This window comes from Microplitis demolitor, chromosome 2 (genome assembly GCF_026212275.2).
Source record: "Microplitis demolitor isolate Queensland-Clemson2020A chromosome 2, iyMicDemo2.1a, whole genome shotgun sequence".
Taxonomy (NCBI): domain Eukaryota; kingdom Metazoa; phylum Arthropoda; class Insecta; order Hymenoptera; family Braconidae; genus Microplitis; species Microplitis demolitor.
The window spans coordinates 17307987-17884702 of record NC_068546.1 but is presented as its reverse complement, the minus strand read 5'-3'; the positions used below and the strand labels follow the sequence as shown (position 1 = coordinate 17884702).

Below are 576716 nucleotides of genomic sequence, written 5' to 3'. Positions count from 1 at the left end.
GTTCCGGTATTAGGACAACCGAATTCCCGTATTGGGACAAGGCTATTTTAGCGTTCCAGTATTGGGTCTTTTGGGGGTCATAGAAAAATTTTTTTTTTTTGTATCAAATTTAAGAAAAATGCACTAATTTGATTATTTTTGAATTGGTAAATGTCTATTCTATATGATGTAATAAATTATTTTGGTTTATAATTTATTTGAATATTTTTAAAACGATAAAAATCAGTCATATACCCTTCGTCGTTCCGGTATTAGGACATTTACCTTATTATAAAATTTGGATTTTTAATAAGACAATTTACCAATAATTATTTTTTGCGAATTTTTAATTTATTGGCAATTGTCTTTAATATTGAATTTTAATACACACACGCGTGGATATATACATTTAGGAACCGTTACAATGTGGTTACAGGATTGGTTCCTATTTGCTTATGGGAACTATTCCTATGAGTATGGTAATCATTACTATGATTTTTTCACATGCGATGTGGGAACTGTAACCATAATGATAGGAATCGTTTCCATACTTATAGAAACTTTTCCCAGAAAGTATGGGTCTATATCCCATAATTCCAAGTAATCATTACCATAACGGTATGGGATGATATTTCATAAACGTACTTGGAACGGTAGCCATAATTTTCTCTCCGTCTAGTACGTGTTAGAAAGTAAAAACAGTAAAAAAAACTAATATGTCCACTCGGATTTTAACAAACTCTAGATTTTGGGCACAATATATCTATTTATCATTATTAAACGAAAAAAGTAAAAGTTCTGATAATTAATAGAGTCTTTCTGTATAAGTATCTGACGATAATGCTACAAGAATTAAAACTATACATATAGGGGAGACCGGGGCAAGACGGCCCACTTAAGCCGATTATTATTCTTTGTGGCTTTTAACCATCAAGTGGATTTATTCTCGTTCAACTTTAACTCAATTCACCAAAGTTTTGGTGAAGCTCCTGAAAAAAATTTTTTTTTTTTGGGCAAGACGGCCCCCTCCGAAAAAAATGAAAAAAAAATTTTTTTTTTTTAATTGTAAAAAAATTTCCCGCGTTATAAATGTTTATATTTTTCTCTTTAACAACTGTATTTACTTTTATATCACTCGAAATAACCTTTTTTGATATAATACGAATAATTTGTTCACTTCTGTAGAAAAAAATTGAGTGTTTTAATTTTTTTCCAAACGATTGTTACTGTCTCTCCTGTCATGAACTGTATTCGGAATCAAAAGAATCATGGATTCACTGTCAAAAATGTAAAGAATGGGCTCATGATTCTTGTGCAGGAGTTAACGATTATTTTTCCGATATGTACATTTGTGAATATTGTGAGGATTAATTTATAATACACTTAAATTAAATTTAATATCTAAGAAAGTATTTTTGTTACATTTTAATAGTTAATGTTGTTAATTTTATAAATATATTATTAATTGATTAATAATTATTTTTCTATTGAATAAAAAATCGATTATTGGTATTTTTAACTTTTTCAAATGCTCTTTTTTACTCCAAATCCATAGAATTAACCAAAAAATGATATTTCTATTAAATTAATCATGACTAGGTTATAATAATATGAAATACATTTTTTTTAGAATTTTTAAGTGGTTCATTTTGCCCCTAGTTTCACGTATAGGGCTAAAAATGAGTAAATAATCTGAATTTGTGATAATTAAAAGAAAACAAGAAAAAAAAAATTTTAGTTAATTTTTGAGGTGGGCCTTCTTACCCCAGGGGCCGTCTTGCCCCGGTCTCCCCTACGAACAAATTAACCGACATCAATGAAAATAAATTTTTTATTATATTTTTACACGAAAATATTAAAATTCATCGACTTAAAAAAAAACATCAAACTTGTTAACTCGAATTTGTTTTTTATAAAAATTAACTTCTTACTCCGGATTTGTGTATAGATACATTTTAGATGCGATTTATAATGTAAGTGAATCTATAAAAAATGTAAAGCAAAAGTAGAGCAAATTTAAGTTTCACATTTAGGTTTGTCGAAATAACTTTTAACTAAATCTATCAAAATACAAATAAAAAAAATCTGAGAAACGATACCCTGTGGACCAGCCCCAAAACTTCTTGCTATTTTCGAACTCCTTGAGCACAAGAACAGTCTCGTGAATAAATTTTCGAGCTCTTTTCTACGAAAATTCAAAAAATAAAAAATACTTGGAAAAATTTGAATAATGATTTTTTTTTTATTTTTCGTCGCCGATATCTTTTGAACTACTCAACCGATTTTGATGTCCAATGCAGCATTTGACACAGTTTTTCAGTTTCTAATGCTAAAAAATTAGAGTCAATAAGTTTATCAATTTTGATGTTATTCAAAGAAAACACTTCTTTGAATATTTTCGCGTTCGCGATATCTCTAAATCAAATGATCCAATTTTGTTGGTTAATTTCTCACTGGATCCAGGAATTAATAAGCCGGAAAAATTTGGTAATTGTTTAGATGAGTGGCACCACACATTTTTCAAAGTTCCTTGTGCTTAAATTTGGAATTTTTATAAATAAATTTTTTTCCGTGTTTAGTTACACGCTGGATTAAATTTTCTGGCCTTAGATTTGTCCATAACATTAGATATCTGTCCTAGCTTTGTGCCTCAAGGGTTAAAAATTGATGAAAATAACATGAAACCTTACAAATTTTCAAAAATAAATTTTTAAATATATGATTGTAATTTTGATATAGTACCCGAAGATTGTCAGTGGAATTATAAAGGTCGATCTGATATAAGAACTACAAAAATTTTTGAGACCTTGTAGTACTTGAAAATTTACGTATTTTTTTAATGAAATTTTTTTAAAATTATTTTCTGAAGATCAAAAATTTTGACTCAAATTTTCATTAAAATTGTAAAAATTTTTTATAATAATAAACTAAATAAATTTATATGTGTAAAAATTTAAGAATTGAATATATAATCAATAAATTGAACTATCGCTAGATAAAAATGATATAGAAAATGACAGTCTTATTGTAGAAAAATAAAATAATAATAATGAAATGCAAAGACAAATATTTAATTTGTCGAATAAAACGTTTCTATGTTGGGATTTTCTACTCATTTTTTCGTAATTTTATTGTCCGGATATTTTTAAAATATAAAAAAGCAAATTGGGAGAAAAGAAAAAAGGGTATAAATATAACAAAAAATAAAGCTTAGTAAAAGAAACAGAATAGGATGAGTGAGAAAAATAAAATAAAAAGAAAAAAGCTAGTGATGTATGAGTTGTAACAAGTCTTGGATTACATTGCGCGTTTATACCCGTGGTACTAGAATTTGTCATAGTGCCTGAGGTCACAGTTGAATCTTTTTTACTGTACCGCGAGTTCCGTCAGATGTCTTGTGCTTGAAATATAAAAAATAAAAGTATATAAAAACGTGGCACTACGTTTTTGTAATTTAAAAACATCCATAATTCATTTCACTTCATAATAAATATATTTTCTGTTTGTCTTTTATTTATTTTATTTCATCCTTTATCATAAATCATAACACAGTTTAAATATTTTTATCAAATAAATTTTAACATATATCCACTTGAATCCAAGTAATTAAAACAATAATACTGTAGATATATTTTAAAGTGACAAAACTCATAAATTTCTTTTATCATAAGTGAAAACGGGGCAAAATGAGACACCATATTTGAGACAAAAAACATTTTTTTATTTAAAACTGCTTAGTCACGATTTTTATAATAGAGTGGGATAAATTAATCAGCCCGAAAAGTGCGGCGAGTTAAAAATTTTCAATAATAGAAAAACTTTTGCTTTAAATCAAGACCCATTTTACCTCAGTCAGCTTCAGTTAACGAACACTCGAAAAAAACAAAATTTAAATTCATTTAAATATTTAAAATAAAAAAAAATAAACATGAGTTGATATCTTCGATTAATTATTCAAAAATCTTTATTAAGAACATCGTATTTTTACCGCAGTACACTATAAAAATCAGGAGTACACACGGATTTTATTTAAATCCGAATTCACTCCATCACTTGGAGTTCTGGAGTTTAAGAAAAAAATCGCTCCGCATGCGAAGTAAATGGGGTTTTATTTTTTTTAGCAAAGTGATTTCGGAGTGACGCGAATTTTATTTCAATCCGGATTCACTCTGGTCTAGAGTTTTGACACTTAAACAAATTTATAATCAATAGAAATAACTTCTATATGAGAATTATGATTATTTTAACAAATAGTTGATTCAGGTATTAATAATTAAACATTATATTTGGTTTTTAATTATTAAAATATTTTATTAACTCACTAAATTATAATTTCATATAAAGTATACGCTGTAAAAAGAGCGGTGTTAAAAATGGACTCATTTTAACTCCGCCCGGTGTAAAAATGAAATTACACCGGTGTAGGAGGAGTAATTCACCGGTGTTAAAAATACCGATGTAAAAACGGGGTAACCGGAGTAAAAGCGGAGTAATATCGGTGTAAAAGTGGGGTAACCGGTGTAAAAGCGGGGTAAACTGCGTCCGCTTGGAGTTTTAACTTTAAAGATTATAAAACACAAAAAAACATCAGTTCTTTATGAAAATTAATAAAAAATATCATTTATTGACAAATATAGTGATCGAGTAAGTAAAAATATTCACAAAGTAAAATATTTTAACATCGTTAAAGAATATCTATACCGGCGGCGATGTTATTTTAGAACCGGTCTAGAATATTTACACCGTCGGCGGCGTTATTTTAACATCGGAGAATTTTTTTTTAACATCGGTACAGAATATTTACACCGGTGGCGGCGTTATTTTCACACCGCTTTCGGTGTTGAAATTTAACACCGCCGATTTTAACACCTACACCACTTGGACTTACCCCGGTGATTTTTTACAGTGTAATAAAAATATTAAATTATTGCACGACTCATGATGCGAAGCATCAGAGTGTGCTTTACGATCGAAAATTTAATAGTTATAACGACATAGTTTTCATAGGAATATTTTATATTTCGCCACAATATAAAATGATATTTCGTAATATGGTTGATGTAAATCATATGACAGTTTGTCGCCCAATGAAACTATTTTAATGGTGGAAAAAGAAAATCTGTTACTTCAATTTATAAACGTGAAAGTTTTCATTTTTAGCTGCAAATAATTTTTATAAATTATTTCAGATGAATGTAAGTAAACGAAGCTCGTAATTATTTCCGCACTCAATATAAATACCAAAACATATATGTTTTGGTTAGGTCTCTTATAAGAGACCTAATTCACTATAAATAGTAATCTAATCCGTTAGTTTTTCCTACGATTTCACTTTGCGAAGTTTTTTTATAATTAATATTTTCCAAAATTTCCTTCGGAGTGAAACTTACTCTGAAGGGGCGTGAATAATAAAGAATTATCTATTCCGCAAATTTTTTACAATGTAATTTATACCCGCATCTACCCTATTATATATGTTAAAAAAACGAGAAACCGGAACTCTCTCACCACCTTTGTCCCATAAAAAATGATAAGAAATAAATCTCTAGAATCTTTCACGACAAATAATCTAATATGAATTTTAAAATACCAATTTATATGGTAAAAATAAAATTAAAATAAAAAAAATTTCTAAAGTGACATGTAAATATCAACGGTGAATTTAAATTATATATGAATAATTATCACTAACTAGTGTAAAATAACGTACGTCATTATAGAAGCAGACAAGTCGTGGTGAAGAGGTAGTGAGGTATCATTATATGATAGAGTTGCACATAGTTACTAGATAGTACTTGTAGCTAGTATGTGTGTGTATAAATTACTCATATCAAGGAAATGCTTGGAGGAAATTATCAAGCACTTATGTGCACTACATATGCATCTGGCATAAAATTGACGTTAGAAGGGAAAGGTACATTACATACAAATTGCGCCGTCAGAGTTATAGGGCAAAGCGTCTCGGGTTATTCAGTAGTAAAGTCGACTTGGAGTCAGCCGTAAATTATCGTCTCAAGTTCAGTCTATTGTCCGTTATTAAATTAATATCATAATGGTTGTAATTATTATATCTTTTATGAATTATTAAGCTGATAAGATCGGCTATTATATTTAATAACTGATTTTAATTGAAAAAATTTGTCCAAAAGTTGAAGAAAAATTTTTAACTTCCCGCTAAGAAAATTATTAATTTTCAAAAATTCGGGAAGTTATTGGTTCCATCCCGATTTTCGAAAATCGAGTTTTCATCAGATGTCGACGTTTTGAGGTCCTCGGAAGCTATTCTGACTATTTTCAGAAGGATGTCCGAGTGTCTGGATGTGTGTGTGTGTGTGTGTGTGTGTGTGATGTGTGTGTGTATAGATGTAAACTCTTAATGTCTTTTTAATGAACTGACCGATTAACATGTTTGAGGTGGCAATCAAAAGAGTTTGTTGGCCGTCAACTTTTCTGAAGATTTCAAATCGATCGATCAAATAGACTCTAAGATATGGAAGAAAAAAAAAAAAAAAAAAAATTTTTTTTTTGTTTTTTTCAAATTTTTCAGAAATGGCTCGATCGATCAATTCCAAATTCTAATCAACACAAGAATTCAATAAAACACGTCGATTGCCGCCTCAACCATCTCAATCGGTTCATTCGTTCGAGAGAAATCGATCGAGACCGAAATAGTGTAAAACGGTTTTCTTCGATTATCTTTGAAGCGACTCATCCGATCAATTCCAAAATTTGATCAGCTCTAGGACTCAATAAAACGCGTCGATTGCCGCATGAATTATCTCAATCGGTTGATTCGTTTGTAAGATATCGTGGGAGAAAGAAGTGCTAAAAAACGGTTTTTTTCCTAAAACAATAGCATGCAACAGTATTTTCGACAATGTTTTCAAGCTCAAGGAGCTCGAAAACTGCGGGAAGTTTTGGGGCTGGCCTGCAGAGTCAACCGATAGATCGATTTTTTTTTATGATTTTTGTGTAAAGTTTTTTTTTCTTGTGTTGCAGAAATATATCGTTGGAAGTTTAGATAAAAAATCATATATGTATGATCGAAACATGCCATTAATATTTATTGGTGGAGTTCCAAGATCAGGGACAACTTTAATGCGGGCAATGTTAGATGCCCATCCAGATGTAAGGTAAAACAAAATTATATAAATTTTATTAAACTAATTTAAAATTAATACAACTTATAAGTATAATATATATATTTATTAAATCCTCACCAATTCGTAAGTTTGAACTATTCGCGCATTCCTTAATAAATCAATTAATAGTAGAGTTAAAATAATCTTTTAATTTTTTTTTTTTCCATCGGACTGAAATTGATAAATTCAATTTTTTTAAAATTAATATTTAAGAAATAGAAAAAATCCTACAACCCTAAATGAAAAAAAAAAAATATATATATATATATATATATATATATTTTTTTTTTAACACATCGTAATATTTGAATTATTGTTCAAAATCTGAATGCACATGAAATTATAAAATTAATAAATAATTATAGATGTGGACAAGAAACACGAGTAATACCTCGAATACTTCAGATGAGATCTCACTGGTTAAAATCCGAACGTGAAAACGTTCGTCTAGTTGAAGCCGGTATTTCTAAAGAGGTAACTTAATAAATTAATTACCACCATAAATTTAACAAACTCATTTAAACTTTTGTATATTTATATAATTTACGCATGGTTACTCTCGCTAATTAATAAACGTATTTTTTTATTTTTCATCATCAGGTAATGGATAGTGCTATTGCAGCATTTTGTCTTGAAGTTATTGCACGACACGGAGAACCAGCACCGCGACTATGCAATAAAGATCCTCTGACATTAAAAATGGGCTCTTATATGCTCGAGTTATTCCCAAATGCTAAATTTTTATTTATGGTTCGTGATGGCCGTGCAACCGTTCATTCAATTATATCCAGAAAGGTGACCATTCATTTTTAGTTATCAGTTAATAATTACACACTTCAAACGTTAATTAATACTGATACAATTTTAATTAAATCTCTATTTATATTTTATACTTATCTAAAATATCCAAAATATTTAGTTATACATCCAACAATAATATCCTTTGATCTAGTCGTACATACTTATGTGCAGAAACACAATCAAATTCTCAAAACGCAATAAATTGACTAAATTAACTCTTATTTTCCCTTTAGAATTCTCTCAAATTTAGTTCTATTGACAGTTCATTTTTAAATCATGTCCGCTAATTATATAGTGATTTGCTGACTGTTTTCTCTTAGACAAATAAACGCCTCCAAATTTTTGTGTATCACATAATCGAAATTTTCGCTGTTTAAAGTTTATATTCGGCACCTAAAAATACGAGATGTCATAGCGTGTAATAGAGAATTGTGACGTCCATAGTTGTGCAAAAAATATTTTTTGGTTGCATGTACTTTAGCTAGCGTGCAAAAAATATCAAGGACTTATTGAGTCATTTTGTGACAAAATTGTTCATATATTTGTAAGTGCCCTTTATTATGGGCCGAAGAAATTTACTCGCCTGAAGAAATTTTTTGCATTATGAGTTAAAAACGAAAATTTTTTCTAGTTCTAAGAAAACTTTTATTTTCATTTCATAGGACAAAATTTTTTTTGCGCCAAAAAATCCTTTTTTTCTGTGTAGTTTAATATACAAGCTAGTGTTTAATGGAAGAAATACGAAACAGTTAATTTGTTTAAGGTTTGAAGTGTGACTTTAGACCTTATTTCCTTGCATACATTAAAATTTTTTTTTTCCTTCTTCGCTATCGTTCCTATTGGGCCACGTGCCACTTACTGCTGTAACATGCATTTATATTAATAAGATTATTTGTATGTAGGTAACGATAACTGGATTCGATTTATCATCGTATAGACAGTGTCTCACGCGATGGAATCACGCGATATCATTGATGTATGATCAATGCAAAGAGGTGGGTCCAAGTCGATGTTTGATGGTACCTTATGAACAGCTTGTACTCCATCCACGTGATTGGATGAAAAAAATACTCAATTTTCTCGATGTACCCTGGAATGAATCTGTTCTACATCATGAAGAATTTATAAATAAACCTGGTGGTGTTCCACTTTCAAAGTAATTTTTAATTTTTAATAAAATTTAGTTATTTTTTAAACAAAATATTATTTTATAATTTATTTAATTGATCAATTAATTATATTACAGAGTTGAACGTTCTTCTGATCAAGTTATAAAACCCGTGAATCTTGAAGCTTTGACTAAGTGGGTAGGACACATTCCAGACGATGTTGTCAGAGACATGCCAGACGTAGCTCCAATGCTTTCAAAGCTTGGCTATAATCCCTATGAAAATCCTCCTGTTTATGGAGCACCCGATAGTCTTGTTAGCGATAATACAAGAAGGTATTTTTTTAATTCTTATTAATTTTACTTATACATTAGTTTAATAAATGTTTTAAACCTAACACACATCAAAATTATTCTAAGTACTTTTTTGTTACTGAAATTTCCAAATAACACAAAAAAAAATTTAACGATAATTCTATTGAAAATTTAAGCCCATTCTTAGACAGTGTCTCATTTTTCTAAAATATCCAATGACCTTTAATTGCCAAATGATCATATTAAAATTTTTACTTATTTGTATATTTATTTTTCATTGTTAAAATTAAAAATTGAGGATGAACAAGCACTGTAGTTTTAAAACGATTCAGGCTTGATTTTTTTATATGCGATTCAAATACATATAAATTAATTATGAAAGTTTGAGAGGAGGTAAAAACTTGAGGTTATGTAAAGAGTTAATTAAAACTTAAGGTCGTACTATCGGTTTTAGAATTGACGTTCAGAATTTAATAAAACTTAGCAAATCGGTACATTATAATAAAATAATGAACCAGTTAAATTTTCAAAAGTCTACAGAGAACTGAAAAAAAAGATATTAATATTAAAAAATGTTTGTGCTTACCATCGATCTGTATGAGAAATCACAGAGTTTATGTTATTTCAAAAAAAGTAATGTTCAGATTTCAATGAAAGTGGTATCAATGGAAAGAAAAAAATGTTTAAAACATTTTGGTTAATCAGAATCTGAGTTTCAGAGCTTGTGATAAGAGTAATTAGTAAATAATTAAAGAAAACGTGCTAGGTTACTTACATACATGTGGCAACGCCGCCAAGAAGGTTATGACGTGCGCGAAATAAACATGTATCGAATGCAGTATGTGGGGATATCAGTGTTATGCACATTTTTTTAGTACAAAACATACGTCATATTATTTACTAATACAGTTACATTATTAAATAAAGCAACATGTTATTTTAGTAAATAAACGTAAAACCAAGAACTTGTATAATAGATGTTTGCGCTATAGATTTTCGCGCATAATCTCATATTTTGAATGAAACTGAAATACTGTGAGCATACTTCTATCTCTTTTGCTTTTACGCGGCATTGGAAATATTAATACTACGGAACCCTGGCGGATCCGAATGAAGGTAAATTGCAGTAAAATATGGCAAATTACAGTATTTTGTGGTAAGTTGCGGTATTATGCCGTAAATTGCGGTATTTTACGGTAAAGATACGGTATTCCACCATAAATTTGTGGCAATCCTACAGTATTTATCGGTAAAAGTGCGGTATTCCCCCGTAAACGTGCAGATTTACTGAAAAATTACGGCGTTTTACCGTAAAGTGAATTATTTCACTGTGTTACAGTAAAAATTCACATATGGCGGTAAATTGCCGTAAATTGCAATAATTTACCGCATTCTGCCATAAATTTCTGCAAATTACTGTAACCTGCCGAAAATTTGCAGTGAAACACAATATTTTGCGGCTTAATACGATAATTTGACATAATTCAGACCCACTAGGAAGTCAAATTACACAAAGCACACATTTGATATTTGTGGTATCGATAGTACTACTTTAACTCAAATTGATTAAATTTTTAAATAAAACGACCAATTAGTTATCGAATAGATGTCACTATAGTCAACTGGGGTGTTGTTTCAATCACCTTTGGCTCGCACAAATTTTCCAATTTATTTTTATGAACTAAAAATTAAATAATAAGAAAAAATAATGAATAAATGTTATTTATTACAGAGTACTTGCTAATAATGAAATTTGGGAAGCTAAAGTTAAACAATTTGCTCTGGAACAACGTGGACCTGTGCCCATGATAACTGACGACGATGTAACTTCTACGATATCAAATGAAGCGTGACAAATAAAATTTTTGTTAGCTGTTTAAATGTTAAATAAAAGAAATTAACGAAATTCCGATAATTAATTTGCTATTTATATTTATAAAATTATTATATTTTAAAAGAATCCAAATAAATAATTACAATAATAAGTAAAAAAAAAACTATTTACATAAATATAAATAAATAAAGAAAAATTTATATACTTCTATTGTTAAATTTCTCTCCAGATCTTGAAGATCCTGCACTGATAATATATATTATTTTTTTATAGTATTAATTAATTTGCGTAATTTATAAATTAATAATGTTAATAATAAAATAGTTTTAAAAAAATAATATACAATTTATAAATTAAAATATAAATAATAAATTAGTTGAAAATAATGGCCAGTTATTTTTAAATTTATTTCGAGCAGTTCAAGTTTTTTTTTTATTATTTATAATTTAGAAAAAAAAATACATATATATAATGTAAATTTAATTGAATTAAGTGCGGGTGCTATAGAAAAAAAAATAAAAATATATATATATATATATATATATATATATATATATATTTTCAATTTCAAATTCCGGGTGAAGACAATTTTTATAAAATATTAAATCTTAATTACAATTACTTCGACTTTTTTAAGAATCGATACTTAATTCATAATTTATAAATATATTTATATATATAACATTACTATGAAAATGAAATAAAAAATACAACCGATATTATGCTCTACTCACGCTGCATAATTTATCGAACGCACGAATAATTTATAATGTATATTTAATTATATAATTTATTAATTACTAACATGTTGCCATACTCAAATATTAATCAACTCTAACTCTAAAGAGTAGGTAATTAAATAAATAACTTTCTTTACGTGATATCCAAACTAATAATTTGTTAATTATTAGAAGAATAAATAAAAATTCTAAACTATTATTATTTTTATTATTATTTTAATTTCATATTATTAACTGTACAGAACTTTAAAAAAAAAAATTACAGAGTATGAACATTTGTAATAAAATAAATATTGATATTGTGTTAACTAGAAAGATGTGTGTTAGTATAATTAAATGACATTGTTAATAAGTTTCATAATTTTAGCCCTTGAAATTATTTCGATTTTAATTCATTAAATCGATAGCTAGTAAATAAAATTATTTGAATGTATTAATGATTATAATTAAAATTTTATTTGTAAATACTGTATAAGATAATTTTTTTTTTCATAACGAAAAACTATTACAGCGATGTTAATAACTCTATTGTCTATCATAATTATAAAAATAAATTATTTTAATAGAAAAGAAAAATGAATTATTAAATTTCACAGAAATTTAATTACAGTTCAAGGTTGTTTTAAACAATTCCTTCTACAACGCTTTTTGTTATGATTTTGAAGCTCCTCCACTTTTTCAGATGCTCAATTAGTCTGTTACACACCAAGAGAGGAAAATAGGACATTCCAACCGGCGTGTGTAATAGGTTGTAGCACACGCGGATTGGGATTCCCTACTTTCCTCGGTGGTATGTATAAAATTTTTTCACCAGATCTGTACCCAAAAGTTTAAATTTTGATTTCTGTTTGTGGGAAGAATGGCGCATGCGCTAATTTTTATCATTTGCTTTCTCATAAGTGAAAAAAACGTCTTTTTTCCCTCTGAACAGGGTAAGAATTTAAACTTCCGGGTTTTGGTACAGTTCTGGTGAAAATTTAATGTCATGACGCTCGTTATAAGCATCACTTCTTTTGGTTTAAAAGAAAAATTTTTATAATAATAAATTTTTGTCCATAAATGTTATTTCACTTTGATTTATACGGAATTTATTCGTAACAAACGACTTGAAACGATTCACATACATAATGCACAGATGTAAAACATGCGTCAAAAATTAAGATGGAGGGGGAGACTAAATTTTTTATTTTTCTAACAATATCTTCCCTTACAAACCCTGACGGTTGCTTATAACGAACGGGCTGTATTGTATTTGTCCTCATACTGAAATTTTAAGAAATGTTGGCACCAGTCCCAACTTTCTAATTTTTTATTTAGTGATGATTTTTGTTGATTTTATCAGCGTGTACATTTAGCGAAAAAATAATTTTCAATCAGACTGTCAACTAACATTTTTTTTTGTGAATTTTAAGAAGGTCCACTAGTGTGACCGCCCGAAATAAATGATTTTTGAGAATTTTTTTAAAGAAAACTACTGCATGAAATGTTTTAATGTTTTATGGGTATATGATGAATACAAGATACAATTTTTGAACCGAAAAATTCATTATTCAACGAGTTCTTCACAATCTCCCAAGGCTCCAAAAAAAAAAGTCCTCCCACTGCTGCAGTGATGGCGTCCTTCACCGTTCATGATATAAAGAAAACCAAAAAGTTAATTAAACTAGAAGGTATTTCCCATACCATGACTTTCGGGCTAAGAAAAAAATTGAAATGTAACAAACTGATAGAGTTTTTTTAAAAAAAAATTTAATTTTGCGCGAAAATTTGATGATTTTTGGCCTGCCAAAATTACATTTTTGATTCAATCGGAAAACTGGAGGTTCATGGTATGTAGAAACATATAAAAAAAACTGCAATTCGAATCAAATCGATCGTATGATTTGCCTTCGAGTTATAACTCTAGTAATTTTGAAAAATGTATTTTCGAGAACCGATAAGCGGCTGCTCTTCAGATAGCTATAATTAAAAAAAACTATTCGAGATATGCACTTAAAATTTCAGTATGTTATTTTTGAAGGTATAGACTATGGAAATATACAAAAAAAATTGATTTTCTCAAAATTTCACACGTGTAGTCCCTTTTAATAATAAATCACAAATAAAAATTACTCATAAATAAAATAAAATTTATTATAAAATAACTATTCAAACAATTACTTATTGCTGATAATAAAAATCCCAACACGTTCATTTGCTGTTACTATTGATTTCTTCAATTTTCAACATATAAATATACAGATGTAGCAAACATATATTTATAATCACATGTGCAATAGTGACATAATATTATTTTTCTAATACACTACTCCGCAATAAAATAATTGAAATTAAACTATTGATTAATTAATTTGGTTATTTATTGAGATGCACAAATAAAAATGTTAATTAAGCCTTTAAATTGTTACTGTTCAAAAACGTTATCAATAAATAATTTAAAATGTCTTTGTTTACTGACATTAAATGGGAATTCAAAACAATTTATTCGTCGCAAACACCAGACATCATTGAAGGTAAAATAATGAATTAATTATTCAATCATAATTTTTTTATATAATTAGTTAATTAATTGCTTAGAAATCATACGAAACTCTTGGGCTAAAGGAAAGTTGCGAAGATGAAGATTTAAGACTAGCGTTCGTACATTTAGCTAAACAATATCATCCAGACAGTGGATCACCAAGTGCTAACTCAAATAAATTTTCTGAAGTATTTATTATTGATTATTAACTAATTAACTAACTAATTAATTAATGTATGTTATTGAAATGATCATAGATTGAAAGGGCATATAGATTAATTCAACGAGAAAGAAATTCCCGTAAGGATGATACTAATTCGTTACCGGATGTTGAAGAATTTGATATCAAAGTACAGCAGTTTATTATTTATTAATTACGCTAATTGTTTATTAATACAGTTAATAATTGATAATAAATTTTGTTTCCAAGCATACAGCACCACAACATCGTAATTATTTAGCTTATGATACCGGCGTTGGGACACCATCAGAAAGACAGCGAAGACATACTGTTGAAAGAGCTCAAAAAGCTGTCGACAATATTACGGAACACAGATTGAAAAAAATAAAAGCTTGTGAGAAAAATACTCTTGTAGGAATGGAGAAACATCGAGCGGGAGATTTTAAAACACGGTTTGGTATTGATCGTTTAGTTGAAGATTTAATTCAAGAGTCTATTAATAGAGGAGAGTTTAGAGACCTGCCTGGTATGGGGAAACCCCTTAAAGATCGTGCTACTGCACAAAATCCTTATGTTGATTTTGTAACACATAAATTAAATGAGGTAACTATTAGGGAAATAACAATTACTTTAATATATATATTTAGGTGTTTCAAAATAAACATTTCTTCTTTGTTTTTTTCAAATCTTGTGGTCTTAAAAGTTAGTCTAAGGTATTAGAAAAATCCTCCCAAAAAAGTAGCTCGAAAGCTCAATCCTGCTAAGAGCTCAACGAATATTAATTTTCTCATTTAAATTACACGTAAAAAAAAAAAATTTTTTTTTAACTTCCCGCTAAGAAAATTGCAACTTTCAAAAATTTGAGAAGTTATTGATTTCACCCCGATTTGTGAAAATCGAAATTCCTACAGATGTCAACGTTTTGAGGTTCTAGGAAGCTATTCTGACTAAATTCAAGACGATGTCCGAGTGTATGTATGTATGTACGTACGTATGTAAATATTCTGTAACTTTTGAACCGATTTTGATTTTCGAGGTGTCATTCGACGCTGCTCTTTTAGAAGGATTTTTTTATACCCAAGACTAACTTTTAAAACCATAAGAAAAAAAATTTTTTTTTTTTTTTTTTTTTTTTCAAAAACAAGTTGAAAAGTTTCATTTAGATATAGCAGTATAGCTGTGAAAGATAGAGCTCTTAATATTAAGATCAAGAGGTTTCGCATCGCACTTTTTTATTTTCCGTAAGAGTAATATGGAATTCATTTTTTTTCTTTGCGTTTTCTGATTTTTATAACTAAGTAACAATGAGTTTTTAATTCTTTCATAAATCTATTCGTTCAAAAGTTGTTAGAGCTTGAAGTCAAATTTACATTAAATTTCGAGATTTTTTTACTTTTCCAATGAAACTATCAGACTTATCACAAAGTGTCATATGATCTTTTTTGCATAGAATTTTATTCCTTACAAATTATCTCTGTTAACGTTTTTTGAAATTCCGCATTGTTTCTTAGTTATTTTCATTTTAATACCAAGCTCTTAAAAAAAAATAATGTTCTGATTAATTTCAAGATCTTGAAATTAAAATGAAAATAACTAGAAAACATTGTGGAATTTCAAAAATCTTTCACAAAGATAATTTGTAAGGAATAAAATACTATGCAAAAAAAAATAAATGACACTTTGTGATAAGTCTAATAGTTTCGCTGGAAAAGTAAAAAGATCTCGAAATCAACTATAAATTTGATTTCAAGCCCCAGTAACTTTTGAACAGATTAATTTATCGAAAAATGATAAGAGACTTTCTTTGTAGAGTATATAATTCCTTATAAAAATATATCTTAAGCTTATCCGTGTAATGAGTCATTGCCAAGGTATAAAATTCTAAACTTAAAAGTCTTTTTTCCCATGTTATTCAAAAGGGAAATAGAATATTGCGATGAGCGACCTCTGAATATTAATATTAAGAGCTCATCTTTTCATAAGCATCTTATTTCACCTGCCTGCAACTATTTAATAGGGGATTTCGAGAAAAAAAATAGTCGATTTTTTTGAATCAGTCTAATATATATTTATAATTATTAATAAATGATCATTAGTATACTACAACTTAAGAGAAAAAACTAGAACATACACACGGACTGCGATGTCCTACCTTCTGCTGTGGTTTTTGCCATACCTGCAGCGAAAGTTTAAATTTGTAAGGACTAGGCTAACAAGGGAGGAGTGTGGTATCTTTAGATGGCGCTATTGTAAATTGTGTGTGCTCCGGTCGCAACGTATCATTATAAGGTCACTCACTCTCATTCTGAACCTCTAAGCTAACACGTGTATCAGTACTGTTTGTTAAAAATAAATATACATAGTTATATACGTATTCAGGGTCTTAAATATTATAAGATAGTTCACCCAAAATACACCACAAGGTTCACAATAAATAAATGCGATTCGTGCAGGAATGGAATGAAGTCAAAAACTAATTTAGCAGGCAGAAACTAGAGAGTTTGTTCCCTTGGAAAGAAACTTATCAATTTCTACCCACCCCATGTAACTTCCGTACGATCCTGAAGACTATCGTCAACGTTCATACCTGGTAGTGCCTGCTCACTGCTGTCAATGCTCGCTACCGGTTCACCCGAGCCTTGAATATTGTCTCTACAAGCCACGTCTCTCCAAATAGCGTGCTAAATCACTCGTTCGTCGTTCTATACCTTGACTGCAGGTTCTTATTTGATCAGCATGGCGCTTCTACAACTGATTATTAGTGGTCTCGACTAGATATGCAACAGGACTCAGTTGCTCAATGATAGTTGCCAGCTCCCAGGAATTGCTCCTGTAATCTTTGGCCATGACCTTCGTACCATTCGCGAACTGAATCACACGACTTCCCGGTGCAGTACGTTGTTGTGCTAGTTTCTTGCACTCTATATCGTATCGTAGCATCGGCCGTATCAAATCCAATCGCGTTCTAAATTTACGCCCGATCTGAAGCTCGGCGGGACTCACCGCAGTAGTCACATGGGGGGTGGCTCTGCTGTAGAATAGATACCGTACCAATGCCTCATCTTGGTCATACTCCGATTTGACTAGAGCCTTCAACTTCTTTTTGAACGTACACACAGCATTCTCTGCAGCGCCATTAGATGCTGGATGATATGGTGCCGTGAAAGAAAATCAGCTGTTTTATTGTCGACTCCTTTAATATATCTAATAAAAAAATCATACCCTATAACAATATTACAGCGCATCGCTGTAACCTACTCGCTGCCATGATCGGAATGCCTTTCTTTGACCCAAATATGTAAACTAATGGTTTGTGATCTGTCTTCAATATAAAACTTCGACCAAATAAATATTGGTGAAAAGTTTCAACTGCAAATATAATAGCCAGGGATTCCTTATCATTCTGCGAGTAGTTTTTTTCTGTAGCAGTCAATACCCGTGATGCAAAAGCGATTGGTCTCTGCTCCTTTCCCACCACATGAGCAATAACTGCACCAACTCCTTAAGGAGATGCATCACAGGTAACTTTGACTGGCAACGATGGATCGTAATGCATGAAAACCTCGTGCGAACGTAGACATGCCTTAATCCTATCAAATGCGACTTGGTGTTCTTTCTACCACATCCAAACACATTCTTTTTTAAGTAATTGATATAACGGCTCTACGAATCTCGAATAGTTCCTGATAAATTTCGAATAATAATTGACCATCCCTAGGAAAGAGCGTAAATCTATTTGATTTCTAGGAACAGGTATCTTTTAAATTGCACTTGTTTTTTTATCGGAAACTCCCACGCCGTTTTTACTCAACGGATATCCCAAAAAATCTACTTCTCGTGCGTATAATTGGCATTTTTCTGCCCTAACCGTTAACCCACAATCTTTGAGTCTCTCTAAAACTAACTATAAACGTTTTTCGTGAATTTCTGATGTTTCTTCCCAAACCACAACATCATCATAGAAAATAGCTATATTACCAATGTTCTTAAGAACATTTTCGAATTCTGGAATAATCCTGGAGCTGGAGTAACTCCATAGCATAATTGGTTAGATGCAAACAAACCCATATGGGTTGCAATCGTTACTAATTTTTTTGAGGCTTCATCTAACTCTAGTTGCTGATACGCGCTGTCTAAGTCTTTTTTTGAAAAACAAGTCACCCCTTTAAAATTTGCAAATAAATTCATAACTCGCGGTCTTGGATGCTTGTTCTTTTTAAACTTTGGTTCAACGTGATTTTATAATCTCCACAAATTCTAATTTGACCATTGCTTTTCATAACAGGAACTATTGGAGTAGCCCATTCACTATCAGTTACAGGAATTAAAATATTCATTTTAACCAAACGTTTAATTTCTAATTCTACCTTCTCTTTCTAGGAATAAGGCAGCGGTCTAGGTTTGCAGCAAATTGGTGTGACATCATCTTTTAATTCCAACTTAAACTTTTTTTTATTACATTTCCCCAATGTCTCCGAGAAAACAGCTTGAAATTCTTCGATTATTTTTACTCTCTTTTCCTCTTCTTCCACAAATTTAATTTCATCTGACCAGTTTAAAACTCTTGATAACTTGAAAAGTCCGAATTCATTTATTCGATTCCTGCCAATAATAGGATTATTATTACCATTAAATACAAATAATTTTAAATTATATTCAATATCATTTACATTAACCTTAACATTTATAGTCCCTAGTGCTTTCATTGTACCTCCCTGATATGATCTGAAAATTCGATTAGTTAATTCAAATTTTTTAGTATTAAAACAATTCGAATTTAATCTTTTGTTTTTCAATTAATAATTCAACTAACATATCATTATTACTTAAACTATCTTTACTGACTTTAATATCATTGCATTCATCCACACAAAATAACTTCTCCAAATCGCTCGATAAATCTAAATCTTCAATATAATTTTGACCTTATGCATTGTAGGACATAAAACTTTTTCTCTTATTACTATACCGAAGCGTATTACGATTATCATTATTATACTTATTATTCCTATCTCTATTTCCGCTTTTACAGACGTAAAACAAATGCCCTTGTTTCTTACATACATTACATTTACAATCTTTATACCTACATTCACTTAATACGTGATTATCTTTACCGCAACAGAAACACTTCCTGTTAAACTTTGTCGGAATCTTCCTTTCTCTATTGATGTAATTAAAATCTGTTGGCTCCAACTTCTGCATTGTGGAATTTTCCATTCTCAGGACATCCTTCGTTGCTGATTCAAAGGATGTAGCTATTTCAATGGCCCTTGTGTATGTCAAGTTCATTTCTCCTAATAGTCGTTTTTTCATCGCTCCACTCTTTAGGCCCCATACAAATTGGTCCCGGATATTTGATTCTAAACTCTCTCAAAAATCGCAGTGCATCGATCATCTAACTGTCGATATTCTTTCAGTGATTGTACTTGAGGCCGGTTTAAGATGATCCTTCATAATTTTAACTAGATCTGTGAAGAGTTTTGTTGATGGCGATGATGGTGCATATAAATTCCTTAACAGTTCATATGCTTCTAAACTTAGAGATGTAATGAAAAGTGACTTTTTACTATTTTCACTCACACTATTAATTTCCACATAATGATCAAAACGTTCAATCCAACCGGTCCAATCATGTAATTTAAATTCACTCATATACCTATTTTGCCCATCACAATTGGTGTAATTTGTTACGAATTTTACCTCGTTTCCGTTAACCTGAGTTCCTCCAGTCACAATTCTTCAAGTTGTTTCTTCTCTAGCTCCAATTGTATACACCTTTTTGAAAATTTTTGCTTTTCCCCATTTAACTTTTGTCTTTCTCTCATCATTGCTGCACGTTCATTTTCTAAATATCTCTTTTGCTCTCCTACCCACTTCGCCATCTTTTCAACCTTTTCTTTCGATATTTTGCCACGTTAATGTAAAATGCCGCCAACAATTTACCTTGTTATAATTGTATTTTTATTAATTACTTATTTCCGTACCAATTTTCTTTTCTGTTTTCTCCTCGTCACCAATTGTGGTGTATTTTGGGTGAACTATCAAATAATATTTAAGACCATGAATACATATATAACTATATATATATTTATTTTTAACAAACAGTACTGATACACGTGTCAGCTTAGAGTTTCAGAATGAGAGTGAGTGCCCTTACAACGATACGTGGCATCCGGAGCACACACAGTTTACAATAGCGCCATCTAAAGATACCACAAACTTCTCAATATCTATGTCATTCCAATAACCAACTAAACTGACAGCATTGTTTAGGAAAATTTAATAGTATATTATACACCGAGGGGGGAAAGTAAGACATCCCAAACTACGTCTTTAATTGCCTATTTGAAGCAAAACGAAGGTGGATTAGGACGTCTTACCTCTGTGATGTTATACGATTTTCACCAGATCTGCATCTGAATGTTTAAATGCTTGCCTCTGTTTGTGAGAAGAATGGCGCATGCGCAAATTTTTATCATTGGTTTTCTGATAAAAGAAAAAAACGTTTTTCGTCCCACTAAACAGGGCAGGAAATTGAACTTTCAGTGTAAGTATGGTAAAAAATAATATGGGTTCTAGTATAAAAAATAATTACATTACTTAAATTTGCATATTTAAAATATAGAACTCTTTTTTTGTTGCGCTATTGGTTAGAAACTAGCCTATTTTGACTGGCTCTAAGCATAAAAACTCGCAGTATAATTGCAGGTTATGTAGGAAATATAGTGCATGGCACGTGATAAAACACGATTTCTGACTTCGGGTGATGTCAGCTCTCGCTTTTGACTCAAGCAGTCAACTTCACCCTTAACTGATATCGTCTTGTGCTATTACTTGCTACACAATCGACTATTCATTATCATTTTTCAGATATTGATAGACAATGGTTTTGTACCAGAATGGATACAATTGTCAAAAGAAATACGCGAAGAAACAAAAGAGTTGGAAAGTAAATTAACTACAATTCGAAATGAATTAGGATCACTTCCATTATCTCTTGAGAAGGATAAATTATGGAAAAATACTTTAAAAAATTATCAAGAGATTGTTAATAATATAAATAAAAAAATAAATAAATTCAATTTGCTTGTACCAATTCTTCAAAAACAAATGCTCTTAATAAATTTAAATAATATAGCGAAAAAAATTCTTGATAAACCTTCATGTCTTTCTGAAGGTAAAAAATCGGAAGATAACATGATAATTCAAAATAATTCTGTACCAACAAATTTGATGGATTTACTTTTTTCAGCTTTCGATCGTAAAAAAAAATAAATCATCTCATAGTTTATTAATAAATTTAAGTTTTGTATAATACCTATGATTGGTTCTTTAAAATAATAGAAAAATATATATTTTATATAAGTATTTTTTTGTAATTTATTTTTTTTCCAAGTTTGCTGGTATCCCAAAATACTCAAGTCAATTTATATTTTATTAGACATAAAAAAAATTTTTTTTTTATAAAATAATATTTTTAACTTCCCACTAAGAAAATTTTCAAAAAATTCGGGAAGTTATTGGCTTGGATCCGATTTTCGAAAATCCAAATTCAAAGAGATCTTGATATTTTGAGGATCTAGGAAGCTATCCTGACCAATTTCACGATGATGTCCGAGTGTATGTATGTATGTACATACGTGTGTAAATAATATCTATAACTTTTGAACGGATGAACCGATCTTGATCATCAAGGTGTCATTCGACGCGGCTTGTCGATATCTAGAAACTGAATAAAATTGAGCTTGATCGGTAGGGCTTCTTCAGAGATATTCCAAAAATAAATTTCTTTCAAAAATGTTTTTTTTGGATAACTTGTGTGCTCGATGGATTGATTCCAAAGCCAACTGGACTGTGAAGCTCCATAAACTGCGTCGAATGTCACCTCAACCATCAAAATCGGTCCATTTTTTCAAGAAGAAACCGTTGCCGAAAGAATAAAAAAAAATAGCATATTATACAACTCGGGCAAGAAAGTAAGAAATGTTTCAGATCTCATGTAATTGTTAATCAAGGCGAAGCCGAGGTCCTGTTGCGTCCTGTTGCAGCACTTATTTTTTTCCGTGTAGATAAAGATACACAAACAAAAAAAAATAAAGCGCCTTGTCATCACGATAGCGCCCACAACTCTTAACGGATCTTAATGAAATTTTATACACTTCATTTATTGGACGATTACCTTGATCAAGTTCGAAGATGAGCCCAATCGGTCGATTAGTTCGGAAGTTGTGGGTGTTTGAAATTTTTTCTGATTTTCATAAAAATGAATTTTCTGGCTTTATCCTAAAATAACTTTTGAACCGAAAATGATAACTCAATTCTGTAAAAAGTATCTCAAAATTTGAACGATTAGCTTTAATTTTCACTGTAATACTTGATTTTTCAAAACATCTTTTCTAACAATTTGATGAAATCGAAAATTTCACAAAAAATAAAGAAAACTTATTTTCGCAGCTTAGTTATCTAATAACTTCTAAATAATAAGGCATAACCCATTCCCTTAAAGTTCATGTTTAAGCTTACAAAATAAATATTAATCACACTATTGTAGCTTTATTGTATTTACATACATAAGAAATCTACCTTTCCATTCCGGGTAAGGCTGGATGGCTCTTTTTCATTAGGCAAATAATTTTATTCTATTTTGTATAAGGCTTTGCCTCTGAATCCTACCGGAACTTTGCCCCTGGATCCCTTAGAGGTATCCATTTTTCACGAAAGAAATTAATAAGTGAATTGATGGCTACGTAACGTTTGACCTGAAGACAAATTACCTGCGACAAAATATCCGCAAGCCAAAATATCTATAATTAATATACTATCAGATAATATGCTAACAACAATTATTGTTATTCAATACAATTTTGTGTGTGTGATTAAAAAAATACACCCACACATAAAAATGTGTGAAAAATAGCGTTTTTTTTTTTACGAATTTCGTGTGTGTGCGATTATAAAAATATACCCACACGGAAAAAAGTATGGAAAATAGCGGAACTAGGTCCCTGGACCCTACGAGGCTTCACCCCTGGACTCCCTTATTAAATTACTCTTTTTTTACGGGGAAAAAAAAAACAAAGAGACTTTTTTTCCTTTCTTATTTTTTTTTTAATTGATTTTCGGAATAAATTGTCGCACTATAAATCTTCTGGAACCACTCAACAAATTTTCTTATTTGTTACTTTAATTTTTACATAACGGCAAAACTGTAATGTTGACAATTTTAAAGAGGAATAAATGATTTTTGAAGAAAAGAACTTTCTTTTAGCAAAAGATAATAATTATTGTACATTTTGATGTGTTTGATTTACATGTCCACCACCAACAGCAAGAGCCCGTAAATTAACAGGCGAAAAAGTAGCAGCCGCAAAAGCATAAATCAAAGAACGCCTAGATGCTGGCATCATCAGACCTTCTAGTAGCAAGTATGCCAGTCCCATTCACATGACACGAAAAAAGGACAGCAGCTGGAGAATGTGCGGTGGCTATAGAAAATTAAATAGCATTACAGATCCGGATCAATACAGCCCTCCACTCATTCAAGATCTTTTTCCACGGCTATCGAACAAGAAAAGATTCTCCAAAGTTGACATGCAGATAGCCTACTTACAGTTGATGATGGATGAGAAAGACATTGAAAAAACGGCAATCATCAACCTCAGCAAGTGCATTTTTAACCAATTAGAAATTAAAGTTCTCGGCTACACTATCAATGAATATGGATATACTCCCACCAGTGAACGTGTAGACGCCATCGTAAAGTACCCAAAACCAAAAACGATCTCAGAACTACGCAGATTTTTAGGCATGATCAATTACTATCGTCGCTGCACTCCTCAAGCTGCACAACTGCAATTACCTCTCAACAGCTATCTCAGACAACCCATCAAGAGTGACAAGACAAAAATCTCCTGGAGCACTGAAGCTGAAAAAGCTTATGAAGCGTACAAACGTGAACTTGCATGAGCCACGCTGCTCTCGTACCCATCACAAACTGCACCAATCGCCCTTACAACTGACGCATTATCCACTACCATCGGTGCCAAACTAGAACAATTAGATGGTGAAAACTGGAAACCAATTAGATTTTTCCCCAGAAAACTGAGCATGACGGAGCAAAGATACAGCACATACAATCGTGAGCTTCTTGCCATCTTTGCATCCGTGAAATTCTTTCACCACTTATTCGACTGCCGACAATTTGTGATCAAAACAGATCACAAGCCACTGGTCTCCGCTTTCAAACAAAAGCTTGATAAAATATCAGAACGCCAAATACGTCAACTTGACTATATTTCTCAATTTTCAACGGATATAGTCTACGTCAAAGGAGAAGACAATGTAGTCGCTGATGCTCTTTCACGGATCAACGCCATTGAGATGCCCTCAGTTCTTACTCCACTTCTGTGATATTCCAATCTACTGTGATATATCTTCAGGAATCGTCAGACCTTACATACTACAGACTCTACGTAAGACAGCATTTGATACCATACATAATCACTCACATCTAAACGGGAAAACCACTTCAAGACTCTTACGCAAAAAATTCATTTGGCCTGGAATACATACGGACGCAATCAAATGGTCTCGTAAATGTCTGGCATGTCAAAGAGCCAAAATTCATCACCACAACAAACTGAAACTCAATCGCATCGAGATCCCGGACAACAGATTCATCCATGTGCATCTAGACATCATCTTCTTACCTAAAGTCAAAGAATATCAATATTGTCTGACAATAATTGACAAATTCACCAGATGGCCAGTAGCTGTACCCATTGCTGACATCACTGCTGACACTGTATGCAAAACCTTTTACGAAAACTGGATATGTCACTACGGAGCTCCAACCAAAATTACCACGGACCAGGGTACTCAATTTGAGTCTGCCCTTTTTCAAGCTCTTGCAAAATCAGTAGGAGCAGAAAAAACAAGGACGAGATCATACCATCCGAAATCAAATGGTATCGTTAAGCGAATGCATAGGACTCTCAAGGCCGCTCTTATGTGCTCACAATTCCTAGAAAAACACAAAGAGTACACGCGGGTATTAAAACCAACTCCTACTGCTCATCACAATCAAGCCCGCATCTTCATTTTGAAAAATCTGGACACCTGCTCTCATGTCTTCGTACGGTGTGACCTTGTCAAAGCACCCCTCGAAGCTCCGTACATTGGACCATACAAGGTTATTGAGCGCACAACTGACAGAGTATATAAACTCGACATAAATGGCGAAGAGAAAAACATCTCCATAGAACGTCTAAATCCAGCCTACATCAGTAAAACGGATGACAATGAATCGGTTCACGCCGCTATATCTACACCTCAACATGTCCAGCCACATCAACGGGGTTCGATCATCATGGATAAACCCAAGCGCACGTACACAAGAAAAGTCACATTCAAATCTCCCGCCGAAAGTCACTTGGGGGGAGTGGATGTGGCGGTCCACTGAGCTCGGTCACGCCTCTGCTGACCACCAACGCAAACAAAACTACCTCGACGCCACCATCGGACCAAGAAAAAATTGCTGGCCAGGGCCAGTGTGATATCCTATCACGGTTCGTACAAGCGATTAAAGCGACACCGCGTAGAGTACGAGATAAACGCAATCGCGCGGGATTATTGAGAATGTATCAATTTAATAATATATAATTTAATACCTAATTTAATAATATAATATATACTACTTTATTTTAGTTGTTGTTTATTATACTTTTGGGAGTTTCCAAACTATTTATTTAAGCTAGGTCTGGTCACTTAAGTTATATTCCTTACTCTCCGAGATCATAAAATTGTAAGATCTCGGGAAAACCCACGGTCTTGAGAAACTTATTTTCACAAGTCTGTCCTTTTATTTAAAAGATGGAATTTGTCCTAGACGTAAGCTTTTTATTTTTTTGTAAACGTAAAATATTTATAAATATTGTAACTATAGTACCTAAGATAAAACTAGTTAAGCCGATTAGAGACCCCAATAAAACTTGGGAATCTCTAACGTCGACAAAAAGGCAAGTCCGGAGCCATAAAACATCGCACCCTGGGAAAACCCTTAACCACGCTGGATAACCGCACAGCTGCAGAGTGGACGAAGCCAGTGGTTAAGAGGAGACCCGATTCTGCCGCTCACGTGACGTCAGATGGACCAGCCCCTGGGACGGGCCCAACCCCCACTCAAGCTGCCAGCGCGGACTTGCCATAATTTTAAGTTACCAAAAATCAGAAACATTCTGTAAGTCGAATCGACAAGCCGTAATTTTGTAACTTGGTCGACAGAATATAGACTCCTTGAATCTTAGTTATTTATTAATCCTTTCCATTTAGAAGAACCCTTAACATAGTTGAATTCAATTTATTTCTCAATTATATTATTAATAAATACACCGCGTTCTCGAAGTTGAATATTTTAATATTCCCGGGCGAATCGACTCCGTCGATAAAAAAAAAATCAAACTGAAATTAAATCCCTAGCCAACCGCTAGGAGGAGGCGATAACACCAGCATGTGGCGGACTCGTAGCCTCGCTCACACCTCTACTGCCGAGTCCAGCAACGAAAGCTACCAAGACGCCGCCCTATCGTCCGGAAACAAAAACACTTAATTAAAACATACTAGCGCAAAAACTCAACACATACATACACAAACACACATATACCTAGTCGCTACAGCTCTAGCAACAATTCCTTACACACACGACAAGTGCAATTATACAAAATCCTGTAAATATTGAGAACAAATAATATATTGTACGTTAATTAAATAAATAAGTAATTTATATATTTTGGGTAATCCTTGAGTTCATTATTTAGTGTGTCTGATCCCCCTAAAGACCACAAGCAACGCCTTAAGTGTTCTTATTAATTACTAAAAAACTAACTACTGTTCAGTACCTACGGCTATAGCATTCAAAAAAGATTCAAATTTTTACTAGTGTATTGTTGCTAATTTATAATAAACGAATCTCTATTATTCTTAACCACAAGGTCATTATTTTATTATATATATATAGTGTATCATTGAAGAGTAACCCACATCTTAGTGATCTATGCGACAGCCGGTGACTAGTCGCATCACTAATTCGCAACTTACGAGGTCGTTGGCCAGTTATCGACGGGAAACAAAATACAAATTTAAATTATTTAATTCTACAGGTTTATTAATTCGCCCTGTTACAAATAATAAATATAAATAATTTGAAAAGTTCAAATTATTCGAACGTTGGAATTCTTTCCTTACACTATAACTTAAGTAGCACAGTGGAAAAATTCCGGCCTAGCAAGCATCTGACCCGATTTGGCGGAGTGAGAGTGCGCGCGATAGGCAGTTGCTCGTGCGAGAGAGAGAGGTCCGAGCGCGTCACTCGTTTTCTCGTCATATTTGAGATACAAAGAAATACTATGATACCTTTTTTGTGTATTTTTTCATTTTAAACATTTTGTTTTCTTTACACTGCCCCAACAAACCAGCGGTTCGGGAGTTATTTCGATTTAAACAATTAAATTGTTATTAACAATGGTTTGCACCACCTTTCAACAAAACGGACCCGATTTTTGTGATCCTTAATTCAAAATACATAAGAAACCGTTGAGCTTACCCGGCCTCAACAATATGTATACGGGCTCTCCTCTTCAGCCGAAGGACTAATATACATACAATCATTTATTATTATTTTCTTAAAATGTTCTCACAATTAATCCAATAAAATTATAAAATGAAATGATTAATAAAAAAATGCCAGCCGATCATTACAATAGTGTGGTTACACGATGGGTAGCACGTCGTACTTCCCCCCCCAGAAAAATAACCGAGACAATAGTTTGAACTTTTTACTTGAAATTATCCGAGAATTCTTTTGTTTCGGTCAAGATTATTTTTAACATTTTGTGTGTTGATTTCACAGTAACATATAAAAGTGTTACTTTCGTGTAAAATAACATTTTTGTGTGTTAAAAAATCAATCGATTGTTACAGTTGAAACAAGATAAATATTGTATGTTAAATTGACACACAAAAGTGTTGAAAATTCAACACTCGAAATTTCAAGATACGCTTTTTTTTACACTTTGACAATTCGTTTTTTACTGTGTAGAACACATTTAATATGTGTTAAAATAATACGTTTGTTACATGCTTGGTCTTAGAGTGTACAAATTTTGTATGTATGCAATTAAAAAATGTACCCGCATATAAAAAGGTGTGAAAAATAGCGTTTTTTTTACGAATTTCGTGTGCGTGTGCACAATTAAATCAGTATACACACACAGAAAGGGTGTGAATATAGCGCCCTTTTTTACGAATTCTGTGTGTGTGCAATTTAAATAATATACCCACACATAAAAAAATGTCAAAAGTGGCACTAGGTCCCTGAACCGAGGCTTTATCCCTAGACCCCCTAATTAAGATACTCGTTTTTACGAAAAAAAAAAAAAAAAAAAGAGAGACTTTTTTCTCCTTTCTTTTTTTTTCACTGATTTTCGGGATGAATTGTCATGGATGAATTGTCTTGGTCCCAAAAAGCGCCAGACCATGTGGCGGGTTTTTGTCGAGAGTGTTTTGGTTTGCGAGTATTTCGGCATCGGGTATTTTATCGCGAGTGATTTATTTTCGGGTCAAAGGTCGTGTCACCGAATTCCGAATTGATAGACATTGAAAGACATGATACCATCAAATTGTAAGGCCAAGTATGAAGCTCCCCATGAAATCGGTAGTCAGCCGATAAGTTGATTTGCCAAGTCTATTTTTCCAGTCTATTTTTTCCAAGTCTATTTCTTCCGGTCTATTAGTTCCGGGGCTATTTTTTCCAATTACCCCCAAAAAGTTCCCAATTATGTTCCACTCAAGAAAAACTGATGTTGGGTAACTAATTTTTGCGTTGGGCTTTCCCACCAAGTTCCCAATCAGGCCCTAACTTTTTTAAAACCGTCATCCCAGACAGTATTCAAGTCGGAATGACTGCTTTTCGACGTCTATTTGAAGGAGTCCTCAAGAAGTCTTATGACGATTTCTTAAAAATGTCATTTTTAAGAACTCTTAGTTGAGAGTTCTTGAAGGTTCCATAAATAAGACGTCAGTTTTTTGATGTCTAAATGTATTATTCTTTTTTCAACTTCTTTATAAAGTCAAAACTAAGAGCTGCTTAAAGACGTCATGGTAAATTCATAATGAAATCTTATTTATGAAGTCAGAAAAAAGAACTCTTTGAGAAATCTTTTTAAAGGCGTCTTACTGAGTTTGCTAGGTGGCTCATTCGACATCTTGAGAATTTCTTAAAGACTTCTTGAAGATGTTGATGAGACGTCCAAATCATAGCCATGTATGGCCATGCATGACTGTATGACAAAGTTTGTATGCCCATGTATGGCCATATATGCTTCATATATGAGTCATATACAGCTATGCATGGCCATGTATGATTCATTTTTCACGGGTAATCAAAAAAAACTTATGTCAAGTAACTAATTTTTGCATTCAGCTATCTCAACAAGTTTCCGATTGGATCCTAATTTGCCAAAACCAATAGAAGTCATTTATTGTTGGATTAGACTATCCCAACAAGTTCCCGACCGAATCCCGACTGGGGTAAACCCACTGGGCATGCTATAGTAATTCCTAAATAGAACCCAGTATATGTATTAGGACAATTTCTAGTCGGGATAACCAACCGATTTTGAAATTTGACAGAATTCGACGCCGTTTTTCAGCCTTCGATGCTAAAAACAATTCGTAATCAATCAGTTCAGCGATTTTGAGTTAAAGAAAAAAAACACTCCTTTGAAATTATTTCGACAATGATATTTCTCAAAGAAATGATCTGATTTTGATTGTTAAAGTGACAATGAACACATTTTCCCGGGAAAAAATAATTTTGATCTCCGTATATCTCCGTTGATCAATGGAGATCAAAAAAATGGCGACCAGATGTACATAGATGTACGGAGATATAAGATGATCACAAGATGATTAAAAACGAGATAAAACAAGACTTTTTACTTTTCTTTTTTTACGTTTTATTCGAGTTTTTCATGGTTTTCGGGGATACATTAAGCTGTAAGATCACCTGGCAACATTATTTTTTTAGCGATGAGTTGACTGAAAAACCCAGAAAATGGCCATTTTTGTGGGTTTTTCAAATTGATATCAAGGATGAAAAAAAAATTTTTTTCAAAAAAATCGAAAATAAAGCTTGTAGGGTGTTTATTCAAGTTTCTCAACCTGCCTTTTAAATGACTGTGTGACCATTAGTTGCTGAGATGTCGATAATCAAAGACAAAAGAATCCTTTTTCATTTGAAGGCTGATATATCAGCAGAATATTATCGTGCAGAGAAACAAAAAAAAGCAAATTGTAGCTGAATAAATTTTTTAAACGAGACATGAATTGGTTTTTTCGAAAAAAATTTTCCCGGCCCCGTAGAACTAAAATACAAAACCAAAAAATTTAGAAAAATTTTGTTTCGGCCTATTTCTTATAATTCCACAAAAACCGTGGCTCAAAAAATTATTTGGCTGAAGATCTTCAAACTAGAGATTTCAAGCTTTAATTTGCTTTTTTTATTTTTTCGATACGATCATTTTTCACGAAAATAAAGACTCCCAAAAATCGCTAAAAATTTTATAAAATTTTCTTGTTCTTTTAATTTTTTGGATAAGTGTATGTATATTTGCTCGCCATTTTTTTGATGAATTTGTTGAAAACAAACGTTTTTTTACCATTCCTCTCTCCAAAAACACAGAAAAATTGAAACTCGACTGAGGCGTGTTATAACCTGGTACCCCTCGGCTTCAGTGGTCTCGAAGACGAGGCTTACGAGGTCACGAGGCACCTTATTTTTAAGGGCGCCACTGAGGGTGAAGGGCTGCACGATCCCTCAGAAATCGTATGCAAGGCAGCAACAACGGAGAGATTTGAGAATGCTCCACGGGTGAGTTCAAAATTTCCTTAGCGTGGCTGGACTACACAGCTGCAGAGTTAGGGTTCTTATGTGAATAATTTTAATCCCTTAATGAGCGGTCGGTAAGACTCAGCGTCATTAATCAATTTAGAATAATTACTTTAATTAATTCAAATATACATCAAAATTTATTTATAACAAACATGTGGCAAAACAAATATGCTTTCTAATTTAATGTCAAATTTTCTTAACAATAATTGATTTTCATTAAGTTTACCCGACAATATACACGTATGCTAATGTTTATCTTGGTTGTAGTTTAATGTAAAGTTCCTTCTGTCATAACAACAAATTTTATCTTCTTCATATATAATAATTTTGCTGGCGAGGAAATTTCTTAACTATACACACTCACACACACTTATCAATTATTGCTTTAATACGCCGATTAGTTCTTGGTTCAATCATTCCATACCTGGTCTTATTTTACTAATACTAATTTTCACTAAGCCAAGTTTTTCCCTTAGTGCGGTCTGTGAAGTTTTATTCATTTTTTGATTCTATATTTTTATTTAGTTTATAATTTATAGTTACAATATATTAATTTGTTTTATTTATTACTTTTTATTTGTCATTAAATCTTTCATCATCTGCAGAAGTGTTTTCAACACAGAAAAACCAATCATATTAGTCCCACACTAAAAAAATTACAATAAAATTTAATAATCAACAAAGAATACACAGTAGTATATATACTTTTTTATCGAATGTACTTACGTGGAAGACACTGATAATTAGATATCGATGTAAAGTCTTTTTTGCATTGACATTTGCTATTAATACAAACAGAATATTGTGGTACACATAGATTACTGGCATCACAAAATCCGCCCAACATTGGTGCACATATAGAATTATTTAGAAAAGTGTTATTTTCTCTACATACACATATTTCATCTATAGAACATACAGCATGTAACAGTTCTTCACAATCGCGATTGGATTTACATGACTGTCCCAATTGTGCTAATAAAAACAAAAAAATTAATATTTTCATATACGTATTCAATTAAATAGTTTATTTTATAAATTATTCAGCTACTTGGTATGCATTGATTGTTGGATATGGCTCTATAGTAAGAATTACATTGACATGTATTATGAATACAAACAGAATTATCTGGTCCGCACTGGTCGCCAGAGAAACATAATCCACCTAATAATGGTAGACATCTTGAATTATCTACAACAAGATGATTTTTTTTACAAACACATCTTTTACGATCTGAACATTCTGAATGCCAGAAATCTCCGCATTCATAATCATTGGAGCAGGATCGTCCTAACAGCAATCAAATTATAAAGAAAAACTTATTAGGACATGATTATAAAATATATATGACTATGATTTATCAATAACAAAAACTAACGAGGTACACATTTGTCATTGTATTCAGCTACGAAATGAATATCACATTGACATTTATTATAAATACACACAGAATTATCGACTGCGCATAATTCATCTGCGCTACAAATTTCTTCCAAAAGTGGCAAACATCTGGTGTTATTTACTACAAGATAATTTTTTTTACACACACATTTATTATCTAAACACTCAGTAAAAGATATTTCGTTACAATCGTCATTATTCTGACAAGTTTTTCCCAATGGTGCTAAAACATTAATACCGGACAATAATTTGTGATTCATTTAACAATAAAAAATATTAAAATTTTTAAATGTAATATGTTCATTACTTGGTACACATTGCTCAATAGTTTTCGATATATATCCATGATTACATTGGCATTTATTTTCAGTACAAACAGAATTTTTGGGGGCACATTCTTTAAAATTTTTACAATAACCGCCCAAATGCGATAAACATTTTGCTGAATTTTTTATACTATGATGTGATCTACATATACACATATTTTCAAAGCATTGAGCATGCATTATGTCATTACACACATCGTCGTTTACACAATATCTTCCTAATTGACCTGAAATAAAGATTACACATTTATTTTAAAACAAAAAAAAATACTGTACTTGGTTTTTGTAAAATAAAATATTGCGTGGCAAGGGATGAAACAAGACGATTACAAACGAAGGTGAAGCTAACTGACATCGCCCGAAATGTGAAATCGTATTTCATCTTGGGACGCGCACTATATTTTTCACATAACCGGCATTAATATTGGGAGTTTTTATGCCTAGATTTCATCTAAACAGACTATTTTTTTACCAATAGCACAACAAATAATGCTATATTTAAAATTTTTAAACTTAAATAATTTAACGAAGAAAATAATAGCATTTTATTCATTCAACAATTTGGACTTGGATAGAGAGAGCTAAAAGTGATGGTTGAGAATTTCATGGCGTGGCAAGTAAGAAAATAAAGGCGTAAAAAGCAAAAATAAGCAGAGCATAGATAAGAAAGATAAAGCCAAAATTGTGCAAATTGTGGTGGAAATTCAGGAAAACAAAAAGCAGTTATAAGGATTAAATTGAAAGAAGAAAAAGTGTGAAGGGGTTTCAGAAGGTTAGTTTAACTGCGAAGTGAAGATGGATAGGATGAAAGATGCAATTTCGGCAAAATCGACACCAGGTAATTCGGGAGTCGACAAGGCAGAGAATAGAAAAAGCAGAAGACCGACGGCTCAGGAGCTGAGGGCACGCGCGGCAGGTAAACAAACCAACAAGAATGACGGATATGTCAAAGACGGAGCAAATGGAGTAAAAGGTAACGAAAGTGCGGAAAAAGTAAGTGAAGGCAATTCAATTAATACGGTTTTAGGGGAATTGAGAGGCATGCAGAGACTAATGGAAATTAATAAGGATGAAATTAAGAAAGAAATAGATATGCTAAGAGATTTTATCACTGACAGGGACAAAAAGTGGAAGGAGAAGAAAGAAAAAATATTCGGATGTATAGAAAAGCTGGAAGAGAGAATTCAAGTTTTGGAAGAGGAGAAACAGCAACAAGGTCATCAGGAACCTGATAATAATACGGAGGAGAAGGAACGCTGGGAGTAAGAGAGAAAAATACTGCGGCTACAGCAACTGAAGATAGAAGAGGAGATGGAAAAAATGAGAAAAAAACAGTTGAAGTGGGAAATAAAGAATAATATTGTTATCAGAGGGTTAGCTGTAAAGGAGGAAAATCTGAAACTGGATACGGAGAAATTCTTAGAAGAAAATCTGAGGATCAAAGTAGATTTGGAGAATGTTTGGGCATAAGGAAAGGAACAGAGAAAGTTAATTGTCGCAAGAGTTAGACGACGGAAAGAGAAGATGGAAATAATGAAGAGAAAAAATCAACTGGGCGACAAAAAGATATACATAGAACATAATCTGACGGTTGAAGAAAGAGAGGTTCAAAAGAAAATGGTAGAACAAGGTGAGGGTAAGCTACAAGAAAATGAACGTAAACGGCAAATGGTTTAATCGGGAAGAAATCAAACAGAAGATAGATAATGAGGATGGTGGCCGGAGAAATTTTTAGAAGATAGGATAGTACAAAAAAAGGAGGAGGGCTGGTATATGCTGAACGGAAACATAGAAGGGTATAACCGGGCAGCGTTGGTTTACGACGTGAGAGTGCGGCTCTCTCGCTGTCTCTGTCTGGATTTGGTCTTTCTCTCTCTCTCTCACTACAGCCTGATATCTGAGTTCGGCTGAGTTAGGCGCTAGACTATAACGGTGACCTTTGGCTACTTCGTGTCCAGTGGCCACGAACCACGGTTAAATAATTTCCCGATTGAATAATTAATTAATACTAATTTATTAAATATAAATATAACTTATAATTATTATATCGCTGGTTCTGAAATGTGGGAAATAGATCTCAGAGAGTAGGTCGACTCGTTCTGACCGGACACGCGGCTGAAATTAACTTATTCTAAAGATACAGGTGATGAAAGTAAATTTTAAAGACTAAATTCAATTATTATATATAATAAATTTTATTTAACCAAATCCCCAAATGTGTACAAAATTTCCCGTTATATAAATTAAATTCTTTTCAGTAAATAATTAAATAAGTAAATGTGCATTGACGATAAATAAATTCATTTAACGCGTAGTTATTTGATTCACACGAGAAAATTTTAATAATAATCATCTACTTTAAATTTTCGTTGAAGAGAGAGATATAGATATAATATAAATTTATTATAAATCTTATCTGGATTTTATTGTACACGACGTACTGCTGGTATCGGCCGTCGCTGCATGGCGAATCCTCAGCGGAGCTTCTCTTCAGGTTCCTGGGCTGTTGGTGCTGGACACTCTGGCAAATCACGCCGGCAAATTTCACGAAAACTTGGTTTCGTAGACCACTTTAGAATAAGAAAATTTTATTCACTAAGATGAATTCAAATATAATAGATTTCTTTAGCGTGACTTATTCGTCGAGCACTTGAACTTGAGTGTCGTCTCTTGATCCTTGAACTTAAGTGTCGCTTGAATCGATCGCCTGCACTTGAATCGATTGCCTGCACTTGAATCGATTGCCTGCACTTGAATGTCGAGTCGATAGCTTGGACTTGAATGTCGATCCTGATCGAGACGTCTCAGGTCCCAACCTCCGATGACCCCTACCTAATTATGCGCACATGACCGATTTACGGTCACCTGCTGCGCGAAATCATCCGCTGTGGTCTAGCGCCTAACTCAGCCAAACTTAGCAATCAGGCTGTAATATGAGAGACAGAGAAAGACCAAATTCAGACAGAGACAGCGAGAGAGCCGCACTCTCATGTCGTATACCAACGCTGCCCGGTTATAAGACCACAAGGGATGATTTCGCGCAGGAGGTGACCGTAAATCGGTCATATGCGCAGAAATTAGGTAGGGGTCATCGGAGGATGGGACCTAAGACGACTCGATGAGAGACGACACTTGAGTTCGAGCGATTCCAAAAGTAGCCACGCGGAAAACTAATTTGTATTTCATTAATTCTTAATTTAAATTAGGAAGCTCTCAAAATTTTGTGAGAATCCGTCAAAGCATTCTTTTCTATCTGGTTTGTAAAACCACGAGTTAGAGTGAATTAAGTGCAGTGTTCGTGACAAGTTTTGCCAGCTGGCAGCCCAGGAACCAGAGCAAAATCTAGCAGCCCAAGGAGAGCCGCCAACGAGGTCCACAGATCCAAGGATGAATCGACGTCCTATACCACCAGTACGTCATTAAATTTAACCAGATAAGATTTTATGATTAATTTATTATCCATATCTATACTATTCAATAATAACAGTCTCTCTCTCTTCAACGCGACCTTCATTTAATATTTGATATTTAATATTTTATTTATCCTCCGCGTGCAAAATATTTGCGCGCTCTAATAAATTTATTTAATTGTCGCCGGACATATAATTTTCGCACAAGAAATTAATTTATAAGTAAAGGGGAAATCTTCGTACATATTTGGGTCTTGGTTAAATAAACTTAATTTTATATAATTAAATTTGAGTCTCTTATAAAATTTCTTTCATCATCAGCGTCGTCTAGAGTAAGTTTTATTTCCAGCCGCGTGTCCGGTAAGAACGAGTCGACCTACGACCTGAGATCTTTTCCCGTCTTTTAGAACCAGCAATAAAATAATTGTAATTTATATTAATATTAATAATTTAAATTTAATTAATTAATTAATTCGGGAAAATTTTACTAACTGTGGTTCGTGGCTACTGGGTACGAAGTAGCCAGGGCCCACCGTTATAAGGGGATGCGGAAGGCGATTTTACTTTTGTATCAAACACTTGACAATCGGTCATAGACTATATTTTTGTGGATGCAAACAATGCGGAAGAGGTGAAGGAATTCAAAGTAATCAGCAGAACGGAGTCAGATCATATGCCAATAATGTGTAAAATAAGACAGAAATTTACCAGGAAAAACTACAAAGGAGAGAAATAAATAAGAGAGCGGATAGTCTGGGATGAAAGCAAGACGAAATTTCTGTTAGCAACAATGCAAGGGAAATTTGGGGACGATAATAATCTGGAGATCAAATGGAAGGAAGTAAAAGAGACAATACCAACTGGAATGAGTAAGAAAACCTAGAAAAAAAAAGAGTGAAAGATAAGACAGAGAAATTGGTGGGATAAAGAATGCAAGAAAAAGAAAAATAGAGTGAAAAAGGAACTGAGGAAATAGAGGAAAGGGAAAGCAGAAAAAAAGGAGTATCTTAAGGAGAGAAGAGAGCTAAAAAAACTATGCAAAGAGAAGGAGAGCAAAATGCAAAAAGAGGAGCTAAAGAAAAGAGAGAATGCGAGAATAGAGAAACAAGTATGGGAATTTATAAACAGATACAGAAAAGTGAGAGAACCAGTAAATAAAGGGATTGAGATGGAAGAGTGGAGAAGATATTTTATGGGACTGTTGAACGGAACGGACACGAAATTTGCTGGTGGGTGGATCAGAGAAGAGATAGATGAGGAGACGAACGATAGGAAAATAGAAGATAAACAAATAATGAAACAGATCAGAAAACTGAAAAAGGGCAAAGCTACAGGGGAAGATGGGATACCGAATGAAGCGTGGATTTTTATTCAGGCGAGGAAGGAACAGGAAGTATGCGAGCTGTTGAAGAAGGTGTGGAAAGGAGAAGGAATTCCAGAAGACTGGAAAATAGGAATAATTTCGCCTCTGTATAAGAAAGGCGATGAGGATAAAGCAGAAAATTATAGGGGAATTACGCTGTTAAATACGGCGTACAAGTTATACGCAATGGAACAGAATGAGAGAATGAAAGAAGAGATCAAAGAGAAAGGAATTCTTCCCGACACGCAAGCTGAGTTCAGAAAAGGACGTGGGACAATAGACAACATTTTCATTCTACGACACGCAGCGGAGAAGGAGCTATCAAGAAAGGGTGGGAAACTATTTACTTTCTTTGTAGATCTAAAGGCAGCATTTGATAAAATAAACAGACAAGTCCTGTGGGCAGCAATGGAAAAAAGAGGGATTAGAAAAGGGCTGGTGGAGAGAGTAAAAGAGTTGTGTAAAGAATGTAAACGTGCGTTTTGATTTTACGACTTGAAAATCGAGCGCAAAATCTAACTGATTCTACGGCCATCCATTAGAATAATTTGTCTATTAATTAACACATCCCAGTCACTTGGGGCCATGTCAGAGGCCACCTAGATCGAATTCTAATTGAATTTAGACGACAGTGGAGTAGTTCCATCCCCCCAAAATTAACATATAAAAGGGCCAGCGAACACTTGTTCGAGGACCTAGGCCCTGGCCATCACCTAAAGTGAACTGAGAACGCTTAGCGAGGTCCCTACTCTAGCACCAGAACTCATTACAATTTATTTGGAGTCGGCCTAACGATAAGTTGGTGTATATCTAGTCATTTAGTCCAACACTCAGTTCTATTTCGGTCAGTCTGTTACCTGAATAATTTTATTTATTGAGATTTTTCTTTTTATATTAAACTAAATTATTAATTTTATTATAAGTGATATTTGAATCAATTAAATAAGGAGATCTTGCGACTCCTTCGCCTGGTTAAAGAAAAAACCAAATTCGATTATTAAGTGAGTGTGGTAGTTTGGTATGCAACGTCTGCTCGAAGAGGATCAACCCCGAGTCCAAGTAGCCCGTCAGGATTTACCGAAGAGGATCGATGTCGAGTCCAAGAAGCCCGCAACGAATCGGAGACAAATATCACCAGTAACCCACGTACAACCAGATAAGCCACGAAAAAATATTCACAAACCTTTTCTCTCTCTTCAACGTAGCGTAATTTTAATTATTTATACATCTTATTCCCCACGTCCAATAATTCCTTGTGCATTCTAATAATAAATTAATTTAATGGTGGACGCTAAATCTTAATTAATAAAGTATAAAATAAAATTAATAAAAGGGGAAACTATTATGTAAATAATATTTGGGATTTGGTTAAATAAAATTAATAATATATAATTGAGTCTCTTAGAACAAATTTTCTTATCACCAGCGACACTTAGAATAAGTTATATTTCAGCCGCGTGTCCGGTCAGAACGAGTCTACCTACATCCTGAGATCTATTTTCTCGTTTTCCGAACCAGCAATAAAATAATCTTCAATTTATCTTTATATCTAATAATTTATAATTAATTAATTTAATTTATTCGGGAAAATTTATCAACTGTGGTTCGTGGCTACTGGACACGAAGTAGCCAAGGCCCACCGTTATAAGAAACAAAAAGTAAAGTGAAGATTGGAGAGAAGATATCGGAAGAGTTTTGGATCAGAGTAGGAGTGAGGCAAGGATGCCCACTCAGTCCAACACTCTTCACGATTCTAATGGTAGATCTAGGAAAAGAGATGAGAAAAGGACAGACTGGAGGGATAATAATCGGGAAAAAAAAATATGTAGTTTGGAGTACGCTGATAATGTGGTGTTGGTGGCCACGAGTGAAGGAGAGCTGAGAGAAATGATAAGACGTCTGGAAAGGTACCTGGAGGAAAAGAAACTATCCTTAAATGAGAAGAAGTCGAAAGTCATGGTGTTTAGGAAAGGAGGAGGGAGAAGGAAGAAGACGAGCTGGATCTGGAAGGAAAAACCTTTAGAAGAGGTGAACGAGTTTAAGTATCTGGGATATTTATTCAAGTGTAATAGGAAAAACAAGGAACACATTAATAAGAGGATGAAGAAGGCGGTTATAGTGATGAAGCATGTATAGAGCATCGGGGAGAGACTTTAAAAGAGACTACAGAAGGAGAGTCAAGATGTTTGACAGCCTGGTAGTTAGTGTGCTGGCGTATGGAGTGGAGATATGGGGATGGAGTGCGGTAGAAGAGATGGAGAGGATGCAAAAGAAATATCTAAAATGGATATTGGATTTAGAGAGGAGCACCCCTGACTGCATAATATATGAGGAAACAAAACGGGAAAAGCTAAGATTAAAGTTCACGAAACTAGCGGCACACTACGAGAGCAGAAAATGGAAAACAGAAAGGATTGTTAAGGAGTGTTTGAGGGAAAGAAAAAAAAGTAAGGGGCTGACGAAAGACAATTGTGCACGCGGATTAGAATGTCCTACTTTCCTCCCTTGGTGTCTAATATACTATAGAATTACACATTAAATTTTTATTAAAGAATTGAACTCACTGCGTATACATTGATCATTAAATTTTGATATAAATCCAGGTTTACATACGCATCGTTCATCGATACAAACAGAATTATTGACCAAACATTCATCATTCTTCCAACATTTACCACCTAACAGCGGATAACATTCGGTTCCATTTACTGCTGAATAATTGAGTAAACACTCACATCTTTTATTGGTGTTACAGGTTGCGTAGACTATTCCCATGCAATCTAAATTATTGTCACAATGCATTTCTAATTTTTCTGAAATTATTTTTTTGGCAATAGTATCAGATGATTTCATTGAAATTTATAAAAACTTGAAGGAAATACATACCTGATTTTGAACACGCATATATATTTTGGTCCTTTTTAAATCCAACGATCTTGCATTTATCTGTTTCGTCACAGCATGGATTTACAAGAATAGGATTACACTAGTGTAAAATTCATGTAAATGTTAATTACAATAAAAATTTTCAACTTTTATAATTATTCATAATTATGATGATTACTTCTTAGCAATATATACAGTCATTAAGAAAAATAGCTAATCACACAAACGCATTGAAATGTCCCACTTCCCTACCTAGAAATGTAATATTCTATTTTTGGAAGTAATTCATTCTCACAAAATCTCTACGCAGAGATAAAATTATGTAACAAATTCTACTTTCACACTGCGAGTAAACTGGAGCGAGGACAAAAAATTACTCTTCTGTTTGTAATATATGATTTATTTATAGGGTAAAAAATCTCCATTTCAAGCAATATTAAAATTTAAAAAACAGTAAAAAATAATTATCTAAATTTTTTTGTGTCTTTTTTATTAGTGGCCCAAATTTAGGCTAAATTATGGATGAATTTTTCAAAAAAATTTCCTTCATGTATGAAAATTTATCAGAATTTATCGGATTATATGAGATTTTTTAAGCAAATTTTTTTTATACTTACACGATTCCCAAAATTAACACATTTAAAAATAGAATCATTTTCGAGTCCGTCAAGAATACCAGGAATCCATAAAAGAAAAGCCCGAGAGACAGTAAAACACAGAAATAAAATTTTAACTTTCATCCTTCAATAGTTTATGTGGTTGCTATAAATATATTTAATAAATTAACAAAAAATTTTAAAACAGACATAAGGGAGGGTGGGGCAAAAAGGCCTCGTAGGGCAAAAAAGCCCCCCTGAAATTCTAATCAACAAAATGTATAAAATTTTTTGTTTTTTCGTCTAATTACTATAAATTCGATATATTTACGCGATTTTAGCCCTATGCATGACACCTGAAGCAAAATGGACCAGCCGAAAATTATAAAAAATGATATTTTTCATATTTTCATCGTCAAATTGTAAGAAATTTAATATACACTGAGAGAACAATATAGTTGAGCCAAATGAGATTTGTTTCAGGCAAATAAATCCCATATTTGAATGGACCCAATTAGTATTTATTTGAGACAAAGATATGGATCATTTGAATGAAATAGTGATTTGTTTATAGTTAACAAATCTTCATTTGAATTTTTTTTGCAATCAAGATTTGTTAAGTATAAACGATAGTATATTGTGTGACAAGAGATGAAACAATACGATTTCAGACTAGGGCGAGGGCTGACTTCACCCGCAGTCTGAAATCGTGTTTTATCCTAAGTACACATTATATTTTTCATGATTACCTGTATCGAAACTTCAAGATTCAGTGTCAGCGGCCAGTAAGAAACAACTTAATTTTAAGCCGATAATGCGAACTGTTAAAGAATGAGAAATATGTGATTTACAGTCACTTATTAAATAGTAAATAATACAAAAATATTATTTTCACTAATTTTTTAGTAATTTTATTTGGTTAATTAAAACTGTCACTTAAAAAATGAGATGAGTAAACTGAAGTGACAAGTAAACAAATGAGAGTAATAAGACTGCAAATGAACATTAAATATAACTAGCATAGGGCAGAAACAATTGGGTTTCTTCCCAAGGGAAGAAATACGCATGCTTCCGTATGCTGTGAAGGAATTTGTGAATTATGAATTCGCTAGCAGTTGTTTGCAGCATCGGCTTGAAATTAGCTTGTTTCGACAAGCTGTAGAGACACTGAAACTTCAAGTTTCGATGCTGGTATCATGAAAATATATATTTGAATGAAATAAATGATTTTGTTCAGTCAAATAAATTTACTTATTTGGTTCAAATATATTGTTTTCTCCGTGTATATATACTTATCCATTTTTCAGCTGATTCTCTATAGTTAGGGCAAATTTGGCCACGAAAAATATTGGAAAATAATATTTTTTTTTAATTGATAAAATTTTTTTAATGAAGCAAAATTATCTGTGATCTAAAAAATTAAAAAACACGTTTCCTTAAGTGAAAAATAATGACAAAGAAGAAATATAGCATTTTTTTTTTTAATTAAATAACACTTTGATTAAGAAAAATGATTTGATCCATGTTAAGTGTATATCTATATATTACACTGTAAAAATTGCGGAGTAAATTCGGAGTGGAATTAAATCCGAATTCACTCCACCTCGCGGAGTTCCGGAGTTTTAAAAAAAATCACTCCGCATGCGGAGTAAAATGGGAGTTTTTTTTAACGAAGTGATGCGGGTTTTATTTCATTTCCAATTCACTCCGGTCCGGAGTTTTAACATTAAAATGAATTTATATTAATTAATATTAGACTGTTGAACAGTGTGTGTATATGTGTGTGTGTGTACAAATGTGTGCATTCGGGTATGTGTGTTGCGTGTGAGAATGTGTGCGTGTGTTCGGGTTTCGCCCTGATTAAAAAAAAATGATTTGGACTAACTCGAAACAATTTGAAATGATTTAAAACAATTTGAAACGACTACACTGTAAAAACTACACTGTCTTGAGACTAGACTGGCAAACCAAGGCTTGTCAATTAAATGCCTGTTAAATCCTGGCCCAAGACTATAATCAGATCTTATTATATTTGCTCAGACATGGTCACGTATGCGTCTTATTTTTAGTAAAAATTGCTTATATCTAGTTATTTACACTCACACAGGTACATAGTTGAAAAATTTACGTTAAATTCAACACAAGCCACATGTCCAAAAAATATTTAACCTTTGAATTTTTTATACAATAACACAAAATTTTGAACTTTGTATGAAAAGGCACAATTTAAAGTTAAGAATTTTTCAATGATAACAATTTAAATAACTAATTCTATGTATAGATATTGCTGGAACAAAGTTTTCTTATTCTCTTAATACCTGATAAAGTTTTTAACTTCCCGCTAAGAGAATTGCAAATTTTCAAAATTAGGGAAATTATTGGTTTCAGTTCGATTTTCGAAAATCAGGTTTTCGTCAGATGTCGACGTTTTAAGGTCTTAGGAAGCTATCCTGACTATTCCCGGATGGACGTCCGCGCGCGCGCGCGCGCGCGCGTGTGTGTGTGTGTGTGTGTGTGTGTGTGTGTGTGTGTGTGTGTGTGTGTGTGTGTGTGTGTGTGTGTGTGTGTGTGTGTGTGTGTGTGTGTGTGTGTGTGTGTGTGTGTGTGTGTGTGTGTGTGTGCGTAAACTTAAACGTACTTGGTGGCAATCGAAAAAGATCACCAAAACTTAGAATTGATCAGATTTCGGGGTAGATCGGTCATGTAGTTTACAAATTATACGAAGAATAACATTTTTTTTGTTTTTGGTTTTTTACGTATAACTTATAAACTACTTGCCCGATTCACCTCCAAATGTAATCAGTTTTAAGTGTTGTTGGGCCTTTTTGATTGCCACCAATAACGTTCAAATCGGTTGATTCGTTCCAAAGATTTTGTCGGACATAGAGATTATAATTTTATAGTGAAAGTATATTTTACATGCCTAATAGATTTTCGAGCTCAAAGAGCTCAAAAATTTACAAGTAATAATGTTTCCAAGCTTCCTGAGCTCAGAAACAGCGAGAAATTTTCGAGCTGACCCGCAGGGTCAGGTGGTTTTTAGATTTTTTGAATAGAATTAAAAAAAGAAATAAAAGAAAATGAATAGTTTTCTTACGTTGATTATCCGAAATAATCAAACGTTCTAACTCCGAATTCAAAATTTATTTCTATATCCCAATTTATATAAATTTTATAAGAGTAAAAAATTTCAACACTCGTGATTTGTTGAGAAACTTGAACTTGGAGATATAATGACTTTTTTTATATAAAAATACAAGAGTTATAACTCACTCCTCCCATTCACCTACTCAGTAACAATTTAAACTGAAATACTTCTTTAACTCTTAAATAAAACACTTACTAATTACCGTTTACTAATTAAATTGATAATTACAACTGACCCCGATAACGATACAGAAATGAAATTTAATGACTAAAAATTCTTTGTGATCAATAATTATTTTTTATATATTTTAAATAAAATTTATAAACGATTGATGCGCTGGAAAGGTTAAAATTTTTATTGACTATTAATAATAATTTAAAAAAAGACTTTATGGTAATTAACAAATACAAATATTCTTTATTTCCGTTTTTTAATTTTAATTTATTATAAAACCCGATGTTTTTTGATAGTTAAAAGATTGGCACCGTAACAATTAATCGAATGTAAAAAAAACCTCTAAACCGGTGGACCGTACTACGGTGCAGCTCCGATGCTTTCCGCTGTTTTCGAGTTCCTTAAGCTCAACAATACCTTTAAATACTTTTGTATATTTGAGCCCAAAAAAAAATTAGGTTTTATATTAATCTCCGAAATTTCGAGAAATGAAAAATAGTCAATAAGGATCGTTCTTTATCATTCTGCTCACGATTATGCTCAAATAAATTCGATACTTTTGGATAGAGTTCAACCATATAGACGAAAAGTTGGTATGATTTTGAACACATTCTAGTACATTACGTTATTATTTATGTGCTAAAAATGGCATAACATGTTATTTTTTTAACTTTTCGTCGTCGATATCTTTTAAACTAATTAGCTGATTTTGATGTTCAATAAGGCAATCGGCTCGTTTCGTTGAGTTTTAAGCTGATAAAATTTTAGCAATTATTAGTTCAAGCGTTTCAAAAATTTTTATGAAAAATCGTTTTTTTACTATTTCTTTCGCCAACGATACCTCTCGAAAGAATTATTCGATTGTGATATAGACGGCAATTGACGCGTTTTGTTGAGTTTCAGAGTTGATTTGATTTTAAAATCGATTGATAAAGCCGCTTCTAAAAAATTTTAAATAACCCAAGTAGCACACTTGCCTTTGTGACATCTATAAGGTCTCAGTTTTTAGGCTACTTTTCGACTTGTCGATCAGAAATTTATGTTACCGAAAAAATATCTACTTAAAAGACTTAACATAAGTGACGACAAAAAGTAAATTACAAACAGTGGTAAAATAAGTCATCTAAACAACTTTTCAATTGACATGAGACAGGAAAAACAACACAACTCGTCTCTGTCTCCGGAACTAACATTTGCATGTCGTATTCAAACCAAAAAAGATGACTTTGAGACAAAAAAAAATTTTTCTTGTCCTTTTAAAAGACATCTTTCAGACATCTTAAAGTTGACTCTGTTCAAAAGTTACAGAATATTTACATACATACGAACATACATACGTACGTACATATACACACATACATAAACTCGGTCATAATCTTGAAATCAAACAGAATAGTTTCCTAGGACCTCAAAACGTTGAGATCTATTGAAAACGCGGTTTTCAAAAATTGGACCAAAATAAATAGCTTCCCTTTTTTCTTGAAAATTTTTAATTTTCTTAGTGGGAAGTTAAAAATCCACGTTAAAAAATCCAGTGAGAAAATACCCACTAAGTAAAAAAAAACCCAAATAAATGAAAGAAAAAAAAAATTTAACATTAAAACATTGATGGAAATTAAGTCGCAGGTATTCCATTGACAAATTATTTTTTATTGATATTTTTATTCTCGACACTTAAAAATTTTATTGCATTGGAGTAAACTAGAAAAATAATCATCCAAACATTATTTATAAAATAAAACTACGGGTCATTGTATTATATATACACTTTGAGACAACAGTAGTTTTCACGTTATCAGTTTTACGTTTATTTATAGTAAGTTATTTATAAAAAAATAGAGATATATTTAAAAGTTTTCTTTTTTAATTAATAATTCCACTGAATTTTATTATTATCATTTAATTTAATACGCCCAGTTGCAAGATATTGCAACGCCTTCGGGAATATTTTATGCTCGGCAATTTTGACCCTTTCTTGTAGACTTTTAATAGTGTCATTCGGTAAAACTGGAACTGCCTCTTGTTCAATAATAGCTCCGGAGTCAATTTCAACCTAAAAAAAAAAATTAGTTAAAAAAAAATAAACAATATTTCCTTTAGAAAATAAAAAATAATCATTAAGGTAGTTGTCGTACTGTAAACCTCATCGTAAAATTTCATGAAATTGGAACATGATATTAAGAAGAATGTCCTGGATGTAATTTTAAAAAATCATAACCTAATTAAAATATATATAGAAGGTCGGATTAACTTAAAAAAAAATAATATTTTCACATATATTTCAAATAGCTTTCGGTAAAATCTTTCCAAAAACTAATTGATTGTAGAAAAAACAGTTATAAGTTAAACAAAAAATTCTGAAGACCGCCTGACCCTGCGGACCAGCCCCAAAACTTCCCGCTGTTTTCGAGCTCAGGGAAAAAACATACCTTTACTGGAAAAAAAATAAATGTCCGACGATATCTTTGGAACGAATCAACTGATTTGAAGGTTTTTGGTAGCAATCGAAAGAGCTCACCAATACTTAAAACTGAATACATTTTGAAGCAAATGGGGCAAGTGGTTTATAAGTTATACGCAAAAATACCTAAAAAAAAATTTTTTTCAATTTTTATTTTTCGTATAACTTGTAAACTACATAATCGGTCGACTCCAAAATTTAATAACTTTTAAGTCTTGGTGATCCCTTTCGATTGCCAGAAAGAACGTTTAAATCAGTTGGTTCATTCAAAGATATCGTCGGATAAAAAAAGTTTACACACACATGCACAAACACGCTCCCACACACACGGGCGTCCATCCAGAAATAGCTAGAATAGCTTCTTAGGAACTCGAAACGTCGAAATCTGATGAAAACTCAACTTTCGAAAATCGGACTGAAACCGATAATTTCCCATTTTTCAAAAATTTGCAATTGTCATAGTGGGAAGTTAAAAAGAAATTGAAAAACGGTTGTCCTTGTGGCCCAGTCCCGAAACTTCCCGCTGTTTTTGAGCTCAAGAAGTTAAAAAAAATTATTGTCGACACATGTTCAAGCTCTTTGAGCTGGACAATATCTTTAAATACATTGGTATTTTCAATCCTTTCGAGCTTGAAAAAAGTGACGTTTCTGATTAATATTCCATTTCGTTCACGATTATGCTTGATAAATTCAATGTTTTTCGACAGGAAATAATACAAATAATCAAGATAAAGAGTTACGTGTACGTTAAATTAAACCAGCAAGTTAATATATGAAATATTCGGAATAAAAATATCAGAAACAGTGATTTTTCCAAAATTTTTATGATGATACTATTTAAACTAACGAACTGATTGCAATAATTTATGTAGCGATCATTAAATACTATGAAAGCAAAGGGCCGGTATGATTTTTTGAACATATGAGAAATTACAATATGTGTTATCCAAGAAAAATGAAGTAAATTACAGTTGCTTTTTCATTTTTTTATTACCGATATCCTTCGAACTAATTAACCGATTTTAATATTTGAGACGGTATGCGTCGCAGTTTTTCAGCTTTTAACGCTAAAAAAATTATTAGAATCAATCAGTTTTATGATTTTCAAGTTTATTAGAAAAAACCACCTTTTTAAAATTCTTCGGACAACGATATTCCTTGAACAATCAATCCGATTTTGATAGTTAAGGCAGCATTCGACGCGGCTTATAGAACAGATCTGATTAGAATTTGAAATCAATCAATCAAGTACCCTAAAAGTTATAAAAAAAAAACATGTTTAAAAAACATTTATTTTTTGAATAACTCATAACGTACTGTACCGATCAAGTTCAATTTTTCACAGCACCTAGGGATTAATAAGGCGCTTCGAATGCCACCTTAAAGATCTAAATTGGTTTAGCCGTTCGAAAGTTCTAGAATACTCACTTATATACTCCTGGGCATCCTCTTGAAAATAATTAGAATCTCTTCCTAGGACCTCAAAACGTCGAGATCTGTTCAAAACTCGGTTTTCGAAAATCGGACCGAAACCAATACTTTCGTGGTTTTTGAAAATTTTCAATTTTCTTAGCGGTAAGTTGAAAATAATTTTGTCACCGATCAATAATAAAATTGTAAATATTCAAAGGTATCAGCTCACAATTTCGAAATGAGTAAAAGCGAGTAAGCAATATGGAGTGAAAGAGCATGCGATAGCAAAAGAGAGAGAGAGAGAGTAGACAATAGCACGAGCTATAAGTATCATGACAACTACCTTAATAAAAAATAATTTAAAATAAATACAAACTTCAACAAAGTGAACAGTGCATCCAGTAACCCTAGCACCCATTTCCAACACATCTTTATGTGCATTAGCTCCTTTAAAAGCTGGTAGTAGTGATGGATGTATGTTCAACAAAGCTCCCTTCCATTTTCTAACAAATTTCTCCGTCAGAATCCTCATAAATCCCGCAAGACAAACGATTTGTACTTCCGCCGCTATCAATTCCGCGTCCATAGCTTCATCAAACTCTTGACGTGTCTTGTAATCTGTGTGCTTTATAACTCGCGTCGGAATACCAGCACGCTCAGCACGTCTAAGTCCTTCAACGTCAGCTTTATTCGATATGACTATAACTATTTCAGCGGCCATTTGCTGCGCAGGATCTCTCGTTGCATCAATAAGTGCCTGAAGATTTGTTCCGCTACCAGAAATAAGTACTCCCACTTTTTTACACGGGCTCATTAATCTCTCAATCAATTTAGGTACATGCTGACGCATTTCAATTCCAATAGCCCGTGAAAAATTATTAACAACAGTGGATTTTTCTATTTTTTTAACAACCGATCCAATAACTACTGGTTCCTCTTGTTCCAACACCTTAAGCACTTGATCTTGATTATCTTTCGAGCAAATAATTACGGCTCCAATACCACAGTTAAATGTCCTCAACATTTCCAGTTCATTAACGCCACCAGCTGTAGCGAGCCATCCAAAAATTTTCGGTACTTTCCACTGCTCAGCATTTAAAACAACTCCCAAATCATTTGGTAAAATTCTCGGTATATTTTCGATCAATCCACCGCCTGTAATATGAGCAAATGCCTTGATAATTTTACTTTTAAGTGCCACAACAACATTACGCGTATATATTTTAGTTGGTACCAATAATTCATCAGCGATAGTACGTTTTGAAAATGGGGCAGTGTCATGTAAATCAATTCCACTTAATTTTATAATTTTTCTTACTAAACTGAACCCATTGCTGTGAACTCCCGATGAGGGCAATCCAATAACAACATCGCCAACAATAATATCATTAGTTCTAGGTAATAAATCTGTTCGTTCAACAGCACCGACAGCAAATCCAGCAAGATCATAATCACCAACAGCATACATATCAGGCATTTCAGCAGTTTCACCTCCAATTAATGAGCAACCAGCACGTTTGCAGCCTTCAACAATTCCACTGACAACTTCAGCAGCGACATTAACATCAAGATTACCGCATGCAAAGTAATCCAGGAAGAAAAGTGGCTCGGCACCGTGTGCTAACACATCATTTACACACATCGCTACTAAATCAATACCTACTGATCCATGTTTACCTGACTCGATGGCTATTTTTAATTTCGTTCCAACACCATCAGTACCACTCACTAAAATCGGATCAACAAAACCCGCAGCGCGAGTATCAAAAAGGCCACCGAATCCACCAATTGATCCCATCACTCCTGAACGTTTTGTTCCTGCGACAAGAGCTTTTATTTTTCCTACCAATGAATCTCCAGCTTCAATATCAACTCCACTACTCTTGTAGGATAAAATTCCGGATTTTAAAATTGAGGAAGCTATTCCTTTATGTGCGATATCATGTCGGTATTGCTTGCCATCGAATGTTATGTCGCGGGCTGCAATTGTCGCTTTAGCGGCCGCAGATTCTAGAGAACTAGACAAACAAGTTGTTATCAAAACTCTTCCGCCATTAGTGACTATTTCTCCATTAGATAAAGCAGTTCCGCTGTGAAATACATAATGATTTGGACGTGATTCAATCACATTTATGCCAGTTATCACTTGACCTTTTGAAGATGAAGCTGGATAACCGCGTGAAGCCAAAATTACTCCAACGGCAAATTTATTCAAGTGCCAGTTGATGTTGATATCTGACAATCTGCCTTGACAACAAGCTTTCATTATCAGAAAAAGATCCGAGTCAAGTAGAGGCATAATTATTTGAGTCTCTGGATCACCAAATCGGCAATTAAATTCTAAAACTTTGGGTCCATTCTTTGTCAGCATCAGTCCTGCGTACAAAACACCAACGTATGGAAGTTTGTCCCGCTGAAAACCCTGAATCGCTGCATCAAGAACTTGGGTCCTGACAGTTTCATGGTCATTTGAATCTATCAAATGACAAGGACCATAAGCGCCCATTCCGCCGGTATTTGGACCAAGATCACCATCAAATATTCTCTTATGATCTTGCGTCGGTGGCATCATCTTAACAGTTTTTCCATCAGTAAATGCCAGCATTGAAACTTCTTCTCCTTCAAGAAGCTCTTCAACGACAATCGTATCACCAGCGGAGCCAAATTTTTTCTCAACCAACATCTCATCGATTGCTTTACAAGCCTGGTTTTCATCAGCAGCCACCACAACGCCTTTACCAGCCGCTAAACCTGTTGCTTTTATTACTAAAGCACGAAACGGTGCAGTTTTAACAAACGCTTTGGCTTCCGTAGCAGAAGTAAACGAACGCCACTGTGCAGTTGGAATTTTATGACGATCCATAAATGACTTGGCCCAGTCTTTGTCAGATTCTATCAAAGCCGATGACTTTTCTGGACCAAAACACATTATCCCAGCAGTCTTTAGCTCGTTGGATATCCCATTTGCTAAATATTCTTCTGGACCTACTGCTACTAGTGTTATTGAATTTTTTTTACACCACTCAGTTACTTCTTTGTTATTTTTAATATTAATATTTATTAAATTTACTTTTTTTATTTTTTCCATACCACAATTGCCAGGTGACACGTAAATTTTTTCAACCTAAATTCAAAATTTATTATTTTATCATTTATATATTTATTAATTATAAATATTTATTACTATAATAGTGTCTAGTAAGTTCAAAAAAATTTTTTTTGATTTAAAAATTTTAGTTTACAGCAGTTAATTGTATTTGTATTAATATAAATTCATATGTATTGTACAAGTAGTACAAGTAAAAATAATTAATATTTAAAATAAAATTTTATTTTTCATCATTTGACGTTTACTTTTCATTGATAAAAAAAAAATTTTTTAAGTTTATTTTATTAAAAGTAAAATCACGGAAATTTGAACAATAACAAAACGATCAATTAATCATTTGACAGATGCGACGTTTCGTCACTTTTATTGTTTTCAAGCAACTCAAAAATAATAATGTTCATACAAAAGAAATACTACAGTAATAAATAAATAAATAAATAAATAAATAAACTAATTAAAGTTACAAAGTAATTAATTAAAGTCAACGCCTTAAATATGACAATTGTATATATAACAACATTAGAAAAAAATATACTTAGTTTATTTTTAAAAATCAAAATTTTCTATGTAGAGTAATTAGACCAATAGCAGTACACACTGCAATAGCGAGGAAATCATTATTTCTTTTAATCAATGGAAAAAAAAAATGACAAGTATCATATGCAATAGTTTTTTTTTTATTTACAAAACGTATATATTAAAATCTATACAAAAATTACTCATTATAAATTATAAGCCGTTGGTTAAACTGCCCCAATACCTGTGTAAAAAAAATTCGTTTCATAAAAAAGTTCAAAATGTGGAACTTTCAAAATTGAGACAGATTAGAAAATACGTTTCGTTCTTCTTTGACTCAAAATTTGCTTAGATAAAGTCGTAGATAAATTTTTTTTTACTATCAAAATTACAAAAGTTCAAAAAAAGTTCCAATCGAAGTTCTAATCTGTAAGTTTGAAAGTTCCACATGCCGAACTTTTTTGGAATTTTTTTTACACGAGTGTTGGGGTACTGAGTTACTGGGTTTACACGATTTTTCATCAGTTTTATTTTTTTTTATCATTATTAATTATTTTTGTGAAGGGCCGAAGTCCCTAATTAAGAAATCTAATTTGAAATGATTTGAAAAATCTAAATTATTTCATATTGTATCATATCATAAAATTATAATTTGAAATAATTCAAAATAATTGCAATATTATTTTCTAATTTAATTTAATTTGAAATGATTCGCGAGTTTAAATCATTTCAAATAATTTCAAACCATAAAATAATATTTCGTTATTTTTCAATTCAATACGATTTAAAATGATTCGTTCCAAAATTTATACTCAAAAGCAAAATAATTCAGACAATTTGGAATGATTCAAAATGATTAACAGTTACGTAATCTCAAATCATTTTAAATTAGATTTCTTAATCAGGGGTACCGTTTATAGTCACTGCTCCATTTTTTGACATTTCATAATTTATTTTAATTGATCAAAAAGTATAAAAAAAAACTTGCATTGTAACAGTGTGATAAAAGTATCTTTGTTTGTATTTAAAAAATTAATTATGCCATTGCGTCTTTTACAAATTGTTTTATTTAAACTTTTAAAGTGTCCAAAACTGGCAAAAAACGGTACCTCTACCCTACTTTTTAATCGTTTTTATCTTAAAATTCTCATATATTTTTACGCCTCCTAAAATTTTTTAAATTAAATGTCCCTATTTTATAACTAAATTCTGTACGGAAACTTTAAAATTCCCTTAGATTTTTTGCTATTGGTCTCTTTGCTCTACACTAATAATTAAATAAATAAATAATAATTACTTGAGGTGATTGGGCAAGTTTCCAACAAATTGCATGTTCTCGTCCTCCACCACCGATTACAAGAACTTTTTCTCCCATCATTTTAATTATTATCCTAAAAATAAAAACAATTATTAATTAAAATACTCCATTAAACCAATTATCTAAGAATTACCACCAATCGTTGGTTTTGATAATTTCTCTCAAGTTTAACCTCCAGAAATAAAATAAAATTTTTGATACATACTAATATGTAGATATATTCATAAAAATTATTTCTAAAGGTAAATTTAAATAATAATAATAATTATTATTTAAATAAAATTATTTTAATAGATAATGTTTATTACCTGTTTAATTAAAATAATAATGAAGCACGTGGTTTATTTAAATGCCCTTGAGTCGGTTAGAATGTTTGAGTTTGAAAAATAAGATAAACACGTGGTATTATACTGTGTATATATATATATATATATATATATATATATATATTTATGCATATATAGATATAGTGTCAACAAGTAGTTAATCTTACGGTACTACGAATAATTAAAACTCTTCTAACTACGACTACTTAATTTTTGTAACTTGTAGTATGATTGAATATGTTAATGAATCGACAAAATATTAATTTATGAATAATTATTCACAGGGGGTCAATTTATAAAAGATTATTATTATCAAAATGATAAACTTTGAACTTTGTGAAAATATTTAATTTTGAAATATATATCAATACATATTTGTTTACTTGAATAATTATTATTATTTATATTTTACGTCATTTAATATCTTTCATAATTATTATTTTTTAAAGCGTAAATAATAAATTTACATTTATTTTTCTCAAGTTCATATATATAAATATATGTATATTAGGATGGAGTGAAAAACAAAAAAAAACTAATTATAAAAATTAAAAACCACTTTTTGCCTGAGTAAGTAAAATGTTGCTGTTAATTCATAAAAAAAAAGTCTCAATTAATAAGTATTATTGTACACATTGGACTTATCGTAAAGAAATTTATTAAAGGAAAAAAAAAAACCCTAATGTGATCATTAAAGTAATTGCAAATATTTATTACCTGAGAGTGACTTTGACAAAAATATTTGCTGTCTTACAAAATTAGAATCAACCATTTCAAATTTACCCAATAAATGGCGCCGATTTTTATTTTTTTTTAATTAGTAGGACACCACATAGCAGGATATTAAAATAAAAAAAAAAAAATTTCAACTTCCCGCTGTGAAAATTAAAAATTTAAAAAAAAAAGAAAAGTTATTGGTTTCAGTCAGATTTTCGAATATCGAGTTTCCATCAGATCTCGACGTTTTGAAGTCCTAGGAAGATATTCTGACCATTTTCAGGTGGACGTCCGTTCGTCCATGTGTAAATTTTTTTTGTCCAACGATATCTTCAGAACGAATCGAACAATTTGAGTATACTCGGCAGAAATTGAAAGGGCTCACCAAACTTAGAACTTATTAGATTTTGAAGTCGATAGGTCGAGCAGTTTACATACAAGTTAAATAAAAAAAATAAAAATTGAATAGTTTTTTTTATGTAGTTGAATATTGGTACGTTTTTCGTGGACCAAAAATAAAAAAATAAAATGAAATGTAAAAGATCTACTGGATCTAGATTTCTGTAATATTTAGCATAAGTACTAGTATATCAGCCGAAAAATTTCAGTCACTCCCATTACCCCTTAGGACATATTTAAGTAGTCAAATTACATAAATTGTTTCCATTTTCGTTGTCCAAAAAACGTTACGGTCTTCAGGTACATTTTTTTTTTTTAGGTTTTTGTTGCATAACTCGTAGCTCGCTCAACTGATTTAATTTTAACCGATCAAATCTAAGGCTCAACAAATAAAGCTCTCGATTGCCGCAGAACACATGTAAATCAGTTGACAAGTTCCGAAGATATCGTCGGACAAAAATTACTTTTTTTCAGCCAAATGTATATAATTCGGGTCCAGCCGTTTTTTGAGCTCGAAGAGCTCAAAAGCTCACCAATAAAGCTTCAAGCTTTCAGAACTCGAGAACAGCCGAAAGCTTTGGGGTTGGCCTACAGGGTGAACCATTTTTCAATTTTTTTTTTTTGTTGTGCTCTCTGTATTCTAATATGTAAGGTAAAAGATCTAGTATCCGATCAGGGGCCTAGTACTCGGTCACTCCATGTACTTGCATAGATATATTCAGTAAAATTAAGTAAATATAAACAAACAAATACATGAGTGATCGAGTACTAAGTCTTTTACCATATGCATACAATTTTACCAATGTCTATTTGAAGGAATTAAATCCAGTGCAATCGTACAGAACAAAGAAATTAGTTGTACCCTAGTAGCTATCTTAGTCAAGATCTTGAAATCACAACATATATAGATATTATATTTCGCTGTATTCTCCTTGACTTGCTCAAGATTTGTTCCCGAATTGATCAATATTGTCACTAGGGTAAGTACCGATGAAAAAACAAAAAACAAAAAATCGGATTGCGTTTTTCAAAGAAGATTTGATCCTTATCCTTCTAAATAAAATATTTAAAAACAATCAAATATTTAAAAACAAACAATATACAAATGAATATTATGAAATATCAATATATTTATCAATATTGTCACAGTTGTATCAAAAGAAAATAATAAACATCATGTAATTAACATTTCAAATATACATATAAACATACATTATGCTAAGCCTTTCATACCTTTAATAATTATTTATATGTATATATTTTTTTCTTCTATATAATAATCTTTAAACGTTAACTGTATAGTCAAGTCTTTTCTCTGTAATTATTACTTATACATAAATCTTAATTGTTAACGTTAAAGCTTAATTACATTTTATTAATAAATATTTACTTATAATAATAACAATCATTTAAATATCAAATTAATAAGATGTAAAAATTACTTTTTTTTTTTTTTTTTTTTTTTTCAATCTAAAAATTAATGCACTTATTTAATATTACACATGTGGATGATGTTGTACTTTAAATGCTTGTTAGAAAAAATAAAAATAATAATTGTTGGATACTTTTCTTTAAATTATAATACTTATTATAGTATAACTTTTTTTTTTATTCAAAGCGTGGCTTCTTGTCAATATGACAGACTTGGCGAAATGAATCACTCATTTTATCTTCATTAGTTTGTTCTTGTTGCCGATTCAATACTCGCCGTTGTTGCTGGGCTTCTTGAAGCTGCACTTGCTGTCGTTGTAAACACTGATGTCTTTGTATCTGTAATTGCTCATGCCTTTGTAATAGTCGTTCTTTAGCTGATGGAATATTTGGTGATTCATTTTCAAAATTGTAATCATCAATTAATTTACTGATACGTTCGGTTATTTCACGATCTTGAAGCCATGGATCAGTCATAACTTGTTTTATCGTTAATCTTTTAACGGGATTAACAGTCATCATGCTTCTTATCTAGTTAAAAAAATAGTATATATTATCTATATGCATATGAAACATTTCATGACAAAAATATGATAATTTTGTACTTTTGGATTTTTTATTTTTCTAAAAATTAATTATCTTTTTTTTACTTACTAAAAAAAAGTTATTGTTAATTTTTTCTATTAAGTTCTCGAAAATAAATATTTTACTTCTAACAGTCATAACTTTGTAAAATAAGAAATTTTGAAATTTCTTTTATTTAATAAATTATTTCCGTTCATTTAAAATAAATTATGTAAGAAAATTCTTAACTTCCTATTAAATAATTGCAAAGAAGTGAAATAAGATGCTTGTTAAAGGATGAGCTCTTAATATTAATATTTAGAGGTCGCTCATCACAATTTTTTATTTCCCATTAAAATAACATGGGAAAAAATAAATTTTTTGTCGAGAATTTTATTCCTTACAAGCTATCTTAAATAAAGTTTTTCAAAATTCCGCATTGTTTTCTAGTTATTTCCATTTTAATGCCAAGCTCGTAAGAAAAATAATGTTCTGATCGATTTCAAGATCTTGAAATTAAAATGAAAATAACTAGAAAACCATGCGGAATTTTAAGGAACTTTATCAGAGACAATTTGTAAGGAATAATATTGTCTACAGAAACAATTATATGGCATTTTGTGATAAGTATGATGGTTTCGCCAGAAAAGTACAAAGATTTTGAAATTTACTATAAATTTGATTTCAAGCTCCAATAACTTTTCAACAGATGAATTTATCAAAGAATTATAAGACTTTTTTTGTACAGAAATTATATCCTGACCTTATTTGGACAATAAGCCATTGCCAAGGTATAAAATTCAACACTTAGAAGTTCTTTTTTCAATATTATTTAAGTGGAAAATAGAAAATTGCAATGAGCGACCTCTAAATATTAATATTAAGAGCTCATCTTTTAACAGGCATCTTATTTCACCTCCCTGCATTTATTTGATAAGAAGTTTCAAGAAAAAAAATAGACGATCAATATATATACATTATAAATTTGAATATTCGAGTGATTTAATAATTTTTACCAATTTAACAGCCGCAGACGAGACACGTGCAAATCTATTCTGAGGAAACCTGTAATTGCCTTGAACAATTTGTTCTTGAAGACTCATTTCTTTATTATCAGTCATAAACGGCACGTAACCACTCAGTGTTACATAAAGAATCACACCGAGACTCCATACATCGACTTGATTAGTATAAGCACCTCGTCCACTTGTTTTAAGTATTTCCGGCGCAACATACATTGGTGTGCCGCAAAATGTCTTCATAAACGTTTGAGCGTCGACAAATTTCGATAAACCAAAATCAGACACTTTAACTAACGGATAATCGTCATTGTTTGCTAATAAAATATTTTCTGGCTACGATAAATAAATATATACGTAATTAGTTATTAAATTACAAGTGATTAAATTTTAATAAAATATTTTACCTTCAAATCACGATGAGTTATACCTTGACTGTGCAAATATTTAACAGCATGTGTTATTTGAAAGATAATAAATTTTGATTGTTCTTCGGGCAACCCAGAAGATACACGAATACGATCAAATAATTCACCACCTTCCATTAATTCTAATACAATAAATAAATTTGATGGTGTATCTATTATTTCAGCCATTTTAATTATAAAAGGCTGTAATAAAAAATTTTCATTCAATTAATTAAATAAATAAATTAATTAATTAATAAAATAAATAGTGGATTAAGAGACCTAATATTCAATCCGTATTTAATACTTGGCTAATTTGCATATATTTTTAATAAGTTTTATTAAAAATTTCTAACAATAATAGTAATTAATATTCAATTTAAAATGCAAGGAAAAATTCGATTATTTGAAATAAAAATATTTTGCATGTATTTCGGGCATGTAAATATTATTTAATTATTTTACAAAAGTTTATCATTTTTTAATGATCATCTACTAGAATATAGTTTATGTATTTTTTTATTATTATAAAATAAATATTTATGTTTTTAAAAAAATTTATTTATTCAATTTTCAAACTTCTTGAAATATTAAAAACTGATGTTTACTTTTTTACTTTCATTCTATTAAATACTGACCGGCTATTTTATCACTTAATATATATATATTGATAAATGATAAATATTTACATTTTTTAATGCTTGTAGTATTTTAACTTCATTCATAATACGATCGGGATCATCAAATGGCGATCTTTGTACAACCACCGAGGTTTTTTTTGATATAGCTTTGATAGCAAATGATTTATTAAGCTGTTTAGAATAGACCATTCTTACAATACCACAAGCACCTGAACCAAGTGTTTTTAATGAAATGTATTTAGATTTCAACGTTTCAGGTAAACCACTTATTTCATAATCTTTCAAACTGATAAATGTATAAACTAAAAGAAACAAATGAAAAAAATACGTAAATAAATAACCAAAGCAACAGATTAAAAATAATAAATATATTAAAAATATCTACCAGCATTTTCAGGCATTGCAAATGCAATAATATCTTCATGGTCCAACACTATTTTTTTATCTTTACCAACCAATTTTTTGTTAACATAAGTACCATTTGATGAATTATCTTGTATAAAAATAACAACATCATTATTATTATTTATAACTTCTCTTGTAATAGTACAATGGACTTTGCTAATTATCTGATAATATTTCATTGATTTGGGCTTATCTGTTCTTGTTTCGCTAAAATTAATATCACACTCTGAATTTCTACCAAGTGTATATACATCTTTTGATAAATCTGTTTGATAAGAAAATTATAGAAATAAATAAATATACAGAGTCAATATGAGTAACTTTGCCGTCAGGGTAATTTGGACTCTATAAGATTTGGATTTTAAACAATCTCTTGATTCCGTACGTGAAAAAAATTTTTTCAACTCATGTCTAGTTTTTTTTTTTTGGAAATTAAAATAACAAACATCCGTTTTTTTTTTTTTAACAAATTTGATATTAACATAAAAAATGCATTAAATATATTTATTTTTTATTTTTGAGCGCATGCTTCTAAATAATATTCAAATTTTTATATAAAAAAATACTAGATTGTCAGATGTTTGCTAAATTTAATTTAATTTTTTCATAGCGGGCCGAGTTACTCATGTTAAGGTCATTCTCAGACAGTGCCTCCACTTTTTAAAAATATGGGATGACTTTCAATTGTCATAAGCGTATCAAAATTTTATCAATTAATTGGAAAGAAATTAAAACCCTAATTAAAAAAAGGACAATGTAGTAGAAGTTTTGCCGAGGTATAGATTTTAAAAAGAAATAAATTTTAGTAAAATTTTCATGACAATTTTATAATTGGAATATTCAAATTTTGAAAGTTGAAATTTACTCAACAAATTTTGTTTAACTCTTAGTTGATAACATCTGTAATTTTTTTTGCATTTTATGTCTCGACAAAATTGTTACTATGTTGTCTTTTTTTCAAAGTTTCAATTTGGTTAAAATAATTAACTAATTAAATTTGATTACGGGTATGACAGTAGAAAGTCATTCCATGTTTTTAAAAAGTGGTGGGCACTGTCTGAGAATACCCTTAACCGTATGAGTGTGAATGGTAGCAGATATAAGACAATTTCTAAATTTTGCATAAATTATTAAAATAATGAAATTGATAAAAATGCGCGTACTAATCTTTCAATTGTCTAGGTACGCATTTTTAAATTTTTATTTTACTTACACTTTATTTATTTTGAAACTATAAAAATTGCCAATTTTCAGTTACATTCACGCTCATACTAACTGTAAATAAATGAATAAATTAATTAATAAAAAAAAATAAATATAATTACTCATAAATGGTGCATTTAATCCATCAGGGTTTGATGATTTTTTCGTTGGATTTAATTGTCCCCAAATACCAAGTGGTTGTGATTGTGAATTAACGTCCTGTGATTGTGTTTGAGTCAAAGAATCAGCAGGTTGCGTGTCTGGTAATGATGATGATGATGATAATGGCATATCAATATCATCTGGCTCATACATTTTTATTTCGATCGTTTTTAATTCGAACAGTTAAAAAAAAATTAATTGTCTAGTTTCAATTAAATATTCAGTTGACGCAGTTATCCTTTATTATTTAAATATTATTATTGCGTTTCTTGTTAATTAAATATTTCAAAAAATAAAACACGACTGATCTTATACCCATTCGAACACTGACGCCATTATTTTGTAATGGGACACAAGAAAAAAATAGTGTTTTATTTACATATCAATATTTCAACAGACAATAAGTTATGATTACAAGGTTGACAATTAATAAATATATTGCAATTAAATAATACGTATTTATTTATTTCTATATATTTTATTTATTTGCTGATAAGTTATTTATTTAGTTGTGGATTATTATTGTGAAGAATGATAACTGATTTTATGAAACTGAATACGAATACCGGCACAACAATGGACACGTGAGAGATTCAAGTTGATACATTCTTAATTCTTTTATTATTTACGTTTCTTTTATGTACGAAAGAAAAAAAAAATTATTTTGGACTTCAGAAGTTACTGCCATCTATTGTTGGTATGACATTTTATATTTGAATTATTATTTTATCGATCATGATAATGGAAGCGGTACACTGAAATTTTTCTTAATTTTAAAAAGATTCGAACGAAACTAACCGCCAGGCTGCATAATGTTAACTTTTTTTTATCGAAAAAGTTAAGAAAAAAAATCTGGGCGTCGGTAGACCCCGCGGGCCAGCCCCAAAACTTCCCGCTGTTTTTGACCTCAAAGAGCTCGAAAACATTAGTGTAGATATATTTTCGAGCTCTTCGAGCTCGAAAATGCTATCACATGCAATTGTTTTTTTACGATCTTTTCAAGCTTTTAAAATTTAGTTCCTGATTATGTTCAGTAAAATAAGTGTAGTGAGGCAGAAATGTATTTTCAATGTCGGGGATCAAAATCAAGATTTAAATAAATTTTGACTCATGTAAGAAACAATAAAATATGAAATTTCTGATGAAAATATTAAAAACTACGTTTTATCGATTTTTTTGTTGATAATATGATTTAAACTAAAAACCAAGTTCGATGACATTACATGATCAAAAGAAACCATAAAAAAGATGAGTTGGTATGATATCAGGCACATTTTAGTACGTTATATTATGATTTATCCGGAAAAAATAACATAAAATGTTATTTTTTTAACTTTTCAACGCCGATATCTTTTGAACTAATCAATCGATTTTGATAGTTGACGTGGCAATCGCGTTTTATTGAATTCTAGAGCTGGTTAAAATTTGAAATCGATCGCGTCAGTCGTTTCGAAAATATTTAGAAAAAACCGTTTTTCACCATTTCTTTCTCCCGCGATAACTCTCGAACGAATTATCCTATTTTGATGTTTGAGGTGGCAATCGACGCGTTTTATTGAGTACTAGAGCTGATTAGATTTTGAAGTCGATCATATAAGTCGTTTTTGAGAAATCAATAAAAAACTAAAAAAAAATTTTTTTTTTTTTTCGTAATTCGCAAATATTTTCGAGTCTATTCGATCAAATAATCTGAAATTTTCAGGAAAGTTGATGGCCAACAAGCTCTTTCGATTGCCACCTCAACCATCCAAATCGATCCATAAGTTCAAAAGTTACAAAGAGTTTACACACACACACACACACACACACACACACACACACACACACACACACACACACACACACACACACACACACACACACACACACACACACACACACACACACACACACACACACTCGGACATCATTCTGAAAATAGTCAGAATAGCTTCCTAGGACCTCAAAACGTCGACATCTGATGAAAACTCGATTTTCGAAAATCAGGGTGAAAACAATAACTTCCCGAAATTTTTGAAAATCGTCGATTTTCTTAGCGGGAAGTTAAAAATGTTACAATTTATTTTACGATTTAAAAATGCAGATTTTTTTCCAACAAACATTTTACTAATGTCCAGCCAAAATTTAACTTTTTCATACATATTTTAAAAAGATAACTTTATGGTGTGGGAGTATATTCAGAATATTATCTTTATGGCAACGGACTAAATATTTTACGATACTAAAGTTAGCCGACGTCTAATAATTTTTTGATTTTTTCTTATAACGATAAATTATGAAAAAAAAATATTTTAAACAATTACACCTATAGTTTTTTAAATTTTCTACATGTGAATTTCTTAGTTTTTATTTTTAGATAATTAATTTGTTAAAAAAAAAAAACTGAAAATTTTAGATTGTCTATTAACTTGAGAATCATAATATTTTTATGTTGACTTAATGCTAGCAAATCGTCAAATATTTGAGGGCTTGTCATAAAATACGCAGTAGTAGAAATAAAAGTACGTAAATAAACAGAAACAAAGTACTTAGCATATTTTATTGTAAACTGAAAAATTACTTCTTTGGTTTTTTTTATTTTATAAATTAAACTAGCATAAACAATTTCTCATTTTACAATAAGATTTACTGTTTATACTAATGACAATTTGATGTAAATTTAAAAAAAAATTATAAACTTTATAATTTATTATTAGTATGAAGTAAATAATTTATATAAATAAATATTTCTACATACATATATATATTTAAAATAATGTATTCACAATCCCAGAGTCAAATGAGTGATTCAGTAAATAAATTGAAATCAAGTTTATTCGACATAAAAGAATTTAATAAATTATTAAAGCAGCCATTTGAGTCAGAAAAATCTTCAAAAAATTCTTCAAATTCCATAAATAATAACGATAAATCTGACAATGTATTAATCGATAAAGAATTATTAGAAGAATTAATCGATTGTTATAATAATTGCAAACATGACAATACAGAAAATAATTCAACAATCATAAGTGAGAAAATTATTGAAAATAATGTCAACGTCTCTGAAAATAAATTAATTAATTCAAATAATTTAAGTCCTAACGAAAATTTTAATATATATGATAATCCTGCATTGAATTCATTGAAAAATTTACAATTCAACGATGTGGCGCCATTAACCTAATGATAAATTAATAGTATCGTATACATCATGTGGAATCGGTATAGTACTCGATGTCACTGTATGTACACAATAGTTTATGTAATAAATGCACGAAGAAAAATGCCGTTAAATGTTTACATAAAGTCAGCGTCATACAGTCAGAGTTATAAACATAATTTACTTTATTATTATTAAAAAAAGATTTATACTATATAAAATTGGATATTTTAAGTTCAATACTATTTACTTAAAAAAATTTAACTCAATAAAAAAAAAAAATCAACTTTGGTATTATTTCGCATTAATTAATAAGAGATATCGGGTAGAAGTACCATTTGTGGCCACTGATCCATTTTTGGACATTTAATACTTTATTTTAAATAATGAAAAAGTATTAAATAAAATTTCCATTGCAAAAGTGAGTGCAAAAGATAAAAGTATCTTTTAACACATTTTAAAAATTAATTATGACATTGCGTCTTTTAAAAGTTATATTATTCAAATTTTTAGTGTCTAAAACTGGGCCAAAAATGGCCGAAAACAGGACCTCTACCCTATAAGGTTATATCATTCAGCTGATGTTGTCTTAATCTATACATAGGTGTGTTGATTAATTTAATTAAATGCGCATGTGCAGTCGAGAGATTTTGGTCATGTTAAAAGGTAGCTAAATTCAAAGTGACGTCATAAGATAGAAAACTGATAGATAAGTTATTAGCTTGAATTGTTGAGTAGGGATATGCTCCGCCCATTTGAATCAAATTCAGTGTTTTAATATATATTAAATCACTCTTTAGACAAACCAGAAAGGATTGTATTTTAATCAAAAATTAAATGCTTTAGCCAATTAGCGGCGAATTCATCGGCATGAATTACATAAAATTTCTTAATTAAATTATATTATAAATAGAAGCGCAAATATTATATGTCTTAAAAATAATTTATTGAAAATGTTTTCACAATTTCACGGTAAAGTAGATAATTTAAATAATCTTCATGATATAAATTTAGATATAACTCATCTTAAAGAATATTACGAGACAGGTTTTGATGAAAAATTACCAGAATTAGATACAACTCATAAAATAAATTTTTCTAATGTTAATAACACTACAGAGTTGGTCTCAATTGACAGAAATTTATTTAATAAATTGATCAATAATTGTAATAATTGCAACAAGCATAAAAATAAATCAATTGCTCTAGATACAATAAATGTTGATTCAGATGATAAAGCTAATCCAGATTACTCTCGAGTTGCTTATGATTTATCGACAGTTGATGATATTTCAGTTAACAAAATTGAAAACGAAGAATATATTGATGTAAATCGAAATGATTTTCTTTTGGAACCTCGTTCTGTCATAGATGATGACTGGCTTGAAGTCAGTAATAAAAGTAAAAAAAGTTGGGCAGCGTCAAAAGAAAATAATGACAATATGAGTGTCGATGATGATAGTGATGATGATACTATCAAAGATTTTGATTCAAGTGATGATTTCTGATAATGATCACAATTAATAATATTAACTAATGATGATTTTTATTTTTGATAATTAACAATTATAGTAATAATTCTAATTTCATTTCATTTTAAATATACTTATCCGAAAAGTTAAATGAAAAAACAATTTTTATAGATTTTTTTTAGTGATTTTAGAAAGTTGTGCAGCCATATTTTTGTGAAAAATGGTCTTATCAAAAAATTAACAAAAGCAATTTAAAGCTTGACATTTCAAGTTTAAAGATCTTATAGCAACTTTTTTTTGACACAGTTATTGCGTAATCATAAAAAATAGCTCAAGACAAAAATTTTGCACGCCTACCAAGCGAAGCGTTGAGGTTGTTGCACGCCTCCTAAAAGCGAAGCGCTGAGATTGTGCTCTACTCTCGACATTTCAAAAGAAGCAATTTGTCAGACACATAAAATATAATTCAATAACAATTATTTTGTTTAACAGTAAATAATAACATTGAAAATGATCTTTTCTGAACGTCCGTGTGTCTGAGTTTATGGATTGGTGTATATGGCAGGAAATTTGGTCGAAAAAATTATCGTACTGGAATGATTTTTTTTTTTTATTACGTAAAGTAACACACTACGGACTTTCTCAATTAATATGAGGGTTTAATTCACTGTCGTTTAATTATTATTTATAAAAAACTAATATACGACTCTGTATTTTTTTGTATATTTTATTGTTTTTTTTTCACTGGTGCTACCTCTGACGGATACTTTTGCAAACCTCATATATATAGATATATTCTGTTATGGGCCTTTACCGGTGTTGCATTCAGACGGATTTTTTCGGCACAACTCTTTCTTACCTTCTTTCTGTTTTTTTGACGTCAAAAGTTGAGATAAACAGTAACGTGATAGTAACAAAAAATGTCTTTTTGAATTACTCTATAATTTAGGAATATAAGTTATTTTGACTTCAAAATTAAATAAGCGTTATGAGGCGTGCGCGTTTGGATTTCCCAAACTTTTTAACTTTATACTGAGAAAATCGGCGATTTTCAAAAAATTTGGGTAGTTATTTGTCCGAAAGATATTTTGGAGTTAGTAATGTTAAAAAACGATAGTTTTCGAATATCTTAAAGACTGAACCGATAGCTGTAACGAATATTGAAATCAGTCTACTCGTTCGAACAATTATGATGCCGAAAAATTTAAAAAATAACACTTTTTCCTAGATAATGTACTGAATTTTTCAAAAATTATACCTGATCAGGATCGATCCTCGCCTTCACGATCTCTTTTCGTCACGGCATTATTTATAACAATCGCTTTGTTAGCTTAATCTCTATCTTTCACAAAACATTGAAGAAAATACTGTTCTCTAAATTTTTTTCGGATATTTTATATTTCACTGATTTGTTCTGATTCATAACACATTTAGTTCTATTCAAACTTATATGTTTTTTTTTTTTTTGAGAATAAACATAGAAAAAATTTTCGTAGTTCAGTGCAATACATAATTTTTTTTGGGATTAAAGAATTTAAAAAAAAAAAACAAAAGCATTTGAGGGCATTTTCGAAATAGAGAATTCATCTACGATGTTTTCGAGCTCAAAGAGCTTGAAAATAACGGGAAGTTTTGGGGCTGGCCCACACGGTCAACTGTTGACCAAATTTTTATGTTTTGTTTATTGGGTCTACGGGTTCAGTAAATTTTTTTTCAAGAACACCAACGCAAAGCTCTATTAGCTAATTTATTCAGCTACAATTCGCTTTTTTCTCTGTACAACATTTTTTTGCTGAAATATCGGCCTTCAAATGAAAAAGGATATCCTTTTGTCTTTGATTATCAATATCTCAGCAACTAATCGCCGCATAGTATAGCCTAATATTCGATTTAAGATAAAAAAAATTTCTTTTCATCCTTAATATTGATTTGAAGAACGTACAAAAAATGACTTTTTCCGTGTAGTAATGTTTGCATGTGATTATTTCAATGTCTGCAGGTGACCAACATGGTCCGGCTTTATTATGACACCATAACGTTTCAAGCGAGAATAATTTCTCCATCTAAAAAAAAATCACTCACAACGTGTTGAAAGTTTAGCGATATTTCGGAGGTGACTGTGCAAAGCTTTCGGAGACCATTTTTCTACCAAAAGCTTTTTACAGCATGTAAATTTATTTTTTATTAGTAAAAAAAATAATTGCAAATTAATAGTAAAACATCATAACGAAAATACTTGATGAATAATATTTTGTGATGGTTCAACAGGTATATTAAATATATCAATTAATCTTAATAATTTGTAAGCACTCGAATTACGTTGCGTTAATTGCATACAAAAAACGCTATGTAGTTGCGACTCATCGATAAATGTCATTCGACATTTATATTGTTTCAATTTACAAATACCATCATGTAATACTCTACTACTTTTATTAATTCCATTAGATGCGTCATTATTATTATTATTATTATTATTATTTATATCGATACGCGATGATTTAGTTATCCTAGAAAATAATATGTATTTAACAATAAACAATATACTTGTATACTGACGTATGAATTGATGTTTACATTTACTAGACTCAACAGTCATCAAGGTATTCCGTAATAAAAATGATAGCCGATTATGAGCATTTACAAATACAATGTTATCACAAAATAATTTGACGCGATGCTCATTACCCATCAGATAACTATTGATTATTTTTTTTTGCGTCAGTTCATTAATATACATAAATATATCATTAAATAGTATACATAAATATACAAATCGTGTGTCAACAGAAATACGCGATAGTGGTGTTAATATAAATGTACTTATTATTTCAAATAGTGTTATTGTACTACTGTTATAACCAGCAACATAACGACACGATGGTAATTGTGATATTAATTTAGATGATGATCCATTTTTGAAGTGTACTACATGATACAAAGTACCCTTTTCATCAACTTTAAACTCACATTTAGCAATAACATCTTTATTCAATAATTGATCGATATTACGATGATAAAAACAAGGAAATCCAAAAACAATATTTATTGATGATATACCTACTGTATTTTCAATTAACGATGCCATTAAGTCTTATTTATTATTTAAAATTTTTTTCTTTTTAATTTATAATTAACCGGTAGAAATATTTCGATTGTATCGTTTTAATAATTTCAATGAAATTTTTTTTTTAGGATCTAATTAATAAATTATATTTAAAAAAAAAATAAAAATTAATCATCTATGAGTAATGTAAAAAACATTAAATTTTTAAGGTAGTTTGCTCGCGACATTCGTAGCCAAAAGTATAGCGTTATCGTAACTTCAAAAAGTTAGAGATACTCAATGCCAGAATATTTTATTTTTGTAAGAAATTGTATCCAATGCATTTTAGTTTTAAATATACTGATACACACTAATACAATTACACTGATGAGTATAATTGTGTCAACACCGCAAATATTCATATCAAAAATCGAATGGTCTATAGATTGAACATATGGGAAGTACTATTTATATCTATAGTGTGGTGTTTTGAATGTACATATTTTTTGGTTAAACTAAAAATAAATTTTAAAAATGTCTTTTAATAACGATCAATTGCGACATAAAGGAAAATTTGCAAAGAAAAAGGTCATTAATCAACGAAAAAAAGCAATTTTTGCTATGAATAACGCTAATAAATTAAAAACTCAATCTTTAAAAAATGTGTGTAATGGTCGACGTATTCGCTATGAGTGTGACTGCAGCGCCAGACAAAATATGAACTACGGGAGGCTGTCAGAGTATGTTTTTATACGTATGTCAATAGCCAGAAACATAAAAATAAATAAATATTATAAATAATAGTAAAAAAAAAAGTTGTCAAAAATATGTAACAGTTTTATAGTAATTGCAGTTTTGTTTTTTAGCTAAACGAACCAACAATAAGTAAGTATAATGATAAAAAATAAAAAAGATTGCAGTAAGCATTTAAGTTAAGTTGTTTGAAATTCATATCAAAGTCAAAATATGATACTAAGGAAAAAATCAAAATGAAAAATAAATAATTAAATAATAACAAAATAAATACTTTCATGTGTGCTTGCTTACAATTTCAGTAATCATAGCCTCCCGTAACTCCGAAAGTAACCACTACAAACGCTTCAGTCAATTTGATTTCCCCTACCATGGCTTCACTCAGAGCGAATTGTAGAATTACAAGAGCGAGGAAAAAATTTTAAATGTTGTTTGTGCACTAAAGTTCTATCACTTGAAAAAATAACTCATGAAAAACGTCTGGGTCTTAATTCTATTTTGAATGTTAAATGTGAGAATTGTAATGTTATCACATTAGTACGTACTGGTAAAATTCATCTCACGAAAAGTGAGGTTAAGCATTCAGATGTCAACACAAAATTAGTTCTAGGTAAGTTAATACAAAATTTTTAATCAATATATTTAAAGACTATAAAAAAGAATACATTGTAATAGTTTATAGCTTTTTTTTTCTATAATTACAATCATTTATTATCATTCTAGGTGCTGGACATTCTGGTTTTGGCTGTACTGCTCTAAATAAATTACTCTCATCGATGAATATTCCGCCAATATCGTCGGGCCTATTTAAAAGATATGAACGAGAAATTGGTCCAGCAATAGAAAAAGCTGCAAAAGATAGTTGCAGTCGTAGTGCAGCAGAAAAGCGTCAACTTATCATTGATAAATTAGATGAATTGAAGACAAAATTGTAAGACTTTGATGTATCGGTTCTTAAATGTAGAAATTATATCACTGAGAATAAATGAAAATTTGTTTGAATGTTTGTTATCAATGGAACATCAAAAACTTGGTAAAAATATTTATTTTCTGCGATATTTTGTATATAAGAATTATGAGAACTGGTGGCTTTCGAAAGCTGATGAGTTTACTTTTTGAACATTTGTAAATATTTTATAATTAACTTGAACTAGCAATAATATTAACCATGTTAATAATCTCTTACCCAATTATACAAAAATTAATTTTTGCTACTCATGGTAAGAAAGCACGTCTTTTATATATATTGGTTAAAAATGACTTCACAAAGAATAAATGTCGTGAAAAATGTCCCCATTGTTCGTGCAAAATATGACAAATCTAGACTTTATATATATATATATATATATATATATTATTTATCAGACACTAAACGATTCAATAGAAAACTCAATGAACAGCTGTCTCGAGTTAGGACAACGGAAAGTCCCAGACTACAGAAAATCATCTTACTGTATAGATTATAATGTACAATCCACTATATGAACCTTGACTCGAAACTCTAGTTATTTTTGTTGAGTATCTATGTATTGAAAACAATACAAATAATTTTAAATTATCATAAAAATCAATTAAATCATATTTAATTGTTACTATTATTATTAATCTTTCCGATCATTTCTTTAATTATCATGAAAATTGTGGAAATTGGTGTCGTACTTATGTTGACAATGTTTCAAAGCCTCATACACTGAAACTACAAGGTTACGAGTTTTACTTGGAATTGAAAGAAGTTTTCAATAAGTTTGCCAATAATGCTCCAAAATTTTCTGTTGCAGCTTCAAGTCAAGCAAATGAAAGCTTCAACAATATTGTTGCTCATAAAGCTCTTAAAAATCATTGTTACAGTCTCAGCAAATTCAGTAGATATCGAGTAGTAAGTGCTGTTGCTACAAAAAATGACGGGAATAGATATTTATTAGGAGCAAACAATATATTGTCAATATCTCCAGGAAAGCATACAGCATCATATATGGCAATGAAAGATAAAATAATAAACGAAGAGCAGCAAGAGCTAAGCTGTCGGAAGCCAAAAAACGTAGAAATTTGTTGGCAAAGAATAAAGAACCTTCCCTACAAAATAAGGGAAGCCAATAAGGACTACAGTATCAATCAAATTGTGGACTGTTGATAGATGTAGACTGTACTAATGTTAATGTTAATATTAATATTAAAATACTATGTAGTAAATTATGTGATGTTGTTATTACGACATTACGGCTAAAAATTGTAGCTTAGTGTACTTTGATATAGAAACATCTGGATTTTCAAGCACGGCACACGGAAAAAAAAGTATAGCTCCTCGAACGATCTTAAGTATAGCTACTCGTGGATCGTTACAACAACAATACGTATACTTATGATAACAATACTGTATCGTTTCTGTAACTACACTGATAAAAACCGTGTTTTCTTTCGAAATACGCTGCGTACTTGGCCTATCCGCATTTGAGTCAACTGAATTTCAATTGATTCAAAAACATGGAAATTGAAACAACTTCATAAGGAGGTTTAAATAAAAAGCTTTACGGTTTTAAGCTTACGATAGATATATTTCTGTCAAAAACAATATAAACGATATTGAAATGAAATGTGAGATTACAGCAAAAAATAAAAGATGGAGCTGAAGTTGTCTATGTATGTGATAAGAACAACTATGAATTTGAAAAAAATATTGATTTGAGTTGATGGAAATCGCTGATTTCTTTCAATTAATTTTGCAAATGTTGTTGATGAAAAGTTTTATATAATTATGTGAAACGACCCCCGTGGAAAAATTTATACAAAAAAATATATGCTAAAATATACATTTTTAGTGTGATCACAAATATACGCAAATATACTATTTAAGCTCGTAAACAGTGGGAAGATTTGGGGCTGGCTCGCAGAGCTAACCGACGCCCAGATTTATTTTTTTATGATCTCATTATAATAATAAATATTATCATTATAAAAAAAATCGGTCTATTAGTTGACCCTGTGGACCAGCCCCATAACGTCCCGCTATTTTAGAGCTCCTTGAGCTCAAAAACATTGCTGTGAATACATTTTTGAGCTTTTTGAGCTCGAAAATACTTTTGTATGCCATTGTTTTCGAAAAAAAAAAAAAGTTTTTTTGCATTTTTTTCTCCCATGATATCTCGCGAACGAATTAACCAATTTCGATAGTTGAGGCAGAAATTGACTCATTTTATTGAGTTCTAAAAGTGATCAGATGTTAAAATTGTTTGGACGAGTTGTTTCAAAGATATTCGCAAATAACTGTTTTTTACCATTTCTTTCTCCCGCGATATCTCTCAAACAAATTAACCGATTGAGATAGCTAAGGCGTCAATCGACGAGTCATTTTGAAGTCGATCGTTTGAGTCATTTATGAGAAATCAATATAAAACTAAAAAAAATAATTTGTTTTTTTTCGTGATTCGCCAATATTTTCGAGTCTACTTGATCAAATGATTTGAAACTTCTAGGAAAGTTAATGGCAAACAAGCTCTTTCGATTGCCGCCTTAACTATTCAAATCGGTTCATAAGTTAAAAAGTTACAAAGAGTTTACACACGCACGCACGCGCGCGTACGCACGCATACATACAGACACTCAATCATTCTGAAAATCGTCGGAATAGCATCCTAGGACCTCAAAACGTCGATATATGATGAAAACTCGATTTTCAAAAATCGGGATGAAAACAATAACTTCCCGAATTTTTGGAAATTATTGATTTTCTTAGCGGGAAGTTAAAAATTATTAAATTAAATATATCTATATTTAGTATGATACATTTTTGTTACTACAAATAATATTGGTTATCGATTTGAATAATTATTATTATAAAAAAAAAAAAAAAAAAAATGCTTGCTAATAATCCGGTAGTTAATTTTGAATCATCAACATTAAAAGAAAAAATAGAAAGTGATATAAATAATAGCTTGACATCAAATATTATTGAAGAAATTGGAAAATCACCATATACATATAATTTGGGGTACGAACAATTCATTAAAAATTTATATGTTACCATAATACATTCGATGGTTTGTGACGCTGATTTAATAACTAATCGTATTAAATTTAGTGTTGTTGATATACCATTAATCGAGCCGATTATTTTAGTTGAGGATGACGAGAGTCAATTATTACACGTACTATCGCGCTCGTTGATGCGTCGTATTTTTCATCACAAAGGTAATTTGAAAATAATTAGCAGTGATATGGTATCAACAACGTCTTTAGTTAATGATAATAATAATAATAACAATAATGATAAAAATTTGTCACATTTTTCACCAACAAAAATGTTAAAATTGAAAGATGATAAAAATTACCGTGAACTAAACGAAGATTCAATTTATTTATCAAGTATTATTCAGGAAAAATTATTATTGTGTTATGTAACTGTCGAGCATGCTGCTATGCATTACTGCCAATATATATTAAATGGCGATAATCCAGATTATGAGCATAATTTATTAGAAGACATTAAAGTTAAACGTTCGAAGCATATTTTCCTACATGAATTAATCACTACAAAGGAAAGTCGTGCAATTGATAGATATTTAGGTAAATAGATATCTATTAATCATTCGAAATTAAATGATTAAATTTACATGAATTACTCACCAATTTATGAGTCAATTATAAAAAAAAAAATTTTTTTCAAATTAGTAATAAATTATTGTGCAACTCATAAAATTTTTTGTTTTTTATTATTTATTAGTGGATAAAGTCAAGTCTGGAAATTTCATAAAAATTTTAATAAAAAAAAATAATCTAATTGTTTGAGTTGGACATTGACAAAGTATTTCTAATTATAACTAAAACTTATTGTAGGATTGTGTATTGAATTTTTGTAAAGAGGAAGAATATAAATATTTATATATGAATATATAAATGTACATATACTCTCTCTCTCCCCCTTGAAAAAGGCGGAGAGATGTTCTCTCCGCCCAGTCCACGAGGGACTGAAGATATTTTTAATCAAGCACTCATATATATAGTTTTCCAAATTTTCCCCCTCTACATTTACATTACATCATTTAATCTATTATAAGATTTTATGAAAACGAATATTTGTGAGTCATAAATTTAGAATATCTTGAATTTTCTTTGAAAAAAATTAAAAACAAAAATTGCCGCAATGTATATTTTATGATTGAACTTTTTCATACAGAGTTTTATTGTACCTTTTAAAATTTTTTTACTGATTTACTCACATTAAATTGTATTTACAGTACATATAATACATTAAAATGTTATTGTAAGCGTATTATTGTAAAGAAGACATTCTACCCTTCATAATGTTGTTTCCCTTAATTTACTAATTTTATTAAATATATATATCTATATATATATATAGATTAGGATGACCCGTAGCATGGATGTTTTCGTATTTCTTTGCTCCTAGGAGCTCAAATACTTTCAAATTGATAAAAAAAAATCCTTGAAAATTTGAGCTCTTAATATTAACTCTAAAATAGTCCGCACTCCAATCGAAGTTTCTTAACATGGAAAAAATTTCTTTCATTCTTTAAAATTTTATAACTCGGAGACCGCTAATTCTAAAATAATGAGACATACTTACATCCCGTGTAAAAAAAATTTTTCCCGGAGGGATCCCGCCGGGATCCCTCTGGGAACCTGCGGCTCATGAAACTGACCAGAACTTTAAGCGGGAGATCGGTGGAACCTTTTTTATTGGTAGAGAGCATATACCACAGCCATCAAATTTTTAAGAATGATGTTGGCATCTATTTTGAACGAAAATTTGTGAATACTGCTTACTTTTATGGTGTTGAAGATTTTAAGTAGTGCTGCTAAAATTCCTGAAATCTTCCGATAAGAGTACTTCGGGTACTTTTAGGTAAAATTGCCGAATACAAACAATAAAAAAAGTGCCGCTAACATTCCTGGAATCTTCCGAAAGGAGATCGTAGGGTGCTTTCAGGTGAATCTGCAGAATACGAAAAATACCAAAAGTGCCACTAAAATTTCTGATACCTTCCGGAAGGAGTTCTTAACGGTGATTTTAAGTGAAGCTGTGAAAAACAAAAAATAACAAAAGTGCCGCTGAAATTCCAGGAATTTTAGCGGCACTTTTGTTATTTTTTGTGTTCCACAGTTTCACCTGAAAGCACACTACGATCTCCTTTCGGAAGATTCCAGGAATGTTAGCGGCACTTTTTTTATTGTTTGTATTCCGCAGTTTTACCTAAAAGTACCCGAAATACTCTTATCGGAAGATTTCAAGAATTTTAGCGGCACTATTTAAAATCTTTAACATCATAAAAGTAAGCAGAATTCACAAATTGTTGTTCAAAATAGATGCCAACATTATTTTTTAAAATTTGACGGCTGTGATATATGCTCTTTACTAATTTAAAAGGTTCCGCTAATCTTTGGCTTAAAGTTCCGGTCAGTTTCATGATCCCTCTGGGGAAAAATTTTTTTACACAGGATATTTTTATAGAGAATTTAAAGCTCTACAAAAAAAGTCGATTATGATTTTTCGCTCAGGCTATTGGTTCAGAAGTTATTCAAACTCAAAGTTTAATTTTCATATAATTGTCAATATTATTGAGTATTTTTATAATATATCCACTTGTCTCATAAAATATATTGCATTTTTTTTGTAAGTTATTTTATTTATGATCAATTTATGTAAATATAATTTTTTTATAATTGTTATCAATACGCATGTTTCGTCAATTAAAAAACTGAAAGTTTCTCAATATTTAAGAATACAAAATTAAGGTATAGATAAAATTTGATACCATTTGAATACTTAACATTAATCAATTTTCTTATTTTCAACGATTGAATTTTTTCGAGTACCAGCATAATATTGCTTACATTCTGTAAAAACTAAACTATAAATTGCTGCTGCTCTGGATTCTTACTTAATATACCATTGTAATCTACAATAAGTTAAACTGCATGCTTGGCTATGCCATTAACAGCTTTCAAACTTCTCATTACAATAGTAAACCCTTCTAGAAATCTTCATTCCCGTACAAAAAAATATATAAATAATATATATATGTCCCACATAGCCAATGCATTGATGCATATATGTCACATATATATTTTTTTGTATTGGTTTCTACACCATTCAGAGTGATTTAGGATTGAAAAATCTATACTTATTCTAAACCATTTGAAAAACTGGAGTGAAAAGTTTAAGGTAGTTGTCGGGTGATGGACGTAGTGTGAGAAAGTTCTAAAATTTTTTATACTTATTAAGGGTATTAAGATACAATTACCATTCAAATTTGAAGTCGATTGACTATCTCTAATTCGAGATATTTATAATCAAAGTTTAGATAATTAACATTGTGAGCAATGAGGAGTATACGTTTTAAGTCGCGTTCTTGATTCTAATAAAAAAACCAACAGTCAGAAATTTTTGAAAAACTAACAGAAAATTAATGAATTTATCCTGAATTAAAAAAAAAACTAAAAAAGGATTCACCATCTCATTGTTGAGATATAGCAATTCAAAGTTCAACAATAAATAAAAAATACACTTGTCCATGCATTGGACAGAAAGAATCTGACAACGCTGTACGCGAGTATGCATTGACTATTTGAACGGTAAATTTAAACAGATACTCAGTACTATACTCTGGACTATACACTATACAGCAACTGGTGAAGCATATGCGACGTTGTCAAATTATAATTTAAGACGCGTTTTCATTTGTTTCTCTATTCGCACTCAACTGGATAAACGGTACTATCTCTGTTACACTTGTACATTAAATAGGAACTTTGTCCAAGCTTTTCTCGTAAACAAATGGAAGTTATCAAAAAATTCAAGTGCACTTCGCTAGTTCGTAGAGTAAAGCATCGGGTCTGTGTCTTTATTTTGCGTTTAGAGCTTTTATTTCAGAAAAAAGCTGGGACAAAATTATCTGAAAACCGTTCTTAAGAAAATGTTCTATAGTATTTGTGTACACGTATATATGAGTAATATGTAGGTAACCTTCTCATGGGTACAGTATCAAATAAAAGTAATGTCTCATTTTAACTACGACCTAACTTACTCTTACCACACTGTAAAAAAAGCGATGTTAAAAATGGACTCATTTTAATTCCACCCGGTGTAAAAATAAAATTACACTGGTGTTAAAAATACCGGTGTTAAAGCGGGGTAACCGGTGTAAAAACGGAGTAGAATCGGTGTAAAAGCGGAGTAATATCGGTGTAAAAGCAGGGTAACCGGTATAAAAGCGGAGTAAACTGCGTCCGCTTAGAGAATGAACTTTAAAGATGATAAAACGCAAAAAATATCAGTTCTATGAAAATTAATAAAAAATATCATTTATTAACAAGTATAGTGATCGAGTAAGTAAAAATATTCACAAAATAAAATATTTTAACACCGGTAAAGAACATCTACTCCGTGGTGGTGGCGTTATTTTAACACCGGAGAATTTGTTTTAACACCGGTACAGAATATTTACACCGGCGGCGGCGTTATTTTTACACCACTTTCGGTGTTGAAATTCAACACCGCTGATTTTAACACCTACACCGCTTGGACTTACTCCGGTGATTTTTTTACAGTGCACTCATATGGCTCATAACTTTTTGACAATATTGTAGCAGGACAACTACCTTAAATATGACTTAAGTGGGCTTACACATCATCAAACTAGGTTAGAAAAGAGCATCGTATGCCTGAAAGACAAGGCCTAGTAGACGCGCTGAGTGGCATGCATCAGGTGGATTCTTGCCGTCTCCAAGCATAAACAGACCAAGTTCAAGCGTTTTTATGTTAAAATTTGAACTTTCAACCAACGTTTATGGATTTTTTTCACCCATGAGCTATATAACTGGCATCAGATCTCATCCAGATGATCTCTGAGATGGCCTTGTGCGTGTCACACAGCTCGTCCGCGAAGAGAATCCCTTAACATTGGTTGAAAGTTTATTTTTTTTACCTAAAAAGGTTTTATATCTTTTAAATAAACTCCGAAGAATACTTGGAGACGACTTAGTGTAAGTCTCACACCTCGTCTGCGAGGAAAACTACAGAGCATTAGTTAAAAGTTGATTTCTGGACCTATAAATGTTCGATGCTTTTATTCTCCTATAGGTTAGTTTTATCAGGAATGTCATAAATAATTTCAACTTGATGCGTAAGCCCACTTAAGTCTTATTTAAGCTTTTTAAGTCAAGATAATACTAGTTCAAGTCCATCAATATTAGGTAAGTTAAATGTAAGCTATGTAAGTTGACGTAAGTTCCATACCGAGATAACATACCGTCAAAAAATATTCTGTGTTATACAAATAAATTTTTTTGAGCTTTTTCAATTGGAATACAAGGTGCACTTTTGGATTTTTCAAAAAATCTTTTTCAATACTGTTTTAAAATTTAAAAACTTCAGGTTCTGTAAACCAAAGGACAACATCTCTGGGTTATTTTTATATACATAAGTGATGTTGTGTTATATTGCATCTGTGCGATCAGTTTGTGTTTGATGGCTGACTGGCTTCCTTGTAAAGTTTCCAGTACGTTTTAGACGAGATTAATAGGTTACGATTTGAGCTACCTGGAGTCGTTCCTGTTAGTTTTTTATCGAAAAGTAATTTATTTTCAGCATAGAACCAAGCGTGAGTAGCATCTACACACTTTACATGTTGACGTACAGTTTCAGTCCTCGGAATAACGACAAGTACTTTGCCTTCACCGCAGTCACAGTGGTGTGAATCAGGCCACTCAGTTAAATAATTTATTTCATTTGATTTTTTACTGCCTTCGCACATTCTATTTTTTATTTCCCCTGTTGTTATGTCTTTGTAAACAATACCGGGATCAACTGACTTACAAAGTGGTAAAACAGTTGCTAATTCTGGTACGCCAACTAAAAATGGTGCCATACCCTCTTCTAAGTTACATTTTCCAGGGACATCCAATTCTTTAAAGTTAACTGTAATCTTACATTGGCCACTGATGCAATTAAATGCACCATTCTTAGAATTTTTGCAACGGTTAAAACAATCATTGTCATCAAAGCAATATTGTCGTTCTAGATTGCAATCATCTATTTTTCTATTTTGTATTCTGAAATTATTGATATTTAAAGTGCTGAATAATTTTAATGACTTTTTATTTGTTTCATTTGCGTTAATCTGTTGTAATTGGTACAAACACATGAAAATAATTGATACAATAAACATTGAACAAACAATATATGTCATCGTTAAATATTTTATTTTATAGATTATGGATTAGATTTATCGCAAACTGTTACAACTAATAAATATAAAAATATAATAATAATTTAAAACGCTTCAATCTCGATTCGCACCTAGAACCTTCTTATTCAGTATATGAATAATTTTATCGTCGTGCCCAGTATACTTTATATTACAACAAAAAATCTTTTTAATTTTAAATCTATTATATTAGTAGATAACGATTTAAATTAAAAAAAAAATTTTCATATATTTATTAGTACGAAAAAAAAAAGAAATAAAAAATTTTTTCTAATTTAATCGATTAATTAGTAGTAAATGAAATACAATTAATAATATTGCACTGCAAATAAATAATAATAAAAAATGTTTACATTGGATAAAATTTCGACTCAATTGTCGTATAGAGAAAAAACGCAGTGCGTATTTGAAGAATTGGGAAGATGTTCAATAAATCGTGAATTTGGTATTGTATGTAGAGAACACGCGAAACAAATTTTCGGTATTGCATTAATAAGTGCAGTTGTTGTGCTACCAACCGGAGAATCACGGCATCATGCAGTTGTATCAACTGAACCACGTAATATATTTTTACCATTTCCCTACGAATTTACATTCAAAGCTGATAGAACAATAAATCCTGAAGTGAAACCGTGTCTTAAAAGGGAGGTGCTGCGTGATGAAATAAGCCATTACGTTCAACAAATGGAAGTTAATTCACCGGCATTAAGTTATAATATTGAATCAGCATTAGTAAGTTTGTTAACAGATGGTTTAATGTTTAATCAAGCATTACGACAAGCATCATATAATTTTCAAGTATTTTGTAATCCTAACATTAGAATGTATTTAGAAAAAAGATGGGAAAATTGTTTCGTTACGGTTAAGCTTACAGAAGGTGGAACAAGGTTTGACGAGTACCCAATTAAAATGTTGCCATTATTTTATCAGATAATGTTTATGTACTTAACACTGAGTAATAATAAACTTGATCGCAGAACAAACCCTCAAGCAGCAAATACTTATCATCAACTTCAACCTAAAATAATATTACACGCTACACGCTATCGATTTGAATATTGTAATCATCAAGAACCATCAAAACTATGTTTATTACGCGGTAATGCCAATTATGCTACCCCCCTCGTACTAGCTGGTAGACAAGTACATAAATATAATATTGAATTATTTAAACAAGGCGCATATTACAATTATTCATTGAATGATGATTTTGAATTTTGTGCACAGTCAGTGACCAATTGAATATTATTATTTTTAGTATATTCATAAAGATGACAATAAAATTAGATATTATTCTTCATTTTATATACTTGACATTACATTTTGGAAAAAAAAAAATTTTTTTTTATTTTCGGTTCATTTAATATGAACGTTATTAGATAAATTTTCATGTACAGAATATAAATATATAAACATTAGTTTGTCGGTAATTTAAGCGTTTCCAAAGCCATAAGTTTTCAAAGACTTCAAGTATTCCGGGAAAAAAAATTACATATAATTATATCTTGATTTTGGCACACATCATCACATTATACAATTACATAAAATTATATATACAATAAATATTTTCTAAAAAATCGATAAAATTACGAAAAAAATAATTCTAATGAGCTGTTTACGAATTCTCATTGACAGAGACGAGTTTTTGAAAACGGTAATGAAGGGTTTTGATCGCGGCGTTTCCTGAGCTCGATCCTATGTCGTTCGGGTTCGCAGTCTGAGCTGCTAATCACTGGGCCGAAGCACGGAGTATTAATTGTATATTTATTTGGATACAAATGAACTTAAGAAATTAAAGAACATCGATCAAATAATTGACTACAATAATTATACATATGGCTACAATTTTAAAATGACATATCTTATAGTTGTTTCTCTGCTATTTGGGTTAGTGTGAGGAAAAAATTCCAACGTTTGAATAATTTGAACTTTTCAAATTATTTATATATATTATTCTTATATATAGTAGTATATTTATTAATTATTTTATTAATTTAATTATTATGAAGGAATATATATATATATATATATATATATATATATATATACCCCCTCATGAGTTATTTAAGTGCAGAATTATCAAAATTGACAATAGTTTTTTTAAATATCTTTTAATATTTACGATATTCAAATAAAAATATTAATAATTAATCATCTTTTGTAAACAAATATTTCATTTTGATATTAAACTACCTTTCAGTACTATTTTTATTGGCTAAAATTTGTAAACGAAGCTCGGACTAAAATAAAGAAAAAATATTTAAAAAAAAAAGAATAACAATTTTTTGTATACTTCTAAACGACTTCAATGATCTTCAAATATAATTTTTATCTGAAATACCTAATTAATATTAATTACTTTCACAACATTATGCGCGGTTAAACCTCATAAATTAATATAAAAAAATAAGCGATATTCATTTTATGAATATTTCAATTAAAAATTTATTTATTTTTTTTTTTTACCAATAGCAATCAATTTTTCATAAATTCATATATTTTTGAAATAATTGAGAACCTTTTTCATATATATCAATAAGATCAATGACTTTACTATTTGTAAAGCGTAATAAAATAAGTGGCGTTGAATTAAGGTCAGAATTATGTACAAATAATTTTGCTGTTGGTAAATTTATTTTGTAGACCATAAAATTAACGCGACAATATTTTTTTATAATGTTATAATAATCAACCCAATCAAGTGGCTCGGACAATAATGTTAAAAATTTATACAGGATTTTAGGATCTTTAATATCATGTCCAATCCGTTGTAATGTTAAATTAAACATTTCAGCAAATACTGACTGTCGTATACGTTGTTTTCGATCAATTTCCTTAATTTCACAATCATAAATTAAACGTAAGGTATGAAATTTATTGATATTGATAACAATCAGTGGATAAATTCGATTCAAAACATTTTTTATTTTATCTAAATAACTATTTTTGATAGATAATATACTTTTCATCAAATATTTTGTTTCCGATGGCAATTTTTCCGTCTTTTTTGTAGTAATAAATTGTGGTATCGTAATTGTTTCAATACCATAAATTGTTGGAATCATATGACCACTTAATCGTAAAAAATCGTCATTACATGGTAAATTATGAATTGTATTACATGTTTTAAATTCATTATTAAATGACAATGCATCTGACAAAAGTTCATCAACATTTTCTTGATACGCCATAGCTTTTTTTTATAAATTTTTAAGTATTTATCGCAGCTCAGTTATGGTTTTTTTTAATACTATAAATACATAAAAAAAATAATAATAATAATAATCAAAAATTTTAATGAAATATTTAATTTTTTATTAATCTGGTAAAATGCATAATTTACATTTATTAATAATTTTTATTTCACGGTATTTACGATAATTATTTATAAAATTATTACATTTTTCCCATATTGTATAATTTATTTTAACGTCACACCAAATTAAATTACTCAGCAATATTTTGAAATGATCAATATCAGAAAATTCATTGTTAACATCATAAATAACATTGCTACAGTTATTATTATTACCGTATAAAATTTTTAACGGCTGATAATTCATATATGAAGATTCAATTGAGTATACAAATAATTTATGTAATGGATAAAAGAATTTAGTATCTATGTAACGTACCCGTGGGCCAATAGGTGCTACTGAATATATTATGTTACCGTCAATCGGATATGGTGGATTAAAATGTATGTATCTATATCTTCTTTTTGAACTGATTTTTTCTTGATCATCAATGTAATTTTTAGCATTCAATTTACACGCAACGCGTAAGATTGTATAATCATGTGCATTATATGTAAGAAATGTCCAAATTGCTGGACGTGATGTACAAGAATTATATTTGGGTAAATTGTCATCTTCAGATATTGAATCATTTTTATTACTTCGATTATATTTCGCACGATTGTTGAAATAATCTGTTAATACAATAAATGGGTGGCCATCATTGCGTAGACATTCATTTTTTATAAATTTGTTAGCACATATCATTATTTTAATTATTTTTTTTTTGTTTTTAATTGTAATTAATGATAAATTTTTTTTCTTTCTAAATAATAACAGTATGATAAATTTAATATATATCTATCCATGAATATTTAAATTAAAATGATTAACGTGAGTTAGATCGTGATCGACTACGACTACTTCTACGGCTTGATGATTTTTTACGATTAAGTCCGAAACGTTTAACGGGTTTAGAACCGCGTCTCAATGATCGACTTCTTGAACGACTTCTCGATCGTGATCGTGATCGTGATCGAGAACGTCTTCTTGATCTACTTCTTGAACGTGATACAGATCGTGAACGTGAACGTGACCTACTGCGAGATTTCATTTTTTTCTTTTTTTATATTCTAATAAAAGTGCTTAACTTCTTTTTTTCTTTTTTGTTCTTGTTTCAATAATATGACAATAATTATTTAACTATAATAAAAACTCATTGTTCTAATAAAACATGAAATAAAATAAAAAATTTAAATACATTTTTTTTTATAATAAAAATAAATCGATTTACACGGACAAAAGAAAACTAAAAAAATGATAATTTCAAATGAGAATTTCAGGATTTTACTGAGAATTCAGTTACATGTAAGGAAAGGGCAGGCCAAATGAGATTACTCAGGAAATATGGATTCAAAGACGCTGGATTTTCTTTTTTTGACATCCATTTCAAGTAATTAAACCAAATTTCTAGTTGCCATAGAAAAAGTTTTTTTTTCTGAGCAGACAAAACAGACCACCTCCCAAAAAAAGTAGAAAAAATTGTTTTATTTTTATTTAAAAAAAGAATGACTATAATAAAATTGATTAGGTATATCTAATCTGAGTTGAAAATGAGATTTGCAATACGATTGGTACACAAAGATGCCGAAAAAAAAATTATTGAAGATACATAACTTTTATAAAATTTAAAATGTAACGAACAAGACACCGTATATTTATTTATTGTGGACTGCGATAATTGAGTCCGCTGAATCGTAGATTCAGTGCTAAAATTGTAATGAGGGATTCTATGATACATCTGCCGATGTTCATAATGATGATATTGAAATGATCTGTAATTACTGTGGTCTATTTTGATTTTTAGTTTTAATGCTTAACATTTTTTTAAGTTTTTATTCTATAAATAATAAGTTTCAATGATAAGAAAATTATCTGTAAATAGAATGAATTTTTCAATTTGAAAAATGATTTTAAAAACTAAAATTCATAGAATGAACTGTTTTTGAAACGCTTAAAATCGTGCAAAAAGATGATAAGAGTAATAAATAACAATTAAGACCAATGTTGGAAAAAAAATTTTTTACCTAATTTTTAGTATAGTCTGTTTTTCCGGCCCTTCCCTTACATCTTAAACTGTAAAATTTACTACTGAGTTTTATTCTTAATAAAATTATTATTTGAAACATTAATTTTTACGGAATTTTCTCAAATGTTTCCAGTTTTCAATTCGAAGCGCGGGGTTATCATATTGAAACTAGTATTTCTTCACTGTAAAAAAAGATATCTGATATCAAACTAGATTCGTTTGGTTCAAGTACTCCGTGCGTTTGGACCACAGCCCAGCGCGTGAAGCGATTGAGTCTACCGCCCCCTACATCTGACAGGATTTTTTGCTCTAAGTAAGAGTTTCTTGAGGGAAGGTACCGAGTCGTTTGAACTAACTCTGTAGTATTTGATCCCTGATTGAGAAACTTAATTTGAAATAACTCAAACACGATTCGAAATAATTCAAAGTTAGCAAAATTGATTATATATAGATTAGGGTGTTTCATATTTAGGCGATATTTTGTTTTTTTCTGTCTTACCTGAAAAACTAACAATTTATAGAACAAAAAAAATATTCCCCTTTGAAAAAAAATTCTAAGTCAATTAGAGGCTTCTCTCATCGAAAAATTCGATTTCCTATTTAAATAACATGGAAAAAAAAATTTTTTTAGTTTAGATTGTTTTACCTCGGCAATGGCTCAATCTACGAATAATCCCAGCATACATAATCCCAGCATACATTTTTATTGGGAATTTAACGCTCTACAAAAAAAGTCTCCTATTATTTTTCGATAAATCTATCTGTTCAAAAGTTATTGGACCTCGAAGTCAAGTTAGAGTAAATTTCAAGATCTTTTTACTTTTCCGGCGAAACTATTAGACTTATCATAAAATGCTATGAAATCTATTTTGTAGGCAATTTTATTTCCTACAAATTATCTCTGATAAAATTTTTTTTAAATTCTGCATTGTTTTCTAGTTATTTCCATTTTAATGCCAAGCTCTTAAAATCGATCAGAACACTACTTTTTTAGAAGTTTGGTATTAAAATGGAAATCACTAGGAAACAATGCAGAATTTAAAAAAAATTTATCAGAGATAATTTGTAGAAAATAAAATTGTCTACAAAAAAGATTTCATGGCATTTTATGATAAGTCCTATAGTTTCGCCGGAAAAGTAAAAAGATCTCGAAATTTACTCTAACTTGACTTCGAGGTCGAATAACTTTTGAACAGATCGATTTACCAAAAAATGATAAGAGATTTTTTTTGTAGAGCGTTAAATTCCTGACAAAACTGAATGCTGGACTTATTCGTACATTGAGCCATTACCGAGGTAAAACATTCTAGACTAAAAAAATTTTTTTTTCCCATATTATTTAAATGGGAAATCGAATTTTTTGTTGAGTGAAGCCCCTAATTGACTCAAAATTTTTTTTCAAACGGGAATATTTTTTTTGTTCTATAAATTGCTAGTTTTTCAGGTAGGACAGAAAAAAACAAAATATCGCCTAAATTTGAAACACCCTAATATACATATACACCTTAGCATGGATTGAATCATTCCAAATGAGATTTCTGAATCAGGGATATAACTCAATAACTTTTTTTATGTAACCAAAATAGAAATTAATTCAAGCCATTGATGCTGTTGATACAATAATGATTTTTGTTTCATTAAGTTAATTAAAAATTTTACTCAAAGTAAATTGTAAGGTGATTGAAGGTATAAATTTTCAGTTAAGTCAAAATCTTATTAAAGCAAATGAATTTTAGTGTTGAAAATAATATTTTTTTAGGTCCGTAGAAACTGTTCTTGCAATTGATTCAACAAAAATCGAACTATTTTAAATTGCTGTATTGCATTGATCCAAAAAAACAGTAATCTGAATCAAGTGAATATTCCCTTTAATTATTTCATTAATAATTAATTCAAAAAAAATTTTTTCTTCTTATGTATTTATTTATTTTTGATTTTATTATCTTTTTATTATAATTATTATTATTTTTTTTAATTTTTTATTAAGTATTGGGACAAATACATTATATTATACATATTAAATCTATTATACTTAACAAATAATCCTGGCATACTCAGTTTTTAATGAGAAATTAAAATGTAATATATTGGCATCCGGAGAATCCGAACCCAGCACCCTACGTGTGAGAGTCGCTTTACCGCTACGCTACGGAGCCAGTAGGAAAGTTTTAGTTTAATTGTGTTTCTAGTTGTTTGTTTTCATATTGAATGGATAAATACAATCAATTGCTTATACATTGATCTTAACGAGATAAATATGTGGCTCTTATTACAAATAAATTTTTTTATCGAATCGATAACATAAAGGCTTTCATTCAAATATAGTTCGATATTTTGTAACGAATACATTTATATTCTTGTCGAATATTTTCCAGTTTTATTGTGAGTTCGCGATAATTATTTCTAGAACCTCATCAGATTTTCTCCTCAAGAAACTCGTCGGTTGACGAAACACATTCGGCATATTATAAGAAACTACTTTTGTTTTATTAAAACATACAAAGTTGTCAAACCAAACGTTTCAAGAGTTTCAAATAAATTTCTCAAAATTGAAAAGTTTGCTTCAACAAGTTTTTATTTTTAAATCAAGAACATCCAAACTTTAACTAAAATATATTTTAGTAATCAATCAAATGTTAGTTTAATTACAACCAAACTTAAAAACTTTACCATAAACGCTTAAGTAATTTCTCATAATCGAGTAGAGATTTTAATTCAATAAAAATGATTTTCTTGAGACAGACTAGTGTTTGTTGGTTCAAACGAATTTGGTTTCACTGAAGAGGAAATTCGTCAAACTCCCAGGGTGTTTGATGTCAGTACCTTAGTTTTTACAGTGTGGTTTTACTTTTATGAGGGGTTCGCACTTTTTTCTCTGTTACACCTAAATCCACGAACGGTACTATCTTTGTTGCACTTGCACAGTAAATGGAATCTTTGGCCGACTTTTTTTCTTAAACAAACGAAAATTATCATAAAATTAAAGTGCACTTCGCTGGATTGTCGGATTAGACAATAATGCGCAGTATTTGTTTAGAAATTCTGATAATTTTGAATGTCTATAAATTCAAAGTAAATCATTAATTTGAAAAAATTATTTTATTTTATACTTTTATTAGTAACTATTAAGAAAGTAGTTTAATAAAAAAAAAGCTTCCTCATAATGAAGCACTTGTTGCAATTACTAGAAAACACTTCTCTTGAATTCAATAATGAACTATATGATACATTTTTATTATTATCAAATTATGACACCTCATTCGTGACTGCTGTCGACATGAAATTTTTAATGACGTCAGTGTTTGAAAATATCACGTTATACAAAATATTCATACACATTGAAAATATAACAGCAATTGCTAATGACGATGAATTATTAACAAAAATAGATACATTGATTTTAAATAGTTTTGGTGAAAATGAACTATGTAAATTAAAGATAACATCAATGAATAAGTTAAATTCTATTAATTCTTTAATATCATTATTATTAACAATACCAATATATACATTTACAATAAATATAACAAACGCTAAATCGATAAGTGAAAATAATTTACAAAATAATTTACCAATAAGTACCCAAAAAATGTTATTAAAAAATCAAACATTATTTAATGCTAATGATGAAATTAACAAATCATATCGCTGTCACAATAAAATTAATTCAATAGATATTTACGTTGGGCCACCAGTTTATTATGACGACTTTACTAATTCTCTATGTCTATTACTGAATATACCAAGTAACAAATTATGGCAACCAAGTTATAACAGCGATGGTTACAAAACCCAAATGGTCATTGTAAATGAATTGAATATCATAAACGCCGAACTGAATAATTGGGATTTGAGTGAAGTTATTGAATCGGCAATGAATCAACAAATCCTTGGAGTACATAACATAAAAAATATCATAGATGATGCACTACAAATTTTAAACTACGATCAGCAATCAAATGACGAAACAGATTATGATAACTATGAAGAAGATACTTCACTTGATAATTATTCGACTGATAATGAAAATAATCCAAGTAGTGAAAATTTTGACGTAAATGATAATATATCAGATGAATTAAATAATAAGTTACAACATATATTGTTAATTAATGATACAATACAATCGGAAAAAAGTTCGTTGACATTAAACAAATTAGATGATGTTGTGCTAAAAGCATTGTCAACTGAAATTAAAAACTTAGAGTTGGATATTGTTAATAATCCATTATCATCGCTATTAAATTCATCATTACCGTCAGATATTGAAATATGTAACAACCTTAATCGTCAAACTGTCAAGTCAATATTTATGTCCTATAGTAATTTCAAAAATAATATGCCATTATTGCAAATGAATACAATAGCGTGCCCATTGATTTATAAACAATTTTTGGCAATATTTCCATTTTACGATGGTAATATTATAAATATATTAAAATGTAATGAAGTTAGTGAATTACAGTGTGATGGCAGTTATGATGTTTTGTCATTCAAACCACATCCGGCTTATAATCCATCATATATATCAAACGCAGTTATAAAGAAGCTAAAATTATTGATATCATTTTTAGAATTTGATGGTAACTATACAACATTTGAAAATGTTATTAATTTAATACCATTTGATATTGATGATTTGCCAAGTATTATGTCTATTATGCTTTCAATGACAAATATGGTTTATGTAACTGTTTGTACTGCTATTTATACATATCATTTAAGTATATTTAAACATTACCATGTACAGAGTATGTATCGCTTAACGTGTATACTCGGTCCTGATGCATTTAAATTAATGTTAAATAATAGTATTAATTTACCTTTAATTAAAAAACAAACAAGTAAATTACATTTACTATCTATTAAAGCGTTATTTCCTACTCAATTACATTTAGCTGATGTGTCGCTTGATGAATTTGACGACGATATAGTTTATGATGATAATGTTAATAAATATAAATTAAATAAACATTTCAGTAAAATTTATCCAGAATACGTGATATGGTTATATTTACTATCGTTAAGTAATTTAAATAAAGTACGCGATAATAAGGTGATAAAACGTGAAAATTATTTATTAATGATGTTACGTAACATTGTTGAAAACCCAAACGAATTGTACTATATCAAAAATAAATTGTATCATAATATAAGTGAATTGAATGCAAAATTATCGATTAACGATATTTATGAATCAATGGATTTTAATAATGACAATCTTGATGGTGAAATTAATCTGACAGATCTTTCAAGTTTGGACGAGATTGAAGAAGCAACGATTGATCGCGTTAATTACCAACCTGAACAACATAATATTGATATTATTTATCAGTATTTAATTAAAAATAATTGCAGTTTACAAAACGATATATGGGGATTACTGCATTATATGTTACGGAGTAAAAATATTGATAAATATATTGATTGTATACAATGTTACGCTCAAGATTTATAAATATTATTAATTATTGATTATTTAAAGTTACAAAATTATCGTTAATTGAGATAAAAACAATCTTTTTTCCTATGAAATAAGAAATGTCGGTTTTATCAAACTAAATAAATTGCATAAATTTTTTATCACTTATCAAATATTTAGGAACGGTATAATAATTATTTCTATGATAACTTTGATGTTTTTTATGGAGTAATAACTGATTTAAAGATGCTAAATTAATCATTGATTATATTATTTTATTTTTTTCGCTGATTTAATTTGCAAAGAAACTTTAATCATAAAAATATTTTTCTCATATTTTATACACTGATAAAAAAGTTGACTTGATTCAAGAGAAAAAATTCTTGAGCCAAGAATTTATTTTTGGTTTAAGTAAATTTATTTTGGTTCAAGATTTTTTCTCTTGAATCAAGTCAATTTTTTAATCAGTGTAGAACAACATTAACATGCAATTGTGGGCAAACGTTTTTTGGATTTTTCTATTAATTAATAAATCTGTCATATTATTAATATTTGAAATAATAAAAATTTCTTTTTATATTTTAAATGAAATTCGACCTCTGATACTTCAAAGATAAAACTACTTTTTTTTAATACCGGGAAAAATTTTAACACCGCTACTTGGGTTATTTCAACACTATTTTCTGGGCTAGATTCGACACCGGAATAGTGTGGACTTACAATGGTTTTTTTTTTACAGCATAATCATATACGGCGATAAAAGTTTGATACTCATGTCTGAGTATTTTTTTTAGCAGTATCTGTCATGTATAAGCAATGCAATATATCAGAGCGAGTATAAATAATATATAAATTCCTTATCAAAAAAATCCACATGTGAATACAGCTTAGATTGCTATGTAGGTTCTCACATGGCGTTTTCGGATGGATTCCCATATGATTTCCTATAGGAGTCCAGCATAGATACTAATATAGATTCTCACATGAGTTCCTATGGGAATCCACATTATGCCAAATCCATATGAGAATCTAGTACGGATTCTTATGTGGATTTATACCTCGATTTCCCATAGGAATCCGCACCATGTCAAAATGGGAATCCAGGTACTCATACTTTCTTATGTGGCTTTCCATATGGGAATTCAGATACCTATAGTTTCCTACATAGATTCTTATATAAATCCATACACTCCTATACTAATTCCTATGGTTTCTTAGATAAATACATACTTTCTTACATTGATTCCTATATAGATATTCATGCAATCCTACATGGATTTTTTTGATAGGGTTTAATTTAATATATATATATATAATAAGATATTTAAGTAAATTTATTTAAATAAATGTTTTTTATTAGTACTAGAATATTGAAAAAATAATAATAAATAAGAACAACTGAATATTTTTATAAAAATGGAAAAAATTTTTGGAGTATTGGAAAAAGAATACGATAGTAATGATTTATATCAACAAGTCGTACGTTCAATTGGTACTAATGATGGTATTCTAAAAAAAATTTATAACAATGATAAAGCGGCGTTTGATAGAAATATAGTAAATAAAATAATACAATTATGTCAAAAAAAAGAGTACGGTATAAATGATCTACTTGAATTAGAAGACATTGTTAAATTGTCAATATTCACAGAATATATTGAAGAAAAAAATATCGAACGTTTAAGTATATTGGAAAAATATTTAGATGCTTATTTATCGGCTATTTGTAAATACAAAAATTTAAACTTTTTTATGATACGTAATAAATTATTGCCACTATTACGTGTTAGAACAAAGCCACCGGTAGGTGAATTAGACATTCTATCAAAGGGCAAAGTTATTATGAAGTATCCCGAACTTGTTAATAATCGTAAAATTAACAACAATGTTGACATTGCTCATATGATACGAGCACAACAATTACACGTCCGTAATTCCCCATGTGAACGAGTTACTTATGTCGATTGTAATAATTCATTTGGTAACAAACAAATTGTATTAACTGGGCCTATTTTTACCACTGTTGCTACAGGTATGATTAATTTACAAAATACCATGTTGAAAAATGATAATGATATGGGGATTAGTGTTAAACCATTTTTAGAAGTTAATACCGTCAATTGGGATGTTTAATTTATTTAAAAATTATTATTTATTTCAATTTGTTCAAATGAATTTTTAAATTATAAATAAATGAATAAAAAATTTTTTCAAGCATTTGAAGACATGCGCATGGCTCGCATTCATTTTGATACGATTTTAAAGAGACGTGATTTTGTGTTACTTAAAGGGGTGCCAGAGACGTCCCCAAGTGAAATAAATGCTATACGTAATTTCTATAAAACTACAAATTAAAAAATAAAAACAATTTGAAATGAGAAAAAATTTAACAGGAGAATGCATCGCAGTTACTAATTTGAAAAGAATAGAAAGTACCGAAAAAAAAAAAACATCGAAAAAAATGTTTGAATAAGATATTGTATCAAGATAGAATAAATCTGAAGTAAAATTTAAAAAATAAAAAATTTCTGCAATACAAAATAAATTCGAAAAAAAAATCCCGTAAAATACAATTTCATAGAATAAAAACAAATTCACATTAAAAAAACTTCGAAATGTTTAGTTTTTGAAATTATAAGCTCTTGAAAATATATAATAAAGAAATATATTTGAATCGAGAATGAATAGTATGCATATTATTTTGCATCAAAATGGAATTTGTTCGAAATCAATATTTAATACAACAGTGTTTCCAATTGAATTCTAAAAAAACTTCTTTATAGGAAGCAGTCGGGTTTGACAGGTTTTTTTTGCTAATCAAAATCTTTTTTCAAAACAGAGATCTTTATTATATTTACGTTTCATTTAATAATAATTTTAATTATTATTCTTATATTTAAATTTTAATTACTAATGTTAATTATATTAATAAAGATCTCTGTTTTCAAAAAAAATTTTGATTAGCAAAAAAAAACCTGTCGAACCCAACTGCTTCCGATAAAGAAGTTCTTTTAGAATTCAATTGGAAACACTGTAGTATTAAATATTGATTTCGAACAAATTTCATTTTGATGCAAAATAATATCCATGCTATTCATTCCCGATTCCAATATATTTCTTCATTATATATTTTCAAGAGCTTATATAATTTCAAAAACTAAACATTTCGAAGTTTTTTTAATGTGAATTTGTTTTTATTCTATGAAATTGTATTTTACGGGATTTTTTTTTCGAATTTATTTTGTATTGCAGAAATTTTTTATTTTTTAAATTTTACTTCAAATTTATTCTATCTTGATACAATATCTTATTCAAACATTTTTTTCGATGTTTTTTTTTTCGGTAATTTCTATTCTTTTCAAATTAGTAACTGCCATGCATTCTCCTGTTGAATTTTTTCTCATTTCAAATTGTTTTTATTTTTTAATTTGTAGTTTTATTGAAATTACGTATAGCATATATTTTACTTGCGGACGTCTCTGACTTCCACTTAAAGAACATTATTTCTGATATTTTACATATTTCAAATGTGAGTAATGACTCATACCAATGAGTAATAGATCACAAACATGATATTATTTTATAAAAGAATAATGAATATTATTAGTACCACAAATGAATTATAATTAAAATCTATATTAATATATTTGATATAATATTTAAAAAAATGCGTTTGTCACATGAATATTTTATGAATGCACTAAAAGATCCAATATTTCTTAATAGAGTAAAAATACATGAGAATGATGATTTCAAAACACGTTCTATTCAAGTAACAAACAAAGATGCCTGTACATTGTTTTGGATAAAAATATGGAATGAAATATTGATACCAATGTACAAAAATCTTGAATTTTATCGTAAAATCAAAGAACTTGATCTAACAATACCAATTTTTGCACTTGACTATCCTGACTACGATTATGTTAATTTATTAGGTGTTCCACCAACATGGACAGAAATTTATTATTCCAGTACAATAACAAATAATACAGATACTCCATTTTTAAAACCCGTATTCACTTCTCATATTATATTTATAGGTTACATTATATTAACATTAATTATCTTATTCCATTTTATACTTAAATTCTAAATTTATTTTATAGTATTAATAGTAGCAAATAGACAAAAATAATAATCAAATGAAGGAAACAACGCATGATCAATATTATCTGAGAAGACTTAAAAGAGACTATGGTGAAAACTTTCTAACTTGTTCTGGTTTCATTGCAACGTCATTTTCATTTATTCTGTTTATCGTTACTATCTCTGTTTATATGTCATTTTGTTTAATAGAAGCAGATATAAAACATGAAATGACTGCAAAATTAGCGTCTCAACCTGAAGACGATATAAATTCAGTAGACAAGAATAGAAAATGTAATTTGTTGAGCAAAAACAAAAAGGATTCTTCATCGACGTCGTCAAAAGATTCTAAAAAATTGAAGGCAGGAACCGAAAATAAATTGAATAACCCAAAAACTAATGGATTACATAAAAAAACTATAAATGAGTTAAATACAAAATTAAAAATAAATAATAACCCAAAGATAAATGAAGTACAAAAAAAACCTATAAATGAGTTAAATACAAAATTTTATATAAATAATAACCCAAAGATAAATGAATCACATAAAAAAACTGTAGAAGAGTTAAATACAAAAATTGAAATAAATAAAAAATAGATGTATAATTTTAGTTGAATAAAAAATTTAAAAATGGCAATAAATAACGATCTAATACGCAATATTCTTCTAGTGATTTTTATAATTATTGCAATAGTCTTTATGTTTCCAAGTATTTTTAAAACACATGACGATGATGCAGACCCAAAGCCTAACACAGTTAAACCTATAGATAACTAATAATTTATAAAAAAAAAAAAATGAATTGATTACTTATTATTTAGTAATTCATTTATATACTCATATATTCAGGTGCTAATTATTAAATGAAATAAAAATACATATATTTAACAAAAATTTAATAACTGATACAATGATAATATACGATACAATTGAAAAATTACAGGAAAAATTAACAGTTACAGTAATAAAGACACCTCATTATTGGTTAATGTTTAATCCGAAAGATAAAAATGAATTGAATTTGGTATTATGTAATGAAGGAGATGAAGACAGAAAAAATATAAAACATACATATTATATTGAACTAAGTGATGGTGATGACAGTGTCATATTATCATCATTACAAAAAGAATTAGACAATTTAAATCTTGACCGTAAGGTTAACATACGGGTTGTTGATGTTGATTGTTATCACAAATTATCGACTAAATTGACATGTGTCTTAAAAACAATAGCTCAACATGAATTTATTGATAAAATAACTTATTCGTTAATTTGAATTTTAAATTCGTTAAAAATCTACTCTTACATTTGCGTAATTACAAATTTAAAAAAATTTTTTTAATACCGTCTTAGTGAGAAATTTATTTCTATCGGTAAAATTTCATATTATTACTAAATCACACTTCAGTGGATTACAATAATAATGAATGACTCAATTTTAATCCTTAAAAAATTTATCATACTAGTCGATTATCGTCAAACTGGATGCGCGACATTGTATGGTTCTTCGAGCCTCATACAAAAGATCTATTTATAGAAATCTATAGATCATAAACTACTATTTTAAACTTAACATGAAAGATTAGAGGGAAAAAAAATATTTTCAACAAGAAATATTTCACAATGTCAATAGTAATAAGTTTTGTTCTATATATTTTCAGGTTTTAAAAAACTTAATTTTATCTTTGAATAAAATTCTATAACAATTAGTCAATTAATTACAAAAATTATAAATTTTCCACGGATATACTGTAAATATTTTTTTTTACCAGCTTAATTTACGAACAGACACACCGCCGTCATTTGTTTCACAATAGTTTTTAATTTGCGGTATTTCTTTTAAAATCCAATCGTAAAAATCACTTAAATCTTCAGTGTCACTTTTTTTCGGTACATGAACAAAAAGCATATAATCATCAGTAAAATTACTTTTTAAATCATCAACAATGCATGAAAATGTTATCTCACGTACTTGAAATTGTCTATACAATTCACCCAGTACAACACCAATACCTTTATTTGAACCACAGACCTGTAATGTCGGTCTCGTGATAATTAAATCAAAAAACTTTTTCGATATTTTCAATGCATTCAAAGAATCACGGACATGATTTGTTGTACCGTGTGACCATAATACGACAAAATTAAATATACGTTTAAATTGATTTAATTGATTTATCAGTCGTCGCGAACGTGGATTTATTGAATCATCTATTAATGTATCGTCTAGATCAAGTACAATAACACTCGCACGCGTTAAACCATACGACTCGTATGTTGATGATAAATTCTTCAATCTATCATTTAATATTTCAAATGATTCACCGTCTTTATATTTAATGTAATGGGTGTAATGGTGTAAATCTTGTTCTTCTAAGTAATCATCAGACATTTGTTTACAATTGCCACAAAATAAAATTAAAGTTATTTGATGCATCAATTTTAATTCGGTAAATTGTGATGGCATTTTATTATTTGATGATGATATTGGTTCCATTATTGTTATTGCTTTTTTACTTGTTCTGTCATATTTAAATACATGCTCAAAATATGTACGGCATAATCTCCAAATTGTATCATTACGTGCTGATATTATATTTTTGTATTGACTTGTTTCATATTTTGAACGAAGTGTATCATCATGATACAAATATATTAAACAATTCATTTTATTTATTATTAATAATTATTTATATTTATCATTTCATTCATTACTAATAAATAAATTATAAATATAAATTTATTATTTATAGCGTCGTATTAATAATTATTTGTGATTGTGACTCATACGAAAGCATTATATACACTGAGAAAAAAAAAACTTCTTCAAGTATCTGTATGGTTGTATCCTACCAAGTAATATTTGTTTAATCATAGTAAATATATCATGTGCGAAATGCCAAAAGGGCATATAAAAAAATTTGTAACTTCCCGCTTAGAAAATCGATGATTTTCAAAAATTTAGGGAAGTTATTGTTTTCACCCCGATTTTAGAAAATCGAGTTTTCATCAGAAGTCAACGTTTTGAGGTCCTAGGAAGCTAAATCGATCGATCAAATAGACTCTAAGATATGAAAGAAAAACAAAAAAAAATTTTTTTTTTCAGTTTTTTTCAAATTTTTCAGAAATGGCTTGATCGATCAATTCCAAAATCTAATTAGCAAAAGAGTTCAATAAAACGCGTCGATTACCACCTCAACTATCTCAATCGATTAATTCGTTCGTAAGATATCGTGGGAGAAAGAAATGCTAAAAAACGGTTTTTTCCTAAAACAAGAGCATGCAACAGTATTTTCGAGCTCGAAGAGCTCGAAAATGTATTCACAACAATGTTTTCGAGCTCAAGGAGCTCGAAAACTGTTAGAAGTTTTGGGGCTGGCCCGCAGGGTCAACCGATAGACCGATTATTTTTTTTTTTATTACAAAACATGAAAATAATGCTATATCAATGAAGCAATATCAGCATGAATAGGAAAGGTGAAAAATTGGACTGTAGAAAGGGGCAAAGTGGGTTATTTTCAGTTTTATTTGACTCTATGTGGAATTTTTATATACCTGAAGATCAAAACGTTTTTCACACAACGAAAATGAAAAAAATTCGTGTAATTTTGTTTTTTATTTTCCTTCCACGAAAAGCGTTCCGATCTCCGAGTATATGAATTTTTGAAAATCACCTACCTTTTTTCTATACTCTCTCTAAAGGTATTTTGTGTGATTCAAATAAAGAAAACGTGAACTTCTTTAAATATTTATATCATAAAAAAACTCAAAACGTTTAAATGATTTGAAAAATAATTACGATGCGATAAAATATATATTCAAACCTTTTGAAATTTCGCGCCTTAGTAGCGAATAGTATTTCATAGTTTCTTCAATTTCAATTGATATTAGAATTCATTTGGTTAAGTATTCAAATTAAACATTTATTTTGTAATAAAATCTGATTAAATGAACATTATGCTTCTTGGACTTCGACATTTTTTTTATTTTCCAGCTTAGAATATGTTTGACAGGCGATTAGAAAAAAAAAAAAATTTACGCCGTTTAGGCTTTGGATCATAAAATGTTTAAGTTCCTAAAGCCAAAAGGGCGTATAATTTAAGACATACGTCCTTTTGACTTTGGAAAAATTTTTTTGTTTATTTTTTAGCTTAAAATAGTTTTATATACGCCCCTTTGGCATTTCGCACGCGATGTATAAAAATTTGTCTATTCAGAAAAAATTATAAATATTTTATAAATTCAATTGAATACTATATCGTTTAATTTTTTAATTGGATGTAATTGAAATTCATCAGACAATCTATTTAAATCTTTCATGTGATTAATAACTAATTTCGAAATAATCTGGCCACGTTTTTTCGACGTAGGATCTGTCAACTTAACCAATTTACCAAAGTCATCGACAAATTGTTTAAGTAATATTATATAGTTTTTATTACTTAACATTGAGGTATAAATAATTCTCCCATTAGTTATATTAGCTATCAACATATTCATTTTAAAATTAAACTCGTTATAATCAGCAAATTTTTTATTATGCGATTGTACTAAATACTTTATTCTTGATTTCAACTTTAATGACGTATTTAAATAACGGTCACGTTTTAATCCGCGATCATAGTCCAACACATAACTATTGTTTACATCCACTTGTTGATCATCTCTAAGTTCATTATATTCTTTCTTAATAACAACATATTCCTTTCTCAATAAATCTATATCAATAGCTATGCGTAATACTCTATTATAATCTTTAGTAATATCTACTGAAAAATCTTCTAAAGTTTTAATCAATTTTTTATAAGTTCCATCGATATGCTTAAAGTCTTTATACAATTCTGCTGAGCTTTCATCAAATTTCAAATTATTTATGTAATTCTTTAATTCCCTCATCAATATACCACACAAATTATTAATATACTGAATCAATGTATTTATAAAATTTGTAAGTTGTATTATATTATTTTTTATATTTGATTCACTAAATTTTATATTATTCAATAAAGGTCCAGCATAATTATTTGATGAATATCTGACTGAATTATTATTATCCCATGGAATAACTGGTATCGTTGGATTTGAATTTTTATTGTTCAATTTACTCATTTTGTACAAGTATTTATTATATATACTATAATAGATTTAAATTGTTTGGAAAAGTTTTAAATTATAATTCAAATGTTTACGTAATCAAATTTTACTTATTTTATTTTTATTTAAAGTAACCAGCAGCAAATTGAATAAAAATTATTTACTGACTTGTTAATTATGAACATAATTCAGCGCAGTGGTTAGTAGTCAAGACTCCAGAGAGTCAAATTTTAAAAAACATATCAAGAATGAAGTAATATACAACATCGCCAACATACAGAGAGTGGATTGCTTCATTCTGAAGGTATGTCGAAATTACTATGCCAAACTACCTCAAATAAACAATGCAGAAATCAGCAGAGTCCAAAATTCACCAGATGAAACAATCTTAATTCAAAATAACAACTCGGGATGTCTGCCTCCACAGGCATTTATTTACTTTGATAAAATTGGAGTCTTGCAAGACTTAAACAATGTACCAATCATATATCATAAGGGTAGACACCACGCTAAAAAAAAATAAAATATTCACTAGAGGAAATCTCTAAAAAGAAGATAGACTTAACATACTCCACTGTAATGCCTGAAGGTGGCCAGATGGACTTCCAAAGAATCAACGAAAAATGTTGGTAGCTTACCAAAGATTCACCCCATTGTAAAGCACTTTTCAAAAGAAAAAAAAATAATTTGACCAAGATCTGGTAACCCCAGCGAAAAAAATAAAAAAATAAATTATGTACAAAAGTTAAAAGAAAAAAAAAAAATAGTGTAGTTCAATTGACTAAATTGATTTTATTTTATTTAATTTTTCTTCTTTTCTTTTATTTATAATTTTCAACAGAGCAAATATGATGTTTTTTTTTTTTCTATTTTCTATTTGTTCATCATAAATCACATCCGACTAATAGTCAGAAATAATATATATAAAATTTGTCACTAAAATTCAGAGAAATAATGTTAATTTTAATCTAATTTTGATATTGTTGTGATCAATAAAGAATATAAAGGTAGGAGAAGCTCCAAGCATGGAGATCAACACCTCTAACTAATAACAAAGAAGTTAAAGGCAAGTTTTTTTTGCAGCCTAGACATAAGTATCTGTATATGCAAAATAAATTTTTTTATAAAAAAAAAAAAAATTATTAGGCCAGACTTTGAATATAACGGACCCAGGATCAAGTCCAATAGACGCGGCAATTTTTCATTGAAAATACAAAAATGAATAATAATGCATTCCGGAAACTATAATCTTAGTACACTGATTTATTAATTTATAATAAAATTTAACAATAAGGAATTTAATAAAAATTTTTAATGATTTCTACATAGAAAAAAAAAGATTTCTTGGCGCAAAAAAAAATTTTTATTATGAAATAAAAACAAAAATTTTCTTAGGGCTAGAAAAAATTCTTAACGCGAAAAACTTTTTCTCGTCTTAAGAAAATTGTCCTTTTCAATTCATAATGCAAAAAATTTCTTAGGGCAAGTAATAATTTTTTTAGGGCGAGTAAAAATTTTTCGCGCCAAGAAATCTTTTTTTTCTGTGTACTCTGGAGAAATGTATAAAACTAACAAAAAAAAAAATTTAATCAATTTATTCACAAAATAATCTCAATTATAATTTTTTATTTGTTTTTGAATAAGAACAAGTAAGGTTGGAGGTCTAGTACCCGATTAGGGAATTACTCGATCACTTCATGTATTCGTACATCTATATTTAGTCAAATTTAGTAGATATAGATTTACAAATACGTGTGATCGAATACTAGTTCCCTGATCAGATACTGGGTCTTTTACCTTAGATAAAAGTATAATTTAATTTAATCCTACTAGAATTGGGTACCACAAATGTCACGGTATTTTTTAATTTAAAAAGTTCTCTGTACAGATTTAAAATTCCTAAGTAGCCAATCTTGATACTTTCTAACTTTATAATAAATTCAAGTTTTTCCTTAAAAACAAACAGATTATCGACTTAAATTTATACGAAAGCAGCGGATGCTCAGCTTGGTTAATTGAGTTTTTTGACTAGTACTATACGTTCAGTTTAAAAAATTTTTTATAAATAAATTATTTTTTAAAATAATTAACATTAAACTAAACGTACAAAATATTTATCTTTATCAAAACATTTAATTAAATTTGACGTTTCAATTAATCTCATAGATACGGGTAAATATGCATCAATAGCTCTATATTTATTTTTCAAATAAATTTCTAATGTTGAAATATATTCACCAATCATATGTGTGCTAATGTCTTCCAATGAATGAAAAAGATCCAATACTATATTTAAGATATACCCTAAATAAGTAGTTGAATAATACCGTAAATATTTATTTTCATAAGCGATGATATGTAAAGTTTGAATGTTTAGTAATTCTTTATCGTTTACTAACAAAAATGATCCAACAGATAATGGAAATAATTGATCGACATTAAAATCAGTTAGACGATTATAAGTTAATTGTTCTTCAGTTTCTTTAGATAATTGAGTCGCAACAAATAATTGGATATTATTATTATCATTATTGTTATTATTGTTTACAACATCATCTCTGTTATCATTATTTTCTACAGATTTTAATTCATTTAAATAATCTAACAGATTTAGTACTTGATCATGAACTGAATCGCCGTTTATGTCGTAAAATTGTAAACGTATTACTTGCGACATTTTAAATGAGCTATTTATTTATCACAATTGCTTCTAAAGAAAGCTATTAAAATAATTATTTTTTATTTTCAATTATGTTTATTAAAATTAATTTTAAAAATTTTTATAATATATGACAATAATAAATTTATGGTAAAAAAAAAAAAACTCACCTACAAAAATTGTGATTCATGTTAATAATTTCTTAATTATTAATATTATTTTATAATTAATAAATATGAATATTTAATTTTAAGATTAAAGTTTTTGATAATTATCAAATTTAAATAATAATTTGTCACCATTTTATGACTTTTTGTTTAATATTAAATTTTTTTACTTCATATATTGCATTTACGTTTTTGTAACAAGTCGGAGCACGTCTGGCTTTTCTTTTCACGTATTTTTTAAAAATAATAATAAATATATCGATATAACAGATATTAACTTTATCGACCTTGTATTTAAAAATTTTCAAATCTTTTACTTAAATAATAAAAGATTTAAAAATCTGTTATTGTTTTTAAATGTATTGTTAGTATTATCAAAATTATTTAGAATCAACTATAGAATCATTAAGATATTAAAATATGAATAAATGTATTCATTAATTACAAAATAAAAAATAAATATTTAAAATTCGCGCCTTTTTTGTATGTATCTTCTCCAGATAATTTATGTTCATATTATCTTGCCGAAACTTTCACAATCATCTTAACAAATATTATCTGATAAATAAGTATAATAATAAATAGAAAAAAAAAGAGAGAAACGATAAGACTTTCACTGTTAATTTTATCAAAGAATCGATCAAATTTGACAACCAGAATAAAAAAAATTCATAGCTCTCCAATTAACCTTAATCTATTATTATTACTATTGTATATAAAAATAATATACATTATACATAAATATATTTATGTTTTTATATAAATTAATATTTAAACAGACTAACTGTCATCAACATGGTGAGTGAATAATTTAAACTTAGAAAATTTGAATAATTAAAAATGTATGATAATTTTTAAAAAAATATATGAGATAACTAATTTGAATAATAATATCTTTAAAGGATGATGCAGCTGCATTACAGAGATTAGAGCAATTGATGACTGAGTTTTTTTCAAATGGTGCCACAAATGAACGTATACGTACAATTGAACAAAGTTTGCATGAATTTACAGCACAAATAAATTCATGGAGACCTTGTTTACATTTTTTATCATCAACAAACAACCATTATGTCAGTATGTTTGCATTATCAACACTTGAGGTAATTATTTGAGTAATACTTAGCTCACAACCAACAAATATATTTTTAGTAAATAATATATAATTAATTTAATGAATAAATTAATACCTTCATTATTATTTAATTAATTAGACAACAATTGGAAGAAGATGGCCAATTTTACTGTGGGAAGATAGAGCATTAATTAGATCAACACTTTATACTTTATCACTTGAACATAGTGTAGCACCATTTGTTAGAAATAAAATAGTTAAGTTAGTTGTTGATATTGCCAAACACGACTGGCCACATTTTTATCCTGATTTTTTTTCAAATATTTTACAGGTTCGTTTTTAATAATAACAAAATAATCATTATTAATTCATAATTATTTATTACTTTATTTTATCAGTTATTAGGACATAAACAAACACGATTATTAGGTTTGATATATTTAAGAACAGCATCTGAAGAATTAGCAACACCTAGAGAAGATTTACCTATCCAACGAAAGACTGAATTATTACGTTTATTAAGTTCACAAGTGTCAGTAACACTTGAAGCATTGACAGGTAAATTTTTTAATATATCAAGTATTAAATAATATTTATCAAAACTTTTTTTTTAGTACTTCTGTGTGAAACAACAAAAATGCAAAATCGTTCAGGTACAATGACACCACCACCGTCACCAACTGGAGGTCAAAATGTACCTCCACAGGCTGTACTTGATGTTGATGGTCTTTCTATTGGTTGTAGTGAAATTTGTATTGTGACATTGGAAGTACTTGCCCATTTATTTAGTTGGATTGTACCTACTGATTATATTTCTATAAATTTACTTGATGCCATATTTACATGTGCCAAATATCATGATTCTATGGTAATTTAACTTGATAAATAAATATATTAATTCGTTGATTAGTATTCTGGTAAATATTTATGGATTTTTTGTTTAGAATGGTAAACAAATTGAAATGGTCATACAAGCAATGACAACAATTAATGAATTGTTATATCGACCATGTTCTCCAAGTATAACGGATACATTACTTTTACAAATATTTAATAATGCTGTGACTTTATTTCAAATAATGGAACGTTTAGATTCTATTGATGAAAGGTAATTTTAATTTAAAATTTATTGTTTATTTACTGCGAGCCATTTTTCCTAACAGTTACCCAAAAGTACTTGAAATTTAAATTCTAGCTAAGCCATTAGAAATACAACAAAAATATATCATATCAATTTTGTAATAAATTTAATTCTCTACAAACAAAAATCCTTATAAACTTTAACATAAATCCAATAATTAAAAAGTTATCAATTTTTTAAATTATCATCCAGAATTAAATAAAAATTCTTTGAAAATAATAAAATTTTTTTTTTACAGTTATATTGATAAGACAACAGAATTTTTACAATTGTTTGTAACAAATCATTTAAAGCGCGTGGAGTCATGTCCTAAATTTCCAATAAATACATTACTTGAAGTATTATATCATCATACATTTAATCAATGCACAACAATACACGCCTATCTCCGTAGTCTCGAAGTGTGGAACTCATTACTTGAGTCCACTCAATCTAAATACGCATCCGTAGGTCTAGCTCTTGCAGAACGTGTCCTCCAGAAAATAAGTTTTAAGCACGAAGCCCGGAGTCTAAAAGATTTAGATACTGAGACACTTGATGAAAACGAAGAAACAGAATGGCAGCATTTTCTACGATGTAATATTGAGTGTTTAGCTAAAATAGCTGAAATATCACCAATCGAAATTTTCACACTCTTATACCGATCATGGCGCGCCGACTTGACAATTTATGGCGAGCTAGGAATCGCATTAACAAATAATCACGTTATAATATTAAATGAATCAGAAGCAACAAAAGTACATGCACATTTACGTGATTTAGCCTCAATAACTCAAGCATTAGCCCGTCTCTATTCATTATTTTTATCTGAACAGCCAACAGATAATAACAATACAACTAACGATGACATAAATACATTAATTGAAGAATTAATAACTCAAACTCTTGATGCGTGTGGATTTGCACGTGATAATAAATTGTATCATGCTGCATTGCAGCCACCAGCATTAGTTATTGATTTAATTGAAATTCATTCACAGTTACTAGCATCATTGCAAGCGTGGTCACACTGGATCTGTAAACGTACAGATAAATTAAAAGACGAATTATGCCAACGCTGTATACAATCTTGTATATGGATATTTAATTTACATATTAATGATAGTAATTTATTGCCACCGTCAAACTTATTACACTCATCAGTGCATTTATTTCAAACAATAACAGCAATATTGCGTCCAAATTTATGGGAACAAACTGCATTCCGTGATTTATTATGTGTAAATAATTATCCTTATCTTAAATCAGATACTATTAAAGTATTAAGACGTGGACTAATAAATGGTATTGTGCTAGTTAATGGTGATAATGCTGTAAGACAACGTCTTTTGACAACATTTATTCATACAATGTCTGAATCACTTGGTCAGTGTGGACAAATAATTCCTAATGATATTAATATATCAACGGCTATTATTCCATTGAAACAATTACTTGAAGATTGTTGTTCTCTATCAATGAATATTAAAAAATTACTGTACCAATGTTTGGAAGATACTATTAATCGTATATTAGAATTATTACCACATTTAATTAGATCACAGACAACATGTGAGATAATAATGAATTTTTTACACGCAATGTTTTTAGTTTTACAGCAACAATTGGGTGTTGATTTCACCCAAAATGCTGTACAAGGAATGTTAAATATTTATACTAATGAAAACATAACTGCTGGTCCGGCATTAGATCAATTACTTGAAATATTAATACTCGTTGTATCAGCACCGAGTAATGCATTTAAAGCTTTTGTACCTTCTGTTATTAATTTATGCTTGAGACAAGTTTGGCCTGCTGTTAATAATGATTTAAATAATTATATAGATACTACTTTAGTGTTACTCAAATTATTTAATAGGTAATTTATTTATTAACAAATTTATTATTTATTTATGTAATTAATTATTCAATTATTCTTTTTTTTTTTTTAGTATTTTATTGCATAGATGGCAATATTTTTATAATGTATCAATTGCACGTACATTTGGTCATAGTGAAGCTGAAGAAGTTGTTGATAATAAAGAAGAACTTGTTACTATTTTAGAAATATTTGGACAAGCACTACTACAACCTGATGTTAATATATTTCGTCAGAGTTTACAGAGTTTAGAGCAATTGAATACCAGGTGGAGGTTGTATCAGAGAGAAATTTTTAAAAATCATTTACTTGAACGTTTTTTAATGGCATTATTTACCGTATTAATACAAAAGTAAGTACTTATTATTTTTATTTTATTTATTTATTTATTATTAAATGGTCTGCTATCACTAAAAAAAAATAATTACAAGAAATAAAACTGCATGATTTGGTTTTAAGACGGATATGTAATTATCTTTGTTCAAATTTTTCTTTCAAACAAAAATTTGAAACAAAATATAAAAAACGAGGCTCAAAACATTACTCTATAGTCTAGCAACCTATGGAATTATTATTAAAAAATTTTCAATTGTTTGAGAGAAAAACGTTGAAAAAGTTTCTATTTACTGTACAAGTGCAACAAAGATATTATCCTTCTTTACTTGAGAGCGATAGAGTAAAAAAGCCCAGACTCCTCTTAAATAAAACTTTATTTTTTAAAAAATTATACTCTAATTATTTTTACTGACCTCGGTTCGATTTAAAATATCTAGACCGTCAGATCAGTTATTGAAAACTATAATTATAATTCAAATAAGACTTAAAATTTATTTAAAATTCGAATGTAAGTTAATTACTATTTGAATTGTAATTATAATTTTTAGTAACTGATCTAACGGTTTATGAAATCTAAACTGAAATAAACTAAAATAAAAGACCCAGTACCCGATCACTTCATGTATTTGTATATATATATATTTAGCATAGTTTAGTAAATATATATATACAAATATGTGGAGTAATCGAGGACTAATTCCCTGATCGGGTACTAGGTATTTTACCTTAATTATATACTATTTTAATTAAATCATAAATAATGAATTTAAAAAAAAAAACTTTTTTCAGATCGCATAACTTACTAGCAGATGAAATAGCAACAGCAATCCATAATTTAGCATCTGTAAATATAACATGGTTTTTTAATAATTTTTTAATGACATTTTTGGCAAATTGTGAGTGTCTTGATGACACACAGCGATCAACTTTGCTTAATAATTTCGATAAGTCGACTGTAAGTATTAACTACTCAATTTATTTATCTATTATTTTATACCTGAATAACTTTCTTATTTTTTTTTTTCTTTTTATTAGGATCAACCAACATTGACAAGATCTGTGCTACGATTCGTATCTGATCTGCGATGTTATCAAATGTGTCAACCAGTGTAAATAAAATTCCAAGATTTTTAAAATTTTTATTAATTTTTTCATATTTTAACTTAATAAATACGTGAAACACTGCCGTACTTTTATAATGCGAATGAACTTGTTTAAAATAAAAAAAAAATAAATTAAGATTTGATTAAGCGAAAACAAAAAAAAAACAAACAAAACATAATAATTTATCTTTGAATTATTTGTCAGACAATCATTGGTAGAAAATACGATAAGAGTTACCCTCACTGATAACAAAAATATATATATAAATATAAATTTAATTAATAGCCTTTTGAATACAACTGAAGTAATTCTTTAAAAATCAAATACTCAACTTTTAAGTTTATAATAACAATAATTTCTATATACTCAGTTACTTATATCATTATATTATAGATGCCATGTTATATAAATTAATTATAAATTTAAATACAAAAATGTCTAATCAAACACGCACTCTTGTTACTGATTCAAAATATAATTTTCTCAAGCAATTAGGATTGACTACCGAGAACCCGGGTCTTTTTGACGGTCGTTGGGGAGGTTCCGGCAAAGTAAGTAATATTTATAATTAATTAATTAATTTATTTATTATTTATTTATATATTTATTTAACAGATAATTGAATCAATATCACCAGCAAGTGGTAAAGTAATAGCTAAAGTACGGGAGTCAACACCACAGGAAGCAATAAATGCTGTTACAGAAGCACGTAAAGCTTGGCCATACTGGTCATCATTACCCGCGCCAGCACGTGGTGAAATTATCCGACAAATAGGTGATGAATTGCGTCGTAATTTAAACCCACTTGGACAATTGGTGTCATTGGAAATGGGTAAAATATTAGCTGAAGGAATTGGTGAAGTTCAAGAGTATATTGACATTTGTGATTATGCTGTTGGTTTATCACGAATGTTGCCTGGTTACATATTTCCATCTGAACGTAAAGATCATGCATTACTTGAAAAATGGAATCCTGTTGGTGTTGTTGGTGTTATAACAGCATTTAATTTTCCTATTGCAGTTAATTTAATTATTTTTTATTACATATGTAGTCTATTAATTTTATTAATTGGTGGAGTAGTTGGTAATTAATTATTTATTTAAATCAATAAAAGGTTTATGGGTGGAATAGTGCGATTGCTATGGTATGTGGTGATGCTATTGTATGGAAAGGTTCACCTACAACACCATTGGTATCAATAGCAACTACTAGAATAATAGCAAATGTTCTTGAACGTAATGGAATACCAGCATCAATAGCATCTTTAGTAACTGGTGGTGCTGATGTAGGTAAAGTTTTGGTTAATGATAAAAGATTACCATTGATATCTTTTACTGGAAGCACTGCTGTTGGATGTCAAGTTGCGGTTAAAGTTCAGGAAAGATTCGGAAAATCGTTATTGGAATTAGGTGGCAATAATGCGTTAATAGGTAAATTATATTAATTACACAGTACTGTATTACCAAGGTGGTAACAAAGCGGGAATATCGGGAATTATCAGGGAATTTCGAAAAGTATCCGGGAATTGTAACAATCAAAAATTTTAATAAATTTCAATAGTACACGCCACAAAAATTAAAAGATATTTAAAAAATTGCAAATTTTTAAGTGATTTTCTACAGGCTGTACTCGAAAGAAAATGGTCATGCAACAAAAACAAAAAAGAAAAATTGTGGCTTTAAGTGTCTAGTTTTCTGATTTAATCTTGAAATTTTTTTTATTACGCACCGTCCCGGAGGAATCCTAAGAAAACCATCGAAAAAGAAATTTTCCAAATTTTTGCTCGTCGTAAAAACGGTCTTTGGGTTTCAATAAATTTTTTTCGATAATTATGATTGATTTTTGATTGCTCCGGAACCGTGAAAATGAAAAAATTTCAAGTCCAGATCAGAAAACTAGGCACTTGAAGCTACAATTTGTCTTTTTGGTTTTTGTTGTAAGACCATTTTCTATCGAGTTACAACCTGTTGAAAATTACTTAAGAATTTGGAATTTTTATAAGATCCCTTAATTTTTGTGACTAGTGTATTTTGAATTTATTTTAATCATAAACTTTCTTATTAAAAATTTTCACTTACATATTTTTAACATCGAATAATCAAAAGTAAGCCATATTAATTTATTTTGACTTTTTTTTTATAGTTTCTTGCGTGATTTAATCATCAAATTTAATTATTGACAATGAAAATATAATCAAAACTTTAAATATCTTAATGATACAAATAAAATTTTTGAATCAGGGAACAATGTATAAAACTCTAAAATGTGAAAAGTTTTACTGGAAATCCGTGAAATATCAGGGAATTTTGAAATCATTTCTTTGAGGCCACCCCGTTATTATACACTTATCCAAAAAATTGAAGGAACAAGAAAATTTTATAAACTCTTCAGTGATTTTTAGAAGGCTGTATTTTTAGGAAATGTGATTATATCGAAAAAGTAAAACAAGCAAATTGAAGTTTGAAATCTCTAGTTTGAAGATCTTCCAGAAAAATAATTTTTTGAGCCACGGTTTTTGCGGAATCATAAGAAATAGCTCAAGACAAAATTTTTCTAAATTTTTTGGTTTTGTTTTTTGGGTCTACGGGGCCGGGAAAATTTTTTTCAGAAAAATCAATTCATGGCTCGCTTAGAATATTTATTCAGCTACAATTTGATTTTTTTGTTTCTCTGTATGACCATTTTTTACTCATATCAACCTTCAAATGAAAAAGGATCTTTTTGTCTTTGATTATCGATATCTCAGCAACTAACGGTCGCACAGTAATTTTAAGGGCAGCTTTAGAAACTTGAATAAAATCCCCCAAGTCTCATTCTCGATTAAAAAAAAAAAATTGTTTTGATCCTTAATATCAATTTAGAAATCCTACAAAAAATGGACGTTTTATGGTTTTTTAGTTAATCAACGGCTGCTTAAGAATATTGATGGAAAGGGTAATGTTGCTAGGTGATTTTACAGCTTAATGTACCCCCAAAAGCCCTGGAACTTTTCAAATAGATACATTGAACCGTTTGTCCGGGCGGATTGCTCAAAGTTTTCCAAAACAGTTAAAGGAACAAGTTCGTTCCCTAATTTGTTTAATCATTACTAAAATGAAAAAATTAATTTTTTTCGAATTTTCTTTCGCTTTTGCGTTATTCAGTATATGTAAGGTGAAGAGAAAAAAAAAAAAAAAAAAAAAAAAAAACCTTTCCGTCCATATTCTCAAAGCAGCGGTTGATAAACTAAAAAACCATAGAAAGCCCATTTTTTGTAGGTTTTTCAAATTAATATTAAGGATGAAAACAATTTTTTTTTTTTAAATCGAGAATGAAGTTTGTGGGGGATTTAATTAAGTTTCTAAAGCTGCTCTCAAAATTACTGTGCGACCATTAGTTGCTGAGATATCGATAATCAAAAACAAAAAGATCCTTTTTTATTTGAAGGCGATATCTCAGCAGTAAATTGTCGTACAAAGAAAGAAAAAAAGCAAATTGTAGCTGAATAAATTTCCTACACAAGCCATAAATTGATTTTTTTGAAAAAAATTTTTCCGACCCCGTAGGCTCAGAAACAAAATCAAAAAATTTAGAAAAATTTTGTCTCGAGTTATTTCTTATAAGAATAAATGGATACATATATTTCATATATGATTCCGCGAACACCGTGGCTCAAAAAATTATTTTGCTGTAAGATCTTCAAACTAGAGATTTCAAGCTCCCATTTGGATTTTATACTTTTTGGATACGATCATTTTTCACAAAAATACAGCCTTCTAAAAATCACTAAAAAATTTATAAAATTTTCTTGTTCTTTTAATTCTTTGGATAAGTGTATAATTATTAATTTATTTAATAATTTAATTTACGTAATGATTAATATTAAAGTTGCTAATGACGCTGATTTGGAAATGGCTGTCAGAGCTGCGGTATTTTCATGCGTCGGCACCGCTGGGCAAAGATGCACAACAACAAGACGTTTGATATTAGATTCTAAAATAAAAAATGAATTTGTCAATAGACTACGCACTGCATTTAAAAGTATTCTGGAAAGAATCGGAGATCCTTTGGAAGATGCGACACTTTATGGTCCTCTACATACCCAACAAGCCGTCGATGCTTTTAAAGTTATTATTTTTATTAATAATTATAAATAATTAATTTTTTTTTATTGTTTTAAATGTATATAAACATGTTTATAGATAACCGTTGCAAAAGCTGTAGCAAATGGCGGGAAAATTGAATTCGGCGGTAAACAAATAAGTCGCCCAGGTTTTTATGTCGAGCCAACAATTATTTCAGGACTTCCATCTGATGATGAAACCGTACAAAAAGAAACTTTCGCGCCCATTGTATACATTCTAGAATCAAATTCAATTGAAGATGCTATCATGCAAAATAATAACGTTGAACAGGGTCTCAGTAGTTCATTATTCACTAAAAATTTATCAAACGTATTTCGGGTAATGTAAAAAATTTATTTATTATTAATATTATTATTTTTATTATTTATTTACTTATTAAAGTATTAATATTATTATTTAATAATATTTTTAGTGGATAGGTCCACATGGATCTGATTGTGGAATAGTTAATGTTAACATTGGAACAAGTGGAGCTGAAATTGGTGGAGCATTTGGAGGTGAAAAAGCAACTGGAGGTGGTCGTGAAAGTGGTAGTGACTCATGGAAATCATACATGCGTCGTTCAACGGTAACGATCAATTATGGTAATGAATTACCACTTGCCCAAGGAATTAAATTTGAATAATACAATATAAAATAACAATATTATTATTTGTTATGAGTTTATAGAAAAACGTATAAAATCTACTTGTATATCAACAGAACTTTTTTTATGAAACTTATATGCTTGAGGTAAATCGTATCTCAGTTCAGCAACAACTTTTGCCTCACAATTAAATTCTTTAGCTTTTTTTAAAATATACTTTCTTGTTGACGTCTTGTGCAATGAATACACTGTGTTTAGTGATAATTTCGTAGCTATTTCCAAAAATTCCATATCTATTCCAGCGTTATTTTTAGTACCAAATGGAGGATTCATTATTACTGTATCGAATGCTTTTTCAAATTTCCCTATTAATTATTAAATAAAGTTTTTTAAATAAATTAATAAATATGCTAATGATATGTATATTTACTATTAATTGCTTTTTTTAAATACCTGGTAAATACTTAAGAATATCACACTGCACAGCTTCAACTGATAATTCAATGTCCTGACAATTTCTTGATAAAATTTCAAGAGCGTCTGTGTCTATTTCAAAACCAACGACGTAATCAGCACCAAGCATTCGTGCTCCAAGAGATAACACACCACAACCCGTACCTAAATCAGCTACAGATTTACCTTCAATGTCATTAAATTGTGTTTGGGCAGTATAGAGTAAGTGTGCGCCAATATGAGCACTTGTTGAGTATTGTTCTAAATGTACTTTAGGACTTTCAAATCCATCTAATTGTTGTAAATATTGTTCCAATTCTTTCAAACGCATTGACGCCATATTAGTTATTTATATTTTATTATTTTGTATCAAATCGTGGTAATACGGGAAGTATTAAATTTCCAAATGATGAATCTTGTGTTACAAAGTAACCAAATGATGCAGCATGAGCATTATGTAGCGCTGCACGTTGACTTGCATTCATTGTTACTCCATCATTTGTTGGTGTTGCCTTGAAAAATTAAATAAATATTATTACTATTATTATAAAAATTAATTAACATTCATCATTTTTCTTATTTCAAATTTTTAATTACTACATTAGATGCTGATGACGTCGGCGGTGTATTTAAGGATGTACCGAGTGTTGGTGCAACACCTTGCTTTAATAACATCTGTTTTTTTAACTGCAATTCTTCCAATATTTTTCTATTTTGTAATTCTAAAAAAATTAATGTACGTTTATTTTATTAATTAAATTTTTATCAAAAATTTTATGAAAACAATTAAATTACCTCGTGAATTAGGTTGTGAAAAAGCCATCAAATCATTTAATTAAATAGTATAGGTTATAATCCCAAAGAAATTAATTTTTATTTTTTTATGATAAAAAAAAATAATTAAATTAATCAAAATTATTTTTACATTGATTATCAGTTGATAAAAGATGACAGCATTGAAAAATACATTAATAGTTAATTTAATCTACGATAAATTAATTTTTTTTCTCTCGTTAACGTGTTTACGCGGTTTTGAGTTGTTTGAAAAAATTCTCCAGTCTTGGCGCCATTTTGTCACTAAATTATTTAAAATAGATGCGCATGCGTCAGAATTTCCTTTATTATTAATTTTATAATTAATATGTTTTTATTATTGTCATTATTTATTATGAAAATTCCTAATTAATTAATCAATTAATAATTATTAACAAAATAATTCGCAATCTATCCATTAATAAATTTACGCGGCAATATTTGAAACAAAAATTTTATCTCTAGCTCGTCATTTAAAAAAAAAAAGTTTGTGCGCATGCGCGAAAGTTAAGCGCCGTCTCGTGGGAATATTTACAGTTTAGTCTGATCTCAGAAGTGGCCCCGAATGGTTGATTGACATTGGTTTTGTTTTTCTTCATCGTTTCATTTACTATAGATATATATAATAACCATCATAAACCAGTACTGTGTCTGTGTATAATTTATAAATTTAACTACAACCCTCATTCGTCATTATTAACGTAAGTGTTTTATTAATAATAGCCAAATAACCTGCTATCAATAATAATAATTAAATGTCATCGTTAAAAAAACACACATACTCGTAAGCTATTTCAACAACCAGACGTGACGGTTCGTAGCAAAATGGCCGTGCGCAATTTTACAACAAACTATTTAATATTTTATTCTCTGAACACAACATATTTTTTAAAATATTTATCAATTATCGATCCTCACATATTTACTTAATTATAAACAATACTTAATTTATTCAAGTACTATTAACATATTCTTACTCATTTTTTTTTTTATTCATTAAGATAGTTCACACGTTGTAATGAGTGATTGATTTTTCTTGATATTGCTCCCGTCAGATAGGATTTTAAATAAATAATTAAACTCTATTTAAATAAAGTTAATTAAATAATTATCTGACATATTTTTTAAAATAATTAATTGATTAATTATTCATTCAAGTCATTAAATTAAATATATATTTAGTTTTACTCACTTATATTTATATTATTTTTAAATTAACATTTATTTCAAATAGACTAGAGTTAATGACAAATATATAAATAGACATATACTTATGTATGCATATATATTGGAGTATATGTAATTAAATAATGTATAAAAGCCGGGTAATATTAAATATATGAAGCCGGTTAGTTTCTATGTATATCTATATATATGTGAATTAACTTGTAGGGAATATCGATTAAATGGTACACATAATCGCGAAAAAAAAAACACTTTGCGACGTCGCAAATGCTGTCTTTCTCTTTTTACTGACGTCGATTGTCAAGGTCTTATCCTTAAAGTCCCTAAAAAATAAAGTTTATATAATATAAAAATATATTATTATCAATTACATTATGTCGTTTAATGAACAATTAATAAATAAATAATTATTTACAGAAGATGCTGATGGCGATTTATTAAAAGCGAGCCGACTGATTAGTGTCTGGACTTGCTTATTATTTTTTAAATATATATTTAAAATAATAAAAAAAATTAGTGTGGAATAAGCTGAGTTTATCACAAGGATCATGAAAATGGTGTTGTCACAACGGCAGAGGGAGGAGTTGTAAGTATTCTTATTTTTCTAATTCATATATTTATTTATTTATTTAGTTAATAAATTAATTAATTCAATAATTTATTCATTTTTTTTATTGCAAAAATTTTAATTTGAAATAATTGTTTTAATTTGTTTGTAATGACAATTAAAAATAGTAGATAATAAAAATATTTAAATTATTTGAAATTTAAAATTCGAGGGTTATAAGTGTATAATTTTAGCGAGACATTAATATGTAGGCGAGGAAGACAGCGAAGATGAGGACAAGGGTGAATGAGAGTGTATCTTTATTGAGCAAGCGCAAACTGTGCGATCGATACGGAAAACTAGAGTTACGTGCATAGACGATGTGTTTATAGAGAGCGATAGACAGAGAAAGCGCTAGGAAGAACTGGAGAAAAGTCACAATAATATTTAAAGCCAGAGAGCGATGGAGACTTTTTTTTTTCATTTAGAGAAAGAGGGTTATATTAAAAAAGGAGAGCAATCATGCATATTGATTAATAAAAATATATATTTTATACTTTTATATTCTCGGTTACTTGTTAGTTTGAAACCAAAATTGCGTCATTTTCCTCTTATGACACTTGACTCGTTTTTTTTTCATCTCTTATTAAATATTTTATATTTAAGCACAGATATTTTTTTTTTGTTTATATGATTAGAATAATTTATTTATGGTTCTAGTCATATATCATTTTGTATTATCAATGCGCAATTTTTCGATCTTTTTTAGTCCTCGTAATTATGTGTAATGATCAAATCAGATTATAAATATTTTTGACGATAGCTCATTATTGCTCAGTAATGAGCCTATTAATTGGCACATTTTTCTTGTAAACTAAAATAAATATTAAATTGTATAGAATTTTTTGACGTCTGCTTAATTAAAAGTAAATATTTTTTGTGAACAAAGAAAATTTTCCTCATAATCAAATACTTTCTTAATTTTGTCTGTTTAAATATTTTAAATTTTTACTATTTTATGAAGGGAATGACGTGATTTTTTTTTTTTTTAAGTGACCTTTGAACTTTTAATTTTCTATAAAAAAATTTTTAATTATTAAACTCTTTTGCAAATACATTTACTTTCGACAATATGATTAAATGCGTCACGTTTTAAATAAAATTGTTCATAATAACAATATTTAAAAATAATATTAAATTAAAAAAAAAAGTTGAAGTATTTAAATAATTGTAATTAATCCATAACAATATATTGCTTTGAATTCTTTTACTTCCATCAAATAAATATTTATTTTAATTTATATTTAATACATAATTTCGATTGATTATATAAGTTATATATTCTAAATGATTTATATTTATATTAATAAAAAATTTCTCTAATGTAATAAAAAATGAACGAACTTTACAACAACAATTGATCATTATAAATTAAAGTTTAAAGTACTTACTATAAAATGATGATGCCTTTCATCCTGTTATATATATATATATATATATATATATATATATATATATATATATATATATATATATATATATATATATATATATATATATATATATATATATATATATATATATATATATTTAAAAAGAGAGAGATACGTATTCTTGATGTTTTTCTATTCTCAAACTCCTTTCAAGTATCATTATCTGAAACAAAAGGCCACAATCTACCCTCACGTTTTTATTTGCGCATCCGACACGCCTGTGACGAAATTACTCTAGCCTAGTCTAGTACATACTTTAACAACACCATAAATAATATAAGAAGTCAGGTGTAACAGTTATGTTATTACTCTTAAAGACACATACAAATATGTTTATTAAAAATATTTTCTCACGTATCTATATGACTTACAACCTTATTATATTTTTTATCAGTTGAAAAAAAAAAATTGTATATTAAATATTTATTGTGACCTATTTATAGTTAATTATTTTTTAAATAATAATACAAAATAAATGAATATTAAATTAATTAAATTTATTTTAGAAATAAGGCGATCGCAGACTATTTAAGTACTAATGGCTATCAAGATGCTCTGGAAGCATTCAAAAAAGAAGCTGATATGCCAGGTGAAGTTGAACGCAAATACGGTGGATTGCTTGAGAAAAAATGGACATCCGTTATACGACTACAGAAAAAGGTAAATATTTTATTATTATTGTTGTTGTTATGGTTTTTTAAATTTTTAATTACTGTAAAATATAAAAATAAAAAAATTTTAACAAGTATAATGTTAAATAATTATTGTACGTGTGAAATTCACATAATAATAATGATGATCGTGATGATGATGATGATGATGATGATGATGATGATGATGATGATGATGATGATGATGATAATAATAAATGTAAATTACAGGTAATGGAATTAGAGTCTAAGCTGTCTGAAGCCGAGAAAGAATTCATAGAGGGTGCACCTACACGAGGAAAACGTTCGTCAACAGAATGGATTCCCAGGCCACCTGAGAAACATTGTTTAACTGGTCACAGAGCGCCAATAAATCGAGTTATTTTTCATCCTGTATTCAGTCTTATTGTATCAGCAAGTGAAGATGCAACGATTAAAGTAATTTTATTAATATTTTTATTCTGGCGGTCAGTTTTACTGGATACTTAATGTGACATATAATTTTTTTTACTTTAAATTAAAATTTTAGCTTAACTATTGAAGGCATAGAAAAAATGTATCAGTACAATTATTTAGGAAATTTCATTCTCTATAAGAAAGATATTTATTATTTTTTACGTACACTCAATAGTTTAGACTCTAGAAATTTTCAGTTACTATTAAAAATAAAGTTTTGTTAAAAATACCACTTTAATATCGTAAAAAAATTAAAATTCTGGCTTAACTATTAAAGATATCATAAAAGTGTACGAGTACAATTTTGTAGGAAATTAAATTCTCTACAAATAAGTCATTACCCATTTTTATTTAAATCCATTAGTTTAGAAAACTAACACGTAAAACATTATGGCCTCCAGCAGCTTGATAATTGAATAATAAAAATAATAAATTTGTTTTAATCTACTTTTTAATTTTTTTCAATAAGGTATGGGATTTTGAAAGTGGAGAATTCGAACGTACCCTGAAGGGTCATACAGACAGTGTGCAAGATGTGGCATTCGATGCATCAGGAAAATTACTGGTGTCATGCAGCGCAGATATGTCTATAAAGATATGGGACTTTCACCAGTCGTTTGCATGCGTTAAAACAATGCACGGTCATGACCATAATGTCAATTCAGTTGTATTTGTACCACAGGGTGATTTTGTAGTGAGTGCCTCACGGGATAAAACCATTAAAATATGGGAAGTTGCTACGGGCTATTGCGTTAAAACATTGACTGGGCACAGAGAATGGGTTAGAATGGCAAGGGTCAGTCCTTGTGGTGAATTAATTGCCAGTTGTTCTAATGATCAGACTGTAAGAGTGTGGCACATGGCTACTAAAGAAACCAAAGTATTTATTTTTAATATTGATAATTAATTTATATTTTAATTATTATCGTATTATTAATTGGATATAATTTATTTATTACAGGTCGAATTACGTGACCATGATCATGTTGTAGAGTGCATTGCTTGGGCACCAGAAAGTGCGAGAGCGGCAATAAATGCCGCCGCTGGTGCTGACAATAAAGGAGCCCACGAAGGCCCATTTTTAGCCTCAGGATCCCGTGACAAGTCGATTCGCGTATGGGATGTCAGTGTTGGTGTTTGTCTATTTGTACTACTTGGTCATGACAATTGGGTGCGCGGTATCGTCTTCCATCCTGGTGGCAAATTTATTGTCAGTGTGTCTGATGACAAGACAATGAGAGTTTGGGATACACGTAATAAACGTGCTATGAAAACGCTTGAAGCACATGTTCATTTTTGCACTTCTATCGGTAAGTTTTATTAATTATTTATTTTAATTATTCATTTCAGGGTTACAGTACCAATAAAACATCCTCATTATTTTTTTAAGCTATTTTCAGTTTTGTAAATAAAATAAACGAGTTTTTAATCAGATTTGATGTTTATATGTATATTTAATTTAAATTGGGGTTAAAAAAAATTTATCTAATCCTATAAATGATCACTAGAATACGATAAGCCCTAGTAATTGGTCAGCACATACCCTCAATACCCGATCAAGCAAAAATATATACGTATAAACTATGAAAGGCACATAGGGTAAAAATACCATTTGAGGCCACTGCTCCATTTTTGGACATTTAAGACTTTTTTTTAATTAATGAAAAAGTATGAAAAAAATTTTCTTTGTAATTGCATATTTTACAAATTATTTTATTTTAATTTTTCTAATATCTAAAACCGACCCTAAAGTGGTCAAAGATGATACCTCTACCCTATATATTTATATACAGGGCTGCCCAATTTCAAAACTCAATAAAAGTTTTATAAAAATTGAATTTTTTTTATAATCATATTAATTTTGTTAAACCAAGTAAGTACATTTAGTGCTAGCGGCTAAACTAAAATATGTTTTATTGATTTTATGACAAATTTTATTTTTGTCAGTTACTAAATTTTAAAATTGGATATCATTATAGATTGTTAGAGAGAAGATAACTTTTAATTATTGTACAAATTTTATTTGCATTTCTATCTGACAACCACGTTAAAATTAATTGTTTCTATTAAGCTTATATTTAAGTAACGGTTAGTTATTAAATTTAACATGTTTACAATTAAATTTTCATGACATCTGCTTTGAAACTTGAACTTTCAATGCTTGTTTAGGCAATTAAAACAAACTAATTTCAGATTAGTACCGTGACAACTGTGGTGTATGCTAAAATTTAAAATTCAATAAGCGAAATGGGGAAAATAGGAAAACAAAATGAAAAGTCAAAAATCCACTGGATCTAGATTTCTGAAAGGTTTCGCATAGGCAGCTACCCCCAATTATCCGTTGACACGCTTAAGCAGTCAAATTAAAAAAAATTTTTTTTTATTTTCGTTGCGCGAAAAATGTTCCAATCTTCAGGTACACGATAAAAGTAATTTTTCACCATATTTACACCGAAAGTTTCAGTCCTGCCCTGTTTAGAGGGAAGAAAGTCGTTCTTTTTTTTTTTTTTATCAGAAGACAAATGATAAAAATTAGAGCATGCGCTATTTTACCCACAAAAAAAAGCAAAAATTTAAACTTTCAGGTGCAGATCTGGTGAAAAATTGTATACAATTACCACGGAGGTAGGACGTCCCAATCCACCTTCGGCTCAAGTAAGCAATTATACACGTGGGTTGGAATGTCGTACTTTCCTTCTTTGGCGTATAATGTACTTTGTTACAAATTTTAGACCTCAATTATTTTTTTAATATCAAAATAACTGACAGCTTCAGACGTTAAAAGTCGCAGTATCAATGCAGGTAATAATGGAAAATACAGATGTCAGCCTTCATTCTCAACCCGGGCAGTCACCTTGACCCTAATTTAAAAGCGTCTTATTCATCCTTTGCATTTTATAGTTGATGCTTGCATTACATTAGGTATTGTTCAGTATTATGTAATGAAACGAGAGTTCTATATTTTAATCTTTTACGTACATTTATAAACAATAATATTCAATTGTCTATAATTTATTAGCTTGAAAAATAAATTGATAAATGTTTAAAAATACACAAAACACGTGTCATATTTTACAGATGTATATTTAAGCGAGTACACGCACGTTCATGACTGCCGTTTAAGAAAAATATATATTCTTTTTCTAAATATTTAATTACGCATTAAATTTAAATGCAGAAATAATTATTATGTTAATTATTGTCTTCATCAAAAATTTTTTACCTATAAATTTTATACAATATATATTGGAGTCGTAAAATTCAATTATTTCTTTTGATTATTTAATAAATAATTGGTATTGCTACCTTATAGTAATTATTAATAATTAATAAATATTAAATAATAAATTATTTTACAGATTTTCACAAAAGCCATCCTTATGTGGTAACTGGTAGCGTAGATCAGACAGTGAAAATTTGGGAATGTCGCTAGTCACCGAATTTTCGATATTTATTATTAAATATTTTTATTTAAAAAAAAAAAATTTTTCTTTATACATAAATATCGAAAATAAACTAAATAAAAGTTTAAGTAAATAAAACCGAGGCGAGGAAGACGAAGATGCAGATGCGCTTGTGGATGTAACGTGAATGAATATTTAATAAAGGCAACGAGAGAAAGATTAAACAAGTTAACGGCCGAATGAGTAAGCTAATTACATACAACAGCTATCGTACATACTATTACTATTATTAAAAAAAAAATAATAACAATAATACATGATAAACATATTATTAAGGCTCTTTAATTTATAATCAAATATAATCTACAATATATTATTTAATGGTAATTTAACAATTTAAAAATTAATAATTAAACTGGAATAAAGTTAAAAAAAAATTCGATCGCGGGGAGGACGCGCGTTCTTGCCCTAAGCTTTGGCATAATTTTTTTTTTTATTTATTTATTTTTTTTTTTTTTTTTTAAATTGAAAACCTTTCATTTATTTTTTATTTTTAAACATTACGCGACGATCCTGTGTACATATATACATATGCATATATATACTAACTAACAATCTTAAAAAAATCCATCAGAATTTTTTTTTAATCTACTGATAATTATATTATTTTTCATTTTAATAAAATTACTGCTCAAGAATATACTTATGAACGATAAATTTAAAAATATTTATTTATATATATCTACATTTTTTTTTTTAATTTTAAATTTAATTCGTCGCGAGAACATTGACTGTATGACGTTGACGTGAGATTTTTTTAACGTCCTCCTCATGCTTCTTACGACCTTAAAACGCTAAATTAATTAATTAATTATTTAATTAAATAATATAAAACCCAAAACTGTAGTGGTATAATCATGAGCTTTTATTATTAATTTTTATTAACATTTAAAATTTATTAATTGAAATATAAAATTTTTTAAATACGGTGAGACGTCACGCGAGTCAAAAAAAAAAATTTTTTTTTTATTAATTAACTAATTTGATCAATAATTAATATTTGTAATTTGTATATTCAAATAATGCGTCACTGATAATTAAAGGCTTGACGTCCATCGAGATTAATAAATTAAAAGTTTATCCAACGTAGAAATTGATAGAAAAAAAAAGTTTACTAAATAAATAATGAGATTTAAAATACAATGAAAATGAAAAAATAAAACATAATATGCACTGCAAGAAAAATAAAATAATCGTAATAATAAATAATTTGAAAAGACCTTAGTACCTTGTAGTCATTTTTAAAATGAATTTAAAACAAAAATATTAATTAATGAGTTTATTAAATAATAAACAGGTTTACATTAGTTCCATGTTCAAATAATTGAATTAACTTTAGATTGTTAGTTTAATAATGAAGACAGTGAAGTAGAACAAAAATAATAATTTAAAAAAAAAAACACATATTTGACAGATAAATAAAATTAATTTTAATCAATTATTTTATTTATAATTATTTTATAATTTATGACACGTGCAATTTTATTCAAGTCACTTCGTGTCTTTTTCTACTTCTTCATTCGTTTAAGGTTGATTTATTTGTTGATATTAATATTATTTTCTTATTTGTAGAATACATTTAAAAATATTGAATACAGAAAATTATAATTATGAATAGTACATTTTTTTTAATAATTATTATTGTTGTTAATCAATATTGATCTGTTTTCCTGACTCGCGAGGCACCACTTAACAATTAAATGAAACTTGACATGATTTTTCCTCATTTTAAAATGAAATAAAATGAATCATTAAAAATAAAAGAAAATATTTATTTTAATGTCAAACTACTCATTATTATTTTTATTTTAAATAATATTTATAATTTTAATGAGAATTTCTAATTGTGCCAGACGATTATTGCAATAAAAATACATTTTATTAACAGTATTTCAGGATATTTTATCAGATACATTATTATTATTTTTTTTTTTTTTCAAACTCGATAACGTACATAGAGACGAAAATTTTAATTTAAAATTTTGTTGTCAAATTTTAATTGTTTTAATTAATAAAATTTTAATTTTTCATACTTCATCATTTGATCTTACAGCTAAATTTTTTTATTAGGTTATTTTTAAACCATTTTAAAACCTTTATATGATAAAACGCAAATCATTTATTTTTATAACAATAATTATTATTAATTAGTATGATTTATTATTTATCACTTATCAAGATTTTAGATTAATTAAATTATTTTAAAATATATATGTAGACACATTTAAAGTGTATGAAACCAACGAAATTTATTTTGCGAAAATAAAACAAATCCATTTAAAATTTATAGATATAAAATAACGGGTCCAATATAAGAGACTCAAAAAATTGTGAATTTTTTATGGGTGTGAATGTAGCAGACATGAGACAATTTATAAATTTTAAATAAATAAATAAGTTACTTAAAATAATGAAATTGAAAAAGATGCGCGTACTAATTTTTCGATTATTTAAATACGCATTTATTCATTTTTATTCTACTTAAATTTTATTTATTTGTCCCAAAATTTAACAAACTGCTAATTGTGAGCTGCATTCACACTCATAATTTTCTAGGTTTATTTTTTAAATAATTAGTAATTACAATTAAAAATTATTATTGATGTCTAAAGCATAAATCTTACCTATCAAAAGGTAAAAAAAGAATTTATTTCATCGATAATTATGTAGTAAAGTTTGGTACCCTGATGACATCCAGTGAGCATATAAATTAATTATCATGCGCACTGTAAAATACACTGGTTAATATCATGTATATTCTTACGTACTTTGCAATTGTAGAAGTAACTAGTAAAATTGTGATGCACAAAAAATGTCCTTTGATCGGTAATAAACCTTAGTAATTTTTATCAGATAATTATCAACGTTTTCAAAATTATTGATATTTTTTAGACGGTTCTCCTTCTACAAGCCAATTTTGATAGTTATTTATTTTGATTCGTCTGTCTATTTCTTTTTTCCAATTTATCCATCTAATTGTCAACATGTCCGACTATATATTTCTCAAGACCTGTATTCTTTTTTATTATCTAATTTTTTAATCACCCATATTTAAATTTAGGTAATTAAGGTCGTTCTCAGGCAGTGCACCCACTTTTTAAATATATTCACTGACTTTCAATTTAATAGCTGTATTAAAATTTTGATAATTAATCAAAAAAAAGTTGAATCGTTAATTAAAAAAAGGGTAACGCAGTTACAATTTCGTCGAAACATAGATTTTAAAAAAATTTTTTTACCGTTGATGTCAATTAGGAGACAAACGAAATTTTGAAAATAAATTTCAGTAAAACTTCTAATTGATAACAACTGTGATTAATTTAAAAAAAAAATGTATACCTCGGCGAAATTGTAACTGCGTTGTCCTTTTTTTCAATTAATGCTTTCATTTTTATTTAAATTAATAAATTTAAATTTTGATACTATTAACGCAGTTTAAGGTCGTTGAATATTTTTAAAAAGTGAGAGGTACTGCCTGAGAATGCTCTTAATCGTTATTTGAAAAAAAAGAAAAAAATTATTTTCTTATTTTAAATTATAGACAGTAAAGAGTTAATGATTGTAATGGTGATAAATGTTGAATAGGATCGTATATGTTTATTTTATTTAAATATTAAATCTTCAAAATTTTTAGTAATAACAGTATATAAGTATATTTAAATATAAATATAAATATAAGTATATATTTTAAAAGAAATAAAAAAAAATTAAATTGAATTGTAGATGCTTTCATTAGAGTACAGAACGTTTTTCAATATCGCTTCATTGCGGCAATCAACTTAATAATACATTAGTATTATTATATTAATTAATTATTGACTATTGATTACTATTCGATGATGAAATTAGTATTAATCCAGCAATTGTGCCAATAAAAATTTCTGGAAATCTATTTATCACGCTACTATATTTTATCATTTATTTTTATTTGAAAGTTAACAGTAAGATACCCGCTCAATACCATTAGTCGCCTACTTTAACTGTTTAAGGCGTTTTTTTATAATTTTTATAAAAAAAAATTACAACTCAAAATATTATTATTGATAAATAATTATTTGTGAATTTACATATATTAAAATATGATGTATCAAATTATTTTATAATAGATTATAAATTTAAATTAAATGACTGTTTTCAAAATCGCGCTCAGCCGGGCATTTTTTACGTTAACGTTCATTCGTTAGATTAAATTTAGGTTACGTTAAATTTTTTAAGAATTGTTATAACTAATTTTAATTTTAATTGTTTTCTAGTGTATAGCCACAATTACTACCTTTTACACATTTGCCTTTATATCGAAAACTGCTTTACTTCTCCTCCTCTGCCTTCCGTTGTGCGGCTATGGCCCGCCTTGTGCTTATACTGTACTGCATCATTACGGTGATGCCCTGCAACCTCCCTTGTGCAATGGAGGTGCAGTGGCTAGGGAAACCACAGAGAAAACCTAGCCAGTACAGTTCGGTTTGAGTGAAAAGCTCCAGTGATCGATAAAATTCCCATTTTACCGATCACTAGATCTTCATCCCGCGCCTAGCGATCAGAGACCTTCGTTCGAACCCGACGTATGGCTAAACGGTCACCCAGCCACGTAGTGATCATGCTCGATGCTACTTAACTTCGGTGATCGCCCGAACCACGCGCGTGCCGAACGGCTGCCTCAGTCGCCTCATTGTTATAACTATATCTTAGTAAATACATTTTTAAAATTCATGAAATTTTATATTATCAAAGAATAAAGTAGTATAATTTATAAATTATTTTCCAAATCAATAAACTTATCATAGTCTAATTGATATTGTCTTTGAGCGACTATAGGGCCATGTGTTGATCGAGTAATGGTACATCACAACTTTCAGTGAACGAGTATGGGATTACTCAAGGACCTTATTTAAAAAATTAAGAATTATTAATTATCAACATTTATTCTCCAAACTAAAATTTTATTCTAATACTTAAAACTAAAAAAAAATAACTATAAAAAAAAAATATGGTTTTACATTTTATTTATTAATTTGTATTGAATGATTTAATCTCACTTCAATGAAAAGTGAGCGGGTATAGGGACTTTTACCTTAATTTATTTTTTAATTATGTTTAATAATTATCTAAACAACAGCAGTAAGTAAATTTTATTTATTATAATCATACAATTGTATATAAATTTATTTTTATTTAATGTAATTAATTATTCAATTAGAAACTAATGTCCATTGGTAAATTTATATTTTCGTTAGCTTTTTGTTCATCACGGTTTTTATTATTGTAACGAATCCATAAATAAGTTAAATATCGCAGTATGCCTTTACGTGTTTCATTGTTGTAAATATCTTTTAATTTTATTGAATTGTTTGAAGTATCCGGAGCATTCGTGTCCATTGTTGTTTGCATTTTATTATTATTTGTTGATATTCTAAAATAACCGATCAATTTTTAAATCTTCCTTATCTAATAAATAATAATTAATTTATAATTATAAATTCAATAAAGGAAATAAATAGTATCTTATACATCATGTGTCATCGGTATAATACTCTATTATGTCACTAGAGCATAAGTGGCAAACACGCGGATTGGGATATCATACCTTTCTCCATGGTTTGAATACAATTTTTCACCAGATCTGTACCTGAAAATTTCAATTTTTGCCTCTGCGGGAAGAATGACGTATGTTCTGATCATTTTTTTTTCTCATTAAAGAAAAGAACGACTTTCTTCCCTCTAAACAGGGCTGGAATTTAAACTCTCGGTGCAGGTATGGTTTAAAATAGTTTTATTATTTTTTAAAAAAACTTATACTTTATAAAATTGGATACTTTATTTAATACTATATTCACTTATAAAACTTAACTTGATAAAAAAAAGTCATCTTTGGTGTAATGTCGTATCAATTAATAGAGATATCTAAGGTTATCAAATTTAGCTGAAGTTTTCTTGATTTACACATGCTCATAAGGTGATAGATTAGTTATTGACTTGAATTATTGAGTATTTAGGAATATGTTCCTCCCATTTCACTCGAATTCAGCGGTTTAAAAGAAAAGTGAGTGTTTTAATATATATTAAACCACTCTTTCGACTAATCAAAAAGGATTGTATTTTAATATAAAATTTTATTAGGTTGACTTGAGCGGGTTAGCAGCGTAGTCTTCTGCATGAGTTACATAAGAGTAAATTTTATTACTAGTACTTAAAATTATTATTTTTGATACGTCTTAATATTTTAAATAATAATTCAAAATTTTTTCGGCATTAAGAACCCTAAAAAATAAATAATTATTAATAATTAATATAAAAAAAATTTGTTATTTAATTTAAAATCCATAATTATAAATTCAAACATAATAATCGGAACGAGCAAGTAAATTTAATGGCAAATGTTTAGCATTCATTTTACATTGTATATTTATTTTAGAATGTAATGTATAAAATGACCGTGCAAAATTTTTATGATTAATGTAATCAGTTTTTTGATACGTTAATTCTTCCATAAAATGATTAGCAGCATGATCCGCAGCAACTAATAGTTGTAATAATTCTTCTTGCAATGGAACTTCTTTTACATGCTCATAAGCACAATTTATAACATGTTCTTCTAAATTTTCTAATCGTGTATTATCATCAAATTTTATTTGCGGTAACTGATTTATTTTACAACATTCTCGTAATAATTTACGCGATACCATAACACACGGTTGTTGTAATCCTGATTGTGACTGTGATTGTGTTTCCAAAGACATAACTGATGAATCATTAACATTATCTGATAAATTATTTGTCATTGATGGATTATTTACTGTTATAACAATCGGCTCGCTAAGCAATACACTATTTTCAGTAATTAATACCTTGCATTTATCAATACCCGTAAAATTATTGAATTTTAATATTGTCGATACCATATTGATTGCAACGTGCCAAACATTATCGATTAAATTTGTAAATCGCGATGTTTCAATATAATTCCACGCGTAATCAATAATGTGATGAATGTATTGCATTAATTTATTTACTTCATTTGAATTATACATAACAGTGTATGGTTTCAAACCAATGTAAACTTTAAAATTTTCACTAGCTAATTCTGAATCACGAGTATTTTGTGGTTTTTGCATTATTATGACGTCATCGTCAAGATTATTTTCGTTGTCGTTATTTTTACGTTTTAGTGAATCGCTAAATTTCAACATTATGTACTTAGATTTTGAAGAAGTCGATAACTGATAATGATAATTATTTAAAATATTCATACATCTATATAAAGGGATAATTTTATAACAGAAATTTAAAAAAGTTATTTATCAACCCAAGTAATACGCACTTAAACGAGTGCTCTTGTATAAGAGCCTTGTGCAAGGCCCACAGTTACCAGTGTCTCTTTTTACGTATGTGCCTTGCGCAAGATTTTGTAGCAAAGAACTGACTTAAAAATTGTGCATGATTTGCTTATGGTATTGTAGGCAAGAATATTGAAAATATTTCTAACATGGTGCAGCCAAAATTTTCTGGCGAATTTCTTGTCCAAGAAACTTGCGCAAGGCTTGCTGAAGATCTGCTCAAGACGCGCGATATTCCCCATACTATTCCTTCTACCACCAGTTTTAGCTTGAGCAGATCTAGAGCAAGCCATGCGTAAAGTAGACTCAACATGCTTCTGGTGCCGATTTTCCCCTAGAATTGAATAATAACTTCACCAAAATTCTTGTGTAAGACTTGCGATTTAAATCTGCCTCGAATATCTGGAGCAAGACCCATAGGTAAATAGTGATGATAGCAACTATCGAACTTGAGAGCAGACTTGTGCAAGCCTTGAAAAAAACTGCTATATGAGAAATTAATTAATGTTACTGTGCTTCACAAGAGTGATCGTGAAGTATGTAGAAACTGATCTTAACATATTACTAGTTCTCATTATAATAGGAGTGGGTCGTTTTTACATACGACTAAGTACGATTAACATAGTAATCATTACTATGTTATACATTATGTTAAAAACACGACTGATTATCGTGTTCCCACTCACTGTTTGCTTACCAAATAATACAGGTTCTTTTACTGAAAAAAAGATTGATAAGTCGAGACGAGATCAAGACAAGATCAATATAGTTTCGATCTTAAGAGCAGCCTTAAGAAACAGTACCAACAACCTGTATTTATTTCTAATATTTATTGAAGTACAAAAAAATATCTTAAAAAAAATTTTTCATTTTAGAAATAATATAAATATCAAATTTCCCAATTTAATGTATTAACTTCCAAAAATGGTTTAACATAAAATCCCATTTCATTATTATTTTTCAACATAACATTTTGTAAATTAACTAAAGTTGTTGCTAAAGTAAGAAATACTGAACCACTTAGTATAATTTGTTTATTACCATAATTATTTAAACGATTATTATGAGTTAAAAGCTCATATGGTGTATTCCGAATGTGTGATTGTTGTGATCTTATCATTTGAATAATATCAATATTATTATTTATTTTACGTTTAGTATTCGTTTCAGGATATTTAAGTGATACCGTACCCTTTGCAATTAAATCAGGTTCACTAAATGGTGGTTTAGTTCTTAAACGTAACAATGGTAATAATTTATTACGCACAAAATGATAATTTTGATTTTTATAACGACAAATTGCGGATAAATAAACATCAATATATTTTTCTAAATGATTAATCCTATCAATATTTTTTTCATCAATATATTGATTAAATATTGTCAATTTCGTAATATCCCGCAATTCAAGTAAATCTTTTATACCATATTCCTTTTTTTGGCACAATAATACTATTTTATTAATAATATTAATATTAAATGCTGCTTTATCAATGCCATAAAAATTATGTAATACACCTTCACCAATTTCACTTAATTTCAATAATTGTTGATATGAATCATCTGGATCTATTGGATTAGTTACTGGTTCAGTCGCCATTCGTAACAAACAATATCAATATTTATGTAAATATCAAAAATAATTATATCTTGTTGGTACTCTTTCCAAAAGAAATTTAATTCTCTACAATTTTTGTCTGATTTAATTTTTTCGTACGACTAATAGTTTACAAAATACTTAAATACTCAACAATTATAGCCAAATAAAATTTTTTATTTATGCTAATAATTATTAATTACTAGCTTGTAACAAAAATTCTAGTACTAATATAAAGACGAATTAGTTATGAAAAATATTAAAAAAAAAATTTTAATTTTAAATAATTCAATTGTATTTAATTGTGTCTTATGTAAATTAATAATTATCTTTCTGGTAATATGACAGTTATATTTTCTGAATTATTAATATGAAATCGTTCAGCAAAATCGTTGATTTGAATTTGCGACCACAAAACTTTATTATCATGTACAGCCACATACATAATAAATGACTCGAGAAATTTTTTTTCTTTTTCGCTATCATCATTACGTTTAAGTGCATTAATAATTCCCGTATCGTAAGAAAAACGTGTGCCGTAATATAAAATACCTCGATCAAAATAACGCCAGTGAGCGTAACCAACATATTCGTAATCATCAAGTGAATTTTTAATATTATCAGAAAGTATTAATTCTTCTCGATTTATCTTTTCAATATAATAATTAATACTGTTATTATCGTTTACTATCAATGTCGTATCACTGATAGTCCAATAATCATAAGCAACAATATTGGTGTCGTCAAATGTTTTAGCCAATCCATCGTAACGTATAAATAATATTTTGTTATTAATTTTATTAATATAAATACAAGCTAAACGATCTACATGATTATGTTTTAATGATTTTAATGTATGACTATTAATAGGCGTCGCATAAAAATAATGAACAAAACAATCACCTTTTATAGTAGCGACATTAATATATTCCGATAGATTATATCCACGGAAATTATCGTCTAGTTGTTTATAACGTATTTTATCACGTCGTTTATCAATGAAGAACGCACTCATTATGATGTCTCTTATTATTTATGTAATAATAATTACCCTTCTAATAACTACAATAACTTTAATAATAAATGGTACTATATTATATTCCATAATATCAAAATATTGGATACCACCAATATTTGTATCAAATAATGCCAATAGTGCAAATGTTAATAGTGCTTGTGAAAAATACATTTTTAAGAAAAAAGAATATTGTTACTATATTATTAAAAGTACAAATACAAATTTAGATTTTAGTACAGACAATTTGATGCCAATAATATGGTTCACTGGTGATTATTTTCAATCGACAAAAATTCAAAAATATTTCTTTGAAATGTTATCATTCAATACGGGACGTACAGTTTGTGTATTTGAGTACCCGACATGCTTACAGGAATATTTATATGAAACAATGAATTGCATTATTGATTTACTGCATAATAAAGTATTTAACAATTTGGGCATAAGAATAAATTTGAATACTACATCGGGAAAACTCGAAAAGAATAAATTTATATTATCTGGTAATAATTCTGGATGTTTCTATGCAATGTTATATTTAGATTATTTAATAAATAGCAAAAAACAATTTATTGTATATGAATGTGTATTCTTTGATGGTATTTATAACATACTGAGTGTACCAAATCCTTATTACAGATGGTTGTGGAAACGAAATCTTTCGTATAGTAAAAACATATGTGAAAAGATTAAAAATTGTTCTTTAGATCGGGTCGATTGTTCAGATATAAATAATCCTCAAAAATGCCCTAAACTATCGGAAGAATGTGAAAATTGTTTGAGATTTTATCATTGTTTAAACAATAAACGTTTTACACCAATTGATATAAATGTTGTTACGTCAAATGATAAATTTCATTATGACCTTAATGAGTCGTTTGTAAAAGAAGATAAACATCATCGTACATTAATTGAATTACCTCGTGATTCTATTAATTGGACGTATTTCTATTATTATGAAAAAATGCAATCAATTATTGCTAAATGCTTTCGTCTCGATTCATACTAAAGATTATACTTATGATTTATTAACAATGGAAAATTAAATTTTTTTTTTAAATAACCCTGCAATGAAAATTACAAAATAAAATTGAAAGGTATTGATGATCGATATTAGTTGATTTAGTTATAACCTCAAGTTTAAAATTTTAGAAGGGTAATATGATCGTTTCAGTGAAAGCGCGGGATTTGTTCTGATTAAAATGTTTCTCCCACTATCATAATATTCTAGTTTGCGCATGCGTAGAATATTTTTTTTTTAGAATATTATAGTAAAAAAGTTGGTTGTACGAGAGCGCACCCTTAGGCCAGCTGGGGAACCAGTAGAAGAAAAGAAAAAAAAAATAGTGAAAAGAAAAATAGTGAAGAAATAGGGGTAGAAAAAAAACGTCTTAAACTAAGTTAACCGTTTAATTTAAATTCGCTAGCTGACTGATGAACTCATCAACCTGATTAAACTTTATGGCCGGTTTCGTTGGCTAAATTATACAGCACTACTAGTTAGTGTAGTATATGTATCCTCGATTGTGGTTTATGTGCAGTAAACAGAGATCAGACAATAGACCTATCCTTCAATATGGATTTGACAAACGCTGAAAAGAGATGTATCAGTCAATTGACATTCTTGAACTCTTTGCTTGCTCTCCAGATAAACCCGAGACTTCGATAGGTACAAAGCGTTATGCTATTAATATGTTCAGAAAAATTTACTATTCCATCAATTATCACACCGAGGTCTTTTAACGTTTTAACTACTTGGATAACCTGTCCATCAAACAGATATACTGCAAGCAGTTGGTTATGTGACCGTGATAAAAAGATCATTGCATTTCTCTTTAAGTTTAATGACAATTTATTTATTATTTTTCTTGCATCAAATCTCAAGTTCATCAATGTCTTGCTGAAAGACACACTGATCTCTTTCGTTGCTAACTTTTCTATGTATCTTTATGTCATCTGCATATAAATGTAAAATAAAAAAATGAATAATTGTAAATAGTAAATTTCTTTATATTTAAATAATAATTAAAATAATAAATTATCAAAATGTTTCATATGATCTACACCCAAAAGATTATGACTCAACAAACCAATAAACATAACCGTACTACCATCAGTATCAAACGCAAAAGTAGTACGTTCTTTACTTTGTATATTATCAAAATTATATTTTAAAAATACCTCTTCAATATTTATAATCTGGCAGTACGTTAATTTATTAAAATCTGTATATGAATAATTTAAATCAACAGCATTAATTTCATTTGGATAATTATCGTGCAATAATTTTAAATTAGAATGCTGATTATTATCCCAATAAATACCTTCATCTTTTGATGGCATAAATGTATGTAATGTTGATAACCAAAATATTAAATTATCTTCTGTTTTAAGATATGCCAAATGTGTTGTAATTTGCGTAAATTCATCATTTAAGCGTAATATTTTATTAAAACTATGCCAACGTAATAATGGTACTTCATTTAAACATTTGCATACTTCATATGAAATTAATTGACCAGTATTATTATACTTACATACTGACCAATTATTTATTTCATTGTTACGTAACGTAAAATTACATACTGACAATACGTTTGATTTTTCTGGACAGCATATTTGTGTCATACCCATTGGTATACTCTTTCTTTTATTATTATCGTCAAGCATAACACGTTTTTGGTAATCTGTACAAAGTGATATTGTTGTTGTATCATAATAATTATAAGTCAATGGCAATGATTTATTTACATAAACAATATTTATTGAAGGAAAATTTTTCAATAAATATTTACAATCGTAATATGTTTCCAGAGATTTGTATTGTTTAAACACTGATATACGTGACGATAAATTATAATTTATTAACTCTTTTAATTCATTACGCTCAATTCTATCAATAATTATGTTCAAGGCATTTATAGTTGTTTGATATTCATCGCTATCTGGTGATTGATATTTAATAATATACAAACGGGTTGGTTCTTCTTTTCGATTTCGAATTTTTGAATTATCTGAACCAAATGGTTTTGTTGATATATAATCAATAATATCGACAGATTCTTTAACAATACATAAATATAATACGAATGGTTGAGATAGATCATTAATCATTGATATTTCAACAGTATTATTGGTTGAATTACGTCCATAAAAATTTGTTGCAAATATTTCATATACTCCAGACATTTTTTTTATTGATTGTTATTTACATCTAATAAAAGAGATTGTTTAAGTAATTTTTTGTAATACCTGCTGTGAAAGTTCAATTTCCGAGCTCTGTAAGTCGTGTCGAAAGCGCCAAATCTATTCAGCCTTACCTATACATTTTACTTAACTGCACTTGTACACTAAATAGCCTATAACTTTACAGTTTTAACTTAATTAATGTAGTCATAGGATGTCACGACCAGTGATTTTATTTAATTTTGTTCTCTGTAACTAACGACGTGATTGTACTTGAAGCGAGTGAAAAGCCACTACACGTTGCGACAACGTATTATTTTTTGTCATTCATATGATATGTATCGTTTACGATAAACAATTTTGTCAGTTTATGGTTATTAGAATAAAAATACAAACAATCATACACTACAACTTAGGTTCAAAATTATCATATTCTTGAGAAATTTGATTTGAAATAAAATTTTAATTTTTTACTTCTCGAAAATTGAACTTTCATAGCAGCCTTTACAAAAAATACTGTATTCTACAGGTGGACTAAGAAGCGAACATGACAATCACGATCGCGACATGAGCGTCAAATTATTCGCTCCTTAGTACACGAGTAACATAAAGTATTATTTATTTAAAATTAAAAAATTAATAATTATAGAATTATCTAAAATTTATTCCAACTAGATATCTACGATATTGAAAAAACATCTTTACAGATAGCTTTTAGTTTTGATGACTCATAAGATATCTTTTGAACAACTAAGAAGTATAGCTAAAATATCGGTTTGTTGAACGTACATCTATCACTATTAACAGCTTTTCAAGGAGCTAATGCACATAGAGATGTATTGGAAATGGGTGCTAGGGTTACGGGATGCTTTGTTACAGTTTTCACTTTGTTGAAATTTGTATTTTTGAAAATTATTTCTTATTAAGTTAGTTGTCATGATACTTATAGAGCGTGCTATTGACCACTTTCCCTTTTGCTGTCGCATGTTTTTCATTCCATAACGCTTACTCGTTTTTGCTCTTTTCGAAATTATGAGCTGATATCTTCGAATATTTATAACTTCATTACTAATCGTTGATAAAATTATTTATTCATTTTTTTTTGTTCAACTTATAATTGTTTTTCCTACAATCTACTAGATTTTGGAAAGATTTAATCGATAGCTATTTGAAATATACGTGAAAATATGGTTTCTTTACACACTGAAAAAAAAAAAAGACAATACGTCCCAAAATTCAATGAAGTAACTATTTCCATCTTTACATTTGAAAGATTCTCATTCTTTTATGTTAACAGAGGTCATCAGATATTTTTGGCTGAGTTTTTCTCAGAAACAAAATCTCTAAATACAAATTGCCCTGCTTAAAAAATCAGATATATTCTTATAGCTGTATGTACACTGAAAAAAATGTGGTTATTGTAACCATCTGAAGTATTGCTAATGGTAGATAGTTGTCATAACAAAATGTATCGTTAACTCGGCAATACTAGATTGCTGCATTGACTATCTTCAATTTTAAATAAAAGTATTGTCAATTTGACCATATTCTTTGGTAATATTCCCCATACTTAGTACTGCTGTTTTGACGATTTCTATTGATTGCTATTATAGCAACCCCAACGGTTAATATAGCAATCCGGATTGTAAATATATCAATGCGTATTGTTAATATAGTAATACGTATTACCGTAGCACCCATCTATATAGATAGTTGAGTTAACAAAACATTGTATGGATAAAATAGCAATCTAACCTTTACGCAAGTAAAATATTGCTATGTTAACAATCTACGATTTTCCAAATTTTAGATGGTTACTGTAACCTAATAGTAGTGCTAATACAGCAATATTTTTTCTAAATTCCCGCTAAGAAATTCAAAGATTTTCGAAAAATTCGGGGAGTTATTATTTTCACCCTGATTTTCAAAAATCGATTTTTTATCAGATGTCGACATTTGGAGGTCCTAGGAAACTATTCTGACTATTTTTAGAATGATGCCCGCGCGCGCGGCGTGTGTGTGTGTGTGTGTGTGTGTGTGTGTGTGTGTGTGAACCTCTTATAACGTTTGAACTAATAAACCGATTTAATTCGTTCTTGTAGCAATCGAAAGAGTTTGTTGGCCGTCAACTTTTCTGAAAATTTCAGATCATTTGATCTAGTAGACTCAAAGATATTAGAAAACAGCAGGAAGTTTGGGGCTGGTCTGCAGGGTCAACCGTTGCCCAGATTTTTTTTTGATGTTCCATGTATTAACGTTTTGATATGAGTCAAAACTCATATAAATCCTTACTTTGATCACTTATATTGATTTCTGCCTAAATATCATGAAAAGCTCATAAAAAACAGGGGAGCTCCTCGAGCTCGAAAACAGTGGGAAGTTTTGAGGCTAGCCCGCAGGGCCAATCGATGTCCAGATTTTTTACTTAATGCGCTATCAGTTAATGCATTACTTGGGAAGTAATCAAATAACTAAATAAATTTTATAAATTTTTTTCATTACTATTAGTAACAGATTATTATATTAATTTATAAATCTATATTATTAAAAAAGTAATATGTTTACTAGTAGTACATTACAATCGCCATTAGGTGTTAATTCATTAGAAAAATCACGTCGTAAAAAAAGAAGACGTTCTAAATCCCGTAAGCAATCTAGAAGTCGATCTCGACTAAGGACATATTTTAGAAGTCCATCAAAAATTCGTAGACGATCTAAAAGTCGATCAAAGAGTCGTAGACGTTCTAGAAGTCGTTCACAGACTCGTAGACGTTCTAGAAGTCGATCACAGGCTCGCAGACGTTCTAGAAGCTGATCAGGTAGTTTTTATCCTTTGTTGTAATGTGGTATACAAAATTTCAATAGAGCTTCCCTTAGATATTATGACTAATGATCACAAAATAGTTTAAATTAAAGTCGTTGTTGTAATTTTTAATTATGAGGATTAGATTTAATCAAAATAATTACTAACAAGCGAACACAATAAAAATTAAAAATTTATTTCCTTTTCTTAGTACACCGATTATAAAAACAAAAAAACATTAACTATATAAAATGTAATTGCTAAAAAAATTATATATAACGTGTGATAAATTTAATAGTTGAAATGTTATCCGTTAAAGAGTTTATCGAAAATGAATGCCTACGTGATGATAATCATAAATTTATGGTATTAACCGATTATTTTAATAATCGTACATTTCATGATAATAACAACAATAATAATAACTTATCATTATCATGGATATTTGTAGTTTATAATGAACATGATTATACAGTTTTGCGATATGCTTATAATCTAAATGTACTTAAAATAGAGAATGAAGAATTAAAGGGAGATACTGATAATAATAATAAAGATAATAATGGTAACAATAACAATAAATATATTTATTTTAATCCACTAAAATATGTAAATGATAACATAATATTTTCATTGGCACCAGTTATACGAAATACTGAATATACAATGATTGAAAAATTTTTATACCCATTACATAAAATATATGTACTAATACCATCGTCATCATTACTGGACAATACGTTAATAATTAATTTAATGCCATTAAAACCGATTACTAATAAAGAGCAAGCTGATAATGATAATAATAATGAAACGGTATATGACATAAATGATGATTATACATTTATTGATCATTTTAAAATTCTATTAAGTAATTTAATTTGGTTTGATATTTATATAGATATGAAATTATATCAAAAATGTAAAAGATACATTAGAAATTATAGTTTTTATCGTAAAATTGATGTTATTGAAGTTTGATAATTAAAAAAAATTAAAATTTTTACAGGGGGGAGTATATATATATATATATATATATATATATATATATATATATATATATATATATTTATTTATTGTTAAACTTCGAAAATTACATTTATCCTTGAGTAAATAAAAAAATAGAATGTTGTATTGTGTTATTATAGAAGATAATTATTTTTAATTTATTTAACAAATTAAATTTATTTTATTATTAAAAAAAAAAAAAAAAGTAGAAAGTTCTCGTGACATTAAAATGGAAACGAATAATGATAGTAGAATTAATAATAATTCCAATAATATCAACACAAATTTACATTCATTACCACTAATAAAACGACACGTAAAAGAAAAATATGATAACGAAGATAAACTATATCAAGAATATTATAAATTTTCATTAGATGAACGCTTAGAATTATCGAGAGTAAATAATAAAATAAAAAATATTATTCGTCATACATTAAAATTATCAATGATCGCAGATAATGACGAACGCGCTAAATTATTTATCACTGAAATGTACAAACGTCGTATACGTTCAAGTACAATAGTACGTTATTATAATCAATTAAGACGTGTAAGATTTTTTGGTTCATCAGCAATAAAGCCTAATCAGCGTATTTTTGATTCACAAAAGTCACCACAAGAACGCGTACCACCAAATAGTAATATTGTTAAATTAATAGAATGGTGCGATAATAATAAACATAAAAATAATCGCGCATACGCAATATTATTTGCTTATTATTCCGGTTTAAGATCAGCTGAAATATGTAAACTAACAATTGAAAATTTAGTTCAATTAGATGAAAGATCTCCGGTGATAGCATTGAAATGTAAAACATCTGATTTTTGGTCAGTACCATGGAATCGTGTGTTGGAAGAATTTATTGATGAATTAATGGAAGTTTATAAAAATAAAGTTGAAAAATATCGACGCACGGGTATTATTGAAAGTTTATTCAATATGTCATCACGTGTATTATCAAATACAATACGTAATTTTTATATGACTGCTGTTGGTGAAGTACCACCAGATGGTTTTGGTGTACATGTAATGCGTTACATTATTGGTACCAGATTGGCACAAGAAAATGACTTAGCTGCTGCGCAGCATTTTCTAGGACACGAAAGAATAAATACAACTAAACGTTATGTACGTTATGATTTACAACAATTAAATTCTAAACTGAGTCATATTATTGATACCGATGAATTTTATCAACAATTATTGGCATAATAATTTCCATGAATTTTATATAAAAAATTTAATATTTTTTTCAAGATTTTGCACCTTATGTCAATTATTATGCAGATCGGTCACTTATGAAATGTCATTTTTACCGTTTACAATTTACCTTGAAAATTTTCAATTTTTGTATTAAGAAATTAAAAATGTCAAATAAAAAAATTTCTAAGCATAAATACTAATAAAAATATATAGCAATTATCTCTTGTAGAACGAACAAATAAAACATACGAAAGTACGTAACATACTGGCAGATTTAAAATACGGTACAAACCCGTGATTTCAATAAGTTTGGAGTAAATTTTGGATAACTTCGGTAAAACTACCAGATTGCCATAGTTTTCCGTGGTATTACAGCATTTTACAGTAGTTAACTGTGAAATTACAGGAAAGTACCAAAAAGTTGCGTAGAGTGTCAGTAAATTACAGTGGTCTATTGACGTTAGTCATTTAAATATTTCAGGCCGGCTATTCTTTTTTTTTTTTTGGTTAATAATAATTATAGCTACTCAAAGATTTGATATTTTGTGCAATTGACGTCCCATCTATTTTTCAAAATTGAAAGAAAAAATGATCTAAAAAATAAAAAAAAAAAAACCAATTCTATCAAATACTGTTTCTCTGTAAAAAAAATTGCGCCAAGTAGACGTTCAACATTTTTTACAAAAGATAAAAATTTACTCTACAAAAAATAACAAAATCTCAACAATATCAAGTAGGTGGCAAAATTTAAAATCATGAGAAAAATTTAAATGAAAATACATGAAATATTAAAAAATTTCAAACATCTTCAAAGTTTTTTTTGATAAAAATTTCTTATTATAGAGGATAATTGTTGGTAGAAAAACAATAATTTATTATTAAAAAAATGGAAGACGCAGATTTGCCGGAATCAACCAGCAAAATTGATTCAATAACAAATTTAATACAACAAATAACCGATCGTATAAAATTTTTGTGTGATGATCAAATAGATGAAAAATATTTATCATATTTACAAGCATTACTTAATGACAGTAAAATTCATTTAAAAAGAGAACAATTTAAAAAAGTTGATAGTACATATCAAAAATTAAAAAAAGAATTAAACAAATTTCGTTTAACAGTGGTACGAGATTGTGCTGATTTAATCCAAATAGCTGTTGAGATAGATATGATGAAACGTCGGTTCGACAATATTCAAAAAGAATATTTGCTAATTAAATCAAATGAATCGGATATTCGAGACGATGAAAATGATCAAATGAATATTTCATTTAAAAATGGACAATATTTAAGTATTCTCAGTCTAATGCATGCTAAAGCACAAAAAATAATTAAATTGTATAATAGTCGGGTTGATGAATATAGTTTGTATATTGATAACTTTAACCAGTTTATTGAACAGTTTAATCGTGGATATATTATATATACATCACCATCAACAGATGAAACTTATACGTTATTATTAGTTGATATTGTTCATGACATTTTTAATTTAATAGAACCGTCAGTTGGTGAGATTGATGTAAAACGTAGTCAAATATTTAAATTATTTGAAACTAGTTATAATACAAGTTTGAATGATTTAATGACTGGTTCAAAGTTAAATAAGATTACAGGATTAAAAGAAGTAACTAGCACAAAATCAAATTAATTATTATTAATTTTTTAACGAAAAAAAAAAAAAAAACAAAAAAATGCAAATAAATATTTTAATAACTATTAAAATTTAAACATTTTATAAACTCCAACGATAAACCAAGATCTAACAATTCATCTTCTGTTTTATCTTGTATATTTTTACAATAATAATTAACAGCATCCCAAGATATTTCTTTTAGTGATGGTATTGTTAACCATGTTGAATTAATAGCAGAAGTAACTTCAGTCACCTTTTAAATTTAAATATTTTTTAAATCATTACTGCTTTAAAATAGTAATTAGCATCAAACAATTTATAAGATAATTTATTTTGGTTAAAGAAATTCTTAAGCTTTTTTTTTAGCTTATACCGTTGATTAAAATCTTTACGTTAAATAGTAATTTGGTAGTTTCAAGTCTTTACTTTGTGAAGTTTCCTGTTTTTTCTTTATCTTCATAATAAGAAATGTATTTAAAAGAAAGGATGTCTATTCACTGTATGTGATTCGATTGAAATTTCATACAGCGAAAAAAATTGAGTGGCTATAACAGCAGCTATAGTTGAGGTTAGTACAAGTAGTAGTGAAGAAATTTCAACACCAAAGCATATAGCGGTTTTTTTTAAAGCTAATTTTCAGCGAGTAACCCGTACCAAAAATGTTTCAAGTTGAGAATATAATAACTCTGAAATAAGTTTCTTACCAGGGACACTACAAGTGGTGGGCGCGATCTGGTGGCGAGCACCGAACTACTCCCGCTGCTGCTGCCTAGCACCATAACTTTTTAAATCAATAATCATTAGGTTTAAATATATATTTATTAACCTCAATAAGTATATATATTTATTTTAAATGAATATATTTTTTGTGCCTAAGTAATATTTATTAGAGTTAATGCAATAATATTTTGCTTTAATATTATGAACCTGAAGTTAGCTCTCAGCGCTTAAAAAAAAAGTTTAGTTAAAGATATCTCCGAATTGAAGCATTTTTAAGAAATTCGCTTAGTGGGGATTTATTTTTTGGGAAATTATCTACAAATGGTAATGGTAAAAATATTTTTTCCACACACAAAAAAATTTTTAATTTAAAAAGAAAATTTTTGGAAGCTCTCACAAAGCAATCCATTATCAGATATTTATCAAATTTAATAATTGAATATATTTTTTCATTAAAAAATGATGGTTTCAGTCATTTTTTAAATTATTATATTAGTTTTTTCTGGAGCTCATAACTTCGCGAAAATTCATTGCACAAGAGAAAAAAAAATTGTCATTTCTTCATTTTTGAAAAATCTAACGATGGTGTTTTTTTAATTTTTAAAATTTTCATTAATTTGTAACGGGGTAAAATTTAATGTATCATCAAGGAAAATCGTGGTTTCCCACGGCTGGTCAGTTACCCGAGCCGAAACCCCAAATAAGTACCCGTTAGAGTTTTTCGACTTGTCGCCGGGTGCGCTAATTAAAGAAGCTCGGACTTCTGTCCCAAAATTAATTAAGTGGGGAGGCCATTTTCCGGAAGTTTCCGAAAATGGCCGAGCTGAAAATATATAACAACAGGACAGCCGCAAAATCGAGAGAGAGTCGGTCGAGCCGACAAGCCTAACGGACGTCTATCTGCCGTGAGCCTTCTTCAGAAGACCGGAAACCAAGGAAAGACCAAGGGAAGCTAGAGAGACGCCAACAGTATCATCCGGTGAATAAGTGTTAAGTTTAATGTTAATATCGAAGGGCTGTGCATATATTAATTCTCGGCAGGTAAGCCAGAATTATTAAATTAACTTACATTGAGAATAAAGTTATTAGAAGTATTAACAACTTTGTGTCTTGAATAGAGCAAATTCTCGGCGACGAAGCCAGAACTTATTGTAAAGAAATAAAATAATAATTAACCAGGTGTTTGGTAAAATAATTCTCGGCAGCGAGGCCAGAATTTATAATAGTTATTTAGTCCTTGTTGTATAATAAATTAATCGGTAAATTAATAAGATAAAACTTACAAGACTGAAAATCAAGTGCTATGAAAATCGCGATGAAAGATTGAGATTTTAAAATTGAGAATAATAAGTTGATGTCCGAAAATTGTTAAAAGAAAATCTAGAGTTTAACGCGAAGAGAGAAAGACACGAATTCGAGAGAGATAGCGTCAGTTATTCGAGAAAGAAATCTAACACTTGATGGAAATTTTTACTGGTAAAATATTATAAATTAATTAAATAATTATATAAAAGAGAGAAGTGAATTTAACTAAATTAAGTAAATTTAAAATATTAGTGAGAAAATTTTATATAAATTAAATTCGGTGTGTGTGAGTGAATTAAGTCCAGTGGACAAGAGAAAGATAAATTCAACGTGTGTGTGTGTGTGTGTGTGTGTGTGTGTGAAACGAAATAATTGCAGGGGAAATTTTAATTAAATATTTTGGAAATAATTGGATCCAGGGGATCCGGCAAGTTGCCAATTTTTATTTTAATAGATCCAGGGGATCAGGTCGGTGGCCAGTATTAAAGTCCAGGGGACTAAAATTTAATTAGATCCAGAGGATCAGGCCAGGGGCCAATTGAATATTTTGTTTAATATAAAGTCCAGAGGACTAAATTTTATTTAAGATCCAGGGGATCAGGCCTGGGGCCAAGTTATAGTAATAAGTCCAGGGGACTAAATTTCGAATAGATCCAGGGGATCAGGCCAGGGGCCAATTAATTATTTTAATTTTATAAGGTCCAGGGGACCAAATATTTAATGTAATAAAGTCCGGTGAACTCAGGTGTAATAAATTAATTATAAGTGAAGTAAAACCCGGTGGGTATAGTTGTAGTGATAAATAAAATTGTTAATTATATTGTGTGATAAATTTAATTCTTCATCCTTTCTTACTCTCATAAAATTCAACGACCCTGAAATTTTTAAATATAACATCTCCGGTTCTGGAAGGCCGAGTCTTATCTTCCAGTGGCGCCCTTATTAACAACTATTAATAAAGGGGCCAAACTTGGCAAGGTTGAAAATTACCCTGTTACAAATTCCTTTTATATCTTCATCTTTTGATTTTTTAAAAATTTTTGATATCAAATATAAAATCAAAAAATGATAATAAATTAAAAAAAAAGTCATGCCTTTGTTTTTGAAAAATCTGACTATGGTATTTTTTTAATTTTAAAAATTTTCATTAATTCATTCAATATCTTTATCTGTTGACTTCTTAAAAATTTTGATATCAAATATAAAGTCAAAAAATGATAATAAATTAAAAAAAAAATTCACGCCTTTATTTTTGAAAAATCTGATGATGGCATTTTTTTAATTTTATTAATTTTCATTAGTTCATATAATATCTTCATCTTTTGATTTTTAAACAAATTTTAACATCGGATTACAAATCAAAAAATGATAATAATTAAAAAAAGAAAAACTCATACCTTTATCTTTTAATAATCTAACAATGGTTTTTTTTTTAATTAAGTAAAGACATGAGTTTTTCTTTTTTTAATTATTATCATTTTTTGATTTGTAATCCGATGTTAAAATTTGTTTAAAAGTTAAAAGATAAAGATATTATATGAACTAATGAAAATTAATAAAATTAAAAAAATACCATCATCAGATTTTTCAAAAATAAAGGCGTGTATTTTTTTTTTTTAATTTATTATCATTTTTTGACTTTATATTTGATATCAAAAATTTTTAAAAAATCAAAAGATGAAGATATAAAAGGAATTAATGAAAATTTTAAAAATTGAAAAAACACCATCGTCAGATTCTTCAAAAATGAAGGAATGACAATTTTTTTTTCTCTTGTGTAATGAATTTTCGCGAAGTTATGAGCTCCAGAAAAAACTAATATAATAATTTAAAAAATGACTGAAACCATAATTTTTAATGAAAAAATATATTCAATTATTAAATTTGATAAATATCTGATAATGGATTGCTTTGTGAGAGCTTCCAAAAATTTTCTTTTTAAATTAAAATAATTATAAATAATTAAATTTTTTTGTGTGTGGAAAAAATGTTTTTACCATTACCATTTGTAGATAATTTCCCAAAAAATAAATCCCCACTAAGCGAATTTCTTGAAAATGCTTCAATTCGGAGATATCTTTAACTAAACTTTTTTTTTAAGCGCTGAGAGCTAACTTCAGGGTCATTTAATATTTGGGTTTGTTGGCACTATAAAATAGTTTAGTTGTCTATTAAATAAATATTTTCTTAACTTTTTCAGGTGATCTCATTATCTTAAAGAGTGAAATATTATTAATTTCAACTAAATAGAGTCTATTAAATCATTTGTTAAAATTGACAAAATTGATTATGTTGACGTAATAAAATTTAGCTCCCCCAAATAAATTTTAGTTTAACAAAATTTAACAAAACCAATTTAATTGTTTGAAGAGAAATTTTTTGCAGTGTAGTCTATTGTAAAAATTATGATTTAAAACGTATAGTTCAGCGTTACGATACTATATAATGAAAGTTACGATAGTTGAATTTTAAAAAATGCGTGAATTTTTTTCCGTGTAGAAGGAGACTACTACTACTAGTAATTATGAGCCTTGCACAAGGTTCTTATTGGCAGGGAGCGCGACGAAAGCGACATCTGATGGTTACAAAAAATCATGCTCGAGAATTGAACGAGATATATAAAATCAGTATAAAAAATCCAAAATCGTTATTAAAACATAATATAAAAATTTATAAAGACATAAATAAAAAAGTGCAATTGTATTTTTGATAGAGAAAATTAAAATTACACATCTTTCCATAAAGAAAATAAGTATAAAATACAAATACAATTGGATTCTAAAAGAAAATAATAAAATTTCTGTTTTAATAAGAACGCATGAGAAAATGATCCTGTCATTAATAATTGAATTTTATGAGAATATAATAAAATTCATCATATTCCCGTTTGTATGTTCAATGACTTGTTGTCTCAAGTAAGTTACGGTATTTACGCATATAAACATATTAGTCTAGTCAACAAGTGCCTTTTTGACGAAAATCTGTCCAAGACCACCGAAAATTATGATTGAGGTCTGATTTGATTCGAAATAGCATCTATAAAAAAGAATTAAAGTGGAAATTTGGGCCTGGCAAAAATTGTAAGTCATTAACAATTTAGTAAAAAAAAAAAAAAAAAAAAGTGGTTTGGTTTTTTACAAATAGTTCAACAACTATTTACGATATCCAAAATCTGTAAAAAGATCCTCAAAGAGCAGGAAATTTCCAAAAAAAGTCCTGTCTCCCCGAACTGTACCCAACAATATTTATAATTTTAATTTAGCGGTGAAAATGGGACTAAAAACGGGTAGTAGCGCATGCACGCGCGTTAATAGAATCAATAGCATAATCGAAAAAAATTATTTTAACCGATTAAATATAAATATTAAGAAATAAAAAAAATTTGGTTCTTTCTAAACACATGGATTAATAATAATCCACCGAAAAGAAAATTTTACCTCAATTTTACAATTAACTATGCTTTTGTTATTTATTTCATTTTTACTTGTTCAAAGTTTATATAAAAACCCTGATTATGTCTAAACTAAGAATCCAGGATTTTTTTCACTTCGTAGAGCTGTTCTTGAAAGGGTTTAGAAAAAATCGCCGTTGGAAAAATTAAAAAATTTCGATTTTTCACTTTTTTATTTACGATCTAAGGAATTGAAAAATTAAAAATGTAAATAAAGCAATCAAGGAATTTTATTTTTTTGATTATTTTGTTTTTTTATTGCTAAAAGCTACTGAACAATAATTTTAAAAAAATTTTTACTTACATCGTTCAAATAATTATTATAAACAAATGCATTGTTAATAAGATTTAAAAAAGTTTTTTTTTGGGAATAAGATGCTTGATGAAAATAATGATTTTTAAGAAAAAAATTGTCCCTTAAAAAAATATTTTTATTGCTAAAAAGCGCATTTGCTAATTAACGATTTATTTTTGTTGCTTAGTATTCATATTAATGAACTATTTTTTTTTTATATCATAATTTATCATGTTCTCTTGTTTTATAAAAAAACGACTTTTTCATAATTTTTTATTTGTTTATTAAACAAACAATTTTACGCTATATTTTTTTTAAATACTAAAAACAACCATGTATTTTTTTTTATCGGAAAACATTTTAGGAATATTCGAATCTAATTTTATCTGTTTTTTCTTGTAATTTAATCAATTTAATAAAGTTTAAAACTGATATTTTTCGAGATTATGAAAAAAGAAAAGAAACAATTGAGTAACTTTCTTAAAAAAAATGCATTAAATGAATTTAAAACTATTAAAAAAAATAAAGAGAACATCATATTATCAAAATTTCAATAATAAATAAAAATAATTTTTTTAAGCTTAATCTTGGCCATATATAGTACTGGATAGCTTTAAGTGAAAGAATAAATTTCGATTTCCAAATGCATGTGGTGGCCGTGCGGGGTAAAGCTTTTGACTTTGAACTGTTTTCAGAGCTTCAATCGAAGGGTCGTCAGTTCGAGTCCCATCACATGTTGGAAAATAATTAAAGATTTCTTTTTTACCGAAGTTGAAAAATAATATACAGTAGACTCTGGTTATCAGTTATATTTCTGTCTATACTCTTACTTACAGGAAAAAATGAAATTGACGTGAGAGTGAGTAGAGTGTCCGATGTAACTTATAACCAGAGTCTACTGTATAACTCTCAGTGGGTTAAAATGAGTTGTCAATTAGTAATTAAATTATTTTTTTAAACAAAGAAATAAATGATTTTGTTTTCTTATTCAATTCAACTGAAAATAATTTAAAAATTTAAATTACTCCAAATAATTTTTAATTATCTTAGGAAACAGAAATATACGATATTTCTCTCATTTTTTTATTATTATCTCATAGAACCCCATAAGTATGTCGCCTACGAATTAACGTAAAAATAATAAAACTATTTTCTCATTCATTCTTATACAGCGGTAAGAGTGGTATAAACTTGTACCCATAGAATCTTATAAGAAATTGACGCATTGCAAATTATTATCTCATAGATTCCCATAAGAAGGTCGCTTTCGAATTCACGTGAAAAAATGAAACTATTTTCCCATTCATTCTTTTACAACAAGAAGAAACAAGACGTCTATATTTCCAATTGATTCTTTTACGAAATGTATAAGTACGACGTATTCCTAATCATTCCGATAAAAATGTGAACATGTACAACAAATTTTATATAAGAATGAATGAGACATAAGTTGAAGGATTTGGTAAGTTTCTATCGGATTATGCTCGGGTTTGAATATTCTCATAGGTTCTAATATGAACTCTCATTTTTCGATGGGACACATTACCGATTCATTCTCATAAAAATTTTTTTATGAGAATCTATCGGATTTTTTAAGCAGGGTTAATATTATAAATTAAGATTTTTCAGTGCAAAATACGTTTAGAAAAAATTAATTTTGAACTATTTCAAAACGTTTTTCGTTTTAGCATATTTTAATAATACAAGGATATTTATTGATTTTTCTCTTGAATTTTCAAAAGTTAAAAAAACGTTCAAAAATAGTTCGTCGTTGTGTCAAGTTTTAAAGTTTACAATAGTCAACACTTTTTTAACCTTTTTTTAACAATTTTTTTTTTACACGGGATAATAATTAACGTTAAAAAAATAGTAGAATATTAATTCGAGTATTTAACAAAGTTGAAGTGAGTAATTTTATTTTTATTCATGATAATTTGTTGGTGAATCGTAACTGAGACAGTACTAACTTATGTTATTTTTTTTTTTTTTTTTTTAATAATTTTTAGGCAGTGATGAACATCATTATTCAAACCGGATTCGACTCAATAAATTATGACATATTGTTTTTTCTGCAATTTCGGTAATTTATAACACAACAACTATTATGATTTATTTTTATCTTTAACTTTCACGTGTTTGTGTTCAACAAGAGCATGATTCTACGAAATAGTGTCCACAGCGAGCGCTGTAATCGATTCAGTTGTCCCCACCATATACTAGACTCCCTGCCAATACAAGAGCACTTGCTTAAGTACGTGTTACTTCGGAATTCGAAATAAACTCAACCACACGTGTAGCCAACTATAAGAAATATTCACTACAGTATTCAGTTGTCAATACTATTTATATAGTGTTCTTTATCACATATTGAAGTATCTGCTAATAAAATTTTTTACTATAATATTATCGTTGGGAGAACCACAATTTTTTGTTCCTCTGTACATTAAAAAAATAAATATATGAATTGATTTAGTGCGCGCGCATACAATATTGACATTTTATCAAACAGGACTCCATTTTGACAACTCTTGAATTATAGGGTTAGTTTTCGAATCCGAGATTTATATCACTGTCTTTTATTTAATTCTCCATTAAAGTTTCGGTAAACGATGTTTGTTAATTTATAAAATACACTTTTTAACTCAATTTAATCTGGTTTTTTTTATCATTTTTTTCCTATTATAGACAATGATTTGACTTTAGAGCTAAAAAAAAACCTAAGAGTTTTGAAAATTGAGCTAAAATTTTTTAGCCAATTTAAAAAAAAGTTTTTAGATATTCAATAATTACAGATTTAAAAAGGCACTATTTTTTAGACTTGAAATACTTTTAATTATCTTATAATAATTTTGATGTCTAAAAAATATAATAATATAGAATTACCTTTTTTTCAGAATCTCTGACATATCCACCAAATGAATACAATTTACCACTGGGTGTAACAGACATCGAGTGATTACTAACAGGGCGTGGTAAAACAGCATTAAATTTACTTAAACAGTTCCACTGTAAAGTTTTTAAATTAAGCTCCCAAATATCATCTAATAATTTATTTGTTTTACCACCACCCGATAAAATAACACTTGATTCGCCATTTTTATAATTTTTATAATGTGCTACACTAGAACAACTTCTGTCTGTTGGAAATGATGGTGTATTATCATCATCGCCAATTGTTTGTAAAATATTCCAACAATTCAATTTGATATCAAATACCGTAATTTCCTAAAATTAAATTTAAAAAAACATTAATTAATTTATTGATACTAATAAAAATTTAACTAGTTTAAAATTTTACCCTGAGTGGTGGTTCTAAATCAAAGTCAGTAATGCCGCCAAAAATATAAATTTTTTTATCATCAATAATAGATGTAAGCCCGATTCTAACCGGTGGATCGTTTAATAAATTTTTACGGCAACATCTATAAACACATTCCCATTTACGTGTTGTAATTTCGATTCTGTGTACATCAAAAAAATAACCGGAACCAAGTGTGTACAAATAATTATTATCACGTATAAAATTCTGATGATAATCTAATTGAGGTACTGAACCTGTTGTATTATATTCATCAATATCACCAGTTATTAAATCACATATATACATCGGATAATTATTATTGTTATCATCATAATTTTCATTATCATTATTGTTTGATAAATTTTTATTTCCACATAAAATTAATTTATCGTGTGTAAAGTACGTTGCGAATATAATTATTTTTTTAGTTGGCAATTGTAATTGATTATTAAAACGTTGCCATTGTTGTGTTGATAAATTATACTTCCATAGCTCACGAAAATATGGACGATTTTGTTTCCATATTTCGTCGTTTTCTAATAATGAATTACTTGATTCAATACCACCATGACCGCTTGAACCACAATATGAATATAAATATTTATCATTACAATTTATTATTGGACAAACTCTGCCAATTGGGTTTTCAATATTATCGTTATTATTATTATTGTTATTTTCAGTAAATGCGTATGGTTTAAAAACATACATCTTTACATTTATGGATGTAAAATATTACAAAAATTATTCTGGAAAGAAAAAAATGATCATGTCATATTGAGATAAAAATTTAATGTTTAATTATTAAAATTAAAATCAATTTAAACAATAAAATTAATTTTTTAGTCACATTTCATTGTAAAACATAAAAGATCACTTGGTGATGACCCTCTACAATAAAAATTCTATTATTGTTTATACAATTATATTTTTATTGTTTCTATAACTGAAAACTTTTTTAATTTTATTACCTAACTTATTAAATAAGAAAAGTAATAAATTAAATTAAAAAACGTAGTAATATATTAAATCAATGACATTTGACTTTGTATTTATTTGGGGATATGTATTACCCGTGTGAAAAAAACTCGTTCTAAAAAGATTTCAAAAACGTTCAACATGTGGGACTTCTCAACTTGAGACAGATTAGAACTTCGAGCAGAACTTTTTTTGAACACTTCCCTGATTAAAAGAATTGATTCGAAATGATTTGCAATGTTAAATGCCCATAAGAAGGGTGATTTAAAAGTATTCAAAGTATTCAAAAGCATCAAAAAGTATTTAAAATTTTTTTTTTCTAATCCTTTTAAATCCTTTCTTTTAATAAGGGCTTGTAATTTTGATAAGAAAAAAAAATTTATCTAGTACTTTATATATAGGCGGATTTTCATTAAAAAACGAATGTTTTTAAAACATTTCTCAAAACATATTGTTACTACATTTTACCCTTGTTCCGAAAAAGTTAAAAAATCTCTAATTCGGAACTTTCTATGAACGTTTTTTTATTCTTATGGGGCTATTGGTTTCTAATTGGAACTTTTTAAGAAAGTCCTGCATAACAAAAAAATTTTTTTTTTATAACCAAAATCACAAAAGTTCTACTCAGATTTGGAACGAATTTTTTTACGTGGGCGCGCTTTTATTAGCTTTTAATTGATAATGAATTAACAAAAAAAAAAAACATGTCGTTTAATCTTAATTCGAAAAAATATCAGAATTACTTATCAACGTCTAGTGAAAGACATTTTTCTACAGATAATATTTTTTGTTTACTATACACAGTTTATGTCCGCTTACAATATTATGCGTACTACTGCAAGTTTAATTTGTATGTTTTATTATTCATTTTTTTACAAAACTGTTTAAATTTAAAACTCAGTTACATTGACGTATCATAATTTAATGACAAAATTACAATTTCAAATCCGGACCATAATTTTTCAAAGGTACTAATAAACGGCATTTAAAAAATTTACTTAAACGACCTTGATCTGTCATAATGGTACCTAAATTTTATTAATAAGTTTTAAAAAAAATAATAAAACACTTGTTAAAAATAAAATTTCGCTAAAATATAGATTAAAAAAAATTACTTACAATTGTTATCAATTGGAAGTTAAACGGTATTTGGTAAATTAATTCCAGCAAAACGTTTATATTAAAATTGTAATTCAAAATGTTAAATTTTTTAGGCTAAAATTTATTTACTAAATATCCTAGCGAGATCGTACAATAACGTTATTATTTTTTCAACTAGGGCTTTAATTTTTTTTAATTAATTACTAAAATTTCATATGAAATATGAATATGACAGTTCGTCATCGGATTAACTAAATAACCGAGAGCACTATCTAAAAACACCTTAAATAATTATCATAAAAAAAAAATTGGTTGCATAGAATACAATTAAAAAATTTTAATATATTTATTTTTTTTTGTCTTCATTATATTAATTCGTTTATTTAAATAAAATCATAATTAAATAATAATAAATTTTACAAAAAGTTGTACTTAACTCAAATACCCAAAATTATTTGATTTTTTAATAATAATTATAAAATTAAATAAAGATATCGAACAAATTTATTGTTTTTCTAAATAAATTGCGTATTATTAAAAACAAAAATTTTAAACTATGCACAACAAGATTTTTAAAAATCGTTTGCATGCATTTTTTAATGATCCTGAAGTTAGTAGACAATTAAAAATTTTCAGATTTTTTTTTTTTAAATCAATTACAAAAAATAAAAATTTTAAAATATATACATATAGAAAATCAAAAAATTAACGGTGCATTTTTTTTTTTTTATAATTTATCGTTTTGAATAAATTCCAAACATTATTAGACGTCAGCTAACTTCAGTATCATATTTTAAAATTTTTTTCATTTAATATTGAATTTATTTATTAAAAACCAAAATATATACATAAGGTAAATGTCCCAATACCGGAACAAGACCCAATACCGGAACGATTTGATAATCATTATATTATATTTCAACTCGTACGCGATGAAATTAAATAAAACTTTCTTTATTTGAAACCTTAATCTTTCAGTTCAAAAATAAGATATAAAATAGATTTTAGAAAATAATTAAAATATAAAAAAAAAAAATGTAAATTAGAGCAATAGTCTCGGATTCATGACTTTTTCATGTCTCTTAATGGTTTTGCTAAGAAATCAGTCAATGGTCTTAAGCTTATAGAAAATGCATAGAATTACTTTTCAATAATTTTTTTTTTGTATATTCATCTTGAATGACATAAAACTCAAGAAAACATATTAAAAATATGAAAAAAATAGTATTATTATATTAATTTTACTGTTCGTCTATTGGTACACCAAAATAAACCCGTGCCCAGTACCGGAACAGCCAATCATATTAATTTTATCGATAGACATTAACGGTGAGTTTTATTGACTGGCTAAATCAAGTACAATATTAATTATTACTGGAGCCCTAATATTTAATGCAGTATGTATGATTGCTATAAAAAATACATCAAATATAGATAAACTCTAATTTAAATCAAAAAATAAATTTTTGTTTTTAGTTTTTTTCTTTTAATTATTTTCCTAGTATAACCTCAAATGATTTATTTTGTTTCTATTCTTTAGTTCAAAATATTTATTTTCATTGAATATTCAATCATTTTTAAATTTTAAATACATTTTACATTATGGGTGTGATATAGCAGACATCAGACAAATTTAAAATAATTAATAAATCGAGTAAATAATTAATAATATAAAATTTAAAAAAATGCGAATTCAAAAAATTTTGAAATTAATAGTGCTTTTTTTGTAAATATTATTTTTTTAATTATTTATCTTATTTATTAATAATTTTAAAGTTCTCTGATGTCTGCTACATTCATACTCGTTTTACATTAATATTATTTAATAATTATTAATATTTTCACCATGAATAAATGCAAAAAATAACTTATTTTATTTACTGTTCCGGTATTAGGACAACCGAATTCCCGTAATAGGACAAGGCTATTTCAGCGTTTCAGTATTGGGTCTTTTGGGTGTCATAGAAAAAAATTTTTTTTCTATATTAAATTTAAGAAAAATGAACTAATTTGATTATTTTTGAATTGGTAAATGTCTATTCTATATGATGTAATAAATTATTTTGGTTTATAATTTATTTGAATATTTTTAAAATGATAAAAATCAGTCATATACCTTTCGTCGTTCCGGTATTGGGACATTTACCTTATATATATATTGTCTGTTGATCTCATAGTATCATAGTCATAAATGAATGTTGAGGTTAATAAATTACTTACTCATATGTTTAAATTTGTATACAAAAAATATACGGATTTTCGATGGATTATGATAATGTATTTAAAAATAATTTTTTACACTTAATTACATAACACTAGATTCTCAATTAATTAGTTAATTAATTAATCATAAATTAAAATTTTAATTACAATACAAATATGAAAACGTAAAAAATTGATCAAATTGAAGTCAGCCGAAATTTGAATTTCAAAATTTATTTTTAACATCGAGATATCGACATTGAATTTTTTTGGTCATCTGTCATAATGTAAAATTTTTAATCAACAAATAAATAAATAAATAAATTGCATTTAAAAATAATAGTATATTTATTAAAACCATTTAAAAAAAATTTTTAATACTGAATATCGAATCGAATATATATAAAATATCTCGAATATATTTTATCAACTATCGATATTCTAGTTTTTCAAGAATAAAAATAAAAATGGTCGTTGTTTTGCAATAAGTACCCAATGACATTTGATTAAAAAAAATGTTTCCGCGATATAAATTACATTTGTCAATTAATATAAATAATAAAAATTAATATATCAATAAATATAACATTTAATTTTTATTAATTACTAATGTAATTGATAAATTAAATAATTCTGAGTATATTTATCAGAATAACCAATAACTTAAAAATACACTACGTTGCGTGGTTACTAAAATACAACTGACATTTATAATAGATTTTTACAATGGTTTCACTAGTAACTAATAATGTTACAATTTTTTAAGAAAACAGGTAATTATAACTAATAAACTACTTATTAAATATATAAATAATAAAAAAATAAATATTGATTTATTAACCTCAATTCAAAACGTCAATAATTTGTTATTTTTTGTTTGAAATGAAAATATAATCAGGTAGAGACAGATTAAAATCTCAAAGCTCACCAGCAAAGTCAACGAGCTCAGATAAATCATTTACTGATGGTTTAATAAATTTGACAACAACATCGACATCATCAACATCAACTTCATTAGTATCAACATCTATTTTATCAAGACCATTAGCGTCACGTAGCCTTGAAGAAGAGGAAGTGGATGATGATGAAGAAATACGTGATAGTTTAATAACAGAAATTTCATCAGCACGATCACGTTTATCTAAAACATTAATTGAAATTCTTGATGACAAAGATGGACTTGGTTATTTTATACAATTTATGGAAAGCCGTGGTAAATTAGCGTTGATTAAATATTGGATGGAAGTTGAATTTGTACGTGAAACATCTCATAAATATATTATTGCAAATAATATTAATTTAAATGGCAAGTCTCCGGCTGATAATAATGATGATTGCTTAGAAGATAAATGGAATGGTGATAGTAATATTAAAGATGATCATAAGGATAATGATAATGTTATTGCCAATAATGGTTACAAAAATAATTACCAACGACCAAAGACTAGACTATTAGAAAAATCAATGGTACATTGTAAAAGTACTGGTAATGATGGTGATAATGGTAGTGGTGAAATGTCAAGTGTTTTTCAGGATGCATTGAAAATTTATAAAAAATATATTCTTAAAGATCATTTGAGATTGGGAGAGCTGACAATTGAATTCAAAGCGGAAATGGAAGAAGCTGCTGGTAATTTAAATGTTGTGATGCTTATAAAGGGTTTATTGTTGGCGCAAAAAATTGTTTATAAAGTTTTAGAAGATGAGTAAGTACTTAAAATAAAATTTTGTTTTACTTAAATAATTTATTTAATTTGTTTTAAAATTTTTTTTAGATATATCAACGATTTTTTACGAAGTAAATTTCATTGCAAACATCAAATAGATGTTTTAACAAGCGGTGATGTCAAATTAGCCGATATATTATTCAACGAAACAGCATTTTTTTATTTTATGGAGGTAAATAAAATATATATCATTTTTTTAAACAGCATGTGACTGTGTAGTTTTATGATAAATATTTATATAAATTACAATATATAATGTTAAAAATTTCAATTACTCACTTAGCGTTATCAGATCAATAATTGAAATCAAAATTATCTAGGTAATAAAAAACTGTAGTTTTAGAATAATTATATTATAAATTACTTGTATTTGGTAAAGAATTATTAATTGATATTAATTCGTTATATTGTTAATTTTATACTTTTTAGTCACTTACTAATTAATCTATTTTATATATTTTTGTATCTTAATTATTTAAATTGCCAGTAACTTCGACGGGGTATCTTATCAGTACTATTAAAATTGTTTAATTATTATTTTTAAATATTGTTTTCGTTTAAGCGGTGATTATCTCGTTGTTATTAATTAAAATATTCAAATAGTAACAATTTTTTCAAGTGTTTCATGTTTAAAGTACGTAATACTACATCATAAAATCATTCGTTCTGGTCTATTCGATCTTAAGGAGATTCGACCGAATCTAATCTAAAAAGGATTTTCCAACTTTAAGATTTGAAACTTAGTATACATGTAAAGAAGTACTTTATCTATGTATTCTCAAAATTTGAATATGATCCACCGTCTAGTTTAAAAAAAAAAAAAAGATTTGAAAATGACGTTTTTAGAGTTCTTATACACAGGCTCTTATGGCGGACAAGCTCCCGTCATGACTTATTCGATTATTTTCATTATTAACCTCCCAAGTTTAAGAAATAAAAAACCACATGCCATAAACTTGAATATTTTTGAAATATGATAAGATTTTAACAATATAGTGTTACCGTTGTAATTATTTAAATAATTCAAGTTAAATTTTATTATTTAATCTCATTTATCAACAAAGATACACATTATTGAGGGCTTTGCAACGTCGCAGAAGCAGCTGAGAGAAAAAACAAAGATAGAAATACATTAATAAGAGAGACGAGATTAGAAATAAATTTTTCCCGCGTTAATTTGAATATCGATGTGTAAGAAGTTAGAACGCGCTGTTGCCAAATCTTTTTAATAAATCATATGAGTCAAAAATAACCAAGTAATTTCATTACTTTCTTTAACTGAATAAGTAATAAATATTAATTTATGAATTCGTTATGTTATTATAAATTAAAATAATGAATATTCATAACTATTAGGAGAATTTAGCAAACAAAAAAATCCAAACATTACTTTGACTCACTAGTATCGGCGAACCTCCTTAATGGTTTTCTCTGCCAGTATATCGTAAAAATGACCAATCACAGAAAAGGAACGAATTAGGTTAAGAAAAAATGAAGTTCTAGATCTTTGAAACAATCACGATAAACTAAATTTAGAAATTAAAAAACTATTTAAATTAAATAAATTGAAAAATTATTCACGTCTTGTCAACAATTATAATGTAGACCTAAGATATTAACGCAATTTATGTAATTTAAATTAATGACTTTACATAATCAATTATTTTATAATAATTTTTATAAATAAATTATGTATAATAACTAGGGTGTTAAAAAAAATTTTTTTTTTCTTATCGTCTCAAAAGTTAGTTATAGATATGAAAAAAATTCTCCCAAAAGAGTCGCACGAAATCTCAATTCTACCAAGAGTTGAACGAATATTCATATTCCCATTCAAATTGCACGTAAAAATTTGTTTTTTTTTTTTTTTGTTTTTTTAAAATAAAATTATTAAAAAATTGTTTTTTTCAAAAATAGAAGTACATGGTATTGTAGGAAATTAAATTTTCTACAAAAAAACTTCTGAGTGTTTTCTTCGAAGAACTAACAGAAAAAAATCGGTCTGTCGGTTGACCCTGCGGGCCAGCCCCAAAACTTCCCGCCTATTTCGAGCTCATTGAGCTTAGAAAATTGTTGTAGATACATTTTCTCTTCGAGCTCGAAAATACTTTTGTATGCCTTTGTTTTCGAAAGAAAACGTTTTTTACGATTTTTTTTCAAACGATATCTCTCGAACGAATAAACCGATTAAGACGTTCAAGGCGACAATCGACATGTTTTATTGAGTTCTATAACTGATCAGATTTTTGAATTGATTCATCAAGTCGTTTTTGAAATACTTTCAAAATACTAAAAAAAAAATCGGTCTGTCGGTTGACCCTGCGGGCCAGCCCCAAAACTTCCCGCTGTTTTCGACCTCAAAGAGCTCGAAAACATTAGTGTAGATATATTTTCGAGCTCTTCGAGCTCGAAAATGCTATCACAGGCAATTGTTTTTTTATGATCTTTTCAAGCTCTAACAAGTTACCTGTTATGCTGAAGTTTGAAAATTTAAGAATCGAAAATCATCAATGAAGCGGTTTTTAAAATTTAGTTCCTGATTTTGTTCAGTAAAATAAGTGTATTGAGGCAGAAATCAATGTCGGGGATCAAAATCAAGATTTAAATAAATTTTGACTCATGTAAGAAACAATAAAATATGAAATATCCGATAAAAATATTAAAAACTACGTTTTATCGATTTTTTCGTTGATAATATGATTTAAACCAAAAACCAAGTTCGATGACATTATATGATCAAAAGAAACCATAAAAAAAGATGAGTTGGTATGATATCAGGCACATTTTAGTACGTTATATTATGATTTATCCGGAAAAAATAACATAAAATGTTATTTTTTTAACATTTCAACGCCGATATCTTTTGAACTAATCAATCGATTTTGATAGTTGACGTGGCAATCGGCGCGTTTTATTGAATTCTAGAGCTGATTAAAATTTGAAATCGATCGCGTCAGTCGTTTCGAAAATATTTAGAAAAAACCGTTTTTCACCATTTCTTTCTCCCGCGATAACTCTCGAACGAATTATCTGATTTTGATGTTTGAGGTGGGAATCGACGCGTTTTATTGAATACTAGAGCTGATTAGATTTTGAAGTCGATCGTATAAGTCGTTTTTGAGAAATCAATAAAAAACTAAAAAAAAAATTTTTTTTTTTTTCGTAATTCGCCAATATTTTCGAGTCTATTCGATCAAATAATCTGAAATTTTCAGGAAAGTTGACTATGTATAGAAATTTTAACTAAATTAAAAAAAAAATCTTTTATGTTTCTTTTTAATTATTTTGGCGACGCAGAGATTATCAGATATGCGAACGATTGAATTCCTAATCGAAACGGAAATTTTTAATTAAAAAAAACACTAGACTTATTAATGACCGCACCCGCTTTAGTAGGATTCGAACCCGGGTCCTTCCGAACGAGAGACCGACGCTTTGACGACTAGACTATACGACCGACAGTTACAACAACGTTTAGTTGTCCTACGTAAGGTTCAAAGAATACAATCATTTTCAAAAAAGCAAAATATAATCATCAATATGCTGTTAGTAATATAAAAAAAATTTCCTATTTTTTTAACACTACAACAGCTTGTTTATAAGTAATTGTAATAGTTAGCTAAATTCTTATATATATGTAATAAGCTATATAATAATAAGCTATATATATATATATATATATATATAAGCTATGTATAGCCATACATGGCCATATATGGTCATATATAGCCATGTCTGGTCATATATAACTATGTCTGGCCAATTTTCAGACATGGCCATGCATGGAACATTCATACATGGCCATGTATGATTCATTTTTCACGGAAACTTTTTTAATACAGTCATGCATGGCCATACATGAACCATACGAGGCCATGTATGGCCATGCACGACTGTATTAAAAAAGTTTGTACGCCCATGTATGGCCATACATGCTTCATATATGAGCCATATAGGTCATGCATGACCATGTATGATTCATTTTTTACGGCAACTTTTTTAATACCGTCATGCAAGACCATACATGAACCATACAAGGCCATGTATGGCCATGCATGACTGTGTTAAAAAAGTTTGTATGCCCATGTATGGCCATATATCCTCCATGTATGGTCATATATGCTCCATGTATTGCCATATATGCTTCATATATGAGCCATATACGGCCATGCATGGCCATGTATGATTCATTTTTCATGGGTATAAAAAACAAAAAAAAATTTTTTTTTACATAATTCAAATGAGAAAATTAATATTGGTTGAGCTTTCAGCAGTATTGAGCTTTCAAGCTACTCTTTTGGGAGGATTTTTCTAATACCTAAAACTAACTTTTAAGACCATAAGACTTGAAAAAAAAAAAAAAAAAATAATATTTTTTTAAACACCCTAATAATAACTTATATTATCAAAATTATCTTTAAATTTTCTGGTTTAGTTTATGGAACTAGAAAATAAACGTGAGTTACTAGATTTCTGGATGTCTGCGATAAATTACAAGCAGAATCTTTTATCAAAAACAAGTACTGACCCAAAGGAAGCGCAAGCAGACGCTCTTATAATATATGAAAAGTAAAACAATTTTTTTTTCTTTATAAACAGATAAATAATAAATTAAATACTCATTTAATATTATTTAACTAGGTATTTTAGTCTTCAAGCTACAATGCCACTGGGTTTCACAGATAAAATACGATTTTTAATAGAACAAAATATATGTTGCGAAGGTGACGATGGTCCACAACCAGATTGTTTTGATAAACCAAGTATAATTGTATATAATTTTTTAAGTAAAGTAAGTTTTACATTACATTCACCATCATAAGTATAATTATTGCCACTAGTTGATAAAAAAATAAAATAATAGTCACAATGATAAACTTATCTTGCAGCATTATCTACCTGCCTTCTTATCTTCCCAATTGTATTACAAATACTTATCTGAGTTGATCAGCACAATTCAAAGTGGCGCTTGTGCCTCTCACTCTCATCAACGTTTGAAGAGAGCAGGTAAAAATATACATTAATCATTTTTTATTTAATTGGTAACCAATAACATTCAAGATTTACACAAAAACAAAGCAAATAATTAGTTAGTGATAAAAAAAAATGATTTTATCAACAAACTACAAATCTTTTTATTTTTTATGAATTATTAATTTATAATTATAATATTTATTTAAAATAATATATTATTTTAGAGTCTGATTGTAGCAGCGAAGTGAGTATTTTTAGTCTAGGAACACACGATACAACACAAATGAGTAATAATGACGATGATAATCGTTCATCGCGTGATAATAAAATGAATTGTAGTTTGAATATTGATACCCGGCAACTTTATGACCCCGATTCACTTTGGAAACGTCATAAGTATAGGTAATTTTATTTAAGTTTTTTTATTTTCTTAAATTTAAATAATCATTTTAATTTTTAGTAATTATTTTTCTTAGTTTAAGCGTGGGATATGTTGATAGTATGGGACGATTTGTCACTGAAATAGAAAGGGATCCTCATCGTAAATACGGTAAATTTATAAATTTATTTAAATTATCAACCTTCGAGAGCATTATATTGATTTTTTTGACTTACTTATTATTAAATAAAATACTATTTTTAGAATCGCGATTATCACGAGCAGTTAAGAGACTTATCCATATGGAAGAAGATAAGGTAAATTTATTTATTATTATTTAATCATAGAGTCAACCTGAGTACAAAAGTCTTTCTCGAAAAACAATATTGAGACAATCCTTATATTATTTTTTTATTTTCACATAAACTAGTAATCAATAGACGGTTTAAAATCTGGAAATGCTCAATTGGCTGGTAAAGAATAACCTGATCATGTTCTTAAGCCGGGATTCTTATTACTCAGACTCGAAGTTACTCGGGTTGACTGTACTAATAATTGTTTATTATTATAAATAATTGAGTAATCATTTTAAATAATAGGCTAAAGAAGAATTAGCATGGAAAATAGCTGAGATGATTGTACGTGAAATAACGTCACTTACTTTGGGTGTATCAGAACTTCCTTCTTGAATTTAATTTATTTATTAAAAAAGTTCTTTTTAAATATTAAATCTTGATTTATTGAGATTTTTTGCTGCCGTTACTAAAAAATACGAGACTATTCTCGTGCCAAAATTAATCATCGACTTTTAAATTTGATACTAAAAAAAATTGTATTATTTTATTTATATTTAAATTTTACGATCTATTTAAGTGAGATTATTGCATAGTATTTTTTAATATTTTTTGAATACTTTTAATGACAGTTATTATTACATTTAATTATCATTAATATTATTATTACTTTTATTATCATTGATTATTATTTAATACAATATTTTAATTTTATAAATATTTTTTTTTATTAGTGGCATTATTATTTTATTAATAAAATTATTTTTTTAACACTAAAATATTCTTCCAATCAAGTAATCCATGACTTCGATTATAATTTTTTTTTTATCTTACACTACAATTAAATGTAAATAATTTTGTGCGCGACTTATGGATATAATTGATAATTATTATTAAAAGAAAAAGTTAGATATATTATTAATCATAATTAATTAAAAATGAATATCTTACAAAACGAGTACGGTATTTAATGAAATTAATAAAAGATATTATTTTTTAAATGATAAAATAAGGTAAATTTGTTGTCGATATTTATCTGGATGTATTAATGTATTAATCCGAAGGTGCTAACTAAATTAATTTAAATTCATAAAATAAAACAAAAAAAACTTGCAACCAATTGAGTGAGAAAAAATTTAAAACTAAAAAATATCAATAAAAAAAAATTTAATTAATATTGTTTCATATTTGTATGCGAATGACTGAATGTTGTTTAAAAATAAAACAATGGTCTACGTACCTGTACAGTAAAAAAATAAATATAAATAAACTTAAATGTTAATGATCATTTAAATTAATAAATAAATTTTTTAATAATCAGTCTATGTATTAATAATCAGGATGAGCCATTAATGCATTCATATTGTGGCGTGATATTTAATAATGGCGACACTTCATCTAAATCTTCACTATCATTCAATTTATTATTTGTATATAATTGATGTAATTTTTTCCACCATGAAAAAAATTTTTCACGTTTACCCCATCGTTGATATACTAGCGCATTAAAAAATGCTTGCAGTGGATTTGTTACAGCCTAAAATAGTAATTGATATTTATTATTTTATGAAATAAAATTAACTTATCGGGTTTAATATTTTTTGAATTAAAAGAATCACAATAAAATATAATTCTAGTCAATGAAAAAATATTTTAAGGGTATAAGTTAGAAAAAATTTAAAAGAAATGTTGACTTGGATAATTGTTCCTGAGTTTCAGTATTTTTAAATTATGTAACAATTTTAATTTTAATTTTTGATTCCATAATTTTTTTTTAACAACCCTAATGGCCAAGGTGAACATTTGCTAACTTAGCGGATCCGAATACGGTAAATTACGGCAAGTTACGGTAATACACAGTAATTTACTGTGAATTACGGTATACACTTTAATTAATGCAGTTTTTACAGTGCAATACTTTACTTTACAGTAAAATGCCTCAGACTTGTAATTTTACGGCAACTTATCGTTCTTTTACCGAAAATTTACGGTAAGTAAAATACCACAATTCTTCCAAATACCGTAAGTTATGGCAAATTACGATAATCACCGTAATTCGGATCTGCCAGGGAGTTGACTTTGCTAACAAAGTTACAAATTGTTAACTTGAACTTAACATAAACTCAATAAATGATCATCTCAGTCAATAGGGGAACCTTTAAAACATTATTACTTAAATAACCTTACCATAATATACCATAAGGCAATGATAACTTTAACGGGTAAGTGAAACCAAAGTGTCCATAAAAGTATTCCATTAATCAAATTAGGTACCCAACAAATATAATAAACTAAATTAATCATCGCAAATTTAACTTGAATTGTTTGGACGAGTTTACGTTCGCGTCCAGTCATCTGTGCCATACTACATATAACAGCATTTTGTAAATCTTTTGTTGACGATATATATAGAACTGGATTAACAATCATTACAATACCCAGCAATAAATAAGTAACACAATAATTTGGTAGAATCCGTAAAATAGCCGCTGTCATTGTTACTGATTCATGACAACTGTAAAAAAATTTTATTTATGATTAATTTATTAAACTATTTTATAATAATTAATATTTATTTTACTAATGCGTCAACTAACTTAGCTTTAGGAATATAAAGAATTGTTAATCCGAATGTTGTTAATACGGCGGGTAAAATCCATGAAGCTGCATGATACCATCCATATTTACTCGGTCGTTCGCTGAGTAATAATTTCATATCAATCGCATAACACATTGTCCATATCCATGTTGACATATAAAAGTATTGAGTCCATGCCTAAAATACTTAATAATCATGACAATCATTTTGTTTTTATTTTTTATTTTTTTTCTTATAAATATTTCTAAAATAAATAAATATACTTACCGATGACAATGCGCAAAGTATAACACTTGTGGTGTCATTCGTTGGCATGATTGGTTTATAGTTTATCCATAACGCTGAGCGAATGAATATTCCTAATTTAAAATTATTTATTATGTGAAATTGATAATTAAAATAATTTTCGGGATTATTTTTAAACCAGTAAAGATTAAAATTTTAAGCCCCTGCTTGTAGTTTTTATTGTATCGCTCAGATTTTCGTCAGTCCGCCGTAAAATTTTATAAATATCCAATTTTTTTAAACCGGAAAAGTTGATTTTTTTCAAGTATTGATTTTATTTATATAAATTAAATTAATTTGATTTAAAATAAACTTATTTTAATTAATCACCTAATGATGCAAATAAATCAGCAACAGCAAGCCAAACAATTATTCGTCGACTTCTTGATAAAGAAAAATTTTGCCAACGATATTCTTCTTTAGGCAATATCTAAATTAAATTATTATTTATAATTTATTAATTAATATGTTTTCTTAATTTATTATTGGTAAATTATGGATTGTACCTGATAAATTGCACCAAATATTCCTATAACTGAAGAAAATAAACACACAGTATTATAAATGTCTGTATTAAATTCTTGCATTATGATGATAGCAATATCGGTATTGTTGTTATGTCGACAACAGAAGGTTTGAATTGTTGGATCAGCCATTTTTTTTTTAAATTATCAACTGAACATTCACTGAACAGAAGTAAAAAAAAAAAAAAAAAAAAAAAAAAAACGAACACTAATTTTGTCACATAAACTAACGTAGACCTTAAAATATTTTCTTGATCTGATGAAATTAATATAAGACAAGACCACTTTTATGATAAACAGAACAGAGCAATGATAACGTTATTGATAAGAAATGACGAGAAACTCTAGTATATAATTGTAGAAAAATATATTTATTGATTACTACATTAACAATGATATAAATATTTTATATGTGAGATGTCATTGTGTGATGTGTAATTAAATAATTGTCTATAGAATACATAACAACCGGTTTCAGTTGGGGATAGTAATTTAAGCACATTCACATTTAAAACTCGTAAACTAATACATATTTATGAGCTTAACGTTATACATGTGTTTATTAAACCGGACTCACAAGATATATTATCTTACCTTGAAGCCCCACAAGATCATGATCGATCGATTGTCTGTCTTTTCATAAAGGATTTAATCATTTTATTATTTTCCTTATCTTAAAATCGATCTATTACATAATTTAATTTTGATTAATTGTTTATTTTTTATTATTTTTGATTCGTAATTAACAATTGATCTTTATAAATTAATATAACACCGAATATTTTTAATATTAAAAAAATGAGCAAAGTTATATTTTTTTTATTTAAACAAGTACAAAAAAAATTGTTTTTTTTTTTTACTTAATTATTAATAATAATTTTTAATATTAATTATAATTTAAAAAATACAAACAATTTTTGAATTAACTAAATAATAGAATATTAAAAAATTTGAGAAATACTTAAAATTAAAGTAAAGGATAAAACGGATAATTTAAGAAAAAAATTTCGTTTAATTTACTTTCACTCAATCGCTGAATATTATTTTATTTTTATGAGAACCCACCATTAAAAAAAATCTAAATTTGAGATAAAATAGACCATCGAAAAAAAATTAGATTTAAAAGAATTTTTTTTTTTTCCAAATTACCATTTACATTCGACCTTTTATACATATTATATATGTTTAAAATGTGAAAAAGTTAATTTGAAAATATTATTGTTAAAAGAAAAGTTTCAATTAAATTGTTACAAAATAATTATTTAAAACCGTTTTAAAGTTTAACAATTTTTCGATTAAATTTTAAGCTTTTGCCCCTCTTAAATTTATTTTTTATAAAATTTTTAGGAACTCTTATTTTTACCTTTTTCCTTACAGTAATCATTTTTATTTGATTCATATCAATATTCACATTTATACTTATAAATACGTTGCTTTCAATTACTTTTTTTCTCCTAATATAGCAAATTACTTAGTCATTGAATACCGGTTTATAATTATTATAATTTATTGAATTCAGTTGGCCACACAGAAATATTTATAGAAAATAATAAAGAAAGTGAACAGGAAAAAAAACACCCAAAATTTCCTTAGAAATTAAAAATGAAAGAAAAATGTAATTAATTAATTAATTTCAAATAAAATTCATTATGATTTATTATATTAAACATCCCATCGTACGTTATTACATTAAAAATATATTTTAGATTTAATTACTGAGATTATAATTTAAAAATTACAATTTATATAACAAATCGATTGAAATACATTGTGATAAAATTAAACATTTAACATCTGAATTGTGCATAACACACAGTAAGTACACTACTAAACTACTAAATATTGTTTCTGTGAGATTAATTTAAATTTACGTAAACATTTCAAAGAGGAGTTCTCCATCGTCCGTTAACAAAACGTTTATTACGTACTTTTGGATTTGTAGGTACTGCAATTATATTTCTTTTTGTTCTTCGTTTGGGCTTAGATTCTTGATCGATATCCTTACTGTTATCCTCGTCCTCACCCTTATCTTCTGTATCGTCTGCATGAGTACTTGAGTTCCCACTTTCTTTTAAATTTTCTTCGATAGAAATCACTTCCATATTGAATAAAATAAAAAAAACGTTTTTTTCTCAATAACTTTTCAGCTGATTACTTTTTATTTGCATTAACTAATTACGTCTTATCTGATTTGTTAAAAAAAGAGATTATTTTAATCTTATCTTTAATTTAAAATACTAAAATTTTATGAATCGACTTCTTACCGTGAGCTTAAATAATCATTCTATCTATCTTCGACGGTGTCTTGTAATAAACTGACGTTTTGATATTCTTATATGAATGTGCTTATGTGAATTCGAATAAGCATATGAAATAAAAGACTAATAGACTATTAACATTTAAAAACTCTGCTAATTGATTATTGATTATCACCTTTATTTATTTTTTACAACGGATTTCTACATTGTCCATTTTTGTCCATGCATTTAGGTTTGCGAGGAGCATCAATAATACTTCTTTTACTTCTTTTCTTTTGACCTTCATCAGTTATATCTTCCTGATTAATTTCTACATATGGATTACCAGGACATGAATCTTGTGGTTTATTTTCTTGACAATCTTTACTTGATTCAAAAATTTTTTCACACGTTTCCATAGTTATGATTATAATTTTATAAAATTTTATTTTATAACTATTCACTTTTTATTAAATTATTGATAATTTAAGTAAGTAATAACCAAAAATTCAAGTTAATATTATTTTTAAAGAAGAAATCGTTAGATAACTATCATGTTTGATGTTTGAATTTTAACTGACTTGTTAAATCACTATCTTCCAAAAGGTAAGAGAGATTTTGTGATTTCACAATGAGTTATTTACTTAAATTTTATTATTATTATAGTTATTATTATTATTATTATTATTATTATTATTATTATTATTATTATTACTATTATTATTATTATTAATATTATTATTGATCAACTCATAAGTAGAAAAAAAAATATTTTATGATTTATGGAGTAATAAATTTAATATTTTGAATTAGTAGTTATATAATTAACATATTAATTTATTTTTTTTAATATTTTTTATTTTCAAAGGGCCGCCGTTATTATTTACTCATCAAAATAGATACTAAAATATTACACAACTTTTTTTATTACATATTTCATTTTACCGTGAAATTTAGACAGTAATCGGTTTAACTTTAATGATAATTTGTATGCTACAAAATTACAATCTCTGAATCTTCAAAATCACTTAATTGTAAAAAAAACTCTTGCGTCATGATTTGTATGAATATTATTTTTAAAATAATTAATAGTCTAGTCTTTGCTACAATCTTAAGAACATATATATGGCTGTATATTAGGGTGGTTCGTTTCAGAGCAATATTTTTTTTTTTCAAGGTGCTGACTTGAAATCTGGTAGAATATGTAGAAAAAAAAATTTGGTCAAAATTTGAGCCCTTAACTACTATTTTTAGTGGTCGCCAATTCATTTGCCAGTTTTCCCATTTTAATAACATACAAAAATCATTTTTTTACATTTTTCTTCACCATAACCTGTGAAGAAATTTTTTTTCTACTTAGATCATAATTTATTCTTATAGAGCATAAAATTCTTTAAATAAAAATATGTCACGAAAAAATTGTCTGACGAATATTTTTATTACGTAATTAGTCCGGAATGTACTTTATATGAAAATTTATCTTTAATTAGATTCAAGGGCTAAATTATTGACTCTATGAACAAAAGTCAAATGACAATTTTGTAGGGCTCATTGAGCTTAACAAATTTGTTGTATAAGACTCAATTTTGTTATCAATAGCTCAACAGTTGTGAGCTATTTAATATAAATTTCAAGTATAATATAATAAATATAATATACACTGAAAAAAAAGTTTTCTACGCTGCACGATCCGTTGTATCGTGAACCGCGTATCGCTATAATCATGCAACGAATCCTGATCAACGCCAAACTATATTATAACATCAACGATTTAAATACGAACATGAACTATACTTAAGATCCTAACATCAGGGATATAAAGTTTCGTAATTATTACACTACTTTTTTTACGAGACACTATTTAATAAATAGTTCCTAAAGCGATTCAACTGTATTGTAAATATACTGGTCCGTACTGCTACCGTGAGCGAACGAATCGCGAAAATAACGAAACGAATCCTGACGGTCACGATCGAGGCTTGAAGCGCCAGTCATCGGCGTCAGTTTCTAACCTCATTTGTTGTTTATTGAAAAATATTTATTGTTGTTTATCATTTATAATTATATAAACATGGATGATTGGGTGAAAAATAGACCGTGTTTTGGTGTAATTAAATTTATTTTCATAGAAAATAATACCATTTTTTTCATATGTGAAAAACTTATAACTGTCTTCGACAACCATGTACATGCCAATAAGATAATTAAGTTCTTAAATGAACACGCTCTTGTAAGATATGAAGATTTATGTGATTCATATCCAACTGGCTTAATAAAACAAAAAGATATGTTTTATATTTTACCTTTGTAAATATACAAAGTACCTGCAATTATTTGTAAAAAAAATAAAATTTGCAGAACTTTTATCAAAAATATTTCCTCTAAAAAAAAAATATCATAATTATTAATAATTTAATGTTATGTTTATAAGATTCTTTTAAATAAACTATAAACTCTTTATCTTATTTTCATTTAAATGATTATTATCAAGTATCTTTACTTTAATAAAATGCTTATGTACTATCACATTCTGTTTTTATTTCCCCTAAATCTCTACTTCGAGGAAATACATTATAGTTATAACTTGAATTTTAAATTGAGTTATTATTTTTTATTAAAATCATATTCTATAATTATTAATACTTAATTTTTGGAGAATTAATAAAATAATAAAATCGTGCTTTTCTTGGTTCCACATTTTCCTTAGACAATATTGTATATTGTTAAATGAAAAGTACTCATTAATAATTTTTTTGCATAACATTGTAACAAGATGTTTATTTGCTGTGACAGGTAGAGGTTAGGTCTTCTGTTTTGATTCATGAGACACGAAATATAATTTATCTAAAAAACTTTACAACAATTTTCGTACTAACTAAACATTGTAACTGGATAAAATATTTAAAACATGGCTTGATAACATAATTCATTATTTAAAACATAAATAATAAATTATGCAAAGTCAGTTTCTCCGATACTGCTAGCTGTACGATTCAATAGATCGCTAAATTAGCGAAACTGGATAGTGACCATAGCGATTCACGTTTACGATTCGTAGATCGTGCTAGGAGCGACACCATTTCAGGATCCGGTGTTCCGTAAAGTGTGTATAGTGACAGTAGCGATACTGGATCGTGCGGCGTAGAAAACTTTTTTTTCAGTGTAATTGCGTAATAAAAATATTCGTTAGATATTTTTTCGTGACAGACTTTTTTTTAGAGAATTTTATGCTCTATGAGAATAAATTATGATCTAAGTAGAAGAAAAATTTCTTTACAGGTTGCGGTAAAGAAAAGTGTAAAAAAATGATTTTTGTATGTTATTAAAATGGGAAAACTGGCAAATGAATTGGCGACCACTAAAAATAGTACTTAAGGGCTCAAATTTTGACCAAATTTTTTTTTCTACATATTCTACCAGATTTCGAGTCAGCACCTTGAAAAAAAAAAGATTGCTCTGAAACGAACCACCCTACTGTATATAGCCGTACATAGTCCACTTATGGGAGGTGTATGGCTATACATAGTTGTAGTGTTGAGTACTTTGCCGGAGAGTAATTGATACAGTCTAGATAGCATAGGGTACTATCTGAAATTTTTCTTTTACAGAAAGAACTCAGCACTATATCCCTGAAAGTTGCCATTACTATAGTGTTTTTTCCTTGTATGATATACATTTATTAAAATGGAAATCTATTAAACTCTATTGAATATAATTTCAACCATATATTTACCAGTGAAAATGAAATATATATGACCATGCATGGCCGTATATAGTTCATATATGGGCATATATATATACAGATTTTTTATATAAAAAATTTGAGCTGACTATTATAGTTAAACTTTATAGTTAAACTATAAATACGGTCGGAGAAGTGCGGAGTCTGAAAAAAGCCAATGGTTCAATTCACAAGCACGAACGTGTCCGTACGTACGAGTACACTGATAAAAAGAAGCATATGAGTCAACTTGGTTTGAGTTGAGCCAAATACGCCACGACTTTAAATACGGCGAAACACGCTACGACTTTGGCTGAAAAGCCATACGTATTTGGAGGGAATTATCTACTTAAATACATGGCGTACTTGTGAACATATCATTTGCATTTTCGACGACTTTTACGCATTCAATTAACAAATATATGTAATTGAGTCAACATACTAGAGACTTTATTCCGCCTACTTTTGCTTTTGTTTCTACAATAAAAGTTAATGTAAAAAGTGATGATATTCTATCTATGTTTTTTTAATTTGAGTAAACTTACATTTAGTCGTAAAAATATAATTTTTTTTCAACTCGATTGCTTTATATCTTTTTTCTGAAACACCGTAAATTGTACAAAATTCATATAACTTTACTGTAATTTATTCAAGTTGTCGAGTCATTAATGATCGATCTTGCATCAAAATAATACTTTGTAGAATAGAATGGAACCAAAGTGTATCCAGAGTAAATGAATACTGGAAAAATTTTTTTTTAAATTTACCGAAATTTGTTATTTTTTAGATTATTCAAGAGCGTTTATCAAAAAAAAAAAATACTTTTTTTATTACCTAAAACGTACTTTATATTTCTGGATTATAAAAAAAAATTATCCAAGGAAACAAAAATAGATATTTTGTTGTCACAATGTAATATAGAATATACTATATTACCATCAAAAGAGGCACTCGTCACTCGTCACTAGGTCGGACGACAGAAGAGTAGCCGTGTCAGAATTGCTTTCAAGTATGGAATATAACAACTCTGAAATATATATCTAACTAGGAATAGCACAAAAGGTTGCGTGCGATCTAGTGGCGAACACTGAACCACTCCTACCGCTGCTTATTCGAGTTCGGTGTCTTATGATAAACATTTATAAAAAAAAAATATATTAAAAATACATAAAAAGTACATAAATATATATAAAATATGTATAAAAAGTAAATTTTGAATCGCTAACTTTTGGCCGATTTTTGAATATATTTTAAATGTTATTTAAATATTTTTAAAATAGATTTTAAGGTGTATAAGAAATACATGTTTGAAAATATATAAAAATTATATTAATAATATATTTCAAATATAAAAAGAAATATAATTATGAAATTATGAAAAATATATTTTTGATTTAACCACCAAGATAAGAAAAAATCGGTTTGTCGGTTGACCCTGCAGGCCAGCCCCAAAACTTCCCGCTGTTTTCGAGCTCAAGGAAATCGAAAATATTAATGTGACTATATTTTCGAGCTCTTCGAGCTCGAAAATCTTATTGCATTCGATTGTTTTTTTATGAGTTTTTCAAACTCTATCAAGTTACGCGTTATGCTAAAGTTTAAAAGTTTAAGAATCGAAAATCAATAATGAACAAGCGGATTTTTAATTTTAATTCCCGATTATGTTCAATAAACTAAATATATTGATGCAGAAATTAATGTCAGTGATCAAAATCAAGATTTGAATGAGTTTTGGCTTAGGTTAGAGCAATAATATATAAAATATCATAGAAAATGATTAAAAACTGTGTTTTTTCAATTTTTTCGTTGATAATTAGTTTAAACTCAAGAACAAGTTTGATGGCATTATATGATGATCAAAAGAGACCAGAAAGAGGAAAAGTTTGTAAGATTCTAGACACATTTTAGTACATTACATTTTGATTTATTTGGAAAAAATAACATATAATGTTATTTTTTTAACTTTTCAACGCTGATATCTTTTGAACTAATTGACTAATTTTGACGTTTGAGGTGGAAATAGGCGCGTTTTATGGAATTCTAGAGCTGACTAGAATTTGAAAGCGATCGATTTAGCCGTCTTAAAGATATTTGAAAAAAACCGTTTTTTACCATTTCTTTCTCCAACGATATCTCTCGAACGAATTAACCGATTGACATGATTAAGGCGGCATTCGACGCGTTTTATTAAGTTCTAGAGCTGATTAGATTTTAAAGTCGATTGTTCAATTCGTTTCTGAGAAATCAATAAAAAATTAAAAAAAAATTTTTTTTTTTTCGTTATTCGCCAATATTTTCGAGTCTACTTTATCAAATGATCTGAAATTTTTAGGAAAGTTGACGGCCAACAAGTTCTTTCAATCGCCGCCTTAAACATCTAAATCGATTCATTAGTTAAAAAGTTATAGACCATTCACACACACACACACACACACACACATACAGACACTCGGACATCATTCTGAAAATAGTCAGAATAGCTTCCTAGGACCTCAAAACGTCGACATTTGATGAAAACCCGATTTTCGAAAATCGTGGTGAAAACAATAACTTACCGAAATTGTTGAAAATCATCGATTTTCTAAGCGGAAACTTAAAAAAATATAATAAAATTATATATTTTTTATGTATTCGAAATATCTTTTCTTTATATTTTCATGCATGTATTTTTTATGTATTATAAGATATAAGAAAAAGGAAGGCAAAATAGAATACTCCCAAAATCTCACAAAAAAAATTCTTTTTTTAAAATGTTTTTTAAACCTTCCAAAATCATTTTTGTAAATGTAAGTGACCATTGTTTTGAATGTTTTTTGTTAAACTTTGTCAAAAATCGAAAGTGTCAGTCAAAAAATGTTAATGAGTTTTCTTTTCCCGTGAAATATGAATCATACATGGCCGTATATGGCTTATACATGGAGCATATATGGCCATATATGGGCATACAGACTTTTTTAATACAGTCATGCATGGCCATATATAGTCATACAAAACCATTTATGGTCGTACATGACCATATATGATTCATATATGGCCATGCATGACTGTATTAAAAAAGTTGGTATGACCATGTATGACCATATATGCTCGATGTATGGCCATGCATGACTGTATTAAAAAAGTTGGTATGACCATGTATGACCATATATGCTCCATGTATGGCCATAAATGCTTCATATATGAGCAATATACGGCCATGCATGAACATGTATGATTTATTTTTCACGGAAATGCACGCCTCGAACGCTCATCCTGTGAAAAATGAATCATACATGTGTAACAGGGTAATTTTCAACCTTGCCAAGTTTGGCCCCTTTATTAATTGTTGTTAATAAGGGCGCCACTGGAAGATAAGACTCGGCCTTCCAGAACCGGAGATGTTATATTAAATTAATTTCAGGGTCGTTGAATTTTATGAGAGTAAGATAGGATGAGGAATTAAAATTATTGCACAATATTTTGTTAATATAATTTACAAATTTTATTTATCTCAAAACAAATTTTACCCACCGGGTTTTATTTCACTTATATTTACTTTATTACAATACTTAGTCCCCTGGACTTTATAAATTAAATTATAAATTTTGGCCCCTGGCCTGATTCCCTGGATCTAATTAACTTTAGTCCCCTGGACTTTGTATAAAATTGGCCCCTGGCCTGATCCCCTGGATCTAATTAAACTTTAGTCCCCTGGACTTTATATAAAAATTGGCCCCTGGCCTGATCCCCTGGACCTAATTAATTTTTAGTCCCCTGGACTTATTATACTAACTTTGGCCACCGGCCTGATCCCCTGGATCTTAATTAAATCTTGTCCCCTGGACTTTATATTAAACAACTAGGCAACTTGCCAGATCCCCTGGATCTAATTATTTTCCAAAATATTTAATTAAAAATTCCCCTGGAATTAATTCATTTCACACACACACACACGTTTAATTAATCTATTCCCTGTCCACTGGACTTAATTAACACACACACACAGAATTTAATTTTACATAAAATTTTCTCATGAATATTTTAAATTTTCTTAAATATTAATTAAATTTCATATCCTGTTTTATTCAATCACTTAATTAATTTACAATCTTTTCCGGTAAAAATTTATCTATCCAGCAATATAGTTTCTGACTCGAGTAACTGACGCTATCTCTCTCTACTTCGCGCGTCTCAGTCTGTCTCTCTCTATTTCGTGTCTTTTCTTCGCGTTAACTTTATATTTTTCCTTAACCAATTTTACTAAATTTTACTGATATCAATTTATTCTATTTAATTTTTAATTAATTAATTTCCCAACAATTCTTTATCACTTTTCACAGCACTTGGTTATCTTAATCTTATTAATTCTTATAGATATATATATAAATTTTGCTTATTAATTATTACCGGTTAAATTACATTAAAATTAATTGACTTAACTATTCTAATTTCTGGCTCCACGCCGAGAAATTTTTTTAGTCTTTATAATTCAAAATTCTGGCCTCTGCCGAGAATTTTGTCCGACGGACCGCGCAATTAATTACAAAAGGAATTCTGGCTTCTGCCGAGAAATTTATTCTATCGGAACGACTTAGAAATGGCGACTGCCCACGAGTAATAAATTCTTAATTATTAAAAATAATTGTTAATAAATTGTGGCTACTGCCGACAATTTATTTACCTTTCTTATTCCCCGTGACGGTCTTTCCTTCCTTCTATCCTTCCCTGCCGATTTCCTTGTCCTTCCAATCTCCAACTCTCCTTTTTTTTTAATTATTTATAATGTGCAGTTAGATCTGTGGAAAATTCAGTACAAATTAGTTCTTTACTTTAAATTGTATCGGCCTCCTGCCGGATACAAGAAATTCAGTTAAATTATTATAATTATTGCTTCAGGAAGGTTCCACTATAACCTCTCCAGAGCATGTATAATTACCTTTTTCTTTCACGTGTAGTTTCGCTTGGTCTTCTTCTTGCCGGTCCGTCCGACTCTGTCTAAATTCACCTCGTGCACTCACTAATATCTAAGCCCGAGACCCTTCGGCCATTTTCGTAAATTTTCCCACTCTTCTAAGTTCCTAAGTAGGGAGGGAGACTGAGTCTCCAAAATTGGCGTTTTCCGGGGACCAGTCGATAAACTAGATTTCGGGGTTAATCGATTTTAGATAACTAACCAACCGCGGAGAATTCCAGAATAATTTAAATTTAAATTATTTGAATAAGTTTAATTTTACCCCGTTACACATGCATGGCCTTGTATGGTTCATATATGTCCATGTATGGTTATATATGCTCTATGTATGGTCATGCATGGTCATGTATAATTAATTTTTCGACTATTACAATTATTTATAAACAGGATGTTGCAGTGTTAAAAAAATAGGAAATTTTTTTGATATCACTAACAGCGTATTGATCATTATATTTTGATTTTTCGAAAGTGATTATATATTTTGAAACTTCCGTAGCACAACTAAACTGTGTCGTAACTGTCGGTCGCATAGCCTAGTCGTCAAAGCGTCGGTCTCTCGTACGGAAGGTCCCGGATTTGAATCCTACTAAAGCGGGTGCGGTCATGATTAAGTCTATCGTTTTTACTTTGAATTAAAAATTTCCATTTCGATTAGGAATTCAATTATTCGCATATCTGATAATCTTTGCGTCCCCAAAATAATTAAAAGAAAAAAAAAAATAATAAAAAAATTTTTTTTTTCAATTTAGTTAACATTTCTATACATAGTCATATCAAGTCATATATGGCTGTATCAAGCTATGTATATCCATACATGGCCATGTATGGTCATATATGGCCATGTCTGGCCAATTTTCATACATGACCATGCATGGAGCATTCATACATGGCCATGTATGATTCATTTTTCACGGGTTATGATAAAAACCATTGAAAAATTTTTAATTTTGCCTTGCACCTAATAATTATGTGAAATGTAATTATTCTTTATGAAAATTACTTACAAGAAAATTTGATGTAATCGAATTTATTTAATATTCCGAAATTTTTTTTTTTTTTTTACTTTTTTTAGAAGATACCCTATTTCGCCCGCAAAAATGCAATTTTTTTTTTTTCAATGATTTCTGAAAATTATTTCTAATATTTACTTTGGATATCATTGAAAAAAAAAAATTAACTGTATTTGAATTCTCAATAGCTTAGTATTTTCTTTAGTACCCCGTTTTGCTCCTCCCATCCTTTTTTTAGTATATTTGAGTTACATTTAAAATATGTAAAATATATGCGAAGATCGGCCAAAATTTAGCTATTAGAAATGCATTTTTTACACATATTTTATATATATTTATATAATTTTTATGTATTTTTACTATATTTTTTTATACTAAAAATATATATTTTCTATATTTTAGTATATTTTTTTTATAAACGTTTTTCACGAGGGATGTTTTAGATAAAAGAAACAGTGATTTTTGTATTCCATTCATGCTCTTGAATATTCTAAAAATAATAAATTCCTGTAAATTTTTTTTTTATTATATTCTTTTCCTCTGGATCCACACAATCAATGATATATTTGACTTCTCCAATTACCAAAGTACATTGCAGGTGTTAGGACCAGAGTAGAGAACATAAAAATTAAAAAAAAAATCTGTATATTGAAATCCTACCGTACCCTGGTAAGACAAAAATCTCTAAACATAAGAAGAGGTATTCTCGCTATAGAAGCTCTTCTCCAAGTCGGAGCGGAGAATACGAGTGGTGGAACTAGAGCGGTGAGCACTGTGTGTGTCCTCTCGTAACCGAGTTAAAATTTTATTATTAAAGTATCATAGCGATTTTATTATTACCAGGGTAATAACATATTCAAACACATCCTCACGGTTATCTGAATTAGGAGAACATAGAAACAGAAAACATAGCTGACGTAGCCTGCATGTGTACAGAGTAATAACTTATATTACTCAACACACATACTAGGTACACTCACTCTCGAATTCAGTGTGCCTCTTTTTAATGCTGAGAAGGGAAGAGCAAGAGAGGACCCCTAATTTCACGAGTAAAACTAAGACACACTCACGTTAGTTCTCTGATCCCTCTATTTCTACTCAAAACCGCAGTCGCGTGATTTATGAGCCATGAGACCTCGGCCCTGACATCATGCTTGTCAACCGATGATTCTAGCTGCCCCCCCCCCAGAGCTCTCATTTCTATTACCCAGTAACAGGAGCCACCCAGTAGCCGCTCTGGTGTTGGACGATACCTCTTAGATGGTACCCCTCCATTCGTTAATTTGGAGGCCAAGCCGGGATGACGCGTGCCACCAAGAACAAGTCCATGTTTACGCTTCCAGAATCTTCCTAAACTAAACATGCATTAATTCTCACTTTTTTAAGGAAACTCTGAATTTTTTTGGATAACCAGCATCCGAATTGAAAATTTATTTAAAAAGAAACCCTCAATTCGAATATCGAATAATTAAAGAAATGATTTAATTATTTTTCTTCTCTCTTGACTTGACCTCGGGTACTGCACGTGCAGAATAAACCGCAGGAGGAGAAGCACATAAAACTAAACGCTGGTACAGCAAGCAGCTCTCTTTTCTGGTGTACAAGATCCAGGGGCACGGCTCGCTTCCCTTCGATTTCGGACTATATAAACCTGCAGTTTGACGGTCTAATTGTCCAGTCTTCGAATCTCAGTTAAGCAAAAACTCCGTCGTAATATTCGTTGTACCACGCATCAAAGAAATTAGTCCGCACGGTTCTCAACCCTCAATATACTCCTAAATCACATCCACCCAGGGGTACTGACTGAGCGAACGTTGAATACGGGGTCCTAGCCAGTATATTGCACAATTTACAAAAAAAAATCAACGATCTTCCAACCAACAACAACCATCATTTGTACAACGGAAACTGAATAAATTTTATAATTAACAATTGTAAGTTATCCAGTCGTTTTTACTATTATTTCTCTAGAATATTTCTCCATATTAATCTTATTCCTCATACTCATTACCGTAACGACGAGGTCTCCGTCTCCCGAGTAAAAGACTTAAGTTTCTTGACTCGAAATAAGAGACTGTACATGATATTTGTCTTTCTTACATGTTAGACGTAACAGCAGGTAGTAAATAAGTAGTAAATAAGTAGTACTATTTCCTTGTAGCCAGAAAGTATCTTATTATTTCAAAAGTCATTTGTATTAATATTGAGTAAATCATATGATTGACACACTACTATAATATATTGAGGAAAATAAAAAGTAAGTTAAGATGATTGCATAAAACTTTTCATCAACAACATTTGCAAAATTGATTGAAAGAAATCAATAATTTCCATCAACTCAGAACAGTATTTTTACAAATTCATAGTTGTTTTTATCACATACATAGACGACTTCAGCTCCATCTCTTATTTTTATAATAAATGTTATTTTTAATTATGGTGGTAGAGTAAGATAATTAAGCTGGGTTCTTGATAAATAATCAATTAAATTTAATAAATTTTATTTTAAATAATTATGTAATTATAATATAAATAATGCGAAATTATTTTTTCTTTTCTTAATCGAAAATATTAATTAAATTGCTCTTTATATTTCATAAAACCGAGTGGTTGTAGTAAAATGAACAAGTAGAACATATAAAAGTTTCAATTGAACGTTAGTAGGTTCATCCAGTAGCCAGCGTTCAAACCCAGCAATCAGAAGGACGGCAGTTCGCGCCCAGAGCCCAGCAGAATTTTCATCGAGTTTTTTTCACGTTAATTACTTCAATTAAATAGTTTAAACGTTAATGATCACAAACTCCTAGTACTTTAATAATATTAATTTTTTTTTTTAGTTGAATTTATTTTTTTTTTGATGCATGAACCAAGTCTGGTAACTAAGCATGGGCCAGGGCTGGCAACCAGACTTGGCACCCTGTTATCATTCCAGACTTCTAACAAAGCTGGAACAAGGCTGGCTTACAAGCTTGGTCCAGAGTTCAACATAGTTGAACTAAGCCTGAGCCAAGCCTGGGCCCGTCGTACTTTCCTGTCTGGGTAGGTGGAAATCGTGTGTGAACATCGGAAAACAGACCATATGTATATTACCGTAATCAGTTATTTAATTATAAGAAACATTACATTATATAAGTATAAGACTGTGGTTTTCTGAAAATTAAAATGGGTTTTAAAAATACTTATAATTACATTGAACAAAGCATGCATGTGTATAGATATATTTATATATTCGATTTATTTTTTAATAAATATTAATCATACTGTAAAAGTATTCCAGTGGTTTTTTAAAATGGTCATAATTTTACATGAAACTCAGTCGTAAAATTCCGGCCCACCTGAGAAGAAATAAAAATAATCAACAATGAAGTTAATTTTTCTCTATAATTGCCATTTTACTCACTTTGCACGCATAGATTATTAGATATAGCTTTATAGTTATTTATACATTGACATTCATTATTAATACAGTCAGAATTATCAACTCTGCACAATTCATTGTATCTACAAGTCCCGCCTAATAATGGTACACACGTGGCATTATTTATTACCATTTGATTTTCTCTACATATACAAATCTTATTTGCGGAACACATTGAATGCAAATTATCTCCACAATCATAATTGTGTTTACATGATTTTCCCAGTAGAGCTGAAATGAAAACTCTTCAATCATACTACGAAGAAAAAGGAATCCACACAGAAAAAAAGGAATTCTTGGTTCAAGAAGAAAATCGTTTCCAAAAATAAATTCTTAAATTAAAATATCCTATTTTCTTGTTCGAAAAAATTTTATCTTGTTAATTTTTTTTTTTTTTTAATTAAAATATATAAAGCTCTCCAATAAAGAAATTCAATCTTGATTTAAAAATATAAATTTTTGCTTCAAACGTTTTTAGTTTCTCCGAAGAAGGAAACAACTTAGTTGGCTCAAGAAAATTTAGCTCTTGGTTTCAGAAGATACCAACTCATTCTGAAAACATCGTTCTCTAGAATGTAGTCGATATCGATTCATTTCGATACATCGAGTTTTTAAACGAAGTAACATTTAATTTACTCCCAATAAAAATTAATTAATTTGAAGATTTGATCATATTTAGTACAAAATAAATGTAGACTTATTTCAAAACGATTAATTTTAGATTATAAAAATAAAAAACTTATTTTAAAATTAAATTACATTGATGTAAAATAAAAAATACTTTTATTTTAGAATATAATATACTGATCACAAAAATTAAGGGATATAAAAAAATTTTTTGGGTGATTTTCAACATGCTGTAACTCGATGAAAAATAGCAGTGGAGTAAAAATAAAAAAAAGCAACTTGTAGCCTCAAGTTTCAAGTTTTGATCTAGACTCACTTCGCTCGTGTTTCCAAACTCCGAACTCGAGTATTATACTCGATGGCACTAGTTCTCTCATTTTTGGTTTGAGCAATAGCCACTAATTGATTTGAGAAATTTGACTCTTTCCGTAGAGAAGTTAAATTTCATAGTATAAAATATTTTTTACATAAATGAAGATAATCAAAAAATTAATTCAAAAACAATTTACTGTCTTTAATAATTTTTCTTTTTAAAACTAAAATAATATATTTTTAACTTGAAACTTTAACCCATTTAGGCCGAAAAAATAACTTTCTAAATCATAATATTTAAAATTAAGAGAAAATTTACTTCAATCAAGATATTATCCGTTTTCCTAAATATTCTTTTGACTCAATGTAATTCTCTTTGAACCAAGATTACCTTTTCTTCAGTGCATCCAGTCATAAAATTTTAAACTTGACATTGCTACATTCTTTTTCCATAAGATACAATGTCACCAGAGTATGTGTTTACTTTTATTGAAAAGTAGTATTTACTTTTAATTTCTTGTCAACCGTAAAGTTAAGTATATTAATATTTCTTCAAGGCATATCAAACAAGAAAAATAATAAAAAAACGAATGCATTCTTAAATTGAAAAAATCATGAAAATCGCTACTTTTCATAACCCATCATTAGATCTAGGGAAGGGGGGGGGACCAAAGGGGGTACCTAAGAAAATACGAAGTTTTTGAGGATTAAAATACGCTAAATCTTTTTTTTTTTAATGATATTCAAGGTACAAAGACAAAATTTTTAGTTGCCGTTAAGAAATAAAATTTTTTATTTTTGGCGGGCAAAATGGGGTACCCTGAAAATAAGCTGAAAAAAAAAATTTCTGAAAGTTGATCAAATTTCATTAAACTAAATTTTTTTGATGTAATATACCTCAAGAAAAATTACATTTCACATCATTGGTGGATACGAAGGCAGAACATTTTTTTTTTTGTGAAGCAGAGAGGCTCCCTTCCGAAAAATGATAAATTTTTTGTTTTTTTTTTTAAATTGTTTACATTATTAAGAATGTATTTCTTTCTCTCGACAACTATTTTTGATTTTAAAATACTTAAAAAAATTTTTTTCAGGTGTAATAATTCGTTCCCCCTCGATTAATTTAATTACTAATTGTTATTTAATAAAAAAAACATTTCTATATTTCTTATTTGTCATTATTTTGAACCCAAAAAACGGGTTTTTTGATTTTTTAGATTACAGATTATTTTGCATTATTTAAAAAATTTTATCAATTAAACAATAAAATATTATTTTTGAAAATTTTTAGTAGCTAAATTTGCCCCAGATATAAAAAATCAAACAAAAAATGGATTAATATGTTAATTTTTTCTTTAATTTGACGATAAAAATATGAAAAAATCATTTTTTCATAATTTTCGGCTGGTCCATTTTGCCCCAGGTGATATGGGTAGGGCTAAAAATGCGGAAATATATTAAATTTTTTTTAATTTGACGTAACAATTTGAAAAAATCATTTTTTCATAATGTTCAGCTGGTCCATTTTGAGCCAGGTGTCATGCGTAGGGGTAAAAATGCGCAAATATATCGGATCTATAGTAATTAGATGAAAAAAAATGAATTTTTTTTTTACAAAATTTTGGGGGTACCCCCCTCCCTCCTCCCCTAATTACGTAGACAAAAGTCAATTATATGGCAATGCATGAAACAAGACGATATCAGACGAGGATATCCTACTTAGAAACTCTCATAGAATCCAATAGATTCTCATATATTCCTACAGGGATTTCATAAGAATGAATGAGTTCTGTGAATAGTGCTATAGTTAAGTATAAGGCATTATACAAACAGCTATAAGAATCTGTCGGATTTTGTGAGCAGGGTAAGGACTGACATTACTTAGTCTAAAACCGTGCGTTATTCCATGCCATAAATTATATGATTCACATCACTTGCAATGAAGCTTCGAGTTCAAATGTCTGGAGCCAGTCATACTGACAAGGAAGGTATCTTAAGTGTCACTCTTCGATTTCGATAAGGCTGAGATATGTTGTTCTATGTCGAATTCTAAGGGACACGTATTTGTTTTTAGCTGCGGAAAAATATATCTAGGGGACGAAATCACCCCTTAGAGTTTAGGCTTCAAAGGGGTGTTTTTCAAGTTTCACATGTTTGCAGTTTAAATAATCGAATGGGACCAACGGCATTATTTCCCAGGAAAAAAAATCTCATGTCTGACCATTTATGATCCTATATGAACATTAATATATGATCATATATAAAAATTGGCCATGTCTGATCATATATGATTAGATATGATCATATTTGATTAGATATGATCATATATGATATACATATAGGTTTGACAAAAATTGTTTAAACTAAAAAAATAATGTTTCAATTTCATTGTTCATTAACATTCGTTGAAATTTATTTATTTATAGTTATTGTTCACTCATTATTAATTCTTTGATCGACGAAAAAGTATTCGGTATTTTTCTGAGATTCGAACCTGGATCTTTCTGCGTATCAGTTGAAGCTTGTACTATTCTGCCAAACCATGGACTTAATAGTTGGGACTATTCAATAGGTTTATATATTGATCTTAGAAATCTCAACAATCATTACGTTTATATTGATATTTTACATGGCATTTGAGAAGTTTCTTTTCTAATGCGGAATCAGAAGTTTTTTTATCTTCAACAAATTAAAGAAATAGAATTTTAAATTAAGTTTCATCATATATTTTCATACCTGACCATATCTGATTTCATAAAAGTTGAACAACTAGTAAGAAATGTTATGTATTATCATATATGTTCATTCCTGACCATATCTGATCTTACACGAGTTGAACATCATTTAAAAATTTTTATGGTCTTTCATATATGATCATGCATGACCACATATAATCCTATATGGATTGTATATCGGTTAAAATTTTTTTATATTTTTTCATATCTGTTTATATATGTCCATACATGATCATATATGATCCTATATGGCCTGTATATCGGTTAAAAGCTTTTAATGTATCTCCATATATGTTCACACACTAACGCAAAAAATTGAAGGAACAAAAAAATTTTATAAATTATTTAGTGATTTTTGGAAGGATGGAACTTTGTGAAAAATAATCGTATCGAGATTTAAAAAAAAAGCATCTTATAGCTTGAAATCTCCAGTTTCGGTGCATTTTTATTAAAAATTTTTTAAGAGTTCCGGCTATTGCACAAACATGAGAAATACCGTGAGACAAAAAATTTCTACATTTTTTTTTTTTTCGAAGAGCCTACGGACTGTGGAAAAATTCTTTCAACTAAACCAATGCATACATTGTTTAGCAAATTTATTCAGCTTCAATTTAGCTTCTTTTAAACCTCGTAGGATGATTTGTCGCCGAGATATCAGCCTTCAAACAAAAAATGATCCTTTCGGCTTTGATCATCGATATTTCAGGTACCAATGATCGCACAGTAAATTTAAGGGCGGCGTTCAAAACTTAAATAAATTCCCTACAAAAACCTTTTTATCATTTTTCTAAAAAAAAAAAAATTTATTTATTTTTAACATCCATTAGAAGTAAGTACAAAAAAAGGACTTTTAAAAAAAGGACATCAACCACTACTCTGTAAATATTGATGAAAAGACTAACGTTGCCAGGGACTTTTTTTAGCTTAATGTACCCCCAATAACCCTGTAAATTTTCAAATTGTACTATCGAACCGTTTTTGGGAATGATTGATTAAATTTTTGCTAAACAATTAAAGGAACAAGTTTTGTTCTTTTAATTGTGTAATCATAATCAAAATAAAAAAATAATTTTGTTTTGATTTTTTCAAATTTTTGCGTTGGTTACTCAGCAAATGCAAGGAAATTCCAAAAAAAAAAAAAAAAAATTTCTAAAAAATTTAAAAAAAAATTGAAACCTTTCTTATTGTGTTCGAGATTTATTTTTTGAAATTTTCTTTCTTTTGTCCTTGCATTTAGAAATTTTTTGTCTCGCGGTATTTCTCATGTTTGTGCAATAGCCTGAGCTCTTAAACAATTTTGATAAAAATACACCGTAACTAGAGATATCAAGCTATAAAATGCTTTTTTTAAAATCTTGATACGATTATTTTTCACACAGTCACAGTCTTCCAAAAATCACAAAAAAATTTATAAGATTTTTCTGTTCCTTTTATTTTTTGCGTAAGTATATATGTTCATATATGTCCATATATGATCATCTATGATCTTATGTGGACTGAACATCAATTAAAAATACTTTATGTTGTAGATACATTATGTTGATCATACATGACCATTAAGGTGTTTCAAAAAATAACAAAATTTTTTTTTCTTCTCGGATCCAGGTTCAAAAATTTAATTTAAATATCATAATACGCCTGTAAAAATTAGAGCTCTTAATATTAACATTAAGGAGTTTCGCATCGCACTTTTCTATTTTCCATAAGGATAGCATGGAAAACATTTTTTTGGCGTCTTCTGATTTTTATAACTAGCTAACGATGCGCCGTAGGAAAAATCTGCGGACATAATAATGTAGAGAATTGAATGCTCTGCAAAAAAAGTCTCTTATCATTTTTTGATAAATCCATCTGTTCAAATGTTATTGGAGCTTGAAGTCAAATTTTTAGTAAATTGTGAGATCTTTTTATTTTTTCGGCGAAACTATCGGACTTATCACAAAATGTCACAGAATCTCTTTTGTAGACAATTTTATTCCTTACAAATTCTCTCTCATGAAGTTTTTTGAAATACCGCATTGTTTTCTAGTTATTACTATTTTAATACCAAGCTCTTAAGAAAAGGAGTGTTCTGATCGATTTCAGAAGCTTGACATTAAAATGGAAATAACTAGAAACCAATGCGGTATTTCAAAAAACTTCATGAGAGAGAATTTGTAAGAAATAAAATTGTCTACAAAAGAGATTCTGTGACATTTTGTGATAAGTCCGATAGTTTCGCCGAAAAAGTAAAAAGATCTCAAAATTTACTAAAAATTTGACTTCAAGCTCCAATAACTTTTGAACAGATGGATTTATCAAAAAATGATAAGAGACTTTTTTTGCAGAGCATTCAATTATCTATAATATTATGTCCGCAGATTTTTCCTATGGCGCATCGTTAGCTAGTCATAAAAATCAGAAGACGCCAAAAAAATGTTTTCCATGTTATTCTCATGGAAAATAAAAAAGTGCGATGCGGAACCCCTTAATGTTAATATTAATTTTCACAGGCGTACTTTTATATCTAAATTAAACTTTCGAACCTGGTTCTGAGAAGAAAAAAAAATTTTGTTATTTTTTGAAACACCCTAATGACCATACACGATCTTATATGATTCGAGGCAACGTTAGAAGAAATTTCTTTGCCTTTGTATATGGCCGTATATGAACACGTATCACTCATATATGACTTATATATGATCATATATGATTCATATATGATCTTACATGGTCATATCTAATTATATAAAGCCAGATATGAACTTTTTTTTCCCGGGTTTTGGGGTGAAAAAAAATGAAAAGTGCTATTGGTGTTATTTTATTCTTCAAAAGTATACTTTTGTTCTATTTATTTTTTTATAATAACACTAATGACACTTTTCATTATTTTTCACCCTGAAAATAATGCCGTTGGTCCCATTCGATTATTTAAACTGCAAGTATGTGAAACTTGAAAAACACCCCTTTAAAACCTAAACTTTAAGGGGTGATTCCGTCCCCTAGATATATTTTTTCGCAACTAAAAAAAAATACGTGTCTCTTAGATTTCGACAGAGAACAACATATCTCAGTCTTATCGAAATTGAAGGGGGACACTTGGAATACCTTTCTTGTGAGTTAATTTAAGACTAACCGCCCATGTATAAATACAGCTTTTGATTAATTACAATAATAGATAATTATTCTGAGGCTTACAATATACAAATGTGGTTCTGTTGGGGCTAAACTGAAGTCAGAACCTAATGCAGCGGGAGTATAAGCCTTTTTCTATCTCAAAAGACAAAATTTATTATTTTCAACCAATTAATCCTCATTGAGTTTGAAATTGAGTTATTTCGAATGGCTCATTAGGCACTAAAACTTATAGTTTCAATTCAGGTGATATGAAATATCAAATTTAATTCATATTTTGATCGCTATATTTACAAGGTATGCAGAGACGATTGTCTACACGTTCGAAAGTAGGCTTGCATTGACATTCATAATCAGTACAAACTGAATTATCGGGATTGCACTGATCACCAGGTAGACAAAGTGCACCTAAATTTGGTATACATGATGCGTTGTTTACAACAATGTGATTTGCTTTACAAATGCATGTCTTATCTTTGGAACATTTGAGATGCCATATGTTATTACAGTCAAAACTATCTTCACAAGATTTTCCTAATAATGCTGAAATTAATTATGAACGACAAGGATCAATAATGAGTGAAATAGAGAAATAATAGACAAAACAAATAATCACAAAATATTTCTACTAACAAGCTCTGCATTCATTATAAGACTTCGGTTCATATCCCGGCTGACATTGACAGTGATTATTATTACAAACAGAATGATCGATCATACATTCTAAATTAGTCTGACAAATTCCGCCTAATGAAGGCATACATATTGCATTGTTAATTATAATATTGTTCTCTTGACAAACACATTTTTTATCGTCAGAACATTTTGATCTATCTAAATCAATACAGTCATCAATAGTTGAGCAAGTTCTATTCAACGGTGCTAGGAAATAATATTAAAAAAAAAATAATAATTTACACCTTAAGATTATAGAAGTACTATTTGAAATAAATATACTTACATTTTGCACAACTTTGACGAGAAGTAGCCATGTATCCACTTTTGCATTGACATTTATTTTCAACACAAACAGAGTTTTCAAATAAACATCGTTCATTATTCTCACAGTAAGTATCTAAAAGTGGTAGGCATGTAACATTATTTTGTAAAATATGATGTGGCCTACAAGCACATTTTTTATTTTTGGTACATTTAACATGCCTAAAATCTTCGCAATCATCATCATCACTACAATTCATTCCAATTGACGCTAAAAATGATAAAAATTTTTTAATAAGAATGGTTAGTGGTATAAAGATACAGAATACACACCCTGGTGGATCCGAATTATGTAATTACCGTAATTTACGGTATTCGGAAGAATGACGGTAAATTATGGGATTTTACCGCAAACTGCGGTATTACGAAAAATTCAGTAGTTTGCGGTAGAGATACGGTAATCCTGCGGCATTTTATGGTGAAAGTGCGGTAGCTTCGGTAAAAGTGCGGTATTTTACCGCACATTTGCAGAAAAATACCGTAAATTGAAGTAGTTCACTATGTTACATAAAAAATGCCAGTAAAATACGGTATTTTGTGGTTAAATACGGTAATTTACCATAATTTAGATCCGCTAGGGCAGCGAATATTCAAATAAATTGTAAGTAAAGATATTTCTCGTACCTGGTACACATTGATATTGAGGACGTGAGATAAAAGAAGGTTTGCATGTACAACGATAATTAGTACAAACAGAGTTGAAAAGTAAACAATCATCATCTTTTTCACAATACCCCCCTAAAAGTGGTGCGCACTTGGTTGGCTTTAATGCCACATAATCGTCCATACATCCACATTTTTTATTTTGATTACAATGTGCATGCGCTACATTTGCACATTCTATATCATTATTACATGAATCTCCTAAACTAACTGAAATTTATTAAATTTCGTTATAACGAAGACGTTGAATTTTTTCTATTAGAATTGTTAAAAATAACACCATAATTATATTTATATTTAGTATTACATTTAATTATTAATTTTTCACCGGTAGAGCACTCGGCACGATACCGGCATGGTCTGGGTTCGATTCCCAGTTCGGGCTATCTATATTTTTCTCAATTTATCTATAAATTGTCTTATTGAGAAGGTTTGCATGTTTTAGGTTTCCACTATATTTAATTGGTCCATGTACGTACATCCAGACCATGTACGAGCATAACTAATCCAGACATTATCACACATGAAAGTCCGTATTGAGGAGGGAAACTCTTTCTAAATAACCATAAATTACTTAACGTGGATATGCATGGTCGTGTTTGATCAGATATGAATCATGTAAGGTCAGATACAATTTATATTTGATCAGATACGTATCATGTATGATCAGATATGTATCATGTATGGGCAGATATGAATCATACATGATGAAGATTTATTAAGTTTGATCATTCAAAAGGATTTGTCGTTTGGACAAGAATAAATATGCCTGCTTTTGCAAAACCATGTCTGAACCATGGATGAATCTTAATGGAACATGTCCGACCATGCATTGCTCATAAATGATTAATGTACGATCATATGTGCATCATGTATGATCAGATATGAATTATGCATGATCATGCATGCCGATTTTTTCCCGTGTATAGTTAAGATGTAGATGGTTTTTAAATTTATTTTTTCCTTTCAAGCTATAACTTCTGAACTAATTGACCGATTAAGCCCATCTTTGAACTGGATCAAGATAATTGCCCATAGAATAAGTATAGCAAATTTCATTAAGATCCGATGAGAATTGTAGGCGCTATCGTGATGACAAGGCTGGTTACATATATATAAATTTTTTAATGAATGCTATTTTTTAACTTTACTCAACCAGTTATGATGGATTATGACAAAATTCCTTGAAAAATTGACCATGAGGACAAATACAATACCTAGATTATCAAACAAATCTACTTAAAAATCCAGTTGAAAACGAAAAAAAAAAATTCTTATGTTATTTAAACGGAAAATGGAATTTTTCGATACGCTAAGCCCCTAATTCACTTAGAATTTTTTTTAAGCGGGAATATTTTTTTCCTATAAGTTATCAGTTTATCAGATAGGACAGCAAAAAAAATATTTCCTACAAATGAAAACCCTAATGTAAATCTACTGCGTCTTACTACATGAGTCTATTAATTTTGTTCATTATTGGATCAATGATCTACTTAGATCAATTCAGACTTATGTATAGACAAAAAGTTAATATCTGTAATATGATTATCGATTTTTGCTGATTTAAATGATAGAACAAATTAGATATATGTAAGTCTCTACTACTTTGTCCAGATCAATATAAAAGAATAAAAAACATACCGGGCTTTACACATGCATTCACAGCTTCATTAGATTCCAGTTTTATAAGTTTACATATGTTATTGTTCTCGCAACATGGAAACTCAAGATAAGTATTACACTATAAAAAGATTTTCATTTTTTTTTTAAATTTTTTCACGGCATGATAACAATTAATATTATAATAATTATTATGTTTTATTGTTATAGTAGCCCTGATTGAACAAAACGATTTGTGACGATTAAAACTGTTTTAATCGTTTTAAATCGTCAATTGATGGTTAAAAACGATTAAATTTTTCGAATAAGGATTAAAGACGATTCAAGACCACTTGAAATTTTAATCGTCAATAATCGTTTTTAATCGTAAAATAATAAATCGTCTTTTGATGATGTGGGACCATTAAGTTAGAAAATCCATGACGATTATGACGATTAAAGACGATTAATGATGATTTAATTTTTAATCGTTTTTAATCGTCACAAATCGTTTTGTTTAATCAAGGAGTAATATACTCACGCGAGCTCCGTGATAAACACAATCATAGATCTGTCGAATTCCTTCTCCGTTAATAATGTCTGATATATTTAAACTGATGTTCACTTTGATTATCGCGAAAATAAGGAAACAAATTTTGTAAATCATTTTTATGTATTTAAATCAAAAACGTTAAGAAATAATTTAAAATTATGAAGCATTAAATTATAAAATATTTGAAAATTTTAAGCGTAAACAACTAATTAATACAGTTGTTAAAACTATTGAATTGTCAAAATTCCAATATTTTTTTAATGAAAAAATTAATGTTAAATGTTTCAGAAAACTAGAAACGGTTTAATAACACACTATCTGACTATTAAATTTTAGTTTGTTATAGAAATAGCATAAATATTACGGGTTTACCAATTTATTTTTATTAGTTAATTGTTTGATTATCATTAAACTTCAGAATGTGATAAATAAGTAACGTCTACGACAATAATAAAAAACTCAACAGCATCAAAGTAAATAAAGTATTTACCGATCTATTAAAAGACAAATTTTGATAACACCAGTGTAATTCATACTGATAAGTATTATTGTATTCATCACTGATCGGGTGTTTTCCTGTTTAAGCACCAGTGAAAACTGAATCATACATGGCCATACATGACAGTATATGGTTTATATGTGAAGCATATATGGCCATACAAATGGCATAAAAACTTTTTTAATATAGTCATGCATGACTATATATGAATCATTAAAGGCGATGTAAAAAATATAATATTAAAAAAAAATTATAATTGCTATTTTATATTTTAAATTATTAAAACTCCTATAACTCGGAAACTATTGACTTTAGCGACTTGACTCATAGGGCTTTTTTTGAAGGGAATAAAATTTTCTACAAAATTCCCATTAACAATTTTGATTTGCATTCATTGGTTTACGTTCTGCAAGCCAATAAAGGTCAATTTGATACGAAAAATGACGCCGCAGCGGACATCAGTGAAACAGCTAGAATTACAGCTAAGTTACTATGGGCACTTTTGAAGAACACCAAATGCCCTACAATTTGCGACCAAACCCGCGTCGATATCATAGAACGCAGCTGAGTATTAGAAAGTTAAAAAAAAGTCATTTTATTTACATGTATTTTAAATGGGAAATCTTGGAAACCAAATGGAAAGGATTGGAATTAAGAGCTCAAACTTGGCAGGAATTTTTGTTTTAGCATAAAAAACAATATTTTGCTTGATGAGCAACGAAAAAAATACTTTCACCGGAAACGAAGCACTCTAATATATACCCATGTATAGCCATACATGTTCATACATAGTCATGTATGACTATACATGGCCACGTATGTCCGTGATTAATTGAACATATATTGCCTTACAAGGCTATGTATGAGAATACGTGACCATGCATGTCCGTGATTTACGGAACACATATGGCCATATATGGTCCATGTATGGGCATATATGATCATACATTGTCATGTATGTGAAAATGTGGGTAAATGGAAAGCTGAGGTCATGGGACGAAGCTGAAGGTAGGTGGAAACATCAGGAAGGAAACGAATAAGGGTGGAGGTTGATAAAAGGGTTAGGGGGAGGGAGAGTAAGGGGTGAGGATAGGGAGGTGGGGGTTAGCGTTGTGGAAAATAGGCTTTTGGAATGTGACAGGGATTAACAAAAAAGAGGAAGCCTTCTGCAAGGGGTCAAAAGACTGGGATATAGTTGTTCTGCTGGAGATCTGGGCAAACAGTAAGAAATGGGCTCAGGTAAGGGAATCCCATAAAAGGGGGTTCGTATGGGACATCCAGGAGGCGACATTCTCCAAAGGGGGGGGGGTAGTATCTTAGTAGGGGTTAAAGATGGTATTGAAATAGGAAAAAGGGGTAAGTGAGATGTGGAGGGGTGGGTGGAAAAAGAGGTTAAGCTGGGATAGGAATGGTGGTGGATTGTAGGGGTTTATATTAATGAAGATGTAGATGGCCATACATAGTAATGTATGACTGTATATGATCATGCATGCTCTACATATGCTCCTTAATAAATTAAACGTGAGAAATGAAACATATATGGCCATCTATGGCCTATATAGTTGATGAATCCTATAAGGCCATATATGGCTATACATGACGGATGTGTAAGCAACATCTAGAGTTGCTTATGCACATCTTGTCAGCATGTCCTGTGTTGGCTGGAAATGTATCAATCCAGCATCATAATGCTGCTCAGTGAGTACTTTATTACTACTTTCGACACACGCATGGTATTGATAAGACACCAGTGCTGCCTTATCTGCCAGTCGATATTCTGCAAATTGTTGAGAATGACCGTTGACGTATTTATTAAAACGTAGGATTTGCAATGACGTGGAAGATTGTTTACAATAAACATTGATATTGTGATCTTTGATAAAACCAATCGCGACATTTATGCCATTAAGTTCTCAGCACCTGCTGAGTATAACATCACGGATAAGAAAGAACACAAACAGTTGGTATATTAAGATCTCACGTTTGAAAATGGCAAACGTTATTCAGGCTATGAAGAGGAAGAGATTTGTATCGCACTGACTAAAATACCAATTTGTTTGCTAACTATCTTCTTGATGGATCAGCGCAGTACTAACGATTGGCGCTCAGATGAGGCTCTTAGTAGTGTCGCACTACTGGGGATCACCTTTTGAGTATTTAAACAATCAGAACATAATAATAATAATAGTAATCATCATCATCATCATCACTATCACCAACATACTAGTGGAAATAAAGTATACTTTATTCCCTCGCAGATTTGAATCACGGTGGAAACACCGTGGGTTTGTTCCATTTTACCACTGTGATTACGCGGTGTATCCACCGTGATTCCACGGTGGCTTTACCACCGTGTGTACACGGTGTTTCCGCTGTGATTAGGCAGTGGATACACCGTAGAACCACGGTGGAGAAATCGCACAAAGTTACCGTGGAATCACAGTAGATACTTCGCGTAATCACAGTGGAAACACGATGTATACACGGTGGTAAAGCCACCGTGGAATCACGGTGGATACACAGCGTAGTCACAGTGGATACACTGTGTATACACGGTGGTAAAATGGAACAAACCCACCGTGTAACCACGGTGGATCCACTGTGTTCAAACTTCCACGGTGTTTCCACCGTGATTCAAATCTGCGAGAGTAGGACGGGATAGTGGAGTCCTACAATCACTAAAGTTTATTATTATCATACATATATTTATAAATGGTACAGTAACTGAGCTGAATATTAATTATGTATCAATATTCAACATAATTTATCATTTTCCAAGTATTTATCCTTCGGAAACGGGTTGTTCAATATTAATTTCGGTATTTCTGCAATAACCGGGCTCACCTGAAATAGAAAAAAATAAAAAAACCATGATTAGAAAGAACATAAATTCTTGAAGAATTTATTTTTAGTTTTAATTAACTTTTTTATTAAATTTTCTTATTGGGAAGTTAAAAATGATTCAACAAATCTAAATTTAAAAGGTTTTTATTTAATTACTGGTTGGTAACAACTGCTTTTTAGAAATATATTCCAAACTTTGGCATTCATTCAATTTGTGTATTTCTCTGTAGTTTATGTTTTCCGTCGTTATTTTAACCGGCACGAATACAAAAATTATTATTCAATAAATAAAATACAAATTATTTGGTTAAAATACATTTTTAGCAGTTCGATTTCGAAGTAAATACTTTAACTTAGTAAGTAAATACTGACTGGAAATTCTAATATACAAGTGAGGAGATGATATCCCCATTTAAAAGTCTTAAAAGAATCCAATCGAAGGAGTTAAAAACTGCATAGAAACTAATAGACAGTGATAGGTTTTCACGTCAATTTTAGCACTGTTAAATGGATTCTATGTGAACTTTTGGTTAGGGACGAAAGGATGAAGACACAAATAAGAATCATCGCGATTGATGATAGTGTTGTTTTTCTTACCCGTTTTTTCACAATCATGTCCTGATCTAAAATAAAAGTGTCACGTTTATAGCCAATACTTAGTTCGTCATCAATACCAATGGAGTCTGAATCTCTACTATTTTCGCTACAAATTAAAAAAATACTAATTTTAAACACGCACTTACTATTGAATGATAGTTCAAACATATTGTACCTTATATTATCATTAGTTGTCTTAGTTGATTTATTTGCAGATGCTTTCCAAATTGGATTAGAACCAGTAACTGCAAACTGATTAGTCATCGGCATGATACCCATACGATCTATACCTTCTTGTTGTGATCCGAATTTCCATTCGATGGCAATTTTCTCTAGTCTTTTCGATAAGCTGTTCAAATTTTGTGTTTCATTAAGTAAAATTTTTACAAGTAGCCAAATACCCAGGTAGCAAAATGACGTCTTGATAAGTTCTGAATAAGCCCCTATTTATGATTTGGACGTCTCATCAACATCATAAAGAAGTCTTTAAGAAGTTCTCAAGATGTCGAGTGAGCCACCGAGCGAATTCAGTAAGACGTCTTAAAAAAGAGTTCTCAAAGAGTTCTTTTTTCTGACTTCGTTAACAAAACTTCAGTATGAATTTAACATGACGTCTTAAGGAGCTCCTAATTTTGACTTCATAAAGAAGTTAAAAAAAGAATACATTTAGACGTCACAAAACTGACGTCTTGTTTATGCAATCTTCAAGAACTCTTAATTAAGAGTTCTTAAAAATGACATCTTACGAAGTCATTGTTAGGTCTTATGAGAACACCTTCAAAAAGATATCGTAAAGTAGTCATTCCGACTTGAATGCTGTCTGGGTAGAGAATAAAAATTATTCACCTTTGCGTTCGTACGAAATAGACTAAAAGTAAAGCGATGTTACATGAGAAAAAAAAAATTGTAAGTGATATCAAAATCCATTGGACTATTTGTTGAAGGTCACCAACAATTAATGAACTTCCTGTTGGTACATCAATCAAATACACTGCTTCTGTCTGAAGAATCGCTTTCAAATTCGTTATAGTTTGTAAATCACTTGATGTTCTGCAAATGAATGAAAATCTTACTTATCTCTAGTTAATATTAACTGTAAAAATTTGATTTGCCGGAGAAAAAAAATTTAATCTACTCATATATAATTATAATTATACATAGTCACCTATTGGTATAGGGTTATAATTAAATTTATTCTGTTGATTATTGATAATCGAAAATATTTACAATATATGCACTGAAACTGTGGGGAAATCATAATTGAAGCGAATGCAACTAGAATTATATGTGACAGCGAATTCAACTATGAGAAAATTCATGTATAAAAATACTCGATATGTGGCCAATAGCGGTTCAGAACGCGTTAATTAATTTATCGTGACTTTATTACTTTTATTATTGCTACTACACGGAACAAAATTTCCTATTGCTGCAACAGGAAGCAGCCATGTTGCAGCAACAGGAAAAAATCCTGTTGTAGCAACAGGATTAATACTGTTGTTGCGACTTAATAGTAAAATATAGTTACACAGTAAAAAATTTTGCGTCATTGCGTCAAAAAATTGAGTGTTAAAAATTTTTGTGTTAAATATTTAAGATACAAATTTTTTAAACTAAGTTTTTTGACGCAATGACGCAAAATTTTTTAGTTTGTACCTATGTTTTACTATTAAGTCGCAACAACAGTATTAATCCTGTTGCTACGACAGGATTTTTTCCTGTTGCTGCAACATGGCTGCCTATTCTTGGAGACATCGATAATAAAAAGTGTAACGGAGTAAATTCGTATTTACCGCGTTCAATTAAGTCCAAAATAGAATCTATTATGTGTACTGTCGGTCATGTGACATTACCACTCAGGGTATTTCGGGTAGGTAGCGACTAGTCGTCCGGAAGTGGAAATTTCACTTGCTCGACCGTCGACCCCACTTAGAGTTAAGTAGGAGAGAAAAAGACAACCAAAGTCAAGAGTGAGTGACCAATTATAAACGGGAACCGGAACGAGAATCGGGCATTAACCCTCGGAACATCCGAATCTTGCATACGTGGGGAGAACAGCGAAGTGACGCGACAACAGACGCTAAAAAACAGACGCCGTTAACTTAATTATACCAGGTAAATTTTTAATTAATAGCTTGAGTTTATTGTGGAACCAAGCGATGATATTTTCAACTTTTATTAACAAATACCAGGCAGGTAGCCGGTATTTTTATAAATATGACTGATTGCGTCTGATTAAGCAGGTTGAAGGAGAGAACGGATAGAGAGTTGAAGGAGGGAGAGAGAGAGGAGAGTATAGAGAGAGAGAGAGACGAAACCACAACAAGACCAAAAATTTTTACGAGGACAATTACAAGGACGAGACCTGGACAAAGACACGACGAGGAAAGGATCTGGAGTGTTTTGATTGTAGAGGTATTTATAAAATTTATTCCAGGTGGTAAGCCGGAAAATTTTATTAAATACTTAGTATACGTCTGGTAGCGTCGCGTCTTAACATTCGGAAATTATTGCTCGTAATTTAAATAAATAACCTCGTTAACAAAAGTTCATAAATTAAACTCGGAATTAATAAGAAATTATCTCTGGACAAAATTATAAAAGGGTCCGTGGTCGCCGAAAAATTAATTAGGAAAATTTAAGTGAATTAATGAATTGATAATTAATTAATTAGAGAAAATAATGAAGGAAAAGTATTAATAAAAATAAGAATAAATATTGTGAGAACCAAGTACCTGAAAAGAAGCATGAGATAAAAGCTGATAAAAAATGGCGGAACTTGAGTTGAATGAATTGGTAACGTCGCGATCGTTGTGTTATTAAAGTTAAAAGTCCTTGGTAATAAAATTTAATAAAGAAAGGAATAATAATCAATAGTGAAAAAGGGAAATCAATTAATAAATTAATTAATAATTATATAATTTTCTAAATTAATTAATTTATTTATTGCGGAAAATTATTTAAATTCAGTGTGTGTAAAATAAGTCCAGGGGACAAAGTGAGTGTGTGAGTAAAATAAATAAGAATTTTAATGGAAAATTTAGTAGTTAAGTATCGCGAAGGTTAAGCGATTTTTAACAATTGTGTGTGGGAGTGTGTGGAAATGCCAAAGGTAGTTGGCTAATTTTATTAAGGATATTATTGCGGGTAATAAATAAATTAGTAGTTAATGAAAATATCGCGGGTCAATAAATAAAAGGTTAATTAAGGTTTAAGGTTTATAAGGTTTATAAAAGGTTATAAGGTTTATAAAAGGTTATAAGGTTTAAAAAAGGTTATTATAAGGTATAATGTTATAACGTTTATATAAGGTTTATAAAAGAATAAGGTTTATAAAGGTTAAATAGGTTATTGAGCAAATAAAAAGGCTTAAATTGTCAACCGGAGAAATAAATCATTTATAAGTTATCCTTTCTCATCCTTCTCTTACAATTAAGTAAATTACACCGACCCTGACGATCTAAGATCCGGTTCTGGGAGGCCGTTATCACTCCCAGTAGCGCCCTAAAAAAGGTAATTTAAGGACGACCAGAGTAACATCATAGCCCTGTTATAAAAGTAATGTCATAATGTAATATAGAATATACTATATTACTATCAAAAACGCACTTCTCATTCTGCTGAATAACAGAGAAGTTTGGAATATAAAAGTTTGGAATATAATAGTTTTAGAATGACTTTCTTATCAGGGCCTCTACAAGCAGCTAGGTGCAATCTCGTGGTGAGCACTGAACTACTCCCGCTGCTTCTGCCTAGCACCGGTGACTTTCCCCTCCCAATATTTAGTTAATCTCCCAAAAGTGAATCACGGTAAATCTCCATTGCTCGATTATGGAACATCATTGTGTTTTACCGAGGATCATCATAATTCTATCTTGATTTTACCTCGAATCACCGTAAGAAATCACCAAGACTCATTGTAGGAGTTCACGAAAATTTTACCATGTGTCACCGTAAATCACTATGAGAAATCGCCGTGATTTCACCGTGACTCACCGCAAATCACCGTGAAATATAACCGTGATCTTACGTTGACATCCCTGGGAATTACCGTAATTTCAACCTATTTGCATGATTTGCCATAATTCACCCTAAATCACGGTGAATCAGGACCACCGAGGCCTTTAATTTTTGGCATGAGTGTATATGTCAAGGTTCTTGAATTAAAACTCACGTCTGCTGTCGCAGATATTGTCACTTTCTTACTCTTTCTTGCCCATACTTTCTAACCCAATTGATGACCTCAGTAAGTTGACTTATCATTTCAATGATACAAGAAAACATACGGATTAATCAGTAATTAGTCACGTGATGCTCGTTAACTTACGTGTTAACCCTAGATGTGTAAAATTTTCGCTTGACGAAATCAAAATTGGTGATAACGTAAATAAAAGATCTTTTATTACCCTACGTACCCTGCAATACTAAATGAACTTACATCTATACAGTTTTGGGGACAGTGATTGTTTTTTTTCATTATGTATTTGAAAGGATTACAATTTGTAAGAAAAAATACTACTTACGAAATAATGATGTTTGAATCAATAGGTAAATGGTCATCTTTATCGATAAAATGCGTTGTAAGTGTTGTAAGATTATCCAATGCATGACCATTTGCAGCAATGCTATTTTTTATTTCGTCAACATTGCAAAAATATCCAAAGATGTTGGTAAATGATCTAATAATCTAAAGATACACCAATAAATATAAGTAAAAAGGCACAGTAATATATCAGAGTTTGAATATTTAGTATTTAAAGATTATCTGTACTCACAAACATTCGTTTTTCAGTGACATAAGATGCATTGTTTTTAAATGTAAATACTACACGATTATCGATAGAAACAATGTATATTTGCAGTAAAGCTGTATCATTGTGGTAAGCTACATAAGTAAAAATATTGAATATTAGTAACATATAATTTAATCAAAAAGAATATTTTTTCACTTAAAAAATTAGTCCCCTATGTTTTTGCGTTTTACTAAATATATACTGTAACAAATGTGAACATTAAATTGATATATAACTAAAAAATAAAGTTGATATATAATTAAATATAAACTATTATTTATATAATTTTTGTTATCATACCTGCGTCGTATACTACAATCTTAAATGTGAAAAATCCTGCCATAGTACTTTGGGGCGTGAATTTTAATATTAATTCACCCGAATCACTGTTAAGTGAAAAAGGCTCACTAACTCCCGCAATAGATACATCAGAAACATTCATACTGGTATCAACTATTGAATATGTTAAGGTTTCATTAATATCAGCGTCTGTTGCCTAAGATTTGAAAGTTTTATGTTATTTTTATTGGCCAATATGCTAAATCATTAATACACTAGGCACAAAAATTAAGGTATATTGAAAAAATTTTAAATTTTCAAGTAATTTTCAACATGCTGTAACTTGAAGAAAAATCGTTGTACAGTAAAAACAAAAAAAGCAAATTGCAGCTTCAAATGTCTAGTTTTCAGTGATGAAAAATTTTTATCATGAATGGTTTTGGAGTAATCCTAAGAAAATTACCGCAAAAGAAATTTTCCAATTGTTGCTCGTCTTTAAACGAGTCTGTGGGGTTCAATTAATTTGTTTTCATGATTTTAACATAGAATTCTTTTAAGTGGTTTGATGGCTTTCGATTTGATGTGCTTCAAAAGCCCTACCACGATTAAACGAAGAGCTATCGCCGATAAAAGCAAAATAATCTATTTTGATTTTGAGAATCAATAACTTGGGACATGTTGATCGTACAGGAAATGAAAGTAAGGTTTTTGAAACTACAAATCATTCTCTATAAGACAATTAGTAGCTTTTGATAAAAAATTTTTTGAAGCCGCAATATTGCTTAGAAAACAGAAAAAATATACATGTTTAAGATTCATTTTATAACTTAGGATATGATGGAGGAACGAAGGATATCGTTGATAATTTTTCAACCTCGTAGTGAGCCGAAAAAATTCTGATAATTTCAAAGTGCTGCAATTTTTTCCCGAAGCTTTAAATTTATCATTTTCGCCAAAAATCGCGTAATGAGCAATTTTTCGGGTTTCATTCATTCTTTAATTTATAATGTTAGATCAGAATGGATTCATATCAATGATATACAGTTTTATAGAGTCATATATAAAGAAATGATATCGCAAAAACGATTGTATAAAATTATTAAGGTGATTCGTTTTAAATGACTACTTTTTTTTTGTTCCTCTCATTGCAAAGTTAAAAACCGAAGATGAAATATCTTAAACTTTATATAATTTTTTACTATTTAACGATTCGCTTTTTAGTAAAGAACAATAAACATGATCAAACTGATAAAGACAGAAAAATTTTCGATGCTTCAACTTTTCAACAGGTATTATAAAGCAATTTTAAACACCGAATAATGTCGAGAAAAACATTAAATGGTCCTATGTCATGCAGTTCCTTGTTTGTAGCGTTTTCTACAAACACGACCCAGATTTTTTATGCTTTCGAGAAAATAGATACTGTTGCTAATGTTATTAATGATGAGTTTTATTCCCCAATCCCTTCTCATAATGATAAACTATGTTCTCTTTTCCTTAATTGTGACACGTTTTTTTTTTATAAATAGCCTACAAGATAGAATTAAACACTTACTTTTACAATTAAAATAACTTTATCTATAATATCTTCCATGGTAAAACCTCCAGAGTAAAAATCACTATCAAAGGTTGGTGCGTTATCATTTTTATCTAAGACTATTATCGTTATATTGAGTGTGGCTTCTTTGCTAGGGTATCGTGGAGGGCCATCACTGTCTGTTGTTGCGATTACCATAATTGACATCATTTCTTGCGTCTCACGATCTAATTTTCTTGCCAATGTTAGGTTTCTCGTTTCTTTGTCCAAATTGAAAAACTCATAATCACCAACTGTTGTAAATAATAGATTCAAATATCACGAAAATATTACAATTCAATTAAAATGAATTTCATTAGTTTCAGATTGAATCAAATAATCCAAGGAATTTATTTTATTTGCAAATATATATTCCACTAAATAAAATTTTGATCAAACGTGATTGAACTAATCTATTTAAATAATCCAGATCTATTTATGCGAAACTATATAGCTGCGCCATGACTGTATCAGTGCAGCTATAAAGCACACTATCTTTCGAGAATGTTTCTAATTTTGGAGTTTTTAATACTGGAGTATTAGCACGCTAATTTACATCAATCTGACACGGACTTCATTTGACTAGATTCACAAGCTTGAGGATTTATAGCGTTCATAATAGTATTATAAAAAAAATTATAATTTATAGTAGTTTGGCATTACAAAATAAAAAATGTTTACCTGTGTCATCAATAAAATAATAAATTCTTACGATGTTTGCATCATTTTCAATGATGTTATCATCGGCTTCTGGTAATACTACAGGTGTATTGAGAATCAGTAAATTTTCTTCAATCCAAATAGACCAATCCCTTTGCTTAAATTTCGGACCCGGAATCGATACAAAAATTATACTTAATTGTTGTGAGACATTTTTTGATGGGCTTCCTCCATCGGTTGCTGTAATAATTATCTGAATTTTTTTTAATAATTTGGTTTTTATAAGGTCCAGTTCTCCATCACACCTCTATAGAAGTTTCGAATTACTGCCGTTCAAAACAGAAAATAGTATTCATTTATTATAATACAGCGAAAACCAAGGCGAACATTCGAATTTTCCGATTCAGGTGTGGCAAAAAAAAATAATAATAAGTAAAATATATATGTACACCTCGAGATAGAAGTAAAATTTCTTGAACCACGAGTTCACTGACCCCATCTTTAAATTGAATAGGTATTACAAAGGCAAAGAAGCTCATTTTGCAAGATGTTGAAACTTATCCACATATGAAGTATTGTATGCCGAATCACCAAGGTCATGACACATAAAATAGTCGAATCAAATAAATTCGGGGACACGAAAACAAATCAGACAATGCTAGACTTTGTAAACTGATCATATCTCGAAATGGTCAAAACATAAAGTTTAAGTTCATCAATTAAAGCTTAATACACAAGCTTTCAGATAATTTTAACGAACATTGACAATTATTATTAGGTTTTAAATTTTATGAACTTGAGAGTGAATAAAAACTTATGTTTTCGAAAAATCGAGGAAATGTCAAACAACCATAACTTCTAAACTAATCAACCGATTTAGCCCATCTTTGAACTTGATCAAGATAACCACCTATAGCGTAAGTGCAGAAAATTTCATTAGAATCCGATAAAAATTGTAGGCACAATGGTATCCAAACTTCATTATATATATATATATATATATCAGGACTGAGTTGTGGTCACGTTGAATGGTCAAGCAATTTCCCTAATAAATTAAATTATGAGAACAGTGAAATATAACACAAATAGTTACTATATCCCTTTAGGTTAATGTATATGTCCCTCCATATTTATAAAATGCAATAGAGGGTATAAGTACTGAGCTCCATAAGAAATAGTCAGTGTCACGAGTTCAATGATTTGACGCGGAATACTTCATGTATATGTGTACTTTTTACATTTGGAAATAAGTGAGCTTTAAGGCCTCAATGATCACACATGCTCGGGGTTCATTCTACTTTCCTCTCTACGCGTGGAACATACTATTTTTATTTTACTATTCGTTCTACTAACATCGTATGTGTCTTTTGATGTAATATTTGGTGTGCGTTTCAATTGAAGCTGTGCTGAATTTATTTTGGTACTGATAATATTGAAAATTTCATGGTCACTACCTGGAATTTCAATAATCCATAAAAGTGACTTTTGCAATAATGAAAATAATGTAACTTATTTAAAATTAAATGTTTACCGTTCTAAATATACTTACTATCACTGGATACTGTAAATACTACAGTTCCACTTGCTCCTGAATCATCATCGGATGCTTCAAAGTCATGAAGTGGCTGCTTATCATAAGTTTTCAACTGAGTGTTGAGCGATTGATTCTGGTAATACAAATTTAAACATATACAAATTTGTTAGTTTATGATCAAAATACTTATATTCTCTTCAATAATCATTTAAGTAAACGAAAATCCAATACTGTAAAATTGAAAAACTAAATATAATTTTTGAATTGTGATTAGAGTCGGCTGGTAGCCGCCTAACATTTTGTTTTTATTGCTATTTCGAATTTCGTAAATTAGAGTAGGCTGTTAGTCACCTAATACTTCTATTATAATTGTAAAGAGTTGATTTAAATTTCATATTAAATTGCTTATTTTGAATATCAATTTTAAAAAGTGTTTCAAATAACTTCGTACTATAAAATAGAATTGTTTTAAATATCATCTTGCATCATTTAAGTTAATATTACTTTGAATAATATATTAAATCGTAGCTGAAGATTTAATCTAAATATCATTTTTTTAGAATTGTTTTATTTAAAATCAGTTAATCATTATTATTGAATTGTTATTAAAAATGTATTTGAATATCGTATTGAAAAATCATATAATTAAAAACGAATTAGGAATTAACTCAAACACTGTTATTAGGAACATAATCTTCAAAGCCAAAAATTCTTGTAGTTAAGTTGATAATATAGTTAAAAATTTTAATTTAAATATCATTCCAATAATTTAAAAATAAACCTATCCTCCTCAATAAAAGATCTTTGAGATTCCCGGTCCATAGGCTTCGGCTTGGACCAGATACCCACAAAAACAAAATTTTTTTGTGCCCTTTTGGCTTTGGATCACAAAGTATTGGTTCTTAAAGCCAAAAGGACTTGTAATTTAAGACATACGCCCTTTTGTCTTTGGAAATTTTTTTTTTCTTTTTAAGATTAGAATATGTTTGCAAAGTGATTGGTAAAAAAAAATTTTTTTACGCCCTTTTGGCATTTCGCACGGGACATATTCACTGTATACTTATCAATATATATTCGGCCATATATAGTTTTTTGATACTGTAAGCTCATTTGATGACGAAAGGTTAGCCAAATGGACATGCTTAATAGATGTCAGTAAAGCTCTAAGACACGAGAGGCATGATATAATAATTTTAGTCGATGTCCTATTTTTGATAATGTAATTTACCTGGCTGAGTACAATTTTTTTTCCTAGAATCGGGAAATGAATTATTGGAGCATTGTAATTGTAATCAGTGATTTGAATGTAATATGTCTTGGTATCACTCAAAGGACCTGGATCATTTCCGAAATCTTGAGCCTAGAAATTTCATAAATATTACTTATCTTATTGTGAGTTATATAATTACATTTGGTTTGTGCAATTTATAACACTGGGCAAAAGGTAAGAGAAGAACTTTCATGGTAAGAAAAAAATGAGTCAAGTTTATTTTTGACTACACTCACAAGGGTAAACGTTTAAATGTATTTTAGACTGTTGAATTATACAACAGTATCTAACGTTTCTCCATGAGAGTGTTAGATACTATCAGATGATTTCTTAAAGATCCAACTTTCGTACTTGTCCTCATTGGATTTTCCCAGGGAACTCGTATACGTGTTAATAGTCCAGGATACTCGCGTGTGTGCGTGTGTGTCGGATGTGTGTATATGTGTGTGAAATAGTCTAGAGGACTAGAATGTGCTAAAATTATCCCTGGGATAAAGTTGCAAAAGTTGAGGGGACACACGAGTATTATAAAAAAACTAAATTCCAAAGGAAATATTACTTATAATCTATTTAGTCTAGGGGACAAAGTATTGTGTGTGATTCATTTATATTTTGTAAGTTGCCACTAGTCATAATTTGATCCCTCATCATTTCTACTCTTACAATTAAATTTACAACGGCTCTGAAAAGCAATGAAATTAACATCCGCATTTAGAAGGTCGAGTTTAATCTTTCAGTAGCGCTCTGATTAACATCTTACAATAAGGGACCAGAATATGATTTAAGACCAGCTTAACTCATAAAAAAGTTTTACTCTTATTGTGATCTTATGCTTGTGCGGCTTACACGATATGTTTTTAAGATCTCAATGGAACAATCATTACTCTTACTTTCGAGTAAGCTATATATGAATAAAACGTATCATTAGCATTCAAAAAGATTTTTATTGCCGGTAAATGATGGATAGTATTGGTATACATTTCCAATAGTTTGCTATACGTACATGAATTTTTAAAGCCCAGAGACCGTAACAACCGTATAAATCTCGATTTGTTGATATTTGTGCCAATTTGAAGTTTGATGTCGAGAGTTTGAAAGGAGCTTCACACTTTTCTGCGTCATTCAAATCTTCATGTACTTGTGACATATTTTGCAAAGTAAAAATTACTTTCGTATTATTTGTTTCCGGATCATCATAATCAGCAGCTTCAAACTCGAATAAGAAGGCATTCTGAAAAAAATAACATTAAAATAGTCAAAACATTTTGATGACGAGAAAATAGACAGCTGCCCAATTTCAAAACACAGTAACTAATAAATTTTTCAAAATCGATTTTTTGGTATTTTTAGTTTCAATGGAATCTCGTAAACTTGATTCAATGCATATTTCAAAAATTTTTTTTTTGTCAGTTGTTTTGAAATTGGGCAGCGATCCAGTTAACGTCAATTAATTATATTTTTTGGCTAAGAGCGTTGCTTGGGGAGGAATTAGGGGCAGCTCCGTCACGCGTGTATACCTGGAATGGTGAGAAAATGGCCTCCCGTAAAACGGAGGTGGATTTTGGTTCCGTCATATTAATTTATTATATACATATTATAACGACAAAAATTATGTGCTATACACTAATTTCCGTGTAACAACTTTGTTCTCTACCTTTAGATTCCAGTCTCAATACTAACAAGGCGCTAGGTAATTTTTATCACTGGAATCACCAAACCGGTAAATCTTGAAATTAGATAATTTTTGATCTGTGGAATCATCTTGAAAACCACACATAGCTAACAATAGATAATTTTTAATCTGTGGAATTATCGTCAAAACCACGCAAGGCTAAAACTAGAACTAAAACTAAAATGCTCAGAACTTGTTGGAGAAATGCAACGATACAGAGTGAGTAGAGTTACCGAAAGTAGGGTTTTATGACCTTTTCTTTTGTGTCCTCTGAACTCAGAAGCCCAGCAGAAAGACCCGGACTCATCAGTGTCCTTCCGACAATTGTGATGACCACTTCTTCAATATACAGCGTTCATAACAATCATATTCCTTCATAACATTCATGTACAGTACATTGATTATGTCTTTTGTCATAATGTAAACCTCTATTTAATTACTGCATATTATTAATAAAGTGACTAATTACTTAATAAAGTTAATAAACTAAAACCTCAATATCCTATATTCTCTGTCCCACATACTCCTGCTTCCAACAGAACTTATAAGCTAAACCAAAACAGAGACTGGAAAACTAAAAGCAGAGTTACGGTATGCCATGGTGTCGCTCAGTGTGTAGGTTCATGGAGAGAGGGAGTGGTGCGCGTTACATCATTCTAAATTCATGTAGATTATTAGCGAATTTACAATTTTTATTAAACAACAAATAATCTCATAATCTCTATTTAACAATAACCAAATACTGTAGCATCATACAAATAATTTTCACTTCATAACAAAATACTGAATCTAATAATAATAAAATCAATCTTAACAAAAAGTAAATTGACATCTCAATGATGCGTATCGATACATTATAAGTAAATTAATTAATTAACTAAAACCAAACGGTAATCACATAATATTCGGTAATTAGAACAATAATTATGAATCCGATGCTCTAGAACATTTTCTTTGACAAAATCGTAAAACTAACGTACATGGGTTACTTATTGATGTTAATTAGGCAATAATTAGTTAGATTACTGAACATATTTCTTATAAGTATTTTATGAAATAATATTAACAATAAAGCGTGAACATGACTCTAAACTCTAACAATATTCTTATAATCCTCTTAGATATTACATCTTTTCATCAATTAAAACAGTAGTATGATATCTCAAGATACTGACTCGAACTTAATTAATTACTGATAATTATAACAATTATTTCATACCTGATTACTGATGAATAAAATATCAAGTAACGTCTTACACTGTTTTAACGAATACTTCTGTAACACGAATCTGAATCCGTAGCTTCCCGCAATGCCATGAATTGTCGCGCCATTATTGGACACGTCTGCTCGCTTCAAGCGACTCGAGACAAATGCCTACGTCCGTACTCTTGAGGGTCTCCCTCCGACTTCTCTAATTAAAAACCCCAAAACTCGAACTCAATGTAATTTGTGGCGGACTCGTAGCTTCGCTCACGCCTCTACTGCCGAGTTTAGCAACGAAAGCTACCAAGACACCACCCTACCGCCCACAACTAAAAACACACTTAATAAAAACAAACTAGCGCCAAACTCAACGCACATATACACAAACACATTCATACTTAGTCGCTATAGCTCTAGTAGCATTACATTCATAACACGACAAGTGCAATTATATCAAAACTAGTGAATACTTAAATAAATGATATACTGTACGTTGATTAAAAAAATAATTTATATATTTTGATAATCCTTGAGTTCATTACTTACTGTATCTGATTCCCCTAAAGACCACAATTGGTGACCCGGACATGATCTCAAGCGATTATCGGTGACGCTGAAACTGCTGAAAGAAATTACTTTTGGGAACAGGAAACCCTCGCAGTTTCTTCGAGAGATGTGTGACCTGGCAAGAACAGCAATGACAGACGAAGCATTGTATCAGCTGTGGAAAGAACGTCTTCCGGCATGAGTACGTCCATACCTAGCCATGTCAAACAACTTTCAGAATCTCAACAACCTAGCAGAAATGGCATACCATATTGTGCTTCACGCCAGCACTAGTCACGTCATGGCCATTAACCTGCGTGACACAACGCACAAAAATCACCATTCATCGAGTTTATTACAACTCGAACACCAGCTCCGCGAGATTAACCTCACTCTCAAAACTTGTCAGCAAGATATAAGCCGCTTGCAAGCGGACCAGCAGAAAATTCAGACACAACAACAACAACATCAACAACAACAACAACTGCACGCCAGTTTTCAACAAGAAGCCCAGCAAAATCACCAATATGAACAGCACTTCTATGGACATCGTCCAAGAACCCGGTCAGTAACGCCGAACCGTAATGGTTATTGTTATTACCATGCTAAATCGGAAAATAATGCCCGTCAATGCACACAACCGTGCAAATTCACATCCTTATCACCAGGTAACCAGGGAAACTAGACCCACTGTCAGTAATTGGGGCAGTTGTAAGCCGATGTAGATCCCTCCACTCATAATCTACATCTCATACAATCTATGCTAGATACCGCGGTAAAGGCATTTGAAAAATTTTCATCTATCCAAAATAGTCTAGAGCAGTTGGACGAAAAAGAAATTGATAATCGGATAACATATGTTCAGAATTACACTGTTGAACGTGCACGTGCACTTAAACTGATCGACGAATCAAGTCCAGCTCCGGTTAATATCGTTAATCAACCGCAGCCTGTTGCGACGACAGTGGTTGAAACCAAGGCCGCAGTCACTCTACCGGCTATTACACTACCCTCCTTTGATGGAACTCCGGAAAAATGGACCGCATTTTACGGATTGTTTTCAACATTAATTGACCAAGAGAATCTTCCGAATGTCAAAAAGTTAAATTACCTCCGAGCTTCATTAACCGGAAAAGCAGCAAGAACAATTGAGTCGTTGGAACTTACCGACGGACACTATGCGGTCGCGTTGAAAATCCTGAAAGAAAAATATGAAAATGTACGTCGTATGACACAACGTCATTGGGCTATTTTGCGAGAGTATCCACGATTAGCAAAAGACACTCCAGCGGCTATCAATGATCTCATAGATATCTTTTCTCAGCATACGCGAGCGTTAGAGAATTTAAAGGTACCAGTATCATTTTGGGATATACCATTAATAGACTTAATACTCTCCAAACTGAATTCTAATACGGCCTGGCAGTGGGAATTGACTTTAAACGATCAAACAATTCCTGCGTATCAAGATTTATTAAAATTTTTGGGTAGAAGAGCTAACTGTGCGGACACTATGCAACATGACAACAATCAGCGGAAAGAAACCTCGCGATCCCACCCTCAAAGTCTTTTTACTCACTCTATCAATCAATTTTATCGTCCGTCCCATGCACGCAACGGTGATGGTCGATCTCCAACATGTCCTTCTTGCAAAGAGGCTCATCTATTGTACATCTGCATGAAGTTTAAGAGTCTACCAGTGGAAGAACGTCGCAAGATCGTATCAGAGGCCCATCTCTGCTTTAATTGTTTTGGTAGAGGACATGGAAGCGCAGCTTGTAATTCACAAATGACGTGCAAAAAATGTTTTAAACGACATAATACTCTACTGCATCTTCAACAACATGACCCTGTAACCGAACCCTTTCAGTATAATCAATCCAATCCAAACGAAAATCGGAAAACCACACTTGTGTTAAATGCCATGTCTAATGATATTATGGTCACTGCTGTCCTCGATGTGTTGGACAAGGACAGAAGACCTATTCGATGTAGGGGTCTGCTAGATACCTGCTCTACTACTAATTTCATCACTCAACGTCTAGCCGACATACTAAAGCTACCTAAGACTACATGTAATATACCAATAGGAGCTCTAAACTCCATGACTACCTACTGCAGCAAATTAACTACCGCAACGATTAAGTCACGAATTAACAATTATAAAAAGACCCTCACGTTTTTAATAGTACCAGATATTTCACACGTCGTACCAGATCAACCTATTCAACGGGATTTGATAAAGATTCCAAGAAATATTAAGTTAGCAGATCCTAATTTCCATAAACCAGCTCCAGTAGATATGTTACTTGGAGCCGGGACCACTCTGTCATTATTGTCAATCGGACAAATCAAATTAACATTACCATATCAACAAGAAATGTTCCTCCAGAAGACTCTTCTCGGGTGGATTATCGGTGGATCAGCTCCAGCAAGCAAACCAATCCAATCCAAATGTCATGTCACCGCCACCCCTCGTGAGTTTGGCTTAGAAAAATTTTGGAAAGTAGAAGAGTGCCCATCCTTTAACAAATTTACGAACGATGAAGAAGAATGTGAACAACATTTTCGTAAGCATATCGACAGAGATTCTGACGGACGTTACATCGTCGCTCTGCCTTTCAAACCTCATAGTCCAAAATTGGGAAAATCATATCATTTAGCTCTCAAAAGATTTGAAAACACCGAAAGAAGATTAAGCAAAACTCCAGGACAAAGAGAAGCGTACAACGAAGTTTTAAATGACTACCTGAAGCAGAATCACATGTCACATATACAATGTGATCCAACAGATATTGAGAGCTATTATTTACCACACCATGCAGTTATTAAAGAAACCAGTATGACTACTAAACTACGAGTAGTTTTTGATGGCTCCTTCAAAACTACAACTGGAGTTTCCTTGAATGACGTTCTGTACACTGGTCCTACGATTCAACCTGACCTGTGTACTACATTATTAAGATTCCGTTTACATCCTATAGTAATTACTGGAGATTTGAAACAAATGTATCGACAATTTTTAGTAAGAAAACAAGACCGGGTATACCAGCGCATTATTTGGAAAGATGAAACAAATAAAATTAAAATTTTTGAATTAAACACTGTCACGTTCGGAATTACTTGTGCTCCTTTTTTAGCGATTCGCTGTGTACAACAACTTGCTGAAGATGAAGGTAAATCGTATCCATTAGCAGCTCCTTTATTATTGTCTGATTTTTATGTAGATGATTTTTTAAGTGGAGCAAAAACTCGACAACAAGCTAAACTAATCATAAAACAAATGATTGGTATATTATCTAAAGCAGGATTGACCATGAGACAATGGGCATCAAACGATCCCTTGGTATTAGAAAATATACCTGAGGAAGACATCAACCCACGGCTGCAACTTGGAGACATCACATTGAAAACTTTAGGTGTATATTGGGACTCAGGTAGTGACACGCTCACTTACACAGTTAAACCGATAGAAACGAAGAGAATCACCAAACGCTCCATTCTATCCGAAGTTGCAAAAATATTTGACCCTATGGGATTGCTTTCCCCGGTCATAATACTTGCGAAAATTATTTTGCAAAAATTATGGACTCACAAATTAGATTGGGATGAGTCACTGCCTATTGAGCTCCATACAGAATGGATGACCTACTGTCAGCAATTAATCGTATTGAACCAATTGTCATTTCCTCGTACTATTATGACTGCTGAAATTCAAGATATGCAAATCCACGGATTCTCAGATGCCAGTGAACACGCATATGGTGCTTGTATTTATTTACGCATGATCGACACTTCAAATAATGTCAAAGTGCAGTTACTCTGCGCTAAATCCAGAGTAGCTCCAGTCAAAACTATCACAATTCCACGATTAGAATTGTGTGGCGCACAGCTTTTGGCTACTCTTATCACAGCAGTGACTACTGCTATTAAAGAAAAAATAAAAAAAATTTATTACTGGACTGACTCAACTATAGTGTTGCGTTGGCTTCAGACTTCTCCACAGCAACTCAAAACTTTTGTAGCTCATCGAGTTGCAGACATCCAAAACAAAACAGATATCAATTTTTGGCGTCATGTTCCTACTCAAGATAATCCAGCGGATTTAGTGTCCCGCGGATTGATGCCGCAAGACTTCCTCTCCGTGAATTTGTGGCGTAATGGACCTACATGGTTATTAAGACCAGAGACTGAGTGGCCAACCATTACTTAACTCACACTGAAGAAATACCGGACCAGCGCCGTCCTATGTGCTTAATCACCACAGTCCAACCGTTCATCACGTTAAATCGATTTTCAACTTTAACTCGTATGTTACGATCGCTCTCATATTGTTTTCGTTTTTTACATCCAGCTATCGGGCCGCTAACAACTGCGGAGTTAATACATGTAGAAAATCGCATTATTAAATGTATTCAGCAACAGGCTTTTCCTGATGATCTTAAAGCTATCAACTCTTCTACTCGCACTGGGAATGTGGGGTCCTCTCTTATCAAATTGACCCCGTTCTTAGATCAAGAAGGTATAATGAGAGTGGGAGGCCGCCTGGTGATGTCTCACTTACCATACGATGCAAAACATCCAATAATCTTGCCTAAAAATCATCATGTAACAAATCTATATATTATGCACGCTCATAAAGAGCACCTACATGCTGGCGTACAACAAACTTTATATGTATTACGTCGAAGATATTGGATAATAGATGGAAGAAGTCAAGCTTACAAACTTATAAGAAATTGCGTTGAATGCGCCAAAATCCACCCTCCTCCTACTAACTATATTATGGGACTTTTACCTGCTGCTCGAGTAAATATATCCGATCCGTTCACCCAAGTTGCTGTGGATTATTGTGGTCCTTTCATATTGAAGGAAAAGAAATTCCGCAACAAGACAGGTATAAAGTCTTATGTTGCTGTGTTTGTGTGTCTAGCTGTCAAGGCCGTCCATCTCGAGCTTGTTACCGATCTTAGTTCGGACGGTTTCTTATCAGCTTTAAGACGTTTCATAGCCCGTCGGGGTCCGTCCAAGGATATATACAGTGATAATGGCACTAATTTTGTTGGGGCCAACCGTATATTGAAGGAATTTGTAGAGTCAATAAGTCATCCTGACACGCAAGAAAAAATTCAAGGTTTTTTAACAACTAAAAATATACAATGGCATTTCAGTCCTCCGCACGCTCCTCATGTTGGAGGTTTGTGGGAAGCTGCTGTAAAGAGCTTTAAAAAACATTTGGTTCGCGTCAGTGGTCATGATATGATCTTTACGTATGAAGAATTTAATACCTTGATAATCGAGATCGAAGCCATATTAAATTCCCGACCTCTAACTCCTCTGTCCTCTGATCCCAATGATCCTATCGCTATTACTCCCGGCCATTTTTTAATCGGTGATTCTTTGACTAATTTACGGGGACCTGATTACACATCAACCCCATCTAATCGTTTAAGTACCTGGGAGCATATTCAAAAGGTTAAACAACATTTTTGGAATCGATGGAGCTCCGAGTACCTCAATGAATTAATTGTTCGCACTAAGTGGGAAAATTCTGGCCCAAATATTCTAGAAGGGGCTATTGTGCTTCTACGAGAAGACAACTTACTGCCCGCGCAGTGGGCTTTAGGAAGAATCATAGAATGTTATCCTGGAAGTGATGGTGTTGTGCGTACTGTCTTAGTGAAAACCGCTAAGTCAACATTTACTCGAAATGTTAAGAAAGTAGCTATTTTACCAGTTGCTTTCCCGGGTCAAGAAATAACAGAAGATATTAATGACATTCAAAGTACAGACATTAAGTTATAAATTAGTTGATCGTTGCCCTCTCAACGGGGGGAGAATGTTTGCTCACGCTATTAGAAATGTAGTTTTGTTCCTTTATTTTATTATATGTTTTTTTTTTGTATTGCTTAAATCCTTGGGAATTTCCAAAGTGTTTTTAAATTCACGTTTCCAGCAAACTTTACTTAAATATTCGTATTTTTTAATAATATTTTATCTTAAGTCCAACATTTGCTTTTGTATTTGAACATAAAAGCACAATTGTCATAAGTCGAGGTACGGATAGTAACAAAAAACTTAAACAAACTAATAATTTATGACTTAATCCTCAAGGGTTCAATCCTAAGTTTCCAAAAATATTCATTTTTTGCTATTATCCCGCCAGCTGAACTAAATTACTTTTTTACTCCTTCGGTCCCAAATACTTTCCCATGCCTTCCTCAAGCCCATGTGTTTCTTGTATTGTTCTACTGTTTTACAGTGCTTCAAGATTTTTATCCTTTTCTATTTTCTATCCGTCTTCTCTTGGTTTCTCTCGTTCGTTCTACCCTTTTTCCTTCACCTATTTGTCCCTCCTGCCTGTTTCCGTTCGCCAATCAGATGTCCAAATTTCCCGAAGACACCCCCAGCCGACCTTTTTTCCACCCACCCTTGGGGACTCTGACGTCACAAACGAGGACTTGGACAAAATTCTAACTCAAAAACGGAGTTCAGTTATCACCTACCAGTTTACCAGATCTGTCGAGATTCATTGAATTCTCTCCAACATTTAAAAAATATAAATTTGTCGAGACTCGCCGAGTTCTCTCCGTAATAATAAAACCCTATCCGTACGTCGACCAATAGTAACTGAGAATTATAGTTTATATCCAAATTTATTTTATAACAAAATTACATTTTAATTACTTTTGTTGGATATGGTTGTAATATTAACGGAAGTCAATTAAAATATATAATTATTAATAAGACATTGATTTGTTCTTATTAAATTTATCTTAAATTTATTTAAACACCTATTTTAGATTTAAATATTTTTCTGATAAAAAACAATACGTGAAAGGCGAGCATAATGTAGTCGCAGACGTTCTATCACGCATAAACACCATAAGCATGCCAATCGTACTCAGCCCAGTAACCATACACAATGAACAACTCAATGACGAAGAATTACCAGATCTTATCCAGAACTCAACATCACTGCATCTTCAAGAACTGGAAGTCGAACAAGGCGTAAAAATCTTCGCAGACATCTCATCAGGTATCGTTAAACCGTATGTCCCAGCTTTACTATGCAAATCTGCATTTAACACAATTTATAATTCAGCATACCCCAGTGGTGGGACCACTTCAAATACTGAGAATGTCTGGAGAGTTCTCTGTCTCATTGGATCTACTACGTGATTCACAAATATTCGTCGAGAAACATCGAGAATATATGCGTGACATCCGTCCTACACCCACAGCATACCACAACAGAGCTCGTGTTTTCATCCTGAAAGACCTCAAAGACTGCTTGCATGTCTGGTTACGCTGTGACCACGTTAAAGCTCCGCTGGAGCCTCCGTATCAAGGCTCATACCAAGTCGTAGAACGACTCTCCGATAGACTGTTCAAAATAAATGTCGATGGAGAAAAAAAAACGTCTCTGTTGACCGACTAAAACCCTGCTATATTAATAAGACTGACAAAGACTACATTAAGGAATCATCGTCAAAGTCTCATCAACTCAAGCCACATCAATGGGGCTCATCAATGGACAAGCCGTCTCGTACTTATAGTCGCACCGTGACTTTTAAACCACCCGCCAAAAGCCACGGGGGGGGGGGGAGTGGTTGTGGCGGACTTGTAGCCTCGCTCACACCTCTACTGCCGAGTTTAGCAATGAAAGCTACCAAGACGCCGCCCTACCGTCCGGAATTAAAAACACAAAAATCTGTCTATCGGTTGACCCTGCGGGTCCGCCCTAAAACTTCTCGCTGCTTTTGAGCTACTTGAGCTCGATAACAATGTTGTGAATACATTTTCGAGCTCTTCGAGCTCAAAAATACTGGTGTATGCCATTGTTTTCGAAAAAAACCATTTTTTATCATTATTTTTTCAATGATATCTCTCAAAACAATTGACCAATTGAGACGGTTGAGGCGGCAATCGACGCGTTTTATTGAGTTCTAGAGCTAATCAAATTTTGAAATTGACCGGATAAGTCGCTTCGAAGATAATCGAAGAAAACCGTTTTTCAACATTTCTTTCTCGATCGATTTCTCTCGAACGAATGAATCGATTGAGGTGATTGAGACAGCAATTGACGCGTTTTATTGAATTCTTAAGCTGATTAGATTTTGGAATGAATCAATCGAGCCATTGCTGAAAAATTTGAAAAAAACTGAAAAAAAAATTTTTTTTTTTTTTTTCCATATCTTAGAGGCTATTTGATCGATTGATTCGAAGTTTTCAGAAAAATTGACGGCCAACAACCTTTTTTGATTGCCACCTCAAACCAGTGCAGCCAGATCGCGGACGAAAAGTTCCCCTTCTTTCGCACCATTTTAGCATCACTCACAGCTTAAACGGTGCTTGGGAAGGGGAACTTTTCGTCCGCGATCTGGCTGCACTGCCTCAAACATTTGAATCGGTCAGTTCATTAAAAAGATATTAAGAGTTTACATCCACACACACACACACACACACACACACACACACACACACACACACTCGGACATCCTTCTGAAAATAGTCAGAATAGCTTCCTAGGACCTCAAAACGTCGACATCTGTTGAAAACGCGATTTTCGAAAATCGGGGTGAAACCAATAACTTCCCGAATGTTTGAAAATCAATCATTTTCTTAGCGGGAAGTTAATAAAAACACACTAGCGCCAAACTCAACACACATATACACATGTACACATATACACAAACGCATTCATACTTAGCCGCTATAGCTCTAGCAGCATTACATTCATTACATGACAAGTGCAATTATATCAAAACTAGTGAATACTTAAATAAATAATATATTGTACGTTGATTAAATAAATAATTTATGTATTTTGATAATCCTTGAGTTCATTATTTAGTGTATCTGATCCCCCAAAAGACCACATATTGTTATCAATAACTGACTTCTATATATCGGTAATTGGAGGCTCAAGTCCTTGCCAAACGTACTCACTAAACCTGATTCTGAGTATGGATATCTTTGGTAGTTGCTCTCCTGGAACAGACTTCAGCTGGGATCGTAAAACTTAAAAACTAAGTGACCTATGACTTCCTCAGCGGTACAAGTGGTCATATCTTGTCCTCTGAGGCCTGTCAGACTAAAACAATTAAAATCTCCCTATGACAAAGTCTCTCTATGTCAAAATCTCTCCGGGATAAAATACATGTATGTGGAGCATATTCTATATATTTATGATATACACATAAAATGTGAAAAAAAATCTGAACACGATTCCAGTCGTAAGTGTAGAAATCATTATAATTACATAGATTATTATAAGATCTTGTTTATAGAGATCGTGTCCAGCAGATTTCGTTCTGGAGAGATTTTTTCCTGGAAAGATTTCGTCCTGAAGAGATTTTGTCGTAGGGAGATTTTTTCGAGGGGCGATTTTGTCGGGGAAATATCTTGGTGGAACTCACAACAGCAATGGTCACAAAATTACTATTGAGGTCTGCCAAACCAAAACTCAAAACTGAATCCATTCTGCATCCGTCAAATTCTTTATAAATCGGAGCGCTAGCATTTCAGCTAGACCTCTGCAATCTACCAAGAAGTCTCATAGGGAGCGAACTAGGATCTATCATCAGATGATACCGGGTGACTAATTCAAGTCCTGCTTCGCGGTAACTCTGACTCGTCAACATACTCAAAATACCAAAACTGTGAACCAAAACTCAAACTTTATCATTATCCCAAACTCTAATCTCAAACATATTCCATATTCAATTTTCATAAATCTGATTCTAATTCTTTACTTTAATTTTCTCTTAACAAAACCCATAACTGTAGCTAAACGTTACTCCATATTTAATTCTTAACTATAACTTAAATCAAAAATCTGTATCAAAATCGTAAATTACAGTAAGCTAAATTATAAGTCTTGAGTTACCATGCTCATATACAATAAAATCAGTTGATGCTGGGTGACGTTCACTTTGATTTGACCCCCATACGAAAGATAAAGTCACAATATATATGTGTGTAATTACTCTTACATCGATATATAGTAAATAAATTTAACCTTACTTCTTTCGTTATTTCACTAAAATTCCCAATCGGGATCTTTAAATCAGGTAACTTCGGAATCTGATCATTTATGTCGTCTAAAATTACGGTGATAACGATATCAATTGGATTGGTATTCGCTGAAAAACAAAAAAGAAAACATGTAAATGAATATATGTATATTATATTTATTATCAAACTATTTTAATTTGTTCAAATCTCTCCTCTCTTCACCCAAAACTCGAATTATCACAATTTTGAAATATGAATTAAAAGTTTTTGTCAGCGTTTTTAATTATAATCAATCCTTTTTTCGGATGAAAAAATTTTCTTCCGTTGAGTTAACAGAATATTTTTAGACAATGTGCTTGTCTTATTAGTCCTCAGATTTGCGATATACTTCCGTCCGTCTCGTTACCGAGCCAAAGTGCAGTATGCCATTACCATGGTCACATAACATGAGGTTCCATAGATGAATGACCGGAGGGGAAGTAGGGTGTGAGTCAAATTTTTCACCAAAAACCCTGCGGTGTTGATCAGACACTTTAATCTTGAATCCCTAACAGCACTGACCTGCTAACTAATGAACAGCGGGAATTTTCGGCGCTGGTCCGCAAAGTCAACCGTTTCCAGATTTTTTTTTTTACAAAAGTCTCAGATGTTTTCTTTCTTTTCGATATGTTTAACAATATTCCCCTGAGTGGGCACCGTTTTTGTTTTGACCAAAAAATCAAAGTGTCCGAAAGCTCGAAGAAGAAGTTTGCCACTAAGAGACGGGACAAGTGGATAATAGCTATGTATATTCAACTGGAGAAGGAAACAGTCTCTTGTAAAAAAAGGTAAGAATTTGAAAGTATCTAGTTTGTTGCTTAAACTATAATTATATATTAATAGAATATTCTCAAGTCGCTTACTTAACTAAAGTCAAAGGATCCTTAAACGAAACAATCATATTTATGACTTACTTGTGATGCCGTCATGAAGATAATTATCTCTCAACTTTATATTCAAAATATGCTTTTGTAAACCAAAATCTCTATCAAGAATGTGTCCATCAGCTAAGTTTATTTGGAGTAAACCGTCAAATCGGCCTAATTTAAAATATTGCATTGAAACTGAATAATTTGGGTTCATAAGGTATGACACATTATTGTAAGGATCTAGAAAAATCCAGAATATTTGAATCAAAAGTAGTTAAGTATTAGTAATAGTAACAATGATAATATATTATAAATTAGGTTATCACTCTAAATATCGTACAAGAACGATCATTGTCTCTTGCAAATATTGTTAAAATTTCCTTTCCACTTGAAGATTTTTCAGGAATATATACCGTCGATTCAAACTGATCATAAAGTAAATAAGGTATTTCATCATTAATGTCAATAACATATATATGAAGCTGCAAAATCGATAATGATATAATTTATAAATATTTAGTTTACGAAAAAGAAGTTATAGGAAGTGGGTTGCCTTACTTACTATAATTTCTATTTAAATACAGCTTAATTATTTATATTTTTTTCAGTGTATTTTCGGTGAAATCAAAGAGACATGTACTATTTACCTCAATTGTAAAGTGAAGAGGTACTACTATTTTCTCGAAAGAAAAAAATTCGCGATTTGTTCTGCTTGAACTATTCTACCCGCTTTATACTACATTTATATAGAAAAAACAATACACTAATATCGAGAAGCCATTCCAATAAACTATTTCAACATAATTATGATTTTTTCTTTGAACTACTCTTTGGTGATATTTCAAATTATTCATTAATTAATTAAAACATGTCATTGGCAAGTGTTGTGTAATTACCGACTGCGGAATCAAAAAGCAGTTGTAATTACAGCAATTAAAGGCAACACTGACTAGAGCCTTCTAGCTGCAGCATTTGAATTCGATTATGCGCAGTGCGACGCATGCACATTATCTTTTTCTTGACTCGTGGTAAGAAGACCGACGCCATTATCTGTCGTCATTCAACAGCGTATGAGATACACGTAAACAATGTCTTATGCGTACCTAATCTTACCACAAATTTGTTGTCGGTGAGTAAAATGGTTGAAAATGGTAATAAAGTATCCTTCAACAAACGAGGATGTTACATTTACAACGCTCAAAATGACTGTATTGGTGAAGCTAGTTTAGAAAATAATTTGTACAGATTAAACACTGTAAAGTCTGAGCCAATATTAGCAGTAGCAGTACTAGTTGACATAGACAACTGGGTCTTATGAACTCAAATGACAGAGAAAATGAGACATAAAATTGTTAAAGATGTGACTTAACAAGACAAATAATATAAGCAAGGTGAGTTGTGTCGTGTGTTGGGAGGGCAAGCAAATAAGGCTAAATGTAGTGAATTTTAAATGTATATCTTCTAAGTAACAAGATTGATCCCACTTTCTTAATGTAAGTTATGTGTGTTACTGAAATTTAAAATATATACTTGAATAACAGCACAATTATCGCCATCAGTGGCTGTAACGTTGTAATATAAGTTTTCATATTTTTCAGCGTCTATTGCTTTATCCTTGTCAACCTGGATAACCCCAGTTTTATTATTTATTTTGATTAAGTTACTCTCTGTATTATTGATAGGTCTGTAATTAAAAAAAATATTTTCCTGAGTAATTTTCTAAAACTCAAAATTGTAAATAATTCATATTCTGTAAAGATAAGATAGAATAATACTCACTCGATAAAATATGAAATTTGATTATAAAGTGGACCATCATCATCAGTAGCAGCAATCGTACTAATAAATTGACCATGTAACTGATTTTCAATCACACTCATTGTGTCGATATTCTTAAACACCGGAGCATTATCATTGATATCAATAATGTTAAGTGTGAGTGAAGCTAAAGTGATAACAAATCAATTGTAAACAACAAATGTATGTCTAACAATTCTATCTAAAAGAGAAATTATTAACATTTGTTAAAGCAAAGAATATACCGTTGATAGATTTATCATTGTGAACAGTATTAACATCAGTAACAACGATATTTATAAACATAACATCGAATGTTTCATAATCTATTCTTCCTGATGTTTTTAAAATCCCTTCGGCATAACCAGTATGCTCTTTCGAATAATTAGTAAATATATCCAGATGTCTAAAAATTATTAAAATACGTAGTTAATTAGTTGTATATTATTTGATATTTACTAAATTACTACTTCGGTAATGATCAAGGAGTAACTATAAGTAATTCTCTAATTCTATGTATTATAAATGGATGTTTAGTGCATCTGAAACATTACCCGCGATAGTAACTTTGATTAACAATGATGCTATTTTTAAAAGCTGTTGTACTATCCCAATCGATACTAAAAACCAACTTAGCATCACTATCTGGATCAGTAGCCTGAATAACAGTATCTATTTTTGTATTATTTGATTCTTCTTCCAATGATGGAATTTGTTTTGGCTGCCATAAGTGTATTTATTATTGAGTTGTTATAAGAGAATCGTACATTATTCATACTTATCAATTCAACATGGAAAAATTCGTACCAAGTAAAGTGTTGGTGGAACATCATTAACGTCAATCACATTTAAAATTAATGTTCCGTAAGCCGTGTGATAAGCTAAATCAGTAGCAGTTATTTGGAGCACAATAGTAGGTATTGATTCATAATCTAAAGCGCCATCTATATCAGTCATGATTTTTCCCGTTTCTTCGTTAATTATTAGTCCACTATGTCCAACCAATGAATGCCTGGTTGATTGAATGTTTTCAATCAGTATAAAAATTACATTTCATAAATATTCAGAATTTTTATAGAATAATGATTAAATTGAAGCTTACTTGACACTATCACCAAAATCTCGATCAATAGCGAGCATCGTGCAAACATACTGATTTTTTCCTACATCTTCAGCAATCGATACTATAAGAGTGTTATTTGTAAAAGTTGGTATCTCATCATTCACATCTATTAAATTAATAGAAACGGTTCTTTTTCCAATGTGACTTTGATTAGCTACTTCTATTGCTTGTATCTAAAATCAAATAAGTACAAAAAAGTCTGATGTTACATTCGATTAGAAAATCATTGACATATTTTAAAACAAATGATTTTAATGACAGTTGAATATAAGTGATCAAATGTGCCAAAATGCTTCAAAGTGAAATTTAATGGCTTCAAGGTAGAAGATGAACGTGATAATAAAACAATAAATCGTAATCAGGACATAATAGTATGATTGTGTACTCTGGTACACTTTGGTGTACGATCACATACCCTAATCCCTTAATTTTGAGTTAACCCCGGATGTAAAATGAGCGAATGATTCTGTGGGATTCTGGTGTAGGTGGGGATGAATCAATAATTAAAAGTTACACAAAAATTAATAGTTAATAAATAAGATGTTTTATTCAGAATATTTACACTGAAAAAATATGAGAAAAAATACTTGATTTCGAATGCGACTTGGTGTTATATGCAATAGCGAATGCAACTATAAAAAATTCACGTATAAAAACTCGACACGTGGTCGGTAGTGGTTAGACACGCGGTTATCAATTTATCCTCAATAAATAGTAGCCTTAATATTCTAAATTGCTTAAAAGCAATTTTTTAGATATAACTACTTTCAACAGCTTAGCGTTGTTCTAATAGCCGTTCAATCATGTCGTAAGCTGAATTCCAACGCGTTACGCAATAATGAATTAAACAATGTTTAGGCAAATTATATCATTTCTGAGCATCTTTGAGAGCGTTTGTTACATTATATGAATGTTTAAAGTGCCCAACAATGCGGAAACTTTTTGAAGATGTTTTTTAAAATTTTCTTCGTTGAAAGCTTTTTCAGCAACAACGAGTGACAAAAACAGCAAACACTTTAACCAATTTTGATATCAGCAGTGGAGCTTTCCCGCATTGCAGCGACACTATTTGGGTCATTATCATGCACCACAGCAATTGTTTGTTCAGTAATATCTCATTCTGATAAAGCATTGCATAAATGATTATAAATATTCTCTGCCGAGTGACTTCCAGTCATTTCTAATGTGTCCAAAGTTACACAACGTAATTTCCATTACTTGTCTATGGCATGTACTGCTATAGTAAAGAATGAGTTTGCAGAACGAGATGACCAAGCATCTGTCGTAATCGACACATTAGGAAAATGTTGTCAGTAAATTGTTACGCACTGATTCAAATAAAACTTTTAAGCGACTTTTTATAACAGTTTTGCACGGAATCATTTATTCAGGACTAAGAATTTTGACGAATTGTATGAATCCTGGACCTTCTGCGTGTGATAATGGTAACATATCCATTGCTATGGTAATTAAATTTCACAAACATTCCGCATTTATACCGTGGGTATACCGTAGTAATACTTATACTTAAAAAATACTAGGAAAATACAGTAAAAATACTGTTATGGCAATTCCGCGAGGGAGAATTGAAAATTTTACAAAATCTCTCACCTCAATCTGAATATTCCTCCAATTTTCATCTTCATAATCCAATAACGATGCATTAATAACTGAAATTGTAAAATTACTTCTCTGATAACCACTATTTGGAACAATTAAAAAAGCTGAATGCCAATTATATGAAGAATTATCAATCATATTTACAGAATACTGGGCCTTTTCTGCCTGCAAAATCAAGATATTTTTCATATTTTTCAAAGCGTTTGCCTGAAAACCACCCTGATTAAAAATACTCATTGAAAAGTATTGAAAATTATTTCAATTCTTTTCAATCCATACGGAGATTTTGAAAAATATTGAATGGAATTGAAATTTCGTTCATTTCAATACTTTCTAATTCTTCTAATGAAATTTAAAAGTATTGAAAAGAATCCTCATCTTTTCAATACTTTTCAATGAGTATTTTTAATCAGAACACGTCCAGAATCTTTTTTTCGTATTCGTGATCCTGCTGATCGAAACAAACAATCACTTGCATTACGGACTATAAACTAAATAGTTTAAATTCAATGAGTTTTAAAAGTTTTCATGTCCACTAAGTGCCAACATTTACTATCATTGGACCATTGACCACCGGTGTGCCATGACCATTGATTATTGATGTTTATTTAAATTTGCTTAATTTTCGTATATGTTGACGTTTTGTTATATCTATGAATAAAATTCATTAACGTTGTTGAAATTTTTATCGGCAATAATTCCGTTTCGAAGAGTCAGAATTAATTTATTAAAAGTGATTACCAAATTAATTATGTTCATTTGCATACAAATATTCGATTACTTTAAAGACGTTATTCTTTTCATTCGTTATAACTCCAATGATATGAGAGAAAGAAACCTAAATCTTTTTTTGCATGTTATTCCACACACTCAACAAGGTATAGCGATACAAATTAACGCACACACTGTTCCACACATTATTCCATGCATAATGCAACCGGTTATTGAGAAAAGGTTCTAAAATTAGAACTTACCAAATCAGGATCTTCAATTACAATGGATTGCCCAAAATCTAAAGACATGTAAGTTTCTTCTTCGATTTCAATTGAAAGAATTTCTGGCCGTATTTCAGGTGAATGATCATTTATGTCTTCAACAATGACAATAATCGTTGTGGTTATAGATGAAGAAGGGTCATCTTTTTCATAAGCAGTTATATTAAACTTGAAAACATCTTTTTTTAAAGTATCACGATCTATAGGATTAATTGTAATAACTCCAGTTGATTTCTCAACTATAAAATAATCTTCAGCTTCTGAAATAAAATAACTGAACTGTTACAATATTAGAATCCATGCATAATAATTGTCTTAATTCCATTGAGTATGAATACAACAATGTAACTACTTATGTGCTACACTCGAACGGTTGCTGTTTATAACTTTTTAAGCGAGCTTAAAGAAAATGTCAACAAATTTCAAAAGCACAAAACCTCAATATTTTAAAATATTTCAAATAGTTCAAATATACTGTCTGGAAATAGCGTTTAAATATTAAGGTAAGTAAGTAAAAAATTTATAAATATATTTCATCATCGTTTATACTTAAGTGTGACAATATATTTTAAAACATTGAGGTTTTGTGCTTTTGAAATTTGTTGACATTTTCTATAACCGTACTTAGAAAGTTATAAACAGCAACCGTTCGAGTGTAGCACACGAGTAGTTACGGTGTTGCACCAGAACCGGTCGTGTCTAGCACCATACTCAGTCTTGTGCGCCACCCAAACGGCACCAACGGCAGCACCATAATCAATCGTGTGCAGAACAATACTGATTCATGTGCACACACGAATCAGTATTGTTCGGCACACGACTGATTACGGTGCCGCCGTTCGCGTGCTGCACCAGACTGAGTCCGGTGCTAGACACGACTGATTCGGGTGTGCACCAGAACCAGTCGTGTGCTTGCCCTTATTTTTTCTTGCACAGGAACCAATCGGGTTTCAATTTTTCCGTGTGAAAACTTAACAATTGTTTGATGTAACAATATTATAAAAACGATCATATTTTTTTAAAATGATTTTTAATAAAGTAAATCCGTTGAATTCTTACATTTTCATAGACTTATAATAATAATTTTAGATGCAAGGTTTAGATCTTTATCTATTACCGTTTCTGAATAAATAAAAAAATACTGAAAATCAGTAAAAATTCTTATTCTCAGCACCTTGTGAATCGAGGGAATTTTTCCGAGGTAAATAAGAATAGAGTTTTAAACTTTAAATTATTTTACTTGCCGATCTATAATTCAATAATTAACTGCTAAATGAAAAATAACGATTACTGACCTTCACCCAGACTTTGAATTTTATAATTTATTTCAGAATTTATTTGAATATCACCATCAACAGCTGCCACCGAGAATACCTAAACAAATATAAGAAAACTAAATTTGTAAATATATGTTAGGATGGATTAAAAGTATTGTGTGTGTGTGTGTGTGTGTGTGTGTGTGTGTGTGTGTGTGTGTGTGTGTGTGTGTGTGTGTGTGTGTGTGTGTGTGTGTGTGTGTGTGTGTGTGTGTGTGTGTGTGTGTGTGTGTGCGTGTGTGTGTCTATTTTTTTAAGAATTTATTGATTTTGATGGTTCTAGCGGCAATCGAAGAAATTCTTGGGAACTCATTCAATGCAAAATTTAAATCAATCTAGGGCACGTTTCGGCTAAAAAACCAAAAATATTAAAATCTAAAATAAATATTAACTAAGATACAAGAATATAAATATTGAAAATTTACTCTCAGGAAAGTTTGCATAGGCGTTTATAATTTGTATTCCTTTGTTACTAAACCAAGAGACCTGTAGACTTGAAATTTAAAACAAATATTTTCTTCAATGATAGAAAGAAATATCGCAATTTTTTTTTCAGAATTTTGACTTTCATGGAAGTTAACGGCGGTATAAAAAATAAAAATTTTCACGCCTTGGATCTTGAAGACCAAAAAGCTTAAAACACAAAATATTTATTATCTATGTTGCAAAAACCGCAACCATGCTCGATGCTACTTGGTGACTGTTGGCGTCATACGTAAATCAAACGGCTGCCTTTACCGCTTGATTTGTTCGAATTATTGCACACCTCAAGCGTGAAAGCGCTGAGGGTGCTTTATGAACAGTTTTTTTTTTTTTTGACTATTTTACTCACATAAAAATTTTTCTACACTATTTTAATTACACCAAGATAAGTAAAATTGTACATTAGCATATACAGAATTTATTAAGGCACAATTTGAACCCACTATTAAGTCAATTCATTATTTTATTAGTTTAAAGGAAATTATTTTAACTCAAGAAACCAGTGCTGTCAATTGTTACGTATGTAACTTCGTAAACACGATAACTCCCGATAGACATCATTAATCGGCCTAACTTTTTGAACTTCCCGCTAAAAAAATCGATGATTTTCAAAAATTTCGGGAAGTTATTGTTTTCACCCCGATTTGTGAAAATCGCGATTCCAACAGATGTCGACGTTTTGGGGTTCTAAGAAGCAATTCTGACTAAATTCAAGATGATGTTCGAGTGTATGTACGTACGTATGTATGTAAATATTCTGTAACTTTTGAACGGATGTACCGATTTCGATCATTGAGGTGCCATTCGACGCAGCTTGTTAAATACTATAAGCACTGAAAATTTGAGCTTAATCGGTAGGGTACGTTCGAAGATATTTCAAAAATAAAATATTTTCAAAAATGTTTTTTTGAGTAACTTTTAATTCGCTCGATGGATTGATTCCAAAATCTAATCAGCTCTAAAACTTTGTAAGCTGCATCAAATGCCACTTCAACTATCAACATCGATTTATTCGTTCAAGAGAAACCATTAATGAAAGAATTAAAAAAACATTTTTTTTTAGTTGTTTTGAAATTTCTCAAAAACGTCTTGATGAATCTACTTTAAAATTTGATAAGCTTTAGAACTCAATTATACGCGTCGATTGCCACCTCAACCGTCTCAATCGGTGGATTCATTCGAAAGATATCATTGTAGAAAAAATGTTAAAAAACGTTATTTTTCGAAAACAAAGGCATATAAAAGTTTTTTTGAGCTCGAAAATGTATTCTCAACAATGATTTTGAGCTCAAGGTGCTCGAAAGCAGCGGGAAGTTTTGGGGCTGGCCCGCAGGTTCAACTAACAGACCGATTTTTTTTATTATCTTTGTATTTTTTATCACAAAAACCCTTATGAAAATCATTATCTGAATCCTTTTGGTGTAATTGTAATTAATTAAAGAAGTAAAACTGATTATTCGTGAACAATTTAGCTGCTATTTTTACTGTTATTATTTTTTTCATTGTTTCTCTCTATTAACTACTGGTGGCAGCACTACCGTATCAATATGTTTGAAAAAAAGAGCGACATCTAAGACAAAGGCGGGATATTTAAAAAAATGTTAGTAAAAAAATATTAATCTGAAAAAAAGAAATAAAAAAATCAAATTGATAATTTGTAAGTTGAATAAAAATTCATAATATAAAAACAAAACATTAATAGTATATAATAATAGTAATAATTAAAAATAAAATGAGCGATTAAGGTGTGCACTTGCGGATTTTCCAACATTTTTTTCAACTATATTCGATAATTAGGAAAACTTAAAATACAAGCTAGAATCATAATGAAAAAAATGAATGGAATAATTTTTGCATCATACGTGTATCGATTTTTCTTCAACTGTCTCTGAAGCTGTTAGACGACTCCACTTAGGCTGTTCATCTGGCATATCAATAACTCTGAAAATCGATGATAAAGTGCCTTCATTATGGCTTTGATCCTATATTGAAAAAAAAATGTATCTGTAAGATTGTTTCATACTTCAATACAAAGATTGACAAATATAATGATAAAAAAATTTAATTACTGTTGCGTTGATTAATAACATATACATTGATATTCTTTCAAAATTTAATGGTGTCTTTATAACAACACTCAATTTCATTTCGTATTCACTGATTGCTTCACTATTGAAAGAAAAGCTCTCAGTACCCTCATTTGGCTTTAAAATGACAATAATTTACAATTTTATTCATGTAGATTAAGATAAAGTTTTGTCAAATTGGAAGAAATATTTTGAGTAGAAATTAAAATACTAACAGACGACGACAAAGTTGTAACTACTCCATCAATCCAACCATCAGCATCACTTATTGAGAAAGTGCAATTACTTTTACCTTTATAATTTTCCTATAAATAAGTTAAAGTTCTTATTTTTTAGTTCGTACATAAATAATCGCTCGTCACATCGTAATTTACGGTTGGTTTACCGCCATATATGCCAACACACGGACTCTATACAGCCCTATATGGCCATATTTGAACTATATACGGCCATATATAGTCATACATGACTATGTATGAAAATGTATGGCCATACATAGATTATATAGGGCATATGTTTAATTAATCATGGGCATACATGGGCATATATGGTCATACAAAACCAAGTATGACCATACACGGCCTTGTATGATTCATATATGGTCATGCATGACTGCATTAAAATAGTTTGTATGCCCATGCATGGCCATGTATGCTCCATGTATGGGCATTAGGGTGTTCCAAAAAAAATCGATAATTTTTTTTTTGACTCTTACACGAAAAATTTGTTGGTCAGACCTAAAAAAAATTCAGTCAAAATTTCAGCCCTTAATCTTTATTTTGAGAGGTCCATCCTCCATCTCAAAGTTTTCCCATTTAAATAACATGGGAAAACTATTTTTTTACATTATTTATGGCTGCAAACTCTGAAGACTTTTTTTGTTGACATTATTGATCAGTGAACTTTCTTAAGCAATAAATTGTCTATAAATAAGACAAAAGAATCAAATCTGTGCTCTCAATATTTCGTCTATTAATGACGGTAGAATATGCGAATTTTACGAAAATTCGTTATTTTTACATCTGGAGACTAAACTGTTGGTTGTACATAAAAAAGTTAAATGGTAATTTTGTAGTACATTTGATTCTCTACAAAATTGTCACTACAAATTTTTTTGTATGATGAACAGTTCAATAGTTATGAGCTCTTGAAGTTTGATTATTTTAATTATTTACTGATAACAATTAAAGTATTGACTATAGAAAAAAAAGTTTAATCGTAATTTTGTAGTAAAAATAATCCTCTACAAGACTGCCATTAAGAATTTTTTTGTATGAGAACAGTTCAATAGTTATGAGCTTTGAAAGTCTTATTATTTAAATTATTTACTTATAAAAATTGAAATATTGACTATAAAAAAAAGTTGAATGGTGATATTATAGTACATTTGATTTTCTACCAAATTTTCGTTATAAAATTTTCTGTATGATAAACAGTTCAATAGTTACGAGCGCTTGAAGTCTCATTGTTTTAATTATTCACTTATCACAATTGAAGTATTGAGTATAGAGACAACAGTTATTTGAAAATTCGGTAAAAAATCCAATACACTACGTATATTCGCGGAAAATTTTATCTTCAACAGCTCAATAAATTTGAGTTCCAAAAGTCTCAATTATAGATTTATTTAAATTATCAGTTGAAACTATTATCTGTTGAAAATAATTTGAATCAAGGTTCTTTAGTACTATGTTAAATTTATAAAAAAAACTCGTAGAAAGTCCATCATATCATTAATAGTCGATTATTTATTTACTTTTTCTATTCCTTGATTACGAAAATCTAAATCATATATGAACCATATACGGCCATGCATGGTCATGCATGATTGATTTTTCACGGAATGCCACTGTATCATCCACAGATTGACTTGAATCAAGTAATAATTGCTTGCAACTCCGATTTATATTTCTCAGTGTAATAAAATAAAGTTTTCAACTTAACGAACCTCGGTTGCACAACTTCGTTCTAAAGGCTGAATCACAGGAGCATTGTCATCAATGTTATTTATGTAAAGTGCGATAGCATATTTATCGAGGCCCTTGACTATCCAAAACAAATAACTTCGCATAGTTGGAATTTCAAAATCTTGTTTCTTAGTGATAAAAACTTTCCATTGATCGTTAAGATGTCTCAGTTCTGCTCCAAGTACGTAGTTGTTTCCTTGATCAAAACTGCTTATATACGGTTCTGTTCCATCTGAAAAAAATAAAACGGATAGACTCACACATTGATGACTCATTTTATGCGCGGGATTAGAAAAATTAAAAAAAAATTTTACATGCATTGTAGATTAATACTTAATGCTTTATAATAGTTTCTTATAAAAATTTGTGCCGCTATAAAAAGAATTTTTTTGAGTTTTTCTAACATAGTAAAACTCTCAGTAGAAAATTTGTGTGGCTGTAAAAAGAGTTATTTAGGGTTTTTCTAAATTACACTAAGAAAAAAATTTTCTTCTAACAACTGAATTTTAGTTATGACATCAAAATGATTTGATTGCCCATTGCCTATAATGAAATATATTAGTGAGCCTTAGACAATAAGTTATTAATAATAATTAAATATTATTTTAAAATGACAGAATATCTATTTAAGAATTAAATGAATCCATATTTAGAAAATTAATTTATTTCCTTAGCACGTATTTTTTTTGTACTGTGCAAGTTAAACATCATTGGTTCTCAACTTGTCTTCATTGCAGGTATTTACCGATCACCACATGCTCCTTTTTTGCTGCCCACTGATCTCGCAACAGTTATTGCTTCAGCCATGGAGGGTTCCAGCCATAAAATTATCTGTGGTGACTTTAATGCTGACCAATTGTAATCCAGTGATAGTGCCGACTATGTTAGGTCCTTCTTACACATGAATTCTCTGAAACTCATTGATCATGGTTTTACTTACATTGCATCACGATCACAAACCTGGCTTGATCTATGTATGGTCGATGAGCTAGACACGGTCGTATCATAGGGCAAATCTGATCGTCCTCTGGGTGCGGGTCATCACTTGGTCTCTGTTGCTTTCTTATCGAAAACTTGACTTGCTCTCTACACAACCTGCTATAGAGTCACTGCGCAGTAGGGACTGGTCATGGGTATCGTCATCCGACCTGACGGCTGATCAATTGGCATCTAGATTTACACAACAACTTGTGGCACATGTTGATGAGTATGCACCGGTTTATAAAATCACTGTCAACTCACTCAAAATTGCTCCGTGGATCTCAGAGGATCTCGACAACTCTGAGCGGCTTGTCTGGCCTATTTATAAACGTTTTCAATGACTCAAAAGACAGGATGACTTGTTGCAGTATCGCACTGATTTTCATCGAACTCAACTTAATCGTGCGCGAGCTGACTATTATGCCAATCGACTAAACGGCCTTTCTAGTAGTGCGATGTGGCTGGAGCTACGGAAGCTTGCCTTGCTCAAAGACTCTAGTCCTAAGCCCCTCGCTGTTGATTCCACTGTACTCAATATGACTTTCGCAGCTATATCCCAGTCAACTACAGTATATCACTTTACTGAACCAGCTATAAAATTAGGTTTACAATCAGAGTTGCAATTTAAAGAGGCCAATGCAGATGAAGTTCATAAAATCTTAACCTCTGTAAGCACTGATGCAGTTGGATCAGATGGAATTTCCAGGAAGATGTTGTTAGCTATCTTACCAACGGTTCTTGATCACATAACGTGTATCTTCAATACGTCTTTACATAGTAACTCATTCCCGGATGTTTGGAAAAGGAATATAATAGTGCCAATCAACAAGATATCGACACCTTCAACACCTAATGACTATCGGCCAATTGCTCTGCTATCCATCTTGGGTAAGGTATTGGAAAGGGTTGTCTTTAATCAAATATCGCAATACCTCGATGACTATAATCTACTTGATCTACTTCAATGCGGCTTCCGCCCTGGGCATAGCACTCAAATAGCCTTGTTAAAACTGCTTAATGACGTGAGATATCATATGGGTAAGCGTATGGTTACCATTCTGGTTCTCTTCGATTTTTCCAAGGCCTTTGACACGATTGTTTCTACACTGCTAATACGCAAGCTCATAACCATTGGATTTTCTTCATCTGCCACCTGCTGGATCTTGTCCTATGTCTCTGGTAGAGAACAAGCTGTAAAGCACGCTGGTGGAGAACTTACTGACTGGGCTCGTACAATAAACTTCAATCTAATCCAGTCTAATCTCCCTCTCTCTCTCTCTCTCTCTCTCTCTAAGTGTGATCACACGTGTTTTAATTTGCTCTGTGTTTGTGGTTCTGTTTCTGCGTAATCTGCCTTCGAGCTTTTTTGTTGCAGGTTACTGCTAGCTAAAAAAAAGCAGGCCTATTTTTTGTGATATAAATCATCAATATTTAGCTTGCATTATTGTGTTTTATTTAATTTTCTCATCGGAGTTTTGGTAATCTGAGATTAGTTTGCTGCCGTGTCATTGCCTAACAGGACGTCACCATGGCGTATATTTAGTACTATCTAGTGTTACCACCATCTCAGTCGGTAACTGAGCCATCTGCAATTGTAACTTGTTTATCTAGTTTCATCTATTGCCACCATTGTGCACCACCAACGACTCTGATTCGTCTACTAGATCGAACAGCTCTTTAAAGCGTACTCGCCAGCAAGCTGATGATAAGGAAGGCAACCCGCCCACGAAAATTGCTGCTCGTCAACAAACTCTAACCTCTGTTCTGGGGGGTATTTAATCTATCAAGGACGTTCTTGGTGAGCATAGTACCCTACTCAAGGATGTTCCTTGCATCAAGGCACAGTTTGAGAAATACACCAGTGACATTAATGAGTTGAAGCAGACGACCTCTCAACTCCAGTCTAAAAATGTTGACATCAAGAAATCTATCACGGATGTTATCGCCCGTCTTGACAAGTTATAAAGTCGCTTGGCGGCTGGTTCTTTGACTGCTACAGATTCTAACCTAACATTATTAACAAATTTAATCAATGTCAATACCTTTAACATTCAAAGAGCTCTCACTAAAAACTCTAACAATGCAGAATTAGTCTTGTCAGGATTCCCAGGTGTCAAATCTATTACTAATTATCGCAAACTGATTCCAGCCGTTATCAATTCTCTGGAACTGCAGATACCTGATAATGAATTTGTTAATATACGTTGACTGGGTAAAAGCATGCTTGTGGTCACTGAGCCTACCAGTTGCAACTGAACATAAGATTATTATTGCCAAGAAGAAGATAGGAGTGCTTAAGTGGACCGACGTAATGCGCTGTTCTGCCAATGAACCCCTTGAGTTGCAAGGCCTCTACAAAGACGACTTGCAACATCTATATTAACGAGCTCATGCCTAGTCGTACGTTCAAACTCCTTAGTTCTGCTAAGAAGGTGTTGAAACCTGCTGGTTTTAAAAGTAGTGAGACAGGGGGGTTCACCCCCGACAACGCAGTACCCTTCCTTACCGACCGTTGCGGATACCTCCTGCCGATAACTAATCATATCTGCTGTCGGTAATCTGTATATATCTGTGGTCGATACGAGTATCGCTTGTCGGTAAAGTAGGTATTTATATTACCGACTGTTACCAATGTTGCTCGGCAGTCAATTATCATGCGTATGATGACAAAATACTGTCACACTATCATTAGAGCTCGTACCTTACCGTATACCAGCTCTGATGATAGCATGACATGTATTTATATGATGATCAATCTGAGGATTTATATATTCAAACAGGCGGTAGGACGAGCACTTGCGAGAAGCTCTGATGTCACTACCATCTAGCGGTTTAGTTCTTCCCACACCCCTTCTTTTTCAGCGGATAACGTCATCCAGCGTGTCTGAACTCGCTTTTTATGAGGTATAGTGGGGGAAATGAAGCTGCGCAAATGCTTGAACATCATCTTCTGCGCTGTTGCTAAGCTCATATTTTAGACCAAGTGGGGGTAATATGAACCTGCGCAATAGCGTCTTTCACCCCGATTACATCATCTTCTGCGCCGTTAACCGTTACTAGGCTCATATTTCAGTCCAAGTGGGGGAATATTGACCTGCGCAATTGCGTCTTTTTACCCTGATGACATCATTTTTTACGTCATACAACAAGCTCAAACTTGTTTTTGCTGTAACAAAGTGGGGGGAATAAAGAGTTGAGTGGGCGACTCCTGCAGCCATATGCATCAGTCTGCTCAAGTATTTTTAAGTAGAAACAATTGCTGTGCTATTTAATACCTATAAAAAAAGTAATTATCAAATGGATCGTCAAAATCTAAGGTATTATAAAAAAACATATCTTCTCAATTAAACTAGCGTACATCTTTCTCATTTGCAACTATATACCTGAACCACATCTTTACAGATCCCATGTATGCACTGAACGTTGTGAACATTCAGCACAAATCGAGTTCGAGGAAGTGAGCGAAGAAGAAGACAATTACATTCATAAATTACTTACTAAAGAAAAAGAAATTGACTTACAAATCTTATATTGGAAGAACTTATTACAATCTTTTAAAGATCGTAAAGACTACGAACAAGCCTGTCACAGAATCACATACGTTATAACTCTTTTAATGTTCAAAGCTAACTCATCAAAATATAAAGTGTAGACACCTCAAATGGATCAACTAAGTGAAGAAGAATTAGACTTTCTAATAAACCATTCGCCAAACGCTGTATTTGAAGCCGATTTATTAACACGTTACTTTGAAGAACCTATTCAAGACTACATTAAAAGGTTTGTACGTGATATTCATCTTTTACAAACTAATTTGAATATCATTCAAACTAGACGTGATGAAAACGTGTGTCCATACTGTTGTGCATTCAAAGACTCTGTAAAAAAACTGCATCAAGTGATTGAAAGTATCGAAAAACTAGAAGAACGTATCAACAAGAAATAAAAGACAATGGAATTCATCATAGATTTCGCAGGGTTTGTTATGCCCGATGACACCCTAGTAGTGAAAGAATTGTGTGTGGTTGACATATATGAAAATTCCTCAAAATATAAGTGTAAACATTTTATCTTTCAACCACCATTGGAGTATGATGGAGCAATTATGCAAGAAACTTTAGATGAGAGTGGGTGTGGCCATGGTATCCGGTGGGACTCAGGTGAAACACCATACGACAAACTTCAAGAAGTTATTAAAGATATAGTGAGCAAAGCAAGTTATATTTATGTTGATGGAAAGCAAAAAGACAAATGGTTGACGATCATGACCGATTACTCCGCACAAATTATCGACATCCAACTAATGAGACATTATTCATTTGAAAATGTGGATCGCTATAATAAGGAAAAATGTCCGCTGAGGCTATATCATCGTCGAAGAACACATGCATGTGCTTTTCAAAATATTCAACAATTAAAGCGTTGGTTTCTGGAATTCTGGGGTGACAATCCATCATACGAAAAATCTGCGCAAATATATTATCAACTGTCTGATTTGAAAAAAATGCATAAACGTGATATCGCTTGCCTTGATTATCACTTTCTTCTACGTTTTGCGAGGACCCAAATACGTCATGTCTACGATACACTTCCGGTGGAATTACAGAATAATGATAAAATAAGAGATTACTCATTTTGTATGGACCACTACCCAGCTACTGGTGGCGATTGGGATATCTGTGGAATATGGCTTTATCCATACCGAAAAGATTGCCCAAAGTGCATAAATAATAGTAATCCTATAAAAATAATAGTTCATAAAACAAGTTAAAAATATATATACAATTTAATTAAAATTATGTTATTGGAATGTATCAGGTCAAGATTATAAATAAAACGAATTGATTTATCGATAAAAAATGTTTATTTATTTATTAAGTTTATTTTTTTAATCAATACAGGTTCTATAATATATCTTGATCTCTCTATCCTAAGTTTAAACCTTTCTCGATCTCGAGCCATTTGCTCCCATTCACCTTGTCTAGCAGTTTTGTATGCATAACTCCATGTATACATATAACGTACAGTTGGTGTCAGATCAAATTGCACAACCATGTTTCAAGTCAATTTTCGTACAGTGCTGCTGATAGGGCTATACTCAACGATACGATCGTGGATTATTAAACAATAAGCTGTTGTGTTTTGTGGAAATTGATTTGTGGATTCAAACTCCAATCGAATGTCTACTGGTTCAGATTTAATTGCCTCATTCTGCTTAGAACAGTCTATAACACAGAGCGGAGCCTCTTGCAAAAATTTCTGCTTTGTTAACAGTGGCTCAGCCTCTTTATTATAGTATGTAGATTGGAAATCAGTGTACATACTGTACAATAAAGCATACTGATTGTCGTTTATGTCCAAATTCAGATCTCCGTACGGATAACTCTGTGAGTTCAGGAATAACTTTACGTTACGGAGCGTACAATGATCAAATCGACTCGCATTCTTCCTTGCGTCGTTTTTTCTTGCTGTTTAAAATCCGAGGATGACGTAACGTGGCTTCTCCAGTTGTGTTGATGTTTTGACAGCCCAAATATGTTTTGATGTTGCCGGTAACAGCGGATACTCATACAATTCCCAGGTTCGAAAACTAATTGAGATAGCCGGATCACTTGTAATATAATTTAATGCTTGAATTTTTTCCTTGTCTGATAGGGTGACGTACGGTACAATCCACTCGATTTTTTGCAAAGTTAACTTTACTTCCTCAGCTCCCGCTGCTTGTTGTACGTAAGCATTAATGTCACTGTTTGAAATCGTAAGAACTATCTCTAGCTGAACATTCATAAGGACTTTCAGATAATCTTCAGCAAAACCACTTAAAATATTTAGTGGAATCAATAAATCAAAGCTTCCTGCAGCGTTTGTTAATTTAACATCATCTTCCATTACCCAGCCAGCATTCTCCAAAGCACTCAACTGATTTGGACTGAATGATACATAACCTTTCATCAGGCAGTAAGCGGAATTCTTTAATCATGTGGCCAATCCCCATATTAACCAAGTTGGTTGTGGCAGCGACAGCACTGTTATCACTCTTGGTAAACTTCCCAAGAATATGGAGTGCACTTTTGCTAGGAAGTATGCACAAATTTTGATTTTGGATTGTGATACGAACTTCATCATTGTTGTTCAAAGTCGACGATGCATACGGTTGATGAGCATGCAGTTCATAGTGAGCGATTGACTCATCGAATATAATTGGTCGTTGAATATCTAATATATTAGCCATTATTTTTTATATCCTCTGTCACCTACTGCACCGTATTTGTTGCCTTTCTCGTAACCGCCGTACGCTGTACTACCTTTTATGCTTGGTGCCGAATATTTATCTTTGCTATTTTTAAAATCTGTGCCGTATTTACTTTGTTGGTTCTCTAAATACTTTCTTAAGTTCTTTGAAGCTTCGTTATTGGACATTATACTCAACAGCTCACCACCTAAGTCTTTCGACACGGGATTATGCAGCAGAAATTGAATTTTATTTTATTTATCTTCCACGTAAACGTAGTCCGAGACTTTTCAGGAACAGCTTGTTCTGATGTGTTAACGCCTTGTGAGGTCTTCTTCGACTGATTGTGCTTGTCCATGTTGATATCTTTTTATAGCCTGCGCCACTCTTTGTATCATATACAATACCCATTTTTATATTGTTTTCACATGTAATCTTATGGTTATAGTTTCACCCCTAAAATTTACTAATTTTACATCCTGATCCACTATACGTAGTCTTATATTATATATAGCATCTGCGGTGATTGGAAGGTAAATGACGTGTGATGGCAACTCAACGATCTTATATCCGGGTGGTACGCTCGGAAAAAACTCATGAATTGTGTGAACTTTGTGTTCATTCATGTAAGCACCTGTGGTAATATTACACTCAACCCTTAAAGCATTTAGTTTTAGTATAGCCACAGGTAATTCCGATGAGTGAGTTTTGTTTGGTTGAAGCCGACGATTCTTGAAACCTAACAGTCGACCAATAGAATCGTTAGGTATAAAATTTATAACCTGATCACATTTAATTTCACTTCTTAGTTCATTATTATTTGCTCTTATACTGATGCTCAGTCTCGGTAATGACTTTTGTATGTATTTCTCAATATCTCTAATTTCATAACTACCGGTTGGTATTTTAATTACTTTTTCTTTAACAGGAACGATTCTTTTGAGAATCTCTTTTACGGGTTGCACATCAATCTTCGGAGCCAATGAAACATCATCATTTCTTGTCACTATAGTCGCATCTCGTTTTTTTCTCTTGCCACCAGGTTTATCGATATTTTCAACGTTGTTATCCTCAATTTCATTCATATCTTCTTGTTCTTCATTGTCCAGAGGATAAGTTACATAGAACTTATTAGAGCCAATGTCTATATTGGGTATCGAATTAAATGTCAGCAATTCTACAAGACCCAAGACATAATTTTTTTCCTCTGACAACTCGATTGGTGGGAAATAATTCGCCTCTAACACAGAGGATGATCCTGTCAGCGTTAACGTGAAAGACTCAGCCATGACTAATGTCCTGAGTAACTAGTCATGTTAATTTAAAGTTGTCCGGAAAGAAATTTTAGACACAAATGCCCACATATAATTGTGTCAAAGTCTTGATATCTTTTATGATTATATTTCACGCTACCAACATCGAGATATTTTATAAGGTCTTCCGGTGGTTGTAAATCACCAAAACTATCGAAATAAATTACATTATCACGACTTTTTTTGTACGCAACCCAATGAGTACCAGGTCCCAATCTGTCATCAAGATTGACAATAGCCGATTCGAATTCTTTAGGTCCAGTTTTTGGCAAATCGTTTCTCATGAAAACACCGCGGAAATTGGGTATCCTCAAAGCCTTAGCGTATTTCATCAAGTCTATGTTTGTAAGTGCTCGATGTGGTAGCTCTACTTGTTTTTTGATTTACATCCTCTACCAACTGGTGGATATGGCCACAAATATAGCCCCATACCACGTCTATATGGCTTTAAGTATAAGCCTTTACCTACAGCTATCTCTTCCATTTTTGAATTATGTCTCTTGCTCTCCTCTAACTGTCTTTTGGCTGAACTAGCATCGTTGACAGCCTTCGCAACCGCCGCAGCACCACCAGCGAGAGCACCAGTTGCTGAAAGACCTGCAAATAGGGGTATCAAGAATGGAAGTACACCACCGATTTTAGATGGAACTGGTAGAACACGTGGCTGTCGAACATTTTTCTTCCCACCAGATTTTTTTACCTCTTGTCGAGCCCCTTTGAGTGCTGATTTAATTGGATCACCACCTGCTTGCATGGCTTGCTTAGCAGCCGTTACAATTTTTCTCAACGCCACCTTGGGTCGTCTGCTGGTACTTTTCTTCTTACCACTCTTCCTCCTTTTCTTACCCACCATTCTTTTCTTCTTACCACTCATTCCCTTCTTCTTCTTACCACCCATGCTCTTTTTCTTCTTCATTCCCATTCCGAAGCGTTTTTTTACCTTCATGATTTTGTTTATACTCCAAGCAGCAGCTTTTTCTCCAATAGAAGCGTCTTTCGCTTGAAAACGTTCCCACGCTTTGTCAGCTAATATTTTATCAGCCTCGTGACGTGCTGCCAAATTTTCCCGATTTTTCGAGTAAGCAATGTCGTGATTCTTACACGCTGCATCCAAAGGATTGATGCCAGGATCACCACGAGCCAGTCTCTTTTCTAACTTTGTTCCTGGGCCACAATACTGATAGCCAGGTATATGAAGTTCAAAAGGTAGCTTGTTAATGATACTGTTGACAATACCTTTCCCACTTATACGTCCGCACTCCATCACAGTGACATAATGACTGATAATAAACCATTATAAATGATCATACTTATAGTCATAGAAAAGAGTTGTCACTCTAACAGTGCACCGTAAACATGGAGTTCAAAAAACACCACGCTAAATTACCTGTGATCAATTTCGATCAAATAGTTCAAGGTGCAGGAGTAAAAAGGATCAAAAGACATGGTGCTCTACTACCAAACAGTGTGCGGGCAGTGTTCTGTGGCCCATCAAATTGTGGTAAAACAAATGCCTTGTTATCACTTATTATACATCCCAATGGTCTGAGATTCAACAACATTTACCTATACTCAAAATCTCTCAATCAGCCGAAATACAAGTTCTTAGAAGCGTTGCTGAAGCCCATAGAGGGTGTAGGATTTTTTCCATTCAATGAGCACGAGGACGTGATTAAACCTGAGGATGCAAAACCCAATTCACTGATGATATTTGACGATGTCGCTTGTGAAAAACAGGATCACATTAGAGCTTACTTTTGTATGGGGCGACACAAAGACGTAGACAGTTTTTATTTGTGTCAAACATATACTCGGATTCCTAAGCATTTAATACGTGATGATGTAAATTTTTTAGTTCTGTTCCGTCAAGATGAAATGAATTTAAAACATGTATATGACGATCATGTAAATACTGACATGTCATACAATTCATTCAAAGAACTATGCTCTGCATGTTGGAATAATGGTAAATATGGTTTTGTGGTAATTGATAAAGATAGTGAGCTCAACAAAAGACGATACAGAAAAGGATTTGACTGCTTTATTAGTATAAATTAAAGTGTAACTATTAATATGAATCATATATCTAGTGAACTCTAATACATCAACATGAAGCCTGAAGAGATTTCAAAACAAAAAGATGTGCTGCGTCAGATATCTGAAGCAAGTGACGCAATCAGACGAAAGCATAAAATGCTGAAGTTAGGAAAAGATAGCGCTGAAAAAGCTATGGGTGAAATGTTCAAACCCATAGTTACACCGTTGCAGAATCTAGTTGAATCGTCGAAACAAAAAATTAAGCAAGAAGTCAAGAATGAAATTAAAGAAGAAGAGGTTACACAAAAGGACAAGTCAACACTCAACAACAAAACAGAATTTGATGATACAAGTCATTATGATAGTTTTATTTCTGATGACGATGGGAGTAGTAGAACTCTTAATGAGAGCCAAATAAATCCCTCTGCTTCAAGTACTCCCGCTAAACCGAGCAGGTTAGTGAAATCCTATTTAGCCAAAGTGTATAGAAAAAGTAAAGAAATAGATTTGAGATATGGCGTCCGTCGGCGGTACAATGATTTTTACATTGGTGATTCAGAAATAAATTTTGAAGAAAATATATTTCATGTTAAAGATCAAGAATACCCAATAACTCCTGGTTTATTGGAATTGTTGTTCAAAAAATCACCCCATGATGCAAGTGTTACACAAGATGATAAAAATAAATACCTTGAGATTATTAAAAATACAAACGCTTATAGAAAAAATTACAAATCAGATGGTAGTATTTATGAAGACTCAACAATAAGGTTTAATAATTATATTGCTGATTTTCTTACAAAAAATACAAAAGCACTTAAGGGAAAAGGGTTGCCTAAATATAAGATTGTAAAAAAGAAGAAAACACATATGGATTACGTTTATTGGGATGATCCAAACGAACTGGTTGATCGTCTACGTTTACTCATGGCATCTCAAGCTGCCGGTAATCCAAGTCATACAAATGAAATTATATCGATAATCGAAGAGTTACGGGAGGCTGGAATTATATATTAATAGTATTTTTGAACTGTGTTCGCCAGTCTTTTACTGTTCATAAAAGTGTAAAGAGCAAAAAAAATGAGTATCGACATATTTGGACGCTCGTTAACGACAGCTGCAGTTATTAGTGGACTACCTGGACCACCTGGAGTTGGTTTTAAGTTAACTCCTGGTGGAGATTATGATTTAGAGAGTAAAAAATTGTGTCGTGTTGGTGATCCTTCAGACGATAATGATGCAGCAACATTGAAATTTACGCGTGATCTTGTCCATAAAAAATTGACTTTAATGTATGATAGTATGAAAGATGATCTGTCCGAGATATTTCACTTTTGCATACTGAAGTGGTAACACTAGACTCTGCAGTCGTCTCATTAAAAAAAGAGGTTCAAGACCTAAAATTAAGGTTAAAAAAAACAAGAAAAGAATCACTTGATGACAATACCCGGCGTATAAAGAAATTGGAAGCTAAAATTTTTAACGATGGAGGACAAGAAGTCAGTAATAGCTTATGAGCTTCATAAACAAGCTCGTAGAAATTACCTGCGACGACATGTTGACATCCGTGGGCTCGATGAAACCTGGCAGGCAGATTTAGTTGAAATGATCCCATACGCTACATCAAATAAAGGAAATAAATACTTGCTGACGGTGATAGATATATTTTCCAAGTACGCTTGGGCTGTACCAATAAAAAATAAAAGTGCTAGTGATGTTACGAATGCAATGAAATCTATATTCCAACAAGGACGTGTTCCAAAAAATCTTCATGTCGATCAAGGCAAAGAATTTTACAATAAAGAGTTCAAAAATCTTATGAAGCAGTATAAAATTAATATGTACTCTACGTTCAGTAACCTGAAAGCATCCATATGTGAGCGTTTTAACCGAACACTTAAAACTAATATGTGGCGTCAATTCTCTGCTCGTGGTAATTATAGATGGATCAACATGCTAGAAGAATTGTTAAATACTTATAATAATACTAAACATCGGACAATTAAAATGAAACCTGTTGATGTAACTGTTACTAATGAAAAAGAACTGTTAAAAAATATATACAAACCTCTTTAAAGGCAGCAGCAGCGAGTACGAAAATCCAAGTTCAAAGTTGGAGATAAAGTTGGAATTAGCAAACACAAACATGTGTTTGAGAAAGGTTACACAGCTAACTGGACAACAGAGATTTTCACTATAAAATCTGTACAAAATACGGTACCTACGACCTACAGACTTGTAGACTATCAGGATCAGCCTATAGAAGGTGGATTCTACGATGAAGAACTTAGCAAAGTTAAATATCCGGATGTTTACCTAGTAGAAAAAGTTATAAAAACACGTGGAAATAAATTATATGTAAAGTGGCTCGGCTTTGATAACTCTCACAATAGCTGGATAAATAAATCTGATCTGTAAAAAATGTATTATATTTTTAAAATAAAACAAAATAATTTTTTAATCATGTATATATAAGTTTTTATTTTTTACTAGCCTAAAAGCTATAAATATTTTTTACATTTTTCGTCTTTTATTTGGTCTCGGTATAGTCATAATATCATTTCTTGATACTTTGTAAACCCATGGTACGGTATCAGTACTGTTTAACAGAAGCTGACGTTTGTCATCTTCCCAACTCAAAGCTATCTTATTTTGAACTATTGTACTAACACTATGTTTGTTACTTTTAATTACATATTGTTTCTTACTTAAATTTACATGATTTTCTAAACATCGTTTGAAATCTTCAAAAGTGATAGTTCGCAAAGTCGGACGTTTAACACCTTTAGCTCGCTTTTTTACCTGATCTTCATTATAAATTTTAAAAGCATACAACTTTGCTCTAAGTCCAGTGAATTCAGTCATAATTTTACCATTATTCTCATCTTTCATCAGACCTAAAACTTTTTTATTAACTAGTGGTATATTGTAAACATTATCAGGTGGATAATCAGAGGTGTCAAACTTGGCAATATCACGTTTGATGATCTCATAGATGTCCGGTACAATAAAATGGTAAATAAGACTATCAGTGTCAGTGTACATTAATTTCGATTCATTGTTTGCAAAATTTTGTTTCACATAATTATAATGGAAGTCATATATGTAAGTTTTTGATAAATCTAATATACAAAAACCAACATAGATTGGTTTGTCAAAGCGTACTTTTGCCGCCTTCAATTCAATAATTATCATACTCTCGTCAAAAACAGTAAGACTATGGAAATTAGGCTTACAAATATAGTCAGCAGCGCCATATCTACCGGCCCATCTTGTCACTATATGAATCTCTTTGTATTTTCTAACATTTTCCATAGTCTTACCAAATACAGCATTATTCATAAGTTTATAAAAGTCTTTTTCAAACTCATTTTTAGCAGCTTTTCTACAATCTGTATTTTTATCGATATATGACTTGAGCCAGAGTGACTGTTCGAATTTTAAAACTCTGTGAATTTTTGTTAATTTTAATCCTAAATCTAAACATTGTAAATTCTTACAATGTATAACATAATTTTTTTTATCATATAAAGTTGTCGATAATTTAGTATACTTGCTACCCGGTGGTGAAAAATGTTCAGGACATAGTGGTAAATCTTTATGTAGATCATGCAATTCCTGAGGATAATGTAGATCAACTTCTAATACATAGCCAATGCTATCGATGTCGTTTAAAAATTGATCTAGGTTATCGACGTCAAAAGATAGATCGTCAGGCGGGTAAACCCATTCAAATGAACCTTTTGGTAGCGGCATACTCATAGCAGCACCATACAAATTATTCACATCATAATACATTAAATAGGATTCAGCTTTATTAGGATCAAAGCTGGATCCCATGTAACGATTATTGGCCACTGCATACCTATTTGTACACTGAGATACACCACCTCTGATACCTTTTTCAATAAATAGCATCATTTCAGGATCGGTAAATAACTCGAGTTCAACATTTGTATATTTTAACATCGCATCGAAGGCAAGTCCCGGCGCTGTATAGTAATGTAAAGAATCTAAGCTATAAGTAGCCATACAATTATGTCTGAAATTTTGAAATATGTCAGCTAAAAGAAGTACATCTGTTTTTAAATATAAAGCTGAATATTCCCCTAATGTTTTAATATCAAATTTATTCCACACTAATTGAGCAAGAGAATAATCATTATCAGATACACCATCGTTCGATAATTTAGAATAAAATGAGTCCTGATCAGGCAGCTGTTTGTCATTAAGTTTGTCAATATCAGTTATGTACTCGTATGGGAATACACCCTTTCGAGTTACTAATTTAAATTTTTCCGGATCATTGTAATGTTGTTGAGTAATTTGTTTATCACAATCATTCAGATTAGATGCTAATTTGTCAAGACTAGAAGCCATAAACCTGAATTAATCTATAAAACGTAAGCAAACTGATGTGTTTTCGACATACTTCGTGAAAGATATATAACGTTCTTTATTAATTGGTAATAATGTAATTTTACCCTCGAAAACGGTTGATAAAGATTTTATTATAAAATGGGAATCGTAACCAGATAAATTATGAAATACTATTGGTATAGTGTGAGATTTTCTATAATTTATATTACAAGATAAGTGAGCTGGACCGCGATAGTTACCAGTAAAATGACAGTGATCGTAGCATTTATCTGTAGCAGAAGTTATAGACCTTTCACAAATATGACAAACAGTTGCTTGCTCATGACTCTCTTTTTGTTGTCTCGACAGAGGTTTCATAGCAACAGGATTTTTTAAGTATGATTCGACTTCTAATGCTAAACATTCTAATTTTTTTACAAACCACTCGATGCAGGTTTGTGATCGATTCAGTTCAAATTTAGATAAATTGTTATTATAACTACAAAAACGATAAAATGCGATACTATGTGGTATATGTTTGTCAGAATTATCATTTTTTTGAGGTTCAAGTGTACACTCTAGGTCTGCATAGACAACAAATGGTACGATATCTTTATACTGGTAATTTTTAAACTTTAAAATTTTATTTTCTTCAGTCGGAAACGTCATGTGAACTTTATTTAATGCGAAACAGTCTTTTTTATGATCTTCAAACGATTTTTCCAGTTTAAAATGATTTAAACATCGATCACAAAAAAATAATTTGCTTTTCGAAGCTGATATCTGACTTTTAACTAATCGTGAAAGATCTTTAATTAGAGCAAAATGATATATAGGCTCATAATTTTTATACTCATTACTTGTCATATTTAAATTAACATTAGCTTGTAACATTAAAAGATGGACTGTTTTTCTATTGAGTTTACAATATTTACTTAAATATAATGGAATTATAATACTTTTTTCAGATTTTTTCTTTGTAAAATGAGATTCAATACCATATACATTTATTGTTAAATCATTTAATCTTTCAAACTGTGGGATTTGCTTAAGTGTCATAGGAAATTTAATACCTGTATATTCTAGGACAGCACTATAATGAGGATACGCCGATGTTCTTTCAGGATGTCCAGTGTTAGGAAGATGAATCGCAGCTACGACGCTCCATAGAAAACAGTACTCATCGAAATTTTCTATGTTGAGAACAGCTCGTTTCATCTGGATATCTCGAGGAAGCCTCACAAAAGTTGAAGTCCCTCCTTGCAGAGGTGTGTATTTTGACATTGTTACCACCAGATTGGTAATTTCCGTCAAACTCCACCCTGAATCTTTTTGATTAAATTCTTCCACCTTGTTTAACATTTTTTCGTATACAAAGTCTGTATACCACTCAGCTAAAGATGTCGCAGGTAAAATAGCCCGACTCTTGGTGTTGAATGATTTAACTTCTTCTTCAACTGATGTATTTTTCCTGAATTTGCAAAATAGTTCAACGTTTACTTTAACACCTGCAACGTTTTCCAGCATTTCTTGGATTTTATCCAGGACAATGTCTCTAGAGACATTCAAAAAATCTCTCAAGTCAGTGTGAGAGCGGTTGATTATCGATCCTGTCTTAATGTTGTTGGAAAATGCGTTTTCGAGATCTTGCCACTTAATAGATTGATTATTCACACTTAAATCACCACCTGCTACCTGTCCACTAAGTTGCAGAAACTGATTACTGTACCAACAAAGAACTGCTATGTTTGCTTGTACACATCGTCGAACTTGAACGGTGGTATTAGGAGCTGCCAAAATTGTATTAAAATAGTCTATTGTATCATTACAAACATTGTAACACCTCTGACATTGCTCTTTATCCACCACCTCTGATTGTAAATCATTATATGATTGTGCCACTGTATTAACTAAATTGTGGAGAGCTTTAACCAAACCTCGTTGGGACATTTTTAAATTGTTTTATCTAACACTGTTTTAAATCACGAAAACTGGTGGATCAGGAATAATTATTTTATATAAAAACTTGAGATGTGTTCACATAAAGATTTACACTTCAACTGTAAATTAAGTGCGTATTCACAAGCTATTTGAGCTTTCGACTATAAGAATAATGTCATCAAGGTTTCTGAGTATTCAAAACGAGGAACACACAGAGAGTAAAAAAAATAAATTTCATAAGTATATCAAATATTGATGATAGTACAGATCTCATTAAGCAGCGTAATGGATATGTTATATTTACTTGGGTGGTGTAGATTGAAAAGAAAAGAATTTATCAACGATTGTTTAAGATTAAACACAGAGAGTAAAAAAAATACATAATAAATTTTTTAAGAATTATGAGTATCAAATATCGATGCTAGCACAGATCTCATTAAGCGGTAAAATAAAAATTGTTTACTTCCGGTGATAGAGTGATCGATGACAAATATGTTAAATTACATAGAAGAGTGTTATAAAAATTATTTACTTGGGTGGTACAGATTAATAAGATATATATATATATATATATATATATATATATATCAATAACATGAACGATCGTTTAAGATTTAACACAGAGAGTAAGAAATACATAATAAATTTAAAAGGTATAATAAAAATTTTTTACTTTCGGTTATCGATGACAGATTTGAAACAGAGAGTTAAATAATAAATAATGATACTGCGAGTATCAAAGATCGATGATAGTACGAATCTCATTAAGAGGTGTAATAAAAATTGTTTATTTCCGGTGGGTATGTTGGAATTACATAGAAGAGTGTTACATATCAATCGTCTAAATAAATTAAAGAATTAATATGTGGATTGAAGTATCAAATATAAGATTTAATATATATACGATTTGGATCATAAAAAATGTTTATGTTGGACAAATGGTAGAAAAAGATGTGAGAATATATGTAATTTAATATATATATATATATTTACTTTAGATCGTGAGATCGATAATAATAATGTCTTTTAGGAAAGGTATATGTGAAAAAATGACGTTACTCAAAACGGATAAAACTGTTAATCTATGGAATTTTTTGTATGAGTTGGATAATACAGATCCAGTATGGATTTTTTTCAGATAGATGTCAAAGTTAACACGATTCCCTATTTTATCGATATATTCAAAATTTTCAAATATATCATTTTAAATATATACCTTTTTTAATTAATATGAAAAAAGTGATTTTCACATAAATACGATAAGACAAATTAAATTGTTATAGTTAATTTCGTAATGGATAATATGTTCATATAGATTTTTCAGAAAAAAATCTTGTAACATAAACTTTATTCCAAGTTAAAGTGAGACACCCATATCTAACACTGCATGTTAGAGTAAGATGCTCTATGGGTGTTTCTTACACATGCGAACGTTTTATGGGTTTGTTTATTAATTTTTGATACTCGACTGTGGTTTTATTTACAGACTATTTCTTGATCTCTCATTAGACAATATTCACAGCTCGTGAAAGAGTCGATGACAATTAAAGTTAGAAGTTTTAAAAAAATTTATTGTTTTAATCGATTTTAAAATTATTTCGGGAATTTACTGTGGGTGTTTTAAAGTGTTCATGTGCAATTTTTAAAATTATTTCTGAAGTATTCGGTGAATGTTGTAAAGTGTTTGTGGACTATTTTTTTAATATTGTAACTTGGAGCTTCTTTAGTAACTAAGAAAAAAATAATTAAGGTAAAGTAGAAGTAATTCTTGTATTATAAGGTGAAAGATATTTTTATCTAAAAAAAAAATGTAATTTGTAGATGGGGAACACATTTAGTTATGATATAATCATACCCCTCCGGTGGATTAGGTTTCCAAGGTTGATAGACGGAGTAATGGATTTAATAGTAGATTCTTTGGAAAGGGCTGTTCGTCGAGGGAATAATTTAGACGGAACATTATTCCGATTTGAAGGACTGATAGCTGAATTAATCATTCAGCACAATGATTTTTGTTGGTGGTTCCGTATCCCGTATATCGATGCTCATAGAACCGATCCGCGGTTCTACTATAATGCCACTCGGGATCCATTCTTGGGGATCTGGCGCGGGGTTCTTACTAAATTCGAAAACTCCGGCCCTTTAGGTATTATTTTTTTACACCTTATCATATATATATATGTATATATACTTTTTTGTTATTGCTTTTTTTTATTTATTACAGAGAATCATTTAGATGATTATTGCATGCGATATGCCGTATTGTTCCCAAAACACTGGGTTGAAAACTTCTCAGTGGAAGAGGTGAGGCATTATATTGAGCCTCAGCTGTGGGATAAAGTGTCAGCCAATCAGCCTATCAAGGATTCCACCGTTACCTTCTTGGGTGAGGAGGCATCCTTAGAAATAAACGATGAAAGGGTTGCGTGGCATTTTAGGCTCATAGACGGATCGCAGGATTCCAGGGATTATGTAATCACCAATGATTTTATACCACCATTGTTTTACGTATTAGATAGGGCAATATCCGAGCGGGAACATGAAGAGTTCCATAACCGTGTTGTTGATGCGGTAACAGAGCAAGAACTTTATTGCTCTGAGGACGAAAATGCCAGTACTGTTATCCTATCAGATCTGGAGGATGCAAATAATGTAATCCACCCAGATCTGGAGGATGCGGATACTGTAATCCTCTCAGATCTGGAGGATACTGTAATCCTCTCAGATCGGGAGGACGTGTAACCCGTTTTATTTTTTAAGTTTTTATTATAGATTAAATGTTACAGAAAAGATAAAACTAAAATATCATTATATTTATTATATTTATTTTTTTATTATTATTATATTCATTATTATTATATTCATTATTATTATATTTATTATTATTATTTTTAATGTTAATATTAATAAAATTTTTTTCTTTTGTATGTATGAGTTTAAAAACTGATTTTTTAAAGATAGATTTTAGAATATTTTTTTCAAGAAAGTCCTTCAACATGTGGTGTGTTCGGTCTGTCGATGTTCGAGTGAGACGATCTATGGGAGAGGGCTGAAAGTTCCCTCTCTCTCACTCGAATGTGCATCATAGGCTTGTTTTAGTTTTCGATACTTGTTGACAAAACAATGAATGCCTTCTTTCAAATGCTGCTAGATTTCATTTCAAGTTTAATCATAAGCGTTTCGACAGTGTTAAGAGCAAACTACGATATAGTTTTTTCTCAAAGTTTTTTTCAGTGTTAAATAATTTGTGAGTTTTAATTAATCCAATAGTAAGTATATATAATTTTGCTAAAATTTTCGGTATTAGAGGTGATGTGTGATTTTTAATTAATTAATTATGCATTTTTTTTTTTTTACAGGTTGAATAAGAACCAGTTATCATTATCCTGATATTGAGAACTGTAAGTATCCGTTTTTTAATTATAAATTATTTCTTATACTTTATAATCATAAATTATTTTTGCATATGACAATTTTATAGGTTTTCAATAGAATCTTCGCTCTTATCGTCATTATAATCATTATTGTCAGCGTCAATATATCGAGGAAGTAAGTAATAATCTTTCAATTTATCGTAAGAAAATGTTAATTGAAAAACTCGCTAATTTTTTTCATTTATGTTTCAGTTTTAAAAAAATGATAAACGGCCTTTCATATGGATACATCATCCCGAATGAGTGGGCCGATCATGCAATCGGCCTAATATGGCGGATGATTCTTCCATTCCTCCGGGATATCATTGCGAGAGGACAGCAGCTGAATGGTGCAACGATAACAGCGGTCGGTGTGCCCACAATTTTGAGAGTGTGGAACTCTCGGTTGTGTTGGTTTTTTTCAAGACCGGGGGACCTGATACCATCACCACACCACTATAGATTTAGTCCAAATTTATTGGCGGAGCAGTTCCCAGAATTTCAAAGAATATATGGAATCGAACTTCCACCACTGTCTGTGACGGAAGCTCTGAATGGTAAGATTTGTGTTATTTAATTTTTTCTAATTATATTTTTATAATATGGTTATTATAATATGTATTTTTTTCTTTTTTAGACGTGGTTTTGCTGAACCTAACTTACAGCGTCCTGATGCCGCAAAGTTGGATAGATCAAAATTTGATTGATGAGATCCCCAATGAAATCAACGCTGTTCTTGAACCAGGTGTTGATGATCCTGATGGTGTCATTTTCACGCTCGGAGGGATCACCGTCGAATTGGGTGTGTTCCCTGAGGCGATGTGCTGGTGGTTCCGAGATGCAGATCATGATACACCATATTTTGAAAGTGCAAACCTGCACACTCAGGGCCCTGTGGCTAACAATGGCCCTCTTCAAATATATTGGCCTGATGATGATGATAACGATGATGGTATTGACGATCCGACACCGGATCCATCATCATCATCATCATCATCATCAGATGATGATTAAGTTTTTTAAAAGTTTGCGTTAAGGTTTTTATAAAATACTTTTTGGAATATATTAATGTTTAAATATCTTTAGATAGATTTTTTAATAATTAAGATTTTTTTATCAATGTTTAATATTCTTAGAATAGTTGTGTAAGTCTTTTCAAGTTTTGTTAAAAGTAGTTTTTTATTTTTAACATTAAAGTATTTCATACTTACTTTTCGAAATTTTTTGTTTTTGAAAAACTCCCCTTTCCCGTTCCTTAGATCATTATTATTATTATAATTATTATTATTATTATTATTATTATAATTATTATTATTATTATTATTATTATTATTATTATTATTATTATTATTATTATTATTATTATTATTATTATTATTATTATTATTATATTGATATATTGATAAAAACGCCATACTCTTCAATTTGTGAAGGTATACTTATTATGCGCATGCGTCGGTGTTTGTCTTCTTTGTCGGATTATATATTTAAATTCTCATTCCTACTTGTATTCATGAATTTCCTAGCCCTCGAAAAACCTTGGGATGCGCAGAAGTCTTCGATCATTCGACTTTTTTTACGTAGAAGTAGAATTTCTTACTTACCCTAAGATGTTCAATGTTCTACGGGTGGTAAGTTGGGTTATCTATTACTATGTTGAATTTTCTCTTAAGTGCATGATGGTAAGTTTAACTCTAGATACAGAAACTTTTTAACACTGATTTAAATAATAGATTTTTTTCCGTGTTTATTATCTCACAATAGTTATAAAAGATACATTGATATATAATAAATATGTGTGAAATTCACATTTAATGTATTGATACCCGAATCTATACTGGAACTGGTGATGGGTCAAACACAAATTCGAATTTGTTGTACTTGGTCCCAAGAAATTTGAGATGAAGCGAGCCTTCGGCTACCATTTCGCTCAGGCTTTTGAACTTGCCTTCGTCACCCATGAGTTCGTTGTTTGTCCGGTTTGGAAAATAGATAGAGAATTCATTGTTTAAATGTGCAATGATTTTGGATCCGTACTTCGTGTTTATTTTTTTTATCTCGGTTATTTGATGTAATTTGTCCACTTCCAATTCTTGCATTTTCTTGTTTGGCAAAATATTTGCTAAACAGTTGACTTCATTGATAGCTGAGAGATCGAATTTTGACACTAAAAGATAGATAAAGGAGAACATGTTATAGAATTATATGTGAGAAGTATCGATATATGCTCGAATAAGAAATAGTACTTACTTGTGAAGTAGTTTTGTTGATACAGATGAAGACTTGAGATAATTTCACTTATGTTATACACTTTTTGCTTCAAAAAACTTAAGCAGACTGATTCATATGGCTGCAGGAGTCGCCCACTCAACTCTTTATTCCCCCCACTTTGTTACAGCAAAAACAAGTTTGAGCTTGTTGTATGACGTAAAAAATGATGTCATCAGGGTAAAAAGACGCAATTGCGCAGGTCAATATTCCCCCACTTGGACTGAAATATGAGCCTAGTAACGGTTAACGGCGCAGAAGATGATGTAATCGGGGTGAAAGACGCTATTGCGCAGGTTCATATTACCTCCACTTGGTCTAAAATATGAGCTTAGCAACAGCGCAGAAGATGATGTTCAAGCATTTGCGCAGCTTCATTTCCCCCACTATACCTCATAAAAAGCGAGTTCAGACACGCTGGATGACGTTATCCGCTGAAAAAGAAGGGGTGTGGGAAGAACTAAACCGCTAGATGGTAGTGACATCAGAGCTTCTCGCAAGTGCTCGTCCTACCCCCTGTTTGAATATATAAATCCTCAGATTGATCATCATATAAATACATGTCATGCTATCATCAGAGCTGGTATACGGTAAGGTACGAGCTCTAATGATAGTGTGACAGTATCTTGTCATCATACGCATGATAATTGACTGCCGAGCAACATTGGTAACAGTCGGTAATATAAATACCTACTTTACCGACAAGCGATACTCGTATCGACCACAGATATATACAGATTACCGACAGCAGATATGATTAGTTATCGGCAGGAGGTATCCGCAGCGGTCGGTAAGGAAGAGTACTGCGTTATCGGGGGGGGGGGGGGGTGACCCCCCCCCCCTGTCTCACTACTTTTAAATATCTTTGGGACAAAAACGACTCAGTTTTTGCTAAGGTTGATGACAGCGCTTTAATTCATGTCATATCCACTCAAGAGGACATCGAGAAGCTTAAGATACTTGAGTCAAAAAACTGTTAACTAAAAAGGTGTCAAGTCTCAGTTCGTATTAATGCTGCTAAAATTCCTGCTGCGTGCCTGCTGTCTCAATATAAATTCACTCAGAGCAAACATTGGTGTCCTTCAACAATATCTAGTTATAGCGCTGACTGAAACCGGGCTCAGTGATTCCATTGCCAACATCAACATTGCGGATTACTGTGTCGTTAGAAATGACTGGAATTCGCGTGGGGGTGGTGTAACTTAATACTATCACCAATCTTTACACTTATCAACCATCCTCAAGCCACTGATAATCTGGAACAGTCAACCAGGTACTCCTAAATACTTGCTAGCCAAATTGCACGTAAAAGGGGCTCAACTAGTGTTTGTTGCGGTCGTTTATCGGCCACCTCATGCTCCTTTCACTCTACCCAATGATTTGGCGACAACTATTGCGTCAGCTATGGAAGGCTTTAGCCATAAACTTATTCTTGGGGATTTTAACGCAGGCCAACTGCTTCCTGGTTATGATGCTGATTACATTAAATTTTCCATGTGCACAAACTCACTTAGGCTTGTGCAACATGGTTATTCTCATACAACCAAGCGTTCTTAAACCTGGTTGGATCTTTGCATTGTGAATGAGTCTGACCTTATTGTTTCCTGGGGAAAATCTGAGCACCCTCTGGGTGCTAGGCACCATCTTATATCAGTGGTAATGCAACTCAACGCTATCGCGCCATCGGCTAAAACGACCTTGACACGAAAGCTTGACAACTTGTCCGCAACTAACGCCATTTTCTCATTAAAGAACATGGACTGGTCGTGGTGTCAGTTACCTGGACTTACTGCCGACCACATTACAGCATAACTCACAAACCAGCTTATCTCACATGTGGACGTATACGCTCCTGTTCACGCTATTACTGTAAATTCGCCAATATTTGCTCCCTGGTTTACAAGTGAGCTAAAAGACTCTAAACACCGTATCCGTGTACTATACAAACGCTACCAGCGTAATAAGAGATTCTCTGACTTACTGAAGTATCACTCTGAAAGGGATCTGCATCGCAACAATCTCAACCTAGCCAGGAATAAGTATTATTCCTCTAGACTTAAAGGTTTCACATGTGGTGCCATGGGGCGTGAGCTGCGAAAACTTGGCCTATTGAAGGATAGTGGTACTCGGGCACTGGCTGTTGACGCGGCACAGCTCAATAAGGCGTTTGTGGCCTTCTCGCAAGCTACTGTGCAACACTTTCACTTGCTGCCAGCTATCGAATTAGGTATGCAAACCGAGTTTTGCTTCAGTGAAATATCTACCGCTGATGTTCTCAGCACTAAGAAGCGACGCTGTTGGGGCGGATGGGCTTTCAAGGAAAGTGCTGTCATGACTCCTACCCATGATTCAGGACCATGTTAAGCATCTTTATAATGCGTCTCTGCGAGATGGCGTCTTTCCTGAGATCTGGAAACAAGCTATAATCATTCCTGTTAATAAAGTGCCCACTCCTGCCAGCACTAGCGACTGCCGACCAATTGCGTTGCTTCCGGTATTGGGAAAATTACTCAAGAGAATCGTGTGTAATCTAATAACAGCTTATTTAGACGAACATAACCTGCTAGATTCGTTGCAGTATGAATTTCGCGGTGGGCACAGCGCGCAGACTGCCTTGCTCAAGCTTCTAAATGATGTGAGATTTAGTATGGACAGGCGGATGATCACCGTCCTCGTTCTTTTTGACTTCTCTAAAGCTTTGGATATAGTTGATCCTGTGCTGCTGGTGCGTAAACTTGTGGAATTCGGGTTCTCCGAGTCTGTTGCTGACTGGATGACATCGTACCTGACTAGAAGGTTACAGGCTGTTAAAGATCCTGATGGTAATCTCACGGACTGGCTTCACACTAATATTGGCGTCCCTCAGGGGTCTATTCTGGGCCCTTTGCTCTTTTCACTTTACATCAATGATATTGGTATGAGTATTCGGTACTGCAAAAGATTACTCTATGCTGATGACTTGCAAATCTACACGGCCTGCTACCTGCATGATCGAGCAGTGTACCAGGAAAATTATCGATGACAGCTCGCATTAAACAGTGGGCTGACTCTAACAAATTGCAGCTAAACCTAAGCAAGAGCAAAGCCATCATCTTGGGGTCCAAGCCCTTTGTCAACGCAGTCAACACCTCTGAGGTAGTACTGGGTTGTGATGGTATCAGAATCTCGTTCGTCTCCTCCGTCCGCAACCTCGGTGTTCACATTAATTCGAAGTTAACTTTCGAAGAGCATGTAAAATATACTACTGCGAAAGTGAACTCTGCTCTCTACAGTCTATATAATCTATGTCGCTTCACAGATCTCAGCATGCATAAAACACTGGTCAACGCTTTCATATTCCCTCCATTAAATTTCAATGGTTTTTTTTTTTTTCAGATAATTTCCAGCTGAGATACACTGCTCACCGCAAATCATCTTTTTTTAAAGTCGTTCCGGGAAAAGCTCCATCACCGGCTTGTTTACGGATACTATTACCTAAAAAAATTACCTAATGTTGTTGAATATAAACTTAATAATGTTCAAAAGGTTTCAATAATATTGCTCAATCCATACACCTAAAAATACATCGTGAAAAAAGCGTTTTTTTTTTCACGATTTAGTCCCCCCCCCTCCCGCTTCTTAAGAGCTTGACATTAAAATTAGAATAACTATAGTTATTAAAAATTAACTATAACAATAATAATTATTATTAAATTAACTATAGTTATTTTAATTTTTACTGGAAAATTTTAACTAGAAATAATTTATAAGGAATAAAATTACCTAAAAAAAATTACTATGAAATTTTGTGATAAGTTTAGCAGTTTTGCCGGAAAAGTAAAAAGATCTCAGAATTTACTATAACTTGTCTTCAAACTTTAATAACTTTTGAACAGATGGATTTATTAAAAGATGATATGAGACTTTTTTTGTAGAACGTTTACTTTCCCACAGAAATATATACTGAATTTATGTGTACAATGAGCCATTGCCGAACTATAAAATTCAAAAAGAATTTCTTTTACACTCATTGTTTTATGGTAAAAAGAATTTTTTTTAATTTTCAGCATTTGTCCAAAAATGGACCAAACGAAATCTTTTTTTTTTATTTTCTTTTTTTTTGAATGTAGTTTTCAGAAAAAAATACTACAAAATTATTCAGAAAGTCCTTCTATTTTTTAACTTAATTTTTCGAACAAAATTCAAATTATATCGATGAGTACCATTCAAATTTATTGTTTTTATTTTTTTTTTCCAAATTTATTAGTTCTCTGAGCGCTCTCAAAAATGTTAAGCATGATGTTACGAAAAATAAGGATAGTTGAAAAAAAATTTTTTTTTACAATTGGGAAAAAAAAATATAAATCGAAAAAACACCACTCTGAAAAAATTTGAGGATTTGCAGAAAATGTCAAAGTTTTATATAAAAAAAAAAAAAATAAAAAATGATAAGCATCAAAAAATTTTTGATTGTTTCCAAAAATCTACAAAATGAAAATGAAGATAGGTTGCAATAATTTTTTTGTATTTTTTTTCGAAAAGTACATTAAAAAACAAAAATTTTAAAAAGAAAAACGGCCTAATCAGTTGAATTTCGAAAAAGTTATAGCTATTTAATATAAAAAAAGCCATTTTTTTCAAAAATTTATAACTTTTTTTTGGTTTGGTGAAAAAATTTGAAAAAATTATGAGACGCGTTTTTAGTGGGGTAGGAAAAGAGAAAAAATTTTCAGCCAAATCTATAGGGGCTAGGTTCGAAAGTGGTCGATTTGGCGTGGAATACTCCATAAATATATATATATATATATATATATATATATATATATATATATATATATATATATATATATATATATATATATATATATATATATATATATATATATATATATATATATATATATATAAGGGCGGGTCAAAGTAATCAACTATTTTTTTTTGTACACATGCGATCGAAAAATGGGTTGCTAGACACTTTAAAAAAATTCTCACCAAATATAAGCTCTTAATTTTAATAGGAAGATCCTCCGCACCGCAGTTTTTTATTTTTTACTCAGTCCAATAGAAAAAAATTCATAACTCATCATGAGTTGTTTGGACGAAAAAATGTTCGAATATAATTTTGTAGAAAATTAAATGCTCTACAAAAAAGGTATCTTATATTTTTCCCGTAAACCTTACCATTCTAATAATATTGACGGTTTAAGCTTGATCATTTTAAGACAAATTTCATTATAGTTTATGAATTTTATAACTTGACAATAAATGACTATTATAAAATGCGCAATACTAAGTTTTGAAGGAAATTAACTGCGCTATAAAAATGGTGTCTTATGTTGTGGCGATTAAATTACGCGTTCAAAAGATATTCATCATCAAACTTTCATGTGTACTGATTTTAAGAGTTTTTGATAAGATTATCGGAAAATTTCAATTCAATCTATGAGTTTTGAGAAAATTTACACAAATTCTCGTTCTTATTAGCTGAGAAACCACAAAATATTTTTCAAGTTTTTTTTTATGTGAAAGTTTATTTGTCTACATTTAAAAAAATAAATTGTACATTATTTATCGTTTAGTTAATAATTTGTTGATACAAAAAAAGCAAAGTTTTCATTACAAATATATTATAATATGTTTCAGTTTTAGAGAAAAAAAAAGTCCAATTAGTTATAAGACAGTTTTTTATTTCAATTTTTATCTGAGTTATAATTTTCTAATAATTTTTTATTGTAAGTAGGGTAATTTTTTCAATGCTCTTTAACAGCTTGCTATGAGAAATAAAATACAAAACAAAAAATCACTATCGAAGAAATTTTTCCTAGGACAATACAAAACTTAGTATTGCGCATTTTATAATAGTCATTTATTGTCAAGTTATAAAATTCATAAATAATAATGAAATTTGTCTTAAAATGATCAAGCTTAAATCGTCAATATCATTAGAATGGTAAGGTTTAAGGAAAAAATATAGTATACCTTTTTTGTAGAGCATTTAATTTTCTACAAAATTGTACTCGAACATTTTTTTGTCCAAACAATTCATGATGAGTTATGAATTTTTTTCTATTGGACTGAGAAAAATAAAAAACTGCGATGCGGAGGATCTTTCTATTAAAATTAAGAGCTTATATATGGTGAGAATTTTTTTAAGGTGTCTAGCAACTCATTTTTCGATCGTATGTGTAAAAAAAAAATAATTGATTTTTTTGACCCACTCTAAAATATATATACTAGTGACAGAAATTAAGGGGTATAAAAACATTCTAAATTTTTAAGTGATTTTCAACATGCAGTAACTCGGAGGGAAATTGTCGCATCAGTTTGAATTTCAAGTTTTGAAAAGTTAGATTTCCGTAGATATGCTCTTATGAGATCATTTTTATCAAGATAGTAGTATTTATTACATACAATTTAAAATAGGAATCGCATAAAATAAAATTTTGAGAGAATCGCCAATAAATTTTATTTATATTAGATTACGGTTTCATATCTATAATTACAATTTCATACTATATTCTTACCGTAAAATTTGGACATTTTTCTTCAAACCGTATATTATAGAATTACTTGTGAATTAATGTGGGTAATAGTAAATTATAATACATTTACCAAATTTTACATTAGATTTAACGGTAAATATGGGAAGTGTATCGTAAATTTACGGTGAATTGAATACAACAGAAATAGTATTTCGTTACAATGAGTCATCGTAAAAATGGCAATGCTAATGGAGAATAAAATGTTATATTTTTTCTGTTTATTTACGCTTTTTTGCATGTTTTCTATGAAATATATCTATCCTTTATAGAAGAATAACTCACAATCATTAATAAGTCTTTATTACCTGTGTCATAATTGATTAGTGCTGCTATGCATACGTCGTGAGAAACTTCTTCGTCTAGATCGATATTGATTCGCTTGTTACTTGGATTATAGGTCTTGTGATGTACCGCAGGATCTAGAGGGTCTGGTTTTTCGAAAGGCGGGTTATTCCAACCTAAATGAAAATTTTCAGCAAATTATCCTCGTATCAGTGGTGGATTATCCATAGGGCAATCTAGGCACGTGCTTAAGGGTGTGAGGTAACAAAAGGGCGCAGGTAGAAGTTTTTTAAACAAAGAAAAAAATAATATCAGGTACACGGAGAGAAAAAAATCGGTCTATCGGTTGACTCTGCGGGCCAGCCCCAAAACTTCCCGCTCTTTTCTAGCTCCTTGAGCTCGAAAACATCGTTGTAAATATATTTCGAGCTCTTCGAGCTCGAAAATGCTTTTGTATACCATTATTTTCGAAAAAAAACCGTTTTAGCATTGCTTTTTCTCACGATATCTGTCGAACGCATCAACCGATTGAGATGGTTAAGGTGGCAATCGATGCGTTTTAGTAAGTTCTAGAGCTGATTAGGTTCTGAAATTGATCAGATGAGTCACTTCAAAGATAGTTGAAAAAAACCGTTTTTTACCATTTCTTTCTCCCGTGATTACTCTCGAATTATCCGATTCAGATGGCTAAGGCGGCAATCGACGTGTTTTATTGAGTTTTAGAACTGATTAGATTTTGAAGTAAATCGTATGAGTCGTTTCCGAGAAATCAATAAAAAACTAAAAATAAAAAAAATTTTTTTTTCGTAATTCACCAATATTTTCGAGTCTACTTGATCAAATGATCTGAAATTTTCAGAAAAGTTGATGGCTAACAAACTCTTTCGATTGCCGCCTTAACCATCTAAATTGGTTTATTAGTTAAAAAGTTATAAAGAGGTTCCACACACACACACACACACACACACACTCGGACATCATTCTGAAAATAGTCAGAATAGCTTCCTAGGACCTCAAAACATCGACATCTGATGAAATTTCAATTTTTGCAAATCGGGGTAAAAACAATAACCCCGAATTTTTCGAAAATCGTCGATTTTCTTAGCAGGAAGTTAAAAACAGTTCTAATTCCTAAGTAAAATGGCAACCATTACTATGCTACATAGAAACGAAGATTTTTTAGCGTCGAGACTCACCGGGGAAAGTAATTCCCCTCATTCTACATAGTAACGGTGGCTATGCTAGCATAGGACTGACTACTATTCTACATTGACGAAAGAACTATGTAAATGGACATGACTACAATGTTACCTAGTAACGTTTACGATGTTTTATCTATTTCATTTTAGTAAATAAGGTTATGACAAAACAAATAACTCAGGTTACTATAAATAGATATATGTAGAAATTGAATCAATCTATTGAAATAATTAAGATATTTCTCAAAATGAAATATCATTTTTTGATAACAGATAAATAATAATTAAATCAAAGCGGCTGAGGCAGCCGTTCGGCACGCGCGTGGCTCGGGCGATCACTGAAGTTAAGTAGCATCGAGCATGATCACTACTTGGCTGGGTGACCGTTTAGCCACACGTCGGGTTCTAACGAAGGTCTCTGATCGCTAGGCGTGGGATGAAGATCCAGTGATCGGTAAAATGGGAACTGTATCGATCACTGGAGCTTCACCCAAACCGAACTGTACTGGCTAGGTTTTCTCTGTGGTTTCCCTAGCCACTGCACTTCCATTGCACAAGGGAGGTTGCAGGGCATCACCGTAATGATGCAGTACAGTATAAGCACAAGTCGGGCTACAGCCGCACAACGGAAGGCAGTGGAGGAGAAGTAAAGCAGTTTGCGATATAAAGGCAAAAAGTGTAAAAGGCCGTAATTGCGGCTATACACTAGAAAACAATTAAAATTAAAAAAATTAATAATTAAATCAACTAAAATATTTAGTAATATACATCGCACGCAAACATGCATTCACATACACATAGGTTACTGCGCAAACGTGCGCGCATGTTTACTTCCTTGTCTCACTTATTAAACTGTAACGATAGCTATTCCAGCATGGGACTGAGCACTATTCTACATAGCCCTGATTCCCATTCTAGATAGCGATTTTTACAATTTTAGTGGTTTCAATTTAACATAGTAATCATTACGAGAAAAATGGTAATGAGTCCTATTTTACATAGCACTAATTACTATTTTCAAAAAAATGAGTCTGGTTACTATGTACCATAGTAATCATTACTTTTCTTTTCTCTCCGTGTATTTATAATGTATTGCCAGCTAAAATAAAAGAATTATGTCTCTTAGCAGAATATATATCTGGCTCTGCAAATTCACCCAACCTCGTTGTTGAATGTGCCGCGGATTGCTTTTACGAAGCTTGTTGATTCTTTAGGTTGCTTCAAGAAATATAAAATTTTTTTACAGCTTCTACAGAAAGATGGGAAACTTTGTAAACTCGAAAACTCATAAGAACTAGATAAATATACCAAAACAGTCAAAAGTCTGTCTGATACGCGTTAGTCAGCTAGAGCAAATGCCTGCAAATATTCAAAGGACTCAATTCTATAGAAATTCTCTAGGCTTCGACAGCTATCGATAGTAATCTTGAGCAAAAACGTTCTGGTGTATGTAAAGCTAAAGGCATAAGATTGAAATTAGAACGACTTGAAACTGCTTTCATGACCGTGATTTAGGGTTTCCTATTAGCTCATATGAACATAACCAACAAAAACTAACAGTCCGTTGATATTGACATTTTTACAGTTATTCGAATGTAGGAGTTTAATTGACATGGTTTTTGTAAAAAGAGAAAATTATTCTAAATCTGAACAGCAAGCTCTGGTTCTCTCATTAGTTAAAACATACGAAAAAGGCACAAAGAGGATGCGTAAAAAAAAGCTCACAACAGTTAAATCTGGCGAATATATAACTTTATCATTATCTGTTCGGGAAACATTTAGTTACCCAATGAAAAAATTATAGTGACGTCTATAATCGAAATTTCTACTGCGATACCATCTACACAAAACATAATGTAAAATATGTTTTTCATACTCCGAGCCTGAAAACGTAGAACCGCTAAATTTATTAATTACATTATTACAATAATGTTTACAAAATTTTTGTGGATTTTTAGTTAGATCTGATTATACATAGACTTATATTTGATTATACCTAGCCTTCATCAGTCATGCTTGATCAAATCTAATTATATATAGGGGGCGTTCCACGCCAAATCGGACACCTTTTAGCTTTTGAACTTCGGATTTCTTTAAAACTTTTTTAACTTTTAGTATAGGTTGAAAGAGGCCTTCATGATTTTTTTAGAATTTATTCCTCCAACCATTTTCGAAATATCGAATTTTGAAAAATGTAGAAATTTTATTTTCAAGCGCCTATAACTTTACGAAAAGTGGTTTAAACGAAATTTTCAAAGAGACAAAAAATGGTCGTTTTAGACATCTTTTCAGTAGAGAATATCGAAAAAATTTCTTGAACCACGTTTCTATTGAAATTTTAACTTTTAAGTATAAATTGTCGATTTACAAGAAACACGTACTGATCGATTTTCTTCATAATCTTTCACAGCAAACTGTCACCTATTCGACAACTTTTCCAGCTATACTCATAATGGGACAACGATGGGATCTATTTCTTTTCGATTTTTTAAATTTCATTTTCCAGTTTGTGATTTCCCGCTAAGAAAATCAACAATTTTCGAAAAATTCGGGAAGTTATTGTTTTCACCCCGATTTGCAAAAATCGAAATTTTATCAGATATCGACGTTTTGAGGTCCTAGGAAGCTATTTTGACTATTTTCAGAATAACGTGTGTGTGCATGTGTGTGTGTGTGTGTGTGTGTGTGTGTGTGTGTGTGTGTGTGTGTGTGTGTGTGTGTGTGTGTGTGTGTGTGTGTGTGTGTATGGAACCTCTTTATAACTTTTTAACTAATAAACCAATTCAGATGGTCAAGGTGGCAATCGAAAGAGTTTGTTAGCCATCAACTTTTCTGAAAATTTTAGATCATTTGATCACGTAGACTCGAAAATATTGGTGAATTACGAAAAAAAAAATTTTTTAATTTTTAATTTTTTATTGATTTCTCGGAATGGACTCATACGATTTACTTCAAAATCTAATCAGTTCTAAAACTCAATAAAACACGTCGATTGCCGCCTTAGCCATCTTAATCGGATAATTCGAGAGTAATCACGGGAGAAAGAAATGATAAAAAACGGTTTTTTGCGAATATCTTTGAAACAACTGAACGTAACAATTTCAAAATCTGATTAGCTTTAGAATTTATTAAAACGTGTCGATTGCCACCTCAACAATTAAACTCGGGTTATTGGTTTAAGAGATATCGCAGATGAAAGAAATGGTAAAAAACAGTTCTTTGCGAATGTCTTTGAAACAATTCAACCAAACAATTCCAAAATCTGATCAGCTCTAGAACTCAATAAAATACATCGATTGCCGACTCAACCATCAAAATCGGTTAATCGGTTAAAGGTATTTTTGAGCTCGAAAACAGCGGGAGGTTTTTGGGGCTAGCCCGCAGGGTCAACCGATAGACAGATTTTTTTTTAAAGAAAAATGTGTAAAAAAAAATATCATGCTCAGGATTTACTATTAATAATTATCTGACACAATTATCATTAAAATTTTTTAATTTTATTTCTACATGAAAAATTCCTATTAATTAATTAATAAGAATTAATATTGAATAATTAACTACTACTAATTTTTCATGGCCATAACTACTTCACCTGCGATCTATAAATAAATTCAAAAAAAGTTACAAAAAGACAAAATGAAAAAAGAAAAGTCTTAACTTAAAAAAATAATTGATTTAATATTTACTTCTTTTAAGTATACCGAAGTATACGGTCGTTGGTTAGGTTGTTTTCCATAATATTCATGATATTTTTCTACAAATAAATCTTTATTTGCTTTTATATCTTCCATTTTTTAATATTATTAATTTTTTTTTCTTTATTCAACGTGTTATGGTGTATAATATGTATTACATAAAAATCCGAACTATACTATGTGTCTGATTATGTATCTTGGCTTTGAACACGAGATGCCGGCCTCAAGTAGTTATTTTATGAACTACCTAGGCTGATAATGCAATTTAAAGATTTTTCACTAAACGCCGACGCTTCCGGAAGTGCCTAAGTATTTCATGAAATGACGGATTTCGCGAAAAGACTAAGACATATATATATATATATATATATATATATATATATATATATATATATATATATATATATATATATATATATACCGAAATGCTGAATTGAGATAATCATAAATACTTTTCACTTACCACTTTCAACAGTAATGATTATTAATTGTATACAATATACAAAAAATAAGGTAGTATACATATTAAGAGTTTTCATTATCATGTTTGACCGTTAATACTTGCAGTACATTATAATGAATATAATGAAAAGTAATTTTCAATTATCATAGCCGACCACACTTATGCTGGTTTAAAACTAAAGATATCAACGCCAATCCACTGATATGATTAACTGATACTGCTATTTAGATCGAAATGATACCTTATCTGATAAATAAAATTAGAAATTACACCTTAAAAAAAGTTGATTGATCACTTAGTTATCCATAAGCTATTAAACTGAGGAGCATGACATTCACCGACAATCATTACATTAGATTAATTTCTGAACGATAATCACATCAAAGTGATGGAACTTCACAACTTAATGTAAGTGAATAATTGCATTTGCGTTTGCAACAATTAAATTGTAAAATCTACCAAAATAGTATTGAGAAAATTTTTTCACTGATTAAGTTTTTTCTCTTTTCCTTACAGTTACTGAGTAACCAATGTAAAAATATATGAAAAGTCGCAAAAAATTACCTTTTCATATACATGGTAATTATACAATTAAAGGAACGATACTTGTTTCCCAAAAAACGGTTAGATAGATCAATTTGAAAATTTACAGGGTTATTGGGGGTACACTAAGCTAAAAAATTCCCTCACAACATTAGTTTTTCATCGATATCTAGCTGTAATCTGCATTTTTTATCAGCCTTCAAACGAAAAATGATCCTTTTGGGTTCATCAAGGATATTTCAGGTACTGATAATCACACAGTAAATTTGAGGGTGGCGTTAAAAACTTGAATAAATTCCCTACAAGACCCGTTCATCATTTTTTTGTAAAAATTTGTTTTTTTTTTTTTTTTATTTTTAACATCCATTAAAAATAAGTACAAAAAAAAAGCCTTTTTCTGGTATTTTAGTAAATCGACCGCTACTCTGAAAATATCCATAAAAAGAATAATGTTGCCAGGTTCCTTTTCAGCTTAATGTTTTCCAAATAGGCCTGAAAATTTTTAAATTGATCTATCAAACCGTTTTTCGGAGTCGATCGATCAAAGTTTTGCTAAACAATTAAAGGAACAGAACTTGTTCCTTTAATTGTGTAATTACCATGAAAATGGAAACCCTGATTAAACAACTGAATTCGATCGAATTAAACAGAATTAAATTTTTAATTCTATTAAATTCAGATAAATTCCGTTAATTCGGTACCTAAATTAAAAATGAATTCTATCTAATTCGGTAGGAAAACCAGAATTTATCCGAATTAAAATGAATTTAAATAATTCTATTCGGTTTAATTCTGTTTAATTCGAAAATAATCTTTGAATTTCTGGTTCTGACTCCGAATTAAACTGAATTAAAACGAATTAAAAATTTTTAAACCGGTTTTATTATGTTTAATTCGAAAATAATCTTCGGATTTCTGATTTTGACTCCGAATTAAACTGAATTGAAATGAATTCAAAATTTTTAAATCGGTTTTATTCTGTTTCATTACGAAATAATCTTTGCTTTTTTGGATATCGTTTTAAATTAAACGGTGTAAAATTTTTTAAATTGATTTACTCCTGTTTATTTCGGAAATAGTCCGCGAATTTCTGATTTAGATTTTGAATGTTACTGAATTTAAGTGTAGAAAAAAAAGTTTTACTTGAAGAAATGAAATCCTTGGTAGAAAATATCATTTTGCTCAGAAATTCTTAATTTAAAACTACAAAATTTTCGAATTGAAACTTAAAATTCTTGAATCAAGAAAAGTTTCTTAGGACAAGAAATTTTAATTTTAGCTGAAGAATACCTTAGTCTTAACTCAAGAAATACCTTACTTGACTGAAGATTGTTAGTTTTATTGGAATAAGATAACCTTTCTTGAGATGAGAAATTTTAGGCCTTAGATATATTAAAAAAAAAAGCAATTAGTCAGAGATAGGACTCAAGCCTAAGACCCTTTGAGAGGCAATCTCACGCTTTGTGCCTGTAGCCACAATGAATGATAGAAATAGGATGAAATTTTTAAATACAAGTAGCTCAAATGTGCTTTTCCTCTCCTCTTCACCTTTAACTTACTTATGACCCCCGTATCTCTACTGCACGTTAAAAGTTTGACCTTTAGTGGTGGGGCTTTCAGCCAAGAAACTTTCTCTGTGCAAGAAAGCAAATTCTTGCCGTAAGAACTTATCATTCTTGGTATATGAACGCAAGAGTTTTGGTTGAAATATGAACGTATTTGAATTAAGTAAATAATAGTCTAGAATGAAGAGAACTGTTTATTTAGATCATGAAGTGAAATTTTGACGGAATTGAGCAGAATTAAAATTTTAATTCTTTTAAATTCCGCCTTACTGATTTTAACAGAATATAACAGATTTGAAATAATCAATTCAGTTGAATTCTGTTTTGCAGAATTCGACAGAATTGAGTAGAATTAAAATTTTTAATTTGGTCGAATTCAGTTGTTTAATCAGGGAAGGTGATTTTTTGCGACTTTTCATCTATTTTTGCATTAGTTACTCAGTAAATGTGAGGAAAAAAGAAAAAAAAAATTACCCAAAAATGTCGAAAAAAAAAATTGAAACTTGTTTTTTGTGTTCGATCAGTATAAATATAGGTAAAGTTGTGCTCTTATATATTAACTAAAAACAATAGTTCTTTTTATTCAAAGTCAGTTATATTGATATCGTGTAGAAGTTTAATCCAATGTTTATATTTAAAGTAAACTTATGACCTCGACTTTACTACTGATTAAAGATATGCGGCTCACGGCGCTCTAACCTTTTACTGTTATCATTTTCATTACCCTCTATTTTTTACATCACGACTGTTCAAACAATCAATTTAAAGATAGTTAAAAAACACATTGGCATATACAGCAGTGTATTTGATTATAAAGTAAGGCAAAAAAGTGTATTGAATATTGTGGAATTCTAACAATTTGAGTATCGAAAATGGCTACACTAGAAACTATTCAAAGACGTCATTCGAACTTTCATATGGAATCTGTGTCAAGAATTTCCAATTTACCAATCGTTGAGACGGGTATAAAAATAGCTAGCAATGTCTATAATAAAATGAAGGTATTAATATATATGTAATAATTATGAAAATTTTTTGATGGTTTCCTTTGAAAGTTGTTAATTCTCATAACCTTAAGTTTTTTCCTAATATGAAACTAGTTTGTGACTTTCAATGATATTAATTGCTTACTTATATTAACAGCGTTCTAATTCATTAATAAATTGGAGTCTTGGTACAGCAGAACATTCTCTTGAATTCGCTGCTGAATCAGTTAAACCAGCAATACTGATGTTTGATGGACCTATTTCTTCAATCGATCATTTTCTTTGTCAGAGTATTGACATCGTTGAACAACGAGTTCCATATATTTATCTGCCTCCACAGCTTGTAAGTACCCTAATTTTTATAATAACATGTATCAATGATGTATGATAATGTACGGTGATTCCATGATGGTTACACGGTGTACCCACTGTGATTCCACGTACACCGCGTAATCACCATGGATACACTGTGGAATCTCGGTGAATACACCGTGGAATCAGGGTGGGTACACCGTGTTACCATCGTGGAAACACCATGTAACCACCGTGTATACACGGTGATAAAATGGCACAAACCCACCCTGTAACCACCCTGGATCCACCGTGATTCCACCGTGTTTCCACTCCCAGGGTGTTTCCAGGCTGATTTAAAACCGTCAGGGTTTTGTGAGAATCATTGAATAGGTGAAGTTAATTTACAACTATTTGCATGATAATATGACTATCCCGTGACGGGCAAGCTTGGTCAGCCATTTTTGTTGTATTTAAATTCGAAAACAATATAGTTAACACAAACTACTGAAGATATTTCACTTCTGCCATACAAACACTAAGATGAAAATTTCTATATCGGTTGTTCCTGCGGACCAGCCCCAAAGCTTCCCTCTTTTTTCAAGCTCCTTGAGCTCGAAAACATCGTTGTGAATACATTTTTGAACTCGAAAATACTGTTAGATGCCATTGTTTTCTTATGAGCTTTTCAAACTCAAACACATTATAGTACAATATTGAAATTTCTGAACTTCTGAACTATAAAAAAATAGTTAAACGAAACCTCCCCTATCGATTACAGTTTCATTAACTGATATGATACTAGTTAACAGTAACAGAAAAGTATAGTTAAGGTGACTATTCAGTTGTAAATCAAACTATTTTTTATTCAGCATATTCAGAAAAAAAAAATTGTAAGGGTATGACCTTGCTTCCTCGTACCATAAAGTTCGAGCAATCCTCTATCAGTAACTCAGGTAAATGAGTAATTGGGTTCTGAAATACCTAGTATGAATGAGTACGCAGCTTGATTACAGGATAGGGACAGTGATGTAATGAGTTTATCATATAATGTAATTTTCTTTATTATAATATTACTTTATTGATTTAATTAAGATTCTGATTATTTACAAACACCGTCTACTGAATATATGTATATTTACATTAGATAGAAAACCAAAAGAACTATTGTATCAATGCGTAAATAGGAGATCCTGGGTCTGATCACATGAGTTATAGAATCGATTCAAATAATTGATCTTATACAGTATTACTATTTGCTAATTCTGATTTCCAGCTTAAAGAATTTATCTCAATGTTTTCTATCAACTATTTGTAAATGAAATTCCAAGATTTATATATGATGTTCAACAAATTGAAAGAAAAAGTAAAATTAAACAAAATTTTAAACATAAATAACTCCGCGTTTGGCGAACATTATCAATTGCATGTAAACTTACATCGATAATCTCTTGAAATACGTAGGACATCCCGAGCGTGGACTGCAACATACTTGGTTGACCTTTTGACAAGACTATTGGTGATGACTCAACCTTATGGCACTGATTTTCATTACAAAGATTTAAAATGTAGTTTATCAGCTGACAAGATTCTTACAAAGAATGAACTGACTAAGATTTATTTAGATTTAATAAATAAAGAATATTAACATTTTCGCGCATTTTTTTCAAAAAATTACTCTAATTTTATATTCTACTACACTAAGAAAAAATCCGTCTTCGGACAATTAAATTGGTTTTGTTAAATTCTATTAAACCAAAATTTATTTGGGACAACTAAATTTTATTATGTTGATATAATTTAATTTGTCATTTTTAACAAATGATTTAATAGACAACTAAATTATTTTATAGTGCCAACAAATCCAAACATGAAAGTAAAATAATATTATATTCCCGCTCGGATGAATGTCAGAAAGACATCTCATTGGTATCATAAAGTTATCTAAAAAATTATGTTATTTAACTGATATCAAAAAGATATCTTTCTGACATTAATGCCAAGCGGGTTAACTCTAATAAATATTACTTAGACACAAAAAAATACATTCATTTAGAATAAATATATATTCGTTCGAGGTTAATAAATATATATTTAAACCCAATGATTATTGATTTAAAAAGTTATGGTGCTAGGCAGCAGCAGTGGGAGTAGTAGCTCGGTGCTCGCCACTAGATCGTGCCCACCGCTTGTAGTGTCACTGGTAAGAATCATTTCAGAATTATTATATTCCCAATTTTAAGCATTTATGGAACGGGATGCCCGCTGTAAATTGGCAGTGACGATAACCCTTTCTTGATAGTAATATAGAGGTATCCTGTATTACACTATTACATTAATGTTTCCCTGAACAATTTTTGTCATAGTACAAAAAAAATTACGTGTCAAAGAAATCAATTATTTTTCTAAATATGCATTTATTTTATTGTTAAATAAATATATATAGCCTTACATCATTGTCTTTTTCATTCGTTTTTTAGAGTAGGTTATTATTCGTATTTATTATTTTTGCATTATTTGATTATAGCTCTACACGAATACACGAGAATTCATGAATAATAAGTTCGTGAGGCCAGTACTTAAACGAGCCGGAAGTGTAAAGCAAATAGGTAGTCAAGCTGCAAACGTAGCTGCTGATACTCTGGACGGTGCATTAACTGTTGTTGACAAATACGTTGACCATTATTTACCAGCTGTTGCCGCAGACAATGCAGTTGAAAGTAAGATTATTTATCAATATACTGTATTATAAACATAAAACATTTTCCTTTATATAATTAAGAGATTCTGTTTCATTTTTTATATTAAATATTATTTTTATCTTTTTGTTTGTAACTACCAAGAAGCTGAGGGAGATCCTAAATTAAATGTAAAGACAAGTAAAACAGCACGTACAATCCAACATGGTGCTAGATTTTCTCGCAAATTAAAAAAAAGACTTACTCGGCGAACATTAGCTGAAGCCCAAGCTCTCAAAAATCAAGGAATTGAGTGCGTACATATCTTCATGAATATATTTAAATTGGTATGATAAGATTTTAATTTTTTAATATTATTGTACGTTCATTTTTTTTTTAATTTAGCGACAACCCGATAAAAGCCTCTGAAGTTCTGATCTTGATAAGAATAATCTTAGAAATTTTTGTTTTCGATGTTTTTTTGTTTGAATGCCGTTAGCAAAATGAATAAATAAAAAATGTAAAAGGAACTACATCAAAAAAAAAATTTTTTTTAATATTAGGAAATGGGCATTTTATAAATAATGACGTTTTTTAGTAGTCACGTGAAAACCAGCGTAGGTAAGGACATTGTTTCTAAAAATAAATATTAACTCTACAATTTTCGTTGGTAATCATCAGTTTCTGATAGATAAAATTTGAAATATTAAATTTTCAACTTTACGCCTAAGTTTGAAATGATTAAATATCGAAGCCAAAAAATAAACAGAGCTTTGAAATGCATACAACTTCCACAAAAACTCTTTGAAAAATAGTTCAAACTACTCTCTAGAAATAATTAGTGAAATTCACAATAAATCGGTGGATAGCCACTATTTCTACAGCTACAAAAATACTACTAATTTGACCGGTAGTATACTTATAGCTGGTTCCAATTACACACTCACTAATTCGGAGTGAATTTCACTAATTCATTTAAAGAGAGTTAAGAATATTCATAATGTCCGAAATTCGGTTTTTTAGTTCCAAAACCGCCTTTTTCACTAAAAGTTATGTATCCAATCTAATGAACATTATCACTAGTTTTGTAAGGCCAAGTATAGCTCGTGATTTTTCGTTAATGGACCATTTTGAAATTTCCATCAGTTATTTTTTAAATTGAATGGTGATTTTCACGTCGAAAAATCTACCAAAAATTATTTACTGGTCAAATTATCTTGCATCAAGTCAGTTGAATAAACAAGCTTATAAGATGAATTATTTGCGTATCAAAGTAATATGATTTAATTTACTTTAATAAAGATTCAAATTTCAATATCAGTTTTTTTTAGAAGTTCAATTTTAGCGCAGATTTAGGTCAAAGTTTGGGAAAAATTTTTGCAAATATTGTTGACTGATTAGAAGAAAAAAAACATTACGTCAAGGACTCGTGACTAAGTCGAAGTAAAAACTAACGGTCACTTTACTACACTGGTGTGTGTGTGTGTGTATGTGTGTGTGTGTGTGTGTGCTCTTTGCGCTCAAAGAAGTTACGTCTCACCTTGAACTATAAAAATTAAAAATAAGTATAAAAGTATAAACAAGTATTTGAAAATGATTAAAAATAATAGCATACTAAAACAGAACAGTATATACTAAAGCAGAATAGGATATACTTTAATATAATATAATATAAATATAATTATGATAAAAACATAATATAAAGAGTCATCGAACCTTACCCGGAAGAGAAAGGTAGATTTCTTATGTAAAGAGACCTTTGGGTTATTAGAGGACTAAGCTGCAAAAATAAGCTTTTTTAGTTTTTTGTGAAATGTTCGAGATCATCCTTGTTTAGAAAATCTCATAGAATCCAATAGATTTTTATAAATTCCCATAGAGATTTTATAAGAATGAATGAGTTCTATGAGAAGTGCTATAGTTAAGTATAGGATCTTATACATACAGCTATAAGAATCTATCGGATCTTTTGAGCAGGGATTAAATTGTTAGACAAGAATGTTAAAAAAACAAGTAATATAGTGATAATAGAAGCGAACCCTACAAATTTTGAGATACTTTATACAGAATCAAGTTATCATTTTTGGTTTAAAAGTTATTTGAGGATAAAGCCAAAAAATTCATTTTTATTGAAATCAAAAAAATTTCAAACATCCACAACTTCCAAACTAATCGATCGATTGGGCTTATCTTCGAACTTGATCAAGGTAATCGTCCAATAAATGAATGTATAAAATTTCGTTAAGATCCGTTAAGAGTTGCGGGCGTTATCGTGACGACATGGCGCGTTACATCGTGTATATATATATATATATATATATATATTTATATATATACTATCTGTCCTAATAAATCTATAGGCTCTGTCTGTACATAGTGTATATATTTCGAATTATGTGTCAAATATTTTTATGACCCACTTATACTGTATCTACTCTTTTTTGAATTTTTGTCTGTCTGTCTGTCTCTCTGCTTGTTTGTATCGTTAGATACAACGAACTCATCAACCACTCATCTGATTGAGATAAAAATTTTTATGCATATGCAAGACAGTGTCACTTAAAATATAGGTTACTTTTTAAATCAATTATGAATCAGAATCCAGGTACATAAATTATTTTTAGGTAGATTTTTTAAAAATCTAACTATTGTATTTGCCCTTATGGTCAATTTTTCAAGGAATTTTGTCATAACTTATCAGAATTGGTTGAGTAGGGTTAAAATATAACACTCGTCGAAAAAAAAAAAATATATACATATATATATTAGGGTGCTTCGTTTCCGGTAAAAGTATTTTTTTTGTTGCTCATCAAGCAAAATATAGTTTTTCATGCAAAAACAAAAATTCCTGCCAAGTTTGAGCTCTTAATTCCAATCCTAAGTACTTTCCATTTGATTTCCAAGATTTTCTATTTAAAATACACGTAAATTAAATTACTTTTTTTTTTAACTTTCTAATACTCAGCTGCGTTTTATGATATCAACGCGGTTTTGGTCGCAAATTGTAGGGCGTTTGGTGTTCTTCAAAAGTGCCTATAGTAACTTACCTGAAATTCCAGGTATTTTACTGATGTCCGCTGAGGAAGTCATTTTTCGTATCAAATTGACCTTTATCGGCTTGCAAAACGTAAACCAAAGAGTGTACACCAAAAATGTTCATGGGAATTTTATAGGAAATTTTATTTCTTTTAAAAAAAGTCTTATGAGTCAAGTCGCTAAAGTCAATAGTTTCCGTGTTATAGCAATTTTTATAATTTAAAAAATAAAATATCAATTGTAATTTTTTTTTTAATATTATATTTTTCAAATTATAAAAATTACTATAACTCGGAAACTATAGACTTTAGCGACTTGACTCATAGGACTTTTTTTAAAGGGAATAAAATTTCCTATAAATTTCCCGTTAACATTTTTAGTGTGTATTCTTTGGTTTACGTTCTGTGTTATGTCCCCGTGAAAATTTTATAGAATTTATTATGTTTTATTTTTGATTTTTAGAAATCTATAGATTCCTAGGAATGAGTTGTTTTGGGGGATTCGCGGGGAAACATGGATGTGAAATTTTACAATAATAGATTTTTCGTAGTTTTAAATGTTATTTAAACACACATTTACTTATTAAATATTTGATGGAAATTAACAATATTAAAATTATTTAAACTTATATTTTAGTTTTTAAATATATGATATATATCTATGTACTAAATTTATAAATTGGCAGTTTCTTTAAATTCGTTAAATTCACGTTACAATTATTCTTATATAGTTTTATTTCATAATATAAATTCATTTGAAATTCACAAATTAAAATTATTTATTTAGATTATTATTTGAATTGATTCATGATTCACAAATTAAAATTATTATTTAAATTCATAATATAATATTTTGTAATATATATATTTTAAATTAATTATTCATATTTGAATTAATATTCATAACATAATATTTTGTAGTATATATTTTAAATTAATTTTTTAGATTCATGTTTGAATTAATATTGAAAAAATAGTAAAATTATTACTTACATTCATAATATATTTTGGGGACAGATATATATATATATATATATATATATATATATATATATATATATATATATATATATATAATATTGAAAAATAGTAAAATTATTATTTAAATTCATATTATTTTTGTAATATATTATAAATTAAAAAGTAAAATTATCATTTAAATTCATAACATAATATTTTTGAAGTATATTTTAAGACGCGTTTTCATTTGTTTCTCTATTCGCACTCAACTGAATAAACGGTACTATCTTTGTTGCACTTGTACAGTAAATGAGAACTTTGTCCAAGCTTTTCTCGTAAACAAATGGAAGTTATCAAAAAATTGAAATGCACTTCGCTAGTTCATAGAGTAAAGCATCGGGTCTGTGTCTTTATTTTACGTTTAGAGCTTTTATTGCATAGAAAAGCTTGGACACAATTATCTGATAACCGTTCTTAAGATAATTATTTACCCTGATTAAAAACTCCGATTGAAACTGATTGAAAACGTCCTATCAGATTTAATCGGAAATTTCTGATTGACTTTCAATCAGTTTCAATCGGATTTAATCGGATATTTTCAGATAATAATAATTTTCGGACCGTGATGCTATCGACTGCGCTGACATACATATGTGATATTGTAAGGATAGGTATTATATTGACTATGATGTCGAAGAATAACTGATGAAGAAGTAAAAAATCCGTGCTGCAATGACTGACGTGATTTTTATATAATATTTATTCGTACTTTGTTCAATTTTTAGCCTGTACATAGAATATTTAAAAGGATTGGATAACTTTTTTTCTGAATAAAGATATCCTGATGAGGTCCTCACAAGGAACTTGTCAGGTTCACCCTAATAACACAAATTTTATATTAACCTAACAAGGTCCTTATAGTGCTTCAGGCGAATGAGGAAAAAATTCGAGTCCTGATAAGAGCTTATGATTTGTCGGGAGAACCTATTGCAAACAATCTGGAATTTGTTTACGATGGACAGCAACAACTTGTAGTAGGAATTATTTAATTAATTTATTTGTTAATTAATTAATTAATTAGCTTGTAGCAGGTATAGTTGATCTTTGCAATAGGTTTTTCTGACAAATCATTAGCTCTTAAAAACTAGTAACAGAATGGATAGACAATTTTTGCACACTCGAAGATCACTTTTTCCTTTAATTGAATTTTTATAGGTATTGTATTATCATAAACGATGTATATTTTTATCAATAAAGTCATGATTTTTGATAAACGGTATGACAATCTCAAAATCATAATTATGAACGATATTCTAATGCAGATAAAAATTAATAGAAAGATTAAATGCGAAATACGTCAAAACAAGAGAAAAGTATTGTTAGAAAAATCGTTAATATCAATTGTTTAAAGTTAGTTTTATTATTTCAAGTATGAAAACTATTTTTTTAGATCATAAAGGTTCCTAGAAAAATTTAATTCAATAGGTTTCATCCATAGTAACATCGTTTTATAAGCATTTTATAATAAATATAAATGTAAATTTTTAAAAAAAATTAAGTTCAAATGACTGCAGTGAAAATGTGGTTGATTTTTTTCATTCGATCAAAAGTTAGTTTTGTAGAGGATTCCATTCTCTACGAAATGGCACCTTGGACATTTTTTAATCAGTTATATTTGATAAGTTACAGAACATTAAGTTGGGACAAAAAAAATTTTTTTCGGAAAATTCTTATTTACGCGAGCGCTAACTGAAAAATGGACATATTAAGGTGAAATTTTAACACGATTTTTTTTTGTTTGACACAACCTAATGTTCGTATTGGACCGAAAAAAAAAACATCGATTCCATTGGCACACTCTAATATATATATATATATATATATATATATATATATATATATATATATATATATATATCCATACATACATACGTATATAAACTTTTGAGTGAATGGTATTTTTTGACTGTACAGTCTGACATTGTCCTGGGTAGGGAATAGTACGATCAAAAACTGATGAAATTTCCATATAAAGTCAATACGATTTTAAAACCTAAAGTAAATAAAAAATATTAAAATTTATCATTTATTTTAAAACAGATCTAATTTTTCAATCTGAGTAGTCAATACACTGTGAACATTTTACACGCATTTTTACTTCACAGAAACTCCGTATATCCACTGTGTCTTTATAATGGCGCTAAAAAGAGTTTTATTAAAGCTTATATGATTTATAAAAATGGAAACATACAATTGACAATTAAATGTTTGGATTTATATTAAAAAAAACTGAATTTTTTACATAAATTTATTCTTTCAAGAATTTCCTTCGGTTTAACATGTTTGCTTCGTTGCTTATTGAAAGCAGTATAAATTATTTTTTTTTTTTTGTTTATTTTTAAGTCTCTCACATTCATTCGTTTATGAAATTAGGCGTGACTTACTAATTGAATATTGTTAGTTATATGAGCCCTAAAATAAAGACAGAAAAAAAAACGAGCAATTTTATACTTCTACAGTTTATTTCTAGAGACAAAATGCTGGTTTTTACGTTATTAATAAAAAATACTATCTTTGAAAATACGAATTATATGAAAACCGTCAGGCTTCGTTGATTGCCCGACTGTTTTTAGATAATTATCTATTTTGAAATAATTTTTTTCTGAAGCTCATAATTTTTATTTGTTATCCAAAATGTTCACTTGTTTTTTCTATAATAAAATGATTAATAATAAACAAATAAATGACAGATTGTGACAGATCCAAAAATGGCATATAAAAAATCAAAAGAAATGTGGGCAGTATTGAGTTTAGCAGAGCCAGAAAACCAAGAACGTCCTCATACAATAGATCAACTTCTCGTTCTATTAACACGTGAATCAGCACGTAGAATGGTGCATTTGATTAATGCTACTACTGCATTTGCTACAAGGACTCCTCGACGCATTAAAATTATTATGATGACAGTTTCACATCAATTGTTATCGATTGCAGAAGCCACTTTGAAAGTAATATGATTTACTATTGTTATCGGAACAAGCTGGACAAAATCCCCATGTAAAAGTTCCCATAGAATTCACTCAAAGCGGTTAAAAACTGTATAGAAACGAATACAAGTGCATTGGTTTCTATGCGGCCTTTGACCTACCTGACTACATTGTTTTAGCTTTAGGATAAGGAACGAGATACTTCAGAAAAACATACTTTTTCATAACATCTGCTCTGCAATTTAAGCTTTCAATGCTTGGTTAGCCAGTCTCAATAAGTTAATGTCACACTGATAGAAGTATTTATGTGATATTAATAAATGTATTTATTTGAAACAGTTTTCCAGAATTATTTGGTTGGAATAAGTATTTATATCCTTCAAATATAGATTTATTAATTGTTAATAAATCTCATATTTGAGCGAACATTGTTGCGATTTTTAACTATTATACCACTTTAATAAGTGTGATAGTTAGTAAAGATTTATTATAATATTTCATTTTTTTATATATTTCGCATAATAATTTTTATTCTCAATTAAAATTAATTGTGTGTATAATTTTCATTTAAAAAATAAAATTAAAAGGTCCTATGAATTATTTGTCATAACACTACTTAATTAACTTCATGTGTCATTTCTTTCTATTCAAATAAGCCATTTATTAACTATTAAGAAATATTTATTTGGCTCAAATAAATACTTCGATCAGTGCAGGTTTATGCCATTACAAACTGATGTAAGCTTAAATTACGAATTCAATAAATTAACAAGATGAAAGTAGCTGCTTTTATCCCTAGGAAATCAACCCGCTACCTAATCAATTAATGACTTAAAACTGACCTCACACATAGATCATATGTATATAATGCAATATTACGCCTTGAAAGGCATCAATTGATATTAAACTGACTTTTTTTATGACCTCAATTAAATGCTATGTTGTTTAATATCATTGTGACATCATATTAATATAAAATTTTACGATCATATGATATCATGCAATGACTTTTACATGTTAAGTTTATTATATGTAATATTTATATCATATCATGATCTAACATTATAATCATTATTTTACGTACAGTTGACATAATAAGTTCATCACATATAATTACATGTTCTAAGTCTTTTTCGTACGTAAAATTGACATAACATGTCTATCATGTGAGTACGTAAGTTCTAAATCTTTTTTTTACGTGAAATTGACATAACAAGATATCATACAGATATACAGACTGCAGATCACTCTTGATGTACAAAGCTGTCATAACAATTAAATCATAATTACTCAATGAACACATAATCTTAAACTGACCTCATACATAGATCATAGGTATATGATGAAAAATTTGTGAAGCCATTTTGACATCACAATGACATAAAATGTAACTTGTATATTATATTTTAAAATTACTTAATTATTAGGTATGTCTTGTACAATATTTATACCACACTTTTAATTGATAGTAAAGTTACTTTTTTACTTACAAGTGTCATATTAATAACATTATAATCTAATGAAACATACAAGTCACTTTATGACATTCAGATCATACTTTTTGATAAGTTGCGAGATATTTTCTTACGTACAAATAATTACTAAATATATTTACACACTATCGTGTAATAATCGACAAGTAACATGACATCGTCATTACTAGAGCCAGAAAGTTTGCCCTGCTAAAAAAAGCGCTAAAAAAATTTTTATAACAACAATTTTGATTGGCTCATTTAATTTTTAAATTAAATCGATTTCGAAGAGAAAACAAAAGAACGATCTACATTGAAAATAATTTAACATATTAATAGTAAATAGTATATTTATAAGAGATAACTTAGAATTCTTTCAGTCAAATATAAAATTCAAGGGGAACCAATTTATGTTTCATAAAAAAAAACTAGATAAGTCACGATTGAACATAAATCTCATTAAGGAATAAAAATCAAAGAACAAAATTTTTTTATTGAAAAAAAGTTGACTAGATCTAAGTTTAACAGCTCAACCTCTTATTACTCCAGCTTGTTCGTCCAACTACTCCCATTTTTTTTTTTTTTTTTTTTTTTTTTTTTTTTTTTTTTTTTTTTTGAGGAAAAACCGGTCTTGCTCGTGATCTTGTTGACAGTCTTGCTTGCGATTTTGCTGACAGTCTTGTAGGCAATCCTTCACGTGATCATTCTGGCGGTCTTGCCGTCAATCTTGCTTGTGATCTTGCTGACATTATCTAAAGTAATTAACGTGATTAATGGTAGGACATTCTTGAGATGAACTAGGTATACAATATTCAGACTCCTTACCGAAACAGAGAATAGAATAGTTTCTCCGTTCGGATGAAAGGCTGATAGGGAGGACTTTTGGTAAGACAATATCCAGGCATTTGGAACCACAGCCTTGACCATCAAATTAACAGAAACATTGTTTTTATAAAGAACGAGATAGCTGACCTGATCTCACTTAGACTGCTGGATCGCTTAGTTATTCAGCTTGTATCATCAACTGGACCTGAACATTTTTATTTTGAAAAAAAAAAGCTGATCTGGCCCAACTCGGACAGCTAAATCACTGAGTCATCCAGCTGTCTAGAATGGGAAAGTCAACTTTTCTTATCCTAAATTATAATAAAATAAATTAGAAGAAATTACGCGACTCAAGCTGACGTACCGAAAACTCCAAGATGTACAGAAACATTTTATTTCTATTGAAAAAAAAAATTTCTTTGATAGTAAATAGAGTTGACTGCGCAATATGGAAAACTCGAGCACTTAGTACCCCAGCTTGGTCATGATATTATTCCAATTTTTTCCTTTGAATAAAAAAAAGCTAACTCGGTCCAAGTGAGACATAAAATAAAAAAAAATCTCTTATAAATATACTATTATTTTTTTAAATTGTTTTCAATATAGATCGTTCTTTTGTTTTCTCTTTGAATTCGATTTCATTTAAAAATTAAATTAGCCAACCAAAATTGTCGTTATAAAAATTTTTGTAACGCTATTTTTAGCAGGGCAAACTTCCTGGCTCTAGTCATTACTTAAGCTAAATCAGATTTTGAATTCTGTCATATGAACGTAATATAATAGCAGTGTCATATTTCTATTTTCAAAACATTCCGGGAAAAAGTGTTCAGACATGACCATGCCTGTTTATGAATGATCAGGTCTGAAATTACACATGGTCATGTCTATTTATATATGACCAGATCCAAAATTAGACATGATTATGCCTGTTCATGTATGGTCATTCCTGATGTCAGATATTATCATGTCTGAAGCGTTAAGTATATTCAAGCCTTATCATGTCTGATCATGCCTGTTCATGTCAGATCAAATATGATCATGCCTGTTTATGCATGATCGCGTCTGAAGTGTTTAATACTTCAGGCCTGATCATGGCCATGTCTGACTAAGCATGGACAGACATGATCCTGTCTGAAGCGTTAAATACGTTCAGGCCTAACCATGCATGATCGTGCATGTTTATGCCTGATGTCAGATATGATCAGACCTGTACATACCTTTTCATGCACGATCATGTCTGAAGCGCTAAATACTTCATGTATAATATTTTTCACTGGCTGGGCAGGAACAGGCATGAATATTCCTGATCGGACACAAACAGACCTGATCAGGTTCAATTATACCCGGTCATTTTACATGTCTGATCAGGCCTAAAGACTCATATCCGTCCATGTCTGATCATTTTTTTCCGGGATAATATAGTTATGTAATGTTAACGTCTGAATAACAACTATTTTTGATATAACTGTGACATAACTTTTATATCACAATGATATCATTATGATGTCAAATGGGCATCACGGTAACATCATGTTTATTACGGTAGAATCTTACGTAAAGAAGTGTGAAATAAAAACTTATACTTGACTTAGGTGTGACTTACATCTTATATTAAGTATCACTTAGCGTAAAGTCATTTCGACATCAAATTTATGTAAAAGTATTCACTGGATAAAGATATAATTTTGTTCATTTCATCCTCATTGGCATTTTAATTGTTTGTTTCGAATTTTGAACTTCTCAATTATTTTCCAAACGTCGAAATAACTGACAACTTTTATTTGTATGTAAATAAAATTTTTCTTCATTGCCATTAGTGTTTCAAGCATACGCTGACAGCTTCTAATAACATTAACTTTTAACTAATATGTTCTGACTGGGCTTAATCATTGAAACTTCAAGTTTCATGTAGATGTTATGACGAATATAATGAATGACGTAAGATGAAACATAAATACAGACACAGTAAATAATGGTCCTCGGATCTGGCTTAGGCAAATAACTACCCTCTCCGACTTTCATATTGTTCCACCTCTTATCACACGATGTCCTGTTTTATCATGAATTTAACTTTTTATGTTTCATTTTTGCTTACATTCGGTGGAAGTACAGACGAATTTCTAGTTGCTATTGAAAAAAATTAATTTTTATTTGTTGGGACGCATAAGATACCCTAAAGATAAAAAAACGAAACAATGGACTATTTTCATGTTTTAAACAAAAATTTCAAATATAGTAATTGAAGTGATATTTTAACTGAAAGATATTATTAACAATACAATATTAGATTAAAAGCACAAAAGAAAAAAAACGAAAAAAAAAAAAAAATGTATAAAAAGAAGTCCTGGACATCTTCAACTATTTTAAAACTTCTTATAAAAATAATGAGATACCCGATTTTGTCTGACTTTCTCCGATACATTAATGCCATTTATTAAAATCAAATTATTAAATTAAATAATTTTCAGGTGGCTTCTAAATCTAATAAACGTGGTACGCCAGAGTCACAAATTTCAACTCTTGAATCAACCATAAAAAATCTTAATAGCACTATAAATATTTTATTGGTAAGTGGAGTTATTTGTTGGCAATAAATTATTCAATAGACAATTATAGAAAACCTGTATAAAATCATGAATTAATTATTTAAGACCTGGAATTAAAAATTCTGAATCATGATACACTATAAAGAATTGAAAGAGCAAATGCCGATTAAATTTAGAGTGAATGCAAGAGAGAATTTTATTCATAATATTGGTTAAAAAAATCCATCGGGTGAAATACAAGTAGTATAAATTCATGTTTCAGCCTTAAACAATGATAATAATAAAAAAAATCGGTTGACCCTGCGGGCCAGCCCCAAAATCTCCCACTGTTTTCAAGCTCAAAAATACTTTTGTATGTCATTGTTTTCGAAAAAAATCGTTTTTAGCATTTCTTTCTCTTACGATATCTCACGAACAAATTAACCGATTTTGATGGTTAAGGCAGCAATCGACGCGTTTTAATAAATCCTAAAGCTGATCAAATTTTGAAATTGTTTAGTTTAGTCATTTCAAATATATTCACAAAAAATCGTTTTTTCCATTTCTTTCTCCCGCGATAACTCTTAAACGAATTATCCGATTAAGATAGCGAAAGCAGAAATCGACGCGTTTTATAGAGTTCTAGAGTGGATTAGATTTTGAAGTCGATCGTATAAGTCGTTTCTGAGAAATCAATAAGAAACTAAAAATAAAAAAATTTTTTTTTTCGTAATTCGCCAATGTTTTCGAGTCTACTTGATCAAATGATCTAAAGTTTTCAGAAAAGTTGATGGCCAACTAACTCTTTCGATTGCCGTCTTAACCATCTGAATCGGTTCATTAGTTAAAAAGTTATAAAGAGTTTACATACACACACACACACGGACATCATTCTGAAAATAGTTAGAATAGCTTCCTAGGACCTCAAAACGTCGACATCTGATGAAATTTCGATTTTCGCAAATCGGGGTGAAAATAATGTCTTCCCGAATTTTTCGAAAATCGTAAATTTTCTTAGCGGTAAGTTAAAAATACAACCCGCTTGGCATGAATGTCAGAAAGATATCTCTTTGGTATCAGATAGAAAACACAATTTTTTAGATTACTTTATGATACCAATAAGATGACTTTCTTATGATCATACAGAGCGGCAAGACAAATATAACTTTTTAACAAAAAAGACAATTTCGGAAAGTTCAATCATAATTCATTAAGGTAATTAACTTATGTCACTAGTTACTACGTCCGTTCCTTGCTATGCTCAACTTTTGAGGACTGTCTCAGCTATATGACGTAAGCCTTCTTTCTATCTCAGAAAATAAAAATTCTCAGTCAGAAAGGACTTGAAAAAGTGGCACTATTTTCCTGTACTAGTCAACAGGTCATTTCGAGAAAATCAGTAAAATGCGACCTCGTCTTATTCCCTAAAAAGGTTTTTCTTCATTTCTGATTATTATAATTTCGAGCAAATAATTATCAGTTTTCCGGTTTTTAGATAATTGTATAATCTTTCAGTCTTCGGGGCTCTTATTTTTCAAGACAAATCAAAGCTTAAAGCAATTCGTTATTTAGTCAGTTAATTAATTAATGTAACGGAGCTATCCATTTTGGAGCCGGTTTAATGGGATCTCACTGTGACTTTTATGAGTCTAAGCCGCTAAAGGCCTACACTCCTTTCATCTGAGAAAATAGAGACTCCGATCAGAGTAAGCTTGAAAAGATCCTCTCGTGACACCAGTTCTTTCAAAAACCGGTTTCTTATAATTCTCATTCTTTGCGGACCCAGATAACAAAGTGACATCTTGATGAGTTCTGAATGAGTTCCTATTTATGATTTGGACGTCTTATCAACATCTTAAAGAAGTCTTTAAGAAGTTCTCAAGATGTCGAATGAGCCACCTGGCGAACTCAGTAAGACGTCTTTAAAGAGTTCTCAAGAAGTTCTTTTTTCTGACTTCGCAAACAAGACTTCAGTATGAATTTACCATGACGTCTTCAAGGAGCTCTTAATTTTGACTTCATAAAGAAGTTAAAAAAAGACTGTATTTAGACGTCATCAAACTGACGTCTTATTTATGGAGTCGTCAAGAACTCTTAATTGAGAGTTCTTAAAAATGACACCTTTAAGAAATCATAATAAGACTTCTTGAGGACAACTTCAAAAAGACGTCGTAAAGCAGTCATTCCGACGTGTAGTCCACTTAATTTACTCTTAACCGTTGTTGGGGGAAATTAACAAATAGATTTTTTTTTATTGATAATATGTAAAAAAATCCGTAGATCACGAAAATAATAATAAAAAAGCTGAATTCGGCCGCGTTTGGTTAGAACATTTTATATTGCAGAAGATGACAACCACTGAGCCCGAGCTTGCACGCGCCCTCTAGCTCAGTTTCTGCAGCTCTGTTACCGACAACGTGACAAAATGTAAACAATTAATTATTTTGTTTTTTTTAATTAATTTTTTTCGCAAAACATAATAAGCCCCAGGAGATTGGTTTTTGACTTTTCTTATTCAGAATTTATCGCCCTTTGATTTAATACCAGTCATCATAGGGTTTCACATAAATAGATAGAAGTTTTTTAATGAAAATACACAGTGTCTCAGCTTCTCTATTGTTATTTTATTATTTATTTATAAAACGCGGCCGAATTGAGCTTTTTAATTATTATTTTCATGATATACGGATTTTTTTACGTATTATCAATAAAAAAAATCTGGGCGTCGGTTGATCCTGCGGGCCAGCCCCAAAACTTCTCGCTGTTTTCGACCTCAAAGAGCTCGAAAACATTAGTGTAGATATATTTTCGAGCTCTTCGAGCTCGAAAATGCTATCACATGCAATTGTTTTTTTACGATCTTTTCAAGCTCTAACAAGTTACCTGTTATGCTGAAGTTTGAAAATTTAAGAATCGAAAATCATCAATGAAGCGGTTTTTAAAATTTAGTTCCTGATTATGTTCAGTAAAATAAGTGTATTGAGGCAGAAATCAATGTCAGCGATCAAAATCAAGATTTAAATAAGTTTTGACTCATCTAAGAAACAATAAAATATGAAATATCCGATAAAAATATTAAAAACTACGTTTTATCGATTTTTTTGTTGATAATATGATTTAAACTAAAAACCAAGTTCGATGACATTATATAGTCAAAAGAAACCATAAAAAAGATGAGTTGGTATGATATCAGGCACATTTTAGTACGTTATATTATGATTTATCCGGAAAAAATAACATAAAATGTTATTTTTTTAACTTTCCAACGCCGATATCTTTTGAACTAATCAATCGATTTTGAGAGTTGAGGTGGCAATCGACGCGTTTTATTGAGTACTAGAGCTGATGAGATCTTGAAGTCGATCGTATAAATCAATTTTGAGAAATCAATAAAAAAACAAAAAAAAAATATTTTTTCGTAATTCGCAAATATTTTCGAGTCTATTCGATCAAATAATCTGAAATTTTCAGGAAAGTTGATGGTCAACAAGCTCTTTCAATTGCCACCTCAACCATCCAAATCGATTCATTAGTTCAAAAGTTACAAAGAGTTTACATACACACACACACACACACACACACACACACACACACACACACACACACAGCCGGACATCGTTCTGAAAATAGTCATAATAGCTTCCTAGGACCTCAAAACGTCGACATCTGATGAAAACTCGATTTTCGAAAATCAGGGTGAAAACAATAACTTCCCGAAATTTTTGAAAATCGTCGATTTTCTTAGCGGGAAGTTAAAAAAAATCCATTTATTAATTTCCCCCAAAAACGGTTAAGAGTTAATTATGTGGACTATTAAATACTGTCTTGGGAGCTATTGTTTCACTCATTTCGAGTTTAATCGTGATTCAGCGAGTTAGTAAAACATTTTATAAATTAAAAAAAGAAATCTCCTTATAGATGTGAATAAATATAAAAAACATACTTACTTAAAACTCACTTCGTTCAATAAAAAAAAACTCTCTATTTGCTATATACGCAATGTTTTGAAAATTTAGAGTTAATGATGACGGAAAAGTATTAACTAGAATTTACACGCAAAAAATAATCGATGTTTCATAATAAATTCGTAAACGGAAGATTTCACTCATTCTATAATTAATGCAATTATAATAACTTTAACATATAATACATTAATGTAGTGGATATTTATAAAATAGGAGCTTAAAAAAAAAAAAGTGATTACTTGACTAAATTATTTGAAATGAAAATTATAGGAAAGAATTGCTGTTTTCCTTGCTGGGCGACCTAAATCACAAAAATTATCACCATCTCAATTACTTAGGCAAAACCATAATAACCACACAAGTGCATCCATATTGCGTCCTCTGAACGGCATCGATTGATATTTCAACTATAAAAATATTGATTTTAATTATTCTCTTGATTAATGTCACTACTACTTTATCTTAAAATAATACATTATATAGATGGTGTAATGAAAACATACTATATAAATAAAGCATTATTTGTTAGAAATAAATAATAAAAAAAATATGAATTATGAGTATAGATATTTATTAAAGGACGTATGGCACGTCTAGATACTTAATTATTAATTTATGAAGGATGGTTATTTATTATTCGATGTAAACAGATAACTACGCGCATCACATAATAGCATGTGGCTGATACACCAAGATATTTCATAAATATAGTATTAAAATGATTATTAACACAATTAAGTATGCAAAGAAAAAAACATTTGCTTATCCCTGCTTTGAAAAAAAATATATATTTTCCTAAATATATATATATATATATATATATATATATATATATATATATATATATATATATATATATATATATATTGTGACGTTATTTTTCGTATGGGGGTCAAATCAAAGTGAACGTCACAAACACCAACTGATTTTTACTGTATTTACGGGCATGGTAACTCAAGACTTAGAATTTAGCGTACAGGTATTAACGATTTTGATACAGATTTTTGATTTAAGTTATAGTTTAAGAATTAAATGTGCGGCAGGGCGAATTATACAGCCCGTACGTGTCCCAGTTGTGGAGAAAAGTGGAAGGCGATGGGACCGTACAAGAAGGAGTACGGAGGGAATGTTCCTCGGGAGCAGTTGAGGAAGGCTCCCAGACATCGGGAAGACGAGCGGTCGCCTAACCGCGGTCGACCATATTAAGACTCCGTACCCTGGTTACAGAAATGGCAATGACATTGGCGCTATCGGACTATGATTAAATGATTTAAGATTTACGCTACAGTTAGAAGAAAAAGTATTTTGTACCTCGCTACGGCGTCGTACTTACAGTGGCTTTGGCCGAGTGGAGTTATGAGAGGTTGTGGAACCGAAAGTTACAGGCAAATTTGCAAAAACCTGCATAGGTCTGATTAAAAGTATGTCTCAGGACATACGCGATATCGCTACAGTTATATGTTATAGGTCGTGGGTTCGAGTAAACAGTATTAGAAGTTTCGAGGATGAGAGAATTCGAATCACGATCATGGTAGAGAGTATCAGCAGTATAGTTCCAGAGTCAGTAAAACAAACGCATGCAGAAATCAGCTTCAGACTTCAGGATAAAGTCCAAGACAACGTAGATTCACCGTACCGTAAAATCTTCCCCAGGAGGACGGGAGTTGTGACGTTATTTTTCGTATGGGGGTCAAATCAAAGTGAACGTCACAAACACCAACTGATTTTTACTGTATTTACGAGCATGGTAACTCAAGACTTAGAATTTTGCGTACAGGTATTAACGATTTTGATACAGATTTTTGATTTAAGTTATAGTTTAAGAATTAAATATGGAGTAACGTTTAGCTACAGTTATGGGTTTTGTTAAGAAAAATTATAGCAAAGACTTAGAATCAGAATGATGGGAATTTAGTATGGAATATTGTTTGAGATTTAAAGTTTGAGATAATGATAAAGTTTGAGTTTTAGTTTACAGTTTTGGAATTTTGAGTATGTGGAGAAGTCAGTGTTACCGTGGAGCGGGACTTGAATTAGTCACCCGGTATCATCTGATGATAGAACCTAGTTCTATCCCTATGAGACTTCTTGGTAGATTGCAGAGGTCTAGCTGAAATGCTAGCGCTCCAGTATAAAAGGAATCTGATGGATGCAGATTGGGATCAGTTTTGAGTTTTGGTTTGGCAGGCCTCAACAGTAATATTGTGACCGTTGCTGTTGTGGAAGCCGTTTGGTCATTTTTAATTGCTTTTGTCTGACAGGCCTCAGAGGACAAGTCATGACCACTTGTACCGCTGAGGAAGTCATAGGTCACTTAGTTTTAAGTTTTATGATCCCAGCTGAAGTCGGTTCCAGGAGAGCAACTACCAAGGATATCCATACTCAAAGTCAGGTTTAGTGAGTACGTTTGGTGAGGTATAAGCCTCCAGTTATTGATATGGTAGAGTTTGGGAATTGATTTATGGATTTAGATTATAGAGGTCAGTTATAAATAATGATAAGATTTAGTTTCGGATTTTTGGATTGAAAAAAAAAAAGGAGTCGAAGGGAGACCTTCGAAGAGTACGGACGTGAGCATTCAGCTCTGGTCGCTCGAAGCGAGCAGACGTGTCCAGAAATGGCGTTACAGTTCATGGCATTGCGGAAGGCTACAGATTGAGTATTGTTATAGAAGTATTATTTAAAACAGTGTAAGATGTTACTCGATATTTTATTCATCAGTAATCAGGTATGAAATAATTATTATAATTATCAATAATTAATTGAGTTCGAGTCAGAGTCTTGAGATACGATGCTACTGGTTTAATTAAAGAAAATATTTAAGAACTGAGAATTATGGGGATATTGTTACAGTTTAGAGTCATGTTCACGATTTATTGTTAATATTATTTTATAAAATAATTATACGAAATATGTTTAATTATTAAACCAATTGCCGTCTAATTGAGGTCAATACTAGACACATGTACGTTAGTTTTACTAGTTTTGTGGAAGAGAATGTTCTAGAATATCGTTTTTATAATTTATTGTTCTAGGTTACTGAATATTAGTTAATTGTGGATTAGCTCTAGTAATTAATTAATTTATTTTTACGGTATCGATAAATATCCTTTAGATGCCAATTTACCTGTTTGTCAGGATTAATTTCATTATTATTAGATTCAGTATTTTGTTATAAAGAAGAATTGTTTGTACGAAGCTACAGTATTTTGTTAATTGTTAAATGGAGGTTTTAGATTATTTGTTGTTTAATAAAAATTGCAAATTCACTGATAATCTACATGAATTTGGAATGATGTAACCCGGACCACTCCCTCTCTCCATAAACCTACACACTGAGCGACACCATGGCATACCGTAACTCTGTTTTTAGTTTTCCAGTCTCTGTTTTTGTTTTGCTTATAAGTTCTGAGCATTTTGTTAAGCTTTAGTTTTTATTTAGTTGCGTGGTTTTGGTGATAATTCCACAGATCAAAAATTATCCGGTTTTTATTTATGCGTGGTTTTGAGATAGTTCCACAGATCAAAAATTTTATCTAATTCTTAAGATTTACTGGTTTGGTGATTCCAGTGATAAAAATTACCTGGCGCCCTGATAGTATTGAGACTGGAGGCTAAGGATAGAGAACGAAGTTTGTAGCGCGGAATTAATAATTTAATTTTTGTCGTTATAATATATATATATATATATGTGTGTGTGTGTGTGTGTGTGTGTGTGTGTGTGTGTGTGTGTGTGTGTGTGTGTGTGTGTGTGTGTGTGTGTGTGTGTGTGTGTGTAGCGATGACTCTTTAGGGTTAGATTAAAGCAATTACTGCCGAAATCGCTACATATCAAAAAGTGCAATTTTGTGAATGATACTGAGGAGAGGAGCGATGAAAAAATGTATTTGTGGGGTGAGAGGCGTTTCGTCTAAGTATACGATAGCTGAGACTTCTCAGTTAGCTGTGTCTATCGTATACCCCACCTAAGACGCCGAGTTGGAAGTTACATGTTGAAAATGTTATATATTGAAATAGGTGTAGAGACGAGGTATTGCGAGAGGCGAGTTGTATGATGCCATCTCACAGAGTAAAGCCGAAACATCATATATATAAGGGTGCTTCCTTTCCGGTGAAAGTATTTTTTTTATTGCTCATCAAGCAAAATATTGTTTTTTATGCTAAAATAAAAATTCCTGCCAAGTTTGAGCTCTTAATTCCAATCCTAAGTAAGGTAAAAGCCCCTATACCCGCTCACTTTTCATTGGTGTGATTGAATCACTCAATATTAATTAATAAATAAAATAAAAAACCATATTTGTTTTTCATAGTTATTTTTTATAGTTTTAAATATTAGAATAAAATTTTAGTTTAAAGAATAATGTTGATAATTAATAGTTATTAATTTTTTAAATAAGGTCCTTGGGTAAACCCATAGACCCTCACTAAAAGATGCGATGTACCATTACTCGATCAACACATAGCTCTATTGTCGCTCAAAGACAATATCAATTAAATTTGTCTCGATATTTAAATATCGCGGCAGTCTCTCTTCAGGTCAGTGAGCAACAGATGGCAGCACACGCTGCTCACACGTCTTTCGATACATTAATACTATGATTATTTTGTTTACATGTACCATTTTATTTTAATTATTGCGGTATTTTTATTAACTTGAGTTTTATGCATAAATTGTATGGTAGCCAGGAGAATCCACTGATTAATACATGTATATAATTGAATTTTTAGGATGCTGGGAAAATAATCATGCTTTTAAGTTATATGCTTGTGATTACTGTAGCTGGTCGACGCATGCGCAACAACGCAACAGTTAGCGTCGATAAATTTATCAAATTATAAATAGGTTCAAGGTGTTATGCATAAATCAGTGATTGATTTTGCATTTTATGGCAATTCTAATTAATAATGCGGGAAGCAAATGGATATTTTAACGTTGGGAACAGGTGAAATTACACATTTAACATCCCATACATTGGTGGAGGTACTGGTTGACTTAGTTTTAAATTTAATATACAATTTTTTTAAGTATAATAACAATTAGTATCCCCTTAATATACAATAATTTTGCTGGCGAGGAAAAGAATTTATTTCAGTTCACGCTCGCATACATATTGTCCACAGCTTTAAAGCCTTAACTACGCCTGAAGTTCTGGGCTGTTCTTATTTCCTGGGTTTTATTTTATTTAAATTTTATCCTAATAAATTTTTCTACAAAGTTCCTAGTGATGCGGTCGGTGAGACTCAGCACCAAGGTTACTTTTAAAACTAAAGTTCCAGCACCTTCTAGAGAACGGTCGATGGGACTCAGTACCTCCAGAAGAATACCGGCTAAATTTAATTAAACTTAAATTTCACGATTTTTAATCATTAACTAATTAATCAGTGGTCGCTAGACTTAACTGAAAAATTTTCTAATTTCACTACCTGATAATAACAAGCCCAGACACTTACACAAAATGGCGACCGAACGCTCTCGAATCCACGCCGCGAAAACCAATAAATTTTATCTCATAAAATTTTATATAAATTTAAAATTTACGTTATCTCATTAAATTTTTTTTTTGAAAAGTCTAAAAGAATTAACTAAACCAAGAGGCTTCCAAATTTACCGAAGTAGTTGCCGGTGAAGATAACGACGCCATATAGTGGGAGGAGGACGCCGTTCTCATAGACTGATGTGGGTGCTGTCGGCTTCCGCTTCTTTTCCTCCTGCTACTAACCAATTAATATTCTTAATTAATTACGCAGTTGCCAAACTCAGCGCAATTAGTAAAAATTTCTCAGCGAGAATTTTTTGAAAACCACAACGTGGATTTTTTTTATGGCGTCCGGGGTCAGACTTAGACTCACCGTATTTTGTTGATGTATCCGAGAGTGCGGGGTCTTCACGACTCACCATAAATTTATTTTATAAGTTTTTTTTTTTTTTTAGAAATTTGTTTTGTTGAAATTTGGATGCAACTGACTGGGTGCAACTCTAGGCAGTGAGTGTCTCTCGTGTCACACGAGCAGTGCGGCCAGATCGTGGGTAAAACGACCCCCCACTTTCTGCCGCGCGGGCGACACATACAACTTGGGAAGACCTGTTGGTGTGTCGGGTGCGGCGGAAGAAGCCGAAAGGAGCCGAGCTCGGAGGAGAATTTACTCTCCCCACTAAGCACAGAGGAGTCACACACACAGCTGTGACTCTCTGTACATGAAAAATTCTGAGAATCCGATCTCAGCCGAAGCATACAGCGGGAAAAATAATAATAATAATAATAATATAAAATATAAAAATATAATAATAATATAAAATAATATAAAATAAATTCGAATTTTTTTTTTTAAATAAATTTTTATTTAAAAAAAAAATTTTTTTTTTTTTTTCAGGATTAAATTATTGTAAAACAATAAATTATAAATATTATGATTCTTGCTAGTAAATATTACTAGCGAAAATGGCGATTGATAATTATTACACCGGTAATTCTCAAACGCAGCTTTTATAATAGTTCTTATGAACTACGGGTAATCGTGGAAACAGTCAAGTGGAGTGAGCGACTACTTTGGAAGCATAAGCTCCGTCGTCGAGTCCTCGCTGATACAAATTTTTTTTTTCTTTCAAATTTTTAACTTTTTTTTTTTTAATGTTTAAATAAGAGTTCATGTATCAGTACCAGACCATTCCATGCATTTATATATCTATATTTGTGAACATAGATATACACAAGTATAGATAGATACAAATGCATGAAGTGGTCCGGTACTAATACATTTAAACTCTTTTTGCGGCTAAACTATTGAAGAAACGAAAGTGCACCAAGAGACCTTTTTTATAGAGATTTTTATGCTTTAAAAAAATAGTCTCTTATCATTTTTTCGTATCTTCAATAAATAAGCCAAAATTTTGAAAAAAAAGCCATTTTTAGGTTTTTTTTCAGTTTTAAGCTCTCTTTGCGGCTAGGAGATACGAAAGATTACTTATGACACAGCTTTCCACATTACCCCGGAGGTACTGTGTCCTGGCATGCGTTTCCACTTTTTTTATATGGCGGGATCCTCTTGTAGGCCTAAACCATGGTTTAATTATAGCTAAAGGCTTTATATTTACTTTACTAATAGAAAGTAGAGCTGATGGCTCTCAAAATTCATCAAGTATTTTCTATTTTCACCCTCATAAACGTAAGTTGAAGTTTTACAGCGTTGATCCATATGTGTATGTATACACTCTTCAATTGAATTCTTTATCTCTACCATATTTGCTTGATTATGCAGTTCATCATTTGAAAGTTCATTTTTTATTTTCATTGTATTTTTTACTTTACGTTTCCTTGTCATTAGTACTGTTTAAAATTTACCCCTTTCAAAATTGATCAAGATAAATAAATATATTTCTATTCTTTCTATCTGAAGTGAGCGGGGCTATCAATAAGTATTGTTATCAATAAGTAAGACAGAAGTCGTAACATTCATCATACCTTCTGTCTTTGTCACTCTTACGGTATCGCTGATGACAGTCTCGGTCAGCGCCGGCCGATTGACAGCGCTGCGACAATCGATTGTTATTGTCTCTGTCTTACTTATTGAGTCATTGGGGACTGCGCGGCTAAACTTTTTTTGTCAAGCAGTTATATTTAATGCAATACCAAAATTATTTTTATGATAATTTTTAGTTGTTAGATGCATTCTAATTCAAATGCTCTTATAATCTTCACAAAAGCAATTTTTAATGATGACGAAGTTTCTTAAAGTCAATCGCGTCTCTTTAAACTTTAAATGCCCGAAGGAGTTACACGCGCGCGTTTTTCGCGCCTCGGATCTCGGTTATAAACAAATGTGCCCGAAGGAGTTACACGCGCGCGTTTTTCGCGCCTCGGATCTCGGTTATAAACAAATGATGCTTCGTTTGTTCGTCAACGGACGCTGTTTCCGTAAACGATCAATTTTACGTATAAAGTTACACGGTGTGCATCAGCTATTGGGATTACTGCGTTCCTGAAATAAAATTTAAAGGTATTTAACTAAGTATTTATATATTTTTATTTTTATCATTATTATTAACATTAAGTACAGTGTGTGTTTTTTAATGAATAAATAGTGTAGATTATTTAAATTATTAATAGTTAAATTCACGTCCGACTTTCTAAGTATCGCGAACGCGTTGGTTAGAGTTTATATAGATTTAATTGGTCATCGTACTATTGCTACTGTTTCTGTTTTTTTTTTTTAATTAAATATGGATTTATCAGAGCCTTCTGCTAAAAAATCTCGAGTCAAGACTTTCCAGCAGCAATGGTTCGATGATTTTCCAGAGTGGAGACAATGGGTGAATGAATGTCCGTCAGACCCCACGAAATTCTTTTGTGTTGCGTGCGATATTTATTTAACTTGCGGTAGGTCAGAAATTGACAGGCATTTAAAAACAGATAAACATATTCAGCTCACGCGTACCCATCATCTTAGAAAAGGTATTGTTCATTCTAATGTAGGCATTTTAGGAAATTTAACTCTTTCACCAGTTAGCTCTCTCCCAGTTAGCTCTCCCCCAGTTAGCTCTTTCCCAGTTAGCTCTCTCCCAATTAGCTCTCCCCCAGTTAGCTCTCTCCCAATTAGCTCTCCCCCAGTTAGCTCTCCCCCAGTTAGCTCTCCCCCCGTTAGCTCTCCACCAGTTAGCTCTCCACCAGAGGCCAGTTCCCTGCCATCTTCTTCTGGACTCAATTTTAATGATCGAGTCAAAGCTGCCGAAATTAGATTTGCAACTTTTGTTGCTCAACATAATATATCTTTTTCTACTGCTTCGGACATGTTGAAATTATTTCAAATGATTGGTAAGGAACCTGCTATTCTTCAAAAAATGGCCATGGGTAAAACTAAAACTACCAAAGTAATTAATAACGTTGTTAGTGTCCGTGAGTCAAAAAGAGTTGATGAGGTTGTTAAAAACACCAAATTTTCTGTTTTTGTTGACGAGACTACTGACGTTACTAATGAAAAATGGATGACTTTGATGGTTCGCTACGTTGATCCACAAACTTTACTCGTTAACACCGAGTTGTTGAAATTAATCCATGTCGATGCTATTAACGGTAGTGCCGACCGATTGGTTCAACAATTCATCAGTGCGATAGCTGAAAAGGAAGTTCCTCTGCATCAAATCATTAGTCTTGCCTGTGACAATGCTTCGGTCATGGTTGGTCGAAATAATTCTTTCAAAGTTCATTTGAGTAAGAAAATCCCTAACCTTCTAACTCTCCCCTGCATTTGCCATTCTTTAGCACTTGTCGCTAAAGATGCCAGTACTGCCATACCCTCGAAAGTTCATTCTTTCGTTGCGGATATTTCTTCTTTTATTAATAATAGCCCAAAACGAAGCGCAATTTTCTCCCAATTTCAGGATTTTTATGATGAAAATCCTTCTAAAGTTACTCGATTTGCTGCTACACGATGGTTGTCTCGTCAAATAGCAATTACTAGGATTTTAGATAATTGGCAGGCGATTAGAGGTTTTTTGATTGACCAATCTTCAGAAAAAAGTGCAGCTGCTGATACCTTAATAGAAACTATGAAGGATCCCTCGACGAAAGCGTATTTACTTTTCTTGCAATGGGCACTTGAACCTTTTAATAAGATCAATGCTCATTTCCAAGGAAATGATACGCTAGTCGGTCAACTGCAACCTTTTTCGAAAAGATTGTTCACTGAAATTCTGCAAAAGTTCATGAAATCTGCCTTATTGGAGCCTGAAATCTTTGACAATGGAGTTCACGAAATAAACTTTGGATTAATCACAAATCAACTTGATTTGTCTAAAGTCGACGTCGGAGCAAATTGTGAAGATTTCTTACGGCTTCAATTAAGATCAGGCGATCCTAAATCTGAATCAATTGTTCACCAGGTGCGTGTCAATTGTTTAAATTTCTATGTAATTGCTGCTGAAAACATCCGCAAGAGATTACCGTTTGAAGATAGTTTCTTATCCAGTCTTACTGTTTTTGCACCGGAATTGGCACTCTTTGAAAAGGATAGGGAATCTTCATTTTTAAAAGTCAAAAATGTCTGTGATGTTCTTGGCGTTCCTGTAGACGGATCTATTCAAACTGAGTGGAATTTGTTATATTTTGTTGATGTGAATTTAAAAAATCAATGGAGCAAATTGACATTTGACGAAATGTGGATGAAAATTTCCACTTTCACTTGCTCAAATAATAATATACAATTTCCAACTTTGCGCTTACTTTCAGGTCTCATCAGATCACTCCCCCATTCAAATGCTCCGGCTGAAAGGGCGTTTTCGTTAATACCTGAAATTAAGACGAAAAAAAGAAACGGCCTTACTGCTGAAACGCTGAATTCACTTTGTGTGATTAGATCTCTCGCTAAATCAGGAAAATTAAATCCCTTAGAAATGACGATAGATAAGAACTATGTAGATATGATGAATTCTTCAGATTTGTACCCTGACGGAGTCAAGGCCCCCCCGAGGAATGTGAATCTTCATGCGTATGACAGTAGTGATGATTGGCGAATGATTGAAGATTGAATATGTATTTAATTGGGTCTTGTATGAATGTTGAGTATTTATGTATTTAAAACTAATCTCCATGTATTATTTTCAGTCATTAAAAAGCCCTGCTTTTTTGCTAGTCATTGCTGTGATTTAAAGTTTAAGCTAGTCATAGTTGTGATTTAAAGTTTAATTAAGTATTTAAGATAGTATAAGAATTAGATCAATAAGCTCTGCTTTTCTAAGTCAATTGTAATTTTAGTGCAATATTTTTATACAGTATTTACAAATATATAGAAGCTACAGCTCTTAGCTCTGCTTCTGACTAGTCAATCGTGTTAAAATTTAGTGTAATGGGCTAATAATTTATTTAATATCACGTAGAAGTTAGTCTTCCGCTCTTCTACCTCATAATATATTTAATATAGAGCCTTAAGTTTTACTTCTTTTTAGTTTATACTTGTTAATATTAGAGCCTTCAGCTCTACTTTTTATTAGTAAAGTAAATATAAAGCCTTCAGCTATAATTGAACCATGGTTTAGGCCTACAAGGGGATCCCGCCATGTAAAAAAAGTGGAAACGCATGCCAGGACACAGTACCTCCGGGGTGATGTGGAAAGCTGTGTCATAAGTAATCTTTCGTATCTCCTAGCCGCAAAGAGAGCTTAAAACTGAAAAAAAACCTAAAAATGGCTTTTTTTTCAAAATTTTGGCTTATTTATTGAAGATACGAAAAAATGATAAGAGACTATTTTTTTAAAGCATAAAAATCTCTATAAAAAAGGTCTCTTGGTGCACTTTCGTTTCTTCAATAGTTTAGCCGCAAAAAGAGTTTAAATGTATTAGTACCGGACCACTTCATGCATTTGTATCTATCTATACTTGTGTATATCTATGTTCACAAATATAGATATATAAATGCATGGAATGGTCTGGTACTGATACATGAACTCTTATTTAAACATTAAAAAAAAAAAAGTTAAAAATTTGAAAGAAAAAAAAAATTTGTATCAGCGAGGACTCGACGACGGAGCTTATGCTTCCAAAGTAGTCGCTCACTCCACTTGACTGTTTCCACGATTACCCGTAGTTCATAAGAACTATTATAAAAGCTGCGTTTGAGAATTACCGGTGTAATAATTATCAATCGCCATTTTCGCTAGTAATATTTACTAGCAAGAATCATAATATTTATAATTTATTGTTTTACAATAATTTAATCCTGAAAAAAAAAAAAAAATTTTTTTTTTAAATAAAAATTTATTTAAAAAAAAAAATTCGAATTTATTTTATATTATTTTATATTATTATTATATTTTTATATTTTATATTATTATTATTATTATTATTTTTCCCGCTGTATGCTTCGGCTGAGATCGGATTCTCAGAATTTTTCATGTACAGAGAGTCACAGCTGTGTGTGTGACTCCTCTGTGCTTAGTGGGGAGAGTAAATTCTCCTCCGAGCTCGGCTCCTTTCGGCTTCTTCCGCCGCACCCGACACACCAACAGGTCTTCCCAAGTTGTATGTGTCGCCCGCGCGGCAGAAAGTGGGGGGTCGTTTTACCCACGATCTGGCCGCACTGCACACGAGTCGTGTGCCGTGCCGGTCAGCGCGCCGCGAAGCCGGCAGCTCCCCACTCTCAATCTCATGTCAGGCTCGTACCATCCAAACCTTTTCCAAATTTTAATTTCTAGAAACGGCGGGACTCGGGGCCCCGTAGGATACCCATTCGTCGCACGGCCAAGCGTACCAATAAATTAATAGAGTCCCATATTATCGATCGTCGACGGCGTGGGGACAACGGAAATGCGTGGGCTGAGAACGCAGTCGAATCAAATTCAAATTTAATTTACTAATTTACAAATAAATTTAATTTATTTTAAATTATCCCTGTTATAATATGCAACTGGGTTCTTAATATTCATTTATAAGTTAGTGAATTATTTCCTGATAACTAATTATTGCATGCGATAATAATTAACAAAGTATCATTTATTTTGAAGGATCACTACTATCATTTAGTATTAATTAAAATTATTACTGATATAATTATTATTTTTCCCGCGCTTATTATTACTTCAAGTATCTCGTGCGAGTGATACACGAGTATAAATATCATTTTTATAATTGTTATTGATCCTAAATAATTATTTTCATAATTATTATTTTGTTGTTTTTCCTCATTCTACTACTGTTGTAAATACTGCGTAATATTCACCAGTGGAGATTTCTGAGAATTATTTACTCGAAATATTTAAGAATTATTTTGAGATTATTTTTAATTTATGTTTGAATTATCACATGCGAATGATACAATAATTTATAAGTGATATATTATTATTCGCAGTTATTATTGTTTACCTACAATTATTTTTTGTTTATTTTTACGTGCGAGTGAACTTATTATTTACATGTGGTTAAATATTTTGCGTGTGATACATCGTGTCTATTTATCATTATTATATTTTTTTTCATTTGTATGCGCATATCAGTGTTGCTTTGTAAGTGATTTAATATTATTTTATTTTGATATTGTTATTTTGGATATGCGATACCACTGATTATTCAAGTTATAAGTTAAAATATAATTGAACCAAATGGTCATCAACCCGGTAGTTATTTAGATTTTATTTATTTACATTACTGATATCTTGTTCTTGCTTCCTCTTCCTAAAATCTGAAATTGTTATCCTGTATGTTTAATTTTATTTTCATTTTCATTTTCTCCGTTGTATTTGATTTTGAGTTTGATTTTGTTCGTGGGACACACGAACTGGCGCCCAACTAGGATTTCTAACCCAGCCTGAGCAGAGCTGCGTATCCAGGGAGATTCGGGATATCTCCAGGTGGGACTTTTGGTTGGCTTATTATTTTATTATTTTCAGTTTTCGCCAACGGAGAGCCATAACGGCTATTGAGCATCAACCACACTCCGCCGTGGAACGTGTGAAATAGAGGAGAACGTTATAAATTATGATAAGTTTATTGATTTGGACAAATAATTCATAAATTATACTACTTTATTCTTTCATAATATAAAATTTTATGAATTTTAAAAATGTATTTAATAAGATATAGTTACAACAATTCTTAACGAACCTGACGTTATCTCAATTTAATCTAACGAATGAACGTTAAAATAAAAAATGCCCGGCGGAGCCCGTTTTTGAAAACAGTCATTCAATTTAAATTTATAATTTATTATAGAATAATTTAATAGATGATATTTTAACATATTTAGATTTGCAAATAATTATTTATCAATAATAATATTTTTAGTTGTAAATTTTTTTATAGAAATTATGAAACAAAGCCTTAAACAGTCAAAGTGAGCGAATAATGGTACTGAGTGGCTATAGGGGCTTTTACCTTACTTTCCATTTGATTTCAAAGATTTCCGATTTAAAATTCACGTAAGTTAAATTACTTTTTTTTAACTTTCTTATACTTAGCTGCGTTTTATGATATCAACGCGGTATTGGTCGCAGTTTGTAGGGCATTTGGTGTTCTTTAAAAGTGCCCATAGTAACTTAGCTGTAATTCCAGCTATTTCACTGATGTCCGATGAGGAAGTGATTTTTCGTATCAAATTGACCGTTATTGGCTTGTAAAACGTAAAACAATGAATGCACACCAAAAATATTAATGAGAATTTTGTAGGAAATTTCATTCTCTTAAAAAAAAGCCCTTTGAGTCAAGTCGCTAAAGTCCATAGTTTCCGAGTTATAGGAGTTTTAATAATTTGAAAAATATAATATTAAAAAAAAAGATGTCAATTGATATTATATTTTTCAAATTATTAAAATTTAATTTAATTTACGTGTATTTTTAATGGGAAATCTTCAAAAACAAATGGAAAGTACTCAGGATTGGAATTAAGAGCTCAAACTTGGCAGGAATTTTTGTTTTAGCATAAAAAACAATATTTTGCTTGATGAGCAACAAAAAAAAATACTTTCGCCGGAAACGAAGCACCCTAATATATATATATATATGTATATATATATATATATATATATATATATATATATATATATATATGTCGGAAAGTCAGTACAAGCATGGGCATTGTTCAAAGTATCGGTCTAATTACACCGGCACACAATATAAAAAAAGTGGGCTGTACTTTTGACCGGACCTACCTATCTTCATGTATATCGACGCGCTGAATCTAAATTTGAAGTCAGTTTTGCCCGTACACCCTCAAAATTTCAAGTAAATTGCAAAAAACCATAAAAATCGCCATAAATTAGCTGTTTCGGTAAAAAAAAAATTATGGAACTATCGACCAAGTATGATTTTTATGTATTTTGGTCCGCTGAATCTAAATCTGAAGTTTATTCAACAATAAGCCATTTAGAATCTAAGTAAATTTCTAAAAAACCCCTGAAAATTGCAGAAAATAGCAAAGAAATTGAGGGCTAACGAGCCAAATAAACTTTAAAATCATATTAATTTGCTTGTTAAAATTTTTAATTGATAAAGAATTACAAGACTGAAAAGCCATCAAAATCTGAAAAATAAATTTAAATTTATACCCCACGAATCAAATAACGTAATATATATTTTGTTTTGTTTTAAAAAATGATTTTCATCACAACAACATCAATTTTTTCAAATTTTCAGAAATTTTTTGCTATTTACTTAGATTTTTAAAGATGTATATAAGCCAAAGATGCTCAAGATTTAGACTCAATGGATCGAACGATATACAAATCATGATGGATCTATTAATATAGCTCTATAGAATTTATTTTATCACAATAACTTCAATTTTTTGCGATTTTTTTTTTCCGATTTTGATGGCTTTCCAGTCTTGTAATCCTCTATTAATTAAAAATTTTAACAAGTAAATTAATATAATTTTAAAGTTTATTTGGCCCGTTGGTCCTCAATCTTTTTGCTATTTTTTGCACTTTTTAGGGGTTTCTTCGCAATTTACTTAGATTTTAACTGGCTTATGGTTGAATAAACTTCAGATTTGGATTCAGCGGACCAAAAGACAAAAAAATCATACTTGGTCTATAGTTCCATAACTTTTTTTTTTTACCAAAACTGCTAATTTTTGGCGATTTTTATGGTTTTTTTGCAATTTACTTAAAATTTATAGGGTGTACAGGCAAAACTGACTGCAAATCCGGATTCAGCGCATCTAAATACATAAAGATATGCACACTGGGAAAATTTCCAATAAATTTTACTATGGGTGCATTGTAACCCCGGACCATAAGAAAACTGGTACAAAGTTTACAAGTATCCCATAGTAAACGGTATGCGCAGACGACACGATTGGGGCCTATGCGCATACGTTTACTATGGGACACTTGTAAATTTTGTACCAGTTATCTTATGGTCAGGGGTTACAATGCACCCATAGTAAAATTTGTTGGAAATTTTTCACAGTGTCGGTCCGGTCAAAAGTACAGACCACTTTTTTTATTTTGTGTGCCGGTGTTATTAATACTACTTATTTTTATTTCAGTTAGAAGCAAATAATAATTATGCTACACAGCGATTTATATTCAAAGTATCGTTTACGAATTTGCCACGATATTTAAAGATCGCGGCAGTCTCGCATTAGGTCGGTGAGCAACAAAGGGCAGCACACGCTGCTCTAACGTCTCATCCGATATTTTGTTATTATAATTATTTTGTTTATATATAAGCTTTCGTTTTAATTATGGCGTTAATAACATTTAGTTGATTTCTTAAATATAAATTTTGTGAAACTCAGGAAAATTCACTGAGTAATTTAAGCATATAATTCGATTGTTGTAGCGCTGGGAGAAATAGTTGCGAATTTTATTTATATGCTTATGATTATTTTGGCTGGTTGGCGCATGTGCGTCAACGCAACGATTGGCATCCGTAAATTTATTTATCATAAATAGATTTACTAGTGTTATGAATAAATCATTGGTTGATTTATCTTTAAGTCCTATGAATAATTGATTATGAAAGAGACAACTGGTCATTTAGCGTCGGGAACTGGATAAATTACACGGCCAAGTTATGTATTATGTTGGTGGTACTGGAAGAAATAACATGCGACAGTTGTATATCTCCATTGGTCGAAGTAAGATATACGACAAAATGACGTCGGCCTAGGTGCCGGCATGAGATTCACGTGCTGCTATGGTCAGACGTGGGATAGTCTCTGTAAGAGTACCGTGTGTGCTTCTGTTGCATTAATAATTATACATTTGACGCCATTTGGTATTTTGAGGAAATAATATAAATCCAGTGGCATTATTTGAGTATTATGGTATAACGCATAAAGGAAAATACAGTTACCGTGTTATCGTGCAACCAAGGGAGTTGAATAATTACGTAAACTGTAAGCACTTTTTGGCTAATACATTGGCGTGTATTTTGGTTCCCGAGTTAGTGATCATTTGTAGTCCCACATGAGTGAGGGTGAGATAGTACATTCTGAGTATTAATATTTTTCATAAACATATAATGAAATGCGTGATTATATTGGGCCCAGTAAATACTAATACAATGATTGAAATCATTCAGTATTATTTTATCATTTTCAAATATTGATTGTGATAAATATCTGGTTATCTTTCTTTATTATTTACTGCTATATTTAGTATTTCTTGCGTTTATTATTATTTTTCAACTATCACGTGTGAGTGGTACAAGAGTTTATAATGCTTATTGATTCTAATAATTATTGATATATCTGTTATTTTCTGATAATACTATTGTTGTGAATTCTGCGTAATATTTACCAGTGGAAATTTATGGAAGTATTTACTGGAAATATTTAAAGATTATTTTGAGATTATTTTTATTTTATTTTGTAATATCACGTGCAAGTGATTTGATACGTTTTCAAATATTAACTTATTATTTTGCGATTATTATTATTTACCAATATTTATAATTTCTTGAATTTCAAGTGTGAGTGATACATGCAGTAAATTATTTTTGTGTTTAATATATTTATTATTTATACGTTATTACTACCCTAGAGAATTCGATCATACCGAAGTTTTGGGTATATTTTAAGTGTGTTTTGGACATAGTATACATTTGATATCGTTTGAGTACGTTTTACAAATAATGCCCTAATCATACCGAAATAATACCGAAATTATCGTAAATGTTGGGTATGTTTGTGAACTTTTCATATCCAAACTATACTGAAAAAAATCGTTATTTGTGAAATATAGTATAGATGGCGTTTATAAATGAAATGTCATTTTACTGTTCAGCTTGAATACTGTTGTACCAACTATACATATACAATATTATGTATCCCTGACGGTTTTAAATCAGCCTGGAAACACCCTGGGAGTGGAAACACGGTGGAATCACGGTAGATCCAGGGTGGTTACAGGGTGGGTTTGTGCCATTTTATCACCGTGTATACACGGTGGTTACATGGTGTTTCCACGATGGTAACACGGTGTACCCACCCTGATTCCACGGTGTATTTATCGAGATTCCACATTGTATCCACGGTGATTATGCGGTGTACGTGGAATCACGGTGAATACACCGTGTAATTACCGTGGAATCACGGTGATAAAATGACAAAAACCCACCGTGTAACCGCCGTGGATCCACCGTGATTCCATCGTGTTTCCGCGGTGTTTCCAGGGTGAATCAAAACCGCGAGGGATTTCTCTAAAGACTGCTCATACACTCACATTTTTGAGAATGGAAAGATTTAATTACATTTAATAAAAACTTCATATTATAAATTGTTTAACTGGCGCTGTTAGTGTAAGTTATCAATAATTGTGTCAACTAATAAAAAACAATGGAAGTGAATCTGCTCTACAAAGAACAAGATTTTTAAAGCATATTTTAGAAACATAACCCTAAACATAGTATCTATCAATGGGTCACAGATTTTATTAAAAACGATCGATTTGCTCAAAAAAAACTGAACGAGAAGTCTGTAATATTTCCCAACAGGCGGCGAAAAGCGAAATTTATTTAAAAATAATTGGAAAATATTTTTATATTTTTTATTAATAAAATCAAAAACCTTTTCATTTTTATTGTTCTAAAAAAATTTAATAAAACAATGAATTTATAATTTATTAAAAATTTCAAAATTTGAATAAACATGTATTTTATTTCTCTCCTATCAATTTCTTACTTTTATGATAAATCGATTTTATTGGTTAATAGATTAAAATTTGACTCTGCTAAATTTAACAACTAAGAAAAAAAATTAGAGTACTTTTTAGGTATATAATGTTCACAAACATACTCAAGATAGGGGCATTATTAAGGTATAATTTGGGTTGTTTTTTGGTATATTACCGAAAAATGACCGAAACTGGGCTCAAATTCAGTGGATATTTTCAGTATTTTTTAAGTATGACCGAATTCGCTAGGGTATTTATAATTTGTATACGCATACAGGCATTAATTTTTGTAAGTGAACTATTATTATTTTATCTTTGATATTGTTTATTTGGTTATGCGATACTATCAATTAATTAAGTTATTATTTAAAATATATTTGAAACAAATGGTCATCAACCCGGTAGTTATTTAGATTTTATTTATTTAAATTACTATCTTTTTCTTGTTTTCCTTTTCCTAAAAACTGAAACTGCTATCCTGTATTTTATTTTTACTTTCATTTTCATTTTTCTCCGTTGTATTTTATTTTTTGAATTTGTTCGTGGGACATACGAACTGGCGCCCAACTAGGATTTTCTAACCCAGCCTGAGCAGAGCTGCATGTCCAGGGAGATTCGGGATATCTCCAGGTGGGACTTTTGGTTTATTAGTATTTTTATTTTCAGTTTTTCACCAACGGAGGACCATAACGGCTATTGAGCACCAACCACACTCCGCCGTGGGACGTGTGAAATAGAGGAGAACGTTATAAATTATGATACTTCGATAAGTAATATAATGATGATAGTGTCACACGAATATTAAATACACTACATACTAATTGACGCAATAATTGATTTCGCAGGAAATTATAATGATTACCGTATGATGGACGGTGTGACTTAATAAATTATACATTTAGTTTGAACGAAATATAGTATAGTGCCGGATAGCTCAACTGGTAGAGCACTTGGCGCAATACCGACATGGTCTGGGCTATATTCCCACTCCGGGCTATCTATGAGGCGTTCCACGCCAAATCAGACACCATTTAGCTTTTGAACCTCGGATTTTTTGAAACTTTTCAATCTTTTAACATAAGTTGAAAGAGGCCTTCATGATTTTTTTCTCCCATCGTTTTCGAAATATCCCCGGGTCGAAATATTTGGTCTGATTTTAGTCTAACTGCACTGCATTTGGACTAATTGGTCTGTATTTGAACTATTTGATCTGTTTTTGATCTTTTATAAAAATTTTAAGCTGTTTTTGATCTGCTGTTTTAAAAAACAATTGCGATACAGAAGGATAAAACTAGATTTATTCTGGAACTTAGAAAAATTTTGGTTCTGAAATTGTCCAAGGACAAAACTAGATTAAATCGTGGACTTATAATAATTTCATTTATGTCTAAAAAAATTTATAAAAAGTATTCTAAGATTTAGAATGGAGTTTTTTTTGTTTAATATTTACTTAGTGTCTTTTGTTTAAAAATGTCGGCAGTTAATGATTATCTGACAGCTATATTTTTTAGTTGTCTTGATAGAATATTAATAATATTTAACGAAAATAGTAAAATTGCCGTTAAAATCTCAACAAAAATTTCTTTAATTCACTGAATAAAGTCGAAAAATATTCTTACATTAAAAACCGTATCAAAATATTCCTCTGTGACATTGTAATACGAAATAGCAACAGCACGTTGTAACAGGGTAATTTTCAACCTTGCCAAGTTTGGCCCCTTTATTAATAGTTGTTAATAAGGGCGCCACTGGAAGATAAGACTCGGCCTTCCAGAACCGGAGATGTTATATTAAATTAATTTCAGGGTCGTTGAATTTTATGAGAGTAAGATAGGATGAGGAATTAAATTTATCACACAATACTTTATTAATATAATTAACAATTTTATTTATCACTACAACTATACCCACCGGGTTTTACTTCACTTATATTTACTTTATTACAATACTTAGTCCCCTGGACTTTATAAATTAAATTATAAAATTGGCCCCTGGCCTGATCCCCTGGATCTAATTAACTTTAGTCCCCTGGACTTTATATAAAATTGGCCCCTGGCCTGATCCCCTGGATCTAATTAAACTTTAGTCCCCTGGACTTTATACAAAAATTGGCCCCTGGCCTGATCCCCTGGATCTAATTAAATTTAGTCCCCTGGACTTATTATACTAACTTTGGCCACCGGCCTGATCCCCTGGATCTTAATTAAATCTTGTCCCCTGGACTTTATATTAAACAACTAGGCAACTTGCCAGATCCCCTGGATCTAATTATTTCCCAAAATATTTAATTAAAAATTCCCCTGGAATTATTTCATTTCACACACACACACACACGTTGAGCTTATCTTTCTCTTGTCCACTGGACTTAATTCACACACACACCGAATATAATTTAATTAACTTTTCTCACTAACATTTTAATTTTTCTTAATTTAATCACTTTCTATTTTCCCTTTTATATAATCATTTAATTAATTTATAATATTTTACCAGTAAAAATTTCCATCAAGTATTAGATTTCTTTCTCGAATAACTGACGCTATCTCTCTCGAATTCGTGTCTTTCTCTCTTCGCGTTAAACTTTAGATTTTCTTTTAACAATTTTCGGACATCAACTTATTATTCTCAATTTTAAAATCTCAATCTTTCATCGCGATTTTCATAGCACTTGATTTTCAGTCTTGTAAGTTTTATCTTATTAATTTACCGATTAATTTATTATACAACAAGGACTAAATAACTATTATAAATTCTGGCCTCGCTGCCGAGAATTATTTTACCAAACACCTGGTTAATTATTATTTTATTTCTTTACAATAAGTTCTGGCTTCGTCGCCGAGAATTTGCTCTATTCAAGACACAAAGTTGTTAATACTTCTAATAACTTTATTCTCAATGTAAGTTAATTTAATAATTCTGGCTTACCTGCCGAGAATTAATATATGCACAGCCCTTCGATATTAACATTAAACTTAACACTTATTCACCGGATGATACTGTTGGCGTCTCTCTAGCTTCCCTTGGTCTTTCCTTGGTTTCCGGTCTTCTGGAGAAGGCTCACGGCAGATGGACGTCCGTTAGGCTTGTCGGCTCGACCGACCCTCTCCCGATTTTGCGGCTGTCCTGTTGTTATATATTTTCAGCTCTGCCATTTTCGGAAACTTCCGGAAAATGGCCTCCCCACTTAATTAATTTTGGGACAGAAGTCCGAGCTTCTTTAATTAGCGCACCCGGCGACAAGTCGAAAAACTCTAACGGGTACTTATTTGGGGTTTCGGCTCGGGTAACTGACCAGCCGTGGGAAACCACGATTTTCCTTGATGATAAATTAAATTTTACCCCGTTACAACGTTTTGAATATCAAGAAAATTTAATTAATCCTCTATATCTAGATGTTTCCGAATCACTTTCCATGAGCAGTAAGTTTAATTGAACTTTATTCATTCTTGTTATTTTTAATAAATTATGTAGTAATTAATTTTGTCCATAAATGGAAAAATTAATTTTTTTAAATTATTTTTTGAATTCAAATTTATTGCTTTTATATAACGCTTTTAATGAAGCAAAGAATTGAGAAAAAATTTTGTCACGTAACTTTTTTTTTTTAAATTAAGATAACTCAGTGTCGCACAATCTTTGAGTTTCTTAGAATAATTCATTTTTTAATGGCAAGGTTTTTCACCAATTATTCTTTAAATTAAGATTCTCTTTCATTTTGAATATAAACTTATAATAATATATTTTTCTCAATTTATCTATAAATTGTCTTATTAAGAAGGTTTGCATGTTTTAGTTTTCCACTATATTAAATTGGTGTTAATACCGTACGATGGACGGTGTGGCTCAATAAGTTATAGATGAAATTGAACGGAATATAGTATAGTGCCGGATAGCTCAACTGGTAGAGCACTCGGCGCGATACCGACATGGTCTGGGTTCGATTCCCAGTTCGGGCTATCTATATTTTTCTCAATTTATCTATAAATTGTCTTATTGAGAAGGTTTGCATGTTTTAGGTTTCCACTACATTAAATTGGAAGAACGAATAAATGTATATAAGAATAAAAGTAACTATATGATTAAAGTAGTCTCTAAATCTAATCATTTATCAGGGTGATTATAATTCTTGTTCTTGAATCTAGATATGTGTATTTCGTTTTATAATGTTACCGCAATGTGAATTTATCGTTGCCAGATGGCACTGTGGGATTCTAACTCGTGTTATTTTTCCTCGTTACAGATACCCTTAGTAATTTTAGACTTGATATGGAGCTTTTCATCAAATAGTAATTGTATATCTAACATCTAGGATTAAATAAATTTATTTATATGAATTTAAAAATTTACTCACCGGAATAGAATATCCTTGTTTTTCTGAAACAAAAAATAATTATCAATACTTTATTTATTTACAACTTGAGGTTCGAAATTTATTTTATCAGAATTTTTTGGAAAAATCTATAACTGTGTCACGATCGGAGAGAGTGAAGACGACGGGCGAAGGGTTTATATTAATTAATTATTTAGTAAAACTACCCACAATATTTATTCTATTACTCAACCAAGGAGCCTTATAGGACCGTCAGGTGGCTAGTGTGAGAATATTTAATATTTGGCAAATTTTGTATACATTTTGAATACTAAATAAGTCTATTTCGTATCGAGCGGAGAAGTACAATAGACAATCCCGATCGTTGACCTGCGTGGCTTTAGGGTAGGTCAGGGATTTTAAAGCGAGAGGAAAGCAGGTAGGTGAATATAGGTCCTCGAGAAGTTCCTGTTCTTTTATGTCAGTCTCTTTCTGTACCTGTTGACTTAAGAATGTTAGAGTAAGAGGTATAAATAAGAGAAAGATAATTTTTAAAAAAAAAGAAAAGAATCTGTATATTCTTATAAAATTATAATGTTGTTTTTACATGTGTGTACTAAAATTAAACAAATACAATTAATTTACCACTCAGCTTGAGGTGGTTTACAATCTCGCTGATCACGCTCTCTCACAATTCACCACTTTGAATTTATGACCGCGGAATTGTTTTTGTTTGATTCGCTGGTACCCTGCCCGTGGCTTAGGGATTTTATTCAGCGGAATTTGATGCACCTTTCGGACTCGGAGCTACTGGGGTGACAAGCGGATACTCTCTCCTATCTGTCAAGTACGAGTATGAATATTTGATTTTATTTAGGATTTCGATCTAGGAGTCTGGATTCCTAGGCTATAGACCGTCACGAGACCGATGATCCTGGTGAGTCGAATCGGCCGCGATTTTTACAAGGTTAAAATCTAGGTATTTGGTCAAGGAGCCCGATTGCCTAGACGGTGCCCCGGGTCGAAATATTTGGTCTGATTTTAGTCTAACTGCACTGCATTTAGACTAATTGGTCTGTATTTGAATTAGTTGATCTATTTTTGATCTTTTATAAAAATTTTAAGCTGTTTTTGATCTGCTGTTTTAAAAAACAATTGCGATACAGAAGGACAAAACTAGATTAATTCTGGAACTTAGAAAAATTTTGGTTCTGAAATTGTGCAAGAACAAAACTAGATTAAATCGTGGACTTATAATAATTTTATTTATGTCTAGAAAAAATTTATAAAAAGTATTCTAAGATCTAGAAGGGATTTTTTTTGTTTACTATTTACTTAGTGTCTTTTGTTTAAAAATGTCGGCAGTTAATGATTATCTGACAGCTATATTTTTTAGTTGTCTTGATAGAATATTAATAATATTTAACGAAAGTAGTAAAATTGGCGTTAAAATCTCAACAAAAATTTCTTCAATTCACTGAATAAAGTCGAAAAATATTCTGACATTAAAAACCGTATCAAAATATTCCTCTGTGACATTGTAATACGAAATAGCAACAGCACGTTTTAAATATCAAGAAAATTTTAATAATCCTCTATATCTAGATGTTCCCGAATCACTTTCCATGAGCAGTAATTGAACTTTATTCATTCTTGTTATTTTTAATAAATCATGTAGTAATTAATTTTGTCCATAAATAGAAATGTTAATTTTTTTTTTAATTATTTTTTGAATTCAAATTTATTGCTTTTATATAACGCTTTTAATAAAGCAAAGAATTGAAAAAAACTTTTGTCACGTAACTTTTTTTTTTTAAATTAAGAGTACTCAGTGTCGCACAATCTTTGAGTTTCTTAGAAGAAATCATTTTTTAATGGCAAGTTTTTTCACCAATTATTCTTTAAATTAAGATTCTCTTTCATTTTGAATATAAACTTATAATAATAAATTTCTGTATTTATAAAAATATGTAACAGACGATGATAAAGAACTGAATGAGTTGGAGGTAGATGAAGCCAGAGGAAAATAGTTGATTTTTCTCAGAATGTTTGTTCAAAGAAAGTCTCAGTTACTAGGATGCACGATCAGAAGGAAAAAAGGAGGATGAAGTTGAATTTTTTTTAAGTAATGTCTATATGTTAATTGAGGCTAATTTATTTATTAAATAAATATTATTTTATATCAATGTGTAAAAAAAAATATCAAACTTTCATTAATTTTTTGTTTTTATTATTTAATATTATAATTATAAAAAAAAAAATTTTAATCTGTTTTTGATCGAATATAGATCAAAATCAGACTAAAAATAATAAACAGAAAAAGTCGGATTTTGATCTAGATTAGAATAAAAACAGACTAAAAGTTATTGAAAATAAGTCTGAAAATAGTCTAAATAAGGAATAGTACGGCAAAATTAGATTAAAATTCACATATGAATTAAATATAAATAAAAAATAAAATTGAATAAAAGCAACTTAAAATTTTTAGTTGATTAAATACAGATCAAATTTTTCGACCCGGGATCGAAATTTGAAAAAGGAAGAGATTTTTCTTTCAAATGCCTGTATTTTTGCAGAAAGTGGTTGAAACAAAATTTTCAAAAAGTTGAAAAATATTTGTTTTTAGATATCTTTTCGATAAAAAATATCAAAAATAAAAAATTTAGAACCACGCTTCTATTGAAATTTTAACTTTTAAGAATAAATTGTCGATTTACAAAAAACACGTACCGATCGATTTTTCTCATAATTTCTCACAGCAAATTGTCACCTATTCTACAACTTTTCCAGCTATGCTCATAATGGGACAACGATGGGATATATTTTTTTTAGATTTCTTAAATTTCATATTCCAGTTTTTTTTTTTTTTTAAGAAAATTGACTTAACATAATAGCATGCTTAGGATTTACTGTTAATAATTATCTAACACATAACTTTCATCAAAATTTTCAAATTTTCTTACACAAAAAAATTATTAATAATTAATTAATAAATAATAATTTCAATTAATAACAATAATAATTAATTAATAAATAATAATTTTTCAGAGGAAATAAAATTAGAAAATTTTGATGATAAATGTGTCTGATAATTATTAATAGTAAATACTGAGCATGCTATTATTTTAAGACATTTTTCTTGAAAAAAAACTGGAATATGAAATTAAAAAAAATAGATTCCATCTTTGTCTCATTATGAGCATAGCTGGAAACTCTGAAGAATACATGAGAGTTTGCTGTGAAAAATTATGAGGAAAATCGATCAGTACGTGTTTTTGGTTAACCCGAGAAAAATGAATCATACATGGCCATGTATGGCCGTATATGGCTCATATATGGCCATATATGGAGCATAGATGGTCATACATGGACATACTAACTTTTTTTATACAGTTATACATGGCCATATAAAGTCATACAAAACCATGTATGGCCATAAATGCTTCATATATGAGCCATTTACGGCCATGCATGACCACGTATGATTCATTGTTCACGGAAATGAACGCCTCGATCGCTCATCCTGTGTAAAATGAATCATGCATGGCCATGCATGGCCGTATATGGTTCATATATGGTCATACATGGGCATATAAACTTTTTTAATAAAGTCATGCATGGCCATATACAGTCATGAAAAACCATGTATGGCCATGCATGGCCTTGTATGGTTCATATATGGCAATGCATGACTGTATTAAAAAAGTTGGTATGTCCATGTATTGCCATATATGATCCATGTATGGCCAAGTATGGTCATACATGGCCATGTATGATTAATTTTTCACGGATATATATATATAAGAATTCGAGCTGACTATTACAATTACTTATAAACAGGATGTTGTAGTGTTAAAGAAATAGGAAATTTTGATATCACTAACAGCATATTGATGATTATATTATGCTTTTTTGAAAGTGATTATATTCTTTGAATCTTACGTAGCAAAACTAAACTTTGTTGTAACTGTCGGTCGCATAGCCTAGTCATCACAGCGTCGGTCTATCGTACGGAAGGTCCCGTGTTCGAATCCTACTGAAGCGGGTGCGATCATTAATACGTCTAGCGTTTTTTCTCTGAATTAAAAATTTCCATTTCGATTAGGAATTCAATTATTCGGATATCTGATAATCTCTGCGTCGCCAAAATAATTTAGAAAAAAATTTTTTTTTTTTTTTTTTAACGTAGTTAAAATTTCTATACATAGTCATATCAAGTCATATACGGCCATATCAAGCTATGTATAGCCGTGCATGGCCATGAATGGTCATATATGGCCATACATGATTATATATGGACATAGCTGGCCAATTTTCATACATGGCCATGTATGATTCATTTTTCACGGGAATCGACAATTTATGCGAAAAAGTTTAAATTTCAAAAATTCTTTGATATTCTTTACTGAAAAGTTGTCTAAAAATGAACATTTTTAGTCTGTTTGAAAATTCTATTTAAACCACTTTTCGCAAAGTTACAGGGATTTGGAAAAAAATCTCTACATTTTTCAAAATTCGAGATTTCGAAAACGGTTAAGGGAAAAAATTAAAAAAAAATTATGAAGGCCTCTTTCAACCTATACTAAAAGTTGAAATAGTTACAAAAAAATCCGAGGTACAAAAGCTAAATGGTGTTCGATTTGGCGTGGAACGCCCCTTATATTTTTCTTAATTTATCTATAAATTATCTTATTGAGAAGGTTTGCATGTTTAGGTTTTCACTATATTAAATTGGTTTCCACTATATAAAAAACCAATTTTATACAGTGGAAACCTAAACATACAAACCTTTTCAATAAGATAATTTATAGATAAATTGAGAAAAATATAGATAGCCCGAACTGGGAATATAGCCCAGACCATGTCGGTATCGCGCCGAGTGCTCTACCAGTTGAGCTATGTGACACTATACTAAACTCATATTTACTTACCTTTCAAACCTTTTTTGGGCTTCCAAAAATAATTCAAGACCAAAATTAGCCAAATCGGTTCAGCCGTTCTCGAGTTTTAGCGAGACTAACGAACAGGAATTGATTTTTATTTATATAGATAATCCAATATATGTAAAAAACATATATTTTTCAATATAGATATTATTGCCGCTATATATTTCTTACATATATTTACCATATATTTCTTTATATACTTTTAACAATATATAGATTTTCTATGCGTGTACGTTTGATGAACAGATGTTTTTCCCACAGCGAGAAGCGATTTATTCGTCGCGGTTAATTTTTCGTTTTTCAACCTCGGATTGTTTTTCACGGTGTAAATCGAATTGTTCAAAAATCGGATTTGTAATTGTTCGTTTGGTCGAGTCGAATTGTTCAAATACAAAAACGCGGCCGTTCAGTACGACGTCTCTCTCGGATCTCCCTTTTTTCAATCCATACGTTGGATCGTTTGTTCGGTCGAAGTCGACATTTTTTATTCTAGATGTCACTAGAAATTGCTTATCCGGTAACTATTGATGATTTCAAATAAATTCAAACCACGAGTCGATGTCGAATTTTTCATCATGTTACAATATATATATTAAACTACTGAATTTGGGTGAAATGGGATGAACATATCCCTACTAAATAATTTAACCCAATAACTAATCACCTCATAACGTAATTTTGAATTTATAACTATTTAAAGACACTAGAAATGACTAAATATGCGGCAAATAAATGTCAATATTTATTCACACTTTATCTCATATTATAGAAAAATAATAAATATTCTATTTTATTGCTCAAATATATTTTCTATCTTATTTACATATAATATCTTACTTAGACCTAAAAAAATTTTGGGTCAAGCAAATATTAAAAATGTCATAAAAAAATGTGTAGAAGAGGGTGGGGCAGAGAGGCCCCCTTAAGCTGATTATTAGTTTTTGTGGCTTTCAAACATTAGATCACTTTACTTTTGTCCTATTTCGAACAAAGTTATAGACATTTTGCTGAAATTTTTTTTTTTAATTGTTTCCATCATTAAGAATGTATTTCTTCCTCTTGACAACTATTTTCAGTTTTATATTACTCAAAAAAAATTTTTTAAGCTATAATAACTCGTTCCCCCACGATTAGTTTAATTACTAATTTTTATTTAATAAAAAAATAACAATTCGATATTTCTTATTTGTCATTGTTTTTAATCCAAAAAACGTGTTTTTTGATTTTTTAGATTACAGATCATTTTGCAATAATTACAATTTTATCAATCGAAAAATAAATTATTATTTTCGAATATTTTTAGTGGCCAAATTTTTCTCAGTTATAGAGAATCGGCCAAAAAATGGATAAAAATATTAAATTTTTTATAAGTTGACGATAAAAATATGAAATAATCATTTTTTCAGAATTTTTGGCTGATCCATTTTAGCTTAGGTGTCATACGTAGGGCTAAAAATGAGCAAATATATCAGATTTATGGTAATTAGACGAAAAAAAAATAAATTTTTTTTTATCAAAATTTCAGGGGGATCTCTCTGCCCCACCCTCCCCTACTAATATTTTTCATAATTCATTTAGAAAAAATTGTTCAAATCTACAAAATAATAATCGAATTGAAACTATAAAATAACATTCAAAAAATTAATATTACAGATACTTGATAAAAAATTACAATCTTTTGATTAATACTTCGACTACTGTAAGATAAGATAAAATGTTCTAAATTTTATATTTTTTTATTGTTAGTATCAATTCCTACAAGATTCTTAGAACGATAAAGATTGTAGGAATGGATTAGAAATATTTTTAAAAATAAATTAATAATTTGAGCCTTAGTAAATATAATACAAAGATAATAATGAATTGTTCACTTTAATATAATAGATATTTAAGCCATTTGATATTTAAACAGTTGGGCAACTTTAAAAGTATTAAAAACACGCAAATTCACTTCCAATAATTTTGAAACATTAAAAAAAAAATATTTTGTGAGTCATTTTGGTGTTTACGTTGTTTGATAATGTAGAATACTTAAATATATGTCTGTCGAATTTATCTGTCAAATTCCACTTCCATTCGTGATAAAATCTTTACTATCAATTTCATTTAAGCAACACAATAAAATTCAATTATCAGTTGTGATTATGACTTTGGCATGATGAGGTCGTTAAATAAATTTCTGTGGGTACTTTTAGTATTTTTTTATATTCAAACGATAAATTTAACTGTTTTAAGATTAAAAAGTCCATTACTTACATCAAATGAGAATATTGATCAAGCTTATAATGATCTGTTAAAAGAAAATCTTCACAATCTCGATTTTCGTTTACCAAAAAATTTCATTCCTTTGTCGTATACAATAGTTTTAAATCCAATTTTGGATGAGGTTCAAAATTTTACATTCATTGGTAATGTTACCATTTTAACCCGTGTTGAAAAATTAACGGATGAATTAATTTTACATCATGGAAAAAGCATTGCTATTAATTCAATTGTTCTTACAAATAATAATGCCGGGGCTTTGGATATACGAGGAGACAATTATTATGAAAAAACAGAAAAACATGTATATATACTAAATAACTATCTGCCTGAAAAATCTATAACTGAAATAAAAATAAATTATAGTGGAATTTTACGTGATGACATGATTGGTTTTTACAAAAGTTCATATCTTAATGGACCTGGTAAAGTCAAGTAAGTCCAGTTAATTAATTTGTCTGGTGAAAACTGCTTATATAAACTTTTTACAAATAAGAATATCCATGTAAGTAAGCTATAACACTATCTTCTAACTCATTAGATGGCTAGCCGCAACTCAATTTCAAGCAACTCATGCAAGGCATGCTTTTCCATGCTTCGACGAACCGAGTTTGAAAGCTAATTTTACTATCGTTATTATACGACCTCAATCATTTACTAGTTTAAGTAATATGCCGCTAAAAAAAACTGTTGCAATGTAAGTATTACTGATACTTAATTTTATAAGTTGAGAAATTATTAATTTCTAAAAAAAGGCGGGCAAAACTAATCTGATCTGTAGTTTAATACAATTATGGAAAATCATATATCTATAAAATTTCACGTACACTAAAAGATATATAACTCTATACAAATATTGAGAATAGTAAATAATTTTGAATAATCAAATATAGTTTCGATGATATTATTTAGATACATACCGCGACCACATAACTTTATCATGACTGGTTTTTGCGTGATTTGACAAGCAAAATAACCATTTCTTCGCCAACTTGACGTAAACTTGCAGCTGAAACATGACGCCAACATCTCTGCAACTTTTTGTCGTGTGCAACAGTTAGTGGAAACTTGTCGCTAAGATGATAAAAGCTATAAAATACCATTAACCCTTCGTCCGTCGCGCTATGAGCACAGCGCCGCAATTTTTATAAAAAGATTATTTTTAAAAAAAGTAAATTTCCAAGTCTTTTGAAATTTCAAAAGTTCTTCCACTATACTTTTTAGTATCGAATAAATGAATAATAATTATTTTTCCGATATTTTAAACATTAAAAAAATCCTTTTTATTGTTGGAAAAGCTGAGAAACGCAGCGATGTGCCGCTGACACGAGTAAACTCGGGCGTGAAGTTTGTTCAGATTTTCTGCGCAGTGTTGCCAGTTACCACTAGCGACTCCTTTCCAGCTCATTTGATTCATCTCTTCCCTAAATATTTTTATTTAATACAAAATTTGCATTTTAGTAAAATAATTATAAAAATAGTTACAATTGTCTAGTCGTATAAGCTTGTGTGGTTTGAATTTTGAAAAATCATAATCATGATACTTGGTAACACCGCAATATTAAGTACATTGCGGCAGAACGCCGCGGCGCGAATGACGAAGGGTTAAGGACAATTTCGATAAATACAATTTTTTGTTTATAAAATTCCTTGGCGGATCCAAATTACGGGAATTTACCGCATTTGCCGTAATTTGCCATCAAATACGGTATTTCTGCGGCAAATTACGGGAATTTAAGGTATTTTTGACTAGTTTCGGCAATTTACCGTAATTTTCGGCATTTTTACTGTAAACACTGTCTGCTTTCTTAGTGCAATACTTCACTTTATGGTAAAAATTTGCAGGTTTGTCATAACTCTTACGAACATCGTAAATTATGGCAAATTACGGTAATTTACCGTAATTTGGATCCACCAGAGTTTTTGGGGTGGTCTGTTTTACCCACCTTATCCCGTTTCGCCAGCCCTTCTCCTATTAGCATTATGATTTCGTTATTTATGACGTTATCAATTTTTTGAAAAACTAGCGGTGATAGATTGGAATCTGATATTTACATTAGTAGTGTACAAATGTCGACTTATCTAGTAGCATTTGTTGTGTCTGATTTCAAATTCAATGAAGACAAAAAAAATAATTTTAAAATCTGGGCACAACCTATAGCTATCAATTTAACTGACTATGCATTACAAATTGGTTCTAAAGCACTGGATTATTTGAGTTATTTATTTAATGAAAGTTATCAATTACCAAAAATGGATATGATAGCAGTGCCAGATTTTTCTGCTGGAGCAATGGAAAACTGGGGCCTTATAACTTATCGAGAAACTCACTTACTGTATGATAAAAATGAATCTTCAGACATTAATAAACAAAGAATTGCCTCTACAATTGTTCATGAGTGTACTCACATGTGGTTCGGAAATTTAGTTACTCCAGAATGGTGGGGCTATTTGTGGTTAAGTGAAGCATTTGCGTATTATTACCAATATTTTGCTACATCTCAGGTAATACAGTCAAAATTATGATACTGACAGAAAAAAAACATAAAAATGTTCATTAAAAGTTTAAACATTAACTTTTAGATTGAGCCAAGTTGGAAAATGGATCAGCAATATATTGTAGATCAACTTCAACCAGTGCTTCAAGATGATGGACTAAGTTCATCAAAACCAATGACACGGGAAGTAAGCTCTTCAGCGGAAATCGGTACAACAGGTAATACAATTACGTATTCAAAAGGTGGAAGTATTTTACGAATGATGGAACTTACTTTCGGCTCAAACATTTTCAACTCTGCTATTCGAGATTATCTCAAAACAAAGTAGGCATATTTATTCTTTTTGACTCTCTCTCATCTCATGCGGAAAAAAAGTAATGAACACTATTGAAAAATTATGTGATTATTAATGTTTTATTAGTAGTTCTTAGTAATTTAACTACATGGAGAACAAAAAATCTGAGAAACGGTTGACTTTAGGCACCAGCCCAGAAACTTCCCTCTGATTTCAAGCTTGAAAGGCTCAAAAACATTATTGGCAATAGATTTTCTAGTCTTTAGATGTCATAAGATTCAGTTTTTAATGCTAAAAAATATTTGGAACTAATCGGTTCAGTGATTTTGAATTTAATAGAAGAAAAAAAACAATTTTTTTTATTTTTGTCGACAACAATATCTTCTGAATAAATGATCCGACTTTGATGGTTAAGGCAGCATTCGACGCGTTTGATAAAGTTTTAGAGCTGATTATAATTCGGAATCGATCAATTCAATTTTTTCAAAGATATTCGAATAAAACCGTTTTTCACCATTCCTTTCTCCAACGATATCTCCCGACCAAATTACCCGATTAAGATGGTTCTTGCGGCAATCTGAAATTCAGAGGAAAGCTGATGGCTAACAAACTTTTTTCGATTCTCCCAAGAATCATCTAAATCAGTTAATTAGTTAAAAGGTTATAGAGCGTTCACACACACTCACACTTATACACACAAAGACACTTGGACATCATTCTGAAAGTAGTCAAAATAGCTTTCTAGGACCTCAAAACCTTGACATCTGATGAAAATTCGATCTTCAAAAATCGATGTGAAAACAATAAATTCCCGAATTTTTCAGAAATATTCGATTTTCTTCGCGGGAAGTAAAATAACAGTAACCACTGCTGCACAGGACAGTAGTGCAGTTAATATACTATACAAAATAACCAAATATCTTATAGAACCGTAAAAATTACTCTAACGACAGCAAATGTAGTAAAACAAAAAATATCGTAGTTCTTCTGACCATAACATTGTAGTACAACAATTGTAGTTGCAGGTACTCCAATATGTAGTAAAGGATGCTACATAAATAATACAGACTTTACTACAAATGTGGTTGAGGTTATATCAACTTGGAGTTGGTAATTCTTTACTTCAAATTGTAGTAACCCGAGAAAAAATTTTTATATATCATCATATAAAATTATATATAATTATATGTAACTCCATTGTATATAATCATATATGAAAAATGGCCAAATATAATCATATATAATTTTATATGATTATATATAAAAAATTTTTCTCGGGATATGGGTGATGTTAAAATCATCAATCCGGAAAAAATATTTTTGGAAAAAAAAAAAAATCCGAGCGTCGGTTGGCCCTGTGGCTGAGCTCCAAAACTTCCCGCTGTTTTCGAGCTCAAAGAGCTCGAAAATCTTATTGCAAGCGATTGTTTTTTATGAGCTTTTCAATAGAAAATAGTCAGAATAGCTTCCTAGGACCTCAAAACGGGGTGAAAACAATAACTTCCCGAATTTTTTGAAAATCATCGATTTTCTAAGCGGGAAGTTAAAAAAAAATAAAATACCGAATTTTTAATTTGATTATTATCACGCGAACGCATTACAAATTTAGTAACAAGAATTGATAGCAGTAAATGATGAAAAAATCCTGGACGTCTGCTGGGTTCGAATACGGCTTCTTTCGGCTGGTAGTCCTGAACGTTGATTAATGGTCCACATCACGAGAGTTTAAGTCTTGTGCTTAATTGATGTATTTAGAGTGAAATGCCGGTCAAGACAGAGTTCATAAGTTTTCGTGATGGATTTTTACAAGATTTCAAAAAACTCCATGAACTTATATGAAAACAATATTTGTTGGCCTCGATGATAATTATAAAAAATTATATAAAATTTTATTAAGTTTCTTTAAATTTTTTAATTTTCTGTTGTGATGTGAAATTTAAAAAATCTTATATAAAATTTTGCGAAACATTAAATAATTTCACAAAATTGTATGGAATTCAACCGATTGAAAAATTGCAATACTACACTTTACAATTTTAATATCAACAGAGTTCAAACTGTCGATACATTTTCTTTTTCATCCTCAATGATATTTTTGGTATATCATCTAAAAAAATAAAGTTAACATTTTTATGCTCACGCTACTGTTTCAATCTAAATTATTTGAAATCTATTATCGAGTTTATCGTTTACTTTGGCCCCAAAAACGTTCGACATTTAGTTGTTATTTTTACACATTTATACATTTTTGAAAATTCATTCTATGATTGTTTTATTTTAATAAATAGATGATAAAAATACTATGACCTAGAAATTACATCAGCATTGCGTAAAATACTGACTTGTCACTGATGTGAAGATATGATTTAAGAGTGACATCCATATTACGTACAACCGTGACTTTGCTACTGACATATATGTATGATTTTAAAATTACGTCATTATGATATACAGTAATGAATTTATTACTATGTAACAATGTCATATAGATTTTATGTCAAGCGTACGTAATTCATATGTTGTAACGGGGTAAGGTTAAATAAATTCAAATATTTTGAATTTAAATTGTCTTTGAATTTCCCGCGGTTGGTTAATTATCAGAAATCGATTAACCCCGTGATCTAGTTAATCGACGTCCCCGAAAGTGCCAATTCTGGAGGCTCGTCCTCCCACCCTAATTAGAAGTTAATTAGAATGGGAAAACTCACGAAAATTGCCGAGGGGTCGCGGACTTGGATATTATTAGTGAGTGCACGAGGTGATTCTACTATATACTTTCCCATAAACAGCTGCTTATGTATTCGTCCGATTTCGGAGCAGCTCGTCTCGATTTGTGCGAGTTTCGTAGAGTCGTACAATACGTCTAATCGCTCGCACACAACGCCGTGTCGAAGACTGCCGAACTGAAACGACGTTAGACGATGCACGGCCTTCAAGCCACACCACCGTGCCCGTCGGAGTGGGGAGCGTGAGGTTTTTTCGTTACGGAATTTCTGGATTCGAATAGAAGCTATGCAATAGCTTAAAAAAATTCTTTTTTTTTTTAAACACCCGAATGATTATATATAATTATATATGGATACATGTATAAGATTATGTATAATTGTATATGATTATTTATAATTATATATCATTATATATAATTATATGTGATTATATATCATTATATATAATTATATGTGATTATATATAATTATATATGATTTTATATAATTATATATGATTATATATAAGAAAATTTTCCCGGAATAGTATAATATATAATTATATATGGAGCTATATATGACATTCTCCATTTAAATATTGTATTACATATAATCATATATAATTATATATGGGTGATTCCGTTCTAACTGTGATTTTTTTTAATAAAACTTTTGAGATTTTGAAGTTAAACTTTTTCAATTTTTTGTGCACACTATTTATCTATTTTACTGTAAAAATAAAAATCTGAGAGGGTTTTATTACAACTTGAAAGTGTCAAGAACGAGAAACCAATTTCAAATTTTGCGTTCCATGGTACTGATATAAAATAAATTCGGTAGAAATTATTTGAGAAAATTATTAAATTCATTTATAAATTCTGTTGTAACACTTTTGAACTCTTTTTTTAATAAATATTTAATACATTAATGATGATTGATAACGATTAACTTCATAACTTATAACAACTATAATTTAATTTATAGAATTTACTAAAAAATAAATTAATTAATTAAATTAATAAACATTGAATAAATTAATTGTCACTTGTATCAGGTAGCTTTTTAACACGAAATATTGGTGCCATCTGTATTAAAAAAATTTTAATTAATGATTAAAATAATTTTACAACTAATTATTATAACTATATGCTATTTTTATTATTATTTCACACGGTACTGACAGTTTCATTTTAGATAACAACTGTAATTATTTGGTTATGTATTTGATAATATTCATTGACTGTAAAGTTTAGACTGGTATTAAGTACAAAAATTTAATATTTTGTTCAAAAAAAATTTATAGTTAATGAAATTTATTAATACCACGGTATCGACAAGACAATTTATGAAATATCTTTTTAAAAATTAAGTTCTAACATGACACGAACTCTTGGCACTTTTTCATCAACTCAGTGTTTGTAAATATTACTCAGATGACGTACTTTCGAGATAGTTCACTAGACGTTTCATAAATCTCAAGGAACATGACGTTTGAGTCACACAAATTCAAATTCAAAAATTCGTTAAAATTTAAAGACAAGTTATTGAACCGGAATTCAATGTTAACTTAATACATTAAACAGAAAGTGTGCCAATTTTTTTCAGTTGGATCATAAACATTAGAATTTATGAGGTGATTAGTTTAAATCATTTCTTGCTACAAAAGAAATTAACAATTTATAGGTAAATTCTAGAAATGGACATGACACGGTACTGACATTCAAGTAATATATTGTAAGTTTTCTCTGAGTGGCAAGTTATGTAATAGAAAAATAATTTTGAAATATGTTCATCACTATCCAATTAACACAAAAATTTCATCAATTGATTATTAATAAATGACCTGTGAGAACAAATAATACAGGACATTGAATATCACAGTTAGAACGGAATCACCCATATGATTATATATAAAAAAATTTTCTCGAAACAGTATTATATATAATCATATATAATTATTTATGGAGCTACAAATAACACTCTCCGTTTAAATATTGCATTATATATAATTGTTTACAATTATGTATATATAGATATATATATATATATATATATATATATATATATATATATATATATAATTATATATGATTATATATAAAAAAAATTTCTCGGAATAGTATTATTTATAATCATTATTACCAATTATATATGGAGCTACATATGACTTTCTCCGTTTAAATATTGTATTATATATGATCATATATAGTTATATATAATTCTATATGGATATATAATTATGTATGATTATATATATATATATATATATACATTTTTTCTCGGGAATATCAACTACAGCTGTTGTTGTTGTTGTTGTAGAAACTATCATTTTTTTTTCTGTGAATGATACTAAATGCACTAATTGTACTAAAACTAAAAATGATGCTGAACTATTAGTGTTTCTCATTAGTATTTTTCCGTAAAGGGTATAAAATAGAAAAATGTAAAAAAAAAATTTTTATGTGAACGTTTCTGTAAGGAAATATCAATCGGCTACCCCGGATGATCTTTGGAACTCATTTCAACGTAAAATTAATTTAACTAATGAGAAATATCTTTCATCTATTAAAACCTTAATGGATCCTTGGACACGCCAAGCAGGTTATCCTGTAGTAACAGTTACTATGGAAAATGGATTCGCTAAATTACAGCAGGAACGATTTCTCCTCAGAGAAAATTTTGAATCAGCGTCTAAAACCGTTACTTGGTGGATTCCTGTAACGTGGACAACAGATACGGAAAAAGATTTTCAATCAACTTCATCGAAACATTGGTTTAATACGAAAAATTACGAAATTAAGTTGAATGCTGATAAGTGGGTTATTTTCAACATTCAACAATCTGGTAATTGATTGTGTTGATTCATTAATATATCGACGTAGATCAAGTTTATTTTTTTACTGATAAATCGATTGTTTTAACCAGGTGTTTATCGCGTAAATTATGATCACCAGTCATGGTATCATATTATAAATCTATTAAACAGTGACTCGTTTGAAGAAATACACGTGATAAATCGTGCTGCTATCATTGATGATTTGTTAAATCTCGCTCGAGCTGGCCTTGTTCCTTATACTATCGCTTTTGATGGACTCAAATATATAACAAGAGAAACTCAATATTTACCTTTTAAATCAGCTCTGGCTGGGCTTGATTATTTACACAAACGTTTCGATGGCCGGGCAGATTATGAACTGTTTGCTGTAGGCATTACAAAATAATTATTGTCACACTAATAGTGACACTAGAAACTACTAATATTATTTTATTTTTAGAACTTTATTTTGAAATTAATATCACCTATGTATCTACATTTGGGATTTGAAGATAAAGCTACTGATGATCGATTAACAATTCTTTTAAGATCAGAATTAAATTATTGGGCTTGCAAACTCAACCATACAACATGTATCGAAAAATCATTAAAGTATTTTAGAGATTGGATGAAAGATTCTACAAAGACGTAAGTTAAAAGAATAAATTCCCGAGTACACTGAGAGAAAAATAAATTAAATTCGAGTAAACATGTTTACTTGACTCATAATACTAAAAACAAGAAAAAATTTACTACATCGAAGTATAATATTTCTTATCTTTATAGCAATTGTTTAAATCTACTCATAAATTACTACAGACAATGCATTTTTAATAAAACTAAGAAAATATTTTCTTGACACTATTTAAGTAAAGTAATACTTGAATTAAGAAATTTAACTTAAAAATATACACTTTTTTCTCTCAATGTAACAATAATCTAGAAATCGCTACATGGATATGAATTCGATATTCTATTTAGATGTACGTAGATTCAACTTTGCCATTGCTTAAATCTATGCAGATTAGACTATTAACGAAAAAAATCTTTTCTTTTCGTTTCCATATCGAAAATATTGAGTTCTTAACATAAAAAAATGATTTTCATTTATAACAGTCTTGGGTTGATTTATGGGCATCTAGGTAGATCAAAGTTGAAAAGCATATTATAAAACTGTGAACCTTGAAAATGTCGATTTTAAAAGAGATGTCGAACCATAAACAAAAATAGACATGAGAATCATTTGCATAATATATTGTAATTGTTACCGTGAATTTCTCCCTGTGTAGATATTAATAGATCTATTCAGATCTACTTGGTTTTATGTGGATCTCAATAGATTTGTTGACATCTACAGTGCTCGGTTGTCGGTTGCCTAAATACGGAGTTTGCAGAATAGTCATGTCAAAGATTCATAAAACGCCTAAAATAAGAATACGATCGTCATTTTGACGATCCACTGTGAGGAAACTCTGAATATTTGAATTGGCTATACGGCGTATCATTAAGTAAGATAAGTATACAGCATATAGCCAGAATAGCAATACGTATACATTCTTATACTACTATGGTGACTGTTATCATACATAATGGTAATGATTACCATAACATTTTTAAATTCTTAATATTAGGGAAAGGAGGGGGGGGGAGCAAAATGGGCCCCTAAGCATTTGGGGACCCATTTCGACCCCAAATCATTCGAGGCACTCAAAATTTTAAGGGGCCCACTTTGCCCCCCTCCCCCTATGTGAATCAATCCTATAATATTATGTTAATAGTTACCATACTATCATAGTAATCGTTACTATAGTAGTATGATAACGATTACCATAATGTATAGAGATTCTTCCCATACGCATCTGAGAACCATTCCAATGTGGATGTAGGATTTACTCCTATTTAATCATGGAAACTATTCTCATGATTATAGTAATCATTATCATAATTATTGGAATTGTTCCCATGGTTATGGAAACTTCCGGATCTCATCCGATACAATAAATTTTCTTTGAGAGATAAAGAAAATTTTTTTTCTAATTGACTTTATCTATTACGATTTTTTTTAGAATTCCTAAAAATTTGAAAAGTGTAGTTTACTGTACTGCCGCACGATTTAATTCAACTACCGCAGATGATGGTGCAAGTGCTGTATACAATGCACTAGCTGGAATACTACATCACTTTACAACAGATACTTTAACAGTTTTGGCTGCACAAGCTTGTACACAGCATAAAGAAATCTTAAAATTGTAAATATTATTGATAAAATTAAAAAAATTTATTTAATATTTGCAAACAATTTTTAAGCTTTCCTTATTATTTAAAGATTACTGCAAAGAACACTCGGAGGATTTGAAAAAAGCGGTGTTCGGAAACAAGACGGAATTTATTTTTTCCAATTCGTCGCAAAGTGTAGTCTAACTGGTGCAGAATACATTCTAGAATTCATTACTGAAAATTATGCAGAGATGCTGAAGTAGTGAGTAGAATACAATAAGTTCTTGAATTATTTTCTGTAAAAAAATAGTTTATTTTTCCTACTATCTGGATTGAGCATTGATACTGCGAGTTTTTATTTTTGAAGCCAGTCAAAACAGGCTAATTTTTTACCGATAGCGCGGCAAAAAAAAAATGCTAGATTTTAAATATGCGAATTTGAGTTATTTAATAATAGTATATTGTGTGACAAGGGATGAAACAATACGATTCCAGACCAGAGTAAGGTGACTGCCTAAGCCGTAGGCGCAAGCTAACATTACATTACTCATAGTCTGAAATCGTGTTCTATCCTGTTACACACTTTATTTTTTCTGACCACCTGTATTGGAACTTGAAGTTTTAGTGTCAGTAGCCAGTCAGAAATAAATTAATTTAATACCAATGGTGTGATCAACTATCAGCGTGGGCTGTTTTGGAGATCATCAAAACAATCAATAACCTATTAAAAACAGCGATAGATGCAATTTAAGCAGGAACTATAAATACTATCATTATTCATTATTTACACTATTATTTATCATTCACACTCATTATTATGAAACTTAATCACCAAGTCACAACTTTCATTTACGCAAATAAAATGAATGGTCTGAAATTGCTATTAAGCAAATGACAAGTATCAAAGTTAAAATTGCTGAAGCCTTCAGTTAGCGAGCAGGAACATCATTTGGTTCATCCCAAGAGACAGAATAAGTTTGTTTCTGTCCGCTGACTACATCCATACGAAAATAGTATATTACACACCTAGGGCAGTAAAGTAAGAAATGTCTCAGATCACATGTAATTGTTCTACCCTCTAATTGAGGACATTAATTTACGCATATGCTAATATTTCTCCGCAACATTGGGTTGAAGTTAACTGTTTCGACTAGCTGTAGAAGTACTGAAGCTTAAAGTTTTGATCGTGGTATCATGAAAAAATTACTAAACAAATTGAATTCTTTTTTTTCAGTTTCGGTGATGACAGTTCTATTGTTAGTATAATATCGACCGCATCTCAACATTTTTCAACACCAAGTCTCGTAAAGAAATTAGAAATCTTCATCACAAATAACAGTAAAATTTTAGAATCTACTGTTACTGATTCACTGAAGTCGTCTTTAAGACTTTTGCAGTTTGAACTCGATTTTTACGAAAAACATTCTGCGAGCATTCTTTCATGGATTACAGCATATCATGGAGAAAATAACGAAGAAAATGTAACAGTCTCGAACGAATACCGGCTTCCTACAAATATCGTTCCCAAACATTACAAAATTAAGTTAACTCCATTCATTGTACCCAAAAATTTCACTTTTGAAGGTCGCGTTGAAATACTAGCTATTATTGTGAATACTACTAATAAAATAATTCTTCATATTGATGATATTCAATACAATGCCGTTACTTTGAATGTCGATGGCAAGCATATTAAAACCAAAGCAATAACACCCGATAAAAAACATCATTTCATAAGTATTACTACATTTGAGCAAATGGTTGAAGGATCTGAATTAAATATTACAATCGAATATATTGGAAATCTAAATAATCGAATGCGGGGTTTCTATCGAAGTTCTTATATAGATGATTTCAACAAAACAAAGTAATTTCATTTTAATATTGTCATATTTAGTAAATTACAATTTAGTAGAGACCAAGGAAAAATGAAAAACTATTTTCAAGACAAAAAAAAAATGTTTTCCTTTATTTATGAATGCTTGATTAACATTAAAAAAAAATGACACATGTTGATCAGCCCGGACAGTGAGACCAATAGAAAAATTTAAGAAAAAATTTGTTTTTCACAATCGTAGTCTATTTTACCTCAGAATCAGTTTCTTTGAACAATATTTTTCGTACAAATCGACCGATTTGCACATGCTTTGCGGCAATCGGAAGAGTTTGTTGAGATTTAAATTTAGTCAAACTTAGAAATAAATCCGCCAAGTGGCTTACGAGTTATGCAACAAAAACTTGAAAAATAATTTTTGTCTATTTTTTTTTTTTTTTTTTTTTTTTTTTTTTTAACTTGTGAACTACTAGATCAATTGGGTTCAAAATCTAGCCATTTCTAAGTTTTAGTGAGCTCTTTTGCTTGCCGCCATATACGCTCAAATCGGTTGATTCGTTTCAAAAATATCGTCGGGCAAAAAAAGTGTTCAATTTTCTTAGCAGGAAGTTATGAAAAGTCAGACATCAAACACTCGAAAAACAACATCCTTTTCTGTAAATTTAAAATTAGCCACACTGATCGAATAGATAAATTTTCTCTTTATTTGCTACAAGCCATATTTGAGTATTTCTTAACAAAAAAGAATTAGAGTTTAGTCTTGAAAATAGTGCTTCATTTTTTAATCATAACACTTAAGAAACGTATGGTATCTTACTTGCCCTGGTCTCCTCTAAATTAATATCGTAATTGATTAATTTAATTTTTTGTTATTTTAGATGGTTAGTGGCTACTCATTTAGAACCTGTTGGAGCCAGAAGAGTATTTCCTTGTTTCGATGAACCCGGGTTAAAAGCTACTTTTCAATTGAGCGTTAGTCGGTCAGCAGATTACAAAGCTATAAGTAATACCTTATTAAAATCAACAATTAGAGAGTAAAATTATGATTTTCTATCATTACATACAATTAAAAAAGTTCAAAAACATGTATATTATAAGCAACGTTATTCTATTAACAGAGGTGATCGATATTTAGACATTTTTGAGACAACTCCGAAAATGTCGACTTATCTACTAGCTCTCGTTATCTCAGACTTCGGTCAAGCTAGCCACGATTTGAATTATTCTGTGTGGGCTCGACCGAACGCTATTGTTCAAGCCGATTATGCATCTTCCATAATGAAACCGATTGTCAATTTCTTCGAAAAATCTCTCGGTCATCCTTATCAATTGCCTAAATTAGATATGATAGCTTTGCCAGATTTTGCAGGCGCGATGGAAAACTGGGGCCTTATTACGTATCGAGAAACTAAAATGCTTTATCATCCTAATTATTCTCCGATTGTATCAAAACAAGCCATTGCTAATCTAATTTCTCATGAAATTTCTCATCAGTGGTTTGGAAATTTAGTTAGTCCTCAATGGTGGAATTATGTTTGGCTCAGTGAAGGATTTGCCCAATATTATCAATATCATGCTACAGCAAAAGTATTAAAAACAAATTTTTATTATGAGTCTAATTTATATAAGTAATTATTTTTAATTAATTAAAAAAAAAATATTAATAACCTTATTTTAGGTTGAAACAGAATGGGATCTAGAGTCGCAGTTTGTTGTTGACCAACTTGAACCATCATTTGCCGTAGATGGTTTACTTTCAAGTCATCCAATGTCTCATAATGTCAATAGCCCATCCGAAATAAGGAGTATTTTTGATACAATATCGTATTTAAAAGCGGGAAGTGTTTTACGTATGATCGAAAAAGTTTTTGGAACCCAAGTATTTTACGCAGCAATCAATGATTATTTAAATATGAGGTCAATGTTGTAGAGCATATATAGTTTTTGAACTATATCTGTACTGAAAATTAAAATTCCTGCCTTGTTTAGCGGGAAAAAATTTCAAATTTCTCTTACGAAAAAACAAATAATAAAAATTAGTGCTAGCGCGATTACTACCGCAAAAAGAAACAGAAATTTTAATTTTTAGTGCAGATTTAGAGGAAAATAGTATACACACCAAGGACAAAGGTAGAGCGTTTCAACTCAAGTGTATGCCACCCTCAACTTCGACTTACTTAATTGCTAGGCAGTTATATACGCGGATTAAAATATTCTACTTTTATCCCTTAGTGTGTAATATAACATTTTTTATTCAACGCAGGCCTGATTTGCGCGCTTTTTGACGTCTGCGTTTCGCACCATAAACGGCTCTTTATCGACGGGTGCTTAGAAGTTGAGTAAAGTCAAAGTAGATTTCCTCGTTTCCCACCGCTGTTGCGAAAAGTGAATGTTATAATGAAATTTCAACACTCGTGCAATTTCGTGGGTGCATCGTGTCGCTAAACAGCCACAGACTTTGCTTAGCAGATTGTTATTAATCGCGTTCATCAGGCAATTGTTGAATAAAATATAGTGTCCAGTAGGATACTCAGATAGTCCTTATCATGTGACCCTAAAATTCGTGCTGAAAACATTGCCCTCGTCACATAAAGACTATCTTAGTAATCCAACAATGCAATATACTATTCAATGCTTATTCGAATTTATTTAATAAAAATCTTGATGATTATTTATTTAACAACAGGAACTATTCAAATGCGATACCAGATCACTTAGTTACAGCTTTTCAAAAACAAACAGACAAATTAAATATGAAACTGGATGTTAAAACTATTATGGATTCTTGGACTACTCAAGCAGGATTTCCAGTACTTGATGTTAAAATTGATAAAGAAACTGTTGCATTTTCACAAGAACGATTTTTACTGCAAAAGCCTAATGGGTTTTCTGTGAAAAAACTTTGGTGGATTCCTATTACTTGGACATCAAATTTGGCACCAGATTTTTCTACTACAACTCCTAAGTATTGGTTGAATAAAACTGTAGATTCCATTAAAATCAATAATGCTTCTGACAGCGAATGGATTATTTTTAATGTTCAACAAGCTGGTGAATATGAATTTTAAAAAAAAAGAAAATCTATTATTGACAAAATTGTTAAAAAAGAATAAAATCATTTATACATTACGTTACAGATCCCGGATAAACAATTATATGTAAAAAATGGCCGAATATAATTTATACATAATTGCTAATATTTACATTTCAGACAGTTTTTAAAGATTAAAAAGAAATTAAAATGAGTCTTTACCTTTCAGAATGTATTTATTTGATATCCGGGAAAGAATAATATTTAATTAAACATGATTATATATAATTATATACAGAAAATGGCCCAAGTCAGTGTATAAAATTATATATACATTATGATTTTTTTTATATATAATTTTATATCATCATGCCATTTAACAAAAATTAGCGTTAAAATGGGTGCATTTTAAAAAGAACACAATGACTAACTAATGTAATTATATGTTTGATGACAAGAAATGTATTAAATTTGAATGCCCGAACTTAAAAATGTGCTACAAAATACATGCATTTTTAAAGGCAAAGAGTCCCTTGAAATTCTTTCTAATCCCTGAGAGCCGAGTACAATGTAAATATAAGTAATTATGTATAATTATTAGACCGTGCCAAATGAAATCGATATTTTTTTTTTCGGTCCCATACGAAAATTAGGTTGTCTCATACAAAAAAAAAAATCATGTTAAAATTTCAGCTCGATATGTCCATTTTTCAGCTAACGCTCGCGTAAACAAAAACTTTCCGAAAAAATTTTTTTTTGTCCCAATTTTCTATAACTTATTAAATATAACTGATTAAAAACTGTCCAAGGTGCCATTTTGTAAGGAATTAAATTCTCTACAAAAGTACCTTTTAATCAAATGAAAAAAATTAGCCACTTTCTTACTGCAGTCACTTGAACCTAATTTTTTTTAAGAATTTTCATTTAAATTTATTATAAAATGCTTATAAAACGATGTTACTATGTATGAAACCCATTGAATTCAATTTTTCTAGGAACCTTTATAATCTCAAAAAATAATTTTCATACTTGAAGTAATAAAACTAACTATTAAGTTAACCATTAAACTATTGATATTAACGATTTTTCTAACAATACTTTTCTTTCATTTTGACGTATTTCGCATTTAATCTTTCTATTAATTTTTATCTGCAGTAGAATATTGCTCATAATTGTGATTTTGAGATTCTCATACCGTTTATCAAAAACTATTACTTTATTGATAAAAATATACATTGTTTATGATAATACGATACCCATAAAAATTCAATTAAAGGCAAAAGTGATTTTCGAGTGTGCAAAAAATTTTCTTACAATTATGATACTCGTTTTTAAGAGCTAATGATTTGTTAGAAAAACCTATTGCAAATATCAACTGTACCTGATACAAGCTAATGAATTAATTAATAAACAAATAAATTAATTAAATAATTCCTACTACAAGTTGTTGCTGTCCATCGTAAACAAATTCCAGATTGTTTGCAATAGGTTCTCCCAAAAAATCATAAGCTCTTATCAGGACTCGAATTTTGTCCTTATTTGCCTGAAGCACCATAAGGGCCTTGCCAGATTAATATAAGAATTGCCTTATTAGGGCAAACCTGACAAGTTCCTTAGCTGGACCTCATCAGGATATCCTTATTTAAAAGAAAGTTATTCGCTATCGGGTCAACCCGATGATTTTCTCATCAGGACCTCGTCAGGATATTCTAATTTTAAAAAAAGTTATCTGCTATTGAGTCAACCCAACGAGTTCCTTATCAGGATCTCCTCAGCATATTCTAATTTAAAAAAAAGTTATTTGCCATCGGGTCAACCCGACGAGTTCCTTGTCAGGACTTCATCAGGATATCCTTATTCAGAAAAAAGTTATCCGATCCCTTTAAATATTTTATTCACAGGCTAAAAATTAAACGAAGTACGAATGAATATTATATGAAAATCACGTCAATCACTGCAGCACGGATTTTTTACTTCTTCATTAGTTATTCTTTGACATCATAGTGAATATAATATCTATCCTTACAAGATCACATATGTATGTCAGCGCAGTGGATAGCATCAAGGACTTTGGATTGTAAGGACGCAGGTTTGAGCCCAGCAGTCACCGGGATTTTTTCGTCAATAAAAAAAATGTTTACTTCCTCTAACTAATGCCCTCAATACAATAGATAACATTCCCGATCGAGTTAACATTCTTTTATTTTTTTTCGCAATTTGTTATTTTTTTTAAATTAATAACTAATAAGGCAACCCTGATAAGGATTTAATGAGGATATTCTGGTAAGGACCTGATAAGGCAATCCTGTTAAGTATCTCATGGGTCAAGCGTTACATCGACATCAGTTTCTCGTCAGGATATCAGGTAAAAACTAGTAACAGAATTAAAAAACAATTTTTTGCAAACTCAAATATCACTTTTGCCTTTAATTGAATTTTTATGGCTATCGTATTATCATAAACAATGTATATTTTTATCAATAAAGTAATAGTTTTTGATAAACGGTATGAGAATCTCAAAATCACAATTATGAGCAATATTCTACTGCAGATAAAAATTAATAGAAAGATTAAATGCGAAATACGTCAAAATGAAAGAGAAGTATTGTTAGAAAAATCGTTAATATCAATAGTTTAATGGTTAACTTAATAGTTAGTTTTATTACTTCAAGTATGAAAATTATTTTTTGAGATCATAAAGGTTCCTAGAAAAATTGAATTCAATGGGTTTCATACATAGTAACATCGTTTTATAAGCATTTTATAATAAATTTAAATGGAAATTCTTAAAAAAAATTAGGTTCAAGTGACTGCAGTAAGAAAGTGGCTAATTTTTTTCATTTGATTAAAAGGTATTTTTGTAGAGAATTTAATTCCTTACAAAATGGCACCTTGGACAGTTTTTAATCAGTTATATTTAATAAGTTAAAGTTATAGAAAATTAAGTTGGGACAAAAAAAATTTTTTTCATCAAGTAGGTTCCAAAAATACCATTAGTTCAAAAGTTTATATATGTATTCCATGTTGCGACGATAGCGACCACAATTTTTAACGAATCTTAATGAAACTTGGCACACTTATTCTATGAACGAGTATCACGGTTAAGTTCGAAGATGAGCAAAATCGGTCAACTCGTTTAAAAATGGTGGATATTTGAAATTTCAAAAATAACGAAAAATCCTACTTTTTCGGCTTTTTCCGTAAATAACTTTTTAACGGGTATGTTTATCCTTATTATGTAAAAAGAACTTGATAGCCGATAGGATAATAAGCTATATTTTCCTTTTTTTATTTTTTGTTTTACGATAATTGTTCCACTTTTAATAAGGGTTAAAAGTCACATAGTTGACTCATGTGGTTATGGTGATAATGCCATTGTTTATGTCTTTGAAAATTTTTGATGGGAGATTATTAAATTGTTTATATATAGAAATCTACTTCCGGATGGCCTTTTTTAACTTCCCGCTAAGAAAATCGACGATTTTCAAAAATTTCGGGAAGTTATTGTTTTCACCCCGATTTTCGAAAATCGAGTTTTCATCAGATGTCGACGTTTTGAGGTCCTAGGAAGCTATTCTGACTATTTTCAGAATGATGTCCGAGTGTGTGTGTGTGTGTGTGTGTGTGTGTGTGTGTGTGTGTGTGTGTGTGTGTGTGTGTGTATGTATGTAAACTCTTTGTAACTTTTGAACTAATGAATCGATTTGGATGGTTAGGGTGGCAATCGAAAGAGCTTGTTGGCCTTCAACTTTCCTGAAAATTTCAGATTATTTGATCAAATAGACTAGAAAATATTGGCGAGTTACGAAAAAAAAAAAAATTTTTTTTTTAGTTTTTTATTGATTTCTCAAAAACGACTTATACGATCGACTTCAAAATCTGATCAGCTCTAGAACTCAATAAAACGCGTCGATTGCCACCTCAAACATCAAAATCAGATAATTCGTTCGAGAGTTATCGCGGGAGAAAGAAATGGTGAAAAACGGTTTTTTCTAAATATTTTCGAAACGACTGACGCGATCGATTTCAAATTTTAATCAGCTCTAGAAGTCAATAAAACGCGCCGATTGCCACGTCAACTATCAAAATCGATTGATTAGTTCAAAAGATATCGGCATTGAAAAGTTAAAAAAATAACATTTTATGTTATTTTTTTCGGATAAATCATAATATAACGTACTAAAATGTGCCTGATATCATACCAACTCATCTTTTTTATGGTTTCTTTTGATCATATAATGTCATCGAACTTGGTTTTTAGTTTAAATCATATTATCAACAAAAAAATCGATAAAACGTAGTTTTTAATATTTTTATCGGATATTTCATATTTTATTGTTTCTGACATGAGTCAAAATTTATTTAAATCTTGATTTTGATCCCCGACATTGATTTCTTCCTCAATACACTTATTTTACTGAACATAATCAGGAACTAAATTTTAAAAACCGCTTCATTGATGATTTTCGATTCTTAAATTTTCAAACTTCAGCATAACAGGTAACTTGTTAGAGCTTGAAAAGATCGTAAAAAAACAATTGCATGTGATAGCATTTTCGAGCTCGAAAATATATCTACACTAATGTTTTCGAGCTCTTTGAGGTCGAAAACAGCGGGAAGTTTTGGGGCTGGCCCGCAGGGTCAACCGACAGACCGATTTTTTTTTGTATGAGACAACCTAATTTTCGTATGGGACCGAAAAAAAAATATCGATTTCATTTGGCACAGTCTAATAATTATATGTAATTTATTTATGATTATATATATATAAAACTATTATATATTATTTTATAAAATCACATTTAACCATTTTCTATATGTAATTATACACACTTAAATATTATTATATTTTATTATATATGGATTGTATATAATTAGATATGAATTGAATATAATTATCTATATTTTTTTTTACACAGTATACTATAATACATGAACATATTTTGACATAAAATACTATCGAAAACTTGTAAGGGCGTAGCAGAAAAAAAATTGTGCACACGAAAAAACAATATAGTAGTGAAAACTCTCTGGGACAGTACTGGGTACTATCCAGAGAGTAGCGAATACAGTCGAGATAGAATACAGTACTTTCTGAAATTTTTTTTTTTTACAGAAAGTACTTAGTACTGTCCTAAAGAATTGCCACTACTATATTATTTTTTCCGTGTATACACTATTATGGCGTATGTGACGTACATACACAATACTCTTCCATAATATTTTTAAAAAATTCATATTTTTTTTATTATAGGGTATTATCGAGTTAATTATGACAAATTGTCATGGTCTCGTATTACACGAGTTTTAAAAAGTAAAGAGTTTGAAAAGATTCATAAAATCAATCGTGCTTCATTACTTGATGATGTACTCAATCTCGCTCGTGCTGGATACATTAAATATTCTATTGCCTTAAATGTAACTCAATATTTATCTCAAGAAGTCAATTATATTCCGTGGAAAGCTGCTTTTAATGGTCTTTCTTATTTGAATACAAAATTCGCCGGCAATGATATTTACAACTTATTTCAAGTATTCATTATTTATTTTTTTTACTTTTGATGGTAAATATAAAGTTAGTTTATTGTAAGATTTTAATAACTATATTCATAATTTAGACTCATGTTTTAACAATACTGGAACCAATTTACAAAAAATTGAATTTCAATGAATCTAAAGACGAAACTCATTACAATAAAATTTTAAGACGATACGTAGTCAATTGGGCATGTGAATTTGGCATAAAAAATTGCATTAATAACTCTATAATCTTATTTGCTGCATGGAAATCAAATGAATCGAAATTGTAAATATAATTTCATGATAAAGAATTTTCATAAGTTTTTCATAGTAAAAAAAATAAAAAAACCGTTTTAATTGCAGAGTTCCCGTAAATCTTCGAAATACAATATTTTGCACTGCAATAAAATATGGCAGTCATGATGATTGGGAATTTTTGTGGGATACATATCAAAAAGAAAAGTTTGTACATGAAAAACTAGTTATTATTAATGCCCTTGGATGTTCTAAAAATGTATCACAGTTGAATAAATTATTACTCAGTGCCATAACTGATAATTCGGGAATTCGGTTTCAAGATAGTTCGACTGTTTTTGCGGCTGTTTATGATTTGGGATTATTTGGAGCTGAAGTAGCTCTAAATTTTGTCGCTCAATATCACGACGTTATGTTCAAATAGTAAGTATTTTTATTTAACACATGCCAAATTATCGCGCCTTATCATATTTGTCAAGCAAACCCATTATCCAACAAACACAATGTTCATTTGCGATAGCAAACGACCAAAATATATCGAATTAACTTAACGAGCCACCTTGTGACAAAATTGATCATCATTTTAATTCGTCTACTCATCGACTTCTCTCTAATTTTCAACAAATACTGAAAACAATCTTACCAAATAAATAAACGCGGATTTATAACCTGCCACTTATAGGCACTGAATGTAGTAAATTTCAAATATCTGTCACAAAAACTAATGTATTTATCTAGTACGATCGAGTCTAAGACGATCGCACTCGATAGATAAACTACTATTATGGTAACCATTCCCATCATTATGATAACAGTTCTGATATCGCATATGAAAGAATTATGATGATTACTATACTCATAAGAATAGTTCCCATAAGCAAATAAAAACCAATCCTATAACCATATTGTAACGGTTCCTAAGTGCATATATGAGAATAAACCCAATATATAATGGTAACTATTCCCATAATATTATGGTAATCGTTCCCATCATACTATGCTTAATGTTACCATATATTATGATAGTCATTCCCATAAGGTATTGGAATTATTACCATATGGTTATAGTAATATATATTATGGAAATTGTTACCATACATATGGTAATGGCCACCATATAAGGTAATATATATAAATAATATATATAAATAATAAATAGTTACCATATATGGTAATAGTTACGATAATGTTATCGTAATGGTTACTTTATATATGGTAATGGTTACCATATATATGGTAATGGTTACCATAATATATATGGATACCGTCCCTATAATGGACATTAAAAGAAACCGGTTACATGCGTTGTGGGAATCATTCGCATAATATATTGCAATTGTTACCATAAATTTCTCTCCGTGTAGAGCAACACTTAATCAATGTTGACAATTTTGATTTTTGTACTAGGTAACACTTTTAAAGTGTTGAATAGTAGATCGATTCAAAATTTTCAAGTAAAATGTGTTGATTTAACACAAAAAATTTAACATAGACCGTGTTTAATTCAGATACAAAATATTTTTCACTGTGTCGCATTATTTTGATCAATACAACATAACAATAATAATTATTTTAATTTTTACTAACAATGATTTACTTGTAATAGCTATGGAGATTTTGATAGGATCGGAAAGATTTTAAGGGGTATATCATCACAGTTTTCCACAAAAGAATCAGTACTAAATTTCCAAAATTTCATTATGATACAGAGTAAAAATATGTCGAAAATAGAAAAGTCCCTTAAGTTAGATTTGACTCGTGCTTATGAAGAGCTTGATTGGTATGATAGGCATAGTCCGGAAATCTTCGAGTGGCTCGACAAAACTTACCCTAATGCTGATTATCGTCTTCCGTAAACTATTTATCCAATCACTTATGCAATCAATCTCACTCTCTGTCTCGATGATAATAATTTCACGTTCGAGGGTCAAGTACAAGTTAATATGACTGTGACAAGAAATATTTCAAGTATCGTATTGCATGCAAATAATTTAAATATAAAAAGAATAAATGTACAAGAGAATTCTATAAAAAATCTTAAAATATCAAGTTATTTTATAAATTCAACTACTAATAAATTTAATATTTATCTCGCATCAACTGTAAATATTGGATCGATTCTGACTATCGAAATTGAATATTCTGGAATTTTAAATGATAATATGGAAGGTTTCTATCGTAGTTATTACGAAGATGATGAAGAAAATAATCAGTAAGTAATTTTTAAATAGCTTCCAATTAATTTAAATTTATTACTTTATAACTACACTGACGAAAAAAAATTACATTTTTCACGTAGCGATTCAAAATTATTTAGATTTTAATTAGTTGTAAGTTAAATATTTGAATTATGTGTTTGAATTTGAATCGTTACGCGGGCATTCCGCCATTTCGCCGATGGAGACGGCAGTCCGTGCACAGTATTAGCGCATGCGCGCAGCGTAGGAGAGAGCACATGTGCGAAATAATTTTATTTTATAATTTAAAAATACAAACAATTGATTTTTGTTATGTATAAGTTTTTGTTTATGATTTCGAAACAGTTGGGATGCATAATCCAGCGTGACATTATGCCCCAACATTTGTTTAACATATTATTTTTATTAAACTTGTCATCCGACTAAGGATATCAGTTAATGTTTGGAAAAATATTGACCGCCGGGTAGAAGAAAATCAATACCTTGGCTATATTCCCGACGTCAATTCTATGATTTTTAAATAAATATTATTTCATTTATTAGATAAAATACAAACATGCATATGTTGTGAATAAATAGTTCATACATAAAATTAATTATTTATGATTAATTATTTATCTTTCATTTATTAGATAAAATACAAACATGCATATGTTATGAATAAATAGTTCATACATAAAATTAATTATTTATGTATCATTCAGGTGACCAACAGGTGGAGGATAGAGTAATTAAATTAGAAAGATATGGGTTGTGATTGTGTGCGGATGCTGTCCATTGAGCAAAATTGTGCATAATTGCGTCTTATTATTTAATCTTTGATAAAAAATAAAATTGTCGCTAATATTAGCTATTAGTTGTTGTTCACCAGGTGATTGTTTGATCATTTGGGTTTAATCATCAGGAGATTACTTTTTTTGAGTAAGTACTTTTGTATTTCTTTCGCCTTATATATTTTCACATGATACCCCCCCCCCCGGTAGTTGTTGGTCGCCGCGGCAAGTGAAATTAAGTTGTTAATAATTGACTTCTGAATGATACATAGTATTTATTATAAATAATTATTGTTAATTATCGTTGGATAAGTCCTATCTTATTATTAAAAATATCCAGATATTTCTATATATATATATATATATATATATATATATATATATATATATATGTCGGATGGGCAGCAGGTAGTTGAGAGGTACTCTTAGTACCGTCATTATTAACATTATTGTTCGTAGATATTTTTATTTAGTCAACAAGATATCAGATAAATAACAAAGTAACTATCGTCACACACAAAATTACTCTCGATGAGATTTCACAATTGATTAAAATATTACAAATAATTCAAGTATTACAGTATGATTTAAACTACGATCGAAGTTACACAATAGTAAATATTTACTATAGGCTAAATATTACAATAACTACACTCAAATAATTGTATGGATTATAATACACGCGGTACAGCAGTATTCACTAATTTAATATACAACTCAATCGTAGAGTAAACAAAATAGACATGACAGTAAAATTAGACTTGAGAACGAATACACGGTCAGCAGGATACAAGACGCTCTCGACTCAAGCTCAAACAGAAGTGTAACTCTAATTACACTCTGAACTCCAAAAAAACTACTGTCTTTACCTGAAAGACCCAAAACGAACTCCTCCGTTCTATATTGTACTATTTTACTATCCTCTGACCGTGGCTACGTTTGGTAAGCAGATGCCACTCCAAGTCTAAGCCTACCGCCATAAAAATATTTTACAACAAGCTTAAAAAAATTTCCCAATCCGATTAAGTTGTAAAATATTATTGCTAAATATTGTTGCTTAAATAAAATATAAACTAAAATGTAGTTGGGACTTTCCAAAGTCTCTGGGAAAACCCAGCTATATTTTTATTTCCGATATATATATATATATATATATATATATATATATATATATATATATATATATATATATATATATATGTATATATATATATAAAACGTAAGTAAACGTTGCCGGTAGACATATATATATATATATATACATATATTATAACGACAAAAAAAATTATTAATTCCGCGCTACAAACTTCGTTCTCTGTCCTTAGCATCCAGTCTCAAGACTATCAGGGCGCCAGGTAATTTTTATCACTGGAATCACCAAACCAGTAAATCTTAAGGATTAGATAAAATTTTTGATCTGTGGAACTATCTCAAAACCACGCATAAATAAACCTGGATAATTTTTGATCTGTGGAATTATCACCAAAACCACGCAACTAAATAAAAACTAAAACTTAACAAAATGCTCAGAACTTATAAGCAAAAACAAAAACAGAGACTAGGAAAACTAAGAACAGAGTTACGGTATACCATGGTGTCGCTCAGTGTGTAGGTTTATGGAGAGAGGGAGTGGTCCGGGTTACATCATTCCAAATTCATGTAGATTATCAGTGAATTTGCAATTTTTTTATTAAACAACAAATAATCTAAAATCTCCATTTAACAATTAACAAAATACTGTAGCTTCGTACGAACGATTCTTCTTTATAACAAAATACTGAATCTAATAATAATGAAATTAATCTTAACAAAAAGGTAAATCGACATCTAAATAAATTAATTAATTACTAAAGCTAATTAACAATCAACTAGTATTCAGTAACCTGGAACAATAACTTATAAAACCGATATTCTAGAACATTCGCTTTTAACAAAACTCATAAAACTAACGTACATGGGTCTAATATTGACGTCAATTAGACGACAATTGCTTTAATAATTAAACATATTTCTTATAATTATTTGTAAAATAATAGTAACAATAAATCGTGAACATGACTCTAAACTGTACCAATATTCTCATAATTCTCTCAGTTCTTAAATATTTTCTTTAATTACAACAGTAGCATCGTATCTCAAGACTCTGACTCGAACTCAATTAATTATTGATAATTATAATAATTATTTCATACCTGATTACTGATGAATAAAATATCGAGTAACGTCTTACACTGTTTTAAATAATACTTCTATAACAATACTCAATCTGTAGACTTCCGCAATGCCATGAACTGTAACGCCATTTCTGGACACGTCTGCTCGCTTCGAGCGACCAGAGCTGAATGCTCACGTCCGTACTCTTCGAAGGTCTCCCTTCGACTCCCCTTTTCTCAATCATCAAAATCCAAAACCAAATCTTATCATTATCTATAACTGACCTCTATATCCTAAATCCATAAACCAATTCCCAAACTCTACCATATCGATAACTGGAGGCTTATACCTCACCAAACGTACTCACTAAACCTAACTTTGAGTATGGATATCCTTGGTAGTTGCTCTCCTGGAACAGACTTCAGCTGGGATCGTAAACTTAAAACTAAGTGACCTATGACTTCCTCAGCGGTACAAGTGGTCATGACTTGTCCTCTGAGGCCTGTCAGACAAAACAATTAAAAATGACCAAACGGCTTCCACAACAGCAACGGTCACAATATTACTGTTGAGGCCTGCCAAACCAAAACTCAAAAACTGATCCCAATCTGCATCCATCAGATTCCTTTTATACTGGAGCGCTAGCATTTCAGCTAGACCTCTGCAATCTACCAAGAAGTCTCATAGGGATAGAACTAAGTTCTATCATCAAATGATACCGGGTGACTAATTCAAGTCCCGCTCCGTGGTAACACTGACTTCTCCACATACTCAAAATTCCAAACTGTAAACCAAAACTCAACTTTATCTCAAACATTAATCTCAAACAATATTCCATACTAAATTCCCATAATTCTGATTCTAAATCTTTACTATAATTTTTCTTAACAAAACCCATAACTGTAGCTAAACGTTACTCCATATTTAATTCTCAAACTATAACTTAAATCAAAGATCTGTATCAAAATCGTTAATACCTGTACGCTAAATTCTAAGTCTTGAGCTACCACGCTCGTAAATACAGTAAAAATCAGTTGGTGCTTGTGACGTTCACTTTGATTTGACCCCCATACGAAAAATAACGTCACAACTCCCGTCCTCCTGGGGAAGATTTTACGGTACGGTGAATGTACGTCGTCTTGAACTTTATCCTGAAGTCTGAAGCTGATTTCTGCATGCGTTTGTTTTATTGACTCTGGAACTATACTGCTGATACTCTCTAGCATGATCTTGGTTCGAATTCTCTCATCCTCGAAACTTCTAATACTGGTTATTCGAACCCACGACCTGAAACATATAACTGTAGCGATATCGCGTATGTCCTGGGACATACTTTTAATCAAACCTATGCAGGTTTTTGCAAATTTGCCTGTAACTTTCCGTTCCACAACCTCTCATAACTCCACTCGGCTAAAGCCACTGTAAGTACGACGCCGTAGCGAGGTACAAAATACTTTTTTTTTCTTTTAACTGTAGCGTGAATCTTAAATCATCTAATCATAGTCCGATAGCGCCAATGTCATTGCCATTTCTGTAACCAGGGTACGGAGTCTTAATATGGTCGACCGCGGTTAGGCGACCGCTCGTCTTCCCGATGTCTGGGAGCCTTCCTCAACTGCTCCCGAGGAACATTCCCTCCGTACTCCTTCTTGTACGGTCCCATCGCCTTCCACTTTTCTCCACAACTGGGACACGTACGGGCTGTATAATTCGCCCTGCCGCACATCTGGCAAAAAGTCTTCCTTGCTTCTGGGCATGCGCTGAAAGGATGCTCTTCTTTACGGCAGTTCCAACAAAGACGTGGCTTGCCCATCCACGTAAACTGCTTCCTCTTGATCTCGTCTGCTGGAGCCGCATTCTCTCGACCTGGAGCTGACGTTGTACTGTGTGCCGGTTTTCGGGCACGCTGGAGCCTGTCCTGCACCGATGTTTTCCCCAGTGGTGTCTTTGGTGGGGTTGGTGCAGCTGATCGCGCCGCTTCTCGCTCCCGAATCTTCTTGTTCCAATCCAGTAAGGATTGAGATGGTGGTCTTGGTGGTGACTTGGGTCGACCCTTACTGGATTCGGAGGTTTGAGCTGGTGGTGCCTCCTTGATGACTGGAGCAGTGCTCGGTGGTGTCGAGGTGGACGACACTACCTTCTTTCCGGTTCCTAAGGTGGCTGAAACCGCTTCCTGTACCACCTCCATAGGTGTCTGTAGCGTAATCTCCGGTTCTGTCTGAGTACTAGAACTACGTAAGGTCAACGGCTGGACCTGTACTCCAAAATCTCGAGTGGCATCCACGTCTCGGATGTCACTCGTAGTGGACCGCTTAAACTTCACTCCAGATAGCTCCTGGAGCGGACAACCTATATCCCTGGGGTGGCTCATACGAACGGCCACTTTCCCCAGTGCCTTGAGCAGACCAGGCTTGAAATAGTCAAGCCACCTCAAATGCTTGACGTATGGGCGGATGGGGTCCCATAGGGTGTTCTCATCGAGCCTCATGGGAAGCTCTCCGGGTAGACCCTCGTACAAGCTGTCGGTCTCCGTGCCTGTATCGCTGGCGTAATCCTCCTGATTAGCCTCCCACTCCTTGCTGTAGCCTGATGCCCCCTGGTTTTCTGGCATCTCTCCCTGGGAGGGACTACTCGCTTCTTCGTCTCCCAAAGGCATCTCTGGCATTGTCGTAGCCGTCGATACTTCGTCGTCGTTGGCAGACAAGTCGATGAGCAGGACCTCTTCGAGGCCATCCATCTTCTCCTGCAAATTTCTTTGGTCTTGTCCCGACATACTGTAACTGTACTCAAAATCTGAAACAAACAACTTATTAAGTTCTGTAGCCTTTAACGTATCATAACTGTAGCAAGAAAGAGACAGAAGGAAAGTCAGATAGCAGGTATACAAGGTTTTAAGTGTTGAATAGAAAATCTTCCGATTACTCGGCCTGCTAAATCACTCAGCTCATATATCGTGCGTGATATTTTCCTTGATACAGTGAATGGACCACTAAACTTATCACTCAGCTTGGCTGATACATGTTTAGACCCACTAGACAATGAGAAATGTCTTTTCCACACTAGGTCTCCTTCTTAATATTCACGATCTCGGTGTCGTTGATTGTAATAATGAGCTTGCTTCTGGAATGCTGTATCTAGCGCGGGGACGATGCTTTTCCGCAGGTTGTTTAGCTGTCGCATCCTTGCTTGCCACTCCTGGAGTGGACCATGTATTAATTCTGGTTCCCCTTCCACCTCCTGTCGAAGTGAACCTGTAGCTGACAATTCTCTTCCTGTGTTCAGGAAAGCTGGACTCGTTTGAATGGAACTGTGGTGCGCTGTATTGTGGGCAAAGCGAAATTGTGGTAAATATTTGTCCCACTCCCGATGATTTTCGTCGATGAATGCTGTTATCATCGTCTTGAGCACTCGATTAACTCGTTCAACTGGATCTGCTTGTTGGTGGTATGGTGGTGTTGTCATATGCCGAAATCCCACTCGCTCTGCTAGAGATCTGATGTCTCTGTTTACAAACTCTGTACCGTTATCTGTCAAAAGGACTTGAGGTTTACCCCATCTCCAAATGACTAATTCTTCTAGAGCTTCACTTATCGCTGTACCTGTGGCTCGCCTAAGTGGTCGTAATTCAATCCACTTAGTATACAAGTCCTGTATTACCAATAGATAGGCATGTCCTTTCATACTCTTTGGTAATGGACCCACAATGTCTGTAGCGATCATTGACCATGGCTCCTCCACTTTCTTTTTACCCATGAAGCCTGCAGGTGGTGCTTGTTCCACTTTGGTGCGCTGACAAGTTTCACAACATCGAACAAATTTCACCACGTCCTGGAACATATTTGGCCAATAATAATTCACTGCAAGTCGTCTGTAAGTCTTGTCAACTCCTAGGTGTCCGGCTTCGGGTGTAGCGTGACACTCGGTGATGACTCGCTGATGGAACGCCCGTCTCACGACTAATTTCCATGCGTTGCAGTCTTCTAATTCAGCTTCCACCAAATTAGATGGCTTGTGATAGTATAAGTTTTCTCCATCTACTCGCCAACCTGGAAATTTACCGGGTCTTCGTTGTACGTCTCTTATTCTCCTATTGTACCAACTGTCCATATCATCTGCGATGACAGCTAGAGCTTCTTCCTGATCTTCTGGAATTCTCGATAACGCGTCTGGAACGTGATGTAGTGCGCCTTTACGATGAGTAATCGTAAACCGATACTCCATCAACTCTAATGCCCATCTGGCAAGTCTACCTGTTGGGTTTTTCAAATTATGTAACCAACGTAGACTGCTGTGATCTGTAACTACTGTAAACTCGCATCCCTCTAAGTAACACCTGAACTTACGAATTGACCAGATGACTGCAAGACATTCTTGCTCTGTAACGGTGTACTTACGCTCGGCGTCAGTTAGTGATCGGCTTGCATACGCAATGACGCGTTCTTGACCATCGATGACTTGTGTCAAGGCAGCGCCGAGTCCTACTGAACTCGCATCAGTCTGTAGCGTAAACGGCAGCTTGAAATCTGGACATGCTAGTACTGGAGCAGAGGTGAGATACTCCTTCAGAGTTATCATAGCCATGTCCTGCTCTGTATCCCACTCCTAAAGTTGATTTTTCTTCAGCGACTTTGTGAGAGATGACGCGATAGTTGCAAACTCAGGAATGAATCGTCGATACCACGACGCCGTTCCCAGGAATCTTCTCAGCTGTTTGATGTTATGAGGGGCTGGGAATTCTCGTACAGCTGAAGTCTTCTCTGGATCGATCTGTAGTCCTTCTGAATTCACGATGAATCCTAAGTAGCGAACCTCTGAGCAGCAAAATTCGCTCTTCTCCCGGTTGATTGTTAATCCGGCTTGCTGTAACTTGTCTAATACTTTCTGTAGCCATATCAGGTGTTCCTCGTATGTCTCCGTCACGATAATAATGTCATCGAGATATACGAACACGTATGGATACATTTCTGGACCAATTAGTTGGTCAATCATACGCTGGAATGTTGCTGGAGCGTTTGTTAGGCCAAAAGGCATTCTTTTAAACTGGAACAGTCCACGACCAGGCACTACAAAAGCAGTTTTTGGTCTTGCTCGTTCGGTAAGCGGTATCTGGAAATAAGCTTGACTTAAATCGAGAGTTGTGATGTATCTGGCTCGTCTTAGTTGATCGAGTATGCTTGTCATATTAGGGATCGGATAGGCATCTTTTACTGTAACTGCATTTAATTTTCGGTAGTCAATGCAGAACCGCCATTTCCCATTTGGCTTCTTCACCATAACTACTGGACTAGACCACTTACTGTGGGATACCTCAATGATATCCTCGTCTAGCATCTTGTCAACTTCTTTCCATATAGCTTCCAGGAGTATTGGCGTGACGTTGTACGGTTTTTGTTTGACTGGTGGATTGTCTCCGACGTCAATGTCATGCTCTGCCAATTTGGTAGCTCCTAGTCTTCCTGGAGGACGAATATTTTTATCCAGGAATGTCTGTAGCGTGTCTCGCTCTGCTGGGCTTAATGACTGGATTCCACAACAGATAATTGCACACGATGAAGTTGTCTCTGCTGTGAACTGGAACTTGCTGTCAGGTTGTGTTCGTGTGTACCACTTGTTATCAGCAAAATCAATTATCATCTCCATCTTCTTGAGAAAATCCAACCCTAGTACACATGGTTGGGATAGTGATGGCATTAAATATAATTGTGCTGTAGCAGTTTGATTTCCTATCTGTAACTCAACCGTCGTCATTTGATTAACTCGCTGTACGTCTCCGTTCGCGAGTATCACTCGTCGTGTTGATACGGTCTCAGGCGATAAACGTAATTGAGTAACTAGAGCAATTCCCTCAGGTCCTAGAAATGATTTTGAGGCTCCTGAGTCTATCAAAGCTTTCAGTGGATATCCTGCTATCCAAACTGTGATAAAGAAAGCTGTAAGTGACTTTTTGATGTTGTTCTCAAGGGTGTTCTGTAACTGATTACTAAAATACGTCTCGTCGGGTAACGGTGACTCGTTATCTTTCCCTTCGATTGACTGAGTGAAGTCAATCACATCCTGACCGAATTTTATAGTACCATGAATATCTGTAGCGGTGCCGGTCATACCTTGGCAAGTCCTGTCCGACTCTGTACAATCACCTAGTGAGTCTAGAGTCGGTGAATGACTCACTACTTCCCGTTTCCCGGATTGCAGAAAGGACAACTCGCTGTTGTCACTCCGGATGCTCGACACTTGAAGCAAAAGCGTCGTCGAGGGTCAGGACAGTTCCTATGACGATGTCCTGTCTTATCGCAGTTCCAACATCGGAACTCGTTAGCTGGTGTTGCAAAAACTGGAGCTGGAATCTCCGTTTTTGACTTCTCTGAATCTGTAACAATACTGGATGCTAGGGGTTCAAGCAAATCTTTGGTAGCCCTAGTATCGTTTCCTTTAACTGGCCGTTGTGTTCTCTCTGAGAACCTCTGATGTTTATTGGCTTGACGGCCATGTCTCCTTAGCTGGAGCGCGTCGAGGTGTTCAGCGACGACCTCCTCTCCTGAGTAGTCGTCCTCTTCATCTTCTACTCCATCATCTTGAGCTGCTCTCGATTGAACGATTCGATGGCGACGTCGATCGCGATCACGGGACTCTGGAGCTCTATCTCCTATAGAACTTCGTTGCTGTAAGTGTCTCGGTTGCGCTTGGTATGCAAACGAGGGACACATTGAGTTGCGAGGTAATGGTGGTGGTCGATAATTACTCACTCGCTGTATTATACGCTCTTGGCGTATAGCACGACTCTCTAACTCGTCCATAGAACGACAGTCATGCACTGAAATGACTAACTGGAGCGACGGTAGCAGGTTACGATGCGTGTATCTGATCCGTTCTACCTCTGGCCATGGCGGATCAGTACGTGAAAATAAGCCATTCATGCAGGCAATATACTGACTTATTGGCTCTTCGCGGGCCTGCGTGCGATTTGAGATCTCTTCACGTAACGACATTTGATAGTCTGGATCTGCAAATCTGGACCTCATAGCTTGCTTTACGTCAGACCATCTTCTGAAGCTATGTGCGCGACCTCGATACCATATCAAAGCCGCACCACGTAGAGAGAAAGGGATGGCTTTAATTAAATCCTCATCTCTTACTGTAACCATACTTAAACCTTCATCGAATCTCATGATGAAGTTCTCGACGTCCTCGTCGAGTGCGCCACTAAACTGTACATGCCACTTATGCATCATGTTCAGCAGGGTGGTTGCTCGTATGGGTGCTGGAGCTCGTGGATCGTAGTCTATGTCATTCTCACCCGGAAATTCATAATCTTCAGGCCTTGGCCGTACTGAATGTCTCCCGAATCGACCTCGTGGTGATTGGCGATAATCTGTTGCATTTACATGCAACGTATGCTGCGTGTGTTCGGTTTGTTGACCAAAGTCACGACTGTAGCGTTGATTCTTGGGTATCGTCCCAGTGAATCCTGCTGGCGGATCGTTGTCACTTTCGTTGGTATCTCGTTTTTCTGTATCATCACCGCCGGCTGCATTTTCTGTGTCAAACAGCAGGTTCAACGGTGATTGAAAATGAAATCTCGAATCTTCATCATCTTCACTGGAGTTCGACCGTTCACCAGGTCTTTTCTGTTTACCTGGATCACTAGACTTTCCTCGTCCGCCCGTCATTTTAGCAAGCACTTTTACCGTGTATAATAAACTACCTTTTCTGATTTAGACAGAGAAATGATAGTAGATAGAAAAATAAGGAAGGACGAAAATACTGTAGCGATGTCTTATGAGACAAAGAAATTTACACTGTAACTACGGGTTAAGGGTACCCGATACTCGAGAGGTAGTAGGCTTAGGCCACCTTTTTTTTTTTTTTTTTCCTCTCTCACTTTTATTACTGTAGCGTTACTGCATACTTGGTATTTACAACTTTTACCTTTTTTTTTTTTTCTGTAGCTGGGTACCAAGAGTGTGAAGGGTAGAGAAAGTTGTAGACAGCAGATAGAAAAGTATTTTTTTTTTTTTATAATATTCAGCGAGAAATAATTTTAGGTATAATTATTTGGTCTCAAGACTTACCAAAGCCGCTGAAATGTCTTGCTGTTTTACTATAGGCACTCTTTGATTTATTCACAATTAAACTGAGTCTACCGTAAACTATTTTCTGTAGCGTTGACTTAATTGATTTTATTTATTAATTATTAAAAATAATTAATAAATTAGACTGTAACTATTTAACAGTGACTGTTAAATTATTTTGATTAAATGATTTAATAATTGTAAAACAATTAGTAAATCACACTGTAGCTTTTCAACAATTAAACTAATAATTATTGAAGAATAATTATTAACCTAAACTGTAACTGTATGGAATCGGTATAATAAATGAAGAACTCAATTTATTATACTGAACAATTATTCGTAATTAATTAATATTACTATTAATTAATTAATAATTAATTTATTTAATTATCTGTAGCTGAATTGAATATTTAATAACTGTTTTAAACGTAATTGACTGGAAAATGGACGCTATTTAAGCACAAAGAACTTTGATAAAATTTTGAAAACTGCAGACACGTCTGAAGCGCACGAAAAATCACCAAGGAATGATGGACCATGGATGACTCTATCGGGTGGTGTCGAGATGTTCGTTGTACCCCCAATTATTCTTTTGGGTGTCTGTAATTGGTTATAAGTTTCTACCCGAGTGTCTTAGCCAATTAGGGACTCTCTGAGGCCCTCGTACCCACTACTAGTGTTACCCCACCTAAGGGTAAGTGTGGCTGGCTTGCGTTTCCCCGCCAACTTCCGAGATTTTCTGGAATTGCGAGCATCTCGCTCTAACTGTAGCGGCACGTGTCGATGTCTTCGACTCTGCACCTCAACCCATAGGGGGTGAGAGGTTTACATGCCTCAACTTGTTGTTTACACTACAACACTGTAACTTATAGACGCAGTAACGTCTTAATCCTCTGTAACTCGAGTACTTAACAAAGACTCTTTGTAGTTCTTCGAACTGTAGACGAATATTTTCATCGGCATTCTTTAGCGGATTATTTGAGTGTATTACAATGAGAATTTTGTTTTTACACTCGATACTGAGAATTATGACAGAATCGTTCACTTATGTTTGTCTCTTCGAGACTTTACGATGTACGAAATATGATTCCTTTTATAATCTTATACCCCATGTATGTTATTTTTACTCGACTAACTTAAATAATATTTTAAGCTAGAGATAAAATAAAATAAAATAAAATGAAACAAAATAATATTTTATGATCGGTATTTTTCTTCATATAGACACTAAGAATTAGACAAAGGATATAAGCTAAAAATGAACTGGAATTTATAGTTTTATTTGTACGATTAATAACGACTAATAATCTGTAGCGGAAATTATTTTTCTTAATAATTCCTTAATTCAACAATCAAATAATTCAAATACTTAAGTCACGAATTCTAATCAAAAAATCTAAAACTAAAAACTGCAAATAAATCTACACAAAAATGGATGAATGATGCAAGGCTTTTGGGTGTTGTGGGCCTTTTGTTTTGTCGGGCCCCACGTTGGGCGCCAATTTTTATAACGACAAAAAAAATTATTAATTCCGCGCTACAAACTTCGTTCTCTGTCCTTAGCATCCAGTCTCAAGACTATCAGGGCGCCAGGTAATTTTTATCACTGGAATCACCAAACCAGTAAATCTTAAGGATTAGATAAAATTTTTGATCTGTGGAACTATCTCAAAACCACGCATAAATAAACCTGGATAATTTTTGATCTGTGGAATTATCACCAAAACCACGCAACTAAATAAAAACTAAAACTTAACAAAATGCTCAGAACTTATAAGCAAAAACAAAAACAGAGACTAGGAAAACTAAGAACAGAGTTACGGTATACCATGGTGTCGCTCAGTGTGTAGGTTTATGGAGAGAGGGAGTGGTCCGGGTTACATCATTCCAAATTCATGTAGATTATCAGTGAATTTGCAATTTTTTTATTAAACAACAAATAATCTAAAATCTCCATTTAACAATTAACAAAATACTGTAGCTTCGTACGAACGATTCTTCTTTATAACAAAATACTGAATCTAATAATAATGAAATTAATCTTAACAAAAAGGTAAATCGACATCTAAATTAATTAATTAATTACTAAAGCTAATTAACAATCAACTAGTATTCAGTAACCTGGAACAATAACTTATAAAACCGATATTCTAGAACATTCGCTTTTAACAAAACTCATAAAACTAACGTACATGGGTCTAATATTGACGTCAATTAGACGACAATTGCTTTAATAATTAAACATATTTCTTATAATTATTTGTAAAATAATAGTAACAATAAATCGTGAACATGACTCTAAACTGTACCAATATTCTCATAATTCTCTCAGTTCTTAAATATTTTCTTTAATTACAACAGTAGCATCGTATCTCAAGACTCTGACTCGAACTCAATTAATTATTGATAATTATAATAATTATTTCATACCTGATTACTGATGAATAAAATATCGAGTAACGTCTTACACTGTTTTAAATAATACTTCTATAACAATACTCAATCTGTAGACTTCCGCAATGCCATGAACTGTAACGCCATTTCTGGACACGTCTGCTCGCTTCGAGCGACCAGAGCTGAATGCTCACGTCCGTACTCTTCGAAGGTCTCCCTTCGACTCCCCTTTTCTCAATCATCAAAATCCAAAACCAAATCTTATCATTATCTATAACTGACCTCTATATCCTAAATCCATAAACCAATTCCCAAACTCTACCATATCGATAACTGGAGGCTTATACCTCACCAAACGTACTCACTAAACCTAACTTTGAGTATGGATATCCTTGGTAGTTGCTCTCCTGGAACAGACTTCAGCTGGGATCGTAAACTTAAAACTAAGTGACCTATGACTTCCTCAGCGGTACAAGTGGTCATGACTTGTCCTCTGAGGCCTGTCAGACAAAACAATTAAAAATGACCAAACGGCTTCCACAACAGCAACGGTCACAATATTACTGTTGAGGCCTGCCAAACCAAAACTCAAAAACTGATCCCAATCTGCATCCATCAGATTCCTTTTATACTGGAGCGCTAGCATTTCAGCTAGACCTCTGCAATCTACCAAGAAGTCTCATAGGGATAGAACTAAGTTCTATCATCAAATGATACCGGGTGACTAATTCAAGTCCCGCTCCGTGGTAACACTGACTTCTCCACATACTCAAAATTCCAAACTGTAAACCAAAACTCAACTTTATCTCAAACATTAATCTCAAACAATATTCCATACTAAATTCCCATAATTCTGATTCTAAATCTTTACTATAATTTTTCTTAACAAAACCCATAACTGTAGCTAAACGTTACTCCATATTTAATTCTCAAACTATAACTTAAATCAAAGATCTGTATCAAAATCGTTAATACCTGTACGCTAAATTCTAAGTCTTGAGCTACCACGCTCGTAAATACAGTAAAAATCAGTTGGTGCTTGTGACGTTCACTTTGATTTGACCCCCATACGAAAAATAACGTCACAATATATATCTATAGATATATATATATATCTATAGATATATATATATATATGTAGATATATATATGTATCTATAGATATATATATATATATCTATAGAGCGCATAACAGTACTTGAGCAAATTCCTCAAGTCCTTACGTCACCACTTGGGTGAAAAATTCCCCAAAGTATTAAAATTTTTTTTTTTGTTTTCACTCAAAGTATTTGTATGAATATTAAGCATTATTATTTATATTTATTATTATTTACGATAATTAAGTAACTTTACTTTTTTTCATTTTGATTTATTACCCCAGCGGCCAAAAATAGCATTGCAATTATTTTATTGTAAAATTATAAATTATTTTAACAGCGACGAATTTATTATTTTGAGTGTGAGTGAGGAAAAATTCCGTATCTTTCTCTCTCTCACAGATGCTGAGAGATAAAATAAGAGATAAAAATATTGTTATTATTTATTAATTTTGGAAAAATTCCAACTGGAATAATTAATTCCTTTATTCAATATTAGGATTAATAGTATTAACTAAATTAAACTATATTAGTTTATATTAAATTGAGTATAAATAATTTTTTCTAGTTACATTATTTTCTGAGTTGAGTACTGTGTTTTGATGATGCGATAATTATCTAATAAAATTTATCTCCAGTGGTAAAATTGTATAACGGTCTAAATTTTATTTTGGCAATCACCAGGTATTGTTGTTAGTAATTTACACCCAAAACTAAATATTGTGAAAAATTATTATTTGTTTTTACTATTGCTTATAAAATTAAATATTTGAAAACTAACAGCTGTCGGGGAGAATTTAATATTTATTTTCCTCTGGATCTTTTTCCACTGTTTCATTTTATTTTTTTTCTACTCACATTTTTTATTTGTATGTAATTATTTATTGTTTATTCACAATTTTTCTATTATTTCTTTAATTTCTATTGTGTCACTCGAGTATTTTCCGCTTCGCCACAAGTTGCTTGCTCGGAGTTTCCCTTGTAAATCCCCCCTGCATAATTTTTGTCCGTTTTGGATAAACGGTCTGGCGCCTGCGTGCACTAACCCAGCCTGAGAAGCTGGTCCAGGCACGACAACAATTAATTAGCATTTATAATTTGACAATTATTTGAATTTATTATTTTATTTTAATTTGATTTTATTATTCGTTAATATTTATTATTATTTATTTATCACGCGTGGGCGACCGTATACGCTGTATTGTGCTGTTCCGCGTCTCCGTCGCGGAATTTCAGAACAGTATACATTATACATTTGTAAAAATAAAAATACTTGCTAGCAATTCATTCTTTAAAAAAAAGTTTATATAAAATACAATACATTTTTTTTTTAAATTAACAAATTATTTTATCGATGTTTTTTATGTTTGTTGACAAAAAACTATTCTATATCTACATATCGATACTGCCATTTTAATACGCCGTATCCCACAAAATTTTACATTTTCACTTTTTTTTTTTTAATGGAATCGACGCGGCTTACAAAGTTTTAGAGCTGATTAGATTTTGGAATCAATCCATCGAGCAAATTGAAAGTTATTCGAAAAAAACATTTTTGAAAAAAGTTTATTTTTGAAATATCTCCGAACATACCCTACTAATTAAGCTCAAATTTTCAGTGCTATAGTAAATAACAAGCCGCGTCGAATAACATCTCGACTATCAAAATCGGTTCACCCGTTAAAAATTTACAGATATTTACATATGTACGTACGTACGTACATACACTCGGACATCATCGTGAAATTAGTCCTAGAACCTCAAAACGTCAAGATCTCTTAGAAATTCGATTTTCGAAAATCGTACCGAAACCAATAGCTTCCCGAATTCTTAAAAATTTGCAATTTTCTTAACGGGAAGTTAAAAAAGTTATTTGCCATCGGGTCAACCTGACAAGTTCCTTGTGAGGACCTCATCAGGATATCTTTATTAGAAAAAAATCTGAGTGTCGATCGGCACTGCGGACCATCCCTAAAACTTCCTGCTGTTTTCGAGCTCAACGAACTTAAAAACATCACTGTGAATATACTTTCGAGCTTTTCGAGCTCGAAAATGCTATTACATGCACAATAAAAAACGAATCGTCAAAGTGTAAAAAAAAGCGTATGTTAAAATTCTGAGTGTTAAATTTTCAACACTTTTGTGAGTCAGTTTAATATACAATATTTATCTCGTTTCAACTGTCACAATCGATTGATTTTTAACACACAAAAATGTTATTTTATACGAAAGTAACACTTTTTATATGTTACTGTGAAATCAACACACAAAATGTGTTAAAAATAATCTCGGCCGAAACAAAAGAATTCTCGGATAATTTCAAGTAAAAAGTTAAAACTATTGCCTCGGTTGTCTTTCTGGGGGGCAAAGTACGATGTGCTACCCATCGTGTAGCCACACTATTGTAATGATCGGCTGCCATTTTTTATTATTCATTTCATTTTATAATTTTATTGGATTAATTTTAAGAACATTTTAAGAAAATAATAATAAATGATTGTATGTATATTGTGACGTTACATTGCCGAGGAGATGGAGTAGAAGGGGAGCAAGCGTGAGTCTGTGTGTTAGAAAGTGATAGAGTTTGTACGTGTGTTGAGTTGAGTGTAGGGAATAGTGAGTAGAGAGTATGGAGTACGTGTGCGGTGAAGTAAGTGTGTGAAGAGCACGAGTGTGGGTATGTTATGTTGTCTGTGTTGGAGTATCTGTGTGGTTGAGCGTGGATTCAACGAGGGATGTCTAGCTGTGTTGCGGATAGTGGCCAAAATACCGTGCCTCCCGACCAGTGATGACGACTAGGCCTAGGCTTAGCTCTCGGGGTTGACGTGGTGATCACAGAGGAGCGACTGAGATGTTGCCGCCTCTGCGAGTTGGTACCCGGAGTTAGCTGGGGTACGTTTACGTTATTTGGGAATGGCAGGCCTCGTTTGCGATGCTCGAGGAAGCCAAAGATTCGCTAACTCCGGATATCACGGGGAGTGATACCGCGGGAAGACCCGCGAGTCCGCGGCTTGTATGCGGTGGGGGAAGAATGGATGGACAGGCGAGACTGAGAGTGTCTGGGAGTAGTAGAGAGGAGACATGAATGGAGTAGGAGATGAGAGCACGGGAGTAGAGAACTGACCATGGTGTCCGAGAGTTGGACTTTGGAGTCGCTCGAGTACGAGTTGACCCAAGAGTCGAGTTTTGGGTCTTGAAGCGAGTGGTTGTGAGTCGGAGGGCCGAAAAGATAAGCCTTGACCACACCCTTGGCTGATGCCGTTTGGAGCTTGTGGCTCTAGTTGTTAAGTTTTGGAGCCGTTTGTCGTGATTTTGCCGTCTTGAGTTACCGCATTATTTATTTTAATTTTATTATTATCTAGAATTGTGTTGAGTTTTGTGATTCGTCGTCCACGAGAGGTTCCCGATGTCATACCCAGGTATTTATTTGTCTGAGGGACCGAGAGTACTCGACCGCGAGCCGATTGGGCCCTTCGCGTCGCTCTCGCGTCCTCTTTACGATATTTTATGTAGTTTTCTTTACTTTATTTTGTTTAATTTAATTTTAATTAATCGGCTTCTTCCGCGTAAAAAGAACCGCGACCCTCTCTCCACAACCTAGCATACTGAGCGCACCAGGACATGCCGCTACCTCCGTTCCTTTCTCTCATCTCCGAAGGATTTAGATATTTAGGTTTTAATTTACGTGTACGTTTAGACCGGTTGCCGATATCGGGGAAATAAAAGTCGGCTGGCGCCCGTCAGGATCTGGAGGAAATAGGAGGAGTGATCGGTGGGCGAAGTGTAACGTAGCCCGATTTGTGTATTTTAAGTTTGAGTATTGGAGGAAATTTATTGAGTATAAGTTACGTGTAAATTTTTCGTACGTTTAATCGAGTTATCTAAGTATTAAGTTAAAAAGAATTACGTTACAATATATATATATATATATATATATATATATATATATATATATATATATATATATATATATATATATATATATATATATATATATATATATATATTGAACAATACATGATATTATTATTTTTCTATTATTTTTACTAATATTATCGTTATTTTTAATATTTCACTGCTGAAGAATCAATTATTTACAGTTGTTTCATTGATTTTAACTTTACATTAAATCATGTAAAAAATATTTTTGAGAAGTGTCCAAGTAACACAAAAGCATATGTCAAATTCAACACTCTTCAAGTGTTGCAAATAACACATGAGTGTGTTCAAACTGAAGGTTACGTTTTCGAGAATTTTGACACTCATGATGTGTTACTTTTCACATAGACGAGTGTAACTTTTTCAAAACAAACGACGTACGTTGAAATAACATATAAATAAGCGTCAATCGATCGTTTTACACACGAAAGTGTCAATTTTGACGATTCCTTTTTTACTGTGTGCAATTAATTGTTTATAGGCTTTTCAAACTCTAACAAGTTATCTTTTATGCTAAAGTTTAAAAATTTAAGAATCGAAAATCATTAATGAAGAAGCTGTTTTTAAATTTTTATTTCCGATTGTGTTCAATAAATTAAATGCATTAAGGCAAAAATAAATGTCAGTGATCACAATCAAGATTTAAATGAGTTTTTGACTCAAGTCAGAGTAATGATCTGTGAAATATCCGAGAAAAATAATAAAAAGTGATTTTTTAATTTATTGTTGATAATATGATTTAAAGTAAAGAACAAGTTGCATGACATTATATGATGATCAAAAGAGACCATAAAGAGGAAGAGTTGGTATGATTTCAGATACATTTTAGTACATTATATTATGATTTATCCGGAAAAAAGAATACAAAATGTTTTTTTTTTAACTTTTCAACGTCGATATCTTTTGAACTAATGAACCGATGTCAACGTTTAAGGTGGCAGTAGACGCGTTTTATTAAGTTCTAGAGCTGATTAGATTCTGGAGTCGATCGTTTGACTCGTTCAGCGCAGTGGATAGCATCAAGGACTTTAAGAAGGACTTTATCAGAAGGACGCAGGTTCGAGCCCAGCAGTCATCGGGATTTTTTCTTATTTAAACTTATTAGACAAGCTTTTAGATACTTTTTACAAACATCGTCTATGAGTATTAGTTTTAAAATTATATGAACTTAAAAGTGAATAAAAACTGATTTTTTCGAAAAATCGTGAAAATTTAAAAAAGCCATAGTTTCTAAACTGATCAACTGATTTAGCCCATCTTCGAACAATCGTGATAATCGCCCATAGAATAAGTGTAGAAAATTTCAGTAAGATCTGATAAGAATTGTAGACGCAATCGGGTCCTCAAAACTGCGTTATATTATATATATATATATATATATATATATATATATATATATATATATATATATATATATTAGGGTGCTTCATTTCCGGCGAAAGTATTTTTTTTGTTGCTCCTTAAGCAGAATATTGTTTTTTATGCTAAAACAAAAATTCCTGCCAAGTTTGAGTTCTTAATTTCAATCCTAAGTACTTTCCATTTGATTTCAAAGATTTCTCATTTAAAGTACACGTAAATAATATTACTTTTTTTTTTAACTTTCTAATACTCAGCTGCGTTTTATGATATCAACGCGGTTTTGGTCGCAAATTGTAGGGCATTAGGTGTTCTTCGAAAGTGCCCCTAGTAGCTTAGCTGTAATTCCAGCTGTTTCACTGATGTACGCTGATGAAGTCATTTTTTGAATCAAATTGACCTTTATTGGTTTGCAGAACGTAAACCAATGAATGCACACCAAAAACGTAAATGGGAATTTTATAGGAAATTTTATTCCCTTCAAAAAAAGTCCTTTGAGTCAAGTCGCTAAAGTCCATAGTTTCCGAGTTATAGGAGTTTTAATAATTTGAAAAATATAATATTAAAAAAAAAGATGACAATTGATATTATATTTTTCAAATTATTAAAATTTCTATAACTCGGAAACTATGGGCTTAAGCGACTTGACTCAAAGGACTTTTTTTAAAGAAAATGAAATTTTCTACAAATTTCCCATTAATATTTTTGGTGTGCATTCATTGGTTAACGTTCTGCAAGCCAATAAATGTCAACATGATATAAAAAATAACTTCCTCAGCGGACATCAGTGAAACAGCTGGAATTACAGCTAAGTCCATGGGCACTTTTTGTAACGTGGTAAATTCGAATTTACCGCGTTCAAATAAGTCCAAAATAAAATCTATTATATGTACTGTCGGTCATGTGACATTACCACTCAGGGTATTCCGGGTAGGTAGCGACTAGTCGTCTGGAAATGGAAATTTCACTTGCTCGACCGTCAACCCCACTTAGAGTTAAGTACCCCGATATCCAAGTTGGCGAGAAACTGACGAGAAACTCGCAGCCGCAACTGGACACCAAATTGACCGCCAACAGTTGGTACCTCCAATGGTTGATAGACATTTTCTGAGAAAGTTAGTGGCAAAAGTGGTAAATCCAAAAAGTTGACGATCACTTTCTGAGAAAGTTGGTGGCAAAAGTTGGCAATCATAAGTTGACGGTAAGTTTCCTTTCAATTTCATCAGAAACTTGCATTCCAGTTGCAGCTCCATACTGGCGCCAACTTTCTGAGAAAGTTGGCGGTAACTTGTAGCCAAAAGTTGCAAAAGCTGAAGTTGTCGATAACTTGTCGTCAAGTTGATCGGAAACTAATGAATGACCAACTTTTTCACGATCAACTCGTGTTATCAGGGTAGGAGAGAAAAAGACAACCAAAGTCAAGAGTGCGCGAGCATTTATAAACTGGGACCGCAACGAGAATCGGACATTAACCCTCGGAACATCCGAATCGTCGAGACGTGGGAGAGAATAGCGAAGTGACGTGATAACAGACGCTATAACGGACGCCGTTAATTTAATTATACCAGGTAATTATTTAATTAATAGCTTGAGTTTATTGTGGGACCAAGTGATGACATTATCAATTTTTATTAACAAATACCAGGCAGGTAGCCGGTATTTCTTATAAATATTACTAATTGCGTCTGATTAAGTAGGTTGAAGGAGAGAACGGATAGAGAGTTGAAGGAGAGAGAGAGAGGAGAGTATAGAGAGAGAGAGAGAGACGAGACCACAACTAGATAAAAAAAATTTACGAGGACAATTACCAGGACGAGACAAGGGACAACACGAGGACAGAATTGATATTGGGAAGTATTGTAAAGGTATTTATAAAATTTATTCCAGGCGGTAAGCCGGAAAATTTTAATAAATACATGGTATACGTCTGGTAGCGATGCGTCTTAGCATTCGGAAATTATTACTCGCAATTTAAATAAATAATCTCGTAAATAAAAATTTATAAATTGGACTCGGACGTAATTATATAAAATTAAGTAATTAATTAACTCCAGGCAGGTAGCCGGAGCGATTATATAGTCAAATATTTCCAGACAGGTAGCCAGAAATATTCTAGAAGTTTCCAGGTGGGTCGGGTAACTCACGCACCGGAAACTGTCGAATCTAGTCATAGCCGCTAGTCGAAAATTAATTAATTAGAAGTAAAATTAGTAAAATAATTAAAATTAAAGAAAATTAATACGTAATGGTCTCTGGAAAAATTATAAAAAGGTCCACGTTCAAAGTCACGAAAAAATAAAATAAGGAAAACTAGGTTAATTAATGAAATTATAATTAATTAAATAGAGGAAATAATGAAAGAAAAGGCATTTATAAAAATTAGAATAAAAATTGTGAGAACCAAGTACCTGAAAAGAAGCACGAGATAAAAGCTGAAAAAAAAATGGCGGAACTTGAGTTAAATAAATTGGTAACGTCGCGATCGTTGTGTTATTGAAGTTAAAAGTTATTGGTGATAAAAATTAATAAAAAGGAATAATAATCAATAAAGTGATAAAAGGAAAATCAATTAATAAAATAAATTAATAATTATATAATTCTCCAAATTAATTAATTTATTTATTGCGGGAAAATTATTTTAACTCAGAGTGTGTAAATAAAGTTAAAATTATTGTGCGTGTGAGGGTGTGGAAATGCCAAAGGTAGTTGGCTAATTTTAGTGGAAAATTTAGTAATTAAGCATCGCGAAGGTTAAGTGATTTTTAACAATTGTGTGTGTGAGTGTGTGGGAATGCCAAAGGTAATTGGCTAATTTTACTAAGGATATTATTGCGGGTAATAAATAAATTAGTAGTTAATGAAAATATCGTGGGTCAATAAATAAAAGGTTAATTAAGATTTAAGGTTTATGAGGTTTATAAAAGGTTATACGGTTTATAAAAGGTATAATGTATAAGGTTTATAAAAGGTTATAAGTGAATAAAATTTATAAAGGTCAAAAAGGTTAAATAGGTTATTGAATAAATAAAAAGGTTTGAGTTGTTAATCGGAGAAGTAAACCATTTATAAGTTATCCTTCCTTATCCTTCTTTTAAAATTAAATAAATTACACCGAGCCTGACGATTTAAGATCCGGTTCTGGGAGGCCGTTATCACTTCCAGTGGCGCCTTTAAGAAGGTAAATTTAAGGACGACCAGAGTAACAGCATAGCCCTGTTATATTTTGAAGAACACCAAATGCTCTACTATTTGCGACCAAAACCGCGTCGATATCATAAAGCGCAGCTGAGTATTAGAAAGTTAAAAAATCAGTTATTTAATTTACGTATATTTTAAATCGGAAATCTTTAAAATCAAATGAAAAGTACTTAGGATTGGAATTAAGAGCTCAAACTTGGCAGGAATTTTTGTTTCAGCATAAAAAACAATATTTTGCTTGATGAGCAACAAAAAAAAATACTTTTGCCGGAAACGAAGCACCTTAATATATAAATAATATAACGCAGTTTTGAGGACCCGATTGCGTCTACAATATATATATATATTGAGACAAATCGCTTTTTGTCTTCGCGATTTTAACCAGCAGCCACCGGAATTCGCGGGTTGGACCCTGGCTTAGGCTGGCCTCTAACAAATTTTATTTTACCTGGACAGAGCAGCGGGCTAGGATTCTTGCAAAGCAAAGACCTGCACTTATTCAAGCACGGTAACGTATGTAAAACTCTTTAACTTACCTCACGGCTTATTACTACTGATGAGCAAATTATCAATTCTTACTTAATTAATAATACTTTTATTAAACTATTTTACAATCTTACCAGTAACATCGGATTTGAGTAGGATGAATAGTGATAGATAAAGTGAAGAATTAACAATTGCAATGATTGTTTATTGCCAATTATAATAATAATAAAAACTACTTACAAGAAAAATCAAGCGCTGGATATAATGTAGATGGCACAGTGTAGTTTATATTGCGAGTAAATTGCCGGTAACGTACAGTAATATTCAATTAAACTAATTTTATTTATAATAATTAATAAACTAAAACAGTAAAGTATGATCGCAAGACAACTGCTAATAATACAAACTGTAACGTAAGTTAATTGGCTGGCTTACAGAGTTGCAAGCAGATTGCTAATATATTGACAGAATCACATATAAATTACTAGTATTTACAATATTGAATAAGCTATGCAACTTATTGCTCATTGATCCAGGATCGAAGTGATTGACCGATAAATTTGGGCGTAGGACTAGTCTCGGGACTCTTTCCCCACTTCATCCTTACGGTCATGCGTCAACATAAAAATTAGTCATGTGACCACGGCACTATGACTTGTGTAGTTTCAGACGGCAACGAGACGGAGACAAATGGGACCGTAACGGTGAGGACGATGAAGTCAATTCACATTGTGTCAATATATATATATATATATATATATATATATATATATATATATATATGTATATATATATATATATTTTAAGGTGGCCCGTTTGGAACGACTATTTTTTTTTCGCTCCCACTGACTTATATTTTTCTCAATATATCTATAAATTGTCTTATTAAGAAGGTTTGCATGTTTTAGGTTTTCACTATATTAAATTGGTGTAATACCGTACGATGGACGGTGTGGCTCAATAATTTATAGATCAAATTGAACGGAATATAGTATAGTGCCGGATAGCTCAACTGGTAGAGCACTCGGCGCGATACCAACATGGTCTGGGTTCGATTCCCAGTTCGGGCTATCTATATTTTTTTCAATTTATCTATAAATTGTCTTATTGAGAAGGTTTGCATGTTTTAGGTTTTCACTATATTAAATTGGTGTTAATACCGTACGATGGACGGTGCGGCTCAATAAGTTATAGATGAAATTTGAATAGCCAGCCTTGTTCCAGCCTTGGTAGAAGTGTGGAATGATAACAGGGTGCCAAGCCTGGTTACCAGCCCTGACCCATGCTTGCTTGCCAGACCTGGCCCAACCTTGGTTGTCAGACCTGACCCATGCTTGGTTGCCAGGCCTGATCCATGCTTGGTTGCCAGACTTGGCCCATGTATCGAAAAAATAAATAAATTCAATTAAAAAAAAAAATTATTATTATTAAAGTACTAGAGTTTGTAATTATTAACGTTTAAACTATTCAAGTGAAGTAAATAACGTGAAAAATCTCGGTAAAAATTCTGCTGGGCTCTGGGCGTGAACCGCCGTCCTTCTGATTGCTGGGTTTGAACGCTGGCTACTGGACGAACCTACTAAATTGAAACGTTTATATGTTCTACTTGTTCATTTTACTACAACCACTCGGTTTATGAAATATAAAGAGCAATTTAATTAATATTTTCGATTATGAAAAAAAAAAAATAATTTCGTATTATTTATATTATAATTACATAATTTTTAAATTAAATTTATTAAATTTAATTGATTATTTATCAAGAACCCAGCTAAATAATCTTACTCTACCACCATAATTAAAAATAACATTTATCTTCAAAATTCATGAGTTATTTTTTAATTAAATTAATTTTTATAAGTAAAATTATAAAATTACAGTTGTTAATTGCAAATAATAACGAACTATAAAATGTATTAATTATTAGTTGTAAATTATTTTAATCAGAATGTTTAAATGTTTATTCATTAAAACTTATTTTAATTCAAAACTAAATAATTATTAATTTAAAAACCATAATAATAAGTTGATTGAATAATTAATAAAAAACTTGGATTAGCCAATTTTGGCCAAAGGATGGGTAACTATAGGTATACCCGAACTTGGATAATCCTACCTTGGCCCAAGTCTGGGTTGCCATTGAATGATCAATGCAGAGGAACCTAGTCTTGGCTTAAACTCAAGTAATCATTGGGTCGGTCAAGGCTAGGTTACCCAGTCCTGGGTCAAGCCTGGGTCATCACTGAATGGTCAAAATAGGGGAACCCAGTCCTGGCCCAGACTCGGGTAATGATTAGAATGGCTTGGATTGAGTAACCTTTCTTGACCCAAACATGGGCCAATATAGACGTGCCAAAGCTAGGTTCCCCAGTGCTGAGCCAAGGAGGGCCACTTTGTTCAACTCCGGCAGCTTCTGTATGGGTTATCCAGTCTTGGCCCATGTTAGGGTTACCATCCAACGGCCGAGGTTAGGTTACACGAATTTGGCCCAAGTTAGGGTGATTCTAGGCTTGGCTGAGGCTAGGTTATCCAGCCTTGGCCAATGTTAGGGTAATCATTGGAATGGCCAAGACTAATTACCCAGTTATGACCCGGGCATGGGACAGTATAGGTTTGCCAAGATGGGCTTCCCAATAATGTCCCAGGCATGGTCCCGTCGTTCAACTCCGGGGCTTCCTGTATGGGACCTTAAAGATGGAAATAAAAAATTATATGTCATCTAAATCGTGAGTGCTCTCTAAAAATGAATTGGTGGAATTCGCTGTGAATTAGTAGATGGTCACTATTTATCCTGCTATAATAAATATACCACTAATTCAATCAGTGATATACTTATAGCGGGTTTCCAGTACATATCCACTAATTCACAGTGAATTTTATTAATTTGTTTTTAGAGAGTGAGTATAAAAAGTAATTTCCAAATGCTACCAAAGAATGTTCAATAATCCAAAGTGTTAATCAGTATGTTAAAAAGTTTATTCGATCTGTTATATTATAACGGGGTGACTTGATATTCGACTGCCAGGTCAGTCAAATTAAATTTCCGAGCAGTCGTTCAAGTCTGACTTGGTCTTTTCGCTTTCTATTCATTCATTCCAAAGTTTAATTGTGAGTCTTATGTCAGGCAGACGCCTAAGAAATATTGTAAAAGTTTTGTCGTCGGTCTTTCTGCAGTCCAGTTACAAGTCCAGGAGAAAACCAACATCATGGCAAGGCACTTGGGGCAAGTTGACGTAAGTTCCTTGGCGTAGAGGTTAAAATTATTCATAAAATTTAATTTGTCGAATATGCGGGTAACTTCCTTAGTTAACTATTATCGTCTTTTATGAAGTTTATTTAGTTGTATTTAATTCATTTAAATCTCTGTGCATGTGGGAAAATTATTTATTTGTCGATTTTGATTGTCAGGATTTTTCCTCGACATTGACAAATTTCTTATTAATTCAAGTTGAATTAGAAGCCCGCTAATTATAATTGGAATAATTTTGTTCAAATAAAAAATTATAACACTAAAGTTGAGATTTATTATCGCGGGTGTTCGAGTCGTGTTGTTCGTGATATTAAGAACACGAGGCACGAGCACGGCGCATGCGCAGCATAATTCTTACAATTAAATTTAGCTATAAATTATTAATTATATTTATAAAAGAACTTAGCATTAAGTATACGTATTTAATAAATGAATAATTATTTACAATAAAATAATTTAATTTATATTTAAACTTAAGTTTTTGGGACCAGTAAATTATATATTTTTTATTTTACAACTATAAAAAATCATAATTACAAATGTAACAAATTTACAATAATATGTCTAATGCTGTCAACACATTTTAATATTTTTAAAATTGTCTTCTTTAAAATTACGCGGTTAAGTTTAATTAAAAAATTACCAAGCGATAAATGAATATTTATTTTAAATCAAATTATTGTAAAAAATTTATTTTTTACTTGTAATCTAATATTTTTTTTTTAAATATACTGCAAAATAACCGTTGGATTGACGATATTATTTAATTTTATTATAAAATTTAAATGATAACAGTTATTATTTCTTATTTTATGAAAAACTTTACCTTATATAAATGACCGCGATAATTAAATAGTAATTCGATATGATATTTCATTTCAATTATTACTACTTTAACGGCTCATAGTACTCAGAAATCTTGGTTGGATATAAACCATTTTTCTGATGGCTGATTGATTTGGATAGTGAAAAATTTGAAAATTGAAAAAATTGTCACGATATTCAAATATCGCGGCAGTCTCGCATCAGGTCGGTGAGCAACAAAGGGCAGCACACGCTGCTCTAACGTCTCATCCGATATTTTGTTATTATAATTATTTTGTTTACATATAAGCTTTCGTTCTAATTATGGCGTTAATAACATTTAATTGATTTCTTAAGTATAAATTTTGTGGAACTCAGGAAAATTCACTGAGTAATTTAAGCATATAATTCGATTGTTGTAGCGCTGGGAGAAATAGTTGCGAATTTTATTTATATGTTTATGATTATTTTGGGTGGTTGGCGCATGCGCGTCAACGCAACGATTGGCATCCGTAAATTTATTTATCATAAATAGATTTACTAGTGTTATGAATAAATCATTGGTTGATTTATCTTTAAGTCCTATGAATAATTGATGATGAAAGAGGCAACTGGTCATTTAGCGTCGGGAACTGGATAAATTATACGGCCAAGTTATGTATTATGTTGGTAGTACTGGAAGAAATAACATGCGACAGTTGTATATCTCCATTGGTCGAAGTGAGATATACGACAAAATGACCTCGGCCTAGGTGCCGGCATGAGATTCACGTGCTGCTATGGTCAGACGTGGGATAGTCTCTGTAAGAGTACCGTGTGTGCTTCTGTTGCATTAATAATTATACATTTGACGCCATTTGGTATTTTGAGGAAATAATATAAATCCAGTGGCATTATTTGAGTATTATGGTATAACGCATGAAGGAAAATACAGTTACCGTGTTATCGTGCAACCAAGGGAGTTGAATAATTACGTAAACTGTAAGCACTTTTTTGCTAATACATTGGCGTGTATTTTGGTTCCCGAGTTGGTGATCATTTGTAGTCCCACATGAGTGAGGGTGAGATAGTACATTCTGAGTATTAATATTTTTCATAAACATATAATCGAATGCGTGATTATATTGGGCCCAGTAAATACTAATGCAATAATTGAAATCATTCAGTATTATTTTATCATTTCCAAATATTGATTGTGATAAATATCTGGTTATCTTTCTTTATTATTTACTGCTATAATTATTTTTTCTTACGTTTATTATTATTTTTAAACTATCACGTGTGAGTGATACAAGAGTTTATAATTATTATTGATTCTAATAACTATTGTTATATCTATTATTTTCTGATAATACTATTATTGTGAATACTGCGTAATATTCACCAGTGGAAATTTATGAAAGTATTTACTGGAAATATTTAAAGATTAGTTTGAGATTATTTTTATTTTATGTTTAAATTATCACATGCGAGTGGGAACAATAATTTACATTTATTAAATTATTATTTGCGACTATTATTATTTAATCATATTTATATTTTTCTAATATCACGTGCGAATAATATTAGTAATTACATGCTGTAAACTATTTTTCTTTGCGGTCAAGATATTTATTGTTTATTCATTATTATTATTTTCTTAATTTGTATACGCATACCGTATTATTTTTGTAAGTGATTTATTATTATTTTGTTTTTGATATAGTTTATTTGGTTATGCGATACCATTGATTAATTAATTTATTATTTAAAATATATTTAAAACAAATGGTCATCAACCCGGTAGTTATTTAGATTTTATTTATTTAACTTACTGATATCTCTTTCTTGTTTCCTTTTCCTAAAATCTGAAACTGCTATCCTGTATTTTTAATTTTATTTTTATTTTCATTTTCTCTGTTGTATTTTATTTTGAGTTTAATTTTGTTCGTGGGACACACGAACTGGCGCCCAACCAGGATTGTCTAACCCAGCCCGAACAGCGCTGAGTGTCCAGGGAGATTCGGGACATCTCCAAGTGGGACTTTTGGTTTGTTATTTTTATTATTTTCAGTTTTTCACCAACGGAGGGCCATAACGGCTAATGAGCACCAACCACACTCCGCCGTGGGACGTGTGAAATAGAGGCGAATGTTATAAAATAACAAAACTAAAATTTGTAGAATTTTTTTTATCAGGGAAAATTATTATCAAGAACACGTGTTTGACAAATCAGGGATAAAACTTTCAATAAATTATAAATTTTATAAAGGTCTGGAACATAAATTTTGCCAAGTGTCTAATCTATAGTTACCGGAAATTATCAATAATTAACTTACACAAAAATTTGCAAATATATGAAATTTATAATAGAAATGATTACTAAAAAAATTTTGACGCGTAATTTTACTTATAAAATCTAAAGAAAAAGTGCGGATAAAATATAATTCTCTACCCTGTTTAAAAATATTGATTGAAAGGAATTAAAAATGATGAAATTCGAATTCTTTTCAATAATTTCAATTCTTTTTTTTTTGTATATATTGGTATACAGCTTGCATGGAGTGACCGCTTCTTAATTCTTTTCAATCAGTATTTTTAACCGGGGTAGCCTGTATGACTCATTTCTCGGCCGGAAGTAAAAATAAATTGACGCTGCAGGATAAAATTGAGCTTATGATTTTGAGTGGAAATAAAATTTGTGAAAAAAATCAAGTTCTAGTTTAATAATAAAATTTTAACGATAAACTTTTACATGGAAATTTGTTAACGTTTAAATTAAAATTCTTTAAGAAATTAATAAATAAATTATTTGAGAAAAATAAAACTTTGGAACAAATAATTAAGTAAAAATCAAGCAAATCCTGTAGTTTAATGTATTATTTATAATTTTGAAATAAAATAATCATAAAAATTTAAAATAAGATTATCGGATAGATAAAATAAAATTTAATAATAAATACTTAAAATTTGAAACGGATTACGGTCGTTACATTTACGGTTGTCATATTTATTATAAGTCTAAAAACAAAGCCTTAATACATAGGACTTCCCGTGTAAAAAAAAAAGTTCGAGAAAGTTCGAAAAAAGTTCGACATGTCGAACTTCGAAATTTTTTACGAAATCGAACTTTTTTTCGAACTGTTGTAAGACAATACAAATAGCATTACTAACTAAAGTTTGGAACGCCTTTAAAACTTTGAGCATATAATGGGCCCACATAATTTTTATCATAATAAGTGTGTGTGTGTGTGTGAGGGGGGGGGGGTAAAATGGGCCAACAGGGCAAAATGGTCTCCCCAATTTTTTCGATGCCTCGCAAAATTGTCCCTCCAAAATTTTGAACACAAAAAAATTTTTGGGGGAAAGGGTAAAATAGACCCCTGAGGGAAAAATCGATCCCCACAAATTAAGTGTAAAATTTCCAAAAATTTCGAAATTTTTAGAACTGTTTCGATAATTTTAAGTATAAAAGTTAAAAAAAAATCGATATTTTCAGAACTCGTTTGATATTTTCGAGAGTAAAAATTCTTAGAAAGTTCGATATTTTCAAAATTTTTTCGATAATTATTATCACAGAAGTTCGAATGGTTCAGAACTTTTCAGATAACTTTTTATGTCAAAGTTCTAAAAAACTTTGAAATTTTCAGAACTCTTTCAATAATTTTTATCGAAGAAGTTCAAATGGTTCAAAACTTTTTTTGATCATTTTTAATGTAGATGTTTTCGTAGATGAATTACTGGCACGTGGCCTAATTGGGACGATAGCCAATAAGGAAAAAAAAAAGATGAATTTGTGAGGTTAATAACGTCAAAAAAGTTCTTGAAATACCGAACTTTTTCAGAACTTCTTTAATGACAATCATCCAAAATGTTCTGAACCATTCGAAATTCGTATAAAAATTATCGAACGAGTTCTGAAAATATCGAACTTTCTGAGAATTCGTAAACTCAAAAATATCGATGAAGTTCTGAAAATATCGAACTTTTTTTAACTTCTACACGAAAATTATCGAAAAAGTTCTGAATACTTCGAACTTTTTTAGAACTTCTTTAATAAAAATCATCAAAAAAGTTCTGCACCATTCGAGCTTCTGTGACAATAATTATTGAAAAAGTTCTGAAGATATCGAACTTTTTTAGAACTTCTTTATCCTGTTGAAATAATCCTATAGATTCCAATAAGAATTAAGTGTATTGGAACCTAATGTGCTTTTGTCGCTGCGAATCCAAATATACATACCCATACAAATTTTTAAAGGAAAAAATGGGAAGCTTAATAGAATTTATATGTCTAGAGAATTTCTATCTGGATTTACCAAGATGTACTATAGCTAGTGAACTCTATAAGAAAATTCAGTAACATACGTAATGATAATGGTCGTCTTCTATTGGAGTATCCAGTTCCATAATAACATTAATTTAATAAATTTTTTTGTGTAAATTGCAATCACGATGTAATATCAAATGGACTATCCATATCATATTTTTATGCCAGATCTACTCTATCCAAAAATCCCCAAAGGATCCAATCAAATGCGACAAAAGCAGCTTAGAAACCAATACAGTCTATCGGATTCTATGCAGTTTTTGTCGCAGTTGGGTGGATTCTATGGGAATTTTTGGATAGGGTAATTTTATGTATCTGGAAATACGTAAGTGTAGCTGCAGGCCTCTATGAGAATATCCAGCATTGCATTAAGAGCACTTTTAAATATTTTTATTTATAAACTACAATCAAAAGTACTTTAATATTATAGGATATCAAATGGACTATCCATATTATATTTTTATATCAGGTCTAATGTTATGCACAAAAAAAAAGGATTTCTTAGCGCAAGAAATATTTTGCATAATGAATTGAAGACAAAAATGTTTCTAGAACTAGAAAAAATTTCTTGGCTCACGAATTTTTTTCTCGCCTTAATAAATTTTTTATCACCTCAAGAAAATTTTCGTTTTCAATTTAAAACGCAAAAAGTTTCTTGGTCCAAGTAAACATTTTCTTGGCGCGAGTTAAATTTTTTTGCGTCAAGAAATCCTTTTTTTCTGTGTATATCTGGCTATACTCAAGTCTAGCTGTGGTCCTCTACAATAATATCTAGCATTACATCAAGATTGTTTTTAAATATTTTTATTTGTAAATTACTGTAACGGGGTAAATTCGTATTTACCGCGTTCGAGTAAATTCAAATAAAATCTATTATGCGCACTGTCGGTCATGTGACATTACCACTTCGGGTATTCCGGGTAGGTAGCGACTAGTCGTCCGGAAATGGAAATTTCACTTGCTCGACCGTCGACCCCATCTAGAGTTAAGTAGGAGAGAAAAAAAGGACAACTATAGTCAAGAGTGAGCGAGCAATTATAAACGGGGACCGAAACGAGAATCGGGCATTAACCATCGGGACGTCCGAATAGAGAGGTGGAGAGAACCAAGTGACGAGACAACCGACGCCATAATAGACGCCGAATTTAATTATAACAGGTAATTAATTAATAGCTTGAGTTATTGTGGAACCAAGCGATGAAAATCTCAATTTTCAATAACAAATACCAGGCAGTTAGTCGGTATTTTCTATAAAACATTACTGATTGCGTCTGATTGTAACAGGTTGAAGGAGAGTAAGGAGAGAGAGAGAGAGAGAGAGAGGAGAGTAAAAGACAGAGAGAAAGACGAAACCGAAATTTAGACCAAAACGAGACGAGGAAAATTAATAAGACAAAACCCGGACAGAGACACGACGAGGGAAAGATCTGGAGATTTTTAACTGGAGAGGTATTTATAAAATTTATTCCAGGCGGGAAGCCGGAAAATTTTATTAAATACTTAGCATACGTTTAATATCGTCGCATCTAAAGAAAATTCTCGCGAATTAAATTAATTTCATAAAGAAAATTAATAAATTAAATTCGGACATAATTATAAAATTTTAGTAATTAATTAACTCCAGGCAGGTAGCCGGAGCCATTGCGTTAATAAAATATTTCCAGGCAGGTAGCCGGAATTGTTCTAGAAGTTTCCAGGTGGATCGAGTGACGCGCGCACCGGAACTGTCGAATCTAGTCATAGTCGCTAGTCAATTATTAATTACTCATAAATAAAATTTAATAAAAATAACAAAATAAGAAAATCAATTAAAATTGTCTCGGAAAGATAAGAGAGATCCGTGGTCAAAGTCGTTGATAAATTAAATAGGAAAATTTAAGTAATTAAAGAAATCATAATTAATTAAGTAAAAGGTGTAAATAAAATAAGAGTAATTATCGCGGTGATAAAAGTACCTGAAGTAACGCGTTATTAAATTTCTGAGTGAAGGTTGTGATAATAAAATAAGTGATAAGAAATTGAAAAGAAATAGTAATCAATAAAGTAGGGAAAGGAAAATCAATTAATAAATTAATTAATAATTATATAATTCTCTAAACTAATTAAATTATTAATTGCGGGAAAATTAATTTAAATTAAGTGTGTGTAAAATAAGTCCAGGGGACCGAGTGAGTGTGTGAGTGAAATAAGTGAGAAATTGAGGGAAAATATTAGTAATTAAGTATCGCGAAGGTTAAGCAATTTTTAACTGTTGTATGTGTGAGTGTGTGGAACCGCCAAAGGTAGTTGGCTGATTTTATTAAATAAAATTATTGCGGGTAAATAAATAAAAGGTTATAAGGTTTAATGAAGTTATAAAGGTTATAAGGTTTAATGTTATAAGGTTTAAGGTTTAAAAGGTTTAATGTAATAAGGTTTATATAAGAAGTTATAAGGTTTATAAAAGTATAAAATATAAGGTTTATAAAAAGGTCATAAGTGAAGTTAAATTATAAAGGTCAATTAGGTCATGGGAAAATAAAAGGTTTAACTTGTGAATTGAAATAGTGAATTATTTATGTTATCCTTTCTCATCCTTCTCTTACAATTAAATAAAATTACACCGACCCTGAAGATTTAAGATCCGGTTCTGGGAGGCCGTTATCACTTCCAGTGGCGCCCTTAAAAAGGTAATTTAAGGACGACCAGAGTAACAGCATAGCCCTGTTATATTACAATTAAGAGTGCTTTAAAACTACATGATATCAAATGGACTATCGAGATGAGATTCATATTCCAAGTCTGATGTCATATTTGGATATATTACTCTGGTGCGCTGTCTGTCAATAGTTTTGATAATTTGTTCTTCAGTTTCTGACAAACAAGCCAAAAAAAAAACTGATTAAAAACTATTTCTTACGCAGACGTATTCTTTAAACAAACGAAAAATCATTTCAATGAACATCTGATAACTTTCATTTTTCACATCTTGCATTGTAGTAGTAAATTCGAACTGCAGCAACAGAAGTCTTTTTGAATTCACGTATTACATACAAAGTCGTTGATAAGAAGAAGTTATTCGATATTACCATAAAATTTTTGCCTGAGAAAGATTATTTAGATATGTGATAAAGAAATAGGATCTACAATACAAATCAGTGAAATAAATCACAGAACAGAAGTAATTTATAGTGGGAATATGCAACATGAAAAGTATTATTCCCTTTTGACTAATGATCATATATATATATATATAAGTTTTGAAGGGTTAATTTAAATTAATGAATACTTTGCGGCTGTGGATTATATAATATAACTAAACGAATGTTTATCTATTTCGAAGGTCTATTTGCCGTAAAAAATTATGAAAACTGCTTGAATTTAAATAGAAATCTCAAATTTACGGGAAATGGTATCTATAAGTTACGAGAAATAATATTTATAATGATAAAAGGAGAAAACAAAACTCTGCATTTTTTCAAAACTAAAAAAAAAATTGTTTTGGCAGAAAACCCACGCCCCAACCGATCTGAAATACTTTATATTAAAAAATGACTCACCTTCGACGTAAATAATGACATCTTTTTGACTTGAATCATCCTCATGAGTGACCTTGTACTTTTTGGATTTCTCAAAGAGAATTTTGAATTTAGCTATCTGTGATGTTTTAATAATAGATAAGCTCTGTCCGGTGGACTAGACTTCACGCAAGCAAACATAACTGATTCTTTAAGATGAGAATCAACTTAATGAAAACCCTGTAATATACAAATACAAATATAAGTTGTAAGCAGGTGAAATAATATTCATAAGCTATACAAAAAATCTGAATGGGGAAGGGTAATGAACGCGACTATAAGATGGAAATGTTACAAGTGTTAAGTGGCAACAAACAAATTCTTAATGGAACCTAATGGATCCTAGTGTTATAATTGGCGTTTCATACAAAATATCTTTAATTCTTGTTCATAAGTTATTAAAACTTTTTATATCAATAATCATAAATATTTTAACAAAAAAAGCATAAAATTTAACAGTGTAAAAACTAGAAATCTTCAATTTCTACTGTAAAAAAAATTTTGGATTTTCTAAGACACATACATAAATAAAAACTGATTTTTACAGTTAATTATAGTTGCCTATATAAACTAATAAATATGAGAAAATTCGTCCAAAAAAGTTCCATCAATTTTCTATAGACACCATTAACATAGTAATATTTTTAAAACTATGTTAATTATTAATACACCAGCAACAAAATATAAATTTTTTAATGGAACCTAATGGATTCTCACGTTGTAATTGGTGCTCCATACAACATACCTTACAATCCCAAAATCTGATAAAAGGTTTTTTATTTCAATATTATTGGGAATATATTGAGAAAAAAAAGAAACATAATACAATTAACAGCACTAGAAAGTAGGCCGTTTTTATTTTTTTAATAAAAAAGTTTATAATTTAAATATCCTTGGTAATTTACGCAAATAAAAATCAATAATTAAAATTGATTTTTGCTAATGAAAAAATCCTAAATAGAGAATTTTTTCTTAAAAAAATTTCTATTGATTACTTAAAGGAAGGCTAAAAATGATATTTTTATAAAGCTTTGTTCATTGTCGTAAGCTAGCAGCAAAGTAAAAAATTTTTAATGGAACCTACACGGAGAGAAAATTATGGTAACAGTTACAATATATTATGGGAATGGTTCCCATACTGCATGGTAACCGGTTATATATGATGGTATTCATTCCTATAATTATGAGTATAATTCTCATATGGTATCGGAATAGTTCCTATGGAATCATGGTAATCGTTACCATGTAACTATGATAATGGTTACCATAATATTATGGTAACGGTTACCATAATATCATGGTAATAATTTCCATACATTATGGGAATGATTACCATAATATTATGGTAACCTTTACCATAATATGATGGTTATGTTTACCATAATATGATGGTTATGTTTACCATAATATTATAGGAATAGTTACCATGATGTATAGGGCTTATTCCCATACACACTTAGGAACCATTACAATGTGGTTATAGGATCGGTTACTATTTGCTTGTGGGAACTATTCCTATGAGTATGGTAATCATTACCATGATTATTTCACATGCGATATGGAAACTATTACCATAATGGTATTAACTACAATGGTAGGAATTGTTCCCAGAAAGTATGGGTCTATATCCCATAATCCCATGTAATCATTACCATAACGGTATGGGATGATATATCATAAGCGTACTAGGAACAGTTACCATAATTTTCTCTCCGTTTACTGGATCCTAGTGTTATAATTGGCGTTCCATACAGAATATCTTCAATTCTTGTTCATAAGTTATTAAAACTTTTTATATCAATAATCAGAAATATTTTAACAAAAAAAGCATAGAATTTAACAGTGTGAAAAATATAAATCTTCAATTTCTACGATAAAAAAAAAATTTTGATTTTCTAAGACACATACATAAATAAAAACTGATTTCAACAGTTAATTTATAGTTGAAGATATAAAATAATGAATATGAGACAATTCTAATCAATCCTAATAAAGTTTTATAAATTTTCTATAGACAGCATTAATATAATCATATTTTTGAAGCTTTGTTAATTATCAATACACTAGCAACAAAATATAATTTTTTTAATGAAACCTAATGAATTCTAACATGTAATTGGCACTCCATACAAAATACCTTACCATGCTATGGTCGGTGTGACGCGTTTTGGTCCCAAAACATTTCATCCCCGACAACTCATCCCCGACGATTCATCCCAGTGATAATTCATACCTGCGACAGTTCATCCTTTGACAACTCATTTTCAAAAATTCATTACCAACAATCCATCTCTTAATTTCAATATTCTTATTAGAAATCGAGAAAATTTCTAATGAAATTCAATCAAAAAAAAAAAAAAAAGTTTAATTACAAAACAAAAAAATTGCCCTCCCTGTTTAGAAAATCTTATAGAATTCAATAGATTCTCATAAATTCCTATAGGGATTTTATAAGAATGAATGAGTTCTACACAGAAAAAAAGGATATCTTAGCATAAGAAATTTTTTTTTGCCACAAGAATATTTTTTGCAATTTTGAATGAAAACGAAAATTTTCTTGGTTCAAGAGCAAAATTTTCTTAAATTTAGTCATCTTGGCATAAGATTTTTTTTTTATTCAACCAATATAATATATGTTTCTTGAAGTAAAAAATATTTTCTTAAAGTGAGAAAAATAAATATTTTGCCCCAATATATAATCAATTGTCCGCAAAGTAAAATATTCTTTTTTGAAGAATAATTTATTTTGAATCGAGATGATTTGTGACTCGAGTCAAGAATTAAAAGTACTCGATTCAATGTTAAAAAATATCTTGGCTTAAGTATTTGTTGTGTTGCAGCAAGTAAACGTAGACGTTTGAACCAACAGCACCTGCGCTCACGGCTCAACGCAAAAATTCTCTTGGGAAAGCTAACTGTACTATACTAAAGTGGCGGTAGTTTAGACTCTACATTGTACAGTGTGCTAACTAGACATGGGTAAAGTGAACGAATGTTCAGGAAATGGTCGGGTAGCATAACTGGTAAAGCTCTCGCGTGATGCTGAATCGGTCTAGGTTCGATTCCTACCATGAGCAAACAATTTATTTTTCTTAATTCGTTCATAAGCAATTTAATCGAGAGAGTTTACTCCTTATCCTCTCTACTGCTGTATTGCGGTGTTCTAAAGATACGCATACACTTTCCTGCTTGACAATATTTAATATTTCTATTAGGTTAGATTCACTAAAAAATATAGGTCGATATATTTTTTTAAGTAGAGTCATTTATTTTCTTGAATCGAGACTAGAATTTTTTTAAGTCAAGAAAAAAAAGCATCAATGGGAGAATTTTATGGCTTCCGTTAAGTAAATATTTGCATGATTCAAAAAAAGTTATTTTATTAAGCTAAGATTATAAGTTATTTTAATCAAAATTAAAATTTTCTCATTACAATAGAGACCATTGTCTTGAGTCGATAATGTAGTTTTCTCAAACTGAGAGTAAATGTTCTTCTGTCACGCAAAAAAAGTTCTTGGTTTGAGATGTTGATATATATTGTGACAATTTACTATACTCACCAACCAAGACAGAAAAGTATCTTGTTTTGATAGTTTTTTTTACTTGGTTAGAAACAAAATATATTTGACTTGAAATAAATATTCTTAAACCAAGATTATTTAACTTGAATTAAAATTTAATTATTCTTGATACAATATTTTCATAATATTAGCCGAAGAAAATGTTCTCGGATTAAAAAAACCCAATTACTCAGCCCAAGAATAAAAAAATGAAGGCGAAAATTATCTTGGGCCAAGTCAACCTTTTTTTCTGTGTATGAGAAATGCTATAGTTAAGTATAGGGCTACAGCTATAAGAATCTATCGGATTTTTTAAGCAAGGCTGGGGCCTACTGCAATTTTTCATATTTTGTTATGTGCGGGTATATTTTTTTAATTGCACACACACAAAATTCGTGAAAAAAGAGCGCTATGTTTTACATTTTTTTGTGTGTGGGTATATTTCTGCAGTTATACGCGTACTAATTTGAGATTTAATTATAATTTATTTTTATGAGTTATTAGTTTTTTCATTAGTCAAATATTTATTAAAATTTATTAAAATTATATTGATAAACTGTTTATAATTAAAAAAATTTATAGTTGTTTTATTGCATTTAATATTTTTATTGAAGTATCAATTGTCCAACAGATAAAATATTGGGTATAGTTTGTCTAAGTGTAAGTTGTCATTGTCATGAATCGTCGCGGGGATGAATTGTTTTGGGACCAAAACGCAGTGAACCAATTCAAACCTATAGTTTATAATCGATTCCATTAAATCTTGGACTTCGCCGTGACTTCTCATGACATTTTATAATTGCCAACGTCACTGAACCGATTAGAGGTGCAAACTTCCTAAGTCATTATGACTTACTAGTCGACCTAAAGCGAAAATGCCTTCGTGATGGCATCACTGGTTTACTGACATCCAAAAATTCTTAAACAACATCGGCAGAAACAAACATAAAAGCAGTCGATGGTAATTCTGCATATATGGAATTATTAAGAGAATTTGCCGATATTACACGACCTGACGCTACTCAGCGTCGAACGAAAAAGCATTCAACGGTGCATCACACTCGAATGTCACCTGGACCGCCAGTTTCGTGCAAAGCAAGACGCTTGGCTCCAGATAAACTGAAAATTGCACAAGCCGAGTTTCACAAAATGATCGAGGAAGGTATTTGTAGACCATCCAACAGCGCCTGGGCTTCACCATCTCATTTAGCACAGAAGAAGTCCGGAGAATGGAGGCCGTACGGTGATTACCGACCACTCAACGATTGAACCTTAATCGATAAATACTCGCTGTGTTATCTTGACGACTTTGCCGCATTTTTACACGGTAAAAATATATTTTCAGTCGTTGATTTTGCAAAAGCCTTTTTGCAAATATCCGTTGCATCGGAAGACGTGCCGAAAACGGCGATCATCACACCATTCGGACTATTCAAGTTCCGATTTATGATGTTTGGGCTTAAAAACGCCGCTCAAACCTTTCAACGATCCATCGACGAGGTCACTCGTGATTTGGAATTCGTCTTTCCATATGTTGACGATATTTTAATTGCATCTAACGACGAGAAGCAACACATGGAGCACCTGAAACTTTTATTCGAGCATCTCCGTGAATACGGACTGGTAATTAACGCACCGAAGTGCCAGTTTGGTCTACTGGAAGTAAAATTTCTCGGCCATGTCGTCACCAAAGATGGAATTAAGCCGTTACCGGAACAAGTCAAGGCTATTGTCAATTTCGAGCCTCCTACCACCGTAAAAGCTCTTCGTCGATTCCTCGGCACAGTGAATTTCTACAGAAAGTTCATCAAGAACGCTGCAGAAATTCTAACACCGCTTAATAAAATTTTGGAAGGACCCAAAGTCAAAGGCTCTCATCCATTCAACTGGACAACTGAACTTCAGGAGTCTTTCAAGTCAGCTAAACGAGCTCTCGCGGATGCTACTTTATTGGTACATCCAAAAATCGATGCTGACTGGGCAGTATTTACCGATGCATCCGAAATCGGTATTGGAGCCGTATTGCAACAAAAAGTGGATAACAACTGGCAACCATTGGCATTTTTCATTCGAAAAGTGCCCCCATCGATTCAAATTTGTCGAGGTACGACCGCGAGTTGAACGCCATCTACGAAGCGGTTAAATACTTTCGGCATATTTTCGAAGGCCGGCATGTCACGATCTACACCGATCACAAGCCGCTTCAGCACGCTTACAAACAGCGCACCGAAAGAGCATCGCCTTGACAATTTCGTCGACTCGATTTCATGGGTCAATTCACCACCGATATTCGACATGTGTCGGGTAACGACAATATTGTCGCTGACACATTGTCACGAATCGAAGCAGTGTCTACTGCTTTTACATCTGAAGAACTTGCCGATGCACAGAAGCAAGTTCTCGAGCTTCAACAACTGCTGCGACAGACAACCGCATTGCAGCTTCGACGAATCAATGTCGACAACGGTTTAGCATTGTACTGTGACATTGCGTCAGGTACAGTGCGACCTCACGTTCCAGAGCCGCTGAGAAAGAAGGTGTTTAATTCACTGCACTCGCTAGCTCATCCCGGAATTAAAGGATCACTTAAGTTGGTCTCTAAACGATACGTCTGGCCGTCGATTAATGAAAATTGCCGAGAATGGGCGAAATCTTGCATCGATGGCCAGAAAAATAAAATCCAGAGATACGTGTCATCGCTGATCGCTAGTTTTGAACCTCCAACTGAGCGATTCGAGCATATTCACATCGACCTAGTGTCTTTAAAATCGTCAAGAGGCTTTAATCAATGCCTAACGATCATCGACCAATTCACGAGGTTTCTTGAGGATGTCCCGTTATGCAATGGAACTGCAGAGATGGTAGCACATGCACTATCGCTGCATTGGATTTCACGCCACGGAGTACCGAAACGCATAACTTCGGACCAAGGTCCACAATTGGAATCGTCGTTATTCCAGTCATTATTAAAAATGTATGGAATAAAATACCTGCATATAACGCCATATCATCCGCAAGCCAATGGTCTCGTCAAACGTCTACATCGTCAGCTCAAATCAGCACTTTTATGTCACTAAGAGTCATGGTACGACGCATTACCAGCCGTTTTGCTCGGCTTACGCGCTGCTTGGAAAGACGACATCCAAACGACCCCGGCTAAATTAGTATACGGTGAGCCTATCCGATTACCCGGTGAGTTACTATCTCCCACTAATAAAACTACGCCTCATAACATCGTCAATACTCTAAAACGTCATTTCAACTCATTGGCACCGGCCGAAATGTCGCGTCATGGCAAGCATTCTGTTTTCTGCTTCAGGAATCTTAGTACTTGCAGTCATGTACTGGTACGGAATGACCAGGTTGGACCATCTTTCACAGCGCCATACGAAGTTCCATATCGTGTAATAACTCGACACGATAAATACTTCATCGTCGATTTTCGTGGATGACAAATCGCTATTTCAGTAGACAGATTGAAGCCGGTTTACGAGGTGAATCCAATCGACACGACGACGACGATAGCAAACTCCTCGCCAAATAACACAGCAACCGAGACCCAAAAACGCCGAGTCCGGTTTAATATTTAAAAATTTACACGATTTTATTTTTTTTTTAATTAAAAGTTATTTTTTACAAAGTAAGAATTCACCACTGTATTATACTCATTCATTTACTTATTTATTTATTCATATCATTTGTAAATATTCCATTACTTTAATTATCGTGTATTAAATTTAAAAAAAAAAAATCTGGGCGTCGGTTGGCCCTGCGGGCCAGCCCCAAAACTTCCCGCTGTTTACGACCTCAAAGAGCTCGAAAACATTAGTGTAAATATATTTTCGAGCTCTTCAAGCTAAAAAATGCTATTGTCACATGCAATTGTTTTTTTACAATCTTTCCAAGCTCTAACAAGTTACTTGTTATGCTGAAGTTTGAAAACTTAAGAATCGAAAATCATTAATGAAGCGGTTTTTAAAATTTAATTCTTGATTATGTTCAATAAAATAAGTGTATTGAGGCAGAAATCAATGTCAGGGATCAAAATCAAGATTTAAATGAGTTTTAAATTTATTTTTTTCGTGATTCGCATATATTTTCGAGTCTACCGGATCAAATCATCTAAAATTTTCAGAAAAGTTGATGGCCAACAAGCTCTTTCGATTGCCGCCTCAACCATCTAAATCGATTCATTAGTTAAAAAGTTACAAAGAGTTTACACACACACACACACGAACACGCACGCACGCACGGACATCATTCTGAAAATATTCGGAATAGCTTCCTAGGACCTCCAAACGTCGACATCTGATGGATACTCGAAAATCGGAGTGAAACCAATAACTTCCCGAATTTTTGAAAATTTATAATTTTCTTAGCGGGAAGTTAAAAAAAAACAAAGGGAGTTCTGTAGCATTGCTACAATAATTGCGATCGATCAATTTCGGCAATCCACGCCGAAGATCGATTTTCCCATATTCCGTCTCTACCTCATTCGTAGAGACATTACCTATTACAAGATACACCGCTGAGCTGCGAACACGCATTCAAGCATTTTCATTTTGTATACTTTTCTTTTACTGTGTTAATTACGTTGGATAAATAAAACATTTAATCATCATTATTAATTGGTTTAAATAATTTATTTTAATATAGTTAAAATTTTACCCTTTACCGCTAAATATATATATATATATATATATATATATATATATATATGGAAAATTAATCAAGGCTGATAGAACAGCTGTTAGTGCAACTACACAAATGGTCAGCATGGCAGTTTGTCATATGTGTGAAGAAATACGCTATGAACATAAGGCTTTCGAGATTGATGGAAACAAAAATGTTGGCATCACAAGTCTTATGAAAGGACACGCATCTCTAAGTCCTGCACAACAAAATACACTGGGAAATGCCGGATGGATTATAGCTGAAAATGTTAACAAATAGTACGACCATGGCTACTTTGATGTATCTGTACCCCTGAGTCTTTTACTTGGATTTGCTGAAGATTAGCAAAAAGTTATTATTGATGCTAAACATCAACTCATCTTGATAGATCAAATGCTGATTTGAATGCGTAGCTTGTAGTTCCACCAGCTGCTGGGGCTAATCCTGAAGTTGTTAAAATAACTTTGCAAAAAATCGAGTGGATTGTTCTGTATGTGACTATGTCAGAAGAACGAAAAATTCAAGTGTTGAATTTTATCACAAATGATCCAGCCATATCAATCAGTTTTCGCGCTTGGGAGTTATTTGAATATCCATTGTTACTGAATACTTCAAAACACATTTGGGCAGTCAAAAAACATCAACGCAACTTGAGAAGCTCCGATTTGTGATCGTATGATTGCAAACTGGAAGAAAAAATGATGGTACTAAAAATGACAGCGAGTTTGATCATTGTGATATCAGAGATATAAAAATATTTTAAACTCTCAGAGTTATTCTTATGAGAACTTGAATCTAAATATTGCTAATATTCACTATGCCTTACTGTATGATACGTACATCAATTTTCAAATCAGTTATTATGGTAGAGAACCTGAACCACTGCTGGTGAAAACACAATTCCTCGAAAAGGCACCATTGCACATAAATGACTGTTCAAAACAAAACCAATCGATTAAATCGGGGCCAGTGGATATACGGCTGGAATTCGAATCGGTTAAACAGTTTCCCAACCAGACCGCAGCTTACTGTTTAATTATACGTGATCGAATTGTAGAATATAATTTTATAAGCAGCAGTATTAGAAAATAAATATGATGAAAATTCAATTTAATCCAACACCCACTATATGTATGTGTGGAGTTTAACATCCACCTAAGTGAGAAAAGGTGAATGAGAACTAACTGCGAGAGATTGATTTCAACGTAGAATAAATCAATCAAGTCGTGTAATCGAACCTGTATTATTTAAAAAAATACATGTAATTAAGGATAATAAATAAAATAAAACTTGATTTCTAAACAAAAAAATGTTTTTGTTTATTTCTCTTTAACCTTAATTAGAATAAGTTAGGATACTAAGAAATTATCTAAGTTAAAATCAGCATTACATTGATAACAATTCTTCTTGTATGGATATGGAACCTTCAACGTATCTTCACTCAGTGTACTGTAGTGATTGATGCATCTTGTGTATCCGATAAACCTTAGATCCGTTTGCATGTGTAGAGGGAATTTTGACCAAGCGCTGTTGATTTTTTCTTTTGTAAATTGCAGAATAAGCTTTTCATTTAAGCATGCTATGTCTTATGGATCCATCTTCAACAATGACTGCAATTGATAGAATAGCTCCAGTGACTTCTTCAGCGACGAAAATCGACCCCAATAGCAGCGAAACCAACGTTTCATCTTCTGGACTGTTTTGATGGCACATGCGTAGTTAAACTTTTCGAAATGTTTATCCTGAGATGGCAGTATTATGAAAAATCATAATCTTCCAGTCGCTGGACAAATCTCATTCTACTCAAGTCAATGACTTCAACTGATTTATCAATCATAGCTTCAAGCCATCCCTGCTTCTATTTACCCAAAACATAGGCATATGTGGTACCTTGAAGAGTCTTTAACAACACTTTCTTAATGTCTGAATACAGATAAGTTTCTTCACCACTCAGAAGGACTGTGGCAAGCTTTCACAACAAAAAAGCCATCTTGCGTGTAGAATCACTTTATGAATTACACAGACTCCAAATTAATACTAAAAGGCGAGCATAATCCTGCGTTTAGCTTTTTACTTTCATCCCCACTATGCTGAAATAACGTCACGAAGGAAAAGTATAGCGTCATCGCACGTTAACTGCGCTGTAGATGATGTCATATTCTTAGAGACTACACCAAACTGCTGGCACTCTATTCTCAGACGTGCTCAAGATCTAGAAAGATCTTGAAAGGGGGTCAATGCTCAATGTATATAGAGTAAATAAGTTCAGAACACCAATCCTACATTACCGAGCGTCAATAACTGCGTAACCTGATAACATGAAATGAATATCAATGAACATCAAATAGATGTTAGAAGAGGCCCTATATACGCTCAAATAGATGGTAATTAGCAACAAATGGCTTTTACTTAGCATCAAAATGGATGTCAACAAGACCCCAAATAAGCTCAAAAAGATGTTAATTACCGTCAAAAAGGTCCCAGATAAGGTCTAAAATGAGCTCGATCAGTAAGAAGGAGCATGTCAACCGTCAACACAGCGCGATGTCGGTAAAACATATACACCTGCCAAATCGGCTAGCAGTGTTATTACAGTCAGTAAAACAGGGCATCTCAGGGATGGCCCCGGTACCGGTAAAGCAGATCCCTGCATTGTTGAAGAACCTAGCTCCCCCACCTTATCTACTTAAATTGCTAATATATTGACAGAATCGCAAGTAAATTGCTAGTATATTACAGCTGTGAATAAGCTATGCGTTTCATTACTAATTGTTTCAAGATCGAAGTGGATGACCAATAATTTTGGGCGTAAGACTAGCCTCGGGGCTCTGTCTCCACTTCACCCTTATGGACATGCGTCACCGTAAAAATTAGTCATGTGACCACGGCACTATAACTTGAGTAGTTTCAGACAGCGACAAGGCGGAAAAAAATGGGAACCGCAAGGCTGAGCACGACGAAGATAATTAACATTGTCCCCCCCCCCCACAAGCTAAGGTTACCCTTTCGACCTCTTCTCTAGGTTGCCCGACTAAAAATGAATAAAAAAAATTACTTTGATGATAATATTCACGAGTATTGCGAGTAGATCTTCAGATTTTTTGCAAGTAGATTGCCAGTTTTATATTTGATTAGTTTTTACGTGAGTCGTTAGGAATACTGGAGGTATTTCAAGTTAAGTCACAAATTTCGGGTTCACTTCCATCCTGGGACCTCGATGTGGATCAACTTAAGAATGTTTCTCTACAGCTTGCGAACTAAAATTACAAAATTAATACAATAGACAGAACTAGGTATGTTGTAATTTAATTGTGTTAACGTAACGAAACTTTTTTTTTTGTTGACAGTCCCTAGACTGTAAAGAAAAGAATAGTAAATAAAGATCATTCATTAATTAATCTGCCAATGGTCGCAGGACTCAATGCTGTAATTAATAATTATTAAAATTTGCAACAATAAATGAAAATTTAATGTGATGATTATGAAATTGGTGAAAAAATGTTGTTGGAGTATATCCATTTCGGTTACGCAAAACTACTTAGCTTAGGATATTATAAGTAATATCTTTTTATTGCATGAGTAGGAGATTTTTATTGCTATTGGCCTCTTCAGTAGATGACAATGAATTTATCGATGCTATGTTAAATTGACGTCTTCTCGAAGAAAATGCGTGAGTTATCTCACTTGAGTTCATTTTCCAAGATTTATTCTTGGAGTCCACATGAATGCCAGCTAGCTGCCAAAAATCTGATCCAAGGATGACGGGAATAGACAAGCCGGGTACAACGATCAACCAAGTTATAATGTCGTGACCGTCTAAGTTAATCCGGAAAGGTGCACCACCTCGGGTTTGTGTTGACTGAGAATTGGTCATCATAACCTTACGGGCATCCATGGGGCCTAATACGAGCTCGTGCACTTGATTTTCTTTAATGTACTCATATGCAGCTTTAAAAATGTAGCTGCGTCCACTTTTACTGTCCAGTAATGCATCAATTTTGTTTTGACCAATAAATATGTTAGTGACCATCTGACTGACTCTTGATGGAGCTTTAAGACTTGCTAAATCAGACATACCGCTAGGTTCAACTGTGTCGTCACAAAAAGCTGCCGAATGAGTTGGCGACTGACTGTTAAGTTTTAAAGCTACACTTTGACTAGTTTTAATTTTAACTTCAACAGTCTGCGCTTTTTCATGTTTTGTTTTGACTTTAGGTGTTTTAATATTATTTGATTTATTTAATCTTGTGACTTAACGAGGATCCAATATTTCTGAATTACTTTTAACTTTATCTATCGGAGATGCAAGCTCAATTAAATCTTCAACTTGAGTGTTTTGAACGTTGCCATCTGTCTTGTCTGTGTATTTTATAGTAGCCTGATTGTCAAAAATTTTTATTGATTTTTCTCAAACTTTTAATCCTGCTTTAATTCGTAGTTTATCGGTTGTGGGCGTACTACAAAGATCAGAAACATGCCTAATTTGGCTACAGTGACCACAGACAGGTACATTCTTTGCAGTGGTTCGTTGTACTGGAGTTGTATTTACCGAAGAATTATTTATTAATATTTGTTCCAACTTTTCTAAGGAGAAATTCATTAATAACTCAAAACCTTGTAGTAAAGTGGAAGACTCTTGATTTGATTCGTTTCCTTGAGTGTCAGACAGATTCATCTTTGGTTATTGAATACCATTTTGGCTGTAATAAGCAGTTATGATGTTGATTGAATCAGGTTCCAAAGATTCTTTAATTAACAGATTGGTGGAACTGTATGTTTGAAATTTATAGCGTACTTTTTGTTTATTTAAATTATTATTATAATTAGGTTTAAGAGCATCCGCCGTTGCCTTCCATGTACTTATGCGAGCAAATAATTCTGAATAAGTTAAAATAATTTTACCAGAGAATTTTTGTAAAAAATAAGGATTCAATTGAGTAAGTATGATGAAGATCTGTTTGACCTGCGGTAACGATTCTTCAAGTTGCATAAAAGCTCCCTGCATCCAACTGACGAACGACACTCCAGTTTCATCATTACCCTGCTTGGCTGCGTAAACTTCTTGCAGTAAATCCTCATCGGTCTGTTGTGCTTTCCTGATTTTAAAATGATATTTGAAAGTTTCCCAATTAGTAAATAAATTTTCATTTTGATAATACCATTCAAGAACATTACCATTAAGGGTATTAGTTACAACCGTATGAAAATTTTCTAAAGAAATGTCATAGCTGCGCATACGCTGTTCAATAGTTCTGATATATTTTCGTGCATCAAGTGGCGACAAACGATTCCGAGGAGGAAAAGAAATATTCCACGATTTCACAAGTCGGCTGATTTCGTATAGATACATCAAATTAAAGCCCATTGTGCTCGTATACCCAGTTGGCACTGTGTATGTGTGGTAGAATATTGAAAGCTGTGTTTGCGCTGACATCGTGTTAGATGGTAGTGGCTGCATGCACATGTATGGCGGTAACGTATGAGTTGGTAGTGGGACCGTTTGTGGCGTGTACAGCAACACCTGCGCAGGTGCTTGATGTACAGCGAATGACAAACTGCTTGCTTAAAACGACTGTACATACAATTGCGGGGCAAGATGGCTAACCATGAGGGGACTTAGACATGGCGATCTGAAATCGATTAATCGAAGACTCGATTTTTGGAGCCAACAACATCGATTTTTTAAATCGATATGTAGTACTGAATCGATTCGGTGAATCGATATTTCACCCTTGAAAATCGACATTCGATTTTTTTTGGTATAAACCATAAAACTATTTACAATTAATTGAATGTATCCGTGTTATAAGAGTGCTGCCGGTTAAAGAATTAATTATTCAAAAACTCGCGAGATGGCTGTATGTTTAGATTCCTTCGCATCTCTTGAATAAAAAAAGTTCCGTTTGTAGTCTTTGACTTTTTGTTTTTGTTTGTATCTGGACTGGACTGAGTTGCGTCACGCCAGCCATTGCCAGCCATAATTTATTTTTGGTATTTATTTCATTTGTTTATTGTTGATTGATTGATTCTTGTAAAGCGATATAAATACTAATTTTTATGTAGTGTTTGTTGCGGAATAATAACTAATTGAGACTAAGTAGGTAAGTAAAGCGCTTTATTTTGTTTTTTACTTTCGTGCTACTATTTTCAGTTTAATCTATTAGTTGTGATCATTAAATCTAACCATGTATGTAATTCATTTACGTTTAGATACGAATAATCAATATTGGGCATTGAAATAACTAATAAGTGAGTCATATGTGGAATTCCTTAAGGAAGTGTGCATACTTTTTAAATTTGGGATTTTCATAAGTTGCTTGTGAAAAAGCAACTCTCTTTATATACTGCATATGCACAGGAAAGTGAAGGCTCAAATGAAGAATTTAAACACTATTTATCGCAGGCAGTTGTGCACCTAAATTATGATCCTACACTCTACTGGCAAGAACAAAAAAACTCTATTTATCACCAAGTTCACTCAATAGCCATGATGTATGTGAGTATCGTAGGATCATCTGTTCCTTGTGAGCGCCTTTTCTCAATTGCCGGAAATATCCCAACAGATGAGCGAAATTGCTTGGATCCCTGTAGACTTGATAGACTGTTGTTTTTAAAAAGTGTAGATATTAAGCATTGGGAACTATAAGCTACATTATCTATTAACTTTGTAAACGATTTTTCTTAACCATTTTCTTAACTCTGTAAAATTTCTAAATGTAGAAAATAAATGTCTTATTTTATACTTTATCTGTTAGTTTGACATGGTAATGAAAATATTTTTTATTATCGAATTACCTGATTTTACTGATCGTTAGAGATCGTTAAATTATAATACGTACCTTGTTTTTAATAAAATATTACATTATAAACGAAAACTTGAAAAAAAGATCGATTTTTTGGAAATCGATCTTATAGACCTCGATTTTTTTTTGAATCGATTCATTAGGTCACGATTCGAATCGATTTAAAAATCGATCTTTTTCGAAAAGAATCGCCATCCCTAAGGGGACTTGCCGCTTGTGAAACAGTAGCCGCTGGAAGCAATTCTCTGGGCATCAATGTACTAGAAATACAGCCATGTGGAAAAGATAGATTATTTCTAGATTCTATTGCCGTTCCCGAATTCAATAATATTAGTAACCTATAGGAAGTTCGTGCAATAGTATCCGTCAGTGACAACTCTTGACGCGCTGCTAGCGAAGCTATAGATTTAGTTTGTAGCTGAGCTATAGCATTTGACAAGACTGCTATTGAGCTCGCATTATTTACATGTGCAGTTGAATTTCCCGTCTTATGATTTACAGGAATTTCGTTATTGTTATTAACTGTACTGTTGTGTATACCTCCTGAAAAGTCAAGCAAATCGTCTATAGCACTAATCATAGGAATTATTGAACTTGATGCTGAATCAGGCAGGAATCAAAGTAGATCGTGACCAATATTATTATAATTATTACTTGTAGTTGCTGAAAGTGGTCTAGTAATCAATGTCAAAAAGATGACATAATGTTATTCAAAAAATTTTACCTTTAAGAGCTCAGAAAAATGTTATCATTTTGATAACTTTATATTAAGGTCATTTAAAAGAAATCTGAAAGTTAGCAAAATGATAACTATTTATGGATGTTTCTAGAACATCAAAAAATAACTTACTTATGAGACTATTATAACCTCAACTTTCGTCAGTTAATGTCATTGTAACCTATACGTACTAATGATTATAAACATTATTTATTGATTCTGCTCTAAAGTAATTACATATAATCAGTTATTATAAATACAATAGCAAAATGTCGAAAAAGAAAATTTTTAAAATTTATGTAAAGGTCAAAAAAATAAACGAATACATTGTTTTTTTAAATAAATCACATAATTTTGAAAATTCATCTAGTGATGATAGTGAAACAGTAGAAAATAATTAATGCTTTGTGAGTAATGATATATCTTGTGATGAATTGGATGATGTTGATAATGAAAGAAATATTAATACAGACAATAATATTGATGGCGAAAAACTTAATGAAAATGAAATAAGTAATTACAGTTCTGACAGTGAAATTAGTGGCAATTCTGACTCACGTATATTATCGATCTATAATCAAATAAAAGAGAATGATTTGGTAGCTATCAATGAAACAAGTTTATCATCGAAACTAGCTCAGTGGGTGACTGATTTCAATATATCACATGAAGCAGCGAATAAACTCCTAAAAATATTAAGAACATCGAATCAAGAAGCAATCAGTAATCTACCTCTTGATTCTCGGACCTTACTTGGTACATCGGAAACGCCGATAGTAACTCATGAAGTTCCTCCTGGTCAATATTTTCATTACGGGTTAAAAAATGCCTTGACTGATCAATTGAGAATTATTGATTATTATTTTCTACCGGACTTGATTGTCATTAATATTAATATCCATGGGCTGCCGATTGCTAAAAGTTCGACAAGTCAACTTTATCCTATTCTTGCGCAAATTCATCCCAAAGTTCATACTTTTTATTGTTTCAAATAGTAATGAGGCGCCCGGGTGCAATTTGTTGTTTATTATAAAGTATAAGGTTAAAATATATAAGTGATCTGTTAAAACATACTTATGCTCAAAGAAAAAAAGTATAGAGTAAAGATATAGTTTTTAAAATTTCAAATAGTAAAAATTATTATTTTGAATTGTATAGTTTCAATAGCAAGATGATATTTTTTAGACTGACAATAGTAAAAATTAAAACTTAAACCATAAATTTTAAAATTTCAAACTATAAAAATCTCTCCCCGAGAAAAAATGTTTATATATAATCATACATAATTATATATAACTATATATGATCATATATAATTATATATATAATCTTATATATATATATATATCCATATATAATTGTATACAATTATATATGGATATACATAATTATATATGATTATATATAATGCAATATTTAAACAGACCCCCCGAGAAAAAATGTGTATATATAATCATACATAAATATATATAACTATATGTGATCATATATAATTATATATAATCTTGTATATACATCCATACAGAATTATATATAATAATATATGATTATATATGATCATATATAATACAATATTTAAACGGAGAAGGTATATGTAGCTCCATATATATTATATATGATTATATATAATACTATTCCGAGAAATTTTTTTCATATAGAATCATATATAATTATATATAATCTTATATATATATATATCCATATATAATTGTATACAATCATTAGGGTGTTTAAAAAAAAAATAATTTTTTTTTATGGTATTCAAAAATTGGAAGTACCCAGTTTTTCAATCGGTTGAATTTCATATAATTTTGTGAAATTATTCAATAATTCCCAAAATTTTATATAAATTTTTTTAAAATTCACATCACAACAGAAAATCAAAAAATTTGAAGAAACTTAATAAAATTTTATATAATTATCATCGAGGCCGACAAAAATAAAATTTCATATAAGTTCATGGAGTTTTTTTAAATTGTGTAAAAATGCATCACGAAAACTTATGAACTCGGTCTTTACCGGCATTTCACTCTAAATACATTAATTAAGCACATGACTTGAACTCTCGTGATGTAGACCAGTGATCAACGTTCAGGGTTACCAGCCAAAAAGAGCCGTGTTCGAACCCAGCAGATGTTCCAGGATTTTTTCATCATTTACTGCTATCAATTCTTGTTTCTGAATTCGTAATGCGTTCGCGCGGTAATAACCAAATCAAAAATTTGGTATTTAATTTTTTTTTTTTTTTTCAAAAATATTTTTTAATTATTTATAACTTGATTATATATAATCATATATGAAAAATGGCTAAATATAATTATATATATAGTTATATATAATTATATACAGTTATATATAATTATATATGATTATATTTGGCCATTTTTCATATATGATTATATATAATCGAGTTATATATAATTTTATATGATTATATATAAAAATTTTTTCTCGGGTCACTCGATGTATATAATTTCATAGTCGATCGTTACTTTTTCTTATGTTACCATAGTAATTATTTTCGTTCTAAACCCTTATTTTTATTGTTTAGAATAATAAAAATCTATTTTTTTTGTTCTATTTTATATTTTTCTTATTCTCAATTGTTTTATTTCCAGCTTTTACCGTTTACTCTCGTAGTACAAGGTTCTATTCGGGTTTCTGATTTCACCCCTTCTTTCTCCCTTCTTCCATTGTCAGTTTTCTCATCGCTGTGCATCTAATATATTGCATCCTTGTTTGTATCATGAATAACTGATTCAGTCGGGTACAGTATGTAGTTGTTCGAATTTTTATATGAAAAATCATCAGAAAAATTTCAGTCGACTCTCGGGTTCGAACCGCCGACGTTTCGCGAACAGAGTCCAGTCCCTGACACTTAGAGCGCTCGGCCACAGCATGCGTATGAGAATCGAATGTTATTTCCGTACTTAAATGGATGACGGTAGCGCATGAAATTTTACTGCATCAAACAATAGAAATTGCTGAGGCTGCCACATACTTTTTACAAATTGACGGAGTATAATGTACAGTTTCATATAGTCAATCTTTGGAAAGAATTTAAAATTTTAAATCGTCATGAATCGTCTTTAATCGTAAAATAATATTGAAAATTTCTAGTTTCACATGAAAATTAAAAACTATTTATGACGATTTGAAATTTTCATCGTCATTAATCGTTTTTAATCGTAAAATAATAAATCGTCTTTTGACGATTAGAGACAATTAAATGTAAAAAACCATGACGATTATGACGATTAATGATGATTCAATTTTTAATCGTTTTAAATCGTCACAAATCGTTTTGTTTAGTCAGGGATAAAATTATTAATAAACAAGCGAATTGTAAAAAAAATTTATTTACCTGATGAAAAAAGATTTTATATATATGTATACAGTTACACAGAAAACAAGAATTTCGCGGCGCAAAAAATTTTTTCTTGTATTAAAAAGATTTTTACTTGACCCCAGAAATTTTTTGTATTACAAAGTGAAAACAAAAATTTTTTTGAGGTGAGAAAAAATTTTCTTGGAACAAGAAAAAAATTTTTTAGGCGAGAAAAAAATTCTTAAGCCAAGAAAATTTTTTGTCACCACCCGAGAAAAAATGATCAAACCTGATCATGTCTATTCATGTATGATCAGGCCTGAAATTAGACCTTATCATACCTGCCTATGCCTGTTCATGTCTGAAGCGTCAAAAACGCTCAGGCCTGTTCATACCTGTCCATGCCTGTTCATATCTTTTCATGTCTAAAGCGTTAAATACAGTCAGGCCTAATCATGTCTGTTCATGTCTGATCTAGCCTGATATATGGGATTAAATTTAAAATCTTAGTTATAATTAAATATAACTAACTTAGTTATAATTAAATACAGCTAACGTAGTTGTTATGTCCGCCGCTTAAATTTAAATTAATTATCCGGGATTTCTCCCTTTGGTAGCGATAGAAAAATTTAGACGAGCGATTTGGAAGTTGCGGACAACATTAAAGAAAACGAGGAAGAGGTATCTTCCTATAATTTATTATTTATGGAGGATCTTTTACTTCGAAGTAAGAACCCAAACGTCTCCGAAGAGACCGGTGATCTTGTGTTGAACCAGTTATCTCATGAGAGAATAGAATGTAAATCTTTCACCTACCTTTCGATGTTTCTTTCTTTCTAGTCACGGCAGGTTAGATCCCTCCAGAACGTTGCAGCTCACTCAGCTTTCTCCTGTAGGATTTGGTTGGATGGGCGCGGCTGGGGTTGTAGGATGTAAACTTATGTGCTACTCTCGAATGAAACTCGGAAGGCTGAACTTATGGTTTTTCTGCTTTTTATTTCTGATTTAGCTACAATTCACTTGTACACTGAATCCTTTACACAAATTTTTAACATTTGATATTTTAAGAATATTGATTATTCTCGGATATTTTATAAGATTTGTATTTTATATTTAATGCGTCCTTTTTACACACCCGAGAGGTGATTTTATGCGCAAAATAACTCAGACCGAGATGGAATCGCAAATACACGTGATTTGCGTCACTATTTCAATCGGACCGGAAGTTTCTATTAATCTGTGAGGATTTTTAATAGCTAAGAAGTCGATTATTGCTTTTTCAACGCCTAAGCGGAATCCTGCAATAATTGACTGCAAAAAGATGTCAATTTTAGAATGCCTTATTGATTATTCAACGCCGAAGCGGATTCCTGCAATAAGGTTTAAATAGAAAAATATTAAAGATCCTCTTATTGACTTTTCAACGCCTGAGGCGGAATCCTGCAATAAGAGTGCACGAAAGTTCGACGTTCGAATATTCGCGGACCGTAAGTTAGAAGAACCGACTAGCCATGAGCTATGGGTGCTCAGGCTTTTTATAAACTTTGATTTAGCGATTGATGGGGAATTTTTAATTATTGTTATTGCTGGAAGGTGACGACAGTTTATTAATTGTTTGTTCGCCTTATTGCAGTTATCCTCTCATTATTCTTTGTCGCATAAAAAGGTGGAAAAAGCTGACGCTGCGTTTTCGCGCGCTTTTGAAAAGAAGAGCTCTGTAATAATTATTTTTAAATAATTATTGGAATAAATAAAAAAAAAAATTATTTGGACATAACATAGTTATAATTATGTATAACTTCTATATAAAATTTAGTCGACTAAAAATTTATCATGTATAAGATATAAAATTTTGTTGACCAAGAATCTATCACGTATAAGATTTTTATTACTTAAAGTTCATACGAAATTTACTTTTTAAGTCAATCTCTTAGGTCAACGGGTAGCGGGTTAAATTTTCGAGCGCAAGGTCCACGGTTCAAATCCTGCACAAGCCCAAATTTTTTTTTTTCTTATTTTTTATAGCAATAATTATATATAATTATATATAGCTATACATAGTTATATATATAACTATATAGGGCCATTTTTTTCTTACAATTTTTTTACCCGGATGGGCATAAACAGACATGAACATGCCTGATCAGACCTGAACATAACTGGGCAGGTCTTGTCAGGCAATTGAATAGAGGTGATGCATCATTATATAAAATTTTTATATTATTATATACAATTATACATAATCGTAGATAATTCTATATAAAAATACAAAAAAGAATAATAAAATTATATAGAATTGTATATAATTATCTATAATCTATACGAAAAAATTATGTGATTATATACAAATAAGATATAATTATGGACGATTGTATACAAATGGATAGGGCCGTTTTTTCTATCCAATTTATATATAGTTTTATACAATTGTATGAAACCTTTTTTCATCGGGTACTTATCAAAAATAATCATTCAACTATTAAAATTCACAATATTGGAAGACTTTGCAATGTACTAGACGACACCACGTGGAATAATAACTTCACATGAGACGCCCGTGAAACAAAAGACTTTTATTACTATAATTTCTAATATTAAGGCATGAGTCTTGGCTAAATGCAACGTGCACTCACATATACTATTTCAAAAATATTTACTGAATTTTTATTTTATTTTTACATTTTTAATAGTGAAAGTTCGTGATTGCTAAGGCATTAATGATACTTGACATAGAAATTTTTAAAATTACAGTGTGAGATGTAATAGTTCCATTTTTTATATTAAGATTCATCAGTGAATGCCCATACTGTAAATCTTCTCGAACCACTCGAAATGTTTTCTTATTTGATACTTTATTTTTTACACAACGGCTAAACTGTAATTTTTACAGTTTTAAAGAGGAATAAATGAGTTTTAAAGAAACAAACGTTCTGTGAGCAAAAGGTAATAATTATTTTACATTTTGTTATGTAGGATTTATATTTTCAAACTGTAAATATTACTGCTTAATTTGCATCTAATTTTTTACAGGATAAAATTTAAAAATTACAGTATACATCCTAGCTTTTGTAATTTTTAATATGACGAGCTGGTTTTTACATTTAATTCTGTAACTATTCCAGTTTTCTTTTTTCCGTGTGAGTACCCGTACAAAAAAAAGAATCAGCCCCTTTTTGGGTTGTGAATGCTGCCTATTTTCAAGCATCGACCGAAGATCAGCTAAATATCGGATGATAACTAAATGCGAAGCATGGCAGTCGCAAGCATTAGCCAATCGTGGCAACAAGAGAGTGAAATTTAAGCTAAAAAATTAAATATTATCTGAGACTACTAGTGATAATTATTTATTATGTGATTCATTTGAAATCAATTTACATTATAATTTAAATATGGTTAATGAAGGATTTACAAAAAGCAACTTCGCAAAATCCACCGAAAGTGGATTCGGTAAAATATTTTTTTTTTATATTGTCAAAAGCCATTTTTCCGCACTTTTGAAGAAATTATTATCTGTAATTTTACGAAGTATAACCTATATTGTTAAACAGCTGTATATTTTTTGGTATTTGTTTACAAGTGGAGGCCACCCTATTTTGGGTAGGGATGGCGATTCTTTTCGAAAAAGATCGATTTTTAAATCGATTCGAATCGTGACCTAATGAATCGATTCAAAAAAAAATCGAGGTCTATAAGATCGATTTCCAAAAAATCGATCTTTTTTTCAAGTTTTCGTTTATAATGTAATATTTTATTAAAAACAAGGTACGTATTATAATTTAACGATCTCTAACGATCAGTAAAATCAGGTAATTCGATAATAAAAAATATTTTCATTACCATGTCAAACTAACAGATAAAGTATAAAATAAGACATTTATTTTCTACATTTAGAAATTTTACAGAGTTAAGAAAATGGTTAAGAAAAATCGTTTACAAAGTTAATAGATAATGTAGCTTATAGTTCCCAATGCTTAATATCTACACTTTTTAAAAACAACAGTCTATCAAGTCTACAGGGATCCAAGCAATTTCGCTCATCTGTTGGGATATTTCCGGCAATTGAGAAAAGGCGCTCACAAGGAACAGATGATCCTACGATACTCACATACATCATGGCTATTGAGTGAACTTGGTGATAAATAGAGTTTTTTTGTTCTTGCCAGTAGAGTGTAGGATCATAATTTAGGTGCACAACTGCCTGCGATAAATAGTGTTTAAATTCTCCATTTGAGCCTTCACTTTCCTGTGCATATGCAGTATATAAAGAGAGTTGCTTTTTCACAAGCAACTTATGAAAATCCCAAATTTAAAAAGTATGCACACTTCCTTAAGGAATTCCACATATGACTCACTTATTAGTTATTTCAATGCCCAATATTGATTATTCGTATCTAAACGTAAATGAATTACATACATGGTTAGATTTAATGATCACAACTGCGGAACAAAAAGAAGTGAAGAGTTGTCCAGACGACGAAAACCAACGGACGCAAACTTAGCATCATCAAGGTAAATGTATACGTCCGTTCACGCTTCACGTGGAACGAGGCGATAATTAATTTATATTTAACTGTTTAATTAATTATTAGGCCTTTAGGCCGATAATTATAATAATCGATAACTTAACAAAATATTAATGCGTACTGTTCCTTGACAGATTACCAATTGAAATTCCTGGGTGACGAGAGAGAGAGAGTGCAGACCAGCGGAGAGAAACTTAGAGGAGGCGACGAGACCACTTGATACCTTCTCATCGTGACTGTTGGAGTTTCCTCGAGGTAAAAATTATAATTAATTAAGGCCTTTAACTTAAATAATTGAGGGCCGAATTAATTATAATTAATTTACTTAATATCTTTCTGCTGGTTTCGCGATATTAGATTGATATTTCAAGGCCCGTCGGCTAGTGTAATCACGCGTCTCGGAGTCCCGAAATTTACGTAAAATCTTTGCCGTGTACTCGTCGTTCTGTTGTAACTCGAAATTTATTTCATTCAAGGCCTCTCGGCTGGAATAAAATAAATTTTTCCGTATAAATTATTCAATAAATAAATTCAATAATTTTAATAAAAGTATTCAGGCCTGTCGGCCGCTCTAGACAAAAGTTTTCCCGCGTTGTAAAATCGTAAATTAAGGCCTTGCGACGTCAATTTACCGGCCGAATGTTCGAGTCAATTTTAACGTAATTCTAGTCGTAAAATTAGTCATAAAATAATTATAAAATAATGCTAAAATAATTCTAATTAAAATTATAAAATCAAAATTAAGACGCTAGAAAAATTACGATAAAATTGTGTCGAGTAAAACTTAAGAATGGATTATTTTCTCAGTAAATTAAGTTGAGTAAGAATAATTATCAGAAAATTTGGAGTAAATTAAATATATAGATATTGGAAGCAAATGTTAAGGGAAATTTGTCAGTGAAAATTAATTAATTAATAATTAAATTAAAACCAAAATTAATTAATTAATAAATATAATTGAATTAAATAAGACAGTGAAAATTAATAAATGAATTAAATGAATCAGTGAGAATTAAGTAGTTGTGAAATGTTTATACTGGAAATTTTATTAGTGCAATTTTATATAAAATATCAAGTTTAATAATTGAGTAAAAGAAAGTGATGTCATTGAGTACGAATTAAATAAAATAAAAGTAGAGTTCAAAGTCGAGTCAGTAATTTTTAGTAAAGAAAACTGTATCTGTGATTTAGGTCCGGTGGACATGTTAAGTTATTTTAATTAATTATACATCCAGGGGATGATTTTTAAATTAATATTAAGGTTAATGTCCAGGGGACAATATTAAGGTTTACCGTCCAGGGGACGAGGTATAAATTAAGTGGGTGTGTGGGTGTGGAAAACCGTCCAGGGGACGAGAGAAATTTAGTTTGTCATAAGTTACCGTCCAGGGGACGAGAAAATATTAGTTTGTCATAAGGAAATATTAGTTTGTCATAAGGAAATATTAGTTTGTCATAAGGAAATTATTAGTTTGTCATAAGTATCTTAGGTTGTCATAAGAATTAATTATTGTCCTAAGATTAATAAATTAAAGCAAGGTGCTTAAATTAATTAAAAATTTGGAGTAACATTATTTCAGCCTACTCTACGATCCCTCTTCTCACTCACAAAATATTACAAACGACCCTGAGTAATAAATAAAATTAATTTAATTAAAATAAAATCATATAACATCCGGTTCTGGAAGGCCGAGTCCATCTTCCAGTGGCGCCCTAATATTCGACTATAATACTAGGTGCGACCAGACTTGGCAAGATTAGTCTCTCTGTCATAAGTTGAAAATGTTAATTTTTTGCCTAGTTATGGCCCAAAATAGGGTGGCCCCCACTTGTAAATATTTACCTAATGACGTCACTAACGTTTGAATTTAGATTTTCAACAAGCAATTTTTAATTAAAAAAATTACCCGAAAAGTCACTTGCAAAAAAATTTTCCTTTAAATCCTCTTAATAACTTTAATCAAACTTTAAAAAAAAAAATAAATCTCAAAACATGCAAGTTCTCTATTGTGCGCCGTTTTTAGAAGCAAAAAGACGGATGCCAACGATTTACCATGCACGGTCCAGTATAGGTAGCCATTTATTGGCCAATCATTGCAAACCAGGCTTCGGCCGATCGATGGAAAAATTTCGAAGCTCGGCGACTTTGAATAGGTAGTGATTGTTTGTGGATATATTTTAAGATCATATAATTTTCCATGAAAAAGGTCTCGAGAAGAAATTAAGTCTAATTTTTTGTTTCAGAGATAATATCGATTTTATTGAACATTTTAGCATATCTCACTTTATTTATATTTTCCATACGAAAATAATAATTTGATGGAGAATATAAATAGAGTAAGATATACAAAGTAGTTCGATAAAATTGGTATTATTTCAAAAAAAAAACGTAGACTTAATTTCTTCTTGAGACCTTTCTCATAGAAAATTATATGATCTTTAAAATATATCCAAAAATAATCACTACTCACTAGAAGAATATAAAACTATTAAAAAACATTAGAATCTTTAATATAATGACCATTGTTTTGAAAAATTTCGATTTGACATTATTTCTTCAGAGGACCTTTTTTGTAAAGAATAAAAGTTCCCATAGGAAAGATACTGAAACTATACTATAATTTATAGGTAAATGTATGGATATAGCAAAAAACGTGAAAGTTTGATATAAAATCGTCATTATCTCAAAAGCTATTAATTTTTCATAATTTTGCCAAAGGACTTATTTTGTAGAAAATCAAATTTTCTGTAAAAATAAGTACCTGAATGAATTTTTTTCAGACTTGGAACTTTCACTTTTTTTGGCGAGCTTAGGATATCTGCCTAAAATTTTTGGCTTTCACACACATTTTTTTTTTAAACCTTATGAACGATATTTTCGCTATTAATAATTTGAATTCAAAAAAAGCAGATTTTTGGCCCATCCTACCATGCAAGCCGCATCAGATCTAATTATATATAGACTCAAATATAATCAGATCTGATCATATATAGACTTATATATGATTCTATATGGGGTTACAACAGCCAGGTATGATTATATTCAATTATATATAGACTCATATACGATCAGATCTGGTCATATATGGACTTATATATGATTGTATATGGGGTTCTAACAGCCAGATATGATCAGTGTATACACGGAAAAAAAATATTAGTAAATAATACTCAGATTCTCACCCAGTCAACACATGACCTTGTTTTGACGTCATACGTAGGTCATAGAAATGTCACGGCATCTTATGTAAATTTGATGTCAATCTGACGTTCTACATGACTTTAATATGATGTAAAAACTTGACATCATATTGATGTAAGCATGACTTTTGTGTGACGTCACAGTTATGACTTATGTGTTATGTAAGCTTGACATCATATTAATGTAAGCATGACTCTTGTATGACGTCACAGTTACGACTTAAGTATTACGTACGCTTGACATAAAATCTAGATCACATTGTTACGTAGTAATAAAGTCATTATTGTATATCATAATGACGTAATTTCAAAATCATACATTTATGTCAGTAGCAAAGTAACGGTTGTACGTAATATGGATATGTCACTCTTAAATCATATCTTTACATCCGTGACAAGTCAGTATTTTACGCAATGCTGATGTTATTTCTGAGTCATAGTGTTTTTATCATCTATTTATTGAAATCAAACAATCATAGAACGAATTTTCAAAAATGTGTAAAAGTAACAACTAAATGTCGAACGTTTTTGGGGGCAAAGTAATCGATAAACTCGATAATAGATTTCAGACGTTTTAGATTAAAACATTAAACTGACCATAAAAAAATTTACTTTATTTTTTTAGATGATATACCAAAAATATCATTGAGGATAAAAAAGAAAATATAACGACAGTTTGAACTCTTTTGATATTAAAATTGTAAAGTGTAGGATTGCAATTTTTCAATCGATTAAATTTCGTATAATTTTGTGAAATTATTTAATGTTTTGTAAAATTTTATATAAGATTTTTTAAATTTCACAGCACAACAGAAAATTAAAAAATTTGAAGAAACTTAATAAAATTTTATATAATTATCATCGAGGCCGACAAAAATAAAATTTCATATAAGTTCATGGAGTTTTTTTAAATTGTGTAAAAATCTATTACGAAAACTTATGAACTCGGTCTTTACCGGCATTTCACTCTAAATACATTAATTAAGCACATGACTTGAACTCTCGTGATGTAGACCAGTGATCAACGTTCAGGGTTACCAGCCAAAAAGAGCCGTGTTCGAACCCAGCAGATGTTCCAGGATTTTTTCATCATTTACTGCTATCAATTCTTGTTTCTGAATTTGTAATGCGTTTGCGCGGTAATAATCGAATCTAAAATTCGGTTTTTTTTTTTTTCTTCAAAAATATTTTTTCCGGATTGATGATTTTGACATCACCCATACGTCATACTGACGTCATGGAATGTCACACAGACATCACAATTACGTCATGTATACATCATTAGTTTTACATCATAATATTACGTAAAAAAGTGTGAAAAAATGAGTCACACCTGATTCATTCGTGACTTATATCTTACGTAAATGATGACATAGCGTAAAGTCACTCTGACGTCAAATTTACGTCAATGTGTTTACTGGGGCATTAACAGCGCACCTAGACCGAATATTAGTAAATATTATAGAGTAGAACGTAAGAAATTAATAATAGATGCATTTTTTTGACAAGTGTCTTGTAGTTTTTTAAGGCTTATGCACTAATATTAAATAGTCAAGTAGTATATTTCAACGATTAACTGTTAATTATAATAGTTTAAACATTAAAATCATAATTTTACTGATTGAAACGACATCAGTTATTGAATATAGCATAAATGATTAGAAGTTGAACTACAATTGTTGTCAATCATTTTTTTCCATGTAGGCTTATACATAGTTAAATATAATCTCATGTATAATCATGAATAATTACGGATAATTTCGGGGATTCTACGGTTTCCGTGGCGCCGCCGACTGACCACGGATTTTTGTAGAACTCGACGAAATAAGAATTTTTTTAAGAATAAAATTTTTCGATATCTCCCTTAGTTTTCGAGATATCAAAAATTTCATATGTATGCATGTGTGTGTGTGTGTGTGTGTGTGTATGTGTGTGTGTGTGTGTTTGTGTGTGTGTGTGTGTGTGTGTGTGTGTGTGTGTGTGTGTGTGTGTGTGTGTGTGTGTGTGTGTGTGTGTGTGTGTGTGTGTGTAAAATTTTAGTGGGGTCCAGGGGCGAAGCCCCGGCGGAGCCCCCCACTTAAAAAAAAAGATTTTTAAATCCTACGAATGTAACATTTTTAAATTTTAGTTAGAAATACAAACTAAAATTAATTTTGATGATTTCGCCAAAGATAAATTAATTTATAAAACATTCTATAACAAAATTTATCAATGCCCAGATTGCACCACAAGGAGGTATCATCAATTGCGTTCCGCAGACACGAAAAAAAAGGATTAGTCAATAATTGTTTTAAGTAGAAATAATTCTATTTTTACTGAACCCAATGAATAACTCAACTTTTTTATCGCGTGTTAAATAATTATTTGAAAGCTTCAAAAAAAAACATCTGGAGTTTTTCAGATGTAGAAGCGTCATTTTCTATTGCTGCCTCAATATCCAAATTGTCTACTTCTTTTCCTACATTCTCATCAAGTCGAGGCCTTTTTGCTGGGGGAAGCAAAAGTGCATCTTCTTCTGATAATGTAGGTGGATCAATTGCTCTCAAAGTTAATCTTTCCTGCAATTCACCATTTATATAACCCGGATAAACTTATTTAATATCCAAAAGGAATTACATGATTTGAGAACCCTTGTCTTTAAACTTCATCAAAACATTTCGTCTATACCAAAACAAAGCCATGTATCGGTGAAGAAGTTTAGGTGTTCTGCGACATACAATGCTCTTTTCCAGCAATTTGTTTTGATTCTCTAAATCATTGATGGTATTGGCCTTATCAATTTTGTTAACAAATTCTCCCTTACTATGATTTGTTTGCAAATGTACAGTATTGGAAGAGAACAATTGTTCAATTCCGTGGTACTGCTTTGCACTGTCGGTACATATTTTAAAAGTATTGTTGTCAACATATTTCTTAATGTATGGCCACAAATCACTTTTGGATTTTGAAATTACTCGAAAAAAAAGACCTGTTTCATCTTCCTTGCAATAGAAACCTAAAACAGTTATAGTCATTTGTTCGGTAATCCGACCCCGATTATACTTACGTTTTGTTAAAAACGTTTCATTAATCTGGACCGTTTTACCGACACCACCAAGAATGGTATTAGTATGTGATGCGATTACTTCAGCTGTTTCACGACAATAACTAAAATAATCACATACCATACTCCAACTTAGCTCAGAACTATTGTCATGATAACGCCAAGCTTGTAGAATATCATACACATCACTAATTTTTATTCCAATGACGAAACAAATGACGATTGCAAGGGTTTCTCTTAACGGAATACGACATAAATTGCCATCAAAAAAAGTGTTTGTACATGAATTAATAATTTTACGACAAGATTTGGATGGGGGGGGGGGGGGGGGGGGGTAAAAATCCCACGTTCTGGCATCACTGCTTGCCAGTAAGTCCCTAATAAATGTTAGTGCAAACGATCATTAATTTAAACGTTTAAAATTGATAAAAATGAAGAATATTTTTTTTTGCTTTGGTTGCTAATTGTTTATTTATTTATTTTACAAAATATGCCACTAATTTTCTTGTTAATCAATAGTTTGATTGCTTTTCTAAACATTAAAATAAAAAAAGAATAAAACAATAATAACAAAAGATAAATATTAATAATAATAATAATAAAGATGTATTTTTAAAAAAAAATGATTCGTTAAAATAAGAAGACAAATAACGATCAGTTGTAAATATCACAAGTTAACGCTGTAAAAATTACAATAAATTTAAAATAATATTAATAAATATTATAATTATAATTTTTTTAATTTTTCTAAACATATTTATATAAAATTTCATTTTAGAATAGTTTTTGGCCACCCTGATAGCCAAGTTGGCGAGAAACTGACGAGAAACTTGCAGCCACAACTGGAGGCTTGCTGAAGCTGGCCCCCATCAATTTTGACTTTCACAGTAAGAATTTTCATTGACATTGTTATTATCATTACACTTATTTGGAATTTCGTGAGCAACATTTGTTTATGTGACTTTATTGAAATGTAAGTAAAATTCGATATACAAAAATTAAATAATACGCAATAGTGGCATTATGTCAGGGTACTCCAAAATTTTTCTACCCAAGGACAAGTGCATTGTAAATCTCCAGCTGAAATATCTCCACTATAAAAGACAACTATAAAATTTTTACTCTAAAACATACGTACCCAAAATGATTACTAGGAATCTATCTCTACTCCAAAACTTTTATATTCAATACAAATCCATGCAAAATTTACAGTTATCTATTCTATTGTACTGTAGTTGATAATTGATAGTGTTATTCCTAATAGTCGTTTGATTGCATTCATTAGTTTTCTAGTTATTTAATTTTTGTTAAAGATGTTTTGGAATAAAAGTATCAAAGATAGTTATATTTTATAGTAGAGATATTGTGAATCGAGATTTACAAATGGCTTGTCCTTGGTAGAAAACTTCTAGAGAGACTTCTCATAATATCATAACAAATGTTTTTATATTTTGTGTTGTCTAAGTAATATTCCTTTTTAAACAAAGATAATCGATTTAAAGATTACTTGATTCGTAACTCAAAAGAATAAATGAGATCTGAATTTAATGAGCTTAAATTTGGCTGACAATCGGCAATGTTTTAAATTTTCGAATAAATAAATAAAATGTAAGAAGAATGAAAATTAAAAAATGCGTACTTAGATAATTGAAAAACCAGTACGCGCATTTTTTAAAATTTTATTATTTCAATTTATTTATTCAAAATTTATAAATTTTTCCATATCTGCTACATTCACACTCATTGAATTTAACATATTTTTTAATTTTCCAGTGGATTAGAATATAGTTGAGAATCATTTATTAAACTACTAAACAGAAGAAGTATTTTTTTCAGTACAAAGTTTAAATTGTCTTTTCATCAAGTAAACATGGATTTACTTAATTTTATTCAGCGGTAAGTTAATAATAATTAAGACTTCATTATATTATAATTCATACTTAATTCGTAAGATTCCTGAAATTATTATAATGATGAATTAAAATTTTAAGTAGCCATAAATTTTTATTTCAATAATTATAACTTTTATTGCGTTTAGTATTTTTTTAATCCTTGAAAATAATCATCTTCCAATTCTTAATTACTATTTGGTTGTTAGAAGCTTTATATAATTTGTTTTAATGAATTATAATTCCATTTTTTTGATGTGTTACAGGTTATCTACTTGTCGACAGGAATCAAAGTTACTGAATGTATTTTTTCACCGGTTTCAGTTTAAAACGAAGTTGAAAATTATTTATTTATACTATTCGATGTTACAAATAACCTGATTCAATACATAATGTGTTTTATGGTAAGTCGAAATTACTACATATATTATTGATAAAAGATATTATAGAAGATTAGACATGAGTCGGTAAAATAATTAACTGTAAAAATTGTATGATTAAAAAATTATATTTAATAAATATCAAAGGAATATTTAAGAATTTAAAATAATTATTTATTAATAATATAATTCTAATGGATAATTATATATCGTAAATTTTTATCTTTCGTCAATTTATTTGTTCAAATTTCTACAGACAAGCACACACACACATATATATATATATATACATTTTCATAAATGCGACAGTTAAAGCAAATGACAGATTAATAAATAAATACATAGTGCAATCGAACAGTTTTTGTGTTATCATATATAAATACGTATTATTAGTAATATAAAGCATTATTAGTTGATGACACCATTATTATTTTATTCTTTCTTTGATCTCTAGAATATATTCTATGATTTAATGATGCCGCCATCATCAGCTGTATCTGTACAATTAGCAGTTAAAGTCTTGAAAAAATATATTCACCATTTTATTACTGATGAACTACCCAAATGGTCTTCGCCAGTTTGGAAAGAGATAAGTAATGACCCGGACTTGGGAGGAAAATGGACCATTCATGCCGTACGGACAAATGTAAGAGAAGACAGAAGACAAATTTTGTCAATTGCTCAAAAAGAATGCGGAATTTCAATTAAAAAAAAAAAAAAAACACGATTCAAGTTTTAAGGAAGACAGTTTAGAAATCTCAAATAATTGTTCGGTCGATAGTGATAATGATTGTACTAATAATGATAAAGAAAACAATGATTTGGATCTTGCAAATGAAGATGATGAAGATGAGCGTCAAAATTTTGATGTCGTAATTTCTCAAAAATTATGGAGTGCAATGAAACTAAAAAATCCTTTAATTTATAAAGGCCGTAAATATCCTGGATTTGAACCCCGTGTATGGTCTAACATCGTTTCATTCGCTTTTTGGAAACAATATCATCTCAAAAAATGCTTTTGTACTCAAACGAGCTAGAATCAATGAAAACGGCATTAATTATGCGACAATTAAAGGTCATTGCAAATCCCGTACTTGTAGAAATCCTTTTGTAGGGATTATCAAAACCCCTTCTGATGACCAGAACCCCGTTTACATATCAATGAAATGTCTTGATACAAGATTTACCAAGCATGACGACGTCAAGCGTCCATTAAATGGCACATTAAGAACAGAAATCCAAGAAGAATTATTACAAATAGGCTGTTCTGCGTGGCGAAAAAAACAAGCCAAAGACATTTTGGAACCTGGAGATACTGGTTCACCATTCTTATATGACCCAAATACACTTCATCAATTAAAAAAAGAAGCTTCCGATAAAAAACTTGGAATCAAACCTGATGATATACGCGACGTTATACTTGCTATTCGTAAATTGAATGTGGAACCAGAATATGTCAATTCTATTTTAGCAATCGGTGATTTACCATTTTATGTGTTTTATGCCACACGTACTCATCGCCAATATTCATCTACATATATTGATGCGACTGGTCGTGTAGTTAAAAAATTAACCGATTTTAGAACTAAAAAAACTGGCCACATATTTTTATATCAAATTGTTATAAATTTTGATGGAAATTCAATTTCAGTTTACCAAATGTTGTCCGAAAGTCGTGCTTGCAGACTTTGTTAGTATTGGGAATCAGTCAAAAGAAGATGGTCAAAATGAAGTTAGTTCCATTGATTCCGTCAAAATTGACGATGAAACCAATAATTTAGATATATCATCAAATCACTATATGCAAAATGATTCTATTCAATCAGTAGAAAAAAATGATAATTTATCAATTACCGAAAAAAATCAAAACGACATTGCCACCAGCTCGCCTTATCATTCTTCTATTGCACCGATAAACAAAAATAGTTTATCTGCTGTTATTGAGAAAATGTACAAAGATAAATTTAATAATAAACAAGCAGGCCATTATTTTCAAAATTTTCCAGAAGTGAGATTGCGAAATGATTTAGTAAATATAAAAATAAGTAAAACTTTTTTATTACGTAACGGCAATTTAACTGGTCCAGTGCAATTTCAAAATGAAGTATGGATTGTATATAATACTTGTCCATTTGACACTATCATTCAGATGCTATTTACTGGTGCATTAGAAAATACTGATTTTCGCAGATTTATTTCAGAATCAGAGCTTCCGATTTTTAAATTTTTAATTAATTTTATGGCCAAAGGACCAACAAAAGATATTCATCAGCAGCGTATGGCTATATTACATCCTATATATAAAGCTGATGATTTGAAAAATGATCAATTGAAAAAAGGAAACTTAAAAAAAGTTGAAATATCACGTGCAATTAATTGTTATGATAATATTAGTAACCTGTGGAAAACATTATTTACAAATGCACCTAGTATACTTGAGTATACCTCATGTTCAAACCCTTGTTGTCAAGCATACACAACAGCTTTCCCTGTTCTTGCTATTAATCACAACGTAATTGTTAGAAATGGATTTGGTGCACTGTAAAAATCACTAAACTTTCACAATAAAATTTACAATATTTCTTGTAAACTTTGCTCTTTTGGAAAACAAGCTCGTATGGTTATTCCTAAGGAATATTTATATATAGAATTGGATATCCGTGGAAATGTTGAGGAAACTCATGGACGAACGTGTAAATTAAATCAACTCCCAACTACTCTCAACTTAATGGTTGAAAATGAAGTTGGAAATGAAATTAATCTATGCTACCGGTATTATTTTATATTTTTTATATTATTTGATTACTATAAACAATAATAACTAATTTTAAATCACCAAATTGGCCACTATTTTGCTTACTGTTGAAAACTATGTGGTAATTGGCAAAAGTGCAATGATTTGTCAGGAAATCCTGAATTAGCTAGTCCCAAAATTGATCTTGAACCTCACGGAATTTCTTACATATTAGAGAGAAAATAATAATTATAGTATCATTTATATTTATATGTTTACAAACGATTCTTCCAAATATTATATTTGAATAAAACCTTATAGTTAAATAATTTTATATTTGTATGAAATAAAAAAATATGCAGTGTTAAAGATTGAATATTAAATATAAATTTAAAAATTACTTGAATTTTGTATGTATTTTTATTCTCCTAATAATATAAATATGTCAATTAAGTCAAATTATATTCTGTAAAAAAAAACTATTTTGCTTTAAAGTATTAAATACATTTAAGTAAAACTAAAAAATAACGGTCAATAATTTTTAATATTCTTATTTGAAACATTTATAATTAGTGAATTTCCATGTGCATTCCGCATTTTCTCAAAAGTTCACATTTTCAAATGACCCACTCTCAATTGATTATCAGTTGAGTAGAGCTCCACTCATCTAGTCTCTCCTTATTAACTGATCTAATTCATTTAAATTTCAGTCGCTTGCCTATTCATCCTGGCCTATTCAAATCATTTATCGGTTATTTGTTTCTTTATAAAAAAAAATTATCATCCTACAATTTTTTCCATGTAACCTCTCCATTGTCATATTTTTTAAATATTGTAATTTCTGTCGCTCGACAATAATTTGTCGGTAATTGTTGGTTTATTGATTTTATTAATACAAAAATATTTATTGAGTATTTTATTATAAATTATCTTTTCGAATTGTAAGCAATTATTTTGTACATTTAGTGACGTTCTGGCGCTGTATGTCAATACCTTAGATTACTTGTTGATGACTTTTTAAATTAATTTAAATTAATACAATATTGTTTTAATCAATAAAATGTTATGTCCTCAGTGGCTACAGGTGCCTCCACTTGTTAATTTATTAATGAACTTGAGATCTATGAATAGGCGCGCATTTGAATTTCATTTGAAATTATATACAATACTGGCCATTAATTCTTGAGGGGTAGCGTAGAATCGGGAAAAAAAAAATGTCTCAAAATAAAAATGTATATGACTACTTTCATACAAATGTAAAAATATAAAAATAAAAAGTTGTAAAAAAAAAATTCAATAATTAAAAATATATATACAAATAATAAAATGTAAAATTATAAATATGTATTGTAAAATAAGTAAATAAAAAAAAAAACCCTATAAAAAATGTCTCTATATTTGAAAATCACTAATAAAAGTATTGTTATGTCCTCAACAGCCTCAGGTGCCTCCACCTGTTAATTAATTAGTAAACTTGAGATATATAAGAAGCGCGCATTTGAATTCCATTTGAAATTATACATTAATTTCTTACAACACTTATTGCGTCTTAACAATATTGAGTCAATAATTTAAATGATAAATCGTCGTGGCACATACTCATTAAATTATATATTTTTATTATAAGAAAGTGTAAATAAATAGATAGATAAACCTTTATTTTGTATTCAGAGAAATATAAATACAGGTTGAGTGGTCTTGGAACGTTTCCTGTCATCCGATACTTAAAACCTAAACAAAACATACGCATAAAAATCATGAATAGGCCCTTGTTCTATAGTTAACAGTAAATATGGTTATAAACAAATGCATACTCTATAAGCAAACAAGAAAAGGAAATATATAATAAATAAATCTTATTTATAAATGAAAACCATATCACAGGAACTTAACTATTATTGTTAATATATATATTTTTATATTAAATAAAGAGTGATTCATATAATAAATGAATTAATAGAAATATTGAAATATAGCATTAGAATAATTATAATGATGTTTCACGATAAATGATAATGTCAATTGTAACGAATAACTAAATATAGAATAATTATAGAACACACCTCTGATAGTCTAGAATATTTAACCGAATGATTGTATCCAAGTACGGGAAAATAGAATATAAATAATATAAGTAATAAGAAGATATAGAATGGATAAAGTAAAGAACGTAAATGTATAAGCTTATATCTCAAATTCGTATTAGTAGAAAGTATAAATGTATAAGTATAATATTTAGTAAAGAACATAGATATATAAGTATTTATACATATAAGCATGAGTGTGAACATGAGAGTAGTGGGGAGAAGTTGGAGAGTGGAGGTCCGAGATCTCTCTGCCGTCTGATGTAACTTCACTTCTCTCCGAGAACTCTTTACGAATACAACTGTTATTACTGATCAAGTTTTATCCATACTTTATAATAAAATTCAGTCTTCAGATAAAAGTTATTTCATCAATTACATCTATCCTTAATCATAGTTTAATTATTTCATTAAATAACAATCACAATCATCATCATCTTAGTAAACAATAAATTTATCTACTGTTTTCAAATTCAAAATTGGCCCCGCGTGACAACGAACTGCCCACTGTCCAGGAGGTGGCGTCAGCTCCGATCCTAGTAACCTCCCAGGACATAACAACATTTTTATTAGTGATTTTCAAATATAGAGACATTTTTTATAGGGATTTTTTTTTATTCACTTATTTTACAATACATATTTATAATTTTACATTTTATCAGTATACATATATTTTTAATTATTGAATTTTTTTTATACAACTTTTTATTTTTATATTTTTACATTTGTATGAAAGTAGTCATATACATTTTTATTTTGAGATATTTTTTTTTTTACCGATTCTATGCTACCGCTCAAGAATTATTAGCCAGTATTATATATAATATAGAGATATTTTAGACATGAATTATTTTCGCATATATTTATATTTAGTAAAATAAGTTTACATAATGATAATTTTACATAGAATTATTTTGCAACATAAATATATTTAATATTGATATTTCCACATAGAAATCTATTTAAGAGAGTTGTATGTTGGTAGAGTACTAAAAGTAGAAAAGTAAAAAGTACGCTTGTAACCAGGTACGGTATGAATACATGGCGCTGATTCTGTACGGTATCGAACAGGAATAAATAAATATATATATTCTCCTCAAATAGGTTATACAGATATTAATAACCTTCACGCCTATAATGAATTGCCTCATTCTACGAAAATAATATTCAATTGATACTTTAAAAGACAGAAAATAATGTACCATTAGGAGAAGTTGATGTACTATTAGGGTTCCGAGCATGGAGACTAGAGTAGTATACTCTACTCTAGTCTCCATGGTTCCGAGTTCACGGCAATCTCCGAAGGATGTAAAATCGACGCATGAAAAATTTTTATGTACAGGGTACGACCGAGCTTTAATAATTTTATATTTTAATATAGTTGAATGAATTACCGAAAGAGACTAACGTAATTTTTCCCGTTTATAAACAGTAATTATGATGAAAATATTGACAACATAAAATAAATTTTAATGTACTGTATTTTAATGTAGTATTATTTACGATAAATAAGTACCTTAAAATTATTACATTGCTGGATTCTTTCTCTTGTGTCTCCGAAAAATTGTAGTAGCTAAACAAATAAATATATAATATATACATATGTATATATATATATATTACGTACATATAATATGTACATACTACATATATACTACGCTGTATAGATATAGGCTCGCACGATCGGTTAAAGTCTAGTATGTTTTTAACCTTCATATGATTTGAATATAAGCTATTGTAGTCCCAGTAAGAGAATAAACCTCGGAAATTGCCCCCACTACCAAACATTTATGAACTGCGCATGCGCACAGAAAAGTAGGAGAACATTTAGCATATAAAACATCTAGGGTGGGAGTAAAAACCGACGACACCCGAGGTGCATTCTCTCGGTGGGATGACAATACTAATTTTTCTTATCAAATTTTGTTTTATTCCACTGTCTACGTATACTTGAACGTGAAATATTCAACAAAAAATGTATGTAGAATGTTTTATTAATTTTCTTTGCATTAAAAATGTTTTACATTTCGAAAATTAATTAAATCGTGATTTCAATTTCTTTAGTTTTCTATATTATTTCTAAAATGTTTATATGCATTTTTTTTTTCATAATATCAATAATTATTTTATCGAGCATATCATTTTATACATTTTTTAATCGTTATTCAGCAATAATGACAGACCAAGTACAAAGTCCAAGTGGCGGACCTCATCTTGAGGTACTCGATCGTGTAAAAAATATTCCTGCTGTTCATATGGCAATTGAGAAAACTGGCTCAACTTACTCATATTTAAAAGGATCACATCAACTTATTAACTGGGCATTGAGTTATGCAGAAGCTGGATTGCACTATGCAACAGCAACTGCAGCTCCAATTGCTGTTCCTCTTGCAAAAAAATTTGAGGGCCAAATTAATACTGTAGATCAAAAATTATGTAAAGGACTCGATATTGTCGTACAGACAGTTCCTATCTTTAACCAACCAACTCAAGAGGTATAATTCATTATTTTAATGTTTTATTTTATTAATGAGGTATGGGACGTACAGTCTGTTTACTGTGTTTCATCTCACAATACATATATATTAGACTGTTTCAAATTAAGAGACTTTTTTTTTTTTTTTTTTTTTTTTTTTTTTTTTTTTTTGATGAACATTAAAAAATCAAAAGGGTATTTTAACATATGGTGCCAATTAGTCTTGGGCTTAATCGGTCACCACTAAGAGCGCTCAATTTAGTTCATAATCCAATGGCGAACTAGTTCGTTCTTTTAGTTCATTAGTTCTTTTTTTTTTAAATAATTTAATAAAAACAATAAATAGAGAAAAAAATATATTTATGATTATTGCAGGTTCTGTTTATTTATAGAACATAAAATTTTTTATTTAAATAAGAATGAAAAAATTAAATAATTTATATTAATGATTAGTCAACAGCTAGTCTCGTTCCTAGTATAGTACGTAATTATATTACAATACTTAAAAAGTGCAAATTATTACAATCAATGTTGACATTTTTTTATGGCACATAAGATCTTTTACTTAAGTAAAAATGAATAAATTAAATAATTTATGTTAATCATTAGTCAACAGCTAGTCTTATTCCTAGTATAATGCGTAATTATATTACAGTACTTGAAAAGTGCGAATCATTACAATTAAAGTTGACATTTTTTTATATCACATAAGATTTCTTTCTTAAGTAAAAATGAATAAATTAAATAATTTATATTAATAATTAGATAAAAATCCGTCGTATTCATAGTATCAGATTAAAAATATCACGATAGCCATCACATGTTAGGAACTTTAAAGACTATTTTCTACATATTACTATGTAAAAATAAGAGTGTCGAAACTTTATTCGGTTTCAATAATTTGCGTCGTTGAGTAATAATTTGTCCTGCCCCTGAGAAAACTCGTTCACAAGGCACAGATGTTGCGACGATACAAAATCTTTTTAAAATATATGCATATAAGTGAGGATATCTATGACGTCTTTCGTGCCACCATTGCAGAGGATCCATCTTACGATCCAAGTACTCCTCATTCAGATACTTATCAATTTCACGAATACTAGCCACAGTTTTGTTTTCAGGTCTTGTTATTCTACTTATTTCACTATCATATTCATCCCATATGCTCACACAATCTTTTTTATTTCCATTTTCATCTACTGATGATACCGGCACAAGAGCAGTTGTGGTGTTAGAAGAATTTTCTCGATTATTATATTGCAACGACTGCAATGGTGTTTTACCGACTTTATTTTTAAGACCTTCGATTGCGCGCTCACGATAGTCTTGATTTTTCAATGATCTTGCTTTGAATCTAGGATCCAAAATTGTACTCTCAGCATATAAAATATTATTTTCCAACTCTTTAAATCGAGTCTCCATACATTTCTTCAAGGCTGATTGCACTGAAATAATTTTTTGATTCTGGGAAAAATATTTCCTCAAGAAATCTTGAATTAAATTGTTAAATACTATTACTTTAGATAAGGTTACATTTTTTTCGGCACTTATTTCAATTGTTACTTCATAAAATGGCTTAAGCAAAGGTAAAACTTCCTCTATGACCTCCCAGTCTTCTTGCTTTATATTTAAATCGGGACGTAATAGAGCAATCGTAGTAATCACAGCATCCTTCACCTGTATTATTCGCTGAAGCATGTCGTAAGTCGAGTTCCAGCGAGTTGGGACATCTTGTTTCAATTTTAGAACGGGTAAATTGAGTTGTTTTTGCGTGGTGGCTAATTTGTTTTGTCCTTGGGTACTTCGATTAAAGTATTCAACAATACTTTTAACTTGCACTAAAACATCAGATATTTCTTTAGTAGCAGTTTGGACGATAAGATTTAAAGTGTGAGCGAAGCAACCAATTGATCGCCACTTTCCAAGTTTAACAGCATTTATAATGTTCGATGCATTATCACTAACAACAGCAGTAACTTTATGCAAAATATCCCAATCTATCATGACATTCCTCAAAAAGTCACATAAATTCTCGCTTGTATGTCTATCATTAAATGCTTCACAAGTGAGTAATATAGAACAAAGCTTGGTTTCATCATCTATAAAATGGGCTGTTACAGCTATATAGCTTTCATTATTACTAGACGTCCAACCATCAGTAGTCAGAGATAGTGCAACTGCAGCTTTAATCTTTATTCGAGCCTCGCTTTGTAGTTCTTGATGGACATTAGACATTAAATTAGTTGATACTGTTTTTCTAGAGGGAAGTTGATACCCAGGACAATTTGAAACTAGTTGAATTAGTTTACGCATTTCAGGTTCTTCAACTATTCTTAAAGCATGATGTCCCTTAGCAATCATCTTGACAACTTGTCGGTCGATTTCTTGAACTTTTCGAATGGGTGGTTTCTTATGAATATATTGAATTATTGAATTTTGAAGCGATGATACTGCTGATATCGATGACGATGATGAAATTGCTAAGGATTGAGAATTACTATTCCTTGATGCAGTTTGACTTGTTTGAGGAGGATCTGAATCAGATAAATCTATAAAATCTTGCCGTTCCGGAGCTAAAGGAATTGTAGGATGCTTTGTTTTCATATGTCGGGTAAGATTGCCATTTGAACCACCAGCAAAGCTAATATACGACGAACAATATTTACATTTTGCTTTCTTACTCTCAGTTTCTTCAGTGAAATGCATCCATAAAAAACTGTGTTTTCTTCTTGATGTCATTATTACAATCAATCTGAAACAAATAAATTTTATTGATTGAATTATAATTTTAATTAATAGAACTTTTATTATGTTTATAGATATTAGTGAAAATAAAGCATAATTAGTACTAGATATTTTCTTACGGAAATATCATATTGAATAATCAAAATTAAGATGAGTTAAATAAATGTCATTCAATAAAAATTGATTTTATTTTGCAAAAATACCCAAGTTTATTTTTTTATGAAACTAAGTATTGAAGACTATTTGATGATATGGAAATTGAAATGAAATAATATAAAAGAAAACTAACTAAAAAAGTTTTCATATTTTTTGAATGAATCAAAACAATGAAAATAATACAACCGAAATTTATAGGTTATATGTCGCTAGTTAACGTGATATATAATAATAACAATTATTTATAACAATTAATGGAAATAGAAGAGTAAAATATTAATTTTAATTAAACTTACCATAAAATCAGATTTATTTGTTAGTTCAAAAAATTTACTCAAAGTCCGTTATATATTAGATGTGGATGTGAAGTTGTTTAGAATCGATATCGAAATATCAAGGCGCGCACAGAAAAAGTAAATAACTCGGTTGGTCACATAGCGCCAGTGTCTGGTAAAACCGACGCTAAAAAAAATATAAAAAGAACTAAGAGCGAGATCATCGGCGAACTAGTTCGCATAGTTCACCTAAAGGAGCGCTCTTCCGACCTAGGTCGTTCGCGAACTACCCAAGACTAGTGCCAATTAAAATTTGAGCACTTAATAATGATATTTAGAGGTGGCTGTTGATAATTTTCGATTTGTCATTTAATAACATGGTAAGAAATAAATGACTTAGGAAAAAATCAAGATACAAAAATCTCTTCTGGTAAGTTTTAAAGCAAATTTACTGATCTACAAAAAAGACCTCTTATAATTTTTGCATAAATTCAACCATTCACGAGGTATCCGACCTAAAAGTTTGATACAATTTGAAGAACTCGTTTTTGTTTGTTCTGAATTTTATAACATGTTACCTAATGAGAATTCAGAAATTCTCAGTACAATTTTTTGTAGGAAATTGAATGCTCTACAAAAAAGGTTTAATACATAATTTTTGCAAATTCGACCGATAATATAAAATTTTTTTTATCGCTTAAAAATTCACCTTATCATTCTTCCAAGGTCGCATAGTTGAAATATAGTAAAAAATAATTTTAATAAATACAAAAAGACTAACTATTTTATTTTTTAATTCTATTCTTAATTTAATAATTTCCTTTTCCATAATTAATCTAAACGATTGTTTTTTTTTTTTTGGTTAATGAATTATTTAAAAAAAATGTTGTTATAAAAAAGCTATTATTTATCTAAAATTTAACTGCATTACTGTTTTTTTTTTTTTTTTCGAAAAAAAATCAAATCTTGTACATTTTTTTTTTTTAATTAAAATTTCTATACATAGTCATATCAAGTCATATATGGCCGTATCAAATAATAACTTTAACTACTAACGTCAAAATAAAAATGAATGCCTAAATATGGAAAATTTTTCATAAAAATATTTGATTATTCTTGGTTAAAAACTTTGATTAAATCCGATTGAAGCTCAACGGAAACCAGCCGAGATTTCTATGTGAATTTCCACAAGGCATTTTCAGATAGATTCCCATATGGTTTCCAATATAGTAATCCAGCATAGATGCCGATATAAACTCCCACATGGGTTCCTATGGAAATCCACACCATGTCAAAGCCATATGAAAACCATATGGAAACTCATGTAGATTTTCGCGTTAATTTCCCATGAGAATGTGCACCATGTAAAAATGGAAATCTAAGTATGCACAGTTTCCTACCTGGATTTCCTACATAGAAATCCGGATACTCATAGTTTCCTACATTAATTCCTGTATAAAACCATACTCTTCTATATTAATTCCTAAGGATTCTTATATAAATCCATACTTTTTTTTATGATTTCTATGGGTTTCCATACGATTCATCATAGAATTTTTGATTAGAGTAGTGATCCATAACGAAGCATGACTTCACATGAGTTATACACGTTCATGTATACTCATGCCAAGTTACTCTCAATTGTGTATAACCATTCTCTCCGTATCATACATTCTCATTCATGATCATACATGATAAAACCCGAGTTTACATGGGCATGTATGACGGTGCATAGTTCGTTCAGTGTCATGAATGATCATTCATGACTGAGCTTGGTCATGCATGATATTGCATGAATCATGCATGACTGTTCTTACCTCGTCATACATGATTGAACATGACTTTGCATGAATCATCAATAACTTGTTCTTATAATAAAATGTTTATTTACTTAAAAAACAACAAAAATCATAATTTCAGTTTTTAATGTTTAGGTTAAACTTTACAAACGTACCTGGCAATATCAAATAATCTTTTTTTTTTTTTTTGAAATGTAAAGAGCAAGTCTTTATGTGAGGAGTAATTTCATTTATTTTTAAATAACTTTTTCTTCGCTTCTAATTTATCAACTTTTTCAAAATCACCAAAATAACTTTCTAATAGTACTGAACTATCACCAGCCTTCGGAAACTTACGGAAAACTACGTTTAAATTTTCATTTGTTTTACTCTGACAATCTCTGACTACACAGCATACCCTACTTTTTGTCTCTTCACGTTCTATAAATATTCCAACTTCCATTTTAATATTTATTTCTTAATAATTTCTTGTAAAAAAATTATTTCTTGTGTTTACAGCATGCATTTACTGTATATTTACTCGACTTTTGTAACCCATCATTGGTTTGATTTTTTATCACCAGGTTGGGTGACCCTGTTTGTCAGTTCCCAATTCAGACAGAGTGTTAGTTCATTGCTAAATTTTTGAATAATAAAAAGAAAATGGGTAATGGAAAAAACGTAATTTTTAACTACGTAAATATTTATTTTATGTTTTATCATAAACAATAAAAATTTTATAATACTTTCGTTTACCTATTTGACTTTTCGGCTAGCCTATTTTATTGAAACATGAAATTTCCCGCGTGACCTACAATTTACAACGTTGCCGTCGACATAACCCACATTTTCTATATTCTAGTCGAGAAGTTGATTTCCTGAAATAGTTACAGGTATCCTAAAAATATGGTTTGAAAAAGGCTTTTTTTGCATTTTTTTTGAAAAAGAAAATTACAATTATTATTAACAAGAAACCGTTAAAAAAATTAGTCATCCAGCTTTTTGGCAAAATCTCAAAAAGTATAAGTGGTAGCTTAAATATTGAAAATGTTTCTAAAAGAACAGAAAATTTTAGTAAAAAAGTTCTCGACCCCCCCCCCCCCCCGAATTTTAGCTTCAATATTTATAATTTTAATTTGACGTTGAAAATCGGCTTTTTGCGCGGCAGTTTCGGCATGTGCGCGCCGCCACTTTAGTGAACATAATTTTTAAATAATTTTTTTATGCAATTAAATATTAATCGAAAAATTTGAAAAAATACGATTTCACGGTAATAAAAGTTGTACTACCACTTTTCAAAAATTTATTCAATTGTTAATTAACATTTTTTTAGGGGTTTGTATTGTCATAAAAGGCGGTATAAAAGTTTAAATAATTGATTTATAAGTTTTTTGTTTCTCGGAGCACTTTTCTAAGCATACTCAATAAACTGACGTTATAGAAGTTTATAAAATATTTTTATTCCATTAATTATTAATTTTTGAAGAAGCGGCTGAGGCAGCCGTTCGGCACGCGCGTGGCTCGGGCGATCACCGAAGTTAAGTAGCATCGAGCATGATCACTACTTGGCTGGGTGACCGTTTAGCCACACGTCGGGTTCGAACGAAGGTCTCTGATCGCTAGGCGCGGGATGAAGATCCAGTGATCGGTAAAATGGGAATTTTATCGATCACTGGAGCTTTACCCAAATCGAACTGTACTGGCTAGGTTTTCTCTGTGGTTTCCCTAGCCACTGCATCTCCATTGCACAAGGGAGGTTGCAGGATATCACTGTAATGATGCAGTACAGTATAAGCACAAGTCAGGCCACAGCCGCACAACGAAAGGCAGAGGAGGAGAAGTAAAGCAGTTTGCGATATAAAGGCAAAAAGTGTAAAAGGCCGTAATTGCGGCTATACACTAGAAAACAATTAAAAAAAAAAAAAATATTAATTTTTGAAGTAACAAAAAAATTTTTAATTTTAATAATTTTTTTTTAATTTTAAGCTATTACTGATTTCATATTCTTGTTAGGCATTATATGATCACTTTTCAAATTTTTTCATGCCATTAGTTTATAAATTTTTTATAACAAATTGATTAAATATTTTAAGAAAATTTTTTTTCACTATATTGTTAGCGTAAGAAAATGATATTTAAAAAAAAATTGTTTTATTGTTCATTATGGGTTTTTTTCATATTTTGATTCTTTAAATAATTAATTAAGGAATCTTTTTTTTTTTAATCATAATTTGCAAATCTCGATATAATGGCAAAAAAAAATTTTTTTTATCACACCTTAACCGAAAGTTCGTTTCCAAGACCTATTCTAAGGGACGAAAGTGTCATAATCTCTCCTGGTTTCATAAATTAATTAATCAATGCGCAGACTCAAACTTTTCTGCTCATGTTCACCGAGTCATCTTCTTGACAACCGTTTATTTTCAATTTAAATATAAATGTGTAATGGTAAAATCTGTCCAACTTCACTTAAAAATACTTATCGTTTATCATTAAAGTTTTTTAAAATTCATTAACCCAAAATAAATTAAATAAAATTGCGAGCAAATAAAACACCAAATAGAAAAATAAGAATAATAATAATAAAGATGAGTTCTGAAGAGGTATATGAAAGTGATAGTGAAAATTCAGAAGTACAAGATAACACAGATTTAGATGCCGAAGCAAAACTAATAAGAGATAATTTACTCCCTGAAAAATCGGTTGCACGTTACAATTCATGTTATGATGAATTTTGAACGTGGCAAAAAAAACAAAAACACAGAATCATTTGATGAAAATGTATTTTTAGTTTTTTTTAAAGAGCTATCAGTGTCAATGAAGCCATCATCTTTATGGAATCGTTGGTCCATGATTAAAACTACGGTAGCTCCCAGACACAATATTAATATTGATGATTATCATAACTTGAAAAGTTTTATTAAAATTAAGGCCAAAGGATATAAACCAAAAAAAGCTAGGGTATTAACATTGTGTCAGATAAAAAAATTCCTAGATGAGTGTCATGATTTGAATTATCTCGCATCAAAAGTAAGTAATATTTACAATTATATTTTCATTATAAAATTATTTATTCACGCCAATCGGCTTTTTACATCTTGTTTAATTATTACAAAAGTAGTGTTCAATTAGTAACTACACTGAACGAAGATATAATATAATATGCTATTTTATATTATTTTTTATATCAATGACGTGGTACAATATTTTTTATTTTTTCTGAGAAACCTGATAAGGAAACACCAAAGAAATTTATGGAATCACAATAGTCGTTAACTGAATTCGCTATCCTGTTCCTCGGTCCATAGGGCACATAGCTTTTCGATGATTGAGTTGTACTCAGCAACCTGTGTGATCTTAGTCGTGGTTTATTGCAGACAAGACCAAATTGTTCTAAAATTCTTAAATTATATTTATATATTTACAAAAGATATATTCATGTACAAAATTCATATGTACAATATAATAAAATAAAATGAACATAATGGAATATATATTTATGTGTATTCCAGGTTATTCTGATTTTCGAAGTTTGTGGAGCATTAAGAACGATTGAATTTTGTAACATCAATGTTCAAGACGTTGAAGACACGGGATCTCTATTTGTCGTAACAATAAAGGACGCAAAAAATTATTACCCTCGTAATTTTGTTATTGGAAGAGAAAATTACAATATAATCAAAAAATATATATTATTAAGGCCGAATGACATCGAGACGAAAAGATTTTTTATTAATTACCAAAGAAGGAAGTGTACGCGACAAGTTATAGGTAAAAATAAAATTTCTGAAGTGCCAAAAATAATTACCATTTGTTTAAACTTAGAAGAACCTGAAAAATATACTGGTCACTGTTTTCGTCGCTCATCAGCAACTTTATTGGCTAACTCTGGTGCAAGTTTGATTGAAATAAAACATGGAAGGTGGAAATCAAGCAGTGTTGCAGAGGGTTATATTGAGCATTTGTTGAATAACAGAAAAAAATTTTTTGAAAAAATAATTACATCTGATCTCTTAACAACTTCCAAATTCGACCAACCGGTAACTTCAACATTAGATCCACAATCGACTCCAAAATTCGATTTACCTTTAACTTCAACTTCTGATCAACCATCGGTTTCAACATTGGCTTCAATAACCAATGAAAATGCAGACCTATTACTTTATAAATCTAATGAGAATTCAAATATATTACGAACCAATTCTAATAACCCTATCAAATCAACTGAGCGTTCCACAAAAATAAATCCAAATAGAAAACCACTTCAACAAATTCAAAACTTATCCTCTGAAAATAAAATACTCATGCGTATAACAATCACAAGTACTAAGAAACGTATAAATGAGAATGAAAAAAAAAATGATAATATTCACTGAGTCACTCTTCGTTCCGGATTGATAACATTTAAGAAGTGCAAAATACAAAATTTAACAATTAATAATTATTACAACAATGATGATAAAAATAATTCTTAAATTTAATAATCTATGCCTAAATATATAAATAAATTATTTGTTAATAGTTAAGTGCGTTGGATAATTTTTTATATAATATTATCCATTGTCGATTAATAATGATGAACTTATTAATTATCTATGTTAATTATTTATATTCTATTCTATAAATGTTAATTCTAAAAGAAGAAATGATGTTCTATTTCTTCTAAAATTACAACATTAATGTTTGTAAATATTAGCAGTTACATTTTGTTAAAAGCTATACAAAAAAACTTTTGAAGTGAGGCTCCATCTCCCAACCCCGACCAGGGACTTTGTCTCTGGATCTCATGTTCGACGTTTTTTCTATTTGTTTATACATTCTTTATTTTTATGAAAAAATTGACTGAGAAAATTTTACGTAACCTTCAATAATAATATTGATTTTATTTTTATGAATTGTAATCGAACTTTTGGTCCTGGTGTGACAAAAAATGGTATACGCACCATGGGAGGATAGTAGAATATCGCAACCTGCGTAATTGTCACCCTCACCTTCGGCTCGGGTGATAATATTACGCGGGCTGCAGTGTTCTACTTTCCTTTCTGGGTGCGTAATATACTATTTTGTCAACAATTTATTCATTGATTTATTAAACAATTTTTTTTTTATCTTGTTGAGAGTATTTATAAAAAAGGCTCCAAGAACCAAAAAATTTATAGATTACTCATTCAAACTCTTATATCTCCTTTTATGAAAACACAAACCCGTAAAAAAATGTTAATTAATAATTGAACAACTTTTTAAAAAATGGTGATACAACTTTGATTACCGTAGAATCATATTCTTTGAAGTGTCTAGATGATACCAGAATTTTTCAAATTTTCCAATTAATATTCAATTGCATAAAAAAATTATTTAAAAATTACGCTCACTAGAGTGGCAGCGAGCGCATGCCGAAACTGCCGCGCAAAAGCCGATTTTCAACGTTAAATTAAAACTATCAATATTTGAGCTACAATGCGGGGGAACGAGAGATTTTAACTAAAATTCTCTGTTCTTTTAGAAACTTTTTCAATATTTGAGCTATCACTCATACTTTTCGAGATTTTGCCAAGAAGCTAGACGGCTAATTTTTTTAACGGTTTCGTGTTAATAATAATTCTAATTTTCTTTTCCAGAAAAAATCCGAAAAAAGCTACTATGGCTGACTGTTTTTTAAAAATTTTAATTTTTTAAACTGAATTCATTTTAAAACGAAGTACCCTCAACTTAATTTTATTTTTTCAAAAATTTTTTTTTTTACACAATGAGTTTTTCTAAGCTGTTTCATTATTTCTTCATCATCAAATTTATCAAAACAAGAGTGGGTGTGAGATCTGGTATATCGTTACAATGTTACATAACCTATATTTAATCTCGTTTTATAAATAAACTATGAACCCTAAATCTCTGAAATTTTAAGAGAACACATATAAAATATATATTTTTATCGATCTTAAAAATTTTTAATTGATTTCATTATTTCGACTTAAATCCCATACCTCCTTAAAAGGTTAAATAGTTCATTAAGAAAAAGAATATAATCCCCGATTGAAAACTCCGATTGAAAGTCTATCGGATTTCAATCGGAACCAATGGGAATTCAGCGGTTTCAATTGGAGTTTTTAATCAGAGATGGTTATAATATTCTCTGGTAGATCCGGACAGCGTTAATTTACCACACTTTTGGACAGTGCGGTGATTTCACAGTAAAATTCGGTATTACATCGAATTACAGTAAGATACGGCAATTTACCGTCATTTGCAACACTTCGACTGTAAGCACCGCGTGTTTTTATATTTTTAAAGTGCGATATTTCACTTTACGGTAAAATACCGTAGGCTTTTCACGATTTTACGGTAATTTTCCGTTTTCTCACTGCACATTCACTGTAAAAATACCTTACCTTTGCCATAAATTACGGGATTTTACCGCAAAATGCGGTAATTTTCCCGAGTACATAGATTACGGTAATTACCGTAAGTCACCGTAATTCGGATCCGCCAGGGTTGACAGCATTTATACTAAAATTACTTTTTAAAGATTTATGATGCAGCGAGGAACGTCATGAATAGTTCTCTTCAACCAACAATTGATAAATTACTTGCAGCTAAAGAATCAGCAACACACCAAGCAAATGTGATAAAAAAAATAAGTGTCGATAAAGCCAATGAACTTTTGAATAACCATTATGGTGATTTGGCAGTACAGAGTATAGACAACACAAATGTTCTTGTTAATAAATTAATCGATTATTATTTTCCTCCTATTGAAGAAGAAGATACTCAAACAGGTAAATTATAATTGAGTCTGCAAAAGAATGGGTTTTTCTTCCACCATTTTTCTACAATTAAGTCTTTACTGCGCATGCTCGTTAGTGCAATGTCGTGGACTTCATCATAAATAAGAAATAATTTATCAATTATTTCAAATTATTAATTATTTGATTAACTATCGAAAATATTTATATAACAGTTATTATAAAAAATGTAAATTTCTTAATTAGACATTGCGTTGACTTCGAATTTTTTTTTGTCATAATGAATCCAGCAATATTGACATTTCTAAATCTCAATATATACATGCAAATGTCAATGTACGATTAATACACATCACAGATAATAATAATAAGAATAATTATTATTATGTGAGAAATGATCATGAATCTTTTGAAGGGAAATTTGTCAAACTACTTGTAATTAAACAAATTACTTAAATATTTTGACCGTTCAAAAAAACCTCTAATAATTTTACGAACTTCTTTGTATAAACAATATACATAAGTATATACAAACTCATTTTTTTCATCGTGCGCTGTTGCCGGTTTCTATAATGGCCGATGTCATGTCATAATTTCAGTTTTACTAACTATAATTACTAACAAGTAATTCAAATCATAGATCGTACTATTTTTTACAATGATTATATCATTAGCATAAATTAAAGAATATTTTGAAACGTTATTTGTCCCTTTGTCTACTCTTATAATATTTATTTTATCAAGTTGAAACACAAAAAGTTATAGTTTTCCATAAGACTCTGTGTTGAAGCTTTGATTTTTAATCGTTCATAACTTTTTTAAATAATCAATGACATACTCTAAAATTTTCAAGAACGATAATTATTGATTCATTCGTGCCAAAAATATAAAATTCGAATTTCTATCTACTAGTAATCCTTACGCAAGAGCATCCTAAACTATTCATCTTTTGTTCTTATGATACTGTTTCAACTCAATAGTTTAGAAAATGTTTTGAGAATATATCTGAATATATTTTTATTTTTTTCATTTCTCATAACATTTTTTTTTGTAAAATACATAACCATCTAATTACATGTAAAAAATCATTGTAATTAAAAAAATTCATTATTTCACAAACCATAAAAATTCGTAATGACTAGTAATTAAAATGATAAATTATTTTAATCCAGCTCCAGTATCAGCAGATGAAAATAAAGTGTTACACGCCGTGCAAACTATTGGTCAATTGTCATCTAAAACTGCCAATCGTATTTTTCATTCAGTCTCAGCTCAGTTAAAAACTATTCAAAGAGAAGATGTAGCTACATACATATCGAGCGTTGTTTCAATACTTCATCTAACTCATTTTCTCAATCTCGCAAAAGAAATAAGCAACCCGACTATATCTTCAGATAATACAAATTGATTCACATTCAATTAAACTAACGATTAGTTTTTTTTATTTTTTACATTCTACAACTTTATTCGTTAAACCTGCCTTTTCAATTTTCTACTGTCGAAATTTTTTATGGCAACGCCATGAGTGATACAATTATAAAAACTTAATAATAAAGTAACAAAATATGCTAAAAATTTATACTGTTATGAAAAATTATTTTAGTATTGAAAAAGTAAAGAATATGAAATGTAAAGACTTATTCGAAATTTAGTTAAATATGAACATTTAAAACTGTCGTTTGAAATAGGATTGAAAGAAAAACATTGATGTAATGATTTTTATATAATTGTAATAAATAAATATAATAGTTAAGTATCAGAATAACCAATGAACCTTAATTTTTGACATTTTTTATATTAATATTTTTAATTACTGAATACACTATCAATTTATACATAAGGTTATGAAAAAACTTTATATTGGAGATTTATCAAAGCCATAATTGGCATATTCACGATCAGTTTTAGTTTCATAATTAGGATATCCCGGAAAATCAGGAAGCACAATAGGTCTCGATTTGTCAAGCCTCCACCCACTTTTTGTCGTCCAGTCACCTTGATTGTATTTGAAATAATAAACGGCTGAATAAAGAAACAAAATTCCAAAAAAAGATTTGCTAATTAAATGTCGACAGAAATAGGCAACATCTGGACCATATTTTGGTAATATGGCATTTTCAAGTTTGTCAAGAGGAGCTCGATAAAATCTTCTGATAGGATTGTAACGTTGTTTATAATACTCTGGATTATATACAGGCTCATCTGGAGCTAGATGTTGATCTTTTAACCATTGAGCACGCCATGCTCGTTCTTCATCTGTCATGCCCAAAAGACGTTCTCGTTCACGAACCAAACGTCCAGCAATCGGCATGGGTTTCACCCCACTAGTTTGTGATTCAACACTCTTCATTATTTGATTTATTTAAGACTGCTACGATTCCTAAAATTTTAAATAGATCAACTTATTTTCTATACTACATCACTCAACCAGTTAAAAAAAATATTGGAAAATCCAAAAGTGCACACCTCAATCGCTCATATTATTCAATCATTAATATTTTTTAATTATCATTTCATGATATTATATTATAATTAATTTGTTTTTAACATGAATTTTGTTTCAACTTTTAAGGGGCCAGCCACTGTGATGGATAAAAAAAAATTTTTTTTTTTCGTTTTAATTTAAAGTTTATAGGGTCAATGCACCAATTGTTAACCGGACACCAGTTAGTTGACCGATGTGTATAAAAGTGAAGTAATTAATATTTTACAAAGGTCTTTTGGTTTTAGTTGTAATTTAAATATCAAATATTGTATTTGATCTTCACAATAAAAAATTGCGCAGAGCATTGCACCTTGACAACCGCGACCAAATACATATTATGCGTTTGTTCACAACGAGTGTGAGTCGAACCATAAACCGGTCAAAAATAACTAAGATTACTTGAAAGGTGAGTGCATTTTATTATGAATTTATTGACATTAATTGATTAAATATTTTGGTGTTATTGTTAGTTGAAGATCAGATGATAATTTTTATGAATAGTTAAAGTAAAATAATCAATTTTAATATTATTTCAAGATCGGTCAAGTACTGGATCTGTCAGAAGTCATTTACCCAGTAAAAAAATATCCCAGTAAAAGGTATCCGCCTCCCTTTGCTAGTATAGTGCCTGGCTGAAGTCCACAACACTGTTTTACACCGGTGCGTACTAGTAAGAGATGTAGTCTAAAGCAAAAGTGCGTTAACATAGCCTTACTGATGAGTTCTTTAACGTACTTAGGAGGAAATTACACACATTATGGCAAATAGACATATATCTGAAGTTTTGGTGGTTGACTAAAGAGTCAATACATAGAAAAATAAGAAAATTATGTCATAGAATGCAGTGCAGCACGGAACTAAAAAATATCTAAGAAACACCCAAACTGTGAACTTTTTTACACCTTTGGTATACACTTATACCTTATTGACGCTTAATAAACATCTAATTAAGCAAATGTAATTTCAATCGACCGACAAATGCTTGCGGTTGAAATTGGTTTCATAGCCATTGCTCTTTTGTTTAGTTTTTTGCTTCTAAAAAGCATATGGAGCCACGATTCTAAACAGTTACCGTATGTATATGGGTCATTCCATGTCAAATCGACCAATGGTTGGAATCGACCCCTTTCGATTTAGACGAATTTTGGTCAGAAGTTTTCTATTAATATAAAATGAAATTCTGCCAAAGGAAAAAAATTTGAAATTTTTTTTTCAAAAGTTATGCAAAATTCAAAATTTCGCGATTTTTCCAGTTTTTCAACTTTATTCTTTTAATATCTCGAAAACTCTGATAGTTACAATAATGATCCAAAGCTTTTTATGAAAGGGATACTTGAGGCTATGAAAAAAAACAATATTCCAAAAAACAATTTTGAAAAATGACAAATTTTGAATTCTTGAAATTTGTCAAAAATGACGATAGACATTAAATTTGTAGCTCAATTTTTTTTGTATAACATCTTGTACTTAATCCAAAAGATTCTGAAATTTTCAGAACTTTGTTTTTGCAAAAATATGAATTTTAGAATTTTATTAAAAAAAAATTTTTTGTTTCTTGATTTTTTTGTTAAGTAAAGTTAAGCAATTACGCAATTGAGTAAATTTCAGCAGTAAAAATTTCACTTATTGTCATATAAATGTGAAAAAGACCATTACTGACGGTTATATTCTAATTTATATGACATCTATCAAATATAATTATTATATTTTATATAATAATGTGAAAAAAGACCATTAGTGACAGTTATATTCTTATTTCTTGATATCTATTAAATAAATAAGAATACAACCGTCAATGATAGTCTTTTTCCACATTATTATGTCAATAAGCGAAATTTTTACTGCTTAAATTCCCAAAATTGATTGATTTCTTAACTTGACTTAACCACGAATAAAAAAAAATTAATTACTAAAGTTCAAAAATTCATATTTTTTAAAAAGCAAAAATACAGTCGATAGATATCAAATAAATAGGAATATAACCGTCAATGATGATCTTCTTCACATTAATACAACAATAAGATTTTTTAATAAAATTCTAAAATTCATATTTTTGCAAAAACAAAAACACAGTTCTGATAATTTCAGAATCTTTTAGAATAAGTACAAGATGTTATACAAAAAAAATTGAGCCAAAAATTTAATGTCGATCGTCATTTTTGACGAATTTTAAGAATTCAAAATTTGACATTTTTCAAAATTGTTTTTTGGAATATTTTTTTTTTTCATAGCCTCAAGTATCCCTTTCAAAAAAAGCTTTGGATCATTATTGTAACTATCAGAGTTTTCGAGATATTGAAAGTTGAAAAACTGGAAAAATCGCGAAATATTGAATTTAGCATAACTTTTGAAAAAAAATTTCAAATTTGTTTCCTTTGGCAGAATTGAGTTATATGGTAATATAAAACTTCTGACCAAAATTCGTCTAAATCGAAAGGGGTCGATTCCAACCAGGCTATGTAAATTATAAGTCAATGCTTCAAAAGTACTAAATAAAGTCAATTACATGCATAGAGTTTGAGACAAAACTAATTTATTTCAACGGTCGATTCATTGGAGAACAGTCGGTCATTCATTGGGTTCCCCCGGTCAATAACTGGTGATTTTGATAAATTAATATTTAAACAATAAAATTAATATATTTTCGATCATTTTTAATGAAAATAGAATGAGATTATCAATAATCAAGTATTCAACTATAATAAAATCTATTATTAATTTCAGGTAATAGCTTAATACTTATTTTATAGCTACAAAATATTATAATACAAAAAATAACCTTCATCGGTCGATAATTGGTGCATTTACCCTACTTCCCAAAATACCTGTATAAAATTTTGTCAAAATTCTGAAAATTGACTGAGTTACAGCTATTGAAGTGAGAGTACTGATACTATTCTTACTGTGCCGACCACAGCAGTAATAGTATAGAAGCTTCAACAGCGCTGGTAACTTTGTTATACTTTAATATTTTTCAATAAAAACTTATAAAAGCTATGTAGAATGTAAACTTAAAAAAATGAAAAAATCGCTCTTCGAGCTCGAAAATGCTATCACATGCAATTGTTTTTTTATGATCTTTTCAAGCTCTAACAAGTTACCTGTTATGCTGAAGTTTGAAAATTTAAGAATCGAAAATCATCAATGAAGCGGTTTTTAAAATTTAGTTCTTGATTTTGTTCAGTAAAATAAGTGTATTGAGGCAGAAATCAATATCGGGGATCAAAATCAAGATTTAAATAAATTTTGACTCATGTCAGAAACAATAAAATATGAAATATCCGATAAAAATATTAAAAACTACGTTTTATCGATTTTTTTGTTGATAATATGATTTAAACTAAAAACCAAGTTCGATGACATTATATGATCGAAAGAAACCATAAAAAAGATGAGTTGGTATGATATCAGGCACATTTTAGTACGTTATATTCTGATTTATCCGGAAAAAATAACATAAAATGTTATTTTTTTAACTTTTCAACGCCGATATCTTTTGAACTAATCAATCGATTTTGATAGTTGACGTTGCAATCGGCGCGTTTTATTGAGTTCTAGAGCTGATTAAAATTTGAAATCAATCGCGTCAGTCGTTTTGAAAATATTTAGAAAAAACCGTTTTTCACCATTTCTTTCTCCCGCGATAACTCTCGAACGAATTATCCGATTTTGATGTTTGAGGTGGCAATCGACGCGTTTTATTCGATCAAATAATCTGAAATTTTCAGGAAAGTTGAAGGCCAACAAGCTCTTTCGATTGCCACCTCAACCATCCAAATCGATTCATTAGTTCAAAAGTTACAAAGAGTTTACACACACACACACACACACACACACACACACACACACACACACACACACACACACACACACACACACACACACACACACACACACACACTCGGACATCATTCTGAAAATAGTCAGAATAGCTTTCTAGGACCTCAAAACGTCGACATCTGATGAAAACTCGATTTTCGAAAATCGGGGTGAAAATAATAACTTCCCGAAATTTTTGAAAATCGTCGATTTTCTTAGCGGGAAGTTAAAAAAAAAAAACTGTATTCAAGTATCTGCCTGCTTGTATCCTCCCCAGTAAATTATTTGCTTAATCTTGATAAAAATATACTCCGACCAAGAATATTTTCTTAAAATAAGTATACAAATTTTTAAATTAAGAAAATATTACTCGGTTGGATATATATTTTTACTCTTATTAAACAAATATTTACTCAGGAGGATACAAACACGCAGATACTTGAATACAGTATTTTTTTTACAGTGTATAGTGGCTATCCCCCTTAAAATATTAATTTATTTTTTCATTTTTAGTTGAATATTTTTCATTAACTTTTCGATTAAATATCCCGCCTTGTTGTCTTAGATGTTGTTCTTTTTTTTCAATCCGACTACCACACTAAAGGCTGCTGCCAGAAATTGATGGAGGAAATAAATGAAAAAAATAATAACAGTAAAAATATAAAAGGCAGATAAATTTTTTATAAATAAGTTTTTACGTTTTCTATTGATTACAATTAAACTAAAAAGATTCAGATATAGTGATATCCAAAATAGAGTAAGATCCCAGAGCGATAAGACACAACTTATTTTCTAAAGCATAGAACTTCCGGTTCTAAGTAGTCTCTCGTGTACTTTTTAATACTTGTACGTTTGTGGAATTGGCTCGGTGACACCTGCGCAGGTACCAGGTGAGAAAGGTAACTGAAAATCAGAGTTAGTTAACTTAAATTTTAATAACTGATTTTTATATATATTTTGTAGAATATTACTCTGAAGTAATATCAAAAAAGTCAGACGCTTTCCATAGGCCAGAACTTTTGTCAGACGCTTTAAAGCTCTACAAAAAATAAATGAACTTGATTTAATTTCAAATGTTTGATTTTTATATATGTTATTAAGATAAATATTACAAAGTGATATTTAATCAGTCAGACAAATTGTAATGACCAAACATCCCCTAAACACAAAAATTACTCAACTATGAGTATGAACGCGAGAGCACTATGCGCATGCGCTTCAGAGCGAACGAGACATCCATGGTAACTCGGTTCCCCTTCTTAAACTCACAATCTGTTTCAGTCTACTGTTTGTATGTGTGTATTAGGGTGTCCATTATTTACCAAATTAGATTTTTTTAGTTGGCCATGATATAAATCATTTATTTGTGATCCAAAAATGATAAAAAAAAAATAAAAAAGTTTATTCTAGTGCCGTTCAACCCTGTCTACCCTGTTTAGAAAATCTTATAGAATCCAATAGTTTCTTATAAATTCCCATAGACATTTTATAAGAATGAATAAGTTCTATGAGAAGTGCTATAGTTAAGTATAGGGCCTTATACCTTGGCTATAAGAATCTATCGGATTTTTTAAGCAGGGTAAGTAATGATACATTCTCATTTTAGTACAATGAGAAAAATTTTATTACTTGCTTAAAAGTAAGTGCACAGCTATGACATACATATTTTTGTTTGAAATTTCTCCCTCTTCAAAAAATGTTTCTTATGTTTTTTCCGTGAGTCCAACTATTCAAGAGATATTGTAGGTTAAAGTTTGATTTGTTTCAAAAAATTCGCGTATTTGTTATGACAGAGATAATTTAAAATAAATTAATTTTATTTGTAAATTAATATTTAAATTTAAATTTGATTCGACTGCGCTCTCGGCCCACGCATTTCCGTTGTCCCCACGCCGTCGACGATCGATAATATGGGACTCTATTAATTCATTGGTACGCTTGGCCGTGCGACGAATGGATACTCTACGGGGGCCCCGAGTCCCGCCGTTTCTAGAAATTTAAATTCGAAAAAGATCTGGATGGTATGAGCCTGACATGGGATTGAGAATGGGGAGTTGCTGGCTTCGCAGCACATAGAGAGGCACTCGAGCGTCACTCACTGCCGAGAGCTGCGAATAACCAATCACCATTGTAGTCTACTATTTCTCTCTCTACATAAAGTCTATAAGATCTAATTATAATTTATGGTGAGTCGTAAGACCCCATCAATTAACGAATCAATGCTAACGGTAGATGACAAACGAGGCGGCCCTCATTTATTTTTAATAGGGGTGTGCGTATTATCTATGAGATACGAGTAGTTTAACATTAGACAGCATAAAAATTGTAAGCTTCATATAGTATAAATCCTTTTTACTGTAGAATGTTCTACTGATTGTATCTTATAAACAGTGCACTTTAGCAATATCACCCTGTTTAGAAAATCTCATAGATTCTCATACATTCCCATAGAGATTTTATGAGAATGAATGAGTTCTATGAGAAGTGCTATATGGTTAAGTATAGTGCCTTATACGTACAGCTATAAGAATCTTTCGGATTTTTTTAGCAGGGAAGTATAATAAACAATTCCGTAGAGAACGAAATTTTCTAAAAGATGGGTGCTATGCATCTTTATCATACGATGAGCCGTTTTTTTTTTCACTATTAACAAAATTATATGAAACAAGTGAAAAATAGACTTTCGAAGCAGATAGAATCGACATAGATCGAGTTAGAGCAATTTGTTTCATAGACTTTCAAATTCAACAAATTCTCTGCAAATTAAAACTGGTTTCAAAACGATAGCTTAAAATCTGGCTAAGTTATAGCAATTAAAAGAAAATGTTGTTCAATTAACATACTTCTTAAATGGAAAAATTTGATACTCGAGAGAAAGTATTTTAAATTAAATTTAAGAGCTGAAATTTTCAGGGAATTTTTTTCCCAATACAAACAACAAAATTTTCTTGTGTCGGCTAGAAAAAAAAAAATTCGTTTCAAACGAAGCGGATTCAATTAGAAAATAATAATTCATTTATCGATTATTTTCCGATTGAATTCGATTAAATCCGACAGAAAATTTTCAATCAGTTTTAATCAGTTTCAATCAGGAAATAATAATTCATTTATCGAATATTTTCTGATTAAATTCGACAGACAATTTTCAATCAGTTTCAATCGGAAAATAACAATTCAGATAGTATCGATAAATATTAAAATTTGGGCAGATATGAATTTCATTTATCATTAATTCAGCAATTTTTAAAATATCGGAGTATATAATTTTATCTATCTTTTCAATTTAATCAATTTTATAAAAAGTTAAAACAAGCATTTTTCAGGATTATATAAAAACATTTTTTAAAAAACTGTATTGATTGAGTTTAAAACTATCACGAAAAGAAAAGGAAACATCAATAAAAAATTATATACATGTTAAGTTGGTTAAAAAAAAAAAATTTTTTTTTTTTTTTTGATATCCAAAAATTGAAAGTCTACCTAAAAATAAAAATTTCGGTACCAATCCAAGCTCTTAATAATAATACTACGGTTTCTGTCAATCAATTTTTCTATTTTCTATTTAAATAACACGGGAAAAAAACTTTTTATTTTTTAGAATTTTCTAACTTACAAGCCAATCAACGAATTATTATGCACGATAGATATTTTTGTAGGATATTGAATGCTCTACAACAAAGGTCTCATCTTTTTTTGATAAGTCTAACTGTTCAAAAGTTATTTGAGCTTAAAGTCAAATTTATAGAAAATTTTGAGATCTTCTTACTTTTCCGGCGAAACTATCAGTTTTATCAGAAAATCTCATAGAAACTTTTTTGTAGGTAATTTCATTTTTCAAAAATTATTATAAATAAAGTTTTTCAAAATTTCGCTTTTTTTTTCTAGTTATTTTCATTTCAATGTCAAGCTCTTAGAAAAATAGTTTTCTGATTGATATTTTATATATTCTAAAATATATTTTTTGTATTTTAACTTATATTTTTTAAATAAATTTTTTTCATAGGGGTGTTTAACGCAAGGATTTTCGTATGCTCCAACTAATAGAAAAAAAAGTTGCTTGAACCAAGAGAAAAATTTCTTAGGAGAAAAGATATGTGTAGAGGAGAAGAAATTCACCAGTCCTAGGCAATAGCAGTGGGAGTAGTTCGGTGCTCGCTACTAGATAGCGTCTACCACTTGTGAAGTGTCCCTGGTAAGAAACGTAGTTTAGACGTATTATATTCCAGACTTGGAAGCAATTCTGACACGAGCACTCCTCTGTTCTTTGACAAAGTGACAAGTGCCATTTTTGGTAGTAATATAGTATATCCTATATTACTTCGTGACATGAAATCTAATTGTTAATATAGATTCAACGTAGATTTTAATATATTTGATTTTTTAATTTTATACAATTTAATAATATATAAAATTAATTTTTCCCGGTAATCGGTAACTTTTGATTAATTTACAATCGAAACCTTCCGGAAATATCTGATTAAATCCGATTGAAACTGATTGAAAGTCAATCAGAAATTTGAGATTGACTTTTAATTAGTTTTAATCGGATTCAATCGGAAATTTCCGAATGATTCCGATTAAAACTGATTAAAAGTCAATGGGAAATTTCTGATTGACTTTCAATCGGAATCATTCGGAAGTTTCCGATTGAATCCGATTGAAACTGATTAAATGTCAATCAGAAATTTCCGATTAAATCTGATAAACTTGTTAAAAGCCTATGTATATATCAGTTTGTTGAAGAGTTATAGAATTTTAATCGAAAAACACTATTTTTTAAATCTATCAATTTTGAGCTTTGATATCACTTAAATGGTTGGATTTACAAAAAAAGCGTAAGAAATCTTTTTTGAAGAGCTATAAATTTCCTACAAGAAAGTTTATAGCGCTTAATTTTATGTCGAGTTGTTAGAAAGTTATAAAATTTCGAACAAGAAGGCAAATTTTTTTAAACGAATCAAACGTTGACCTTCAATATCTCTGTAACAGTCAAACTCACGAAAAAAACATAAGAAACCATTTTTGAAGAGCGGAAAATTTCCGATAAACCTATGTATTATTCATTGCTGTGCACTTATTTTTAAGCTAGTAATAAAATTTTTCTCGTTGTACTAGAATGAAAATGTATCATTTCTTAGGCAGGGTTAAACGGCATTAGAATGAACTTTTTTATTATTTTTTTTATCACTTTTGGATCACAAATAAGTGATTTATACCATGGTCAAGTAAAAAAATCTAATTCGGTAAATAACGGACACCCTAATGTGTATATGCCAGGTGCACACACTGTATAGTATACAGTACAGTTCTATATTCGGGTTTATGAGACCACATATTTTGGTCAGTTATATCGTGTGATTTGTGAATAATATCAAGTTATTTTCATTAGAAAATATGGAAGAATCCTCGGAACCATCTTTAAAATGTACATTTTGTAAAAAATCTCATGATAAATTAATATTATTTTCAAAATAGACGTTTAAAAAGTGCCAAAATATTTAAAAACTAAGACGACGATGAAGATGATTAAGAGACAACCAAATTATTTCATTAATTCATCATAATTAATTATTTTTTTTTGCTAAAATTATTACAATGGATATATTTTTTAAAATGAAATAAAAATGATTCTTTTTGAAAGACAATCGCTTCGAAAAAAATTCATTTTTGCCTACATATCTGTAATATATCTAATTACTTTTAAAATGATTATTATTTTAATTAATAATTTCATCTTATTTAAATAGACATGCAAAAATATGAAATTGAAAGCAGTAAGTATTTTTCAAATATTAAGATAGTTTAGTCTGAAGCGCATGCGCATAGTGCTCTCGCGCTCATACTCATAGTTGAGTAATTTTTGTGTTTAGGGGATGTTTGGTCATTACAATTTGTCTGACTGATTAAATATCACTTTGTAATATTTATCTTAATAACATATATAAAAATCAAACATTTGAAATTAAATCAAGTTCATTTATTTTTTGTAGAGCTTTAAAGCGTCTGACAAAAGTTCTGGCCTATGGAAAGCGTCTGACTTTTTTGATATTACTTCAGAGTAATATTCTACAAAATATATATAAAAATCAGTTATTAAAATTTAAGTTAACTAACTCTGATTTTCAGTTACCTTTCTTACCTGGTACCTGCGCAGGTGTCACCGAGCCAATTCCACAAACGTACAAGTATTAAAAAGTACACGAGAGACTACTTAGAACCGGAAGTTCTATGATTTAGAAAATAAGTTGTGTCTTATCGCTCTGGGATCTTAGACTAAAAGGGTTCTTGCGATTAAAAATACAAAAATAATAAGAAACAAAAAATTAGTCGATAAGTCGTGTTTTTTGAAAGTGATCGTGTTTTACCGAGTCCGAATACCACAATTAACGGATTGAGGGGCTTCGAACTAATTCAATTTTTTTTAGCTAATCTCATTATGAATTAACTATATACTATAATGAAATAGGTTCCTTCATAAATTTCCTTTACAATGGTATATACTTTCAACGACTTTGGTGTACTATAAAGAAAGTGGAGAAGATTCAAAGTCCGTAATAGGACTGAGAGCGAAAGTGTGACAGTAAAGAACACTTAATGCTTTCGCTATCGAGGTGTGTAAATATACTAAAGCAAGTTATCAAGTTATATTAAATCAAAATATATATATATATATATATATATATATATATATATATATATATATATATATATATATATATATATATATATATATAGATAGTCAATTACGTATATGTAAAAATAATTAGGGAATTGAACAAATGTTTAAGTTTTAAAAAATACTATTCCTGATGAAGAAAAGTGATAAGAAATGATTTTAAAAAGATTTGAATGTTTCTTAATTTTTTTTCTGAATTTTCAATGAAAATTGAATAGTATTTGAAGCGATTAAAGAAATTTTTTAGTGATTGAAAACTATTGGGAAGTATTCAAAACAATTGATTACTTTTGAATCTTTATAAATCCCACCATGAATCGAAATTTCCGTATTTTTAGGTTTAAACAAATAATTTGAAAAGTTTTGAAAATTGTAATATCCATGAATTCTTATGAATTTCCGTTTGATTTATAATTCAATTATTATTACGAAATTAAAATATATTTAAGAGTATTCCAAAAATTTTATATTTTCGAATCGCCCTAAGTCTTTCAACAACTAAAAAATTCGACTATTCCTTAGTGATTAAAAATTATTGTGAAGTATTTAGAAAATTGAATTACTTATCTCCGTAAATTATTGAATAAAGGATTCATAGATTATTGAAGAATTAATAAGTATTAAAAAAATTTTTTTTTTATCTTCCTAAATTCTTTTTCTCAATCAGGTATGTTCGTAACTAATAAAACTAATGATTTAAAGTTTTTAAATAAGCGATATGAATTAGTAAATAAAAATATTAATTCTGAGAAGAGAATGTGAGTCCTCGATAATAACTTTTAAAATTTTTATAAATATTTACCATATAAACTATTTCAATCAACAAAATCAAATAACCCAATTTAAATGAAAGTTTAAATATATTTAAAATATAGAAATATTACTTATATAGAAAAATCCGTTTCGGATAAAACTGTAAGGTTATGAAACATGTAATTTTAATTAAAAACGTATAGAAAAATATCATACAACAAGTAGGTATCAATGGTAGAAATAAGAAATTTTATAAATAAATCAACACCCTCAAAATAATTATACAAAATTGATTACGTACCGAAATCTTCGTAACAAGTTTTTCTCTTGTTAAATAAAAATAAAAGTTTTTCACCTTTACTGCCGTGTTATGTCCTGGGAGGTTACTAGGGTCAGAACTGACGCCACCTCCTGGACAGTGGGGAATTCGTTGTCACGCGGGACCAATTTTGAATTTAAAACAGTGAATAAATTTATTGTTAACTATGATGATGATGATGATTATCGTTATTATTTAATGAAATAATTAAATTATGGATAAGGATAGATGTAATTGTTGAAATAACTTTTATCTGAAGACTGAGTTTTATTATACAGTATAGATAAAATTTGATCAGTAATAACAGTTATGCTCGTCAAAAGTTCTCGGAGAGAAGTAAAATTATATCAGACTCAGACGGCAGAAAGATCTCTGACTCTCCACTCTTCGACTCCAACCCCCCCCCCTCACCCCAGCCCGCTATTCTCATGCTCACACACATACTTATGCAATATATGTACTTATACATGTCAACGTTCCTTACTAATTATATACTTATACATTTATACTTTTTACTAATACAAATTCAAAATATAAACTTACACATTTACGTTCTTTACTTTATCCATTCTACGACTTTACTTATTACTTATATTATTGCACGACTCATAATGCGAAGCATTAGAGAGTGCTTTACGATCGAAAATTCTTTTTCGCCTCCTTTCTACAACTATTTTTACATTCTATTTTCCTGTATTTGAATACAATCTTTTAGTGAATTATTCTAGATTATCAGAGGTGTATTGCTCTACAATTATTCTATATTTGATTATTTAATACGTTTGACATTATTATTTATCATGAAACACCTTTATAATCATTCTAATGCTATATTTCTATCCTTCTATTATATTTATTTATTATACGAGTCACTCTTTACTCAATATATATATACATTAACAACAATACTTAAGTTCTTGTGATATGGTTTTTATTTATAAGTAATATTTATTTTTTCTATTTTTTTTTCTCATTTATTTATAGAATATGCATTTGTTTATAACCGTATTTACTGTCAACTACAGAACAAGGGCCTATTCATGAGTCTTATGCGTGTGTTTTGTTTAGGTTTTAAGTATCGAGTGACAGAAAACGTTTCAAGACCACTCAAACTGTATTTATATTTCTCTGAATACAAAATAAAGATTTATCTATCTATTTATTTAAACTTTTTATGATAAAAATATATAATTTAATAAGTATGTGCCACGAAGATTTATTATTTCAATTATTGACTAAATATTGATAAGACGCAATAAGTGTTATAATATATTAATATATAATTTCAAATGAAATTCAAATGCGCGCTCATTTATGTATTTCAAGCTCACTAATTAATTAACAGGTGGAGGCACCTGAGGCCACTAAGGACATAACAACCGTATTCTGAAGCCAACTTAACGGAAGGTGTTAGAGAGCAAACAATTACGGTTAAGTTGACAGTAAATTGTCTGTCTAGAATTCAATTTGATTACAAGTGTTGCTGTCAGACAATAACGTCAAGTTAATTGAAAGTTTCACTTCAAATTGACGGCGGCTTCTTCTGTCAAATTACATTCAGATGACGGCAGTTAATTTGCATCACCTTGCACGGAAATATTATCCAGCCGAAGCTTGCCAGAAATTTTTTATTGAGTTAGTCGAAAATGTTTCACTACAGAACTTACTAAGTAGTGTGGCTAGCAGGATGACTTCCAAATTACTTGCTATGTACACTCTCTGATAGCCACGCTTTGCTCAGCAAGTTCTAAAGTGAAACATTTTCGGCTAACTCAACGAAAAGTTTCTGGCAAGCTTGGCTGGATAATATTTGCATGCAAGTTGATGCAAATCAATTTCTGTCATCTGAATGTAATTTGGCAAAAAAACTTGCCATCAATTTGATGTGATACTTTTTCAATCAAATTGACGTCGTTGTCTGACGGTAACATTTGTAGTCAAATTGAATTCAAGTTTACAGACTATTTACTGTTAACTTAAAGGTAACTGCCCTAATAGCCACTTAAGCTTAAAATTGACAGTAGTTTGATGTTAAAATTACCTGAAATTTTCTGCCCGAATTTGCCGCTAATTTGACAGCAGAAGTTGGAAGGAAAAATTGCGGTTAATTTTCGCTCGATTTTGAGGTAAGTTTTTACGAAAAAAAGGAAGTCGGTTAAGTTCATTCTTACCATTTCAAAAGGCAAGCAAATTTATACATAAAAATTTTTACGATTTGACGGTAAAAAAATACTTTTAAATTTTACAAGTCAAATTAATAATAAATTGACATAAAATTTGCCTGAAACTCGACGACAACTTTTGAAGTGAATTTGCATTCTAATTCGGGTATTAAATTTACGTCAAATTGGATAGCGTTGCATACGAATTGTCGTAAAAAAACGGAAAAGTCCGAAGTTGACGGACATTTGACGAAAAATTCAAGGAAACTTTTGTAAACTTTTGCTAAAGCAAACTGTGCAACTCTGTTATCAGGGTATAAATAAAATTGACATAATAAATTTTTTTTTGTAAGTAGAAGTGAGAAAAACATAAAACCCTATTATGCTATATTTATTTGTCCTGTTGTTTTCTAGAGAGGTATGAGATCGAGTACAACAAATTTCTGAATTTTTCATAGAATATTCCATCTATTTTTATAGACCTTTATTAGCCAGTAACTAAGCCAGAGATTTGTCAAAATTTTGAATATAAATTATTCGTTTATTTTCTTATTCATAATTTCAATCCGAGCTTTTTTTTTGCGTTCATTGGCTAACGGCCGTCCAGTGCCATGTGCCAGTCCAATCCAAGCTTTATTAAATGGGATGGGGACACTTTGCCAACAAAATGGCTGCCTAGTCTGAAATTTACAAGGTTGGCGGCAGTGATATTAAAGGGGAAAGGAGGGATATTACCAAAAATTCATAAAGGAGTTCACACATAGAGTCATGAGTAATAATTGGTGCCATTGGCGTAGTGTTTAGGAAAAGTATAAATATCAAATACAAGTACTATATTTAGATAAAGCAGATTTTACAAAATAGTCTGCAAGTTTATTAATAGATGGCATATTCATACTGAAAATTAGTTAGATAATAAATTTCTTAGAGAACTTTTTTAATATTATTATTTATAATAGTAATAAACAATTACAACCGATGTAAACTCTAATGATATGATTTTTATAATTCTAAATATAGTATAATAATATATTTAATCAGAATCTGAGTGAGAAATTGTACGATAGTGCTATCGTTATAAAAAAAATTATCTTGTAACCAATTTATAATAAAAAAGTTTAGTACAGGTAACTAATATTATAATTATTTATAGAATTTTAAATGCATTTTATCAAAAATATTCCAAACACGGATTAATTAAATTAATATACAATTTAATGATTGATACGTTTACTTTTGGTTTTCGATTTAAATATTTTTTGATTTTATTATTTTCTTGACATTAGAAAAAAGTCGATTTGATTTCCCTATAGGTTTTGTTAGGCTTAAAAAATTAATTAATTTTTATAATTTCTGTATTCTGCTTCTTATTGTTATAATTTAATTAGCCGGCGAAATGTAAGAACAAAACTTTCGTATAGAAACCTTTTAGGTTACTTTATACTTTTAACGTTCTTTGATTCGTTTTCAGATTAATCAGGCTTAGTAATTGATACCTAACTTGGAATTTTATTTGATATAAATATTTTTGATGGACATCGATAAATATGATATTGTCCGCATGAAAAAGAAGAAAATCCTTAAATTTCGTTAAATGTCAATTTTGTAATGAAAATTATGCACTCTTACATAATTTCTATCACGAACAAACAGTGAGAACTCGAATTTCCGCTGTATCTCATTTTTGACCGCTAATTGAAGAGATAGATTCTCGCAGTCAATTTGACAGGTTTCGTATGGATTCGATTCCAATGCTAATTTTTTCGGTATTTATGTGTTGCTCATTGTCATGCTGTGGTTTTTTTTCAATAGGCATCAATAGACATGAAATTGTCCGCTTATAAGTGAGAAAAATCTTTAAGTTTCGTTAAATATCGAAGTTTTTAACGAAATTAATGCACTTCTACATGATTTCTATCACGAACAAACAGTGCAAACTTAAAATTCTAATGTATGCCATTTTTGACTGCCTATTGAAGAGATAGATTTTAGCAGTCAATTTAGATGATTATCGGTAGGTTTTGTATGGATTCGATTCCAATGCTAATTTTTTGAGTATTTATGTGTTGCTCATCGTCATGCTGTAATTTTTTTTCAATAGACATCGATAGACATGAAATTGTCCGCTTAAAAGTGAGAAAAATCTTTAAGTTTCGTTAAATATCGAAGTTTTTAATGAAATTAATGCACTTTTACATGATTTCTATCACGAACAAACAGTGCAAACTTAAAATTCTAATGTATGCCATTTTTGACTGCCTATTGAAGAGATAGATTTTAGCAGTCAATTTAGATGATTATTGGTAGGATTCGTATGAATTCGATTCCAATGAGAATTTTTTCAAAATTTATGTGTTGCTCGTCGTCATGCTACCATTTTTTTTCAATAGGCATCGGTAGACATGAAATTGTCCGCTTAAAAGTGAGAAAAATCTTTAAGTTTCGTTAAATATCGAAGTTTTTAATGAAATTAATGCACTTTTACATGATTTCTATCACGAACAAACAGTGCAAACTTAAAATTCTAATGTATGCCATTTTTGACTGCCTATTGAAGAGATAGATTTTAGCAGTCAATTTAGATGATTATTTGTAGGATTCGTATGAATTCGATTCCAATGCGAATTTTTTCAAAATTTATGTGTTGCTCATCGTCATGCTGCCATTTTTTTTCAATAGACATCGATAGACATGAAATTGTCCACTTAAAAGACAGGTAAATTCTCAAAATTCGTTAAATATCAATGTTTGTGATAAAAATTATGCACTTCTACGTGATTTCTATCACGAACAAACAGTGCAAACTCGAAATTCCGTTGTATGTCATTTTTGACCGCCAATTGAAGAAATAGATTCTAGCACTCAATTTAGATGATTATTGATAGGTTTCGTATGGATTCCATTCCATTGCTAATTTTTTGAGTATTTATGTGTTGCTCATCGTCATGCTGTGTTTTTTTTTCAATAGACATCGATAGACATGAAATTGTCCGCTTAAAGGAAAGAATGCATGGTTTATAATAGAATGAATGACTATAATATGTTTTAATTATCGAAAATGGAGTTCATAAAATATTAATTGGACTTTGCTATTTTCGACAGTATTAAGCAAAATATTAATATTATTATTGTTATTCTCAACATCCTTATTGTTATTTTTATACAATTTTTTGAGAAAAATAGTAGACTGCAAAGAGACTGTAAGGCAGAAACAGAAATAAATGTCAATTTTTTTTTTTTTATGAATCATCTATACAATCAGTACACAATAAAATTGAATGATTTTGACAGATCGGTTTCTCACATCTAGAGCAAAACGAGCGACCTTTTTTATCTGCCTTTCGAGGGCAAACAATGCACCTGACAGGCTTATCTTTTTTTTGTCAAAAGTTTTCGGTGCACATTTGAGGGACAAATAATTCGCAGCTCCATCACGTAATTCTCGTGATAAGTACTGACAGGTAGCCCTCTTTTTTATCTGATATTTTACGAGTTCCAATCCAAGCCGCTTAAAAAATTCTTTTCGGGATAATGTATGATTGTATTTAGTGTAGTAAATAATAAAACTATTTAGACAGGCAACGTCTCAACAGATTTAGTTTTTCATATTAAATATTTTCTGCTTATGGTGATATTAGAACTTGTTTCAAAATTTTGTTTACAATTTTTAATAAACGCCCCTAATATCATTTCAATTTCATTAGAATCATTATTTTGATTAAAAGTTTTAAATTCGCTCGAATTAGTGAAGTTTACATATTTTATTAAAAACTTAAATCTTCGCAAACTCGTCGTTAACCTAAAAATTTCTGCACCAAGTCCACCTTTTTCCCATAAATCATCGAATTTGAAATTGAACTTGAGCAATCCTGCTAATATTATAAGACCAATGAAAACCTCAATTTCTTCAAGATTGAAGTTTTGACAATCACGTTCTCCGGATAAATGTAAACGAACAACCGATATATATGTGTTCGTGCTGTTTACTACAGCTGTCAGAACTTTGTCATCAAAAAACAAAGAAAAACAATCAGCGATAGATTTTTCCAATTTTGAGATCGGATTCTCACTCTCAGCTTTAGCATTAATGGATTGGTTAGAATTTACTTCAATCCCATCATGTGCAATTTTCTAATATTGAGCTGACTGAGATTTATTTGATGTAAAAAGTGAAGCTTGATTAAATTTTTCTACAAGGTCCTCAGTGTCGGCATTATAACCTTCACTATCTGTGTCACTCTAATTATACTCGAGCCTCACATCATCAAGTAATAATTGCTTACCCGAGAAAAAATGTTTATATATAATCATACATAATTATATATAACTATATATGAACATATATAATTATATATAATTATATATGATCATACATAATACAATATTTAAACGGAGAAAGTCATATGTAGCTCCATATATATTATATATGATTATATATAATACTATTCCGAGAAATTTTTTTCATATAGAATCATATATAATTATATATAATCTTATATATATATATATATCCATATATAATTGTATACAATCATTAGGGTGTTTAAAAAAAAAATAATTTTTTTTTTCATGGTATTCAAAAATTGAAAGTACCTAATTTTTCAATCGGTTGAATTTCATATAATTTTGTGAAATTATTCAATGTTTCCCAAAATTTTATATAAGTTTTTTTAAATTTCACATGACAACAGAAAATCAAAAAATTTGAAGAAACTTAATAAAATTCTATATAATTATCATCGAGGCCGACAAAAATAAAATTTCATATAAGTTCATGGAGTTTTTTTAAATTGTGTAAAAATCCATCACGAAAACTTATGAACTCAGTCTTTACCAGCATTTTCCCGAGAAAAAATGTTTATATATAATCATACATAATTATATATAACTATATATGATCATATATAATTATACATAATCTTGTATATATATCCATATAAAATTATATATAATTATATATGATCATATATAATACAATATTTAAACGGAGAAAGTCATATGTAGCGCCATATATAATTATATATGATTATATATAATACTATTGCGAGAAAATTTTTTTATATATAATCATATATAATTTTATATAATCTTATACATATACCCATATATAATTGTATACAATCATTAGGGTGTTTCAAAAAAAAAAAGAATTTTTTTTTTCATGGTATTCAAAAATTCAAAGTACCCAGTTTTTCAATCGGTTGAATTTCATACAATTTTGTGGAATTATTTAATGTTTCCTAAAATTTTATATAAGTTTTTTTAAATTTCACATCACAACAGAAAATTAAAAAATTTAAAGAAACTTAATAAAATTTGGTATAATTATCAACGAGGCCGACAAATATTGTTTTTATAAAATTTCATATAAGTTCATGGAGTTTTTTTAAATTTTGTAAAAATCCATCACGAAAACTTATGAAGTCTGTTTTTACCGGCATTTCACTCTAAATACATAAATTAAGCATATGACTTGAACTCTCGTGATGTGGACCAGTGATCAACATTCAGGACTACCAGCCAAGAGGAGCCGTGTTCGAACCCAGCATACATCCAGGATTTTTTCATCATTTACTGCTATCAATTCTTGTTTCTGATTTTGTAATGCGTTCGCGCGGTAATAACCAAATCAAAAATTCGGTATTTAATTTTTTTCTTTTTTTCAATATTTTTTAATTATATATAACTCGATTATATATAATCATATATGAAAAATGGCCAAATATAATTATATATAGTTATATATAATTCTATACAATTATATATGATTATATTTGGCCAATTTTCATATATGATTATATATAATCGAGTTATATATAATTTTATATGATTATATATACAAATTTTTTCTCGGGTTGAGAGTATTATCATTGAACATTTGAGTGGCCTGAGAACAAAATTAATTCCAACTGGTAACTTTCTCACAATTACAAACAGATTACTTTTTTATAGTAATTTTTTCACTTACCATATTGATATTTGATTTAATTAACAATAAAACATATTTTATAAACTTAATTTACAATAAGTGTCCTTAGAATACGGATTAAAATTAATTCTTAGTAATTTTAAGTATCGAAGTTTTTTTTGCGAAATAAAATTTATAGCGTTATAGCAATATTTATTTGATTACTATTAATCAACTACAAAATGTTGAGTGCCAAGTTGTAAATAACTAGATTCTTTCCAACAGTCACAGATGGCGTTATGTCAATATGCTAGAATATCGGGGAGTCGACAGAACGACAAAAAATATGAACTACGGTAATTTTAATTAGAAAATTAATTAACTGTCGCGTGGGATACAATAGAGTTTCACCTGTTTCCAGGGAAAAATTCTCATAATTATGTATCTTAAATAGAGGATAACAAATAGCTAAATTTTCATAAATTTATAGAGACTTTTGATAATATCCCTACGTAAAGTGAAATGTAAAAATTTCATAATCTTTGCTTATGTCATTTTTGATTAGATTTAATTTATAGTTCACAGTTTTTTAATATTAATACATTTAATAATTTTCTGTTACATTCTTTCAAAATTACGAAATAAGCGGCGTCCACTTCTTACGCATGTACTCACTACATATATTATAGTATTTCGTTCTTAATCATTTGCTGCAGATGGAAAAAAAAGTCGAGGAGTACATACGATCATATGTGGAGGTTCAAAAGGCTCCTTTTACTAATAAGCAGTTAGTTAAAGGATTATTGCACACCCTAGACGAGTTCGACTCGTCATTTGAGTATTCAGGTAATGCAAATGATGATAAACTACTTTTTAACATCCTGATAAGAAAATTGAAAATTTTCGAAAATTCGGGAAGTAATGGTTTTCACCCCGGTTTTCAAAAATCGAGTTTTCATCAAATCTTTACGTTTGATCAATGTCGTTGCGAATTCTTCCCTCAATAAGCTTCTCAAGCAGCTTTCCTGTAACGCCCGGCATGCAGAGTGGTCTAAATGATGAAGGCGTTATAAATGATCTCTTACCTTTGTCTAAGAGGACCAATCTCTGCTGCTTCCACACCGTGGCAAATGTGCTGGTTGCCAGACATGCATTGTAGGCGTTTAAGAGTATGTTTGGGTACTTTAGAGCTACAATCTTGATCACGGATGCCGGTATGCCATCAGGGCTAGGTGCTTTTCCTGTTTTAATGGTCTTTGCCGCATGCTGCAGTTTCCTGGTTGTGAAAAGTGTCGTGTCGTTTCTTACATGTTGTCTCTTCTCCCGCACCGGGTGTTTGGGGAACAGCTCCGCTACGATGCTGTTCATAAAAGCAGGTCCCGCGAAAAAATTTGTATATATAATCATATAAAATTATATATAACTCGATTATATATAATCATATATGAAAATTGGCCAAATATAATCATATATAATTGTATAGAATTATATATAACTATATATAATTATATTTGGCCATTTTTCATATATGATTATATATAATCGAGTTATATATAATTAAAAAATATTGAAAAAAAGAAAAAAATTAAATACCGAATTTTTGATTTGGTTATTACCGCGCGAACGCATTACAAAATCAGAAACAAGAATTGATAGCAGTAAATGATGAAAAAATCCTGGATGTATGCTGGGTTCGAACACGGCTCCTCTTGGCTGGTAGTCCTGAATGTTGATCACTGGTCCACATCACGAGAGTTCAAGTCATATGCTTAATTTATGTATTTAGAGTGAAATGCCGGTAAAAACAGACTTCATAAGTTTTCGTGATGGATTTTTACAAAATTTAAAAAAACTCCATGAACTTATATGAAATTTTATAAAAACAATATTTGTCGGCCTCGTTGATAATTATACCAAATTTTATTAAGTTTCTTTAAATTTTTTAATTTTCTGTTGTGATGTGAAATTTAAAAAAACTTATATAAAATTTTAGGAAACATTAAATAATTCCACAAAATTGTATGAAATTCAACCGATTGAAAAACTGGGTACTTTGAATTTTTGAATACCATGAAAAAAAAAATTCTTTTTTTTTTTGAAACACCCTAATGATTGTATACAATTATATATGGGTATATGTATAAGATTATATAAAATTATATATGATTATATATAAAAAAATTTTCTCGCAATAGTATTATATATAATCATATATAATTATATATGGCGCTACATATGACTTTCTCCGTTTAAATATTGTATTATATATGATCATATATAATTATATATAATTTTATATGGATATATATACAAGATTATGTATAATTATATATGATCATATATAGTTATATATAATTATGTATGATTATATATAAACATTTTTTCTCGGGAAAATGCTGGTAAAGACTGAGTTCATAAGTTTTCGTGATGGATTTTTACACAATTTAAAAAAACTCCATGAACTTATATGAAATTTTATTTTTGTCGGCCTCGATGATAATTATATAGAATTTTATTAAGTTTCTTCAAATTTTTTGATTTTCTGTTGTCATGTGAAATTTAAAAAAACTTATATAAAATTTTGGGAAACATTGAATAATTTCACAAAATTATATGAAATTCAACCGATTGAAAAATTAGGTACTTTCAATTTTTGAATACCATGAAAAAAAAAATTATTTTTTTTTTAAACACCCTAATGATTGTATACAATTATATATGGATATATATATATATATAAGATTATATATAATTATATATGATTCTATATGAAAAAAATTTCTCGGAATAGTATTATATATAATCATATATAATATATATGGAGCTACATATGACTTTCTCCGTTTAAATATTGTATTATGTATGATCATATATAATTATATATAATTATATATGTTCATATATAGTTATATATAATTATGTATGATTATATATAAACATTTTTTCTCGGGTAAGCAATTATTACTTGATGATGTGAGGCTCGAGTATAATTAGAGTGACACAGATAGTGAAGGTTATAATGCCGACACTGAGGACCTTGTAGAAAAATTTAATCAAGCTTCACTTTTTACATCAAATAAATCTCAGTCAGCTCAATATTAGAAAATTGCACATGATGGGATTGAAGTAAATTCTAACCAATCCATTAATGCTAAAGCTGAGAGTGAGAATCCGATCTCAAAATTGGAAAAATCTATCGCTGATTGTTTTTCTTTGTTTTTTGATGACAAAGTTCTGACAGCTGTAGTAAACAGCACGAACACATATATATCGGTTGTTCGTTTACATTTATCCGGAGAACGTGATTGTCAAAACTTCAATCTTGAAGAAATTGAGGTTTTCATTGGTCTTATAATATTAGCAGGATTGCTCAAGTTCAATTTCAAATTCGATGATTTATGGGAAAAAGGTGGACTTGGTGCAGAAATTTTTAGGTTAACGACGAGTTTGCGAAGATTTAAGTTTTTAATAAAATATGTAAACTTCACTAATTCGAGCGAATTTAAAACTTTTAATCAAAATAATGATTCTAATGAAATTGAAATGATATTAGGGGCGTTTATTAAAAATTGTAAACAAAATTTTGAAACAAGTTCTAATATCACCATAAGCAGAAAATATTTAATATGAAAAACTAAATCTGTTGAGACGTTGCCTGTCTAAATAGTTTTATTATTTACTACACTAAATACAATCATACATTATCCCGAAAAGAATTTTTTAAGCGGCTTGGATTGGAACTCGTAAAATATCAGATAAAAAAGAGGGCTACCTGTCAGTACTTATCACGAGAATTACGTGATGGAGCTGCGAATTATTTGTCCCTCAAATGTGCACCGAAAACTTTTGACAAAAAAAAGATAAGCCTGTCAGGTGCATTGTTTGCCCTCGAAAGGCAGATAAAAAAGGTCGCTCGTTTTGCTCTAGATGTGAGAAACCGATCTGTCAAAATCATTCAATTTTATTGTGTACTGATTGTATAGATGATTCATAAAAAAAAAAAAATTGACATTTATTTCTGTTTCTGCCTTACAGTCTCTTTGCAGTCTACTATTTTTCTCAAAAAATTGTATAAAAATAACAATAAGGATGTTGAGAATAACAATAATAATATTAATATTTTGCTTAATACTGTCGAAAATAGCAAAGTCCAATTAATATTTTATGAACTCCATTTTCGATAATTAAAACATATTATAGTCATTCATTCTATTATAAACCATGCATTCTTTCCTTTAAGCGGACAATTTCATGTCTATCGATGTCTATTGAAAAAAAAACACAGCATGACGATGAGCAACACATAAATACTCAAAAAATTAGCAATGGAATGGAATCCATACGAAACCTATCAATAATCATCTAAATTGAGTGCTAGAATCTATTTCTTCAATTGGCGGTCAAAAATGACATACAACGGAATTTCGAGTTTGCACTGTTTGTTCGTGATAGAAATCACGTAGAAGTGCATAATTTTTATCACAAACATTGATATTTAACGAATTTTGAGAATTTACCTGTCTTTTAAGTGGACAATTTCATGTCTATCGATGTCTATTGAAAAAAAATGGCAGCATGACGATGAGCAACACATAAATTTTGAAAAAATTCGCATTGGAATCGAATTCATACGAATCCTACAAATAATCATCTAAATTGACTGCTAAAATCTATCTCTTCAATAGGCAGTCAAAAATGGCATACATTAGAATTTTAAGTTTGCACTGTTTGTTCGTGATAGAAATCATGTAAAAGTGCATTAATTTCATTAAAAACTTCGATATTTAACGAAACTTAAAGATTTTTCTCACTTTTAAGCGGACAATTTCATGTCTACCGATGCCTATTGAAAAAAAATGGTAGCATGACGACGAGCAACACATAAATTTTGAAAAAATTCTCATTGGAATCGAATTCATACGAATCCTACCAATAATCATCTAAATTGACTGCTAAAATCTATCTCTTCAATAGGCAGTCAAAAATGGCATACATTAGAATTTTAAGTTTGCACTGTTTGTTCGTGATAGAAATCATGTAAAAGTGCATTAATTTCATTAAAAACTTCGATATTTAACGAAACTTAAAGATTTTTCTCACTTTTAAGCGGACAATTTCATGTCTATCGATGTCTATTGAAAAAAAATTACAGCATGACGATGAGCAACACATAAATACTCAAAAAATTAGCATTGGAATCGAATCCATACAAAACCTACCGATAATCATCTAAATTGACTGCTAAAATCTATCTCTTCAATAGGCAGTCAAAAATGGCATACATTAGAATTTTAAGTTTGCACTGTTTGTTCGTGATAGAAATCATGTAGAAGTGCATTAATTTCGTTAAAAACTTCGATATTTAACGAAACTTAAAGATTTTTCTCACTTATAAGCGGACAATTTCATGTCTATTGATGCCTATTGAAAAAAAACCACAGCATGACAATGAGCAACACATAAATACCGAAAAAATTAGCATTGGAATCGAATCCATACGAAACCTGTCAAATTGACTGCGAGAATCTATCTCTTCAATTAGCGGTCAAAAATGAGATACAGCGGAAATTCGAGTTCTCACTGTTTGTTCGTGATAGAAATTATGTAAGAGTGCATAATTTTCATTACAAAATTGACATTTAACGAAATTTAAGGATTTTCTTCTTTTTCATGCGGACAATATCATATTTATCGATGTCCATCAAAAATATTTATATCAAATAAAATTCCAAGTTAGGTATCAATTACTAAGCCTGATTAATCTGAAAACGAATCAAAGAACGTTAAAAGTATAAAGTAACCTAAAAGGTTTCTATACGAAAGTTTTGTTCTTACATTTCGCCGGCTAATTAAATTATAACAATAAGAAGCAGAATACAGAAATTATAAAAATTAATTAATTTTTTAAGCCTAACAAAACCTATAGGGAAATCAAATCGACTTTTTTCTAATGTCAAGAAAATAATAAAATCAAAAAATATTTAAATCGAAAACCAAAAGTAAACGTATCAATCATTAAATTGTATATTAATTTAATTAATCCGTGTTTGGAATATTTTTGATAAAATGCATTTAAAATTCTATAAATAATTATAATATTAGTTACCTGTACTAAACTTTTTTATTATAAATTGGTTACAAGATAATTTTTTTTATAACGATAGCACTATCGTACAATTTCTCACTCAGATTCTGATTAAATATATTATTATACTATATTTAGAATTATAAAAATCATATCATTAGAGTTTACATCGGTTGTAATTGTTTATTACTATTATAAATAATAATATTAAAAAAGTTCTCTAAGAAATTTATTATCTAACTAATTTTCAGTATGAATATGCCATCTATTAATAAACTTGCAGACTATTTTGTAAAATCTGCTTTATCTAAATATAGTACTTGTATTTGATATTTATACTTTTCCTAAACACTACGCCAATGGCACCAATTATTACTCATGACTCTATGTGTGAACTCCTTTATGAATTTTTGGTAATATCCCTCCTTTCCCCTTTAATATCACTGCCGCCAACCTTGTAAATTTCAGACTAGGCAGCCATTTTGTTGGCAAAGTGTCCCCATCCCATTAAATTATTTCTGTTCAAAAATATAGTAGTCCCCGCGAAAAAGTCGTTCTAAAATGGGTAGTGGATGTATAGGAAATTCGTGCTAACTAACGGTAGTGGGAGGACGACTTTTTCGCCGGGACTACTATATATACTTATAATACTGAAAAAAATATATTTAAAAACAACCCTGACGTGTACTTTAAATGTAGCTGGAAATGTTAAGTAAATATCTAAACTATGTACACTGAGAAAAAAAAATACTATTGTCCAAACAAGAATTTCTCGGTTCGAGAAATGCGTTAAAAATATTTATTTTATCATTAATAATTATTAATATCTTGAGAAAAAAGCATCAATATTTATTTTTTGTTATTATATTATGGATAAACAAATGAATAACTTTATTTGAATTGAGTGCAAATTATTTCCATTGATTCAACGAATTCTTGAGACAAAATTATATTTTCTCGAAAATTTTCAAGAATAAAAGTAATTTTTTTTCTCAGTGTAAATTCAATACAGAACACTTTTAATTTCAGTGAAAAACGGATTCTGGAATCTCAGAAAATTAAAGAAAAAATAAAGTAAAATTCATTTGAAAAAATAGATTGTTTGATGGATGAAAAAAAATCCATTGGTTTGCTCAAAAGTATTAAAAAGAATTTATCCTTAAGAAATTTGTACAAGTTTAAAAAAAAGGTATGGCACTTGGTTTTGTATTCTTTAAGTATTGATGATTGTTTATACGCATTGTTTTAATAGAGAATAGTTAAAGATCCTCATGAATTGGATGTCGGAACAAGCAGTATTGACTTGAACGAAATAAGTTCTTTAAATCACGAAAGATTCGTTGGAGTCAAAGACGATTGTCTCGGTCTCGCTGATTCTGTAGATTTAAATTGTTCTGAACACAATCAGCGATCTGAGCATGATATTGATTATGAAAATCAACGTTATATTGCTCATTGCAATATAGAAATTATGTGTAATTCAAAAGAATCATCAAATGTAAATACTAATGACATAAACGTTGATATAAATAAAAATAAGAATTATATCGAGAGAGATAATTTAAACAATGATTTCGACGTTAAATGCATTAATATTGATGGAGAATCGAGTCAATCAACTTTGTCACAAGAATTGCTGAAGTTAAGCAAGTATGGATGGTATTGGGGGCCTATGTCAGGTGAGCAGGCGGATGCTCAATTACTTTCTGAACCAGATGGTGCCTTTTTAATTCGAGATTCGTCTGATGATAGGTAATAAACTTTGTATTATTAGATAATGAGACCATTAATTGTTTTATCTTAAAAAAAATGAATAGAAGTATTAGAATAATTAATAGTATACACACCTCGGGAAGTAAATAAGAAAGCCTATTACATATGATCTGAGACATTTCTTACTTTACTTTCCTAGATGTATATACTATTAATTTATTTGATATTTCTTTAGAATTATCAGTGTGAAAATAAAAATTACTTTTTTCTGTTAGTATTATAAAATGAAATTTTTGTTTTTGATATAATATTGACATTAAAAATTTATACTAATTAAATTACTAAGTTATCATTAATTAATGATTCTTTTAAATCAAATAATTTTTTTCAGGCATTTATTAACGTTGAGTTTTAAATCTGCCGGTAAATTGTTGCATGCACGAGTTGAGCATAGTGGTGGTATGTTTTCGCTTTGTAACCAAGGAGAAAGTGGTAGATTCTCATCAATACCAGCTCTTATAGATCATTCAATGAATTTTAGTAAATATTCGGTGTTCTGTTATTCACGACCGAGGCATCCAGGTCATCCAGCATTTCCTGTACGACTCACCAAACCTGTCAGTCGTTTCACGCAAGTCAGAAGCTTACAATATTTATGTCGTTTTGTGATACGGCAAAAGACTCGACGGGACAATATTCATAAACTCCCTCTACCAGAAACTATTAAAAAATATGTTGAAGAAGATTATTATTAACAAAGTTTTTTAAGTTTAGTAATTAATGATTTAATAAAAGTTAATAAATAACGGTAAATATAAAATAAAAATGGAAACTTACTTTTTTTTTTGTTAACAGTAATATTAATAATGATAATGTTAATGATAATGATAATAATAGTAATAACTATGATAATAATAGTATACATATGTTAGGGTGTCCGTTATTTCCCAAGTTAGATTTTTTTACTTGGCCATGATATAAATCATTCATTTGTGATCCAAAAATAATAAAAAAAGAATTAAAGCCTTTATTCCAATGCCATTTAATTTTGCCTAGATAATGGTAATTTCCCATTTTAGTATGAAAAAAATTTTATTACTCGCTTAAGGTAGTTTACTCGCGACATTCGTAGCCAAAAGTATAGCGTCATCGTAACTACAAAAAGTTAGATATAATCAATACCAGAATATTTTATTTTTGTAAGAGCCCTAGCGGATTTGAATCACGGTGGAAACACCGAGGAAGTATAAAAACCGTGGATCCACGGTGGTTACCCAGTGGGGTTGTGCCATTTTATCACCGCATATACACGGTGTATCTACCGTGATTACACAGTACATCCACCGTGGTATCACCACATAACCACCGAGATTAAACGGTACACACACTGATTTATATATAATAATATAAATTTTTATGGTTCAATTTCATGTAAATGTATAAAATTACATTATTTTGTATATAATCTTACTATTTATTTAATCAGTCAAAAAACTTAGATATAATTTTTTAATTTTTATATAATTTTAAAAATTTGTATACAATTTTATATGATCATATAAAATTTTTAATAATTGGATTCTAGCAAATTCTACATAATAGCAATTTCTGAGTGAGTATCATGCTGTGCAGGTGTGTGAATCATGAAGTTTTGTGAAATAATTAAGATACGCTCATATAACGTAACATAATTCGAAAAAACTGATTTTATAATGATTCATAAATCTTATAAAGTCGATGAAATTTTTTTATTTACCGCATTTATAAATGTTATAAAGTGTAATAACTTTTTTAAAATTTCTGGAAACAGGCTAACAAGATCATTAGTGGGACAGTTAAGGGAATTTCAAAGTTTCAATAATGAATTTAGTTATAAAAAACTGAAATATCAACTTACAATATTTTTTTTAAGTTTGAAAAATTTCATCTTCTTATTTATATAATTGGTCAAAGCAAGTATTCATTGTCCCGTTATTAGTGGGTATATCAATATTGGTCTCGTTACCATGTAAACAATAATATAATTAAATATAACACAAATAAGAAAACAATCTCGACGTGAGATTGTGAAATCAAATCAGTCACAGAGATTGAAATCGCTTTTAATTATTAATTATGTCTTCAACAATATTTTGTAGGTGAAAATTTACTATTTAATAGAATAAATTGAGTTTTAGGCTAATTGTGGCCGGGCGTACGAACTGGACCTTGATCAATGTAAGTCCCTTCTATTCAACATTTTCTACAAAACTTGTACCTACGCCCATCACGAACTCCAATCGTAACACCATTTTTTTCTCCCACGATATCGCTTGGACGATAATCGACGCGTTTTATTGAATCCTATAGCTGTCTTTCTTTCGAAATCATTTAGTTCAGTCGTCGCAAAGATAATTGCAAAAAACAGTTTTTTTACTATCTCTTCCTCATGCGATATCTTTCGAACGAATCATCCAATTAAGACAGTTTATACGGCGATCAACGCGTTTTACTGGGTTTCACAGCTAATTAGATTTTGGAACCGATCGATTGAGTCGTTTCTTAGGAATTTTGAAAAATTAAAAAAAAAAATGGTATATTTTTTGTTTTTCTTATATATTGTAGTCTATTTGATTGATTCATAGAAAATTCACAGGAAAGTCTATGGCTGACAAGCCTTTTTAATTGCTGCCGAAACCATTCAAATTGGTTGCCTAGTTATTACACATACATACACAGGAACATAATTCTGAAAATAGATCAGGCTGGAAAGAATAACTTCCCGAGTTTTTGTAAAATCTTCGATTTTTTAGTGGGAAGTCAAAAAGGTAGAAAAAAGTTAAAAATTAAGTATGCATTAAATAGTTTTTCTTGACGATTCAGGTACGCTGATAATTACTACAACACATGAGCACAGTTAGAAAACAATAATACACTAGATTCTTCAGGAAAACAAAGTTTCTTGGTACGATTTCATCAATTAAAAATTTTAATAACTACAAGTATCACAATTGACAGTAGATTATATTTATTCATTGACCTTCTTACCTATTCCAATTTAAACCAAGTATATTTCGTGCCTAAAAATAATAAGGAAATTTTTATTTATTTACAGTTGAAATATTAATTGCCAGTTGCAAATTACCAATTAAAGATTGAGTAATTTATAAAATAATATAGAGATCTATAATTCCTACTAAAATTATAAATTAGTGTAAATAACAAAACATAGGAAGAAATAATACCGTCACAAAAACTGCAGTTGTCGCCTCGGTAGCACGATTGATAACTCGATCGGGTGGTGGCAAGTCAGAAGCTACATTGAGTAAGCTGTAAATTTGATGAGCATCTTTTATTCTTCGTTCTAAAAACTCCCAAGTTTCTTTATTATCATTACTATCATCTTGGATTAAATAAAGCTCTGTCGTTTTATAAATTCCAGCGAGAACGATTCTTCTTGTATACCAATTAAACTAAGCAGATAAAAATACAATGATTACAAAGTCGAAAAAATAACCAGATATGATCATGTATGACTACATTAACCAAATTATACATAATTAAGAATATAAGAAACACAATATTGTTTATTATAAATCGAAGCTGTAAATGCTTCAGTTAAACCCTACTTGCAAAAATTATGGGAACAAATAAATTCTAGAAATTTTAAATTTATTTCAAAGTCGCTTCATTTCCACAAACTCACTGTAAGAGACATTTTTTAAAATTATTTCAAAGTTTAATACACACACACACACACACACACACACACACACACACACACACACACACACACACACACACACACACACACACACACACACACACACACACACACACGCGCGCGCGCGCGCGCAAACCTCTATATCTAGTCGTCATAAAACTAAAGATTGGCGATAAACATTGATGTTTCGACTATCGATGTTTTTTTCGGGAAACATCGATGTCCGATGTAATAGAATGAACCATCGACATCAAAATAATTTCTACTAGAAATTTAAATAGCGCGCTACGCGCGAGCCTTAATGTCAACCAATAAGGAATTGTGTCCTATTTTTTTACAAGTTTTGACTATTGACTAACTTCAAGTTTCGTTGCATTTTTATTTGAAAGATTTTAAAAGCTTTCGATGATTGAAAACCTATAAATTAATATTTATAAATTATTTCAAATATTTTTATGAACATAAATATTTCAAATGACTGGAAATGATATAATCATTTTACATGTACCTGTAGGGTGATTCAAAAAATACCAAATTTTTTGTTTCTTCGCTCAAACAGGTTCAAAAGTTTCATTTAGATATAAAAAGACGCCTGTGAAAATTAGACCTCTTAATATTAGCTTTAAGAGGTTCCACATTGCACTTTTCTATTTTTTTTTGCATGTTCTGATTTTTATAACTAGCTAACGATGCATTATAGAAAAAATCAACAGGCATGATTTTGTAGGAAATTGAATGCTCTACAAAAAAAGTCTCTTATCATTTTTTGATAAATCCATTTATTCAGAAGTTATTCGAGGTTGAAGTTGAATTTATATTAAATTTTGAGATCTTTTTACTTTTCCGGCGAAACTATCAGACTTATCACAAAATATCATAGGACCTTTTTTGTAGACATTTTTATTTCCTATGAATTATTACTCATAAAGTTTATTCGAATTCCGCATTGTTTTCTAGTTATTTTCATTTTAATCTCAAGTTCTTAAAATCGATCAGAAGATTCTTTTTTTTATGAGCTCGAGATTAAAATGAAAATAACTAGAAAACAATGCGGAATTCGAAAAAACTTTATGAGTAATAATTCGTAGGAAATAAAAATGTCTACTAAAAAGGTCCTATGATATTTTGTGATAAGTCTGATAGTTTTGCCGGAAAAGTAAAAAGATCTCAAAATTTAATATAAATTCAACTTCAACCTCGAATAACTTCTGAATAAATGGATTTATCAAAAAATGATAAGAGACTTTTTTTGTAGAGCATTCAATTTCCTACAAAATCATGCCTGTTGATTTTTTCTATAATGCATCGTTAGCTAGTTATAAAAATCAGAACATGCAAAAGAAAATTTTTCCATGTTATTCTTATGGGAAATAGAAAAGTGCAATGCGGAACCTCTTAAAGCTAATATTAAGAGGTCTAATTTTCACAGGCGTCTTTTTATATCTAAATGAAACTTTTGAACCCGTTTGAGCGAAGAAACAAAAAATTTGGTATTTTTTGAATCACCCTAATGTATCTGGTAACTACCTAGACAAAGCATATGACAATATTGGATTTAATAATACGTTTGTTCTCAATAATAAACTATTGATTGATGAATAAATTATTTAACTTTCCTAATAATTTATTTTTATGATTAGTAATTATTGATGATTAGATTATAATTAGTAATAATTGAAAATTATTTCTTTTTTATGTCACATTTAGTTGTAATTATAACTTTTTCGAATTTTCGCGCGCATTTTCAACATCGATGTCTACAATCGATGTTTCAATGTTTTTTTCAAAACATCGATGGTTCGATGGTGAAAAATTTCGGAAATCGATAGTCCGATGTCGATTTTTTTCGCTAACATCGCCCATCCCTACTCCACGTTTTATTATCATAGAGACGTATTTTGCTGTCTTTTCATACAGAAGTATTCTGTTATTATTTTAATTTTTCCTACAAGCAAAACTACCCGGATAGAATTATTGCTCATGAATGTACACTTATCCAAAAAATTAAAGGAACAAGAAAATTTTATAAATGTTTTAGTGATTTTTGCAAGGCTGTATTTTCGTGAAAATGATTGTATCGAAGAAATAAAAAAAAACCAAATTGAAGCTTGAAATCTCTAGTTTGAAGATCTTCCAGCAATATCTATGGAACTCGAAAAATTTTTTCCAGAAAAATGAATTCATGGCTCGTTTAGGAAATTTATTCCGCTACAATATGCTTTTCTTTGTTTCTTTGTACGATAATTTGCTGTTGAGATGTCAGCCTTCAAATGAAAAAGGATAGCTTTGACTTTTATAATCGATATCTCAGAAAATTCTCAATTTTTGGGTGATTTTCAACATGCTATAACTCAGTGAAAAATGGTCATAGAGTAAAAAAAAAGCAAATTGTAGCCTCAAGTTTCTAGTTTTCAGATCTGGATTTCAAATTTTTATCATGCACGGTTCCGGAGTAATCCTAAGAAAACCGACGAAAAAAAAATTTTACAAATTTTTGCTCATCTTCCAACAAGTCTATGGGCATCGATAAATTTTTTTTGATAATTTGACCTTATAAATCTTTTAGGAAATTTTATGCCCTTTGATTTGCCGGCCGCAAAAAGTTTCTACGACGCCAAGTTATCATTGATCAAAACAAAAAAGTCTATTCTGGAGTGATAATCAATAACTCTGAACGTATTGGTCATACAGAGAATGGAAGTAGGATTTTAAAAACTGGAAAATATTCTCTATGAGGAATAATTAGTTGACAATTGATTTTATTAACTTCAAAATCATTTCGAAGATGATAAGGAAACAAAATATCGAAAAGAAAAATTTTTTTTTTTGAAATCAATTTTCTTGAAAAAAAAATAGTATATTACATACCTAGGCCAATAAAATAAGAAAAGTCTCAGATCACATGTAATTGTTGGCCGTGGCGAAGCCGAGACTGACAAACATATGGTCTGAGGTTTTCCTTATTTTACTGGCCTCGGTATGTAATATACTATTTTGAAAAAAATTTGTTTTTATCAATTTTTTCAATAATTACTGTTTTGGATTGAAGAAATAAAGCTTGTCGTTAAAAAAAAAACTTTTTGACAATAAAGAAATGATTAGAAACCAAAGAATCGCTCCTTATGCGATTTTTGGCAAAATCGATAAATTTAAAACATCGGAACACTAAGAAAGAAAAATCGCAGTGCTTTGAAATTCAAGCGCTTTCAATGTCACGTTCTTGAAATCGATCAAAACTGCTTTTTTAAGAGCTTGAAATAAAAATGAAAATAACTAGAAAACAATGCGGAATTCGAAAAAACTTTACTGATAATCATTTGTAGAGAATAAAATTTTCAACAAAGAAGACCCTACAACATTTTGTGATAAATCTGATAGTTTCGCTAGAAAAGTAAAAAGATCTCCAACTTTACTTCGAGCTCTAATAACTTTAGAACAGCTGGATTTATCAAAAAATGATAAGAGACCTTTTTGTAGAGCGTTCAATTTTCTTCAAAAATATGTATTAGTCTATTTAATTTTTTCATTTGTTAAGGTTGTTCGGACATTATTGCGACATTTAGATAAAAATCTAAATTTTTGGTATGTTATTAATTAATATCAAATACGTATAAATTAATTTTTTTAGGAACATCTGATGAATAGTTTTTAAGTTATTAATTATTGAAATATCGTAATTTAACAGAGTATAGGAAACGTAGAGGAAATGCCCTTGTTTCGAGTTATGTAGTTGTTCCTTATAAAGATAAAAAAACAAAAAACTTTTCTCTTTATTAATTAACTATCGTAGAATACGTTAAAAATAGTTAAAAAGTGTTCTGACGAATGATTTTTAAAATATTTTAATACGAGGCAAAGAAAATTCACAAAAAAATCCACTCGCCATGATGAAAAATAATCTATTCACGTGATTCAGATAAGTGCGGCAACGTCGCAAGAAATAAAACGCGCTAACTTTTAAAATTAAAAACATAAGCAATTATTTCTGCAGATGTATATCATATGTAATAAAAATTTTTTATTTTATTTTTAAATTTGTAATTGCGGTAATCTGAAAAAATTAAACAAATAATTTTTAACCTATTAATACAAAATATTACACATAATAGGCAAGAGTAAAATAATATTGAGTCAGTAAAAATAATTTCTATTACTCATTTTTAAATTTATTATAAATTTTTTAAATTAATATAAAAACAATAAATTAAAAACGAACGTTGATATGACAAGCTTTATAGCTTTTATACGTGCGAATCAACAATAACGTCATTTATTTTAAAGTAAGATTGATATTTAGATTATCAGAATCAACGATTCGTCGCCCATTTGGCAATTGTACGCCTGAATTTTTATACTCAGCGTGGAATCGTTTCAAGCTTTTATTTACATTTTTTCTCCATGCAACTATACTTTTCCTTGCGAATCGTCCATTGTGACTGAATTGATTTGCATTACGCATTTTTATTCGATAAATCAATAATTAAATAAAATACTTTTTACTCTTCAAAATAAATAAAATTCAACTGAACACTCCAGCTAGATCTAACGTGAACAACTGTTCAAAGCAACGTTGTCAGATCTACATTATGAAAAAAAAATACTTGAGTCAAAAGTATTTTATTTTTTATTAATATTAATTAAATTAATAAATTAATCCCTTCGAAAATAATGATAAGTAGATAAGTACAGTCTAAATTCAAATAATGAATTTATATAATTACATTTTCAATTTTTGGAGAAAAAAAATTTAGATTTTATTTTGATTTACGGGGTATTGTCCGAACAACCTTAACGAGTTAAAAATACTCAAAGTTAAAAAAAAAACTTTTCCCGTGTTATTTAAATGGAAAAATCAGATTTTCAATGAGCTAGGTCTGTAATCGACAAAAAATTTTTTTTCTTGCGCGAATTTTTTTTTTTGTTGAACTATGATTTTTTCAACATGTACTTAAAAAAAAATTGTTGCTCTGAAATGAAGTATCCTAATGTAGATATATATATATATATATATATATATTATGTATATATTTTATATATATTATATATATATATATACATATATATATATATATATATATATTAGGGTGCTTCGTTTCCGACGAAAGTATTTTTTTCGTTACTCATCAAGCAAAATATTGTTTTTTATGCTAAAACAAAAATTCCTGCTAAGTTTGAGCTCTTAATTCCAATCCTAAGTACTTTCCATTTGATTTCAAAGATTTCCCATTTAAAATACACGTAAACTAAATTACTTTTTTTTTAACTTTCTAATACTCAGGTGCGTTTTATGATATCGACGCGATTTTGGTCGAAAATTGTAGGGTATTTGGTGTTCTTCAAAAGTGCCCATAGTAACTTAGCTGTAATTCCAGCTGTTTCACTGATGTCCGCTGAGAAAGTCATTTTTCGTAAAAAATTGACCTTTATTGACTTACAGAACGTAAACCAACGAATACACACCAAAAATGTAAATGGAAATTTTATAGAAATTTTATTCCTTTCAAAAAAAGTCCTATGAGTCAAGTCGCTCAAGTCCAAAGTTTCCAAGTTATAGGAATTTTAATAATATGAAAAATAAAATAGCAATTGTCATTTTGCACGACTCATGATGCGAAGCATCAGAGAGTGCTTTACGATCGAAAAATTTTTTTCGCCTCACTTCGGCAACTATTTGAATTATTATACTTTTGTTGATTTACGGAATTAAGATAAGTTGCACGCTATTTTGAAGATAATTGAATGGAGATTAATTCCATACTTTTCAAAAATTTATTTAGTTTAATAAAAACCGAAAAAACATCAAAATAGTTTAAAAAACTTTCCTGTCCGTCAAGTATGAAACCCGTAGACACGATAACTAGCGAAAAAATCCAGTAATTGAAGCAAATTTTTTTTTTACAAAATTCTTTGAAAGAATTGTAGATCCCCAATTGGAAATGGCTAGGTAATTCAGTGTCGTTTAATCACAATTAATAAAAGAATAAAAAAGATGTATAACCATACATATATATATCTATGTAAAATTGACATAGATGGTGATATATCTAGACATTATACGTACATTTATTCCACCAGGGGCGCTTGCACATTACCGCCCTAGTACAGCTGTTTTTTTTTTGTGTTATTGCTAATTGGTAAGTCTGAATTTTTTCAATTCAATTCTTTTCTTTTATTTGTTTTTATTCATAAATATATTTTTTTTTTTGTTATTAATCAAGATATTTTAAGAAAATTCTTTTATAATTATAAAAAATTACTAATATAATTAAAAAAAAAAAAAAAAACAACAAATTTTAAATATTTTAAATTTATTCGTGCTTCCCGCCATTTTTTTGTTATTATTTTATTATTTCATAATAAATGAGCATTATGAGTCGTGCACTTTTGGATTTCCCAAATTTTTTTTTTTTAATATTATATTTTTTAAATTATTAAAACTCCTATAACTCGGAAACTATGGACTTTAGCGACTTGACTCATAGGGCTTTCTTTGAAGAAAATAAAATTTCCTATAAGATTCCCCTTTACATTTTTAGTGTGCATTCATTGGTTTACGTTCTGCAAGCCAATAAAGGTCAATTTGATACCAAAAATCACTTCCACAGCGCTCATCAGTGAAACAGTTGGAATTACAGCTAAGTTACTATGGGCACTTTTGAAGAACACCAAATACCCTACAATTTTCGACCAAAACCGCGTCGATATCATAAAACGCACCTGAGTATTAGAAAGTTAAAAAAAAAGTAATTTAATTTACGTGTATTTTAAATGGGAAATCTTGGAAATCAAATGGAAAGTACTTAGGATTGGAATTAAAAGCTCAAACTGGGCAGGAATCTTTGTTTGAGCATAAAAAACTTTATTTTGCTTGATGAGTAACAAAAAAAAATACTTTCGTCAGAAACGAAGCACTCTCATGTATGTATATATATATATATATATATATATATATATATATATATATATATATATATATATATATATATATATATATATATTAGGGTGGCTCATTTGAAACGACTATTTTTTTTTTTTTGCTCCATTAACGAAATATTATTTAGTCTTCGTTCATCGCGCTATGAGCGCAGCGCTGCAATTTTTATTAAAAGATTAATTTTAAAAAAATAAATTTTCTAATCTTTTGAAATTTTAAGAGTTTTCCTACTATATTTTTTAGTATCGAATGAATCAATGATAATTATTTTTCCGATATTTTAAATATTTAAAAAATAATTTTTTTGGTTGGAAAACCTGAGAAACGCGGCGATGTGACGCTGACGTGAGTAAACTCGGACGTTGAATTTGTTCGGATTTTCTGCGCAGTGTTGCCAGTTACCATCAGTGGCTCATTTCTAGCTTATTTAATTAATCTCTTTCATTTATATTTTTATTTAATACAAAATTTTTATTTTAATAAAAAAATTCTAAAAATAATTACAATTGTTTACTCGTATAAGCTTGTGTGATTTGAACTTAAAAAAATTATAATTATGATACTTGGCAACACCGCAATATTAAATACATTGCGGCGGAACGCCGCGGAAAGATGAACGAAGGGTGGCGAGATCGCGCGATGGACGGAGGGATAAATAACTAATACTAAAAGGCTTGTTATTTAAAAATTAGAAATAGATAATAGTAAGACAATAATTTAAAATAAATCTGAATTAGAAAATATTTAATCAAAGTTAATAATAATTCGCGCTGAGCCGTTGAAACGATTAAATTTATAACAGTGAACTTTATTTTTATATTTTATTTTCATAAAACTTATGTTTTTCCTACCCTATATTACTGTTAACGTATTAAATAATTTTTAATCATTTTTCAATACTTATGAAATAATTTATATTGACAATTTAATTTTTCAAAATAACTCAATTCTTCAACAACGAACACCTACTTTTAATGTCTTTCAACTTCTCGGATAAGTAGTACTTTAGAGGTAAATAAATACGACATAGAACCTCATGTTATCAAGTTCGTGTATTAACGTTGCGGTAGTAGGTTCGATTTGTAATCGGTAGGGCCCAGGTTCGAGACCAGCAGATGGCACTTGTTTTATCAACTCAAAAATTAATAATCTACTGGACTTGAATACTAAGTTCATCTGCATTCACAGATGATTCAATCTCAGCGACTAAATTATTTAAGTCATGACTTAATTGATCTTTTTTTTTTCTTTGGAAATAATTTTTAAATGCTCGTAGATCTCGGTAGATACTCATAGACCTACTACATTAGACCATAGAGCTAAAAGTTTCAATCCTAATTTTTACTGAGTAGATTAATCAAATTATAAATAAAAAAAAACTTACATCAACGGATCTGTCGCCAGCATAATAACATATATCATCAATCAAAGTGAGGATATTAGCCAATGCAATCGGAACATTAGGTGGAAGTGTCATTAGAGTAATTGCTTGCGGCCAGGTCGATTTATATGGCACCAGCATTCTCAATCGTTTTTCCAAAGCATTTTTTATGTAAACTTCTGGAGATTTTTTTTTTTTAGTGAGATTCTCTTCAATCGTCAATGCCTCAATTTTTAAAATTTTATTCAACTCTGCATTACAACTTGCATAAAAGTATTGAACTAATTCTATTCCACCTTTCGGAAACAATCCATGGATTATTCCAGGATATCCAATCGCTTCCGCACCTACAACAAACAATTCTTTCAATGTTATAGTTTTTGTTGTATTCATGAAAAACCTACTTGATTCTATTCAACTAAATAGATTCACCAGCACTAATAGTTTGTCGACTCCATCCGAATTCGTTGACAAATGGCAGCGATGCTGATAAGATTTTGATTTTTATATTTTCTTCATATTCTTGCTCGCTTTTAAATTTGAATCCATCTTTTTTCTGTCCTTCAACCAAGGATGACTGAGACACAAGCAATAACTTGGAAGTCCATAAACTTCGGATACCTATAAATATTTATTATTTCAAATTAGATAGAATCATGACTGCATATGATTTTTTATATCGGCTTCAACTCAGAAGAAATTAATATCTATAAAATTTAGAATTCATTGTTTTTTCAAGCGTCCAATAAGATTAATTTCATAAATAAAAATTTCTATAACAATGAAATTTCTCTTTTTGCTCAACCTTTTTTGCCGAAAAAAATTTGAAACAATTTTCTTTCGATCACTTTTAAACTATGAATTATATGAGAGATGCTTAATTTTTCAGGGGACAAGTAATAAAAATGTTTAGATGATCTTAAATTAACTAAGTATTTCATAAAATGAAAATTTATTGATAAACAATAAAAAGCACAATTACAGACATATATAAAAATACTTTATTAACAATTAGGTAATTTATAAAAATGATGAGTTTCTATACATTCGTTAGTTCGAGTCAAAATACATTCCATAATGTCGAGAGCATTCAAAGCAGAGTAACAAAATTTTATTGTTTCTTCTATTGGCATCTTCGGTAAATTTTCACCTCCAACTGTTACACTAATGTCATCTACTATTTCATTTTTTCGATGCTGATTTATTTTTTTTTCTTCGAGTTCATTAATTTTGACTTTCCAATGAGCACGTGAAAGTTCAATACCTTCTCTTAATGGCTCTAAAAAGTTATCTTTTATAGTTTTTATAATTGTCCAAATACCCGTAATGTTGCTTTTATCTCTCAAAATTAAAAATCTTAATAAATTTAGTGCAGCTATTAATTCGTCAGAAATTTCAACCAAATCTGATGTACTTCCATTTGGAAGTTTACAAATGCGATGTAATATTACTGCTAATTTATCGCCAATAAAGTACTCACACGGTGATCTACTATCTAATGATTTGATTATTGATTCTTTTAAAATACTTATTATTAAGGCAAGTAAACCTGAATGATTGCTCGTCTCATATAAATGAATTATTAATGAATATCGTGCTCTTATTGTAAAACGTTCAATATAATTACAAAAAATATCCAGAGCCATTTTCCGTTCTGGCATAGAGTCACAGTAAACCATTACTTGCGTTAAACTTGAAAATAAATTACGATGCACCGCCGATTCTACATATTTTTGCGAAACTGATTCAATATCAAGTCTTTCTAAAATTTTAGCAATTAACCGCAAACCTTTTGATAGTAAATTATATTCTGGTTGCTTTATTAAATAATTAGCAAGATAGAATAGCGTATTCATTAAATAATGTGGATGATAAACTTGTGGAATCAAATGACTCAGTGTCTCAGAAGTCGTGAGAATAAAATAGAAATTTGCATAAGCTAAATCACTAATTTCAACATCGAATAATTGGATCTCGAGACTTGGAATATTATCAATATCGATTCTCCGCTCTTCTATGGATTTAGTTATCCGTTTGAAACTGCGCTCTTCGATAATTTTTAAAAATTTCATTAAGTTACCGGTTAAAAGACTCATTTGAATAATCGATGACTCATAAATACGCAATTCATTATTTCCACTGATATTCAAATTTGAAAAAGGTTTACCAAAGAGTGTTAGATGTAAATTAAGTAGATACATTGATATTTTAGTGTTATGGTTTGAATTTAAATTGATGCATTTGTTGATAACATATTCTAAAAAAGATGAAATTGATTGATATGTTGTGGTTAGTCGTTTACTCGCTGGATCTTGGTATTTGAGTTTTGTGCTGAGCTTATCGGATCTTCCGTGCTCATCGACAATAATTTCACTTGGTTTTTTGTTACTTGGTAATGGTAAATTTTCACTGTAAGATCTTATAGTACTTACGACCCACTCAATAACTTTATCTAGATCAGCTTTTGTCAAAGACTTTGCTAAAGGATTTAACAGAGCATGGAATCTAAAATCATTCTCAAAATCTTCAACTTGTTCTAAAAACAATAGAACCGTTTCATTGGGATTACATTTAACAGCAACAGTTTCTAATATTTTTTCACATATATTAAAAACATTGAGATTATTCAAATAATTATCTTCATTAAGAAATTCTACCACTGTAGGAACTAACTCCCAAGATCTTTGATCCAAAATTTCTCCATCGCTGATTTCAAGTAGGTATTCGAATGCTTCGTTGCATTTTTTTTCATTAAGAAGTGTCTTTATTTTTTTGACAAAATTGTCAGCAACAGATTTTTTATCACTCCCGTCCATGAGTTAATATTTTTCATAAATGCTAATAATTTTTATTCTTATAAAATTAGCATAACCTTCAATTAAATATATATATATATATATATATATATATATATATATATATATGTATATATATATACAATTTATGTATTGGTCTTCACGATACCAATAACAATGAACACGAGTAAATTGTCACGTTACGTTATACCTGATATTAAAACAGAAATTCTAAAATTACATAAACAAAAGCTCATAAATATGTATCATAGTTGCAATGAATTTAAATATAAATGTAGAAATGTAATTAAACAGTTAAACATAAATTATTGAGCTCACCATTAACTGATAAACCATTTTTTAAAACAAGAAAAGCAAATGCAGCCATGCTTGTTTATATGCGCATTGGACTCTACACGATTCACACACTCGTCGGAATAATAATAGTAGTTAACCCAGATGGGGTAGCTCATCAAAAGTTTCCTTGAATTTGACGTCAAAATTGTAGCTAAATAAAGATTTTCTCCTCATAGCAACACGTTACACCCTGACAGCAAGTTGACAGAAATATATGTAAACGCTTGACGTTGAGTAAACTGTAAAAAGTTGTGCAATACGTTGACCCCAATTTCCTTAATTTTCAGTAAATTTGAAAGTACTCCAAAGCTAATTTGACTGTAAACATATGTCAGCAACCAAAATCTGTTGTCAAAATTGGAAGGAAATCGCACTAAAAGTTGAAGAGCAAAGTTTGGGGTGATCTTTTGTTAATCCTTGCACTGTATATTGCACGTATATTGTAGTCAAAAAACTGAACAACAAAAGCTGACGTACATTTGCTGTAAATTCGAAAAGGATTGGCTCTGCAAACTTGAAATTCAGTTTATACCCGAAATTCCCTAATAGCCACTTTAGCTTGAAATTGACAGTAATTTGATGTTGAAATTACCTGAAATTTTCTGCCCAAATTTGTCGCTAATTTTACAGCAGAAGTTGGAAAGAAAAAATTGCGGTTAATTTTCGTTCGATTTTGAGGTAACTTTTTACGAAAAAAACAAAGTCGGTAAAATTCATTCTTACCATTTCAGAATGCAAGCAAATTTATACATAAAAATGTTCACAATTTACCGGTAAAAAAATACTTTATAATTTTTTAAGTCAAATTAACAATAAATTGACATAAAATTTGCCTGAAAATTGACGTCAACTTCTTTTAGTCAACTTTTAAAGTAAATTTGCATTCTAATTCGAGTAGTAAATTTACGTCAAATTGAATAGCAAGTTGCATACAAATTGTCGTAAAAAACGGAAAAGTCTGAAGTTGACGGACATTTGACGAAAAATTCAAGGAAACTTTTATAAAGTAAGTTTTGGCTAAAGCAAACTGTGCTGTATGATATCATACTAGTACTATATTCAAATAAGTTAGTAAGATTTTAAAACTATTAGGCATAATTAGAGATGCGGAATGTCCGTCATTTTGAGTTTTGGTCATAAGACAGTCCGCTGACGGTCTTATGACCGACGGAACTAAATGACGAGCCTGTTTAATGCGAAATGACCGTCTTAATTTTTTGGTCAGAGTCCGTTATTTCGGATCGTCAAAAATTTTTTTTGTCACAAATTTATTTGCCCTGATAGCCAAGTTGGCGAGAAACTGACGAGAAACTTGCAGCCGCAACTGGAACCAAGTTGATCGCCAACAGTTGGTACCTCCAATAGTTGATGGACATTTTCTGAGAAAGTTGGTGGCAAAAGTTGTAAATCTAAAAAGTTGACTATCACTTTCTGAGAAAGTTGGTGGCAAAAGTTGCTTGCAAAAGTTGGTGATCATAAGTTGACGGTAAGTTTACTTTCAATTTCCTCAGAAACTTGCATTCCAGTTGCGGCTCCATACTGCCGCCAACTTTCTGAGAAAGTTGGCGGTAACTTGTAGCCAAAAGTTGCAAAAGCTGAAGTAGTCGATAACTTGTCGTCAAGTTGGTCGGAAACTAATGAATGACCAACTTTTTCTCGATCAACTCGTGTTATCAGGGTGGTCAGTCACATCTAGCTAGATGATTTATGACCATCATCAAATAATTGGTCACAAATTTGGGCTTGCCTAAACTTTGACTTTCTCTTCGTATCTTTATTTCGTGGTATTTTTAAGAAAATGGTGGTTTCAAAATTTGAATTTGTACAAAAGTTAGGGAAGACGTTCATTAGACAGGTTCCAATTGAAAAAGTAACTGATAGGACATACCCCAATAACCCAGAATCCTATTACCTGAATTACCAATTACTAATAATCCCGATAACCCAAATTTCCAATCACCTAAAATCCCAATCACCAGTAATTTCAATTACCAATACTACTTATTACCCAAATTTTCAATAATTCAAAATTTCGATAGCTTAATTTTTCGTTAACCAGAAACATTTGATGACAAGCCATTTCGATTGGACAGGTTTCGTAAGCTCAAAGTCGATTTTTTGTTAAATAACAAAGAAATCCATTTTGAGCTATGTTATATAACAAAGAAATTGACTTTTCATCATAAAAACTTTAGTATTAAAACGAAATTTTTTTTCAAATCTATCACTTGAAGATCTTGAGCCAATGAATAAGTGGCACCTTTCAAATTTGTGGTAACTTAATCATTATCTTAGATATCCCTAGCTAAACTAATTTTTCGTCGGATGTCTGCTACTTTCAGGGTCTTCAATTCTTTCTTTTTAACTCTTGCTGTCAAATTTCAGGTAATTTAAACATCAAATTACTGTCAATTTCAATCTAAAGTGGCTATTATGGTATGTCAGTACTTGACATCAGTTTCTTTCTAGTTCTACCAGGAATGATGGGATGGTGACACTTTGCCAACAAAATGGATTTTGCAATAACTTTTTAATGTCACTAATTTCTAGATTGTTAGAAGATGTACAGTTGCTACGCTCTATTTGTGATATTCAAGTTAAAAAAAATCCATTAAGAAATAAAATTAAAGCGGATACCATCAAACATGATATCCACAATATAAATATGAAATATGAAAATTTACCCATCGTTAAGTTGAACGTTGTTTTATGTCAATAATTTTCTTATTAGTTTCAATTCTTTACCGCTTCATAGAATTGTATATTTATTTTGTGAATTTAAGTTTTTTCTTCTACTTTTTTCAGTTTTGTGTTGTTATTATTTTTACATTTTTCTGGTTAGGTTGAATAAATTAATGTATAAATTACTGTTATGGCAAGTGAAAAGTGACGGAAAGATACTGCTAGAATAACTGACGGGGTGCCATCTACTTGTCCTAAGAGCTAGTTACTTTCAGTGTAAAAAAAATACTAACCGCTGATTATTCGGGATAGGGACATTTTGCCAACAAAATGGCTGCCTAATCTGAAATTTATAAGGTTGGCGGCAGTGATAGTAAAGGGTAAGGGGGGATAATACCAAAAATTCATAAAGGAGTTCACACATAGAGTCATGAGTAATAATTGATGCCATTGGCGTAGCGTTTAGGAATAGTATAAATATCAAATACAAGTACTATATTTAGATAAAGCAGATTTTACAAAATAGTCTGCAAGTTTATTAATATATGGCATATTCATACTGAAAATTGGTTAGATAATAAATTTCTTAGAGAACTTGTAAGAAAATAGTATAAGCATGCCGATTGGTTTATATATTGAAACAAAGTGAATCTTTTAATAATATTATTTATAATAGTAATAAACAATTATAACCGATGTAAACTCTAATGATATGATTTTTATAATTCTAAATATAGTACAATAATATATTTAATCAGCATCTGAGTGAGAAATTGTACGATAGTGCTATTATTATAAAAAAATTATCTTGTAACCAATTATAATAAAAAAGTTTGGTACAGGTAAATAATATTATAATTATTTATAGAATTTTAAATGCATTTTATCAAAAATATTCCAAACACAGATTAATTAAATTAATATACAATATAATGATTGATAAGTTTACTTTTGGTTTTCGATTTGAATATTTTTTGATTTTATTATTTTCTTGACATTAGAAAAGAATCGATTTGATTTCCCTATAGGTTTTGTTAGGCTTAAAAAATTAATTAATTTTTATAATTTTTGTATTCTGCTTCTTATTGTTATAATTCAATTAGCCGGCGAAATGTAAGAACAAAACTTTCGTATAGAAACCTTTTAGGTTTTACTTTATACTTTTAACGTTCTTTAATTCGTTCTCAGATTAAACAGGATTAGTAATTGATGCCTAACTTGGAATTTTATTTGATATAAATATTTTTGATGGACATTGATAAATATGATATTCTCCGCATGAAAAAGAGAAAAATTCCTAAATTTCGTCAAATATCAATGTTTGTATTGAAAATCATTCACTCCTACATGATTTCTATTACGGACAAACAGTGCAAACTTGAAATTCTGATGTATGTCATTTTTGACCGCCAATTGAAGAGATAGATTCTAGCAGTCAATTTAGATGATTATTGATAGGTTCCGTATGGATTCGATTCCAATGCTAATTTTTTGAGTATTCATGTGTTGCTCATCGTCATGCTGTGGTTTTTTTTCAATAGACATCGATAGACATAAAATTGTCCGCTTGAATGAGAGGAAACCCTTAAATTTTGATAAATATCAATGTTTGTAATGAAAATTATGCACTCTACATGATTTGTATTACGAACAAACAGTGCGAACTTGAAATTCTCCTGTATGTCACTTTTGACTGCCAATTGAAGAGATAGATTCTAGCAGTCAATTCTGATGATTTTTGATAGGATTCATATGGATCTGATTCAAATGCGAAATTTTTTAGTATTTAACTGTTATTTATTATGATGCTGCGGTTATTTTTCAATTGGCATCGATAAACATGAAATTGTTTGATTGAATAACAGGGAAATACAATATTTTGCAAAATTTCAATTTTCAATGGGAGCATTTTGTAGTTCTACACGATTCCCATCACGAACAACCATAATAGTTACTTTGCATTGAAATTGACTTTTATGCTGAAATTACCTAAAATCTGCTGCCCGAATTGGCTGACATCTTTGCACCAAAAGTCGATAATCAGAATTTGCGGTAAATCTTTTTCTTATTTAAAGGTAAACTTTTACGAAAAGAAAAAAAAATCGGTCATGTTCATTCTTACCATTTCAGAAGATGAGCAAATTTTTACATACGATTGTCTACAATTTGAAAGTAAAAATATACTTAACAATTTTTCAAGGCAAAGTAACGATAAATTGACTTAAAATTTGCCTGAAAATTAAAGACAACTTTTGAAGTGACTTTGTATTTTAATTCGGGCAGTAAATTTGCGTCAAATTTAATAGCAAGTTGCATACAAATTGTCGTAAAAAGTGGAAAAGTCCGAAGTTGACGGAAATTCGACGAAAAATACAACGAAACTTTTGTATTGTAAACTTTTGCTTAAGCAAACTGTGCTATCAGGGAAGTGGGGAGAAATTAAAATTCTAAAGCATGTCTTTTTTTGACTGCCAACCGGAGAGTTAAATTCTGGCAGTCAATTTGGCAGTTTTTTTTATGGATTTTGTTTCTTTTCGTTTCAATGCGATTTATTTGAATATTCATGTGTTGTTTGTCTATGTGCTGCGGTTATTTCCCTTGGAGAGAAATTGTAGCTTTTTGTAATATTTCAAGGTTTAATAAGAATATTATGTAGTTTCACAAGATTTCCATCATGAATTTACTCTACAACTTTTGAATTTTGTTGTAGATCATATTTAATGCTAACCGGGGAGCCGACTTCGTGCAGCTAACCCTGGCGGTTTTGAATCAGCCTGGAAACACCCTTGGAGTGGAAACATGGTGGAATCACGGTGGATCCAGGGTGGGTTTGTGTCATTTTATCACCGTGATTTCACGGTGGTTACACGGTGTACCCACCGTGATTCCACGTCCACCGCGTAATCACCGTGAAATCTCAGTGAATACACCGTGGAATCACGGTGGATACACCGTGTAACCATCGTGGAAACACCGTGTAACCACCGTGCTTCCACTCCCGGGGTGTTTCCAGGCTGATTTGAAACCGCCAGGGATGGTTAAAGTTGCAATCGAAAAAGCTTGTTAGCCATCAACTTTTGTCAAAATTTTAGATTATTTGATCAAGTAGACTCGAAAATATTGGCGAATCACGAAAAAAGAAATTTTTTTTTTAGTTTTTTATTGATATCTTAGAAATGACTCATACGATCAACTTCAAAATCCAATCAGATGCAAAATTTTATAAAACGCGTCGAATGCGACCTCAACCATCTCAACCGATTGATTTGTTCGAGAGATATCGCAGAAGAAAGAAATGGTAAAAAATGGTTATTTTTAATTACCTTTGAAGTGACTCATCCGATCAATTCTAATATCTGATCAGCTCTAGAACTCAATAAAACACGTCGATTGCCGCGTCAATTATCAAAATCGGTTAATTCGTTTGCGAGATATCGTGGGAGAATGAAATGCTAAAAATCGTTTTTTTTTCGAAAACAATGGCATACAAAAGTACTTTTGGACTCGAAAAGTTCGAAAATGTATTCACAACAATGGTTTTGAGCTCCTTGAGCTTGAAAATAGCGGGAAGTTGTAGGACTAGTCCGCAAGATCAACCGATAGACTGATTTTTTTGAATAATTTCACGTTGTTCGGTCATATTTAAGTCACTTTACAAAATATGATAATTCACACACACCTGCACATCGTATTGATTCAGAAACCGCTATTCCTTAGAATTTGCTGGAACTGAAAAAGAAATTTTCTTGGCTTCCGAAGATTCTTTCTCACCCCAAAAAAAATATCATTTTCAAATAATTATGCAAAAATATTTTAGAGCAAATCCAAATTTTCTTGGGGTAAGTGCAACTGTTTTGCGCCAAAAAATCTCTTTTTTCTGTGTACTTATGTTAATTAGATCACTTAAAATAATAGGCTTTTTTCATTTTAATATTTTAACAACATACTTCAGAAAATATAATTATCAAAAATAGTAAGAAAATAATAAATTATAATTGATACAGAGATTTGGAAACTATAAGAAAAAAATATATCAATGGTGAAGAAACCATGAAATCATCATAGAAAAAACGAGAAAATACTAAGTTACCACGATTGAAACGCTAAAAAATCTACGCGGAAATACTGTGAGGTCACTGTGAAACCACCATGAGTTAACTGTGGAAATTACTACAAACCATTTTGTGAAACCACCATATGCAACTGCTGAAAATTCACCGCGAGAACACTGTGAACTCACGTTCGAAAGACCATTGAACCACCGTAAAAACGTTGTTAAAACACAGTGGGGACACGGTCAGAAAATAGTAGCGTGATCGCACAGAAAATACCGTGGTTCAACCGTGAAACCACCGTCAAATCTCTGCCGCTACACTGTCGAAACACTGAAGGCATGATTCCACAGTAAAAACCCCGTGCTTCTATCGTGTTTCCATCAGAGCGCTGAAACCGCAAGGGAAATTACAGACTTGTAAAAATCACTAAAATATTCCTAAAAGTTTTCTGTTCCTTTCATTTTTAGCATTAGTGTAGTTTACATTTTAAAAAATCGGTCTATCGGTTGACCTTGCATCTACGCTACATCAAGTATCCCTCTCATTGATAGTACATAAAAAATTATGATCAAAAATTTAAAATAAGTAATAATATACATTTAAGGGAAACAAAACTTTTTATTATTTTTTTTTTTTTTTTTCACCACGATATTGACATTTTAAAATAAAATTAAAGTTTTGTTATACTAGGTCTATAAAATCTCTAACATCTAAAAAACTAAAGTTTGTTGAATAAAAAAGAATACAAATACTAAGTAGTGAATTAATATTGCATAATTACATACTCAAAAAATCATACCACGGTACCAGTGAATAAATTTGAGCTACTTAAATTGCAAATATTATTTTAAAGAAAAAATTTTCTTAATCCAAATAAATTTTTCTTACATTTAATGTAAATCTAATTTTATGTACACAGATATAAATTTATCTTATAATAAAATTTTTATATTTTTTACAGGAGTTATTAAAACAATAGCATTGGATGCTCGAACAGATTTTTTGGCAGTGCGATCAGGAACTTATAAATGTCGTGAAAAAACAAAAGAAAGGATAATAGATCGTAATTGTCATATTGAATCTTTATGGAACACCATTGATAAAAACTTGAATGACCCTAAAATAATTGAGTCAAAAAACTTATTGGAAATTATTGACACGTTACCTCTAATCGTGACACTAAAAAGACAAGAACATGAAAATATGAAAAAAATGATAGATAATGTGATAACTAAAGAAGGAAAGCTACTCAAAAATGAAAAAATCATGTATTTAGGAATTACTGAGATAGATAGTGAAGAATCAATAATTGAAAAACTAATAAAAATACGTCGACATTGCTTTCAATATCAACATGATTTACAATTCGTATTGGTTAATCTATTAAATTATGAGACATCATAATGACAATAATACATGACATGTAAATCTACTCTGTTTAAAAAATCCGATAGATTCTTATAGCCAAGGTATAAGGTCCTATACTTAACTATAGCAGTTCTCATAGAACTTATTCATTCTTATAAAATGTCTATGGGAATTTATAAGAACTTATTGGATTCTATAAGATTTTCTAAACAGGGTAAATAAATACAAAAATCTCTTTTTACAAACTTTTCAATGACACTATCGAATTACAATCAAATACAATCGAAAACAATAAAATATTATTTTTTGATTGAATTCAATTAAAATTTTTGAGTATGATTCAATTGAAAAATAGTACATATACACTACTGGAAAAAATTAAAGGATCAAAAAAAAATTCGAAATGTTTGGGTGATTTTCAACAAGCCGTAACTTCGAGAGAAATGGTCGTATAAGGAAGAAAAAAAAGGAAATTGTAGATTTGAGTGTCTACTTTTTGGATTGGAACTTTAAAAACTTTGAGCGTCAGCGGTTTTTGAGTAATCTTAGAAAAACCAGCGACAAAAAAATTTGCAAATTTTTTTTACTTTTTTTTTTTTGGTCTACGGGCGTGGGAAAATTTTTTTTCGCTTAACCACTCTAAGGATCGGATACCTTCGTTATTCAGCTTTAATTTCATTTTTTATAGACCTTGATACGTCCACTTGTCGCTGAGATATCGGTCTTCATATGGAAATGGATCCTTTTGTCTTTGATTATCGACATCTCAGCAACCAATGATTGCACAGAAAGTTAATGGTGGGTTTCAAAAACTTAAATAAATTCCCTTGAATGATTAGCCATTTGTTTTTTTCGAAAAAAAAATTGTTTCCTTTCGTCACATGAATTTGAAAATGCAACAAAAAAAGGGATTTTGCTGGATTTTTGGAAAATCAAGCGCTGGATCGAAAATATTGTGGAAATTTATAATGTTGAGTGTGCATTTTACAGTTCAATATGCCTACAAAAACCCTACAAAGAGCCAAATTAATCCAACCAGCCTTTTTTTTGTTTCACTCGATCGAATTTTTGAAAAAAATAAAGGATCACGTTTTCCGCTCTGAAAAGCTCATAATCTATAACAAAATGAAAAAAAAAATTTTTCCGAGCTTCGTCCACATTTTCGTTTCAAACAGTGCTCAAATTTTCAAAAAATGAAAAAATTTCAAAAAAAAAAATTTCAAAAAAAGAAAAAAATTTAAAAAAAAATTTTTTTTTTGAACGATTTTAAGAAATTTAAGAGACCACGAAATGCAGCGAAGAAAACGTGTTAAAAATGGTTGGGCGTTGGTCTCCTAAATTTCTTAAAGTTGTTCAAAAAAAAAATTTTCAAAAAAAAATTTTTTTTTTTAAATTTTTCTATTTCTTAAAAATTTGAGCACTGTTCGAAATGAAAATGTGAACGAAGCTCGAAAAAAATTTTTTTTTCATTTTGTTATAGATTATGAGCTTTTCAGAGCGGAAAACGTGATCCTTTATTTTTTTCAAAAATTCGATCGAGTGAAACAAAAAAAAGGCTGGTTGGATTAATTTGGCTCTTTGTAGGGTTTTCGTGGGCATATTGAACTGTAAAATGCACACTCAACATTATAAATTTCCACAATATTTTCGATCCAGCGCTTGATTTTCCAAAAATCCAGCAAAATCCCTTTTTTTGTTGCATTTTCAAATTTATGTGACGAAAGGAAAAAATTTTTTTTTCGAAAAAAACAAATGGCTAATCATTCAAGGAAATTTATTTAAGTTTTTGAAACCCACCATTAACTTTCTGTGCAATCATTGGTTGCTGAGATGTCGATAATCAAAGACAAAAGGATCCATTTCCATATGAAGACCGATATCTCAGCGACAAGTGGACGTATCAAGGTCTATAAAAAATGAAATTAAAGCTGAATAACGAAGGTATCCGATCCTTAGAGTGGTTAAGTGAAAAAAAATTTTCCCACGCCCGTAGACCAAAAAAAAAAAAAGTAAAAAAAATTTGCAAATTTTTTTGTCGCTGGTTTTTCTAAGATTACTCAAAAACCGCTGACGCTCAAAGTTTTTAAAGTTCCAATCCAAAAAGTAGACACTCAAAGCTACAATTTCCTTTTTTTTCTTCCTTATACGACCATTTCTCTCGAAGTTACGGCTTGTTGAAAATCACCCAAACATTTCGAATTTTTTTTTGATCCTTTAATTTTTTCCAGTAGAGTATATATATATATATATATATATATATATATATATATACATATATCTAGCGGCAGTTTCGACGACAATTTTCGGTAATAAACGACATGTTTAACGACATTTAGCAGGTTAGACGACCGTCGTCAGATCCAACAGCATACAGTGGAGGGTTCAACGACACCTCAAAACTGCCATTTGAAGCAAATGGCAGGTTCGAAGGCTATATATACAGTTAAACGTTCAAGACATAAAAATTTATAAACATATATCGCATATTTGACGACATCAATTTTGAATAAGATGGCAGGTTTCGCGACATTTGCTGAATCGACGACAAATTTCAAACCGATAAAAATTGTAAACGGCAGTTTTGACGACATCTATCAGTATCATACGGCAGGTTTAACGACATTTGGCAGATTTGACGACCGTTGTCGAAGCCAGTGGTATACAGAGATGGGTTTGACGATATCGGTACACATCAAAAACTTTGTAAAATGCCCTATTAATCATTAAAATTGGTCGATTAATTTAAATGATATTGACAGAAAAAAACTAACAAAGTTACAATTTACGTCATTTGTTCAGGATAACTCATAATATGATTGACCAAATGTATCAAAAACTACACCGGGCCGATGACTATAGTTTTTCCCGATCATCACATTGTTTAGTGTAATCGGTTCACTAGTTTATATATAATCGACTAAAAATTTTAAAATCATTAGTTTTTCATTCGTCACGGATAACTTAAAAATAACTCTATCTGATTCGAAACTCATTTAGTTCTCCACCTTAAAATCCAATTAAAAATAACCCACAAGCTTTTCTTACCTCTCAATCAAGTTAAGACTAGATAATATATTTATTATTTATAGATTCTATCACTATATGAAATACTTACTAAGAATTTCGGATTTAATTATTGTTCCGAAGTTATAATAAATCAGAATGCAATTTCAATCAATGAAGATTAGAGCCTGGATTTTTGCTATAATTTAAAAACAATATGCAATAATTAATGGTGTGAAATTTTTGATATTACGGCCAAAATATTAGTCGTATAAAAATTTTTTTTTTACAAAAGTTGTAGTAAATTCAATTTTATAAAAACAATGTCTCTTCTAATTTTTTTTTAGGACTATTAAAAAAGCCGTCATTTCAAAATTAAGATTTTTGTAATTATCAATAATTTGAATCATTTATTATGACCCTTAATTCCCGAATCACGGTGAAAATATTGGTCGTATCAAAAAATTTTTCAAATAAAAGTTGTTCAAAACTTACTTTTATGAAAAAAATGTCCCTTATAATTTTTTCATAGCATCAATAAAAAGCCATCATTTCAAAGTTAAAATTTTCGTAATTATTAAAAATTTGAATCACTCATAATGAAACTTAATTGTGGGATTACAGTGAAAATATTGGTCATTTCAAAAAATCATAAGAAAGATTTATTTTAGAAAATTAAATTTCTTACAACTTTTGTTTGAAAACTTTAATGATAAAACGAATATTTTCGCGGCAATATCAGACATTTGAATAATTTATCTAAAAATTAAGGCAACAGTCTTGTCCTTAATGATGACTAGTGAAGAATCTTGAAATAGTGGGAAAATTGTTATTGCCTAAAACTATAAATTATTTTGAAACTATTTGAATGATTACAGAATTTATTCTGAAATACTTGCAGATTAGTCAATTGTGCTAAATGAAAACTTTTTACACCTTTTATATTCAAAAATCGCTCCAAAACAATATATGCAAAAATTTGCAGTCGAAAATCCTTGAAATTTCATAAGAACATATATTGTTTAATTTTCGTTATTTCTTAAAACTAGTATAACTGCAAAACCAAGGAAGTAATAATTTCTTGTGAAATAATTAAAAGAACATCAAATTTTCTTTAATAAGCTTTCCAACTCTTTTCTTTATCTAAAGAATCAAGTATAATTAAACTGGTGAAATATTCAGTTCGAACGAGTAAAAAGTTTTTCAAAACATTTTGAATAGTTCACGGAATTTATTGTTTAACAAGCTGTATATTAGGGTATTTCAGACAAAAAAATCTGTCTATCGATTGACCCTGCGGGCCAGCCCTAAAACTTCCCGCTGTTTTCGAGCTCCTTGAGCTCGATACCATTGTTGTGAAGACATTTTCGAGCTCTTCGAGCTTTTGTATCTCATTGTTGTCGAAAAAAACCGTTTTTTAGTATTTCTTTCTCACACGATATCTCACGAACGAATTGACCGATTTTGATGGTTCTGGCGGCAATCGACATATTTTATCAAGTTCTAGAGCTGGTAAGGTTATGGAATTGTTTGGTTAAGTTATTTCAAAGATATTCGCAAAAAACCGTTTTGTAGCATTTTTTTCTCCCGCGATAACTCTCGAACGAATGAACCGATTTTGATGGTTAAGGCGGCATTCGACGCGGCTTATAAAGTTATAGAGCTGATTAGATTTTGAAGTTGATCGTTCGAGTCGTGCCTGAGAAATCACTAAAAAACTAAAAAAAAATTTTTTTTTATCGTAATTCGCCAATATTTTCGAGTCTACTTGATCAAATGATCTGAAATTTTCAGGAAAGTTGATGGCCAATAAGCTCTTTTGATTGCCGCCTTAACCATCCAAATCGATTCATTAGTTAAAAAGTTATAGAGTTTACATACATACATTCACCCCCCCCCCCCTACACACACACACACACACACACACACACACACACACACACACACACACACACACACACACACACACACACACACACACAAAATCGATTTTCGAAAATTGGGGTGAAAACAATAACTTCCCGAATTTTTCTAAAATTATCGATTTTCTCAGCGGGAAGTTAAAAATGATTTCCTTCAAGACAAGCTCCAAAGTTTTGGTTGGATGAGAAAGGAGTCCTGTTAAAATTTAAGCTCTTAATGTTTACATTGAAAGTTTCCACATCGCATTTCCTATAAGAATAAATAATGAGAAAAAATAAAAAATAGTGAGTTTTATATCTAAGAACTCAATAACAACAAATGTCACAACTAAACACATGACACATTTAAAGTAATTCGAGGCCAAAATCAAATTTTTGATAAATTTTATGTTGTTTCGACTTTTCCGGTAAAACCATCAAATTTATTATAAAATGAGACGTGAGCTTTTTTATAGATTATATTATTTTTTACAATTAATTTATTACGACGATTTCGAAATTCTAGAATGCCGTTTAGTTATTTACATTTAAATTTTAATTTTTCAAAAATACCGTGTCTTAACTTTCCCAAAAAATTATTCATTTGTGATTACTGGAGCATAAAAATAAGAATCATATTTATATTATTGCTCATAAACATTTGCATAATGATTAAACTATTTTTATAAAGAATGTCGTCAAATACTTCTGAGCAAAAATAATTAGCATTGATCAGCAATTTTTACCTAGATTAGCATATGATTTTTATTTCTGTGCTTTGGTCATCATAAATAAATAAATTCAGGTTAAAAGTCAGGTAATTTTTATGATTGATCAAAAACCATAAAAGCACGTTTATTTCCTAAAACTTGACATTTGAATACAAATATTTAAAAAGCACTCTAGAATTTTGAAACCTTTGTAAAAAATAATTTGTAAAGAATAATATGATCTCAAAAAGAACTTCGTGTCATTTTCGGTATTTGTTTATTTATTTTCTTAAAAATAATTTTTGGCGGGAAGTTGTTACGTGTGAGCTTACTCCGGGATGGGGTTCCTCCTACGCACCAGTCCCCGGTCCTAGCTCAGTCTCTCCAGAAAAATATAAAGATGTTAGGATAGGGAGTGGGTCGTTCAGTAAATGAAGGACTCCAGCGAATAATGTCCTATTTTTCCTTCGAATAATGATTATGATGACTATACTCTTGTTTGTTAAACTTTTGGTTACTCTGTACAACTTCTCCTCCAAGCCAGTTATGAAAATAAAGACTGATGTATTTGCATCACATCGTCAGCATCGGACCATAAACACTAAAAAGTAATCGATCAATTAGTAGAATTAATTGAATATGGTCATCGAACGACGGCGTAAAATGCTCCCTATGCGATCTAGCAAACCTTTTAACTTCCTGCTAAAATCATTAAAAATATGCATTCGACGCAGTTTTCTAACCTCTATGAAAATATTGGTGAGATGAGAATAATCTAATGAAAATTACGCAGTGATTTAACAAAAACTCTTTTTTCAAAATTTTCCATTAACAATATCTCACGAACGAATAACCGATTCTGACGTTTAACCCGGCGATCGATGCAATTTTTCAAGCTTAAGAGCTGATTAGTTTTTCGAATCGATCGGTTGAGCCGTTTGGAAAGTATTCCAAACAAACAATTTTTTCAAAATTTTATTTTTGAGATTTCTCGAAATATACATGTCCAAATCATTCAAATCGCTACTCGAAATCTAAGGACGATAAAACTCTTTGGATCGCCGCTGAGTTTTTTCAACTCGCACACACACACGCACACACACACACACGCGCGCACACGCAAAAGCGGCTCTATTGAAAGAGATCTGCGATGACCTTGAGAACGACATCTGGGGTAAGGTCTATCAAATTGTCACCAAACGACTTGGAAAGGCTTTACCAGAACCCTCGAAGCCACCTGCTTTTATGAACAGCATCGTAGCGGAGCTGTTCCCCAAACACCCGGTGCGGGAGAAGAGACAACATGTAAGAAACGACACGACACCTTTCACAACCAGGAAACTGCAGCATGCGGAAAGACCATTAAAACAGGAAAAGCACCTAGCCCTGATGGCATACCGGCACCCGTGATCAAGATTGTAGCTCTAGAGTACCCGAACATACTCTTAAACGCCTACAATGCATGTCTGGCAACCAGCACATTTGCCACGGTGTGGAAGCAGCAGAGATTGGTCCTCTTAGACAAAGGTAAGAGATCATTTATAACGCCTTCATCATTTAGACCACTCTGCATGCCGGGCGTTACAGGAAAGCTGCTTGAGAAGCTTATTGAGGGAAGAATTCGCAACGACATTGATCAAACGTAAAGATTTGATGAAAACTCGATTTTTGAAAACCGGGGTGAAAACCATTACTTCCCGAATTTTCGAAAATTTTCAATTTTCTTATCAGGATGTTAAAAAGTAGTTTATCATCATTTGCATTACCTTCTGACTCAAATGACGAGTCGAACTCGTCTAGGGTGTGCAATAATCCTTTAACTAACTGCTCATTAGTAAAAGGAGCTTTTTGAACCTCCCCGAGAAAAAATGTTTATATATAATCATACATAACTATATATAACTATATATGATCATATATAATTATATATAATCTTGTATATATATCCATATAGAATTATATATAATTATATATGATTATATATGATCATATATAATACAATATTTAAACGGAGAAAGTCATATGTAGCTCCATATATATTATATATGATTATATATAATACTGTTCCGAGAAAATCTGTTTATATATAATCATATATAATTATATATGATTATACATAATGCAATATTTAAACGGAGAGTGTCATATGTAGATCCATATATAATTATATGTGATTGTATATAATACTATTCTGAGAAATTTTTTTCATATAGAATCATATATAATTATATATAATCTTATATATATATATATATATATATATCCATATATAATTGTATACAATCATTAGGGTGTTAAAAAAAAAAAGAATTTTGTTTTTCATAGTATTCAAAAATTGAAAGTACCCAGTTTTTCAATCGGTTGAATTTCATATAATTTTGTGAAATTATTTAATGTTTCCCAAAATTTTACATAAATTTTTTTAAATTTCACATCACAACAGAAAATTAAAAAATTTGAAGAAATTTAATAAAATTTTATATAATTATCATCGAAGCCGACAAATATTGTTTTTATAAAATTTCATATGAGTTCATGGAGTTTTTTTAAATTGTGTAAAAATCCATCACGAAAACTTATGAACTCTGTCTTTACCAGCATTTCACTCTAAATACATCCACATATGATCTTATGTACTTCTCGACTTTTTTCTCCATCTGCAGCAAATGATTAAGAGCGAAATACTATAATATATGTAGTGAGTACATGCGGAAGAAGTGGACGCCGCTTATTACGTAATTTTGAAAGAATGTAACAGAAAATTATTAAATATTTTAATATTAAAAAACTGTGAACTATAAATTTAATCTAATCAAATATTACATAAGCAAAGATTATGAAATTTTTACATTTCACTGTTATGTCCTGGGAGGTTACTAGGATCGGAGCTGACGCCACCTCCTGGACAGTGGGCAGTTCGTTGTCACGCGGGACCAAATTTTGAATTTGAAAACAGTGGATAAATTTATTGTTTACTACGATGATGATGATTATGATTGTTATTTAATGAAATAATTAAACTATAATTAAGGATAGATGTAATTGATAAAATAACTTTTATCTGAAGACTGAATTTTATTATAAAGTATGGATAAAACTTGATCAGTAATAACAGTTGTATTCGTAAAGAGTTCTCGGAGAGAAGTGAAGTTACATCAGACGGCAGAGAGATCTCGGACCTTCACTCTCCAACTTCTCCCCACTACTCTCATGTTCACACTCATGCTTATATGTATATATTCTTATATATCTATGTTCTTTACTAAATATTATACTTATACATTTATACTTTCTACTAATTCAAATTTGGGATATAAGCTTACACATATACGTTCTTCACTTTATCCATTCTACAACTTCTTATTACTTATTCTATTTATATGTACTTAGATACAATCTTCCAGTTAAATATTCTAGGCTATCAGAGGTGTATTCCTCCATAATTATTCTATATTTAATTATTTAGTACGATTGACATTACTATTTATTGTGAAACATTATTATAATTAATATAATGCTATATTTCTATATTTTCTTTAATTTATTTATTATACGCGTCACTCTTTATTTAATATTAACAGTAATAGTTAAATTCTGGTGAGACATGGTTTTCATTAGTAAGTAACATTTATTAATTATATATTTTCTTTTCTTACTTGTTGATAGAATATGTATTTGTTTATAACCATATTGACGGTTAACTTTAGAACAAGGACCTATTCATGATTTTTATGCGTATGTTTTGTTTAGGTTTTAAGTATCGGATGACAGGAAACGTTCCAAGACCACTCAACCTGTATTTATATTTCTCTGAATACAAAATAAAGGTTTATCTATCTATTTATTTAAACTTTCTTATAATAAAAATATATAATTTAATGAGTATGTGCCACGACGATTTATCATTTAAATTATTGACTCAATATTGTTAAGACGCAATAAGTGTTGTAAGAAATTAATATATAATTTCAAATGGAATTCAAATGCGCGCTTCTTATATATCTCAAGTTTACTAATTAATTAACAGGTGGAGGCACCTGAGGCTGTTGAGGACATAACATTATTCGGGATAGGGACATTTTGCCAACAAAATGGCTGCCTAATCTGAAATTTATAAGGTTGGCGGCAGTGATAGTAAAGGGCAAGGGGGGATAATACCAAAAATTCATAAAGGAGTTCACACATAGAGTCATGAGTAATAATTGATGCCATTGGCGTAGCGTTTAGGAATAGTATAAATATCAAATACAAGTACTATATTTAGATAAAGCAGATTTTACAAAATAGTCTGCAAGTTTATTAATATATGGCATATTCATACTGAAAATTGGTTAGATAATAAATTTCTTAGAGAACTTGTAAGAAAATAGTATAAGCATGCCGATTGGTTTATATATTGAAACAAAGTGAATCTTTTAATAATATTATTTATAATAGTAATAAACAATTATAACCGATGTAAACTCTAATGATATGATTTTTATAATTCTAAATATAGTACAATAATATATTTAATCAGCATCTGAGTGAGAAATTGTACGATAGTGCTATTATTATAAAAAAATTATCTTGTAACCAATTATAATAAAAAAGTTTGGTACAGGTAAATAATATTATAATTATTTATAGAATTTTAAATGCATTTTATCAAAAATATTCCAAACACAGATTAATTAAATTAATATACAATATAATGATTGATAAGTTTACTTTTGGTTTTCGATTTGAATATTTTTTGATTTTATTATTTTCTTGACATTAGAAAAGAATCGATTTGATTTCCCTATAGGTTTTGTTAGGCTTAAAAAATTAATTAATTTTTATAATTTTTGTATTCTGCTTCTTATTGTTATAATTCAATTAGCCGGCGAAATGTAAGAACAAAACTTTCGTATAGAAACCTTTTAGGTTTTACTTTATACTTTTAACGTTCTTTAATTCGTTCTCAGATTAAACAGGATTAGTAATTGATGCCTAACTTGGAATTTTATTTGATATAAATATTTTTGATGGACATTGATAAATATGATATTCTCCGCATGAAAAAGAGAAAAATTCCTAAATTTCGTCAAATATCAATGTTTGTATTGAAAATCATTCACTCCTACATGATTTCTATTACGGACAAACAGTGCAAACTTGAAATTCTGATGTATGTCATTTTTGACCGCCAATTGAAGAGATAGATTCTAGCAGTCAATTTAGATGATTATTGATAGGTTCCGTATGGATTCGATTCCAATGCTAATTTTTTGAGTATTCATGTGTTGCTCATCGTCATGCTGTGGTTTTTTTTCAATAGACATCGATAGACATAAAATTGTCCGCTTAAAAGAAAGAATGCATGGTTTATAATAGAATGAATGACTATAGTATGATTTAATTATCGAAAATGGAGTTTATAAAATACAATATTTATTGAAGACTTTGGAATTATTGTGCTTAATAGCTTGATGATTAGAACAATTAAATTTTACTACATATATAGGTAGATTTCGTTGATAAAAAATAAAATATATTAATGTTAAAGAAATATTAATTGGACTTTGCTATTTTCGACGGTATCAAGCAAAATATTAATATTATTATTGTTATTCTCAACATCCTTATTGTTATTTTTATACAATTTTTTTGAGAAAAATAGTAGACTGCAAAGAGACTGTAAGGTAGAAACAGAAGTAAATGTCAATTTTTTTTTTATGAATCATCTATACAATCAGTACACAATAAAATTGAATGATTTTGACAGATCGGTTTCTCACATCTAAAGCAAAACGAGCGACCTTTTTTATCTGCCTTTCGAGGGCAAACAATGCACCTGAGAGGCTTATCTTTTTTTTGTCAAAAGTTTTCGGTGCACATTTGAGGGACAAATAATTCGCAGCTCCATCACGTAATTCTCGTGATAAATACTGACAGGTAGCCCTCTTTTTTATCTGATATTTTACGAGTTCCAATCCAAGTCGCTTCAAAAATTCTTTTCGGGATAATGTATGATTGTATTTAGTGTAGTAAATAATAAAACTCTTTAGACAGGCAACGTCTCAACAGGTTTAGTTTTTTATATTAAATATTTTCTGCTTATGGTGATATTAGAACTTGTTTCAAAATTTTGTTTACAATTTCTAATAAACGCCCCTAATATCATTTCAATTTCATTAGAATCATTATTTTGATTAAAAGTTTTGAATTCGCTCGAATTAGTGAAGTTTACATATTTTATTAGAAACTTAAATCTTCGCAAACTCATCGTTAACCTAAAAACTTCTGCACCAAGTCCACCTTTTTCCCATAAATCATCGAATTCGAAATTGAACTTGAGCAATCCTGCTAATATTATAAGACCAATGAAAACCTTAATTTCTTCAAGATCGACGTTTTGACAATCACGTTTTCTGGATAAATGTAAACGAAGAACAGATACATATGTGTTCGTGCTCTTTACTACAGCTGTCAGAACTTTGTCATCAAAAAACAAAGAAAAACAATCAACGATAGATTTTTCCAATTCTGAGACCGGATTCTCACTCTCAGCTTCAGCATTAATGGATTGGTTGTTGTAGAATGGATAAAGTGAAGAACGTATATGTGTAAGCTTATATCCCAAATTTGAATTAGTAGAAAGTATAAATGTATAAGTATAATATTTAGTAAAGAACATAGATATATAAGAATATATACATATAAGCATGAGTGTGAACATGAGAGTAGTGGGGAGAAGTTGGAGAGTGAAGGTCCGAGATCTCTCTGCCGTCTGATGTAACTTCACTTCTCTCCGAGAACTCTTTACGAATACAACTGTTATTACTGATCAAGTTTTATTCATACTTTATAATAAAATTCAGTCTTCAGATAAAAGTTATTTTATCAATTACATCTATCCTTAATCATAGTTTAATTATTTCATTAAATAACAATCATAATCATCATCATCGTAGTAAACAATAAATTTATCCACTGTTTTCAAATTCAAAATTTGGTCCCGCGTGACAACGAACTGCCCACTGTCCAGGAGGTGGCGTCAGCTCCGATCCTAGTAACCTCCCAGGACATAACAATAATCAGCGGTTAGTATTTTTTTTACACTGAAAGTAACTAGCTCTTAGGACAAGTAGATGGCACCCCGTCAGTTATTCTAGCAGTATCTTTCCGTCACTTTTCACTTGCCATGACAGTAATTTATACATTAATTTATTCAACCTAACCAGAAAAATGTAAAAATAATAACAACACAAAACTGAAAAAAGTAGAAGAAAAAACTTAAATTCACAAAATAAATATACAATTCTATAAAGCGGTAAAGAATTGAAACTAATAAGAAAATTATTGACATAAAACAACGTTCAACTTAACGATGGGTAAATTTTCATATTTCATATTTATATTGTGGATATCATGTTTGATGGTATCCGCTTTAATTTTATTTCTTAATGGATTTTTTTTAACTCGAATATCACAAATGGAGCGTAGCAACTGTACATCTTCTAACAATCTAGAAATTAGTGACATCAAAAAGTTATTGCAAAATCCTGAGATAGCCGGTGAAATTTGTTGGGAATCTCGTAAAAGAGTTGTGTTGCTTGTTGTAGACGCGTTGAAATATGAATTTTTAGATTGGCAAAACGACATAACTAATTCTTATTATCAAAATAAAATTCCTATTGTTCACGATATGTTGAATAAATTTCCAAATCATTCGAGACTTTATAAAAGTATTGCTGATCCACCAACTACGACAATGCAACGTATCAAAGCTATAACAACAGGTACTCTACCAACATTCATCGACGTAAGTTCAAATTTCGCCTCTGATAAAGTCGATGAGGATAATTTAATCGATCAAGTCACTCAGAAAGGCGTTATATTAATGGGTGATGATACTTGGATTAATTTATTCCCAGGTAAATATTTACGGCAGTTTCCTGCGCATTCATTTAATACTCGTGACTTGGATACAGTAGACAGAGAAGTTCGGAATCGAATATTTTTTGAGTTACAGAAAAAAGATTGGTCATTACTAATTGCTCATAACTTAGGAGTTGATCATTGTGGCCATAAACATGGCCCAAATCACCCTGAAATGACAAGAAAGTTGAATGAAATTAATGTACTCATCAAAGAAATTATTAATGCTCTTGATGATCAGACTGTCTTGTTTGTAATTGGAGATCATGGTATGACAAATTCTGGAGACCATGGTGGAGATAGTGACGATGAGATTGAAACGGCGATGTTCATTTATTCAAAATCTCCTTTACAAGATGCCAATGATGAACACGAACCGAGAGTTTTGAATCAAATTGATATTGTACCAACACTAGCATCAATCCTTGGTATTCCTATACCTTTTTCGAACATTGGATCAGTCATATTGGATGCTTTACCAAGTCTATCGAAGACATCAGATATGTGGTATTGTGTTCATGCACTTTGGAAAAATGTTTATCAAACAAAAAAATACATTGACACTTATTCGGCAGGTTCATATTTATTTTCGGACGAAAAACTTCAAGAACTAGAGCAAATGTACCGGGGTTTACTTCAACAAGTACCAAAAATTAATGATCAAAAAACTCTTAAAAATTTCGTCAAACATGCTAATGAATATTTGAAAATTCTTCGTGCTTCATGTACAGAAATTTGGGTTCAATTCGATTCGGGTTTGATGTTCAAAGGCTTGTTCTTAATGTTCTGCACTTTATTTTTTACTTACATACTCATTAATCAATTACCAGAAATTAGTATGATAAAAATATTTGATCTACTTTTTTTTCGAGTCATAATATTTATCTGCATTGCTCTGAGTATTGTCTATATATTTTATGTAATGCAGATAATCGTTAATTTTAGTAATACATTTTCTTTCATTAGTGGAGTAATTCTTTTATTTTTTCTAGTTATTCTGGTTATTAAAAATCGGTACATAATAATGACAACTTGGTATAATAATTTCCAGAGTAAAAAATTAAACTACATTGTTCAAATAACTTTATTTTTAGTAATCGTCGGACTATTTTCAAACAGTTATATTATTGAAGAAAACAAAATACTCTCTTTTCTCTTGATAACACAAGTTTGGTTATTAATTTATTATAATATTAAACAATATAATACAAATAATAATCATGACAAAAGAAATCGGAAATCTTTTAACAATATTTCTAGAATTTCCAACAAGCATAGAACATTATTAATAGTTTGTGGGATAATAATTTGTGTCGCAGTAAGATTATCTAGTTACTATTGGAGATGTCGAGAAGAACAGAACCGCGAATTATGTGGATCTCATATTTTGGGTAAAACTGGTTCAATAACATCAGATAGCTTGGAAAGAATACTGCTAACAATGTCTTTGGTGAGTTTGGCGTTATACATCACAACTGTGAGGATTTGGTTGAGAAATTGTGGAAATTTATCAGGTTTTTCGCTTAACATAACAGTTGCACGCTACTGTCCAGTCCTAACAGTTGTATGTATTGGTAGCTATTGGGTATTATCAAGATTATCTACAAGTCAACAAATAAAATTCACTCTAGAATACCAGATGAATGCAATACCAGGAATAGCTTATTTTTTCATTATCATTTCTATTTTTATTTTGTTTTTTCGACCACTTGGAATATTTTTTTTAAAACAAAATCACCAATCCTTTGCTGTTTATGAGGATGAAAATGTTGTACCAAAACTATTTGATATAGTGAAAAGTCTTCTTAACACAAATAAAAACGAGAATAGTAACAATACCCCAATTATTTATGGTCTTGGTACTGTTTACAGTGCAGCTTTTATTTCTTTAAGTGTTTTTGTCACACTTCTTGATGCTTTGCTTCTTGGCTGTTTTCAAGCTCCGAGTATTTTTTTAATGTGTATTACATGCATAGCATTGCTGATCATTATTTCAATGGAGCGGTATCATAATGCTAATAATTTAAGTAAGTTTTTGATCAAATCTTGGTGGATCCGAATTACGGTAAATTACGGTAGTTGCCGTAGTTTATGGTATTCGAAAGAATTACGGTAACATCCGGTATTTTATGTTTAAATAGGTATTTCGCTGTAAACTCTTGTATTTTACGGTAAAGGTGCGGTAACATTGCGATATTTTACCGCAATTATGCAGATTTATTGCAAAATTACGGCATTTTACCGTAAAGCTAAGTATTCCACTGTGTTGCGGTACAAATGCCACAAATTACTGTAGAATGTGCTAAATATGCAATAAAATATGGTAATTTACCGTAATTCGGATCCGTTAGGTAAAAAAAACATTTCAAAATAATATCTCTGAAGGTCATGATGTTTGGTTTTATCATAGAGGAACTTCTTCAAATACCAAACTCAGCAGTTTTCTGTTGGTTTTTGATTGCTGAATATTTTTTTTATGGTACTGGACATCAACCGACTTTTTCAACTATTCAATGGGATGCTGCGTTAGTAGGAACCAATGGCCAATTTTATAAAAATATCCTGCCAACAATTTTAATTGGTAATTCATTTAATTAAAAATCCTACTAGAAATTATTAGCTAAATTAATACTATTTTATTTCATATTCTTAATCATTAGTAATGATCTGAGTCCAGAACTTTGTGACCAACAATAGAAATCACAAAAAAAACCTCGCGAATCGCCCGATGTTAATATGGAACGATCATAAACAAATTCGCGTGTATAATAGACATAGTATGTGATTCGTTGTTAGTCACTGCAAAAAATAGACGTCAGATTAAAATTGTCAGCAAAGCATGTGCGCTAGATGATATTTATTGTTTTTACATTTCAAAAAAGTTGTGTGTGTTAAGTGTCCTTGAACTTACTATTAGAAGCAGTGTTGATATTTAAAAAAAAAAAATCTGAAAACGGTTGACTCTGTGGGCCAGCCACAAAACTTCCCGCTGTTTACGAGCTCCTTGAGCTAGAAAATAGCTAATGGATAATTTTGAGTACTTTTGTTTTTTGACGATATTGGTTGCTGACGATATCTTCTAAACTAACTAACAGATAACAATAAATTATGCAGTGATAAAAAGAAATCTTGAAGATCAAAATCTGGTATAATTTTTGAAACAATGAGTACATTGTATTATGAGGTTTCTAGGATAAATTGTTATGTTTGAAAATTTTCAACATCGATATCTCTCGAACAAATCAACCGATTTTAATGTCAAAAACAGCAATCGACGTGTTTTACCGAGTTCTAGACCTGATATAATTTTGAAATTAACCCGTTCAGTCTTTTTCAAGGTATTCGAAAAAAATCGTTTGTATAATTTCCTTCACCAGCGATATCTCTTGATCGAATCAACTGATTAATGCGGCTCTTAAATTAGATTTTGGGATCGATTGATTCAGTCTCCAAACTCTTGAGCCTGAAAACTCGATTTTCAAAATCGGAGTGAAAACAATAACTTCCCGAATTTTTTGATAATCTTCGATTTGGGGGGGGGGGAAGTTGAAAACTTTGTACCAGCGTTTACAGCAAGATCCATAGTTATCTAAAGACGTTGACAACTAGTGTACTGGTGACTAAGCTTAGGCAAGATTGCTATAAGACTGTTGAATGGGTTATTTTTATGGAACGTAGGTTTGACATTTGAAAGAAAATAACATCAGATTTATATGTCTCTATGATTTTTTATAGGTTTATATTAGAATAATTATATTGTTGTATTCAGGCCTATAAAAGTACTTGAATGATACGATGACTCTATGGCACGCTGCAAAGAAAATTTTTTTTTTTCTGGGAAATTATAATTTATTACCTTCCCGCTAAGAATGTTGAAAATTTAACCAGTTGCGGCCACGCCTTCAAATAATAACGTAACGGTCACATAAGGTCCAGCAGACCCTACTCAGAGAAACAGTCGCTATTTGCGTCATATTTGAGTTATTGATTTAAATCTTATGCCAAACTTTGATTTAACATTCCCTTTAAGTAATCCAATAGTTTTTTTTTTTTTTTTTAATATTGAAATAGTTAAAAAAAACAATAAGTAAAAAAAATAAAGTGCTATTTTACTCGGAGTACAATATATTTAAGAAAAAATTAGAACTTTAATGAATTTTAAAAAAACTATATTTATTTTGAAATTTAATCTTACGCATCTTGCTCAATCTTCTGAAATTAGAATGATTTGTTTATTAATAAAAAATAATATAAAGAGACGGTGTTGTGATTAGAAAAAATTATCTATTTTATTAATTACATTATGAAAAAGAATGACATTTTATCGGACTCTATAGAAACGTGGTCTGCTCCTGAACCATCTTCATTGACAGGCTCATTATTATCCTCCTCCATAAGACGGCTGACGATACTTTGAGACCAAAGATTATAAGGCATCTATGTTTATATATATTATAATCATTATTTACTGCAAAAAAAAAATTTTATTCGTGTATTTATAATTACGATATCAGTAACATATGTGCACAATAAAAAAAGCGGTGTGTGCTGGGGGTCAGACTATGATCGTCGGGCGTATTTTTTCCCGCTGAACACGAATCTGAAGTCAGAATTGGAGGTCAAACTGCAATTATTGAAGAAAAACCCAAAAAAAAAAAAATAAAAATCACAATATAGTGGTTTTTTCTGTATAACGATAATGTTCTTATAGCTTTCGTCGTTTTCTGGCCCTTTTGTCGTCAAATGACTTATGCAGTGGATTTCTGCTGTGCTTTTTTCCTCTTTTTTGAGTTTTCTGTTGTAGCATCCAAACAGTAATCTGCAAACATATTCACTCCCCACTGTCCCCGAAATCGCCGTTCAAATTCCTTCAGATCTCGGTGAAATCTTTCTCGTTGCTCTTCACTAAAGTTTCCGTTATTCTCCGGAAATTGGTCGAAATGGGAATCAAGAAAATGCATCTTCAAATTCATTAGGCAACCTGAACACTGAAAGTTTTTTATCATAGTTGCCACAATGTTTTTGTAATCAACATCCGTTGTATTACCTAAAAATGTTGTGCATACTTCCTTGAAACTTAACCATGATGCCTTTTCTTGGTCATTCATAGATAAAACAAACTCTGCATCATTGAATAACTTATGAATTTCCGGTCCATTGAAGATGGCTACTTTGATTTTGGCATTAGTTTTGAGCTTAAATATTGTACGCAAATATGTAAAACATTCTCCATCTTTATCAAGAGTTTTCACAAACTGTTCAATTAAGCCAAGATTTATATGAAGAGGAGAAATGGAAAATTTTGGCTGGATCAACTAGCGGTTTTTTTATAATATTATGTGATCCAATTGAAAATGAAGATCGCAAAGGCCATACTTTTTTTATGTAGTGATTTTTCCGATCCCTACTATCAAACATACACAAATAGCATGGATACTTTGTGAATCCAGATTGCTACCCAAGTATCATGGACAAAATTTTTTAATCACCACATACTTGCCATTCATGTTCTTCGTACTTTATGATAGCTTCGAAGTTTGAATACTCTTTTTTAAGGACAGTTGAGTGGGTCAAAGGTAAAGGAGGAAACTTGTTAGTGTTGTGGAGGACTGCCTTAAGACTCTGTTGAGATGAATCAATGAATAACTGCCAATCTTTAAGCTTATAGAAATTTGGTTTTAACGCATCAACAAGTCCTTTTACATCGGTGCGATAAAGTACAAAAAGTGCACAATCAAAGCAAAAGACATTGGGATTGTCAAAACATTCATGATCATCATACGTACTAGAAGTTCCAGCGAAATACACTTATTCAAAAAATTAAAGGAACAAGAAAATTTTATAAATTTATTAGTGAATTTTGGAAGGCTGTATTTTCGTGAAAAATTATCGTATCAAAAAAATAAAAAAAATCGGTCTGTCGGTTGACCCTGCGGGCCAGCCCCAAAACTTCCCGCTGTTTTCGACCTCAAAGAGCTCGAAAACATTAGTGTAGATATATTTTCGAGCTCTTCGAGCTAAAAAATGCTATCACATGCAATTGTTTTTTTACGATCTTTTCAAGCTCTAACAAGTTACCTGTTATGCTGAAGTTTGAAAATTTAAGAATCGAAAATCATCAATGAAGCGGTTTTTAAAATTTAGTTCCTGATTTTGTTCAGTAAAATAAGTATATTGAGGCAGAAATCAATGTCGGGGATCAAAATCAAGATTTAAATAAATTTTGACTCATGTCAGAAACAATAAAATATGAAATATCCGATAAAAATATTAAAAACTACGTTTTATCGATTTTTTTGTTGATAATATGATTTAAACTAAAAACCAAGTTCGATGACATTATATGATCGAAAGAAACCATAAAAAAGATGAGTTGGTATGATATCAGGCACATTTTAGTACGTTATATTCTGATTTATCCGGAAAAAATAACATAAAATGTTATTTTTTTAACTTTTCAACGCCGATATCTTTTGAACTAATCAATCGATTTTGATAGTTGACGTTGCAATCGGCGCGTTTTATTGAGTTCTAGAGCTGATTAAAATTTGAAATCGATCGCGTCAGTCGTTTCGAAAATATTTAGAAAAAACCGTTTTTCACCATTTCTTTCTCCCGCGATAACTCTCGAACGAATTATCTGATTTTGATGTTTGAGGTGGCAATCGACGCGTTTTATTGAGTTCTAGAGCTGATCAGATTTTGAAGTCGATCGTATAAGTCGTTTTTGAGAAATCAATAAAAAACTAAAAAATTTTTTTTTTTTTTTTCGTAATTCGCCAATATTTTCGAGTCTATTCGATCAAATAATCTGAAATTTTCAGGAAAGTTGACAGCCAACAAGCTCTTTCAATTGCCACCTCAACCATCCAAATCGATTCATTAGTTCAAAAGTTACAAAGAGTTTACACACACACACACACACACACACACACATTCGGACATCATTCTGAAAATAGTCAGAATAGCTTCCTAGGACCTCAAAACGTCGACATCTGATGAAAACTCGATTTTCGAAAATCGGGGTGAAAACAATAACTTCCCGAAATTTTTGAAAATCGTCGATTTTCTTAGCGGGAAGTTAAAAAGCAAATTGAAGCTTGAAATCTCTAGTTTGAAGATCCTCCAGCAGAACAATTTTTTGAGCCACGGTTTTTGCGGAATCATAAGAAATAGCACGAGACAAAATTTTTATAAATTTTTTGGCTTTGTTTTTTTGGTTTGTAGGGCAGGGAAAATTTTTTTAGGAAAATCAATTCATGGCTCATTTAGGAAATTTATTCCGCTATAATTTGATTTTCTTTGTTTCTTTGTACGACAATTTGCTGCTGACATATCAGCCTTCAAATGAAAAAGGATCTTTATGTCTTTGATTATCTATATCTCAGCAACTAATGGTCGCACAGTAATTTTAAGGACAGCTTTAGAAACTTGAATAAATCCATCACAAGCCTCATTTTTTATTAAAAAAAAATTTTTTTTTATCCTTAATATCAACTTGAAAAACCTACAAAAAAGGACTTTTTATGGTTTTTTAGTTAATCAATCGCTGCTATAAGGATATTGATGGAAATATTTCCAGGTGATTTTACAGCTTAATGTACCCCCAAAAGCCCATTTTTCAAATCGATCCATTAAACCGTTTATTCGGGCCGATTGCTCAAAGTTTTACAAAGCAATTAAAGGAACAAGTTTTGTAACTTAATTTGTGTAATCATTACTAAAATGAAAAAATTAATTTTGTTCGGATTTTCTTTTATTATTGCGTTAATTATCCAGTAAATGTAAGGTAGAGAGAAAAAAAATAACTTCCGAAAAATGAGATAAAACAAGAATTTTTTTACTTTTTTTTTTATATTTTACTCGGATTTTTTAACTTCCAACTAAGAAAATTGCAAATTTTCGGAAATTCGGGAAGTTATTGGTTTCGGTCCGATTTTCGAAAATCGAATTTTATAGAGATCTTGACGTTTTGAGGTTCTAGGAAGCTATTCTGACTAATTTCAAGACGATGTCTGAGTGTATGTATGTATGTTTCAACTCGTTTTTTTAAAGTTAAAAATTTTTTTTTTGAACAGAAGAAGTTCAAAGCTTTTATAGGGCATGAAATTTGCTACAGAACAGTTTTGGAGAGCCAAGTAAGTATGACCAATGATACTCGAGTTACAGAGCTTGAAAGGTTGGCCTTAATTATGATTGGCATAAAATCGCCTGAAATTCAGAATTCATTAGTTTGCGCAACAAATTTAAACAAAATTTTTGTATATAGTTCATACATGCCCATGTATGAACCATACATGGCTATATATGTCCGTATATAATTCATTAATTATGGGTATACATTTTTAAGGGTTTGCCCTGGCTTCCTTGTACCAGGAAGTTCGGACAGCCCTTCTGAAAATGCTTGTGTGGATATTGAGCACCGGGTTCGGAAATGCCTGATATAGCCGAGTACGCGGCTCGATTTAGAATAGGGAAAATTGGTTGAAATAATTAAAGAATAAATATAAATATAAATAAAATTATTTTATTACAATTAATTGTTTCTTTATTTAATATGAATAATTAAAGTTAGAAGTCTTTGGAAAAATATTTTATAAATTTAGCTACAGAAGCTTAACAGAATTCTACTGAGCATGCGCGACACTCTTTCATCAGGTGCCTGGTAATTTTTTACTCAGATACCCGCGATTCCAAACCTCAATTTTAATTAAATTTTATTGTTATAAATTAATCTTTTGAATTTTTACGACGGCTTTAAATTTAATTAAAAAATTCGTCATTGACGAGGAAAGTCCTGATGATGAGTAAATTTTAATAATTAAAGTTTCTGCATGCACAGCGATTAAATAGGTTAAATAAAATTAAATTAAATATAAATAAATAAAACTGATAAAAGACGATAAAATTACTTAGGAAATTACCCCACGTGTTTGACAAACTGAATGTTATAATTAAATTAACCTCTATACCAAGGAACTTACATCAACTTGTCCCAAGTGCTGAGCCATGGTTCAGGTTCTCCCTCTCGGACAATCACTGGACTGCAGGTAGAAAACGACGACCCAAAACTTCACCACGAGGAAAGAACGACTTAACAAAAGGCGTCTGCCTGGCAATGAAACTTATCAAGTGAAATAAAATTTACGAAAAAGAACTGCTGTTGACTGAGCGACTGCTCGACTCGGCTTTCAGGTTATGATTCATTCTTATCTGGCGTCTGGCGACGAGGTGTGCCTGATCTACCCCCTACCATCATGTCGCTAAATTAAAACACTTCCGACGCAAGGGCAGGTGCGCAAAATAAAAATGGCGCGAAATTGAATTTTTGCTGACCTGGCAGTCGAACACCAGGTCACTCCGTCACACATTATCATATATAATCATACATAACTATGTATGGCAATATATGCCCATGCATGATTCATATATAATCCATATATACCCATGTATGTACTATATACGGCTATGCATGGCCATATCTTTTTCATTTTCACGGGTAAACATATAGTTGAAATTATATTTAATATTTTAACAAATTCCCATTTTAAGAAATGTATATCATACACGGAAAAAACAATATAGTAATGGCAACTCTCTGGGATAGTGCTGAGTACTTTCTGTAAAAGAAAAATTTCAGACAGTACTGTATGCTATCTAGACTGTATCCACTACTGTCCGGGAAAGTACTCAACACTACAACTATGTCTGGCCAGATATGCTTCATACATGAACTATATATGGCGATATATGTTTAATTAATCACGGACATACATGGTTTTACATAGTCATATAAAACCATATATAGCCATATATGGCCTTAAATGATTCATACATGGCCATGTATGACTATATTAAAAAAGTTGGTATGCCCATGTATGGTCATATATGCTCCATGTATGACCATATATGGAGCATATATGAACTACATACGGCTATATATGTTTCGTTTTTCACAGGTAGAATTAAATTCCTTTACAATGTATTATACAAAAATTATATAAATCGTATATTTTTGTTCATATAGTAGAGACTCTCTTACTTTTCATTAAAATGATTTTTTTTTTTGGAAGACCATGTTTAATTTCCAAGAAAAATTATTCATGGAAACATTGACAATAAATATTGATGTCATGATGTAATACAGGATTTACTATGTTATCATCAAAAAAGTTACTTGTCACTCTGTTGAATAATAGAGATATACTCGTGCCTGAATTGCTTTTAAGTTTGAAATATAACAATCCTGAAATAAGTTTCTTACCAGGCACACTACAACCGGTGGGCGCGATCTTGTGACGAGCACCGAACTACTTCCGCTGCTGCTCTTTATAGCACCGGTGACTTCCCTATCCTACATATATGTATTAGGGTGTCTGTTATATACCGAATTAGCTTTTTATACTTGACCATGATAATATCAATGATTTATTTGTGATTCAAAAATACAAAAAAAAAAAAAAAGTTTATTCTAATGCCATTTAACCCTGTCTAAGTAATGATCCATTCCTATTTTAGTACTCGCTTAAATATAAGTGTACAGCAATGAGTAGTACGTACTTTTGTAGGAAATTTACCGCTCTTCAAAGAAGGTCTCTTATGTTTTTTTCTTGAATTTAACCATTTGAGAGATATTGAAGGTCAAAGTTTGATTTGTTTAAAAAAATTGGCGTGTTTTTTTGAAATTTTATTACTCTCTAACACATAGACATAAAATTAAGCGCTATGAACTTTCTTGTAGGAAATTTATCGCTCTTCAAAAAAAATTTCTTACACTTTTTTCGTAAATCCAACCATTTGTGACATCGAAGCTCAAAATTGATAGATTTAAAAAATTATATTTTTCGATATAGGAGAAGGATGTCACCGGTGCTACAGACAGCAGCAGCGGAAGTAACTTAGTGCTCGCCATAAGATCGCGCTCACCGGTTGTAGTGTCCCTGATAAGAAATTTTTTTCAGAACTCTGTTATATTCCAAACTTAGAAGCAATTATGGCCCAAGTACTCCTCTGTTATTCGACCGACAAGTACCATTTTTGATGGTAACATAGTATATCCTAAATTACATCATGGCATTCATATTTATTATCAATGTTTCCATGAATAATTTTTCTTTAAAATTGAACTTGCACTCACAAAAAAAATTATTTCAATAAAAAGTGTAAAGAGTCTCTACTATATGAACAAACATATACGATTTATATAATACATTGTAAAGGAATTTAATTATATATAATTATATAGAATTTTATGTAATTATATAGGACCCATAGGACACATAGGATGCATTATGTACGTCAAACAAACTGGGAAAAAATTACGGGACTTCAAATATCGACAAAAATTTAGTTTTCTCAGTGTTAAATTATTTTTTATTATTTTCCATTTTTACTCTATCAAAAAAATTTTTTTTTTCAAATTTTGACAAGAATGTTAATGTAGGAAATTTAATTTCCTACAAAAAGTATTTGATATCATATATACGTCAAATGAATGAAAAAAAAGTTACAGAGCTTTAAATGTCAACGAAAAATCAAGTTTAAAAAAAATTAATTTTTTAAACTTAAATGTGAACGAAAAGTGAACTTGATTTTTCGTTGACAATTAAAGCTCTAACTTTTTTTTCATTCATTTGACGTATATATGATGTCAAATACTTTTTGTAGGAAATTAAATTTCCTACAAAAATGTGCTTATCAAAATTCGAAAAAAAAACTTTTTTTCATAGAATAAAAATAAAAAATAACAAAAAATAACTTAACACTGAGGAAATTAAATCGTTGTCGATTTTCGAAGCCTTGTGACTTTTTCCCAGTTTGTTTGACGTACATAATGCATCAGCACTTTTTGTAGAAAATTTAATTTCTTACGAAATTAAACCAGGCGTAATTTAAAAAACAATTTTTTTTGTCTTAATAACGAAAAACTAAAATGCAAAATTTTCGTGTGTATTTCAAATGGGAAAGGGGACTCCCCTTTGTGATAGCTTAGTTTTAAAGATATCTGGCTTTCATCAGGTGCCCGATATTTTTACTCAATTACCCGCGATTCCAAACCTCAATTTTAATTTCATTTTCTTATTATAAATTAGTTTTTTTTTTTTTTGAATTGGTTATTAACAGCTTTAAAGTTAATTAAGAAATTCGTCAATGACGAGGAAACCCCTGACGATAAGTATTTTCTAATAATTAAAAGTTTCTGTAGGCACAGCGGTTAAATAAATTAAATATAAATAAATAAATTCTATAAAAGACGATAAAAGTAGTTTTGGAAATTACCCACGTGTTTGACAAATTTTATGTTATAAATGAATTTTAACCTTCACACCACCTTACATCAACTTGCCCCAAATGCTTAGCCATGGTTCAGGTTTCTCCTGGACTGCGGGAAAGACGACCAAAAAAATTCCACCAAAGAACTGACTTAATTAAAAGGCGTCTGCCTGACAATTAAACTGTATCAAATTTTAATTTGGAAACGATCGCTACTGTAGACTGAGCGACTGCTCGACTCGGCTTTCAGGTTACGATTCTTTTTTTCTGGCGTCTGGCGACGAGGTGTGCCTGATCTACCCCCTGCCGTTACGCTGCTGAATTAAACACTTCCGGCGCGAGGGCGGGTGTGCAAAATAAAAATGGCGCGGAATTTAATTTTTGCTGACCTGGCAGTCGAATACCAGGTCACCCCGTCACAGTATTAATCTTCGAGAATTCGAGAAGTGAAAAATAATCAATGAGAATAGTATTTTAAAGTTACGCTCAGGATAATGCTTAATAAATTCAATTTTTTTTGGACAGATAAATAAATAGAAATGATCGATAGTACATTTAATGAGCTTTGAATCAAACTACAGCGTCAATGTATGAAACATCCGGAAAGAATGTCAAAACAGTAAGTTTTCAAAATTTTTGTTTATGATATCATTTAAAGTAACAAAGCGATTGCAATACATTATGTAACGATCAGTGAAGACTATAAGAATAAAGGGCCAGTACATGTTTTGAAACGTGGGATGAATTACTTTATGCGTTATCTGCAGAAATTAAGAAATTTGTTGTTTGTTAAATTTTTTATCGTTGATATCTTTTGACCTAATCAACAGTTTTTGAAGTTTGACGCAGCATTAGATGTCGTTTGTCGCCTTTAACGCAAAAAAATTCTTGGAATCAATCAGTTTTGCAATTTTCGATTTTGTTAGAAAAAATTTTTTTTTTAAATTCGTTCGACAAAGATATCTCTTGCATGACTAATCCGATTTTAATGGTTAAAGCAGCATTTAATGCAGCTTTTTAATAAAATTTATTATTATTATTAATTATTATTATCATTATTATTATTTTACTAATAATTACAATTTTCTAATGATAAACATAATTTTTAGTATAATAACTATTAAAATTACATTATATCATGAAAGTCCTTTACTCCACCGTCCATCTTACGGTTTTTAATAAAATTTATTATTATTATTAATTATTATTATCATTATTATTATTTTACTAATAATTACAATTTTCTAATGATAAACATAATTTTTAGTATAATAACTATTAAAATTACATTATATCATGAAAGTCCTTTACTCCACCGTCCATCTTACGGTTTTTAATAAAATTTATTATTATTATTAATATTTTTAGTCAGATCTTAGCGGGAATAGAAAAAATCCTTTTTCTGATTTCTTAACAAGTTTTTCTTTTCTTACCAACAACATAGTTACTTTATTTGCAGCCTTTAAATTATCATACATATTTTTTACAGTGTCTACTAATGGCATACACTATAACTTTTGTGTACCTGAATCCGCTTGTGATCGTCATATATTAAAATCGGGTTATTTGCGTGATTTTTTTTTATTGCTTTTTTTGGTCACAAAGTTTCTGACCCTGAAAATTATTTTTAGATTTTTTTCATAATTGAATATTAATAGTATATTAGTTATAAATAATACTATTAATAGCATCATACATTTTGTAGCCTAGGCAAATAATATCAATTTAAAGTGGCATAATACTTTTTGTTGTTAAATGTATGCAATAGTTGATATAATTAATCCACAAAGAAAAAAGTGCCACCCGACCACACTCGAAATAGAAAGGTTTATTTTTTATTTCAGTCAATCTATGAATTTAATTTTTAGGTAGATTTCATAAAGATATTTACATATTGCACTTTGTCCCTAGTAACACGAGTTTGAGCAACATTCTGGATTAAGTATCTTGAGCGAGACTCCTAGCTGCTAGTGTCATTTTCTACTTATATATCTTTCGTAAGATCGTGTATCAAGGAACCCGTGTCCAGATTTGTGTATGTCTTGCTCATGGTATCGTACGCAAGAATATTAAAGATATCTTGAACACAGTGCAATGAAAAAGTGGCTGACGCATTTCTTGCACCAATAACTCACAGTAGGTACTTACGCATGGCTTGCTCAAGATCTGCTCAAAGCTCAAGGTCAGTTTTGAGCCTTGAATAGATCTTAAGCAAGTTATGCAGTAGTTTCCATTATAGTATCCCTCTAGAATTGAGTTATAATCTGGCACGAATTTTTTGTGTAAGACTTGCACTAGGTTTGCAATTTGTATCTGGTTACAAGTATCTGGCAGATACGTAGAAAGCGATACTAGCACTTATCGACTTTGAGAGCAGACTTACTCAAGAATAAAAAAAAATTACTGTATGGGGTATTCTACCACAGAAATTAAATTTCAAATAAATTTCTCGGTATCATTTAAATAATGACACCGGCACACAAAAAAAAGTGGTTTATACATTCGACTAGACTTACCTAGGGTTATGTGTTTCGATGCACTGAATTCTAATTTGTGGTCAGTTTGGTCCGTACACCCCCAAAATTCTGAGTAAATCGCAAAAAAATGAAGTTATACAAGCGAAACAATTATTTTCGACCTAAATCAAGTATATTCTTCATGTGTTTTGATACGCTAAATCCAAATATGGAGGTTATTTAGCTCATTAAGCTTCCAAAATGAAAGTAAATTGCAAAAAACCGCTGAAATTGGCTAAAAATCACGAATAAATACAGTTATGCAAGCGAAAAAATTCTTTTTGTCATATCAACCGCGAAAGTTAGTTTTCGAGCAACATGCAGAGGGCGCGAACTATACGATTTCTGACAATCTATAGTTTAGTTAACTTTCCTCGAACTTGTATCGAAAAGTAACTTCTCTCTCTCTCTCTATCTGTCTCTACATTCCTACACGACTTGAAAATCTTAGCGACAGTCGAATTTTGTAAGCGACTTCAACATATCCGTACATTTAATCCGTCTCCATTTAATCTTATGTAACAAGCTTTGTTTTAACTCAAGAAATTTTCAATTCTTGTGCTTTTAAATTAAATATACAGTAGTTAAACATTTTTTATTGTTCCTCTCTCAAATTCAATTTCCGCCGTTGATATAACAAAAAATTTTGTTCGATAGTTTATGCTCAAAGATAGAAACCCTGACAGACTTGAAGTGCAGACACGCGTTTGAGACTATGGATATATTCTCATAAAAACCTCGTACTATAACCGGTCTAGATAAGAAAGCGCCCATAGTCTCAAAATCGTGACGTCACTTTAAGCCGTCAGAATCCCTACCGTTCCGCATATGTATCGAAAATAACTATTTCGTTTTCTCTTTTCTCTTGGTATTTATCTTTTGAGCGTCCAGCAAAAATATGCCATCTTGTTGACGTTCGAATTTCCTCGATACCTACTCTCTATTTAACTTATGTCTCGATGAAATCGTTATCCTCGTTCTTCACTGTAGTCTTCAAGATTTTCAAGACAATGATCAAGGTGGGAATGTAGAATGTGCAATTTGATATTCATCAAACAACCCAAACATTGGTAATTTTTCAGGAACTCTTTAACTAAAGTCTTGTAATTCTCACTTTTATTATTTCCCAAAAAGCTTTGTGAAACATTTTAAAAACTAACCCAAGCTGCCTTTTCGCTGTCGTTCATGTTTTCAAGGAACTTTGCGTCTCCAAATAAAGTCCGAATTTGGGGTCCGTCGAAAATTCCCTCTTTTAACTTTGCATCTCTTATCGTTGGAAACTTTTCTCTTAAGTACTGGAAACAATCGCCATCTTTGTCCAAAGATTTCACATACTGTTTTTTAAGACCCAGCTTAATATGCAGTGGTGGTAGCAAATATTTAGGAGGATTAATCAACGGTGTTCGTATAATATTGTGAGTACCAGTATTAAATTTTGCTCTTGTTGGCCAATCTTGCTCTTTTTAAAATAGTGATTTCTTCTGTCCCTACTATCCCACAAACACAAAAAGCAAGGATATTTTGTAAATCCTGATTGTTGACCTAAAAGTAGGATTGCGATTTTTAGATCTCAACGGACTTTCCATTTATGTTCTGAATACTTTATTTTATCCAATACAATCTGTAAATTTTCGCAAGTCTCTTTTAGTTCAGTAGGATGAACTATCCCTGATTAAACAAAACGATTTGTGACGATTAATAACGATTAAAAATTGAATCACCATTAATCGTCTTTAATCGTCATATTCGTCATGTATTTTCAGATTTAGTCGTCCCAAATCGTCCAAAGATGATTTATCATTTTACGATTAAAAACGATAAATGACGATTAAAATTTCAAATCGTCATGAATCGTCTCTAATCTTCATTCGGAACCAGAAATTTCAATATTATTTTACGATTAAAGACGATTCGTGACGATTTGAAATTTTTAATCGTCATGAATTATCTTTAATCGTAAAATAATATTGCAATTTCTGGTTCCGAATGAAGATTAAAGACGATTCATGACGATTTGAAACGATTAAAATGTAATCATTTTTAATCATATTTAATCATCAATTGACAATCCGTGACGATTCCAAACGATTCACAATTTAATCTTTTTTAATCCTCTTGAATTGTCATTCCTTATTAAAAGGAGCGATTTTAAACGATTTGAAATAAAAAATTTTTAATGGGGCATTTCACGCCAAATCGGACGGTTTTAGAAATTTTAATTTTTAATTTCCATCATATTTTTTTAATATTTTGTAGTACTCTTCAAAAAACTCATCCTTCTAAATTTTGAGATTTTTTTTATCATTGGTTCAAAAGATCTGGAATTTTCAAAAAAACTGCTCTTTTCATGGTTTTTTGCTTAGAACTTTTTGAAAAATGGTTGAAATGAAAAAACTCAAACAATAAAAAAGTTTCGTTTTTCCATGTACTTTTAGACCAAAAAATACGAATAATTTTCTAGAAAAATTTTTCCACGTTATTTTCGAGTTTTAAAACTTTAAAGTCGTTTTTTGAAAACCATGCATTTTTTGATTTTCCTGAAAATCTGTGATAACAAACTACTATCTATTCCACAACTTTTTAGGTGGTTCTGGTCGTGGGACCTCCGTGGCTACTATTTTCTTTTTTGATTTTTGAAAATTAAAAAAATTTTTTTTCTCATATTAAAAAACAATTGATTGTTATTATTGGCATTATTAAATAAAAATTTATTTGTTAATAACAAATTGTTTGATTAAAAAACCAATAATAAATGAATAAAAAGTTTTCTTTTTCTAATATAAGAGAACATGATAAATGATGATTTAAAAAAAAATGATGGTTCCTCAATATTAATATTGAGTAGAAAACAAAATTATTAATCAGCAGATGCGCTGTTTAGCCATAAAAAAATTTTTTTAAAAATCGATTTTTTTCTTGAAAATCGTTATTTTCATTAATCATTTTTCCCCCAAGAAAAAATTTTATAAATCTTATTAACAATGCATCTATTTATAACAATTATTCAAACAATGCAAGTAAAAATTTTTTTTAAATTATTGTTATGTAGCTTTTAGCAATAAAAAAACAAAATCAAACAATTAAATTTTCTTGATTGCTCCCTCGCGGTTTTGGAAATACCGAAATAATACCGGAATTGTACGGTATAAATATCGCATAAATATGGTATTACTCGAGTTATTTTGGCCAGTTTTTTTGCCGTATTATTACCAAAAATTTACGAAATAAATTCAGAATATTTACGGCAATAAATCAGAAAAAATACGGTATTTTCACAGCATTAAAACCATAATCATACAGCATATTTATAGTATATTTTCGGCATTTTTGCAGCATCTAACTGTTCTACCCAGAAAAAAATTTATATATAATTGTATAAAATTTTATGTAGTTATATGTAATTTTATATAATTATATAACCTTATAAAGTTATATGCAATAACTGTCATGAAAAAAAAAACAAAAAAAAAAAACTCCCGTCTATTCGTGGACTCGATCCCGAGACCTAATTATTCAAAGTCTGATCTGGTAGCCATTGTGCCAAATCACTTACTCGAAAGATGTTAGTAATTTTATTTAGATGAATACAAACGAACTTTAGAAAATTGAAAACATCAATTTTCACAGATAGTTATTTTCACTTACATTTTTTTGTTTGAGTAAGAATTGTGTGAACCAATAAAATAAAATAAAAAATATTACATTTTGCACATTTTCGATGATGTTAAATGCAGAAGCGAACAAAAAATAAAACCATATTTTTTACAATTTTCTATTTCATCAGCGTAAATCTGGCAAAATTGCAGGATACTGACAGTATTATTATCACAAAAACAACGATTTCATTATTATAACATTATCGTATGATAGTTTTTATACAGCATTTTATTGGTAAATGTTTGGCATTTTTACAGTTTTTTTACAGCATTTTTTTGGTAAAAGTTCGGTATTGTATAGTAATATTACTGTAGTAATCTGGTAACTCTACAGCATAAGTACAGAAAGTATATGGCATAACTACAGGAAAAAAACTGGCCAATATAACCATATTAATACCAAATTATTACGGTCAATTTACGGCATGTGCATCAATGCCGAAAATTTACGGCATTTTTACGGCATTCTCAAAACCGCGAGGGCTTCATTTACGTTTATTTTTCAATGCTTTAGATTGTTAATAAAGAAGTATACTTCTTTCTATAGAAAATAAAAGTTTTTTAATTTTTCTAACGCTGATCTTTTCTAAACCCTTTCAAGAATAGTTCCAAGAAGTAAAAAAAAAAACGGGATTTTTAGTTTAGAAATAATTAGTTTTTATGTAAACTTTCAACAAGAAAAAATTAACTAAGCAACAAACGCATAGTTAATTAAAAAATTGGGGTAGAAAGTTTTTTTTCTGTAGATTACTATTGATTCATGTGTTTAGAGAGTAGCAAATTTTTTTTATTTCTTAATATTTATATTTCATCGACTCTGGGCCTATTCTGAAAACACTCTGATTTCATTCTGCACTCATTTTGAGCCCATTTTGAAAACACTTTGATTCCATTTTGGACTTACTTTGGGTCCATTCTGAAAACACTTTGATTTACTCTGTATCAACTCTGAAATCACCTTGGCTTCACTCTGGAAAAAAGGCACAAAACCATACTGGAAACATACTGGATTTAGAATGTTTACATTCTGACTATGATTTCAGAGTTTTTCCAGAGTGGGTTGAAGGTCGCAAGGGTAAATTTTGTTTGCTAAAAAATACGTTTTTAAAAGTAAACAAATTTAACGAGCTATTTGAAAAATATTTTGATTGCGTAGAATTCTACGAAAATACTGAAAAATAATGTAAAAAATAATATATAATGACAAAAATAGCAATCAATGATTTTTAATAAGAAAAAAAAAATTTTTTTAATTTTCAAAAATCAAAAAAAAAAAAAAAAATAGTAGCCACGGAAGTCCTATAACCGGAACCACCTGAAAAATTGTGGAATAGACAGTAGTTTGTTGACACAAATTTTCAGAAAAATTAAAATATGCATGATTTTCAGAAAACGACTTTAAAGTTTTAAAACTTGAAAATAACGCGGAAAAATTTTTCCGAAAAATTATTGGTATTTTTTTTCTGAAAGTACACGGAAAAACGAAACTTTTTTTATTCTTTGAGTTTTTTGATTTAAACCATTTTTCAAAAAACTATAAACAAAAAACCATGAAAAACGCGGTTTGAAAATTCCATATCTCTTAAACCAATTACCAAAAAAAATCTTAAAATTTAGGAGGATGAGTTTTTTGATGAGTACTAAGAAATATAAAAAAATGACGGAAATTAAAAACTAAAATTTTAAATACCGTCCGATTTGGCGTGGAATGCCCCAAATACTTTTTAATGCTTTTGAATACTTTGAATACTTTTAAATCACCCTTTTTATGGGCATTTAACATTGCAAATCATTTTAAATCGCTTCTTTTAATAAGGGCAATTGACGATTCACGACGATTTAATACGATTAAAAATCTAATCATTTTTAATCTTCTTTAATCATCAATTGATGATTCGTGACGATTTAAAACGATTCAAAATTTAATCGCTTTTAATCATTAATTGACGATTTATGACGATTTAAAACGATTAAAGCATTTTCAATCGTCACTATTCGTTTTGGTTAATCAGGGATTGGAATCGGCGTATATGTGTTTCCGTCATGAAGCAATACAGCTTTAAAACTTTTTGTCGATGAATCAATAAAGAGTCTCCACTCGAGTGATCATCATCTGTATATGTATTCAGTTTTAATTCTTCAACCAAATCTTTGGTTATCCTCAACTTCTCTTCCCTATATCGATAAAAGTAAGCTGATACTCCTTTAGCCAACAATTTTTTAACTTCCCGTTAAGAAAATTTTAAATTTTCAAAAATTCGGAAAATTATTGTTTTTACCCCATTTTTCGAAAATCGTATTTTGATCAGATGTTGACGTTTTGGTGTCCTAAGAAGCTATTCTGACTATTTTCAGAATGATGTCTGTGTTCGTGTCCGCGCGCGCGCGTGTGTTTGTGTGTATGTGAACCTTTCATAATTTTTAAACCAATTAACCAATTAAAATCGTTCTTGCGGTAATCGAAAGAGGTTGTTGGCCGTCAACTTTCTTGAAAATTTCAGATCGTTTGATCAAGTAAACTCTAGAAAAAATTTTCTTTTTTTTTTTTAAATTGATCAAAAACAATTCTAACGATCGATTCCAATATCTAATCAGCTCTAGAAGTTGATAAGACGCGTCGATTGCCGCTTCAACCATCTCAATCGCTTAATTCGTTCGAGATATGTCGTCGAAGAAAGAAATGGTAAATAAAATGGTTTTTCGCGAATGTCTTTGAAACGACTACACTAATCATTTCCAAAATCTAGTTAGCTTGAAAACTCAATAAAACGCGCTGACATCTACATTGAACTTCAAAATCCGTCAATTAGTTTAAAAGATATCGACGACAAAGAGTTGAAAAAGTAACATTTCATGTCATTTTCCCCGGATAAATCAGGATGTAATGTACTATAATGTATTTGAGTTCGAAAGCTCGTAAGAAATCATTGGCATCCAAGAGTATTCTCGAGCTCAAGAAGCTTGAAAACAGCGAGAAGTTGTGGGGCTGGCCCGCAGGGCCAACTGATGCCCAAATTTTTGTTTTCAGTGTTGCTGCAAGATATTCAGATCCATTTTTGGGTAATCCTAAGTCTCACACAAGATCATTGAGTTCTTCTCGGCTAAATATTTCAGGATCATTTGTTTTATCGTCTGGCAAGTACTCTTCATCCTCGGAACTTTCTTCTTCGAAGGCCTCGTCAAGTTGCATTTCTTCTTCTTCTACATCCATCTCTTCAGCAGTTACAATTTTATCCACGGCCATGGTTTTCTTTGGCTTAACAGCTGATGAAAGATTGGCGTATTGTATTTGTAGTGTTCCTAGTATTCGAGGAAAAACCGGTAATATCAGTCATACAAAAGTAACAATTGTCTGGATTTGTTGGTAAAGACCATATCATTGGTATTATGATCGGGTTATCATAATGTTACATCGACCACAAACAGTATGTGGAACCTATGCCGAATCCCAATTAGTAATTTGGATACCAAAACATTCTTCATAAATTTCTTTTAATTTACCCGAAAACTGTGATATTTTGCCAATTGATATTCCCCACAAACGTAACAAAAAAAGTCAGGAGATTTATTACATAGATGAGAGTTACTTGTAACAGTATACTCTCCAAAAGCCAAGTTATCCACTAATGAAGAGCTGCAGTCGCTTGATGTTGACGCCCGCGAGCCTAATTTCTCACACTAACCAGGCGCCGATACTGGATTTCCGGATCTCTGCATCGTAGAATACTTATCACTTGTACCTGCCATGACGCCACACATACCGTTAACCCAGGGACTCTCCCAGATGGTTCTGTTAGCCACTGCCACCACGGGGAGGTGCCCTGGTTACAGGCCAAGCTATCAAGTCTCCTTCAGGAGACTGAAAATCTTGAAGACTACAGTGAAGTACAAGAGGAAGTATTTCATCAAGGCATTAGTGAAATGGAGACTAGGTATCAAGGAAATTAAAATGTCAAGATGATGGCAAATTTTTGCTAGACGCTCAAAAGAGAAATACCAAGAAAAAAGAGAAAACGAAAAATATTTTTTTTAAAAACTTATCTAAAAATTTCTAATTTTTATTTTTATATACTATATAATTTATTTTTTTAAGCTTTACTAAATTATAAAATTTTCCATGTACTCGGTGTTTTAATTTATTATATATTTAATTAAATAAATTTTATAAATTCATTATCATGACTTTAAATTTTAATTTTAACATAAAATCATCAATACAAGAATAATTTTCAAATGTATCAAGAAAAAAATTTTAAACACAAAACTAACGTAAATTTTACTTATATTAAAAAAAGTTTTGTTTTACTTGAGCTACAATTGAATATATGTTGTATGGTACACAAGAACACATTATATTATTACACTAAAACTTTTTTATTCATAATGAGTACAGAAAAAAAATTGTCAGATCATTCATAATGACTATCGGAATCACTTGTGTCATTGTTTTCATCAAGTCGTATAATTATAGGTTCAATTTCGCTGTTCATCTCCGAACGTTTTTTTTTTTTACTTTTCTTCTTCCTCTCCAGCAAGTTCAATGCATTTAGGCCATAGCGTAGGAGGAATATTGTCCATGGCATTTTTACATAACTGTAATACGTCATTTACTTTGAATGTTGAATTATTTGTAGCTACCTTATTTTTGACAAACGCCCAAATAAGTTTAATGGAATTGTACTCGCAATGAGCAACAGGTAACCATAACAATTCAACTTCTTTACCGCGTTTTTCCTTTGCTATTTTTTCAAGTAAATATCGTGGTGGATGACGATAAGGCTTTGATAATTCCAACAATTCATTTTTTGTTAAATTGGCAAACTCGTCAACGCCTTCAGGTAATGGTACGGGATAATCATTAAGCCATTCAATGATGTCGTTTTTTCACCACCCTGTAGTTGGATTTCGAAATTGAGGGTCAAGCATTTTGTGATATGGTGTCTGATCTAAAACAATAACAGAATTAATTCCAAACCATACTCCGAGGATTTAGGATCATAAATAAGTTGATGTTTAATTACTATTTAGCGCAATGTTTCAGAATTTATTATTCCTTTTTACAGGCGTCTGTGGAAACAATACAAATAAAAGTAAACAAAACAACACATTTGATTTTAACAGTTCAATAACACATACAATAGATATATCACGTATCAACCATGTCAAAATCTAGTGCTTGCTTTGTCGTGCCCATACATGAAGCTGAAGCTGGTGGCCTCAATAAGCAGCGGTCAGCAAAAAATCAGGGACGTAAACATATAAAGAGCGCCTCGTGCTTATAAAAAAAAACTGCTCATTATATCAAATATCGACTGATATCTGATATAATAAGCAAGTAACTCTCTTAGTGAAATATGCTGACAAGACATTAAGGCCTGAACTGACTTGAAATCAGTGGTTTGTGTCCAACAAAAAAAAAAATTATTTTCCACCGGTCAATCATTTTTGCTAAGCCCAGAGTTATTCATCGTAACGGTTTTTGAGAAACCCTAAGTGCCTGGCGAGACTTTTGGGCTCGATATGACCAGAAGTCAAAAATATTGTTAATTCTTACGTAATTGTGAACAAAAGTGTGCAGTGTCATCAAATCCGTCAATTTGTTCGTTTTTAATATGAATTTCAAAATTAAGTAAAGAATACCCCTTGAGTAAAGTTTCTAATATTTCATTTCACATTTCTTTCCTTTTTATTGTGAAATTATCGTCCGGTTCTCCATGAAGTAAAATTTCTAAAATGTTTTGTCGGGTATACGCTTGTACGTCAGCATTTTTAAAGTGTACATTGAGCTCATTGCAGATTACGTATGCAAAAACACATACATATACCCCATAACTTACACCATCTTCCTGTTGTGGTAAATCGGTTGGTTTGTAAAATGTCCACAAATTTATATCATAATTTATTTTCGACAATTCAGCTATTGCCTGAACAAGCGGTACTACACGTTAAAAAATTGATTTTACTTCATCGTTTGAACTACCATTCGATTTGGTATTTCTGTAGTCAATTCTTCTCATGGAATCGAAGTACATCATGGTTTTGCGAGGGAAATCTACAGTTAATAACGTCCAGTGCGTACTAAAACGAACGTTCAAGGGCAACAGCCAGCAGTTATAATCTAAAAGCTTGTTTTTCTGTATCCAACTTAAAAATCCTTTACTAATTTTACCGTCCAATAAATTTTGAGTGAGCAGTTTCCAAAAGAATAATTTTTCTATCCTTTGATACAGCATTGCCAACTTGCATTGTTAAAAATACGTTGATAATGTTGTCATCTAACCAATTATGATTTCTTAAAGTTTTCAAGTTTTTTTGGTTAAGTGGTAAGCCTTTAATTTTCTTTGTAAATTTGATACCAGATGCTTTAACGTTACTTTTCTGTTTAAAAATAAGACATTCACCCGGCTTCATAACGTTGATCTTCTCTGGAGTTGACTCTTCAACTTTTTCACTCTTCAGTTTAACTTCTTCATGGTCAACTTCAATTTTTAATTTCCTACCACCTTCAATTTTCAATTCTCTGACAACTTCACTATCAACTTCAATTTTAATTCCTTCACTTTCTAATTATTTCTCTTTGATAAATTTTAATTGAACAAGGGGTTAAATTTTTTTTTGGCTTTCCTATTCAACCAAAGTCCATGGGCTTTCAAGCCCTGTCGTCGTTGAAATGACGCAGTATTTTTAAACTTGAATTTTTTATTTAATCGCTTAACCGCCCTCTTACGGGGAATTGATTTCTTTTCTCCTTCCGTTTTTAATAAGAGAGTTCTTTCTTTAATCCTTACATCCAAGAGTTCAGCTTTCCGTTAAATTAATCACGGAAGTGGTATATTTATTTTCATTATCATTTAAATTACATTTGATAATTCTATGTCAGTTTTCTAGTGAACTTGTACAATCTTTTAGTATTCCAAATATTTTTATAACTTCGGCAGACCAGACGGGATAGTAGAGAAACCGTTCTTTTATAATATATTGCACAATTTCGGGAAATAATGCTGCTCCTGTTTTAAAATTTTCCTTGCATTGGTGTTTTATTGTAGTCAGGATCATTTAATGAAGTTTCACAATTATCTCCAATAAAAATATTTTTCATCTTGTGGATCCTTAAATCGGTGTAAGAGAAATTTTTAAACTTTGTTTTTTTCAATAGATCATAAAAGTACGCAAATTGAGAGTGAATTCGGTACAAATAAGAAAATTATTAATATATACCCTAGTAACACATGATTAACCAAGATTCTGATGCTAGTGCCTTGAGCAAAACCCCTAGTCACTAGTATCTTCTTCTTCGTGTGGGTCTCGCGCAAGATCATGCCGCAAGAAATCGTCATAAAAACTTGTGCATGACTTGCTCAAGATCTGCTCAAGGCTCGAGGTCAATTGTAGGCCTTGAGCAGATCTCGAGCGAGCAATGGGCCACTATTTCGAACTATAGTCTTCCTTCAGAATTGAGTTATAATCTGGACCGAATTTCTTGTGCAAGGCTTGTACTGGACTTGCTATTGAAATCTAACCACAAGTATCTGCAGTAAGACACATATGTAGGAAAAGGCACTAAGATCCATCGAACTGGAGACCAGGCTTGCTCAAGCCTTGAACAAGATCGTTATGTGATAAATAGGTGAAAAATGTTATTATGACATATTTTTAAAGAACTACCCGTTTGATATATGAGTGCTAACTCTAGTACAGAAACATGGTCGGCTCGCGCTGTTCATGTACACGCACACATTTGTCTTTGAACTTATACTTAGCATGAGACACTACCGTATTTCCAAATACGATAAATTTAGCCTGTGCTACGGTAAATCTATTGTAACATCCAGTCCTTTTATTTCACACAAGATTGTTCGTTTACGGAAAAAAAAACGTTAAAACCATTGTGAAATATAGTAAATTCGACGTAAAAAACCATAGATACAAAATGTACAGCGATGTAAAAATCCGTAAAATACAATAAATTCACCGCTAAATATGGTATATCTACCATGAAACAGTTGGGAAATTCAGTGTAAAATATAAAAAAAAACTATCATAGGACAACAGGTAAATCCACTGTAGAATATGGCTAATCCGCTGTAGAACTGCAGGAAATCAAACGTAAACTACGGTAAATCCACCGTAAAGCAAGTTACAGCCTCCGTAAAATTTCAATAATTTCACAGTGTTACGAGTGAAAAATCCATCGTAATACAATTACAATTAACCACAGAACAACGCGGAATCTTTTGTAAAATTTGATGAAACGACCGTAATTTACGGTAGACATTTACAGTGAAATACAGTAAGTTCACCGTAAAATACGACAAATCCTTCGTAAATTACGGCAAATCCACCGTAATTTGTGGTAAATCGGTATTTTACGGTGGATTACCGGAATTCACCTATTTGTCAGTAATTTACCGTAAATTGGGTCCGTTAGAGAATTAAACTAAAAGAAAATTAATGTAAAATTACAGAAAAAAAACTGATTAAAGTTCGTGAATCGTTTGGAAAGCTGGAAAAATTTTTATGTGTAACATCTTAGCCTTTGCTGAAGGCAGTATTTTTGTGTTAATGAAGTAAAAAATAGCGTGGACTATTTAATTTACTAAAATATGATTCCTCGGTTCAGCTTACAGTTGGCGTATGTGCTTCAGCGTATTAGAGAAAGAGAAAAAAAAAGCGAAAAAAAGAAAGAAGATACAGTTATCAACTGTGTTTCTATAAATATGTGCACTGAAATAAATATTTATAATATGAATTAAATAATTATGATATGTGTCTTGAATTAAAATAAATGTTGTATTATTATTTGAATCTATCTGTAAAATTTAGTTAGATAAGGTTAATATTGATAAATAATATCTATAATTGAAATTAATCTTTCAAAAGTTTTTTTTTTTTAACGTTAAAAATGAATATTAAATAACTTATTTTATTGTTATTATTCTTTAATTTTATCATCATTGAATTTATTTATTAATTATTAAAACAAATATCACAATTTTACAAATATTTTGAAATATTTACAATATTTAAAAATATTGCGAAATTGATGGTCAACAATATTTAATAAACTTGGTCTTCAATTCCGGGTTACCATTTGAAATAGTAGAAGTAATCGAAATCTTAGCACAATTTATCATTTATTTTTTTCCGTTTATACTCGGGTTAAGAATTTAAATTTATCAATCGAAAAAATATTAACTTGAATCCAGAATATAAATTTTAATAAAAAATCTATTCTCGAACTGTAAAATTGAGCGAATGCGCAAAAAGATTCTGGTATAGGTGTGGTTGATTCAATAATTAAAATTAACACAAAAATTGCAGATTATAAATTAGCTGTTTTATTGACAATATGTACACTGAAAAAACTGTGAAAAAAAAATATACTTAATAGCGAATGCGACTTTGTATTATACGCGATAGCGAATGCAAACTATATAAAAATCACGTATAAAAACTCGACACGTGGTCGCCCTCCCTGCTTAAAAAATCCGATAGATTCTCATAAAAAAATTTTTATGAGAATGAATCAGCAAAGTGTCCCATTGAAATATAATAGTCCATATTGGAACCTATGAGAATATATTCGAATCCGAGCATAATCCGATAAAAACTTACCAAATCCTTGAACTTACGTCTCATTCATTCTTATTTAAAGTTTGTTGTACATGTTCACATTTTTATCGGAATGAATAGGAATGGGTCATACTTACATTTCGTAAGAGAATCAATTGGAAATGTACACGTCTTGTTTCTTGTTGTTATATGAGAATGAATGGGGAAATAATTTTATTATTTTTACGTAAATTTTCAGGCGATATTCTTATGGGAATCTATAAGAAAATAATTTGCAATGCGTCAATTTCTTATAAGATTCTATGGGTACAAGTTTATACCACTCTTACCGCTGTATGAGAATGAATGGGAAAATAATTTTATTATTTTTAAGTAAATTTGTAGGCGACATTTTTATGGGAATCTATAAGAAAATAATTTGCAATGCGTCAATTTCTTATAAGATTCTATGGGTACAAGTTTATACCACTCTTACCTCTGTATGAGAATGAATGGGAAAATAATTTTATTATTTTCTCATAGATTCCTGTTGTTAATGACAAAATGATTTCCTCATACATTCTCATACGAACAATAATTTTGTAAATTTTATTATTTTCTTATAGAATCCCACCATTACTGATGAAATTGTTTCCTCATATGTTCTTATTGAGACGGAATTCTTATAGATTCCTATAAATCTCGTGAATGTTTTACCTCATCCAACCTTATAAAAACTCACTTTTCATAAATATTTTTATTTTCCGATAAATTCTTATAAAGAATTTCTTATCAGAATCTATGAGAAAATAACTTTTTTAAATAACTCCCATTCAATCTCATAAAATTCAGTGAGTTCTATGAGAAGACGTCTCCCGCTTCCTATAGAACTTATTCATTCTCATAAAATTTCTATGAGAATTTATAAGAAGCTATCGGATCTTATGAGATTTTTTAAGGAGGGCGGTAGCGATTCAGAACGTGTTAATTAATTGATAAGTAATTAGACGCGAGCAACAATCAATATATACTCAACAATTAGTAGCCTTGATATACTAGCTAATTATTGAGGATATTTTAGCGTAAGTTAAGTGGAATTATCACACAAGAATAATTATAACAAAGCAAAGCAGTATGAAAATACGTGGTAGCACGTTATACTTTCTAAAGTAGGATGGAAGGCCCGACGTGTAGAGATTGAACTCTAGAAGCGAAAAGACATGGAATGGCGGCGTCTTCTTCCTTCGTTGCCGCTCGGTGGTGACGTGAACAGCATGGCTGTCCCAGCGAATTTTCCCATTGGCTTAAAAGCGTGCCAACAGGATGTAGTTAGCCGCCAATTTTCTTGATTGGTCGGCTAGTAGAGGGGCTTTCATGCCGACTTGACACGGCCATGAGCTAGAAATTGTATGTACCGGACCCAAATAGCGAGTGACCCGGCATTATTCTGACCTTGAAGTCAGTAGTGAGTTTGGCAGCTCCCGGACGTAGTGAAAGTACACGAAGCTTTTCAAAATGATTGAGCTCGTGACTAAACACGAACCAAACAAAATTTTTTTTTCACAGTGATATTCTTGGTGTAAATAAATTCTTTTTGATTAGAATGAGCTTTTTTTTTGTTTGTGCGATTTTCAAGATAGCAAACATGTTGTGTTAATAATTTTTACAATTTTTAGTTGATTGAAATGAAAGATTATGCACATTTTGAGAAGGAAAATTCGTCTTTCGTTTGCAGAGTGAGGCTTTTGATATCACAAAAAATTTAATAGAAGTTCTTTGATCAATTGAATTCTCTGAACAGTTGATTTCATATTAATATTATTAATAATGTTGATTCTATTTGTAGGGATAAATACGTTTGGATCACACATAATAATGGGTATTACATTACCTCTATTAGTCATTATGCCATTAACAATAATCGTAATGATTCCGAGTCTTTCAAAACTTAAATTTCACATTAATGACGAACTAAAAAAAGGTGAGCTAATCTTGTTCGATCGACAATCCACGTTTCATTACTCGCTTCTTTTAGTTGTTGGGAAATACTTCCTTATCCATGGTTTGCGTGTATGTAAATTTTTAATTTGTGTAATACCCCTGATTAAGAAAAATGATTTGATTCGTGCTAAGTGTATATCTATATATTACCCAATTCAAATTGTTTTAAATGATATCAAATTGTTTTGAATCATTTTAAATCATTTTTTTTAATCAGGGATGTCAACTATTGTTATACTATTATAGTTATTATAGACTAATTTGTTTATTTACAGACTTTTGGATGCATGTTAGCTGCAACAATTCTTTGTCGCCACTTAATGGTATGGAAAATCTTTGCTCCAAAATTAATTTTTGAAGGAATCTCATTGCTAGTTACTTTAGGAAGTGTTTTGGTGTCATTAATTATGATAATGAGAATCGATAATCGGGTAGAACTACTAATAGCACGAGTATCCAAAGTGAAGTGATGTGATATTACGAACAGATTACAAAATAATGTGAGTAAATAACTAATAATGGAAGAAAATATTATTAATGTGAAGTGTCGAATTAAATACTAAATATTGTGAAAATTTTGTATGATACATATAAATCATGACGTCTTTTAATTCGTTTCAAAAGGATCTTTTTTTTTCAATTTATGACTAAAAATGAATAACCAGAATATTTTTCTTGTTGAATGATGGTTTTGTAACATATGAAGACTACCCTGCGTGCAATGCATTGCTGATTATAATATTCATGAAGCAACGCACTTGATGCAGGATTGCGTTCAAATGTGTCTCAATACTGTCTCATGATACTTAAGAATTTAGTAACCCAGATATGTATATGAAATAACCGTCTGTTCAATATTACGAAATTTCCTTCAATTTTAGCGGATGAATTTGCTGGCTGATAAAGTAAAATTTGAAGTTACACTTATAATTTTTAAAACTTAAGACAATCTTGATAACTTTTAAAAGTAGTTGTATCGCTTGAAACTTATTGAAAATTCTGTATTCTATTTTCACAACAATCGAGGTAAATTAAGGTGAATCTAATAAATTTCACAAATAAGAGAAATAATTGTCACCTCTAAATTTATCAACGTATATATATATATATATATATATATATATATATATATATATATATATATATATATTTATACACATATATATATGCCAATGATTCTTTATTTAGATAAATCATTTTAATTACATTTATTTGAAGAGATTGATGACATACTAGAAAGAATTTATCTTAAAAAGCCATAAAAACAATTTAAAAAATATCTAGTGATGATGTCTATAATTTTTGTAGGACTCGTAAAAGTCGGCCCTATCAGATCTCTCATTCCAGTTTGGGTAGTTTTGATGATTCGGTAGGTTCTGTAACAGAAGATTAACTGATGTTATATAATACTTAATGTACGTATATTAATTCAGTAGAGTTTTACGTAATTCCCGTATATCGATCTGCATGTACTTCATATTGGATGTTTGTTGTCAATTTATTTATAAACTATTCATTGAAAATATGTCTTTATTATCCTTTTCGATTTCTTTTCTATTGTAATTTTTCTGAAAAAAGTATGAAACGCTTAATGTTATCATCGCCGTATGTTGTTCTGCTTGTATTTCATATTTTCTTGCTTCACGGATTTATTTAATTAATTTATCATGCCACTGTGCACGGATGACACACAAAATCTTTAAACATTCCACAATTTGAAATAATTTAATAATGCTTTAGATCAACGCGGTAATGCGCCGAGTGCACTACCACTTAAGCTATTCAGGACTATGTTGTATTCCGTTCAATCAATCTATTGAGTGACACTGTCCGTCGTACGTTAGCGTTTGTGGTTAATTAAATGATGCTATATATTAGGAAAGTAAGAAGTACGCTTAGAACGACATATGGGAATAATTACGTAAAATGCCGGACACTTTTAAAAAATCAGACCGAAACGTGAATCGCTGCGCGCGCGTTTCCATCTCGCTGTGAATTTAACAACACCTAACTAATATAAAGCGCATTTATTTATTGTAATATCTTATTATTTAAGTATTTATATTATTTTGATTAATTATTTAATGATTTATTTATGGATTATTAATATTATTGTTTTTTTATATTAATTTTTGATAATTATTTTGAATTCTATGTATGGAATCAATATTTTCATTTTAGTCAATATGACACTTGTGAGTAGAGGATATTGTAAAAAAATATCGATCGAAGGGAGAGTAAGTCGATATAGTGGGGACAAAAATCAATATCTCCCTCCTACCATGAACCCGATGAAAAAAGTTTTTGTCTAATTATATATGATTATATATGTTCATATATATGATCATATATGATTATATAAAATCATATATGAAGTTATATATAATCATGCATGATTATATATGGGGTCATATATAATTATATATGACTCCATACATAATTAGATCTGATCATACCTGGCTGTAATAATCCCATATATAATCATATAGAAGTCTATATATGATCAGATCTGATTATATATAAGTCTATATATTATTAGATATGATCATTCCTGGCTGTTTTAACTCCATACATAATCATATACAAGTTTATATATGATCAGGTCTGATTATATATAAGTCTATATATAATCAGATTTGATAATATATACACTGTTAAAAATTTTTGTAAAATTACAAATATTTTACAAAACAAAATATGAGTAAAATTACAAATCAGTGTGTTGTTAATATAATAGACAATACAATCCGAGCAATCTACCAAAGCGTGTTAGGAAACCTACCAAGTAGAGTTGGTGTTTTACTATCTTTATGTAGTAATCTTACACGTATTGTGATTTTACCAAACCGTTGATCAGTTCCTAATAAAAAGTTTTCAAAATTTACAAACATTGTTTGTAATTTGATTTACTACAATTTTTTGTAAATTTACAAAAAAAAATTGTAACTGAAATTACAATAAAGTCATTAAAAGTTTACAAATATTTTCAGTATTTTTACAACTCTGACTTGTAAATTATATAACCCACTGTAATTTCGCCAAAAATTTTTATTTTTCTCACTCGTTTTTTAATTTTACCAAACCGTTGATTAGTTTCCAATAAAAAGTTTTTAACATTGACAAACATTATTTGTAATTTGATTTACTGTATACTTAATACAGCATGAAAAAACTTCCGATGATCAAAGACGTTTGGGTTAAGACAAAAAAAGATGGAGGTAAGTGTAATAGGATACGGTTTCGCATTACTGGACATATTTTCGATGATATAGTAACCAGAAAATATTATATTCTATCTTCGGCCATAATTTTATAATAAAGTTTTAAAATCGTGGATAAAACAGCGATATCGCAAATTTTGAGATATTTAATTAGATTTATCTCGGAAACTACTGGCTCTACAGTGATGGACTAAATTACCTTTTTTGTAGGGAATAAAATTCTTTGGTGAGAATTTTTTTTTACACGTTCAGAGCATTATTCCGTCGATGGACAAAAAAAAAATAGTCGTTTCAAACAAAGCACCCTAATGAACATACATAGCTTGATACGGCCACATATGACTTGATATAACTATGTATAGTAATTTTAACTAAATTAAAAAAAAATTAAAAAAATTTTTTTTTTTTAATATTTTGGCGACGCAAAGATTATCAGATATGCGGATAATTGGATTCCTCATCGAATTGGAAATTTTTAATTCAGAGAAAAAAAACACTAGACTTACTAATGACCGCATCCGCTTCAGTAGGATCCGAATCCGGGACCTTTCGTACGAGAGACCGACGCTTTGACGACTAGGCTATGTGGCTGACAATTACAATGAAGTTTAGTTGTGCTGCGTAAGATTAAAAGAATGTAATCCCATTCGCAAAAGCAAAATATAATTATCAATATGCTGTTAGTGATTTATAAAAAAATTCCTATTTTCTTACACTAGAACATCCTGTTTATAAGTAATTGTAATAGTCAGCCGAAATTTTTTATATAAAAAATCTGTATGTCTATGTATGGCCATATATACCCATGTATGAACTATATACGGTCATGCATGGCCATATATGCTTCATTTTCACGGGTAAAGATAGGGTTGAAATTTTATTCAATATAGTTTAACAGAATTCCATTTTAAGAAATGTATATCATTCACAGATGTAACAGGGAACTTTGAATTTTCCGCGCTTAATTACCGTGATTTTCTATCATGTGCGCGGTCGATATAGTCTATTACTGCCCCAGGGTTATCCGGGGTAGAGTGCGACTGTCGTCCCGAGCGGAAATCGTAGGGGCTTGTCTGTCAGTCCCACTTAGCGATAAGTAGGGGTAGCTAATTTTCCGGAAGTAGCCGAATTCGGTCGAGTGGGTGTACAGTGATAAGTGAAGAGACAACCCAAACTGAGAGACAACCGGACAAGACGCCGAACCATCAAGACGCTTCCATCACACAGGTAATTAATTAATTCTAAACTTGGATTCTTTAGTGGAACCAAGCGATAATTACATTAAATATTATTGATACCAGGCCGTTAGCCGGTACCTTTTATATCACTGTATTAATTATCTGGAAAAGCAGGTGAAGGAGCCAACACCAACTAAATTAAAAGTGAGGCGAGAATTAACTGGAGAAAAGACACGAGAGACAAGCAGGAGAACGCGACGAACGAGAAGGAAAAGGATCTAAAGAGAGACGGAACAAAGAGAAACGCATCGAAATAATCAGGTATTAATTAAATTAATTATTTTAGGCCAAATCCGAAATATTAATTTAATTTAAAAATACTTAGTCGTTCGTCGAGGTATCCGCGTCTAGGCCTGTATTTAATTAATTAGTCGTAAAGTTAATTTATTAATAAAATTAAGCCAGACGGTTGTCTAACCGGGTCCAGGCCCAATTGCCGGGTCCAGGGCGTTGTCTTAAAATTCCAGGCCGTCGCCGGAGTTACTGCGTCGTAGAAATTAATTTACCAATTAAAATAATTAATTTAATCAATTAAAATATTAATTAAAATAATTAATCAGACTGAATTAACGATTAAGTAAATTAAAGATAAATAAAATTAGTTAATAAAATTATTATGAAATATTCTCGGCATAAGGAAATCTGAAAACAAAAGTCGGGAAAGTTGAGCCAGAATTAGAAATGAGACTTCATTACTAACTTGAATTGTTAATTATCGTGAAATTAATTCAGTATTAGATGAGAGACTAATAGTAGTTGTTGTAAAGGAGTTAAGTTAAAATTAATTAATTAATAATAATAATCTTCCTTCCAAATTAATTAATTAATTTATAATTGTGTGGCGGGAAAAGCCATTTTAAAGTCAGTGTGTGTGATAAAAGTCCAGGGGACTTGAGTGCAGTATGTGTGGGAAATAAATTTTAACGTGTAAATAGGAGATAAATAATTCGGGAGGTAACTGATTTTAATTGTAAGTCCAAAAGTAGTTGGCAATGATTTTAACTGAGTGTGAGTGTGTGTGTGATGCCAAGGTAGTGGCTACGTAGTTAAGTAAATTAAGTCCAAAGGTAATTGGCAGAAGTTATAAGGTCAAAAGGTTAATAGTTATAAGGTAAATGGTCAAAGGTTATAAGGTCTAAAAGTTATAAGGTCTAAAGGTTTAATAGCTATAAGGTTTAAGTTATAAGGTATAAATTATAAGGTCTAAAGTTATAAGGTCATAAGTTATAAATTTATAAGGTTTTAATTGAAAGGTTGTGAATTAAATAAAAGGGAATATTACTGTAATAATTTAAATCTAAGTTATTTATAAAATTATCCTACCTCTTCCTACTCTTACAATTAAATTTTACACCGACCCTGAGTATTAAGAACCGGTTCTGGAAGACCGTTAATCCTTCCAGTGGCGCCCTTAAAAAGGTAATTTAAGGACGACCAGAGTAACAGCCTAGCCCTGTTATACAGAAAAAACAATATAGTCATGGCAGCCCTCTGGGATAGTGCTGAGTTCTTTGTGTAAAAGAAAAATTCCAGACAGTACTCTATGCTATCTAGACTGTATCCACTATTCTCCGGAAAAGTAGTTAACACTGCAACTATGTATGGCCATACATGCTCATACTTGGGCTATGTACGGCCATATACGGCCAGATATCTTCAATTAATCGTGGGCATATACAGTCATACATAGCCTTGTATGACCATATATGCTCATACATGGACCATATAAGGCCATGTATGGCCATATATGGACTATATACGGCCATATCTGTTCAATTAATCACGGACATACATGGCCATATATAATCATATATGATTATGTACATGAACATGTATGGCCATACACGGACTATATATAGCCATATATGTTTAATTAATCATGGACATATATATAGTCATACGAAACTATGTATGGCCATACATGGCATTGTATGATTCATATATGGCCATGCATAACTGTATTAAAAAAGTTTGTAAGTCCATGTATGGCCATATATGCTTCATTTTTAACGGGAATAAGTTGAATATATTCGGCGTACGTCCCATAGTTTGGCGCATACACTCCGCGACAAAACTTTAGCACACTACACATTTTTCCTTACAACTCTTAATAAAAAGAAATTTTTAACTTTCATATTCTACGATTAAAGACGGCGAGTCGATGTGCTTATGTAATTATTAGAAAGAGACATCTATTGTTTACTTATAGGTTTCGTGTAAGATCATACCTCCCGAACGGCGCGACAAAACTATAGCACACATTTAGTGTGTGGTTGTTTAGTGAACAATTTATACGTTTTGTTTTCGTTTGGTAAATTCTATACGTATTTAAAAGTATTACATATTTTAAATATTAGTTTATTTTTTTATCATGCCTCGTGGAAAAAAACTTAGTATAGCTGAAATAAATATCATCAATAATTTAAAAAAAAAAATTTAATGTGTCACAAATAACAAATATAACAAATAGATTTAGAAAAGTCATCATGAATTATTTAAAAGATCCAGAAAATTATCTAAAAAAAAATCCAGGAGGTCGGCCAAAGGTCATAAGTGATAGAGATAGACGAGCAATTTTGCGAGTTGCTTCAAATTCTGCGTTAACAGCGACTCAAATCGCTTCTACAGCTGGCGTGAATACGAATGTAAGAAATGTTCAACGTCTCCTTCATGATGTTAAGCATTTAAAGAGGAAGAAAATGTTGAAAAAACCACCTTTAAGTAAAAAACATAAGAAGGAACGCTTACAATTTGCCAAAGAACATATCACATGGAAAAAAAAGTGGCGTCATGTAATATTTTCGGATGAAAAGAAGTTCAATTCGGATGGCCCTGATGGATATAAGTATTACTACCATGATTTAAGAAAAGACGACATAATTTTAAGTCGCAGACAGTTTGGTGGAGGAAGTGTTATATGCTGGGCTGCTATAGGCTTTGAAGGAAAGACAGAAATAAAACTTATCTCTGGGAAAATTAAGAGTGTAAATTATATTAAATTGATCGACGAACAGTTAGCCAAATATGGAACACAAATTGGAGGTCAGAATTATATTTTTCAGCACGATAATGCTGCTGTTCATACTGTGAAACTCGTTAAAGGCTATTTTTCCGAACATAATATTCCAATTTTAATGTGGCCAGCGCACTCCCCTGATTTAAATATTATTGAAAACTGTTGGGGTAAACTAGCACGTGCTTTATACTCAAATGGTAAACAATATAATAATGTTGAACAATTAAAAAATGCTGTCCAAGATGAGTGGAAAAAGTTAGATCAAGATTGTATTAAAAACCTATTTGAGACGCTGCCAAAGAGACTGATTGAAGTTTTAAAAAACAAAGGAGGATATACTCATTACTAAAATAAAAATTAAAAATATTGATCAGTTTTTTAAAATTTTTTTTACCTAACTGTGCTATAGTTTTGTCGCCTTATTCGGGTGATAGGATTTTCAGCGGAACGTATAAGTAAACAATCGCTGTCTCTTAGTAATGTTTGCATAAATACTTTGACTAACTGGCTTAAATCGTAGAATGTAAAAGCTGAAAGTCTTTTTTTATTAAGAGTAATAATGAAAAATGTAAAGTGTGCTAAAGTTTTGTCGCGGAGTGTACGCGCATAGGCGCGTTGAATAAATTCCTTAGAAGATTAGACAAGGATAGCGTATTTGGCTCCTTGTATTACAATACTATTTAAAATATTATTCTCTGGGTAAAATTTATTTTGTAATTTAATAGTATGCGACCCAGTGTTGTCAAGTATATATTGAGTACCCGTATCTATCTCTCCCCAGAGTAAATAATTTAAAATAAAGAAATAGATTTGTTTTTTATTTATATACAATTTATATTAATTTTTGAAGGTAAATTTGTAATTTGTAATTTGAATTCCTCCGTGGATAATTTAATTAATGATTATTATTATTTGGCTAATATGAGTATATCATTATTTGATGAAATTTATGGTAAAGAATTAATGTGTAGTAAATGATATTTGGTATTGTCATAATTTGTTGGATTTATACTTATAGATATTTGAATGAAATAACTTAGTAAAAAAAATCCAGTGATAGCCAACATTTGTTTATTTATTTCCTGGATTTATTTTAGTAATATTATTCCTTAATATTTTTTTTCATTATATTTATTTGGTTGTTTTTCCGCTTGGTACATACATTCTCGCTCAAAATTTTGTCCCGTGATCTCTCCCCTGATTTGTTATAATTTTTGTCCGTTTTTATAAAACGAGCTGGCGCCCTCGTGCACTAACCCAGCCTGAGGAGCTGGTCCAGGCACACTTTTATTTTACTTATTATTTTGAGTCATATTTATTATTATTATTTATAATTTTTACTACACGTGGGTGACCACATACGGATTCCGGGTTTTATTCGCGTGTCCGTCGCGTTAATAAAAACGGTTTACGCTATAATTATACTCTTTCAATCTTACGTAGCACCAATAAACTTCATTGTTACTGTTGGTTGCATATCCTAGTCGTCAAAGCGTCGGTCTCTCGTACGAAAAGTCCCGGGTTCAAATCCTACTTAAGCGGGTGAGGTCATTAATAAGTCTAGCGTTTTTTCTCTTAACTAAAAATTTCCAATTCGATTAGGAATTCAATTATTCGCATATCTGATAATCTCTGCGTCACCAAAATACTTAAAAAAAGAAAAATTTTTTTCAATTCTTGAAGTATAACATTACACAAAGTTTTTTGACAAATTTTGCGCAAGACTTACAACCCGGGAAAAAATCAGCGAGCATGATTCAGGCAAGACCAAACATGATCTATACCAAGTCATGTCTGATCATGCAAAGTTATGTCCAATCATGCAAGACGAGGAATGAATTGTCACGAGTGATTCATTCATGAGTATGCATTATTCATGAAAAATCATGCATGGCTAGACATGACTATGCCTGATCATGTATGAAGGGCAATCAACGTTCATGCATGAACCAGTATGCTTCAGTATGATTTTACATGAGCATCCACGATCATTCCTAATCTAGGAAAGCCGTCCTTAATCATACATGATCATGAATGATAATGTTTAGCGGATAAATAATGGCCATACATGACTGAGTACGGCTTTGCATGTTAGCACATGAGCAAGTATGATTCCGTTAAGTTCTGCTTGATCATGCATGATTCATGCAAGGCCATCGTCAATCATGCATGATTAAGTGTAACGAGGTAAAAATGGTCATACATTAGCATTTATGATTGAGTATGGTTCTGCACGATTCATAAAATCATGCTTGATCACGCATGACATATACAAAGTCATACTCAATCATGCATAGGTGGAAAGAATAGTCGTTTATAAGCATTTATGATTGAATATGACTTTGCATTAATTAAATTTAAAAATCTATAATTATAAAGTTTTGTTATAGATAAATGGATGTCTCTTCATTTTTTAATTAATTTCTAATTTATTTAATCAATATTTACAGAAAAAAAATTTGCATTCAGCACAAATAAAAAATTAATCACTTAAAAATTATTATTCAATATTTTAAAACTTTTGGATAAATAATTTCCAATACGCAACACGTTGTTACATAGTTTTTACTCAATTTATTGTTAGAAAAATCATTTTTCACTTTTAAGTATAGACATTACGAAAAAAAATTAGCGGATGCCATAACACGACGATCGCGAGTTCGAGACCCGTCACGGGTAAAATTGCAGAAGTACTTTTCAGCCAGTAAACATTAACTATACAACAATATTAACAAAATAAGTTTATTTAAAATTGAATTATGGTTATTTAAAATTTTTTTTTAATAATTCTAGGAATTGTGCTTGCTCAGGCCTGATTATGTCAGAATATATACCAGCCATGAATATGCTTAGTCAAACATGATTAGGCTTGCTCAACCATCATCATGCATGATCAGGTCTGATGATTTTTTTCCCGGAAGTATAAATCTTTGGACCATTGTCTGCAGCAAGATACAGTCATATAAAGACATAGGTAGCTAGTTGACTTGAAACCACGCCCGCGCAAGACTGTTACGAGATTGTCTTGTGTACGTCGTCTTGGAAAAGTTTATCCAGAAAATCTGAAAAGATTCTTGTGAATAGTGTCTTCACCAGCAACTAGTAATGGCAATTGTTACATGTGAATTTAAATGGGCTGTTTGAAACTATTAAATGAACAATTTAATTTCAAATGAATAATTTAAAGTTTTTTAATAATGATTCAATTGATAATTTGAACTGTTGAAATAATAGTTTACTGTTAAATAAAATCAACTATAAAAATCAATAACTCTATTCTAGACATATGATTTGAATATTTTGTATAATTAATTCATAATCGAATAGAAGTTAGAAATAATTTTTATTATCTATTTAAAAATAAATAAAAAGAGAAAGGTACATTTAAAATTTTGGTTTTGATGAATAGATTAATTACCAATGGCAATAAACGAAAAGTTTGAATAATTTTTAATATCTATATTAGGGTGGGTCAAAAATCAACTTTTTCTGAAATTTTTCTTCTAATACCAAAAATATTGTTCATTGTGCTATGAAAAAAATTTAAGCGAAGCGCAAAATTTTTTACTTGATATCTTAGGTTTCTCAAAATAAGTTAAAGTTCAAAATTATCAAAAAAATTTTTTTCTGGACTTATTTTGATCGGAAATTTAATTCTCTAGACAGAAGGTTCTTATACCGATTTATGAACAATTGACAATTCCTGAGATAGTTGCAGTTTTTGCTTAATTTTTTATTTTGTAGGAATATTTATGTTCTACAAAAAAGGTTCTCACATAAAATTATGTATGATCAATAATTTCTGAGATAATTTTAGTTTTTATGTGAAAGTCGTTATTTTTTTCCATAACATTGTTTTGTATGGGCGAAAAATAGTCTATAAATAATTTAAATTGCCGAAAAGTTAATTTTCTACACAAAAGGTTTTGATGTCAATGTTTATATGTAAGGTTAAAAATTACCAGGATTATCGCAATTTTGCTCAATAATAATCACTTTTCGTTTTATAAATACTGATTTACTTGGGAAAAAATTTTACTATTTTTAACTTCCCGCTAAGAAAATCGACGATTTTCAAAAATTTCGGGAAGTTATTGTTTACACACCGATTTTCGAAAATCGAGTTTTCATCAGATGTCGACGTTTTGAGGTCCTAGGAAGCTATTCTGACTATTTTCAGAATGATGTCCGAGTGTGTGTGTATGTGTGTGTGTGTGTGTGTGTGTGTGTGTGTGTGTGTGTGTGTGTGTGTGTGTGTGTGTGTGTGTGTGTGTGTGTGTGTGTGTGTGTGTGTATGTGTATGTATGTAAACTCTTTGTAACTTTTGAACTAATGAATCGATTTGGATGGTTGAGGTGGCAATCGAAAGAGCTTGTTGGCTGTCAACTTTCCTGAAAATTTCAGATTATTTGATCGAATAGACTCGAAAATATTTGCGAATTACGACAAAAAAAAAAAATTTTTTTTTTAGTTTTTTAATGATTTCTCAAAAACGACTTATACGATCGACTTCAAAATTCAATCAGCTCTAGTATTCAATAAAACGCGTCGATTGCCATCTCAAACATCAAAATCAGATAATTCGTTCGAGAGTTATCGCGGGAGAAAGAAATGGTGAAAAATGGTTTTTTCTAAATATTTTCGAAACGACTGACGCGATCGATTTCAAATTTTAATCAGCTCTAGAATTCAATAAAACGCGCCGATTGCCACGTCAACTATCAAAATCGATTGATTAGTTCAAAAGATATCGGCGTTGCAATGTTAAAAAAATAACATTTTATGTTATTTTTTCCGGATACATCATAATATAACGTATTAAAATGTGCCTGATATCATACCAACTCATCTTTTTTATGGTTTCTTTTGATCATATAATGTCATCGAACTCGGTTTTTAGTTTAAATCATATTATCAACCAAAAAATCGATAAAACGTAGTTTTTAATATTTTTATCGGATATTTCATATTTTATTGTTTCTTACATGAGTCAGAACTTATTTAAATCTTGATTTTGATCCCTGACATTGATTTCTGCCTCAATACACTTATTTTACTGAACATAATCAGGAACTAAATTTTAAAAACCGCTTCATTGATGATTTTCCATTCTTAAATATTCAAACTTCAGCATAACAGGTAACTTGTTAGAGCTTGAAAAGATCGTAAAAAAACAATTGCATGTGATAGCATTTTCGAGCTCGAAGAGCTCGAAAATATATCTACACTAATGTTTTCGAGCTCTTTGAGGTCGAAAACAGCGGGAAGTTTTGGGGCTGGCCCGCAGGGTCAACCGACGCCCAGATTTTTTTTTTTTGTAATTCTCTATAAAAATACTTTTTTAGTCAATATAATACCTTCATCTCATATTTTCGTATTTTAAAACAGTGGACTATTTTTTAAAACTTTTTATTTGTAATAAAAATTAAAAATTTTATTTATACTAAAAATTATACTGAGTTAATTGTAAATACTATTTTTTAGCGAGTGTATTACGTAAAATTATACCTAGTCGGTATCAACCTAGTGGATCCAATTTATGATAGTCCTATGGTAAATTCACCTATTTTGCGGTAGGCATTAACCGTATTTTACGGTAGGAATCTACCGAATCGTACGGTAGGCATTTACCATGGAACTACGGTAAATACATCGTAAAATACGGGTTTTTACTGTAACACGGTAAATCATTATATTTCAAAATTCATGTACCACATTTTACGATAAATTACGGTTATTCATCGTTAATTAGATCCACCAGGGGGATAAGAAATAATATATTCCGAGGTGAGACCAAGAAATTTATAAAGCGTAAGGAACTATTTACTTTCTTCATATATACTATATCGATAATTCAGTGTACAAAAAATTACGTTACTACGAATAAACTTATAATGTTACCCTATTAATTTCAAAATTACTTGTACTAACGTTTTTACACGTCCATTATTGAATGCTGAGGCATTTTTATCTGCAATTAAATGATTTTGTAATAACACACCTATCTTTTCCATTTATACTTATATCTATAGAACGTAAATATTTTATATTTAATCGACATAAAATTTACAATAGTTAAACTTACAAGAAGTTTCAATCCACCTCCTTGATGTCCTGGCACTGAACCTCCCCCAGCTTGAACACTTTCTACTGTTCCAGGTGGCATACTTTGATAACCTTGTCTCATAGACATTTTCAACGCTCGCTTATATTCGTCTTTATCGTTCTCCTGTCCATTACTGTAATCTTTACTTGAGATATAATTTTCTCCATCATTTTCAATATCTCTCGTTGCTACTTTCTTCATTTTCTTAGATTTTGGAGTTGAATTTTTACCTTTAACGTAAGCCATCCAAAAAGGCTCAGTCGGTTGAATTATTGGAACCAGAGGTTGATTAACTGAAACTTCAGGTTGATACACTGATGCAGAAGGTTGATAAAATGATGTAGGAGTTTGATAACCTATAGGTTTATTTGTTTCCATTAATTTATTTAGAACAGCATCGGCAAAAGTTTCATTAAACATATATTTTTGTCCTGAGTATTTGTCGTCCGAATATTGATTATCATCTTGATCAGGATCTTCAGTAGTACTACTTTTAATCGCATCGGAAACAGCCATACTTATATTCTTCTGGAGTTCAGTTAGTATGTCAAATACTTCACTCAATAGCATCATTTTTTGTTTGTACGGTATACTGTAGTCAATTCGTATAGGTTCATCTAAACTTGTGGATCCCGCTTTGGTAGACTTGACACCTTTTTTTCCTATTGACATAGATAATTTCTGAGCCATAATCAAATCATTAAAATTATCAAACATATCTGTTTTCAATGATCCAAGTTCAGCAATAATCGAGTCAACAATTGCATCTTTGGCAATTGATAAGGTTTGAATATCATTAACAGACCGAGTAACACGATTTTTGGTATCATCTGGGACGTCATTAAAAAGAGATCTCGTAATTACATCAGATGAAAAATCAATATTAGTCGCGTCAAAGCCAGCAGCAGCTTTGGCAGCAGTCTTATTTGCGATACTTTTAAATAATTTATCTAAGAAAATAGAAACCTTTGTCGTATATTCTCCGGGAGCAGGAATAATCGACGATGGAGCCCAAAAACCTGGAGGTACGATTGTGCTCTTAGGTAGGGAAGATTCAGTTGTGATTTCTTTAAAATTAGAAAACGATGACCAAAACTTTGAAGGGACCATTGTACTCTTAGCAATTGGTGTATCTGTTTCGAGATCTGAAGTATTGGTACTGAGACTTTTAAAGAGTTTATCTAAAAATTGAGTTTTTTTAGCTGCAAATATGCTAGCAGGATCGATGGCTGGGCTTGGATTATACAGTCCGTACGCACCAAATCCCTCATAAGGCCCAAAAGGTCCAAATACACTAGGTAAATATTGTTGGAGAGAATTATAGTTATAGACTTCGGGATCTTCGGACATCGATCCAAATATTGGGTATAAAGGGGGTGAACCTTGATTAGTTGGAACATTAGTTATTGGCGTTATGATGCTTCGTTTACGTTGATATAATGAATCTGATGAATCAAAATCATTGAATTCAGTTTCAGGGTATGAGGAACCGTATTCCGAAGCAAATAATCCAAATTTAGAGTTCATGGGTTTTGATCGTAAAAAAGTGGAAAAATTATCAGATAAGCCTGTGCTCGAATAATCAACTGGATCCAGGCCACCAAAGAGTTTCTTTAATAATTCGGTTTTTTGCGCTATCATCATTTTTGGATCAACGAACTTCGGGAAGAATGAAGGCTTTGGTATGTATGGTACATTGACTGTATTCATTTTAGACTCAGGTAATGAACCAAGAGATCGGGAGTAAACTGTAAAAAAAATTATATTACGTTTTCAGGATATCAAAGACCAATCATATTATGTATTTTTCTCTATCGTTCACTTATGCAATGTTTTGTCAGCATTATTCTGACATCATCAGGCATCTTAAATCTAAGTATTTTGACTAAAAGAGTATAGTAATGATAATATATTAGGACTATATGTGTTGACTTATTCATGATGCCTGATGATGTCAGGACAATACTGACGAAACATTGCATAATTGAATGATAAAAAAAGATACATGATATGATTGGTTTTTGATATCCTAAAACCTTCATATCATTTTCTATAGGACCTAAAATTAATAATGGAAAAATTAAACTTGTCATGAATATATTTTTATTTTTATTTGACGACAAGATTTTTACATAAAAATGGCTAGACAATTCGAATTTTTTTTATTTATAATGAGATTATAATAGGTTGTATTTTTGATAATAAAATTTCCAAAAACTTTGCTCATTATGTGAATTATATTTTATTTAAGTTACCTGTTTTTCCTGCATATTCTTTCCATGGTTTAGCACTTGCAGCAATAAAAAGAATAACTGATATTGACAAAATACACAAACCTCTTTGTTGGAGCATTTTCTTACTATATGATGATTAATAAAAAAAACCTGTCTTTTATATCAATCTTTTTTCAATATAGATAATCTAGAATAATCCTATTGGATTATTTGCCTGATTCATATGCATACATGTATTAAACTAACATTAATTTATCAAGTAGACGCCATGAAAATAAAATAAATATCTAAATGACACTATATCAATTGTTGGACACTTGTAGATTATAAAATAACTACAGTCTCTTTATTAAAAATAAACTTATCTGTTCCATTCTGATGACGGCAGTTTGCTTCCTGCTTAAAATTTAATCAGCTTTATTAAAAATCATTAATTATATATTCTGTACTTACTACTTTAGAAGAAATAACCATTATAATCAAAGAATTTTTATTTTGTAGTAAAAATTTCAATTATTTACATGCTGTTGATTATTTAGCTATAGTGAACGCAGTTTCATGAAACCGAGAAAAATTCAAGAACTCGAGAAAAACTTAACCATACAAGGATAAATAAGGGCTCAATTTTTAGTGCATTTTTACTAGAAAATTATGGTTAAAATTACTAAATTTAAAATGTAAGCTAAAAGTAAGTTTTGAATTTGAAATTTTTTTTCATGTTGAGAGTTGAATTTATTATTTATATTTAGTGATGTTCATTGAGAGAGAAATATGAAAAAATACAATGCGTTAGTTATACCTTTGCAATCTATCTAGTGAAGTCTAATAAGTGTAGTATCGTACATTTTACTATTCAAAATAGTGATTTCATCACAAAATGTTAGATTGGAATCTTTTCAATAGATCATTGCATTCCCGATAAAATTCCTCTAATCAAGTTTTCAAAATTCTGAAGTGCTCGTCAGTTATATGCATTTAAATATTGATTTATTATAAAAAATCGTGTTTGCAATTTTTATGATTGATTATTGTGAAGTTGGACGTAATCTTTCTAACTACAAATTTTTTTCATTGATGATGACTAAAACATAGGAAAAAGACTCATCTGCTTATTGGAATGAAAATCCTCAATTAATATAATTCATTTTCACTCAGAAAATTCAATCGAAAAGCTAGTTTAATTTTTCTAAGCAAAAAAATTTGAAAACCGGTTTCTTCTGCGGACCAGCCCCAAAATTTCCCGCTGTTTTCAAGCTCTTTACGTTTGAAAACATTATTGTAAATATTTTCAAATTTTACAAGCTTGATAATACTCTTAATATATTGGTATTTCTAAGCTCTCCAAGCTCGGAGAAAGTAACAATTTACATAATCAGACCTGTTTACACTCAGTCAGACATGAACCATCAAATTCAGGTCTGGTTTTTCAATTCTTGAGCAAGTCTGCTCTTAAGATCAATAGATGCTAGTGTCTTTTTCTACATATGTGTCTTGCTGTAGATACTTGTGACCAGATTTAAATTGCAAGCCTAGTGCAAGCCTTACACAAGAAATTCGTGCTAGATTATAACTCAATTCTGGAGGAAGACTATAGTTGAAAATAGTTGCGCATGACTTGTTCAAGATCTGCTCAAGGCTTAAAACTGACCTTGAGCCTTGAACAGATCTTGAGCAAGCCATGCGTAAGTATCTATAGTAAGTTACTGGTGCAAGAAATGCGTCAGAGACTTTTTCATTGCACCGTGTTCAAGATATCTTTAATATTCTTGCGTATGATACCATGAGCAAGACATACACAAATGTTGACGTACGTTTTTTGATACACGATCTTGCGAAAGACACATACGTCGAAAAAGACGCTAACAGCTAGGGGTCTTGCTCAAGATACTTACTACAGAATCTTGTCCAGACACAGGTTACTAGGGTTATTTATCACTTTAGGCATGATTATGCATAATCAGACCTGTTCATGCCCGATCAGGCATTTTCATACTTAATCAGACATAAATCAATAATTACAGTCCTGATCATGTCTGGTTTTTTTCTTGATCTAACATAATCATACCTGATCCGGTTTGCTCATATCTAATCATTTTTTCCCGAGTTTAGAATTTTTTACTCTAATAGATGCATACTATACAAAACAATTCTGTCATTATAGGGAGTTGATTATAAGTATTGACATATTCAATTAGAATTAAAGCCCCGTCTACTAAAGAGTCCATACCTCGACTCTTACAATCACAGAACAAAAAATTATAGCCCTCTCTTTCAACTAGTCCGTACCTCTAATTCTGACGGTCACGGAACAGAAAATTATAGCCTCCTCCTCTAACCGGTCCGTGTCTCTAACTCTCACGGTCACAAGACTAGAAATTATGACTACATGCTTTAATATACCCGCAACAAAGTATCCTCACGACAAAACATCTTTAGCCAAAATATCTCTGGATGAAATATTTATATGGAAAAATATACCTGAACAATGAAGGGATAATCGACTCGTTAGGCAAACCAGATTTTTTGTAGTTCCCCAGTGACTGCATGTATTTTAAGTTATTGAATGCATCTAACCGATTTTTTTTTCAGATTTTTTTCAATTATAATTTTTTTTTTACTTTATTGCTTTTGTTTTATTCTTACGAATATTTTACCAAATATTCTAATTTAGCATAATCAATTAAGATGCAGCTGGTAAAAATTTCTAAAATAAATTTTAATCTGTCACTTTGTGTAAATTACAATGCGCATTGCACACGGAGAGAAAAATATTGTGATTGGAACAATCTAATGAATAGTGATTTGATACCTGGAAAAAAATCATCAGACCTGATCATGCATGATCATGCATTAATCTCATGCATGATCATGCCTGAATATTAACCAGCCATGAGCATGTGTGATCATGCTTGATCAAGCATGATTATGCTTTCTCATGAATGATCATGTATGCTCGAGGTTGGCCAATATTCAGGCATGACTCGGCCTGAGCAAGCACAATCTCTAAAATTATTTGAAAAAATAGAGGTGTCAGTTAGACCTGCCGGCCAACTCCAAAACTTCCCGCTGTTTTCGAGCTCAAGGAGCTGCCGATATGTTTTGAACTAATCAACCGATTTTGATGTTTGAGGTGAAAATTGGCAAGTTTTTTTGAATTCTAGAGCTGATTAAAATTTGAAATCGATCGGTTCAGCTGTTTCGAAGATATTTGGAAAAACCCGTTTTTTACCATTTCTTTCTCCAACGATATCTCTCAAAAAATTCAACCAATTGAGATAGTTGAGGTCGCATTTGACGCGGCTTATAAAGTTATAGAGCTGATTAGATTTTGAAGTCGATCGTTTAATTCGTTTCTGAGAAATCAATAAAAAACTAAAAAAAAAATCGGTCTATCGGTTGATCCTGCGGGCCAGCCCCAAAACTTCCCGCTGCTTTCCAGCTCTTCGAGCTCGAAAATACTTTTGAATGCCTTTGTTTTCGAAAAATAACGTTTTTTACCATTTTTTCTACAAGGATATCTCTCGAACGAATTCACTTGTTAAGACGGTTGAGGTGGCAATCGGCGCGTTTTATTGAATTCCAGAGCTGATAAAATTTTAAAATTGATTTATCAAGATGTTTTTGAGAAATTTCAAAAAAACTAAAAATAAAAATTTTTTCAATTCTTTCGTCGACGGTTTCTTTTGAACGAATAAACCGATTTTAGTGGTTGAGGTGGCATTCGACGCAGCTGACAAAGTTTAAGAGCTGATTAGATTTTGGAATCAATCCATCGAGCGAATTAAAAGTTATTCAAAAAAAACATTTTTGAAAAAAATTTATTTTCGAAATATCTCTGAATGTACCCTACCATTTAAGCTCAAATTTTCAGTGCGTATAGAAACTAACAAGCCTCGTCGAATGACACCTCGACGATCAAAATCGGTTCATCCGTTCAAAAGTTACAGAATATTTACCTACGTACGTACGTACATACATACATACACTCGGACATCATCTTGAATTTGGTCAGAATAGCTTCCTAGAACCTCAAAACGTCAAAATCGGATGGAATTTCGATTTCCGCAAATCGGGGTGAAAACAATAACTTCCCGAAATTTTTGAAAATCATCGATTTTCTTAACGGGAAGTTAAAATTTTTTTTTTCCGTAATTCGCAAATATTTTCGAGTCTATTCGATCAAATAATCTGAAATTTTCAGGAAAGTTGACGGCCAACAAGCTCTTTCGATTGCCACCTCAACCATCCAAATTGGTTAATTAGTTAAAAATTGATAGACCATTCACACACACACACACACGCACACACACTCGAACATCATTCTGAAAATAGTCGGAATAGCTTTCTAGGACTTCAAAACGTCAACATCTGATGAAAACTCGATTTTCGAAAATCGGGGTGAAAACAATAACTTCCCGACATTTTTCAAAATCATCAATTTTCTTAGCGGGCAGTTAAAAAGAGGTTGCACATCAGAAAAAAATAAATACTAATTACGTGAAAATAGAAGAAGAATCGTAGCAGCAAGTAAGGGAACTGCAGCAACAGCTTGAAGCAGCCAGACAACTACAAGTAGTAAATCCTCAAGGACAGCAGGCGTTGCAAGTGAACAACAACAATCAACCACAAGGAGGTAAAGGTGTAGTGACAATGTACCAATTGAAATAGCTGCTGTGGCAACATTCAAGCAGGGGACTTTATGGAAGACAAAACCAGATTTCTGGTTCGTGCAAGCAGAATCAGCATTTCGTCGTAAAAACATCCGTAGCGATCAGACCAAGTATGATGCTGTTGTAGAAGCTCTGGATGAGACAGCCATCGCACAAGTAGCAGATATTATCGTTAACCCACCAGACGACGGCAAGTATCAAAATTTAAAAGATAATATCATTAAACGTTTTATGGATTCCTCTCGAAGACAATTGCATAAACTCTTTTCCGAAATTGAGTTAGGTAACAAGAAACCATCTCAATTAGTTCGCGAGATGAAAGTGCTGGCAAAAGATAAAGTGTCAGACGAATTGCTAAAAACCAAATGGATGGGTCTTTTACCTCCTGGGGTCCAGAACATCCTGAAGGCAGTTCGCAATGCAACATTGGACGTATTGTCAGACATTGCTGATGAAATAATGGAAAATAGCGATAACCAGCAGTTGGTAATGGCTACGTCGTTCAAAGGAAAAGATTATTTCTTGCACAAACCCAAAAATGTTAATAATAACAATAATAGTTATGATGAAAGATTAAACAAGATTGAGAAGGACATGCAAGATTTACTCAAGATTGTGAAGAGGTTAAACACCAAAAAAGCGACAGAAACTAGTTCTACGTCAAGAGCGCGTTAACGATCACGAAGCCGTCCACATACTGCAGATGAGGTATGCTATTACTATGCAAAGTTTGGGGCTTCCTCATTCAAGTGCAATTATCCATGTAATTTCAACAAAACAACGCAGCTGGAAAACTAACAAGGCTGTCGTCTTCAGCGGCATACGGCGACAGCGTGTGTTTAACAGAAAACCATGAATACCGTTTACATATATACGACAAAGCTAATCACAAGCGATTCTTAATTGATTCAGGTTCTGTAATATCTGTCATACCTCGAGCATGGATAAAAGGAAAATTATGTACAACGGAAAATAACCTGTACACCGTAACCTCTACAGTAATAAACACGTACGGTCAAAAAATATCATTAAACATCGGGCTACGCAGAGTAATTACATGGCCATTTACAATCGCAGATGTAAAATCAGCGATCATAGGAGCCGATCTGATATCGCACTATGGCCTCATTATTGATCTCAAGAAACATAAATTACAGGGCTCAGTCACTTCATTAAAAGTAGTAGTTAAAATGAAAAAAAAAAAGAAAAAAACAAGTGAATTTGGAATATCCACGGTTAACAATGAAAACAAGCAAACTGTGGAAGCAAATCAACGGTATATCAAAATATTGAATGAGTACATCAACATCACCAAGCCATCTTTCCGTACGTACGACAAATCAAAAAGCAAAGTGAGAAATTACATCGTAACTGCAGGCCCACCAGTAGCAGAAAAACCTCGTAGAATAGCTGGAGAGAAGTTGAAAGCTGCACGCGATGCTTTCAATGTCATGGACTAGGGACTAATCCGACCTTTGAACAGTCCTTGGACAAGCCCACTGCTGACGAAACAGAAAAAAGCTGGGCAATGGTCTATATTTGGGGCTCCACCTGTTTAAGTCAAGCAAAAATCAAAAAATAGACGAATCGCTATGAATCAAGTTTCATTCTTTGGCGTTTGTGGGTGGATTGAAGATACCTGTGCTTAATTAGGTGTTTTGTAAGCCATAATAAGTTATAAACGTATACCAAAAGTATAAATTATGCTTGATTCAGCTGTTCAAATCATTATCTTTCAGTTCCGTGTTTTTTTTTTGATAGAACAGAAATGAAAAATAACAAAAAATAATTTAATACTGAGGAAACTAAATTGTTGTCGATCATCAAAGCCCCATAATTTTTCCCAGTTTGTTTGACGTACATGATGCTTCTGTACTTTTTTGTAGAGAATTTAATTTCCTTCAAAATTATACCAGGCAAAGTAGAAGTGTGTTAAGAAGTATATTAGTTGTCTTCGTCCGTGTTTCGTTCTCTCTTGTTCGGGTAGTTGTTATAGATCGTGTGTGTCTCGTGTAACCTCCTCCAAATTTACTCGGATCAAATTCTCATCTTCGCCAAAACACTCGAACTCTCCTTTAATCTGTTATTCAGACGGAATCAGTTCTTAATAATAAAAAATACCGGCTACCTGCTTGGTATCTCATAACAATTGAATTTTCTTTTATCGCTTGGTTCCACAATATAAAAACCAAGTCCCAATTAAATAAATTTACCTTATTTAATTAACAGCGTCTGATAATGGCGCCTATGGTGTTGGCTTCTACCTTAGGTCCGATCGTTCCGATACAAGTCTCGTCTTAATGGTTGCCCAGTCCTATTGGCTCTCGGTCTTCGTGTGCGTCTGGGTGGTTACCCGGTCCTGCCGACTCTGTCTCGTCTCCGCTTCTGTCTTGCACTTTTATTAATTTCACTCGATAATTTTCGGCCATGATCGGAAAATTCCCCCTCTGCCTGATTATGATTGGGACTCGCGTATTAGCATTTTCACTTAGCGCGCCCGGTGACAAGTCGAAAAACAATCACGTGCTCCTTTGGGATTGCAGGTAGGGTAATTGACCAACCGTGAAAAATCACGATTTTGGTTGATAATAAAACTCAATTTACGCCGTTACATTATACTTATTGGAGTGTAAAAAGCAGACAGATTCGGATTCAGCAGAGTACTCGTCTCTGCTGAGTCCTCCGACTAACTGATTTTTCTTTTACACTGCGTAATTATATATAATAAAATTAATACAATGTTGCATCTCAGGTTCCTTATGGGAACGTCGAGGCAGTCCAATTTATAACCGTGGGCCTTGGTTACTGCGTGTCCGATAACCATGAACCACTGTTAAAAAAATCTTTCCAAATAAATTTATTTAATAAATATTAATTAAAAATTTTGTAGCTGGTTCTGAATACGGGAAAATATACATATCTCAGGTGTAGGTCGACTTGTTCTGTACCGGACACGCGGCTAAAATAAATAACTTATTCTACGGGACGCTGGTGATAATAAATTGGTAAGTGAGACTCAATATTTATTTACAGTCTTTCATTTAACCAAATCCCCAATATACAAGAAAACTTACTCCTTCTTATTATTAAAATTCAAATTGACTTGTCACAAAATTTCATAAAACATACGTTCAGCGATAAATTTATAAATTATTGAAATACGCACATTTATTGGACGTGGAATAGATAAATAAACAATTTGTTATCGAACTGCGTTGAAAAGAGGGAGGAAAACTTATTATCTGTTTGTCAAGACTTATCTAAATGTACGTGGACTTTATTGGTGGTATCGGTCTCCGATTCATTACGGGCTCCTTGGACTCGATGTCGATCCTCTTCGGTGAAATCCTCACGGGTAAACTGAGAACTGACTATTTTAGATTTTACGGCCCTTTTTATGTGTCTTACTTTGTCCTATTTCGTCTATTATTTGGGGGAAAACCGCATCCAATCGGAATATAGTTTTCTTGGGTCCTTTCCCTTTTCCTAAGATTTTTCTTTAGGAGAATGGTAAGGGCACGCCTGAATGCGGGTCTATGTGCGTGCGCAACTATACATACACCCACACACAGAAAAAATGTAGTAAAATTTACTAAAAAATATGGGAATAATTACTAAATTTAGATAGTAATCTTGAAACGCTTATGATTTATATGAAAAATTCATAAACAGATAAGTAAATTTTATTATCCCGTTTAGTAAATTTTACTATATTAGAATGGAAAAAAATAAAATAAAATTTTTATTAGCTTTTAACTTTTCATTATTATTACTATCATTTTGATTATTATTGCTATTTATGCCATCTGTATTGGTGTTGTTGTCGATTTTTGTTTTTTAAAAAATCACTTGGTTTCAACCGAAATTCGAACCCTGATCTCCCGCGCGCGAGTCCTTTCTTATTTCTGACGGCCTGATGTCTCCTTTGGACAAAAGTTTCAGAACTTGTCATACATATTTGTATATGCTATCCCCACCAAATTTTAATTTTATCTATACATAGTAGAATTTACTATACAGATAGTAAAAAAATATAATCGTGTTAGCAAAAAATACATTGCGTATAGTAATTTTTAATATTTTGTATATTAACAAATCCTATATTGTACTAGAAAATTGATTTTCTTAAATTTGCATTTATTAAAAATACTTCTAATAAAATTTACTATACAGATAGTAAAAAATACAATTGTGTTCCCTGATTAAACAACTGAATTCGATCGAATTGAACAGAATTAAATTTTTAATTCTATTTAATTCAGATAAATTCTGTTAATTCGGTACCTAACTTAAGAATGAATTCTGTCTAATTCGGCAGGAAAACTAGAATTTGTCCAAATTAAAAGAAATTTAAATAATTCTATTCGGTTTAATTCCGATTAATTCAAAAATAATTCTCCAATTTCTGGTTCTGAATTCGGATTAAACTGAAATAAAATGGATTTGAAATTTTTAAATCGGTTTTATTCTGTTTAATTCAAATTCAAATATTCAATTCAGTTGAATTCTGTTTTGCAGAATTCAACAGAATATAACAGAATTAAAATTTTGAATTCAGTTAAATTCAGTTGTTTAATCAGGGTTAGCAAAAAATACATTACGCATAGTAATTTTTAATATCTTATTATGTAATTATTACCAACTAGTAAATTTTACTAAACGTTTAATAATAATTACAATACAGAATGTATTTTTTCATACCTGTTAGTAAATTTTACTATAAGATTGTAATTTTTACTATATTTTTTTCTTCGTGCACATGTACAATATTTTATTTATTACAATAATTTTGATTTATTTATAATATGGTGTAGATCTAAAATTTATTATCTTTTAGCATTTTATATTAATTTATTTATACCCTATTGCAGAATGGCCGATTGCCTATTCATTTATTAATTTTTGATAAATTTTATTATTTAAAAGTTGCGATTTTTAGTTAGCAATTATCATCTGATTCGTACATAATTTATTTTTTAATTAACGTTTTTTATTTATTAACTATTTTTGAAGTCAAAGTTATTTCGCTTGAAAATTGTTTATTTGAATATTTCTTTAGTTAAAATTTATTTCGTTTAAAATTGTTTATTTAAATAAAATTCTTTCGTTAAAAAGTTATTTATTTAAATTTATTTTCATAATGGTTATTTGACATTAAAATCTCATTTGGGCATCTGTTTTACGTTTGCGTAGATACTGAAATGTTTCTACAAAAGTGCACTTAAAAAAAAAGGAAAAGTCCTATAAGATTACTCCATTATTTCATTTATTTAAAAATGAGTCACTGCGTTTAAATGTATCATAAAATTTAATTTTTTTCTTTTAAAATATTTTATGTGTGTTTTTGTTGACAAGTATTTGCAGTTGGCCTTTGTACCTTTTTACTCTATGGTGACCGGAAGGGTTGTTAAAATTTCATTTAGGTGTTTGCTCTAACATTCCAATAACTGTTAAACAAACAACCTCGGCTTATTTTAAAAGCATACTTAAAATCAAATTATGTCGTATCAAACTGAGTTTTTTTTTTAAGTAAAATTTGGTCGCCTACTAAATTTTTACAAGAAAATAAAATTTAATAAAATAAAAAAAAATAAAAAGTTCAGCATCTGAGCTGGACGTAACAATATAATGACAAAAAAAGCAATTAATGATTTTTAATAATGTAAAATGAGCGAATAAGCTAATTGGATCTGGTTTAGGCGAGGTGAATTAAACAATTAAAAATTACACAGATTTTATCACAAAATAAATTATAGATTTATTTACACTTAAAAATTATGAGAACTTATAGTCAAGCAAATGCGACTAGAAATTAATACGCGATAGCGAATGCAACTCAATGATTTTAGTCACGTATATAACTGACACGTGGTCTGTAGCGGTTAAGTCAATGATAATTAATTAACAATTAATTATTGTCAAGAGAACAATTTATTTATTCTCAATAAATAGCAGCCTTGATGTACTGTCTAAATATTGAGGATAAGTTAGCGTAGCGATTTGATTTAATATTACACAAGAATAATAAGCGAAGCGGTTCAAGCACGAGGTTGCACGTAGCAAAGACACGTTATAGAAACGTCTGAGCGAAGCGGTTAGACAGATAGTTGTAGAATGAATATAATGGTAGCGTCGTTGAATCGTCAAGAAGCTTGGTGTCGACGTGGCAGCCTTGCTGCATAAAACGAATTTTCCTATTGGCTTAAAAGCGCGCCAACAGGTATCAGTTGATAGCGAGCTATCTCAAAGGCTGACCAATATAAAACGAATTTTGTGATTGGTCAGCTTGTAGCAGGTCCTCAGGACGTCTTGACACGATCCTGAGTTAGAAATTGTATGTGCCGGGCCCAAATAGCGAGTGACCCGGCACTATTCTGACCTTCAGTCAGTAGCGAGTTCGGCAACTCCCGAACCGAGCGGAAATGCACGAAGCTTGATTCAAATTAATCAAGCTCGTGACTGAACAAATGAGAAAAAAAAATTTTTTTCAATTTTCGAAAATAAAAAAGAAAAAAAGTAGTAGCCACGGGGGTCCTACAACCGGAACCACCTGAAAAGTTGTGGAATAGATAGCAGTTTGTTTTCACAAATTTTCAGGAAAATCAAAATATGCATGATTTTCAGAGAACGACTTTAAAGTTTTAAAACTCAAAAATAACGTGGAAAAATTTTTCCAAAAAGTTATTTGTATTTTTTTTCTAAAAGTACATGGAAAAACGAAACTGTTTTATTCTTTGAGTTTTTTTATTTAAACCATTTTTCAAAAAGTTATAAGCAAAAAATCATGAAAAGATCGGTTTCTTTGAAAATTCCATATCTTTTGAACCAATGATAAAAAAAAACTCAAAATTTAGGAGGGTGAGTTTTTTCAGGAAAACTAATGACATTTTTTGGATATCAGACTTTCAGTTTCGATGAGGTCTTCACTTTTCATCAATTCAATGACTTTATTCTTGACAGCATCTTTATCCTCCGATCCTTCGTCCGGCATATCTTTGAATCTGTAATTAAAAAATTTATCAGTGCGTGTAAATAAAAAAGAAAAAATAATTTAATGCGACAAATAAGGTAAATGTCCCAATACCGGAACGACGAAGGGTATATGACTGATTTTTATCGTTTTAAAAATATTCAAATAAATTATAAACCAAAATAATTTATTACATCATATAGAATAGACATTTACCAATGCAAAAATAATCAAATTAGTTCATTTTTCTTAAATTTAATATAAAAAATTTTTTTCTATGACACTCAAAAGACCCAATACCGGAACGCTGAAATAGCCTTGTCCCAATACGGGAATTCGGTTGTCCTAATTCCGGAACAGTAAATAAAATAAGTTATTTTTTGCATTTATTCATGGTGAAAATATTGATAATTATTAAATAATATTAATGTAAAACGAGTATTAATGTAGCAGACATCAGAGAACCTTAAAGTTATAAATAAATAAGATAAATAATTAAAAAAATAATATTTACAAAAAAGGCACTATTAATTTCAAAATTTTTTGAATTTGCATTTTTTTAAATTTTATATTATTAATTATTTACTCGATTTATTAATAATTTTAAATTTGTCTGATGTCTGCTATATCACATTCATAATGTAAAATGTATTTAAAATTTTTAAATGATTGAATATTCAATGAAAATAAATATTTTGAACTAAAGAATAGAAACAAAATAAATCATTTGAGGTTATACTAGAAAAATAATTAAAAAAAAAACTAAAAACAAAAATTTATTTTTTATGATTTAAATTAGAGTTTATCTATACTTAATCTATTTTTTATAACAATTATACATACTGCATTAAATATTAGGGCTCCAGTAATAATTAATATTGTACTTGATTTAGCCAGTCAATAAAACTCACCGTTAATGTCTATCGATAACATTAATATGATTGGCTGTTCCGGTACTGGGCACGGGTTCATTTTGGTGTACCAATAGACGAACAGTAAAATTAATATAATAATACTATTTTTTTCATATTTTCAATATGTTTTCTTGAATTTTATGTCATTCAAGATGCATATACAAAAAAAAATTATTGAAAAGTAATTCTATGCATTTTCTATAAGCTTAAGACCATTGACTGATTTCTTAGCAAAACCATTAAGAGACATGAAAAAGTCATGAATCCGAGACTATTGCTCTAATTAACATTTTTTTTTTTTCATATTTTAAATATTTTCTAAAATCTTTTTCATATCTTATTTTTTAACTGAAAGATTAAGGTTTCAAATAAAGAAAGTTTTATTAAGTTTCATCGCGTACGAGTTGAAATATAATATAATGATTATCAAATCATGCGTGAATTCAGGGCATACAATAATCATTATAGATTAATCAGAATTACCGTGGATCCAAAAAACAAGCGACTCCGCAGATACTGATTGGATCTTCATCGAAGAAACGGCTTTCCAGCTCATTCAGTAAAATTGCTTGCAGGATCTAAATACTCGGAGTGTCGTCATCATCATTTTGAAGAAAATTCTCTACAATTGAATGACTCATTGGCCTTACCATTGAAATTGCCGATTGAGATTTACTTGACATTACAGAAGTAGCAATGAAAAAAGGTCTTAAAATTTTTTGAACAGCATCTAAAAAAATCCATTCACGATTTTCTAATAATAACTTTTTTGATGCTACTACAGTTGTCACGTCAGAATCCAATACGACGCATTCTATAGCTTGACGCTGTTCTAGAGCTTGCTCAATCATTTCATACGCAGAGTTCCAACGCGTTGGACAATATCTTATTAAACAATGACTTGATAAATTATATTTTTGTTGAGCATCAGTGAGGGCAGCGGATGATTTATTGGAATGCTTGAAATGGCCGACAATTGCACTAACTCTTTGTACATTTTTATTTACATTTTCTTGAGTTAGACCTCTTGTGATAACTAGTTGTAACGAGTGGCAAAAACAACGCACAGTTTCTTCAATATTATCACAATTAGGAGAACTATCACGAATCGCAGCAACAATGTTAGGCGCATTGTTATGTACAACTGCAATTGATTTAGTAGCAATATCCCATTCATACAATACATTGTATAAATGTCTATAAAGATTTGACGAAGTATGGGCTTCTACGGTATCTAAAGTATCCAGAGTAATTGAATGCGAATTCCATAAACTGTCAATTGCATGGGCTGTAATTGTAACATAAGACGTAGCTGTACACGACGACCATGCATCAGTAGTTATAGAAACACTTGGGAATTGATTAAACGTTGAAAGTATTTCTTTTTGCACTAAATCATAAAGTTCTTACAAACGATTTGTGATGACTTTTTGACTTAGCACAGTATAATTAGGGCAAATGGTTTGCATGAATTGTTGGAACCCAGTACCTTCTCCAAATGATAGTGGTAACATGTCAGTAGCTATCATTTTTACTAAAGCCCTTGTGATCATTTCTGACTTGGGATTCTGATGGAAAAAAATAAAATTATAAATATGAAAAAATCATTTTGAATACTTAAAGACACGTAGAAAAGAACATATACCGAATTTAAGAATTAAAAACAACAATAATAGATACATACTTTTCGAGAGTAGTATTCTTTCGTGACTTTTCGTCGTTTTTTCTGTGGAGAACCAGTTAAAGTTTCTGATGGATCTGGGTTCGAATCATCATCGACTCTAAATAAAAATTAAATAGTTAACTACAAAAATTAAATTTTGACGTCAAAAAGGCCTTAAATTCCAAATATTCAGCATTAAACTTTAAATGAAATAATTACGTTAAAAATTACTTACTGATAGTAAGTTACTGTGTATCCAACTCATCACTTTGTTCTTCTACTCGCACTTTTTGAGGGTGTTTATTTTTAATGTGATACCGTAATGACGCCGTTGTTTTTTTTTTATTATACTGTATCGGACAGTAATTACATTTTGCTACATTGTTAGTAATAAAAGTAAAATGTTTCCAAATGAATGATGACATCTTTTAATTATTTAAATAATAGTTTTGATAATAACGATTTGATTGAAATACGAATTTCTTAAATATATGTAAACTTTAAATTATATAGAATAACTTACCACCCGATGAAAAAAGTTTTTGTCTAATTATATATAATTATGCATAATCGTCTATATATGATTGGATCCAAAAATTGGCCAGGTCTAATTATATATAATCAGATCTGTTTATACATGATCATGCATAAATGAATATAGTCATTTTTAGAATCTCATTTAGAATACCTTTAAATTATTAATTAAGTAATTTAATTAGGATTTATTGATTTCATCAATATAAATATCGATTAAATTTAAATAAAAAAAAAAAAAATTACTATTCGTTGACCACCACTTTCCTACGAGGTCACCCATCCAATCAATGACCTACGCCGATGCTGCTTAACTTTAGTGATCGCTGGATTGTACTCTGATCCTCTAGTCTGTTATGAACTTACAATAAAGAAAAGTTTATGGCATTACTTAACTCAAATAATCAAGTCGATACATCATACGTAAATAATGCACCTAATAATAAATTTGATTTTGTACATAAATTACAATAGAATTCAATAGATACATATAATCAAATCTATTTATCTATAAACTTATAAATATTCGTATATAAATCGATATCGATTAATACTTTTAAATTGCTGTCGAAACCTTTGAACATTTTTTAAGTATTGGGAATTTAAGTTTATTTGATAGTTGACAAAATAAAAATTTAATAACATTTATATTAAAAAATTGTCATATTATGTAATATATATATATAACTACATATAACTTTATATCAGTCATGTCTGATCAGATCCAATTATATATAAACTTATGCCCGAGCATACATGAATTTATAGTAGCCATGTCTGATCAGATCTAATTGTATATGGATTTGTATCAGTCATGTCTAAACAGATCTAATTATGTATAGACTTATATATACTTAGATCTGATCATATATAGACTTATATATGGTTATATATGGAGTTATACCAGCCAAGTATGAACATATCTAATTATATATAGACTCATATATAATCAGATCTGATCAGATCTAATTATATATAGACTTATATATAATTAGATCTGATCATATATAGACTTATATATGGGTTGATAACAGCCAGGTATGATCAGATCTAATTATGTATGGGGTCATATATAATTATATATAATCATGCATGATTATATATAACTTCATATATGATTATATATAATCATATATGATTATATATATGAACATATATAATTATATATAATTAGACAAAAACTTTTTTCATCGGGCAGCGCTTTTTATGCACCAACGAGCAGTAGTATGAACTATATAGCTTTTTAATAAGTTACCACCGGTGGTAATAAAAGTTAAGCGGTTAATTCAAACTTAAAATTTAAACGTGTTAGATTAATTCATTAATTCAATTTTTAATTAGCGTTCTATGGATTTGTTAGTAGAAAATATTGATAAATGAAGCAAATTCAATTAGCTGAATCATTCATTAAGTGATTACCTAAGCTAATTTAATTAACCGGCTAAGCCGTTAACTAATTAGCCAGCTAAACCGGCTAAGCCGATCGGTTAGCTAGATAATTAACTAGGCTAACTTTTTTGACCGGCTTAACCGGCTAAATGGTAAGGCCCTATAAATAACATTTTATGTTATTTTTTCCAGATAAATCATGATATAATATACTAACATGTTTTCGAAAACATACTATACCAACTCTTCGTCTTTATGGTCTCTTTTGATCACCATATAATGTGATCTAACTTGTTTAAATGTCATTTAACTCGTTTAAGTTTTTATTTTGATCACTGGCATTGATTCCTGTCTCAATTCATTTACTTTATTGAATATAATTGGGCATAAAAATTGAAAAAACTCTTGTTTATTAATGATTTTTGATTCATAAACTTTCAATTTGTAACATAAAATGCAACTGGCTTCAGCTTGAAAAGCTGATAAAAAAATAATCACATGCACAAGCATTTTCGAACTCGAAAATGTATTCACATTAATGTTTTCAAGCTCCTGGAGCTCGAAAACAGCGGGAAGTTTTCGGGCTGGCCCACAGGGGCAACCGATGCCCAGATTTTTTATTGGTTATTCACTTTTTAACTTCCCGCTAAGAAAATCGATGATTTTCAAAAATTTCGGGAAGTTATTGTTTTCACCCCGACTTTCAAAAACCGAGTTTTCACCAGATGTTGACGTTTTAAGGTCCTAGGAAGCTATTCTGACTATTTTCAGAATGATGTCCGATTATCTGTGTGTGTGTATGTGTGTGGGTGTGTGTTAACCGATTTGGGTGGTTAAGGTGGCAATAGAGCTTGTTGGCCATCAACTTTCCTAAAAATTTCAGTCTGACGATTTCAGAACTCATGTGATCATATGAGAATTGTTGGGCCTACCGTCTTTGTCTTAAAAAAGGGCCCGGCGAAGAGCAAATTGGCTGATCGTTCAGTGAGGTATATTTGTTAGATATCCACGTGAGTCCAAAGGCTATAATATTTGGCTACCAGAATCGAGAAGTCATCGTTGCAAGAGACTTGAAATTTCAAGAAAATAATATCGGAAACTCAGAAGAAAATATCGACCCAGGTAATCTGATTGACAACAGTGTGCGTGAGTCTGTAGAACCGAAACCGTCACTAACAGTTCACATCGATGAAGAACATTATAACGGTTGGCCCTTGGCTACTTCGTGTCCAGTAGCCACGAACCACAGTTACAAAATTTCCCGATTAAATAATTAATTAATAATAAATTATTAAATATAAATATAAATTATAATTATTTTATTGCTGGTTCTGGAATGGGGGAAATAGATCTCAAAGATGGGTCGACTCGTTTTGACCGGACACGCGGCTGAAATTAAATTTATTCTATAAGACACTGGTGATGAAAGTAAATTTTTTTGAGACTTAATTCAATTATTATATATCATAAATTTTATTTAACCAAATCCCCAAATATGTACAAAATTTCCCTTTATATATTTTAATTTCTTTTCCAAATGAATTAAGTGTCCAGTAACGATAAAGTAAATTTATTTAACACGTAATTATTTAATGGACACGGGGAAAAATAAAATCTAATAATTATTCACGCTAAATTCGCGTTGAAGAGAGAGATATAAATAGTAATAAATTTATTGTAAATCTTATCTGGATTTTATTGAGTACGACGTACCGATGGTATCGGGCGTCGCTGCATGGTGGATCTTCAGCGTAGATTCTGGTCAGGTTCCTGGGCTGCTGACGGGCTGGACACTTGGTGAATCACTCAGACAAACTTCACGAAAATTTGGTTTCGTAAACCACTTTATAATAAAAATTTTATTCACTAAGATGAATTTAAATATAATAGATTTGCTTTAGCGTGACTTATTCGTCGAGCACTTGAACTTGAGTCGATCGCTTGAGCTCGAATCGATCGCTTGAGCTTGAATCAATGTTCAGTCGATCCTTGAACTTGAGTGTCGGTTGAATCGATCGCCTGCACTTGAATGTCGATTCTGATCGAGACGTCTCAGGTCCCAACCTCCGATGACCCCTACCTAATTATGCGCACATAACCAATTTACGGTCACCTGCTGCGTGAAATCATCCCTTGTGGTCTAGCGCCTAACTCAGCCAAACTTAGCAATCAGGCTATAATGAGAGAGAAAGAAGAGAGAGAGAAAGACCAAATTCAGACAGAGACAGCGAGAGAGCCGCACTCTCATGTCGTATACCAACGCTGCCCGGTTATAACATTCATCAAATGATTTTAATGAAGAACCAATGGAAGACAATACAGGTCCAGAAAGACCAAGGATCCTCCGTACAGGGAATAACCCGAGTAGAATTGGAACTTATAGTTGGCCAACCCGTAGCTAACAGATTTGAGTTATATCTCATCACTGTCTAAAAGAATTGGCCAGCCACAACCTCACTATGTAACGACATCTTAGCCGGTGGCTGACTGATCAGAACAAGCCAGTGGATAGATTCAAACTTATATCCAATAGCTAGGTTAAAACAATGAGGTAGTGAGTGTGCAATTATAAATAACTAATTGCTGGCTAAAAAATATGAGCTTACGACAAGATATGAAAAGTAGCCAGTGGTTAGCTAAAAAATATGAGTTCTTGATAACTCGTCAATTTGAAAAAAAAAAAAAAATATCGTATTAAGATTTGTTTTTGTGAGCCTATTATCGAATTAACCGTGATGGCCAGTTAGGCGGCGATGGAAGTTGAACCTGGATTCATGGGCTTACGAGTCTCGCGTGATATCCACTGGGCTGCTACAGCTGGTTGGAGTCGACTACTATTCGATGATCCATATGTGTTTGATGTCGTGCTATTTGTAACTAATAGTGATTAGACAACTATAAGATACCAGTGAGGTGACATTTATTTTTTAAGCAGCTCCATCTATAACTGGTAATTACTGGACATCCATTAGATATTGGTGAGTTACATTTATATTTTTATGTAGCGCCATCTGTAAATATTAGCGACGAGATAACCATGAGATGCTGAGTCACAATTATATTTTTATATAGCTCCATCTGTAAATATTAGCGATGAAATAACCATAAGATACTGGTAAGGTGAATTCTATTTTTTATACAGTTCCATATGTAACTAATTTTAACTGGACAACTATGATATGCTGATGAGCTACAGTTATATTTTTTTGTAGCGTCATCTGTAACTATTAGCGACGAGATAACTATGAGATACTGATTAGGTAAATTTTTTTTTGTACAGCTCTATCTGTAACTAATTTTTGTTAGACAACCATAAGATACTAACAAGTTACAATTATATTTCTATGTTGCGCTGTCTATACTTATTTGGGGTTGTTGATGTATTGTTTTCATGTAGTTGATGATTATTAAGCTGATTATAAATTGGTTATATTGAACAAAAAATATTATCTGGTTAAGAATCAATAACGAGTTAGCAAATTCTTTTTCTATAGTACCATCCGTAAATAATAAATAGAGGCCAGCAATGAGTTTACAGTGAGTTATTTTTTTAATTCAAACCTGCGCTATCTATAAATAATTATTTTGAGCCCGCTGTGAGGTAATGATGAGCCAACATTTTATTTCAATACAGTGCCATCTGTAAACAATAAGTAATGGCCAGCTATCAGCTTGTAGTGAGTTGTCATTTGACTTGAAAACAACGCGACCTATAAATAATCATTCCAAGCTAACTATGATGCAATAATGAGTCAAGATTTCATTCTTGTACAGCGCCATTCGTAAATAATAGATAATGGCCAGCTATGAGCTTATAGTGAGCTATTTTTTTATTTGAAAACAGCGTGATCTATAACCAATTATTTTGAGTCAGCTGTGAGGCAATGGCAAGTCAAGATTTAATTATTGTATAGCGCCATCTGTAAATAATAAATATTGTTCACTCACGAGATATTAATGAGCTAAAAATATTCTTGAAAAAAAATTAGCCAACGACAAGCTTGTTATTAACTAAATCTGCTAGCTAGTAACGCTGAGCTAGTTACTGGCTCTAAGCTCATCTTCATTAGCCAGGATTCTACTCGGGAAAGAACGACCAAGAAAATTGTTTGCATCATCTAATGAGGGGAAGATCCGGCAATACCTATCATTCTAGCTGAAGATGATGACGTTTTTTCTGGCGAAGCTGAAATAGCTCTACACGAAGCGATGATATCACCCGATTGCAAAGAATGGAAGCAAGCGATTCAGTCTGGTTTTGAGCTTATTGAAGAATCATATTTGGGATATTGTCTAGTTACCTCAAGGACAGAGCAAGGTTGGTTGTTGAGTCGTACTAACTAACAAGCACAATTTAGATGGAAATATTGAGCGAAGAAAGGCTCGAATTGTTGCCAAAGAATACAGCCAAACCTTTGGAGTAAATTACTACGAGGCGTTCGCACCAGTAACACGCTTAGAGTAGGTAAGATTAATGTTAGCTCTGGCGGTCGAACGTAAAATGATTAGGCAATTTGATGTTGTCACTGCTTACTTAAATGACCATCATGAAGAAGATCTCTTTATGGAGATACTCGGAGTTTTACAAGAGATGTTACTAAGAATTAAGAACAATGCATCAACATTAGCAAATATCTTGGAAAGGGTTGATGAAATGTTAAACCAATCAAATGGAGGTGGAATGCTTGCCGTCTACGAAAAGCCATCTATGGGTTATGTCAGGCTGGTCAGCAGTGAAATGCTCGATTGAATAGGAAATTACAGAGCATCGGACTGGTTCCAACTAAGGCCGAACCATGCTTGTATCGTGCTAAAAGTGGTGAAAAATTACTTCTATTGAGGAAATCAAGCAAAGTTTGTTTGAACACTTCGAGGTCAAGGATTTGGGCCTCGCGAAGTATTGCTTGGAGTTAGAAATCACGGAAATTCCATATTCGTGAGTCAATCGAGATATATTCAAGACATATTGTCTAAATATGGTATGAGCTTGTGTAAGCATGTTGCTACCCCAGTTGAAGTAAATAGTCAATCGATCGACAACTCGGGAGATGACAACTCGGGAATTGAAGAATGACCATGCCGTGAAGCAATCGGTGCCCTGATGTACCTGGTTTCGGGAACCAGGCTAGACATTGCCCATACCGTATCCAAGTTAGCCCAATATTCTAGCAAGGCGGAGAAGCATCATATCGTTGCTGTAAAAAGAGTCCTGCGATACTTATCTAGAATAAGCGATTTAGGATTGACGTACTCCCAAACAACCAAGCAACTATTCAGTTTCGGTGATGCTGACTGGGGAGGTTGTATGATGAATAGAAAATCTTTTTCGGGCCATGCTTTTGTTCTTAGAGGAGCCGCCATATCTTGGCGTTCACAAAAGCAACGAACAGCAGGCTGTATATCTCAAAGGTCTTTCAGATGAAATTGAAGTTAAGTCACTCTCTATGATAACTTTGTATGTTAATAATCAAGGAGCCAAGCAGTTTGCTCAAAATCCTGTGTTTTATGCTAGAATGAAGCACATCGACATTCGCCATTATTTCGTACGTGATACCATTGATGAAGAAATGATTCGACTGGAGCATATATATCTACGGAAAATATGGTTGCAGATGTCCTCACGAAATCTCTATCACGTGTTCGCCATGAGAGCTGCATCACCGACCTCGGTCTTATATTTAAAACGAAAATAAACAAAAATTAATAATAGTAATGATACATAAATTGTGAATGAATGTAGCAAAGTATGTGCGTCTTGAGGGAGCGAGTGAGCGATCGTTACTTAAGTGTGCAAGACACACATAATTGTGTATTAGTCTTAAGGGTCTGTCTGTGGATTTGAACGTGAGTGAGTTGAACATTTCCTTTGCAGTTGTACCCGCTTAGTGCGTCAGACCACTTGAGTTGTTCCATACCTATTCTTGCGTTATATTATACGAATCCTTGTGTTCGCTTATACGAATAAATATATCTACGTATACACCTCTTAACGGTTTAATCGAGTATTTAGTTTACACGCCATTTAATTTACATCCTTTATACTTCTAACAAACTTAATAATGAATATTTCTAAATATTTAGTAAAATAATGGTCAGGAATTTACAATAATTAATAATAAATTATCATTTCTATTGATTATTAGTAAAAATAAGGTAAATGTCCCAATACCGGAACGGGACCCAATACCGGAACGATTTGATAATCATTATATTATATTTCAACTCGTACGCGATGAAACTTAATAAAACTTTCTTTATTTGAAACCTTAATCTTTCAGTTAAAAAATAAGATATGAAAAAGATTTTAGAAAATATTTAAAATATGAAAAAAAAAAAATGTTAATTAGAGCAATAGTCTCGGATTCATGACTTTTTCATGTCTCTTAATGGTTTTGCTAAGAAATCAGTCAATGGTCTTAAGCTTATAGAAAATGCATAGAATTACTTTTCAATAATTTTTTTTTGTATATGCATCTTGAATGACATAAAATTCAAGAAAACATATTGAAAATATGAAAAAAATAGTATTATTATATTAATTTTACTGTTCGTCTATTGGTACACCAAAATGAACCCGTGCCCAGTACCGGAACAGCCAATCATATTAATGTTATCGATAGACATTAACGGTGAGTTTTATTGACTGGCTAAATCAAGTACAATATTAATTATTACTGGAGCCCTAATATTTAATGCAGTATGTATAATTGTTATAAAAAATAGATTAAGTATAGATAAACTCTAATTTAAATCATAAAAAATAAATTTTTGTTTTTAGTTTTTTTTTTAATTATTTTTCTAGTATAACCTCAAATGATTTATTTTGTTTCTATTCTTTAGTTCAAAATATTTATTTTCATTGAATATTCAATCATTTAAAAATTTTAAATACATTTTACATTATGAATGTGATATAGCAGACATCAGACAAATTTAAAATTATTAATAAATCGAGTAAATAATTAATAATATAAAATTTAAAAAAATGCAAATTCAAAAAATTTTGAAATTAATAGTGCCTTTTTTGTAAATATTATTTTTTTAATTATTTATCTTATTTATTTATAACTTTAAGGTTCTCTGATGTCTGCTACATTAATACTCGTTTTACATTAATATTATTTAATAATTATCAATATTTTCACCATGAATAAATGCAAAAAATAACTTATTTTATTTACTGTTCCGGAATTAGGACAACCGAATTCCCGTATTGGGACAAGGCTATTTCAGCGTTCCGGTATTGGGTCTTTTGAGTGTCATAGAAAAAAATTTTTTATATTAAATTTAAGAAAAATGAACTAATTTGATTATTTTTGCATTGGTAAATGTCTATTCTATATGATGTAATAAATTATTTTGGTTTATAATTTATTTGAATATTTTTAAAACGATAAAAATCAGTCATATACCCTTCGTCGTTCCAGTATTGGGACATTTACCTTATCACGTAGCGATTCAAACGTGAATCGCTGCGCGCACTTTCCCATCTCTTCGTAAATTTAACAACACCTCCTAGCTAATATAAAGCGCATTTAATTATTGTAATATTTTATTATTTAAGTATTTATATTATTTTGATTAACTAATTAATTATGGATTAATTTATGGATTATTAATATTATTGTTTATTATATTTACGTTTCAATAATTATTTGGAATTTTCTGTATTGAATCGATATTTTCATCACAGTCAGTAGCATACGTGTGCATACTATATATAAAAATATCGACCGTAGGGAGAGTAAGTCGATACGGTGGGGATAAAAATCAATAGCTCCCTCCCGACACGTGGTGCACTGAAATAATTATTATTTTATTATTCAAGGAGTTAATTATTATTGTTTGTGAATATTGATGAAAAATATTATTCGGTTTATTATTGTGATATAACTCAGGTCATGGAATAAATTTAAATATTTTATTTTAATTGATAATTTCGGGGCCGAGATCATTAGAGGGGACAACATGTGAGTGATACCCATCCCTTTCAAAACCGACGCGAAAATAGTCAGAGAGGACCGAGTTATTGTAAAGGTAGGACGTGTTATTGTCCGTGATTTTTAAGTAAAATTATCCTGGCCCAGTTGCCGTTATAAAGTAATTAAATATTAAAGAATGTCAATTTGGTAATAATCAATATTTTATTATATTGAATCAAAAGTATTAGTTTACGTATATACTATTATTAACTGTCTTCAGAAGTTAAGTCATTTGCATTATCATTTTCTTGCATCGGCTATCGCTGGATCCTCGTTAGAGTTGATTGCGATGAATAATCGAGTAATAGCTGAACCTGAGTTATTATTCTAATAATAAGTTGAATATTATCGGCGTATGTCCCAGAAGTTGGTGCATACGTTCGTGGACGCGTCGAATAAATTCTTTAGTGGATTAGACAAAGATAGCGTGTTTGGCTCCTTGTCTTACACCAGTATTTAACGTAATAATATAGTAAAATTATATTTGAGTATTTAACATATTATTTCTTTGGGTAAAATTCTTTTTGTAATTTGATGGTATGCAACCCAGTGTTGCCAACGTATTTTGAGTACCCGTATCTTTCTCTCCCCAGAGTAAATAATATAACATCCCTGACGGTTTTAAATCAGCTTGGAATCAGCCTGGAAACACCCTGGGAGTGAAAACACGGTGGAATCACGGTGGATCCAGGGTGGTTACAGGGTGGGTTTGTGCCATTTTATCACCGTGTATACACGGTGGTTACATGGTGTTTCCACGATGGTAACACGGTGTATCCACCCTGATTCCACGGTGTATTCACCGAGATTTCACAGTGTATCCACGGTGATTACGCGGTGTACGTGGAATCACAGTGGGTACACCGTGTAACCACCGTGGAATCACGGTGGGTACACCGTGTAATCATCGTAGAATCACGGTGAATACACCGTGTAATCACCGTGGAATCACGGTGATAAAATGACAAAAAACCCACCGTGTAACCGCCGTGGATCCACCGTGATTCCATCGTGTTTCCGGGGTGTTTCCAGGGTGAATCAAAACCGCGAGGGTATAAAGGGAAAATTAGTAATTTCATTTTTATAAATTTTATAATGAGTTTAAAGAGTAAATTTGTAATTCTACTTCCCCAGTGGATAATTTAATTGATTATAATTATTATTTGTCTAATATGAGCATATTATTATTTAATGAAAATTGTGATAAAGAATTAATGTATAGTAAAAATGATATTTGGTATTGTAATAATTTGTTAAGTTTATAAATATATTTGAATTGAATAATATAGTAAAATAATATAGCCAACCTTTGTTTATTTTCAGGATATATCTAAGCAATAATTATTTCTTACTATTTTTATTCATTATATTTATTTGTGCTGTCTTTCCGCTTGGTGCATACATTCTCGCTCAAGATTTTGACGTGTGATCTCTCCCCTAATTTATTATTTTTGTCCGTTTTGTAAAAACGGGCTGGCGCTCTCGTGCACTAGCCCAGCCTGAGGAGCTGATTCAGGCACACTATCATTTTATTTATAATTATTTATTATTATGAGTCGTATTTATTATTATAATTTAAAATTTTTAATTCACGTGGGTGACCACATACGGGTTCCGGGTTTTGTTCGCGTCTCCATCGCGAAAATAAAAACGGTTTACGTTATTAAATTACTAGTATATCACAGATATATGGCAAAAAATCATCATAAATTGAAATAGATAATTCATACATATTATATAAAAATTTATGATTATTTTTTGCCAAATATCTGTGATATATACCCTCGCAACCTTGAGCTCACCGTGGAAATACCGTGGAAACACTGTGTTTGTGGAAACACCGCGGTGCAACCTATGCAGTTTCCACGGTTGATTTGTTCCATTTTTCCACGATATTTCCACGGTAGTTTTTCGCTGGGTCCACGGTGTTTCCACACCAAATCTACGGTAAAAACACAATGAATAATCACCGCGACTTCACGCTGAATCCACATTCGTTACACTTTGAACCCATAGTTAATCCACAATGGTTTCATTGTGCTTATGTCATTGATCCACAGTGAAAACACGATGTATTTACGATAGGTATGCAATTAGTTTTCTTAATGATTAAACGAAGAATCCACGGTAAATTCGCGGTGATTATGTAATAGTTACACAGTAATAACATCGAGAATTTACGATGAAAACTCGATAATCTAACAATAACAACATTCTGCCTATGAGAAATTAACTTGTAAAAAATCAATTGTGTGGCATCTACTTAACTGGGAAACTCTTATCAATATTATCTAATTGAATAATTTAAAAAAAAAGCGCTTATGAGAGCTTACCTATAACAGTTAAATGAACAGCTTATTTATATTTATGTCCAAGAATTTCTATTAAAATAAATTAAAATGTCTTTAAATATTTTTCCAATAATTTGATTTCTTTCCACTCAATATGAAAATTATTAGGATTTTTTTTATTTTTTAACTGGTTATAATTTAAAATTATAAAACGATTAAGTATAAACTATTAATAATTAAATAATTCTATATAGTTACAATTTAGCGATGTAAATATAAGGGTTGGCCAAAAAAAAACTAATTTTTTGAAGTTGACTTCTTTTGGCGCGTTTAGTAGAGAGTAAAATTGAGAGCTGCACGCGCAAGCGTACCGCAAAAACGACATGATGAAGTTGGCCACCAAATATAATCAAAAGTGTATATTTATTTTACTGACTATTAGCTTAACTCGTATACAGAATAATCGCAAGGTATCCAACAAAACATGTGGTTATATTTGGAATCGATAGAAAAGCCAATGTACGAAAAATATTTCATATACATTAATTATAAATTGTGAATTATTTATATAAATATAAATATATTATCTATTAATGATTCCTAAATTATGGTGTAAAAAACCTATCAGTGATAAAAAATTTGTTAAAACTTTAAGTGTTTTAAAAATTTGAGGTTAATTTTTTTAAATTGTGTAAAACCTTTGAAAGTTTTAAGTATTAGAGGTTGATTTTATGTATCATTTTTAATAAGTTAATGAAATAATTACTAATTTAAGTAATAAGTAATTGAATATTTCATAAGACATATTTATTTTTAATAAATAATTAAAAACAATTTTTATTATTCTTAATGAGTAATTTAAAAAAATTTCAACACATTGTAACAAAAAAAAAATCTATGCATATATATATATATAAAAAAAGTAATAATAAATAAATAAATTTTATTGTTTTAAGAAGAAAAAAACATATAACAACAAATTTTATTTTAGAAGAAAGAGAACTAATTAATTTTTTTGCGAAAACAAAGAATTTTATTCAATATTAAAAGATTTTAGTAAATACATTAATTTTAGAGTTACGTTACAATTATGGACAACTAAGAACTGTAAATAAATAAATTAGACTCAATAATTTTATAATATTTAACCCATTTTGTAACGAAAGAAAAAAAAAATATAAATTGAAAACAAAAAGTAAATAAATGAATTTTGTTTTAAAAGAAAGGGAAATAATTTATTTTTGCAAAAAAATTAATTATTTCTCTTTCTTGGAAAATTAAATTTGTTATTATATATTTTTTTTTTGTTAAAATTTGTTAAAATTGTCTTAAATTACTCATTAAAAATAATGAAAATTGTTTTTAATTATTTATTAAAAATAAATATATCTTATAAATATATTCAATGACTTATTACTTAAATTAGTAATTATTCTATTAACTTATTAAAAATAATACTTACATAAAATAAACTTCAAATACTTAAAACATTTAAAGTTATTACACAATTTTTAAAATTAACTTCAAATTTTTAAAAGACTTTTAAAGTTTTGACACAATTTTTATCACTGATAAATTTTTCACACCATAATCTAGGAAAAATTCATAAATAATATTTTTATATTTATATATAAAATTCACAATTTATAATTAATATACATGAAATGTTTTTCATAAACTGGCTTTCCTGTCGATTTCAAAAATAACCACGTTTTTGTAATAAGTATGATAGTTTATAGTGATAAGTATGACAGTTTCGCCGGACAAGTAAAAAGATTTTGTAATTTACTACAACTTGACTTCAAGCTCCAATAACTTTTGAACAGATGGATTTATCAAAAAATGAAAAAAAAATATGTGGTGTTAAATCTAATAAAATATGTTTTAGTTATAGAATTTAATTACAAGAATAACGATTACTGATATTAGTATATTGACTACTGCTTAAGTTATTTAATGACTTAAATTTAATCTAAATATTGTACTCTTTAGCATTATCAACATAATCAATATTATTATAAAGGCTGTTTTGTAATGCTTTTATGTTTTGAAAAAATAAATTATTCATTGAATGAAAGCGTATTTGTAATGAAATAATGATATTAGTGTGGATATCGTAAAAAAATTGGAGTTTAGCTACACAGCGGTGTATGGCTGCCTGAATTTCATTGAATGTTTCTACGGTGAATTGATCGCATAATAATTGCGAAACTGTTGAATTATCATTGACAAACTTCTACTAAACCGTGGTACATTTAGCGTATTTTCAGCATTACTACACCATTTGTTTGTCGTAGAATGACTGTGGGAACACCGTGGAAACACATCAGAAATATTGGGGAAACGTAGTCAAATTGCACCGAGCATTTACGGTGAGTCAGTAGAGTTTCCACGGTGAACTCAAGGTTGTGAGGGTGGTAATTTTTGTTAATAATCGATAGAAATGATCATTTATGATTAATTATTATAAATTCCTGATCATTATTTTACAAAATATTTAGAGATATTCATGATTTAGTTGATAATATTGGGTATTTAAGTGATATAGATTAATTTTGTCACGTTTAAATAAATAATCCAAAAATTTTGAATAGGTCCAACTTTGAGGCTTGATATCTACAAAGCAGCTTGACTTGTGAAAATCTTTGCTCAGACCATTTTTATAGAGCGTTCAATTTCTTAAAAGAACATTTCATCATCAATCTTATTTAGTAATTCGTTGTCAAGTTACAACGTTCCAAAGTTGAAAACAATTTTTTCCTATGTTATTTAAATGAGAAATGGAAAATCGAGAAGCGCCATCTTTAAATACTAATATTAAGGACTCATCTTTAAACAGAGTCTTAGTTTAGTAATACTCTGTCGATTTTTTAATGTCCTTCAAGAAAAAAAAGTCAATTTTTTTTAAACACTCTAACCCACAGTTTCCTATATGGGTTTCCCATTTGGGAATCCAGATATCCATGGTTTCCTCCATGAATTTTTATATGAATACACATACTGTTATATTATTTTCTATGGATTCTTACATAAAATCCATACTTTTCTACACGGATTACTATGGGTTCCACTACGTATTACACATTCTCATCCATGGTCATACATGATTGAGTATGACTTTGTATGAATCAGACATGGTCATGTATGCTCATCATACACTCCAATCATACAGTCCAATGCATGATCATTAATTTCCCGTTAGACATAGTCATGCATGATTGAGCATGACTTAACATGACTCATGCGTGATAAAACATGACTTGGCACGCATCATGCATGATCAAGCTTGGTCGTGCATGATCATGCATAAATATTGCACGAATCATGTGTGACTACTCTTTCATCGCTATGCATGATTGAACATGGCATTGCATGAGCATGCACGCCTGATGTGCATGAATCATGCACGACCATGCCTGAATCATGCATGATCAAGTATGATCGTGCATGACGATTTTTCCCGGGTAGTAATGTGCGTATCGTGAAGAATTTTAGTCTCATTCACGATCCATATTGCTGTTAGAACTATACGTATCAATATTCGCACTAACCTTTAAATAGCTTTAATCGTGCATTGTAATCGTACATTTTTCTCCGTGTAAATTCTGTTCGATGTATTTGAAAAATTTCTTTGTTATCGATAATTTTAACCATAATTCTATAGCCGCCATACTACTATTATAAGAATTTTTCTATAAATTTTTTGTCTAAGCAATACCATGAAAATTTTCTGAACATGCCACTTAGATTTGTAATTGACAATTTCCATTTTTTACGGTAAGGAGTTAAAAAAGCAGAACGAAAAAATTTTTTGTCTACAGATTTCGCGATGCCTTATAGTCGTAATTGATTATTTTAACGTATATACTTCCTACTTTTAATTTTCTAATAAGGAAATTTAAAATTTCAAACAGTAGGGATGTTATTGATTTCAGTCTGAATAGAAAATCGAGTCTTTATTGGATATTAACATTTAAAGTCTTATAAAGCTACTCAATGTTCGGGATGATGGCCGAATCTGTATGTAAAACCACTAGAAGCTTTTTTTTAGTTAACATACTAATTTTATATCCCTGTCAGTATGCTATCAATGTGCACTTTGAGAACCATCTAAATCGGTTAGCTCATTCGAGAGATTATTGACAATAGATAAAAAAAAGCTGTTTCTTACCCTGCTTAAAAAATCCGATAGATTCTTATAGCTGTATGTATAAGGCCCTATATTTAACTATAGCACTTCTCATAGAACTCATTCATTCTTATAAAATTTCTATAGGAATTTATGAGGATCTATTGGATTCAATGAGATTTTCTAAACAGGGTACATTCTTTTTTCAGTAATCCATTATCTACTTGTCTGATGGTTCAAAATTTTTCGTTAGATCTTTGTCTCAAAAAATTCTTTTGACTGCTGCAAGAAATATCTCAATCAATAAATTAATTTAAGAGGTACCGCCGAGAAAAATTGCAAAAACAATTCTTCTTCCCATTTCCTGTTAAATATCTAAAAAACCACTTATTGGAATGATCTTAAAGATTTTATCAGGTTTTATCCTTAATGAAACCTTTCAATCGCTACCGCAAACACCCAAATGAATTGATTGCTTCAAGAGTTTTAATGAACGAAAAGTTTGAGAAATTATTGCTTTTTATTTAATTATAAATTTTCCAATCTTGTTTAATCATATAAAAACTGTATATATTTAGGCTCGGAGATATCAAAAATATATTTTTAACTCTAATACTTTTGATTTTCTCTAGCTTGTAGACAGCGAGATATTTTATAACAAAGTAATAAGTCATTTGGTAGATCTATGACGGGAAAAAATACTCAGACGTGATTATATTTAAACGCATATATGATAATATCTCTCATTGTGTACGATTATGTATTAGGGTGGACTAAAAATCCGCTTTTTTTTAATTCAAATTATTAACAGCAAAAATATCGTTTATAAGGCTTAAAAACAAATATGTGCGAAAGGCAAAAATTTTAGGTAGCTATCTTAGGCTCGCCGAATAAAGTAAAAGTTCAAAATCGGAAAAAAATTCATTCAAGTACTTATTTTTATAAGAAATTTGATTCTCTACAAAAACGGTCTTTTGACAAAATTATGAAAAAATAATAGTTTTTGAGATAATGACGATTTTTTATCAGAATTTCATTTTTTTTTTTACGATTTCCATACTTTGTAACGATGAATTATAGTAATGTGAGTTGGTTTCTTATTAAAAATTTGATTATCTACAAAAAAAGTTCTTTGAAAAAATCATGTCGGATTGAAATTTTCGGAGATAATGACGATTTTATGTCAAAATTTCACGTTTTTTGCTATATCCATACATTTACCGATGAATTATAGTAGTTTCAGTATGTTTCTCATTGGAAATTTTATTCTTTACAGAAGAGGTCTTTTGAAGAAATAATGTCAAATCGGAATTTTTCGAAATAATGGCCATTATATTAAAGATACTAATGTTTTTTCATATTTTAATATTTTCTTGTAGTAAGTATAGTGATTTTTTGTGGATATATTTTAAAGATCATATAATTTTCCATGAAAAAGGTCTCAAAAAGAAATTAAGTCTAATCTTTTGTTTCAGACATAAGATCAATTTTATTGAACATTTTAGCATATCTTGCTTTATTTATATTCTCCATAGAAAAATATTAATTTGATGGAGGACACAAATAAAGTAAGATATGCTAAAATGTTCAATAAAATTGATCTTATGTCTGAAACAAAAGATTAGACTTAATTTCTTTTTGAGACCTTTTTCATGGAAAATTATATGATCTTTAAAATATATCCACAAAAAAATCACTATACTTACTACAAGAAAATATTAAAATATGAAAAAACATTAGTATCTTTAATATAATGGCCATTATTTCGAAAAATTCCGATTTGACATTATTTCTTCAGAAACCTGATTAAAAACTCCGATTGAATCTGATTGAAACTCAATCAGAATTCTATCAGTTTCAATCGGAAATGAATTTTCAATCAGAAATGTTCGGGAGCGTTTGAGGCCTCCGATTGAATTTCAATCAGATTCAATCGGAAAAAAATAATTTAAAAAAAATTGTTTTCCGATTGAAACCGATTAAAACTGATTCAGAAAAATTCAATCAGTTTCAATCAGATTCAATCGGAAAATAATAATTTTTTTAAAATTATTTTCCGATTGAAACCGATTAAAACTGATTCAGAAAAATTCAATCAGTTTCAATCAGATTCAATCGGAAAATAATAACTTTTTAAAAATTACTGTCCGATTGACACCGATTAAAACTGATTCAGAAAAATTCAATCAGTTTCAATCAGATTCAATCGGAAAATAATAACTTTTTAAAAATTACTGTCCGATGGACAACGATTAAAACTGATTGAGAAAAATTCAATCAGTTTCAATCAGATTCAATCAGAAAATAATAATTTTAATTTTCGATTATTTTCCGATTGAATCTGATTAAATCCGATTGAAATATCTCAATCAGTTTCAATCAGATTCAATCGGAAAATAATGATTTATTTCTCAATTTTATCCCGATTGATCAATTTTTTATTTCTCCGTGTAGAATGTTCTAATCGATTTTAAACTATCTTCCTGATGAGCTAGATACATAGCTAAAGTTCTTAGTGAAAATTAAACGAGGTACTGGCTAGCGTCTCGCTAGCGTCGCTAGAATCAATGCTAACGGTAGATAACAAACGAGGCGGCCCTGGTTTATTTTTAATAGGGGTGTGCGTATTATCTATGAGATACGAGTAGTTTAACATTAGACAGTATAAAAATTGTAAGCTTAATATAGTATAAATCCTTTTTACTGCAGAATGTTCTACTGATTGCATCTTATAAACAGTGCACTTTAGCAATATCACCCTGTTTAAAAAATCTCATAGATTCTTATACATTCCCATAAAGATTTTATGAGAATGAATGAGTTCTATGAGAAGTGCTATATGGTTAAGTATAGGGCCTTATACATACAGCTATAAGAATCTCTCGGATTTTTTTAGCAGGGAAGTATAATAAACAATTTCGTAGAGAACGAAATTTTCTAAAAGATGAGTGCTATGCATCTTTTTCGTACGATGAGCCGTTTTTTTTTTCACTATTAACAAAATTATATGAAACAAGTAAAAAATAGACTTTCGGAGCAGATAGAATCGACATAGATCGAGTTAGAGCAATTTGTTTTATAGAATTTAAAAATTCAACAAATTCTCTACAAATTAAAACTGGTTTCAAAACGATAGCTTAAACTTTGGCTAAGTTATAGCAATTTAAAAAAAATGTTATTCAATTAACATATTTTTTAAATGGAAAAATTTGATACTCGAGAGAAAGTACTTTAAATTAAATTTAAGAACTGAAATTTTCAGGGAATTTTTTTCGCAATATAAACAATAAAATTTTCTTGTGTCGGCTAGAAAAAAAAAATTTCGTTTCAAACGAAGCGGATTCAATTAGAAAATAATAATTCATTAATCGATTATTTTCCGATAGAATCCGATTAAATCCGACAGAAAATTTTCAATCAGTTTTAATCAGATTCAATCAGAAAATAATAATTCATTTATCGAATATTTTCTGATTAAATTCGACAGACAATTTTTAATCAGTTTCAATCGCATTCAATCGGAAAATAACAATTCAGATAGTATTGATAATTATTATAATTTGGGCAGATATGAATTTCATTTATCATTAATTCAGCAATTTTAAAAATATCGGAGTATAGAATTTTATCTGTCTTTCCAATTTAATCAATTTTATAAAAAGTTAAAACAAGCATTTTTCAGGATTATATGAAAACTTTTTTTAAAAAACTGTATTGATTGAGTTTAAAACTATCACGAAAATAAAAGGAAACATCAATAAAAAATTATACATATATTAGGTTGGTTAAAAAAAAAAAAGTTTTTTTTTTTGGTATCCAAAAATTGAAAGTCTACCTAAAAATAAAAATTTCGGTACCAATCCAAGCTCTTAATAATAATACTACGGTTTGCGTCAATCAATTTTTCTATTATCTATTTAAATAACACGGGAAAAAAACTTTTTATTTTTTAGAATTTTCTAACTTACAAGCCAATCAACCAATTGTTATGCACGATAGATATTTTTGTAGGATATTGAATGCTCTACAACAATAGTCTCATCATTTTTTGATAAATCTAACTGTTCAAAAGTTATTTGAGCTTAAAGTCAAATTTATAGAAAATTTTGAGATCTTTTTACTTTTCCGGCGAAACTATCAGTTTTATCAGAAAATCTCATAGAAACTTTTTTGTAGGTAATTTTATTTCTCAAAAATTATTATAAATAAAGTTTTTCAAAATTTCGCTTTTTTTTTTCTAGTTATTTTCATTTCAATATCAAGCTCTTAAAAAAATAGTTTTCTGATTGATTTTTTAAAGCTCTAATTCAAAAAGTAGACACTTGGAGCTACAATTTCCCTTTTTTTTCTTCCTTGTACGACCATTTCTCTCGAAGTTACGGCCTGTTGAAAATCACCCAAAAATTTGGAATTTTGTTTTGATCCTTTAATTTTTTCCAGTAGTGTATTATATGTCGATTGAAAAAAATTCAGAACAATTAAAAAAAACAAGTCGTTTCTAATCATATCGAATCTCCATACAAAACGAAAATACAATATTATTTGTCGATTCGACAGTATTTAAAACAATTCGAAATACTGAGTCGTTTTTAATTGTTCTAAATCTCCTTATAAATCAGAAATTCAACTATTATATGTCGGTTCAAAAGTATTTGAAACTATTCGAAATATCAAATCGTTATGAATTGTTTTGAATCTGCCTACGAATCGGAAAATAGTTTACTATTTGTCGATTAAAATGTATTCACAACAATTTAAAAAATTAAATCGGATTGAATCTTTTTAAATCGCCTCGACGAACCAGAAATTCAACTATTTTTTGTCGATTCAAAAGTATTTGGAAATATTTAAAAAACTAAATTTTTTAAAATCTTTTTTAATTTTTTTGTGTACGTCGATTCAAAAGTATTTAAAACCATTAAAAAAATTTTTTTTTAATTGTTTTGAATCAATTTGAATTGTTTCTTTTAATCAGGGTGATGTATAATACAATAAATATCATTACGTTTCCCATATTTTTTATATTATTTATGACTCATGCAATCCCTGATTTAAAAAAAATGATTTGAAATAATTCAAAACAATTTGAATCGACTAATATATAGATATACACTTAACGTGGAGCAAATCGTTTTTCTTAATCAGGGATGTAACTATGTATAATCGTTCATGATTATATAGCACCATTTTCCGTATTTGGTCATCCATGACCATATCTGAGTGGTGACCTTCTCTTTAAGTGGATTAATATATCAACCTGAGTTCAATTTACTATCCCTGATTAGAAAGTACGATTAATGATGATTAAAAATGTTTCAATCATTTTAAATCGTCAATTGATGATTAAAGAGGATTAAAAACGATTAAATTTGTGATTGTTTTAAATCGTCATGGTTCGTTTTTAACCTTAATCGGGACCAGAAATTATGATATTATTTTACGATTAAAAACGATGAGAAAATTTTAATCGTCATGAATCGCCTTTTATCGTAAAATAATATTACAATTTCTGGTCCCGCATGAAGATTAAAAACGATTCATGATGATTAGAAATTTTAACCGCCATGAATCGTTTTTAATCGTAAAATAATGAATAATCTTTTGACGATTAGATGTGAAAAATCATGACGATTATGAGTATTAAAGACGATTAATGATAATTTAATTTTTAATCGTTACAAATCGTATTGTCTAATCAGGGATGCTTATCTCTTAGTACATTTATCTATTAGTGTTAATAAATTTTTATTTATTTTATGTATATATATTTTTTAATATTTTTGTGTTTCTTTAAAATTAATGTTTCAATCGGTGGGT

General features: G+C 30.5%; 44 protein-coding genes and 3 long non-coding RNA genes across 80 annotated transcripts in view; 22 read left to right on the top strand and 25 right to left on the bottom strand.

Moving 5' to 3' along the window:
• Nucleotides 1-11383, top strand: part of LOC103568660 (protein-tyrosine sulfotransferase) — a 184675-nt gene extending 173292 nt beyond the window's left edge. For all 4 annotated transcript variants that reach the window (XM_053742787.1, XM_053742788.1, XM_053742789.1 and 1 more), the window contains 6 exons: nt 6979-7112; nt 7487-7595; nt 7722-7916; nt 8825-9078; nt 9169-9366; nt 11078-11383. In XM_053742787.1, the coding sequence (XP_053598762.1) occupies nt 6979-7112; nt 7487-7595; nt 7722-7916; nt 8825-9078; nt 9169-9366; nt 11078-11198 (1011 nt within the window). In that variant the 3' untranslated portion in view covers nt 11199-11383. The remainder of the gene's footprint in view (nt 1-6978; nt 7113-7486; nt 7596-7721; nt 7917-8824; nt 9079-9168; nt 9367-11077) is intronic.
• Nucleotides 11384-14161: 2778 nt separating this feature from the next.
• Nucleotides 14162-21899, top strand: LOC103568695 (dnaJ homolog subfamily C member 28). Its single transcript, XM_008545652.2, has 5 exons — nt 14162-14432; nt 14497-14628; nt 14698-14790; nt 14871-15224; nt 21495-21899. The coding sequence occupies exons 1-5, from the start codon at nt 14301-14303 to the stop codon at nt 21897-21899; spliced, it is 1116 nt and encodes a 371-aa protein (XP_008543874.2). The 5' UTR covers nt 14162-14300.
• On the bottom strand, nt 16278-20996 carry LOC103568661 (uncharacterized). Of its 6 annotated transcripts, none has more exons than XM_008545613.2 (4): nt 19712-20987; nt 19292-19346; nt 19081-19223; nt 16278-17764 (listed from the first exon to the last, which is right to left on the bottom strand). In XM_008545613.2, the coding sequence occupies exons 2-4, from the start codon at nt 19303-19305 to the stop codon at nt 17367-17369; spliced, it is 555 nt and encodes a 184-aa protein (XP_008543835.1). In that variant the 5' UTR covers nt 19306-19346; nt 19712-20987; the 3' UTR covers nt 16278-17366. The 6 variants fall into 6 exon arrangements, 5 of the variants coding, with proteins under 5 accessions (XP_008543835.1, XP_008543838.1, XP_008543834.1 ...); XM_008545616.3 differs by having other exon boundaries at nt 19298-19346; XM_008545612.3 differs by having other exon boundaries at nt 19081-19346; nt 19739-20988.
• A 9281-nt stretch (nt 21900-31180) lies between the features above and the next one.
• Nucleotides 31181-33480, bottom strand: LOC103568697 (prion-like-(Q/N-rich) domain-bearing protein 25). The gene is made up of 5 exons (XM_008545653.2): nt 33282-33480; nt 32952-33197; nt 32624-32863; nt 32299-32547; nt 31181-32219 (listed from the first exon to the last, which is right to left on the bottom strand). Exons 1-5 carry the CDS (start codon nt 33478-33480, stop codon nt 32209-32211), a joined length of 945 nt encoding a protein of 314 aa, XP_008543875.1. The 3' UTR covers nt 31181-32208.
• A 4287-nt stretch (nt 33481-37767) lies between these two features.
• Nucleotides 37768-38559, top strand: LOC106693433 (uncharacterized). Its single transcript, XM_014441073.1, has one exon. The coding sequence runs from the start codon at nt 37768-37770 to the stop codon at nt 38557-38559; it is 792 nt and encodes a 263-aa protein (XP_014296559.1).
• Nucleotides 38560-46529: 7970 nt separating this feature from the next.
• LOC103568662 (trifunctional purine biosynthetic protein adenosine-3) lies at nt 46530-54236 on the bottom strand. Its single transcript, XM_008545618.3, has 4 exons — nt 54003-54236; nt 53674-53767; nt 49128-51875; nt 46530-46930 (listed from the first exon to the last, which is right to left on the bottom strand). The coding sequence occupies exons 2-4, from the start codon at nt 53752-53754 to the stop codon at nt 46745-46747; spliced, it is 3015 nt and encodes a 1004-aa protein (XP_008543840.1). The 5' UTR covers nt 53755-53767; nt 54003-54236; the 3' UTR covers nt 46530-46744.
• A 2365-nt stretch (nt 54237-56601) lies between these two features.
• On the bottom strand, nt 56602-61742 carry LOC103568664 (ovarian-specific serine/threonine-protein kinase Lok). 2 transcript variants are annotated; one of them, XM_008545619.2, is made up of 6 exons: nt 60929-61742; nt 59584-59868; nt 59247-59500; nt 58558-58761; nt 58148-58486; nt 56602-57098 (listed from the first exon to the last, which is right to left on the bottom strand). In XM_008545619.2, exons 1-6 carry the CDS (start codon nt 61119-61121, stop codon nt 56745-56747), a joined length of 1629 nt encoding a protein of 542 aa, XP_008543841.2. In that variant the 5' UTR covers nt 61122-61742; the 3' UTR covers nt 56602-56744. The 2 variants fall into 2 exon arrangements, with proteins under 2 accessions (XP_008543841.2, XP_053598814.1); XM_053742839.1 differs by having other exon boundaries at nt 59584-59810; nt 60929-61019.
• A 6049-nt stretch (nt 61743-67791) lies between these two features.
• On the bottom strand, nt 67792-68766 carry LOC106693440 (uncharacterized). The gene has a single exon (XM_053737084.1). The coding sequence runs from the start codon at nt 68668-68670 to the stop codon at nt 67804-67806; it is 867 nt and encodes a 288-aa protein (XP_053593059.1). The 5' UTR covers nt 68671-68766; the 3' UTR covers nt 67792-67803.
• A 4466-nt stretch (nt 68767-73232) lies between these two features.
• LOC103568666 (putative vacuolar protein sorting-associated protein 13B) lies at nt 73233-74038 on the top strand. Its single transcript, NM_001414817.1, has one exon. The coding sequence runs from the start codon at nt 73233-73235 to the stop codon at nt 73947-73949; it is 717 nt and encodes a 238-aa protein (NP_001401746.1). The 3' UTR covers nt 73950-74038.
• Nucleotides 74039-78671: 4633 nt separating this feature from the next.
• Nucleotides 78672-79724, bottom strand: Pif-3 (per os infectivity factor 3). Its single transcript, NM_001414818.1, has one exon. It carries the CDS (start codon nt 79584-79586, stop codon nt 78852-78854), a length of 735 nt encoding a protein of 244 aa, NP_001401747.1. The 5' UTR covers nt 79587-79724; the 3' UTR covers nt 78672-78851.
• Nucleotides 79725-79890: 166 nt separating this feature from the next.
• Vp39 (Major bracovirus capsid protein vp39) lies at nt 79891-80846 on the top strand. Its single transcript, NM_001414819.1, has one exon. The coding sequence runs from the start codon at nt 79950-79952 to the stop codon at nt 80844-80846; it is 897 nt and encodes a 298-aa protein (NP_001401748.1). The 5' UTR covers nt 79891-79949.
• Nucleotides 80847-82072: 1226 nt separating this feature from the next.
• LOC103568669 (uncharacterized) lies at nt 82073-82850 on the bottom strand. The gene has a single exon (NM_001414781.1). The coding sequence runs from the start codon at nt 82793-82795 to the stop codon at nt 82088-82090; it is 708 nt and encodes a 235-aa protein (NP_001401710.1). The 5' UTR covers nt 82796-82850; the 3' UTR covers nt 82073-82087.
• Nucleotides 82851-83421: 571 nt separating this feature from the next.
• On the top strand, nt 83422-90402 carry LOC128667359 (uncharacterized). Its single transcript, XM_053737028.1, has 3 exons — nt 83422-83463; nt 83740-83942; nt 88083-90402. The coding sequence occupies exons 1-3, from the start codon at nt 83422-83424 to the stop codon at nt 90385-90387; spliced, it is 2550 nt and encodes an 849-aa protein (XP_053593003.1). The 3' UTR covers nt 90388-90402.
• A 1317-nt stretch (nt 90403-91719) lies between these two features.
• Nucleotides 91720-92923, top strand: LOC103568671 (Bracovirus particle protein HzNVorf9-like 1). Its single transcript, NM_001414782.1, has one exon. It carries the CDS (start codon nt 91768-91770, stop codon nt 92482-92484), a length of 717 nt encoding a protein of 238 aa, NP_001401711.1. The 5' UTR covers nt 91720-91767; the 3' UTR covers nt 92485-92923.
• Nucleotides 92924-95894: 2971 nt separating this feature from the next.
• On the bottom strand, nt 95895-97140 carry LOC103568677 (uncharacterized). Its single transcript, NM_001414883.1, has one exon. It carries the CDS (start codon nt 97111-97113, stop codon nt 96211-96213), a length of 903 nt encoding a protein of 300 aa, NP_001401812.1. The 5' UTR covers nt 97114-97140; the 3' UTR covers nt 95895-96210.
• A 1375-nt stretch (nt 97141-98515) lies between these two features.
• Nucleotides 98516-99575, bottom strand: 35a-3 (conserved uncharacterized protein 35a-like protein-3). The gene is given in 1 exon segment (NM_001414884.1): nt 98516-99575. A coding segment is annotated over 1 exon segment (867 nt). The 5' UTR covers nt 99555-99575; the 3' UTR covers nt 98516-98687.
• A 1566-nt stretch (nt 99576-101141) lies between these two features.
• LOC103568679 (uncharacterized) lies at nt 101142-102245 on the bottom strand. Its single transcript, NM_001414885.1, has one exon. The coding sequence runs from the start codon at nt 102214-102216 to the stop codon at nt 101632-101634; it is 585 nt and encodes a 194-aa protein (NP_001401814.1). The 5' UTR covers nt 102217-102245; the 3' UTR covers nt 101142-101631.
• Nucleotides 102246-102931: 686 nt separating this feature from the next.
• Nucleotides 102932-108029, top strand: LOC103568682 (exportin-6). The gene is made up of 10 exons (XM_053743031.1): nt 102932-103163; nt 103268-103468; nt 103580-103771; nt 103839-103998; nt 104055-104308; nt 104385-104548; nt 104820-106439; nt 106513-106791; nt 107565-107730; nt 107811-108029. The coding sequence occupies exons 1-10, from the start codon at nt 103161-103163 to the stop codon at nt 107886-107888; spliced, it is 3117 nt and encodes a 1038-aa protein (XP_053599006.1). The 5' UTR covers nt 102932-103160; the 3' UTR covers nt 107889-108029.
• Nucleotides 108030-108181: 152 nt separating this feature from the next.
• On the top strand, nt 108182-112629 carry LOC103568681 (putative aldehyde dehydrogenase family 7 member A1 homolog). The gene is made up of 6 exons (XM_008545637.3): nt 108182-108430; nt 108495-108899; nt 108995-109310; nt 111748-111986; nt 112062-112322; nt 112417-112629. The coding sequence occupies exons 1-6, from the start codon at nt 108278-108280 to the stop codon at nt 112627-112629; spliced, it is 1587 nt and encodes a 528-aa protein (XP_008543859.1). The 5' UTR covers nt 108182-108277.
• LOC103579339 (rRNA N6-adenosine-methyltransferase METTL5) lies at nt 112616-114100 on the bottom strand. The gene is given in 5 exon segments (XM_008560735.3): nt 112616-112955; nt 113044-113407; nt 113409-113555; nt 113641-113765; nt 113839-114100. Coding segments are annotated over 5 exon segments (960 nt in total). The 5' UTR covers nt 113867-114100; the 3' UTR covers nt 112616-112659.
• Nucleotides 114101-114405: 305 nt separating this feature from the next.
• On the top strand, nt 114406-123532 carry LOC103568683 (lissencephaly-1 homolog). Its single transcript, XM_053743179.1, has 7 exons — nt 114406-114557; nt 115459-115627; nt 117588-117741; nt 117963-118169; nt 118657-119067; nt 119149-119497; nt 121547-123532. The coding sequence occupies exons 2-7, from the start codon at nt 115590-115592 to the stop codon at nt 121618-121620; spliced, it is 1233 nt and encodes a 410-aa protein (XP_053599154.1). The 5' UTR covers nt 114406-114557; nt 115459-115589; the 3' UTR covers nt 121621-123532.
• A 3111-nt stretch (nt 123533-126643) lies between these two features.
• Nucleotides 126644-155813, bottom strand: LOC103568686 (kelch domain-containing protein 10 homolog). 6 transcript variants are annotated; one of them, XM_053736887.1, is made up of 4 exons: nt 154815-155047; nt 150513-151264; nt 150098-150439; nt 126644-127909 (listed from the first exon to the last, which is right to left on the bottom strand). In XM_053736887.1, the coding sequence occupies exons 2-4, from the start codon at nt 151224-151226 to the stop codon at nt 127901-127903; spliced, it is 1065 nt and encodes a 354-aa protein (XP_053592862.1). In that variant the 5' UTR covers nt 151227-151264; nt 154815-155047; the 3' UTR covers nt 126644-127900. The 6 variants fall into 6 exon arrangements, with proteins under 6 accessions (XP_053592862.1, XP_053592863.1, XP_053592860.1 ...); XM_053736888.1 differs by lacking the exon at nt 126644-127909 and adding an exon at nt 132706-133556; XM_053736885.1 differs by lacking the exons at nt 126644-127909; nt 154815-155047 and adding exons at nt 141446-141696; nt 155725-155813.
• LOC103568693 (uncharacterized) lies at nt 127942-128915 on the bottom strand. Its single transcript, NM_001414888.1, has one exon. The coding sequence runs from the start codon at nt 128896-128898 to the stop codon at nt 127984-127986; it is 915 nt and encodes a 304-aa protein (NP_001401817.1). The 5' UTR covers nt 128899-128915; the 3' UTR covers nt 127942-127983.
• LOC103568692 (Bracovirus particle protein HzNVorf9-like 2) lies at nt 129855-130671 on the bottom strand. The gene has a single exon (NM_001414887.1). The coding sequence runs from the start codon at nt 130583-130585 to the stop codon at nt 129875-129877; it is 711 nt and encodes a 236-aa protein (NP_001401816.1). The 5' UTR covers nt 130586-130671; the 3' UTR covers nt 129855-129874.
• Nucleotides 130868-132079, bottom strand: LOC103568691 (hypothetical protein). The gene has a single exon (NM_001414886.1). The coding sequence runs from the start codon at nt 131595-131597 to the stop codon at nt 130908-130910; it is 690 nt and encodes a 229-aa protein (NP_001401815.1). The 5' UTR covers nt 131598-132079; the 3' UTR covers nt 130868-130907.
• On the top strand, nt 131823-132653 carry LOC106693438 (uncharacterized). The gene has a single exon (NM_001414891.1). The coding sequence runs from the start codon at nt 131848-131850 to the stop codon at nt 132607-132609; it is 762 nt and encodes a 253-aa protein (NP_001401820.1). The 5' UTR covers nt 131823-131847; the 3' UTR covers nt 132610-132653.
• On the bottom strand, nt 133303-134824 carry LOC103568690 (hypothetical protein). Its single transcript, NM_001414776.1, has one exon. The coding sequence runs from the start codon at nt 134787-134789 to the stop codon at nt 133626-133628; it is 1164 nt and encodes a 387-aa protein (NP_001401705.1). The 5' UTR covers nt 134790-134824; the 3' UTR covers nt 133303-133625.
• Nucleotides 138797-140418, top strand: Int-1 (viral integrase, bracovirus particle protein). The gene has a single exon (NM_001414775.1). It carries the CDS (start codon nt 138827-138829, stop codon nt 139811-139813), a length of 987 nt encoding a protein of 328 aa, NP_001401704.1. The 5' UTR covers nt 138797-138826; the 3' UTR covers nt 139814-140418.
• Nucleotides 140652-141500, top strand: 35a-4 (conserved uncharacterized protein 35a-like protein-4). The gene has a single exon (NM_001414777.1). The coding sequence runs from the start codon at nt 140691-140693 to the stop codon at nt 141456-141458; it is 768 nt and encodes a 255-aa protein (NP_001401706.1). The 5' UTR covers nt 140652-140690; the 3' UTR covers nt 141459-141500.
• On the top strand, nt 155279-162766 carry LOC103578437 (A-kinase anchor protein 10, mitochondrial). Of its 2 annotated transcripts, XM_014441090.2 has the most exons (11): nt 155279-155569; nt 155695-156282; nt 156367-156502; nt 156572-156695; nt 160959-161092; nt 161165-161315; nt 161413-161530; nt 161722-161899; nt 161974-162047; nt 162141-162193; nt 162476-162766. In XM_014441090.2, exons 1-11 carry the CDS (start codon nt 155545-155547, stop codon nt 162563-162565), a joined length of 1671 nt encoding a protein of 556 aa, XP_014296576.1. In that variant the 5' UTR covers nt 155279-155544; the 3' UTR covers nt 162566-162766. The 2 variants fall into 2 exon arrangements, with proteins under 2 accessions (XP_014296576.1, XP_014296575.1); XM_014441089.2 differs by having other exon boundaries at nt 155695-156502.
• A 139-nt stretch (nt 162767-162905) lies between these two features.
• On the bottom strand, nt 162906-165749 carry LOC103578438 (G-protein coupled receptor 143). Of its 2 annotated transcripts, XR_008403323.1 has the most exons (7): nt 165560-165749; nt 165384-165483; nt 165036-165127; nt 164767-164945; nt 164357-164684; nt 163410-163706; nt 162906-163311 (listed from the first exon to the last, which is right to left on the bottom strand). XR_008403323.1 is itself a non-coding variant. In XM_053736890.1 (6 exons), exons 1-6 carry the CDS (start codon nt 165707-165709, stop codon nt 163506-163508), a joined length of 1050 nt encoding a protein of 349 aa, XP_053592865.1. In that variant the 5' UTR covers nt 165710-165749; the 3' UTR covers nt 162906-163505. The 2 variants fall into 2 exon arrangements, 1 of the variants encoding a protein (XP_053592865.1); XM_053736890.1 differs by having other exon boundaries at nt 162906-163706.
• A 21866-nt stretch (nt 165750-187615) lies between these two features.
• On the bottom strand, nt 187616-189406 carry LOC103574237 (prion-like-(Q/N-rich) domain-bearing protein 25). Its single transcript, XM_053743098.1, has 4 exons — nt 189326-189406; nt 188664-188912; nt 188336-188584; nt 187616-188245 (listed from the first exon to the last, which is right to left on the bottom strand). Exons 2-4 carry the CDS (start codon nt 188899-188901, stop codon nt 187968-187970), a joined length of 765 nt encoding a protein of 254 aa, XP_053599073.1. The 5' UTR covers nt 188902-188912; nt 189326-189406; the 3' UTR covers nt 187616-187967.
• A 5363-nt stretch (nt 189407-194769) lies between these two features.
• Nucleotides 194770-315744, bottom strand: LOC103574239 (cadherin-23-like). The gene is made up of 32 exons (XM_053737027.1): nt 315687-315744; nt 310798-310820; nt 260677-260829; nt 231288-231538; nt 229555-229644; nt 229322-229456; nt 229115-229234; nt 226749-226827; nt 225433-225713; nt 224450-224623; nt 222818-223011; nt 222523-222727; nt 222270-222436; nt 221961-222121; nt 221698-221863; nt 221449-221602; nt 220259-220400; nt 219964-220158; nt 219020-219138; nt 206572-206799; nt 205527-205658; nt 204314-204431; nt 204118-204218; nt 202786-203017; nt 202084-202358; nt 200550-200745; nt 200232-200341; nt 199980-200143; nt 196303-196506; nt 195632-195805; nt 195457-195562; nt 194770-194859 (listed from the first exon to the last, which is right to left on the bottom strand). Exons 4-32 carry the CDS (start codon nt 231408-231410, stop codon nt 194770-194772), a joined length of 4635 nt encoding a protein of 1544 aa, XP_053593002.1. The 5' UTR covers nt 231411-231538; nt 260677-260829; nt 310798-310820; nt 315687-315744.
• On the top strand, nt 266336-288392 carry LOC103575627 (lipid storage droplets surface-binding protein 1). 2 transcript variants are annotated; one of them, XM_014441123.1, is made up of 8 exons: nt 266336-266418; nt 268794-269119; nt 269262-269447; nt 271923-272115; nt 272242-272420; nt 278819-279076; nt 283821-283919; nt 288113-288392. In XM_014441123.1, the coding sequence occupies exons 2-8, from the start codon at nt 268991-268993 to the stop codon at nt 288239-288241; spliced, it is 1173 nt and encodes a 390-aa protein (XP_014296609.1). In that variant the 5' UTR covers nt 266336-266418; nt 268794-268990; the 3' UTR covers nt 288242-288392. The 2 variants fall into 2 exon arrangements, with proteins under 2 accessions (XP_014296609.1, XP_014296608.1); XM_014441122.1 differs by having other exon boundaries at nt 272239-272420.
• Nucleotides 315745-317677: 1933 nt separating the features above from the next.
• LOC103575626 (aminopeptidase N) lies at nt 317678-412337 on the top strand. Of its 4 annotated transcripts, XM_053743000.1 has the most exons (24): nt 317678-318398; nt 318505-318660; nt 319991-320468; nt 320547-320785; nt 325941-326305; nt 326387-326664; nt 326737-326924; nt 328343-328525; nt 328603-328755; nt 329728-330360; nt 331206-331361; nt 331446-331914; nt 332006-332244; nt 333014-333378; nt 338613-338890; nt 338977-339164; nt 339242-339556; nt 398558-398749; nt 398837-400315; nt 400464-400584; nt 407352-407546; nt 408347-408469; nt 408729-408866; nt 409297-412337. In XM_053743000.1, exons 1-18 carry the CDS (start codon nt 317857-317859, stop codon nt 398601-398603), a joined length of 5271 nt encoding a protein of 1756 aa, XP_053598975.1. In that variant the 5' UTR covers nt 317678-317856; the 3' UTR covers nt 398604-398749; nt 398837-400315; nt 400464-400584; nt 407352-407546; nt 408347-408469; nt 408729-408866; nt 409297-412337. The 4 variants fall into 4 exon arrangements, with proteins under 4 accessions (XP_053598975.1, XP_053598976.1, XP_053598978.1 ...); XM_053743001.1 differs by lacking the exons at nt 398558-398749; nt 398837-400315; nt 400464-400584 and having other exon boundaries at nt 409297-412334; XM_053743003.1 differs by lacking the exons at nt 398558-398749; nt 398837-400315; nt 400464-400584; ... (2 more) ...; nt 408729-408866; nt 409297-412337 and adding an exon at nt 365934-366562.
• A 2052-nt stretch (nt 412338-414389) lies between these two features.
• LOC128667371 (uncharacterized) lies at nt 414390-415374 on the bottom strand. The gene is made up of 3 exons (XR_008403340.1): nt 415305-415374; nt 415177-415233; nt 414390-414812 (listed from the first exon to the last, which is right to left on the bottom strand). It is a non-coding gene; the product is annotated as an uncharacterized LOC128667371 (long non-coding RNA).
• A 47-nt stretch (nt 415375-415421) lies between these two features.
• LOC103571474 (lipid storage droplets surface-binding protein 2) lies at nt 415422-429454 on the top strand. The gene is made up of 4 exons (XM_053737072.1): nt 415422-415637; nt 415830-416155; nt 427614-427863; nt 429003-429454. The coding sequence occupies exons 2-4, from the start codon at nt 415835-415837 to the stop codon at nt 429236-429238; spliced, it is 807 nt and encodes a 268-aa protein (XP_053593047.1). The 5' UTR covers nt 415422-415637; nt 415830-415834; the 3' UTR covers nt 429239-429454.
• Nucleotides 416370-420079, bottom strand: LOC128667370 (E3 SUMO-protein ligase ZBED1-like). The gene is made up of 2 exons (XM_053737070.1): nt 419334-420079; nt 416370-418888 (listed from the first exon to the last, which is right to left on the bottom strand). Exon 2 carries the CDS (start codon nt 418873-418875, stop codon nt 416983-416985), a length of 1893 nt encoding a protein of 630 aa, XP_053593045.1. The 5' UTR covers nt 418876-418888; nt 419334-420079; the 3' UTR covers nt 416370-416982.
• On the top strand, nt 422226-427606 carry LOC103571465 (uncharacterized). Its single transcript, XM_053737071.1, has 2 exons — nt 422226-424120; nt 424603-427606. Exons 1-2 carry the CDS (start codon nt 423815-423817, stop codon nt 425464-425466), a joined length of 1170 nt encoding a protein of 389 aa, XP_053593046.1. The 5' UTR covers nt 422226-423814; the 3' UTR covers nt 425467-427606.
• Nucleotides 429455-429605: 151 nt separating the features above from the next.
• LOC103571466 (uncharacterized) lies at nt 429606-441969 on the bottom strand. The gene is made up of 2 exons (XM_008549633.2): nt 441865-441969; nt 429606-430210 (listed from the first exon to the last, which is right to left on the bottom strand). Exon 2 carries the CDS (start codon nt 430178-430180, stop codon nt 429686-429688), a length of 495 nt encoding a protein of 164 aa, XP_008547855.1. The 5' UTR covers nt 430181-430210; nt 441865-441969; the 3' UTR covers nt 429606-429685.
• A 14401-nt stretch (nt 441970-456370) lies between these two features.
• On the top strand, nt 456371-459962 carry LOC103571467 (suppressor of cytokine signaling 6). 3 transcript variants are annotated; one of them, XM_053742804.1, is made up of 4 exons: nt 456371-456450; nt 457067-457226; nt 457290-457789; nt 458142-459962. In XM_053742804.1, exons 2-4 carry the CDS (start codon nt 457143-457145, stop codon nt 458503-458505), a joined length of 948 nt encoding a protein of 315 aa, XP_053598779.1. In that variant the 5' UTR covers nt 456371-456450; nt 457067-457142; the 3' UTR covers nt 458506-459962. The 3 variants fall into 3 exon arrangements, with proteins under 3 accessions (XP_053598779.1, XP_053598778.1, XP_053598777.1); XM_053742803.1 differs by lacking the exon at nt 456371-456450 and adding an exon at nt 456531-456812; XM_053742802.1 differs by lacking the exon at nt 456371-456450 and adding an exon at nt 456532-456749.
• A 618-nt stretch (nt 459963-460580) lies between these two features.
• LOC103571468 (ubiquinone biosynthesis protein COQ9, mitochondrial) lies at nt 460581-473425 on the bottom strand. The gene is made up of 5 exons (XM_008549635.1): nt 472903-473425; nt 470201-470389; nt 469772-470115; nt 460975-461202; nt 460581-460809 (listed from the first exon to the last, which is right to left on the bottom strand). The coding sequence occupies exons 1-5, from the start codon at nt 472949-472951 to the stop codon at nt 460774-460776; spliced, it is 846 nt and encodes a 281-aa protein (XP_008547857.1). The 5' UTR covers nt 472952-473425; the 3' UTR covers nt 460581-460773.
• LOC128668972 (glomulin) lies at nt 470723-472892 on the bottom strand. Its single transcript, XM_053742801.1, has one exon. The coding sequence runs from the start codon at nt 472582-472584 to the stop codon at nt 470773-470775; it is 1812 nt and encodes a 603-aa protein (XP_053598776.1). The 5' UTR covers nt 472585-472892; the 3' UTR covers nt 470723-470772.
• A 2675-nt stretch (nt 473426-476100) lies between the features above and the next one.
• LOC128668985 (uncharacterized) lies at nt 476101-484383 on the top strand. 2 transcript variants are annotated; one of them, XR_008404537.1, is made up of 3 exons: nt 476101-476444; nt 480619-481239; nt 483365-484383. It is a non-coding gene; the product is annotated as an uncharacterized LOC128668985 (long non-coding RNA). The 2 variants fall into 2 exon arrangements; XR_008404536.1 differs by having other exon boundaries at nt 483362-484383.
• Nucleotides 484384-493785: 9402 nt separating this feature from the next.
• On the top strand, nt 493786-539673 carry LOC103571472 (GPI ethanolamine phosphate transferase 3). Of its 10 annotated transcripts, XM_053736904.1 has the most exons (6): nt 494424-494540; nt 494633-496571; nt 496955-497125; nt 524388-524611; nt 524818-525042; nt 534811-535297. In XM_053736904.1, the coding sequence occupies exons 1-5, from the start codon at nt 494514-494516 to the stop codon at nt 525010-525012; spliced, it is 2556 nt and encodes an 851-aa protein (XP_053592879.1). In that variant the 5' UTR covers nt 494424-494513; the 3' UTR covers nt 525013-525042; nt 534811-535297. The 10 variants fall into 10 exon arrangements, 9 of the variants coding, with proteins under 9 accessions (XP_053592880.1, XP_014298148.1, XP_053592878.1 ...); XM_053736902.1 differs by lacking the exon at nt 534811-535297 and adding an exon at nt 539596-539673 and having other exon boundaries at nt 493789-496571; XM_053736901.1 differs by having other exon boundaries at nt 493790-496571.
• Nucleotides 525708-540492, bottom strand: LOC103571470 (uncharacterized). Of its 2 annotated transcripts, XM_008549637.3 has the most exons (4): nt 540379-540492; nt 538103-539871; nt 537949-537988; nt 525834-525918 (listed from the first exon to the last, which is right to left on the bottom strand). In XM_008549637.3, the coding sequence occupies exons 1-3, from the start codon at nt 540473-540475 to the stop codon at nt 537953-537955; spliced, it is 1902 nt and encodes a 633-aa protein (XP_008547859.1). In that variant the 5' UTR covers nt 540476-540492; the 3' UTR covers nt 525834-525918; nt 537949-537952. The 2 variants fall into 2 exon arrangements, with proteins under 2 accessions (XP_008547858.1, XP_008547859.1); XM_008549636.3 differs by lacking the exon at nt 537949-537988 and having other exon boundaries at nt 525708-525918.
• Nucleotides 540493-576599: 36107 nt separating this feature from the next.
• The window catches only part of LOC128667375 (uncharacterized), a 33762-nt gene continuing 33645 nt past the window's right edge, over nt 576600-576716 (top strand). Inside the window, exon 1 of the long non-coding RNA XR_008403347.1 lies at nt 576600-576716. This exon is cut by the window's right edge and continues 94 nt beyond it. This is a non-coding gene — a long non-coding RNA (uncharacterized LOC128667375).

Coding starts and splice junctions, on each gene's coding strand:
- LOC103568695 (XM_008545652.2), top strand. CDS start 14,301: ATGTTAATTAAGCCTTTAAATTGTTACTGTTCAAAAACGTTATCAATA. Junction 14,791..14,870: donor TTGAAGAATTTGATATCAAA/GTACAGCAGTTT, acceptor TTTGTTTCCAAG/CATACAGCACCACAACATCG. Junction 15,225..21,494: donor TAACACATAAATTAAATGAG/GTAACTATTAGG, acceptor ATCATTTTTCAG/ATATTGATAGACAATGGTTT.
- LOC103568661 (XM_008545610.2), bottom strand. CDS start 19,327: ATGAAAGCACTAGGGACTATAAATGTTAAGGTTAATGTAAATGATATT. Junction 17,765..19,080: donor CTCGGAGACATTGGGGAAAT/GTAATAAAAAAA, acceptor CATATCATCCAG/CATCTAATGGCGCTGCAGAG.
- LOC103568697 (XM_008545653.2), bottom strand. CDS start 33,480: ATGCATGCTCAATGCTTTGAAAATATGTGTATATGTAGATCACATCAT. Junction 33,198..33,281: donor TATTGAGCAATGTGTACCAA/GTAATGAACATA, acceptor TTAATGTTTTAG/CACCATTGGGAAAAACTTGT. Junction 32,864..32,951: donor CAATGACAAATGTGTACCTC/GTTAGTTTTTGT, acceptor GATTGCTGTTAG/GACGATCCTGCTCCAATGAT.
- LOC106693433 (XM_014441073.1), top strand. CDS start 37,768: ATGCAAAAAGAGGAGCTAAAGAAAAGAGAGAATGCGAGAATAGAGAAA.
- LOC103568662 (XM_008545618.3), bottom strand. CDS start 53,754: ATGATGGGAGAAAAAGTTCTTGTAATCGGTGGTGGAGGACGAGAACAT. Junction 51,876..53,673: donor AACTTGCCCAATCACCTCAA/GTAATTATTATT, acceptor TTTTGAATTTAG/GTTGAAAAAATTTACGTGTC. Junction 46,931..49,127: donor GCACTGTTCACTTTGTTGAA/GTTTGTATTTAT, acceptor TTTTTTTTTTAG/GTTGAAATTGACTCCGGAGC.
- LOC103568664 (XM_008545619.2), bottom strand. CDS start 61,121: ATGTATGAGCCAGATGATATTGATATGCCATTATCATCATCATCATCA. Junction 59,869..60,928: donor ATTAAATGCACCATTTATGA/GTAATTATATTT, acceptor CTTATCAAACAG/ATTTATCAAAAGATGTATAT. Junction 57,099..58,147: donor CGTCTGCGGCTGTTAAATTG/GTAAAAATTATT, acceptor TTTTTTAACTAG/ATAAGAAGCATGATGACTGT.
- LOC106693440 (XM_053737084.1), bottom strand. CDS start 68,670: ATGGCATCGTTAATTGAAAATACAGTAGGTATATCATCAATAAATATT.
- LOC103568666 (NM_001414817.1), top strand. CDS start 73,233: ATGCTTGCTAATAATCCGGTAGTTAATTTTGAATCATCAACATTAAAA.
- Pif-3 (NM_001414818.1), bottom strand. CDS start 79,586: ATGACATATATTGTTTGTTCAATGTTTATTGTATCAATTATTTTCATG.
- Vp39 (NM_001414819.1), top strand. CDS start 79,950: ATGTTTACATTGGATAAAATTTCGACTCAATTGTCGTATAGAGAAAAA.
- LOC103568669 (NM_001414781.1), bottom strand. CDS start 82,795: ATGGCGTATCAAGAAAATGTTGATGAACTTTTGTCAGATGCATTGTCA.
- LOC128667359 (XM_053737028.1), top strand. CDS start 83,422: ATGTCCAAATTGCTGGACGTGATGTACAAGAATTATATTTGG. Junction 83,464..83,739: donor TGTACAAGAATTATATTTGG/GTAAATTGTCAT, acceptor GATTAACGTGAG/TTAGATCGTGATCGACTACG. Junction 83,943..88,082: donor GAACGTGAACGTGACCTACT/GCGAGATTTCAT, acceptor ATAAAAAAAAAG/CTTCCTCATAATGAAGCACT.
- LOC103568671 (NM_001414782.1), top strand. CDS start 91,768: ATGGAAAAAATTTTTGGAGTATTGGAAAAAGAATACGATAGTAATGAT.
- LOC103568677 (NM_001414883.1), bottom strand. CDS start 97,113: ATGAATTGTTTAATATATTTGTATCATGATGATACACTTCGTTCAAAA.
- LOC103568679 (NM_001414885.1), bottom strand. CDS start 102,216: ATGTCGCAAGTAATACGTTTACAATTTTACGACATAAACGGCGATTCA.
- LOC103568682 (XM_053743031.1), top strand. Junction 103,772..103,838: donor TTTTTTCAAATATTTTACAG/GTTCGTTTTTAA, acceptor TTATTTTATCAG/TTATTAGGACATAAACAAAC. Junction 104,309..104,384: donor CCAAATATCATGATTCTATG/GTAATTTAACTT, acceptor TTTTTTGTTTAG/AATGGTAAACAAATTGAAAT.
- LOC103568681 (XM_008545637.3), top strand. CDS start 108,278: ATGTTATATAAATTAATTATAAATTTAAATACAAAAATGTCTAATCAA. Junction 108,431..108,494: donor GTTGGGGAGGTTCCGGCAAA/GTAAGTAATATT, acceptor TTTATTTAACAG/ATAATTGAATCAATATCACC. Junction 111,987..112,061: donor AAGCCGTCGATGCTTTTAAA/GTTATTATTTTT, acceptor ACATGTTTATAG/ATAACCGTTGCAAAAGCTGT.
- LOC103568683 (XM_053743179.1), top strand. CDS start 115,590: ATGAAAATGGTGTTGTCACAACGGCAGAGGGAGGAGTT. Junction 119,068..119,148: donor TGGCTACTAAAGAAACCAAA/GTATTTATTTTT, acceptor TATTTATTACAG/GTCGAATTACGTGACCATGA. Junction 119,498..121,546: donor TCATTTTTGCACTTCTATCG/GTAAGTTTTATT, acceptor ATTATTTTACAG/ATTTTCACAAAAGCCATCCT.
- LOC103568693 (NM_001414888.1), bottom strand. CDS start 128,898: ATGAATATTTTAAATAATTATCATTATCAGTTATCGACTTCTTCAAAA.
- LOC103568692 (NM_001414887.1), bottom strand. CDS start 130,585: ATGGCGACTGAACCAGTAACTAATCCAATAGATCCAGATGATTCATAT.
- LOC103568691 (NM_001414886.1), bottom strand. CDS start 131,597: ATGAGTGCGTTCTTCATTGATAAACGACGTGATAAAATACGTTATAAA.
- LOC106693438 (NM_001414891.1), top strand. CDS start 131,848: ATGCCAATAATATGGTTCACTGGTGATTATTTTCAATCGACAAAAATT.
- LOC103568690 (NM_001414776.1), bottom strand. CDS start 134,789: ATGTCTGGAGTATATGAAATATTTGCAACAAATTTTTATGGACGTAAT.
- Int-1 (NM_001414775.1), top strand. CDS start 138,827: ATGGAAACGAATAATGATAGTAGAATTAATAATAATTCCAATAATATC.
- 35a-4 (NM_001414777.1), top strand. CDS start 140,691: ATGGAAGACGCAGATTTGCCGGAATCAACCAGCAAAATTGATTCAATA.
- LOC103568686 (XM_053736885.1), bottom strand. CDS start 151,226: ATGTATGTTTTTAAACCATACGCATTTACTGAAAATAACAATAATAAT. Junction 150,440..150,512: donor ATTTAGAACCACCACTCAGG/GTAAAATTTTAA, acceptor ATTTAATTTTAG/GAAATTACGGTATTTGATAT. Junction 141,697..150,097: donor TCAGAGATTCTGAAAAAAAG/GTAATTCTATAT, acceptor TAAATTTAAAAG/GTGACTGAAGTTACTTCTGC.
- LOC103578437 (XM_014441089.2), top strand. CDS start 155,545: ATGTTACAATTTTTTAAGAAAACAG. Junction 156,503..156,571: donor TATAAAGTTTTAGAAGATGA/GTAAGTACTTAA, acceptor AATTTTTTTTAG/ATATATCAACGATTTTTTAC. Junction 161,531..161,721: donor TCAACGTTTGAAGAGAGCAG/GTAAAAATATAC, acceptor ATATTATTTTAG/AGTCTGATTGTAGCAGCGAA.
- LOC103578438 (XM_053736890.1), bottom strand. CDS start 165,709: ATGGCTGATCCAACAATTCAAACCTTCTGTTGTCGACATAACAACAAT. Junction 165,484..165,559: donor TATTTGGTGCAATTTATCAG/GTACAATCCATA, acceptor AATTTAATTTAG/ATATTGCCTAAAGAAGAATA. Junction 164,685..164,766: donor CTTTATATTCCTAAAGCTAA/GTTAGTTGACGC, acceptor ATTTTTTTACAG/TTGTCATGAATCAGTAACAA.
- LOC103574237 (XM_053743098.1), bottom strand. CDS start 188,901: ATGAATTGTAGTGATGATGATGATTGCGAAGATTTTAGGCATGTTAAA. Junction 188,585..188,663: donor TCGTCAAAGTTGTGCAAAAT/GTAAGTATATTT, acceptor ATTATTTCCTAG/CACCGTTGAATAGAACTTGC. Junction 188,246..188,335: donor TTATAATGAATGCAGAGCTT/GTTAGTAGAAAT, acceptor AATTAATTTCAG/CATTATTAGGAAAATCTTGT.
- LOC103574239 (XM_053737027.1), bottom strand. CDS start 231,410: ATGCGAAGTTATTTGTTTTGGATAGTCAAGGGCCTCGATAAATATGCT. Junction 222,437..222,522: donor TTCCACCAACACTTTACTTG/GTACGAATTTTT, acceptor CACTTATGGCAG/CCAAAACAAATTCCATCATT. Junction 205,659..206,571: donor TCTGGGCTTTAAAAATTCAT/GTACGTATAGCA, acceptor TGAAATTTCTAG/GCTCAAGATTTCGGAAATGA.
- LOC103575627 (XM_014441122.1), top strand. CDS start 268,991: ATGGCTACACTAGAAACTATTCAAAGACGTCATTCGAACTTTCATATG. Junction 269,448..271,922: donor TTTATCTGCCTCCACAGCTT/GTAAGTACCCTA, acceptor ATTTGATTATAG/CTCTACACGAATACACGAGA. Junction 272,116..272,238: donor CGCAGACAATGCAGTTGAAA/GTAAGATTATTT, acceptor GTAACTACCAAG/AAGCTGAGGGAGATCCTAAA.
- LOC103575626 (XM_053743000.1), top strand. CDS start 317,857: ATGATGAGGTCGTTAAATAAATTTCTGTGGGTACTTTTAGTATTTTTT. Junction 339,165..339,241: donor AAATCAAATGAATCGAAATT/GTAAATATAATT, acceptor TTTTAATTGCAG/AGTTCCCGTAAATCTTCGAA. Junction 339,557..398,557: donor CACGACGTTATGTTCAAATA/GTAAGTATTTTT, acceptor TTAAAATTACAG/TGTGAGATGTAATAGTTCCA.
- LOC103571474 (XM_053737072.1), top strand. CDS start 415,835: ATGACAGACCAAGTACAAAGTCCAAGTGGCGGACCTCATCTTGAGGTA. Junction 416,156..427,613: donor TTAACCAACCAACTCAAGAG/GTATAATTCATT, acceptor TACTTTTTAAAG/ATTTATGATGCAGCGAGGAA. Junction 427,864..429,002: donor AGAAGAAGATACTCAAACAG/GTAAATTATAAT, acceptor ATTTTAATCCAG/CTCCAGTATCAGCAGATGAA.
- LOC128667370 (XM_053737070.1), bottom strand. CDS start 418,875: ATGACATCAAGAAGAAAACACAGTTTTTTATGGATGCATTTCACTGAA.
- LOC103571465 (XM_053737071.1), top strand. CDS start 423,815: ATGATGAATTTTGAACGTGGCAAAAAAAACAAAAACACAGAATCATTT. Junction 424,121..424,602: donor TGAATTATCTCGCATCAAAA/GTAAGTAATATT, acceptor TGTGTATTCCAG/GTTATTCTGATTTTCGAAGT.
- LOC103571466 (XM_008549633.2), bottom strand. CDS start 430,180: ATGAAGAGTGTTGAATCACAAACTAGTGGGGTGAAACCCATGCCGATT.
- LOC103571467 (XM_053742804.1), top strand. CDS start 457,143: ATGGATGAAAAAAAATCCATTGGTTTGCTCAAAAGTATTAAAAAGAAT. Junction 457,227..457,289: donor TGTACAAGTTTAAAAAAAAG/GTATGGCACTTG, acceptor TTGTTTTAATAG/AGAATAGTTAAAGATCCTCA. Junction 457,790..458,141: donor CGAGATTCGTCTGATGATAG/GTAATAAACTTT, acceptor AATTTTTTTCAG/GCATTTATTAACGTTGAGTT.
- LOC128668972 (XM_053742801.1), bottom strand. CDS start 472,584: ATGGACGGGAGTGATAAAAAATCTGTTGCTGACAATTTTGTCAAAAAA.
- LOC103571468 (XM_008549635.1), bottom strand. CDS start 472,951: ATGGCTGCATTTGCTTTTCTTGTTTTAAAAAATGGTTTATCAGTTAAT. Junction 470,116..470,200: donor TCGACAAACTATTAGTGCTG/GTGAATCTATTT, acceptor TGTTTGTTGTAG/GTGCGGAAGCGATTGGATAT. Junction 460,810..460,974: donor CAACTGCAGTTTTTGTGACG/GTATTATTTCTT, acceptor TATTATTTTTAG/GCACGAAATATACTTGGTTT.
- LOC103571472 (XM_053736902.1), top strand. CDS start 493,994: ATGGGTAAATTTTCATATTTCATATTTATATTGTGGATATCATGTTTG. Junction 496,572..496,954: donor TCATAATGCTAATAATTTAA/GTAAGTTTTTGA, acceptor GTTTTATCATAG/AGGAACTTCTTCAAATACCA. Junction 497,126..524,387: donor CCTGCCAACAATTTTAATTG/GTAATTCATTTA, acceptor TTCTATTTGTAG/GGATAAATACGTTTGGATCA.
- LOC103571470 (XM_008549636.3), bottom strand. CDS start 540,475: ATGCTCCAACAAAGAGGTTTGTGTATTTTGTCAATATCAGTTATTCTT. Junction 539,872..540,378: donor AGAATATGCAGGAAAAACAG/GTAACTTAAATA, acceptor TTTTTTTTACAG/TTTACTCCCGATCTCTTGGT. Junction 525,919..538,102: donor GAGGTGGATTGAAACTTCTT/GTAAGTTTAACT, acceptor CTTCTGTTACAG/AACCTACCGAATCATCAAAA.